General features: G+C 51.1%; 1 protein-coding gene across 2 annotated transcripts; it reads left to right on the forward strand.

Moving 5' to 3' along the window:
• Positions 1-57,325: 57,325 nt before the first annotated feature.
• SLC39A11 (solute carrier family 39 member 11) lies at positions 57,326-340,160 on the forward strand. 2 transcript variants are annotated; one of them, XM_052658095.1, is made up of 10 exons: positions 57,326-57,419; positions 61,605-61,723; positions 67,552-67,590; positions 101,619-101,777; positions 162,031-162,172; positions 237,192-237,362; positions 293,888-293,957; positions 334,055-334,153; positions 336,759-336,917; positions 338,538-340,160. In XM_052658095.1, exons 2-10 carry the CDS (start codon positions 61,616-61,618, stop codon positions 338,614-338,616), a joined length of 1,026 nt encoding a protein of 341 aa, XP_052514055.1. In that variant the 5' UTR covers positions 57,326-57,419; positions 61,605-61,615; the 3' UTR covers positions 338,617-340,160. The 2 variants fall into 2 exon arrangements, with proteins under 2 accessions (XP_052514055.1, XP_052514056.1); XM_052658096.1 differs by having other exon boundaries at positions 162,031-162,151.
• The last annotated feature ends 230,869 nt before the right edge of the window (positions 340,161-571,029 follow it).

Below are 571,029 nucleotides of genomic sequence, written 5' to 3' on the forward strand. Positions count from 1 at the left end.
TTTTGCCTTCAATCTTTCCCAGCATCAGGGTCTTTTCTAATGAGTTGGCTCTTTGCATCAAGTGACCAAAGTACTGGAGCTTCAGCTTTAGCATCAGTCTTTCCAATGAATACCAACTTATTTCTAATTTATTGAAATCTGCCTACAGAATGAACCAGTTTATAGTCTTAAATATTAAAAAGAAAGATCTGGCTTGCTTTTATTTTTTAAATGTAGGCTCTAGTTGATTTTTGTTTCCTCTCTTTTTCTCTAATACCCAATGCTTGACTTCCTGGTGCCCTGGAAAATCCTTTCCCAAGTCCCCCATCAGGATGCTGGGGATCATTTCACACCCCAGAGAATTTGCCTGTGATCCTCTAATTAAGGGGCAAAACAGGGTCTAGGAGGGAGGAAGGCAGGCTGATTCACATCTACTGTCTCTTTGACCTTCCAAACAATCCTATGATGTGGGGATAATTATCCCCATTTTACAGATGAGGAAACTGAGACTTAGTGAGTTTAAGGAACTTGTTCCCATTCCCTTGAGCATCACTGATGAAGTTGGAATCTGAACACAGGACACCCAAGCTTTCTACACTTTTCACAGCATCACAGCCTCTTCTCAGTGGATTGGAAAACCAGTGACTGATAACTGGGCTTTGGTTTGAAGCAGCTGACTCTGGTCTTACCTCCATGCCAAGAAAATAATTGGGACACTATTGGCTTGGTCTAAGATGTAGAACAATAGCTTATCACATAATTAAATGATTTATCTGCGGCCATTCAAAAAACATCCCTGGGACACTTCTTTGTCATACAGAATGAACCAGACATGGAGGTGACATCTTAGGAGGGGAGACAGGAAGGGCACCAACTCTTAGGGTGTGAGTTACATGGAGATATGAACAAGGGACTTGAGAAAGCCTTTCTCTTCTGGGAGATTCAGAGGCTTCGCATGAGGAATGTTTGAGCTGGGTCTCGAGTCCCTGAAGTGGGAAGTAAGGAGGGCAGGGAAGAGGTCACTCTGGGAAGGAGGATGCTGGCAAAGCGGTGAAGTGCTCAGCTCATAGTGGGAGGAGTTCACCTGGAGGACACATTTCCCCTGAGCAGGGTGCTTTCCCTGGTGCCTGAGTGAAGCCTGGACATTGTTCCTTTCTGCCTGAAGAGACTGCTTGATGAGTTATAGGGGAGTTAGTCAGCAACAGTACTGTGGGGTGCTCGCCCACATTTGCCTCTGGTTCGTTCTGCGCTGCCGGGAGCTCTGTTTATCTTTTCTGTGCTGACCTCCCCACCACACAACTGTCTGTAAAGTGGGCCTGGGGGCTTCATGGCTGATCTTTCTGCAAAGTACTTTGGGGACCTAGGAGTCAATATCTGAGTTGGGTAAAAAGCATAAACTGGCAGCAATTAAAAACAGAAGCTGTAAAGAAACCGTTTTTGGTGTCCTTGGATTAACGCAGCCTGTTTCCAATATCATTTCTAACTGTCTTGTTATTTTAATTCTTCCAACCCAGAAGCCTATTTAAACCACCTGCACTGGGGTGGACATTCATCACTAGCATTTCCAGGGTCCCATCTATGTGACCTGCAAAGTCACACTCTGATGTCTGGGCGAGACTGGAGGCCCCAGGGCTGCAGGGGGTAGTGATGATGATGCTGGCAGGGGAGGAAATGCTGACCTCCAGCCCTGACTCTGCCTTTTTGGCTGGAGTCTCAGGCAATGGGAAGGGATTGAATAGGGTCATTCCCGGCCCCCGCTCCGGCCCCCGCTCCGCCCCCCCCCCCGCCCCCCCGCTCCCCGCCGCCAGAAGCAGCATTCTCCACCTTTGAGAGAGGCAGCCCCAGATTTCAGAGCTTGGTGAAGGTGGCAGACTGGGCAAGCTGGGGAGCCAGTGCGGAGTGAGAAGCCTCCTCTGAGAAAGAAGTGAGTTTGAATCACAGGGCATCTTATTGCATCAACGAAGAAGTCAGCTGCCTCGGATCTCTGAGCGACTTCGGCTTCATTGGCGTCTCATTGAAAGTGGACGCCAATGCCAGGCTTCATTACCTGCTGGGTTGTGATTAAATGCACCAGGAAGTTGGGTTTTCTGCTTTCTTTTTCCAGCCTAAAAATCGTTAGGTATAGGAAATGCCTGGTTGTTGGTTTCCCCTGAGATTGAGTCCAGCCCTGCTGGAGGGGAGGGTGAGAATGATCTAGCAGCCCTTTCTGGCACCAGGGACCGGTTCCAGGGAAGACCGGAGGGCGGGATGGTTTCAGGATATTTCCTGGAGGTTGGGGACCCCTGATCTAGAGCATCCCCTCCCATCCCAGAGGGTCTGCGGTTCCCAGCCTAAGAACTGAACGTTGGGAATGGGACCTCGCGTCCCAGATGACCCTAAATCCTTTTCAACTTCAGTTTTCCCTTTCTCTCCAGCATCTTTCCCTCCATTCAGCCCCCACCCCACTTCCCTCGGGCCTCCTAACCCTTTTCCGGTGGCAGAAGCGTGAGCCCCACGCGTGGGGAGAGCCAACAGCCAGGTGCGGGCCACCCGGCGGGGCGCTCCTGCGCTTAGGAGAAGCCGAGGCATCGCTGGCAGAAGGGACAGAGGGGAAAGGAAGGGTCCCCACCGCCGGCCCAGTGGGCGCCCCAGGCTGGCACAGAAAATCGGCCTCTGCACCATCCAACTCGCTGGCCATCAGACCCAAGGATTTCCTAAAGGATTCCCTGCTATCTCCAGAGAAGGAGGAGGGATTAAGGATTGTCCTGCCAGCAACCTGATCTCCAAAGGCAGATCGGGGCCGGGCACCAGCGACGGCTGGGAACCGCCGACAGCCGCCTGGGGATTTGGCCGGTGCCTCCGAGGGGATCGGGCTGCTCAGAGACTCGGTCTCTCCAAACCTGGGCAACCGGTCCTCTCCGCCCGGGCGGACCAGACGCTACAGCGCTCAGGATCCGTGTCCCCGGCTGGGCGAGGAAGAACAAGGGAGAAGCCCCTCTTTTTTTTTTCTTCTCCTGCTTCGCTGCCTGCCACTCACAGGCTCGGATCGGGTGTAGGTGGGGGAGAGATTCGGGGGCGCGCGCCGGCAGGAGCCGCGGGCGATATCCCCCTCTCTAGCTTCGCTGTCCTCGCGTCGGGGTTCTGATGCAGGCAGCTGGCAGAGAAGTTGTCCCCGTCGCAGCAGCTGCCACCTGGACGCTGGGCTGGGAGTGGGCTGGATAAGGGCGCACGCCGCGCACACCAGCCTGCAGCTGTGCGGACACGTCCGTCCCAGCACAGGCGACCCACGGCGCCCCGCTCGCGCCGGGACATCGGCTGTCGTTCATTCCCACCAAAACCACCCGCGAAAGCACAACGGTGGAGAGCCAGGCACCGGGACCTACACTGGACACGCCGGGGCGCGCACCTCCACGCAGCGCAGATGCACCCAGGTGCCCAAGTGCGTTTCTGTCTCTCAAACACCCACAGACACGCCCGCCCACACACCTCACCTTTGCTTTTCCGCTGCAATCTGCCAGCTCGGCTCGCCGGCACCCAGCGGCTGTCCCCAACCCAGCCCGGCGCCAGGGCGCGCAGCTGCTTGGCCGGCGCTTGGCGTCTAGAGCCGCCGGCTCCGCTTGCGCGTCGCGCCCCCGAGCGTGGCCCGCAGACCCCGGGAGCCGAGCCGCGGACTGAGGCTCCGGGCGCGGGGGAGCAAGCGCGCGCGCGGGTGGCTGCGCCGCTCGGACTGGCAGTGCGGAGCGCGGGCACCTCGGCTCCTGTCCCCACGCCCCCCATGACGTCACCGCAGCTCGCTCCGCCCGCCCGGTCGGGTGGGCGGACTGGGGTGCGCTGCGGGAGAATCCCGGGGTGGCTGCGGGCAGAGGTCGCAGGCACCCGGGCTAGAGGGAGACGCGCGTGCGGGGCGCGAAGGGTCAAGCGATTTCAGCCTCCCCAAGATCGGTGGCACGGACACGCGCTGTCTTCCCTCCTCCTTCACCGAGTCGGTTCTGTCTCACCCAGCCTACTTCAGACAGCTGGAGTGGTGGCCGGTCGACCCAGACTCGCTCTGGGACCTCTGCCATGTCTGAATTCAGACAGCTTTACGAAGCAGTGGGTCATCCCCCAGACGCAAGGCCCTCGGAAGGAGCGAGAGGAAAACAGGGCTAGGGGAATGCCCGTGCGGATGCAGTGGCCAGCGCCCCTCGGCTCAGGGCTGAGCCCGCTCTTGGTTCCAAAATTCAGGTGGAGAGCAATCAGAGGCGCAACACTGGAGCAGCTCATCCCAACTCTACCCTCTCTCCACAGCTTGGAGAGGCAGGGGTCCTACAGCCATCCCCTTCCTTCACCTTGACCTTGGGCACAGCCCCTCCTCCTCCCCCTGGGAGGGAGCAAAGGGAAACAAACATGCATGAAGTGGGGGTTGTCACATGCAGGGACAGCTGTTTATTTTTTGGCCGTGATGATTCAGCTTCTGTTCCGAGTTTAATAAGTCATATTCAATCCTGCAGCCTCTCCTTCCTCACCCTCCTCCAAGTACACACACTCACACACACACACACACACACACACACACACAAAGTCCGCATCGTGAGTACAGTTCTAGAGGATGAGAAAACAGAAAGCAAACGCCAACTACACTTTTCTCTGTGGGCTGAGCTGGCTCTGACTGTCCAGTGCTGTTGTCTGATTAGCAATTCACCAGTGAAAGTTACAGTCCAGAGGCTGTTTAGCAGGTAGGGTGAGCCCCAGAGACCTGGGAAGGGGACTGGCAGGTAAGGTAGCAAATAACTGCCAGTTTCTATCTGGGCCAAGCTGTGTCTGGGGGTACCCACTGTGAGGGTGGAAATCAAGGTTGTGCTTGGATGTGTCTCTTTCCGAGATGCCGGTCATCATGGAGCTTGAGTCGTCATCCTGGTGCTCAGGGCCAGATGGACAGGTGGTTGACTCATGTTCCAGCCAGTCTGGGAGCCTGCTTTTTCTCTCTGTGTGCCGAGCACAGGGGCTGGGCATGTAGCTTGACCCAAGTGGGGTGCCCCTGCTCACCACCAGCTGGAAGATGGAGGGCTGGTTATAGAACCGGGGGCAGCGTGGCTTGAACTCAAGAGAATGCCCCATGCTCAGGGGTGGGGGGGACAGTTGCCACAGCAACACCTGCTGCCACTTTCAGTTTAAAACCAGTGACCCAACTGGTTTCCAGGAAGAGGAGGAAAAGGAAGATCCGGGAAACACCTATTCCAGTCTCAAATTCCTTTCCCGGGAACCGTGTTATCTTTCCAAAGGTCTTGAACTATTAGTGCCAAACTCCCATATCATTTTTTTTTCAATCCGTTTTCTAATCTATACAAGAGCCGAATCAGTGGCTCTCATTGTTCTCCTTCCCACCCCCCACCCCCACCCCGCCAGCCCTCAGGATAACTCTAATGGGACAATGCATTCCCCACCCCCCCCAGTTTTATATAAGTCCTACCAGCAAAACCAGACTGCCCCTGAAGGACCAGCTAAATAACCATCTCTCTTCAGGGGCAGCTTGCTGGGGTGATCAATACATGTGTTGGTTGCAACCTCAGAAGTTTCCCACGTGAAATTCAGAATGGCCTCCCCTGTACATGGAGGGCAAGGAGAGAAGAGGAAAGGCAGCCACTCCAGATCGGTAGGTGGCCGGTTTAAGAAGCAGAAAAGTCACTGACGAGGCTTTTCTTGGGCACTGAAAGAGGCACCCGCTCACCAGAATCTTAGAAGTTTATAGAGGCCTTTAGTGGGGCGCGGACTTCCCTGGTGGCTCAGATGGTCAAGAATCCACCTGCAATGAAGGAGACCTGGGTTCGATTCCTAGGTTGGGAAGATCCCCTGGAGAAGGGAATGGCGACCCACTCCAGTATTCTTGCCTGGAGAATCCCATGGACAGAGGAGCCCGGCAGGCTAAAGTCCGTAGGGTTGCAAAGAGTCAGACATGACTGAGTGACTAACTACTTTCATTTTAGTGGGGTTCAGTCACGTATTCAGTCTGATGGTCTCAACAGCACACTGCTCTCAAGACTGTGTCTTTGAAAAGGCTCCTAGCAAAGGGAATATTTGCAATAGCCAGGGAAGGGGGAGGGGCACCGAGCCTCTGATTGCCCCCGGCCGGCTCTCAGGTCACACAGCGGTCACATCTTCTCCACGACCTCCTTGAACAAGTCCCTTCATCTCGGATGAGCTGATGCAGTGAAACCCCCCTTCACTGGCCTCTCCTTGTGACTCCTCCTCTCCGCTGCCTCCCCGTATGGCAGGTGGGGTGAGTTCAGCCTGGAAAAACTACTGTCAGATCCACCCACCTCAGACACGCCTGTCTCCACTGTAGGGCTGGGTAAGCGGGGGTCTCGACAGCCTTGTCCTTGACAGCAGAAACTGTGTTGTTCAGTTGCTCAGTCGTGTCCAACTGTTTGTGACTCCATGGAGTACGGCACGCCAGGCTTCCCTGTCCAAACAATCTCCCGGAGTTCGCTCAAACTCATGTCCATTGAACCGGTGATACCATCCAACCATCTCATCCTCTGTCGTCCCCTTCTCCTCCCACCTTCAATTTTTCCCAGCATCAGGGTCTTTTCCAGTGAGTCAGCTCTTCTCATCAGCTAGACAGTGAGGCGATCAAACCCGTCAGTCCTAAAGGACGTCATCCCTGAGTATTCATTGGAAGAACTGATGCTGAAGCTGAAGCGCCAATACTTTGGTCACCTGACGCGAAGGAACGGTGTAATCTAGAACAGCTGTTGATTTTGTCCAGGTAATGGAAGGCTCCCGCCGCCGGCTTTGAATGCCTTGAAAGAGCTGTCCTGGGTGGCTCCCCTCCGGTTCTGGTCCGTCTCGGAGCCTAACGGCCGTTCTCCCGACCTCCCCCCATCTGCTGAGTGCAGTCTGCACTGTCACCCACGGGGCTGTCTCCTTCCTCTGCAGCTTGCTGAGTAACTAAGTAACCAAACCTTGAGCTAGAAAAATAGAAGGGCTGAAGATGAGATAACCTCCACCCTGGCTTGTTTGATATCTTTAAAGCAATTAAATAATACCTTCCCCTCGTTCAGCACTTATCGGAGAGACAATAGACAGCAGGAAATTAAGAACCGGAGCAGGACCCAGGCCCAGGCCAGCGCTCAGCCTTTAACACGGGGAGATGCCGCTGGGTTCACCCCCTCGGTGAGAAGTTCACAGTCCAGGAGCGCCAACGTGGATACATAAGACCTGAGCAGGTCTTTGTGTCTCTTAGCGGCTTAATAAATTAAGTGGGGGGAATCGTGACTCTGCAGTCAGTTTCGTGGAAGTGAGTCTTGCAGTTAAGCCTAGAGGAAGGCCGGAGAGTGCTGGGAGGAGGCTTGGACCCGACTGGGAGAGGCGGATGCCCGTCCAAGCAACCAGGGCATCCTTGCTGTATTCGTGGGGATGCCAGGGATGATGAGGCTTGCTATTTCTGTAGATGGGAAGGGCAGCCCTTCTGTCGTGGAGAAAATGCAGATGTCCAGGCAAGGTCACCTGCGTGTTGACCAAGTTACCTGCCCTTCCCGGGACACCCCTGTTTTCCAGCGTTATGTCTCTTGTTACCCACAAATCATGTGCCTTTTACCAAAATTAAGACGTCAGCTTCTACATTTTGTCGCTGAGACTGCATCTTGAACCTGGTAGCACCAGAAGCCCTTTCTGATGTCATAGGTCTCAATGATTAGTTTGGAAAATATGGCATATGATCAACAGACCTCTTGTAAAAGTCTGAACATTTGGCATCATGGGTTGAAAGGTCTCTTTAGATACAGAAGGGGTTGACTTGAGACCCTTTCTTGGAATCTCTCTTCCCCACCCCTTGACAGGTAGAAGTTTCGCTGGATGCTCATCCCTTTTTGCTATGAAATTCCTCAATCCCTGGGGAGCGCAATGGCCGAGTGAATGAGGAGGCATCAAAAATCTCTCTGAAAACCACCCCAGATATGTCTGGAGTTGGGATGATGGTTAAAAGACCTCCAATAAGTCTAGAAATGGAGGTCATGGTTAGAAGACAATAACCATGGTTTAGGGTTCACTTTTCTCTCCCTTCCCTCGTTTGGGCAGAACTGCACATAGAATCCTGGAGCCAGAAGGAACCGTAGACATGCTCAAATTTATAGTCTGTGGTCCATCACTATGCAGGTGAAAAGATGCCAGGCTCAGAGAGGCCTGGCGACCTGCCCAAGGTCACCCAGCTAGGGAGTGGCAAAGCTCTTCTGAATCACAGATTCCTGCACCTCCCGTGGGGACACGCCTCACACCGGGAGTGTGGGAAACTCAGGGGGGGAGCTCCCAGCTGTCCCCACCATTCAGCCCTGCGCTCTCTTCCCCCCGGACCTTCTTCCTGATAACTAGCTCCCTGCAGCCCTCACACTGGCCTGGGTCCTTTTTTCCAACCCCTCAGCGGTGGAGTCGGAAAAGGCATGGCCATCATCCCCTGGGCTCCTCCCAGCACGCGTGTCCCCCGGCACGGATCCTGCAGGACACCCTGCAGGAGAAGAGCAGGAGGCCGGGGCGCACACCTGCCCCTTCTCTTGAAGATCCCCCCAGGCTTGTCAGTAACACCCATCGGTAACATTTATTAAGGGCCCATTATGTGCTTGGTGTGTTACACACATCCATCATTCTATTTCGTCTTCTCAACCTTTGAGGCCCATCTCATCGTCATTATTAATATTGTTATTTTGAGAAATCTTGCCTCGAAGAAACTTATTTATCTTCTTGAAACCCAGTGTTTTCCCAGTTTATTTTGCCACGGGGAACCTTGCCTGTGAATAATTTTTAACACTCATTGAGTGTTTACTGTGTACCCAGCGCTGTAGTGGAAACTTCATGTTAACGCGTAATCGCCCCGAAACCCTAGGAAGCCTGTCACGGTTCTGAGTCTCCCTGTTTGTGAAAGAAGCAGCCAAAGCACAGAGAGGTTGAGTGGTCTGCTCAAGGCCACACAGCGGCCGAGGCCTGAAGCTCGGTCTCGCAGAGCAGCTTGGTGGGGAAGGGGGTCCTTCCTTCCTCCACACACCCCTGGAGTCTGATTAAAATGGAGGAGGGACGACGGATGCCTTAATTGTTTTCAGCTCTTTCCCCTCCGTTGACCCCCTAATCTCAGGGTGTTTGTTGATGAGTTCTGGACCGTTCCCAAGGTCTCTGAGACCCAGGCAACCATGCCCATGCAGTCTTTTCTAGGGCCCGTTCCCTCCCCCTTCCAGACCGAGCCAGGTAATGAGTGTTTGGTGCTGTCTTGCTGTGTGACCTGTCCCCTCCCACCTCCTTGCCAAATTGCCTAAGTAGCTTGCTCCCTGGGCCTCCTCCTGGGAAAGAAAGAGCTGCCTTTAGGGTTAGATTTATAGACTCAAGGAAGCCAGATGGCCCTCAGAGAGCAGCTGGTAGAGAGCTTTACTACCATGTTGCGAACCAGAAGGTCCTGTGTGTGCTAAGTCCCTTTAGTCGTGTCTGACTCTTTGCGACCCCGTGGACTGTAGCCCGCCAGGCTCCTCTGTCCACGGGATACTCCAGGCAAGAATGCTGGATGGAGTGGGTTGCCATGCCCTCCTCCAGGGAATCTTCCTGACCCAGGGATCCAACCCCTGTCTTTTGTGTCTCCTGCACTGGCAGATGGGTTCGTTACCACCAGCGCCACCTGGGAACAAAGAGCCGGACATGACTGAGAACCACCCAGGGAGCTTTAAAGACTGAAGATGCCCCAGCTCCATTCTGAGCAATTCTGATACAATGGACCTGGGACGAAGACCTGATCTTTTTTTTTTTTTTTTCTTTTTTTTAAGCTCCCCAGATGACTTTAATGTCAACTAGAGCAGAGAACCCCGCTACTTAAACCTCATTTCAGAGATCCAGCAACTTTGGATCAGGGAAGGGAAACATCTGTCCTGGGTCAGACAAGCAACTCGTCTCTTTATCGGGGCCACTATGGGCTCACAGTGCAGCCCAGCATCCCACGAATCCCATCGCAGGTAGAGGGGCCTGGGCAGGCTTTGTGCCAGTGTGGGGCCCTGGGAGCCTCTGCTTTTGGGTCTGGTGGAACCAGAGTTTCCCCCTCATAAAGAAAAGCGTTGTTGAGTAGCAAACACCGTCGTCTCGCAGGGGGATGCCTGTGTGAGGTGGCGGTACCTGGGTGCCCTTGGACAGGTACCCATTCCAAGTGCTCTGTCTCTGGTAGGAATGGGTGTTCCACAGCTTCCGAGAGATGGGCCATCATCCCACAAACGGGCCAGAACCAGTAAGTAAGTGGGTCTCAGGTTTTTGTTTGTATTTAGGTCAAGGCAGATCAGAGCCAGATTTCATCTTGGCCAAATGACAAAATCACCAAGCCGGGTCGCCTTCCTGCTTCTGGCGTGTTTCCTCTTGGGGCCTGTGCCCCCGTGTGTCCCCAGTGGCCCCCGCCCTCACTCCCACCCCGTGATGAGGAACCCTGCCCACGATCCTGAGGAGCCGTGTCCTTTTCCTGCAGATGGCTCCTCTGGCTGTGGACAGCCCCCGTGTCCTTTCCTCCTCTGCCAGTGGCCACGATGACAGCTCATCCTTTTTTTTTTTTTTTTTTTAAAGAAAAACTTTTTTTTTTTTCTCTGTTTTGGCTGCTCCAGGCAGCATGCAGGATCTCAGGTCCCCAACCGGGGATCAAACCTGCACCCCTCACCCCTAGCGGAAGGTCAGAGTTCTAACCTCCGGACCATCAGGGGGCCCCCAGTGGTAGCCCTTTCTCCACAGGACATAGAATGTGCACGAAGTCGCTTCAGTCGTGTCTGAGTCTTCACGCCCCCATGGACTGCAGCCCGCCAGGCTCCTCTGGCCATGAAATTTCCCAGGCAAGGGTACTGAAGTGGATTGCCATTCCCTCCTCCAGGGGACCTTCCCAACCCGGGGATCAGACCTGAATCTCTTATGTCTCCTGCACTGGCAGGCAAGGTCTTTACCACTAGCACCGTCTTTACATTTTAAAGGGATCTGGGGAAGGCACCAGCCCACAGGACAGGATCTCCAGGTGGAGACACAGGCCTGATGTTGGAGGAGGGGTCTTCATTCCCAGAGGTGAGAGGCGTCAGATGGCAGAGTAAGCACGGAGCTTTCTCTCTTTTTCTGTCTCGGGACCAGGAATTTCTGATGCCCCAGGGCCTCCTTCCCCCGTGAAGTAAAAGCTAGGAATTGACTCTGTCTCTGTGTTTGATGGATTTTAACGCTCTTTCCAAAGAGGCTGCAGTTCCCCTGCTGGCCCCAGGGTGGGGTGAGCGCCCAGAAGTCACCACGCCAGCAAGCCTGTGCCAGCTTGGGTACCAGGCCCTGCAGGACGGGGTCCCCAAACCCAGCCCTTGGCTGTTCTCTTCTCTCTTTGCTCCCCTCCCCTCAACCCAAGGACGGGCTGCGGTCCTGATAGAATGAAAACGAGGTTGTGGTATCTGGAACCCAGATTTGCTGCAGAATCTGAAATCCTCAGATTTCCCAGGTGGTGCAGTGATAAAGAATCCTCCTGCCAAGGCAGGAGACACAAAAGATGCGGGTTCGATCCCTGGGTAGGGAAGATCCCCTGGAGGAGGAAATGGCAACCCACTCCAGCATTCTTGCGTAGAGAATTCCATGGACAGAGGAGCCTGGAGGGCTACAGTCCACGGCGTTGCAAAAGAGTGGGACAGGACCAGTAAGTGCGTGTGTGTGCATGCACGCACACACACACACACACACACACACACACACTCACTGGAATCCTCTGACCCAGCAGCTCTTCCAGCTCCCCCGCAGCTCCTCCAGCATCACTGAGGAGTCTCTGCTTTCTCCGCGGCCCCTGCACCACTGGGCGGCCTGGCAGGTAGGGCAGTAGCTGCAGCTTCAGTGACCTTGTCTGGGTGAGATGAGGAGGCAGGAGGGCGGATGTGTATTCTGCCAGGGGAGGTTTCCCAGCCTTCTTTGAGGCAAAGAAGAGAAACTTTCCATCCTTTCGGTGGGAAGAGGTTCCACGAAGACCAGTGGGCATTGACACCATTTTTAAAAAAAATTATTTGTTTTTAATTGGAGGATAATTGCTCTACAATATTGTGTTGGTTTCTGCCATACATCAACATGAAAACATCCATCAGCTTTAGGTATGTGTGTCCTTTCCCTCTTGATGATACCATTAAAAAAAAATTTTTTTTATTGAACTATAGTTGACTTACAATATTGTGTTAATTTCTACTCTGCAACGTGATTCAATGATACATATATATATAATATATATTTTTTTTCTTTTTCATATTCTTTTCCATTGTGGTTTATCACAGGATATTGAATATGTGCCGTACGGTAGGTAGGATCTTTTTATTTTTACTCTATTCGCTGTATCACAGTCTCCGACCGCTAATCGTAATCTCCCATTCCGCCCCTCCGCGCCCCCTCCCCCTGGGCGACCACGAGTCTGCTCGCTGCGTCTGGAGTCTCTTTCTGTTGCGTGGATGAGCCGGGTGGGGCTCCAGGAGGGACCTGGCCGCTCTCCAAAAGTCAGAGACAAATGGCGGCGTCTCCGCCTTCCTCGTGGGGAAGCCGGTCTGCTGGTTTTGTCCGCTGGTCCCGGGCCTTACAGGGCCTGCCCGACGCCCGAGGCCCCAGAGCAGATGGCCGCACCGGTGCCGGCGCCCCGAGGGCTCGGTTCCCCAGAGTCATCCGTGTGCTCCTCCCTCTTCTCGCCTCCCCACCCGCCCCGCATCCCCGCTCCCCGGCTGCAGCGATCCCTGACAGATTGTCCCAGGGCTGCTCCGAACGCTCCATTCTCTGTGCTCCCTCAGGCCCTGGGTCTGCCTCCCCGGCAAGACCTTTCTGTTTGGGACCGTGAAGGGTGACAGTTTCTGGGTTCAGGCTCTCGCCTGCTGGCACAGGGAGCTCGTTTGGCTTGTTGGATTCAGGGCTTGGAGAGGCGTCTTCATGCTGGTAGAGGTAGCTGAGCACGCCGGGGGCCTAACCCCAGCAGACAGCGCAGGTCACAGGGCAGCTCGGGCCTGGCCTCACCGCAGGACACCACGGTAGGACCCAGTGCAGGGACCTTTCAATAAAAAGCTCGTTTAAATAGCACTTAAAAAACGTTCATACACAACTTTTCTATGTATACACATGTGCGTGCATGCTTCGTCGCTAAGTCCTATCTGCCTCTTTGCGGACCCCATCGACTGTAGCCCACCAGGCTCCTCTGTCCATGGGATTTCCCAGGCAAGAATACTAGCCTGGGTTGCCATTTCCTTCTCCAGGGGATCTTCCCGACCCAGGGATAGAGCCTGTGTCTCCGGCATTGCCCGAAGATGCTTTACCACTAAGCCACCAGGGAACCCGTGGCGTATTTAAATTTTTCTTAATTAATTTTTATTGGAGTAGCATTGCTTTAAATTGTTCTGTTCATTTCTGTTCTAAAGTGAATCAGCTGTACATATATATATATATTCCCCTTTTTTTTAATTTTTATTGAAGTATAGTTGCTTTACATTGTGTTAGTTTCTGCAAAGTGAATCAGCTATATGTATTACATTTATCCTCCCTTTTTTGTTTTCTTTTGTTCATTTTTATTGGAGTCCCTGGTGGCTCAGATGGTAAATAATCTGCTTGCAATGCAGGAGAACTGGGTTTGATCCCCTGGAGAAGGGAATGGCTACCCACTCCAATATTCTCACTGGGAGAATTCCATGGACAGAGGAGCCTGGCGGGCTACAGTCCATGGGGTCACAAAGACTTGGACATGACTGAGTGACTAATACATTCAGACTTGCTTTACATTGTTGGCATGTATAAATTTGAAACTCCTTACTGGATTATAGCTGGTTCTGAAACCCAAACCGATCCCTAAGAGATGATTGGCACCAGCGAGTCTATCCTCAACACTGTGCTTCGGGCTCCAAAGTGAATTTTCAAAGAGGCGTTCCAGAAATGATCTGGCCACAGCGATGTTGCGTGCATATTTAGTTTTCCAAGATGAGCGCTTTTTTTTCCTTTTTAGCACTCTTAGAGAGTTAGCCTGTTTAGAAATAGCCAGTACTCCCTTTGATGTACTGTTCTGATGTGATCGGCACAAAGAAACAAACCCCAAATATAGAATGGGCGTTGACGACGTGATCATGCTCCTGAAGATCTTATCTGAACAGGACACAAAGGTGCAGACCTTCATTCAGTTGCTTATCCTTCTGTCCATATATCTAGTGAACAAAAAGACCATATCAGAGAAAAAAAGGAGAAAAATGGTTTTCTAAGCTCTGCTATCAAACTCTCAGGGTGGGAGAACTCAGCAGGCCCTACCTCGGATCCTAAATCTTCAGCAAGTGCTCAGAAAGCCTTCAGGGCAGTAACTGCGCCTGATGTGCCCGTGCGGACCTTTCAGAAGTCAGATGTTTTCTTGTGGTTTCTTACAACCCATACAGGAAAGGCTAAAGAGGGCTGTCGTCTCTAAAACTGTCTTTGTCCTTGTTTTTGGTATTTTGCCACAAAGCTGGCAGTTGGTCAAAAAGCAATTAGCAGTGCCTGACTTAATGAGCACTGATGCGTTTTTTCAGAGGGATAGGAGGGCAGTGCTGGAGTCCTGTGCAGACGGAGGCTGCCTGGTGGGCTTGAATTACTTATCCTGGTTAATTTCTTCTGAAATGATATCATTCTCTACAGTTGGAGGTCCAGAAAGTAAAATACAGGCTGATAATATATGCTGATCTTTAGTACAAGCCAGTAGAGGGGTTTGTTTGGCCAGTAAAATCTTTTTTTAAATTTAATTTTTATCGAATAATATATGTCCATGGTCAAAAAGTCAAGTGTTGGGATTAAGCTGTTAATGAAAAACAGCAGATTCTTGCTCCATCCTTCTCCCTTTGAGACAGTCCCTGAGGGCAAATACTTCCAGTTCTTTTTGCTGTTTTTTCTATTTTATTTACCTCCTTGTTTATAAGTGATGCAGTTGTACTTCCATTTCTTGAGTTTTGTTTTAGATTGTTTTGACTTCCTATTCCAAGAAATCCCCAGCTCATTACTTCTACAATGAACTTCTTCACCCGCTTCCATCTCGGCATAGTTATCATCCTCTCCGTCAAATCAGTGGTCAGTGCTTGCCTTATTATAACTATGTAAATATTATTTAAAGCTGAGCCAAGCATTATTCTCCACCAGCCTCCTCTTTCTCATAGAGCCTTTTGTTTTCCATGGAGTTAATGATTACCTCTTAAAAAAAAAAACTGGTTTACTTTTCTCTGTAACTATCTGTACTTCATCTCCTAATTCTGATAGAGTTGGAAATCTCGGTAGGTTTATTCAACATATCGGGTTCATTTTGGGGTGAGGGCTTGGAGGCTTCCTTCCTGGACCCTCTGTCCTTCTGCTCAGTCTGGGCCAGTTTCCCTCTGAGTCTTCTGTGTAGCCTCCTTGCAGGACTCTTCACTGCCAGCCTGGGGACTGTCTTTGTGACTTCCACATGAGTTTCCTGCTTCCCCTCTTATTCTGTGTCTGCCTTTCTTCTTTGTGTTAGTGGAGCACCTCTTCCACGAGCTTCTTGAGAAAGGGGTGTGTGGTAGCTAGCCTCCAAGCCAGCCTCCTCAGTAATCCCCATCTCCTGGTGTTCTCCCCTCTGTACCAGGATTGGTCTGTGTAACCAGTGGAATTCAAGCAGAGTGATGGTACGCCACTTCAAGGATTCAGGGATTAAAGACTCTGTGGCTTCTGTTCAGTTCAGTTCAGTCGCTCAGTTGTGTCTGACTCTGCGATCCCACGGACTGCAGCACGCCAGGCCTCCCTATCCATCACCAACTCCCAGAACCTACTCAAACTCATGTCCGTTGAGTCGGTGATGCTATCCAGCCATCGCATCCTCTGTCGTCCCCTCTCCTCCCGCCTTCAATCTCTCCCAGCATCAGGGGCTTTTCCAATGGCTTCCTTTTCAGGGTCTTTTTCAGCGGAAGTCAGTGGCTTTTGGCTCGCTAGCATTCCCTCTCCTCTCTCTCTTCTCTGCTCTCTTTCTCTCTTCTGCTGCTTCCCTTTCTCCTGTTCATCCTGCTCTTCCTCCTTCTCCTCCCCCACCTTCTCCTGCAGAGCATCTCTTCTGAGCGAAGCCAGTCGCCACGTTGTGAGCCCTCCTACATGGAGAGGAGCTGGGGCCTCCAGCCAACAACCACACAAAAGAGCTTGGCAGTGGGTCCTCCAAGCCCCAGTGAAGCCTCAGTGACTGCAGGCTTGGCTGACACTAATTACTCCTTCATGAGAAACCCCCAGCCAGAACCAGCCAACTAAGCATTCTCAAATTCCCGAGAATCCGGAAATAGAAGATAACAAATGTCTGTTGTTTCAAGCCACCAAAATTTGGGCGATTTGTTGTGTATGCTTCCCAGGTGGTGCAGTGGTAAAGAATCTGCCTGCCAATGCTGGAGACTCAGGAGACGTGGGTTCGATCCCTGGGTCAGGAAGATCCCCTGGAGGAGGAAATGACAACCCACTCCAGTATTCTTGCCTGGGAAATCCCATGGACAGAGGAGCCTGATGGGCCGCATTCCATGGGGTCACAAAGAGTCGGACACAACTGTGCGTGCATGCAACGACAACAGATAAGACCTTGGTACATTTTTGGATACTGCGCTTATCTGCAAATGTCTTTCTTATGTCTCTACGTTCAGCTGATGATTTGGCTCTACATGAAACCTCTTCCCTCTGAATTTTGAAGGCATTCATCCATTGTATCCTGGCTTCTGGCGTGGATGTCGATGTGTCCAACGCCTTGCCTTTCCCTGCAACCATTTTGAATCTTCTCTTTGCTGCAGGTGTTCTGACATTTCATGAGGCTATGCCTCGGTATGGACCACTCTTTTCTTTTATCCTCGGTTGTGTTTGGCATTCAGTGGGCATCTTTAATCTGGAAACCCTTGATCTTGAAAGTTGCTGTTACTGTTAGTTTTCCAGAGATGATTCAGAAAATAATTCTCACTATTGTTACTGGTCTCTCTTTCTAGCTTATTATTCAGAGAGACCATTTCTCCAATTCTCTTAACTTTTTTTTTTTTTCCCCTTCTCTATCTCTTCGTTGTTTTTGTTTTACTTTCAGAGTGATCTTTTATCTTCTAGACCTCCTATTGACTTTTTATTTCAACAGCTGTATTTTTTATACAGTTTAAACATTTCCTGTACCTTTTTATTCTTGGCTGTGCTGGGTCTTTGTCGCTCTGCAGGCTTTCTCTATTGCAGCGAATGGGGTCTGCTCTTGGTTGGCGTGTGCAGGCTTCTCGTTGCAGTGGCTCTTCTTGTTGCAGGACCTCAGTGGTGGTGGCTTCCAGGCTCTAGAGCGTGGGTTCTGTGCTTGTGACACACGGGCTTCATTGCTCCGGGGCATGTGGGATCTTCCTGGATCAGGGATCGAACCCGTGTCCCCTACATTGGTAGGCAGATTCTTACTCACTGTACCACCAAGGAAGTCCCAACAGTTGTATTTTTAATTCCTAGACATTTGTTCTAATCTATCAGCATTCTCTTTTTATAACTTTATGCTCTTGTTTCATGGATGTAATATTTGGTCTCAAATTTCTATAGATTTTTTTTTAATTTTTTTTTATAGATTTTATTTTATTTTTTAGTTTCCTTCTAATTCTTGCTTGTCTGTTTCCTTCAAAGTCCTTTATCTTACCTATTATTATCTTTCAAGTCTTTCTGCAGATGTCCTTGGTGATATTTGATTGTGTTTGAGAGTGAAGCACTATCGTGTGTGTTGGAGGATCTTTGCACACAGATGTGGCTGTTGACTGGTGGATTCACTGTAGGAGGGTCAGACGGGGACAAGGTCACTTGCTTGGGGAGCCTCCCTAATCTGTAGATGATTTTCGTCAGGCCTGCTTGCTTCCCGGGAATCCCCAAAGCTTGGATCTTGGCGTTTTATAAACCTGGCCAACAGTGCCACTAGAGCAAAGGAGAAGATGGTTTAGAGTTTCACTGTCAGTATGTAGATGTTCATCTAATTTCCCTGTTCATAGCATTGTACCATAACCCCACCTTCCAGTGGACCCAGTGTCCCCAAGTCCAGAACTTGGCTGTTTCAGCCACTTTACAGAATAAACATAGGGCTTCCCTTGTGGCTCAGCTGGTAAAGAATCTGCCTGCAGTGTGGGAGACCTGGATTTCATCCCTGGTTTGGGAAGATCCCCTGGAGAAGGGAAAGGCTATCCACTCCAGTATTCTGAAAATTTAATTTAATTGGAGTAAGCAAGTGTGGGGAATGGATCTAAGGATCTATTTCTTTTTTTTTTTAATTAAAATAAAGATTAAGAGAAGTAGTGACTCATTTTTAAAGTTGAGGCAAAATTGGGAAATAACAGTGGATATGTTTTAGGGGTACATCGCTATGGTTCGACATCTGTGTACATTGCAAAGCGATCAGCACCGAAGGTGGAATTACCATCCATCACCATGAAATTTATCCCCTTCACCCACCGAGCCCCTCGCCCACTCTGACCACTTCTTATCAAGTCATTCGACCATCCGCTTTCCAACCCTACCCGGAGCCTCCAAGTCCTGGATCTTTCTGGAACTCTTCTGCATGAATTGGCTTCCTCTCTGATTGGCTTTACTCCTTCAAGGTCATGTTTCCTCTCTATTCTGCAAAGTCAGTTATCTCCCAGTCCGTTTTCCAACTTCCAGATTTTTCTTGGTATTTTCTCGTTGGTTGTCATTTCGTCTGCCATTCTTTTTCTTCTTACACACTTCTTGAATTTTCGAATTTCTTTACTGTCTTTTTAGAGGAGTCTGGGAGAGACCTGAGAAAGCTACACGTGTTTGCTCTGCCATATTTAAGCAGATGTCCTTCCAGGCGGTCTGCACTTGAGTTTTTTTATTCATTTGTTCAGTTCTGTTTTGCTTGTTTGTCTATGTGAATGTTTTTAGTTTTTGTTTGATTATTTTTAGCCAGCTAAGTATGAGTACTTTGGTTAGCTTTGGACTTGGCTATTGACTTGGTTAGCAGTGGGATCAGCTCACTGCTTGGTCCCAACCCCTGGGATGACTTGCTGCCCACTCTGGGTCCCCAGATTTTTGGCTTCAGGAACTCGATAGAGGAGAACATGCTGGGGACATAGGAGAGTGAGTTCTGTTTTGCTTGAACTGAGTGTGACATGCCTTTGGGATGGTGGAGGGAGTGTCTTATAAAAGGTTTGATCTATGAGTCTAGAAAGGAACCGGAGCTGGTCATGTTAACTTGGGAGTTGTTATCCAAGGGTGATAGTTGGAAGTGGGAGAAAGTAAGGTCATCCAGACAGAATATAAGGATGAGAAGAGAAGACAACGGAGAATGCCGATGTTTAAGAGATGGGTCCTGGGATTTCCCTGGTGGTCCAGTGGCTAAAACTCCACGCTCTCAGTGCAGGGGGCCCAGGTTCGATCCCTGGTCAGGGAACTAGACCCCGCAAGCTGCAACTAAAACCCAGCCCAGCCAAATTTTAAAAAGAGAGAGAGATGAGTCCTCTTAGAGACAGAGAGAGGGGTGGAGGGGAGAAATGGGGGAAAGAGAGAGTGATGGAGACGCACACACAGACAAGAGAAACAGAGGGAAAAGCAGGAAGGGAGCCTGGTGGTGTCTTGGATGACTGGAGCAGAGAGTCTCCCAGGAGGGAGGGTGGAGGAAGGAGGTGACGGAAAAGGAAAGCTGAAAGGTGAATGTCGGATTTAACATCCGAAACTCGCTGGTGCCTTGGGAGGCAGTGTGGGCAGAAGGCAGATGGTAGCGTGTTGAGGAGGGAGGGGGCATGGAGGGAGCAGGGGAGAGATGCGAGCGCAGTCAGTTCTCAGCAGCTTAGTTGAGAAGAGGAGGGAGCCAGTGATGAAGAGAGGCAAGCATATGGCTGAAAAGTGATTTTTTAGAGGTGGTAAATGTCACGTCTACGGAACAGAAGAGAAGGAGGGAGGGAGAGGGAGGTGGAAGCGACGGGAGGAAAGGTGGACTCGGGCAGCAAGTGGGGCTTCTCCTTAGTGGAGTTTGGAGAAGCTCATCCAGGTGGGACGTTCCTGTGGGCGTCAGAGGGAGGTAGGTGCCGATGTGGAAGACGCAGAAAAAATCTGAGCACTTCTGGTCCAGGAGTCGTCCATATAGCAAACATTTTTGGAGCATTTACTCAGTACAGTTCCAGCTGCTGTAGTTCTTCCAGCTTGCTGTAGTTCTTGCTGAGACAGAGAAATGAAAAGCACACCCAAGCCTTGAGGGAGCTCACCATCTAGGGGGACAGACAGATAAGTGTGCAAAATATTCGGAGAATCCTGCCTGTGCCTGGGGTGCGGGAGGGGTCAGGAACCTTTATCGGGCGACTCTGATGCCCACCCTGGAATGAAGTCTGGAAGGAGGAGAATGTTCCAGGCGGACAAAGCGGGAGGCACGTGCTTGGCCTGGTAGGTTTAACCGCACATTATCAAGCACCTGTTCGTATGAGGCAGCACGCTTGCATGCCGAGTGTAAAGGCAGATGTTCCTGGCTTCGGGCTCGCCCGCTCCGCGCGGTGTCAGCAGAAGTGGAGGAGCCCAGCAGGTGCTCTCCCTGTCGTGCGGTCCGAGTTCTGGCCGTAGACTGGGGGCCCCTTTGGGGGAAGCAGAATGGAGTGAATATGAGGGAAAGAAAGGCAGGCAGGGCCATGGTCAAGGTTTTAAAGGTCTTAGGTTCTGTAAGGCGAGGGGCTGGCTTCCTGGACTGCCTACAGACCATAGGTCACAGATCTGTTCTTACATACAATCTGGCCACTGTCTGTTTGCCTATCAGCCTCTTACACGTTAAGAGGAAGTCATTAGGGTAGGCCCGAGGCCAGTATGACTGGCATCCTTATAAGAAGAGATGAGACGGAATTCCCTGGTGGTCCCGTGGTTGAGACTTCGCCTGCCAGTGCAGGGGACATGGGTGACCCCTGGCCAGGGAAGATTCCACGTGCTAAGGAGCCACTCAGCCCACGCACCACAGCTCCTGCAGTTGGTCCTGTGCTCGGCAACAAGAGAAGCCACAGCAGTGACAAGCTGGAGCATCACGGCTGGAGAGCAGCCCCTGCTCCCTGCCGTTAGAGAAGGCCCATGTGCCGCAACGGAACTAAAAATTCTTTAAAATATTTTTTAAAAAGAGATGAGAGCTGCATTGCGTTCATAGCACCACCCCCTGAGGGGATGGAGGCTTTGGGGCTTTGGGGGAGAGGCTAGAAATGCTGGGAAAAACCGAAGAGATTGGGCTTGCTGTCTTCCTTCCCAGCTGCCACTCCTGCCCATGTCCGTCTTCATAGTGATCATGCTCGTATAAGCATGTATTTTCTTGAAAAAATTAGTATTTGTTTTTAATCACAAAAGAATTGTGTGCTCATCAAGATATAAAATATTTTTAAAGAATAAAAAAGAATTATGCACTCAGTGAAGAAAACTTGGAAAACACAGACGAGCACAGGGTTAAAAAAAAAAAGACACAAAAACACTGGGTGATCCTCTTAACCCAGACCAACCTCTGTAAACATGCTGTGCACGGCCTTCCAGGCTTCTCTGTGGATGGCGCAGCTTCATACAAACACAACCTCTCCCTCCGGGCGTGTCCAGCAGCTGATTCCTCAGCCTCCTCACTCTCCTTAGTGCCCCACGTGCTTGAAGGGATCTCAGACCCACACCAGCCAGCTGCCTCCCCCGCCCCGCTCCCCCCCATAAGATCACAGTCTCCGGGGGCAAGTGGTTCACCGACCACATCTAATACCCCGTCTCCCCTTGTCCTGTCTTTCTCCCTTCCTGGGGATCGGGGGCTGGGGGGTGTGTGTGACATCTTCTGTGTTAACATGATAAAATGTTGGCATAGCCGGTGAAAAAACCGAAGACCCAGATTCCCTCTGTTAATTGAAAATTCAGCAGATCTGCTATTTCCCTGGGTCCCTCTCTTCCCTTAGCAGAGATGTCCTCCTGAAATCTACAGACAGGCCCTGTCCAGTCTCTTGGTAAACGCCAGAGGCTGGCACCCATTCCTTGCTATCCTCTGTCTTGATGTTGGCAAATGTCATCCGATCACAGTGACCGGGGAGAGTTATGGTTTTATTGGGGGTAATAAGCAGGAGCGACTTTGGAACCAAGAACAAATCTGGTTTCCACGCAAATACAGTTTGTTGTAAAAGCCTGCCAGGACAGAAGCATGGGGGCTGCTCTTCCCAGCAGATTGCTCCCTTTGATAGAGCATTTTTCAAAGTTTATCCCAGGAGTGGTCCAAGAGGGTGAAGGAGCCGTTTGCTCCTCAAGGATTTGGATGTGTGGGCATTTCTGTTGAATTAACAAATGAGAGGGACATAGGAAGCCAAGCAGGGCAGTTTAGATGTTGTTAAACAGGAGACAGAGTAACAGCCCTCTTGCTTTCTGAACCTTGTGGGCAAAGCCATCTTTTTACGTAGTGTTTAAAATCCTGCATTGGATCATCCTGTCGGGGCTGGCAGAGTGAGCACTTCACAGATGATCAGCTCTGAAGTGTGCAGAGCACGGGGGAAGGAGGACAGGTGTGCAGATATGGGCCACATGCTGTCTGCTTGGCCCAGGGATGTCGCTTTAGCTGCCAAATCCCATCCAATCCTTAGAACAACACGGGGTTTATCTTCCTGGAAGAAATGAACTTCCACCCACATTCCAGAGAGATCAGGGACTTTCTTTAATTCTTAAAGCCAATTAACGCAGAATTGGAGCTACACTGACTCCCAGGCCTGGTTTTCTTGCCCCCAGGATCACTGAAGGAGCTGGAGGAAAAAGCTCTTAGGCTGTCCCTCAAGTTCAGGGAGAGTAGTGTCATCTCGAAGCTAGTGGAAGGGGCCCAGCACCATGTGGAAACAGAACTAGGTTTGCAGGAAGCAGGGTTGAAACAGGACGGGACTCTGCAGGGGCTCTGAGGATCCAGAGGTACCTCGGGAGGGGGCCAGTGTGCTGGGGGGTGGCGGCAAGCAGGTGGTCCAGGCGCCGTTTCAGCTTCATCTTCATCACCAGCTGTCACTAGGAAAAAGTGCCCTAGACTGGAAAGGAGCCCGAGGAAGGAGGGGAGAGAAATCCAGACGTCCAGAGTGGGTTTATCATTCTCTCTTCTCCCACCGCCCCAATGCCAGACACCAGTGGTCTTCCGGGGAGTGTAGACAGCCAGCGCGGGCTTGCAGGTCAACCACGGGAACATGGGTCTGTTGGGCTCGGGGGCTTGCCTCTCCTCTAAGGGCTCCATCTGCCCCACCCCCGCTGGCACCTGCTGTTGGGTCATCATCCGCCCCGGGGCTTGCTGCGCCAGGCTGCTGTTTGCACATGCTGGTGCTGGGCAGGTCCCCGGCCAGCAGGTGACTGCAGAACCCACAGGGGCAGCCTGCCCGGCCTCGGCATTGCCGGGCAACCCCGGATGACTTTCCCACAGATCCGACCTCAGCGGTGAAACTCCAGGCAAGTGGCTCTGTGGGGGCATTTCGCGGATCAGGTCAAAGGAGGACTCTGCTCCTGAACGTGATCACAGGAGATGCGATCCCAAAGCATGCTGTCTCGAGTTGTTGTTTAGTTGCTAAGGTGTGTCTGAGCCTTTGTGACCCCGTGGGCTGTAGCCCGCCAGGTTCCTGGGTTCATGGAATTCTCCCAGGCGAGGATCCTGGAGTGGAGTGGGTTGCCATTCCCTTCTCCAGGGGATCTTCCTGACCCAGGGACTGAACCCGAGTCTCCTGCGTCTCCTGCGTCTCCTTCACTGGCAGGCTGATTCCTCACCCGCTGAGCCGCCTGGGAGGCCCATGCTGGCTGGGGGGAGGGTTATTTTCTCCGAGCACTCTGTGTGTGTGGCAGAAGGGCGGTCTGTGACAGTGGCACACGTTTGAGATGATACCTCTGATGGCGCATGGGGGCAATTTTAGAATATCTTACAGACTTTTTCAAAAAGGATTTTTGTGTTTTCTTTTTATGATTTCCTCCCTTTTAAAAAATCTTTGATTAATTTTTTTACGCCAGCAATTCCTGTTCTGTGATGATGATACTTGTTAAGTTTAGAGACCACCTTAGTGCCCAGGGCTTCCCTGGTGGCTCAGACAGTGAAGAATCTGTCTGCAATGCAGGAGATCCCAGTCCAATCCCTGGGTCAGGAGGATCCCCTGGAGAAGGAAATGGCAACCCACTCCAGTTTTCTTGCCTGGAGAATCCCATGGACGCAGGAACCTGGCAGGCTACAGTCTATGGGGTTGCAAAGAGTCAGACATGACTGAGCAATTAACACACTCTTGGTGTCCAGTACTAGAGGCTTGATGAAACGTGCCCTTTTTCTAAGAATGACTAGATCCGTGCATGGTCAAGGCTCTGAGATACAGCCAGTGTTTCAGAAACTCACTTGGCACAAGGAGTCTGCTCACAGCTTGGCAGAAGACCCGATGTCTTTGAATCTGCACAACGACCCTGTGAGGGAAAGGATGTTAACACTCTCCTTTTTCAAAGGAGAAAATGGAGCATGTGAGTTCAAGGAATTTGTCCAGGTCGTGGGGGTCTTAGCTCCAGTAGTTTAAACTCAGAATCGGAGCTCCAAGCCTCTGACCTCAAGATGATGGGACTTGTCACTGAGCGTAAGATCATGGGCAGTTTACATTTGTCCAGACTGTATTTTCTTACTTAAAAATACATATTTATTTGGCCACACTCAGTTGCGGCACCCAGGGTCTTCAGTCTTTATTGCAGCATGCGGCATCTTTAGCTGGGGCATGGAGGGTATAGTTTCCTGACCAGGGATTAAACCCAAGTCCCCTGCATTGCTTCTTAGCCACTGGACCACCAGAGAGGTCCTGTGAATTTTCCTACTTTTAGCATGTACACCTTTCTTTTGAAATAGGGGCAATGTGCTTAGCTGCTCCGTCGTGTCCAACTCTTTGTGATCCCATGGACTGTAGCCCGCCAGATTCCTCTGTCCATGGGATTCTCCAGGCAAGAATACTGGAGTGGGTAGCCTTTCCCATCTCCAGGGAATCTTCCCAACCAAGGGACTGAACCCAGGTCTCCTGCATTGCAGGCAGATTCTTTGTTGTCTGAGCCACCAGGGAAGCTTGAAATAGGGGAGAAAATTTCTAAACTGTGTAGAAGCAGAGAGAAAATAAATAACAAGAGAAGAGTCTGAATGTTTGGGAATGGGGAGAATTAAAAAAGATTTTTCAACGCACTTCCTTGCAGTGATCCCTGCTTCGCTGTTTTGGCAGTGCTTGTCAGTTTTTTAAATCTGCAAAGTCGATGCAATAGCCACATATGTATTTATATGTTGTATCGGTATACAGTTTACTTTGTAGCCTATCCTTATTGAGTGAATTGGTGGACGTTAAGACTGTTTCTAACTTTTTGCTCTTCTGTATGCAGAGCTGGAAATAAATCAGGAGTAAAAACCACAAAGCAGAAAAAAATTGAATTGTAGAAAAAATTAGGTGTTATAAAACCACTTCAGAGTGTTCCAGAATGACTCATCCTTGGGGAAAACGCTACAAGAGTAGTTTGGATCAGATTGTCATCCTGGTAAAATTACATTCAACCAAATCGCACTGTGATGATGTCTGGTCTCTGTGGTCACCCTTCTGTCCCCCTTATGAGACAGTGCACCCGGAGTAACCAGATACGACAGTTCCCGGCCTCCATTGCAGCTGGGGCGTGGGTGCCATGGGCTGAAAAAGCCTAGCTATGGGTATGTGCACGTGGCTTTGAACGAGAAGCTGGTGAGAGAAAGAAGCCGGGACCGTGCTGAGTCCATCCTGGAGGAGGTGGTGGCGACAGCAGTGACCGTGTCCGGGTTCCCGGAGGGACAGCGGCAATGGGTCTGCAAATGCTGTCCAGGGGCCTGGGGGGCGGGTGCAGACTGCAGCATCCATGCCCTGGGCAGGCGTCTGCAGGACCACTGTCCCCACTGCGTCAGTTCTGTGGTGTAATTGTAGGATAGCACCTGGTTCTTTTTTTTTTTCTGGCTGTGCTGGGTGCCCCTTGCTTTGTGTGGCCTGACTGTAGTTGCAGCGAGCAGGGACTGCTCTCGAGTTGCGGCGGGCAGGCTTCTCGCTGCGGTGGCTTCTGTTGTTGCAGAGAAGCCGCTCTAGGCACTCGGGCTTCACCTGTCCACTTCAGTAAGCCCACTGTAAGCAGCCTGCGGGCCTCGTTGCCTTGAGGCCCGTGGAATCTTCCTGGACTAGGAACTGAGCTGGTGTCCCCTGCATTGCGAAGTGAATTTTTAACCATTGAGCCACCAGGGAAGCTCTGCATGCCTCTTTCTTCTGAGGATTCTGTCAGGAACTCAGTAATGATTTAATACATTTTATTTCTGTTTAAATAAATCAGAGTTCTTTCCTATTACATGCAACTGAAAATTCTGATGGATATTCACGCACCACCATTTATTTCCATGTGTTTACCACATATACCTTTATTCTGATCATTTCTTTACATAATAAAATGATAGTAGTAGCACCAGGATATGCATTTAGGATCAAGAGAATTTTTCAGAGTTTCAGAGCTTTAAAAATGAATGCCAGATATTTGCATGATTTGTAATTTATGAGTAATTTAAGCTTAACATTCTATGGAAGGCTACTGAAAATAATTCTAAAGGGATTTTTGTTTCTTTTAGTTAATAAATTGGATCAGATATCGAAAGTTTCAAAGGGCAGTGCAGGTTGGGATGGAAGCATTATTTATAATGAATCTTATCCTTAGTCATTTTCCCAAGTGGTGGTACATTTACATAATAGAAGGAGTTTTGTGATGAAGTCTTTTGATTTTTTGTATTACTGCAATTCTAGCTCATTTAATCCAATGCAGCATTATGAATAACTCATCTTTGTATACCTTCAAAATCTCAATGTCTAGGGGATATCCAATAAAAAGAGAATATTCTTTTTCCAGTCATCCTCCCCTTCCCTCCAGAAGTATAAGACTACATACAGATGTTCCTAGGTTAAGGGCTTTGTGAGTGTTTTGACTCTGTGTGTTATTGAGGTTAGTGTGGGAAGAAAGTTAATGGGCTAGAGTCTAAGGCAGGAAGTTGGTTAGATACATGGCAAGCGTCCTTCCAACAAACTTTCCCTGAGTCTTCTCAAGTGCCACAGTGCCTGCTTGCTCTGGGTGCTGAGGTCGTGCGTCGCTTGTGATTAAGTTCGACTCCAAGTTTAGCAAACCCAGAAGAACCGTGGCTTAAATTAGGTAGAGAGTCCACAAGAGGCCAGGGTGATTCTGAGTCTCACAGTGCTAGTGACCCAGTCTCCTGCAGTCTTGTTGCTCTGCTGGGGGGTTGTTTTCATCCCCAAGGTCCCTTTGTGGTCCAAGAGAGCTGCTGCGGTGACGCCGTCACACTGCATCTCCACAGGCAGGAAAGAGGAATCAGAGGGGGACGGGCTGGCTTCTTCCTTTTAGGCAAATTCCTGCTAGAATGCAGTCACGTGACCTTGCATGGCTGCAGTGGATCCTGGGAAATGTAATCTTTATCTGGGTTGGCCATGTGCCCAGCTAAGGAGTTAGGGTTTCCTTGTTTTATTTATTTATTTATTTGGCCGTGCTGGGTCTTACTTGAGGCATCTTTAGCTGTGGCATGTAGAGTCTCATCCCCTGACCAGGGAACAAACCCTGGGCCCCTATATTGGGAGTTCAGGGTCTTAGCCACTGGACCACCAGGGAAGTCCCTGGGATTTCTCTAACTGGGGAGAAAGAAGAGAATGGATTCCAGGAGCCAACTGGTTGTGTTTACTCCAAGATGTTACAAGGAACAGGAAGAAAGTATTTTCTAAGAGAGGAAATCAACATGTACACCTATCCGGCTCTTTGCAACCCCATGGACTGTAGCCCGCCAGGCTCCTCTGTCCATGGGGTTCTCCAGGCACGAATACTGGAGTGGGCAGCCATTCCCTTCTCCAGGGGATCTTCCCGACCCGGGGATGGAACCTGCATGCCCTTCTGTGTGGGCAGGCAGGTTCTTTCCCACTGAGCCACCAGGGAAGCCCCCTTCTGGTTCCATAGCACACGCTTATACCTCTCTTTTGGCTTTTAAGGAAGAAAATGTCTTTACCTCTCTCATCTCATGAAAGATTTGAGGTTCCTTAGTTGGCAGTTTCTTATTGACGACATTGACACAGCTTACCTCTCTCTCTCTGCCCCCTGTCCCCCACCCCCCGCCCGCCCCCGTCTTGGGGTTCCACGCTTCCGGAGTTATAAGGCCATGGCCCACAGTCCACAGGAAGCAATCCCTCCATTGTACTGGCTTCAAGGTGCCTCGGCATTTCCCGAGAGGCAGAATCCAACAGTCTTTCGGATCTTTGGCCAAAGAGTGAGTTTCAGCACCCACTGCCACCCCTGATATGCTGTCTCTGGAGGTCCGCTGGGAGAGCCTGGACAGCCCTCTCCTGGTTTGACCACTGGCCACAAAGCCAGCATCCCTGAGTTTGTCTCTGCCTCCACACCTTGCCGTCGGTGAGGTGCTGGGGGTGGGGGTGCTCTGAGAGTGTGGGTGCCTCTTGACATCAGCCTAAACCATGCCTCATCGGGAAGGTAAAGCTGCTGGGGGAAGCAGAGGGAGATGGACAGCGCCTATCAGCCTCCAGAATCAGTTACACATGCCTCCGTGTTATCCTCAGCTCAGGATTGCCCCTGCCATCGAGGGCACAGCTGGAAGTTGACTGAGCAGTCAGGGGAACAAAAGGGAGCAGAAACCTTGTTGGCTTTGGAATAAGGGGTGAAACATACGCCCTCCCCTGCAGTCAGGATGCCCAGTTCTCTCAAGACAGCAGAGGTCGGCAAACCTCAGGAAAGGACCAGAGAGCCAGCGTCCTGCTGTGAGGGCCACGTGGTTTCTGTTGCAGCTACTCAACTCTCTTCTTGCAGCAGAAATGGCCCTAGACAGCCCATGCATGAGTGACCGTGGCTGAGTTCCAATAAAACTTTATTTGCAGAAACAGGTGGTGAGAGAATCCCCCAGCAGCCCAGTGATCGGGACTCTGTCTGCTTCCACCACAGGGGTCACAGGTTTTATCCCTGCTCGGGGAACTAAGATCCTCCTATACCGTGCATCATGGCCAACCCCCTCACCCAAACAAAACCCTGAAACAAAACCAAAAAAAACAGATGGTGAAGAGCTTTGGCCCCTGAGCTATAGTTTGCCCACCTTTGAGCTAAAAAGTTCATGAGGACCCAGCTCACCCCTGCTTTTTCCCTCCCCTCCAAAGTTTCAAATGGCACAGGTGAGCAGGCTTCTCTGGCTCCTGCTCAGTCCCTCCTGGGTCCCCTTGCCTTCTGGGAGAAACCCAGTTTGATTTGTGAATTGATTCTGACATTGGTCTACATTTTTGGTAGGCTAGTTCTTGGCACAGAGCGTTTCAGCTGACTTTTCTTGTTAATGACTCTTGTTTCATAAGCCTGTTTGGATGGTCGCTCTGCAACCCCATCCAGCTATGTAGCGCTTTTCCAATCTGTGCTGATGGGTTCCTGGAGACCAGAGATGAAGCCCCAGACTTCCCAAGGGTGCCACTGTCCACAGCCTCACCCGCCCGGGTGGTCCCACTCCAAGTCAGGCAGCAAAGCCCTCCTGGGTACAAGTGCCCTCTCACGGGCCTATTTACAAAATAAAATTAAAGATGGATCATTATACATTCATCTGTACACGTGCCTACAGCTTTTTAAAATGGTGGTGAAAACTTAAAATTCACCATCTGGGAGATGATGGAAAACACGTAGGCTGGTCTCTGCCTCCTGGTTCTTGGCACAGAGCTCCCGAGAGCCCTGTGATGTCCTAGGCGATCAGAGTACTGGCAGCATCTCTTGCTGTCATATGTGGTTTATGACCCCATCCCTGGCACAGAGCTCTGGAAAACCTTGTGAATTCCTTAGTGATAAAAGTCCTAGGGCTTGGAGTTAGCAGGTGCAAACTACTCTATACAGAATGGATAAGCCACAGGGCCCTACTGTAGAGCGCAGGGAAGTATACTCCACATCCTGTGATAAACCAGGATGGAAAAGAATATGAAAAAGAATACATATATGTGTACAACTGAGGCAGTTTGAGCACAGCACTGTAAATTAACTATACCTCAGCAGCATTTGTAAAAAAAACTACTAGGAGCATCTTTTCTTCTCATGAGGCGATTTTGAGTGGGCTTCTGATCGGCTCCTGGAAGGGGTCTGGTCGCCAGAAAGACCAGAGCATGATTGGAAGCGTAGAAGCTTCAATCGCCTTCTCCTTGCTTCTCCAGAGAGGAGAGAGGGGCTAGAAACAGTTAGTGATTGCCCATGACCACGTGAGGCATCTCCATAAAGATCCTGGTGGTAGGTGGCCTGGAGGTTCGTGTGGGCGAAGCCGTCTGTGTGGGTGGCCTGGGGGTCCGTGTGGCTGAACCTGTCTGTGTAGTAGGGTGACCCCCCAGCTTCCGTGCTCAGGCAGCCCCGCCCCCAGACCTCACCCTCTGCATCTTTCCCTCTGGCTGTTCACTTGTATCCTTTCTCACATCCTTTAATGAATGTAAACCCAAGTGGTTCCCTGGGTTTTGTGAGCTGCTCTAGCAAAGTAAATGAGCCCGAAGCGAGAGGTGGTCATGCAGCCAGGTCGGACACAAGTTGTGGAGACCCGCTGCTTGTGATCTGCGTCTCAAGTGGGGTCCCCACCCTCGTGGGACTGAGGCCTCAACCTGCGGGACCTGATGTCACGTCCGGGTAGATGGTGTCTGCCTTGAGTTGAATCGTAGGATACGCAGCTGGGGTTGGGGAGATTTGCTTGGTAAGGAAACCCCCCAAGCCCCTACATTTGGTGACAGAAGTGTCTGTGAGAAGCGATGCATTCTGTGTGAGGAGTAAGGGGAACACCCAAGAGAGAAAGACCGAGTTTTCCTATTGCACCGTCAGAGGAGACCAAACCAGTCAGTCCCAAAGGAAATCAGCCCTGCGTATTCACTGGAAGGACTGATGCTGACGCTGAAGCTCCAGTACAGCCTGTGGTCCTTGATGTCTGGCTTCCAGCACTGAGCATAATGTTTTCAAGCTTCGTCCATGTTGTGTCAGAACTGCATTCCTTTTTAAAGTTGTATGTTTGTTATTTTTATCTTGTGGCTGCACTGTGCAGCGTGTGGAATCCTAGGTCCCTGACCAGGGACTGAACCCGTGCAGTGGCCCCCACAGTCAGTGGGGCACAGGGGAACCGCTGTGTACCAGGGAAGCCCCAGGACTTCACTCCTTTAATGGGCAGATAGTATCTCATGGTGGAGCAGACCTCATTCTGTTACGTGTTCGTTCGTTGCTGCACATCTAGGGTGCAGCCACCTTTTGGTTACTGTGAGTAGTGCTGCTGTGAACTCGGGTGCACAGGGTTGGTTTTGTTACCGAAAGAGGGGTCTGGTTGCTTGCCGCTCAAAAGCTGGTAAAAAGGCAGGGTTGCTGGAAAGTTTGCTTTATTCAGAGGCCGGCCATCCGGGAAGAGGGCAGGCAATTGCCCAAAGGCTGACTCCCCGTCCCCCTAAACTCCCCGCACTGCCGGTCAGGGAGCAGGAGTGTTCATAGACAGAGGGAGGGGGCTCCACGCAGAAACAGCACCGCCAGCTCTGAGAGTTGTCTTGAAACCGGTCATCAGTGGTCTGGTCAGTGTCATCTCCGTTGTTTTAAGTACAGTTAATCCTCAGTCCCAGGCTGTTTGTTTCCATCTCTCTGAGGCCAGTTCTCAGAACTGTGACAGCTCACGCCACAGCTACTACGGTCTGGTCACCACGTGGTTCCCTTCTCCACCTGGTGGGGACTTCGGTATCTCTAAGACCACTCATAGGATATGGCTCAGAATATTATCTAAGGCCTTGAAGAGGAACTGACGGTCTTTGGCTTTGCTTAGCCACTGCGCTCTTATCACTTGGTCTCATTGGACTAGTCTCCTTTGTCCCTCATTTTCTCACTTTTCTGATTAAACCCATTGTTTAGCTGAAGTTTTTCCACGGACAAAGGGCAGAGGGAGACGTGAGGACAGGGGGACCGTAGGGTCCAGCTCCATTTCAGTTTGAGCACCTGTTTTCAGTGGTTTTGGATCACAGATAGGGCTTCAGGTGGCGCCTGTGGTAAAGAACTTGCCTGCCAATGCAGGAGACACAGAGATGTGAGTTCAATCCCTGGGTCAGGAAGACACCCAGGAGAAGAGAAGGGCAACCCACTCCAGCCTTCTTGCCTGGAGAATTCCATGGACAGAGGAGCCTGGCGAGCTACGGTCCTTAGGGTTGCAAACAGTCAGACGTGACTGAAGTGACTTAGCACTCAGGCATGGATCACAGGTGTTTGTCGCTTGAGGGTTACTCGGCGTCGATCCGTTTACAAGAAGCAGAGCGCGGACCCGACTTTCCCGAGCTGGTGGACAATGCAGCCCGTGAATTGGGCCGGGGCTCCCAGGCGCTGTCTGGCCGAGGCAGGTGCTGCAGCGTCTGTCCTGGTCTTTCCTCCCTGGCTGGGCCCAGGCACTCTCTCTCTCCCCTTCCGAATCTTGCAAAGCCCTTGCCCTCCTCATACAGTCCCCAATGTCCATGTGCGTGTGTGTGCATGTGTGTGCGTGTGTGTGCATGTGTGTGTGTGGGTGCGTGCACGTGTGTGCATGTGTGCGTGTGTGTGTGCATGCGTGTGTGTGCATGTGTGTTAGTTGCTCAGTCGTGTCTGACTCTTTGCCATCCCGTGGACTATAGCCCACCAGGCTCCTCAGTCCATGGGATTCTCTGGGCAAGAAGACTGGAGTGGGTAGCCATTGCCTTCTCCAGGGGATCTTCCCGACCCAGGGAGCAAACCCAGGCCTTCTGCATTGCAGGTGGATTCTTCACCACTGAGCCACCAGGGAAGCCCCCACGACCCCCAGACATTGCCTTGAATCAAAGGGAATTGACACAGTCAGTCCTCTTGCAGTCCCAGAGCCCCGCCCGCTCCGGGCTGCCTGTGACCCCTGCAGGGTCCTCTGGCAGACGTGTCCTGAGCCTGTGACCTCCCTCTTTCTTCCTAAAGGTGAACGAGGGACCCTGCTGTCCTCAGGGTGGGGGTGGGGGTAGGATCTGACTTCACATCTGCCCCGTGGAGGCCCTTTAGGGAGGTGGCCATTGCTTGGGGACGCTGACAGATGTTGTGAGCCAGGAGAGGTGTCCAGGGGAAAGGGACCCTCTCCCTCGGTGGGTCCTCCCCAAGGGGTCCCCCTGGTGAATGCCCCAGAGCAAGGAAGGGGTGTTTGTCCTGGGACTGAGGTTCAGAAGATTTCTAGGATTCTCTCTCTCTCAAAAAAAAAACAACACGTGTTGATTTGGCTCCACCGGATCTTTCAGTCTTCACTGTAGCACGTGGGACCTTTAGTTGCGGCTAAGGACCTCCTTCAGTCCTTCTTAAAAGTGGAGGTGGGACTCGGCTGTCCTCGGAGTGTGGGTAGGGGTGAGATCTGAAATACCAACTCTTAGTTGGGGCATATGGGATCTAGCTCCCTGACCAGGGATTGAACCCAGGACCGCTGCACTGGGAGCGTGGGGTCTTAGCCCCTGGACCACTAGGGAAGCTCCTCTGATTCTCTCATCCGATGCAGAGGAGGCCAGAGCCCTTGGTTCTGAGCTTCTCTTTTCAGACGCTTCTACTATTTCAGAGTGAGTGATTCATTAAACTCCATGGGTCACTGTTTGATGATTCCTAGACCGCCATCAGTATAAGCGAGAAAGAGCAGAACAGGGTGGTGGGAGAGAAAGAGCGGAGCAGGTGCAGTAGAGAGGAGAACCATGGCCTGGTGGAGGGGGTCCTGCCTCCCTGAGCCCAGAGCCCAGGCGTCTCCCACGGCCTGGACCTCGAGGGGCTGCGTTCTCTCTAGGCTTTAAGCCTCTCCAGCACTTCCTGAAGAATCCGCTGTTCGTTAGATGCTCAGTAATGAGTCCATTAATGTAAGTGAATGACGTCTTCCACTGAAATGAGACTCGGATGGGGCCTGGCAGAGCTTGTCAAGATGCCACCTGGCCCAGACCTTTGGGATATTTTTCCCCCGGAAGATGGCACATCACTTACTGGGCATCCAAGTAACAGAGGTCCTTCTGCTCCAGACAGAATGAAACTGAAATGTCAACTGGTCGTTTGGGGTCCATTCTGGAGATAATCATGTTTCCTGCCCAGGTCAGCCTGGCTTCAAGTCCTCAGTGGTCTGATTGACAAGGGTTTCGAGAACTCTGAATTCACTTATTAGACTAGTGAGCAGGCTGGATGGTGGATTCCCAGGGCAAAGCTGCTTTTGTGCTCCCTCATATTCCTTGGGCATAACTTACCACTGAGGAACATCTGCATTATCTAATTTATTCCTTTGAAGCATTTCATTTTTGTTGATTGCTGCTTAAAGGTCATTTCCAAATAAACATAGAACGAAAGGTCACTGCACCCAGCAGAAAAATCGTCATGAAGCAGCTTCGGACCTGTTCAATTCCAATGCCAGCCTCCTCACTGGCAGAGCCTGTTCTTTTGGTTGTTTGTGGCTAATTGTGTTGCTGTTGGGGTGTCCCTGGTGGCTCAGTGGGTAAAGAATCTACCTGCATGCAGGAGATGCTGGAGACATGGGTTCAATTCCTAGGTTGGGAAGATCCCAACCAGGAGGGCATGGCAATCGACTCCAGTATTCTTGCCTGGAGAATCCTGTGGACAGAGGAGCCTGGAAGGCTACAGTCCATAGGGTCACAAAGAATTGGACACATCTGAAGTGACTGAACACGCACGCTCGCACACGTGTATTGCCCTTGGCCTCTGGATTTGGGGTTGGGGGTTAGCAGTTTGGTGGCAATAGGTTCAGATCTTTGCTTGTGGAAGTGCTGGCTCAGGTGTGGGTTTTGGAGACGGGGATTAAGTCATTTCCAGAAATCACCAAGGAATAAAACAAATTCTGGCTGGCATGACTGAACAGCTGTGCTTCTGGCTCAGAGAATTGTGGATGCAATTTAAAGGGATTTGCTGAGTAGGATTTTGGAAGAAGGGCATTTCCTAGGTGACTCAGTGGTAAAGGGGCTTCCCCTGTGGTTCAGCTGGTAAAGAATCCACCTGCAATGCGGGAGACCTGGGTTCAATCCCTGGCTTGGGAAGATCCCCTGGAGAAGAGAAAGTCTACCCATTCCAGTGCTCTGGCCTGGAAAATTCCATGGACTGTATAGTCCATGGGGTCACAGAGTCGGACACGACTGAGCGACTTGTAAAGAGTCTGCCTACCAACACAGGGGACCCAGGAGACTCAGGTTTGATCCCTGGGTCAGGACCATCCCCTGGAGAAGGAAATGGCAACCCACTCCAGTATTCTTGCCTGGATAATCCCGTGGACAGAGGAGCCTCGTGGCCTGTAGTCCATGGGGTCACAAAGAGCTGGACACGACTGAGCACACACACACAGATTTTGGAAGAACACAAGGAAGGGAGGTTATGGCAAAAGACCAGGGATGCTCACTTTTGTCTGTGTCTTCCAAATAGTAAAGAAAGAAAAGGCTTTAAACTGGGGCTTGTTAGCTTACTGCCAGTCCCAGGGCGTGTTACTGGAGCAGATTATACTGTAGATGGTCTGTGTGCCTCAGAGAAACTCGTTGGGGTTATACATCAGTTCTCTCCACTGGCTTCCTTGGCTGGTAGACGTTCTGGGATTTTAACAAGACTTTCACCAAGTGGGCCTGACGCTTGGGCAAGCTGGGCTTGAGAGCTGCCCACTGGGGCCACATCCCAGGCAGGTGTGGGTCCAAACAGAGGGAAGGAGACCTGCACGTAAAGATGGGCTGCCAGGATCCACATGGACAGACCTAGAGATGATCGTACTAAGCCAAGGAAGTCAGAAAGAGAAGACGGTTATCACAGGACACGACTTACGTGGGATCTAAAACACGACATGAGCGACCATATCTGTGCATCAGAAACAGACTCACAGACATAGAACAGCCTTGGGGTTGCCAAGAGGTGGGGGCTGGGGGGTGTGCATTGGGCGTGGGGGTTAGTGGGCACAAGCTGTTATATATAAATGGATGAACAGCGAGGCCCTCCTGTATCACACAGGGAACTAAATTCCATATCCTATGATAAGCCGTACTGGAAAAGAATATGAAAGGAATGTGTGTGTGTGTGTGTGTGTGTGTGTAAGTGAACCATGTTGCTGTACAGCAGAAACCCACACGACACTGTAATCACCTCTACTTCAATTAAAACAATAAAAGGATGGCTGTCAGGTTCAGAAAGAAGAGCGTGGTCAGGAGACCAAGAGGATTCGGGAGGAAGACAGAAGGGCCCCGCAGAGCAGTGAATCAGAAGGGGAATTGGTGGTTAGATGCGCCAGAGAGGGAAGTGGCTTACACAGAACCTGTGGAATTCCACAGACCAGCTTCCATTTAAAAAGTGGGGGCAGGGACTTCCCTGGTGGTCCAGTGCTTAAGACTCCAACCTTCCACCCCAGGGGTCATGGGTTCCATCCCTGGTCGGGGAACTAGGATCCCACATGCTGTGTGGCGTGGCCAAAAAGTAAATACATAAAAATAAATTTTAAGTAAGCGTCTTTTAAAAACAAACGAGAAAAATAAAGAGGGGGCTCGGGTCTGTGCTCAGCGTCTGCCTCCCGGCAGATCTGAGTCTCCTGTTTATCGGGTGGGGAAATAGAGGCGCCGTCCATAAGAGGACTCACGCCCTCGGCCGCTGAACCCCGCGCTTCTCTGGGGCACGCTGGCACGTTAGCACACGCTGTTGTTGTTTAGCTGCTCCGTCGTGTCCAGGTCTTTCGTGACCCCTTTTGTGACCCCTTGGGCTATAGCCCGCCAGGCTCCTCTGTCCGTGGGATTTCCCAGGCAAGAAAACAAGTGGGTTGCCATTTCCTTCTCCAGGAGATCTTCCTGACCCAGGGATTGAACCCTAATCTTCTACATATATACACACCTATATACACACACACACACACATATATATATACACACACACACGTACATATGTAGATATGTGTCTGTATGCATACATGTGCTGTGGTGTGCTTAGCTGCCCAGTCATGTCCGACTCTGCAACCCCAAGAACTGTAGCCCGCCAGGCTCCTCTGTCCGTGGAATTCTCCAGGCCAGAACACTGGAGTGAGTAGCCTTTCCCTTCTCCAGGGGATCTTCCAGACCCAAGGATTGAACCCGGGTCTCCTGCATTGCAGATAGATTCTTTACTGTTTGAGCCACCAGGGAAGCCCAAGAATACTGGAGTGGGGTACACACACACACACACACATATATATACACACACATGTACACAGGTATGTATATAAACATATATACATAAACATACGTGGTGATTTTTTTCTTTTTTATTGTTTTGGTATTTTCCAAATTGGGAAAGGATGAGGTAGAAGCTAAGAAGACGCAGAGGCTGCACACAGGGAGCTTTGTGACCCAAGCAGGGCGGGCATGGGGCTTCCGGAAAGTGTGCGTGTGCTCAGCCCAGCAACACCCGAGGGGACTGGGAGGGTGGGGAGGGACCTGGGCCAGGTCATCAGGAGGACAGTGGGAAACACCCATAGTTAAGCTGGAGGAGGGAAGAGTTGGGATGACCTGAATGCTGCCTTTAGGTCCCAGGAAAGAGATGTAGGAGGTGCCAGAGACCAGGCTGGACTTGCTGGGAGGAAACGCTATGGAGGGAGATGTACCACCTTCCCTAGGCTGGTCCCTGTTGCAGGTGGGGTTCAACAAGAGGCCACACGTCTGCCTCAGGGAAGGCTATAGGGGATGCTTCTGTTATACCTGGTGTGCCACACCCCCAGCTCAGCAGAGGAGCACGGACTGGGTTCAGCCACTGACTTAGCTAAGCCAAGGAGGTGATTTTCCGCTGTGACTCTGCCCTGATACAGGGAAGGACCGATGGCCCTGCTTCCCCCAGGCGTCTCCCCAGGCAGCTATCCTCAATCAGAAGACACTGCCAGTCCAGACGCTGCGGTCCTTAGTGTGGGGGCGTGGGCTCGGTATCAGCCACCAGCGTGATCAGTTGTTGAGACGACCACACGAGGGTTTGGTGCGTAAAGCGTGACCTCGTGCAAGGTGGCGTGTTAGCTGTCGTATGTAATTTAGACACATTCCCCGGGCTGGTCTAAGCTAGAAGGAGGGCTCTGAGCCGATGGATTCATTGGTAAATTCAGCAGATTTATTTTTGGGCCACCTCCAGCGCAGGTTCATTTCTTTGGGGGCGGTGATTCGAGGCTGAACACTCTGCTTTGGAGCTTTCGTTCTTGTAGGAAAGGCACAGGCCACCAAACGCAGCGCTGCGACCACCCCTCCCCTCCACCCCCTCCACAAGTGAAGACAAAGAAATTGCAGCTGCAAGTTATTTAAGTTTTCTTATGCCGATCCCTTGCTTGTTTCACAAGATTTTTATTTCTTGTATTTCCAAGTATATAACTGGACCTTCAACAGAAATGATGACTAGACGTGAAGCAGTTGATGAAATGCATAGTTCATTACGTGAAAGTGAAAGTGAAGTCGATCAGTCATGTCCGACCCTTTGTGACCCCGTGGACTGTAGCCCACCAAGCTCCTCCGTCCATGGGATTCTCCAGGCAAGAATACTGGAGTGGGTTGCCATTTCCTTCTCCAGGGGATTTTCCCGACCCAGGGATAGAACCCAGGTCTACCGGATTTCAGGCAGATGCTTAACGGCAACCCGCTCCAGCACTCTTGCCTGGAAAATCCCATGGACGGAGGAGCCTGGTAGGCTGCAGTCCATGGGGTTGCTAAGAGTCGGACGACTGAGCGACTTCACTTTCACTTTTCACTTTCATGCATTGGAGAAGGAAATGGCAACCCACTCTAGTGTTCTTGCCTGGAGAATCCCAGGGAAGGGGGAGCCTCATGGACTTCCGTCTATGGGGTCGCACAGAGTCGGACACGACTGAAGTGACTTAGCAGCATACCGATCCCAAGATCCACAGCCTTATCCACCTCTTTTTTGATCAGTGAGTGTTGACCCGTTGCCTCTAAGTGTACACAGCCTACCATATTGGACCGTGCTCAACGCCAAGCCCCTATTCCGCTTCGATGCCTCCTTCAGGCCGTCTTTGTGGCTGAACTTTCTAATTCTCCAATGCCCGAAGGAAAAAGAGGGCCTGTCTCTCTTTCCGGGCTGGGCTTGCTTCCAGAGGCCAGGCCAGAGGGCTCAGCCCACTGCCGCTGTCTGTGACAAGTCAGCCACCAGGCTCCTGTCCCGTTTCCCTCTGGTTTGCTTTGATCTGACCGTGAAGCCATTATTTTAGCCTCTAGTCAATTCCTGTCGGATTACCGGAGGACCTCAGAGCTTACACGGGCTCCGCGAGAGAACTCGGGCGAAATGTCCAGAGGCTGTGGGCCGGCAGCCTGCGTGTCCCCGAGGGCCGCTTCTTGTGTCGATGTGCCCGCTGACTTCCTTGAGAATTCTGGGGTGCCAGGGCCTATAGGATGCTCTGTCTTTGAGTTCACAGCCCTCCAGGATAACCTCGCTCGCCGCTTGCTCAGTGGCTTCGGTTCTGTCCGGCTCTTCGCGGCCCCCTGAACTGTAAGGGCCCCTCTGTCCATGGGATTCTCCAGGCAGGAACACTGGAGTGGGTTGCCATGCCCTCCTCCACGGGATCTTCCTGACCCAGAAACTGAACACGTGGCTCCTGCTTTGCAAGCGGATTCTTTATCTCTGAGCCACCAGGGAAGCCCTCGCAGGTACCCTGAACTCACTCTCCAGGGTTGGAGCCGGCCTCTGCGAGCAGTGCACAGCCGGTGTCCAGATGCCCACCCAGCCTGGCAGTGTACCCCGTGCTTTCATGCAGATGCTCTGTGACTGACGAGGAGCATCTGAGGAAGGTCACGGTGATGCCAGGAGGCTTGCGACTGATGTAGGGTCCAGAGGAAGAGCCTCTCGAAGGAAAATAAAGCTGAGAAAATGCTCGTTCGTCATCACTGAGTGCAGGACACATCCCTGTATTGAAGATGGTGACTAACTACAGTCTGTCGTGCTGAAGAAAAGGATTCAACTGCATCACAAGAGATTTCAGTTAGACCAAGCAACATCAGCTAAGAGAATATGCATTTTATTTAATCAAAGACTCCATCAACCCGAGGGGGCACCATTTTGTGAACCACTGAGAAAGAAAAGGTACTGCCCCAAACTATATGACTTGCTTAACTGGACTTGCTGCTGCTGCTGCTAAGTCGCTTCAGCCGTGTCCGACTCTGTGCGACCTCATAGACGGAAGCCCTCCAGGCTCCCCCATCCCTGAGATTCTCCAGGCAAGAACACTGGAGTGGGTTGCCATTTCCTTCTCCAAAGCATGAAAGTGATAAGTTAAAGTGACGTCGCTCAGTCGTCTCCGACTCCTAGCGACCCCATGGACCACAGCCCACCAGGCTCCTCCGTCCATGGGATTTTCCAGGCAAGAGTGCTGGAGTGGGGTGCCATTGCCTTCTCCCAATTAGAGATTTTTAAAGTTTACTTTTTAAAAGAGCTCATCTGTGCTCTGTTCTCTGTTGTTACATACATGCAAAGGAAAATATTGTTGTTTAGTTCCCACTCATGTCCAGCTCTTTTGCGACCCCATGGACAGCAGCCCGCCGGGTTTCTTTGTCCATTGGATTCTCCAGGAAGAACACTGGAGTGGGTTGCCATTTCCTTCTCCAGGGGATCTTCCCAACCCAGGGAGCAAACCCATGGTTCCTGCATTGACAGATGGATTCTTTACTGCTGAGCCCCCAGGGGAGCCCTGAAGGGAGGTATAACATATACATAAATAGCTGTGTTATAGAGATATGAGGGAATGTAATTAAAGATAATTGGAAGAAGCACCATTTCATGAAACTTCTTCACATCTGGCTTTTCAGGTCAGTGTATTTAGGCAGCATCTTTTTTCCTTGTACAGTTTAGTCCTCATCTAGTGTGTTGCTAATGTAGCATTCCTCACAAGAATCCATAAAAGAAAGAACAACTATTGGTGCTAATCTCTTGATTTAAACCGGAGATGCAGAAGAGCACTTTACCCGCATCGTCAGATGCCCTGGAGGGCTGGCGGGACCCCAGGCTGCCGGACACCCATCCCCAGGGCGCTGGCTCAGTAGGGCTGGGGTGGGGCCTGAGCATCTGCATTCATGCAGGATGCTGTTGCAGGTCCAGGGACCACACTTTCAGTGTGGACATAGGACTGGCCCCCGCTGCCTCCTTCAGGAATGTTACTCCCCACCTCCTCACCCGCGCTCCGTGATCATCTATCTCCCAGGAGCCAAAAGAGCCCCTCTCTGCTTCTTCCCAACGTCCAAGACCCTAGGGAGAACGTTATGCCTGAGCCTGATCAGGCTGTCATGGCTGCTCCCACCTGCCACGTGACCGTCGGCAGCTGTGCCCTTGTGAGGTGAATCGGATTTCCCAGAGGCCACGCTGCGGGTGGGGTGCTGGTTCCTGCATCTTCTTCTGCTTTAAAACATCTTTTATTGGACTGTCGCGGCTTTGCGATGCCATGTTAGCTTTTGGTGATTAGAAGAGCGACTCAGCTGCGGGTGTGCGTGTACCCTGTCTGGGTCTCCTCCCCGTTTGCGTCACCATGAGCACTGAGCAGAGTCCCCTATGCTGTGCTTCTCATGAGTTGTCTGTTTTCTCTTGTTGTTGTTCAGCTAAGTCGTGTCCCGACTCTTTGTGACCCCGTGGACAGTAGCCCGTCAGGCTCCTCTGTCCATGGGGATTCTCCAGGCAAGAGGGCTGGAGTGGGTTGCCAGGGGATCTTCCTGACCCAGGGATCGAACCCCAGTCTCCTGCGGTGGCAGGCGGGTTCTTTACCATCTGAGCCACCAGGGAAGCCCCGTCTATTTCATGCACAGTATCAATCGTGTATATATGTCAATCTCAATCTCACAATTCATCCCCTCTGCCTTCACGCATCTTCAGATCAACAAGATAGAGTCATGAACCTTCTCTGCATTTCTTGAGGGAGCGTGTGGCTCAGGTGGGCCTGGAGGTAGAGATGGGAGCTTCTCCTGTCCCCACGTTTCCTGAGGTCACTCAGAGAGTGGGCAGCACGGCCCAGGGTAGGGGATGGAGCTGCCAGGGCCAGGGTCCCAGGCCCTGTTACTGGGGCTGAAGATTCAGCTGATGGTTTACTCTGGTGATTCACATGCAAACTACCCAGTCTTTTTTTTTTTTTTTCCTTTTCTTAAGCGGTGCTGTTACCAAGCCTCTGATGTCATTCAGCATGACACTCTAATAAAAAAGCAGAAATGCCTTCCTCGTCTCTGCGGTTAAATGGTAATAAAGAGCAGCTCTCAGTGGAGGGCCAGGCGGCCGAGCCGGGGGCAGCAGGGCTGTTCGTCTTCATTAGCGTCGCTGCAGTCAGCTGTCGCCCTGGATGTGGGGTGGGCCTTGGGGCACCCAGCTGGTTCTCTCCAGGAGCCTCCAGGGATCAGCCTGGCCTAGTTTCTGAGACTTGAATGCCTTCCCTGGCAGGCAGAAGCGCCCTAATCTCTCCCTTTGGTTCTCGCTGCCACAAGAGTGTCTCCTCTTTGTCTGAGATGATTTTCAACTGGGGACTGTTGTTGCCCCTTAGGAGACATTACTGGTCATGACAGCTGGGAGGGGACTGCTCCTGGCATCCAGTGCCCCAAGGCCAGGGATGCTGCTGGACCTCCTCCTGGGGACTGGACACCCCAACAGGGAATGCTCTGATACGTCGAGCTTCCCTGGCCATCTAGTGGTTAAGACCCTGCACTTCCAATGCAGGGGACTCCTGTTCGAAGGCTGGTCGGGGAACTAAGATCCCACGTGCTGGTGGCATAGCCAAAAGAGAAAAAAAATAAAGGAATCATCTGGCCCAAAATATGAACCGTGATGCGTGCGGTGGAGGAAGTGCTGCCTAATGAACCCAGCAACCGCTGGATCGAAGATGTTGTTCCAGCCTGTTGTAGGCTCTCTCTTTTTAAACTTTTTAAATTTATTTTTTAATTGGAGGATAATTGCTTTACATGTAAGCTCTTCCTTGAAATCTGGAGGAGAGACTGAAGGGAGGAAGTAAAATGAGCCTTGAAGCAGGATCCTCTGTGGGCTTCCTGCCGTGGAATGCTATTGGCGATAATAAAAAGGTGTGATTTGCTCGACACCACTTTTGAATGGTTTCTCCTGATATTGAGGCTTCCCTGGTGACTTGGTAGTAAAGATTCCACCTGCAGTGCAGGAGACCCGGGTTCATTCCCTGGATTGGAAAGGTCCCCTGCAGGAGAGCGTGGCAACCCACTCCAGTATTCTTGCCTGGAGGATCCCATGAACAGAGGAGCCTGGAGGGCTACAGTCCACAGGGCCGCAAAGAGTCAGACACGACGGAAGTGCCTGAGTGCACACACACACACCCTGATACTGAAAAGATACAAGATTCGGCATGTGCACAGACCCACGGACTGCGTAAGCAAGGAACTGTATCCCCAAACCTCCTGCTCCGGGGTGTGAGAGTGTCTGGAGATGTCCGGGGGTCCTGTTACCTGTAGGTTTTGATTTTGTAGGTCTGGGCAGGGCCTGAGATTCCGCGTCTCCATCAGGCTCATCCCCCAGGCACTGCAAGGTGGAGCCCTGGCTGCAAAGTCATAGGTCACTGACGGGATAGCAAGGCACGACCTTGACCTTCGGGGTTCCTAAAGCTGCTGGGGGATAGGGATTGTGGTACCCATCATTCAGTTCTGGGTGATGGGAAGTTTCCAGCAGAACTCTGTGCAGGAAGAGTCAGCTTTCCCTCATGTGAGTCATGTGTGTGCAGAGACCCACTCATGCTGGTTTGCCCAGAACTGTTCCAGTTAAAGCTCAAAGTCTGCTTACTGAGTAGACTTTGAAACTCTAGTTTAGTAGAGTCGAGTTCCCTGTGCTGAGTGGTAGGTCCTTGTTGGTTGTGTATCTTAATATATGGTGATGTGTATGTGTCAATCCCTGTTATATTTTAAAATAATTTCCTATTAGTAGAGAAGGCCATGGAGCCCTCACTGGACCCTGCCTGGTTCTCGCTTGGACTGTAAGTTCTGACAGTGCAGGCAGTATGTGTGCGTAAATGTGTCTTGGTACACGACCGCATAGAAACAGTTTCTTAAATGTCGAGAAGCATTATTAAGTGGGCTGATAAATATATTTCACTTGCAAAAAAAAAAAAGAAAGAAAAGAAACCAAAGTCTTGCATCCAAGGAATCCATCAGTCCTTTGAGACCTGGATGGTTGGTCACCCTGTGAGCCCCACTGTAGCCCCAGGAAAGGCGAGGTTGGATTTGCAGATTTCCTTTAGTGAGAAGGCTCTGATTCCCGAGCCGTGGGGACTCCAGGAAAGCCTTTTTACTTATTTATTTGGCTGTGTGGAGTCTCGGTGGCAGCACAAGGGCTCTTTAGCACTGGGGCTTTGTTGCCCCAAGGTATGCGGGATCTTGGTTCCGGACCAGGGATGGAACCTGCGTCCTCTGCATTGGAAGGCAGGTTCTTACCCACTGGACCACCTGGCAAGTCCCAAGAGAAGCCTTTTATTTAGTTATGTTAATTCCTCCTCTCTTCCGGGAATGGAAGCAAGTGTGATGTCAGGAAACACCACCTCCTAACCTTGAGGCGAGTTTTGTGTTACCAGGGGGATTGTACTTCGCTCCCTGTGAATCGTAAGGTTCCCCGAATGTCCTGTTTCTCCCTTCCTCCCATCCTTGTTACCCGCTGCTTCTAAATTCTTCCCCACCTTTTCCCAGGCCACTCCACGACTCTGAAACTTTTAGCATTTCCTGACTGAATGCTCAGCAGGTGAAGAATCCCCCTACAAATGCAGGAGACACAGGAGATACCAGTTTGATCCCTGGATCAGGACGATCCCCTGGAGGAGGAAATGGTAACCCACTCCCGGGTTCTTGCCTGAAAAATCCTGTGGACAGAGGAAACTGAGGGGCTAAAGTTCAAAGGGTCACAAAGAGTCAGACAAAACTGAGGGACTAAAAACGCGCGCGCACACACAGTTCTCAAGGGTTTTGCCCCCAAGGAAAGAAGTTTTGTGGTGGGTAGGAAAAAAATGTGAGATGTTTCCAGACTCTTGAGTAGTTTATATTCCTAATGAGTGACAAATATATGACTCTTTTTTTTTTTTTTTCCTTTTTTGGGCTGCACGAAGCGGCTTGTGGAATCTTATTTCCCCAACCAGGGATTGAACCCAGACCACCGCAGTGAAAGTGCTGAGTCTTAACCACTGAACCACCAGGGACTTTCTGTATGACTCTTTTTTTTTTTTTTAAGGTCCAAGGTTTTATATAATTAAAGTCTACCATGGGATGTTGGGGTGTAGGGTCCATGTTCGTGAGACTTTGCAGATGATCTCGAGTGGAATCCTTAAGCTGTGTCTCAACTCTCCCTGCTGTGACTCAGCCCATTTCCATGCAGTTGGCTGAACATAGGCCTTCCCTGATAGCTCAGTTGATAAGGATTCCGCCTGCATTGCAGGCGACCCCGGTTTGATTCCTGGGTTGGAAGATCCACTGGAGAAGGGATAGGCCACCCACTCCAGTACTTGGCTTCCCTTGTGGCTCAGCTGGTAAAGAATCCGCCTGCAACGCGGGAGACCTGGGTTCGATCCCTGGGTTGGGAAGATCCCCTAGAGAAGGGAATGGCTACCTGCTCCAGTATTCTGGCCTGGAGAATTCCATGGACTGTATAGTCCGTGGGGTCGCAAAGAGTGGGACATGACGGAGCGACTTTCAATGGCCGAACATCCCCCCTAGTTTCTGTCTCTGGGTCTTTGTTTAAACCAGTGTCCCATCAAGAATGCCTTCTCTGGGACTTCCCCGACAGTCCAGTGCTTAAGAGTTTCTGCTCCCAATCCAGGGTGCGCAGGTTCGATCCCTGGTAGGGGAACTAAGATCCTGCAAGCAGCATGAGTCAGCCAGAAGAAAGTAAAAGCCTTCTTCTTTCCTCTCTGTGTATCCCATAACATCTTTCACTGCTCTGTGGGATCCTGCCCTCAGTCTTCCAGCCCTTAACGATCTCCCTTGTAAAACTCTCAACATGTCATGGGTGTGGCACTGGTTTCCAGCTGAGTAGTAACCACCGAGTGTGTTAGTTGTTCAGTCGTGTCTGACTCTTTGTGACCCCATGGACTGTAGCCCACCAGGCTCCTCTGTCTATGGGATTTCCCAGGTAAGAGTGCTGGAAGGGGTTGCCAATGCCTTCTCCGGGGGGGGGGTCTTCTCAAGCCAGGGGTCAAACCCAGGTCTCCTGCACTGTGGGTAGATTCTTACTGCCTGAGCCACCAGAGGACTGCCACAGTCTGGTCCCAGAAGGGTTCAAAGATGTGGAAGCATCCTCAAGAGAAAAGAATGAATGAGCATTCTGGGGGAAGAGACCACCTCAGGGTGGGCCCTTCTGCAAGTCCCGTGCCAGCCCTGTCACCTCCAGTCTCACCAGCCTCCTGGAGCAGCAGCTGCACTCAACTTCTTTGATTAATTTAGTGCTGAGAAATGCTGTGAGACGGCATTCTAGAAGTCTTGCCTGGGAGCGTGCACTCTAAAAATTAAGTCTTTAAAAAATGCAGGTCACGCCTTGTTTACTCAGCAACTGTGTATTGCGTCTTCTCTGTTCACCAGCGGGACGGTACACAGTCACCATCATCTGGGCTGAAAACCAGAGTGGTACCCACGGTAACCAGTGATGGACAAGGGTTGGGAGCTACTCACATGGTTAACTGTTTTGTGTGGATTTATTGGTTGTTTTCCTGGCTTCTTAGAGTCAAGAACTATATGTTTCACTTATTCCCCACTCTTGCAGCCGCAATTCCCAGCTTGAGCTTCCTGAGCCTGAAGGGACTGTTGAGTCGTGTGTTTATCCACTGTTAAAATGGACTTCCCAGGTAGCGCAGTGGTAAAGAATCTGCCTGCCAGTGTAGGAGATGCAAGAGACTCAGGTTCAATCCCTGGGTCAGGAAGATCCCCTGGAGGAGGAGATGGCAATACACTCCAGTGTTCTTGCTTGGAAAACTCCATGGAGAGAGGCGCTTGGTGGGCGTGGGGGTCACTAAGAGTCAGACACGACTGAGCATCACGACTCACTGTTAATGTATCCCAATGTTGAACACGGCAAAGTGAAAAAGAGTCAGTCGCTCAGCTGTGACCCCATGGACTGACTGTAGCCTGCTGGGCTCCTCTGTTCATGGAATTATCCAGAGGAGAGTACTGGAGTGGGTTGCCATTTCCTTCTCTGGGGATCTTCCAGACTCAGGGATCAAACCTCGGTCTCCGGCTTTGCAGGCGGTTTCTTTACCATGTGAACTACCAGGGAAGCACAAAGGCAAGCTCACATCCAATCTCTTTGCTTTTGGTTGGAGTGACGGCCTCTCAGGTCTATAGCCTGGTATCTCATGCTGATCTGAAGCTCTGTTGGACTCAATGCTTTCAGATTCCTTTTTGGGGGGGAGTGTGGTTGGAGACCACCAGGGGCTGAGAGAGAGCACAGGGGTGGTTACAGACTAAGTCAGCCATGCTTGTTGTAATGATCCCGGGGTAGATGTTGGTATTCAGACCGACTAGAGTGCTTCCCCGCTGTGGCCATGGAAGGTTCTGGAAGAACTCACTGTAGCTCTCTCCACCCCAGATGCAGGCGTCTCTGGAGACAACATTCTAACGTCCAACTGTCACGTGACAGCTTGACTGCAGCCGGGTATGAGTCAGGGCCCCGAACCGTGTGCCCTTCTGGGTCGGGATGCGCAGCCGGGTACGAGTCAGGGCCCTGAACCGTGTGCCCTTCTGGGTCGGGATGCGCAGCCGGGTACGAGTCAGGTCCCCGAACCGTGTGCCCTTCTGGGTCGGGGTGGAGGAGAAAAGGAGCATTAGACATGGACGCTCTGCCCTGAGCATGAGGTCTCCCAGGAGGAGCGAGGGAGCGTCCGGGACTGTCCGAGGCAGGGCCTCTGGTAGGGGGCAGGTGCCTCTGCGTCTGCGGGCACCTCAGGGCTCACATGTCGTGTCCGAGCCAAGGCCCCTGCCAGCCATCTGTCTGTGAGCTGCAAGGCAGGAGATGCTACCTGCAGGGTGACAGCCCTGCCTGGTGGAGACAGACAGTCCCCAGGCTCTGGGAGGGTGTGGGGGTGCTTCCTGGGGCCTCTGGTTCTCATCACGTGCGGATAGTCTCACCCTGCAGCTGGCCTGCGGGAGAACTAATGAGGTGGAGAAAATCCATGGGAAATGATTGATGAAGACAAATCGTGGAAGTTTTCAGGGGAACCTGGCTGTCCAAAGCCTCCAGAGGGTTTTGGATATAAGCCCCACGTCCACCTGATCGACCGAGAGGCTTGTGCAGAGAGTTAGGAGAACCTAAACTGAAGTCTTACTATTTCAGCTCTGTGAGCCTTTTTTCTATATTCCCCTCCTTTTACATCTTCTTGAAATGTGTTTAAATGATAAAAGGAACATAACGTTACAGAAAGGGGGAAAGCTCTACAGTCTCATCGCCCGGCTGCTTTAATTTGTATGAATTCTAGATTTTCTGTTACTTGCACGTTTTTTGCCTCTGTATATTTTTCCTTTTTAAATTTTGTTTATTTATTTGGCGGCACCAGATGTTAGTTGCGACATGTGAACTCCTAGGTGCAGCATATAGAATCCAGCTCCTTGACTAAGGATCAAAACCGGGTCCCCCCTGCATTGGGAACCTGGAGTCTTAGCTACTGGACCACCAGGGACGTCCCTCAGATGGCACGGATTTTTCTATACTGCTTCTTTCACAAAGCACCGTGTCATTTCCTAAGCACCGTATTATTTCCTATGCTGTTACAGTGTTCATCATCTTTTAAGGAAAATTTCTTGGCCTTGCTACCAGGCACTGTAAGATTTTAGTTTGCCAACCAGGGGTTGAACCCACCTCCGCTGCGCTGGAAGTGGGGAGTGCTCCCCACTGGACCGCCAGGGAAGTCTGGGTTTATCACTTTTACTAACTGCCTAGAAGTCTGCTGCATTTGTGGTCTTTAATTTATTGACCTGTCCTTTTTTTTTTTTTGAGCGTTAGAATGGTCAGTATCTGTTCTCCCTCATATTTTAAATCATGGTATTAAAAGAGTTCCCGAGAAGTCACACCGATGGACCCGCCCCATTATTGGGAGCAGAGGGTCCAGGGCAGTTCGCACGGCTGCATCATTCCATTTAATTCGGTGATATATTTTTTTTTTTAGTACCTTTTCTGTGTAAGGCTTTCTATCTGTATCTGTTGCAGGTCCCGGCTGACGTTTCCATAATATGTGGCAAGACTGTAAAGCTCATCAGTGACAACAACTTCGGGTAAAAGGCCAGGGTGAATCTGTGAATTCTCAGTGACATAGTATTTTTAAATATTCATAGTGGTAGAAGTCTGTCTCACCATGAAAATGGCTGTAACGTCCATCTCTCTTGCTGCAGGATGTATTAGACGCAGATTGGGAGTGTGGGTTGGTCGTTATTGGTTCCGCCTGGAAAGTGCTCGAAACATTTTTGTTCGCTCCGGTATTCTGACCTGTCTCCCCATAGTCTCGCTGACAATAATCATTTTCATGGTTGAGCCAGAAAGCTGTGACGGTAACTCAACAGCCCAGGAGGATTAGGGGCTCACAACAGTGTGGAACGCGGTGGAAAGGGGGCCGATGGGAGAGTGGATCCCAGCTCCTTGTCTCGGTCTCTGTGGCCATCTGTGAAGTGAGAGGCGGGGGCCAGAGGCCCTCAGAGGTTCTCCCTGGCACTGCTTGTTATGATGTGGCCTCGCGTGCGACCTGACGGCTTCCCTGGTGGCTCAGCAGTAAAGAATCCACCTGCAGTGCGGGAGACCTGGGTTTGATCCCTTGGTCGGGAAGATCCCCTGGAGAAGGAAATGGGAACCCACTCCAGTATTCTTGCCTGGGAAATCTCATGGACGGAGGAGCCTGGCGGGCTACAGTTGCAAAAGTCAGACACGACGTAGCGACTAAACAACAGCAAAAAGACAAAAACAGCTCACCCAGTAGAAGTCCAAGAACGGAAAGTGAATTAGGAAACCTCCCTGTTAGGTTGAGGTAGTAGCCATCGGCAGAGGCAATTCTGTCCCTCCCCCCTGCCTTTCCTGCCTCCCTTCGTTCCTTCCTGCCTCCCTCCCGGCTTCCTGCTCCCCTCTTCCTTCCTTCCTTCCTTCCTGCTTGTCCCATTCCCTGCGGTTATGCCCACAGTAGGAAAACACCATCCGTTCTGGATAGGTTCACCCAGCCCTACCCTTGTCCCTATCACCAGCCCTCCACAATCTACAGCAAATCCACATGAAATGAGTTTCGTTTCTGTTCCCATTGGAGAGAGGACTAGAGCTTCTTGGAACCCTGGCTCCCTTCCCAGCCTCTTAGGATCCTGAATGACTGTACCAGGCATATTAAAATGCTCCCTCATTCCATATTAAGTACCCTCACCTCACACCCACCATAAAATAATCAAAATTTGTAAAAATAATTTTGCTTTTGAAGTGATTTGGCTAGAAGCTTATTTAATTTCTGACTGACTGTGATTTCTTGGCCACTGTTGTGCCTACTTAAGGATTCTCTTGAAGGGAGTAAAGCTAAGCCTCAGATTGTTGTTGGAACGTAATTAAATTTGTATGAATACCAAAGTCAACAATTAATAAGGTTTTATAGACATTTCGTTAAGCACTTATTAATTGAGATTTATGCAGGTTTTTTCTTTTTTTGGGTGGGGGGAGCCAAAACCCAGTATGTGTTTTTCAATCCGTAACCGTTTCATAGACCCCTGGAAAAAGAGGAAATCCTGGATGCTGGTACACTGGTTTCCTTCTTTCCTTTTTTTTAATTAAAGGAAGCAGCATTCTTTCTGCTAGATTACGTGTCTGTTTATTTGGCTGTACCGGGCGTTAGTTCTGGTTGTGGTGTGCAGACTCTCAGTTGTGGCGTGCAGACTCTCAGTTGTGGCGTGTGGGATCTAATCTGGAAAGTTCCCTTTCCAGGGATCGAACCCGGGTCCTCTGCATTGGGAGCACGGAGTCACAGCCACTGGGCCACCGGGGAAGTCCCACAAGCCTTCACGTATAACACACCTTCAAGGCAGTGCCTGCGCCTTCAAGGCAGTGCCTGCGACGCCAGGCCTGGCAGCACCGCGAGGGCACAGCTGTTCTCCGTCTCCTTCGCTGGTGTGTATCCAGTCCTCAGAAGCGCCTGTCACGGAGCAGGTGTGCAGCAGACGTTTGCTGAGTGACCGAATGAACCAGCAGGCTGCTCTGTGATCCATACAGCTCTAAAAGAGCAGGCTCAACGCAGAATTTACTTGTTCGGTGATTCACCTTTAATAAACCAAAATTCAGTTCCATAGAATTACTTGTGAGACGCCGGGAGAGTTGTTTAAAGCCAATGTGGAAAAGATGGAAAACAGATTTATGCCAGTTATCATCTCAGAGACAGGGTTGATTTCATATTTAATCAGTGGTGCTTTTTATGTAGTAATTCCATATCTTATTAAAGCTGGCAATTGAGCAGGTTCGGGTTTGCATTTTAAATATGTCCCCTGATACCAGAAACTTCTCTCCCAATAACAGGTTTGTATAAAATCCGTAGAACCTATACTTCTCTTTTTCTTCTTCTTTTGAAATGTTATTGTCTTTTTAAAAATTTATTTATTTTTCAACTGAAGTGTAGTTGACTTCCAATGTTGTTAGTTTTAGATGTATAGCAAAGTGATTGTTACACACATATAAAAATCTATTCTTTTTCATATTCTTTTCCATTATAGATTATTACAAGATATTGAGTACAGTCCCCTATGCGATACAGTAGGCCCTTGTTGGTTGTATATTTTATATATAGTAGTGTGTATGTGTTAAACCCAAACTCCTGACTTGTTCCTCCCTTCCCCTTTCCCCTTTGGTGGCCGTAAGTTTTGGAGAAGGAAATGGCAACCCACTCCAGTGTTCTTGCCTGGAGAATCCCAGGGACGGGGGAGCCTGGTGGGCTGGCGTCTATGGGGTCGCACAGAGTCGGACATGACTGAAGCGACTTAGCAGCAGCAGCAGCAGCAACAGCAGCCGTAAGTTTGTCTCCTGCGACTGAGAGTCTCCTTCTGTTTTGTAAGTGGGTTCACCTGGGCCATTTCTGAAGATTCCACATATTTGTTGTTGTTTAATTGCTCAGCCTTTTGCAACCCCATGGACTGTAGCCCGCCAGGCTCCTCTGTCCATGGGATTTCCCAGGAAAGAGTACTGGAGTGGGTTGCCATTTCCTTCTCCAGGGGGGTCTTCCTGACCCAGGGATCGAACCCCCATCTCCTGCATCGGCACGCTTACCACTGAGCCACCCGGAAAGCGCTTCTGCATATAGGCAAGTCGGATGTCTGCCTTTCTCCGTCTGGCTTGGTTCACCTAGTATGATGCTCTTTAAGCCCATTCATGTTCCTGCGAATGGCATTATTTCACTTTTTTATAGCTAAGCAACAGTCCATTGTGTGTGTATACCACGTCATCTGCTGATGGACATTTAGAGAACCTGTGTTTTTATACCCTCCCTCCAGCCTAGCTGGTGCAGGTTCAGAATCGACCATCTGAACAAAGGTGAGAAGGGTGTCATGCTTGCTTACTCGGTTCCCCCACCGAGCCCTCGAGGGCAGCTCTTCCCTGTACCAGGTTCAGAAAAGTGGCATCGGGTCGCTTTTGGCACCTTTGGATGGTTTTTAGATAAAAGGCTGGTCGGAATCTCCTCTCTGTCAGCTGATCAGTCATACTGGAGAGCAGGTGTCAGGAACAGCCAGGCCTGTTCTACCTGCCAGGGACTCATTGTCAAAGCCATCCCAGGCACTTCTATTTAGGAAGCCCTGTGATGTCACAGTGTCCTGACATCAGAATCTTAAATAATCAGAACCCAGAAGAGTTGAGGGAATTGAGCACCTAGGAGGTTTGACAGTAGGTATAATTTTTTAATTCTTTTTTTTTTCAATTAAATTAAAAAAAAGTGTTTTTTTCGCCATGTCATGGAACTTGTGGGATCTTAATTCCCTGACCAGGGATCAAATCTGCCGTCCTAACGTGCATTGAAGTGCAGTCTTAACCAGTGGACCACCAGGGAAGTCCCTGTAGGTGTGTCTTTGCAGTGATTGGAATGTAAAGATTGGCTGGGCGGTTGGTTCTTGTCTTTCCTGCATTTTAGGGTGAATCAAATGCTAACTAGTGCCTTAACTGAAGCTGGATGCTTCTTGAAGACCTCATTAAATTTTAAAGAATGACTTTTATCATCACTCTGTACTAAGAAGATTTATTTTATGGGATTACACTGGGGCGTCTCGATCTTGGCACTGTTGCTGTTCTGGGTCAGATAATTCTCTGTTGTGGGGGTTGTCCTGGCTGCTGATGGATGGGTAGGAGCATCTCTGGTCTCTGCCCGCTAGTTCTCTCCCATCTGCTCACGTCCCCCCCGGGTGGCAAAACTGCCCTTGGGATACTGTCGACTTATGATGAGAACAGCTGGGACCGTGTGATCTGGTACACAAATGCTGTTTTCTCATAATGATGCCAGAAGCTCAGCCTTTCTGTACACCGGTGCTAAATTGAATCTCAGAGACGGAGTTCTGGGGTGAAATAGAAAAGAGTAGCTTCACTGCTTTGCCAGGCAAAGGGGGCCACAGCAGGACAAGACCCTCAAGCCTGTGTGTCCCCACTTGGAGAAGACAGTGAGAAGTTGTATAGTAATGGTTCAAAGAGAACGTGGTCCGCTGGTGGACAGTCTTCTGATGGGTTGGTGGTGAGGTCAGTGGGGGTCTGCATTATCAGCATCATCAGCCTTCAGGTTCCAGCTGGTCTGGGGTCTGCATGCTGGTGGGCGGCATACCACTGTTAATCGTTAACTTCTCCCACCTGGAGGGGTTTCAGTATCTGCAGAACAGCTCAACAATATTGTGGTGTGTATCCGTTGATAGGGAAACAGTTCTCCCTGGTCTTGCATCCCCTCCCTTCTCTGATTAGCAACTGCTTCAATCTGCCCATTGGAACTCAGGGAAGGTCATGGAGGCTGAATGAAGGCTGTTTCCTGTAAGATATGGGGGACACAGAAAGGCCTTGAGCACAGGAGCGCCCCACAAGGCCCTGCTTGGTATCAGTAACCCTCAGGAAGGTCTTTAATGTGTAAAATGTAGCCAATGAATAACACTTTTGTATCTGGACAACTTATCCCACATTCAGTAAATACTATGTGCTTTGCACTGGAGACACAGCCGTGCGGATGGCCGACAAGGTCCTGCTCTCACGAAGCTCACCTTTTGGGGCACTGAATAAATAAGAATGCCTGAGCGTGAGAAGTGCCACGAGATGGTGCAGAAGGGCTTGGAAGCACTGCATCACAGAGGGCATTGAAGGAAGGCCTCTTTGTGGGGGTGACATTTGAACTGAGACCCAAATGATAGGAGGGATCCAGCCAGGTGAAGACCTGAAGACAGGTGCTCCAGGTGGAGGCCCCAGGCGGTGTTCTCAAGGAAACAGCATGTGCAAAGGCCCTGAGGCAGGAGGAAATAAGTGCACTGTTCCTGAAGAAGGCAGAGCAGCCCACCGAAGCAGAGTGGGGGAGGGGTACGGGTGGGTCAAAGGTGAGCAGACTCAGGTCACGTAGGGCTTCCTAGGTGGAGGGAGGCAGCTAGAGTTTCACTCCAAGGGCACAAGGAGCCCTCTGAGGGCTGGACTTCTGTCTCTAAAAAATTACTTAGACTGTTCTTTGGAGGATGGTCTGGGACCTGATGTCTCTGCGGTTAAAGAATTTACCTGGAGTGCAGGAGACACGGGAGGTGTGGGTTTGATCCTTGGTCAGGAAGATCCCCTGGAGGAGGCAGTGGTAACCCACCCCAGTATTCTTGTCGGGAAAGTCCCATAGACAGAGGAGCCTGGCGGGCTACCGTCCATGGGGTCGCAAAGAGTCGTGCAGGATTGAGCCGCTGACACTAACGCTTCCTTCATCGGGGAGATGAAGTCTGAGGTCAGGGCAAGATGATGAGTCAGAGCTATTATTTTGGGCAAAATGGATGAGTTCTGGATATATGAGTGGGGTATACTTAGGAAATCCCCTGAAAGAGCAACCAATAAAAAAAACCCCTTATATTTTAATAGCACTTCTTTGAACTGCCCATTACTTTCACTTCCGTAATTCCTTCTGCATATCAGTGCCAGTTCAATCGAGTTTATCATCCACACTTTGAAAGAACCAGCGCCCCAGGCTCAGGGGCTTATCTTAGTCCTGACGTGTCAGTGGTCAGACTTCAGGAAAGGGAAAGAAACAAGAGGCCAGAGGGGCTGAGCGAGCCCACCTCACATGTGCGTAGCTGATTTTCATGTGCTGGGGCCCAGCAGAGCAAGCAAAGCCTCATAAAGTATATGTATATATATATCATATGTAATATATGTATATAAGTGAGAGTGTTAGTCATGTCTGACCCTTTGTGACCCCATGGACTGCACCCTGCCAGGCTCCTCTGTCCATGGGATTCTCCAGGCCAGAATACTGGAGTGGGTTGCCATGACCTCCTCCAGGGCATCTTGCCCACCCAGGGATTGAACCTAGGTCTCTAACATTGCAGGCAGATTCTTTACCATCTGAGCCACCAGGGAAGCCCAACAGTATATATAATATAATATAAATGAATGAAAGGTGGAGCTCGAGGACCATGACCCTCCAGTCTGCCAGGGGTGGGGGCCCGGCTGGGTGGTGGGCACTTTGTTCCCTTTACAGTCGCTTGTCGGGAGCACAGAATGATTGATTATTTGCAGACCCGGGACAGGAAGGTGGGTACTGAGACTCAGAGGAATATGGGATTTACCCATGGAAACCCACGTGCTGTATGGGGCTTCCTCCTGACTCCAGAGCCTAGGCTGCAGTACCTTGTAAGGGAAACCTTGAGAGGGAAGGAGGGCAGGGGGAGGGAGGAAGAGAGAGAGATGCGTCCATCTCCCTTCCTTCCTGTGTGCACCAGGAAAAGAGCATGTGAGCACATAGTGAGAAGGCAGCCGTCTGCGCACCAGCAAAAGAGCCCTCACCAGGCACGAATCTGCACGTGATCTTGAACTGGTCTTGCAGCCTCCAGAAGTGTAAGACGATAGATGTCCAGTGTTTAAGCCACCCAGCCTGGTGTTTTCTTACGATGGCCTGAGCTGAGATAGCTGGCCTGGCTCTGCCCTGTGTCTAAGAATCTCCTGAGGGCAGAGACTGCCTACAGTCACCATGCCGTCTTCCCTTTTTGGAAGGGAAGGATATGGTGCAGTCACCAGTGTCCACGACTGACTTCTCTGGACAAGAGAGAGAGGGCTGCTCCTATCCGACCCTCTGGTCTGTGGGCACAGTGATTATGGGCAGTGTTTCTGGTTACCCTCTGGAAGGGTCATCAGATACAATACACAACGCCCAGTTACAGCTGAATTTCGCATAAGCAACAAATGTGAAATGTGCTTTTAGCAGGAGTATGTCCCAGATAATAGTGAGCTGCTTGGAGAAGGAACACACAGGATATGTGCTATGTGTTCAGTTACTAAGTCATGTCTGACTTTTTGCGACCGTATGGACTGCAGCTCGCCAGGCTTCTCTCAAAAATTGTTGTTTACCTAACATTCAAGTTTAACTGGACATCCTCTCTTTATTTTTGGCTACACCTAGCAACACCCACCATGGTCCTTTCCTAGAAGGCCAGGAGAGCAAAGCACTGGTTCTCGATGAAGGGCTCTAGGATCCGAGCACCAACGCTACTGGTTCAGAACAGAAAACCTCTGCAGAGGCTTCTAGAACCAGAAGCTCTGAGGGCGCCAGCATTCTGTGTTTGGACATCTCTGGGGGTGGTTCCGTTCAGTTCAGTTGCTCAGTCGTGTCCAACTCTTTGCAACCCCATAAATTGCAGCACGCCAGGCCTCCCTGTCCATAACCAACTCCTGGAGTTCACTCAGACTCACGTCCATCGAGTCAGTGATGCCATCCAGCCATCTCATCCTCTGTCGTACCCTTCTCCTCCTGCCCCCAATCCCTCCTAGCATCAGAGTCTTTTCCAATGAGTCAACTCTTCGCATGAGGTGGCCAAAATATTGGAGTTTCAGCTTCAGCATCATTCCTTCCAAAGAAATCCCAGGGCTGATCTCCTTCAGAATGGACTGGTTGGATCTCCTTGCAGTCCAAGGGACTCTCAAGAGTCTTCTCCAGCACCACAGTTCATTGGATGCTGTCATTTGAGGACACTGACCTAGAGAATGACGCTGATGGTGGGAGCTGCAGGTCGCATGCTCTGTTGCTCACCCAGGACGCTGCCAGAACGCAGCAACTTAACTGAGATCAGGCACGCTGCAGGGTGTTGTTTCTTTGGGTTTCTGTGGCTTCCTGGAAGGTTGCCCAGGGTTGTGCAGCGCTCAGTTCTACCCGCCCCGGCGTCTTCCCGAGCCCGCAGAGGCTGTGAACCAGAAAATTGATTCTCCTGCCGGATCTGCCAGTTTCAGCAGGCGGGGCGGAGCTTGGTGGCCGGGGACACGTGTGCCTGGAGGGAAGCAGGAAGTGACTCCGGAGTGGAGCCCGGAGAACCGGCAGCGGCTGCGGGGCTGATGGAAGTGGAGAGGGGGCTTGAGAGGGCACCGAAGTGAGTCGGCTCTTCTCGCCTTCGGTGGGGCTGGAGGCCCGGGGTCTGGGGCACCCAGGAGCCGAGCACGGGGCCTGGAAGGGCAGCCACATGCAGTTTGGAAGGAGGTGTCCCTGGGAGAGGAAGGGGTCAGGAGAGAAGCAGGGTGGCCTCGGCAGGTGGCAGAGGAGGGGGAGCGGTGCCGGGAGCACGCCCCCTGCCCCTCTCCAGGGCAAGCTGGCGGGTGTTGTCCTTCTGTTGGCAGTGGTCCCCCAAGATCCTTTTCATTCAGCGCTTCCCAGTGGGCGTGTGGAGGGGGTACCCCAGGAGCAGACCTGGTTGCAAGTCCAGCTACCCCAAGTCCCCTCCGCCAGGCTCTGAGGGTCAGCAGGACCCTTGAACTTGACTGGGAATCTGGTTAAGGTGTGGCAGGCCCAAGGAGGTACATTTCTCATCAACCCCCCGGGTTGGCAGGTCCTCAGACCACACTTTGAGTAGCCAGGTATTGGAGACCAGTTTCCACAGTCACGGACGCCCAAACCCGAATCACTTTGCTCAGTTCCAGTCTTGGAGTCCGGGCAGGCATGTGGGTCTCGTGAAGCGCTCTTTACACCTGTGCAGCTTTTCCATCAGCCTCTTGAAGCTGCCTCTTGGAAGTGGGGTAACAGGTTTAAAAGGGAGAGAAAAGACAGAAATCTTCTATCCGCCAGGAGCCCTGCGCTGCTATGTGTGGGGAGGTGCTGGCATCTTTCAAGCTGGAGCAGGCAGAGAATCATCTTCCCTCCCGCAGAGGGGCCCGGGCTTATGATTTAATATCAGCTCCTGGGAAGTCTGAGGCCCACTGCAGAAGTGGCTTTTGAGCCACCCTGGCTGACCTTCCGTGTTGCCTACTGGAGAAAACTTTCTGCGCTCTTGGCTCTGCGTGGCGGTGGCCCTGCCGATCCCTCACGGGGCAGGAGAGCTCACTTTCCAAGCTCTCGGTCTTGTAGAAGTTCTTCCAGTTTTAGACCCGTGCTTTCCACTCTGATGTCCATCCCCCGTGGAACGCGGTGGGGTGCTATGTGCGTGCATGGTCCCTGGCTCAGTCGTGTCTGACTCTTTGCGACCCCATGGACTGTAGCCTGCCAGGCTTCTCTGTCCATGGGATTTCCCAGGCAAGAACACCAGAGTGAGTTGCCATTTCCTTCTGCAGGATATCTTCCTGCATTGACGGCAGATTCTTTACCACAGAGCCACCTGGGAAGCTCCTATAAAATGTTAATTCTGACTCAGCAATTCTGGGACGGTACCTGAGATTCTGCATTTCTAACTCAGCTCCTAAGGGCGCCCAGCGCTGCTGGTTCTGGGACCACCCTTAGAGTAGTGAGGGTTTTTTTTTTTTTTAATATTTGTTTATTTTGGCTGCACCAGGGTCTTAGTGGCAGCACATGGGATCCTCGATCTTCGTTGAAGCGGCGTGCGGGACCCTCAGTTGCCATATGAGAACTCTTAGTTGCGGCATGTGGGATCTAATTCCCTGACCAGGGATCGAACCCGGGTTGCCTGAACTGGGAGTGCAGAGTCTTAGCCAGGGACCAGCAGGGTCATGAGGATTTAAAACAGCAAGGAAGAAACTTCTCTGAGGAGCGCTGGGCTGGCATCCCCAACGATAAATTCGCTGCTATTGGGTTGGCAAGGACGGTGGCCTTGGCCTTCTCTCTGTGTCTCTTTTTCTTACATCTCAGGGTGCCTGTGCATAAATAGAGTCTTGGAAGAGTGTTTTCTCTCCCACCAGCCCCCAGGAACACCCACAACCTCCCTTGTTTGCCAGCCCACAGAACCCACATCGTCTTTGGCTGTTTGGTGAATGTAAATGATTTCCTCTTTTCTGTAGTTGCTAAAAGGAACATTCAACGCTGAAAAACAAAGTTTTTTTTGTTGTTGTTGCTGTTATGACCTGGCTTGGATGATTACTGAGAGGATGCTAGCTGTGTGCCTTTCTTTGTAAATCTTCTTTGAAATTTGTATCCACAAAGATCGGTATAATGATCCGAATGTCTTAGTTTAGAAGCACAGACCATTCTCTTTAGGGTGCCTTAACAAGATGCCTTATGTAAAGAGGTGGGTTTTTCTTAATGGTATTTTTTCTTCATTTGGTGCAGTCATCCTCCTAAACTCCACTTAGACTCTGGAGGCCCAGGCTGAGTCCAGAGATTCTGTTTCGAGCTGAGGTTTCTTGGTACCTTGGCTGAGCCTGGGCGCAGCTGGGCTCACTTGGGTTTACCTGGGTTCACCCTGACTTACAGCTTCCTAGATCTGAATCCTGCTGGTTTGCTGACCCTCTTGGCATAAGAGGGCCCATCTACCCTCTGCCCGGGTTTCCTTCCAGGGTCAGAGCAGAATCGACAGCTTTTGCCCTGCAAGTTCAGGGTTGCTGGCTCCTCACAGACCACTAGGGGCTGGCAGGGCTGAACCCACTGGGGTCATGTCCAGCCCTGTGAGTGCTAGAGGATCGGGGGAGCTGAATGAGCCCTTTCAGATGAGGCCTTGAGCCCTGGTATTTATTGTACCAACTACACACAGAGCTTTTCAACAAGTGGGTTTCTCTCCCTTGTAACTTTCCACAGGTGAGGTGACTCCCTGTCATTTCAGAGCTAGAATTTAGAACATGTCCAAGTCTAGAGGAGGTCTGCCGAGCAGAACCAAGAGGGCATGGCACTTCCCTTTCCTTCCTTGGTGGGCAGTGGTAACTTCAGCCTTGGGAGCAACAGTGCTTAGTGGGGGGTGGGGGGGGGGTGGGGGCCTTCCCAGGTGGCTCAGTGGGTAGAGCGTCTGCCTGCAATGCAGGGAACTCAGGAGATTTTGGTTCAATCCCTGAGTCGGGGGGTGGGGGGTGGAAGATCCCCTGGAGGAGGGCATGGCAACCTGCTCCAGTACTCTTGCCTGGAGAATCCCATGGACAGAGGAGCCTGGCGGGCTGCAGTCCATGGGGTTGCAGAGAGTTGAACTGAGCACACACGCACACGCTCAGTGGACTGGGGGAAACGACACCTGGGTTTTGTTTCTGTGTGTTTGCTTATTCAAGGTAAGCCCGCCCTTTTCAATTCAGCACGTATGTTTTGGGGTGCCAGAAAACCCTATTTTGGGGGGGTATCAAATGTGAAAAAGCATCATCCCTATTTTTAAGCAATGAATGATATGAAAGATGAAGGAGGCAAGCCCACACAAAGAAAGCAGTGAAGAGGTGCCCTGGGACCAGAGTGGAGGGAAATCAGGGACCGTGGCATCGAAGTCGGCTTAAACAGAGGATGCCCTGGGTCTGATGGCGGGAGGCTGGGGAGGAAACTGGATAAAGAGGGACTTGGAGCAGGACCATTTGGGGCTTGTGAGAGGCGCCGCGAGTAACAGGGTTGAGCTGCAATACAGTGCCCTTGCAGGGTGCGGTGGTTGAAGAGTTGTTGCGTGAGTTGACGGTCAGCTGATGGCGTGAATCCTTGGCGGCCACAGGAGCTGCCGTGAGAACTGCTCCAGAGAGCTGCTGAAAGTTTGATGATTGGGCTTCCTTGGTAGCTCAGATGGTAAAGAATCTGCCTGCAGTGCAGGAGACGTGGGTTCGATCCTTGGGTCAGAAAGAGCCCCTGGAGAAGGGAATAGCTACCCTCTCCAGTTCTTGCCTGGGAAATCCTAGGGACAGAGGAGCCTGGCGGGCTGCAGTCCGTGGAATCGCCAACAGTTGGATGCGACTGAGCGACCAACACTTTCTTTGGGTGGAAGAGCTTCAGGAGGGCATCTGAGCTGGTCAGCCTGTGCTCGGAGGAGACTAGACCGATGATGGATGATAGGCAAGGCTCAGGCGAAACAGGTAGAACATGCCCGAAGGCTGCAGTCAGACCCTCCCAGGCTCTCTCCCTCCAGGCTAAGGAATCTGCATTCTTGGCGCGTCTTTGGAACCATTTCCCAGTGCCATCCCTTCTCTCATGTCGTCTCCTCCCCCACGTCTCCCGGGGCGTTTCCCTGAGCGTCCCCAGGTGTCTCCTTTCAGAGCTGGATGGCTTCCGATAGCTGGGGTCAGCCTGGGTGAAGCCACCCAGCCTGGCCTGGGCCGGGTCACTGACGTCACTGACGGGTGTGCGGGCGGCTCCCATGGAGGACCTGTGGACCCCTTAGCGCGCGAGCGTCCAGGGGAGGGACCACGGGCGGTGACCCTCTCTGCTTCTCCGCACACAGCCGTATCCAGCATGCTCCACGGCCACAGCCCAGTGTCCCAGGCCCTGCTGGGGACCTTCTTCACCTGGGGGTTGACGGCGGCTGGGGCAGCCCTCGTGTTCGTCTTCTCTAGCGGACAGGTGAGTTGCCTCGATTTGGTTCTGGGGGGTCGTGGGAGGGCTGTTTGTAGTGAACTCTGCCTCTTTCCTTCCCTCGCCCCCTGCAGCCCCCCGCCTGGGGGCTCACCGGTCCTCTGCGTCTCCCTTCCCGATGCCCAGTGTTTGGGCCGTTCCGAGCCCCCGCCTGATTTCTCTGCTGCCCAGGCTCTCTTGGGCCTCGAACAGGTGGCAACGTGTGTGAGGTTTGTCCCTGTCACCCTGAGACCGCGAGGGGTGGAAGAGACCTGGGAGAAAGCGAGGGGGCCGGCTCTGTCCCTTTCAGCCCATTTCTAGGCTCTTCCTTTCCTCCCTCACCCCCTTTGGGATGAACACACACGGACCTGCCTCCCTCCCCCTAGGCCCCTGAAGACCCCACCCCCACCCCTACATCTCCCTACATCGCCCCTACGTCTCCCAGAGCCCCCCTCCTTGTACACTCCACGCACCCTCCTGCCCCTCCCCAGCCCACGCCCGCCTCCTGTGCCTGGAGGCCCTGCCTCTCCTCCAGCCCAGGCTGCCCGAGTCCACGGCATCCTGATGAATGCAGAGTCCCTGCGCCCGCTGTGCTCGGGACACAGGCAGGGCAGGTGTGGCGAGCGGGCACGTGCTGGAGGAGTGAGGCAGACCCGCCGAGAGGCCCGGGCAGCCAGCCGGCTGGGGTCCTCTCATGTCAGGACCTGTACAGCAGTGCCGATGTTGCCGGGAACTGGGCTGGGAGCCTGCGGAGACTGGTCAATAGGTGACCCAGCGCCCCGCCCGTCTCCTGACAGCTGTGCCAGGTCGCCCAGGGTCCCGTCCTCGAGCCCTTCCGGGGTACAGCAGCCCATGTTTCCATCTTCCCCAGTTTCAGTTACATTCAGAAGCAGAGATGTGAGTCGGAAGAGCTGGGCTCTGGCTGGCCGGCTGGCTGCAGAGACCTGAGTGGAAGTCCACAGGCCCCGAGTGAGCCCGGTCGGTGTTGTGGGGGCCGCTCGGAAGGGAGAAGCCGTCACAGAGGCCCCCCTCCCCTGGGAGCTGGGAGCCCCTAATCTCTCTCCCGTTAGTGTTGCCCCCAGGTCAGTAGGAGGAACGGCTGAGACACTTCTCTGTGCAGAGGCATGTCAGGGGTCCCCACGACCACTCACAGATCCGTGATTCACTAGATGGGCTCGTGGGACTTGGTACGTGGCTGAGCCGTGTCATCGTTGCTAAGGTCTATTACAGCGAAAGGACACAACAGCTTCAGTGAGAGAGAGACAGTCAGGGTCTGGGGAGATCTGTGCACAGGTTTGGGGTCTGACGCCCCCTTCCTCCTACGAGGGGGCACGGAGCATGCTCCTTCCCCAGCAGTGACAACGCAGTAACACGTGGACGATGTGTCTGCCCAGGGATGCCCAGTACACGCTTGGTCCTCGAGGTCTTTACTGGGGGCTGGCCACAGAGGCGTCTGAGCCACCAACCCAAACTCCAGACTCTCAGAAGGAAAGCAGCTGTCCCGGATAAATCATGTGGTTTGTGAAACGGGCACAGGGACCCACCCGTATCGGTCAGGGATGGAGGGAGCAGTCCCAGTGCCAGCTTCCCAGGAGCCAGCTAAGGACCAGCCTTGAAAGCAGTACCTTCTAGAGGGAGCAGGCTCAGCGGGGCCAGGTGAGCCCTCTCTGCACAGGAGCCGTGCCGGAGAGGTGGGAAGGGCCAGACGTGAGGGATAAACCCGGCGTGGACGGGAATGCCCAGAGGCAAGCACTTCTCCTCCTGTCCCAGTGAACCCCGGCTGATACAGGGGCTTCAGTGGGGTTCCTGGGGGTGATGGACACTCAGCCATCTACCCTCCACTGCTATCAACAGCGACTCAACTTCACTCGAAATTCAGTTTCTTTTTTTGAAAGAATATTTGTTTATTTGGCAGCAGTGGGTTTTAGTTGAGGCACATGGGATCTAGTTCCCTGACCAAGGGTCAAACCCAGGCCCCTAGCCTTGGGAGTGCAGAGTCCTAGCCACTCGGCCACCAGGAAAGTCCCCCAAATTCATTTTCTTGATTGAAAAAAAATCATATTGTAATTGTAGGGAATTCAAAAAATGTGGAGAAACTGGAAAAAATAGTAAAAAATGTTCTCGATCTCACTTTTCTGAAAGGAAAACTGAAATATTTGTTAAAATTTATTTGGCTGTATTTGAGTATACAAATACTGACATATCTGTTTTCTATACATAATGAGGATCAAATTATGAATTTCCATAATGAGCATTTTTCACTGGATGTCACAGACATCCCTCCCTAACCCTAAATGGTTTTTTGATTATTTTGATTAGTTACTTAAAGAGCTGTAGAACATCCCATAAAACACACTGCAGTTTATTTAGCCAGTCCCCAACAGCTGGACAGTTAGTTTATGACTGAACAATAGCAAATGTGTCAATGTGGCTAGAGATTATATAACTTAGGCCCCTCCTTAAAAAGAAAATATTTTTATTGAAAAACACAATGCATATAGAAAAATGCACATTTTATGGACTTCCCTGATGGTCCAGCAGTTAAGAATCCACCTGCCAATGCAGGGGACACGGGTTTGATCCCCGGTGCGGGAAGATCAGCTAAGCCCATGCACCGCAGCTGCTGAGCCCGAGATCCGGAGCCCTCAAGCTGCAGTAAGAGAAGCCACCGCGATGGGAAGCCGGTGTGCCATAGCTGGGAAGCAGCCCTAACTCGTCGCAGTGAGAGAAAGCCCGCGTGCAACAATGGAGACCCAGCACACCCGGAACAAATACATAATTTAAAGAAAGGAAAATGCACGTCTTCTAAGTGTACAGCTTGATGACTTTTCTCCAGTGTCCATGGAAATAGCGTCCAGATCAAGTACTAGAATAGGATCCCCCCAACCCCTGACAGGCAATGCCAAAGAATGCTCAACTACCGCACAATTGCACTCATCTCACACGCTAGTAAAGTAAAGCTCAAAATTCTCCAAGCCATGCTTCAGTGATAGGTGAACTGTGAACTTCCAGATGTTCAAGCTGGTTTTAGAAAAGGCAGAGGAACCAGAGATCAAATTGCCAACATCCGCTGGATCATGGAAAAAGCAAGAGAGTTCTAGAAAAATATCTATTTCTGCTTTATTGACTATGCCAAAGCCTTTGACTGTGTGGATCACAATAAACTGTGGAAAATTCTGAAAGAGATGGGAATACCAGACCACTTGACCTGCCTCTTGAGAAACCTGTATACAGGTCAGGAAGCAACAGTTAGAACTGGACATGGAACAACAGACTGGTTCCAAATAGGAAAAGGAGTACGTCAAGGCTGTATATTGTCACCCTGCTTATTTAACTTATATGCAGAGTACATCATGAGAAATGCTGGGCTGGAAGTAGCACAAGCTGGAGTCAAGATTGCTGGAAGAAATATCAATAACCTCAGATATGCAGATGACACCACCCTTATGGCAGGAAGTGAAGAAGAACTAAAGAGCCTCTTGATGAAAGCGAAAGAGGAGCGTGAAAAAGTTGGCTTAAAACTCAACATTCAGAAAACGAAGATCATGGCATCCGGTCCCATCACTTCATGGCAAATAGATGGGGAAACAGTGGCTGACTTTATTTTTGCGGGCTCCAAAATCACTGCAGATGGTGATTGCAGCCATGAAATTAAAAGATGCTTACTTCTTGGAAGGAAAGTCATGACCAACCTAGACAGCATATTAAAAAGCAGAGACATGACTTTGCCAACAAAAGTCCGTCTAGTCAAATCTATGGTTTCCAGTGGTCATGTATGGATGTGAGAGTTGGACTATAAAGAAAGCTGAGCACTGAATAATTGATGCTTTTGAACTGTGGTGTTGGAGAAGACTCTTGAGAGTCCCTTGGCCTGCAAGGAGATCCAACCAGTCCATCCTAAAGGAGATCAGCCCTGGGTGTTCATTGGAAGGACTGATGTTGAAGCTGAAACTCCAGTACTTTGGGCAGCTGATGTGAAGAGCTGAGTCATTTGAAAAGACCCTGATGCTGGGAACGATTGAAGGCAGGAGGAGAAGGGGACGACAGAGGATTAGATGGTTGGATGGCATCACCAACTCAATGGAGATGAGTTTGGGTAAACTCCGGGAGTTGGTGATGGACAGGGAGGCCTGGCATGCTGCGGTCCGTGAGGTCACAAAGAGTTGGACATGACTGAGAGACTGAACTAAACTGAGCTGAACTGAACCCCTGCCCTCCCCTGCAGCATCCTTTCAGGGTCCCTTGCAATCCCTACACCAGTCCCTAGCTCTACTCCAAGGGCGGCCCGTCTCCTGGTCTCCAACAGCAGAGTTTCGTTTTCTCTGTTTTGTAGAGTGTACTGTATAGTGAATGCTCTTCTGTGTCTGGCTGATTTAACCCTATTTATTGCTCAGTTGGCAAAGAATCCACCTGCAATGCAGGAGACTGGTTCAATTCCTGGGTCGGGAAGATCTGCTGGAGAAGGGATAGGCAACCCACTCCAGTATTCTTGGGCTTCCCTTGCGGCTCAGCTGGTAAAGAATCTGCCTGCAATGCGGGAGACCTGGCTTTGATCCCTGGGCTGGGAAGATCCTCTGGAGAAGGGAAATGCTACCCACTCCAATATTCTGACCTGGAGAATTCCATGGACTACAGTCCACGGAGTCACAAAGAGTTGGACACAACTGAGTGACTTTCACTTCCACCGTTTTGGGGTTTCCTGAGTGCTCTGCCTGCTTGTGAGCTCCAGTCACGTGTGTGTGTTCGTTCTCCTTTCTACGTGGTATTCTCTGTGTGTATACATCCTCGTGACCTATCTATTCTGCCTTTGGTGGACCTCTGGGTAGTTTTGAGTTTTGGCTCTCACAAGTAATGCCGTAAAAAGCATTTTTGTCCACAAATCCGCTGAATCCAATATGTGTTTCTATTGGTAATTACGCATGGCCCTCACTGCTGGGTCATAGGGCATGCTGATGAAGTTCCACTGTGAGCGGATGCTGCCAGCTTTCCAAAGTGGCTGGACCAGCTTGTACGCCCACCTGCAGTGCGGGAGGATTTTGGTTGGTCGATGTGCTTCTTGTCAGTACTTGTCAATGTCCAACTTTATCAGTTCAGTTCAGTCGCTCAGTCGTGTCCGACTCTTTGCGACCCCATGAATCACAGCACGCCAGGCCTCCCTGTCCATCACCAACTCCCGGAGTTCACGTCCATCGAGTCCGTGATGCCATCCAGCCATCTCATCCTCTGTCATCCCCTTCTCCTCCTGCCCCCAATCCCTCCCAGCATCAGAGTCTTTTCCAATGAGTCAACTCTTCGCACGAGGTGGCCAAAGTGCCAGCTCCTTAGTGAAGTCGATCAGTCGTGTCCGACTCTTTGTGACCCCCTACCAGGCTTCTCAGTCCATGGGATTTTCCAGGCAGGAGTACTGGAGTGGGTTGCCATTTCCTTCTCCAGGTGATATTCCCGACCCAGGGATCGAACCTGGGTCTCCCGCATTGTAGGCAGACGCTTTACCCTCTGAGCCACCAGGAAAGCCCATACCAGCTCCTTACTAAAGGTTTATAGCCGTGGTTTACAGGGAGTGCTGAGACAGATGTAAAGCATGTGGACCAATGTGAGCCAAGGGTCGTGCTAAATGAAGCCTCTGATAGGTTGTGGAATGGATGGAAGGTTTAAAAAAAATTTTTTTCCCCCTGACTCTTGGCTCATTTTATAAAGACTGGGGTCCAGGGTTCCAGATAGATTTGCAAGCTCCGGCCTAGGCTTGTCTTTATTCATGTGGCTTTCTTAGGCTTATGATTGCCTCCTATTCCATGAAACATTTCTTAGAAACTGAAACCTCTTTTTTTCGTTTTCAGAGGCGGATCTTAGATGGAAGCCTTGGCTTTGCTGCAGGGGTAAGTCAGCGCATGGTGGGAGGGATCTGAGTGGAGAGTGTTTCTTCTGTTATTTCTCTGCCAAGGGCTATTTCCAGCCTCTGCCCTTGTGGCCACGTTCCCTCTTTGTAATCTCCAGTTGCCAATGGCTCCCTCTGATCGCTGACCCTGTTTGCGTCCAGCAAAGGGAATGCCCCTGCCTCTCCTTAGATCGAGAAAGAGGCCTGTTGGCAGTTGTCTCAGGACTTGTAAATAAGTATTCCAAGTGAGGTGCATATATTTAGGGAGGGCTTAGCACAGAGCTCCGTTGGCTCTAATCAAATATGTTCTTTACTCCTCCTCATCACCCATAGGGCCTTATATTATGGATATTTTCAAACATCTACAAAAGTGGAGAGAATCCCATGAGGTACCCCCGGGTACCCACAGCTCAGCTTCAATCATTAGTGACATTTTGCTAAGCTCATTTAACATACCCCTCCTCCCCCAACCTCCTACCACCCAGTATATGTGGGAGGGAGAATGTTTTGTAAAAGCAAATCTCAGACATCATATAATTTCACTTGTGAATTCAACGCACAACTCTAACTGAATGATTAAAAAAAAAAATCAGCATGGTATTATCACACCTACCAAAATTAATATTTCCTTATTAGTATCCAATATTTGACTTCACATTCAGACTTCCTCTGTGTCTTTCAAAGGTGTCTCCTAAAACTCTTTTGTTAGAATCACGATCCAAACAACATTTTCATATTGAATTTGTTTCCTTTTTTTGGGGCATAGCTCAAGGTTTACTGGGTGTTAGTTCCCTGGCCAGGGATGAAACCTGGGACTTGGCAGTGAAGGCATCAAGTCCTAACCACCAGACCACCGGGGAGCAGCCTTGAATTTGTTTCATACTGAGTATTTTCAGTCTCTTTTATTCTTTAACAGTACTCTCCCCTCACCCCACCATTTCCACCCCTACCCCTAGTAATTTGTTAGAGAAGCTGAATCGTTGGTCTGTAGAATGTCCCACTATTTGACCTTGGCGGATTGCTTTCTGGTGCTGTTGAACTTGTTCCTCTGTCCCCTAGGTCTCCCGTAAACTGGGAGTCAGACCTACAGACTCACTTAGTGCGGATTCTATTTTCCAGGCATGATACCACCTAGCGGCGCTGTGTATTCCAGTCTCATCAATCACATTTAGTGCAGGTCAGTCGCTCAGTCGTGTCCAGCTCTTTGCGACCCCATGGACTGCAGCATGCCAGGCCTCCTTGTCCATCACCAACTCCCGCTCAAAGTCCAGCTCAAACTTATGTCCATCAAGTCAGTGATGCCATCCAACCATCTCATCATCTGTCATCCCCTTCTCCTCCTGCCTTCAGTCTTTCCCAGCATCAGGGTCTTTTTCACTGAGTCAACTCTTCGTATCAGGTGGCCAAAGTATTGCAGTTTCAGCTTCAGCATCAGTCCTTTCAGTGAATATTTGGGACTGATTTCCTTTAGGATGGACTGGTTGGATCTCCTTGCTGTCCAAGGAACTCTCAAGAGTCTTCTCCAACACCACAGTTCAAAAGCATCAATTCTTCGGTGCTCAGCTTTGTTTATAGTCCAACGCTCACATCCATACATAACTACTGGAAAAACCATAGCTCTGACTAGACAGACTTTTGTTGGCAAAGTCATGTCTCTGCTTTTTAATATGCTGTCTAGGCTGGTCATAGCTTTCCTTCCAAGGAGCAAGCATCTTTTACTTTCATGGCTGCAGTCACCATCTGCAGTGATTTTGGAGCCCCAAAATAAGGTCTGTCACTGTTTCCATTGTTTCCCCATCTATTTGCCATGAAGTGATGGGACCGGATGCCATGATCTTAGTTTTCTGAATGTTGAGTTTTAAGCCAACTTTTTCACACTCCTCTTTCGCTTTCATCAAGAGGCTCTTTAGTTCCTCTTCACTTTCTGCCATAAGGGTGCTGTTATCTGCATATCTGAGGTTATTGATATTTCTCTTGGCAATCTTGATTCCAGCTTGTCCTTCATCCAGCCTGGCATTTCACAAGATGAACTCTGCATATAAGTTAAATAAGCAGGGTGACAGTATACAGCCTTGACAAACTCCTTTCCCGATTTGGAACCAGTCTGTGGGTCCATGTCCAGTTCTAAGTGTTGCTTCTTGACTTGCATAAAGATTTCTCAGGAAGCAGGTCAGGTGGTCTAGTATTCCCATCTCTTGAAGAATTTTCCACAATTTGTTGTGATCCACACAGTAAAAGGGTTTGGTGTAATCAATAAAGCAGAGTAGATGTTTTTCTGGAATTCTGTTGCATTTTTGATGATCCAGCGGATGTTGGCAATTTGATCTCTGGTTCCTCTGCCTTTTCTAAATCCAGCTTGAACATCTGGAAGTTCACGGTTCACGTATTGCTGAAGCCTAGCTTGAAGAATTTTGAGTATTACTTTGTTAGCATGTGAGATGAGTGCAATTATGCAATAGTTTGAACATTCTTTGGCATTGCCTTTCTTCGGGATTGGAATGAAAACTGACCTTTTCCAGTCCTGTGGCCACTGCTGAATTTTCCAAATTTGCTGGCATATTGAGTGCAGTACTTTCATAGCATCATCTTTCAGCATTTGAAATAGCTGAACTGGTGATGCTTCCTAAGGCCCGCTTGACTCTGCAATCCAGGATGTCTGGCTCTAGGTGAGTGATCACACCATCGTGGTTATCTGGGTCATGAAGATCTTTTTTGTATAGTTCTTCTGTGTATTCCTGCCACCTCTTCTTAATATCTTCTGCTTCTGTTAGGTCCGTACCATTTCTGTCCTTTATTGAGCCCATCTTTGCATGAAATGTTCCCTTGGTATCTCTAATTTTCTTGAAGAGATCTCTGGTCTTTCGCATCTATTGTTTCCCTCTATTTCTTTGCACTGATCATGGAGGAAGGCTTTCTTATCTCAGCTTGCTATTCTTTGGAACTCTGCATTCAAGTGGGTATATCTTTCCTTTCTCCTTTGCCTTTAGCTTCTCTTCTTTTCTCAGCTATTTGTAAGGCCTCCTCAGACAACCATTTTGCCTTTTGCATTTCTTTTTCTTAGGGATGGTCTTGATCAGCCTCCTGTACAATGTCATGAACCTCCGTCCATACTTCTTCTGGCACTCTGTCTATCAGATCTAATCCCTTGAATCTATTTGTCATTTCCACTGTATAATCAATCGTAAGGGATTTTATTTAGGTCATACCTGAATGGTCTAGTGGTTTTCCCTACCTTTCTCAATTTAAATCTGAATTTTGGAATAAGGAGTTCATGATCTGAGCCACAGTCATCTCCTGGTCTTGGTTTTGCTGACTGTATAGGTCTTGGTTTTGCTGACTGTATAAAGCTTCTCCATCTTTGGCTGCAAAGAATATAACCTGATTTCATTATTGACCATCTGATGATGTCCATGCATAGAGTCTTCTCTTGTGTTGTTGGAAGAGGGTATTTGCTATGACCAGTGTGTTCTCTTGGCAAAACTCTGCTAGCCTTTGCCCTGCTTCATTCGGTACTCCAGGCCCAAATTTGCCTGGTACTCCATGTGTTTCTTGACTTCCTACTTTTGCATTCCAGTCCCCTTTAATGAAAAGGACATCTTTTTTGGGTGTTAGTTCTAAAAGGTCTTGTAGGTCTTCATAGAACCATCCAACTTCAGCTTCTCCAGCATTGCTGGTCAGGGCATAGACTTGGATAACTGTGATATTGAATGGTTTGCCTTGGAAATGATCAGAGATCATTCTGTCATTTTTGAGACTGCATCCGAGTACTGCATTTCGGACCCTTTTGTTGACTACTCCATTTCTTCTAAGGGATTCTTGCCCACAGTAGTAGATATTATGGTTGTCTGAATTAAATTGCCCATTCCAGTCCATTTTAGTTCACTGATTCCCAAAAATGTCAATATTCACTCTTGCCATCTCCTGCTTGACCACTTCCAATTTGCCTTGATTCATGGACCTTACATTTCAGGTTCCTATGCACTATTACTTTTTACAGCATCAGACTTTACTTCCATCACCAGTCATATCCACACCCGGGCGTTGCTTTTGCTTTGGCTCCGTCTGTTCATTCCTGCTGGGGCGATTTCTCCACTCTTCCCCAGTAGCATATTGGGCACCTACTGACCTCGTGAGTTCATTTTTCAGTGTCATCAGTCACATGAGCAGGCCCGTTAATACGTGCTTTTCCCTTTCCGTTGAGTCAAATATGGTTCCTTGCTCCTGTTTTTGTAGTCCTGTGATCTGCAAAACCTGGCCTGCGGGTGGGACCTCCTGAAAGTCCTCTAAGCCAGCAACTCTGAGATCAGAGTCTGTGGGAGCATTCTAGGTGTTCCATGGGGCACAGAGAGTTGTCGCAAAATCAGTGTCCGTGTCCTCGGCTTCCAGTTTTGTTCTTTTTGGCTGAACTGCTCTGCCCAAGCAGATCCCAAGGCAGATTGTGCCTTCCCACTTTCCGTGACATAGTTGCCCTCTCCTGCTTTATCAAAGGAAGATGCTCTCTTGCCTTGGTTCTGTGCCTCTTAGTAGCAGCATCTCCACGCACAGATGGAGTGGCCCTTGGCATGTGGGTGCTGGGGTGGAGATGGTGAAGGACTCAGATCGCTGATCACTGGACACAAATCCTTTAGCAATTCAGATACTGTCCTTTCAGGGAAATAAGATCCCGAAAGCCACATGGTGTGGCCAAAAAAAAGAGAGAAAGAAATCCGTCAATGTAAATTTCCCTGGTGGACCAATGCTGAAGCTGAAACTCTAATACTTTGGCCACCTGATGCAAAGAACTGACTCATTGGAAAAGACCCTGATGCTGGGAAAGATTGAGGACCAGAGGAGAAGGGGATGACAGAGGATGAGATGGTTGGATGGCATCACCGACTCAATGAACATGAGTTTGAGTAAACTCTGGCAGTTGGTGATGGACAGGGAGGCCTGGCGTGCTGTGGTTCATGGGGTCGCATAAAGTCGGACACAACTGAGCGACTGAACTGAACTGCTCTGGGATTTTGGGCCTTCTTAGTCAATGGCAACCCACTCCAGTACTCTTGCCTGGAAAATCACATGGACGGAGGAGCCTGGTAGGCTGCAGTCCATGGGGTCGCGAAGAATTGGACACAACTTCACTTTTACTTTTCACTTGCATCCATTGGAGAGGGAACTGGCAACCCACTCCAGTGTTCTTGCCTGGAGAACCCCAGGGACAGAGGAGCCTGGTGGGCTGCCGTCTATGGCAGAGTCGGACACGACTGAAGCGACTTAGCAGCAGCAGCAACAGCAGATAGAATTCAAAGAACAAAATTCCCTGGTGGTCTAGTGGTCAAGACTCTGCGCTCCCAATGCAGGGAGCCCAGGTTCAATCCTTGGTCAGGAACTAGATCCCACAGGCTCTCACTAAAGATGTCACATGCCACACCTGGGACCCAGAGTAGCCAACTAGGTAGATAAATAAAAAAATATTTTAAAAAACCCAAAATGACAGTATTAGAACAAAATATTTGTTTTTTTAATCTTCCTTACATGAATACATTTTCTTTGTTTACTTTAAGAAAAAAAAAACTCATAGAAAAATGGAAATAAAATTGATGCTTAACCCTGTCCTATTCTAGCAGTAACCGCTTAATGTTTATTCACAGATATATGAGTGAAAACTGAAAAAATGAGAAAAAGGCCTCATCCTTGAAAATAAGTATTTCCAAGAATAAATATTATTAGACTTTTGAATATTTAATAATTATGAAATGGTATATTAAATTTTTGCTGTTATGAATCTATTCTCAACCACTAATAGTTTTAATAGTCATTCAATCCAGGAAATTGTTATTTAAGCAGTTAGAACTCTAGGCTCACAGGAAATTAAAAAAAATTAAATTGAAATGTGCATAGATATTTTATTGCAAACCAGTATGAGAAAGAAACCAATAATAGGCTTTCTAGCATAAAATATAAGTTGCTCTAGGATAAAATTCAGTGGGAAAACGGAATTGATATACGAATCAAGGAGAAAGAGGAATGGTGTACATTTTTTGACTTTTGAAGAGGAGCTAGCTCTTGTATTTTTGTGTGTAGAATATAACCCTGGAACAGAAAAGTGCATAAGACATAAACACACAGCTTATTTTGTGAACATTTTTAAGTGGATAACGGAGAGAATCAAATCCCTGTGCTGTTTATTTTTAATTAATTAATTAATTATTTTTGGCTGCACAGCTTTGGGGATCTTAGTTCCCCGACCGGGGATTTAACCTGGCCCTCAGCAGTGAAAGCACCAAGTCCTAAGCACTGGATGGCCAGGGAATTCCCTCCTATGCTGTTTAGATCCTAGTGGGTCTATTTAAACGACTGATGAAATAGTTTTATTTAAGCACATCGATATTTACATGCCAGAATTTATATCTTTTGTGACTCTTTAAATTTGAGATGAAAGCCTTTTATTTTTTAATTGTTACTTTAGGAACTTGATAGTCAATTTGCAGTGTGGTGTTCATCTCTGCTGCACAGCAAAGTGCTTTAGTTATGTGCATTTATATTCCTTTCTGTTATGGTTTATTCACAGGATGTTGGACATATTTCCCTGTGCTATGCAGTAGGACCTTGCCGCTTATCCATTCTGAGTATAATCGTCTCCATCTCTGATTCCCACCCCTCCCCCTCCCCCCTTGGCAACCACAAACACATTCCCTGCATCTGTGAGTCTGTTTCTGCTCTGTAGATAAGCTCATTTGCGTCATGTTTTAGATCCCACATAAGTGACGTCATATGGTATTGCCTTTCTGCCTGACTTCCCTTAGTGGTGTCATCTGTAGTTGCTTCCATGTTGCTGCCAAAGCCCTGATTTCCTTCTTTTCTCTGGTTGACTAGTATTCCGCTGCGTACACGTGGCACATCTTCTTCATCCTTGCATCTGTTGCTGGACGTTCAGGTTGCTTCCATGTCTTCAGGGAGCAGAGCTGGGATTTGAACCCTCTTGACTGTTGAGTCCCAACGGTTAAAGCTCATTGCCTCCTAGATGGTGTCTGATCCAGCTGCCTCTATTTTACAGACAAGAAGCAGAACCACAGAGAGTAAATTACTTACGCAGAATTAAAAAATGCTAGATGGCACGCCACTAGGACGAAACCCAGATGAGAAGTCAGGGGCTGTCAGCATTGAGCTCTGTGACCTTGGGGAGGCTCCTCGGTCATCTTGGACCTCAGCTGAGTCTGTTGGAGTGTGGGGGTGTTAGAAGGGATGGTTCCTTAAGAGCTTCTTGGATCTGCATGTCTGAAGGAGTGAGTTTCCGGAAGTTAGCGTCTCTCTTTTTGTTGCAAAGCAATTACAAAGTGTTTCAGTCCGTTTCTGGTCCACCTATTCCCCTACTCACCTATTTAATGGTAAATTTAAACTTGCAATTGAATATCCTTTCATCCAAGTGAGAAAAGCACTCACTGCCCCCAGAGATGAGCGTTTGGATGAATTTGGACAAAGCATCGAGGGTCACCATTTTCATTTTCTTTGCTCTGGCCCTGATGTCTGTTTTTTGTGAGGTTTGAACTAACCAGGGTTCTCCAAATCAGTGTATATTCTCTCTCAAGGAAGAAGTGCTTGTGCAGAATAAAAATGACCATGAAGCTGCGGAAGAGAAAGGCCACCAATCAAACAGCTCACTGCTAGGCATGAAAAGGCAATTTAATATCCATTATTTAATCGCACAGGGAGCTGGGCCCTTATGAAAGATGTGATTTTTCTCAGGGAGATTTTGGCTGAGTCGGCTTTTGTGCTGCAAGCGGTGAGTGGCATTTTCTGCAAATAACCATCGCACTGTTGGAAGTTAATGATGCTCTCCGGTGAAGGCCTCGGAGTCTGGAGGGATGATGGTGACCAGCTGTTCTCCATCTCCGTAGAGAAATGGATGGGAAGAAATGGGCTTAAGTCATCACATGAGGGATTCACGGAGGAGATTTCAGCCAGATCCAGCAGAAAGGTTTCTCCTAGAGCAGATAGTTGAGTGAGAAGGGCCAGGGTGCAGGGAGTAGCCACTGAGTTGGGTCTTCAGAAAGCATAGCTTTTATTTATTTATTTTCATAATAATTCTACTGACTTATTTATTTTTGGCCGCACTGGGTCTGCGTTGCTTTTCTCTAGTTGCAGCGAGCAGGGTCTCCTCTCTGTTTGCAGCACGGGGCGAGGGCTCCTCGTTGCGGTGGCTTCTCTTGGTGGGGACACGGGATCTCGGGTGCGAGGGCACCAGCTGTTGTGGCCCGTGGGCTCAGTTGCTGTGTCTCCTGGGCTCTAGGACACAAGCTTGACAGTTGTGGCCCTATGGGCTTAGCTGCTCTGCGGCATGTGGGATCCTCCCGGATCAGGGATTGAACCCAGGTCTCCTGCGTTGGCAGGTGGACTCTGCCACGGAGCTGCCAGGGAAGCCCAGGCTTACATTTTATATTCCCAGCTGTATGGATCCTAGATTACGAACTAATAATTACTGTTGCTAACTGAATTTGAGCAAACTCCGGGAGATAGTGAAGGACAGGGAAGCCTGACGTGCTGCAGTCCATGGGGTCGCAAAGAGTTGGACACGACTTAGTGACTGAACACACACACACACACACACACACACACACACACAGTTGCTGTTGCGTTTTCCCCTTCTTATTGTCTGAGGTGTAGGGAAGCCTGGCATGCGCTCATGGGGATTTTTCAATGTGAGGTCTTTTGGTCACACTAAAATGGGCTGGGCCCCCAACAGACAGTGTGAGCACTCCGATGGGCTCTGATGAGACGCCTGAAAGATCATGGCTCTGTTTCCCCAAGCCATCACTCTCTTCTTTATGAGGCTGAGTGAGATGAAGGGCCCCAGATGACCCCCGGGGAGGCCGAAGCCACGTGGACCTGGAGCAGGTCCCATCCCCAGCATCGCTTGGACCAGACAGGCCGCCTTGGGAGTTTCATAGCAGGTGTCTCATGGGAATCTCCTCTCTTGTTTTTTTTTAAAATTTTTTCTCGTACACTGTTTTTAAAGTCTTTATTGAATTTGTTGCAGTATTGCTTCTGCCTTCTGTTTCGGTTTTTTGGCCCCGAGGCATGTGGGATCCTAGCTTCGGGGGTGGAACCCGCACTTCCCAGATTTGGCAGGTGACGTCTTCACCACTGGACCGCCAGGGATGTCCCCGGATCTCCTCTCTTAAATCTGTGTTTTCAAGACGTGGGGAGCCGGGAAGCCTCGGGGATTCCTGTGTCCTGCCGTCTGCAGCTTTTCTGCTGCACCGGGAGGCAGGGACCAGGGAGGTGATGCTGGTCTGCTCTAGGGCTGTTGGTGTCACTGTTTCATCACTTCGGTCCTGTCCAACTCGTTGCGACCCCCTGGACTGCAGCCCACCAGGCTCCTCAGTCCGTGGGATTCTCCAGGCAAGAATGCTGGCGTGGGCTGCCATTTCCTTCTCCAGGGGATCTTCCCGACCCAGGGCTCGAACCTGCGTCTCCTGATCGGCAGGTGAGAGAGATTCTTTACCACTGAGTTACCTGGGGAGCCCATTCTGGGGCTAAGGCTGCCCTTTAGGTGGGCGCTCAGCATAGTGATGGCATGTTCCAGGGTGGGCTCGGTGGGACTTGGAGCCCCCTCCCCCAGGGGTCTCATGTGAGCTGGAGGGTGTGGCCCAGAGCAAGAAGAGAGTGTGAGGACCAGCCCTGCCACAGCCAGGACCATGCTCGGGACAGTCGGCAGCGTCGCTAAGGGGCACCTGTCACTTCCCGCAAGGCATTTTCTTTGTCAGGGTCTCAGATGGCCCGTTTTTGGAAGGAAACTTCTGTGTCTCAGCCGGGTGTCCTCAGACCAGGCTGAGCCCAGGCAGAAGACCCTGAACACAGCAGAGGAGACCAGGCTGACTTCTGGCGCTCCTGGCCCCCGCGTGGCAGTGGTTCCTGTGAGTGCAAGGGTGGCATGGTGACAGCTCCGTCCCCCAACTGTCCGTCGTCCTGTGCCAGCAAGATGGGCCCCTTCCTCCCCCAGACATCCTGACTCCACCCTGGGGAGGGGAGGGGGGTGGGGAGGCGAGAAGGGAAGGAAGGGAAAAAGGGAGAAAAGCGCCCAGGGTGGAGACAGACTGTTATTATTATTCTTGTATTTTTTCTTTTCAATTTCATGCTTCAGATTTCCAGTGTCGTTATAAACTGTGTGGGGGAGGAAATGGTACATATTACTTTCTCTCTGCGGTGATGGGAGCGCACAGCATTATGTTGGTGGAGGAGCCCACGTGCTTGAGCATATGGGAGAGGCGGCCTTGATCCTGCCCAGCGCCCCGCCCTGGACGCTGTTACTACCCTGGATGCTGTTACCGCCCCGCGGCTCAGTGCATCCGCTCCCCTTCCCTACGTGCACCCTCGGGCGGCCTCCACTCTCACTCCTGGAAACCCCTGCTTCCTGCTCTCTCCCTCTGCCTCGCCTTGCCCTCCTGGGCCGACTGTGTCGACTGGGCCGGGGCACTGTCACTCCTTGGGGATACCTGTTCTGCTGTGTTTGGGGGCATCCTTCCCTGTTCCCATGAGCGAGAGGGGGGGAGTGTAAGTAGGTGACCAGCAGGAGATTGAAACGGGCCTTTGATGTTATTGTTGTTGAGTCGCTAAGTCGTGTCTGACTCTTTGCAGTCCCATGGAGTATAGCCCGCCAGGCTCCTCTGTCTTCCACTGTCTTCTGGAGTTTGCTCAAATTCATGTCCATTGAATCACTGATCTCATCCTCTGTCGTCCCCTTCTCCTCCCGCCTTCAATCTTTCCCAGCATCAGGGTCTTTTCCGATGAGTCGGCTCTTTGTATCAGGTGGTCAGAGTATTGGAGCTTCAGCTTCAGCATCAGTCCTTCCAATGAATATTCAGTGTTGGTTTCCTTTAGGATGGACTGGTTTGATCTCCTTGCTGTCCAAGAGACTCTCAAGAGTCTACCTTAGCACCACAGTTAGCATCAATTTTTTAGACACTTAGTCTTCTTTATGAACTGGAGGTGGAAATGGCAACCCAGTCCAGTATTCTTGCCTGGAGAAATGCATGGGTAGTATGAAAAAGGACCTCGGGAGGCTTGAAATAGTCAGATGTGAGCATCCCAAAGTCACGGTAAGTCTTACGGATTCTCTGTAAGAATAGGTAGGTGTTCAGTAGATACTCCCTCTAAGACTGGCTCATTTTTCTCCCTGCATCCCTCCTTCCCTGCCTTCCTCGCATTCTCTCTCTCTCCCCAACCCTTCCCTCTTTCCTTCCTTTCATTCATGGAGAACCTGCTGTGTTCCAGGCACCGTGTCAAGCGCTGCGCACATAAGGCGTGCCGAGAGAGACGGTCTCTGTGTTTAAGGAAGGTCTGGTCTGGTGGAGGGGTGAACTCAGCACACTGCGGTCCACGTCCCGCCCACAGTCTGTCTGCTTGTCCACTATCTGTTTTTGTCACTGGAGATTTGTTGGACCCCAACGCACCCGTTGGTCCACACATTATCTGCGGCTGCTCCGGCATTACAGCGGCAGCCCCGAGGTGCTGCAGCCGGCCTGCAAAACCTGTAATATTTGCTCTCTGGCTTTTCCCCCAAGTTCACTGACCCCTGGTGTAGTTGCAGGTGGGTGATGGACCACGGGGACGGCAGCTCTGTGCTATCCAGACGGGGCCCCAGCCAGGCTGGAGGTCTTGGATGCTCCCTGGAGCGTCCAGGGCTCCTGAGTTGTGGGGTTTCCTGGGGGCGTGGGTTTGTGGTGGACCTTCCCCATGGGAGCCCAGCCTTCCCTCCTGAAGTTGACACCACCACTCCCCTTTGCAGGAGGCAGACCTGTAAGAATCTCCAGAGAAACGGCTTTGCAGTGAAGTGGAATGAGTTACGTGGACCCTTTTGCTCTGTTGTCCTTGTCGCATAAGGTACCCTGTGGCCATCGAGACAGATGGCCCTGGGTGAGCGTGTGTCATTTAACATGGTGAAATAAAGCCAGGGGTCCCAGCTCAAACCGCGCTCCAGTTTGCTCCCGTCCTTGGCGTCTCTGGTCCAGCAGAGTGAGCTGACTCGGCCCAGCTTCCTGGATGGTTTGGTTCCAGGGAGCTCTCAGGCTTTGGGGAAGCTCCCTCCCTTCTGACATGGTGGTCTGCCACCCTGGCTGCACATTAGAGTCACACCCGGACTCGATGCATCAGAATCTCTAGGGCTGGGATGAAGCTTAAGTGGTTTCTAGGGTCCCCCGCACCCACCCAGGGTGATGGCGATGTGCAGTCAAAGGTGAGAAACCCTGGTCCTTTTTGCCTGTGCTGCAGCACAGCTTATAGGATCTTATTTCCTCGACCAGGAATCGAACCTGCACCCTCAGTGGTGGATGTGTGCAGCCCTAACCACCTGACCTCCTCCAGGGAATTCCTCAAGAACCTGTAATCTGATGGGAACCACGGTTTAGCAAGGATGAGCTGGTGTTTGGAAAAAGCCGACTCCCTTCAGAGGCTCCATGCAGCTGTGGGGCTGAGCATGCAGCTGACCCAGCACATAGGGTTGGGGGGATGGTTAGAGGAACACTGGACATCCAGGACTTGGACGGGAGCCCAGGAGGAGGCTACTGTCCCTGATCTCTGGGGAGGCTGACGTGACGGGGTCCACCATGCGCTTGGCAGTTGGCGCCCGAGGCTGGTTGGTTTTGGTAGCAGCCTGGGTCGGGAGGCAGCAGCCGTTGTACGAGAAAGGTATGCTTTCCAGTTGGTCAGGCGATAGTGGGCATCTGCCATCTGGGAACTCCAGCTCTTTCTTGGGTCTCCTTGGCATTTGCGAAAGAAGCATGGGAGGCAGGCTCTGCTGCTTTGAGACCTCGAGCCTGAGTTTAGATTCTCCTTGAGGCACTCACTGTCCTCCTTGGATCACGGATTGTGCCTGAAAGAGAAAAAAAAAAATCTCAGCACTGGTGGACCCTTCTGGAAGTCATCTCAGGCACCCGCTGCCATCAGACAGGGCGATGTTTCACCCAGGGCACGCAGATGGTGGGAGCACAGCTTGTTCCCAAAGACGTTTGCCAAGAAAGACTTTATACACTTTTTGCGGGGATGGGAGGGATGATCTAATTGAGTGTTTAGCTAGTTTCTTAGAAACTTATCTAATCTAAACGTCTTCGGCTGAAATTTAAATAAAAGAGACAGTAGCTGACATCGTTTTTCATAGGCATCTTAGTACAAATCACATTAAAATAACCTTTATCAAGTGTCGGCTCTTTTGTGAGATACTCTGAGTGCAAGGGATAAAAGTTCGTATTGGTTAAGTTTTATCCTTTAAGGGGCTTCCCTGGTGGTCTAGTGGCTAAGACTCCATGCTGCCAATGCAGGGAGCCCGGATATGATCTCTGTTCAGGGAACTAGCAGGAGCTAGATCCCACATGCTGCAGCTGAGACCTGGTGCTGTGGTTAAGAATCCACCTTGCAATGCAGAGGACGTGAGTTCCATCTCTGTTTAGAGAGCTAAGATCTCACATGCCTGGGAGCAGTGAGCCCACACGCCTCAACTAAGACCCTGTGCAGCCAAGGAAATATTTTTTTAAAAGTTTTATCCTTTAGACCTTACCGCCAGGACCAGATCTATATACGTTATTCACTTAAGCACTTTGTGCCAGGGCTGTTATTGGGTGGCGACTTCCTGCCTTTCCCTGGTCCCTTGTTCACAAGGAGGGGAGAGGAGCGAATAATCCTGGCTTTGTCAAAGGCCGGTGTGAGTTCAGAGATAGGCAGACATGTGATCTCCTCACAGAAAAGCCCTTTGTCTTGGCCCAAAAGGTGGAGCAAGGAGACAGTTGTCTTCAGACCAGCCCATCCACCATTTCCTGAGCACCCACTGTATCCTTGTGGGGGGGATGCCAGGAAGTAAGGTGTTGCCCCTCCCTGCGGGGGGTTTAGGGTGAGTTAGGACAGACAGGTCGCAGTCACCTGTAATCAAGAGACGGGTCAGTGTGTGGTTGTAAGAAGCTGATTGACAGGAGGTGGTGGGAACCCGGGGACAGGGAGGTTCTTTCTAGTTGGGGTAATAGAAAGGACTTTTTTCTGTGGCTGAAGCTCAGATGGAATGACAGGCAGAGTTTGGGGTGGGGAGGGAGCGTGTGTTCGTGCCTGCGTGCTCCGTCGCTCAGTCGTGTCCGACCCTGTGGACTGCAGCCCACCAGGCTCCTCTGTCTGGGGGATTCCCCAGGCAACAAGCCTGGGGCAGGTTGCTGTTTCCTGCTCCAGGGGACCTTCCCGACCCATGGACTGAACCCAGGGCTCCTGCACTGCAGGCAGATTCTTTATCGTCTGAGCCACCAGGGAGACCCAGGGAGTGAGCAGGGCAAGGAAACCAGTGACAGGTAGAGGCAGCAGCAAGCTGGAGGCGCAGAGAGGAAGGGGTGGGGATGGGCTTGCTTGGTCGGGGATGCTGGGAAGGTAAGTCGGGGCTCGGGCGTGAACAACCTGGAGTCCTGTGGAAGGGAGTTTGTGTCCTGTTCTCTAGATTGACGGGGGAGACCCTGGAGGTTTTTGAGAGGTTGGCATCAGAGCACTGCTCTCAGGAAATGTCTTCTGTGGGTAGCAGACGGCATGGCCACAGGGAGCGTGCAGGAGGCGGGCCGTGGGCAGACAGGCAGGCTGGAGGCTCTTGCATTAGCAGTCTACATGTGATGCCTGGACTCATCGGTGGCCTTGACTCTGGGCAGACACAGAGGAGCTGGGAAGGGAGAGGGCGAGAGACACCCTTGCTGGGGAGCTCAGGGACTTGGCCATCGATTGACTGTGAAGGCAGCTGAGGAGGTTCAAGCACTTCACAAGTATTGTATTCCTGGCGGGGCTTCCTCCCCTGGGGTAGTCGGAGAACTCAGCTTCAGCATCCTGTCTTTTGGGCTGAGGGGGATGCTCCTAGAAATGGGGAGATTTTGGGGGGGGGGGTGTCTCTTAGGTTCACACCAGGCTTTTCTCATCTGAGTGGTTTGTTCTTTGGAATCTGTGTGTTGGGGTGGTTTCCATGGCAACCAGACACCTACGGCTGGTTGTACTGATGGTGATGCTTCTTGCTGCTCACTCTGCTTTTAGTGGTCTGTATCCGTTAGGATGAGGTTTGACTGAGCGTAACTGAAACCCAAAAATAGCGGCTTAAGTAAGAAAGCCTCCTCTGATGTAGAAGAAATCTGGAGACCGTGGCTGGGAACGTGGATCCATCCCCAACAGGGATCTAGACTCCTCTGTTGTTCATCAACCTTGCCCCAGATGGGAGCCTTCGTCTTTCTGGCCCAAAATAGCTGCTAGAGATCAGGCCATCACATCTGCCTTCTGGGCAGCAGAATGGCAGGAAGGAGGGAAGTTCCTGGCAGGTCTTGCATGACAGCTCCATTTATAACTCATTGGCCATAACTTACTGGTAAGACCTCTCTCGCCGCATGGAAGGCTAATATTCGTGGTCTTTACATTGGGATTCTGTTACTGAAGGAGAGAGGACAGTGGAGAGAGGACCAAGAGAGGCAGTTAGCACTCTTGGTCACACAACGTAGTGCAGAGAGAACTTTGAGCCCTAACAGTCCTAACAGTATCATTGGCTTACCTTCTAGGCGTGTGTTTTCTGTGTGTGTATATATATATATATATATGTGTGTGTGTGTGTGTGTGTGTGAGCTGTGTTAGTTTCTTTTGAAATGAAGGAGTGATGCATGAACTTGGTAAGAAATTCAAGTGATACAAAAGGGTGCACAATAAATATAAGTCCATCCGTCTCTTTTCATCTATCAGGGGCTTTTACGGGGGGCATGAATGATGAAAAGCCAACTCAGTCTGGCACAAGGAAGAAAAGACATGTATTGGTCCAGGCAATTCAGATATCCAGGCACAGAACCAGCCTCAGAATCCACTAATTTTGGATCAAAGGCCATTGCTGGGACCTGCTTTTTCCCATCTCCTGGCCCTGCTTTGCTTTGTACGGCTTCATTTTCTTTTTACCATTTTTTTTTTGGGGGGGGCTGCATATGGGATCTTAGTTCCCCAGCCAAGGCTCGAACCCATGCCGGTTGCTTTGGAAGTGCAGAGTCTTAGCCCCTGGACCAGCAGGGAAGTCCCTGTGTGGCTCCATTTTCAGTAGTCTGTCCACGTCCTCTCAGGCTCACGTCCAGAGGAGCGAGGTCTTCCCCAGCACTTGGGGTTGAGGATCACGGGCAGCGAGCCGCTGGCCTGACTCGGGTTACGTGTGCGTCCCTGAAGGCTAATTCCTGTTCCTGTGGGGAGATCACGCGTTCACTAGCCAGGGCTGGGCACTGCCCTCGTCCAGCGATCCCTGGACCGCCTCACCGGGTCTCCTCGTGTCTTGTTTTCCCTGGAGCCTCCCAGCCTTCCTCTGGCCACCCCGCCCAGTGAGACCAGGTGCTGGCTTTCTGCGTTTCCATTCCATTTGTTAACTGAAACACCCGAGGAAGAAATTCAAAGAGCCAGCGAGGCTTCGTTTGTGCCCTGCAAGCTGCAGAGAAGCAGAGCCTTGGTGGGCCGGATTAGTCATAGGCGTTCTGGTCTCCTGGGAGGAAAGGGCTCCGTTCTTCTCAGTACAAGGGCTACGTTGTTCTAGAAGCAAGAATTAGCTATCGAGTGAGGTGGCATTCTGTGGCTAGTCATGTGATCTCCCCGGAATCTCTGTGTGTGTAGAGGACTCTTGGCCTCTCATGAGTGGGTACATCCAAGCTATGGATTTGGAAGAAACTTGGGCCAAATACTGTTTGTTTGCTTTTTTTTTTTTTTTTAATATTCTGTGCTTCTGCATTTCCTGGTTTCATTATCCTGCACCTGTATTACTTTGATTTTTTTTTTTTTTTTTGAATTCCAAAATGTCCTCCCCGACCCCCATCTCTTTTAAAGTTTATCCATTTAGCTGTGTGGATCTCTGTGGTATGGGGGCTTCTCTCTGGCTGTGGCTTGGGCTTAGTTGCCATGGAGCATGGGGGATCTCAGTTCTCCAACCAAGGATTGAACGCGCATCCCATGCATTGGACATCCCCCAAAATGTCCTTTTAAATTCAGGGATAGACCTTCTTCCCTCTTTGTAGGTGAGTCTCACCTCACTGGATGACTGTAAGTTGTGGATATAAAGAGCTTTTTGCTGAGGGTGAGACAGATGAAGAGAAAGCCCGACCTGGCATGTCTCGGGCGAGTGTGTGGGCAGTGCACTGGGGTGGTGCCAGGCTGAGGTTTTTATTCATCTCGTTGTCCCCGACCAGGGTGGTGAGACATGCGGAGCTCAGAGGAGCTGTAATCTCTGGCTGAGCATGCTTGCTGGCTGCTTTCTCAGGGCCTGGAGAGGCTATTGGCCTCAGGGTCGGGGTGCAGGATGGAGGTAGGACCTCCATCCCGATGCCTCTCATCCCAAGGAGTCAGACCTCAGGAGTGCTGTGTTTTTGTTTTTTTCCAGGCAGCTGAGGCCAGGAGGCAGGGCTCTTGAGCCAACACAGTGGTAGAGAGAGCGTTGGGACTGGGCCTGGGAGTCGTGAGCCCTGGGTTGCATTTCTAGCTCCTTACAATCCGCATGATTAGCGGCAAGTCCTGTAACCTCCAGGCAAGCATCTCAGGGATCCACCGAGACAGAAATCCTTCCCCTTCTTCCACGATGGGAGGAAAAATCCAGTCATGACCGTGTAATGCTTCTGTGCCCCCCGGAGCCAAGAGAGACGGAAATACCCGGACGGCAAACACTTTAATAGCTTGCCCGTGGAAGATGATCTTTGCTGTCAGGCTGCCCTGCCTTTTAATCCCCACATCTGACTCTGGCTGGAGGCCAGGAGCCAATTCCTCACGGAATAGAACCATCACGCCCCGTGGAGGTTCAGCTGCCCTAGAGAATCGTGCTCTTGACAAGCAGTGTGTGTGGCGAGGGTTCATCTTACCTGCCATGGATTTTCCTTTCTCTCCTTTTTCTGCTATAGGAGTTTTTTTTTTTTTTTGAAACCTTTCTGTTTCTGAAACTGTTTCTGTTCTTCTGCGGAGAAATCAACCACGACAGCCCTGGGGCTAAGCGAGTTAGTTCTCCAGGATGGTGGAAAGAATATATATCTGTTAAAGGCATAAACAAGGGGGAAATGGATTAGTATTGTATTTAAAGCGGAGGAAGGGGCACAGAGTCATTGCCTGTGTATAAGCTTTAAGTAGATTACCGATTCCACTGTGTGTGGCACTTTGTCATTATGCATCAGGGAACCCGTGGGCAGTGGGGTGTCCGTGTGCTAACTTCAGAGAACACTTGCATCTTATGGGCTCGTGAGCCCCAGATACTATTCTGTGACATTGGTTTATGGCTTCATATTTTTCAAAACCCTTTCCCATCCATTACTTCATATGACCCCCAGTAGTCCTGTAGCTTGTTTTTATTATTTGCATATAACAATGAAGAGTGTTCTCTGTCCCGAGGTGGACTCCTTTGTCTGACTTGTGCATGGGATGCTTAAGGCCGGAGGGGAAAAGAAGAGTCCTCCTGATACTTTCCCCCCAAACTCCCCAACCCAGGGTGTGCCAGGCACTGTTTTAGCCACTGGGGATAAAACAGTTAGCAAAGCAAACAAAAATTCCCGCCCTTCTAGGACTGCCATTCTCGCTGAGAGCCACATGATAAACTCCACAGTGAAACTTACAGTGTGTCTGACAGAGATACGTGTCATGGAGAAGAGTAAAGGAAAGGGGGAGAACAGAGAGTGCCCTGGCGGGTGGGGGGAGTCATGTGTAGTGCAGTTTCAAAAAGAGAAGAATCAGGGAAGAGTCTAAGGAAGTACCCCTAACATGTGGAAGGCTCTCAATAATTTTTTTTGAATTAGTAAACAGATAAATAAATGCTCAGATGGATGGATGAGTAGTGGATGGGTAGATGTATGGATAGATGGATGAATGGATGGGTGACTAATGGATGGATGGACAGATGGATGAACAGGTAGGTGGATGGATGGATAGATGGGTAGGTAGGTGAGCGGATGGATGGATGGATACGATAAATGGATAGATGGATGGGTACATGCATGGGTAGATGGATGGACAGATGGATGAACAGGTAGGTGGATGGATGGATAGATGGATAGACAAATGAGCAGACACATGGATAGACATGGACGGATGATTGGTGGGTGGATGGATCAATAGATGGGTGGATGGATGAAGAAGGATAAGTCTTTATTCCCCCCTCCCCCATAGATTTCTACTTCCTTTGAGAGCTTTACTGTGCCTGAATGTCTTCACACCTGCATTTCGTGAATCTGTGTGGGGCACCCTGGGTGTGACCTCACCTCATGAAGTCCCTGGAGATGGGGAGCCCCTTCCTACTGGAGATAGCATCCAAACTGGCTCAGAGCAGGAATGTGCTTGGTACTGTGATGGGTTGAGTTGAAAATAAATTGTCACCAGTTACTCTGGGGAGTTTGCCTTAACCCACCTTGGACCTCTCATTATGGACCCAGTTCTGATAGCCCTCGGGGTTTGCCTCTGTGTCCCTCTGGGAGCCTGATCCCTCCCCAATCCTTGCCATCAGAAGTTTGCTCCTTAGGGAAATTTAGCATCTCATTTCTTCCATCATTATCTCAGCCCCCTCTAGCTGGAATTTAGTACCTTTTGACAAGCATCTGTAGCTCCCCTAGAAGGCAGGAGCTGCTGTTTTTACTGCTGAGGCTTGGTCCTTAGTACAGAGTTCTAAATGATACTTTTGAAATGTGTTAAATGAAGGTGGCACGTTTGTTTGAGGGTTTCTTTGAAGTTGGCTGCCTTTAAGTCCAGCCCCGTTTCTCCAGATATTCCGTGTGCACTGATTTATATCCCTGGAACCTCAGAATGAAATCTCCAAATAGGCAGTGAGAAATCCTCCTCGTGGAGTCTGTAAGGAAATCGGTCTTTCTGATTCTCCCAATGAAGGAAGAAACTAATTGGATGTAAACTCATTACATCTCTGAAGCACTTTGAAAATTTCCCCACGATTTAATTATGATGAAGTTCTCAGGATGTAGTCATGCCAGGAAATGTCACAAGCCATCAGCCCTGTGGGTTGAGCTCGGGGCAGGGCCCACCAGGCACCGAGGTGTAGTGTCTTTTTCCTAGTGAATGTGCACGCTGGTGTAACGGTGAGCCCTGGAGTCAGCTTGCTTGGATTTGGTCCTGATTTCTCAGCTTATTAGCTGTGTGAGCTTGGCCTAGTTAACTTACACTTTGTAAGCCTCAGTTTCCTCATCTGTAAAACGGAGCTCATAGGATGGTCTCCATCACAGGGTTGCTGTGTGGATGAAATGAGTAAATATATCTGAAGCACTTAGCAGAGTGGTTGGCACATTGCAAATGTCCAGTGCCTGTTGATCACTATTATGTCATATCAAGGGAAATGGTGGAGGATACATGAGGAATTTGGGATTGATATAAATCAGTGCTGGGCTTCCCTGGAAGCTCAGCTGGTAAAGAATTCGCCTGTAATGCAGGAGACCCCAGTTTGATTCCTGGGTCAGGAAGATCTCCTGGAGAAGGGATAGGCTACCCACTCCAGTATTCTTGGGCTCGCCTTGTGGCTCAGATGGTAAAGAATCCACCTGCAATGTGGGAGACCCGGGTTTGATCCCTGGGTCAGGAAAATCTCCTGGAGAAGGGAATGGCAACCCACTCCAGTATTCTTGCCTGGAGAATCCCATGGACAGAGGAGCCTGGTGGGCTACAGTCCACGGGGTCGCAAAGAGTCAGACACCACTGAGGGACTAACACTTTCAAACCTCACATAACTATGGTATCCTTTACTAATGACCTCTTAGACATTTACATGGGGCTCAATTTTTGGAATCATCATTTATTGTTTTCAGAGTTAATAGCTGCACTGATTTAGAAAGAGCAAATGTTAATAGAAGGCTTAGAAAGAAAAAGAAAAAGGCAGTCCCCCCATCCACTGCCCCCCCTGACAGCCCCATCCTCTTTGAAGAAGGAACCACTTATGTCTGTTTCTTGAGAAACTTTCTCCCACATTTCTAGGTATATTTAGGTATTATATCTGCAATATCTTGATTAGGAAACCAGCGCCCTCTGGTTCTGGTAAATGCTATCTGATGCTCCTTTAATAGTTCCCCTCTGGTTCTTTGTTCTCTTTTTATTAGTTGGCTATCGGACTTCCTGGACCGAGTGTCTCATTTTCCTCTGTTTTCTTTCTGTTTCTTATAAAACCTTTGCAGTTTAACTCTGCGTGGTGGGGAGTTCTGTCGCCTTTACCTCCATCAGAAGGGCAAGCGTTTCTTCTGTTGTTGCTGTCTTCAGAATTCCCATTTCCGAAAACAGTTTCTTGTTGTCCCTGTTTTTGGTTGGTTTTGTTTTCTCTCTAGCAGCCTGTGCTTCTTTGTGGATTTCGTCAATGCCTTCACGTCTGTCTGATAGTAATGATAGGTTTTTCTCTTAACAGTCATTGTCTCCCTGAATCCCTTGGTTCCCCGAAGAGCCTTCATTTTTTTTTTCCTGTTTGGTTATTTTCTCCAATGACTTACTATTATCATAGGAAAAATAGAGACAGATTTTATGCATACGCAGCCCCAGTTATTTACAGTCTTTAAGCTAAGTGTTCTACATGCTTTATTGCATATTACCCTGAAAACGTGTTCACTGATAGCTCGAGGGGTTAAGGATCGACCTTTAATTCGGTTCATTCCCTGGGTCGGGAAGATCCCCCGGAGGAGGAAATGGCAACCCACTCGAGTATTCTTGCTGGAGCATCCCATGGACAGAGGAGCCTGGTGGGCTGCAGTCCATGGGGTTGCAAAGAGTCAGACACGACTGAGCACGTGATGGATGGATGGAATCCTTAAAATTACTCTATAGAAGACGAGCACCACTGTGGGGACGAGGTCATGGTCAAGGACACCACACTGGCTGGGACTGAATCTTGACTGCCGCTTACTGACTGTTGTTAATAATGACTTAACCGAACTGTGCCTCAGTTTTCCCATCTCTAAAGTAGGGGTAATAATAGGACTTGACTCTTGCTGTCAAGAGGATTAAGAAAGTTCCTGGCAGACAGTAAATCTCTATGTAAATGTTGTTGTTAATTACATTTCACTTCTGAGTGTCATTATTATTTCTGTCACTATTTCCATTTTCCATGTGAAGAAACAGTAATGCTAGCAAGAGGAATCTCGCACCCAAGGACTCCCAGCTGGGAGCTCGGAGAGAGAGTTGGACCTTGGATTTGAACCAAGTCGTCTGACTCCAGAGTCCTGCCTTCCATCCACTATCTGTTGTTTTTGTTCAATCGCTAAGTCGTGTCCGCCTCTTTGCAGCCCCGTGGACTGCAGCACACCAGACTTCCCTGTCCTCCACGGTCTCCTGGAGCTTGCTCCTATTCATGTCCACTGAGTCGGTGATACTATCCAACCATCTCATCCTCTGTCTCCCCCTTCTCCTTTTGCCTTTGACCATTCCCAGCATGAGAGTCTTTTCCAGTGAGTTGGCTCTTCACATCAGGTGGCCAAAATACTGGAGCTTCAGCTTTAGCTTCAGTCCTTCCAATGAATATTTAGGGTTCATTTCCCTTAAGATTGACTGGTTTCATCTCCTTGCAGTCCAAGGGACTCCCAAGAGTCGTCTTCAGCCCTGCAATTCAAAAGCATCAATTCTTTGGCACTCTGCCTTCTTTATGGTCCAACTCTCACATCCATACATGACTGCTGGAAAAACCATAGCTTTGACTATACAGACTTTGTTGGCAAAGTAATGTCTCTGCTTTTTAATGCGCTGTCTAGGTTTGTCATAGCTTTCCTTCCAGTGAGCAAGCATCTTTTAATTTCATGGCTGCAGTCACCATCCAAAATTTTGCAGTATTGCTTTTCAGAGAGAGAGACAGAGGGAAAGAGGGCAGATCTGCCTTGGAATTGCTGGTGGTGCTAGCCAGGGTTGACAGGTAAAATACAGGATGGTCAGTAAAATTAAAATTTCAAATAAGCTGTGTTTAGTAGAAGCCTGTACCAAATATAAAAATTCATAGTTTATCTGAAATTCAGATATATCTGGACACTGAGTATTTTTATTTGCTAAGTCAGGTAGCCCTGGGGGGGGGTGTCTTCTTCCTCCCTCCAGTCCCTTCCTGAGGCTCTGCCCCATCACTCTGGAACTCTGTATCTCCCCGGGATCAGGGCTAGGGTACCGATGGCTGTCTCCCACATCTGTCGGGTGAGTTAGGACAGAGAATACTCTGGGAACCCAGGCTTTCACGTGTGGCGAAAACACAAATCATGATTGTGTTTGGAGTGAGGGGCGGCATCCTTCCTTCTCCTTGGATGAAGGAGACAGTCCCATCCCTAAGCCCGCCCTGCAGATTTCTTTCGAGCCTGGAGGGATGCCCAGAGCCCACAGTTTGGGGGTTCGTCCCCTCTCTGGAAGAAGACCAGCAAAGAGACCCCAGAGCTCTCTCTCCACGGAGCCAGACAGCTCAGTCTGCTCTCCTCCGTCACGTGCTGGCAGATTTTGAGTGCCAGCCAGGTCTGGAGCAGCTTGGACCAGCAGGGGCGAGCGGCGGGTTGGGTGGGGGAGGCTTGACCAGCTGTCTCAGCCGCCCGTCCACAGGCTGAAGTTGAGAGGGTGCTGATGGGTTGGTGGCTGGGTGCCACAGAGAGGGTGCTTCGGGCGGCAGGGCGTTCTGACTCTCTTGGGGACCAGCTGGTGAAGAGGTTTGATGAGGACACCCCCACCTCCCTTTTCCTTAGTCTACATGGAGTTAACAGTTTTGGCAGGCTGAGGGATTCTGGGAGTGCTCTGTCATCGAGCTCTTCCAAATGTAAGGGCTGATGAATTAATAATGAGCGTGCTGACACCTCTCCGGTATTCACCATAGAGGGTTTGTGCCAGAGGAATGGTGAGGGCAAACGAAAACTCTAAATGTTAGGAGCATCGTGGTCTTACGTTAAGTGTAGTTAAGGTCATGGCTCAGTGGCAAAGGATCTGCCTGCAATGCAGGACATCTGGGTTCGATCCCTGGGTCGTGAAGATCCCCTGGAGAAGGAAATGACAACCCCCTCTAGTATTCTTGCCTGGAGATTCCCATGGACAGAGAAGCCTGACGGGCTCTGTTTATGGGTCACGAGGAGTCAGACACGACTGATCGACTTAACACTCCAGTTTCACACTGGATCTCGGATACAGAAGAGACTATCTCTGGTGCAAACGTGGTTCGTTAGAATCTGGAGCGGCCTTCCTAAGAGTTAAAGAAAGTGAATACAATTTACATGTAATAATATGCACACATCTTCAAGTGTCAGCCCAATGGATTTCTTTTTAATTTTTTTTTAGTTAAAGGATAATTGCTTTACAATATTGTGTTGGTTTCTGCCATCCATACATCAACATGAATCAGCCATAGGTATACATATGTCCCCTGCCTCTTGAGCCTCCCTCCCACCTCCCGCCGCTGTGGCTTTTGACAATTGTATACATCTGTTTACCCATCACCCAAAATGGGATCGAGACATTTTTGTCACCCCAGAAAGAGCTTCTATTACCTAAGTCAGTTCTGCCTCTCCTCAGGCAACCACTTTGTAATTTCCGTCACCATCAGTTCAGTTCAGTTGCTCAGTTGTGTCTGACTCTTTGTGACCCCATGGACTGCAGCATGCCAGGCTTCCCTGTTCATCACAACTCCCGGAGCTTGCTCAGACTCATGTCCATTGAGTTGATGATGCCATCCAACCATCTAATCCTCTGTCGTCCCCTTCTCCACCCACCTTCAATCTTTCCCAGCATCAGGGTCTTTTCCAATGAGTCAGTTCTTCGCATTAGGTGGCCAAAGAAGGCATTGGAGTTTCAGCTTCAGCATCAGTCCTTTCAATGAATATTCAGGACTGATTTCCTTTAGGATGGACTGGTTGGATCTCCTTGCAGGCCAAGGGACTCTCAAGAGTCTTCTCCAACACTACAGTTCAAAAGCATCAATTCTTAGGTGCTCAGCTTTCTTTATAGTCCAACTCTCCCATCCCTACATGACTACTGAAAAAACCATGGCTTTGACTAGATGAACCTTTGTTGGCAAAGTCATGTCTCTGCTTTTTAATATGCTGTCTAGGTTGGTCATAGCTTTTCTTTCGAGGAGCAAGTGTCTTAATTTCATGGCTGCAGTCACCGTCTGCAGTGATTTTGGAGCCCAGAAAATTAAAATCTGTCACTGTTTCTATTGTTTCCCCATCTATTTGCCATGAAGTGATGGGACCGGATGCCATGATCTTAGTTTTCTGAATGTTGAGTTTTAAGCCAACTTTTTCACTCTCCTCTTTCACTTTCATTAAGAGGCTCTTTAGTTCTTCTTTGCTTTCTGCCATAGGGTGGTGTCATCTGCATATCTGAAGTTATTGATATTTCTCCCGGCATTCTTGATTCCAGCTTGTGTTTCATCTAGCCCAGTGTTTCTCATGATGTACTCTGCATGTAAGTTAAATAAGCAGGGTGACAATATATATATAGCCTTGACATACTCCTTTCCCGATTTGGAACCAGTCTGTTGTTCCATGTCCAGTTTTAACTGTTGCTTCTTGACTTGCATACAGATTTCTCAAGAGGCAGGTCAGGTGGTCTGGTATTCCCATCTCTTGAAGACTTTTCCACAGTTTGTTTTGATCCACACAGTCAAAGGCTTTGGCGTAGTCAATAAAGCATAAGTATATGTCTGTCTGGAACTCTCTTGCTTTTTTGATGATCCAGAAGACATTGGCAATTTGATCTCTGGTTCTTCTGCCTTTTCTAAAACCAGCTTGAACATCTGTAAGGTCACATTTCACATACTGTTGAAACCTGTACCATAGATGGGTTTTAAATATTCTTGTGCTTGAAAGGAATCATACAGGGTAGGACTGTGTGTGTGTGTGTGTTTATATACAGGTTTCTTTCACTCAGTATAATGTTTGAGACTCCTCTATGTCATGGTATCAGTAGTTTTTCCTCTTTTTATCGCTAGGGAATATTTCATTTATAAATGGACCGTGGTGGGTTTGTCCATTCTCCTGTGGATGGACATTTGAGTTCGTGCATTTGGGTTTAGGTTGTGACTGAAGCTGCTCTGAACACTCCTGAGTCTTTGTGTGGACATATGTTTTCATTTCTCTTGGGGCAGGTCTCCAGGAGAGGGATCACTGGATCACAGGGTAGATTCTTTTTGAAGCTCCAGTGCTTTTCCCTAGTTTGGAAATTACATACCAGCTGGTAGGCCAGGCTTTTTTCCATTATTTTCATCAGGTGGGTGTGGCTAGCAAGACTGAGGTCACCCAGGCCAGTCTGCCTCAACCAACAACTGTAATTGAAGCTGAATGTAAATGATTATAATTCTGAGCTGTTTGGTATAATTTTGTAAAATTGCGAGAAGGTGGTATATTTTGAGGGTTTTTTTTTTTTTTTTTTTTTTTTTAGATAGAGCCCCCATATGAATTCGATTCATGCCTGAGTCATGACTGAGAATTGACGTGCCGCACTGGAGAGCTGACTCAATGCAAAATTTATGTGCCCCTACCGCGCCCCCCCCCCCCCACCCCGAGCTTCTGCTGGGTGACTCAGTATTGAATGGACATCAGCGACCTCGTTTTGCAGGGTTTCCTGCTGAGTTTTCTTCCCTCCTCGTCCCTCTGCTTGCATTCTGGTCAGCTCTCCACTGCCCCACCTGCCATTGATACTCATCGTATGGTCAGTGAACTCTGTGCAATCATATCCTCCCCCTTTTTTATTAAGAGGGATATTTCGTTTTGTAGCTTGGCTTTTCCTCCAGTCTTTAAACCGTCTTCCCTGTCACAGAAGAAATGCTTAATCGCACCCATCATGCCAGAATATTCTGATGTGTCCCTCAAGACGCTCTTCACAAATTTCACGTATGTTTCCAGAGCTGAAATTGTCCTAAAACGAGCACTTAAGCAGAAATGAAAAGCTTTGCCTGCTGTGGGCTAGGTGTTTAGCTACTGTTTGTGATTATGCTATGCTGGTACCCCTGACACCAGAGGGAAATTAATAGCATTGTATGGATCCCTCTGGCATTTTGAGAAGAAGAATCATAGGAGTTTTGCTTGGTTTGGGGAACTACAGATGGGAAATATGGAATTTTACTCTCAAGCAACATGAGAAACAGCTTGCAAATGTCTGCTGATTTTTTTTTATGTTAAAAAAAATGATCTTATAGCTGATTGTCTGTTGATTTTAAATGTCTTCTCCTCTGCAAGTGCCTTTTGGCCTTGTGAGTTAGGAGCCTTTAACAAAAACACACGGGCCAAGCGGGTGTCTCATTGTCATGCAGGCAACTGTCTGAAAATTCAACTTTTATCCACAGGATCCTCTTCCTGCTTTGGGTTTTCACTGTGAATCAGGGTCTTCTATAATCGAAACATTAAAACTATCATATCATAAATTTATAATATTTACTTATATATTTACATATTTTAAAATTATTTTATCAATTCATTAAAAAAAATTTCCCCTAAGATATGTGCATGTATAGTTTAACAAATCAGATTGTTCTGTGGGGCTTGAAATAAGCAAGTCCGCTGACTGTCCCCACCCCTGATTCCCTCATAGGGATGCCCGAACACCAATTTTAGCAGTTTCCTCAGTTGTTTTGGCTCCACATTTTCAACTGGATGCCTACTCTGACATTTCTTGACTTTTTCAGCTTTAAGAATCTTCCATGATTTCTTGGTGTGGAAGGTGAGGATTTGGTTCTCTTATCCATCCCCACCCCCCCTCCATCCCTGCCATCCTACATAACAGACACTGTATTTTTTAAGGTTAGTTCAGTAGTTCCATAGTCACAGCTTAAAAATGGAATATTGTTCAGCCTTAAAAAAGAATGAAATTCTGACAACATGGACGAACCTTGAAAGCATTGTGCCCAGTGAAAGAAGCCAGACGTGCATGTGAAGTGTCTGTGCGTGGGTATTCAGTAGATCACTTCAGTCACGTTCAGCTCTTTGTGACCCCGTGGACTGTAGCCTGCCAGGCTCCCCTGTCCATGGAGTTCTCCAGACAAGAATACTGGAGTGGGGCCATGCCCTCCTCCAGGGGATCTTCCTGACCCAGGGATTGAACCCACGTCTCCTAAGCCTTCCTCACTGCAGGCAGATTCTTTACTGCTGAGCCACTGGAGAAGCCACATGAAGTGTCCAGATTAAGTAAACTCCGAGAGACAGAGAGTAGCTTAGAGGCCACCAGTGGCTGGAGGGAGACGGGACAGGGAGCTACTGCTTCGTGGTTGCAGAGCTTCTGTTTGGTGAAAAGGTTTTGGAACTTTGGGCTGATGCTTGCCCAACACTGTGAGTGTCGTCAGTGCCCCTGAATTGTCCAGACTTTAAAGAGCACATTTTCTGTTGTATATATTCGACCTTGCAGATAAGTACCTTGGTTAAGAAATAAACAATAGCTTACATTGTTAAGACGGTCAGTGGTATTCACTTATTTCCTTTCTTGTGCAATTTTGGGGTTTTCCAGAGTTGGCAGTGGTCTCCGTTTTTTCCCCTTTGCCTAGTTTTCTGGACACCTGTTGTTAACCCATCACTAGTCTCCCACCGAGAAATGTAGACTCTCCCCCAATGTGCATTTAAACCTCCTGGGCTCTACAGTCTGCCTTTTCCCAGAGCCCTCCAGCCCCTCTTCCCATCTGGGGTCTGGTTCTCTGAGCCTGTTGCAGTGTTGCTCTGATGTCCTTTCTTTTTTTTTTTCCTGGCGCTGCCTGGAGATGCCCTTTATTCCTTTCCCCCCGTCTTGACTTTCTTGTCTCACTGCTTCATCTCATGGAGTAAAGACATCTTTAGTGTCTTTCTGAGAAGGGGCGACAGGGAGGTCAGTCTCCAGCTTCCACAGACGCAGAGCCTGACCTGGGGACCCCCTGTGCGAGGAATCTAGGGAGGACGTGCTCTTTGGGGGAACGGGCCGCTGTCCCTGAGTCCAGGCTCATACAGCGCGCGGGAGGCTGGTAAATCTAGAGACGAGCTGTCGGGGCAAGGAATAGTGACTTTGTTCAGGAAGTTGATGGACGAAGAAGCTGGTGGGCTGGTGTCCCAAAGAACCGTCTTACCCAAATTCAGGCTTCTTTTATACTAAAAGGAGAGTGGGCGTGCATGGCTGTTTCGAACTTCCCGGTGTCAGAATCTGCTGTTCTTTTTTCCGTTTATGTAGGTCAATCACGATGTTCCTATAAACCTCCAAAAACACAAATGTTATTCTCAGTTCTGCAACTTTTTACCTCTCCGTGAGTGGAAAAGTGTTTTAGAGCCAAGGACTTCCCTGGTGGTCCAGGGATTAAGCACCGCCTGCGAGTGCAGGGGACACGGGTTCCCTTCCTGATCTGGAAGATGTCACATGCCGAGGAGCAACTAAACCTGTTTCATCTCAACCCTGAGCCCGCGCACCTTAGGGCCCGTGCTCTGCAACAGAGGAAGCCACCCCAGTGAGAAGCCCACCCACCGCAGCGCAGAGTAGCCTCGGCTCGTTGAAGCTAGAGGAAGCCTGTACGAAGCACTGAAGACCCAGTGCAGCCAAATAAATGAAATAAATACATAGATGAATAAAAAAATAAAAATAAAGATCAGAGCCTTGAGAATGGACTATCCTGTATGTTTCAGGCGACGGGCAATATTCTTACGGCAAAAGCAATAGCACGCAAAGGTAAAGGACAAGAAACAGACCCAGTGAGGCCAGATCTGCTCTTCGCTAGCGCGCTGGTAGCCCATCTCGTCTTTATAAGCAGGGCTGCAGCTGCAGGAGGACCTTCGGTACCCGTCAGCTGGAGTCATGAAGGGGGCTGGTTGGTGACGACTTTTTTAACGACCAAGATGCCCTGCGATAAGTGAATAGATACGTAAAACCAGGGCCCATCCAGACAATGGACTATTATTCAGCGCTAAAAAGAAATGAGCTATCAAGCCATGAAGAGACATGGGAGGCTTGTGCCCGGTGATTACCACCTCCCCTTCACTAGACTGTCCCCTCCAGGCCCTGCTTCTTAGGGGTAATTGAAGGTTAATCAGATACACCACTTCCTGCTTCTGTATCAGCTAGTTAATATGTCACTACGTACAGATTTTTAAAAAAATTGCCTAACATTTAAAGGAGCTTTGCTAGTGTTGACAGTTTCAAGGAAGCTACCCATGTTAAGGGATTATCTTTAAAAAAAAAAAAAAATATATATATATATATATATAGGATTTATCATACAGTCCAGGAATCGCACTCTCTGGTGTTTACCCAAATGAACTGAAGAGTTATGTCCGCACAGAAGCCAGCACACGGATGATTACAGCAGTTTTATTCATAATAGCCAAAATGTGGAAGCAACCAAAATGTCCTGTAATAAGTGAATAGATAAGTAAAACCAGGGCCCATCCAGACAATGGACTATTATTCAGCGCTAAAAAGAAATGAGCTATCAAGCCATGAAGAGACATGGGAGGATCTTAAATGCACTTGACTTAAGTGGAAGAAGCCAGTCTGAAAAGTCTGAATACTGTACAATTTCAACTATAAGGCATTTTGGAAAAGGCAAAACTGTGGAGCCAGTAAAAGGATTAGTGGTTGCCAAAGGTTGCCAGGGAGCCGGAAGAGATGAACAGACGGGACGCAAGAGTTCTTGGGCAGGGGACTACCAGTCCTGATAGCAGAATAATAGGTGCGTGTCTGTGCATTTGCACAAACTCAGAATATACAGCACGGAGAGCGATCGCTAACGTAGACTGTGAACTTCGGGTATAACCATGTGCCAGTGTAGGTTTATCGACTGTAACAAACGTCCCACCCTGGTGTAGGATGTCGATGGTGGAGAGGTTGTGTATACGTGGTGCAGGCAGTACGTGGGAATTCTTTGTACTTTCTGCTCAGTTTTGCTGTGAATATAAAACTGCTCTAAAAAAAAAAAAAGGAACACATGCCTTTATCTGCTGTATTAGTTCCCTGTTGCTGCCGTAACAAAGCACCACCAGCATAGTGGCTTAGAGCGACTCAGACGTGTCAGCCGACAGTACTGGAGATTAGACGTTCAGATTGGTTCTAACTGGGGTGAAATCAAGGCGGCAGCAGGGCTGTGTTCCCGCTGGTGGCTCCTGGGAAGAACCTGTTGCTTTGCCTCCTCCGGGTTCTAGAGCCCACTGACCTTCCTTGTCTCATGACCTTTCCTCCATCTTCGAGTCGGTGGCATGGCCACTTCCCGTCTCTCCTGTCTGACCATCTCTTGTCATCACATCGTCTTTCTGATTCTGACTCATCTTGCTCTCTTGTAACGTTCCTTGTGATGACGTGGGCCCTACCCAGCTGACCCAGGATCATCTCCCCATCTCAGAATCCTTAACCACAGCTGCTGAGTCCCTCTTGCCATGTAAGGTGACATGACAGGTTTTATGGATTAGGAGGTGGTCATCTTTGTTGGGGGGGGCTTCCCAGGTGGCACCGATAGTAAAGAACCTGCCTGCCAATGCAGGTGATGTAAGAGACGTGGGTTCGATCCCTGGGTTGGGAAGATCCCCTGAAGGAGATCATGGCAACCCTCTCCAGTATACTTGCCTGGAGAATCCCACGGACAGAGGAGCCTGGTGGGCTGCAGTCCATAGGGTCGCAAAGAGTAAGACGTGACTGAAGTGACTTAGCATGTATGCACACATCTTTGGGGGAGAAGTGATTATTTTGTTGATCATGTGTGCCCTTTATTCTTTCTTAAATTAATTTATGTTTGTACTGGGTCTTCCTTGCAGCGCACCGGCTTTCTCTAGTGTCAAGCGGGGGCTACTCTCCAGCTGCGGAGCACAGGCTTCTCATTGCAATTCCAGTGGAACCCAGCTCCATCCCAAGACCAATTCTCAGTCGTGTTCCTAGTTGTGGGAGGCAGGGAGACTGGCGAGGAAAAGGAAGGAAGGAAATCCTGGTGGGTTCCAGGTTTGACTGGAGGACAGGGACAGGGGACAGGGATTCTTAAGAAAGGGACCCACCTGAGTCGTCGGAGATGCCTTTCCATGTCCAGCATGCTGGATTCTGGCCAAGCCTCCCTTGAGAGGCATCACCTTTCTGATCTGCGTCTTATCATTTGTCCATGAGAATATTGTGTATTTTTCACATGTAGGGGCAGAAAAAAGATTGGTACCCAGTGATGCCTAGGGATAGAAGGGAGCTTTGACAGAAGAGGTTGGACTTGATGTCGAGAAGGTGACGGGATGCCAAGGCTGGGGAAGTACCCCGGTGACATCGACAGGGATGAGATGTGGGGAGGGACTGGAGTGGTCTTACTGGTGGTGTGGTCTAAGTGGGAGGCCCTGAAACACACAAGGATGGAGGTTGCCAGGCCTGCCTGTGCCGCCTCGGTACTTCTGCGCTGGCCTTCTTCGGTGGGAGCTTACCACAGTGGCAGCTCTAGAGGGCTGTTGAACTCTAAAGCAGGTGAAACAAAGTCTGGGAGAGGGATGAATTAGCCCCCGGCATAGCGGAGGTTCCCACAGGCTTCCTCTGATGCTCCCGTGGGGCTGAACTGATGAGCCACTTTCACTGTTTCTGGGAGTCTAAATGAAGAGACCTGGCTTCAGTTCCTGGGTCGGCAGGATCCCCTGGAGAAGGAAATGGCAACCCACTCCAGTATTCTTGCCTGGAGAATCCCATGGACAGGAGCCTGTCAGACTACAGTCCATGGGGTTGCAAGAGTTGGACTTGACTTAGCGAGTCAACCACCAAATGTAGACAGTGTATTAAAAAGCACAGACATCACTTTGCCAACAAAGGTCTGTATGGTCAAACCTATGATTTTTCCAGTAGTCACGTACAAATGTGAGAATTGGGCCATAAAGAAGGCTAAGTGCCGAAAAATTGATGCTTTCGAATTGTGGACCTGCAGAAGACTCAAGAGTCCCTGGGGCTACAAGGAGATCAAACCAGGCAATCCTAAAGAAAATCAACCCTGAATATTCATTAGAAGGACTGATGCAGAAGCTCCAATACTTTGGTCACCTGATGCGAAGAGCCAACTCCTCGGAAAAGACGCTGATGGTGGGAAAGACTGAAGGCAAAAGGAGAAGAGGGTGACAGAGAATGAGATGGTTGGATGGCATCACTGACTCAGTGAACATGAATTTGAGCAAACTCCGGGAGACAGAGGGGGGCAGAGGAGTCTGGTGAGCTGCAGTCCACGGGTCACAAAGAGTTGGACGTGACTGAGGACCGAACAGCAACAGCTGAGGCAGGTGCGATTTTCTACGGGAGGCGCTAAGATTTTTCCTGGGAGCATCTAGTGCCGACCCAGTGACTGTGTGTGGGTGACGCTCTGCAGAAGAGAAATCATTTTCTTTCCTCACGTATTTGTTCTTTATCGTTGTGTTCATAATACCTGATTCTGTCACTCGGAATGTTATTTTGGAGATGGATGATGCAGATGTGTTTTTCAAGGCAAGGCGGCATTAAGTAATTTTAGAAACCCATTCAGCATTGTACCTCTCAGCGCTGACTGTCATGCGGCTGCAGTGGGTCGTGGGTGTGCTCTAGCCAAGACGTCACGGCCTCTGTAAGGCGGGGGGACAGCTGTGAGTGAGTGTCTAATTCACTAAACACTGGAGAACTTTGGATCCCATTGACTCCACCGAGATTCGAGCCCAACTTCATTTCTCTCCTTTCCCTCTTGTGGTTCCCTTCTCACTGAGGTGGGGATGGTCCTGCTTGGCTCAGTTCCCTGGATCTGCCACTTCCTGGTTCAATGACCTTGGGCAAATGATCTTATTACTTCGAGATTCAATTTCTTTATCTACAAACAGCAGCTATGACAAACCTAGATATCGTATTTAAAAGCAGAGACATCACTTTGCTGACAAAGGTCAGTGTAGTCAAGGCTATGGTTTCTCCAGCAGTCAGGTGTGGATATGAGAGATGATAGCAAACTAGACTCCCTCTTCACAAGGTCCAGATTAAGCTCTCATTTAGCAGTAGATTTCTCATGGCGGCTTTTTGCCTCGGAATAGTTCCCACCTACCACTGAGGATTAAAGGCCTAACCCAGGTGACACTGAAGAGTTCCAGCTGGGTCACAGAGAATTAGGAAAGTCCCCACTGGGAGGGCTTCTGGGGATGGTTTAATGGTTTGCTGCTTTTCACGGCTTTGCAGGTCATGCTGGCGGCTTCCTACTGGTCCCTCCTGGCCCCGGCAGTGGAGATGGCCACGTCCTCCGGCGGCTTCGGTTCCTTGGCCTTTCTCCCCGTGGCCGTCGGCTTCACCCTTGGAGCGGCGTTTGTCTACCTGGCCGACCTCCTGATGCCTCACTGGGTGAGTACCACTCCTCCCTGGGCTCTTGTGTCAGGGCGTGTCCAGCTCCGTGCCATGAACCTACTTCTGTTCAGACTCAGCACCCACGGTTGTGTCTCTGTTAAGTGGCAAACGATGTCGAAATAGATACTTCAAGCCATTCAGAGCTTTTACCTAGAGGGATTGAATTGCGACTGAACAGAAAATAAACTCTCGGTGGTCTGACTCATCAGCCCTTCAGTCGCGTTTTGGTAAGTTCGGATTTTAAATGTCAGATCTCATTAAACATGCGGAGAAAAGCTGGACGTCATTCGCTGCGGCACTGTCTGCAGAATGGACATCGACTGGGGCAAGGGAGTGACCGGGACGCTGGTCCTGCCCCTTAGTGAGCTTATGACGTCACCAGGGAGCTGAGAACACGCTGAACCACCGCAGAAGACCCTCAGCAGAGCATCCCCTCCACGAGCGCTGATTAATAGGAGGGCGAGGTGGGGGGCCGGGCAACAGGGCTCTGGACTGGGCTCGCTTCTGGCACGAACCAGTTTTATGTCCCTTACCCCCAGTTTCCTTTCGTTGACTTGAGGGTTTATGACTCCCTTTAGGGGTCGCCAGGTAATAATTTTAAGAAATCTAAAAATGTTCCAAGGACTTCCCTGATGTTCCAGCAGTTGAGAATCGCCCCTGCCCATGTAGGGGACATGGGTTCGATCCCTGGTCCGGGAGGATCCCACAAGCCTCGGGGCAACTAAGCTCGAGCGCCCCAACTTCTGAAGCCTGCACAGCCTCGAGCCTGTGAGTCCCCCTGCCCCTCAGCTCGCTGCGACTAGAGAGAGTCCGCACAGCCATGAAACCCCAGCTCAGCCAAAAATTCGTGAATTAAAGAAAGTAATAAGGCACCAGAATTTGGGTGAGCCAATGATTTTTTTTCTTTTTTTTTCCCTAAACAGTGCTGGGGGGTTGGCTTTGGGGAGTCAGCTTGTCCTGGCTCACAGAGAAGCCCAGTACACAGAGCATACTCGCTGCGGTCCCTGAGCAGAGAGAGTCAAAGCCAGACCGAGAGATTGTGACCCAGCGCCATCAGCCGAAACCAGCTGGGCTGAAGGGTGGCCATCAGGAAGGACCCAGTGCAGGCACGCGTCACCTTACCAGGCGCTGTGTTTTAACAAGTCCCTGAGGTGGGCAGAAGCCCCCCGAGAGACCTGAGCTGGGGCTTGAATTCTCTGCTCACCCAGGAATGGAGGAGGCATGGGAAGGACCATCCAGGGGAGAGAGTTTCTCTGGGGATCGTGGTGGGCGGGGAGCAGGTCGGGTTCTCTGGAGTCGGCAGGGCTCGTACCCCAGGACGTAGGCTCCCCTTTCCCCACCTGCCTTCTTCCTTCCCCATCGGAGGGAGAGAAGGAAGAGTCTTGGGAGGAACGTGGCCCAGACGCTTGTGAGAAACCGATCACTCTTGATCCGGAGGGACCAGCCTCTGGACCGAACAGCTCATTGTGTGGTGATGTCTGCATGGGAGCTGTGATGTCATCTTGGAGGAAGGACTATGTGTCATTCTCGTTCAATGACAGCTTGAATGGCCATGTCAGGCTTGTGGTCTGCTGCGCCCCCGGACCCTCTGCCTCCTTGTTGTTGGGCACGTCCGCTTGGTAATGGCTCTGGGAGGGTCCTCGGGCTGGATTGCCATACCCTGCTGTCCAGCCCACCCGGGTTCCATGTAACCTTGCCAGTGGAGTGTATTTCTCCTCTACCGGGCAGGAAGACCAGTGGCGTTCACTCCTGGATGGCAAACCGGGGCTGGCACGGCCTCTGCTGGTCTCTTTCTGCCCTTCCTACCCGAGCCCCCCCGAGGCTTCCAAGGCAATATATGGCAGAGGGCTCTTTGTCTCGTGAGGAGTCACCGTTCCCTGGTACTGGGGCGGGGAGGGCGGGGGTGGGGTGGGGGTGTCAGCGTATTTGATCAGCTGCCCGAATGTAGCGGCTTTCTCTGGGCAGTGTAAATAGTCATTTGTTCCATGCGGTGGTACCTTTTTTTTTTTTTTCCTTAACCTTTTGCTTGCTGTTTGCTCTACTGTATGCTTTGAATATAGAGAAGATCCCAGGGGGACGTCTTGGAAAATGAAGCCTGATTGGGGAGTGGTGGGTGAGCACTGAGGGAGAGAATGAAAGGTCTTCAGAAAGGGCGTAAGAACCATGAACGCCCAGGATCTCACTCATTGGCAGAAAGATCAACCTGGCAGGAAGCATCTGTTCTGGGACGTGTTAAGAGAAGTTAGCTCATGCTGTTGATGTGAGAAGGGGAATTTGTCTTGGATGGACTCCTAAACGGATAAGCATTGTTTATAACTCCAGCAGTACCCAAATGCAGACGTGACTCTAAGAGTGGTGCTGGGGAGCTGTCTGTCCGTCTCTCTGAGACGGGCTGGAGGTTCCCCTCGGTCTCACTGTGAATTTGCCAACCAGACCCAGAAAGGGCAGCAGCTCGGACGTAGGGACGATGCGTCTTGGAGTGTGAGTTATTGGGTTTCGACCTTGAGTCTGGCTGGTTGTCAGCAACGACTGAGCAGCCAAGGGGAATACAGTCTTCTAGGGGAGAAAGCGGTGGCCGGAGTTTGGTTTCAGAACACTCACTGCAGTTGGAGTTTAGGAAGCGGGCGTGCCGTGGGGCAATTCCAACTGAGATCTCTTCAGTTGCCTGTTCATCTCCCCTTGCGACAGAGCCTCATGGCTCAACACACGGCCCGGGAGCAGGGCGCAGTTGTAAGAGCAAAAGGCTTTGGCTGCAGGGATGACAGAGGGAGCTCGTCCTGCAAAATGAGTGCCTGGAGGAAGCGGGCCCTGCCTGCAGAAGACCCCACAGCCTCTGCTTTGTCTTCTGGGAGGACCGTGCGTGGAGTTTAGGCGAGAGGGAGCAAGCCAATCCCTGGCAAAACAAGCCGGTGCAGGAGTGCGCTCAGCACAGAGGTGCTTTGAGGGATTCTTTCAGCATTCCCTAAACATATCTTTTTAACTTTTCTAAATTTTTCCTTGGCCCTTTTTTTTTGTTAAGTATTTCCTTGGCTGTGCCACATGGCCTGTGGGATCTTAGTTCCCCGACCAGGGATCGAACCTACATCCCTTGCACTGTGAGTGTGGGGGTCCTAACCACTGGACCCCCAGGGAAGTGCCTGCTGAAGGGATTCTGACATTGACCCATGACGGTCCAAGCACAGGTGCCTCTGCAAGTCCACATGGGAGGTGCCCTCCCTATTTCTTCTTACACATTCAAGACCTGAAAGGTAGCAAGATGGCAGGAAGGAGATGGTTAACTCTGACCTTGTCCTCTAACTCGGCTCCCCTCCATTCAGCCTTTCAGATGTATTTGTCTCCCTTTTGGAGCTTGAGCCCCACATTGCTCATGAAAAGGGCTTTACTCATAATAGCCCGTCAGGTTGAACCCGCTGTGGCCGCATTAATTCCGCTTGTCCAATTGCTCCCTGAAAGGGTGTTTATTTTCCTGCATTTATCTGAGCGTAGAGCGGAGAAGGCGGACACGGTCACCGTTAATGGGAAACGAGCTGACAGAGTTGTACGGAGGCTTTGCCAAATGATGGCTTAATGAGAGGGGAAACGGGTGGGGGTGGCTGAGGAAGGTGGAATCGGCCAGGCCCTGGAGGAGGGCGGTGGTGGTGAGTGCGGCTCAGGCCAGTCAGAGCCCATGGTCCCCCCGGATGGCTCTAGGGAGAAACAGAATGGACCGTGGACAGCTATCTGGAGATGCTGACATTTTTGTGATCTTTGCAGTTTGTGTCTATGTAAAGTTAAGATTGGTGGTGACTGCGAAGACTGCACCTTCAGTGTAAAGCAGAGATTTTTCTACTGGTGGGTGGAGGGGAGGGGAGGAGAGGAGGGTGACTGTGTATCTCCATGGCCTCCTGTCTCTCTTTTTAGTCTTATTAATATTGTATTAATACAACACACAAATCTCATTATAAAAATTAAACAGATTTTTATGTGACAGTCCTTTTTTGCTACAGACTATGTCCTGCTAAAGTTCATGTGTTAAACTTAGTTTCCAGTATGATGGTGTTAGTGGGGCCTTTTGAAGGTGACAAGGTCATGAGGGTGGAGCCCTCGTAAATGGGATTAGTGCCCCAATAAAGCCCCCAGAGAGCTCCCCTCCCCGCCTCTAGCACATCAGGACGTGTGCACACTGTCTATGAGCCAGGAAGTGGGCTCTCTCCAGACACTGAATCTGCTAGCACTTTGCCCTTGGGCTTCTCACCCTATAGAATTGCCAGAAATAAATGTCTGTTGTTTATAAGCCACCTAGTTGATGGTAATTTGTAACAGTAGTCTGAAAAAAAAAAGATAATCTGGTTTTTCCCTGGCAGTCCAGTGGTTAGGACTGTGCTGCTGCAGGGGGGACTGGTGTGATCCCTGGTTGGGGAACTAAAGGGAAAAAAAAGTCAGCCTGAATGGAGTAGGATGCTTCCTTTTTCCTGAACTCTCCCCAGATCTAAGTCAACCATCATCATCAGTTCTAGACTTTTCCCTTTTCTTTTTTTTTTTTCCTTTTGGAAAATGATTTACATTGTATCTTATAAATATTAAGACATAACCACTCCCTCCGATGCTTGTATTGTTGAAGTATGCTTCAGATCAACTGTAAAGCAACCTGCGCGCTGACTCCTGTGTTTAGACGACCCTTCTCTACGTATGTACATGCCCACATACACTTTTGCACAGTTGGAACTGTCTGTGCATCCTCTTCCTGTGTGTTATTTTTAAAATTTGAAATGATTTTCCTTTCCTCGTTTTAGCACCTGGACGGAGACCTTCTGTCTCTGTGCAGCTTGCCGGACCACCTCCCTGCGGCTGAGTAGTTAGATCGCTCTGTGCTTTTGTGTATGTATGTGTGTGTGTGTCCTGGAGGTGTGATTTTTGTTATGTGTTTCCTGAAAAACAAGTAGTAACATACAAGCTGTGATGCCGCCGCTTGCTTTTGCAGCTTTGCTTTCCATCTTGGCAGCCTCCTCTCTGGGAGATGCCTGCTGCCCTGCCCCTTTCTTCCCTGCCTGGGGATCTGACATCCGAAGAGGCTGCCCAGGGACTGCAGGGGACAGGGACGTAGATGCTCCTGTGGGGCAGCGTGGCTGATGCCCCTGGCTGGTCAGGCTCCCAGGTCAGCAAGTGTCAGGGGTACTGCCTTCTCCCCAGGTCCTTCATGAGTCTGTGTCCTGATCCTGTTCAGTTTCCCTTAGTTTTTGCTGTGATGGCACGGAAGATGCCTCTGCTGATAACTTAAATGAGCAGGGTGGGCACATACCTTTTTAAAAAATAATTCTTATTGGAGTGCAGTTGCTTTAGAGTGTCGTGTACAGCGAAGTGAATTGGCTACATGCATACTTAAATCCCTACTCTTTTGGGGTTTCCTTCCCATTCAGGTCCCCACGGAGCACTGCGTTCCCTGAGCTGTACGTGGGTTCTCGTTAGCTGTCAATTTTATACGCAGTATTGCGCATATGTCTAATATGTACTCAGCTGTTGCTGGTGTCAGCTTCCGGTTGCCAGAGTTGCTGTGAGGGACCATGTGTGACAACTATTTGGAAGGGACAGATGCTGCAGGAGGCGAGTATTTTGCCCCAGGAGGGGTGATGGATGTTTTCCTTTCCTTCATAGACTCTCCCTCTTTAGCGTTCTGATTCTCCCTGAATACCTAATGGAGGAGGTGGAGGTGGGGGAGAGTGTCAAGGATCGCTTACAGGAGGAGAAACTGCAGTGGTGTTCCCACTTGTAGAATCGGTTGTCGTTGTTGTCCTTGAGTGGCTAAGTCGTGTCGACTCTTTTGTGACCCTGCAGCCCGCCAAGCTCTTCTGTCCTTGAGATTTCCCAGGCGAGAATAGTGGAGTGGGTTGTCATTTCCTCCTCCAGGGGATCTTCCCAACCCAGGGATTGAACCCACCTCTCCTGCTTGGCAGGTGAATTCTTTACTGCTGAACCACCAGAGAAGATCCCAGAATTCTGGTATCAAAGAAGAAAAGGAGTGAATTTTATGGGTGGAGATGTTGGTTTGGCCAGTTCTTTGAGAGGAAGGAGCTGGATTTTAAAGCCCCTGGAAAAGCTAAAAGAGTGGCGTCTCCCATATCGAGCCCTGGGGATACGTGACAGAAGGTGTATCGGCGATGGTAGGGCGCGGACGCTGGCTCCGAAGGTGTGCTGTGCAGCTCCGGGCCTCTGGCTCCTTTGGTTCTGTGTCTTGGGGCTGGGGGGAGGGGAAGGGATCGTCAGCCGTGTGACTCAGAAGTACACGTTGTCTCTAGAATCACAGCCAGTTCCCTTCAGAGCCTCCCTTCTCCAGTTCCATGGGTAAATAGTAGGTGGACTCACCTTGACCTGAGCAAGACCAGGGTGTTCTGAATTTAATGCAGAAACTGATAGACTGTTGCGGGCCCGATGGCGCGGTCGGTCCCCAGCTGTGAACACAGTCCTTCCAGCATTTGCACACTCTCTCCTGCTTACCCTGCAGAGTGCCGTTTGTGTGTTCTTCACCAGAAAGCTTCCCTGGCCATCCCAGGCGTTGGCACTTCCCACGTCTTGACCCCTCTCTTCCCTGTGGATAGGAGGCCTTCGGGAGGTAGGAATGAGGAATAAATGAATGGATGGAGATACTGAGCGGTAGATGGTGTTAGTCGCTCAGTCGTGTCCGACTCTTTGGGACCCCGTGGACTGTAGCGCCTCTGCCCATGCGATTCTCCAGGCAAGAATGCCGGAGTGGGTTGCCACGCCCTCCTCCAGGGGATCTTCCCGACCCAGGGATTGAACCCAGGTCTCCTGCATTGCAGGCAGATTCTTTACAGTCTGAGCCACCAGGGAAGTCCAATGAATGAATGAATGAAGATATTGGGAAGATCAAATAAGATCATCTTCATGAAATCTCTTTCCAGCCTCAAACTTGAAAACACTTTACAGGGACTTCCTGGTGGTCCAGTGGTTAAGACTCTGGGCTCCCAACCCAGGGGCGGTGATGGTGGTTTAGTCGCTAAGTTGAATGCAGGGGGCCCGGGTTCAGTCCTTGGTCAGGGAACCAGATCCCACATGCTGCAGCCAAGAGTTCACACACAGAAACTAAAGATCTCGAAGACCACAACTGAGGCCCAGCGCAGCCTAATAAATAAATAAATGTTAGATATAGATTTAAAGCGCTTCATAGCCTTGGGTTATTTTCCGGAGGCAGATCTATGCTCCTTGGCAGCTGACCACTTTCTGGGCACCAGAAACACGAGCCACAGATAGTTAAATAGAAAAACTTAATCTGAAGTGTGGGTCTGTTATAGGCTTTCTCATGCTTTGTTTACTTTCTTAATTATGTTTGCTTGAGAATCTAAAGACTTACACTGCCGTTTAGAGTCAACATTTTCTGAGCAATTGGACCAGGAAGTGTGCTCGAGGGTGGGGGTGAGTGGGGAGTGGGTGGGAAAATTGCCTTTGGTGCCTTAGGAAAATACTGATGCCTGGACCTCCCTCAGGAAGCTCTGAGTCATTGTGTCCCAGGCAGGGCCTCGGTCTCTAAATGAAAACATCCCCGTGAAGACTCTGATGTTCAGCCAAGGCTGGTGACCTCTGATTGAGGCAAATTATAACTTGCTTTGATTCAGGTGCTGTTGCTTGGATGGTTCACTGCAATCCAAGTACCTTTTTCTTTCCTTCGGAAGCCAGAGTCTTACTGTTTATTGCAAAGAATTCAGTAAAGAGGGAAGAAGGGCTTCCTGCAGTTGATGGAGGGACGGTCTCAAGATGAAAAGGGAAAAGGGACCTGGCTCTGTGGTTGGTAAACTTGGGGGCACACCAGAGTCACCTGGGAGGCCGAGCAAACGCAGGCGCCCTGGCCCCACCCCAGGCGCTGGAGACGAAGCCGGGGCATCTGCAGCCTGTCTGCTTTTTTTTTCGGAGGGGGTGGCATGTCACTTGGCAATGTGGGATCTTAGTTCCTGACCAGGAATAAAACCCGTGAGCCCTGCACTGGAAGTCCCTGAGGTGTCTGTGTTTTGAAATGGGTCCCCAGGGGCTTTTGATGCTCACCGGAGTGAAGAAATCACAGAACAGTCCAGCAAGATGTGCTGGAGGAGTCTGGGCAAATGTCCTGTGTGAGGGACACAGATGGGAAACCTGGGCGGTGGGATACCCCAGGCCCTCTGTTTCTCATAGTCTCCTTAACAATGTATGCGTATATATATATATATATATATATATATTTACGACAAAGGAACTTACAAGTAGAAACAGACTCACAGACATGGAAAATGACCTTGTGGTTACCAAAGGTAACGGGGGTGGTGAGTCTAGGCGTTCCGGGTCAGCAGACACAAGCTCTTATGTACTCAGTGGGTAGACAGCAGGGTCCTGGTGTATAGCACGGGGAACTGTGTTCTGTATCCAAAGTGAAACCGCAATGGAAAAGAACATGAAACAGAATATGTCTAATGGACTCACTTTGTTGTGCACCTGAAACTCAAACAACCTTGTAAATCAGCTGTACAAAAAATTAATTTTTTATTTGGTAATTGATGTGAAATTCACATAACATAAAGTCAACTGTGTTATGTGTCTGCAGTTAGTTTTGGCTGCACACTGGGGCTTGCCGGATGTTCTCTGACCAGGAATTGAACCCAGGCCGCGGCTGTGAAAGCCTGGAATCCTATCTGCTAGGCCCCCAGGGAACTCCTAAAGTTGGCCATTTTGAAGTGAACCATTCAATGACACTTGGTACCTTCGCAGTTTTGTGTAACTAACGCTGCTATCCAGTTCCAGAACATTTTTCATCCCCCTGCAAAAAGCAAACCCCCATCCCCATTAAGCCGTCACTCCCCACCGCTCCCTCACCCCCAAGCCCTGGTCACCACAAATCTTCCTTCCGTTTCTGTTGATTCACCCATTTTTGGCTATTTTTCTATAAATGCAACCATACAGTATGTGACCTTTTGTGTCTGTTTTTTTTCCCTTTAACCTCAGCATCATGTTTTCAGCTTTCGTCAACGCTGTAGCCAGTGTCAGACCTTGCTCCTTTTTGTGCCTGAATGCTGCTCCATTGCCTGGTTATGTCATGTTGGTTTCCCGTGCATCCACTGCTGGACATTTGGGCTGTCTCCACCTCCGGGCAGTTGTGAAGAGCCCTGCTGTGGATGTGGGGGTACAGGGGCGCAGGATTCGTTTGTGCACTCTAATTCTCAATTCCTGGGGCTGGATATCACGATCTCCATTTAACCAGTTGTTAGGTCATTCCAGGCGGGCAGTGTGGCTAGTGGCTCAGATGACTCCGTTTGCTGGAGACACAAAGCTCTCCGGAGCTCAGCTCTGAATAAGAGGTAGCCAGGGCTTCTCCGGTGGGCATTAGTGGTAAAGGACCTGCCTGCCAGTGCAGGAGGTATAAAGAGACATGGGTTTGATTCCTGGGTTGGGAAGATCCCATGGAGAAGGGAATGGCAGCCCACTCCAGTATTCTTGCCTGGAGAATTCCAGGGACAGAGGAGCCTGACAGGCTATAGTCCATGGGGCTGCAGAGTCTGAGCGCATACGAAATACATTTCTGACTATTTACTCTCCATCCAAAACCCTTTGCGATCTTCCCCTCGGGTCCACGCCATTTTGTCTTTTCTCTTTAACATGAATTTTCCCCAGGGCTGTGCTCCAGGCACCTCCTTACCTCCTTAGCTTCCGCTCAGGCTGGTCTTCTGCCCCCTGAGCCAAGCGTCAGCTGCTGCAGCGGGTTCTCAGGCTGTGCCCATCGTCATCTGAGCTTTTCCTCACGGTCTCCCTCTGCTGGGAACCACTCTCCTCCTTCACGTGTCAGCTGGCCAGTCCTTATTTAGGACCAGAGGCGTCCTTTCCTCCAGATGTGTTCCTGGAGTTCCCATCTGGGTGAAGTGCCCTGCCTCTCTAGAGGTAGCCCTCTCCGCCCAGCCCCTGCCTAGCACTTGCTTCCCTGGTGAACTGTCGGCTCCTTGCGGGCAGTGTCTTGATCTGTCTTGAATCCCCAGCACCTGCCACAGAGCACGTGGCCTGGAGCTGGGGCCTCAGAGCATCATCCGTTTGAGGATGGAGTGAGTGTGTGTTTGATCCCGGAACTCTACTCAACGCTGCATCCTCCCGCTTACACCAGTGCCTGGATCAGGCTGGAAGCTGTGGCCCCGCTAATACCTCCCAACGCAATAGACACTTCCTAAATGTGGGATCACTGAATGAAAAGGAGAATTATATGAACTGTGTGCCTTTACATTTGTGCCTAGCTCCAATACTTTGGTCACCTGATGTGAAGAGCCAACTCATTGGAAAAGATCTGATGCTGGGAAAGATTGTGGGGGAGAAGGGGATGACAGAGGATGAGATGGCTAGATAGCATCACCAGCTCAACGGACATGGATTTGAGCAAATTCCGGGAGATGGTGAAGGACAGGGAAGCCTGGCGTGCTACAGTCCACAGGGTCACAAAGAGTCTGACACAAGTTAGCGACAGAACAACAACAATATGTATATGTGCATATGGGTTTTAAAAAAAGAAAAACCCAGAATGAATTCTAAGTAAAGTCCCTGCAAGGAGAAGGCTGGCTTTGTGAAGAATCAGGTGATCAAATGAGCTAAAACAGGGTCAGCATACTTTTTTAAGAACGACAAGAAAGTAAATATTTTGCACTTTGCAGACCGCATATGGTCTCTGTTGCCTTTTCCTTTCCTCTTCCTTCCTTACAATCCTTTAAAAATGTGAAAAACATCCGTAGCTCACAGGCCTTAAAAGACAGGGCTCTGGCTGCATCTGGAACCCGGGCTGCCGTCTGTGGCCTCTTATTCTCAAGGTCATTCAAGGCCAGGCGCTTTTTAAACTTGGCATTAATGCTCTCATGTTAGATGCATTTATACGCTGGCTTTTTTTCCCTCTATTTGTTAAAATCATATATGTTAACTATAAAAAAACATCTAGAGAATAGAAAAGTTCCGGGAGATAAGAAAAGTCTACTTTTAATCTTGCCACATGGGAGCAGCTATAATTCATGTCTTGGAACATTTGCTTTCTGTATCTTTTCCTGTTGCCTCTTTCTCTGGGTAGGAAATGTCACAAGAATAACTCACAGTCGTGGAACGTGTATCGTGGGCATGCACGTTGCATGCGTCGTCCTGTGTGTGCTCAGTTGCTCAGCCGTGCCCGACTCTTTGCGACCCCATGGACTGTAGCCCACCAGGCTCCTCTGTCCATGGAATTTCCTAGACAAGAATACTGGAGTGGGTTACCATTTCCTTCTCCAGGGGATCTTCCCAATCCAAGGGTTGAACCCTCATCTCCTGCATTGGCAGGCGGATTCTTTACCACTGCACCACCTGGAAACCACGGTAGTCCTGTGGGGTCAGTGGTATTGTTAATTTTATTTGACAGACGAGGAAACTGAGGCTCATTTCTGTGATGTGGATGATGTAGATTCAGAGGGACCCATCTCACTAAGCAGCAAGCCCAGGATGCTCAGGTGGTGATTGAGGTGCATGGGTTGCAAAGGAGCCTTTGTCCCTGGGCCCCTGGGCAGCTGGAATAGTAGGGTACTTCGTTATTGCAGCAAAACACAGCTCATCCTAATCCATACCCTGAACCACTGAGACATGTGGGTACAATCGATGTTAGTTGTATCATGCCATCCAGAGGGCTTCTGTACTCTGGTAGAGATGCCAGAGGCATTTTGGTGGGATGCTGTCTGTTTATGTGTGTGTGTTGTTGATGAAAAATTAATCAGTTGATCTAAGATAGAAATGGAAAATGTTATTTGAGCCAAAAAGAAGATTATAACCCGGGGACGGCATCTCACAAAACTCTGAGAACTGTTTCACCCACTAGAAGTCAAGGCACAGTCATACAAGGTTTTCGAGACAGAGGGCCGCACGTTAGAAAGAAAGAAAGTGAAAGTGTCAGTCGCATCCAACTCTTTTCAACCATATGGACTCTGTCCATGGGTTTCTCCAGGCAAGAAATTATTGACAGTTAACAGTCCAGACCCAAGCGTCATCGTGCTGGGTGATGTGACCTCTTGCAAAATCAAAAAGGAATGTTATCTTTTGAGGAGTTGTCTTGTTGACACTGGGAGAGATTGTCCTTTCTGGTTGAGCAGGTTTTTCTGCCAATGAGGGAGGTTTGGTCAATGTCTAATGCAGGTTCACTGCAGTCATGAAATTAAAAGACGCTCGCTCCTTGGAAGGAAAGCTATGGCCAACCTAGACAGCGTTTTAAAAAGCAGAGACATGACTGCCAACACAGGTCTGTCTAGTCAAAGCTATGGTTTTTCCAGTAGTCATGTACAGATGTGAGAGTTGGACTATAAAGAAAGCTGAGCACCGAAGAATGGATGCTTTCAAATTGTGGTGTTGGAGAAGACTCTTGAGAGTCCCTTGGCCTTCAAGGAGATCCAACCAGACCATCCTCAAGGAAATCAGTCCTGAATACTCATTGAAAGGACTGATGCTGAAGCTGAAAGCTCCAATACTTTGGCCACCTGATGTGAAGAGCTGACTCATTTGTAAAGACCCTGATGCTGGGAAAGATTGAGGGTGGAAGGAGAAGGGGACTTCAGAGGATGAGATGGTTGGATGGCATCACCGACTCAATGCGCTTGAGTTTGAGTGAACTCCGGGAGATAGTGAAGGACAGGGAGGCCTGGCTTGCTGCAGTCCATGGGGTCGCAAAGAGTCGGACACGACTGAGCAACAAGGATGCAGATACGAGACGCAGAGTGGGAGTGGGGGGAGGAAACCCAAGGGCAGAGGACATATGTTTGAGATTTTCTTTTCTTGCCGTAAAATATGATTTTGATTTCACAGCTTCCTCATTGATCAGTTACCTTGTTTGGACTCCCTTGGGAAGCAAAAGAGGACAGAATTAAAAGGGGTGCTTGTCACTGCTTTCAGCTCGCCCCTGAGTTCCACTGTGGAAGGAAAGCAGGTGGGCAGCCGCACACGCCTGTCCCCCAGGACAACGAAGTGTGACGTCCAGGTGAGGCTGAGGTCCTCACTTCCTCAGTCCCAGGGGCTTCGGGTTCTTCTCGGCATGTTTTCACAGTCACCCCTGGGTTTCTCCTCCCCGTCCTCTCCTGACAGCCTTCGGAAAAATAATTGCCTGCTTTGTCTGACACCCGATCCTGACTCTGCTCGCCCCTCCCCATTTTGCCGGGAGGGCTTGCATATCAAATTTCCAGATGGCACAGCGCGTGGCATTTGGAGGAGTCCCAGCAGACTGGCTCCTCAGTGATGCCCAGGCTTCCTCCGATCCAGGATCAGAGTAGCTTAGGGCAGGGCTGGCTGGTAGTGTCTGCGGAAGTGCAAGCTTGTGTTGGGCTCACCTGCTGAGCGAGTTCCGGTTTGGCATCACAGCTGGGGCCGTTCTGGCTTATTTATAGTTCATGATGCTATACTAGAGGATATCCCATAATGGCATTAGGCTTTATGTAGCAGCACAGCATTAGATATATTGCGTCTTCATTCCCTCTAACGCCCCCATGCTGCCCACCGAGGTTGCGTTAAAACTTCTCTTTTGTGTTTGGCCACACCGAGCTTTAGATGAGGTCTTGGTTCCCCAACCAGGGATCGAACTCACACACCCTGCAATGAAAGCATGGAGTCTTAACCACTGGACCCCCAGGGAAGCCCCTACAGCGTCTTTAGAGGCGGTGTGTCGTACAGGATCACGCAGGACCTTTGATCAAATTGCCCTTGATTCATAGGACTGTGCGTCTTGGGGCAGTTGCTTAACCGCTCTGAGCCTTGGTATCCTTATCTGTAAAATGGGTACAATCCTACCTGAGAGTGTGGCTGTGAGGATTAAATAAGTTCCTGTGGAGTACCTAACACAGAGTCTGGCCAGCATACAGTAGGCATTTAATAGATATGAGTTGCATCAACAAATGTGGAAGCTGCTGGGGATACCTTCTTGGTTATGTTTCTTATTGGCATAAATTGTGGGCACAGGCTTAATAAGGCATGTGTGTGTGTTGCTTTTCTGTCTTAATCCCGTCTCTGTGGTTATCGTCACGGAAAATAGATCAGCTCCATTCGCCTCTGTGGACTCCTCTGTGGTCTGGCTTTCCTTGCACCTTCACTGAGATGTTTCAGCAGGGACCACCTCCCCCGCCCCGCCCCGCCCCGCCCCGCCCCGGACTTTTGCTTTCTTTGCGATTGTGCTCTGCGGCTCAGTGATCAGATGAGTTTTTATAACCACAAGGAGGACCCTGAGGCAGCTGCGTGCGTCAGAATCACGGTGCGAGGGGCATCTGGACCCGCGTGCTTCTGTCGACCTTTGCTGCCTCTGTCCTCGGCTGAGTCTGTTCTTCCCTTTTTCTCCTTACCCGCTACGGCCCTGTCCCCACCAAGTCTATTTTCCTTTGCTTCGTTTAGTGCCAGACTTTGGTACCAGTCATTTTGCCGGTGCCGGGGATCAAAAGCCTTATAATTAGATGGGCAAGCAGTGGCAGAGCAGTAGTCGCTATGCTGGAAGAGTGTGAGATGAGAGCCTGGGAACTCAGCGCTCCCAGGGCAGTGCCCGAGGGCTTGCGGGAGTTGGTGCTTGAATTTAGACTTAAAGGTTAAGTTGGAATTCGTCAGGTGGATGGCGTTGACAGGTGGTGGTGGAGTATACATTTCAGACAAGGGAACACTGGGTCTAAAGGTGCACTGCAGGACTTGCCGGGTGGTCCAGGGGTTGAGACTCCACGGTCCTAACACAGAGGGTACAAGTTCAGTTCCCGGCCAGGGAAGATCCTGTGTGCTGTGTTGCGTGACCAAAATAAAGAAAAAGAAAAGAAAGTGCCCTGCAGCCGGCTGACCAGTTCATCGTTTTGTCACGGTACCAGGCGTTATGTATTCATTAGCCATTGCTGCCTAATGACTGCAAGACTTCAGTGACGCTGCAGCATCTGTCAGGACTGATCTCCCAGCTGCCTGTAAACTGACTGGGACATCTCTGCGCGTGTCCGTTGGGCGCACGCCTGCTTCTGCCTCCAGCTTGGAGGGCAGCTGGCCTCGACGGCTTGAAGCTGCAGGACCTCAGGTGGGCAGGCTGACTCTGCTCCCGTATCTCGTCACCTGCTTTGGGTCAGGGCATATCCTTCTCGAAGCCAGGGCAGAACCATAAAAGGAGGGGCAGAAACCAACAGGGCCTGGGAGGGCTGAGGCCCAGAACTGACCCACGGATACTTCTGTCCGTGTAGTATTGCCTGACGCCGTGCTTTCAGACTTCAGGCCTCCGGAGCCATGAGAGAGCACGTTTCCGCTGTTTTAAGCCTCTAGTTTGTGGTAATTTGTGATGGCCGCCCTATAAACTCGTAGTGCAGGAAGATAAACCATGCCCGTGAGAAGACCGTGACAGGATGCAGAGAGAAGTCAAGAGCTGGGGCCCAAGACTGCCCCTGCCACACAGAGCGTGGTGGTGGAGAGAGGTGGGCCAGGGCAGGTGGGCGGATTACACACAGAGGGTGAGGCACAGTCTCCAGAAAGCTTGGCTTTTATCCTGTAGGCAGCAGTGAGAATGAAGGTCTTCGTGAAGGTCTTCCTCAGATTTGTGTTCTTTCCCGTCCGAAAGAAATCTCTGGGGTGGGAGGGGACCTCCCTGGCAGTCCAGTGGCTAAGACCCCGAGATCCCAGTGCAGGGGGCCCAGGTTCGATCCCTGGTCAGGGAACTAGATCCCACATGCCACAACTAGGAGTTTGCACGTCACAGCTGAAATATCTTCCATGTCACTATGAAGACACGGTGCAACCAAATAGATAATTTTTTTTTTTTTTTTAAGAAGGAAGGCTCTGGAGTGATGGAGGGCAGTGTGGAGGATGCTAGTCTAAACTCAGGCTACGACAGTAAGCCCGGTGAGAGAAGAGGGGCGTGAGAATCAGGGTCGCACTTTAGAAAGTGAAAGTGTTAATTGCTCAGTCATGTCGGACTGTTTGTGACCCTGCTAGGCTCCTCTGTCCATGGAATTCTCCAGGCAAGAATACTGGAGTAGGTAGCCTTTCCCGTCTCCAGGGAATCTTCCCCAACCTAGGGATCAAACCCAGGTCTCCCACATTGTAGGCAGATTCTTCACCGTCCGAGTCACCATGGAAGCCCAATGACAAAATGAATGCATTTAAAGTGTGCTGACATTAAAAAAAAAAATACAAAAGCAAGAGCTTCTCTCTGAGCAAAGACACTCTAAATTACATCCACATTAAAGCCTTGTGAGTTCTTTGCAGTGCATACAGCTGACACAAAGTACTGGTGTCTCGAATATATAAAGAGCTGCCACAAATCGATGAAAAAGGGGCAACCCATACTCTTTAAGAAAAGCAGAAAAACAAACGGACGAACAATTTGCTTAGGAATTTCAGAGAAGGAAACCCTAAGGGCCCGACAGATACGTGCAGAGATGTCCAACAACATCACTAGTAATTGGGGAAATGCCACTTAAATTCTTATTCTTTATATCTGAAAAAAAATGAAAAAAATTGGTAGTACTAGCCGTTAACAAGATTTGGGCAAATGGGAGCCTGCATCCACAGTTGGTGGGAGTGCACACTAATGCAGCCATCTGGGATAGTTTGGAAATCTATAGTAAAACTGAAGATGCACATATTACGTGACCAAGCATTCCAGTTCCAGGACATCGCTAGAAGTCCTCACAAAGATACACAAGGAGCCAGGCATGGGAATAGTCACAGAAGGATTTCTTGTAATGGTGAAAAATTGGAAGTAAAATACCAGTCCTCAGATGAGTGGATGATTAAACTGTGATAAATGCATAAAATAGTGTACTAAACTGCAGTTAAAACGCATGAGCTAGACGTATAAATCGACCAAGATAAATGTCCAATATTTAGCAGAAACCAGAAGTAAATTGCAGTTGCTGCACCTGGCAAAATACTGTTTATTTAAAGTTTGAAACTGTGTAAAGTAACATTACCTATTTTATATATGAAATTATATAAGCTATGAAAAGTATAAAAACATGGCTAAGAAGAGTGCCCACAAGCTTTTCCAGATAGTTCAGTTCAGTCATTCAGTCATGTCCGACTCTTTGTGACCCCGTGGACTGCCAAGCATCCCTGTCCATCAAAAACTCGGGAGCTTGCTCAAACTCATGTCCATTGAGTCCGGTGATGCCATCCAACCATCTCATCCTCTGTCGTCCCCTTCTCCTCCCACCTTCAATCTTTCCCAGCATCAGGGTCTTTTCCAGTGAGTCAACTCTTCACATCAGGTGGCCCAAGTATTGGAGTTTCAGCTTCAGCGTCAATACTTCCAATGAATATTCAGGACTGATTTCCTTTAGGATGGACTCGTTGGATCTCCTTGCAGTCCAAGGGACTCTCAAGAGTTTTCTCCAACACCAGAGTCCAAAAGCATCAGTTCTTTGTCACTCAGCTTTCCCTATAGTCCAACTCTCACATCCATACATGACCACTGGAAAAACCATAGCCTTGACTAGGTGGACCTTTGTTGGCAAAGGAATGTCTCTGCTTTTTAATATGCTGTCTAGGTTGGTCATAGCTTTTCTTCCAAGGAGAAAGCATCTTTTAATTTCATGGCTGCAGTCACCATCTGCAGTGATTTTGGAGCCCCCCAAAATAAAGTCTGACACTGTTTCCCTTGTTTCCCCATCTGTTTGCCATGAAGTGATGGGACCGATGCCATGATCTTAGTGTTTTGAATGTTGGGTTTTAAGCTAGCTTTTTCACTGTCCTCTTTCACTTTCATCAAGAGGCTCTTCAGTTCCCCTTCTCTTTCTGCCATAAGGGTGGTGTCATCTGCATATCTGAGGTTATTGATATTTTTTCCCAGCAATCTTGATTCTAGCTCCAGATATTTAGTATCTTTAATTGGTGCGGGGAGGAGACAAGAACTTCTGTTCTTTCTGCAGCATTTGATTTTAAAAATCTGAATCAAATATAGTAAAAGGTTAACCTTTATTAAATGTAGGTGAGAGATATGTAGATTTTGACCGTATTATTTTCTTTACTTTTCTACATCTCTGAAATAGTTCCCTCAGGAGGAGTCTTAAAAACTGTAGATAAAATTGTAAATACTAAAACCAAACGATGTCAAAATGAAGGAAGAAACTTGTATTTGGCATCAGTGAAGTTGGTGTTTTCGTGTTCAGTTCAGTTCAGTTCAGTTCAGTCTCTCAGTCATGTCTGACTCTTTGTGACCCCATGAACCACAGCACACCAGGCCTCCTTGTCCATCACCAACTCCCGGAATTCACTCAGTCTCACGTCCATCGAGTCCGTGATGCCATCCAGCCATCTCATCCTCTGTCGTCCCCTTCTCCTCCTGCCCCCAATCCCTCCCAGCATCAGAGTCTTTTCCAGTGAGTCAACTCTTCGCATGAGGTGGCCAAAGTACTGGAGTTTCAGCTTTAGCATCATTCCTTCCAAAGAAATCCCAGGGTTGATCTCCTTCAGAATGGACTGGTTGGATCTCCTTGCAGTCCAAGGGACTCTCAAGAGTCTTCTCCAACACCACAGTTCAAAAGCATCAATTCTTCAGCGCTCAGCCTTCTTCACAGTCCGACTCTCACATCCATGCATGACCACAGGAAAAACCATAGCCTTGACTAGACGGACCTTAGTCGGCAAAGTGATGTCTTTGCTTTCATGTAATGGTTGCCAAAATATCTTCCACACTTTGTGGTAATGGTCCCTGGCTTTGGATCGCCACATAACGTAAGTGTTCTGAGTCTTTGTATCTAGGCTGCACAAGATCGGTAGGATTTTGGTGTGAATATGCATGTGTGTGTGTGTGGGAGGAGCGAGAAAGTAATAGAAGTATTATAAAGTCCTATCTAATAAAATTAAAGTGAAATTCCTCCCTTGAATGTATTCACACCATTATACTTGAACGCCTCCTGTTTTTTCTTCCTGGTCATTTTGAAGCAACTGTTACTATTGCTAGTCTTGATAACTTTTGTTGTGGTTCGGTAGCTAAGTTGTGTCTTCTGACTCTGAGACCCCGTGGACCACAGCACACGAGGCTTTGCTGTCCTTCACCATCTCCTGGAGTTTGCTCGAGTTCATGTCCATTGAGTGGGTGATGCTCTCTAACCATCTCATCCCCTACCTCCCCCGTCTCCTCCTGGCCTCAGTCTTTTCCAGCATCAGGGTCTGTGCCAATGAGAGTGCTCTTCATCTTGATCAACCGGGCAGGACGCAGGGTAGTCCACACTGCCACTTCTCATTTTGTTGTTTAAACCCTCAGCCTAATGCTTGCTTCTGAGATGGAATGTTTGCGACGTGGTGCCTTTCATGCCATGAGCTGGAGAAGCCGTTTACAGCATCTTCCACAGGCAGCCCAGGAGTGTGTGCCGCATTACTCATTTCTGCACTGTGCAATCCAGCATGCCTTCTTGCTGAAAGAGAAAACTGATGACAGGAGAGCCTCTTCCAAGAGTCTTCATTCTATCCTTGGTGACAGTAATGTCCCCAGATAATTAAGTATTGTGATATCCATATGCAGAGTCCATCACTGGAAGAATAATACCCCAGGACTCGAATACTGATGGACACTCTTCTGCAACAGGCTGTGTTTAATTTTCCAGGCAGAAACTGATTTTTCTCTTCATGAATGCAAAAATCTACATCTTGAAACAGTAGAATAAGAAACACTATCTTCACTCACAGCCTAGCTTGATAAACTATACCAGCTTAGGATGCATGACAGATTGTCATTATAAGTTAACGTAATTCCCAAACACAATGCTAATTTCTTAGAAGATGCATTTAAAAAATTCTATTAAAAGATGAAAACAAAGACATCAGACTACATTGTTTAAAGGTAATCTCTGTCCTTAAGACATATTTTAGGGTGGTGTAAACAGAATGATTTGACATAAATGGAATATTTATACCCTTGCTGCGATCATGTTTTAAGTCATAGTAGTTGCTCTAAGCAATTTAAGAGACACTTGGACCGGGTTCTCATTATCCATTGTTATCACTGGAAAATCATTTCATTGCAAACAGAAGTATTAAGCAATTAGAAGGAAGGGGATACCGGAGTGACAAAAAGGATTTTAAAATGCAATCAAGATCCGGCTGTGCTGTGGGAGTCCAGCCTCCAGCCTTTAAGGAGGATGGCTGACTGTTTTCTTTTGTTGGTGGTGTTTTTTTTTTCATTTCTTTTTGTTTTTTAAATTGATGTTGGACTTTATTAAAATTCAATCTTCTCTGTGAAAGACCTTGTTAAGAGAATGAAAAGATCAGCCAAGAGACTTGGAGAAAATATTGGTAAAACAGACATTTGATACAGGACTTATATCTGAAATATGCACATCAACTTTAAAGCAAACTTTAAAGTTATCAGGACTTCCCTGATAGCTCAGCTGGTAAAGAAACCACCTGCAATGCGGGAGAGGCTGGTTCAATCCCTGGTCGGGAAGATGCACTGGAGAAGGGATAAGCCATGCACTTCAGTATTCTTGGGCTTCCCTTGTGGCTCAGCTGGTAAAGAATCTGCCTGCAATGCGGGAGACCTGGGTTCGATTCCTGAGTTGGGAAGATCCCTGGGAGGAGGGAAAGGCTACCCACTCCAGTATTCTGGCCTGGAGAATTCCATGGATTATACAGTCGCAAAGAGTAGGACACGACTGAGCAACTTTCACTTTTTAAAGCAAACAGTAAGGAAATAAACCTGATTTTAAAATAGGTAAAAGATGTGACAGACAACTTAGCCAAGATTTTATACGGATGACAAATAAATACATGGAAAAATGCTCAGTATCTACTGTTGCTGTTTATTCTTTAAGTCGTATCCAACTCTTCGTGACCCTGTGGACTGTAACCCACCAGGCTCCTCTGTCCATGGGGTTCTCCAGGCAAGAATTCTGGAGTGGGTTGCCATTTCCTTCTCCAGGGGATCTTCCTGACGCAGGGATCAAACCCACGTCTCCAGCGTTGGCAGGCGGATTCTTTACCACTGAGCCACTGGGGAAGTCCATCTCCTGTCATTCAGGAATTTCTAATTAGGACCATAGTGAAATACCACTACGCACCTATGACAATGAAAAAAGGGAAGAAAAGGGAGTAAAAACATGCAATGCATACTGCTGGCAAGTATTGGTTTTTCTTTTTGTTTATTGCGGTAAAGAGCACGTAACAGAAAATTTACCACTTACCTCTATTTTTAGCACACAGTCCAGTGGTACCGGCTTCCCAGGCGGCACAGTGGTGAGGAACCCCAGGAAACACGGGCTCCACCTCTCAGTCAGGAAGATCCCCTGGAGAAGGAAATGGCAACCCACTCCAGTATCCCTGCCTGGAGAGTCCCGTGGACAGAGGAGCCTGGCGGGCTGCAGTCCAGGGGGTCACAATGGGTCGGACACAACTGAGCGACTGAGCGACTGAGCACGCATGCACCAGTAGTACTAAGTATGTTCATGTTGTTGTGAAACAAACAGAAAATTCTCCAGAATTTTCTCATCATGCAGATCTGAAACTCTATGCCCATCAAACACCAGTCCCCAATTTCCTCCTCCCTGAAGTGGTTCCCTGGTAACTGTCATTCTAATTTCTGTTTCTATGAATTTGACTACTTTAGATACACCATGTAAGTGCAATCATATAGTACTTGTCCTTTTATGACAGTCGTACTCCACCCAGTATGATGTCCTCGGGGTTCACCCACATGGTAGCATGCATCAGAATCTCCTCCCTTTTTAAGGGTGTGTAATATTCCACTCTATACATACCATCCATCTGGTGGTGGATGTTTGGGTTGCTTCTGCGTCTGGGCTGTTGTGAGTAGTGCTGCTATGAACACGAGTGTGTAAATATGTCACTGCAACCGTGCTTTTGGTTCTTTTGAAACCCAGAAGTGGAATTGATGGATCGTATGGTGGTTCTGCTTTTCATTTTTTGAGGAGCCTGCATCCTGGTGTCCATAGCAGTTGCGCCGTTTTACAGTCTCACCAGCAGGACGGAAGGGTCCCGGTTCCTCCACGCCCTCAGCGGTGTTTGTTCTTTCCTCTCCTTTCCTCCCTCCCTTCCCTTCTTCCTTCTTTCCTCCTTCCTCCCTCCTTCCCTTCCTTCCTTCCCTTCCTCTTTGATGGTAGCCATCTCAATTGGTGTGAGATGATATGTCACTGTGGTTATTTCTCTTGTGATTAGTGGTGGTGAGCCTCTTTTCGTAAATTGGCCATTTGTGTAGCATCTTTGGAGAAATGTCTATTCAAGTCGTTTGCCCATTTTTTTTTCTTTTTTTGACAGGGTTACTTGACTTTCTTGTTGACTGTTTTCCTATCCAGGCTTTTTAATTGAATTTAACTTAATTTACTGGGGAAGAAATTTTTTTCGAATATGGCACCTTTTATCTTCACTTGAGGTATAGTTGCTGAACAATATTATATAAATTACAGATGTGCAGTATTGTAATTCACAGTTTTAAAGGTTATATTCCATTTGCAGTTGTTACAGAATATTGGCTGTATTCCCTGTGTAGTACAGTATATCCTTGTAGCTTATTTTATGCATAATAGTTTGTGCCTGTTAAGCCTCTACCCCTGTCTTGCTCCGCCCCTCTTCCCTCTCCCCACTGGTAACTGCTCATTTTTTCTCTGTATCTGTGAGCCTGCTTCTTTTTTGTGGTGTTCATTCGTCTGTTGCACTTTTTAGATTCCACACATAAGTAATACCATACAGTAACTGTCTTTCTCTGACATATTTCACTTAGCATAACGCCCTCCGCATCCGTCCACGTTGCTGCAAGTGGGAGAATTTCATTCTCTCTTATGGCTGCATAATATTCCATTGGGTGTATAGACCCCACCTTTATCCATTCATCTGTTGGTGGACACTTAGATTGCTTCTGTATCTTGGCAACTGTAAACAATGCTACTATCAAGCCAGGGATGCACGGACCTTTTCAGATTGGTGTTTTTTTCCTTCGGATATACACCCAGGAGTGGGATTGCTGGTTCGCATAGTAGTTCCATTTTCAGTTTCCTGAGAAGCCTCCATACTATTTTCCACAGTAGCCGCGCCAACCTACCTTCCCACCAGCAGTGTATGAGGGTTCTCTTTCCTCCACATCCTCACCAGCGTTTGCCATCCATGCTCTTTTTGATGACTGCCGTTCTGACAGGAGTGAGGCGACGTCCCACTGTGGTTTGGATTAGTGTTTTCCTGGTGATTAGCGACATTCACATCTTTTCATTTGCCACTTGCCCATCTCCATTTCTCTTTTGGGAAAATGTCTATTCAGCTCTTCTGCCCATTTTTAAATCAGGGTTTTTTTTTTTTTTTTTTTTGCTGTTGAGTTGTATGAGCTGTGTATATTTTGGCTCTTAATCCCTTATTGGTCATTTCATTTGCAAATATTTTCACTAGATTTCCTTTTGGTTTTGTAGATGATTTCCACTGCTGAGCAAAAGCTTGGCACCTCTATTTTAAAACGTGAAAATCACTGGCAAAATAGAATCTTCTTCTTTAAGAAAAAAATCAACCATTATAGTTAGCTCTCAAAAACAAAACTTTTGATTTCGGAAAATGAGAAATAGCTACGCTTACAGAAGGGACACGCGGGCATTTACAACACAAGCCAGGGGGCTTGTACTTGCTGTAGACCCACTGCTAGCTTCCTGCTAGCTCAGATGGTGAGGAATCTGCCTGCCATAATGGAGACCTAGGCTCGATCTTTGGGTCGGGAAGATCTTCTTAAGGAGGAAATGGCAATCCATTCCAGTATTCTTGCCTGGAGAATCCTGTGGACAGAGGGGCCTGGGCGGGCTACAGCCCATGGGGTCACAAAGAGTCGGACACGACTGAACAGCTAACACACAGCACATGCCGTGGCTCAGGTGTAATGTAAACCAGGCTGTGCCCTGCTGGGATCCGGGGCAAAAGCATCAGAAGAAACAGTCACCTCTCCCCGCGCTGTTTACTTTTAAGAGATGTCGTTTCTGGGTGGGCGAGTGGACGAGGGAGACCCCATTGGCTTGACTTTAAACCACCTTTGTCTGTAAGTTTCATGACCTTGGGGAGTGAGGAAGGACCTGGAGAGTGTATTCTGGTTCAGGACGTTGTCTTCATTCAAAATAAAAGAAAATTCTTTTTCCTTTGCTAAGATTTCCAAAGAAACCCAATGCAACCCACGTGTTCCTTTAATACCCATTCTTGTTTCTTTTTCGGGGCTTGGGGAGCATTTTCAATAAGGCTTAATTTGCCAGGGAAGTAGTAGATTCCCCTCAACGATTTCTTCAGTGGTTTGTGGGGTAAGTTGTTCATTCTGTTCTATTTCTGTCACAAATCCAAGGCTTTTGCAAAGTGCCCATTCAATCAAGTTGAATGTATTTTGCAGAAGTCCCTCTGGTAACCACTTAATGAGAGAGAACTCTGGGTCTCCGCGGAGCTCTGTGATATCCTACCCTTGTCTTCTTCCCCTTCTTGTGTGAAAACTGGAGTCCTCGTACTGAAGGCAGTAACTAGGGCTAAGTAGCGCCCGCTGAGCGCCTCATACGTGCTTGGTGCTGTTACAAGCCGTGCCTGTGCGCTAACTCACCGTCTCTCTCCCCATGACGCAAGTGCTGCGCTGCCCCCGTTTTGCAGATCAGAGACCTGAGTCCCAGAGCGATGACGTGCAGTGTGCATATGCTGGGGACCACTCTGCAGAGCTGCCTCTCGGGCTGTTCTCATCGGTTGACTCTGTCCTCAGCGTCTGCAAGTGCCCTTCCGCCCGAAGGTGCACGCCATTCACCTAGGGCTCCCTCTGACACGCAGAGTCTGATTTGACAGGTCTGGAGTGGGCCCCAAATTCTGTATGTTTCACGAGCCTCCCGGGTGAAGGTGATGCTGCTGGTCCCTGGGGCCAGTCGGGGTGGCTGGGAATTGAGGGTACAGCCGTGTGAATCTCACGGTTGGAAGTGCCCTTGAAGGTTTGTGGGTCAGTGCCTGGCAGGGGGCGTCTCATACCCGAGCCCTTGATATTCTGACCTAGGAGGCCTGGGCTCCTGCTCCGACATCTCTATTTCATTCTTTCTTTGTTTTAAGATATCTGCTTATTTGTTTATTTGGCTGCACCGGGTCTTAGTGATAGCTTATGGTGAACAATATGGGATTCGTGATCTCCGAAGAAGAAGGTTTATCTTCAGCACCAGAGACCAGGCTTGACCACTCAGGGTTTTTGTGTGGCAGAAGTTTAGTGAAGAGGGAGAGAGAAAGCTTCTGATACAGACATCAGAAGGGGGCGGAGAGTGCACCGCTTGCTAGTCTAAGCAAGGGAGCTATATACTTTTTTACTTGGTTATTACAATAAATCAAAAGACTGTTTCAAGGTTGTAAAGATCTTACTAGACCCACTCTCACAATTTACATTTTAAGATGACAGGAATAGTCAGAAGATTCTCAAGAAGGAGAACCTGTCCTCAAGCAGGATACATTCAGTTCAGTTCAGTTCAGTCGCTCGGTCCTGTCTGACTCTGTGACCCCATGGACTGCAGCACGCCAGGCCTCCCTGTCCATCACCAACTCCCGGAGTTCACTCAAACTCACGTCCATTGAGGCGGTGATCCCATCCAACCATCTCATCCTCTGTCGTCCCCTTCTCCTCCCGCCTTCAGTCTTTCCCAGCATCAGGGTCTTTTCCAATGAGTCAGTTCTTCACATTAGGTGGCCAAAGTATTGGAGTTTCAGCTTCAGCATCAGTCCTTCCATTGAATATTCAGGACTGACTTCCTTGAGGATGGACTGGTTGGATCTCCTTGCAGGCCAAGGGACTCTCAAGAGTCTTCTCCAACACCACAGTTCAAAAGCATCAATTATTTGGCGCTCAGCTTTCTTTATAGTCCAACTCTCACGTCTGTACATGACTACTGGAAAAATCATAGCTTTGAGTAGATGGAACTTTGTTGGCAAAGGAATATCTCTGCTTTTTAGTATGCTGTCTAGGTTAGTCATAGCTTTTCTTCCAAGGAACAAGTGTCTTTTAATTTCATGGCTGCAGTCACCATCTGCAGTGATTTTGGAGCCCCCCAAAATAAAGTCTGTCACTGTTTCCCCATCTATTTCCCATGAAGTGGTGGGACCAGATGCCATGATCTTAGTTTTCTGAATGTTGAGTTTTAAGCCAACTTTTTCACTCTCCTCTTTCACTTTCATTAAGAGGCTCTTTAGTTCTTCTTTGCTTTCTGCCATAGGGTGGTGTCATCTGCATATCTGAGGTTTTTGATATTTCTCTGACAATCTTGATTCCAGCTTGTGCTTCATCCAGCCCAACATTTCTCATGATATACTCTGCATATAAGTTAAATAAGCAGGGTGACAATATGGCCTTGACATACTCCTTTCCCAGTTTGGAACCAGTCTGTTGTTCCATGTCCAGTTCTAACTGTTGCTTCTTGACCTGCATTCAGATTTCTCAGGAGGCAGGTAAGGTGGTCTGATATTCCCCTCTCTTAAAGAATTTTTCACAGTTTGTTGTGATCCACATAGTCAAAGGCTTTGGAGTGGTCAATGTGGTAGAAGTAGATGTTTTTCTGGAACTCTCTTGCTTTTTCAATGATCCAATGGATGTTGGTAATTTGATCTCTGGTTCTTCTGCCTTTTCTAAATCCAGCTTGAATATCTGGAAGTTCACGGTTCACATACCGTTGAAGCCTGGCTTGGAGAATTTCGAGCATCGCTTTGCTAGCATGTCACTTTGCTAGAATACATTCTTGTTATATAATCCTTAGTACAGACTTTAACCTTAGTTCTTTTGTTATGTAATCGTCAGGTTTAAAGAAAAAACGTTTTATGTGACTAAGACAAAGGAATGTAGAAGAAAAAGTTTGTCCTTTTCTCCTCCTTAAGAACTCCGGACCCCCATCTCCCCTTCGAGAGCCCTAGACCCCTCTCTCCTCCTGGGGGACCCTGGACTTCTTATCAACCCACCTAGACATTGACTGTCTCATTATTGTGGCAATGTGGGATCTAGTTCCCTGACCAGTGTCAAACCCAGGCCCTCCGCATCGGGAGAGCAGAATCTTAGCCACTGGACCACCAGGGAGGTCTCTATTTTACAGGGCGCCCTCTCTTCACAGGGCGCCTGGGATGCGCAGCCAGGTTTGGGAACCAGCAGAGCTCGTCTAGCGCCCACACTGTGGTTTGTGTCTCTGCCTCAGCATCTGCCTGAAGGTTGTGTGGAGACTGGGAGGTCCCGCTTTCAGAGGCAGCTCCCAGCACCATCCTGCCTCGACGGGAACTAGGGTCTCATTGGCGAGCATGTTGGTTTCCTAGGACTGCTGTGAAGAAAGCGTCACAAACGGAGTGCTTTAAACCCCAGAAGTTCATCGTGTCAGTTCTGGAGGCCGAAAGGCTGGGGTCAAGGTGCTGGCAGAGCCGTGCTCCTTCTGGAAGCTCTGGGCGGTTCTTTGCACCTGCGTGTGTCCGTCCCTGAGCTTCCCCTTCTATTTCCATTCGCTTCTCTTTTCGTTCGGCCGCCCTGGGTCTTCACCGCAGCGCACAGGCTCTCTGGTTGTGGCGTGGGCTTCAGTGCCCCATGGCATGTGGCATCTCAGTTCCTGGGCCAGGAATCAATGCTATGTCCCCTGCATTGGAAGCCAGACGCTTAACCACTGGACTACCAGGGGAAGTGATAGTAGCTCAGTTGTGTCCAAATCTTTGTAACCCCATGGACTATAGCCCTCCAAGCTCCTCTGTCTGTGGGATTCTCCAGGCAAGAATCCTGGAGTGGGTAGCCATTCCCTTCTCCAGGGGATCTTCCCAATCCAGGGGTTGAACCCAAGTCTCCTGAGTTACAGGCAGATTCTCTACTGTCTGAGCCACTGGGGAAGCCCATCGCGGAAGTCCCTGAATTTCCCCTTTTAATAAGGGCATAATCGTATTGGAGCGGGGCCCACTCTAGTGACCGCATCCTAACTGCCTCATCTGCAAAGACCTTATTTCCAAGTCAGGCCCCATCACAGATGCTGGGCTTAGGACTAGAGCATCTCCGGGGGAGACACAGGTGAGCCTTTAACAGGGAGGTGGAGCGTAGACAGCGAGCTGCCATGCTGAAATGGTAGACATTAGGGGACTTAAGCTGGGGCTCCGTCCCAGTGGGAAGAGTTTGGATGCAAATGAACATCTCAGATAAACACCGTTTGAGCCTGTGGGGTCCAGCAGCCAGCCCCGTCAGTGGAGTTGTGGGCAGACACTCTGAGAGCCGTGGTGTGACTGAATACCCCCTCCGCAGGTGCCCCCAGCTCCTTCTGCCCAGCCCAGCTTGTCTCTCCTTCCCTGGGCACCGCAGGCCAGGCAGCTCATCGCTTGCCTTGTACCTGGTGCTGCGCTGAGTGGGCACACCTGTGGGTGGTTTTCAGCCTCCGATGAGTTACTGTCCATGTGCCCAACCGGCCCCCAGCCTCGTCTCGTAACCCTCTGATGAACTAATCGATGCAGGATGAATTGTGAGGGGGAGCGACTTCTCTCCTAACCAGACAAAATCGATCCTATGAGAGGGTTATTGCTGCTGCATGCCAATTCGCCAGAGCTATTGGTTAGCAGGATCGTTCGCTTTAGAAGTCAATGAAATAGACTCCGGATATTGTTATGTTTCATATAAACAAATGGCCTTCCTCCTGATTCGTTTCGTCTCCCGTTTCCAGGGGGAAATGGTGGATGACCAGGGCCTGATGAAGTGCTTTGTGGCACAAGGGACTGGCTGCCAGATGACTGTGCTTTCTGGGCTCCTGCAAAAGGCTTTGCCTGAGTGCAGTGGTTCTCACCCTCCAGCTCGTGAATCCCCTGGATGGATGAGGCCAGCCCCGCAAAAGGGCGGGGTTCAGGAGATCTGGGAGGAGGCCCAAGAATTTGTACTTGTAACAAGTTCCCGGGTGCCCTGAGGCTGGCCTGGGGAGCCCACTTTGAGAACTACTGGCTCCCTGGAAACAAGCCAGTCCCCTGGGAAGCCTTTGGCTTCAGTGTGCCTAGGCTGACATGGAACCAGTCAAAAGGTGCGAAAGGGGTGCTCAGGGGAAAGTGAGTCTCTCACTCCTGTCTCCCTGTTTCCTGTTTGACTTCCCAGAGGCCACTCCTCTATCAGGGTTTTTTTCCTCCCCTCTAGCTTCTAGTGGTGCCCTGTGTCTCTCTTGAAAGTGAAACTATAGTCAGTCGTGTCCGACTCTTTGTGACCTCGTGGACTGTAGCCCGCCAGGCTTCTCTGTCCATGGGATTCTCCAGGCAAGGATACTGGAGTGGGAAGCCATTCCCTACTCCGGGGCATCTTCCCAAGCCAGGGATCGAACCTGGGTCTCCCGCGTTGCAGGCAGCTCTCTTAGCACAAAGTTTAAATGTGTCACAAGTGCTTTGTTCCCTGATTTAATCAACACCTAGAGGAGGGTTTGGTACCTGCTCATCTAAGTGAGCCCCCTGCGGGTGTTGTAAACCAGACTGGCACAGTATTCCATCAAATGGAAGTCCTGTAAGTTTTCAAACCGCTTCCCCATCGAGGAACATGCAGGTTGGTTCACACGCACTTGCTTTGCCCTTGCCAACAGTGGTGCAGTGTCTCCTGGTCCATTAAATAGACATTTTGTTGTTGCTGAGCTTTACTTTATGGAGTTGCTTGATTAACAGATGTTCTGAGTTCCTGGTACCCGAAACAGTTTGAGTATCTACTGGCTGGATCCTGCCCTGTCTTTAGCTCACCCAGAGTCCGTTGTTTACCGCAACCATTTATGCCAGTGATATTTCTTGCAACCACTTGATGTAACCAAATATTACACAAACTCATGAAACACAAGGGTGGAAAAGGAAAAGGAGTTTTGAGGAGAGTTCAGTCAACTGGTTTGGATAGATTTGCTAATGTTGAACCACCAAGTTTCTGTCGAGTAAGGCAGAGCAAAGACAGCTGTCAAAGTCTGGGCGACAAATCGGAAAAATTGAGAACACCTCTCTTTTCAGATTTCTCCCCACTTGTCTTTAAGTCCTTACACCACGTTAAATAAGCCTAATCTGAAGATTGCAGATGAACTGTATGGGTATGGGTTTTGCAAAATAGGTGAAGCCCAGCTTGATTCTTGACCTCAGGGCACTGAAATGACTTCTGTGTTACATTGTAGGATGGGCAAGTTAATGGTCGTACATTTTCCTGAGCTTGAAATTACTCTGGCAGGGGAGATACATCCCTTTGTCCACTTTAGAAATGAACTAATGACCAGTTTGGGTTGCATCAGAAGAGAGGGTATCTCCTGTGCACGTTTGGGTCCACGTGAACACGTCCTCAGTAGGAACTCCTAAGAGCAGAATTATAGGATGGTTTGTGACTTTTCCATTTTTATTGCAATTCCCCAGTTGCCCTCTGTAGAGCTTGGTTCTAATTCACACTTTCACCAATAATATCTGAGAAGGACTTTCCCTTTACCTCAGGCAAGAATACTGGAGTGGGTCGGCATTTGCTTCTCCAGAGGATCTTCCCAACCCAGGGATTGAACCCGGGTCTCCCGCCATTTGCATTTCCTGTTCTGTGAACCACCTATATCTTTATCTTATCTTTCTGTTGTGTTATTGGTCTTATTATTATTTTGGAGTTGTTTATATGTTGAGGAATTATCTATCATATCATTACAATTGTTTTCTCCGTTTGTCACCTACAGACTGCTTATGGTGCTTCACTTAATTTTTACTTGCTAATTTTTCTTGAGCCATATTTAGTAGAGTCTTTCTCATCCAAGATGAGTCAAAGTAAGTATTTTTTCTGTGCTCATTTTCCTCTTTTTTTCCACTTAAACCTTTGATTCACCTAGAATCCATTTTAGTAGAAGTGAGGTAGAGGTTAAGATGCATGTACTTCCAAGTGGCTGCTGAAAGTCCTGATACCGTTTGTTGTATAATATATCTTTCCTCCATTGGTATGTGATGCCGACTATATTGTTTACTTAATTAGAAAATGTGTTTGTTTTTCATTTCTGGATTTTTCAGTCCTAAGATGAATAAAGTGCCAGACATAAGCCATACGTAGCTATTCAGCATATGAAATGTGGCTAGCCCAAACTGAGATGTGCTGTAAATGTAAAGCACACACCAGATTTTGAAGATTTACTATATATATAAAATAGAAATTATTAATGAGATGCTATATATATGCACATAACATCTCAGTAATTTTTATATTGCTAGCATATTGAAGTGATATTTTAGATATATTGGGTAAAATAAAATTACTATTACTAAGATTAATTTCACCTGTTTTTCTTTTACCATATTTATGACAGCTTCCCTGGTGGCTGAGAGGTTGAAGCGTCTGCCTTCGATGCGGGAGACCCGGGTTCGATCCCTGGGTCGGGAAGATCCCCTGGAGAAGGAAATGGCAATCCACTCCAGTATTCTTGCCTGGAGAATCCCATGGACAGAGAACCTAGTAGGTTACAGTCCATGGGGTCGCAAAGGGTGGACGTGACTGAGCGACTTCACCTTCACCTTCGCCTTCATGATCGCTTTTAGGACATTAAAATGTTCTAACTTATGGGTCCGGTCTGTGGCTCACACTGTATTGCACTGTGCTGCTTTAACCGTCCGTGCCCCGTCTATTCATGTCTATACTGTTCCAGAGATGGGAATTTTGTTTTAGTATCTGTTGTGCCCCTAGTGACTCAGATGGTAAAGAATCTGCCCGTAACGTGGGAGACCCAAGTTCGATCCCTGGGTCGGGAAGCTCCCCTGGAGAAGGGAATGGCAACCCACTCCGGCACTGTTGCCTGGAGAATCCCGTGGACGGAGGAGCCTGGCGGGCGGCAGTCCATGGGGTCGCAGAGAGGTAGACACGACTGAGGGACGAGCACATATGGACATACGCCCCCAGGGTTGCTTTTCCTTTTCAGAATTTCTTGGTTATTCTTATAGCTTGTTTTCCCATGCATACTATAGAGTCAGCTTTCCAGTCTCAAAAGCATCTTCTAGGTATTTTTATGCGGTTTGTTTCAAGTTTATAGATTCACTTGGGCAGAAGTGACAGCTTTACGACGATGAGATTTTCTGTCTGAGGTCAAGGTATGCGACTCGTTCAAATCACTGATTTTGTCCCTCCTCAGCATTTTCAGTTTTCTTCCTTGGGATTGTTCATATTTCTCTTTGAGTATATTCCTGGGTGTTGCATTTCCTTTAGTTTCTGTTATAAATGGGATCTTTTATATTCTACCTGCTTGCTGTTTTTGCACAGGGAAAATATTGATTTTTTCCCAGACTGCTTGTACCAAACTACCAAATAAAATATATTTTGTTGATAAAATAACTACCAAAGAAAATAATTTGTTGATAGTTATTGTTCTTTGAATGATTCTCTGAGATTTGTGTCTGTTGTCATCATTAATAATTATGGTTTCCTTTTCTAATTTTTTTTAGTGTTACATTTGACTTCTTATGTCTCGTTTCTGTCTTTTTCTCTCGCCTTGTTCTGTTGATAGCTCAGGTTTTAATTATCGGATAGCCTGTTCCCTGGTTTGATTTCTACCCTTGTCCCACTCCCTGCTACTCACTCAGTGAAGAATTGACATGTTATTTTTACTGTTGTGCCGTTCCTTTTAACTCCCAAAGCGTTAACCTGAGCGATGTGGCTTCCTCACTGGGAACAATAAAAAGCCTATGGACAGAATTAAATTCTGTAAAAACAAGTCCAAATAAGTGCAAATATTTCACACTGAAATTGGTGTAGATGTGAGGATTTTCTTTTTGTACATAAGACTGTTTTTTTTTTTTTTTTTTTTTGCAAAAAAGGAGTTAGCTCAGTTTATATTTGAGCACCTCTTATGGGAACACTAATGTTTTTGCTATGCTATTTCAAGAACTTGCGGTCTGGGGGTTTCATAGCTGTTTTGCCATAAAGCCGTCTCCTCTGCGGGTTTATCTTTCATCATAAGTTGGGCCCTTGGGATCTAGCTGATATTTCCTGCTTTGTTTAAGCAATAACTGAGCCCAGCACTGTTCCAGGCATGATGGAGAAACAGGAGAAAGGGTGACCCGCGTCCTGCAGAAGTGCACAGAACCTGGGGTGGGGTGGGGGCCAGAAACCACACACTTGGGGACTTCTGTCGTGGTCCAGTGGTTAGAGCTCGGCACTTCCACTGCTGGGGGCGTGGGTCCAGACCCTGGTTGGGGGTAGCGGGGCGAAAAACCAAATGAACAAGCAGACAAAAACCCATGCAGTTGAAGGGCAAGAGGGCAGTTCATGATCTCAAGCAAACCGAGAGGAGATGGGGTTGTGTGTATTGCCTGCCAGTGCAGGGGACGCCCTGTGCAGGTGCGATCCCTGGGTCGGGAAGATCCCCTGGAGGAGGAAATGCTGGTGTGTTTGCCTGGAGAACCCCATGGTCAGAGAAGCCAGGCGGGCTGCAGCGCTTGGGGTTGCAGAGAGGAAGATACGACTGAGCACGCATCCACACACGTATTGCGCAGACGTGTTCTTGTGTTTGGGCATCTCTGGTCAGAGTGGGCAGGTAAATGATGAGCAGGGGACCCGTGGGGTGGGCTGCTGAGAGCAGAGAAGTGGGCTGGCTTCACCGTCTGGGAGAAGCACTCCTGCCGCTGGGCCAGCCGGTCAAGGGCAGGGCGCCCCCTGGTGGGGAAAGCAGGAAAGACCCGTGATGGTCAAATGGGTGGTTTGGGGGGCTCTGAAGAGCTCTGGTACCACCAGTCCCGTATGTCTCAGTGCAGAGAAGAGTTCAGCGAGAGACAAAGGGATAGATAAGAAATGATCTATTAGTGTAGGACACCTGTCAGGCTTACAGGCGGGCGAGTGAGCAGTGTTGTGCCCCAGGAACTCAGTGGGCTACAGTTTTATAACCAAAGGAAGAGGGGGGTGCAGAAGACCTCTTTCTTGAGTGGACATCATGCTTCCATCCCCCGCTCCTCCTCCAGGTTGGGCTGGGGTCTTTCCTTGTCCCTGCATGGTCAAGCTAGGTCCACAAATCATCGTGTTTTATGTGTGCAGAGAGCTTGTCCTGGGGCTCCTTAACTTACTGAGCTCCGTGGGCCGGATGTGGGGCTCATGTCCCCATCGTTTTATGGTCTGGGGGCCTGTCTCGAGCTTCTGTTGCATGGTTTTGTTGCGAAGCAAGCCTGCTTGGTCCTGTGGTTAAGCAAACCTGCTCTCTTGAGTAATCGTTAACTTACAGGGGCCTCCCATAGTTTTCATCTTACAATCCTCTAGTGGGGTTAGCTACTTGATTACCTACATTGTCACTTTACTGAGTCCCTTTCAACAGGGACCTCGAACATGAGACAGTCTCTCGTTCTCTCTGCGGCTGGAGGACACGTCAATTATTAAGTAGGGAGGTGTGGTAAGAACCTAGATGGCTAGAGCCAAAAGGGACTCTGAGAGCCCGGGACTCCGAGCCTCAATCTGTTCAGAAATCTCACCCCCAACCTCAGTGACTCTTCTAGAAAACCTCTGATGACCTCACCTGTCTTCTGAACCTCCGTCCCCATCACAGAGTGCTTTTTATTTGCCTGCAGTTGCCCCCATGGACTGTAGCCTCCTGGTGTGCAGAGACCATTTGTAATGCATCTTTTTTTTAAAAAAAAATTAAATTTTTTTCTTTTGCCACACTGCGTGGCATATGGGAACGTAGTTCCCCGACCAGGGATCGAACTCGTGCCCCCTGTGCTGGAAGTGTGGCGTCCTAACCACTGAACCTGCAGGTAATGCCCCTGGAATGCATCTTTGTCTCCCCTGCAACCTCAAGTTTGAGCTTTCAGAACACTAGCCATTTTGGCAGATAGTTGATTGTCGGTTGAAAGCTAAAGAGGAGGAGGGAGGGATTGGAGTAGGTGCTCTGAGGAGTAGGTCATGAAGCTGGAGGCTGAGTGAGGACTTGTCCAAACGTGTCCAGCCTGGGTTGTTAAGTAGACTGCTGTCACTCAGACCTCTCTGGATCTGTTGTTTTGTCCAAGAGCAACCTACACAATCGATGGGGGCAGAGAGAAAGGGCGTTTGGAGGGGGGCGGAGCAGAGAAAGTACACGTTTACTGGGCGCTCTTCGTGGCCAAGGCGGGCCAGGCGTCGTGCGGTACAGTGCACGAGGGATTTTGCTTACGCTTTAGAACCACAGGCAACATTTGCTCCTACTTTATGGTCGTGTATCATGCATGCTCAGGCGTTCAGTCCTGTCTGACCCTTTGTGACCCCATGGACTATAGCGGGCCAGGCTCCTCTGTCCATGGGATTCTCCAGGCAAGAATACTGGAGTGGGTTGCCGTTTCCTCCTCCTGGGGGGATCTTCCCGGCCCAGGGATTGAACCCACGTCTCCTGTGTCTCCTGCATTAAGAGGCGGATTCTTTAGCACTGCCACTTGGGAAGGCCTTATCTTATGGTTGGTGAAACCCAAAATTGGAGTAAAGAATGTACCCAAGACTAAATGGCTAAAAAGAATAGTAAAGCTGTGCATCAGCCTCCGTTCATTCTGAGTCCCAAAGCCTGTGTTTCCAGGACCGCGGGGGTCATGCAGCGTTCACCTGTCGGGACCAGCCTCGCAGACTGTTGGACGAACGTGAGGCTGGTTACCAGCCAAAGGAGCTTTGCAACTGCCGTTAGAGTGTCCCGGCAGGGGATTCATGGAGGTGACCAGGTGGACCACAAGGACAGAACCTAAAGCTGAAAGGAACCCTGATGGCCTCCGGACAGACATTCCGCCCTGTATGGAGATCTTGGCTTCAGCTTGTCTAACAGGCGGTCATCCTACACTGTTTTTGGACAATCTTGGGGTCGATTCCCTGGTTTGGCACACAGGATCTTCGATCTTAGTTGTGGCATGTGGGATCTAGTTCATTGACCGGGGATCAAACCCAGTCGCCCTGCACTGAAGCATGGAGTCTTAGCCACTGGACCATCAGGGAGGTCCCTCTTCTAACCTAATCTTAACTAGTTATTTTAACTGCCTTCTGTGCAAGAAGAAGTGGGATTCTGTCATTTTTTCTATTTTGCTGTGAGTTCAAATTCCCTTTAAAAAGGGACGAGCAGCAGAAGGCTTGGAGGTGTCCGTGGCAGGCCTTGGGCATCCACGGTGGGCATGAAGCCTTGGCGGGCTGTCCCTGTGTTTGCCCAGAAGGAAGGAGTAAGTTTGAAGGAGCTACTTGTGATGTCCAACAACCCACAGCCTTCCCTTCCTTCCTGCCTGAACAACCACGGAGATGGGTATTTAGTTTTTGAGTTCTGGCCTAAATAAATAAATGTCTGACAAGAGGTCGGTCCCAAACTTCACCGTGGCAGAGGAGGTGGGGGGGGGGGGGGCGGGTGGCCGGGCGGCCGAATGCGGTGACTCCCGGGGTTCCAGCGTGGAGCGCTGCTCTGTCTGGAGTCAGCCCCAGCAGACTGGTGCGGGCTGCCTTTGATACCAAGGGCCCCACAGACCCCAGGAAACCATCTGTTTGGCAAATGGAGGAGAACAAACTTGGAAACAGCGAACTTTTCTTTTTAAGCTTCTCTGAGGGATGTAACGATGGCACATAATAATGAAGTTTCTCGGTTGGCCCAGGGCCCCTGCATGGAGATGGGCGAGGGTATTGATTTCAGCAATGGCTCTTTAAAGAGCTGGCTGTGTTTGCCCTCACGCCTCATAAGCGGGCAGCCTCTGTTCTGTCTCCATACTTACTGGATCGTTGATGGCAACGCACACAAATACTGCCTTCTCTGGGTAAATATTAGGCTTGCAATTGGATGGGGAGGCCGCAGAGTGAGCCTGTCAAATGGACGGGTCAGGTCGGGGTGGAGGGGAGCCATCCGTGTGGTCACGGCCAAACCCGGCCGCGCTCTGGGCCCTTCCCTCCAGCGCCCCGGCCCACGGGTCCTCACCGTCCGCTTTCCTGCAGTGAAGGCCGTGTGGGTCGCCATCCCTGTTGTAGGGAGAAAGAGATGGATGGTAACCATGCAATGTCTCAGTTCTACTGTGGGATGTGCTTTTTTTTTCTTTTTTAATGAAACACTGATTTTTTTTTTCTTGCATTCTTTTTCATCTCATTTTTTAAAATGAATTTTTATTGGAGTGTATTTGCTTTACAATGTTGTGTTGGTTTCTACGGTACAGCAAAGTGAAACAGCCCACGTATGTGTATGTGTCTATATATGCGTGTGTGTGTATATATATACCCTCCTTTTTTTAAAAGATTTTTTTGACATGGGCCATGTTTAAAGTCTCTTATTGAATCCGTTACAATATTGTTTCTATTTATGATCTGTTATTTTGGCCACGAGGCGTGTGGGATCTTGGCTCCCTGACGGGCGATCAGACCTGCAACCCTGCATTGGAAGGCAAAGTCTTAACCCCACTGGACCACCAGGAAGCCCCCATCCCCTCCTTTCTGGATTTCCTTCCCATTCAGGTCACCGCAGAACGCTGAAGAGCTCCCTGCGCCGTACGTTCGTTACCTGTACTGTACACGGTATCAGTAGTGTATGTAAATATGTATGTCGGTCCCAAGCTCCCGACTTCTCCCAATCCTTGTCTCCCCACTTGGTGTCCATCCAGTGGATCTCTATATCTTTGTCTCTACTGGGACATGCCTTTTACAGGCTCGCTTAGGTCTGAGTCATCGAGATTTTGTTTCAGCTATATTAGTCCATTTCTCCCCCTTCCCTGCCATTTCCGCTGCTGAGACAGTCCCAGTAATAGTATTCTGTGTAATATTCAATAATAATGCTGTTGATGAAAATCACACCTAACATTAACTGAGGGCTTATTGCATGCCAGGCGTCCTGCTAAACTCGTGGAAATGTCTTTAATTCTCGTTCTGGAAGGAAGCTCAAGCCCCCATAGGTTGGAGGCAGAACTTGGATCTGTGTGTTCCTGAGTCGGAATTTCATCTCCTTTATGCAGACCACAGATGCTCCGCAGATAAAATCTTGTCTGTCTCAAATGGCTTTGCTGGAGGTTTGCAGCGTCCTCACTGCCCCTGGCTTCTCTCTTGTTGTTCTGGCTTCTCTTCTTTAAAGAAGCTATAAACCCACTTTGTGCCCAGTTATACTGGGGTGAGGGAGCCTGTGCAGGGGGCCGTGGGCTCCTCACAGCAGCTCTCCTCCGGTGCTGGGGGGTCCTCCTCCTGGGGATGGAGGAGTCTGACCCACAGGTCTGGTCCGCACGCTCTGCCCTGGCCCAGGGCTGATGGGAGCTGCTCGGAACCGTGGCCCGACTGCTCTCTACTCCCCTCGGAGCCAAACTTCCTCGAAGAGCTGTTGCTCACAGGAGCTGATGGTGGTCTCACTCTCATGAATTTTATGCCTGCTCTCCATCTGGATAGAAGATCGGAGAAAATACATTCTCAGGAGGGGTTTGGGAATAAAGGGCGAGATTTTCATTAAAATCGGGGGCATCGTGCCATTTTCTCTGGGAGGCAGAGCTGAACCATCCACACAGAACTCTTCTTGCCCCCTGAGAAATAAACTGGTTTTCAGAGGGAGACAGTGACAGTTGTGTGTGTGTGTGTGTGTAAGGGATCGTGGATACACACCTTGATTACTTTTGCAGGCAGTTTCTAGAGGTAACTGGCGACCAAAAACCTCATTTTCACTCCAGCCCTTGACTATTCCCAAATCTATCCTAAGAGGTGGCCGTGGAAATCGAGCCCTCACTCTGTGATTTATCCACTGCCTCCTCCCACTTCCCTCTTGAGTGAGCAAGGAGTGGTCAGAAACGGGACGGGAGCAAACCAGAGGCCGGAGTGACCCCTAGGCAGGATAACCAGCCTTTCAGTTGTACCATCCAGCAGCGCAGGGCAGGTACTGCGGATGGTCAGCCTGTGTCCTGCATGCTGGGGAGGTGGGCAGGGATGCTGGCTCTGAGCATCTCACAGAGGTGTGGTAGTGGACAGTTCCCGGGGAAGTGCCCAGTGGGCGGGGCTCTGAGGATGCCAGGCTCCCAGAGCTGAGCCTGCCGGAGTCTGTTCAGGAGAAACGAATTCCCGTTGGGTCCCTGCTTTGCTTTTGATGGGAGGCTTCCTCTCTCCTTTTTCATACTGTTCATGGGGTTCTCAAGGCAAGAATGCAGAAGTGGTTGGCCATTGCCTTTTCCAGTGGAAGTGTGAACTGTGCTGTTGGAGAATACTCTTGAGAGTCCCTTGGACTGCACGGAGATCAAACCAGTCCATCCTAAAGGAAGTCAGTCCTGAACATTCAATGGAAGGACTGATGCTGAAGCTGTAACTCCAATACTTTGGCCACCTGATGGGAAGAACTGACTCACTGGAAAAGACCCTGATGTTGGGAAGGTGGGAGGAGAAGGGGACTACAGAGGATGAGATGGTTGGATGACATCATCGACTCAATGGACATGAGTTTGAACAAACTCTGGGAGTTGGTGATGGACAGGGGGGCCTGGTGTGCTGCAGTCCATGGGATCGCAAAGAGTCGGACACGACTGAGCGACTAACTGAACTTCCGCTCCCTGCCTGGGGAGGTTAGAAGCCCTGAGTGACCCCAGGACTCAGTCCTTTGACAGCTCCCCGACCCCGCCCCACACCCAGATCGCGGTTCTCTCAGCTCTTGCCCTGGTTGCCTTTTGAACAGGCTTAGAACAAGAGTCTTCCAGGGCAGATCGTGCTGTATCACGGCTGACTTCCTTCTCATCAGCAAGGGTGCCCTCAGCAAGATGTCAAAGCTGCGTTTCTCATGTCGATGTTAAGCTGATGGGGGTCGTGATCCTCTTTGTCTCATTAGTGGCCTCTCTTCCCTGCCTGTCTGGCAGCTCAACAGCACATAAGCTGAGAATTTTCTGTGTTTCAGGCTTAAAAGGGAAATCCTGTCTTAGTGCAACGCAGCTGAGTCCTGGATATGGTGGCTGCTGGCGCCGGGCTCATCCCCTGCTATAAGCACCTGTTTCCCAGCTCGGGTCAATGGTGCTGCACACTTAAAGCTGAGAAAGCTGCGGTCAGGACACGCTGGAAGCTGCCTGGAAGGCGGGGCCTCTGTGGACATCACGTGGTCCTTGGCTCCACCCACCCACCTGCACGCACAGGCCAGGTGGGCTGCAGTCAGGATGGCCGCAGGACTGGACAGCCCTTGGGTTATTTGCCTCCTGTAACCTTGAGCTTTGCCAGCGGCTCTTCAGACTCTCCCCCACTTCCCTCCACACAACTGTCCTGGTCAGAGAGCGGAGACAGAGAGCATCCAGCTGCCAGTTTACAGTGATGGGTCCACACTGTCTCTGGCACGGACCCGTCCGCAGTTACCTTCACGGGGCATCCTTCTAAATTCAAAACCAGGCACCTTCCCTTCCTTACCCACACCCCGCACCCTCTCCCCCAGTTCTTGGGGTTTCCTGGGCAACAGCTCATTTTCCGGATACGCGTTTGCGTCTCCTACCTAATCCTAATATTGCTTTCCGGTTCCTCCCCCCACCCACCTCAAGACCGGGAGCACACGAATTTTTCATCTTTGCTCCTGAGCCGGGGCAAGCGGGGTGGGGCGGGGGGATGTGTCAGGTGAGAGAAGGGATGAGGCCGCCTGAGGAGAATGAAGGAGGGTGGGGGAGCAGGCTTTGAACCTTGTCAGTGGCCCAGCGGGAGAGCGGCAGCGAACAGCTGCACAGGCAGAGGCGAGTGCTCACCTTAGCTGTGCGGCCCAGGCGCCAGGATCCAGTTAACCCTGGATATTAACCTCGCTCCTGGGCCTTGCATGTTTTGGCAATGACTGTCTCTCCAGCCGGCTCTCTGGTTAATCTGAGGCTGGTTTGCTGGCCTCCTGCGTCCACTCAGAAGGTTATGGCATGAACTCCTCCTGCGCTGTTAATGGGGAAAGGCGATCAGTACCTCCTGCCTGGGATGTGTTTGTGTTTTTCTTGCAAAAGGCTCTTTCCCCTGTGGCAGAACTTGTCCCTTTTGGGGCAGGGTGCTTGTGACTTCTCTCTCCTAAATCAGTCCGCCTCTCTTCAGTGGACACATCAACCCTTTGGCCTCCTTCCCAAGAGGACACTCTGATGTGGAGGCCAGTTTGAAGATTTATGCCATGATGTATTCGTATTTGAGTCTTTCAGATAACAGGGACACACACCCACATGCTGGTATATGCCTATTCCTCTTGGCAGATGCTTTCTCTGTAGTAAAAAGGTATATGGTATGTAACTGTAGTGTGTCCGACTCTGCAACCCCATGGACTGTAGCCTGCCAGACTCCTCTGTCCATGGGATTCTCCAGGCAAGAGTACTGGCGTGGGGTGCCATGCCCTCTTCCAGGGGATCTTCCTGACTCCAGGATCGACCCATGTCTCTTGTGTCCCCTGCATTGGCAGGTGGGTTCTCCACCACCAGCGCCACCTGGGAAGCCCGTGACTATCTAGGTACCTCTCACCTTGCTCACGTCTTTTATGGGTGGCTATTTCCCGGCTTCCCTGCCTGGTGGGGAAGAAGTTGTCATCTACAGATCGCCCTCCGGGGAGAAGTGCTCTAGCCCGAAAGAGTCTGGGCTGGTGGTCGTGGGCGTCACATTCTTCTCCGTTCAGTCTCTGCCTTGAGGCCAGGGGAATCCATCCTCAGAAGCGCGGGGCATTCTTCCTCTTGAGAACCCAGTGGGCGTGATGTTCCCACAAGGAGCCTCTGCTGCCGCTGCCCTCCGCTGGGGGAGGTCCCAGGCTGCGCCCCCACCGGCAGACGCCCGTGAGGATCTGGAACGGCTGCGGTTGCCCTCTGCTGGGCTTGGCATCTGCTGGGCTTGTCCCCCAATCCACCTGGGATGCGGCCCCACCTTGCAGCCAAGCACCTTTCTTCTCAAGACGCACCGTCTCAGTGGCTCGAACAGTTAGGGTGTGGGGAAGAGGAGCGGTTGGTGGGACTCTCGCTTCTGCAGAGTGACGACTGATGTCTTTGCCTGGCACTAGAGATTTGTGGGGCTTCCTGGATGGCTCAGCAGATAAAGAACCTACCTGCCGATGCAGGAGACTCGGGTTCAATCCCTGGGTTGGGAAGATCCCCTGCAGGAGAAAAATGGCAACCCACTCCAGTATTCCTGCCTGGAGAAGCCCATGGACAGAGGAGCCTGGCAGGCTACAGCCCAAAGGGTCGGAAAGAATCGGACACGACTGAGCAACTAAGCACAAGCAGATTTGTAGATTCACAGAAGGCTGGGTGCAGGCAGGCCTTGGGGACTGTCCAGTCTGAATCCCGTGGTTCCATTAACAAGAACTGAAATGTTAATACCAGAGGTCCCTGTCTGTGCCAGTTTCACGGCTCCTGGGGGGCGGGGATTGCGCCCCTGCCTCTTCCTGCGTCTTGCTTTCCTTGCCCATCCTCAGTTCCTTTTCACCCACTCGGCCTCTTTTCTTTGTGCTTTCCTCCTACATGGCATCTTTCCATCCTCTCTTTCCTCCAGTTTGTGTTGATATCTCTCTACTCTTGCTTCCATCCTGATGCCCAGCATCACCCTAAGACCTCTGACACCTCTGACACGGTGACAGGCTTAGCTTCTCGATTTCCTTTTTAATAAGATGAGGATCCTCATGACATTGTTGATAATAGTCTTAAGCCCACTTCCTGGCATTTGAGAAGGGTTTTACTTGCTTCATTTATGTCCTTACGTCCCCCTAGAGGCCATCTGCTCCCAGCAGTGAGATGGCTGATTGATGGTTATTAGGAGTCCGCCGTAACCCGGGGCTCATCCAGGGACCAAACATGGCCTTATTAGCCCCGTGTTTATGACTTCAGGCCAGTTTGTTCCCATCAGACTAATCACCACCTCGGCACTGGCCGGGGACCTGTCCTGGTTCGTCCCTTAGCACTTTCAATCCACTTAGTCCAAAGGTCAGTGCTGTAGGACCCTGGGCTTGCCTGAGTCCTCTTCCTGAGCCAGGCTCAGATGCCCTCGGGAAGCACTGTGCAAGGAAAACCCCCACACACCTCGAAGAGGCACCGCTGCCAGGCCTGCCTTCAGACTAAGGGGGCTGTGGGAGCTTTTGTCTTTGTGCAGACCCCTTTGTGTCTTTGTGGGACCCCTTCCCCCACCAAACGAGCTTCCCTGGTGGCTCAGAGGGTAAAGAATCTGCCTGCAATGCAGGTGGCCCAGCTTTGATCCCTTGGTTGGCAAGATCTTCTGGAGAAGGGAATAGCTAACCACTCCAGTATTCTTGGGGCTTCCTTGATGGCTCAGACTACAAAGAATCTGCCTGCAATGCAGGAGACCCGGGTTTGATCCCTAGGTCGGGAAGATCCCCTGGAGAAGGAAATGGCTACCCACTCCAGTGTTCTTGCCTGGAGAATCCCATGGACAGAAGAGCCTGGCAGGTTATAGTCCATGGAGTCGCAAAGAGTTGGACACAATTGAGCGACTTTCACTTTACCCCCTACCAGACATACATGTATGTAATTATAGCTATGTTGGTGTAAACATGAATATAATCCAGGCTGGATTCATTATTTTTTCTTCATTATTCATTTGTTTCTTCTTATTTTATAATGAAACATTTTGAGGGACCCCCTAGAAGTGTATTTTGGGCACTGCACTTCCTACGCCTAGTGGCTCAGTTGGCCCTGTGCGTGCGTACGTTCTGTCACTTCGGCCTTTCCTGACTCTGTGCAGCTCTATGGACTGCAGCCCGCCAGGCTCCCCTGTCCATGGGATTCTCCAGGCAAGAATGCTGGGGTGGATTGCCATGCCCTCCTCCAGGGGATCCTCCTGACTCAGGGATTAAACCCGCCTCTGTTTGTCTCCTGCGTTGGCAGGCAGGCTCTTTACCTGGGAAGCCCCCAGTTGGCCTCGTGGCCTCTGTAGATCTCTTCCCCACGAAGGCTGAGCCGAAGCCTCTGCTTGGCAGAACTTCTGGGATGTGCTGCCACCTTGCCGAGGTTTACTGACGAGACGGAAGACACTAGATTTGTTCTATGAGGTTGGGGCTTTGGTACGGAGAGTTGGTGTTACAAAGAGCTGGTAAGCCAGTACATCTTGGCATATGTATGGCTCCCGATTTAGTCTCCAAAGAGACATTTAGACTCTAGCAACCTCAGGGTGATGGGGAGATTAAAGAGAGTTTGGTAGCACCAGGATTGTGGTCGGGGGAATCCCAAGACGGCCCCTAAGAGTTGCGCCCCCAGGTGTGCCCACCATGGAATCCCCTCCCCTCGGTGGGGTGTCACTCTCGCTGGATTACAGCTCAGGTGACCTAACGGTTGACTTTGAGCTCATCAATAGGCAGAGTGTCCTGGTGGGCCTGACCTAATCAGGTGAGTCCTTAAACCAGAGCCTGGGCTGGTCTTGAAATCAGAGGGATATGAAGTGAGACAGCGTCCCCTGTTGGCCATGAAGGAACCAACAGCCATGCTGCAAATTGCCGGTGGTGGGGACTGCGTGGCAAGGGCCTCGGGGTGGTCTCTGGTTGCTGGGAGGAGTCCCCAGTACCACGGTCCCCGGGAACATGCGAAGAATGTGGGAACCTCGGTCCTTAATCTGCAAGAGGCCGAGTTCCGCCAATAACCCGTGCGCTTGGACGAGAGCCTCAGATGGGTCCTCAGCCCCGGCCGGCCGTGATCTCGCTGTCCTCCCGGTGAGACGCTGAGCAGTGGACCCAGTCAAACCCTTTCCTGGATCCTTGAACCGTGGAAACAGAGAGAGAAGAGATGAATGTTGCTTGCCGCCCTGAATTTGTGGTAATTGGCCATGTGGCAGCTGAGACGCCACGCAGGCCTGCTGTGTCTCAGCTTGGCTGTTTGCTCTAGGACTGCGGCTTGGAAGAGAGAGAAAAGGGGAAGATGCTGGCCCCCACATACCACAGCAGGAAGCAGAAAAAGTGTTTAGAAGCAAGCTGCTTCGTTCCCTTCTCAGCTGCCAGTTGAATAATTAATTCTGCTCCAAGCAGAGTGATACTTTGGATAAAGCCCCATTAAAAAAAAAAAAAATGAAAACCCTCAAACGTGTTCTTCAAAGCCACGTGTTCTTCAAAGCCACAGCTTCTCCTTTGAAGTGGTTTGACTGCCATTTATTTGCTGTTTCCTCAGCATAAAAGTGCACAAGGATTTCCACCCTCGTCCAGAGTCTTCCCCTCCCCTCTCCACCCTCCTTGGAGTCACTAACTGGCCCCTGATTCTGCCTTTTCCAGCTGGCTTCGATTGAACTGCATAGCCGGGACAACAGGTCCATTTAGGAAGCTGTGTGTCTCAGTCTTGGAGGCAGCGATTGTCAGGAAGCAGAGAGACTATTTCCAGAAATGGTTTGAGGTTTCGGATCCTGGTGGCCCAGGCCCCGTGGGGATGGGACACTGCTGAGAAGGCTGCTGGCCGCGTGAGCAGGGGCTGAGGCTGGGGGAACGGATGGAGGCCTTGGCTGTGAGAGTGAGAGGGAGGGATGACGCTGTGGAGTCCTCCCCGTGACCCAGGGCCCTGCCGACATCCTGCCCACCCCACCCCATCCCCAACACCCCACCCCACCCCCGCACACCCCACTGCACCCCCCAGCCCTGGCCGGGGGACTGCAGGCAAAGTCTTGTTTTCCCTGGAATGGTTCAGGAGACAAGCACCGGCTCCCTGACATCTCAGTACTGCAGCTGCTCTTTGTCTCCTGGTCTGTTGGAATGAGTGCTTCTCACTCTGCTTCCCTGGATGCATGTCTTACGGGTCAGGGCCCCCAGGGTGGCGCTAAGGGCGCCTCTGTCCCTTCTGATGACCAATCCCTCTTTGACTCACTTTTCGTGTTTGGCTGTCTTCAACGGGGGCTACCCAGGTGGCTCAGTGGTAAAGAGTCCGTCTGCCAAGCAGATGATGCAGGCTCGATCCCTGGGTCGGGAAGATCCCCTGGAAAAGGAATTGGCACCCCGCTCCAGTATTCTTGCCTGGGAAATCCCACGGACAGAGGAGCCCGGAGGGTGACAGTCTAGGGGGTCGCAAAGAGTCGGAATTAAAAAACACAATCCACGAGCCACAGAAGCATCAACCAAATATTTCCTAACTCAATCGGACACGACGGAGCGACTATAGAACAGCAACAGCAACATTCATGGGCTAGGGCTGCCCTCACAAAGTGCCACAGGCCGGATGGTTTAAACAGCGGATGCTTTTTGCCTCTCAATTCTGGAAGCTGGAAGGCCAAGGTCAAGGTGCCAGCAGGGGCGGCTCCTCCTCAGAGTGATGATTGGGCTTCCCTGGTGGCTCGGTTGATAAAGAAGCTGCCTGCAATGCGGGAGACCTGGGTTTGATCCCTGGGTTGAGAAGATCCCCTGGTGAAGTGGGAAAGGCTACCCACTCCAGTATTCTGACCTGGAGAATTCCACGGACTCTATAGCCCATGGGGTCGCAAAGAGTCGGACCCAACTGAGCAACTTTCGAAAGAAGAAAAATAAGTGACGAGGGAAGGGTCTGTTCCAGGGCCCCGTCCTTGGCTCGTGGAGGCTGTCTTGTCTTCACATCGTATTCTCTCCACACGTTTGTGTTCAGATTTCCTCTTCTCATAAGAACACCCAGTCATATTATTAGATCCCACCCTAATGACTGCATTTTAATTACCTCTTTAAAGATCCCATCTTTAGGACTTCTACCTTGGCAGTCTGTTGTTAAGACTCCACACTTCCATCGCAGGGGGCATATGGGTTCAATCCCTGGTCAGGGAACTGAGATTCCACATACCTCGTGGCAGAGCCAAAAAAAAAAAAAAAGTTGAAGATCCCACCTTCAAACAGAATCTTACTCAGATGGACTAGGGGTTAGGTTTTCAACATATGAATTTTAGCAGCAGGGTGGAGGGAGTGCAACAATTCAACCATAATAGGGGTAGTGATGCCATCTGTCTACATCACAAAAAGTTCTTGAGGTTTGAGAGTGATAATGCAAGAAAGGGCAGTTAGAAGCTGACTGTGGGACAGACAAGAGGGTTTGTGCAAATATTGGGGTCCACACCAAGAATGCTTCTTTACAGCCCACTCCGTCTGTCTCTGCCCCCTCCGTCTCTGCCTCCGCCCACTCCATTTTTGTCTCCACCCACTCCATTGTTGTCTCCGCCCACTGTCTCCTTTGCCTCCGCCCCCTCCGTCTCTGTCTCCACCCCCTCCGTCTCTGTCTCTGCCCCCTCCGTCTGTCTCCGCCCCCTCCGTCTCTGTCTCCGCCTCCTCTGTCTCTGTCTCTGCCCCCTCCGTCTCTGCCTCAGCCCACTCCGTCTGTCTCCACCCACTCCATCGTTGTCTCCGCCCACTGTGTCTCCTCTGCCTCCGCCCCCTCCGTCTGTCTCCTCCCCCTCCATCTGTCTCCGCCCCCTCTGTCTCTGCCTCCGTCTCTGTCTCTGCCTCCGCCCCCTCCATTTCTGCCTCCGCCCACCCTGTCTCTGTCTCCGCCCACTGCATCTTCTCTGCTTCTGCCCCTGCACCCTCCGTCTCTGTCTCCACCCACTCCGTCTGTCTCCACCCACTGTCTTCTCTGTCTCCGCCCCCTCCGTCTCTGCCTCCGCCCACTCCATCTGTCTCCACCCACTCCATCGTTGTCTCCGCCCACTGTGTCTTCTCTGCTTCCACCCACTCTGTCTCTGTCTCCGCCCACTGCATCTTCTCTGCCTCCGCCCCCTCTGTCTCTGCCCCCGCCCCCTCCGTCTCTGCCTCCGCCCCCTCTGTCTCTGCTTCCGCCCACTCTGCATCCGGTGCAGCATTGATTTAGTACTTTGATTGCTCACCAGAATCTTATGGGCAGAGGCCTCTTGAGTCATCAGTCCGTTCTATGGGTCGTGACTTTCTGACAGATGCTGTTTCCCTCTCTCTCCTTCCTAGAGCCAGGAAAAGATCATTTTATGATTTTACGGTTGTCAGAGCTATAAATATTTTTGATAAGCCTGATATTAGTTTTTGGGTTTTTTTTTCTCCTCAGTGGTGCTCTGATAAAAATCTCTTTTAGAGCAATGGTAATAGACTATTTTTTCCTAAATATATAATTTTGTTATTGTTATTGATAGTTATATAACAAGGGAAGGGCTGGGTTTGATAGAATAATTACCTTCTTGGTTTTCATAATCTCCAGCTGGTGTGACTACAAGGGGAGAGACACACAATACGTGCTACTGACTCATTTTTTAAAATCATTATTATTTATTTTTTTTCAAGATGATCAACAAGACCTGTATTTGTGAAAGTGATAGATATTCTGAGGCCAAGATGCCCCATCCAGTTTTTCGAGTTTTTTTTCCAGATAAAATGTGATGTTATCACAACATAAGGAGAATTATTCTGCTGGATGTTCTGAGTGCAGGGAACAGAGGAGAACTGCTCTGAGCATTGATCTCTGAAATTTCATCTGCTGAGTATGACTAAGTTCTGTGTGCGGCCAAATTGGTGTGGGAAATGCAGGTTTAAACAAAAGCCTTTCTTTACTCTGGGCCTCAGAGTCTTTATCCACGTATGCACGGACGCTCTCAGATTTTCCCGCATCTGTCTGTGGAATCCTTCCTCTTGGAGCATCTCAGTGAACAGGCAGCTCTGGCAGATGCCCACGCAGGACCAAAGGGGTCATTCGGGAGCCTCTCGTCCACGCACAGACGTGTATGTGGTGTCTCGGTCAACACGTTGCTTTGGCTAAAGGCGGCATGGAGAGTCGTGACTTCATTTCCAACAATTCCCATTATGTTGCCCATAGAAAAACCATTACAAGGTCACTGTGGACTGTCAAGTTCTCAGTAGTAGCCATGTGAAGGCAGACATTGCTCTGTGTCTCTTTAATGTGTATTTACTTGCTTGGCTGCACCAGCCCTTCATTGTGGCACGCAGGAGTTTTAGTTGGGGCACAAGGCACGTGATCTCTTTGGCACGCAGGATCTTTAGTTGCAACATGTGGGATCTAGTTCCTCGAACAGGGATTGAACCCGATCTCCCTGCACTGGGAGTGTGCAGTCTTAGCCCCTGGACCACGAGGGACGTCCCAGACATGACTGTACTGTATTTTGAATGACAGCTGATAAGGAGGGAGACCTTGAGGAGGAGAATCCGTTGTTTCATCCTGTAGGCTGTGTTTTTCCCCTTTGACTCAATGTGCATTTTCATTTAAAAGGTAATATGTCTCACACAGTCCCGATGAGGTTCAAAGTAATTTTATTGTCCCGTTAGTACGAGTGTAGTAGTGTTAGTCTTTCAGTCATGTCTGACTCTTTGTGACTCCACGGACTGTACCCACCAGTCTCCTCCATCCATGGGATTCTCCAGGCAAGACTACTGGAGTGGGTTGCCATTTCCTTCTCCAGGGACCTTCCTGACCCAGGGATGGAGCCTGGGTCTCCTGGATTGCAGGCAGATTTTTTTTCTTTTTTTTTTATTTTACCATCTGAACCACCAGGTTAACCACCCTGTTAGAGACACATTTACCAGCCTTACTATGCTAGAGCATAGGTATACACTAGTCTTGTGCTTTTTGGCTCTTGCAGAGTCAGGGAACCAAAATGTGTCAGTTCACATCAAAGCAAGGAAACTGATCAAACAAACGTCAACAGCATATTTGTGATGTGGCAGACAAGGTTTCGCTAAAAATAAGCCACCAATTCCAAGAGCCAGGGGTTCCAACTGCGGTGATCAGCTGCCTGGGCCTCTGGCAGGTCTGTCCCGAGAACACTGCTGGAAGGAGGCGGTTCTCCCGGGGCTGCTCTGGGACTTCCTGGAAACTTCCCCTATGTACACAGGGCTCCATGAGGGAGTCTGCCTGAGCTTGGCCCAGAGTCACATCCTCTGTTTATTGAGCTCACCCTCAACGATTAGTCCTCAACAGTGAAAGCAACACTGCTCGGTAACCACTCTATCATCAACACAAAGATAGAGAGAAGCACTGACCCCCAGCTATAGGATTTGGCTATAAAGAGACCACCCTAGTGATTCAGACAGTTGGTATCATTCAGTTCAGTCAGTTCAGTCGCTCAGTCGTGTCCGACTCTTTGCGATCCCATGGACTGCAGCACACCAGCCCTCCCTGTCCATCACCAACTCCTGGAGTTAACTCAAACTCATGTGCATCGAGTCGGTGATGCCATCCAACCATCTCATCCTCTGTCGTCCCCTTCTCCCTCCTTCAATCTTTCCCAGCATCAGGGTCTTTTCCAATGAGTCAGTTCTTCACATCAGGTGGCCAAAGTATTGGAGTTTCAGCTTCAGCATCAGTCCTTTCAATGAACACTCAGGACTGATCTCCTTTAGAATGGGCTGGTTGGATCTCCTTGCAGTCCAAGGGACTCTCAAGAGTCTTCTCCAACATGACAATTCAAAAGCATCAATTCTGCGCTTATAGTCCAACTCTCACATCCATACATGGCTACTGGAAAAACCATAGCCTTGACTAGACGGACCTTTGTTGACAAAATAATGTCTCTGCTTCTTACTATTCTGCCGCTGCTAAGTCGCTTCAGTCGTATTCGACTCTGTGTGACCCCATAGACGGCTGCCCACCAGGCTCCCCCGTCCCTGGGATTCTCCAGGCAAGAACACTGGAGTGGGTTGCCATTTCCTTCTCCAATGCATGAAAGTGAAAAGTGAAAGTGAAGTTGCTCAGTCGTGTCCGACTCTTTGCGACCCCATGGACTGCAGCCTACCAGGCTCCTCTGTCCATGGGATTTTCCAGGCAAGAGTATTGGAGCGGGGTGCATTGCCTTCTCTGATATGCTGTCTAGGTTGGCCATAACTTTCCTTCCAAGGAGTAAGCATCTTTTAATTTCATGGCTGCAATCACCATCTGCAGTGATTTTGGAGCCCCCCAAAATAAAGTCTGTCACTGTTTCCACTGTTTCCCCATCTATTTGCCATGAAGTGATGGGACCAGATGTCATGATCTTAGTGTTCTGAATGTTGAGTTTTAAGCCAACTTTGTCACTCTCCTCTTTCACTCTCATCAAGAGGCTTTTGAGTTCCTCTTCACTTTCTGCCATAAGGGTGGTGTCATCTGCATATCTGAGGTTATTGATATTTCTCCCGGCAATCTTGATTCCAGGTTGTGCTTCATCCAGCCCAGCGTTTCTCATGATGTACTCTGCATATAAGTTAAATAAGCAGGGTGACAATATACAGCCTTGATGTACTCCTTTTCCTACTTGGAACCAGTCTGTTGTTCCATGTCCAGTTCTAACTGTTGTTTCCTGACCTGCATATAGATTTCTCAAGAGGCAGGTTAGGTGGTCTGGTATTCCCATCTCTTTAAGAGTTTTCCACAGTTTGTTGTGATCCACACAGTCAAAGGCTTTGGCATAATCAATAAAGCAGAAGTAGGTGTTTTTCTGGAACTCTCTGGCTTTTTTGATGATCCAGCGGATGTTAGCGATTTGATCTCTGGTTCCTCTGCCTTTTCTAAATCCAGCTTGAACATCTGGAAGTTCATGGTTCACATACTGTTGAAGCCTGGCTTGGAGAATTTTGAGTATTACATTACTAGTGTGTGAGATGATTAGTTTTTCTTTATGGTTTAAATGAAAATACAAAAGAAAAAAAAATTTTTATGAGTACTTTCAGATCTCTGCAAATGTGTCCGTGGGTCCCCATTGGAGAAGCACTCTTTTAGGAGAATGAAGCTGAGTTTGTGAGTTTCACCGTGGGTCGAGAAGGCTGTGTTTTGTCTCTGCCTATGTGCTGTGATTGTTTGCAAAAACGGCCACAAATCCTGTCCCTGTTGTCATCCACCCTGTTGTCATCCACACATCCAGGACAGTGTGACCCTGGATCTCCCATCTCCCCTCAGAAGGCGTAGTTGTCTCCTCCATCCTTCCTATCTGGATGACTGTTGACCTACTGTGGTACCAGATGTGATGCAATCAGAGACTTGACTCTCACTTGGCATTTGGTGTTTCCTTTTCTTGCTTCCCCGGACACCCGAGTTTGCCACATGAATGAGCCCAGTCTAGCTTACTGGAGGATGACAGCTCCATGGAGAAGAATCTAGGTTTCCCAGCCAAGAGCCAGCCAGCTCCTGGCCACCAGCCTGTATGTGCCATCCTTGACCATCCAACCCCTAGGTGAGCCAGGGATGGACCACAGATGGTGCACAAGTGAGTCTAGGTGATGTTAGCTGAGCCAGGGTATATGAGTAGCGGTGCCCAGTTGACTGTAGCCTTATGAGCAGTAATAACTGATTTTATGTTCTAAGCCACTAAGTTTTGGGGTATTTTATTGCTAACAATAAGTGTCTGATAGACATTTTTTTTTTTCCAGTGATACCATAAGTCAGAAAAAGTTGCCTGGAAAGATCAGCTCGGGGCTCTCAAACTGCTGAGAAGGCAGAAAAGGCTCAGCATGGATTTTCTAGTATATTTTAGTGACTCCTAGGATTAAGTCTTGGATAACCATTGAGGGTTAGAAAGAAAATACTTCATTGGACTTATATTTGCCTTCATTTAGATTTATATTATTGTTTTGAGGAAAAGTTGTATTTTGAGCTACAAGAATAGGCATAACGGTTTGGAAAAGTCTGCCCGGTGCCATCTCTCTGTGAACAAGGCTAGTGGGAGACCTGGCTGTTTGCAGCCCAGCTCAGAGCTGCTTATGTGGAACCATAACTGAAGGGCTATCTTTGCAGACTCTCAGAGAGCTGTATCTTTGCAGAGAGAACTGTGTGATGCTTTAGAATCTATTTTACATGATTAAATAGGCTTGATTATGACTAGTAATTTGGTATCAGAAATAGGAGAAGGTTTTGTCTCTACAAAGATCATTTGAGCAATAGCATGCTTATGTTGCTTTAAATACAGCTAGAATTCTATAGTTAACCTCGCCTTTGGGAAGCTTCAGGCTGAGATAAAAAAAACCAAAACATAAAACAGAGGCGACATTTTAACAAATTCAATAAAGACTTGAAAAATTGTCCACATCAAAAAAAATCTTATTAAAGAAAAAAAAAACTCTTTGATACGTTTAAGCCTTTTCCTTCCATCTCTGCACTAATCCCCTTGTCTTTCTCAAGGCCTAAATATTTTGTGTTCATTTGGATTTTTTTTTTTTTTTTGTCTTCTCTGTTATATAGCTTCTCCCCTCTCCTCTTGGAGATTTTGTGGTATCACTTGGTCTGATCGATTCAATGAGTTGTTGGTCCCTGGATATCAGGGTTTGAGACAGCCAGGGAAACTGAGAGTTACTTTGCAGTTGTGCAGATGTGATGAGAGAAACAAGAATGGGGTGTCAAGGGAGTGAAGAGAGGGAGGTTGTATTTAATCCAGACTAGACTGAGTTTATCCAGGAAGACTTCTTAGAAGAGGGAGCTTAGGCTTCTTCAGCCAGGAATTTTTAAAGGCATCAAAGGCGATGCCTTAGAAACTTGAAAACTTGCCTCACTTGCACAGGCCTAGATGTCATGCCGTTATTTTAGGGGAAGGGAGGGGAGCTGGGTTGGGTGCAGCCCTAGCGCTCTCAGGCAAAATGTTCTATGCTTCCAACACAGTAGAGACCAAGGACTCTGGATTGCCGTTCTCCTCGCCTTTGGCTGTGACCCAGGATCCCTCAACATGTGGGCAAACAAGGCAGGGAAGACCGCAGCCGCTTGTCCCCCCTGCCACCCTGTGTCCCTGTGTGCTGTGAGGCCCGCCTGGCCCCACGCTGGCCTCCCCGGGAGAGAAGGTCATCTATTATGTAAGAATCATCCATATTCCGATTGGTGATCAGGGCCAGCATTTAGTTTTTTTTCCATTATGTGGAATGATTTCAGCTCGTCTTACGAGTGTCATTTTTGCTGCGATTTCTCAGTAATAGAAACAGCATCCATTGCTTCACCTCACCCTGTGTGTCTGGGTTAAGCGGGGGTGCAGAGGCAGCGGCTGGGACAAAGGCGGCTGGGGCTCCAGGCCCCCTGGGCACCTGGGTCCCCAGGGGGTGCGGCTTCTCCACGGCTGCGGCCGGCTGGCAGGGGCACCAATTAATGCTGTGACCTTTCCCTCCGCTTTTCATCAGGGAGTTCCGAGCCACTGACAAACCTCAATTAAAGAGACTGCACTCCATGGGGTGGGGGATATGCTGAGACAACCCAGAGACTCCCTCTTCCCCTCCCCTCCGCCCTGGCCCGAACTGACACAACAGTGGGTGTGCATGCGGGTTTGGTGAAAGTCAAGCCCGTGGGCGATCATCAGAGGTCAGTCTGCTTTGCCTCTGCCCCTCTCTGCCCCCCGCCCCCACCCACCCCATGGCTGTTAACAGCAAGGATGCATCCCAGCGGGAACGAGCCAGAGGCAGGAGAACTCAGGGAAGGATGCTCATGGGATGCAGGGCAAACACATCCAGCCGTTGCCCTGAGTTTTCGGGGCTACAGGTCCCTCGGGGCTTCAGTACCTCGTGGCATTTCTCCATCTGTGCTTTCCTTGTGGGGCTTCCGTTGCCTTGGCTGACTCCATCCTACATCCTGTCGGGTTGCTCTCCAGGCTCTGAGTCCATTTGGCGCTCTAGACACACGAGTTGTCTTCCTGGGACCTGGGAGGGCCACCCGTGACGAGCAGGACCCGGACGGTATTTCTGCAAGGGGGCACGCGTGTTATGTGCTGAAGCTTTTTCTGTTTCCACATAAAGTCCGTTGCAGGACTGCTTGCCTCCCTTCCTCCACTTCATTTTGTTTCCTCCTTTTTTTTCCCCTCCTGTCTCTCCACTCTCTCTCTTTTCCTTCTGGAAAGTGCTAGACTTTTCCAGCTCCTACCTCTGGGCATGACCTTTCCAGAGCGGGTGGAAGTTGCTGTGTGTCTTCTGAGCCAGGGATTTGTTGCAGCCATTAATAATAATAATAATAACAATAATGGTCACCGGAGGACAATGATCTCAAGTTCCATGGCTCTGGACGGGTGTTGCCACATACCTCCCTGTTCTCTGTGCAAAGCTGGGTTTGGAGGGTTGGGTGGGGACGGGGGAGCAGGGGGAGGAAGCCCTGGATGGGGTGGGATAGGGAGGCAGGAGGAGAGGGAGACGGGTAGCTTGGGACAGAGCCTGTGTTCAGCTGCCTTGACATTTGGGAGCTGCAAGGGGACCCAACAACTGCGGAGCTGTCCTGGGTCCCAGGAGCCCCGCTGAAAGTATCAGGGGAGGGCAGTGACTCACTGCCCTGTCGACGGGCAGCCAGGCAAGCTGTCAGGGCCGCCGTGAAAGGTTGAGAATGGCTTACCTCGCTCAGAGGTTTGCCCTGGAAGGGATCAGCCCTCACCTCACCTCTGCCAGGGGCTGCAAGGATTGAGTGAGGTAGCGTGGATGGAAAAGTTCTGCAGAGATTAAAAAAAAGAAGAAGAACAAGCTTCAGAAATGAAAGACAGCGATGCTATCAAGTTTAAAGAGGGGTGTGCTACCATCAGCAAAGAGGCAGGAATTTCTTCCCAGGGGACTTTGTGGCTTTCCCACTGCCCTCCTCCCGAGCACAGGCAGAAGCGGTGTTTATTTAAGGGTCCAGTAAAAAAAAATGCCGCACCCCTCCACTGCAGTGTCCGAACTGGATGAGCAGACGGGGCTCCAGGGCGCCAGGACGGGTGTCAGCCGCACAGGGGTTTCCTGACTCTCCCTCAGGCTCAAGAACGTTATGATAAAGCCACCAAGGCACAGCAGGTGTCTCTTGCAGACTGTTCCTTGAAATTCCAAGGGGTGTGTTTCTCCATGGGAGGGTTGGGGAGGGTGGAGCCTAGAGTGAAAATTGTTCAGTCGTGTCTGACTCTTAGTGACCCCCTAGACTGTAGCCCACCAGGCTTCTCTGTCCGTGGAATTCTCCAGGCAAGAATACCAGAGTGGGTTGCCTTTTCCTTCTCCAAATCAGTGGTGGAGAGGGGAGGGTGGAACCTAGAAGGGAGGCTTAAAGGAGCCCCTGGAGGCCAGCTGGTGCCTGGGTCTGGGGATGCTCAGGGACACTGGACTGCAGAAGCTGTCCCCCCATCACCTAGGGGTGCCCCCTGCAGCTCTCTGCTGCACAGCCCGCCCCGCCTTCCTGAGGCCACAGGTGGGGCCCAGTGCCCAGGAGTGGGTTGAATACAAGTGAGATCTGCTAGGGTTTTTTTCATTTTTTTTTTTTAAATCTTTAATTCTTACATGCGTTCCCAAACATGAACCCCCCTCCCACCTCCCTCCCCATAACATCTCTCTAGGTCATCCCCATGCACCAGCCCCAAGCATGTTGTATCCTCTGTCAGACATAGACTGGCGATTCAATTCTTACATGATAGTATACATGATAGAATGTCATTCTCCCAAATCATCCCACCCTCTCCCTCTCCCTCTGAGTCCAAAAGTCCGTTATACACAGCTGTGTCTTTTTTCTTGTCTTGCATACAGGGTCATCATTGCCATCTTTCTAAATTCCATATATATGTGTTAGTATACTGTACTGGTGTTTTTCTTTCTGGCTTACTTCACTCTGTATAATCGGCTCCAGTTTCATCCGTCTCATCAGAACTGATTCAAATGAATTCTTTTTAATGGCTGAGTAATACTCCATTGTGTATATGTACCACAGCTTTCTTATCCATTCATCTGCTGATGGACATCTAGGTTGTTTCCATGTCCTGGCTATTATAAACAGTGCTGCGATGAACATTGGGGTACATGTGTCTCTTTCAATTCTGGTTTCCTCGGTGTGTATGCCCAGCAGTGGGATTGCTGGGTTATAAGGGAGTTCTATTTGCAATTTTTTAAGGAATCTCCACACTGTTCTCCATAGTGGCTGTGCTAGTTTGCATTCCCACCAACAGTGTAGGAGGGTTCCCTTTTCTCCACACCCTCTCCAGCATTTATTGCTTGCAGATTTTTGGATCGCAGCCATTCTGACTGGTGTGAAGTGGTACCTCATTGTGGTCTTGATTTGCATTTCTCTGATAAGGCAGCTTCTAAGTGAAGCTGAGGTGGGATTGTCTCAGTGCACCCCACCCCCAGCACTGGAATAAAGTAATGATAACCAACGGAATGTAGTTGATAAAAGGGTCCAGGGATATGGTGGGGGAAGGGAAGGGTGGTTTGTCTCCTTGCCTGAAACCCCACCTTGGGAAGTCAGTGTGGCTTCTTCCCTTCCATGCGGCTCTTTGCTCAAATGCCACCTTCTCAGAGAGCCCTCTCTCAGCACTGTATCTGGAGGAGCCCTCCAGCTTTGCGTTTCATAATGAGACGCTGGAAGAAAGCCTGACACAGTACTAACAGTAAGTACTTACTTACTTACTGGAGCCCAGTACTTACAACAGTTGTGCTGTGTCACTATGGTTATGATTTTTTTCTCTAATCGACATTATCCCAACCAGCCCTCAGTTTTATAGTATATTGTGAGTTTATTGTCTGTCTCTGGAAGGACAAGGGACCTGGCTTTTTTGAATCGTCAGGACCTAGACTGGTTCTGGTGTGCAGTTGATACTTAATAAAAATTTGCCAAAGTAAAAATTTGCCAAATACCTGAAGGCAGGCAGACTTCCTGGAGGAAGCAGCAAAATTCTCTTGACCGTGAAGAGAGGGCCTGTGCGTTCTCAGCATGACTAGCAATAAAGAAAGGTTGTGAGCGTTCTCAGCCTTCTAAAGCGGAGTGTCTCAGCTTCAACACTGTTGGCATTTGGCCAGGTCACTCTCTGTGGTGGGGGCCACCCTGTGTGTTGTTTGGTGTTTAGTGGCATCCCCACTAGATGCCTGCACCTCCTCTTCCCCACCCCACACACAAAGCACCCGTTGCCAAATGTCCCCTGGGGAGCAGAGTCACCCCAGCTGAAAGCCACTGTTCTCAGTTAAAACCAGGGTCTCCCCAAGCTGTACCTGACTGATCGCCACCCACCCCCCACCCTCATCAAACCAGCTGCCCCAAGTGGATGAAGGCTTCCACATCCCTGCTGGAATGAAGTGGTTCCCTTTCCACATCCTTCCCCTGCTTCTGCCTCAATCACATTGTAAAAAGAAGTGAGACAAAGGAAGAAACACCAGTTGAGGCACACGCTTTCCAGGAGAAACGCGTCTTACAGCCGTGGTGGTGCCTCAGATGTCAGCGTGAGATGTAGGGTGAGAAATAATTAAAGCTTATGGACAAAGAGCCGCGACTGCGTGGCCCTCAGCATGTGGCAGGGATGCCAGCTGCCGCTGGGGGCGGGGTGGGGCCAGCCTGCTCCAAGGCCCTTCTGTCCCCAGGGGTCATCCATCTGCTGTGTCATCAGCCTTGACCCTTCAGCGGGATGCTCTCTTTATGCACCCTCCCAGCGACATTGCAGATGAGAGCCCACTGCCCCTAGGATTCTCCGGCGGGGGGGGCGGGGGGCACCTAAGAACTTCAATGAGGGCGGCTAGCACAGCGCCACGAGGCTTTTTTCCCTTGCATTTTAAAACAAGGTTAAAGGATGTGTCAGCGTCTTTATTAAAGTGCACGATAAAGGAACTCTATTCCATGACCTGTGATAAACCATAATGGAAAAGAATATGAAAAAGAGTGTGTATATGTGTGTAACTGAGTCACTTGGCTGGTCAAAACAAATTAACATTGTAAATCAACTCTACTTCAGTTTTGAAAAGTGCCATATAAAGAGCATTATAAATAAATGATGAGGACAAGAGAAATATATTGGAGGAGTCAGAGGACGTGAGAGGAAGGGTTTATATTTCACTTTTTACCTTTAGTTAGACAGAAATAATGAAGTAAAATATCTGAATCATTTCTCTTTCTGATCCCTGATGAGCAAGAAGGGTGTGTGTGTGTGTGTGTGTGTGTCTTTATGCAAGATGCAGCTAGGCATCACTTTTGTGAGATTCCCCTCTGAAACTTACCCAAGAAAACAGGTTTAGTGTTTGCTTATGAATAGACGCATTCCATGATTGGATGATTAAGCCTTCTCCTCTTCCCCTATGAGATCACACATTTTATTTGTTTATTTAATCCACTAAGTTGGCTATTTTTATTTTTATTATTTTTTCTTTTTACCAGCTTTATTGATGTTCACCCAAAGTGTACCATTAGCATATTGCGTCGTTATTTTAAAATTATGGTATAATATATGCTATGCTATGCTAAGTCACTTCAGTCGTGTCCGACTCGGTGCGACCCCATAGACGGCAGCCCACCAGGCTCCCCCGTCCCTGGGATTCTCCAGGCAAGAACACTGGAGTGGGTATATACATAACATTAAATCTGCCACTGTAACCATTTAAAGTGCATAACGCAGTGTCATTAACTGCATTCACAGTGCTGTGCAGCCGTCGCCACCGTCCATCTCCAGAACGTTATCACCCGAAACAGGAGCCCTGTGACCATTTAGCAGTAACTCCCGATTCCTCCTTCCCAGCCCCTGAAAGTGAAGAAGTGAAAGTGTTCCTTGCTCGGTCACGTCCAGCTCTTTGCGACCCCATGGACTGTAGCTCACCAGGCTCCTCTGTCCATGGGATGCTCCAGCAAGAATACTGGAGTGGGTTGCCATTCCCTTCTCCAGGGGATCTTCCTGACCCAGGGATCGAACCCAGGACTAACTGCATTGCAGGCAGATTCTTTACCATCTGAGCCCCCAGGGAAGTGCTGGTAACCTCTAGTTTCTGTCTCTGATTTTGCCTGTTCTAGGTATTTCATGTAAGTGGACTCATACAGTACTTGTCATTTTGAGGTACACACATTTTAAATGGAAACTTCTGTTTGTTTGGAACTATTTTGCCTGGTTTTCAGAAAATATCTGCCGTTTCCTTGCCATTGAGATGATTCTATTCACCTTCCGTTAGGTCCTAGGGGCCCTGTCGATGTCTTTGGAAGACAGACTCACAGCCCCATTGTAGACTCACTGGTTTGCCCCTCACTGGACTGTAAACTCCGTAAGAGCTAGAATTGGGTAGTTTACCAGGTGTCCAGAAAGTTGACAGTCAGTAAATATTTGTTCAGTAAACGTGGGGATCGAAATGAAGACTTTGCGCAGCTCATGCAAAGAAGAGTCAGAATAACTGGTGCTGGACAAAGCAGAAGGGCGACGTGCTGTAAGACCAACTGGGCTCAACTTCAGATGTGCCGTATCCTCCAGGACTCTCCCTTTCCTCCCTTTGAGATGCTTCTGTTTGCCTCTCATCCTCTTTTGATACCATGAGAAACCAGAAGATGCTGAATTCCTGGAAATTGCTGCCCTTGGTTCCTGTACTGAGGCCACCACTGGGCGGACCTGCTGTCCAGGCTTCTTTTGACGGTTCAGGAACTGATTCCCTTCTGCCCTCTGCCCTGCGGTGAGAGGAGAGAGGGATTTTGGGGTTTGCTCTTTCCCAGTGTGTGTTTTTCCCATTTCTAGGATCAGCACGGTTGCCTCCGATGCCAATTGTTGTCATCCCCAAAGTTCTGCAGCCAGAAAGCTTGTGGCCTTGCTCATGGCTCCTCCTGGCCTAACGGCTGGGTCCCAGGCAGCCGGTGCCCTCCGTGGAGATAAGCAGGTTGCCTGGGTCCCCAGGAGCCCGAGGGGCTGGGGGATGAAGGCAGAGGAGGTGCTATAGTGATGCCCTGCTTCTCGTTTCAGGGTGCAGCGGAAGACCCGCAGACGGCCCTGGCACTGAACTTGGACCCTGTGCTGACGAAGAAGTCTGACGCGGAGGGTGCCAGGATGCTCTTCCCCGAGAGCGAACTTTCCATCCGGATAGGTAGAGCGGGGCTTCTTTCAGGCAAGCTCCCTGCTGCAGACCGCGAGCTGAGTCAGACAGGAGAGACTGGAGCCAGGGGCGGGAGGGGTGGCCGGGACGTGCCAGCTGCTCCGTCCTGTCTTTGCCAGGCGCCCACCTCGCTGTCGCCTGGGGCTGGGCCAGCACACGCGCCTCCCCTCCACGTTGGTTCTCCAAACCACCTGCTTAGAGCACAGTATGGAACAGAACCTTTGGCTGTTTCCCCGACTTGGACAAGTGGGCCCGTGGGCTGCTCCGGTGGGTTTGGGCTGATTCGGGTTGCAGCGGACAGAGCTCTGTCCCTCTGTCTCCCCCTCTGATGGCCCTCTGGATGTTCCCTCCCACTGACGTGACTTTCATCTTTCTGGTTCATCTGGGGAACTTTGGGTCTTGTTTTCACTGATTCAGTCTGGAGCCTGAAAACCTGAAAACACTGATGGCAAAGCCATGCATTTTCTCTTAAGCTAGAGGGAGTGCGCCCTCTTGAGAGGAATCGGGGCGGGGGAGGTGCTATATTCCTGAATCTCCATGGGGGCAGTGCAGACTGGGTTGGTGCCCCCTGAGAAGGAGGTGAAGAATGATGCTGGTCTCCAGCCTCAGTGTAGACTTCCCCTTCCATGCCCTGTCATGGTTCACTTGGGGGAGTTGGCTACTTTAAGTGCCCGTTTGCACCAGGAGGGGTGGCTTCCTCTCTTTTCCTTTGGCTTTATTTAAGTCCCACGTCGCTGTGAAACGTTGTCCCTTTCTTTTCCTCTACTTCGGTAAATCCCAGACTCAGGAACTTAACCAAGCAAAGGATGCTGAAAGTGGCCGCCCCGTCCCTTGCTTGGAGTTCTTCTCTCTTAGAAGAATCGAGGAGAAAGAGACTGGTGACTGGCCACCGTCTTCACCTTTGTGGCTTAAGGGAGCAAGTCCTCTCACGTTTCCGGGCTGGCGTTTCAATTTGATATGTGTCTCTGAAATGATCCCTAATGATCCCTAACCTGGGGCGTAGAGATTCTACAGGAGGTACAGCCATGCTTCAGCCAGTTCTCAGCTATCTGTGCTCAGATTAGGTCCTGCAGGAATTATTCATGGAAACTTGAACACCTCTTCCTCTCGGGTTGAAGCTCATGGCCCCCCCCACCTCTTCCAATGTGGGATTTAATCAGGAAGTGAAAATTCATCCAACGAGAGCTCAAGCAACAGAGGGTCAGCACAAAAACTCTGCGCCCCGCGTCCAGTCGCACGTGTCATTCGTTTTCAAGTCAGCTCCGCTCGGGTGTGGTCTGCGGTCTTCCTTTTACTGGAGAGTCGAGCGGTGTCTGGTGAGCAGGGTGGGGCACCGTCCTCCAGTTAGGGCAGTCACTTTCCATGCTGAGTCGTGGGGACTCAGGAACAGAAGGCTTTCTGCCAGTTCTCCCCAGCTCTTGCACGTTGGATCTCCTGTGATCCCCAATGAAGATGTTATGGTCCTGACTCTGAGCCATCTCTAGGATGAAGGAGTTTGCCAGACTTTATTCTCTCCCCTTGTTTTCAATCTTCAAGGCCACAGGGGAAAGGTTCAGTGCCTGTCAATCAAAAAAGTAAAAAAGGGCATATACCTCTGGCTGATTCATGTTGGTGTGTGGCAGAAACCAACATAATATTGTAAAGCAATTATCCTTCAATTGAAAATAAATAAATTAAAAAAAGAAGTGTTGACAATACCATCTTCAAGGTCATTGTCAACTTGTAAATCATTAACAAATAAAATATGACTTAATTGAAGCAAAAAAAAAAAGTAGTAAAAAGAGATCCCTTTGACATGAAGCTTTTCCGACAGGACCGCGAGAATACAGGGCCAGTGGGACTGACCTTGGGTGGCCTCCGCCTGCCGTGGCTTGGGAGCAGGGTTTCGGTTCCCAGTCAGAACTAAGGTCAGGCCCCGGTGGTGAGAGCACCGAATCCGAGCCACTGGACCAGTGGCTGGTGATGAGACCCGGGCCCCTCCGGTTTGTAGAAAAGAACCTCATGAAGATGGAAATTAGTGAAACAAGTGAAGCGTTTATTAGGAGGAAGAGAGTCCAGTACGCGTGGACAGATGCGTGGGCAGGCTCAGAGGCACTCGTGCCCTCGTGGTAGTTAAATCACCTCTGCGGGGTGTTTCCTCCGGGTTTTCTCTGGCCCATCATCCTGCTCTGCCGAGTTCTGAGTCTGTGTTTGGTTTATCTCAGCGTCCTCCCTGCTGGCTTCCCCGCTGGCTCAGTGGTAAAGAATCCGCCAGCAGTGTGGGAGACCCAGGTTCGATCCCTGGGTTGGGAAGATCCCCTGGAGGAGGAAATGGCCACCCACTCCAGTATTCTTGCTGGGGTCATCCCTTGGACAGAGGAGCCTGGTGGGCTACATACAGTCCATCGGGTCGCTAAGAGTCAGACACGGCTCAGTGACTAACACTTCCTTTCAGGGTCTTCCTGCCTCAGGAGTTGACTTTGCTGGAAAGTCTCCCAGGCTTGCTGGACCTTCTTGGCCACTCCAGGGCGGGGTGGCGAGCAGAGGCTGCGTGGGAGGCGATGCCATCCTGTCCTCTGCTCAGAAGCACCTAGGCAGAGCCCGTTACCAGGTTACCAGGCAACCCTTGGTCACTGTTGCTAGCCATTCGGATCTGAGCGCTAATGCAGCCCGCGGAGGGTGGGGGGAGCGCAGAGATGGTTTGCGGAGCCCGAGGGAACCCAGCTACCTCCGGAAAGGTTGTTCCTCTTCTCGCCTGGGCACCCCTGTGGGTGTCAGGCGGTCGAGGACTTGAAAGTTGGTAATGGCTATTTGATGGCTGGCTGTGTACAGATCAAGTCTGAGCATGCCTGATTTGTACCATCTGGATCTGCCCTTAAGCTTGCTGTAAATGGAGCCCGGAGATTGGTTTAATGGGTGTTTGGTGAATAACATCAGCCTCTAAAAAATAATATTGGTGCTGCTGTTGTAATGTCCTGTAATTGGTTCAACAAGAGGAAAAGCCAGAAGGGCCGCTCTGCGAGACGGGTTCAGCTGCCTCCAGTCTCAGCAGCGGCTCTCGCCGGGAAAAGTATTTATGCGTTTACGATGCTTTCCTATGTACGTCTCAGTGCCAAACGTTTTACAAATCAACTGTTCTCAGGGCTGGGGGTATTCTTGGTCGCAGGTAGACCAGAAGTTCTTATAAATCAGTCTCTCTCTCCCACCTTCACCGCCGCCCCTCCCCCCGCAGCTGTGTATCTATCTCCAACCAACTTTCTTTTAATTAAGAAAATAATCACCCGGGTGACAACTATTAAGTAATTTTTCTTCCTCCTTCAGATCCCTGGCTCAGAGGTTAAAGCGTCTGCCTGGAATGCGGGAGACCCAGGTTCCATCCCTGGGTCGGGAAGATCCCCTGGAGAAGGAAATGGCAACCCACTCCAGTGCTCTTGCCTGGAGAATCCCATGGAGGGAGGAGCCTGGTAGGCTACAGTCCATGGGGTCGCAAAGAGTCGGACACGACTGAGCGGCTTCACTTTCACTTTCAGATCCCTTACGGCCCAGGTTTCCCTCTCAGACACAGACACTGCTTCTTGTCTCCCGTCTTTCCTCTAGGAAGTCCTGATGTGGCGTTTGCCCCATCGTGCCTGAACCCCCTTTTCGGAAGTCCTGATGTGGCATTCATCCCGTTGTACCTGGCCCCCCTTTCTCTGCGCCTGGTGTTTTTCACTTCATAACACATTTCGATTTCTGTTCTGGGAACATTCGCTGAAGCGTCCCATTCTTATTTTTGGCTGTGATCTTACCTAATTAGTCCCCTCTTGATGGCCTCTTAGGGTGTTTACCGTCTTTTGCTGTTAATGCAGCAGAGAGATTTTCACATGTGTTAACACATCTCTGTAGGCAGTTCTATGGTTGAGTAAATTCTGGAAATTAGGCCGGGGGTTCTGTACATCTGAAGCCCAGGAGTGGGTACCAAAGAGTCTGTGAACCTCTTGGAGCTTTATGCAGAAAGATCTGTGTTTTTCGAGGAATCTAGAAAAATGGCACTGATGAATAGAGACACAGGCGTTGAGAACAGACTTGCGGACACAGCGGGGGGGGGGGGGGGAGGGGGGAGGGGGGGGTGAGCTGGGAGAGTGGCGCTGCCGTGTGCATTGCCGTGGGCTAAAGGGATAGCTGGCGGGAAGCTGCTGTATAGCCGCTCAGCACTGTGTGATGACCTGAGGGGTGGGACGGGGTGTGGAAGAGTCGCTCCAAGGGAGGGAATATGTGTGCACATGTGGCTGAGTCACATTGTACAGCAGAAACTAACACACATTGTAAAGCAACTGTACTCCAATTTTTAAAAAAGATGCATTTTTGGAAGGCAAAGGTCTATAACGTCCATCACACTTCAGCTGGATTCATGACCTCCGTGTTTATCTAGAAACCTGGGTTTCTTCGCCTCAACAGCCCCATTCGGCTGCCAGTGAACTTTCTGTCTTTTTCCTTTCTCACGAGCACTCTGCTTAGGCTACGTGCTAAGTTGCTTCAGTCGTGTCTGACTCTTTGCAACCCCAAGGACCTTAGCACTCCCGTCCATGGAATTCTCCAGGCAAGAACACTGGAGTGGATTGCCATGCCCTCCTCCAGAGGATCCTCCCAAGCCAGGGATCAAACCCACGTCTCTTACGCCTGCCTGCTTTGACAGGCGAGTTCTTTACGTCTAGTGCCACCTGGGAAGTCACTCTTTAGGCTGAAAGTGAAAGTGAGTGTGTTAGTTGCTCAGTGTGTCCAACTCTTTGTGACCCTATGGACTGTAGCCCACCAGGCTCCTCTGTCCGTGGGATTCTCCAGGCAAGAATGCTGGAGTGGGGTGCCATGTCCTTCTCCAGGGGCTCCTCCTAACCCAGGGATCGAACCTGCATCTCCTGCATTGCAGATGGATTCTTCACCATCTGAGCCACCAGCGGAACCCAAGAATACTGGAGAGGGTAACCTGTCCCTTCTCCACGGATCTTCCTGACCCAGAAATTGAACCGGGGTCTCCTGCATTGCAGGCAGATTCTTAATCGGCTGAGCTACCAGGGAAGGTAATTGTTAACTTCCCCATTTCCTTAAGTTGTTTGTTCTGAGAGGAAGCTGAAACTCTCCAAGATTTTTTTTTTTTTTTATGGATCCATTAGCATGCCAGATGGAAAATTGAATATAATTTTGTGTTTCTGTGGAAGGAACAGAAGTAGGCATTATTTTCCAGGAGAGAAAGAGGTGGATTTAATTTGGGAAATTAGTTGTGAAGCGGCTTCTATTTATTATCCGTGAACCTTTTCAAAGCTGGTTGGGGGAGACATGAATGGGGATTCAAATCAGGCAAGCCCAAGCCGTAAGAAACTCCTGTAAGAGACACATTCTCCCTTGATGTCTTACTCTGTTATGTCAGGAGAATTCAGCTGGCAAAGATAACTCTACCTGAACAGCCTGGCAGACGAGAAACCGCGTTTTGCAAAATGAAACCGATGCAGACGTAGCTTTAAGTGGGTTGTGAATTTGGAGAAATTTACCACCCCTGGCCACAAGCATTTGTTTGTTTCTTAGTCTAAAATCTTGAATTCCTGGTTGCTTATGCTCTGGCCTTGTTGGGTGGCATTTTCTCGTAGAACTAGAACTGGTCTTGGGAGACAGAATTGGCCTCTTTCTGCCCAAGGTTCCTGAGTGTCCCAGCCTCAGATGAGCGCCTACAGGATGGCTCACTCCGCGTCGCGATGGAGCAGGGATGCTCTCCGATGCCCATCTCCCTCCGCAGGGCACCCCCAGCTGCTCTCCAGGTACCCTGCGGTCCTCTTTCAATCAGAGCTTGGAATCATTCCTCTCCCCCATATCTCTCGTTAAACATCCTCCCTTTGGTGCCTCTGGAAAAAAGATTTGATCAGCCGTTGAATGTGGAGGCATCCGCCATGGACAGTGTTTCACTCCTGGTTGTGTGTTTGCATTTTAACCAGGGACACTTTCTTCTTCTTCTTTTTAATGTTATATTATTATTATGTGGCACGAGAACACTTAGGTGCTTCGTGTGGGGTCTAGTTCCCGGCCCAGGGATGGAACCTGGTCCCCCATGCACCGAGAGCCTGGAGTCTTAGCCACAGAAAGGTGAACCCAACAGATGGGTTTTCACACTGGCTGGCCTTTGGAGGATTATGGTTTTCGGCACACACATGGGGCCTGGGGGGCAGCCAGTCGCTCTGGGGGTGAACTCCCTTCTTGGGGGACAGTTGTCTGTTCTCTCTGTAAGATCAGCCTCCTGTATCCAGCTCCCAACTCCTAGATTTCCTCAGCACTGAAATTCTTCCCAATAGTTCAGTCCTAGGGAAGCAAAGAGGGCTTATTTAAGCAGCTTCAAGCTTCCTCTGACAGATCTTCTAATTTTCCAAGTCTTCCTTGACTTCTGTCACTGACATTTCCAGTCAGATTTAGTACACTTAAATTTGTGTGTTTTAAAAAAAATTTTTTATTTTGTATTGGGGTGTAGCCGATTAACAATGTTGTGATAGTTTCAGGTGGACAGCGACGGGACTCAGCCGTCCACACTCATGTTTCCATTCTCCCCCAAACCCCCCTGCCATCCAGCCTGCCACACAACATTGAGCAGAGTCCCCTGTGCTGTACAGGAGGTCTTTGTTGGTTATCCATTTGAAATATAGCAGAGTACTTTGATCAGGAGTCAGATGTAGCTCTTTTTCTTAAATGACTAGGTTTCCAAAATAATGTGTTTAGGGATGTCTCTGAGATGATATTAGTAATTTTGAATTTGTATCAGTGAGATCTCTACAGATAAAGAATAACTTCACAGTTGCTCATGTAAATTTAATGCCTTGGCATGTGGTTTTAGCAATTCGACTTTTTCTTTTTTCCTGTGATTGGCTGGTTAGGGGACATTTTCCAGTCTTCTCCTGGCCTCACCGAGCGGAATTGCCCGGGACCTGAAAAGCAGACAAGCCTTGCTTTTGTTACGCCCTTTCTGGGCCAAGGGCCGTAACCGGGTTTCTTCATTTAAAGGGCTGTGAACCAAACCTGTCAGCACGTGGCAGCAGCACTGTGGATATTAAATGTGCCACGATTTCATAGCAAAAAAACCAAACCCAAACAAAAAATATTTTGCCGAAGGATAAAGGATAAAAATATTTTGCCGAAGGACTGAGGGCAGCAGGAGAAGGGGGCGACAGAGGATGAGATGGTTGGATGGCATCATCAGCTCAGTGGACATGAGTCTGAGCAAGCTCTGGGAGACAGTGAAGGACAGGGAAGCCTGGTATGCTGCAGTCCCTGGGGTCGCAAAGAGTCGGACACGACTAAGTGAACAATAACAACAAAGGATAAACAGCAAGTTCAACAGTAATAATTACCAGGAGCTCTTTAGCACCATGAATGTTTAATAAGAGAAGTAACGCAGAAACACCCTCTGGGACTGGGCTCTGTGTGGGAGGCCTGAGTGAGCATCCGCGTGTCTCAGCTCAGGAGAGCATTGTTACATGGATACTTTTTATAGATTTTTTCGCGTCGGAGTAGTGTAATGTTCTGCCTACCTACTGTTTAGCACTGCAACAACACTTTTCCTGTTTATCTGCTTTTAGGCTGTCAGTGTGCAGTGCATTTTTCAGGAGGCCTGGGCCCAGAGGCAGTTTGGAGCTTAAGGCAATGGCACCCCACTCTAGCAGTCTTGCCTGGAAAATCCCATGGGCAGAGGAGCCTGGTGGGCTGCAGTCCATGGGGTCGCTAAGAGTCGGACACGACTGAGCGACTTCACTTTCACTTTTCACTTTCATGTATTGGAGAAGGAAATGGCAGCCCACTCCAGTGTTCTTGCCTGAAGAATCCCAGGGATGGGGGAGCCTAGTGGGCTGCTGTCTATGGGGTCGCACAGAGTTGGACACGACTGAAGCGACTTAGCTTAGCTTAGCTTATGCATTTCCTAGGTGGCTCAGGGATAAAGAATCCTCCTGGCAATGCAGGAGAGCAGGGTTCGATCCCTGGGTCAGGAAGATCCCCCTGGAGAAGGGAATGGCAACCCACTCCAGTATTCTTGCCTGGAGCATCCCATGGACAGAGGAGCCTGGTGGGCTACAGTCCATGGGGTCGCCTGTCAGGGCTGCCGTAACGAAGGACTGCTGGGTGAGCAGCTTGTGCAGCAGAAATACATTTTCTCACAGTTCTGGGGTCTTGAGGTCTCAGGTCCGGGAGTGGGCAGGGTGCTTTCTTCGCAGGCATCTCCCCGTGGTGTGTTGACGGCCGCCTTCTCCCTGCGTCCTCAGCTGGCCTTCCCTCTGCCTGTCTGTGTTCCTCTGCTTACCAGTCCTATTGGATCAGGGTCCACCTCGATGACCTCGTTATAATGTAATTACCTCTCTAAAGACCCTGTTTCCAAACACAGTTAAATGCTGAGTCCTGGGGATTAGGGCTTCAGTGCGTGCATTTGAGGGGACACAGCTCAGCCCCTAATAGCGCCTGATTTCTTCAAAACATTGCCTTCTTATGGATGGTAACCCCCTGAAGGACCATTGCGTGGCAAGGGCACTGGCGTGGTTCCCTCCGTCTCCCCCTTCCTTCCTTCCTCCCTTGTTCCCTTCCTTCCTTTCTCCTCCCTCCCCTTCCTTCTTCCTCCCTTCCTCCTCCCTTCCTCTCCTTTCTATCTCTTTGATTCCTTCACTGTATTTCCACCTCCTTATCTGTTCTTCCCATGCTTGGACGCACTGGGAATGCTGAGTCATCAGTGTGGAGAACGGCACTGATGAGGCTGGAGAGTTTCTCGAGGCAGAAAGCAGAGACAGAGTCAGGTGATCTGAAGTCCCGTCTTGTAAGACCGCGGGCAGGTGTGCAGTCCCCCCTAGAGGAATTACTCAGCTGACTTTGGGGGGGATTCATGGTCTCACACAGTGGAATGGATAGGCGTGCTCTCCTGACGGTTCATCTCCCAGGGCTGCCGTATGACGTTCCACTAACTGTGCGTCTTCACAGAAACGGATGCTCTCACAGCTCCAGAGGCTGGAATTTTGAAATCAAAGCGTCCACAGGGTCAGGCTGTTTAACAGCTTCATGGGTTCTAGTAACTTCTGGTGGCCCCGGCACTCCTTGGCTTGCAGCCGCAAACCTCCAGTCTCGAGCACGGTTGTCACGTGGCCTTCTTCCCTGTGTGCCTGTCTGTGCCTCAGTGTCTAAATCTTCCTCTGCTTACATAAAGACCCCAACTGTCGGACCCGCCCTAACCCACTCTGCCCACTTCTTAACTTGTCCCATCTGCAGACTCTTATTTCTAGGTGAGATCCCAGGCTGAGGCACCTTCCGGTGGAGGGGGACACGTTTCAGCCCGGTCCCCTCACCAGCCCCACCCTCTGCTCCTCTGTGGCCAGGCCGTAGGAGCTTGGTTATTTGTCAGGGGAGGGGCGGTGGTGGTGGGTGGGGAGCTTCTGTCATGCACATGGGAAGGGAGAGGGGAAACATGGAGAGGAATCCCGAGGCGCCTAATCCTGGCAGTCTTAAAGCCCCCACTTAATTCACTGGAGCCTTCAGGGCAGCTGGCAGGACTCTGAAATATTCATTAAGCGTCTACCAAGGAGTTAGGGATACTATTTCCTTTTGCAACATTTAACATTTGCTGGGCTAGCAGGTTCCATCATATTTATTAGAATTCTGACACATTCGTTTCAGCTCATAAGTCTATTAAACAGTGAAATGTGTTTTTAATGTGCTTTTGGGAAACAGCAGACAAGAGTGTTGGGCAGCCCCAGCTCCTGTTAGGATGCTCCTGCCAAGCTTTCATTACCCAGAGAACCGGTGCTGTTGCCAACGCCCGTCAGCCCGGCACTTTCCAGATCTTTTTTTTTTGTTTGTTTTTTCAGATGTTATTTTTTGCACAAGCTCCTTAAGCTGAAGAGGCATAGGTGGCACTTTGGTTTCAAGTATTTAAGATCTCAAGGAGCCCTTTCTACCTATTCAGTCCCATCTCAATTGTTTATTTCCTCCCCACCTCTTGCCTTTTGGCTTTTACGGAAAGGGCCAAGAAGGATGGAGTAGGAAATGGCAACCCACTCCGGTATTCTTGCCTGGAAAATTCCATGGGCAGAGGGGCCTGGCGGGCTAGTGTCCTTGGTGTCACAAGGAGGGACAGAGTGGCGGTGGGTTATGGTCCGAGACCTTGGTGTCTGAGCGCAGGGCCTTGGGCGCAGCCTCCCGGGTGAGCGGAGGTGGTGGCAGGCAGGGCTGCTGTGGGCTGCAGGTGTCTTTTCTGAGCGTCGCCTGGGCAGCCTGTGTGGTCCTGCAGGGTGTTGCCGTGGTAACCTTTCCCCTTCCCTGCTGCGGTCCACCAGGACGTCTCTGCTTGGTGAGCTGGATGGCGCCCTTTGTCTGTTTCATCTCACCTGGCCTCTTCTCCCTCAGCCCCTGCCTCTCTCCTGGTCTCTCTCTCTCACCTGCGTCTTCCTGTCTCGCTGTCCGCATCCCTCCTCCTCTCCTCTCTCCAGTGACCTGTCCCTCTTCCCTCCTCCCTCTCCCTCAGCATGGAGGGTCCTTGGAGGATTCTCCCGGGCTCTGTCGGGCCCCGCAGTGCTGTTTGCAGCCCCGGAGCAGCGGATCCTGGTAGTGCAGTAACTGGAAAAGCTCTTCAGAGGTGCTTTCTTGCCCCTGTGCGTAGAGATCCCCGGGGGCAGATTCCACCCGGGGGCCCCTCCCCTCTTCCTAGAAAACCCAATCTGGGTGAAGCTTTCCTCCAGGCTTTGCTTCTGGCTGGTTTTGCAGAACGGAAGCTCATCCACTGGCAGCGCTAATTAAACTCATCCAGGCGAAATGTGGACAGGGTCCCCGCCAGACATTTGGGGTGGAGCGCCGTGACAAGTGCAGACACTGTGGGGTCTGTTATGGAGGCCCTGCCTCTCCTTCAAGTCATCCTTCAAGCGTCTCCGTGACAATCCTCCAACCCACCTGTCACCCAGCCAGACTTGATTAGCGTTATTAACCACCTGGTGTTGAATTTTTCTTGCTTCTCACGTGTCTCCTGCAGACAGGGGATAAAGAAAATTAGCATGTTAATTTCCTTTCTCTCGGGGTCTTCTGTTGCAATACAACCAGGGGGCTCTGGCTGTACCCTGCTTCTCCCCTTTTCTCCTCTCCACCTGTCTTAGGGCTAGAAAAGGACAGTAGGGATGCGGATAAAGACTCCACGCTGGCATCTAACGGGATCCTATTAGCTGACCTAGACTTCAGAGTCGATTTTTTTGCTAGCGATTGGATTAAGCGGTCGCTCAGCCAATTTTCAGGATCCAGGGAGTGGCGTGAAGCCTTGGAGGCATTATGTTTAACAACAAAGGGAAGAGAAGAGGCTACAAGTCGATGGAAATTGAAACGCCTCTCCTGGAACTAACGAGCTGCTGCGGGGAAGTCGTGGGACCCCACAAGCTTGTTTAAAATTCTGACTGTGGGAGGCTGCACAGACGCGGGTTTTGATCATACAGCTTGATGGGCAGAGCAGGACATGGTGACTCATGGTGACTCTTTTGTATTCTGAAAGTCTGATTAGGGGGCTCCAGGGCTGTGGGACCTCTGTTTTTCTCACCTCGTCTCCATTTCCTCCCACTCTTTTTTCCTATTTAAATTATGTGTGCAAATTCAGGGATGTTTGAATATCACATCACAGTGGGTCCACCGAGGTAGACAAGCACGCATCCTTTCACAGGAGAGGACCCTTCACCACCACATGTCAAACACAGAGATGCCTCTTATCTTCTAAGTACCATTGTCTTCTTTGAACCCATCAAAGAACCCATTTAACAAGAATTAAATGTTGAGTTTCTCAGGGCTCCCAGACCCCTGGGACACCTCTGGAGGGAGCAGGAAGGGAAGAGAGTCACTTGCCTCGATTCCTATCTCCCTCCCCTTAAGAAATACAGAAGCAACTTGAAACTTACAATGTGAAGTTTCAGTATAAAAACAATTTTTTTAATTGAGTAGGAATGTTGGCTCCAAATGAGGGGGCAGGTGTGTTGTCTAAGGTTGTTGTGGTGTCTGTGTAGATGCCCTGAAGTAGCTACCGGCCTCCTTCTTATTTGGACCCTCACAGGGTGACCCTCCTAAGCCATCATTCTCAAAATGCCTGCCATGACCTTTGTTGTGGGACGGAGACCCCCTGAGTACTTGATGAAAGCCACAGACTGTCGGGTTATTGGCATTTGGGGAGGGACAGTTCTTCGTGGTGGAGCCGTGTCCGGAACTTTTCATCTGCTCTTCACTTCAGCCTGATCCCCCCGAGTCCCTGAGGATGTGGGTCAGGAGCAGAGAAGAGCCACTCGGGGCAAAATCTTGGCCCCGGTCCCCCAGGTGCCAAATAAGAAAAGTACAGAGTTTGGAGGAAACAGAAACAAATGGCTTTATCTTCGCCTGGCAAAGATGAACACACAGCAGGCTGGCATCTCAGGGCCTGTGCCCTCCTCTGGGAATGGGGAGAGGCTCTGTATCCTCGGGAGGGTCTTGTCTATTTTTCTTTTTTTCTGCAAGTTTATAGCCAAAAGCCTGTGTCAAATGCCTCTGCAACCCAGTGTGGTGTCTTCGAAGTTATCAGCTGTGAGCGTCTTCCTTTTGAGATGCAGAGCCATACAAGGGAGCCTAGGGGTAGGAGTGTGCCCAGTGCAGACTGTAATTTATGTGGACTCAGAGAGGAAGTAGCCTGGCGAAGGACAAGTCCAGCTACAACGGTTTGTTAGTAGTAGCAGCTAAAGAAGAGCCAAGACTGTTTAACTCTTGCAGGCTTGTTTGGCTGTATGTGCCAAAGGCTGTTCACTCATTTCTGTTTTTGCTACAACACCATTGTGTTAGCTACTCAGTAGTGCCTAACTCTTTTGGACCCCATAGACTATAGTCTGCCAGGCTCCTCTGTCCATGGGATTTCCCTGGACTGGGATTGCCCTGCCCTTCTCCAGGGGATCTTCCCGACCCAGGGATCGAACCCAGGACTCCCAAATTGCAGGCAGATCCTTTACCATCTGAGTCACCAGGGAAGCCCACCACACCCCTGAATCCTATGCTGAGGTGCCCAGTAGCTCCCTTTTGGGGTCGAAAAATAACAACTGGTTAAAAATTAGTAAAACTGACATGTCAGCCAATACCGAAGAACTCATCTGAACAAATGAGTTTGGACTCCCTGGAAGCCATGGAATGGTGAGGATGGTGATGTTTGGAAAACTTTTGGGAGTTTCTTAGGAGGCTTCTGAGGGTTGATTTACAATTCCAAGTTTCTTTTGGAGAAAAAAAAAACAAACTATCTTTTGGTGGTTGGGCACGATTTTTTTTTAACAACAGCAACCATCTCAAAATAACTTTCTTCCCCCCAAAGACTCAAGATAGTTATTCTGAAGCCAGAGAAGTCGACAGCCATTTGCCCTGGCTGCCCTGCAGCAGAGACCACCAGGGTTTCCCAAGGCAAACCCACCCCCTACACTGTGGTTGAAGACATTCTCATAGCTCTTTGCAACCCCATGGACTGCAGCCCACCAGGTCCTCTGACCATGGGATTCTCTAGACAAGCACACTGGAGTGGGTTGTCATGCCCTCCTCCAGGGGATCTTCCTGACTCAGGGATTGAACACGCAACTCAAGTCTGCTGCGTTGGCAGGCCGATGCTCTACCACTAGCACCACCTGAGACACCCATATACCCCCCTACTTATGTCTAAACTGGTTCCGGCAGTGTTTGGTGGATATCATACGTTTATAAACTGTTTAGTAAGACCTTTTGAAAATTGCCATCCAGGCCAAACTTATTACCATCACTCTCTCTACCAAAATGGAAAATAATCCAGGTTCCGACTTGCGGTCCATTTCTTGAAAACATAATCCAGTGGTGTGAAAATCTGCAGCAACACAAGCATTTGAAGAGGTCCTTGAAGTTCATCCTGACCAGGTTTGTCCTTGTCAACCGAGCTCTCTGAAAATGAATATCGGCCAGATCGTGCATCCCCAGTGGTTCACTAGGGCAAAGCCGAATGTCGCAGTTGCGACCCCAGAGGCCACGCTGCCTGGGCACCCTGGAAGCTTGGACTCTACCCCAGGTGGGGTCCTCGCGGTTCAGAGGGCTCTGAACATCTCTTCCTCCGGGTTGTCGATTGTGGGCCTTCTCTCCGTTTCTGCAGATGCACTTCTGGGCTTTCTGGGCTCCGTGTAGGTTATCAGAGCTTCTCCAGGATGCCCATCGCTGTTGCTGTGGACTGAGAACCTCTCTCTGCCCATCTTTATGGTCATGGGAAAGTGGTTTGTGTGCTTGTTTGGTTTGGTTTTTCTAAAAAAGCTTGCCCCTTTCCTGCCAGTCCCTATTCTGTACCTTTTAAACAGTTTTGTCAGGGTGGGCAGAGCACATTCTCCTGCTGCTGCCCTCCATTCTGGCATCTGCCCTGGAAAATTGGGACATTTGTGGTTGGCCCGGATGGATAATGTGGAGGAGTGTGTTCTGTGAAACCAGCCTTAGAGGTGTGACTTGGGATGAGACAGAGGATGAGATGGTTGGATGGCATCACCAACTCAATGGACTTGAGTTTGAGCAAACTCCAGGAGATAGTGAAGGACAAGAAATCCTGGTATGCTGCAGTCCATGGGGTCATAAAGAGTTGGACGTGACTTAACAACTAAACAAAAAAAAACAACATCAATACTGAAGTTATTTGCACAAGAGTAGAATTAGGGGGAAGTTGATGTTGATTAGAAGGCACTTTTCTTCCTTCACTCTACGTTTATTCTAAGGCCAGTTGTGGTCAACCCACTGAATTTCTTCCTTCTATATTTTCTGGGACTTCTGTCAAGTACCAGACTCTGGCCAAGGCTGGGGATGGTGGTGGTGGTCTAAAGTGTTGCCCATGTGACCAGCTCCTGAGCACAGGTGAAGGAGCTCGAGGATGTTGGCCTTTTGGTCGGGCACACCGGGGTTCCCATTTCAGCGCCGCCCACCCAGTGGCTTTGGTGAGATGATCCGTGTCTCTGATCCCTAGTTTTCTCATCTGTAGAATGGGCATACCAACACTCCCATTCATGCTTGTTCCGGATGAGATGACATTACTGAGCACCTGCCCGGGGTTTGGTCCTCTTTGCTGCTGCAACAGAAACTGGCGTTTTGCTTGTTGCTGCCTCTCTTGCGTTGCCTCAATCAGCACCCAGAGGGTTGGTGAACCTCAGGGCCTAGATTAGCATGAGTGAGGCAGGAGAGAGCCACTCATATCTCCAGTATATTTTCAAGTTTTGTGAATTTTTTGAAAATATCTTTGACAAGATATGGTATATATATATGTTCGGGACGCCAAGTCCGATTTAATCTAGTCTCGTGCGTTGTATTTGAGTGTTAAAGCTCTTTTAATTTATTTTTTTGTTTGTTTGTTTGTTTAGGGACACAGGTGAGGGGCTGTAGGCAAAGCACTCACTGGGCTGGCCTCCAGCGCCTCTCCTGTGCACTGCCCACACCTTGAATTTGGGTGCTGGGGTCACTGTCTCCCTCCCAGCCTGCTGAAACCAGCTCATAGGATCCTTAGGAAAGCAAAATGAAAGGTCCTGTCCTGATGTCCTTATGCAGACCACCTCTGGTTGGGACATCAAGGGATCTGCCGTCGCCTGGCCTCAGCAGGGGGGTTTGTGCATGCGTGCTCAGTCATGTCCGACTCTTTGTGACCCCATGGACTGTAGCCCACCAGGCCTCTCTGTCCATGGAATTCTCCAGGCAAGAATACTGGAATGGGTTGCCATTTCCTACTCCAGGAGCTCTTTTAATTTAGAACCACTGTTTGTCATTAAGTCTAAAAATGTAGAACATTTATCCTGTAGGAAATTATAATCACTCATTTGAACTTAAAACTAAAGTGAGTCCCCAAACCCTCAGTAGTAATCGAGATAAAAAATATTTTAATGCAGCATTTCTAAAACTCCAAATTAATGCAAAAATTCACAATAAGCAGAATGCCAAAATTCTAAATACAGATATGATTCAGTAATTTTGAAATGAGGGAGTGGTGAGTAAGGCTGGGTCGTATAAGGGCAGGGTCAGATCCAGCCTGTTTAAAATGTTGATATTTTCATCATGAATTAAAAACACGTTTTGTAATTTTATTATTTTTTATAAATTACATTTTTACTAATTTTTATTTTTTAAGGGTATTTTTGATGTGGACCATTTTTAAAGACTTTACTGAATTTGTTACAATATTGATTCTGTTTTATTTATTTTCTTTGGCCATGAGACATGTGGGATCCTAGCTCCCTGACAGGGATTGAACCTGCACCCCTGGATTGGAAGGTGAAGTCTCAACCACTGGACCGCCAGGGATGTTGCTCTGCTAATTTTTTAAAAATTATTATTTTTATTTTATAATTTTTAAAATTATGTATTTTAATGGAAGGCCTGTTACAAAATTTGTAATGTGACTTCTAGTTTCTGGTCTGACATTTAAGAAGCTTGGAAATCACCATTTCACCAACATGTAAAAAGCTACAGAAACTTAAGAAAGCAACAAGTCTTCTTAGATCTGTAGAGGAAATAAGGTCACAGGGCAAACTGTTGACCCAAACTGGGGAGACCAACAGTGAAGGCAAAGAGTCTCCACTTTCCGGAGCAGACACCCATGAGCTCCGTGTAGAAATCTGAACTGTAAGTGACCAGCTGCTAGAGGGCTCAGTGTGGGCAAGTCTGAGAGGAGACCAGTCCTAGGGAGACCAAGCCCTTGTGTTTTACTTTTCGGAGCTCAACCCAGTTCTCACAGTGAATATCAGGGAAAAGAAGAATCCTCCCGTGGGGCTGCCCTGGGGGCTCAGTGGTGAAGAATCCGCCTGCCAATGCAGGATCTGCAGGTTCAATCCCTGGTCCGGGAAGATCCCACGCGCTGCAGAGCAACTAAGCCCGTGAGCCACAAGTATCGAGCCTGCACACTGCAAGCGCTGAAGCCCGAGTGCCCTAGAGCCCGTGCTCCGCAACAAGAGAAGCCACAGCAGTGAGACGCCCGTGCACCACAGCTGGAGAGCAGATGCCTCTCCCTGCAGCTAGAGAAAAGCTTGCATAGCAATGAAGACCTAGCACAGTCAAAAATAAAAATAAATAAATGAATGAAAAAAACATATATATAATAAAGGAAAAGAGAAAAAGAACCCTCCTATGCTTCTGGAGAGGAGGAAAGAAACTGTTTGGAAATACACCAGAGCACAGTCTGCCCTCAGGAGAAACTGTTTAATCAGCACTTAACTGATGCGGGGGAAGGGAGATACCCAAGCCAGTCCACTCCAGCCATCCTGTCCCGCCAATCGGGGCAGAAGAAGACTGAGAAGTTCTTAGGACAGTCACGGTTCGGAGGTCCAGCTTCATGGAGACTGAGGCCTGATCGCAGAACGGTAGGACCTTCCCCTCCCCACAGCTCACCGTCACAGCGTTCGAGTCCCGTTTACCTGGTGCGTCATGTCTGGCTATTAAGAAAAATTTCCAGACATACTAAAAGGCAAGAAGCATATCTTGAAGAGACAGAGTCAGCGTTAGAAGCATATTCAGATGTGGCAGAGACGTTGGAAATATCAGCCCAGGAATTTAAAACAGCTCTGATTAATATGCTAAGGGGTGCTCACGGATAAAACAGGCAGGAAGCGAGAGCAGATGGGCACGGTAAGCAGAGAGATGGAAATTCTAAGAAGGAACCAAAAAGAAACGCTGGAGGATCCGTTTCGAGAACACCCAGCAGAAATGAAGAATGCCTTTGATGGGCTTATTTGTACAGTAGATGGCAGAGGAAAGAACCTCTGAGCCTAAGGGCGTCTCAGCAGAAACCTCCCAAACTGAAAAGCAAATAGAAAAAGGAAGGGAAAAAATGCAAACAGAATATCCAGGAACCGTGGAGCGACTACAGAATGTGCAGCCTGCATGAAATGGGATTACCAGAAGAAGAAGGGAGAAAGGAACAGATGAAATATTTGACGCAATGATGACTGCCAGTTTTCCCCAAATTAACGTCAGACACCCAGCCATAGATCCAGGAAGATCAGAGAGCTCGAAGTAGGACAGATGTCAGAAAACTGTGCCTAAGCATATAATTTTCAAACTGTAGGAAATCAAAGGAAAAAAACCTCTGGAAGAAGCCCATGAAAGAGACCTTACCTCTCAAAGGAGCAAAGAAGAGAATTACAGCCTTTCAGAAACGAAGCAAATGAGAGTGAAGTGAAATATTTAAAGTTTCGAGAGGAAGAAACCCACCAACAGAGAATTCTTTACTCTGCTAAATTATCCCTCAGAAGCACAGGAGAAATAAAGATTTTCTTGGACAAACAAAAATTACTGCCAGTATCTATTGCTTGGGAAGACATAGGTAGAAATGCTCAGTGAAATGTGTGCTCTTAACCGAATCTCGGTGTGCAGGTCAGCAGTGTTGAGTATATTCACATCACCGTGCAACCATCTTGGATACTTTTGGATCAATTTTGATTTTTTTTAAAAAAATAGATGACTAAAATATTATGTTTCGATATTGAGGTTTTTGTCATTCCCTTAAACTCTGTGCCCGGGTGAGTGCCAGGCTGACCGCATCCTGCCCTGGCATGCTCCAAACAACCCCCTCCTCCCACTCAGAGCTGCAAGGACTTACGTGAGGATTGGTCCAGAGACACTAGGGTCAACCCTGTGCCTAGAAACAGACTTGTGAGCTCTGCTAACTGACCTGAGAGAGCTGTGTCTGGAACAGACACCCACTTCGTGTGAATTCACACCCGACCGAAGTGATCAGCTCAAGCCTCCTTCTTTACCCTGGTCCCTGCATTTTCCAGTAGGTTCTGCGTAAAATCCAAGGATAGAAATTCCTGAATCTCTTTGACTGTGAAAGAAAAAACTAAGTGTGACCACGGTGCAGATAGGGGATCCTTTCTTTTTATTTAAAGTTTGTTTTCCGAGCCTATGAGTCTGTATCTGTTTTTGTAAATAAGTTCATTTGTGTTACTTTTTAGATTCCGCGTGTAAGTGATACCACACAGTATTTGTCTTTTTGGGGGGTTCCTTTAACTTAAAAGGGTACACTGGCTATCAAAACCATTTGGAGTTTAAGTGGATCTTTGAAGTCACCTCCTGGGTTAACGGTCTTGTGTTACAGCTCAGGACACAGAGTCCCGCTAGGAGAAACGTGTCCTGTGAGTCTGGTCCATTAAGTCGCACGCTGCCCTGGTTTTCCTCTGGAGCTGGCCAGGCGATGGAGCTGGCGAGACCAGGTCTGCGGATCCGCATTAGTTTTGTCCCGGACCACCTGCTGCACCTAACCCCATTGTAGTCAGAGACCTTCCGAGTGTAGGTAAGTGGTGGTCGTCACTGAGACGGGAGAACACGTGGCTGGCTCAAGAATGTCCACTGGAGGACACAGCCCGCTAGATAATCCTCACTCGTTAGTCCTGGTCTCCCCAAGGGGATGCTCTGGGGCCCAGTGTCCCAGATTCACATCTCTGTGATTTACACTCGCTTTTATTTTGTACCCAGGACAATAAAAGAGCAGCTGGCAGGTTGCAGCAGTGCCCACACAGCACTAGGGCTCTGGCAAAATTGCAGGGCAAATGAGATTTTTGGGGAACAGTTTTATTTATTTACTTATGTTTGGCTGTGCTCGGTCTTGGTTGCTGCGTGCAGGTTTTTCTCTGGCTGTGGCGAGCGGGGGCTACTCTCTCGTTGCAGGGCACGGACGCTAGGGCACGCGGGCTTCAGTACTCGCGGCTCCCGGGCTCTAGAGCACAGGCTCAGTAGTTCTAGCACACGGGCTTCGCTGCTCTGCCGCACGTGGGGGCTTGACCAAGTCCGCAGTCTCCCCGTGAGTGTGGGGCCACGTGTAGATGCCTCACCTGAGCTGGGGCTGTGTCTGCTGCTGGGCAGCTGCTCGGTCTGGACACGTGTGATCAGCTGATCAGCTGGGCTTGACCTGAGTCAAGGTGTGGAAGGGGTGCGGGGACCTCCTGGCAGATCGTTCCTGGAGAAGAGAAGCCAGCCATGCACACGTGGGCCCGGGAAGGCACGTTCAGGGCCCGGGGGGAGGCTGGGCTTTCTCCTTTGAGTTTTGTCTCTGGTCCACTTTCAACCGTTGGGTTCCAGCCTGGGTTCTAAGGAGAGAGGGAGAGTGCGGAGGAAGGAGCGTTTGTGGAAGAGGAGGGGTGACATCCTGGAGAAGTGGCTGTAGCGCCCACAAAAGCTCCTGCCGTGGTGACAGCCAGACACAACTTGGTCCAGGCTAGGAGGCCCAGAGGAGAGGACTAGAAGCTGGAGAGAAAGAAGATGTAGTGCTCACCGCCTGCTTAGTGATGAGACCTCAGCAGAGCTCCTGGGACTGGCCTGAGGCCTCCCAGGAATTCTTGTAGGAGCTGGAGGCCTGCTTTAGCCAGTGTGGCAGGAGTTAATGAACTATGGTCATATGGTTATATTTATGATCAAATAGTGTTTTGAGGTGTTTTTTTCCTCTCCTGTTATAAGTTGGGCCTCCCTGGTGGCTCAGTGGGAAAGAATCTGCCTGCAATGCAGGAGAACTTGTTTCGATCCCTGGGTCGGGAAGATCCCCTGGAGGAGGAAATGGCAACCCACTCCAGTGTTCTTGCCTGGGAAATCCCATGGACAGAGGAGCCTGGTGGGCTATAGTTTCTAGCATTGCAGAGAGTCGGGCACGACTGAGTGACTAACACACACACTTTAGTGTGGGTGTTTATGGGTATGTGCACAGCGTGTGTGTGTGTGTGTGCACGCACGTGCATTTCACTACTGGGAGTACAACTTCCGTCATTTCCTGTCCTAGAGGTGACATGTGGTATTGAGATTAATGAAGCCTCTGCCTGCAGCGGACTCCAGGCCTCACTCATTGACTGAGCAGAAATTCCCAGTGTTCTGAAAGAGGAAGCGGCTCCCCTACATGAGCCCCTTTCGAAAAACGAAAGGCCGGATCCCCTCTGTGTGCGGGAGGCTTCCTGGGCAAGTCCAGACGCAGGGACACGTGTTTGTCACCAGCACTAGACTTTGGCATATGGTTCTGTGGGTGTAGGTGACTGGTTTCTGTTTGCACAAAGAGAAAGTGCAGGTTTCTTAAAAATGTCTTCTTAGCAGACCTTAGAAGGAAAATGAATTCAGAGACACTTTAGTTAAAACAGTCCCCAAGGTGTGAGTCCAGGAGCTGCGGTGGTGTGAGCTGCCCCGATACTTGGGGACCATCTGGACCCCCTGGTACGTGGCTTCTCGTCCAGCTGGCTCAGCTGTTGTCCACTGCCAGGATTAGCAAGGTGCTAGCATATAAGTTCCTGCCAATGCAGGACACTCGGGTTCGATCCCTGGGTCGGAAAGATCCCTTGGAGAAGGAAACGGCTACCACTCCAGTATCCTTGCCTGGAGAATTCCATGGACAGAGGAGCTTGTGGGCTACAGTCCAGGGGGCTGTGAGCAGTTGGACATGACTTAGCAACTAAACAAATAAAACAAGCGTGTGACTTAGATGAGGGGGGTGCCCAGACCAGGGGAGATGCTGGAGAGAGGCGGATGCGGGGGGTGGGGGGTGGGCAGTGGGCGTCTCATTTGTATCTCGTGTGAGCTGGGGCCGGAAAGGAAGCTCGCCCCCAGTCCCTGCGGGAAGCGCATAGAACCAGCGCTTTGGTTGTTCAGACACTCCGTCGTGTCCCGCTCTCTGCGACCCCATGGACTGCAGCACACCAGCCTTCTCTGTCCTTCACCATCTCCCAGAGTTTGCTCAAACTCGCGTCCATCGAGTCGATGATGCCATCCAACCATCTCATCCTCTGTTGTCCCCTTCTCCTGCCCTCAGTCTTTCCCAGCATCAGGGTCTTTTCCAATGAGTTGACTCTTCCCATCAGGTGGCCAAAGTATTGGAGCTTCAGCATCAGTCCTTCCAATGACTATTCAGTGTTGATTTCTTTAGGATTGACTGGTTTGATCTCCTTGCTGTCCAGTTGACTCTCAAGAGTGCTTTGGAGGCTGTGCTAAGACCTTATCTAGCCCCTATCTTGAAAGCTCCCATGATTCCTCCTGCTTTCTGCTTCCAGCCAAAAAAAATACTATTAGAAGGTCCTTTATTTGAAAAAGCACAGAGGCTTCTAGGTTCCTCCCACTCACACCTGTGGATCTGACAGGCTGGGTGGTTCAAACCCCCATCCTGGAGGTCTGACCATGGAAGGCTGAGGTTTCAAGGAGGAGAGCCACATCCCTAGCCCGGGATGCTAGGGGACAGTCTGGGCTCTCGAGTGTGGTGGGTCCAGGAGAAAGAGCGTTTATGGCTAGAGAGAGGAGAGAAGAGAAGGGAAATTCCCACCGCACGGGGCCCGCAGGATGCTCTGGACCAGATGGGAGCCATGCTGTCCACCGGCTCTTCCTCCCTTGTGCTCTCTACTGGCCACCCACCCCCCATGCTCGTCGCCACACTCAGCTGGGCTCCTCCTTCCATCTCCCCTTCCTTTCCTCTTCTTCGGTGCCTGCCCCGAGGTTCACCACGTCCTGCGACCCCAGCCCTGCGGGCAGAGCTGCCTGCTGGTGGGTGTGAGGGTTGCCGCCGTTATACACGCAGGAGGATGTGCCTGGACCCGTGCAGGGGCCCCCGCTGAGCAGAGGTGGCGTGGGGGGCCAGGCATCCGCTGGTTGTTTTCAGGGAGGAGGAGGAGGAGGGGCAGGCATTTGCAGATGTTTGTGAGCGGGAAGATGGCTGCCCGCTTCCACGCAGGCTCTGGCCCCATGTGGGAGGAACGTCTCCTGCCCCCTTCCTGACTCGTTCTCTGCTGACAGCGTTTTCCTTCCACACCCCTCCCAGGACCGGGAGAGAGACGAGCAGGAAGGATCTCGGAGGAAAACCCGGGGAAGATCACTGCTTCCTGAAGGCCAGGTCGGCCGCCCCTCCCTCCTGCTGCGGGTGTGGGCGTGGACCATGCAGGCTTCTGGATGGCGCTTGCTCACGCCGTAGATCGAGGGGCAGGTGTCTCGATGAGGCAGCCCCGGTTCACAGATGCAGAGGCTGACTCGGGGCTTTGTTGGTGCGATTTGTCTTGAAGGGCGGCCGGGATGTCCCCAGTCATGTTCACATCGAGGTTTCCAACCGAATCTCATCAGATGGATGAGAGAAGAAGTCCCGTAGGGGTCTGTAAAGTTTTCCCCAGAGAGGGATGATCTGAGACAGAACTGGGTTTTGATTTCCTGCCCCTAATGAGACGGATGTCAGGGAGCCCTGCCAGTGGGGATTACTGCGAGTTGTCCATTAAAGCCACGTTTCATTACGCCAGGTCCACTTCAGACGCGCTGCCTTCTGTCATCCGCTGGAGTCGGGAGGGTTCAGGGTCTGGATCTGGCAGCGGCAGGCCAGCTGAAATACCTTTGGCATGGCCATCCTCCCGGGCATTGGATCGGGGTCGCCTGGTGCCCTCTCTCCCCAGCACTGGGCTCTGGAGGCTGTCCACCTTCTGCTAGAGGCTCACATTCAGCTGAGCCCTCAGCCCAGTTCTGTTTCAGGTAGGAAGGTGAGACCATGACACCTGCTTCCAAAGGCCGGGGTGCCATCCTGACCTGGCACGCCCACGTCTTGATCCTGACCTTGGAGGACTCCTTGGCCTGACTTCCTGGCTGTTGGTAGCTCAGATTTCTGGCTGATCCCCTCAGTTTTTCTTCTGGAGTCCTGGATGGGATCAGAACTCTGGACACAAGCCCCCAGCCAGTTTCCCATCCGCTTGCCTTTGCCGTCACTGACCTCTGTGGATCTGACCTTTCTTGTCTCACTTATAGGAACTTGTGGGTGTCTTCCAGCCCTTCTGGTCTAATCTGTCTGGTTGTGCTTGCTGTTCTTCAGTTACTAAGTCATGTCCGACTTTGCAACCTCATGGACTGCAGCACACCAGGCTTTCCTGTTCTTCACTATCTCCGGGAGTTTGCTCAGACTCAACGTCCATTGAGTCTGTGATACCATCCAACCATGTCATCCTCTGTTGTCCCCTCCTCCTCCTGCCTTCAATCTTCTCCAGGATCAGGGTCTTTTCCAGTGAGTCGTCTCTTTGCATCAAGTGGCCAAAGTATTGGAGCTTCAGCGTCCGTCTTTCCAATGAATATTCAGGGTTGATTTCCTTTAGGATTGACTGAGTTGATCTCCTTGCTGTCCAAGAGTGTGAGTTTTAAAACGAACATTAAGCATTGAGATCGTCTCACTGACAAGATTAGGAGTGGCTGTTACACGGGGCGGGGATGACACCGGATGGTAGAGCAGCTGGGAAGTGGTGTTTCCCAAGACAGGTGATGCGGGAGGTGCAGAAGCACCTGCTCGGGAAGTGAAATCTAAGAGCAAGTGGGATCAGCACTTGCAGGGCTCAGGTCGGGAGAAGCCCATCCAGGGAAAAACAATAGAGGGGACCTGACTTGGGGGCTGGCCTGACACGCCGTGCCCACACCGTGTGCATCTGCGTGTGTGCCGTGGACGCAGAGAAGCGTGCCCTGAGGACGTGCTCCTGGGAACGTATGTGACCCCGCTTCCAAGATGCTCGTGCTGGAGCGGACACCGGGAGTGTTTACAAAGAGCTCCTGGAGGGCCAGAACCTGGTGATGAGATGGTCCTTCTGCAGCCACGCGAGGGGTCAACATGCCCCTGTGTTTAACAGGCACAAACTGTCTTGCTTTATAGCTGCTTGGGTGGAACAGGGCATGGGAAATGCTGGCGCGTCTGAGGGCCAGCTGGGCACTGCCACTGTCTCCTTGTTTGCCCCCGCTCTTGGCGGGGCTCCCCTGGAACCGTCCAGGGGGCTCGAACTCACAGTGAAGGGATGGGGGAGGGGTGGGGACTGGAGCCTGGTTGCGCATCCAGCTGAGGTTTGGACTGTGTCTCTGGTTGGGCAGTCCATCCTGGTGTTTGTCCAGGGGCCCAAGGTGGCCTGAGTTCAGTGTTTCTAGGAGTGAGAGAGGGACACGAGGAGCAGAGTCCTGGGGAAACCCTCCCCTCCTCACCCCACTTCAGCCGGCCTGGTCATCCAGGTCCATGCCGGCTGTGGCCTTCTGCCCGGACTATAGTATGAGGTTGGAGGTCGAGAATGAGGGGGTCAGGGGCCAGAGGCTAGTGGTCAGTGGCCATTCTGCCCAGGCTTCGGTCTCTTCGATAAGGGCGCTGGTCTCCTTCATTAGGGTGGGGCCCGATCACCTCCCGAAGTTCCCGGCATGTGGACCATCACTCTGGGGATAAGGCTTCAGCCTGTGGATTTTGTGGGGACACAGACACCCGTTCTAGAGCACCCTCGTTCCTGGAAAAGTCCCAGCTGGCTTCCCTCACTGGACTCACTCGTTCCCTCTTCCGACGGAGCCCAGTCACTGCTCCCCCAGCTTCGTCTTCCCGTCCCTGCAGGAGTCACTGCTGAGGATGACTGCATTTTCAGATCCTCCTCCCCAGCAAGGCCCGAGCTGTGTCTCCTTCTTCTCAGGGTCCGAGTGACCAGATCTGCTCCCACGGTCAACAGTAACAAGAATTCGGGGGACTTCCTGGCGGGCCAGTGGTTAAGACTCTGCCTTGCGAGCTTCCCTGGCGGCTCCGCGGTGACGAATCTGCCTGCCACTGCAGGGGACGCGGGTTCCCGGATCCCTGACCCAGGAAGATCCCACGAGCCGGGAGGCAGCTAAGCCCTTGCACCATAGAGCCTGGAGCTGCAACTACTAAAATCCGAGTGCCCTAGAGGCCCTGCTCTGCAACAAGAGAGGCCACCGCCATGAGAAGCCCGCACACCGCACACCCCACTGGCCACAACTGGAGAAAGCCCGGGCAGCAACGAAGACCTAGCTCAGCCAAAAATAGATAAGAAATAAATAGATAAAAATCATTAAAAAAAAAAAAAAAAGGAATCTGCCTTGCAATGCAGGGGTTGTGTGTTCAAGCCCTCATTGGGGAACTAAGATCTCAAATGCATTGGAGCAGTTAAGCCTGCACACCACCCCTCCTGGGCCCACGTGATGCAACAGAGATCCTGCGTGCCGCAGCTGAGACCCGAAGCAGCCAGATGAGTAAATATTAAAAATAAAACAGTAACATGAATTGTGGGGAATTCCCTGGCTGTCCAATGGCTGGGGCTCAAAACTTTCACTTTCAGAGCCCGGGTTGTATCCCTGGATGAGGAACTGGGATCCTACAAGCCGTGCAGCTTGGTTTAAGAAAAAAGGAGTTTAAAAAAGACTAGTGGCCACCAGCTTATTTTCCTGCTCAGACGTTCACAGGCTCCCGTTCTGGAGAGGGCAGGGGTGGAGAGGAGGTCGGGGCAGTGGTTTCAGGGCGAGCTGGCCCAGCCGACAGATAAGGGAAGGAGGCTGATCATTGGGCCGCCAGGAGCTTTTGTCCGCTTTTCCTCCAGGCAGACAGATCATTCCAGACAGATAAAAAGACCCATCAAGCCCAATTCTTTTGAAAAATTCTGATTCTTTTCCCCCAGGCTCTCTTCTCTCCCCTCCTCCCTTCTTTCAAATTTGATGGAAGAAAAAAGCATTCGGATGGACGCTCTGGTGCCCCCAGGCTCCGGGAGCTCTGCCGTCTGCCCAGGACCCCAGGCTGCCTGTCCCTCTGTGCCCCGGGCTGGCTCAGGCCGCCTACGTGGCGAAGGGTCCAGGGCTCACTGCCGCTGGACTCGTGACGCGTGGTGGGCGCAGAGCACGGGCCACCTCCTGTTCTTCTTCTCATGCCTGACAAGGGGCGTCTTAGGAACCGGGAACTCTTACAGGTCGGGGTGTATCTCCAAGACACCCAGCATCAGGGGCAGAACTGGGCTTTTGTTGCGGAGCATCTGTCCAAGAAGACAGGCCTTTTCTGCCCCTCCTGTGTCCTTGGATTTAAAATATTTTTAAAAATATTTATTCATTTGGCTGCATCGGGTCTTCGTTGCCGCACGCAGGATCTTTCGTTTTGACGCACAGACTCTCTAGTTGTGGTTCACAGGCTTAGATGCTCAGTGGCAGGTGGGGTCTTAGTTCCCCAACCAGGGACTGAACCCACGTCCCCTGCGTGCAAAGGTGGATTATATAACCACCAGACCACCAGGGAAGTCCCTGGATGGAGTTTCTTAATGACCCTTTCCCTAAACTCATTTTCTAACAACTGCGTATCTTTGATTGAAAGGAAAAAACACTATCTCTTGGGTTCCACTGCCTGTTTGCGAGGCTAGACCTGCTACCTCTCGGCCGCGGGGACAGAGCAGCAGTGCGGGAGAGACGCCTCGGGTATGACTGAGCATCCCTCCTGGGCGGAGGGGAGCCCGCGGGAAGAAGGCGGCTTTTGAGCTAATACTATGCTTTCTGGTTTAGTTCCAACAGCCGCATGCCAAACCTTCTTTTACTGGTTTTCCAAGGGTGTCGCTTTCCCCCATATCCATGTACCGGTTCCTGGCTTGGTGGTGTGAACCAGCCTTCCCTCTCCTTCCCCCCATTCATTCATTTATTCCTCTCTGAGCCCCTGTATTAGTTTCTTCTTGTTTAGTCACTGAGTCGTGTCCGACTGTTCTGCGACCCCATGGACTATAACCTGCCAGGCTTGGTTCTCTGTCCGTGGAATTCTCTAGGCAAGAATACTGGAGTGGGTAAGCCATTCTCTTCTCCAGGGGATCTTCCTGACCCAGGGATCGAACCCACGTCTCCCACATTGGCCGGCGAACTCTTTAGCACTGCGCCACTGGGGAAGCCCTATTAGTTTCTTTAGGTCGTTGTCCAGTTTCTAAGTCCTGTTCGACTCTTTGCGACCCCATGGACTGTAGCTCGCCAGGCTCCTCTGTCCTCCAGTAATCTCCTGGAGTTTGCTCAAGCTCATGCCCGTTGAGTCCATGATGCCATCCAGCAGTGCCATCCTCTTCTGCTCCCTTCTCCTTTTGCCTGCATTCTTTCCCAGCATCAGGGTGTTTTCTAATGACTTGGCTCTTCCCATCAGGTGGCCAAAGTGTTGGAGCCCAAGATGGCAGGGCTTTTATCCTCAGCCTCACCTTCCCCTGCAGCCCTCACCTCTAATGAATTGTCTGGGGCTCAGATGCTGAGTCACGCACAAATCATCTTTGGAAGGCGCTGGTCTTCACTCTGGCGGAACAAGGACTGTGGCTGAGAAAGCCCCCTTCCTGGTACAAGAGGTTCACGTGTGCGTGCGCATGCTAAGTTACTTCAGTTGTGTCCCACTCTTTGCAACCCTATGGACAGTAGCCCACCAGGCTCCTCTGTCCATGGGATTCTCCAGACAAGAATACTGGGGTGGGTTGCCATGCCCTTCTCCAGGGGATCTTCCCCACCGAGGGCTCGAACCCAGGTCCCTCGTGCCTCCTGTATTGGCAGACAGGTTCTTCACCACTAAGGCCGCCTGGGAAGTCGCAGGAGAAGTACAGTATCTGCAGTTAAAAGACTCAGCCGCCCGCAATTCTCGCCCACATTGGAATTCCTGCTGCTGAGGCCACCTCATTGATTTTCAGCCTTCGTTCTAATACTCTGCAAGGAGAAAAAGCTTTCTCGCCGACTCTGCTTGAACCCAATTTTTCAAATCTTATCAGCATGGCTGGTACTCTGATGGGTTTCTTCGGCGTGGTGACCTCCTGTGACATAATACTTCTGGAGGGCAGTGTGCTTTTTTCCTCTAATAGGCAGGAAGGTGAAGCTTGGGTTCTGCTTAAGGGAAGAAGCAGCTGAAAACAAGGGCTCCCTCTGTGTGGTCGCCCATGGATGCGGACCCTCTCTCAGCTGCTATTCCATAGTTAGCAGCCTCTCTCCAAGCCCAGTGTCTCAGAAATGCCTGCAAGCCTGGATTCTGGTGTTGATTGTCGTTGCTGTGTTTATGACTACAGATAAGGCTATCCAACGAGGCTCCCACGAAATGATTCCTCCCAGTTCCTTACCAGCGTCTTCTCTGTCCTGGAGGGCTGCACCTGCCCCCTCACTTATCCCCTTCCGTCCTCCCTACTAGAGTCAGTTTTCTGCCCAGACAGCAGAGTGACCCTAAAAAATCTAAATCAGCTTGTGTCAGAACCAAGTGCCTGGGACCTGCCCGTGGGCTTCCAGACACCCGGCTGCCCTCGGGTCCTGTCCGCTGCCCTCCGCCCCTGTCTCCTGCCTCTCATCCTCACTGGTCCTCAAGCTCAGCCTCTGAACTGCCCTTCCCTCTGGCTGTCCTCAGCCCCTGGTCCTCTGTGCTAGTCTCTGCTCAGTTGGCGCCACGTGGAGGCGAACGCCATCAGTGAGCATCCCTGGCCACTGTCCCTCTCTGTCCCCTTGTTCCATACACCCCTCCTCACTGCACTCACCGTGCACAGACCTTCTGTCCCGTGTGTGTTTCTCTGTGGCCTGTCTCCCCTCCTGAATGTAAGTCCCAGAGACCTTGGGATTTCTCTGTCTTGCCCGTTGCCTTAACCCCAGTGATGATAAGTGCTTTAGAGGTGGTGGATGTTGGTGAAAGGGATCGTAGCGTTGAATAAATGAAGGGGGCGTGGCTTCCCTGGTGGCTCAGTAGTAAAGAATCTGCCCGCCAATGCAGGAGACATGGGTTCGATCTAGGTCAGGATCGGCTCCCACATGCCGAGGAGCCCCTAAGCCCATGAGCCACAGCTACTGAGCCTGCGCTCTAGAGCCTGGAAGCCTCAGCTGCTGAAGCCCGAGAGCCTGAGAGCCCGTGCTCTGCCACAAGAGAAGACACCACAGTGGGAAGCCCTCACACCGCAAGGAAGAGTAGCCCCTGCTCGCCACGAGAGAAAAGCTCTGGCAGCAACAAAGACCCAGTGCAGCCATAAATAAATACAAAATAAAATTTAAGGAAAGGGGAGTGAAAGAGATCACCAAGTCTAACAGACCTTTGCTTTGCCATAAGATTCCACCCTCCCCTCTTTGAATCAGGATTCAACACAGGAGCATGGGATTTAAGAAAAAAACAAAAAGCTAGATGGTTGTGATTGTTGGGTTTGAAGATGAGGAAGCCAGAGTGGAATCAGGGTCTAGCACTGGCTTTGGAGGGAGATTCCAAGAGGCTTCCTCCTTCTCTCGGCCTCCAGCTTTGAGTGAGTAGTGATGGAGGGAAGAGTGGAGAGCTGGGGACAACGGCACTTCCCGTTTACCTGGCTTGGACCCGGACAGGACGTCTCAGCCCAGGCACTGTTAAGCCCGGCACAGCTAACGCCCACCTTGGCCGGCCGCTGTATTTCCTTTCTCCAAGTATGGATTTCTAAAAAGCCGTTCGAGTTCCTGGAGGAAGCCAGAGAGACAGCAACCCGACTACTGTACTTGGGCCAATGGGGCTTAATAATGTGGCTGTTAACTGAAGAGTTCTGAACACTCACACACCACTTGGGCTAGGCACCACGTGGTCCATGAAATGTCACCTCCTGCCCTGCAAGAAACACTCTCTACTTTCTCTTGGCAGTAGCTTCCCTGAGTGTTGAGCAGCTGCTGTGGAGGCAAGAGTGCTGGGTCTGGAATCGAGGATGTGGGTTCTGCCAAGGCTTGGCCACTGTAGACGAGAAAGGAGAACAAGGGTGGTGTATACGTGCGTGCGTGCGTGAGCACGGATGCACGTATGTGGGTGTATGTACACGAGGGCAACAGTGCATACATGCACGCACATTCCTGTGTCTGTGTGAGCGTGTCCACTTGTGCATATGCAAGTGTGTGCACATGCATTGTGCGCAGGTGTGCACACATAGGCGTGGAGGGTGTGCATGCTTGTGTGCTGGGACTCACAGATATGCATGCCTACATCTGGGCGTGCATTCATGTATATCACGCCACGTGCGTGCATCGTGTGCACACGCTGATGCGTTTGTATATCAGTGTGTATATGTGTGCACACACACATATATGAACACCCATGCAACTGTGTGCGTGTATGCATGTTTGTGTGTGCATGCCAGTGTGTATACATGCCCGTGTCCACACAATTGTGTGTATAGAATTTAGTTTTTATTGAGGCAATGTTGATTTATATAGCATTCTATACATTTCATGAGCGTCCCTGGTGGCTCAGTGGTGAAGACTCCACCTGCCACTGCAGTAGACGCCGGTTCGACCCCCGAGTCAGAAGGATCCCCTGGAGAAGGGAATGGCAACCCACTGCAGTATTCGTGCGTGGGAAAGCTCACGGACAGAGGAGCCTGGTGGGGCTACAGTCCATGGGGTCGCAAAAGAGTCGGACACAACTGAGTGACTCAGTAACAAGAACACATTTCATGGGACAGCATTGTGTTTCTCCTTCTCTACGCCCTGCAAAAATGTCACATTCTCCCATCGCCATGCAGTTGGTCTCGTCGATGCACTTGATCTCTACCCGTTTTGCCCTTCTTCTTCTTCCTTGGTAACCACTGGTTTGTTCTCTGTATCTGCATGTTTATTTTTGTTCATTTGGTTTGTACGTTTATTTTGTTGTTGTTGTTCATTTTTTACCACATACAATCTTTGTCTTTCTCCAGTTGACATTTCGTGCGTGCGTGCTCAGGCACTCAGGTGTCCTACTCTTTGGGACCCCATGGACTGTAGCCCTCCAGGCTCCTCTGTCAATGGGATTTTCCAGGCAAGAATACTAGAGCGGGTTGCCATTTCCTTCCTTCTTCCTGACCCAGGGATCGAACCCATGGCTCCTGCATTTCAGGTGGATTCTTTACCACTGAGCCACTGGGGAAATCCCTTTGGGCCCCTACTTTGTTCTTGTTCTTTTTAATTGGCGTCTAGTTGATTTACAGTGTGTGTGAGTTTCAGGTGTACAGCAAAGTGACTCAGTTACATATGTGTGTGTGTGTATGCATGTGTGTATAGTTTTTAAGATTCTTTTCCACTGTAGGTTATTTTTTATTAAAAATTTTTTTATTATAAGTTATTAAAAATATTGAGTTTAGCTCTCTGTGCTATACAGTAGGCCCTTGTTGTTTATCTACTTTGAATATAGTAGTGTATATCTATTAATCCCAACCTCCGAGTTTATCCCTCCCTACCCCTTTTCCCTTTGGTAACCATAAGTTTGTTTTCTCTGTCTGTGAATTTATTTCTGTTTCGTAAGTTCATTTGTATTATTTTCTCTAGCGTCCACGTGTACGTGCTATCCTATGGTCTTTGCCTTTCTGGCTTTTTTCGCCGAGCGTGATGCCCTCTGGATCCATCCATGCTGCTGCAAACGGCATTGCTTCACGCTTTGTTGTGACCGATGATACTCCATCACGCATACGCACCACATCTTCTCTATCCAGTCACCTGTCAGTGGGCATTTGGCTTCCATGCCTCGTCCGTTGTGAACAGTGCTGCTGCGGACATTGGGGTTCATGTGTCTTTTTGAGATAGAGTTTTTGTCTTTTCGAAATATATGCCCGGGAGTGACGTTGATGGATCATATGACAACTCTATTTTTAGTCTTCTAAGGAAGAATTGATGCTTTTGAACTGTGGTGTTGGAGAAGACTCTTGAGAGTCCCTTGGACTGCAAGGAGATCCAACCAGTCCATTCTGAAGGAGATCAGCCCTGGGATTTCTTTGGAAGGAATGATGCTAAAGCTGACACTCCAGTACTTTGGCTACCTCATGCGAAGAGTTGACTCATTGGAAAAGACTCTGATGCTAGGAGGGATTGGGGGCAGGAGGAGAAGGGGATGACCGAGGATGAGATGGCTGGATGGCATCACTGACTCAATGGATGTGAGTCTGAGTGAATTCCAGGAGTTGGTGATGGACAGGGAGGCCTGGCGTGCTGCGATTGATGGGGTTGCAAAGAGTTGGACATGACTGAGCGACTGAACTGAACTGAACTGAACCGAAGGAACCTCCATACTGTTCTCCATAGAGGCTGCGTCGACTTACATTCCCACCAACAGTATAGGAGGGTTCCCTTGTCTCCACTCCCATTATTTTCCCTGGTACCCGCTGGAAGAGTGGCATCAAGGTCTAGAACCAGGTCTGGGTGGAATCAGTCTCTCTCTAACCACAGCTCTCCTCATGAGTGGGTCGGGGCTTTGACAGCAAAGACAAGCCCCCCTCACCCCCTTGCCTACTTGCTGCTCTTCCAAAGGAACAGTACCAGGCAGTGTAGCAGGCATGAGTTTCATGGAATGAATTGTTTGTGTCGGTGCCAGGGAGCTTCCTGTGAGGCTGAACTTCAGTGGCCCACATTCCTTTACTCAATAGCATCAGGCTTCTTTTCCCTTGCTCTTCTCTCTCTCTCTTTTGAGGGAGTAGGCGGGATAGAGAGTATTGTTTTCTTAGAACTTTGTATAAATGATCACTTTGACAAAGGAGCAAACGCCTTTGTCCCGATGGGCACTGTATTTGAAATCAGAGTCACAGCTATCGTAATGAAGGCCTCATATCCTGTGATTGATGTAACATAATTGCCTCCTGGAGAACTTACCCGGAAGACACATCAGTGCTGGCAGTGAGCTCCGAGTTGCTCTCATCGCCTTCTTCCTTTGAGCTCATCTCGGATCCAGTGAGTCAGCTGGAGAAGGAGCTGGGTGGGCAGTGACCAGGACCCCTCCTTGAACAGTGCTGCCCTGAGCTCTTTCTGACCGCCCAAACTGTGTGGGTTGGCCCAGTGCCTGGTTTGTGGACCAGTGGCTTCTGCTTGGTGTCATGTCACTTAGAATCCACAGACGCTTAGAGCACCTTTTATAGCCCTGGAACCGAGAGATTTAGTGTAGTCCCCCTGCTCACTTAGAAAAGATCTGGGAAAAAATCACCCCAAATCAATGGGGAAATCGACCGCTCAACCTGGAATACAATATTATTAAACTATTTCTCTTCATCCTTCTTCTTCACCAGGAAGATAATTATCTCATTTTTTTGTCTCTCCCTACAGCTCTCAAGAGAAGAAGATTCTACATTTTTCGTTGCCATCTCCTCTGGTCGCCCAGTAACTTTTACAGTTTAGAGAAAGAGAGTTATAAACGCCTTTCCTTATGTTGTCAGGAAAGCTCCTTTCATCCTGTGCAGTTGTTGGTAAAAATCGAGATTCTTACCTCTACCTTTATTGGTCCTTCATAGCATTCAGTCAGCAAGTCTTTATTGAGCACCTGCTGCGTGCTTTCCTGTCCAAGCTGAGGCTCCATCTCTCAGCTGCTCTTTCCGTGGAGCCAGCAGAGGCAGGGATCATGTCATCTTCCTCCTGAGGCTCGTGCTGTCTGCCTTTAGCACTCCCGTTTCAGTCCGCGCAAGCCAACTGCTGTAACAACCAGCCCCTAAAGCCCCAGGAAAAGAGTGGTTCCTGCTCCAGCCACAGCCCCACTGGGGTAGGTTGGGAAGGCGTGTTCTGCTCTAGGTCATCACTGGCTTCTTGCTGTATTTTGGTCTCCAAACTCCATCCACCTGGTGGCCCCCAGGGTCTTAGGGTATTCCCCACTGGATCCTCCACCTTCGGCCAACCTGACAAAGAAAGAGCATAAGCAAGGAGGATGTTGGGAGAGATATTTTAGGGGCCAGGTCTAGAAATGCTATGTATTTCTTCTTCTCACGTTTCATTGGCTGGGACCGAGTCACATGACCCATATCACTGCCAGGAATGTGGGAAGTGGAGTTTGTTGAACCCATAGCAACCCCCACCCCACCCATAGCCATCAGCTTCCACGTGGACACATCTGGGTGTGCTCTTTCCTGGTCCTCCATCATTCCCAGAGCCTTGTTCCCAGTTCAGGATTACTTGTCAGTATCCCATCTTCTACCTCAGCATCCTGTCTCTCATGCCCCCTGTTATCCCACTTCCTCCAGAGACCTGGTTTTTTTGGGCATCCCTGCTTTCCTTGGTTGAATCGCCCACTTCTCAGCCTGCTCCCTTCCCTCACACATCGTCCTCCTAACTCAGCTTGGACCAATCCTGTGAGCCATCTGTGCTCCCCAGTTTGGGCTGCCAAGGGCTGCTGAGAAAGATCACACACAACCCCAGGGATCAGTGCCATTCCAGATTTCAGAACTCCAACCCTGCCACCCTCAGGGCTTGGCCAGCTCTTGCAAGTGGGAACTCAGTGACTACTAAGAGTTGCCCCAGACTCCTTACGCCACGTGTCGGTCTTCATCCTTCTAACTGTCAGCAAATAGCTTCATAATAGGCAATAAGACAAGGTCATCCTCAGGCTCCTCTGCCCCTTGCTCCAAATTTACCCACTTACTAGCCATCTCTTTTTCTCTTCAGACCCAGAAGTCAAGGTGTCTGCTCCCCCAAGTCAAGATTGGGCTTTGTTTTGCCCACTTGGTCTTCCATCAAAGATTCCTTTTTCCTTTCTACCATCTCCTCTCCTGACTCCCATCAGTCAGGTCACACATGCCTCTTTATCTTGAAAGAAACACATGTTCCTTCAACCACACCACCCCTGTCTAGCTGCAACCCACCTTGTTTTCTTATCTTTTCACCAGAACTTCTGAAACAGAGGACTACATCAGCTGTTTGCATTTCTTCACCTCCCATGACCTCCTGAGCAGTGAATCCTAAACATCAGAAATTGTGTAATTTTGCTGAAATCCCTGGTATACTGACGGCGGCTATCCCCTGCCTCTTCTTGAAATATCTTCCTGTGGCTTCCGTGGTCCTTCTCCCTCCCAGTTCTCAGCTCATCCTTCTTTTCTGGCGCTATTTCCTCCATTTCCCTCTGGGGCCCCCTTCTTTGTCTATTCATTAAATTAGCTCTTTCTCCTCACTAGTGTTTCATGAGCAGCACCCCCGCACACCTTCCCCCCCCCCCCCCCGCCCCCCACATTCTCTCCTGGGGATTCCATTCCAAGCTAACAATTCTACTTAGAACTCACGGGCGTGCCTATGCGTGCATGCCCAGTCATTCAGTCGTGTCTGACTCTTTGTGACCCCATGGACTGTAGCCCACCAGGCTTCTCTGTCCATGGAATTTTCCAGGCAAGAATACTGGAGTGGGTTGCCATTTCCTCTTCCAGGGGGTCTTCCCAACCCAGGGATCAAACCCGTGTCTCTTGTGTCTCCTGCACTGGCACGTGGATTCTTTACCACAGGAGCCACCTGGGAAGCTGTCAAAGAAGCAGAGATGGAATCAAACCATTCTGTGAAATGTGAGAAGGAACGAAAGCAGCACTTCAGAGCTAATGTATAATGCTTCATGTTAAGTATGCACATAGAACTGACTGAATGAGTTCAGTGCCAGGGAAGCCGCAGTCAAGCAGACGTGACGAGCCCGTCCATGCCCGCATCTCCAAAAGTCAGTGTATTTGAGCCAGCTAGCTCTTTCATTCGTGGTGGGAAAGTGGGGACTCGCCCCAGATTCAGAGTCAGTGAATATTGGGCCATGCAAGAGCTTATTAGAATCTTGATTGACTCGAAGGCCTTTCCATGACTCTGTTTCGGCTCTGTGACTATGCATGGTCACTCCCAACACGTACCTTGAATGAAACAAGCTTGAGCTGACCAAAGTAATGTTGCAGCATGGGACCCTGTAAAGGTCATGGCTTAGAAGATGCTGAGAAGCCTCTCTGTTTGAACTGGTGCATGAATGGTCCAGGAAGCCTCTTGAAGGAACTCCATGAGCAGCCACTGCCCTGTCTTTGGTCACGGGTAGAACTGCTGGACTTGGGTTCTCTTGAGTGGCTTTGTTCGCTGGAACCGAGGATTCTGGATAGAACGTTCATACGCTGAATGCTCTGTACACTGCTTTTGTTAGCACTCTAGTAACATACCAAAGAAACAGAAGGCATATTTTAGGCTTTCGAGTACTTTATAATTTAATGGAGTTCAAAATGTACAAAAGGTTTTTAGTCTCGGAGCCTTGAGATGAGTGTGGAAGTCCGGATATTCCATATGAGTGGAATAATTATTCAATCCTGAGACTTCCCTGGTGGTCCAGAGGTTAGGCCTTTGCGCTTCCCCTGCAGTAGACACAGGTTTGATCCCTGGTCAGGGAGGTAAGATCCCACAAACTGTGATTCTTGGTTTTTTTTTTTTTTTTAATAGTTTTTAAAAATTATTCAGTCCTGACTTGTGTAATTCTGGGAAGAATCTTTTAGCTCTTGTGATGGCTCAGTTAACAAAAATAGGAAAAAAATGCATGTTTTTGAAAACAGTGAGTGACTTGAGGGCAAGAGAAATGGAGTTTCCAGGGAGAGATCAAAGCTTTTAGAGAAACTTTCATTTCTGAACTCCCACTGAAAACAAGAGATGGGGAAAAAGAAATTTTTCGGCAGTCACGCTCATATTTCGGTGTTAGGTTTGTATATAGCCAGGACTGAAAGAACATGCAGGCAGAGATCTGCTGAGAAGAGCTGGTATTTTTAATGGGTATTGTTCCCCCCTTTCTATATTTTCTGGAGTCCAGGCGAGCGAGTACAGAAATAGCCACCGTTTGTAAATTGTTCCTGACATATTTTCTGCTCTTTGAATTCCCTGAGTGCCCTCAACATAATTAGAAAGAAGCAATCTTTTACATCAGTAACAGGGAAAAAAAGAACATGGTTTCAGCATGCAAATAAGATGTTACCTAAACAGAAAATTATAGATGCAACCAGCTGATGGTTCTCGTCACGAGGACAGAAAGGGGACTGTTGAAGGCAGCGGGGACTATTCCTAGCTCCGCTTGCTGACGTTTCTCTCTGCTTCTCAGCGTCATCTACTGCACACATAGGCACAGGGAAGCGGGTGCAGGTGAAAAAGCAAGCCCCCCAGGAGGAGTGTACGCAGTCGCCATGGACTTGTCCTTCCTGGCTTTAGGCTCCGGGCTTGAAAACGGTTTTTGTTGGGTTTCCTCTGCATAGATCCCCTTCTGATACAGACCAGAAGAGCTAGCCAAGGAGGCAGCTTCTAACTTCATTTGATCATCAGTTGATTGCCTCACGGCTTCATTCATTCATCCACTCCCTCAGTGGGCATCTATTTGGTGCCTGGAGAAGGACATGGTGACCCACTCCAGTGTCCTTATCTGGAAAACCCCGTGGACAGAGGACCCTGGTGGGCTACAGCCCACTAGGTCGCAATGAGTTGGACATGACTTAGCACAAACAACAAGACGAATCCTGGGGCTCCATCAGCATGGACACTTTTCTCCATCCCCCTTCAGTTCTTTGGGAACAGGTGCAGAGAAGAGGGAGGGTCAACGTTAGTTTAGGTATGTGTGTGCGGGGGGTTTTGACACAGGGCCGCTGCTGGCTGAGCAGCGAAGGGAGGACACGAGGTGAGTGTCGAAAGCAAAACGGTGGTTGGGCCGCGGGGAAGGAGGTGCCGGCAGGACCAGAGAGTGAGTGGGTCGAGGGTCCGGAAGGAAGGAGCAGGCATCAGCCATCTGGAAGGCCTAGAATTGAAATTCTGGAGGCAGCTCCTAAAATAGGGTGTAGGACAAGTTCACTGAAGATGAACCATGTAAGGCACCAAATAAGGGGTTGAAACCAAGGTATCGGATGGTTTATCTACATGAATACTGACATCACCGATTGTGGAGCTTAAATCTCCAGTTAACGCAGAAGGGTCTAGGTGAGAACTTGATCCTTGTGAGAGTTGAGCTCTTAGCTAACAGGGACGTCAAAAGTACTATTAGACGGACCTTCCCTGGCAGTCCATTAGTTAAGATTCTGCATGCCCGTTGCAGGGGGTATGGGTTCAGTCCCTGTTTGGGAAGCTAAAATCCCACATGCCATGTGGCACAGCCCCTCCCCCCAAAAGTATGAATAGAGTTAATCCTGCCTTTGGAATAGAGTCACAGCCACATAGACCCAAAGCTTGATTTGAATAAATATGAAACTTGAGTACCCAGGAAGCGTTGACATTCCAGACCCCGTCATAAGCCCATTTCTAGATAGGCAGTGAGGAAGCAGATGCTGAAGAAAAGCTGGTCTGATGATGTAGAAAGAACCTAGATGTCCATTTTTGAAATCTGAATCCAGTCCACAGGAAATCTTTTCTCTTTAGATAACCTACAAGTATCATCAGAAGGCCTTGAGACAACCGAATAAGAATTGCTATGTTTTGGCAGTGTTCTAGAAACATCCACGCAAAATCATTCGAGTGCTGTGTATAACACCTTTGTTGAAATAGCCTTTTTAAGGTGATGAGGAATCTAAAGAGAGTTAAGCATCCTTCTACAGCAAGAAAGATGTCTTAATTATTACTGTTTTATAAAATCCTTAGCAGTGAGTCCCGCCCATTATGAATTTTTCCTTATTTCCAGATGACCCTTAGACTCTCTTTGTTCAGTTTAAAAATTCTACAGCTATTTCGACTGGACAACAGAGGATGAGATGGTTGGATGGCATCACTGACTTGATGGACATGAGTTTGAGCAAGCTCCGGAAGTTCGCAATGGATAGGGAAGCCTGGCGTGCTGCAGTCCATGGGGTCACAGAGTCGGACATGACTGAACTGAACTGAACTGAACTGATTTTGACTGGAATTGTGTGAAAGCTATTAATTTGAAAAGAGTTAGTAGCCTTATGGTTTGCAACCTTTCTGTGCAAGAACACAGAATACCTCTTCCTCTATTTCTTATTTTATATGTTTCAGTTTGTTTAATGTTTCCCTTTTAAAATCTACCATTTAACAGATGTCCCTGGTGGTCCCAGTGACTAAGAATCTACCTTCCAATGCAGGGGGCCATGGGTTCCATTCCTGATTGGGGAACTGAGATCCCGCCTGTTGTGGGGCCACAACTTCTGAGTCTCTGCACCCCAACTAAGACCCCACTCTGCCAGAAATAAATAAATATTTATAACAATCCTAAAAAAAAAATCAAATCTACCATTCAAGATAGACCCCTGAACTTTCTTGCTTCCATCTCCCACCATAGCAATGTGGTCCGGTCATTAAAATACGGAGTACAATAGTTGAGAACAGAAAGCTGCTCGGAAAATCATAAGCAAGGTACAGCACAGCTAAATGGGCAGGGCGTCTGCTCCTTTATACTGAACTCTAAACGGAGCTCTCGTCTTTGTTCGGTTGCTAAGCTGTGTCCTACTTTTTGCGGCCCCATGGACTGCAGCTCTCCAGGCTTCTCTGTCCTTCACTATCTCCCAGAGTTTGCACGAACGCATGTCCATTGAGTCGGTGATGCCATCCAACCGTCTCATCCTCTGTCATCCCCTTCTCCTGCATTCAATCTTTCCCAGCATTAGGGTCTTCGCATCAGGTGGCCAAAGTATTGGGGCTTCAACTTCAGCATCAGTCCTTCCAATGAATATTCAGGGTTGATTTTCTTCAGGATTGACTGGGTTGATCTCCTTGCTGTCCAAGGGACTCTGAAGAGTCATCACCAACACCACAATTCAAAAGCATCAATTCTTTGGCCCTCAGCCTTCTTTATGGTCCCAACTCTCACTTCCATATGTGACTACTGGGAAAACCACAGCTTTGACTGAACGGACCGTTGTTGGCCTAGTGGTGTCTCTGCTTTTTAATATGCCGCCTAGTTTAGTCATGGCTCTTCTTCCAAGAAGCAAGTGTCTTTTAATTTCATGGCTACAGTCACCATCCACAGTGATTCTGGAGCCCAAGAAAATAAAGTCTTTCACTGTTTCCATGTTTCCCCCATCTATTTGCTGTGAAGTGATGGGACCAGATGCTGTGATCTTAGTTTTTTGAATGTGAGTTTTAAGCTAGCATTTTCACTCTCCTCTTTCACCGTCAACAAAAGACTCTTTAGTTCCTCTTCACTTTCTGCCATTAAGGTGGTGTCATCTGCATATCTGAGGTTATTGGTATTTCTCCTGGAAATCTTGATTCCAGCTCCTGCTTCATCCAGCCGGCCTGTGTTTCCGTTTGAGCCAATCCACCTGAGTGACCCGGAGCTGAGGAATGAACACTGTGGGTGACTCCACTTAAAATCATCCTCTGCCTCAGGCAGGCTGTGCGGTCTTTCATCAGGAAAAGCAGGCAACCCAGTCTTATCCAAGTCAGCGTGATTCCTTGCCATGATTAGAGCTCCAGATGGAACTCAGACTGCTAGATTAAATGGTGGCTTGAAGGGCCTTGAGAGAGTGGAACAGCGGAGCAGCCTGGCCAGATGATGTGGTTAAAAGGCATCCGTGGAGAGCTGCGGCTGTTGGGGTCAGCCCTGCAGTGGTCAAAGCCAATGGGAGCAGGGCAGAGAAATTTGCAATACACGATGGCATTCCAAGAGTCCAGAAACATCTTTCTAATCATCCCACTTGGGTTTTCTGAGCTTTTCTCTTCTGCTCGTCTCTTGAACTGTGGGTGTGTGTGGTATGTTCCCTTAAAAAGGAGTTGAAAAAGCAATTTTGTTGGCTTCCTTAGAATGCCATTCTCTGCAGTACTCAGATAATTGAGTATTATTATTATTTACAATAACCACCAGCTCCAGCAGATGTCATGGGATGGAGGAGGAAAATACCAATAAATTCTTGCCAATGGCTTATTCAGTAGAAACTGAAAAAAAGACATAAGCATGATCTGTAGCTGCAAGAAGAAGCTAAAGTAATTCTGCAGCCTTTTAAGCAAAGTGCGCACATTTATTTAGGCATCTGGGATGTTTTCACAGTGTCTGGTGCAGACTTCATGAAATCAGGAACCTCTTTTGTTTTGAAGACAATTTAGAGAGGCATCTTCTTGTCATTTGCCACTTAGAAATTTCTAAATCAACGGCAGATTTTGTCCTATTTCCCTAAGTGATCCATGGAATGCCAGCTCCGTGAGAGCTCTCGGTCAAAGAATAAAAGGGGACAAATCATTCTGTGGAAGCGTAAGTTTGGGAAATAACGTATATTAGATTCTCTTTTCACAGACTGATACCTACTTAGCATTTAGAGGCTCTGGAAATCCTGCAGAGGACAAACTCACTTAATATTATTTAACCCAGAATTTTCCAAAGATTTTTAATAGCTTTATCGAGCTACAGTGACGCATGATAAGCTGCACGCACTGAAGGGTCCCACGTGATGAATTTCAACACGTGTTTCCTGCGAAACCACCGCCATTGAGACAATTCCTTTATTTTTGTGGGCATATCAAAGTTGTCTCCTCATTTATTGGCAGACATGTAGGTTGTCTCCAGTTTGGGGCTGTTTAGAAAGAAAGCTGCAGTGAACGTCTGCATGTGAATCTCTGCGTGGATCTGTACTGCCGTTTCTTTGGGGTGGGTGTCTTGGAGTAGCATGGCTGGTTCATGAGGAGTGCTGTGCAGCCTCTCAGTCGTGTCCAGCACTTTTGCGACCCCGTGGACTGTAGCCCACCAGGCTCCTCTGTCCATGGGATTCTCCAGGCAAGAATACGGGAGTGGGTTGCCATTCCCTTCTCCAGGGGATCTTCCTGACCCAGGGATCGAACCCGAGTCTCCTGAATTGCAGGCGGAGTCTTTACCCCCGACCACCTGGGAAGCCCTATGATAGGTGTATGATTAACTTTTTAAGAAACTGCCAAACGCTCTTCCCAAGTGGTTCTGCCGTGTCGCGTTGCCGTCAGCAGTCTAGAGAGGCCCCATCCCTCCACATCCGCACCAGCGCTCAGCACGCTCAGTGTTTGTCATCTTAGGGTTGTTGCTGCACAGTCACTAAGCCACGTCTGGCTCTTTGCAAGCCCATGGACTGTAGCCCGCCAGGCTCGGTGTGCAATGGCGTTTCCTTGTGGTTTCGATTAGCACTGCCCTGGTGCTGAATGGTGTTGAACATCATTCAGCCTGCTTCCGCATCATCGCTCTGTCTCCTCGACACCGGGCGTAGCTGGCTTCCAGCCAAGGTCCCTCTGTCCATGTCCTGGAAACTCTCAAGGTGGTGACTTGGGAACATCACAAGGCTCACTTCATTTGTTTCCCTTCTCTCAGAGATTACGGTCTTTTTTTGCTCATTGCCCACTTTAAACGGTTGCTTTATGCATTGTGTCTGTTTTGTTCTGGTTGTTTTGGGTGGAAGGTTAGATCCAATCTCCATTTTTCCATCTTTACTATGAACGGAAGCTTCGAAGCATATTGTGTTATGTTTATTTGACTATGAAAGTCAGCTTTTCTTCTCCGTTTTCAGTCTCACAGAATTTTCATTCTGGAGCCCATGTTGGCCAAGATGAGATGGTAGTTAATATACTCAGTCAGGGTATGCTTTTAATTAACGCATACCAGATTCATTTGAATTACAGCCGCTGTGACATTTCCTTGCATTTTCATTAAGTGAAAGGCAACATGGTGTGCACGCTTCATCTTCAAGTTATCAGGCTTGTCGTTGACACAGATGTCAGTGTTTCCATTTGAAAAACGAGGAAAGAATGTCATGCACGTTTTTAATGAACATCTTTCAGGCATTCTGATCCTTAACGAATAGAGGTCTAGAAATATCTTTTTGCCTTTATCCTGCTTATGTCAAAACCTCCGAAGGCTGTACCACCAGGTCACAGAGCAAACATGGACTTTCTCTTGCATCCATCTCCTTACCGCTGTGATTGTGAACTTTCTATAAAATGCAGATCGGGTGCACTGGTTTTTCTATTTAGGCTTAAACCTTCCAGCAGTTGTAGGATAAAATCCAATATTCTTAACACAGCCAGAGCTTTTATCATCTGCCTCTTGTCTGTCTGTGGGGCATGGTCTTTTATCGTCCCCTTCCTACACATGCTGCATTCCAGCCACAAAGGGCTACTTGCAGTTCTAAAAAGAAAACGTTGTCCTTTCCTCGCCTCTAGGAAGTGTTCCTTCTGCTCAGAGAACCACTTATCCTTCAAGATGGTTCAGGCATCTCTTTTGATCTTAAGGCTCTTTGACCTTCTGGGCGGGATCAGGACTTTGTCTCGCTACCCTAGAGCCTCAGCAAGCTGAGACTAGTGTTGTTATTCTGTATTAAAACTCTCTGTAACCAAAATTCAAAAGATATTGGGTTGGCCGAAAATTTCGTTTGGGTTTTCTGTACAATGTTCACGGAAAACCCGGACAACCTTTTCGGCTAACTCGATACACGCACCACCACCGCCCCCGTGTTCAGAGCAGCGCTGTTCACCATGGCCAGGACGTGGAAGCCCCCTGAACGTCCACTGACAGACGATGAAGGGATAAAGGATGCGGTATATACGCACAGTGGAGTGCCACTCAGCCGTGAAAAGAAGGAAATGGTACCATGTGCAGCAACGTGGATGGGCCTAGAGGTTATCATACTAAGGGAAGCAAGATGGAGAAAGTCAGAGGCCACGTGATATCACTTATATGTGGAATCTACATACAAAATAGAAACAGACCCCCCAGGAACAGGAAACAAATTGTGATTACCAGAGGGGAACGGCAGGGGATAAATTAGGAGTTTGGGATTAGCAGACACACACTGAGCTGTGCTGAGTCCCTTCAGTCGTGTCTGAATCTTTGCGACCTCACGGACTGTAGCCCGCCAGGCTCCTCTGTCCATGGGGTTCTCCAGGCAAGAATACTGGAGTGGGTGGCCATTCCCTCCTCCAGGGGATCTTCCTGACCCAGGGATCAAACCTGCGTCTCCTATGTCTCCTGCGTTGGCAGGCAGGTTCTTTACCACTAATGACACCTGGGAAGCCCCAGTAGATACACAGTAGTATATATAAAATAGATGACCAACAAGGACCTCCTGTATAACACGAGAGCTATACTCAACATTTTATAAAAACCTATAAGGGTAAGTAATCTGAAATATAGATATATTTATGTAGAATCTGATATATATATATATATCTGAATCAATTTGATGTACACCTGAAAGTAATGTAATGTAAATCAACTGTACTTCAATTTAAAAAATAAATTAGAAACACTGTCTGTAGTCCCTCCTCCCTTTCCACAAGATGCACTAGGCAGTGAATTTTTTTTAGGGCAGCAACTGTGGTTCTCTGTGTCTCTAGCGCACCCACCACAGTGGCTGGAGTGCAGGGGTGCTCTAGGCGTGAGCCCACTAAGACCATAGTTCTTCCCAGCGCAGAAGTTTGTTGAACCAGCGACTGTAGGCAGAGCCTCTTAAGTGGGCCTAACACTGTTAAATGACCATGTAAATTGTAAAATGCCGTCCAGGTAGGTCTGTACATCTACTTCGGAGACAGTTCTGTAGTCTCTGCCTTAAGACAGTGCCCGCCTGCAGCTCGGATCAGCTTCCGCCTGGGGTCCCTCACGCAGACATTGTTGTGTCTCTGCTGCTCTGGACCAGAGCTCTGCCTGCGAGGGTCCCACGTGTGTCTGTGACCATCTGGGATAGCGGGGCAGCGCCACCCATGTTTCTCAGAGTTGTTTTAAAAGAAGTATTAACTTTGATTATATTTGAGTCAGAGAAGGCAATGGCACCCCACTCCAGTACTCTTGCCTGGAAAATCCCATGGGCGGAGGAGCCTGGTGGGCTGCAGTCCATGGGGTCTCGAAGAGTCTGACACAGATGAGTGACTTCACTTTCACTTTTCACTTTCATGCATTGGAGAAGGAAATGGCAACCCACTCCAGTGTTCTTGCCTAGAGAGTCCCAGGGACGGGGGATCCTGGTGGGCTGCCATCTATGGGGTCGTGCATATTTGAATTTAGCTGAAGCAGAAGAAACTGAAGTGTAGTTAAAGGAATTGCTAACCTTTAAATTTTTTACTTTTTTTTTTTTTTTTAACTAAAAAAGACCATCATTCATAAAAGACCTAGAAAGATAAGAAAAAAAATAGTATGAGGACTGTTAAAAAGATAGGATTGCTATGTCTTAATTTTTAAAATTTAAAATATATGTAAATATTTATACATTACAAAATGATTCCTTGTTACGAAAGTATACCGTTTCCTGCCGCCTTTCTCCCAGCTCCAGAGTATATGAGTTTTATTTGATCGTGATGAATGTTTACAGCCACTTCCCACTTCCTATTGATTTGCCCTGTATAAAGGCAATCACTGATTACGACTTCTGTTACGATGGTGTTTCTTTGTTTTGAGTCTTTTTGGAATCAGTCCACGGATGAATGGATTTCATCACGGAATAGCCGTCTTTTTGAGAAGGAGTTTTGGTGCCGTTCTTCCTTTCGGGGTTCTTGCATGTTTAGTTTGGGACAGTGTATGAATAAGAGGTTCCCTAGTGGCTCAGACAGTAAAGAATCCTCCTGCAATTCAGGAGACCCAGGTTCAGTCAGTCCCCGGGTCCCCTGAAGAGGGAATGACTGACCCTCTCCAGTATTCTTGCCTGGAAAATCCTATGGACAGGGGAGACTGGTGGGCTCCAGTCCATGGGGTTGCAAAGAGTCAGACACAATTGAGCGACTAAGCATGCACTTATGGACATTTCTGCATGCTTTGGGGTACATGTATTTTCATTTGTTTGGGGGAAATAACAGTGAAACTGCTGGATCATAGAACACATGGATGTTATACTTTAGAAGAGACAGGTGGTTTTCCAAAGCTGTCTCGGCATTTGACACCCGTGGCCGCTGTGTAGGAGGGTTCCTGTCGGCACCCTTCCAAGGTTTGGTGGTGGTGTGTTGTTAGTTTCAACCATTCTGTCATTGAGTTTGTATCAGTTGGAATCTCCTGGTTTCAGAGTTTCATGTTTCATGTTTCCCTGATGAGAGAAATGTGGAATACATTGCTAAGTTCCTGTTGGCCCCTTGTACCTTTACTTCTGTGAGGTTCAGGTCTTTTCCCATTAATTTTTAATGGGCCCTTTGTCTTTTTATCCCTGATTTGTAAACCTCCTTGATATCTAATGGATACAAGTCCTTTGTTAGATAGTTATATGTATTGTATTTTTTTAACCCATTGTTGTCTGCATTTTCAATTTTGTTTTTTTTTTTTTTTAATGGCATCTTTTGATGAGAAAAGACTTTAAAATTTTGATTCAGTTGAATCAAATCCTTTTATGGCATGTGACTTGTGTGTCTTTTCTAGGAAATCTTTGCCAGCCCTCAGGTTTTTGAAGAGACTGCCCTACACTTTTTTTCTAGATGCTTTCTAGTTTTAGCATCATATTTAAGCCTATAAGACATCTCATATTGATTTTTGTTGATGGAGTTATGGAGGGGGGTCAGGATTCAACCTTTCCTTCCTTTCCTGCCTCCCGCCTCCTTCTTTCTCTTTCTCTTTTCTTTCTCTGTCCCTCCCTCTGTCTCTCCTTCCTCCTTCCTTCCTTAACATACTGAAATTCAGCAGCACTTTTAGAAAGGATTTTTCTTTTCCCATTGGGTTGTTTCGGCATCTGCTGACCATCTAAACTTAGGTTGGGCAACAGGTTGGATCTGCAGCTCTAGAAGGGCTGAGCCAAGGGCCCGAGTGTCCTGGGTAGACCACAGGCAGCACTGTGCCTCTTCCCCGGTGGTGTGGCTGGAACCTGGCCGGGACTCGTCTGCTCCTTCCAGCTTCCTCTCAGCCTAGATGCCTCCGAGATGACAGGGAGCGGGGCACAAATGCAGGCTGACAAAGCCTTAGGGGCAGCTCCGAAAGCTCACTGGGCTCCGTGCTTATGAAGAGTCCTGTCCAGGGTTCACAAGTGTGATCAAAATGCCTCCGCCCTGAACTTGGACACCCTGTCCTGAGAGCTGAGAAGGGCGTTCATTGTCTGCTCGTGTTCCCCGACTTTGGGCATCTTGTCCCTGTGACCCCTGTAAACTCCGTGCAGAGCGGAGGTTCTCTGCCTCTGAGAGCCCATCACTCGAGGGGCCTGATCACAGGGTGATGTCCGACCGTGAAGGAAAGGACCCGAAGGAGGAGAGGTGTGAGTTCAGTGTCTCGCCACCCTACCTGCCTTTGGCATCCTTGTTCCTCCATCTGGATGTTGTTTTATCAGTCAAGCCAGATCTGCCGGGTCTGCCGGGTCGCTTACTGTCTCTTTCAGAGCAGCCGTGAGCTGGGGGTTTGGGAGGTGTTGAGTTAGAGGGGCAGGCTTTTTAGAAATAAAGTGGGGTCATTTTCAATATTTGCGGCTTTTCTCCAAATTCTCTGCCCAGCGGCTAAGTTAGCATTTCTGATAACTGATTGTTGAAGCTGCACAACGGGACAGACTCTCAGAACCCCTGAGAAGTGGCTTTACTTGGTTGATAATTTATTTCTTCTCTTCTCTTGTATTTGTTTGCCTGTCTCTCTGATACCATACCTATATGCTGCAGCCAAGAGTGTCAGACCAGGGCCAGAAGGAGAGCCCTGGATTTCTGGGTAGGATTTCTGGATAACTCTGGGCTTCCCTGATAGCTCAGTTGGTAAAGAATCCACCTGTGATGCAGGAGACCCCGGTCCGATTCCTGCGTCAGGAGGATCCCCTGGAGAAGGGAAAGGCTACCCACTCCAGTATTCTGGCCTGGAGAATTCCATGGACTGTATAGTCCATGGGATTGCAAAGAGTCAGACACGACTGAGCGACTTTCACTTTAACTGGAACTAGCTGGGCAGAAAGGCGAGCAGAGCAGGGCTGCCTGAGGACAGGGACTTCCGTTCCTTTGCTGGATGCCGCGAGGTTTCAAGGGGAGTTGGAGGGTTTTCTTTTTAACTTGGAAGTAAGAGCTGTACAAAAATGCAGCACAGTGACATCACTCTCTTCGGTTTTTCCATTCCCTGTGTAGATGCTGACCTAGGTTTTAAAAATCTGGGTATCGCTGAGAGTGGGTCCTCGCTATCCGAGGTTCTTCCATATCTGCAGTCCAGCCGACCACAGGTGGCATCGTGTTGCAGTGTTTATGACCAAAGAGAATCCGTGTACAGACGGAGCTGCACAGATTAGACCCATGTTGCTCAAGGGTCAGCTGTACAGGCTGGCTTTTCCCCTGAAATCTCCCAGAGAAATGACACCCTTTCCACAGGATGGAGTTACTAGTTTTCCCAGAGCTTTGCTTCTGGTCAGGGAGCCACCCTGGTTCAGGAGAGAAGGGACCCACTTGTGCCATTTTCAAAAGGAAAACAAAGTCCCATCCGTCCAATCACTTGCCTTCTGCGTGGAAACATGAGCCCAGCACGAAGCAGAATGAAGCTCGCTCGTCGTGAGGGTCTGTCCAAACGCATCACTTCTCCTCCCAGCAGCCGATCTGATGGGCTGTCTGTAGGGGCACCCAGGACCCAGCGGCTGGAAAAGTCTCTCTCATCGAAAATCACCTACCATTTTCCTCCGTGCCCAGCTGCAGATTTTCCTTCCACCCTAATTACCTTTCATGAATAATTGGGGAAAAAAATAATTGGTGGGTTTCAATGAGCATCGTACGCCAATTACTGATGAAAGGTTTGGCGCCCGCTCTTCTCCCCATCTCCGCATTTTAACATGACACTGACCGGGGTGGAAATAATTATCTTCAAGGGTCTAATTGCCTGCCCTTCAAAGGAGTCAGGGAAATGGGCCTGATGATAAAGCCACCGATAATTTTGCTGCGCGCATTACCGTTCAAGGGCCCAGTGTGATAGCTGATCTCAGAGTGCCAGTTCTAGGCGGTGGGGGCCGGGGGGGAGGGAGACCAGCTAGGAGAGAGGCCAAGAGGGGACACAGCTACACTGGGACGACGTGAAAGACCTCGAATTCTTTCCCCGCATTTCCCCTCCAAAGCACGCCCCGTCACACCCCCACTTTTCTCAGGATAGCGTGAGACTGACAGGTGTTTCTCAGATGCGCATGGCAACCTTTCGAGGCATATGTGTTGCGGCCCTTCTCGATGGAGATGCTGATGCTTTTGAATCCTTTCACGCGATGCCATGTAGTTAGGGTTCATCTAATCCAGGTGGTGCTGCAGGAAGGGGGACCCCTCCCAGCGCCCAAAGGGGGCTCTGGTCTAACACTCAGAAGTGAATTGTCCGAGGAGACACACGTGCTGGCGAAGCCAGAGGCTTTGTTGGGATGGGTCTCCCCGGTGGAGAGCCGTGGGGTGAGGGAAGCCGGCAGGACTGCCCTGCCACGTGGCTGCAAGCCCCAGGTTTTATGGTGGCAGAGTTAGTTTCCGGGTTGTCTCTGGGCAGTCACTGTGATTCAGGGTCCTTCCTGGTGACCCATGCACCGGTCAGCCAAGATGGGCTCTGGGAGGTTGGTAGGACAAATGGGCCGGGACCTCCTCTCTCCTTTTGATCTTTCCTGAATTCTTCCGGTTGGTGGTGGCTTGTTAGTTCCACATTCCTTACCGGGACCTCCTGTCGTAAAGTAACTCATGCAAGTGGTTACTATGGCGCCCGGTGTCGGTGTTTCCCCTAACGGCCGGATACTAGCTCCTATGATGCGCTTCCTCTTGGTCACCTCATCACCGAGGACCAGCTTGTGCTGGGTGCCCGGGTGGGGCCTCGGGGTGCGTGTCATGGCTGGGGACACAGGGAAATGGCAAAACTCCCGAGAGACCTGAAGAGGCTGGCGGGCTACAGTCCACGGAGTCGCCCAGAGCTGGACACGGCTGAGCGGCTAACACTCCCTTTCGCTGTGGGATCAGCCCCCTGGTGGGAAGCGTTGGCAGCTGCCCTCTGTGAGTGGTCCTCGGAGGAGGGACCACTCCTCTGTGTAAGGGGTTCACGGCGGCTTTGTTTCCATTTATTCAACCATCACAATCCAGCCTTAATTTCCACCCACTGGGCTGGAGGCTTCTGGACACGGCAGACGTCTGTGTCCGTGGTGGTGTCTGAGGACGGAAAGGAAAAAATTCAGGTTTAACTGTGCAGAAGGGGTCGCTAACACAGAAGCCTTGAAAGTGCTCTGGGGGAACCTCCCTGGCGGTCCAGTGGGTAAGAATCCGCCTTCCAGTGCAGGGGACTCCAGTTGATCCCCGGTCAGGGAACAAACATCGCACGTGCCTCAGGGCAACTAAGCCTGTGCCCCACAGTGCTAAAGAGTAAAGAATCAGGTTAGGAGAGAAATCCTGATTCTGGGATAGATAAGCATGAATGAATGCGCACACACAAACGGGGCGATCAATACGGGTCATGTGGATATAGGGGTACAGACGCATGAATGGTGCGGGGTGTGTGTGTGTGTCTCTCTCTGTCTGTCTGTCTGTCTGTCTGTCTGTCTGAAGGAAGGATGGATGGATTATGGAGCATTTGGCATCAATGGATTTGAATAACGTTCCATAAAGCTCTGCCTTGTTTTGCAAGTTCACCAGCATAGCCTGGACCACCTCGGGGGTCTCCAGGATCCTGCTCCCCTCCCAGGGGACCTCCTCCATCCTCCTAGGGACCCTTCCACCTTCGCAGGGACTCCTCCATCTTCCCAGGGACCCCTCCACCCTCCCAGAGAGTCCTCTGGGGGTGGCGGCTGATTTCAGAAAGGTGCCCGTCACCCAGGATGTTAGAAAAACCTCATCTTTCTCTTTAGGCAGCTCTTGGGGACATGAAAAAATGCTCTGCTCCCCGCCTGGGTGTAATTGAACCTTGGGCTGAAGTTGCACCCTGCAGCTTTGCTGGCAAATCCAGTAATGATAAATTAAGTGGAATATTCACAGGGTTGATGTGAACAGGATTTAAAATAATACAGTTCACTTAATTACGTTCCTTGTGACTTCTCCACCCCTGCCCTTCAAAATATTATTCCAGCCTCCAGTCTAACGGCAGCACCACTTTCCTTTCTCAAAATACCCACCTCGCTGTGTCCCCCTCTCCTCTCTCTGCAGTGATTTGCTGTGTCTTTCCTTCTTTGGGTTTTTGTTTAAATAAATGTTTATTTACTTGGCTGTGTGGGGCCTTCGTCACAGCGTGCGGGATCTTTACTGCAGTGTCTGCGGTCTTGCGTTGCAGTGCAGGGACCCTCTAGTTGCGGCGTGAGGGCTCACACGCACATTCCACTCTGTGGGATGAGGGCTCTTAGTTCCCTGACCAGGGTTCAAACTCATGTCCTTGCATTGCAAGGCATATTCTTTTTTCTTCTTTTGAGCTTTTCTGTTTTGTGTTGGAGCATGGCCAATTAACAACCCTGTGATGGTTTCAGGTACAGGGCAAGAGGGACTCAGACGCACACACGCATGTATGCACGCTCCCTGGAAGCGGATTCTTAGTCCCTGGCCCGCCAGAGAAGGCCCCGTGTGCCCCTCTCTCCTACTGTGTTTGAGACACAGGCACCCGCCTGGGTGTTTAGGGTGTGGGGTTTCTTCCCTCCCCCAGTTTATGTAAACTGGAGCCTCTGTGCCATCCCTTAGTGACATGTGAGGGATAAAATGATTAGGCCACATTTTTAGGGGAAAGAATGAGCTGGGCTTGGACCCAAGCCTTGCCGTCCGTGTCCTACTCGCTTCCTCCACTGTCAGGTGGGAGACCATGGCTGCCCTCTTCCTCCTCGGGGAGGGGGACGGGCTGGAGCCCCTGCCCCATGTGGCCGGTATAGACAGTACTCCGTGTGGCCACCACGTGCCCCCCCCACCGCCACCGCCCCGTCAAGAGTTCTTCTGCTCACGTGTCGGCAGCTCCATCTTTTCCTCTGAGTTGTCCCTGGCGGTTTCTTTGGGAGCAAAGCTCTGAGGGTGAAAGCAGGGGACAAACACCCAAGTTAGCTGTTGTTTTTTTTTTTTCCCCCCTGGCTTGATCACTTCTGCTCCTCTGTCAGAGATTTACCGGAGCTAGAATTACCAAGCAGCAAGTCTTCCCCTTTCTCCTGGCATGAGGTCTGTTGAGCATTCCAGTCAGCCTTGGAAACAGATGCCGGATCTCTTCCTGCTCTGAGCATCCGGCCCCTCCCCGGATCTGGTCTGGGGCTGGAAGGGGGCGTGGGAGGGCAGTGAGCAGAGGTGGCCCTGCATCCGTCAAGGCAGGCGGAGTGGGCTCAGGATTCTTCTTTTTGCTTTGGAGCAGACGTCAGCCACGCTCAGTCTCTCCCAGAGGCAAACATTTCAGTGGTTATTTCCCACCTACTGTTCTCTTGTTCCACCATCAGCTGTCAAGACTTTATCACAACTGTGGCTTTTGTCTTGATTTAAAAAAAGAGCTTGCAGTTGAAAGGAGGGAAATCCATTTCAGGAGAGGCAAAGGGATAAGAGAGAACGCATTTTCAGGCGCAGAGTCCACGCGCCAGGCGGTCGGTGGGCCTTGTGGCTGCTGGACCCGGGGGTGCAGAGCAGGGATAAGAGAGAACGCATTTTCAGGCGCAGAGTCCACGCACCAGGCGGTCGGTGGGCCTTGTGGCTGCTGGACCCGGGGGTGCAGAGCTGTTTCCTTGCTGTTTAGTCACTAAGTCGTGTCCTACTAAACCGTAGCCCCCCAGGCTCCTCTGCCCATGGGGTTCTCCAGGCAAGAGTGCTGGAGTGGGCTGCCGTGCCCTTCCCAAGGTGGTCTTTCCAAGCTAGGGACTGACCCCGCGTCTCCTGCGTTGCAGGCAGATTCTCCACCGTGAGCCACCAGGAAGCAGGGCCAACAGTCCGCGTTTATTTGTCCTGCCTCTCATTTCCATTTTCCTTCGGCTTTCTCCTCTCTGCAAACCTGCTTTGCCAGCAGCGTTACAGCGAGGTGAGGGCTACCCCACAGCTCCCAGGATAGGTGTCCTCCGTTCAGGAGGATGGTTGAGCCTGAGAAGCTGCCAGGATGGGTGAGTTGTACCTGCTTGGTGCAGATGACCACCCCTAGGGACATGGTGAAGCACGCCTGTGTCCCAGCATCTCCCACGTGGGGTAAAGCTGCCTTGGAGGATGTGGCTGAGGTGTGGGTGGGGATCTGGGGACCCACCCCGAAAGACCTGTCAGTTTCAGACTATGGGTCTCAGCTTCCAGCCCCCCTTCCCCTCCAGGACTCTGTCCTCTGGGGGGGCTCACCTGCCTCCTCCCTGCCCCCAGCACCCGGACAGAAGCAAAACCGCCACTATTGCTCGCCTCCCACCTGCAGGTCTCCCTGTGGGAGGCATCCTGTCTGCAGCCAGGGTAGGCGGATTGCCGGGGAATTTTGGAAATAACTAGGTAAAGGATCCTTGGAGTAGGAAATGGCTTCCCACTCCAGTATTCTTGCCTGGGAAATCCCACAGACAGAGGAGCCTGGTGTGCTGGAGTCCATGGGGTCCCAAAGAGTCAGACACGACTGAGCGACCGAGCATGCCACGCGGGTAAAGGATATCATAGGCACGTTAGCAGGCAGACCTTTTCCAATTAAAAGATCCGTGAGACTGCAAAGTGATCCTTGGGATCAATCAATAGCAGCATTATCTTTGGACCCACTTAACAGGCAACCTTGAATCTGCAGGAAGTGTGGCCCCTGGAGGAGTTGGGGGTCTCTCTGCATCTGGAGAGCCTCTGGCTATGCAGAAGTGGCCGCCTCTTGGCTGCTTACCTTTCCTTTGGCTTCGAACCAAGACTGGAAATGGATGAGTGGTGACTCAGTAGTCTAACCATGATGCTTTGCAAGTGCACAGATTGCTTCAGGGCACTCTGTTCTCAGAGGCGAAGCCAGGAATAATTTCCTGTTTTAGAGCCATCTGACCCCCCAGCAGTTATCGCAAGACCCTCACAGGTGGACGGATGGAGTCTGGACAGGAATATTTACCCACCTGCACTGTGAGAGCAGTGTGTAAATGCAGGCCATTCAGAGATAATTCCAGGACGCTTGTTAGGGAGGAGTGAAGGGCATCTCCAAGCCTGTGCGTGGATTGACGTTGAAAGCAGACAGACTTCGTCGTGGTGTCAGGGTTTCTTAGCATGCCCTGCTGACCCCTGCACGTCAGTATCACCTAAAACACTGAAAATATGATTTCTTCTCTGTTTTAAATCTACCTAAGGACAAAGTTTGGAGAAGGCAATGGCACCCCACTCCAGTACTCTTGCCTGGAAAATCCCATGGATGGAGGAGCTTGGTAGGCTGCAGTCCATGGGGTCGCTCAGAGTCAGACATGACTGAGCAACTTCACTTTCACTTTTCACTTTCATGCATTGGAGAAGGAAATGGCAACCCACTCCGTGTTCTTGCCTGGAAAATCCCAGGGATGGGGGAGCCTGGTGGGCTGCTATCTATGGGGTCACACAGAGTCGGACACTACTGAAGTGACTTAGCAGTAGCAGCAGCATCAAGGACAAGGTTATGACCAGCCTAGATAGCATATTGAAAAGCAGAGACATTACTTTGCCGACTAAGGTCCGTCTAGTCAAGCTATGGCTTTTCCTGTGGTCATGTATGGATGTGAGAGTTGGACTATAATGAAAGCTGAGCACCGAAGAATTGATGCTTTTAAACTGTGGTGTTGGAGAAGACCCTTGAGAGTCCCATGGACTGCAAGGAGATCCAACCTGTCCATCCTAAAGGAGATCAGCCCTTTGGGTGTTCTTTGAAAGGAATGATGCTAAAGCTGAAACTCCAGTACTTTGGCCACCTCTTGTGAAGAGTTCACTCATTGGAAAAGACTCTGATGCTGGGAGGGATTGGGGGCAGGAGGAGAAGGGGATGACAGGGGATGAGATGGCTGGATGGCATCACGGACTCAATGGACGTGAGTCTGGGTGAACTCCGGGAGTTGGTGATGGACAGGGAGGCCTGGCGTGCTGCGATTCACGGGGTTGCAAAGAGTCGGACAGGACTGAGCGACTGAGCTGAACTGAACTGAACTGAAGAACAAAGTAGGTTTTTTAAGTGCAGGTGTGGAAAAATCTGCAGGTTAGATTAAGCAAAAAAAAAAAAAAAGCAAACTACAAAACGGGATGGGTAGGAAAAGGAACTGTTAAACAGGACCGTAATCCTGGTATTAGTCTAATTTTTTCTGTGACTCCTGATACCTAGGGAAGAGGGACTCCTGGTTTCCATTTCAACCTTTCCTGTCGTCCACTTAAAAAGTAGTCACAACCTAAAAGCCGAGAGGTGTGTTTTTTTTTAATATTTATTTATTTGGCTGCAACAGGTCTTCACTGCGGCACCTGCATCTAGCTCCCTGACCAGGGATTGAACCCAGGCTCCCTGGATTGGGAGTGCGGCCTCTTACCCACCGGACCACCAGGGAAGTCCCGAGAGTTTTGTTTTATTCAGTGGGAATTTTTAAGACTTCATCTCAGAGGACAGCATCTCAGGTGACCCCGAGATAACTGCTCTGAGGAGGCGAGGGGAGGAGCCAGGTTATATAGAAGTTTTGCAACAAAGGGCAGGTAGTCGGAAGATCAAAAGATTATTGTTAATTAAAGAAGACCAGATAACCCTGGTGAAGGACCGTAGCGCTTTTCTGTGTATGGGAAGATGTGAGAGTCTGGGCTCACTGGAATCATTCCTTCCATGCGCATCTCAGCTCTCCTGGGCAAGTAGCCTGTGTTTCTTCACGTCCTGAGCTCCCCCGGGCTCACCGCAGGGAGTGGCTGCAGTCTGATGGCTGGTAGAAGGCAGGTATTTTTCTCCTTCCTGAGTGCCCTTAGGCTCACATTGGAGGGCTGGACTAGCTGATGGCTATGACGTGCTTGTTCACTGAAATATTTCACTTCTCACTGTTCTGCTTGTCTTTCTAACCACGAATCTCTAGCTTATGCTTTGGAATGTCAGCAGGGATTATCTGGGCAGTGGGATTACATTACCATTTTCTTTTCTTCTTTATGCTCTTTTCTGATTAAGAAAAAATCAATTTTAAAAACTGCCATGTAAAAACAGGAATCTGCCTTTGGCTTTCAGAACCAGCTTCCCTGGGGGAAGAAGCCCAGGGTTGCATATTTAACATGTACACCAGTCTTTGAGAATGTGGAGGAGGAGAGCATGCCCCCCCCCCCAAATATGCCCCTTGGGTGTATTGATTCTTTGGAGCTGAAATGGCAGATGCAGGAAGGGCTCTTGGACCTCCCTCTTTCTACCTAAGAAACAGGACATAAAATTGCCCGTGAGAAAGAGGCCTTAGAAGGTGCAGAAGGACTCTTTGCCTCCAGAGACAAGTTTAGAGCTCATCTGCCCAGAGGAGGCACCACAGAATCTGTAACAGGCCTTCCCCAAACCACCCTTTTCTCCCATTAGTTCCGCCTTGTGTTGACCTTCCCAGTGTGTCATTCTTAAAAGCCTAACTCTCTCTTGCTTTGCTTGTCCTTTCTCTCCAGATGTGCTATTCTTTGATAAGATGCTACAGCAGCCCCACGTTCTCCCCACCCCTTTGAGTTACTCATCCCTGAGTTTCCCCTTTGTGTGTGCGTGCTGCACATGTTGATAAGCTCTGTTTGTTTTTTTCTTGTTAGTGTGTCTTTGTTGCCTGAATTTACAGGCCTCAGGCACAGAACCTAAGTGGGTATAGGATTTTTTTTCCCCCTTCCCTACGAGAACCTGGCTCTTCCAGATACTTCCAAATGGACTTCTTGACCAGTGCCAGAGCCTGCCCCATCAGTAGGTGCTGCTTGCTGCTGGCTTGTAACTTTCATTGCTTCCATGCTTGCTTTAATGCTTCTTCATTTGGGATCCATGAAGGGAAAAAGCTTAGTCTTCTCTAAAAATACCTTTATTTTGCTCTGACTCTTGAAAGGGAAAATTGAGTTGCGTTTAAATTTCCAGGTTGACAGAAATGTTTATTTCCTTTAGCACTTTGACAGCATTATTCCATATTATTCCATTCAGACAGCTTTCATCAAACTGGAATTATGTTATATGTTGTATATTCTCTGCGGGCATCATAAAAATCCATACGACAGCAGCCTCATTTCAGGTTTATGTCTGCTTATGTATTTTTCACTTGTTTTGGTGTCTTTTATTTTTAGGATGTTAGTATCTCTGCTTTGTCTTCGTTACACACGCTTCTTTTCAGTGGTTTTAATTTCTTCTCTTACGGCTTCCATCAAGTTGCATGTGTGTGTGCTAAGTCACTTCAGTCGTGACTGACTCTTTTGTGACCCCATGGACTGTAGCCCACCAGGCTCCTCTGTCCATGCGATTCTCCAGGCAAGAATGCTGGAGTGGGTTGCCATGCCCTCCTCCAGGGGATCTTCCCGACCCAGGGATCAAAACTGCATCTCTTACTGTCTCCTGCACTGGCAGGTAGGTTCTTTACCACTAGCGCCGCCTAAGAAGCCCTTTTATCCAGTTCAGTTCAGTTCAGTCGCTCAGTCGTGTCCGACTCTTTGCGACCCCATGAATCGCAGCACGCCAGGCCTCCCTGTTCATCACCATCTCCCGGAGTTCACTCAGACTCACGTCCATCGAGTTCGTGATGCCATCCAGCCATCTCATCCTCGGTCGTCCCCTTCTCCTCCTGCCCCCAATCCCTCCCAGCATCAGAGTCTTTTCCAATGAGTGAACTCTTCGCATGAGGTGGCCAAAGTACTGGAGTTCCAGCTTTAGCATCATTCCTTCCAAAGAAATCCCAGGGCTGATCTCCTTCAGAATGGACTGGTTGGATCTCCTTGCAGGCCAAGGGACTCTCAAGGGTCTTCTCCAACACCACAGTTCAAAAGCATCAATTCTTCGGCACTCAGCCTTCTTCACAGTCCAACTCTCACATCCACACATGACCACAGGAAAAGCCATAGCCTTGACTACATGGACCTTAGTCGGCAAAGTAATGTCTCTGCTTTTGAATATACTATCTAGGTTGGTCATAACTTTTCTTCCAAGGTGTAAGCTTCTTTTAATTTCATGGCTGCAGTCACCATCTGCAGTGATTTTGGAGCCCAAGAAAATGAACTCTGACACTGTTTCCACTGTTTCCCCATCTATTTGCCATGAAGTGATGGGACCAGATGCCATGATCTTCGTTTTCTGAATGTTGAGCTTTAAGCCAACTTTTTCACTCTCCTCTTTGACTTTCATCAAGAGGCTTTTTAGCTCCTCTTCACTTTCTGCCATAAGGGTGGTGTCATCTGCATATCTGAGGTTATTGATATTTCTCCCGGCAATCTTGATTCCAGCTTGTGTTTCTTCCAGTCCAGCGTTTCTCATGATGTAATCTGCATATAAGTTAAATAAGCAGGGTGACAATATACAGCCTTGACGTACTCCTTTTCCTACTTGGAACCAGTCTGTTGTTCCATGTCCAGTTCTAACTGTTGCTTCCTGACCTGCATACAGATTTCTCAAGAGGCAGGTCAGGTGGTCTGGTATTCCCATCTCTTTCAGAATTTTCCACAGTTTATTGTGATTCACACAGTCAAAGGCGTTGGCATAGTCAATAAAGCAGAAATAGATGTTTTTCGGGAACTCTCTTGCTTTTTCTATGATCCAGCGGATGTTGGCAATTTGATCTCTGGTTCCTCTGCCTTTTCTAAAACCAGCTTGAACATCAGGGAGTTCATGGTTCACGTATTGCTGAAGCGTGTCTTGGAGAATTTTGAGCATTACTTTACTAGCATGTGAGATGAGTGCAATTGTGCTGTAGTTTGAGCATTCTTTGGCATTGCCTTTCTTTGGAATTGGAATGAAAACTGACCTTCTCCAGTCCTGTGGCCACTGCTGAGTTTTCCAAATTTGCTGGCATATTGAGTGTAGCACTTTCACAGCATCATCTTTCAGGATTTGAAACAGCTCTACTGGAATTCCATCACCTCCACTAGCTTTGTTCGTAGTGATGCTTTCTAAGGCCCACTTGACTTCACTTTCCAAGATGTCTGGCTCTAGATTAGTGATCACATCATCATGATTATCTGGGTCGTGAAGATCTTTTTTGTACAGTTCTTCTGTGTATTCTTGCCACCTCTTCTTAATATCTTCTGCTTCTGTTAGGTCCATACCGTTTCTGTCCTTTATTGAGCCCATCTTTGCATGAAATGTTCCCTTGGTATCTCTAATTTTCTTGAAGAAATCTCTAGTCTTTCCCATTCTGTTGTTTTCCTCTATTTCTTTGCATTGATCACTGAAGAAGGCTTTCTTATCTCTTCTTGCTATTCTTTGGAACTCTGCATTCAGATGCTTATGTCTTTCCTTTTCTCCTTTGCTTTTCACCTCTCTTCTTTTCACAGCTATTTGTAAGGCCTCCCCAGACAGCCATTTTGCTTTTTTGCATTTCTTTTCCATGGGGATGGTCTTGATCCCTGTCTCCTGTACAATGTCATGAACCTCCGTCCATAGTTCATCAGGCACTCTATCTATCAGATCTAGGCCCTTAAATCTATTTCTCACTTCCACTGTATAATCATAAGGGATTTGATTTAGGTCATACCTGAATGGTCTAGCGGTTTTCCTACTTTCTTCAGTTTAAGTCTGAATTTGGTAATAAGGAGTTCATGATCTGAGCCACAGTCAGCTCCTGGTCTTGTTTTTGTTGACTGTATAGAGCTTCTCCATCTTTGGCTGCAAAGAATATAATCAATCTCATTTCGGTGTTGACCATCTGGTAATGTCCATGTGTAGAGTCTTCTGTTGTGTTGTTGGAAGAGGGTGTTTGCTATGACCAGTACATTTTCTTGGCAAAACTCTATTAGTCTTTGCCCTGCTTCACTCCGCACAAGACCCTTTAGAACTAACACCCAGAACAGATGTCCTTTATCCCGTTAGGCATATATATATGCACATATGTGAGGCATAGTCGGTGTGTGATACTCCCTTTCGGTGTTGCAAGCTCAGATGTGCATTTGAAACCTTTTTGGTGTGTTTATTTCATGCATATTTCTAGGTGTTTGCAGAGGGAGATTTCTGTTTTATCTTAATCCTTAGTCTTGCTGGAAACCTACCTATCTCCAGCAGAAACTTACATCTGCGAAGCAATCCTGCTTGCATCTGGTGCTCAGTGGTTGGCCGGGTCCTTTGTGTCCCAGGTTCTGCCAGGCAGCCGGTCATCCTTCAGCCTCACTTCCTGGAGTTTCATGAACTTGTGTCTTTTTGAAGACTTGTGAGTTGACATTTCCATACGTTGGACAAGGGAATAAAGATGAACAAATGTTCACTATCCTCAAGACGGACCCATGAGCCGTGTTCGTACTTCTGTTAAGCTGGTAGGCTGGGAGGGAATTTTTGAGTGGGGGGACTCACATTGAAAGCAGTGAGTTCATCCATGGATGTTTCTGGGTTCCAATCATCTTTGTTTTTTGTGTCTTAAAGAAGGCATGTCTTGCTGGTGAAGATCCTGGGAGGTGTTTTCTGGAGGGTCCAGCACATTCAGAACATGCATTAGGGAGCCCCCAGAGAGGCGGCAGGGGGTTCTCCTGTTAACCCTTTCACCCTCTGCGGCTCATCTGGTAGGCAAGAAGCCAGGACATGTCCAGCTTGAGCTGAGCCCAGCCTGCCCCATGGCGGACAGCGCTGTGGGAGAAGCCCACACCCGTTGGGTTGCATTTCTCATGGGGTGAAACTTGTTCTCTTTATATCAAGATTCCTTGGGGAGCTCGAGAAAGATCTGCCGCAGTCAGCTGTCCTGGGATGGGGAACCTGCCTTTGAGAATTCTCCGAGTGATTCTCACTTGTATTCCAGAGTGAGAACGCCTGTCCTGGGTTCCTGTCGTGAGGAAGTAATGGCAGAACACATGCGATGCTAAGGATCTTTCGGGGAAAACAGAATTCCCTCTGGGATAGAGAGGCGATAGAACGGGAGCTCGCAGGCCGCTCTCTGCCCGGCTGTGGTGACGGGGAGGGGAGATTCGGTTTGGTGGATTTTCAGAAACCTCATCTTTAGGGGTGATTGTGGAGGGGAGTGTGGAGGGAGGCAATGGTTTAAAGCCACTTGCTGCAAGAGAAGACAGCAGGGAAAGAGGACACGAGAAAATCTAACTGAGCATTAACTTTCTCGGCGTTTGAGTTAAAACGTTGCCTGGGTTTCAATTAGCTGAGCACCTTCTTCCCCATCCCTGGTTAATCGCCGGTTGCCATGGCAGCAGGCTCCCTGCTTTCTGAAGCCCCCCACCCCTACCCTGCTACTTGGCGCCAGCGGTCCCGCAGGCTTGGCTGAGCCCAGACCTGACTCCTCTGCAGGCTCAGGGCTGCAGGGGTATAATCAGGGACAGATTTTGGTGGGCAGGGGAGAATTCACCACTTCAGGAATTTAGGCTGGATAAATGCTCCATTCTGATAATGTCAAGAAAAGCGCCAGGTAGCCCTTTCTGGGTTGGATAGTCGTTTCTCGCTCACGTACTTTGGACTAGGTTCAGAAACGGTTGTGAAGGGCCTGGCAGGTTATCCTGTGGGCAGAGTGCACGACCCTGACTCCTCCCCTCCGCACTCGCCGCCCCCTGCCCCGCTGCCGGCATCCCTCCCTGGGTTTCCCTGGGCTCCTCTCGGAACAGGGTTTCTCAGCGTGGGTTCCTTGGGTTTTCTGTACTGACGCTCGCTCCCATGTTCCTCATTTGGTAAGCGAGGGTGATTATAGAATCTGTCATCCAAAGAGCAATTGCGAGAGGAGGAACGCATTTGAGGTGTAAGGTGACATGTTCCATTTAGTACAGAGTGAGCAGAATGACAAGAAGACCCCCAAGTGAAGATGCCCAGCGGACAGCTGGTGAGGGATCTGGGCTGGACGTAGCAAGCTTGGGCGTCCGTTCTTTCTAATATGTATTTTATTTATTTTTGGCTGCGCTGGTCTTAGCTGCGGCATGGGGGATCTAGTTCCCCGACAAGGGATCGAACCCAGGCTGCCTTCGTTGTGAGCACAAAGTCTTAGCCCCTGGACCAACAGCAAAACCCCTGGGATTCCATTCTTAATGGGTTTTCATTGTGTTTTCCTGGCTCCTTCTTTCTCCCTGAAGCTTTGTTTTCTAGAATGCCTGTCGTACCTGCAGAGTCCTACCCAGGTCTACCATGAGTTCCGAGAATCTGAACTTAAAGTTTTATTTTAAAGTATAATTTTTATAGACGTTATTTAGGTGTCATTTCTTTTTAAATGTTATTTTATTATGGTAAGAATACTTCATGTGAGATCTTTTCTCCCTTGCCAGATTTTTAAATGTAGGACACGTTAGTGTTGACTGTTGGTGCAACAGGTCTGTTGTGCTTAACTGAAATTTTATGCCCTTTGATACTGAGGACAGAATGTCACCTGCCAGATCAGTAAAGAAAGGATGCTGGGGGCCATCAAACCGTCTGCTGCTGTAGCAGCCCTGGGCTGCGTGCCCTGAGGAGATGCAGGACGGAGAAAAACGGGATCCTGGCCCTGGACAGTGAAGGCGCGCTTCGAAGGCATGATTTCAATGAGCCAGACTCTTGGCATCTTCCGATACAGGGGAAAGCGCTGAATTCATTAACTTGAGATGTCTGTTTTTTTCTTTTGCCATTTCCTTCTCCAGTGCATGAAAAGTGAAACTGAAGTCACTCGGTCGTGTCCAACCCTCAGTGACCCCATGGACTGCAGCCTTCCAGGCTCCTCCATCCATGGGATTTTCCAGGCAAGAGTTCTGGAGCGGGGTGCCATTGCCTTCTCCGTTTCTTTAATTAACACTAGTCTTTTGATGTTCTAACTACCTGTTTTTGTTTAGTTTTGTTTTCAAAAACTTCTGTGTATCCTGACTTCTCACTTACCTCTTCAGAGCAGTCCCTCAGAGCTGAATGGACAGAGGAGCCTCGCAAGATTCAGTCCATGGGGTCACAGAGAGTTGGACACAACTTAGCAACTAAACAACAATAATAACAACAAAATATTTATGTATATATGTATGAAATTAAATCTGAAAATGCAAATATAATGGTTTAATGAAATAGCATCAGAATATTATTTATTTATATTACATAGATCACATGTATATTTATATATGTATGTCTGCCTGTCTGAGGCTTCCCTCATAGCTCAGTTGGTAAAGAATCCGCCTGCAATGCAGGAGACCGTGGTTCGATTCCTGGGTTGGGAAGATCTGCTGGGGAAGGGATAGGCTACCCACTCCAGTATTCTTGGGCTTCCCTTGTGACTCAGCTGGTAAAGAATCTGCCTGCAATGCAGGAGACCTGGGTTTGATCTCTGGGTTGGGAAGCTCCCATGGAGAAGGGAAAGGCTGCCCCCTCCAGTATTCTGGCCTGGAGAATCCCATGGACTGTATAGTCTATGACGTCGAAAAGAGTCGGACACGACTGAGCACCTTTCACTTTCACTTCTGCCTGTCTGGCTATCTGTCTGTCTGTCTGTCTGTCTACATATCATAGCTTTCTCTGGATCATAAGCAGGTATGCTAGTGACGTACTTTGCTCCCATCTCCTTGACTGTCATAAATTTTTTTAGGAAGTGAAAACTGGTATCACTGTTAACCTAAGTAAACTGCATTAGATCAGTAACTATTTTTTTTTTTAATGAAAGAAAAAAAAATGTTGCTTTGTAGTTCCAAAAAAGATTGACGGTATCTTGAAGGGCACCGGCCTGCTCCTTTTATTGATGGAAAGTTCCTCTTGTCTTTAGAGGTACGTGGTCCTTCCTGAAAGTTGAAAATGTCAATGCAACTGTGGAATTTTGAAACGTTCATATTACAGTCGTGGCCTGCTTCTGCTTTGCGGGTGTGGGGCGTTGGGGTTGGACGGTGCTTGAAAATTCTGCACCGGGTTCGATCATAATCTAATTTCTTCCTCCTTCACTACGAATCTCCTGCTTTTGGCGATTTAAGTGAAGGATGGACTAGGTATGCTAGCCACGCCATTAACCTTTCTTTCATGTTTTTATAAATGGAATACAAGTTCACCGTGGGAGCTGCTGAGATGGATGGGTTTTGCGTTGTCATTGCTGTGTGCCCGCGGCGGGTCCCACACCCGTCTCCTCTCACCCGAACTTCGGGGCGGGCAGCGTTAGCATCCCCACATGGAGATGGAGACTGAGGTCCCCGGGTACCGAGCGATGTCCCTGAAGGTGTAGAACCAGGACATGGTGGGACCGGGATGAGAACTTGGGTGGCCCAGGAACTGGCTCCTTGAAAGCGAGTGAGCCGAATCTCATCTGGTCCCCCAGCCCCATTCCTCTCGCGTCCTCCGTGCCCAGTGACGCCGAGAGTCCTCTGTGTTGTTAGCTCGGAGAAGAAGGGGCAGAGAGAAGCCTGGAGGGGCGAGAAAAGAGGAGAATGCTGGAGTGCCTGCTGTGGGTGCACCCCCCTGCTGTCTTGTCTCCCTGGTAGGCAGCTCCTGGAGGCCTGGGTGCCTTCAGCCAGCGACTCAGCCTGTGTCCGCCCTGTCCCCGGCTGCCCACACCGACCATGCGTTCTTTTCTTTGGTTGACAGTTCCCTAAGACAGGGGTCCCCACCCTCTGGGATCTAAAGCCCGATGAGCTGAGGGGGAGCTGCTGTAATAATGATAGGAATGCAGAGCACAATAAATGTGATGCCTTTGAATCGTCCTGAAACCATCCCCCTTACCCCCACCCCAGGGTCAGTGGAAAGGTCGTCTTCCATGAAAGTGGTCCCTGGTGCGAGAAAGGATGGGGACCACTCGCTGCCCTAAGGACTGAGAGAGACTGTTAGAGCGCCTCGGAGCAAAACCATGATGCTCATCTGGGGTGAGCACACTGCTGTCTCTCTCTCTCACACATGGGCACACCGCCCCCCCCCCCCCACCCTCCACACACGGACACACACAGGTGCGTGTGCTGAAAAGGAGAGTCCAGAGGCCCCACAGCCCTGGTAGCTTTCTTCCCCGATCATCCTGGCCGAGAAACAGGCGGCTCGTGCGTCCTGGTCACTTTTGCTGATCTGGAGAGTGGGGAGGCGATGACGGAACTCGCAAACTCACACCAGATCGGCCAGGAGCGTCCCCCTCGCGCCTCCCCCAGCCATGCCGGCAGGTTTTTCTTTCCACGGTCCACCTTCCACCCGCAAGTCAAACTTTGCAGAACTTCGCTGTCACACAACGTGCCCTGCAAACACCCGGGGTGAGAGAGTGGGACCCTGATCTTGGGAGACTGGTTTTCTATTTCCTAACAGCATGGGTAGCTGTGCTGAAGTTTGCCCCTGCCCTCTGTCTGAAATGTTTCTTGAGCAGATTAATAGCATGGAAATTCTGCTGGGGAAATATTTACCTGATTAGGAAAACAAGACCTTTAGACACAGACATTTAGCTGCGTTTCCATAATGTGTAAATTATGTGCCTCTCAATGTAATGCTAATTGCTAAGCCCATGCTGATTGGAAATGAGCCCAACTAACCCATGGATGTCCAACAGGGCCTTGATACAGCTTCACCCTTCCAGCCTCATAGGTTACGCCGGCACAGGGACCCTTGTCTACCCAGAAGAGTGCAGGAGCTTCTGCCCCATGCAGGCTCTCCGTGGGAGGATATTCTTTGTGATGAACCTACATCCTCTCCCCCAGGAAAGGGACTTTGTCTGCTGATCCAGTGCCGCTGGCTTCCAGTATGTCCATTGTCTCCTGGAATTTCCTCCTGGTTAGTAAGCTCCTCTGTTGAGAGGCTGCTCAACCCCTGGTCTGAACCCCCCTCATAATTCCTTGTTATCCTTTCTGTACTTAAATTTTATTTTTGATGTGGACCATTTTTAAAGTCCTTATTGAATTTTCTATGACACTGCTTCTGTTTTATGGGGATTTTTTTGGTCAAGAGGCACGTGGGATCCCAACCTGGGATCAAAACCGCACCCCCTGCATTGGAAGGCAAAGTCTTAACCACGGGACCACCAGTGAAGTCCCTAAACCGTCCATGTTTAGAACGCCGTCTGTATCAGAGTTACGCTGGGGTGAGCCTGGAGGGGCCATGTGGCTTGTGCAATGCAGACTCCTGGGCCCTTCTCCCAGGGGCTCTAATTCAGTAGCTACCAGGAGGGGGTCCTGGAGTCATCTTTTAAGAGCCGCCCCCATGCACAGCTATGGATGGTGTTCATTCCACACTTGGAGGTACAGTGATCTCGGCTAGGAGTCTTTATTCTCAGAGTTAGAGGGGATGGCAGAGCAGCCTTCTGTCAAAGGTGAAAGGGAGCCTAGTGACTATGAAGCTCACAGTAGCAGTTGAACACAAGCCCTGAAATAGATGCTGTGCATTTGGATGCCTCCTCCTAGACCTGGTATTTATAACCACGTGAGACTGGCACCCCACTCCAGTGTTCTTGCCTGGAGAATCCCAGGGACGGGGGAGCCTGGTGGACTGCCGTCTATGGGGTTGCACAGAGTTGGACACGACTGAAGCGACTTGGCGGCAGCAGCAGCAAGACCAGGGAGGAGCCACCATCTTTCCCAGAGAGGCTGAGGGTGCTTTGCAGAGCTCTCCTAAACCTTCTTCTCCAAGATGCACAAAGTTCTCCAAAATGCCCTTTCTCTAATGTGGTGTTTAGTCGCCAGCTGTGTCTGACTCTTTGTGATCCCATGGACTGTAGACCGTCAGGCTCCTCTGTCCTTGAAATTCTCCAGGCAAGAATACTGGAGGGGGTAGCCATTCCCTTCTCCAGGGGATCTTCCTGACCCAGGGATCCAACCTGGGTCTGCCACATTGTAGGCAGATTCTTTACCATCCAAGCCACTAGGGAAGCCCTTCTCCAAAGAGGGGTCTGGAGCTCTTTGGAATCAAATGTCTCCTTGCTGATGGATCCCCCAAAAGCCATGATGGTCCTTTCCCCACCAGGGAGTTTGCACTGAACACAGTGTGTTGGGTCAACTACGGAGAAGGAGCGATGGTTCTGGAGCCCACTTGGGGTTTATTTTTTAGCGAACAGTTAATTCACCAGAGATGAGCTCATGTTGATGAAACAGTCGTCTGTCCCTTTATAAAATAGAGGCGCTGACCTGGTGGGTGGACATTTTAATCTTATTGGAGATCCAAGCTCCACTGACACAGAGTAGAAGTTATTATCATACTTAGCTATTTGGAACAAGCAGTGTTTTAGTGGGTGGTTTGCTTAATAGGATGAGAAATCTTTAGCTAATAGAGAACCCATTTCTTCTTCTGATGTACATTTAATTTTTTACCAATTATGCAGACCTATTTGTTTCCCCTTTGTAGCAAAGCAATTGATTATTCATAAGCATCAAAGCTAAAGCATGGATGACTTCCAGTGCCTGGGAAAATGTGCAGACTTAAAAGATAAGGGATCTAGTCAGCCTTCTTGCACAGCACAGAGCCTCTGATGCTCCTGTGGATTGTGGGTTATTAGAATGATAAATGGAGATATATCTATTATAGTTACCAAGGTTGTAAATAAGGTTTTTCTCGGTTGTGTCTGACTCTTTGCAACTCTATGGACTATAGCCTTCCAGGCTCCTTCTGTCCATGAAATTCTCCAGGCAAGAATATTGGAGTGGGGTGCCATTCCTTTCTTCAGGGGATCTTCTTGACCCAGGGATCGAACCTGGGTGTCCCACGTTGCAGGTGGATTCTTTACCATCTGAGCCCCGATTAAGGTTTTCACCATGTTTCTTAAACTCCAGATGTGTCTCTGCCTAAAGGTTAGTAACTAAGCATAATAAATACTTCAGTGATCTTTCCATGAAGCTTCCTTGGTCTCTCATGGAATCTTTTCCTATCCTGACTTATACACGACCCACGTAGCACATCCTTGGAAGACTTCTCGCTGAGACAAACATGTGGCCACTTTCAGAGGAGAGTGCAGTCACATTTGGGCCAATTTCTCCCTCACCTGGAACTCGGGCCCCAAATTGGGCACAGATAGGACTGTAGGTTAAAATACAAGAGACCCAGTCAAAATCAACTTTCAGATCAACAATAAGAACTTTTTAGCATAAGTATACCCCGTACGGTATTTGGGATATACTTATACTGAAAGGTTTTGTTTTATCTGAAACTCATTTGCAGCTGAGCAGCACCCTTTTTATTTGCTAAATCCAGAAGCTCTCGAAAGGGTCCTGTCCACACGAAATATTCTTGCTGTACAGGAAGACCTTGTTTTATTGAACTTTGTTTATTGAACTTTGCAGATACTGCTTTTTTTTTTTTTTTTAATAAATTGAAGGTTTGTGGCAACTCAATGAAAATATTCACATTGCACCCAAATCTTGGAGAAGGAAATGGCAACCTACTCCAGTATTGTTGCCTGGAGAATCCCAGGGACGGAGGAGCCTGGTGGGCTGCCGTCTATGGGGCCGCACAGTCAGACACGACTGAAGCGACTCAGCAGCAGCAGCACCCAAAGCTGTGCTAGAACGTTGCTAGCGGCCTCTTTAAACTGTTTGTTGTTGAGGTATAGTTGATCTAGAGTGTTGTGTTTAATTTCCGCTGAACAGGAAAGTGGTTCAGTTAAACATATATACGCATATGTAGGTATATATATACGCATATGAAGGTATATATATACATCCTCTTGCATATTTTTCTGTTTTATTTTATCACAGGTTACTGAATACAGTGCCTTGCGCTCCGCAGTAGGATTTTGTTGTTTGTCCATTCTCTCTCTGTATAATAGTCTCCACTTGCTAATCCCAAGCCCCTAATACATCCGCCCCTCCGCACCGCCACCCTGGCAACCACTGGTCTGCTCGCTCACGTCTGGGAGTCTGGTTCTGTTTCATAAGAACGTTCGTTTGTGTCCTGGTTGAGACCCCACCCATTAGTGACATCATGTGCTATTTGTCTTTCTCTGTCTGACTTCACTCAGGATGATGGTCTCTAGGTCTGTCTGTGTTGCTGCAAATGGCTTTATTTCGTTCTTTTTAACGACTGCGTAATACTCCATCGCATATATGCGCCACAACCCTCTGTACGCATCCCTCCGCTGATGGGCATTCCGGTGGTTTCCGCGTCCTGGCTATTGCGGCTAGTGTCGCTATGAGCATAGAGGTGCATGCATTTTGCTGGACTGTGGTTTTGTCCAGCAGTTTTTCTTAAGGGCACTTTTCTGTCCGGAGGAATGTCAGAAAGGAATTTAGGAAGTGGAGGGTGAAATTTCCATGTGAGCAACTGGATCCTTTTGTCTGATTTATAATAATACCCGCTGCTCCCAACTCCATCCCGTTACTCACTGACACGCATAAGTGGATCACAGGAAAATTACTCATGTCTCTAAGGAATTGTCTAATCCTATTCACATTCCTTAAAGAGACCTCCTCTGAACAGAGGACCTTGCACAAAGGAGGAAAGTAGTATGCGTGGAGCCATAAGAAATGTCCACTTTGATTTGCAGTCAGAGGGGAAATGTCATTTCCCCCATAAATGGATACATTTATTTTTAAATGAAAAATACTCAGGCTGACTGAAAAAAACGGCATGATGAAAACTTGCAGACCCTGCTCAGAGGACTATAAATGGAGTGGCCTTTCCGGAAATTAGTTAGACCAACCCGTCAAGGCCCTTGGATCAGCAGTTCAGCCTCTGGGAATTTGGTTCAAATTGCTGATTGTTTATATAGGTTAAAGGTTCTGCAGTGATATTTTTAGGGAAAAGAAACATTTAGGAATAGCCTAAATGCCCAGTGGTTTGAGAAGGTGAACAGTAATTTGCACCGCTTGAAATACTTCTAAGGGTTTTTAATCATATGGGGGAAATGTTTGTGTTGTGTTCAGTGGGAATAAAAATAGTCTGCGGTTGTATAATGTGATCATCCCAGTTACGTCAAACCACTTGAAAAAGTGTGGAAGGCAATACAGCAAACTCAAAAAAAATTTTTTTTCAGCTGACGTGATTTCAATTTTCTTCTGTATTCTTGTAGGTTCCCAAGGTTGCTTAAGACTACATTCGTATCGTTAGAAGTGAGGTTACTGGGGGGAGAGTTTGTACTGGGGGGCCCTTGCCCAATGGCAGGGTGGATTGAATGGCTGACCAGCCCTGCCTTGACCAGTTAAAACCATTTAGCATATTAAATGGATGACATCCTGGTTTTACGCTGGGATATTTGCAGCCGATGTGACACTATTTCCGTGGGGTTCTGGGCGATCTAAAGACAGTCCTGGGTGAGTGAGCATGTAAGGAATTTCTTCCAGGAAAGGCATGAGCATCTTTTTTCCTTCCGTTTCCTCTTGTCCCTTGATCAGCGATAGACTGCATTCTGTCACCCATCTGCAGCACACCCACCTTCCCTGTTCCTCACAGCTGAGTCACCTTTCAGCTGCCCGACAGGCTCCAAAGACGCCACTGCAGGCGAAATGTTGAAGGGTCAAAATCTTCCTCTGCATTTGAAAATCCTTTTTTTCTCCCTGAAACCACCAGGACTTTCTTCCTCCCGCCACGATCAAAAGCCAGGAATGAGTCTGTCTGGTTTATCGCTCCATCTCCAAGGCCGTCTCTCCTTTCTTTGAAAATGGAAGCAGAAGTTAGCCTGAAGAGGTGGTACTTACTGAAAGATGGAGAGGGAGCCCTGGGTCAGTGAAAGGAATCTTCTCTGGTTTATTTTCAAATGCGTCTCTCTTGCATTTGCATTTGTGGAAGGCATGTGACACACCGCATCTCCGTTGCAGTTCAATTTCAGGAAACCAGTTGTTGGCCAGGAGTAATTGATGAGCAAGCGAGTAAGCGCCGGAATGTTTAAGGATCTTTTGCACGGAGATTCCCCACCTCCCACCGTTTGCAGTAGGAGTTGTTGTTGTTGTTTTTAAATATTATTTATTTATTTGGCTGAACCAGGTCTTAGTTGCAGCGTGTGGGATCCAGTTCCCTGACCAGGGATTGAACCCTGGGCCCCTTGCATTGGGAGCCGGGGTGTTAACCACTGGACCGCCAGGGAAGTCCCAGCAGTGGGAGCTTTTCCTCACTTGCTCTGCCTCCTGGGGTAGGCCAGCCCTTTAACGTGATCCAGGGGTATGTATGAACCGTGAAGCTGGAAAAGAGAGTGCCTGCAGTGGAGGAGGAACTTTCCTGGGGTGGATGGAAGGGAGCTGGAGGAGTACGCCCCCATGTGGCGAGGGGGAAGCACTGCGCCTTTTAACATCCGGGAAACAAAGAGCAATGACTCAAACAAAAAAGGAAAAGGATAGACTTGGGACTAAACAAAAATGCCCTGCAGCCATTAAAAACTAGAGTCCCAGAGGCTAAGGCATTTAGGAAATATTTCTGAGGTTTTAAATGAAACAGGTGGAATATGAAACTGTTTACTAAGATGTGTAAGCCACATACACACTGCTGTATTTAAAATGGATAACCCACGAGGGCTTCTCCAGTGGCTCAGCGGTAAAGAATCCACCTGCCAATGCAGGAGACACGGTTCAGTCCCTGGGTGGGGAAGATCCTCTCTGGAGGAGGAAATGGCAGAGCACTCCAGTGTTACTGCCTGGAAAACCCCGTGCACAGCGGAGCCTGGCGGGCCACAGGCCACAGTGTCGCAGAGTCGGACATGACTGAACACAGGCATAGCGCAGCAAGGATTTAGGGAGAAGGGGTTTCTTCCAGGGACCTGAAGCTTTCTGTGTTTAGCGGATGAGAATTTGCCTACTTGTGCTAATTCAACCAGATCATCTCCAGTAATATCTTAGGGACATTTCTAAAGCTCTTGTGGCTGTTGATCTATTAATTAGTGTTCCTTTTATTCTCTGGTGGCCGAACGTCCATCTCTGGGCCTATTATTGATGGATTTGGTCGGTTACATCATCACAGAGGCGGCAAACATCCTGTCCCTGCTGAGTCTGGGCCCATGGGGGACGAAATGAAGGTTACCGTGGCATTTATCTAGCAAGATGAAATCTGTCTGAGGGCCTTGAATCTGTAAGGACTCATTGTTCCAAAATCGTCCTTGTATTTTTTTTTTTTTTTTTAAACTGGAAAGATGATAGAAAGTCCCACCTTAGTTTCTAAAGCATCGGTGATGGAAAGTGATTCAGAGCCTGTGATCTGAGGACATCAGGCCCTTTCACGGGGGAGGAGGTGACACCCCGAGGGGAGGGGGCTTATCTCCTCTCCCCGCAACTTCCCCAGCTTGTGCCCACCAGACCCGGCTCTGTTTTTTGCTGTACAGTATGGTGTGTTGGTACAAGCATCACGTCCCTTGTTTGGGGGAGAAGAAAGCAGGGGACAAAATGTGTGCAATAAAGTCACCTCGTGATTCAGCTGGAAAAGGAGCCTTGGTCTGGTCTGTCTGTTCCCTGTGGTCCTCATTCTCACATTTAGCAATGGGGTGCCTCCCCCGGAAGGATGAAGAGCGGGGAGGCAGGCTGAGCCCCAGCTTTGGGCCCCTTCTCAGTGTGGATGCGTAGATGCTCAAGTTTAAATTTTTAAAACAATGGGTTTTGATGATGGGCAACTTTGAAGTCTTTCCACCTTCCTTAAAGGATTGTAACCCAGTGTCCCTGGCTTGGTGTTAATAAATATATCCTACGGACAGCGGCTTTATACTTAAAACAGTAGATCTAACGGGTTAACAAATAGTGTCTTCATGGTTTCAGGTTTGTCGACGAGCGGGAGTGATTATAGATATGAGGTTTCCACGGAGCCTTTTCTGCCGCTGGTGATGCAAGCTCACTGGGTCTCTCTGAACTTAAGTGTCTTGGATTTCAAGTTCCTAAATGTCACTGCGGTGACTGGCTTTGCTATGCTTTTGGGCTTCCCTGGTGGCTCAGATGGTAAAGAATCTGCCTGCAATGCAGGAGACCCAGGTTCGATCCCTGGGTCGGGAAGATCCCCTGGAGAAGGGAATGGCAACCCACTCCAGTAATCTTGGCTGGAGAATCCCAGGGACAGAGGAGCCTGGGGGCGGGCTGCGGTCCATGGGGTCGCAAAGAGTCGGACATGACTGAGCGACTAACACACATTCTTGCGAGCAAAGGGGTAGGTCACCACGCCACCCCCGGCTCCCAGTCAACCGCAGGGCCCTGGTTAAGAGGTGGCTTCTGGAGGCAAAGGACCCAGCTTGGCTCCTGCATCCAAGATGGACTCGGGACTTGGAATTCAGGACTGTGACTTGGAACCAGGTGCTCTGCCTCTCTGTTCTTTAAGTTCCTCGTTTGTTGAAGGGGATCGTCTCTACCTCATGGGGCTTTTTGAAGGAAGGAGGATTTGTTGAGACTAAGTTTTCAGTATTACCCCCCATGTCACTGGTGAGGTTTTTCATTCCTAAACCCGACATTGGCTGTTTCTTCCGCAAAACGTCCTTCCCCTTTGCCGAATCCTGCTTGAAAAGTGCCCAGACCTCTCCTCTCCCAGGAAATCTCACGGGTCGACCCCTAATCCCACGCCGGGCTCAGCTGTTGCCTCTGTTAAGGGGTCACCCTTCATCCGCGGTGCTGGCATCTTACTAGACAGAGTGTGAAGATTTAACCAGCTTTCCCAGGAGAGGCGAGAACATTCACAGCTGGGGACGCACCCTTCCTCTCGGCGATGATTTATCTGGACTAATGTTCCTCGTTGCAGGCTCATTAGCGGCTGTTATCAAATGCTGGCTTATTTACCTTTCCCGGCACATCAGGCGCTTGCACCCTCCCGTTTCCCACCAGGGAGAGGCAGCCACAGCGCACATCCTCGTCTCGGTTCATCAGACTTTACACCTCTGGACGTTCCTGTCACACACGTGTTTGGTGCTGGAATTTGCTCACGAGGCCCCCGGCTCCACTGCTGTCTGTGCGTCCCTTGCAGGAGACCCAGAGTCAGATCCTTCTGTGACGGGGACAGGAATGAGCGTGGGCCCCCCGTGCTTGTTTGGGACAGTGCACTTCAGTCCCTTTGATTCGAGGGCGTGGTCCGTGTCCAACCATCTGTCCTTCCTGAAGTTATGAAAATCCCAAAGGGAAGAGTTATTTGTTTTATTTTGTCTCTATCAACTCCCACCAGAGAGCATCCCTGTTGGGGCTGTGTGTTCAGAGGGGAGTCTGGGCATCCGGAGTGTCCACTGACCGGCCCCAGAGACAGCTGAGTGCCCCCCATCACTGCATAGCTTCCTCTTCGCCCTGCACTCAGGTCTGGTTGCTTGTGACTTTGGTGTTTATGGACTTAAAAGCCCACGTGTTTTCTTCAGTTCCACGACAAGCCTCTGTAGCCTGAGTTATCAGGTATTGTCAACAATTAAAAAAAAAAACAAAAAAAAAAACGAGCTGTGCCGAGAAGCACACCCCTGTGCATACGCACACAAAGACGATCTAATATCGGAGGCAAGAAAGATGGTACTAGACATCCCTGGTGGAGCAGTGGATAAGAATCCGCCTGCCAGTGCAGGGGACTTGGGTTCGATCAAAACTGGGCTGTTGGGCCTCCCTGCTCTCGGTGGACATCCCAACGACAGGACCTGATGGCCTGTCTGCGTCATCCGTGTCAGGGTCTGCAGGCTCAGATGATGGAGAGACTCTCCTTTCCATCTGTGCCACCACGGGTTTAAGATTTGATCAAGACCTTCCTCCTCCAGGAAGCCTCCCTGATAGGTAAGGGGCTGCGAACCACAGCCTGTATTCTCTGTCTCCGTCTTGCTCTCCCGTATTTCAGAGCCGGGCAGTTTGCCTCCATTAGGAATCAGATAAATCACCCATGGATATTTGGGATAATCTGGGCATTTGGGAAACCATGAGTATTTGGGATAATCTGACCCTAAGAACAGAGTAATGAATGAAGGCGTGGAGGACCAGATGGCTGCATGTACAAACCATTCGGAAGTGAGAAGATAGACCTCGTCCGGTAGCGCAAGCTCCCCCTCGCCGCTGCTTGTCCGAATCCTGACGTGCCTTCTTTCTAACGGCTCTCTCTTTATGCCCCTCTCTTTCTGCTCAGACAAGAGTGAGAACGGCGAGGCGTACCAGAGGAAGAGGGCTGTGGCCGCCGACCTCGCGCAGGGCCCCGCCGCCCCCGGGCCGCCTCGGGGCAGCGCGGCGCAGCCCGGCGGCAGCAGCTGGAGGCGGATCGCGCTGCTCATCCTGGCCATCACCATCCACAACATCCCAGGTGAGAGCCCGCGCGAGCGTCCGCAGGGGGAGCATCTCTGTCGGCTCGGCGACTTGAAGAGGGGCTTGGGCAGCTGTGGTGCGGGTCCTTTCTCCAGCGGTCCCCAGCCTTCTCGGCACCTGGGACCGGTTTAGCGGAAGACCGTTCTTCCGTGGACCGGGGCTGTGGGGATGGTTTGCGGATGATTCGAGTGCGCCGCGTTTCTTGTGCACTTTATGTCTAATCTAGGGCTGCGCTGATCTGACGACAGGTGCCCGTCTCTGGCCGGAGGCTGGGGACCCCTGCTCCAGGGGGCTGTCGGGGAGGGAGCGCCAATCTTTCCTGAGTTTCTCTTTCGGGTTGCTGGCTCCGGATTGGTCATCGTATGTTCCAACTTCCTGTTCCAGTTACTGCAGACAATTTCACTCTAGTGCCCACCTCTGAGTTCCTTTCTTCACATATTTGATACCAAGTTATTTGGGCACAGATTCATTAGCTGTTGCCTCTCGTAAACATGGAATATCTCTGGCTTTTCTTAAAGCTTAAAAATTTTTTTAAATGTTTGTTTATTTCTGGCTGCGCTGGGTCTTAGTTGTGGCACGCGGGCTTAGGGATCAAACCCACATCGTCTGCACTGAAGGGCAAGTTCTTAACCACCGGACCACCAGGCAGGTCCCCCTGGTGCTCTGTTAAAGTATTGAATTCAGTATCGTTTTACACTGATGTTTGTCTTACCTGCTTCCTTCCTGGGGGCATCTTTCGGAGATATCCCTGTCGTTACCAGGTCCAGGTTTGTACTGCTCACTGCATGGCAGGTCAATAAATCAAGAGGTGAGTTGTTGGGACAAGGAATAGCAACTTCATTCGGGAAGCCAGCAAACCAGGAGGATGGTGGACTCATGTCCCAAAGAACCATCTTGCCTGAGTTAGAATTCAGGCTTCTTTTATACTGAAAGGGGAGAGAGTAAGGGCGAGCATTTGTTTCCTGGTTCCGGTCAGCCTCCGGGGGGATGTGTCCCTTTCTCCTCCTTGCAGTCGTCCACAGGTGAGCCTGGTCAGGATGCTAATCACCTGAGACGCAGGGTTCCCAAAGATGGGCCAGGAAGATTAATAACCTGCACTCCCTGCAGAGGAAGCTCAGAATCTTAACTGCTGGGCCATCAGAAAAGTCCTGTGTTATGTATGATTTAAGCGTACAGGCACATCCCTTTAGTGACTGACTTAGAATACAGAGGTTCCTCCCGATTGCATTGCAGTCCTTTCCTTTTTAGCATTTTGAACAAATTTGTTTCATGTCTTTGGATTTATTTTCATTGAAAAAAAAAACTTGTTGGTGTTCTATTTAAAAAATAATATGTTTTATATAGAATAACTAGAAAAGACAAATAAACATACAGAAGATATTAAAAGCCAAATTGAGGGATGCTGGGGAATCCCTTGTGTTACATTTTAGAATTCCATCTCTGAAGTGAAGTAAAGTGAAGTCGCTCAGTCGTGTCCGACTCTTTGTGACCCCATGGACTGTAGCCTACCAGGCTCCTCAGTCCATGGGATTTTCTAGGCAAGAGTACTGGAGTGGAATGCCATTTCCTTTTCCAGGGGATCTTCCCGACCCAGGGATTGAACCCGGGTCTCCCCACATTGTAGACAGATGCTTTACCATCTGAGCCACCAGGGATAGTTTATCTTGACAAATGGCTTGAGCTCTCTGAATCTCAGTGTTCTCATCTATAAAGTGGAGATAATGCTATGACTGAGATGACTGGGCTATTCTTTACAAAGTGAACTACACTAATTTTGATAAATAAATAAGATTATATGTGTATATACACAGTATATACAGTATTTGGGCCGTCTGAACATGTGAAAGTGGAAGCTGTTATTAGCATTAATAATGCTCCTGATTCCTTCAGTCTTTTTTTGAAAGTATTTATTTAACTTCGTTTCTGGTTGTGCCGGGTCTGGGTTGCAGCGTAGGCGCAGTAGTTTCTGGCGCACGGGCTTAGTTGCCCCGGGGCATGTGGGATCGTCGTACCCTGACTGGGATGAATACCCCCACCTGCACTGGCAGGTGGATTCTAAACCACTGGGCCTCCAGGGAAGTCCCCTCACTCCTTCAGTCTTGGATTCTGAAACGTTCTGATTCATCTTTCGTAGTTTTGAAGCTCAAGTTTGAGTGATAACCTTGTTCAGGGATCAGCCCCAGGTGATATATTACGTGAGTCCTTGCAGAGTTCATAATGTCACCCTGTTACCCCAACACAGGAGGGAAGGCTGCTCTGGGCAGAGCTTGCCAGGGGCACATATTTCTCCTTGAAGCCCTTGTGAATACTGTTATCTTCTGGCTTCAGTCTGTGGGAGAAAAGACCACAGCCAAACCGAGTTTATCCCTCGGGGGGTAACTTGAAATTCTTTTGCTTGTGCAATGAAGATTTTTTGGGGTCATTTTTAAAGAAGGGAAATTTCAGTATATTATGTATTCCAGTATATACACACACTCACACGCACACACACACACACACGCACACACACATGTATGTATATGTGTATGTGTGTGCTCAGGCACTCAGTGGTGTCCGACTCTTTGTGACCCCATGGACTGTAGCCCCCCAGGCTCCTCTGCCCATGGGATTTCCCAAGCAAGATTACTGGAGTGCATTGCCATGCCTTCCAGGGGATCTTCCCAACTGAGGATCAAACGTGCGTCTCCTGCATTGGCAGGTGGATTCTTTACCACTGCACCACTTGGGAAAACCTTATGTGTGTGTGTGTTTGTTTCTTTATATACATATATCTGTGTGTGTACAGACATGAAATGTGTTGAAAGACCAAGTGTCTAATTACTTTTTAGGCTCAGGCTTTCCTCTAGACGAGAAGTATTTTCCTCAAGTATTTCTATCCTGATCTTAGGAATGTCTATCCTATGATCATATAGGCTGATTGGCCTCCTTTTATTTTCAGCCTCTGTTTCCCTCTCATTTCCCTCTTGGCTTTTTCCCTTTGGGTAGAAGTCAAGATTTTGCCCCAAAACAGTCAGCTATTTTGATTGTTTTCCTGGTGCTTGCTATTCAGTATGGATTGAGATGATATCTTACGTGGGACCCCCAGGCACAAATCGGACCAAAGTGGGTTTGCCCCCGTGGAAAGATCTGGTCACACTCACCCCTAGTATTATTTTTAATTAATTAATTTTAAAATTAATTCATTTGTTTGGCTGTGCCAGGTCATAATTTCAGCATGCAGGATCCTTAGTTACAGCATGTAGAATCTAGTTCCCTGGCCAGGGACCGAACCTGGCTCCCCTGCTTCGGGCACGCATGGTCGTAGCCACTGGACCTCTGAGGAAGTCCCACACCCCCAGTATCTTGACGAGCCCACTGGGAGACTGAGGGCTCTGCAGAGGGCAGTGCCCAAACCTCCACAGACATGTTCAACCTGTTAACTGCAGGTTGGAGTTAACAGGTTGAACACGTTATTGGAGAAGAGCATTCTGGGTTCACTTCTCAATCCTTGGAGAAGAGAATTATGCTTATGCTGTCTTTGCAGTCACAGTAGTTAGTGTCTTTCTTTCTGCCACATAAGATTCCTTGTTTAACCAGTTGAAAAAGAATAAAGATCTAAATATAAATAGATGTGCTTCCCAAGACTCCAGTGGGGCCCAATCCCAGAGTCTCAAGCTCCTGACTTCAGTCCAAAGGAAAATTCACACACCCACCAGCACCTTCTGGCAGCTTCATCCCCTTTGATGAGCACCGTCTCAAGAGCTTCTCGGTCACCAACCTACCTTTGAAAAGGTCCCTTCTTTAACACTTGCCTTCATGGTTTATTAAAAATTTAACTAGAGCTTTGATGTTCCCGGAGACTCTGGGTTTTAAGATAGATTTTCACAGTGACTAAATGGATAATTGATTTTTTTGAAGTTTTTTTGTCTTGGCTGATTCAGTTTTACGTGTCCTGGGGATGACATTTTGTTTTAAAAAATTATTTTTTTAAATGTGGGCGTCGAAAGCTTGTTAGCGTGTGTGCTGTCTCCCAGAGGTTCCTGGAGCTTGAGAACGCACACAGGTTCGTGAGCGCACACCCAGGGCACTTGGGTTCATATTTAAGACACAAGTGCAAGGATAAAAGCATCCTTAAACATCTGTGGCTCACAGTCCTGCGGAGACTCTGCCGAGAGCTGTGGACCCTCTTGGAAGAGACAGTTGCACGCAAACCCGTTTGCAGGCAGTTTGGGGTGTTCACAGGCTTCCCTGGTGGCTCAAACAGTAAAGAATCCGCCTGCAATGCAGGAGACCCGGGTTCGATCCCTGAGTTTGGAAGATTCCCTGGAGAAGGGAGTGGCTACCCACTCCAGTATGCTTGCCTGGAGAATCCCACGGACAGGGGAGCCTGGCAGGCTACCGTCCCTAAGGTCACAGAGTCAGACACGACTGAGGGACTAACACTTCCAGTTCCTTTGGGTGTTTACAGACCTCACGAAGGCCACCCACAACTCCAGAGTAGGAAGGACCCCCTGCTTTAGAGAAACAAACTGTCCAGCTGGGCAGGCGCTTGAAATGTTTCCGGAGTAAAGGGTGATGACTGATGGAGGCCAGTAGACCTGAGCCCTGCCGGCCCAAAGCGGGGATGCAGAGACCCCCGAGGGGAGGGGCGTCTCCGCACTTCACAGTCCGTCTCTGGCTCAGCCTGGGGAGCTGAGTCCTTTGGAAAATGATCTCCCAAGGAAACCGGCACGTTTTCTGTGAACGCGACCCCACTCTGTAGCCTCGGGAGCTCCCTGTGTCTTAACGGGCTTCTCCTGCAGTGCTGGATACACTCCAGGGCTCAGAGCCTTCCAGAGATTCCCAGGCCTTCGGAAAACAGGCTGCCGTTCTGTGTCAGAGTGGAATTAAAAATCAGCCAGCCATTGAGTTTCTATTAATCTCTTTTCATGAGTAGCTTATGGTCTTTGTACCGAGAAAGTTAAATTTAGAGCTTAAAGGGATTCTAGAAGTTATCTCATTCAAGCACTGCTCCATTTGAAAATTTGGTGGTTGGCGGAGGGAGGGGGTGCTAAGTGATCACGGTGGTTCCTTCCAGCACTGGCCTTGAACGAGTCAGTGAAAACTAAGTAGCATTAATACTTGATTATTTTTGGTTAGTTGCTCAGTCATCTGTGACTCTGCAACCCCATGGACTGTGGCCCACCAGGCCTCTCTGTTCATGGGACTTCCCAGGCAAGAATACTGGAGTGGGCTGCCACTTCCTTCTCCAGGGATCTTCCTGACCCAGGGATCGAACGTGCATCTCCTGGATTGGCAGGCAGGTTCTTTTCCTCGGAGCTGCCAGGGAAGCCCAGCCCATTATTAGTCCCGTTTATTTCACAGCGTTCACCGTTCCTTTCTGGGTGACACCCCTCCCTCCCACATCCTGCATCTGCTCCTGTCTTGACGGTTATTGCTCTCGACAGCGGTTATTTATATGTATTTATTTCCCCCTCGTAAATGGAGCTTCTTAAAAGACGGCCTGTATCGTCTTCTCTTTTTTTCAGAAGCAAAGGAAAATATTATTACTCTTTTGAGGGGTAGATGATTAACAACGTTGTGATCGTCTCAGGTGAACAGTGAAGGGACTCAGCCATACACACGTTTCCATTCTCCCCCAAACTCCCCTCCCATCCAGGCTGCCACATAACCCTGAGCAGAGTCCCCTGTGCTGTACAATAGGACCTCGTTGGTTATCCACTTAAAATAGCTCCTAACCGTCCTTCCCCTGGTCCTTCCCCCCTCTCTCAGCAACCATAAGTCTGTGAGTGCTTCTGTTTTGTAAATAAGTCCATCTCCTTTTCGGAGCCGTATTGAATACAGTTCGTACTGAAGCGCATTGTCCATTTGGGCTCTGGGGCTGGCTGGCGCCTTCGGGGACCTGCCCTCCTTCCCAGCAGGGGACCCGGGTGTCCCAGCTTCCTCTCCACCTCGGCCACCAGGTGGGCTGAGGGACACATTTACCCTCTGTGCGTCTCCAGGATACACTGGACTCGCCTTGCTGTCTGGCCTGACCTGGAAAGGTCCTTGGAAGAAGCGGCTGGGTGAGTCACTTGCTTTATGCAGTTTCTGCGCATCAGAGCTGAGAGTCGAGGCTGCTTGCTGGCTGTTACCGTGACACCCACAGAGCCGGAGATCACTCTCCGTGTCTCTAGAACAGCACGACCGTTGCTTTGAATTATGTGACTCTTCTCCATTCACGGCTCCTAACAGACCCCATTTCATAGCTTTAAACCAGACGCTCGGCATTTTCATCAGAAGTGATTTTGTTTCAGGGAACAAAACCGCACAGATTTATTCCTGCGTATGTTAACACTGGTTGGTTATCTTGGGATCATGGAGTTAGCGGATTACAGCTGATCATTTGTTTTCTTCATGTTTTTGTAAGAGTCATAACTCAGCTCCTCTATAATGAATATTTGTGATTCATATAAGCAGGTAAAATGGTCTTTTTTAAAAAAATTACAGTTGATTTACAGTGTTGTATTGATTTCTGCTGTTCAGTTATACATTCTTTTCAAAAAGTACTTTTTTCTGTTGTGGTTTATCCTCGGATTTTGAATCCAGTTCTCTGGTTATCCGGTAGGACTTCGTGGTCTATCCCTCCTACGTATAATAGCTTGTATCTGCTGACCCCCAAAATGCTCTCCGCCACCTAACCACCTCAATATCCCTCATCTCTCCGCAACATACACAAAAAGTATGAAAGTAAAGTTATTCCTTTATGCTTGACTCTTCTTGGAGTTGTTTGAATTACTGGTGGGAGACAGAATGAAGGATTGTATTAGCTTCCAATGCAACAAATTCTCCCAAACCTAGTGGCTTCAAGCAGCCCAGATTTCTTCTTTACGGGCCTGCAGGCCAGGAATCCACATGTTGGCAGGGCCGTGCTGCCACTGAAACTGGCCTCTTGCAGCTCCTGGGGGCCGCTGGCTTTCGTGGCCTTGCAGCTGCATGGCCCTAGTCTCTGCCTCAGTGGTCACATTGCGTCCCCTTCTGGACCTTTTCTCCCCCTGCCTCATTCTTATAAAGACCTCAGTGACTGCAGTTCAGGCCCCACCCAGGTAGTCTGCGGGCGTTACCCCATCCCCAGATAATCCAGGATCATCACATCTGCAGAGTCTCCTTGGCCAGGGAAGATGCCATCCCCGGGCCCCAGCACTCACTCTATCCTCCTGTGATCTCCACCTGCTGCCCGGGGGGCTTTGCAGGGGCAGCCGTAAGTAGGTGCAGGAAGGAGCCAACAGCCGGAAAGAAGAGCTCATTGAGTCTTCATTTTCCTGGGGCAAAGAAAAAGTAGAGAGTTCTGCTGTTACACGTGGACCTTTCCAGGAAAACCTTGATGCAGGAGCCGCTGATTCTACAGTGATCTATGTGTGTGCTCAGTTATGTCCGACTCTTTGTGACCCCGTAGACTGTTGCCCACCAGGCTCCTCTGTTCATGGAATTTTCCCAGCAAGAACACTGGGGTGGGTTCTCATTTCGTTCTCCAGGGGATCTTCCCAACCCAGCGATCGAATCTGCGCTTATGGCGTCTTCTGCATCGGTAGGTAGAGTCTTTACTCTAGCGCCACCTCACCGATCTATGCTTCCAGAAACTGGAGGGATAGTTTCTGCAGCCAGAGACCCAGGCTCAGTCAGTGGGTAAACTGAACCCTACTCAAAACTACAGATCACCGATGCTAGAGGCCACCACTTCCTGAGGCCATCCGAGACTTCAGACGTCCAGTGCTCCACTAGACAATTTAGATATTTGAGACCCTGGTTTACATTTTAGAAACTGAGACCCAGAGAGGTTAAAGATCAAGGTCACGGGCACAGAGCAGGTCCTGGTAGAGTGAGGTTCACACACATCTCCACACGCCTCCCCTGTTGTATGTGTGCACGCTCACGTGTGTCCGTGTCCGACTCTTGGTGGCCCCATGGACTGCAGCCCACCAGGCTCTTCTGTCCATGGGATTCTCCAGGCAAGAATGCTGGAGTGGGTTTTGCCATTCCCTTCTCCAGGGGATCTTTCCGACCCAGGGATCAAATCTGGGTCTCCTGAATTGCAGGCAGATTCTTTCCTGTCTGAGCACCGGGGAAGTCCACGTGCCACCTGCATCGGCCCCTTGAACCCTAATGAGCTCCATCGCTTTTATTCCAGTGGATCACAGAGCTTTTCAGCAACAGTTCCAGAAATGATCAGGAAATGCTTCTCACGCTTTGGAGCTTGCCACATCAGATGTGAATGCCTGCAGCATCACATTGGCGTGTTGATGTGGGTGCACTTCTGATGCCTCGGGCTCTGTCCAGCAAGGAGATCTTGGCAGAGGAAGCCTGGCCTGGAAGCCTCATCCTCGCCCAGCGCACCTGCTGCTGTTGGCTCTGCAGACGTGTGTGTGGATTGGGCACCATGCAACCCCCACAGCCCCCTCCACCATCAAGTGGGGATGATCGGGACCCAGGCAGACAGTCACCTCTTTAACCACATCAAGGAAGGAGGCTAGCACAGGATTTAGGGACAGAAAGGCCAGGGCTGGGATCCTGGAGCCAGCAGATGCTCTGCTAGCTGAGGATCCTTAGGTGAGATTATGGCAGTCTCAGTTTTCCCAGCTGCAGAATAGGAATAATATCTATCTTGTGGTTCAGTGTCCAGTGAGATGGCAGCCAGCAAAGCCACGCCCCATGTCGCCTGCCGTGGAGTGCGGATCACCATGGCCAGGACACAGTAGGACCTGAACAAGGCTGATTTCCCTCCACCTCCTCCCAGCCCCTCACGTCCCTCCCCGCCGCCCCGCCACTTTCGGCTTCCCTTTGCTCCTCAAAGATCGTTCGGTTCTGGTCTTGGTGGTCTCGAGTGGGACCGTCTCAGATCACTTTTTCGTTTCCTCTCCCAGAGGTTACCGGTGAAGATAACATTTGTTCCAGGCGTCTGGAAACATTGTAATGTTCTCCTTTAATTATTTGGTTCTCAGTGCGATAATTAGCGTGGGCTCCTGTCTGGGGCGACATTCCGCCACGAGCTCCGTGCTCCTGCGTGTGTGCTGCAGCAGAAGCTCCTAGCTCGCTCCCAAACCAGGCCGTGGGGCTGCAAGGTGAGAACTGGCACAAACTCCTAAAGAGTGAAATCGCAGCTGTCGGATCCCTGTGTCACTGCTCAAAAGCGACAGGGATTCACTATCAGCTCTGGCCTCAAGGCTGCCAACACACAGGTGCCCAAGTGCTAATCTTGGGCCATCAGATCAAGAAGTCTCTGTTCGAAGGCTGCACCAGGATGAGGGTTGATATCAAGACCCATTTACACACCTCCTGGGTTACATCATCCTGCTACCTATTATGTAAATTAAAGGGGAAAAAAGTTAAAGCAAGAGAATGCAAACCTATTTTTGTATTAGGACTCAAAGCTTCCTGTGACTTCTAGTCTTTCTACAATTGCCAGGCAGATATACCGGGGTCCTCAACCTCCAGGATCTAATGCCTGTTGAGCTGAGGTGGAGCTGATGTAATAATAATAGAAATAAAGTGTACAATAAGTGCAGTGAGACTGAATCATCCTGAAACCATTCCCCCGAGTCAGTGGAAAAATTGTCTCCCACACACCCGATCCCTGGTGCCAAAAAGGTTGGGGGGCCCCCTGTATGGTTAGTGTGAAGCCTTTCAGAGCCCAGCTAAGTACACTCCCATGTGGACAAGGCCAGGGCTTGAATCCCGGAGCCACCAGATGTTCCTTTATTGATCAGAATGAAATAAAACTCAGAATCCAGATCCTCGGTGGTACTTCGCCACGTCAGTTGCTAGAGAGCCATGTGCAGCTGGAGCTGCCTTATTGGACAGCCGGCCAAGGACAGCGCCGCGCTCACAGGAGGTTCTGCTGGACGGCACCGCTGGTGTGTGGACCACGTAGAGATGTCACTTCACCAGTTATTCAGAGTGTGCTGGCCGCTGCCGCCCTCCTTAATCAAGGGTATGATCGTGTTGCTAAATAAGAAGTCCAGAGTCCCCACTGGCTTTACAGCGATCTTCGACAAGAGCTTCGTTAGTCCTTGCTTCACTGTGAAGAGAATGGTGGCCCTTCTAAAATGTTGGTTGATAAAAATACCCAGCACCCTTGCTCGCCTGATAACCCACCAGAGAACCATGCTGCATCTTCTGGTGGGTCTGTCTCTCTCCTGTTGAGTGACCTCGTTTGTCCAGAAGCTGTGGCACCTAACAAGTTTAATCAATTGGTGACATTTGAGGTGCAGTTTAATCAATTGATAACGTCTGAGGTGCGTGCTTTATAATGGTCCCAGTTCATTCATATTCATGTGGGCTAATTTTAGCGCCCATTAATTATGTACCTAATAAGCCCCTGTTTATTCTGTTTTGTCTCCATTCCCTTGTTAGCTTTTATGATGTGGAGTTAAAGATAATTAAAATGTTACTCGTGTTCTGCAAATAACAATTAACCAAGGATGAATTCTGAAGTTCTGAAATCAGAATTCCATTTTCTGTTCCCCCTTCTTTGACTGAGTGCAGTGAGCGAAACGACACCTAAATGTAACTAGCGATCCGTTCCTGGTCAGCTCCAGGGAGAATGAACAGGGACATGAATCTCAAACAGCTCAGTCACATTAGTGGGATATCAGAAAAAAAAAATTAATTAGAAGATAATTCACACTTCCTGGGGACAATAAAACTTGGAGATTACATTTGCATTATAGCAATTTAGACAAGCCAAATTCCCCCTTACTATGAATAAGTAAGAGTTAGGAGTCAGTCTCTCATTTCCATCCTATTTGAAAATTACTGACCCTGTGATTGTTATATATGACAACTTTCCAAGTTGAAGGAAGGAAGGTGAATAATTCAGGCTGCACCCCGCTCTTCACAGGTGATATGAGAAATGAAGTCTGGTCTCTGGTAGCAGATGAGCCTGCCTGAGGCATAAAGGTACCAGACAAACAACCGTGATCCTGATTACTAGACTCAGCCGTTGAATTTTTGGCATCTTCGCCATCCAAATCTCGTTCCCTTTCAACTTCTGAGCTTTGCACTCATCAACTCTCTTCTCTTGCTGTTTTTAACATTCAAAACTGTCACCTCCAGAGGTCTTGCTCATTTGCTCCTCTTCTGTATATTCTCAGAAATCCTCCCTGCTCTGTGATGCTGGGGAAGAGGTGGGGGCATGACGGCTAGGAAGAGAGAAAGATCTCCGAATCCTGTCTGGAGGCACAAACGAAGTCTTCTTAGATGTCAGTATAGCAAAATAGTCATTTTTTCCTCCTCCTCCTCTTTTAATAAAACACTTTTTTGTTTGTTTACAAAAACCACTAAGTCGCTGTGGTAGCATCTTAGGTTTCCATTTTGTGCCCCGTGCTCTGAGGTCAGCCTGTTTCACACGAGGGCCACGTAGGGCCTTTCTGTTTGCAGGGGGACATGTGTGGGAAGCCAGCTGATGAACTGATAGAGGACAGAGGTAAGCCAGGGCGGAGAGTGGAGACGTGGAATTCCAAGCACTCAGTAGTTGGAGAAGGAAATGGCAACCCACTCCAGTGTTCTTGCCTGGAGAATCCCAGGGACAGAGGAGCCTGGTGGGCTGCTGTCTGTGGGGTTGCACAGGGTTAGACATGACTGAAGCAATTTAGCAGCAGCAGCAGCAGTTGGGGAGGGCGGATGCCAGGGTATCTTTGGGGTCTGGTGAGGACATCTGGGGCAGGCATCTTCCCATGCTCCTGGGGTCCTGCCCTAATGTGCTTGCTCCTCAAAGACTCTGGATAAGTACCAAGTTTTACCTCCCGGTAAGTCTGAAGAGTGCCTTGTTGCTTAGAGACAGGAGATGGTGCCTGGAGTGAAGATAAGGTTGTCAAGGAAACCAAGCCACAAATTCCCTTGTTTTCCTTCGGGTTGCTGGCCGGAAGAGTAAAAGGATTTTTGCTCTGACACCTGGAAGAAGAGACGAGGCTTCTTTTGCTGTGTGTGTTTTCAACAAATTGATCTGTTGTCCAAGACGTAGCCGAGCTAGTACCCGAGTTGACAAACAGGGAGTTGAGTTTTGCATTGCTGTTGGTTATCAGTGAGTGCTTTCTGATACCTACAGAATCAAGCAATGATTTTAATCCTGACTTCTTTTTAGATGTGTAGACCCCAGGACTCAACCCCACTCTGTTATACAACTTGACTCTTGAATTCTGAGTTTTCAATTATTGTCTCAATAAATTAGATTATATTTAGCTTAGATTCATGTTACCCTTTTTTTTTTAAAGGCAGAGGAGATATCCTTTGTCTCATCTTTCTGAATGGAGGGTGTTATGGACTGAACTGTGTCCCCAAAACCTATACATTGAGGTCCTGACCCCCAGGACCTCAGAATGTGACCTTAATGGGAAATACGGTTGTTGCAGATCCATTGGCTAAGATGAGGACACACTGGAATAGGGTTTGGCCCTAATCCAACATGCCTGGTTTTTCTCTTTCCATGGGGCTGAAATGTCCCTTTTTGGATATTCATGGTGGCAGAAGCATCCCATTTTCCATTCTCCACCTTTGAATTATTTTCATGTTTCAGATGGTGGTCATCAACAAATCTGGACATCTTCCTCTTAACTCTGGTGCTCACGACTCAGAAAAACATTCCCAGGGCCAGCCTGAAGGGATTCGTTGTTGAAGCCACACAAGTTCACATCTGCGTCCTGCTGTGGTGTCTGTGGATGAAGCACTGAGGCAGGCTGCGTCCAGGGCTGGCACCCGGCTGCTCCCTTCCCCTGCCCCGGGGGTGTTTACGGCACAGAGGGTCTTCGTATCTCAAAGGAAACAGTTGTAGCTGAGAGGGACCCCAGGCTGGCTGGTTCCTCCCCTTCTGTGTTGGTTTCCTAAGGCTGCTCAACTAAGTGCCAGAAACTGAGGGCTGCAAGAGCAGGCAGCTGTTGCCTCCCAGACCCAGAGGCTGGGTGTCCACCGTCACGGTGTCAGCGGGGTGGTTCCTTCTCAGCAGGGAGGGAAGGGTCTGGTCCAGGCTCCTCCCTGGGCTTGTAGAGGGCCGTCTTCTCCTTGTGTCTCATCAGTGGTCTTCCCTCTTGAAGCATCTGCTTCAGAAGGAGACCGGTCGTGTTGCATGAGGGACAAGCCCTATCCCAGCGTGCCCTCGTCTTAGCTAATGGATCTGCAACAACCGTATTTCCAAATACGGTCACATTCTGAGGTCCTGGGGGTCAGGACTTCAACATATGGGTTTTGGGGACCCAATTCAGTCCATAACACCCTGTGTTTCAGAAAGACAAGACAAAGGATATCTCCTCTGCCTGAAGGAAAAAAAAAAAAACAGGAACATGAATCTAAGCTGACTATAATCTAATTAATCACTCAGATGGGCACACTGATGGCACACCAATTAATCTGGAGCTGACACAAGGCTGGAGGGACAGGTAATCTGAGGGATGGCTAAGTCATTAAACTGCAAGGTCCCAACGTGCTGGAATTCCGACGGGCTCTATCGAGGTGAAAAATGAACAGACTCTGAGGGACCCAGGTAGAGTCCTGAAATTACATCCCTCAAACATGTGATACAAGCATACTCAGGAGCAAGAAAAGGAATTGGGGCTTTAATTCACCGAGAGACATAATCATTCATTTGGTCATTTATTGGTTTAAATATTCATTGCTTACCTCTTCTCTGGGAGTTGGTGATGGACAGGGAGGCCTGGCGTGCTGCGATTCATGGGGTCGCAAAGAGTCGGACACGGCTGAGCGACTGAACTGAACTGAACTGCCTCTTCTCCATTGAGGGAGCCCTGGGAAGATAAGTCAGCCCTAAAAGTGGTTTCCCTTGGGACTCCTGGGCCATCTGCTCCCTCCTCCAGGTGCCCAAGGGTAGAAGACGTTTACACATCCGTGGACCTACAGATGAGCGTCCCCACCACGCTGGGCTGGAAACTCAAAGACGGAAGTGGTGGCTGCAATGACTGGGCATTTTAGGCTGGAGAAAGCAGATGTAGGTGATAGAATCTACTTTACAACTTGGAGGGACCACCGTGGGGAAAAGAGTCTGGGTTCATCCTGTGTTCTCTTCCAACCAAGCAGTGGAAGGCACAGGGGTACAAATGTCAGCACAGCTGAAGGAACAGTCTTTTCAGTTACAGCCGTCTAAGAATGAAATCTCCTGGCTTGCTTTGGGAGGTGATGGCGATGTCATAGGCAGCATCCATTGAGTGCCTACCATGTGCCTACGTGCTCTTACCATTTTCTTGGAAAACGAAGCCTGGGATCTGCTCTAGTCAGCCATTCCTACACCTGCTACGGCACAACTGGCTCCCGAGAACAACTGGAGTCAGAAAATGCTCATGATCAAGACCACACCCTCCTTCCCCAGACCACAGAGTTTAGAAGGCGCCTTCCTTGTCTGTGGGTGAACAGTTGTTATTGTTCGGTTGGTAAGTCACGTCCAGCTCTCTGCAACCCCGTGGACTGCAGCACACCAGGCTCCTCTGCCCTCCACTGTCTCCCAGAGTTTGCTCAGATTCATGTCCATTGAGTCAGTGATGCTATCTAACCGCCTCCTCTTCTGCCACCTCCTTCTCCTCCTGCCCTCAATCTTTCCCAGCATCAGGGTCTTTTCCACTGAGTCAGCTCTTTGCCATCAGGAGCTTCAGGTTCAGCAGCAGTCTTTCAGATGAATATTCAAGGTTGATGTCCCTTTAGGACTGACTTGTTGGATCTCCTTTCAGTTCAGGGGACTCTCAAGAGTCTCTTTCTTGAGAGTGCATGAGAAGTAAATTTTTCTTTTGGAAAAGAAACTCTGTCCTTCACATCTCTCAGCTTCAGCTCAGGCTGAAATGTATGAAAGCTCATCTCCACTCTCAGGAAGTGATTATTTATTTGAACGCTCCCCTAAAATCTATTAGGCCTTCTGTTGTGTTAGTTTGGGAGGATAGATTTCCTAGCTGTGCTATTGGCTGCTTGTTTTTCGTTTTTTCTTAATTTCACGCGAGCCCTTCTCCCTGCGTGGCCACCAAAGAGTGAAGGGATTAGGGGCCTCCCTACTGGCCGTGACTGACAGGCACTCTGTGGGTGTGGATCACCGTGTCCACTAGCCTGGAACATGTGCCCTGACCCCCGTTGCTTTCCTTAATATGCGCGCATTGCGCTCCTGGATAATTTGCAAATGCTTTTCAAGCGACTGTGCCATCACTTTCCAAATGTTTTGCTTCTAATTAAGAAAGGGAATTGGGTGTACTCTTGCCTGGTTAATTTTTTTTTTTTTTCTCCCTGGCACGGGGATAAGGGTGGGAAGAAAGAGCAAAAGAAATAGCTAAGATGTTTTAGAAAATAACTCCCTAGTGCCACTGATGATCAAAGCTGTGTCTAGGAGTTTGTGCCTGCAAGAGGTGTAGGGATCCCCAAGTTCAAATCCAAACTGAGGAATACGGTCATGGAAAAGTGCCTTCACTCTATGACTGGGCAACTACCTTCAGGAACTTTTCTCAACTCACAGAAATGTCAGCAAGATGCTTCTGAAGGAGACATGTGGGACTTTGATGCCCAGTGTATATAATCTCTCCAATCACCTCTTTCTGATTTCCCAGTTAGGATAAGGGGTTGGCCGCCTTCACAGAAAACCTTTCTTCTCTCCTTTAAAGAAGCCTAGAAACAGGCTTGGGTATGGCATAGGTATGGCAAATACTGAACAAATCCAGAGACATAGGCATTTTCCAGTTTTTGGCTTGGCATATGGCTTTAAGGTTGCCTCATCGTCCGAGATCGCCACTGGAGCTCCAGTCATCACTCCCACCTCCTCTGCTGGTCTTCCTTGCCCCACCCCTGGGTGCTTTCTGGGCAGACACTGAAATTTTTCAGGAAATTTTGGGTTGGTGAGCACTCTGACTGTCGCGTTCAGTGCTGACGAGCCAGACCAATGTAACTTCAGTCCCATTCGGTGTAACATTCCTCCTCTCTACAAACAGCTCCTGGTCCGATTAACCTTAGAAGCCTGCAGTGGGTCGGAGGTGGGCAGTCTCTCTTTTCTTTGTGTTTTTTAAAATCCCCATATTTTGCTCATCTTGCTGGCTCCTTGGGCTTGAAGGAAGGAAGAAGGAAGCGGTTGTAGGGAGGGGGGACTGTGTCTGGGTGGCGGCTCCCGAAAGGTTAGGTTTGTGATTTAGTCGCGGGTGCCTTCAGCGCAGCATCTTCTCCGGGGTGGACCCTTCATCTCATGGGGTCTGTGCCTCCTCATGGGAGCACCCACTACTGGGGACAGGGCTTCTCCTGACGACCCCTCAGGAGTCCCCTCTCTCCCCTGGATGGTCCTCTCTGCACAAATTCTGTGAAAGTCAGTGTGCCCTTGTAGGTAGACCTCTGAGGGGTGAAGCCTTTCAGATTGTATCAAGTCACCTTCCCAAATGTCCCCTTGGCCCCTTGCCCTCTGGAGACGCAGGCTGCCTCCAGGACAGCCCTCTCTCGTCCTTCAGCCACCGCAGTTCTCGCAGACACCTTCTCCTGCCGGGACTCTTCCAGGAGATGAGCAGAAAGCAGTTCTCCAGGGAGGCAGGCCAAGCTCTGCAAGCATTTCCTTGGAGTGGTCCGTCACTGGGCTACAGAAACAAGTTCCTTCATCCTCACTCCGATAACTGTCTTCAAGGGGGTCCTTGATGTGGTTGGCCTCCTTGCTCACCCACTCTCCGTGGGGCCACTGGGAAGCAGCCTCCATGAGATGGGTTACTCCTCACTGAGACCTGCACAGAGGTCAGGCCCGTCTGATCCATACTGTCCAGCAGAGCTTCCTATGATGATGGTATTCGCCAGTGTCTGCACCGGCCAGTATGGTACCTGCTAGCTGCCGTATTGGACATGTGGATAGTATTATGATTTCATTTTTGTTAATTCAAATTCACATGGCCACATGTGGCTACTGTATTAGATGACACCATTTTGGAACCAGAGGGTAATGCTGGCTGCTCTTCTCAGCCAGGGTTCTGACACCAGGTCAGCCCCATTATATGGCTTGCTCTGTCCTTTCAAGAAAGTCACCCTCAAAGTCTCATAACCAGCCATCCCCAACCATAAATAAGTAGCGCTGTCTGACAAGCTTTCAGTGTGGATTCCCCAAAGCCACAGGATCAGAGAGGATGACTCTAGTCTGTGAATGGTGTGTAGGTGTCCTTCTTCAAAGTCTCCCCTCTGCCCCATTCTGCCCTCCTCTGCCATGCTGTGTGGAGTCACGTCTGACTGTTTTCGACCCCATGGACTGTAGCCCATGAGGCTCCTCTGTCCATGGGATTCTCCAGGCAAGAATACTGGAGCGGGTGGCCATTTCCTCCTCCAGGGGGTCTTTCCGACCCAGGGATGGGACGAACGCGCATCTCCTGTGTCTCCTGCATTGGCAGGCAGGGCCTTCCCCACTAGTGCCGCCTGAGAAGCCCGCTCTGCCCTGATGGTCAGCATCGTACTGTTTCTAAAGTACTGTTGAAATTCACAGCTCTGGCACAGCTTTGGACCACCTGCTAAAAAGAAGCTCATTGCTTTCCTGTCAGAAGAACTCCCAGGAGGGCCATCATCGGCTTTTGGCTGAGTGATCAGCTTCTGTTCTCTCTCCAGGGAATGCTTGGTGGATTGGATGCTGTCAGGAGTTGCAAAGGATTCTGGTGATATCCATGATTATAGAGGAGGACAGAACTAATTCCATGGTTTGATACTTGGAAGGCAGTCGACCTTAGCTGAGGTTCAGCATGATAAAGAACCAGGCTATTTCACCAAGTGAATCTTAGTACATTATCGATAGCAGAAAATTAAGTTTATGACTCAGGATGTGCAGTAGCTCCACTTATTCTAGTTAAAAAGAAAGGATGTCTTATTAGATTTTGCAGTCTCGGTTTTTTTTAGGGTATTTTTTTTTAATGAATTCAATTCTGTTATTTCTAAAGATAATTTAAAGTCCCACAACAGATCAGAAAAGAGTTCTGTGTCAGTGACTTCCCTGGTGGTCCAGTGGTAAAGAATCCGCCTGCCAATGCAGGCTACATGGGTTCAATCCTTGGTCCAGGAAGATGCCATAACTAAGCTCGTGAGCCACAGCTGCCAACCCCAAGCTGTAGGGCCCACGTGCTGCAGCTGCTGAGCCCTGGCGTGTAGAGGTTGCACCACAACAGAGTAACCCCTCCTCATCGCAACCAGAGAGAAGCTTGCTCACAGCAGCGAAGACCCAGAGAAATCAACCCCTCCTCATCGCAACCAGAGAGAAGCTTGCTCACAGCAGCGAAGACCCAGAGAAATCAACCCCTCCTCATCGCAACCAGAGAGAAGCTTGCTCACAGCAGCGAAGACCCAGAGAAATCAACCCCTCCTCATCGCAACCAGAGAGAAGCTTGCTCACAGCAGCGAAGACCCAGAGAAATCAACCCCTCCTCATCACAACCAGAGAGAAGCTTGCTCACAGCAGCGAAGACCCAGAGAAATCAACCCCTCCTCATCGCAACCAGAGAGAAGCTTGCTCACAGCAACGAAGACCCAGAGAAATCATAGATAAATAACTTTTAAAAAAGGATGTTCTATCAAGAGTTCTGTGTCAGCTAGGATTCTTTGGTTGCGCGCAACAGAGGTCAGCTCTGGCCAGCTTAATCGTACCAAGAAGTTTCTCAGAGAGATAAGGGGTAACTCAGAGAATCAAAAGGAAAACAGAATATCCAGGGTTTGGAGGGCCAGTAGCAAAGCCCGCCAGGATCTGTGATGATGGACGTGTGCTGGTGGGCAGTCTCTGCAAAGGGCTGACCCCAGGGTGACTCAGAAACAACTCTTTTCTGCCCCTGTTACCATCATCTCAGTTTTCGAATCTGAGAAAAGAAAATCTGATTGCCCTAGTCAGGTGGGGGTTTCTCAAAATCAGAGTGCTGTCTCCAAAAAAGAAGAGGTAGTGATTCTGAGCATGTGAGCCCCTCCCAGACACGAACCCTCTTTAAAGACTATCAAAATATTTACTGACGCAGGAGGACGTTGTAAGAGCAAACTTTGTATTTATCTTTGCAATCTGTATCTATGTATCGTGTAATAGTAAATCTCCTCATGTAAAGAGGACTTTGGAAATCACTTGATTTATTCTGATGTGCCCATTTCACAAATCAAGAAACTGGATGAACTTGTCCAAGTCTTCACAGCCAGGTGGTGGCAGAGATGGGACGCGAAGCAGGTCTCTTGAGCTGTTGGGTGGTCCTGCCCCGTTCCACTCTGCCTCGCTCACTGGCAGATGCCTTTAAGTTACTTGAAAGCACGCTGCCTTCTGTGTGTTCAGCCATTCCTTCCGCAGGCTTACAGTTTCAGTTGAATTGCTTTAGGCGTCTTTGTGACGTGTGTATCCATGCCTAGACTCTAGATGCTAAATCACTCAGGTTCACATTGCTTTTTATTGTTGCTCTGATTTCAAATAGCAACCTAAATGCCTAGGTTACAATGGTGCTGATTCTTACGCTTGGCTCTGGGGGAAGATCCAGTGAAAGAAAAAGGCTGCCAGCCCATCAGTCTGAATGCCAGTTACTTGTCTGCCTGCAGAAATGATCTCTAATTAACATGACCTTGGGGAGTAGCTTTCTCCTCAAACATCATATGTTTAGTTTTTGTTTCCAGCCAAAGGAAATACAGTATCTTGGTGTGTGTGTGTGTGTGTGTGTGTGACCAAAGCCAAGTTTGGGGGAGGGGCACAAGGCAGTTTATTCATGGGTCCATTAAGCTGGCTGGTAGAAACAGTTACCCTTTGTAAAACCTTGTATTGTTAGACTGCTTGGCTGACAGAATTTTTATTTCGGATATGTCAGCTTTATTGTGGATGTCATAGCCTTTATAGACATAAGACTTTGCTTCAGATCCAATATACTGCATGGCAAAATAGTGCTCTTTCATCTAACAGTGCCTATTGTATTCGTCTCACTGAGCTAGTTAGCCGAGTGCAGGAGACGTGGGCAGTGTGGTCTCCGAACCCCGAGAGCTTCTCAGCCAGCCAGTGGTGGGAGGATGTGGGCAAGGAAATTGTGTCTGGTTGCAAAAGAGGAAAGAGAGCGAAGATTCCTTTGTTTAAAAAAAAAAAAAATCCCACCTTTTACCCAATGGTCAAAGAATTTAGAATTGAAACCAACCTCAAAGATAAGGTAGGTTGTGGCTGAAGCTTGTGACTTGCCAAGGATTGCACCGCTGAAGGCAGAGCTGGAGAAGGAAGGAGAATTAAGCTGTATGTTTCAGTTACAGCATCTCAGTGACCACACCTCTGATTTTCAAAGGTGCCGGACCTATCCCCTTACTTCTGAGATCCATGTGGGTTTCTAAAAATATAATGTATTTTTTTTCTCTCAGAAAATCTTCCCCACAAAGCTTTCAAATTACAATTATCTTTTCCTTTTAAAAAAAAAATCAAGTTATAACATATGCACAGAAAAAAGAAATCTTTCTTCTTCTCTTTTTCTAAATTAAATAATAAATTTGGGGGGCACACTGCTCAACTCGTGGGATCTTAGTTTCCCAACCAGGGATCGAACCACCGCCCCCGCGTTGGAAGCACCAGGGAAGTCCCAAAAGACAGATCTTAGAGAATTGTTACGAGTGTCTACATCCCTGTGACCACTGTTGAGATCAAGTCAAAGCATTTCTAACAGCACAGAAGACGTCCTGGTACTCATTCCCAGGCAAGGTATAGAAGAGAAGATGGAGTAGAATTCCATTCAATGATATTCAATAACAGGCAAAATCTCTCTGTGGTTATTGAATAGTAGCTGTCTGTTAATAGCAGCTATCTCTTAACTGCTATTCTGAGTTACTTTACTATAGATAGATGCTGCCTGTTCTTTTGTATCAGTGCAGTTATATTGCATGCTCTCTCCTGTGGCTGGCTTCTTCTGCCTTGAGATTCATCCGTGAGCACGTTGCATTAGACGACGATGATGATTGTCATTGTTTTCCTGAAGAGGAGCCCATTGCATTTTTAAACTGCCAACCGTCCATTCTGCTGTGGCTGAATACATGGGTGTTTGAGGGCTATTAGAAGAATACCCACAATGAATGTTTTGTACACGTGTTTTGGCGGACATGTACACTCATTTCTCACGTCTATGCCTAGGCATGGAATTGCTGGGTGATAGAGTAGGTACACGGAGAAGGCAATGGCAGCCCACTCCAGTACTCTTGCCTGGAAAATCCCATGGATGGAGGACCCTGGTGGGCTGCAGTCCATGGGGTCACTAAGAGTTGGACACGACTGAGCGACTTCACTTTCACTTTTCACTTTCATGCATTGGAGAAGGAAATGGCAACCCACTCCAGTGTTCTTGCCTGGAGAATCCCAGGGACAGGGGAGCCTGGTGGGCTGCCATCTATGGGGTCGCACAGAGTCGGACACGACTGAAGCGACTTAGCAGCAGCAGCAGCATAGGTATACATTTAGTTTCAGTAGATTAACCATTGCTGTTTTACAATTGGAAATACATTTTCTTACAATACTAGTCCATGATTATTGTTACTAGTGTTTTCTCCATTTTAAAAGTTAAAAAAAAAAAACAAAAACCAGAGACTTCAGATAGTTAAGGGAACTTCTTTTATTTATTTATTTTAAAATATGTGCTTTTATTTATTCATCTGACTGTGTCGGGTCTTAGTTGTGGCACGTGGGATTTTTTTTTTTTAATTTTAATTTTAAAAATTCATTTATTTTTACTTGGAGGATAGTTGCTTTACAGTGTTGCGCCGGTTTCTGCCGCACATCAACACTCAGACACGTGCGTCCCCTCGCTCTTGAGCCTCCCTCCCGCCTCCCGCCCCACCCCCCGCCCTTGGTCGTCAGAGAGCTCACTTTGAGCTCCCTGAGCCTCTAGCGCATCTCCGCTGGCTGTCTGATTGCAGACATGGTAATTAATGCATATGTTTTAATGCTGCTCTCTCGATTCGTCCCCACCCGTGGGGTCTCTGATCTTTGTTGCAGCATGTGGGATCTTTGAGCTGCAGCACGCGACCTCTGAGTTGCAACGTGTGGGGTCTAGTTCCCCGACCAGGGATCGAACCCAGGCCCCCTGCACTGGCAACGCAGAGTCTTAGCCACTGGACTTAGCCACTGGCAAGTCCCAAGCAAACGTCCTTCAAAGATGGCACCTTTAGTGCACACATCTCTGCTGCTTCCCCAAATCCCACTAAAACAATGGGTACAGGACCTCGTGAACAGCCTGCTCCTTCTGCTCGTCAAAAGGGTGGTCAGTTGTAACTGGACCCGGTGTCTCTCCTGATATCTGTGCTTTAAAGGGCTAATGGGCAGCGAAGTTTGGCACAAGTCAGCGCTGAGTCCCAATACCTGGTCCCCACTGCTGGGGCCTCAAGTCGATCTGGGAGCCCACCAGACATTCCCAAGTGAGCCGATGAGGTCACATTCAAATCCAAGCCTACAAACTGAAAGAAGGCAGGCTTGAGACGGTGCTTCACAATCTGCCTTCCACACACCTTTGGCCCCTTTCTCCAGCATTTCCTGAAATAAATAGAACCTCCCACTCTGAGCACCCACCCTTGAAATCTCTTGTCTAATTCTGTCTCCTTCTTGCCTGATCACCTTGGCGGAAGGGAAGGAGGAAGAAGGAGAGACACTCAAGTCTTCTCTACTGCCAGCAGCAGCCTTATTCCTTATCGCAGTCAATGCTCACAAACCCATTCTGGAGATGTGGAAACTGAGTCTTGCGGAGTCTCCAGCAGTACAGTAGACTCTTATTATCATTCACAGTAGTATCTGTGACCCACATGCTGCCTGGATCACAAGTATGGAGGCACTTGTGAACCTCCGGCCCTCTACTGGAGCGTAAACTCCTGGCCAGCAGGTCCTTGCCTTGCATCTGGCTGTCGCAGCCTCCTGCGCGTGGGAAGCAGCTCAGGCTTTTTACACACAGGAAGGGACTCAGGCCTGGGCACTGTTCTCCATTTGGGAGTAGTCTTTCCCGAAGCGCAGCAGGAATTCGGGACATTTCTGCCCTGACTCCTGCAGGAACTCTCCCAACTGCCTCAGCCCTGTAGACAGCTCTGATCTGACAGCTCCTGTGTGAATGGCTTATTTAGCCTGTGGCACCTGCCACCTTGCATTATATTGCCATTTACCCTTTCTCTGTGGGTGTGCTGTTTTCCCAAGCAGCTTTGAACATCAGGGACTGGGGTGCTGTCTTTTGTATACGGAGCCCTTCAGTATCTTACACGCAGTCAGTGCTGAGTCAGAGTCAAGTCTGAGGCTGTGACATCCTTGGATCTGAGCGTGTTTGCCGTGGACACCATGTTTCCTCTCCTGGGCCTGCGTTCCATTTCCCCAGCCTCTCCCTGCTGAACCGTTGTCCCCATCTGTCCCTCTCCCTACCTCTCCCCTCCTGCCCCCACCGCCATCTGACATTTCCCTGGGAGCGGCGGGAGGGCTGTGCTGGCAGAAACCACGGCTCAGGCTGCCGTCTAATTGGTCATGACAGCCCAGAGCCACAGGGAGGGTGTTCTTCCAGGAATCTGGAGCAGGGGTGCTGGGAACCGCAGGGCAAGGAACCCCCATACGTGTGGGAAGGAGGCAGGGCAGACTGGCCAGCTGGCTCCCTGGGTGCCGCTGACGGGAGCAGGTGGATTTGAAGCCCCTTACTACCGGGAGGACGAGGAGGGAAGCCTCATGTAACAAAGGAGATGTGACTTCCAGGGTCCTCTGCTTCGTATATTAGGAAATAGGTCTTCTGTTGTGACCAGAGGCCTGCTGAGCTGATCGAAGGAGTTCCCTGCCGCCTGCCCGAGGCATCCTCATAACTTAGAGCCCCTGGGCTGCAGTCAAAAGAAAGGGAGGCTGATTGGCAGGCTGCTCTGAATGGGATTTGCATTTCATTATGTTAACAGGGCCCTGTACATACATATAAAAAGCTCCGACTTCTTTCCTGTCCTCATTTTCTGTATCCTGCCCCCCGCATCTTTCTCCTCTCTCCCGTTGTTCTCCTTCATTCGTCCTCTCCTTTCATTTGATCTTTTCATCCAACAACTGTATGTTCGGCCCCTATTATGTGCCCAGCGCTGTGCTGCCCACCAGTTACGCTACAGTCCTTGCCTTCGTGGAGTCTTGAATTTAGACAGAGAGACAGGCAGCCTGCTACACGTGGCGCGTGCCTGCCGTCGCAACGGGCCGGCCTTAAGAAGCAGAAGCGTGGCCCGTCATCGCGCAGGAGGGCCCTCCCCTTCAGGTGGCCGCGGGGCGCTGAGTAGGCTCGCTGTGCTGTGCGCCAGGTTCTGGCTGACCGTCTGTTTCATGCACAGTGTCAGCACCCTGTGTATGTCAGTCCCAGCCTCCCAGTTCATCCGCACACTGTCCCCTCTGGAGTCCACACGTTTGCTCTCCATGTCTGAATTTCCTCCTTCTGGGTAAAAGGCGGCACCGGGACCCGCCGTGAGCACGGTGACTCACCATCAGCTCCGAGGTGCCGTCTCCTTTCCCCAGGATGGTGGGACTGCTCTGGGGAGAGAACGCCACGAGTCTCGGGCACCGCTGGGTGCTAACGGTGCCCTAGATCTGAAGGCTGCTGTTTGCTTTGATTTGAAGGAGCTTGAGACCCACAGTCCTGTTCTCAGCTGGAGGCGGGACCGGGGGTCTCAGGTTCCCAGCCTGAAGACTCTGTGTGTTCCCTGTGTGCTCACCTGGGGCCAGGGATGTGGTTTGGGGAGCCCAGAGCTCTGGTTTGCGACTCAGAGCAGGACCGTGTGGCTTCTACTAACAGTGCCAAGAGGGGGGCAAGGTGGACCCTGCAGCCTCATCTCAGAAAAGCAGAGCTTGTTTACCATCATCACGGCTTATCCCTTTCTGTCCCCCACTGCCGTTAATCCAGACACAACAGTGCACATATTAAGTAACACTTTCCCCTTAAAAGCTTGCAAGCTATTATCTTTAATCCTTTTCCTCCCTTATCTGTCCATTCCTCTCATCCATACGATGCATTCCGTCATCAAATCCTATGTATTATATTAAAGAAAAAAAGATGTGTCCAGTTCAGATAAATCCCCCAGGGGACCAGGCAGTTTGTACAGAAGGCAGGCCAGCTGGTAAAAGACAGTGGGGAGGTGTGGGACCTGAGGCTAGCTGAGGAACGCTTGCCCAGCCACGGGACTTCTTTTTTTCTTTTAAAGAGGCTCACAGAAGTTACGTAACTTGCCCAAGTTCGGGTAGAACCAAGATTTGAGCTAAGTCTTGATGACTCTACCACACTCTGGGCCTCTCCCTCTTTATAAAGAATTTTCTTGCTGCATTTTGGCCGTGCCAGGCCTTCGCTGCTGGCCTTTCTCTGGGTTCGGGGAGCAGGGGCCTCTCTCTGATGGCAGTGCTCAGGCCTCTCGTGGTGGCGTCTCTCGTTCAGACCTCAGGCTCTAGGCCCGCGGGCGTCAGTAGTTGGTGGCAGGCGGCCTCGGTCGTTGCGGCTCCTGGGCTCCAGAGTGCAGGCTCAGTAGTTATGGAGCACGGGCTTAGTCGCTCCACGGCATGTGGGATCTTCCTGGACCAGGGATCGAACCTGCATCTCCTGCATTGGCAGGCAGATTCTGTCCCACTGAACCATCGGGGAAACCCCTACGGAACTTCTCAAAATGTGCTCCTGTTGGGCTGCAGCCCAGGAACCCGTGATACATAACCCTGCCTATGAACTTTGCATGGCAATGTGACACGAATTTCAGAAATTGCTTCCTTGGAAAGAAACACTTTCTTCCCATAATCTCACTCCTTGGAGATGCGGTGTCAGGCCTCCTTTCCCTGCTGTGAAGAACATCCAGTCAAGGAAAACACGCGACCACCCTCCGTCTCTGTAGCTCTGCAGGCGGAGTCCGTCGTGGAGCAGGACTGCCCGCTCCCGTGCTGGGCTCCGTTCGTCCAGGTCACTTGGTTTGTATTTCGGATGTTCGTTTTTGAGAACTTGCCTCTGGGCAGCCAGGATGGAATCTTTTTTGAGGTCAGAAAACCTCTAGGGTTAGCTTAGCCTGCGGACCTGGATGTGCTGGTCTGCTCTCTTAGAGGAACAAGAAAACTTCGACCCTAAGTGACACCTTATCTACAGGAAAAGACAAACAAATGGATATTCTGCCCGGTCTGCCATCCCCAAGTCCCCGTTGTGCAGGGGCAGATGAGCAGTCTCCTCTCCTACTTTAGAAGCTGCTGTAACATCTCTGCATCCTAGGTGGTGAGTGGATTCGATTTTTCAGAGCATCCTGGCAGCTCTGACTCCCCCTAGCTCACTCTTCTGTCCTTAGGGGGAGGTCAGAACGCTAAATTTAAGTTAAATTTCCAGCACTAACATCTCCAGGTTTGCCAGACCAGATAGAGAAAATGAAGCTTGACCATGCTCATAATTTATGTATCCATCATGGCGGGCAGTCTCTACCTATCAAAATCTTTCCCCTTCTCCAATAAAACTCGACCTCCCGGCCTGGACTTCTGGATGTCGAGGCCTCTAAACTGCCCCAGGGCATGAAGTTCTAAAGGCTCCTTCATCTTGAAAAAACACTTTGTTAGAACTAACACAGAAGCTTCAGAGATAGATGGCCTTGAGCCGGTTTGCTATTTTCTGCCTCTAGGCTTCCCAAGGGATTGAACCTGTGTCTCTTGTATCTCCTCCATTGGCTGGCAGATTCTTTACCACTAGGTCCCCTGGAGGAGAAAATGGCAACTCACTCCAGTATTCTTGCCTGGAATATTTCATGAAGAGCCTGGCGGGCTACAGTCCATGGCGCCGCAAAGAGCATGCACACACAACACACACACACACACACACACACACACTCTCACACACACACACACACACACACGCTCCTCTGGAGCCTGCCGTCTCCTCTGCACAAGGGGTGGCTGAGGCCTGTTCACTGAAGTCAACTGAAAGGCAGAATCGCATGCTGGCTCTTATCTTCCACATAACAGGCCTGTTTCCCACCTTGGTGACAGTTGACCTGCGTTCACAGCCAGTCACAAAGCTATCCTACGTTTCACACGCCCTTTGCCCCAACGATCTCTTCCTTGACTTGAGTTGGTCAACAACCAGCCTCTCGTGTTCTCAGTGGGCCCAAGTCCTGATACATGTGCAGAGTTACTAAGAAATACATGAAGGTTGTTTGGCGTGGAGTGAAGTAAAGTGCTGCTGTCTTCAAAGTCTTTGTCTTCAGCCACGGCTGGGAGGGGCTTGGAATGCTGACCTCTGAGGTCGTGGTGCTCAGCTGCACGAAGATGACGCCATCAACACAGAGAACAGAAAACATGCTGGGATGCTGTAGGCGGGCCCCTCACTGACCTGATGCCCTGTGAGCACTTTTCACCGCGTGGTGTCTGGAGGCTGCCCCCTTTCACACCTGCTATGCCCAGTCTTGAGACACAGCACCCCGCAGTGTTTGGGGCTGGGGTTTGGGGCCTGGGGGCTCTGCCTCTGAGGTTGTGCAAGACCTCTGTTCCAGTGCAGGGGGCATTCCTTCTTCAGTAGGTGCTGCTGACTCACGTCCTTGTCATCAGTTTTCAGATGGGGCTGTTGTTTGTCCGTGAATGGGCCTTGCTGTCTGTCGAAATTATGTGCTTTCTTCTTTTTTTTTTTTTTCCCTTCTGCTATCATCACAAATTGTGTTTAATGATTTATTTTACTTCTAAAAGATTTTATTGGGCTATAGTGGCTTTACATTGCAGGGTTAGTTTCAGATGTAAAGCAAACTGATTCAGTTATACGTGTCTATATACGTACGTGTTTATTACCATATGCATTCTCTTTGTTCTTTTTTTAAAAATCGGGGTACAGTTGCTTTACAGTGTTGCGTTGCTTTCTGCTGCTCAGTGAAGTGAGTCAGTTTTCTGTAGACATATGCCCCCTCCCTCTTGAACCTCCCTCCCACCCCCCACTCCCCACCCCGCCAGGTCAACACGGAGCACGGAGCTGAGCTCCCGGCGCCACGCCACTGCTTCCCACCAGCGTCTGTCTTGCACACGGTGGGGAATGTGTGTTGATGCTGCTCTCAGTTTGCTCCGCCCTCTCCTCACCCGACCTGTGGGTGTGCTCATTCTCTATGCCTGCCTCTCTGTTCCTGCCTTGAAATAGGCTCATCTGTGCCATTTCTCTGGATTCCACATAGATGCATTAGGATAGGATATTTGTTTTTCTCTTTCTAACTTCCTTCACTCTGTATGACAGATTCTAGGTCCATCCACATCTCTAGAAGTGACCCAATTCCTTTCCTTTTTGTGGTTGAGTAATACTCCGTCGTCTAGCTCCTCCGCTAGCATCCCTCCACATCAAGCTCTCCGGTCGCTCTCTTGCCATCACTTCTTCCGGCTGAATTCACTTCCCCCCATTTCTCTGTGTTAACCGTTTTCTCTAATGATCTCTCTCATGTGAGAAGAGATATCTTCTTGCTTTTTGACATATCTTCCTTTTTGACATTCTCCTCCATTTATAGGTTATTACAAGATGTTGAGTATACGTCCCTGTGCTATTGACAGTAGGTCCTTGTTGGTTATCTATTTAAATAAAGTAGCGTATCTATTAATCCCAAACTCCTAATTTATCCCTCCACCGCAAAAACATGTGTATTATTCTTATACTTCCTTTTCTGGGGTCAAGTTATTGAGCATGCCTAATGAAAATTTGATTTCGAGAAAGTCATATAGCAAAAACAGCTGAAAAATTAAGGAAAGGAAAGCACAGACGGCTAACTGGGTTGTGTGAAGTCAGTCAACGTCCTTAACATTGTTTTTTTCTCTTCTGTGTGAAAGAGAACGGATAAACGGGAACTAATCTTCAGAAATTCTCCAGATGCGAATGCAAGGTTGTTGTCAGATGAGAGATCGTTAGAGAAAACGGTTAACGCACAGAAATGGGGGGGGGGGGAGTGAATTCAGCCAGAAGTGAGGGCAGGAGAGCGATCGGAGAGGCTGATGCTGATGGATGGATGCTGGCAGGGGAGCTAGATGGAGACCAGGCTGATTGGAGGATCCAGGAAGTGAGGAGGAAATAGCCTCGGGTGCTAATTTGGGTTTAATCAGTGGGGAAATGACCTCGTCTCCCCAGGCCCAGAGGATGCAATTAAGGGCTCTGTGACCGACTAAATGCTGGGAAAACAATGATTAATGAATTAAAGGCTGCTTGAACTGCCCGGTGTTGGGGATACAATGGTTAATAAAACATGCTGTTCTTGCCCTCCTGTGGCCCACGGGGAAAGAGGACATTAATTAAAGAATTACACAAATAAATGTGAATTTCAACCCTGATGGCTCCGCCTACAGCAGAGGGACGTGGCACCACAGGGGCAGGTGATAACCAGGCTGGCCCAGGGAACGGGTCCAGAGACGGAGAAGAATCAACCAGGGTGGACAGTGCCTCCCAGCAGGGGAGCAGAACGGGCCAGGGACCAGGAGGGCACGGAGACTTAGAAGGTGGCAGAAATTGGCTGCGAAGTTGAGTTGAACCAACCAGAGATGGATTCTCTGTGTCCCGCTTGACTTTTGTTCCCTTAAAAATTACCAAGGGTAGGTGGGTTCAGAGTTGCAGAGTGAAGTCAGTCAGCAAAACAAATATCATATATTAACACGTATATATAGAATCTAGAAGGAAATGGCAGCCCACTCCAGTATTCTTGCCTGGAGAATCCCATGGACAGAGGAACCTGGCAGACTATAGTCCATGGGATTGCAAGAGTCGGACACGACTTAGCGGCTAAACCGCCACCACCATAGAATCTAGAAAGGTGGTTCAGACGATCCTATTTGCAGGGCAGCAATGGAGACGCTTCCCTGGCGGCTCAGACGGTAAAGAATCTGCCTGCAGGGCAGGGGACCCAGGCTCAATCCCTGGGTTGGGAAGAGCCCCTTGAGAAGGGAGTGGCAACCCACTCCAGTATTCTTGCCTGGAGAATTCCATGGGCAGAGGATCCTGGCGGGCTACAGTCCCTGAGGTCGCAAAGAGTCAGGCCTGACTGAGCAACTAACGCTTTCAATGGAGACGCACACGTAGAGAACAGACTTACAGACATGGCCGGTGGCGGCCGGTAGGGAGAAGGTGGGACGAATGAGAGGGCAGCACGGAAAATAGACAGCCAGTGGGAATTTGCTCTGTGACTCAGGGAACTCAAATTGGGGCTCTGTGACAACCTAGAGGGGTGGGATGGGATGGGAGGTGGGAGGGAGGCCCACGAGGGAGGGGACATGTATATACCTATGACTGATCCGTGTTGATGTATGGCAGAAACCAACACAATATTATAATGATCCTTCAATTAAAAATAAATGAACGAAAAGGAAAAAAACAGGAGTGAGTTAGTGAACGCTGACCCCCTCCCCAGCTGCGGTTGGTGCCTGGCCCTCCTGCTGCAGCAGCCCGTGAGCTTTCCTAGCCAGTCCCAGGAGTGAGTTAGTGAACGCTGACCCCCTCCCCAGCGGGGTTGGTGCCCGGCCCTCCTGCTGCAGCAGCCCGTGAGCTTTCCTAGCCAGTCCCAGGAGTGAGTTAGTGAACGCTGACCCCCTCCCCAGCGGGGTTGGTGCCCGGCCCTCCTGCTGCAGCAGCCCGTGAGCTTTCCTGGCTGGTCCCAGGAGTGAGTTAGTGAACACTGACCCCCTCCCCGGCTGCGGTTGGTGCCCGGCCCTCCTGCTGCAGCAGCCCGTGAGCTTTCCTAGCCAGTCCCAGGGAGGGGAGCGCTGTTTATTTTTACATTGTGTGTGTGTTTTGTCTGGTCTGCTGATTCCTCGTTTCACTGGGAATCACACTTATATCCGTGTGTGTGCTGTGCTGAGTTGCTCAGTCGTGTCCGACTCTTTGTGACCCCATGGACCGTAGCCTGCCAGGCTCCTCTGTCCATGGGGATTCTCCAGGTGAGAATACTGGAGTGGGTTGCCATGCCCTCCACCAGGGGATCTTCCCCACCCAGGGATCAAACCCAGGTCTCCTGCAGTGCAGGCTGATTCTTTACCGTCTGAGCCGCCAGGGAGCCCCCACTTAACATCAGTAGTTAGCTCTAGTTTATGTGCCAGAGAATTTTTTAAAAGAGCTTTTTGAAAAGCTTTTTGATCTTTGGAGATCTATAGATTTATTTCCGTATGAACCGGTTATTTTGTATAAAGTATGGTCTTAAAATAGAAAAAAAAAAAATTATCTTTACTCCCCAAGGGTCAATAGACATTGGCTGAGAGCACGATAGTCTGAATTATTAGAAGGAAGGACTCCGAGGAAAGGGGAAGCAACTGCAGAACCCCACTATTTCAGCTTTTAAAAGGAGAGTTGCCTTGAAAGCTTGGTGTTTCAAAAGGGACAAATCGTGGACGTTTCAGAGCCTCTTGAAGAGTGCTTGTCCCAGTAAGCTAATACCGGGTCCCCTGCCCTGTGTCTTAAAGGTACAGGACTGCAGCTTTGCTTGAGGCACCCTGGAGGACCCTCGTTCATTCCATCTCTCATAGCACTGCTTCCAGCATCCCCAGCCCTTAATCTCTCCGCCCGTCATTTATAGATCTCACCTCCTACCCAAAGAGAAGCAGAGGAATGAGTGTTTAAGACGGTTCGAGAAGTCTCTGTGAATGCTCCCTGGTCATTGAGGAATAGCCCGGGTGTGTTCTCATCTCAGAAAAATACCCCAGAACTCATCCTGCAGTCTTCTGTTCTAACAGGTTGAGCATTTTTAGGCCTGGGGAGGGGAGTTTATTTTGGTATCTAGGACTCCTTTCTCCATCTTGATGGAGAGGCAAGATGTATAAAATAAGACATATATGTGGGAGGGTGGATAGAGCATTTGCCTTTGAAATTGGGTTATTTACAGTGAGACAGGAAGATAAATGTAAAGACCGTGCCAGCACAGGCTGTAGGCCAATTGTCTGGGAGAGCCGGCATTGCAGGCGTCTGTAGTTACAGTATTAACCGAGGACAGGACTTCCCACTGGCTCCTCGGGTGCGCTCAGAGCCTGAACCACAGCTCCCACGCGTGTGTAGGCAGGGCAGGGTAGGTGTCCGTCAGATTCCAGCTGGGTGCCCAGGCCCTTGTGCCTGCGTTCCTGTCCAGTGAATTCCTAAAACCCGACTCAGTGGACGTGAGTTTGAGTAAAGTCCAGGAGTTGGTGATGGACAGGGAGGCCTGGCGTGCTACAGTCCATGGGGTGGCAAAGAGTCGGACACGACTGAGCGACTGAACTGAACTGAACTGCAGGTTGTACCACAAGACCTCAGCATGTGCTCAGGCCCCTTTGAGGCTGTTTCCAGACTTCTTGTAGGTGCCTGGTCTTTTGCCCCATCGTGACCCCTGGGTGATGTGACAAGTTAGAGAAGATGAATATTCAGCGATCTAAACGATGAGCTTTGACCAGTCCAGTGAAACTTGTTTTTGAGCATAGAGGAGCATTTCTAGTCAAGCCAATATATTGTTATAGTGTATATAACTGTCAGCCAATTCCCAGGTGGCTCAGTGGCAGAGAACCCACCTGCCAATGCAGGAGACGTGGGTTCAATCCCTGGGTCGGGAAGACCCCTTGGAGAAGGAAGTGGCAGCCCACTCCGGTGTTCTCACCTGGAGAATTCTATGGACAGAGGAGCCTGGCGAGCTACAGTCACAAAGGGTCGGACTTGACTGAGTACACACGCATGACAAATGTCTATTGACCCTTGGGACCCCAGTCTGACCCGGCGCCTCCTGTCTCTGACTGTTCCCTCTCCCGTCCCTTTGCAGGCCGGTCTGCTGCCTTTTAGAAGTTGCAGTTCCCTTTGATGTGCTCTGTAGTTCTCTGGGTCCACTGTCTTGACCCGGTCACTTTCCCTACCTTCCTAGCTGCAGACTGCATGTATGTTGATAACATCACATCAATGTCTACCATTCAGACTTCTCTCCTTTGCTGCAGGGCGTTGGGCTTACTGCCCACCCACCATCTGGCTGGGTAGATTCATCTGAACATGTTAAAACCTTGAGCCCGTATCATTTGCTGTAATCTCGACGTGCGTTAATATCACAGCAGTTCATTTCCCCAAGAAATCACCGCGGTGTCCTTGATCTGCTTTCTCACATGTGCAGCATCTGGTTGGCGTGCGGATGCTCCGCATCATAACTGTATAAAGACGCCTCAGTCCGTCTTCTACCTGCCGTCCATGCTGACCGTTTCCTCCAGTTAAAACCAGCAGAACAAATGTTTACTGGGTTCCACTCGGAACTTTTGTTACAAAGGGTTGTTAGAATGTGCTGCCTGTGCTTTAGGAAAGGCTCTCCTGGACCAACTGACGATTTCCAAACAGCGAGACGTGTTAGTGTGGAGTGACTGAGATAGTGGAGGGCTCAGAGGAGGGGGATGTGCGAAGGTCAGAGAGGAGCTCCTGCAGGTGGGACCTCTGTGCTGGGTGTTAAAGGGGATGAAAGCGGGTACAGAAGGAGAGTACCCCTGGAGTGGTGAGTGGGGTGGACAGTGAGAGCTGTTCTGCCAGCTCTGAGGATGCTCAAGCTCGTTCCACATCCACCAGCGGTTCAGACTTCCCGAGGGATGTTGTCCGATTGAAATCCAGCCCAGAGGGGGCTTCCTCTTGCCAGCGGGGGCGGGGGAACGCCTCTTCCACACACACTTGACCTAGATCACTTTGGCGGCCGCGTGGCAAACACAGAGGGGAAGCGAGAGGTGCGAAGCTGGTTGAGGGGTGACTTCAGTAATCCAGGCAGCTCATCAGCGCCCGTGCTGTCTGGGGTCCCAGTGTAGTGTCTGTCGCAGACCTGAATACAGTGGCTCGTGTGGACCAGAAGCGTCCTTGGGTCATGATGGTTTCTCCCAGCCGTGGGGCAGACTAGAGGTAAATGGCTTGACAGCCCTGTGCCCCGCAGAGGCTGTGTTCCTGGGCAAGGAGGGAGGATGGGTTAGAGGGAGTGGAGTCGGGCTCCCGCTGTGATGAGGCAGGTGAGGGAAGTCTGCTGGGGTGGGATCAGCGTCTCCTGGGCTCCGCGGCGATCAGCACCGGCAAGAGGGGATGACTGCCAAGGGCCCCCGTGTCTGGCTCCAGAGAGACAGGAAGTCCAGGGAGGGAGCGAAGCTGAGAGGAGAGAGGGGCTGTTGACTTTGAGCTTCCTGTGGCTATTCTAGGGCGTCTTCTCCGGTGGCTAATGGTGAAGAATCCACCTGCCAGTGCAGGAGACCTGGGCTCAGCCCTTGGGTCGGGAAGATGCCCTGGAGGAGGGCATGGCAACCTGCTCAAGTGTTCTTGCCTGGAGACGCCCATGGACAGAGGAGCCTGGCGGGCTGCAGGCTGAGAGTCGGACACGACTGAGCGACTAAACGGAACAAGCAGAGCTCCCGTCGGGGCAGATGGCTCTCTCTTAAATGCGTTATACTACTGACCCTGAGCTCAGGTCTGGCCAGAGAGGTGGACAGACAGACAAGAGGGTGTTCTGTCCTGGCACCCCAGCCCCCCGGCTCCAGCCACACCCGACTCCTCACTGTCCCGTCCACCTCCCAAGGCTGCAGTTCACTCTCTCTCTAAGGTTTTTCCCCTTTTTGCTCCCTGCCAAACCCCTATACCTCCTCTAACATCCAGCTCAAAAGCCACCTCCTCCATGAAGGCTTCAGATGGGCACACCCCTAAGTCAAGGTCAGCACCTCTCCGACCTCTCTGAGTTCCTACATCGAGTCCCCCGTGGGTCCCAAGGCTCAGCTCCAAGGTGGATGAGCGGAAGAAGTGGGGCTGAACTAGACGAGGCCCTCCCTGTGAGGGTCGCCCGCTCCCCTCTGGCCCCCTCTCACTGCAGGGCTCCAAACTCACTCACACTTGCGTGCTTACCTGCTTGCCTCCCTCCTTGGGCTGCCCGATCCTGCTGAGCAGGCCTGGCTCTGATTCATCTTTTCATTGCTGGGTCCTGCCTGGGGTTCAGTCCAGATCTGTAAAGCAGTTAATAAAAGGACGCGTGAGACATGCTGACTTTCCTATTAGGACAGCTTAGTGACGGAAAGATGACTGAGATGCCTAGAGTTTTTGTTTTCATTTTGTTTTTTTTAGCTGAAGTATAGATGGTTGGTTGTTTTTGGCTGTCTGGGCCTTGGTTGCTGTGCCCTGGCTTTCTCTAGCTGCAGCCATCTGGGGCTCCTCATCTCGGGGCCTCTCTGGCTGTGGACCACTGGCTCTAGGGCACTTGGACTTCAATAGCGGGGCGCACAGGCTTAGTCGCCCCGTGGCATGTGGGATCTTCCCGGACGAGGGGTCAAACCTGTGACCCTGCCTTGACAGGCGGATTCTTAACCACTGGACCACCAGGGAAAGTCCTGAAGTATACTTGATGTACAATTTTACACAAGTTACAGGCATGCAGTATAGTGATTCAGAATTTTTAACGGTTATACTCCGTTTATAGTTATTAGAAAATGCTGGTTCTGTTCTCTGTGTTGTATAGCAGGTCCTTATAGCTTATTTAAGACATAGTAGTTGCACTTCAGTTGTGTCCGACTCTGTGTGACCCCATAGACAGCAGCCCACCAGGCTCCCCCGTCCCTGGGATTCTCCAGGCAAGAACACTGGAGTGAGTTGCCATTGCCTTCTCCAATGCATGAAAGTGAAAAGTGAAAGTGAAGTTGCTCAGTTGTGTCTGACTCTTAGCGACCCCATGGACTGCAGCCCACCAGGCTCCTCCGTCCATGGGATTTTCCAGGCAAGAGTACTGGAGTGGGGTGCCATTGCCCTCTCCAGTTGGTACTTCGTAAACCTGGACTCCTGTCTTGCCCCTCCCTGCTTCCCTGTCCCCAGTGGTGACCCCTGGCTTGTTCTCTGCATCTGTTGAGCCTGCTTCCCTTTTGTTACATCCGCTAGTCTGTTGTATCTGAATCGGCCTCTTGGGTGAAGTGGGATTGAGAACATGACCTTGGAATGTGTGTGGGGTCCTTGTCGAGGGGAGGGGAGAGCGTCAGGGCTGGGGAAACAGTGGACACAAAGGCACAGAAGCAGGGATGTGTGGTTGCGTCAGGAGGGGGCCCTCGGGCGGGCCGGCCTGCTGGGAACAGAGGAGGACAGCCGGGGACAGAGGAGGGCGGCTGGTTTCACGTCGATTTGCGGGGTGGTCGGGGCAGGCCTGAGCATCCAACGAGGAGAGGAGGCGGGGGCAGCTTCCCGCAAAAGGATGTGATTAGAGTGTCACTTTCCAGAGACAAGAGATAACCGAGAAGCTGTTTAAATCATTCCAGAAAGAGGGGGCAGGGATCCGGGCTGGGACTGGGTGGGGGTAAACAGGAAGGAGGGAGCCCAAGAGACATTTCTAAGAACAGACAGTCATGGCGACGTCTCACTCTGGAGGCTGAAAAGGCGGAAAAGACTGGTTTGCGTTTTCTGTGTCGTTTCGGTAGCAAGCAAGGTTGTTTTGGGAGGGAGCGGCGACCTGTAGCTGTGGTGCACGAGCTCAGTTGCTCCGTGGAATCGGGGGTCCTCCCAGACCAGGTGGATTCTTAACCACTGGCCCACAGGAAAGTCCCCAGTGGCCATCTGCATGATAGTTGGGGCGGGAGGGGCTGAGGCTGGGGTGATGTCCTGGCTCTTTAGCCATCTCCTCTGAAGCCCTTCTCTTCCCCACCTGGCAAAACAGCAGCTTCAGATTCTGTCCCTGCAAAGTGCGCGTCAGGGGGCTCAGCCAAGTGTCTTAGTTTTCTGTAACACAGCACCACACACCGGGTGGCTTCAGGCTCATAGTTCTGGAGGCAGAATGTCCAAAATCAAAGTGTTGGTGAGGCTGGTTCCCTGGTGGCTCACAGGGGTAATCTATCCAGGCCTCTCTTTCTGCACCCAGTGGCTGCTGGTGGTCTTGGCTTTTCTTACTGTGTAGACGCCTCACCCCAGTCTCTGCCTCCATCTTCAAATCGTCTCCCCCTTGGTATTTCTCTGTCTGTTTCCCCTTCTCTGCACTTACAAGGACTTGCCTTTGGATGAAAAGTGAAAGTGAAAATCGCTCAGTCGTGTCTGGCTCTTTGCAACCCCATGGACTATACAGTCCATGGAATTCTCCTGGCCAGAATACTGGAGTGGGTAGCCTTTCCGTTCTCCAGGGGATCATCCCAACCCTGGGATCGAACCCAGGTCCCCCACACTGCGGGCGATTCTTTACCAGCTGAGTTACCAGGGAAGCCCTTTAGATGTAAGGTCCATCCCAATCCAGGATGCTGTCATCTGAGATCCCAACCTTAATTACATCTGTCAAGAGCCCATTTCCAAATAAGGCCGTGTTCACAAGTGCAGGGGCCAGGATTTGGACAGATATTTTTTTGGAGGAGGTGAAACACAGTCCAGCCCACCGCAGTGCCACAGTGCGTCTTAAGAAATAGAATATTTGGTTTTCTCCCCCCAGTGGTGATGATGGAGAGTCTGGGTATCTTCTCAGGACCAAATGCCCTGAACACGTGCCCTTTAAAGGCCAGTGTCCTGGATCTGCTCCTTTCCAAGAGTACTGGTCCTATCACCTCCACTTCCTCCCTGCCCCTAACTTAAGGGTGGATTAAAAATGAGATAACATAAACCGGTGGACACTTCAGAGCATTGCCAGAGACGTGGGGTGAGAGGATGGAGTTTAATCTCCCCTCGAAAGTTTCTGGGGAAGGGTGTTCTCTGCAGTGGGTTTCCTGGGCCTGGGGAGGTGGGGTGGACCAGACTTGGGGAGCCTGGTCCTCGGCCTGGGGAGGGGGGTGGACCAGAGGAGGCCTCAGGAAGTGGTGGGACAGTGGGAAATGCTCGTGGAGCTTCAGAACTTTGTCAGGGATGATGCTTGTTTTGGTGATGGAGTTACATGTGAATCACAGGAAAGAAGATGCCAAACCTGTTTGGTGATGAGAGCTCAGGCTGAGATGATGAGTGTGGCCTAGAAAGAGAGAAGTGAATTTAAGAGCTCCTTTAAAGAAGACACTGAACACTGACCTAATGCATCGCAGAGAGCAAAAGGAAAGAACGGTTCCCGTCTGCATGGAGGGATGAACCTGTGAAGTCTGAGGACATTTCTGTGCCCCGTGACCCCTCGTACTGTGCAGGGCCTATAGGCTGCATGTAATCAGTTCAGTTCAGTTCAGTTGCTCAGTCGTGTCCGACTCTTTGCAACCCCATGAATCGCAGCACGCCAGGCCTCCCTGTCAATCACCATCTCCCGAAGTTCACTCAAACTCACATCCATCGAGTCAGTGATGCCATCCAGCCATCTCATCCTCGGTCGTCCCCTTCTCCTCCTGTCCCCAATCCCTCCCAGCATCCGCGTCTTTTCCAATGAGTCAACTCTTCACATGAGGTGGCCAAAGTACTGGAGTTTCAGCTTTAGCATCATTCCTTCCAAAGAACACCCAGGGCTGATCTCCTTTAGAGTGGACTGGTTGGATCTCCTTGCAGGTAATAAATCCCCACAAATTGAAGACCACCTCTTTCATCCTAATTTATGTTCCAGGATCTTTGGAAAACTCCAAGCCAGCCCCCCTAAATGCCTTCTAAAGACCGTCTTGCCAACTGGAGGAAAAAAATGGATGGACACTAAGTGGACGTCTGTGTGTGTGTCTCTGTGTGTGTGTGCATGCGTGATACAAACCTGATTAACTCATTGGTTCCTTCCCAGCCCCCAGAAACTGAGTGCTTCTACAATTCAGCAAGGTCAGGGCAAATGGTAAAGAGCTCTTTCATGGAGAGTGCAGCTGGGTAACAGGAAGTCAAGGTAAAAGGCTGTGCTTCCCAAGAGAAAGATCAGAAAAATCCTGAAGCATGTGAATTTGATGCACAAAAGAATGGGCACATACCTGGGAAAGATGAAAACTCTAATCCGAAAAGATACACCGCCCCGCCCGCCCCCCAACGCCGTGTTCCTGCAGCGCTGTTTATAATAGCCAAGGTGTGAAAGCTTGCCCATCAGCAGATGAGTGACTAAAGAAGACGTGTTATATGTGTGCAGTGGAATATTCCTCAACTATACAAAGAATGCGGTAGTGCCATTTGCGGCAACATGAATGGGCCTGGAGGTGATCATACTAAATGAAGTCAGTCAGAGGAAGGGGGTCACTTGCATGTGAAATCTAAAAAAAATAAGACAAGTGAACTTACCTACAAAACAGAAGCAGACTCAGAGAAGAAACTTATGATCACCAGCGGGGAAAGAGGGACAGGATAATTCAAGAATTGCCTTAGTCCAGAATACTGCTTACCCTTAGTCTCTGACCAAGTCTAAGCAATTTGGTTATCTGCTTCCCAAAGCTTCATTAGATGAGGAAGAAATTGTAAATGAAATGTGAAAGAGAAAGGTCTATCTCTGTGCAGGCCTCCTGACAGCCAGGAGATAAGAAAGCAAAAGTCCTAACGACAAGGACTGGGACATAGGATTGATGACGGCGTGCCGCTCACACAGACGCCACCTCCATCAGCAGACCAGCCGGGTGGCTCTAACGAGGACCTGGCATCCCCTCCCACGTTCAGATGCCCGAGGCCATCGCGTCTCTCGTCCTCACATGGTAATGAGTGTTTCCGAGCCGATTCTGAGTCATCGGTGCAGACATGAAATTCAATTAAATGAAGGATGCGGGAAGATGAGTTGTTTTGTGAGAGTAGCTTCTATCAAAATGAAGGAAAATAGCCGTGCTTAAGGGTGGACCCTCAGCTGCAGGAAAAACCCTGTTAGTTAGATTGTTCGAGGTGACTTCACGACCCTGGACCCCCACCAGCTTGGCACCTGTAGGGGACAGGTGATGGAATGTGTGTGTCTGTATTAGTCACTCAGTTGTATCTGAGCCTGCAACCCCATGGACTGTAGCCCACCAGGCTCCTCTGTCCCTGGGATTCTCCAGGCGAGAATACTGGAGTGAGTTGCAATTTCTTCCTCCAGGGGATCTTCCCAACCCAGGGCTTTAATCTACGTCTTCTGCGACTCCTGCATTGCAGGTGGATTCTTTACCGCTAAGCCACCAGGGAAGTCTGTAGAATGGGGTGGATGACGTCTTCTTTGAAATCAACAGCCTGTCCCTAGGTTTTGCCTAATGCCTGCCCTGCACAATCCCAGGACGGTTTGCATCTGGGAAATGTCAGGTGCACTGACATTGGCTGGAGGGAGAAAGAATGGAGGTGGTGTCTGTGGGTCCTGCCAGGGTCCAAGCATCTGTCTGGGATGGGCACCAAATGGACTTCCCGGGGTCGGGGGTGTGCATGACTGCTCTCTGCCATCTGGTGCTTGCACACGCATGCCCCAGCCTCGGTGTCTGTAATCACGTCTCCCCTATCTGCATCTCCCCGCTCTTCCTGGATGAGCCTGATCCATGGAGAGGTAACATGTGGCAGCTATGTGGGATCTGCCTGGAAAAGAAGCTTTCATGGATAACTCAGAGCCACGAGGGACCTGGGGAGGCCTGGTGGAGGAGTTCTGTGAATACCCACGGTCATTCAGAAGCCAGTGCAGATAGAGCGCTGGCGGGCACCAAACTCTCCCAGCCGCTGAAGAGCAGGACTGAAAATCTCATCCCTTGGGACTTCCCTGGTGGTCCAGTGGTTCAGAATCCACCTTGCAATGCAGGGGACACAGGTTCGATCCCTGGTCTGGGAGCTAAGATCCCCCCTTCCATGGAACAGCTAAGTCCGTGTGCCTCAACTACCCAGCCCACTCGCTCTGGAGCCCCCCGGCCGCCACCAAGTGAGCCTGCATGCCACCACTAGAATGTCCACGTGGAAAAGACCCCGCCTGCCTGCACCTGAGACCTGGCAGAGCCAGCCCCACTCCAGAGAAGGACAATAGCCTGCTTCTTCAAGGCAGACCAGAAAGCATGCCTTGAGGTTTAAAGCCTGGCCTTGGGCTCAGGGCAGGGCGGTTCCTGAGTGATGACGCTTGAGGATCACTCACTGAAATTGGCTGGTTCCTTGCAGCCTGGCTTCCTGCAGCTGCCCCCAGGTAAATTACTCACCGTGATGGGTACAGTGCCACCATGATGGTCTTATAAGATGCAGTCCCTTGGGGCAGACTGTTTCCTGGAGACTTCTGTTAGGGTGTAGACTTCCCCCGGGTCAGCTCTGAGAGGTCTTTCAACCTTGTCTAGTTGTGTTCTGGACTCGGTTCCCCAAGGCTTCCCTTTGGCAGTGGTAACACCAATCTGTCATGGTTGTTGCAAACGCAGCTTCCCTGCCCCTTGCTTCACTGAATCTGTAGTGGGTGTTTTTGAGGCAGGCCGTGGATGACTCAGGTGCAGCCCATCCAAGGACCAGCTGGGAGGTCCAGCTACCTGGAAACTGGCCTCCAGGGGACTGGGGTCTTAGCCATCCTCCAGGCTTAGAACCACAGAAGCGGTTACAGAGGCAGGGGTGAAAATGCTACTTGGGGTGCGCTCCCCAGGGAAGGGTCTCAGAGATGGAAAGGGGGCTGTGGAAAGCAAGTGGAGCAAAGGAAAGGACTGGGAGTGATGGGAGAAGTGGGTAGTCACGTTAGCCAGAGCTTTATCTTCCTTCCTGGTGTGTGGCCAGGCTCCATTCCTCCCTGGAAGTTGAGACAGGGCATGAGTTAGAAGATGTTCCACCCATCGTGAAACAGAACAGAGGGGCGAGGTCTCAAGGCCTGAGCCTCGTGGAGAGGAAAAGAGGGCAGGAAAGGAAGAAAGTGGCCTTTTCTGAGCTCTAGGTCCTCTCAGGCTAATGAGATGTCCCCCAACCTCGGCTTACAAAGAAGAATAAAGCAAGCTAGCCTAAATGGCGAATGTGTACAGTAGATTCAGACAGATGGGAGGTGTTCAAACCAGAGGCTACTGTTTCCTGTTCAAAGAAACTTTTTAATTTTTTTGATAAAGGGGCACAAAAGTGGCTCATTTGTCAGCCGTTGATTGTGTTGCTGTCTGATTGGGTCCATGGAGCCAACTGACACCCCCGAATAATGCGAGATTGGGAGCCCCTTTGAGTTGCAGTCAGGCGAGTCTGTTTTCCTTTATTTGGTGAACAGGGGACTTAGCAGGATCTTAGCGGGCGGACTCAGGTTATTCCAAGGAGATATTGCCTTGGCCAGTTTAATTATCTGCTGCTCTGTTTTGCTTTTGCAAAACAAGGAGCTCTAACGGGAGCCCTGCTCTTTAGTTGCCTGGAAACTGGTGCTTTTAGTACCCAAAGTCATCACCAAGCCCTTCTAGGGGAGGCCAGGAGAGCCACAAGCTCTCCCAAGCCATCAATTTCTTGGGAGCCAGGCGTGAATCAGCGAAGCAAGAAGAGGAGGTGTTGTGCCCCACAGCTGCAGACGGCTCGAGTCCCTGCGTTTCCATAGACCAAGTCAGCGGGCAGCCTGAGGGTGCAGAGAACCCACAGAGACCAAGAAAGGTGCCGTGACATCGTGTAACCCAAGAGACACAGGCACCCAGGGCGGTCCATTGGAAGCCAGAGCAGCTTGGACTTCAGAGCCGTCCCCGCTGGTCCTTCCGGCCTGGTTCATATGGGCCCTCGCTCTCTGGCTTTCTAGGTCCACAGCCAGGTTGATAGGAAGTGCCCATACCTGCTGCCGCGGGCCCCGTCCGTAGGCCAGACTGCTTCTGCCAGTTCAGAAGCCTCAGGGAAGGTTGGCTTTGTGGCTTCTTCCAGCTACCCCCGACCCCTCCACCTTCCTTGAAGAAGTGTCTGCCTAATTCTTGGTTAAGCCCGAAGTTTCTCCCAGGTGGACAGGTCAGTGATGGTCAAAATGTTCAGCTCGTCTTCTATAAGTTGTGGAGGTCAGCCTCGTGCCAGGTCTGGTTCACATCACAGCCCGGGCACCATGACACCCCCTGGGCGAGTGGTGGGGGACCCGCTCTCTCCTGGTCTGTAGAAGACGCACCCCGAAGTGCAGACCAGCAGAGGGCAAAGGCAGGCCACCCCACCCTGCGCCCCAGGACAGTTTGTGCCGAAGCCAAGATTCTCCAGCCAGCCCTCCCGGACCCAAGAAGATCTGCGCTTCTCTCGCTTTCCTCCCCCTCTGTTCTTGCGCTCACTCCTTCTCTGCACGGCGCTCATCTGTTTCACTCCGTCTTTCCCTGCCTCGAGCCCAGCCCTGTGCTGTGGGCAGCCCGTCATCAGAGCGGGTGATAAACCCAGCCCGCGCTCGGGAGTCTATGACCTGTCTGTCCCCACTCTCCCCTCCTTCTGTCTCTCCCCGACCCTGCCGTCCCCCCACAGCTGAGTCCTGTCTCCCGGGGACCGGGCTCCCTTCCCCGCCTCCTCCCTTCACCCGGATGACAGACAGCATTTTCTCAAGCAGGGTCTGTCATTCTGCGTGTGGATTTGAACACCCGCCGTCTGGCTTCCAGGGTCGTAGAGATACAGGAGACGGTCAATGCAGGGCTGTGGTCACTGAGTCGTGCCCTCAAGGTGCTTTGAATCACTTTTATGGGTCATTGCTTCTGGTTTCCCTTCAGCCAATTGTTTTGACTTGCCTCGTTCACAGTCCGTATTTGGTATAGCTCAGGAAACCTCCTGTGTGTGCCCACGCATGTCTCAACCAAGATGGGTTCTACCAGAAAGGCCTATGGGTAGCCTGGCATTAGTTAGCGTCACTCCCCAAGTAGCTTCGAGACATGGTGGGGTCTCTTTTTATATCAGAGTAATCTATATAAAAAAAGATGGAAGAAAATAAAGGACATGTATGCCATTGTGCTAAACCTGGGTGTACTGACTGGTGGGCAGGAGAGCTGCAAGGCCTTGAACTTGGATGTGTCAATAAGGGAACGGAGTACTCAGGTGTAATGAGCAAGGGACACGTACGGGAGCCCCAAAGACTGCCCTTCTGGGGGTACAGGGACGACAGCAGTTCACGTGGGAGTGAAAATGAGTGGAAGTATTAATCACTCAGTCGTGTCTGACTCTTTGCAACCCTATGGACTGTATTCTGCCAGGCTCCTCTGTCCATGGGATTCTCTAGGCAAGAATACTGGAGTGGGTTGCTATTTCCTCTTCCAGAGGATCTTCCCCACCCAGGGATCAAACCCGGGTGTCCCGTATTGCAGGCAGATTCTCTGCCATCTGAGCCGCCAGGACTGGGGAGTGATCACAGCTCTGTCCGTGGTGGCTGCAGTCAGCCCTCCTCTGCCCTCCCGAGGAGGGGTCTTCAGCGAAGACTCGAGCAGCACTTTCCCTGAGCAGCGTTGCTGGAAAGGGCTCAGGAGAGGAGGGCGAGCCCCAGAAGACAGCTTTTCATCTCAGACGTGGCACCTGGCCAGGTGAATGATGGCCTGGGAGAATACTGTTGGGACACTCGTATTTCGTGGGAAACAAGGAAGGATGGAAAGGCACTCTGCTCCCTGGAGGAGAGGCGCCCGGGTGGTGGAGAGGTGCCTGCCTTCTGGGGGCCTGGGGTGAGGGCCACACTCGCTCTCTGCAAAGCTGCTCTTTTTTTTAAATCTCTCCAGGCTTTTGACACCATCCTCCCTTTTTTTTCTGATGACCAGTTTATTGCACTTTAAAAATCAACACGATGTGAGATGTTAACACTTTCCTGGACTGTCTGACATCTGAAAACCACTCTTTCTGTAAATCACACATTGATTTTTTTTTTTCTTTCTCAATTCTGTACTGCATTTGGCTTTAGCCGTGGCTTACGGGCACATTACAGCGCCGTCTGTTTTATTAGGAATCTGAGCCCTGTGCTTTATTATCCATCGTCCCGTCTTCTCACTGATGGTGCCTGGCGTGAAACCAGAGGCGGCTCTAGGAAACTTTAAAGAGAATCCACCAGACCATGAGGCTCAGCTCGGAGGCTCTGTCATCCAGGGCAAGGCTGGTTCCCGGGGAGAGGAGCCAGCCTGCGGCAAGGGCAGCCTGCAGGGCCAGGCCTCTCCCATTCCCCACTTCTTCCTCCGGGTTTCCTCCTGCAACGGGTAACACATCAGTGAGCCTCCACAGACACCTGTGCTTCCGGCTCCGCGTTGTTCCCTGAAGGATAGGGCTATTTTCAGGATTTTTTTTTTTTTTAATGAGAAGAACATAAAAAGTATACAGCGGTACCTGGCATGTGGTAAATGCTAAATGATGTTGACTATTATTTTTGTAATCATTAATCACAATCAGATTATACATTTATCACAGTCCCTTGAGTGAAAGTGTTAGTCATTCAGTCATGTCCGACTCTTTGCAACCCCATAGACTGTAGCCCGCCAGGCTCCTCTGTTCATGGAATTCTCCAGGCAAGAATACTGGAGTGGGCTGCCATTCCCTTCTCCAGGGGATCTTCCCAACTCGGGGACCAAACCTGGGTCTCCTGCATCGCAGGTGGATTCTTTACCATCTGGGCCACCAGGGAAGCCCAGGTTGCCTGTTATTTTTGTCACCATTAATTATAACCAGGTTATCCATGTATCACAGTCCCTTGCAGTTTACCCATGTGCAGAATGACGATGAGAAAGCCAGCCTGACTTGTAAGTGCAGGCTATGCATGTGTTTACCATCAGCAGGAGCTTAATGCACCCTTATTACGATGGAAACCATGGGCTTCCCAGGAGGCTCAGTGGTGAAGAGTCCATCTACCAGTGCAGGAGACGTAGGAGAAGCGGGTTCGATCCCTGGGTTAGGGAGAGTGCAGCCCACGCTAGTGTTCCTGCCTGGGGCATCCCACGGACAGAGCCTGGCAGGCCACAATCTTTAGGGCCACAAAGAGTCAGAAACCACTGAGCTCGCACACACACAAACACACCGAATGCGTTTCCCATCGGAGCCTGAGGCCAGGAGCCAGCATGGCACCTTCCACCCACCACCGCCGCCGTCTTGTTAGTGGCCAGATCTGAGAATTCACCTTTGGTTTTCTCTTGCCTTTCCCCGCCTCCCCCCTTTCTTGGCTGCTCTGGGTCTTCACTGGGACATGCTGGGCCTCTAGTTCCAGAGCTTGGGCTTAGCTGCCCTGCAGCTTGTGGGATCTTAGTACCCCCACCAGGGGTTGAGCCCAAGTCCTATGCATTGGAAAGTGAATTCTTAACCACTGAGCCACCTGGGAAACCTCACTCTTGTTGGGTGAGTGTTACATTACCCTCCCTGGTCTCTTGTGCAGGTCTTAGGGTAGTTCATGGAAGGACACGCTAAGTGGTCTCCAGCCCCTCGGTACCACCGTCACGCCTAAGTTTGCACCCCACCTTCCACCACAAGACCCTGTAGCCTCTGTTGCCAAGAGGAGCCCCCATGGGCTCTGATTCCCGTCCACCCTCCAGCTGCCAACCATGGATCTGGGCTCCAGAGGCTGGTGAAAACCTTCTCATTATCTCGCTACCAGCGCCGAGCCAAGCTCTGAGTCACCCTGTCCTTTGCAGGATGAGAGAGGGAGAGACAAAATCTGTTTTTGAGGGGAACCTTAGAACACAAAGATGAAGGCAAAGATGAAACTGACAAATATGTCATTACCAGCTTGAAAAACAGCCAGCTTGCGACTGAACTGCTTTTAAAAGTTGGTGGGTGCGGGGGTGGCTTGCTGGTGATTTCATTGGAAAGGGAGGCGACACTGGCCGGCCCAGCTCCCCAAGAGCTGCATGTCAGTGGAGGGGGGAGGGTACCTCCGTCAGACTGACGTGGTTCCCCGTCCCGGGGTGGGTGACCCTTTGTGGCGGGTCTGCAGAACCCCGTGACTAACCGCTGTCTCCCACCCCTGCCGTCATTCACTTTTCCTCTTCTTTCCAGGCTACAAGCGGCAGACGTTTGATACAGCTGTCACTAAGTGCAGGGTCCGACCCAAACTCCCGATCTGGGAACAAGAGTCGGGTGACTTGCAGCCCCGTCACTCGGTCCAGCCCCAGTGGTCCCCGCACTGTCTGCTTGCTGATGCCGATTATGCTCATCTTGTTCATGAGACAGACCCTGGGGCTCCCTTAGGGGAAAGCAAGCCATCACAGGGGAATACCAAGGGCTGGAACTACAGGAGGAAGTCTGCCACCCTTGCTAATGACCCAGGGCCCAGGACCAGTGCACAGTCCCCTGGGTGGGGGCAGGTGTCCGCTTCAGTTACAGTTACGGATGAATAAAGGGAGGTTTGGGGTAGGATGGGGTGGTGGTTAGGACATCATTCTAGACAGTAGACATGCCCTTTGCCCTGGGAAAATGCAGAAGAGTTTTACCCTCATTTCCATCACTGCTTTGCCACTCTGGAGGTCCAGGGCTCGCAAGCCAAGGGGGACAGCATGGCACACCGCTCCCCCCATACCCCCTCCTTGCTGTGACCCCACTTTCACCTCCCACCTCCCCAGAAGACCAGCCATCGTGACGGCCCCTCACTCGGCCACATGGGGCATCCTTGGAGAGATACTTGACGAGGCTCAGAGACAGGCTTGAGGACGGAGTAGAAGTGGTCATGGGGAGAGTCCTGTGGTTGGCCCCCTTTGGGCTCTTCGCTTCAGAGCATGTGGTAAAGCTGTTGGATCTGAAAGAAATGAATAAACCATCATCAAGGGAGATTGGAGAGGACGAGGCAAACAGAGGCAGTGGAAGCAGCTGACAAGTAACCACGTCTGCCAGGTTGTTGCAGGCAGGGGGCCCGAGTGCGGGCTCTGGTCTAACGCTCAGAAATGAATTGTCCGAGGAGACACACGTGTTGACAAAGTGAGGGACTTTATTGGGAGGGGCCCCGGGGGGAGAGCAGCAGGCGAGGGAAGCCGGAGGACGGCCCTGCCTCGTGGCTCGCAGCCTCGGGTTGATGGTGCTGGGGTTAAATTCCAGGTTGTCTCTGCCCAATTGTTCTGACTCAGGGTCGTTCCTGGTAGCTTGAGCATCGCTCAGTAGTTAGATTCTAGCCAAAAGGGTTCTGGGAGGTTCATGGGACGCATGCACTGGGACCCCCTCTCTCCCTTTGCCCTTTCCCCAGTTCTTCTGGTTGGCGGTAACTTGTTAGTTCTGCGTTCCTGACCAGGACCTCCTGCTGTGAGATAACTCATACAGGTGGTTTACCGTGATGCTTGGAAAGGGCAGGCGGTTTCGGTCAGTGGTTCCTGTAACAAGGTGACCTGAGCTCCTGGGAGGCAGGACTGGGTGTGACCAGGTGAGCTGGGGCTGCCTTGTTGCACTGGGTACTGCCCCCCAGCTTCCCAATCTAGGAAGTTCCACTAAGCTTCAATTCAGAAATCGCTTCTTCCATGCAGCCCTCCCTGATTCTTCCAAATCAGGCTGGCCATTCCTTCTTAGAGGGCGGCTTCCTTGGCTAGAACATCTGTGTTTCAGTGCACCTGCAGTTCTAAGCAGATGCTTGGGAGGGATGGAGTAAGCAGTCAGTAAGTCCTGTGAGTTGAATAAGATGCACAGAAGAGTGAATGTCCTTTTATTAAAATACGGTGATGTGATGGGGAGACGGGTTTGAGACTAGCTTGTTCTGTGCTGTGCTTAGTTATTCAGCTGTGTCCGACTCTTTGTGACCCTGTGGATTGCAGCCCGTCAGGTTTTCCTCTCTCCATGGGATTTTCCAGGCAAAAATACTGGAGTGGGTTGCCAGCCCTCCTTCAAGGGGTCTTCCCAACCCAGGGATTGAACCCACATCTCCTGCACTGGCAGGTGGGTTCTTTACCACTAGCACCCCCTGGGAAGCCCCAGCTTAGAAAGCTCTTAATTATCTTGAATTCTCCCAGGCAGTATTCCCAAGGAAAAAAAGTCCTACAAAACACAGGTTCTGCAAGATGTTAACAGGTGTTAGCTAATAAAAGGGTTCTGGTGTCAACTCCATTTGGAAAACAAAGTTGTACAGGTTTCTTCACTGCAGGTAATTCTTCAGGCCTTAAAGGTTCAGGTGAAATCTGAATATTCAAGGTTTCCAGAACTCATTAGGTTGGACCATATGAGATTTCTGTTTTATAGTCCCAGAAAAAAAAAAAAGCAACAGTTAAATAGCAGTGATTTCAGATGGTTCAATGCAATATTTGACTACAGAACCCATTTCTGTGGTTACTGGAGCTCCCTGGGGCTCCTTTTGGAAAACATTGATGTGCAGGACCTTGGTTTTCCTTTTGGAGGAGGGGAGGGAGATGAGGCTGAGAAAGGAGATGGCAGCCCACTCCAGTATTCTTGCCTGGAGACTCCGATGGACAAAGGAGCCTGGCGGGCTGCAGTGTGTGGGGTCACAAAGAGCTAGACACGACTGAAGTGATTTAGCATGCAGGCACGTACGCATGCACGCAAGAAGATGGGGAGGCGGCTGGAGGGTTCACAGATGAGAATCTGAGTCACATGGAAAGCCTTTCCACGGTTATAGCCTCTCCCTGGAAATCCTGGTATGACTGTCTCCACCTCCACCGCACAGCAGCCATCTGCAAACCACAGTCTAGGGTGAGAACGCTCTAGAAAAACCAAACGTTTATCTGCTGGAGCAGGCCGTAGGCCTACATCCTCAATCCCAAACAAGCAACAGTCCAGATGGGCCCGGAAAGCCAGGGCAGCCACAGCAAGCAGGAGTGAGCAGACGCCACGGAGCCTGGAGCTCCCTTGGCCTGCTGGTTGTCTGTCTGTTGTTGAAGAAGAGAGCGGTGTTTGAGCAGGCGGGGAAGGAGGGGCTGCGGTGGGTCTACGGAAGCATGGTCAGGGCAGCACACACCGCTTCTTTGGGGGAACCCTGACAGCAGCGTGTCCACGGCCACCTGGTGCCTGTCAAGGGCCGGCTTTGCTAACCTGAGGTTAGCCGTGTGGGTGTCTTTCCAGGTGCCTGTTGGCCACCTGCATGTCTTCCTTGGAAAACATTTGTTCAGGCCTTCTGCCCACTTTTCAATCAGGTTGTTTGGTTTTCGGACAGTGACTTGGATGCCGTTGATGTAGTTTGGGTACTGACCCGCTACTGGTCGTATCCTTTGCAAGTATCTCCTCCCATTCAGAGGGCTGTCTTTTCCTTCTGTCAGTGGGTTCCTTTGCTGTGTGAGAGCTTTCAAGTGTAATTGGTGAAGCGCTTTCAAATCTCAGCCTTCTTTTTAGAACGCTGACCGCCCGCCCCCCGCCGCCCTGCATTGGGGTCACAACAACGTCATAGTCGTCACCTCCCCCCCCATTCTCCAGGGGTAGCCCGTGTCTGTCTTGCATCCTGCCCCCCATAGGAAACACAGGATTGGACATATCAGGCAGGAGAGCAGATTCTCCAGGAATGCAGGAGCTGGTGATGAGGCCGGTCAGGGGAGGATTTTCTGAGCGCCCGCTCATCTGTCTTTAGCATGTCTTGAATCAAATCTGACATTAATTAAAAGCAGGCCTCTGGGCTCAGAGCACCTTGCTGGCTGAGTTGAATATTTTATTACTATCTGGCATTTACACCGGACTTTAAATTTGCCAAGTGTTTCACGGTGATTTACGGGGCCGTCTTTGCCTCCCCTCTGCGGGGTGCTCGCCTGTTCTGTCACGAGTCAGCAGTTTGCTCCAAGGCCATTCTCCATCCTCCTCTTGCTTGCTGCTGCTTTCACTCCTGCTTCTCCAGTTAGTCCTCGAGAGATGCTTCATCCTGGTGGGTTTAGTCCTAACCGTCCTGCCAGCTTCTTTGCCCATCTGTTTTTGTATTTTTTTTTTAACCACAGTTAAAAGTCACAATTGGGGAAGGAAGGAAGGACAATAGTAGCTAATTAAGACCAGGGCGTGCTCATTCACTCGGTAGTTCCGACTCTGCAGCCCCATGGACTTCCCTGCAGGCTTCTCTGTCCATGGGATTCTCCAGGCAAGAATCCTGGAGTAGGTTGCTACTTCTTATCCCAGGGGATCTTCCCGACCCAGGGATCGAACCCACCTCTCTTGCATCTCCTGCACTGGCAGGTGGGTTCTTTACCACTAGTACCACCTGGGAAGCCCTAGAAAGTTAACCCCTAGAAGATGGAATGAATGCCAGAAAGGAATCAGGAAGAAGTCCACTTGGCCTTGGGACCATCCTCTTCAAATGGGAAGAGTTTAAAGCCTTAGGCTTGCTCTTCCTTCTTATTACATAGCAACCTGATTATATAGAGAATACTGTGTTAGCACCCTGATATTGTAAATTTACTTTTTATCTGGATTGAATTTTTTGAATTGTCTTGAGGATAAGTCATAAATGAAATATTATCTACAGAGCAATATCAAATGCCGTAATTTTGATAAAGGTGGAAATAAAGCAGAGGTGGGAAGCATATGTTCTGCGTTCCTCAACATTTATAAGGGACACTCAACAGTAAGACTGATAGGGAAGAAACCATGGAGCTATCAACAGACTCTCTAAATCAATACTGTGATAAAACTTAAGAAACCAATATATTAATATGGTATTTAAAGTGACAGTGGTACCCATCAGAGAATTGAAAGTCAGAATTGTTAAGAAATATATTGCCTCTTGGGAGTAAAACTAAGGATAGGGAATCGGAGGTAGGGAAATGATTACTTTAGACTTTCTCTGAGCATCCTGAGTTTTTTTCCAAGTGAAAGTATATCAGCATGATTAAAAGGCAGTAGGCATTGTGATTGAAAGCAGCCACTTTTAAATTTCAAAATCAGAGTGTGACGTGAAGCCTCTTTTTGTGCCTAAAGTCTTAGAAAAAGTAAAACTGGAAGACGGGTTTAGGAAAAAACCGTGGTGTTGAAAGGGTGTGGGTCCATCTCAGACACAGGAAGGAAGGGCAGAGGTGCAGTCAGGCTTCAGGCTCCGGGGATAAATCAGACAGAGACATAAACACTTCAGGGCCAATTTTCTTGCTGTCATCGTGCCCGTGACATTCTCTCCTCCTGCAGGTCAGCTTTGTCTACAAGACGTGGACTCAGGAGAACACAGCCCCTGACCTTTCCACGCTGTGCGTGATGACCCAAGGCTGGGCGGGCGGGTTCACCCATCAGAGCCACGACCACGTGGGGCCCGCCCAGAGGAGCGCCGAGGGCCCCCACCTGGCACCTGGCGATCACAGAACTGGGCTCGGGGAGGCAGAGAGTGGATTTCCTCCTCTGTTAACCTCCCAGTAAGAAAACAAGGACCACCCCCACCGGCCTCGAGAGCCGCACGCATTGTACTAGATACCATCTGCCTTCAGTGCCGCAAAGCATGACAGTGATCTGAGGCGTCAAAGTCTTTTCTTTGTCTGGTTTTTGGAAATGCTTTGGTGGGAGTCAAGTATGGGGAGGGATAAACAGGTTATTCATCATCCTAAAAGAACTGCCAAAGTCTAATTTCATGCAGAAGTCCTCCAAGGGGCTTTAAAAAAAATGTCTCTTCCCAGTTTCTTAGAGGAATCATAAAACCATGACTATGTGGCCCCCTGCACCTCCAAAGGTGTCCCCTACAAGGAGTTAGTTGTACCTTGACTCTGCTTGTGGGGCAGAGTGTGGCCAGGCGCACCCACAGCGATGAAGGTGTGCCTCTCAGGCAGCTGGCCCCAGGGTGCCCTTCCCTCCAGCAAGGCTGTTCGAAAGCGTCGATTCTTTGGTGCTCAGCCCTCTTTATGGTCCAACTCTCACATCCATACATGACTACTGGAAAAACCATAGCTTTGACTCTACGGACCTTTATTGGCAAAGCAATGTCTCTGCTTTTTAATACGCTGTCTAGGGTTGTCATAGCTTTTCTTCCAAGGAAAAAGTATCTTTTAATTTCATGGCTGCAGTCACTGTCCACAGTGATTTTGGAGCCCAAGAAAATAAAATACGTTCTTTGTATAACCAAATCACTTCGTCGTACAAGAGTAATTAGCAATGTTGTAAATCAACTATATTTCAATAAAAATAAGTAAATAAGAAAATAAATAATAAATAAGAGAAAAAGAATTGGAGTTAAATCCACCTCTTCTGGAACACCTCTATTTTTCATCTTTCCCAACACTTAACTTCATCCCATATGAACAGCAGGGTTCACAAACCACAGTAGAAAAGTGTGTCAAACTACTTTTTCTAAAAAAAGATAAGTTTACATTGATAACTTCCATCCTTTATTGGACCTTTTCAAGACCCCATAGGAATTCCATGGCAATGGAATTCTGTGGCAATACCTAGTTGGATAGACCAATATTTTCTTTAATCAATGTGTGATATTTCAGAGTTCCCATTTTCTTGGGTTTCCTTCCCACAGGCCAGGAAGGGGAATTCACATATTGGGGGCCAGTATCCCCCAAAGCCTCCTCAAGCTGTGGGATCAGCTTGGCAGGAAGGCAGCAGGACTGCCTGTGGTGTGTGAGTCCTTGATGGCCGGGAGGGGACACCTACTGTCGTGTGGTAAGCACTGCCCCCTCACCTGGCCTGATGTCCATCTCCCAGCTTGGCAACAGTGACCAGGTGGGTGGAGGAGGGGTCTAAGCCGAGCTTGCCCAGCCCCCTTGGCAGCTCCTGAGGCCGCCCTTGTGGCCCCGTGGCCCCATCCAGCAGCTGATGCTCCAGGTTGGTTATTTGTCTGTTTTTCAGTGAGTGACCTGATCATGAATAACGTTCAGACTTGCTCCTAAAGCATAAGTAGTGGTAAAGCATCATCCGTCTAGAAGGGCCATTATCGGACAACCTGCTCCTCTCTGCTCAGCCCCTCCGTGTCTCCCCACCACAGTCCCTGACTGGGGAGTAGCCACGTGGCATGGCTGAAATACAGAAAGGGTGGATAAATGATCCGAGACAGGGGGGCTTACTTGTTCCCACCTCTGGAACAAGAGAAAACTGACTCACCCTGCAACACTGCAAGCAGAGGGGTGCAGCCCAGGGGAAGGCCCGGGATTAGCTTGCTGAAGGGAGATGGAGATGCTCTCTCCCTGGGTGGAGAGCTGGCCTCCGAAGGTGGTGGCTGCTCCCCAGTCAAGGAGGAACAGAAGGCCCGTGCCCCCCTCCCTATGGAGGGTGGGGAGAGACAGAGATTCAGGAGGGATGGGAGATCCCATGGAGGGTGGGGAGAGACGGAGATTCAGGAGGGATGGGAGATCCCATGGAGGGTGGGGAGAGACGGAGATTCAGGAGGGATGGGAGATCCCATGGAGGGTGGGGAGAGACGGAGATTCAGGAGGGATGGGAGATGGTGAGAGGCAGACCCCCCACCCGCAGAAGAGCAGAATGGGCAGATTTCGAGCTTGTTCTCGAGTTTGCCCTCGGGACTCTGACTCCCTGCATCCCCGGGGGCTTATAACCCCATGTTTGGAAGTTTGTCTTCCTTCTCTCTGCACTTGGCTTAATGGCAGCAGCTGTGAAAAGAGGCCTGGCTTACTAATAATATTCCAGCCACTTTGGATTCTTGTCTTAATTATCTCCCTGATTTGCACTTTTGGTGGAAGGCCTGGGGTGTGCACACCAGTCGCATTTTTCCCTCTTCCCTGTTTCACCCAGCGGGCTCTTTCTACCACCAGCTGGTCTTCAGTATCTGCCTTCATTCCCGTACTTGTGCTCTTGCTGGGTGGGTCATTCATCTTGGTTTCTCATTAGCTTGACTATCAGGCACTCCTCCACCTTCAGAGGCAACTGCAGTCATATTCCCTCCCTCCGTTACCTCTTCTTCCTCTCCTTTATTCCAAATCAGGGGGGAAACTGCGTTGGCCAACACCCAAGACGTGCGCACGTGTGTGCTCAGTCGTGTCCGACTCTTTGTGACCCTTTTGACTGTAGCCCTCCAGGCTCCTCTGTCCATGGGATTCTTCAGTCAAGCACTGGAGTGGGTTGCCATTTTCTCCTCCAGGGGAACCTTCCCAACCCAGGGATCAAACCCGCGTCTCCTGTGTCTCCTGCATTGCAGGGTGACTTTACCTGCTGAGCCACCTGGGAGGCCACCGTGTGTGCATTTGGCGGCAGAGGCTGTGGTACTCTGTGGGCGTGGCCAAGCTACGGGGCGGGGCAGAGGCTGTGGTACCCTGCTGTGGGTGTGGCCAAGCTACGGGGCGGGCCAGAGGCTGTGGTACCCCGCTGTGGGCGTGGCCAAGCTTCAGGGCGGGGCAGAGGCTGTGGTACCCTCTGTGGGCGTGGCCAAGCTACGAGGCGGGGCAGAGGCAGGATGCGTTCACTTTGCTCAGAACCTCCTTGGGATGTAGATACTCGGATGCCAGCCTGTGCTGCCCACACCTGGGAGAATATCTACAGCCCATCTCAGCCAACTGGGATGGTGAGGGGACTGGGGGACTGAGGGTCAAGCCTGGCTCTGCCCCTCAACGCCCTGTCACTGTGGAGGAGCCCTTTCTCTCCTACATTAGTTGGATAGCCTCCCCGCACCGCCCCCCGCCCATCTCCAGAGCTGTTGGGAGCATTAGTAAGTCAAGTGCTAAATAACTAGAAAGGGTTAGTTTGCTAATTAATGTAAGTCCTGTTGTCAGGGCTGCACTATCATTTACGTTAAATGACTCATTCGAGCAGAATCTTTAACAAAAGAGCCACCAGCTGCGGTTTATGGTTTAGAAAAGCAAGTTTTCTCAAAGGGAGGGATTGGCCCCTCTGGTGTCAGGGAACCCTGGCCAGGCTCTGCTTAGCTTTTACACCTGGTGAAGAACATTGCCCCAGAGACCCCACGCTAGCTGATGGGAGTGGGTTGTGGTCTGGGCTGTGTTGGTACAAAACAAGATTGAGAACTGCAGACTTGTGAACCCTGGGCTCCCCGAAGGTGGGAGACAGGCCCGATGGAGGCAGCTCAGATGCCCTCTAACTTTATCTTCTCGGGACCATGGACAGCTCCCGAGTTTCGAGGGCCGCGTAAGAGGCTGCCTCCCCGTGGATCGCAGGGCTGCCTGAAACCCTTAGACATATCCATCGTAGCCAGGCCTGAAATTCAGCCCCCAGTGATATGTGGAACCTCGCCAAGGACACTCATTCTTTTTGAAGCTTGTCAGATGCATCAGGCTGTCCTGAAAGTTTTGAACTTTTATTATCCAAATTCCTCCCTGGAGTGACAGCTTCTGCAGTGCCCACCCTTGGAGGAAATCTCTGAAAGAGAAAGAAAAGGACAAGAAGCTATCAAGACTGAGGAGCCTTGACCTCTGAATCGAAGCTCCCCCCTTTTTGGCAAGCGTTTTTAATTAACAAAAAGGATTAAAACAGTCAAATTCAAATAAACTCCGGGACTCAAAAAGTTCAGTTTCTCAACATCAACGTGTAACAGAAAAATCCACTGACCTTTACAAATGTAAGATTCATTCTTTACGTCAAGTTCCTTTATCTGCAGACAGAGTGGCACGCCTGTTTCAGAAATGAGCCTTTGCAGGATCTGCTTTTAACCTGTGTCATGTCATGCTGAAATCCTGCTATTCTGATTTCTTATGAAGAAGTGAAGAAACTGCCTGTTCTGAACAGCTGAATGAGTGTAAGCATGTTGAGTGACTATAAAGTATGCAAAAAGGACCATAAGCTTGCCAGTGTGATGGAGTGTGTGACTGGTTCCATGGTACCCCCACCAAGCGGGTCCGACCATGCATCTCCCCTGCCCTGGTGGGCGACAGCACTTATCCAGCCCACCGCGGCCTGCTCGTTTTGGCTTCTGAGCCAGCTTCAGTGCTGTGCGCAAGTATTGCTGTCGTTTAGTCGCTCAGTGTGTCTGACGGTTTGTGACCCCGTGGACTGTAGCCTACCAGGCTCCTCTGCCCATGGGATTCTCCAGGCAAGAACACTGGAGTGGCTTGCCATTTCCTCCTCCAGGGGATCTTCCCAAGCCAGGGATCAAACCCACATCCCCTGCATTGACTGGCGAGTTCTTACCACGGAGCCACCTGGAAAGCTGATATGCACGTGTAATATTATAGAAGAATGATTCCTAACGCCTCGTGTGTCTCTATGTCTCTTTCAGAGGGTCTTGCTGTTGGAGTTGGATTTGGGGCTGTAGGAAAGACAGCATCGGCCACCTTCGAGAGCGCCAGGTAAGCAACACCTTGTGCCTTGGTGTCACTGCACCAGCTGGTATCTTGGATGAGCCGTCTGCACGGAGCTGTGCAGCACCCCAGCCCCCCAGCTCTGACTGGTGGAGGCGAGGAGGACGGCAGGGGTGCTCACACCTGAGAGAGATGCTCCATCAGAGAAACAGGCTTATGCCAAGTTCTTCCAAAGCTAGCTAAGGGGGAGCTGTTTTGGAAACCAACCGTGGATGCAACTGCATGCTGTTTGCCAAACACTTTAAAATGGATGAATCACAATAAGACGATGTTCTGAGGGGTTGATTCCAGGACCCGCCGGCAGATGCTTGAATCCTCCAGGGTTCGAGTACCATGATCAACCTCGGTATGCGCCAGGCCCATATCCAAGAATTCAGCCCCAGTCAGATGGAAAGGCCGCGGCTGGCTGTCCTGACCCCTCCCTCTCTTCCGAGCCCTCGCTTCGCTCTCCCTGGCTGCTGCCGCTCCCGATTTCCTCTCTCTCATGTCTGCTCCTTCCCCGGCTCTCCTGCTGGCTTCGCATCCGATGGCCCCTCCTGAAACGCTCATGTTCCCCGGGGCTCCATCTCCAGGGCCCCCCTTCTTCTCACTCGGCGCTCTCTCCCTGGCTGTTCTCCCCCACCCCCAGGGCTTGATTCTCCACCTCTTAGCCGGCGATGCCCACGCTGACCTTCAGCCTCAATTTCTCTCCCGCACTTATGCGTATGGGTCCAGGCTGAAGGAGGGCGCGTGGTGCCATCCATCCAAGGGCAGAAGACTCAGATGCCCGTAGGGGATGAAGGATAGCAGAGACGGGCGCAGGCGATCTGGTAGGGACAGGCGGGGGGTGACTGGGTCCGCAGTGACTTTGGAACAGCTAGCACAGGTGCGATCTCAAGGTGCTCGAAACTTTTTAATTAATTAATCTGTGGCTGCGCTGGGCCTCTGTCGCTTTATGGGACTACTGTACTCTACTGCGGCTTGTGGGCTTTGTGGGGCTACTCTATTGCGGCGTGCGGGCTTTGTGGGGCTACTGTACTCTATTGCGGTGTGCAGGCTTTGTGGGACTGCTGTACTGTATTGCGGCGTGCGGGCTTTTTGCTGTTCCTCTTGTGTAGAGCAGGGGCCCAGTGGTTGTGGCGCCTGGGCTCGGCTGCCCTGCAGCATGTGGGATCTTCCCAGACCAGGAATCGAACCCAGGTCCCCTGCACTGGCGGACGATCCTTTACTATCGGACTGCCAGGGAAGTCCCTGGAAATCACGATATTTTGAAAACATAATTCAGCTCAAAGTGGTGGTCCGGTGGCCACTGGCTTCTGTGTTGAGTTCATTTGACTGTCCTCTGACCGGTACAATCTCAAAATTGACTTTTTTCCCCCGAAGGCAATGTCACCGCTTCCTTCAGTGGTTGGCCCTGGGTCTGTGGACCATGGTTGCCAGGAACTACTTCCTCACAGAATCCCACCCTCCCTGCTCGGTTCCCACCTTTCCTGGGGTCTCTTTACACCCCGTTGCATCCTTTCCTCAAGACCCTCAGCTGCCATGGGCCCCCCGTGTGTCCATCTAGTCACTGTGGTCCCTGGACTCCGATGCTACGTGTGAAGGGGCCCGTCTGCTCCATGAAGCCCCAGACGCGGGCGTGGGCTGCCACGTCGTGGGTTGAGATTTTTTCCTTTTTCTCGATTCTCATTGCTGCCTGTCAGACTCGCAAGTCGTTCCCTCTCCCCGACTCCAGGGTCAGCGTTATACAAGACGCCTGCGGCGATGATCCCAGGAGTTGGTAGATGGGTGAAGCCCTCAGAATGTGAGGATTGTCACCCAGACCCGGGGCTTGATTGGCCTCATCAAGCCCGCGGGCTGCGCTTCCTGCCCTGGGCATGGGGAGGAGGGGAGGGCGTCGTGCCCTGGCCCAGCCATCTGATCTCCACTTGGCTTGGACCACGCGGACCGTCAGGGCGGGCGGTGTCGGGGCGCTGAGGGGCCCTCCTGAGTCCCGGGAGCCGCGCACGCTCCAGAGACGTCCATGCCAGCCAGTGACAGCCCGCCCTGGGCACCGCACTCACGGCCCAGCTTCCCGTCTGGTGGCGCCTCGTCTCCCCCGACACCAAGATGTCAGCTCCAATGTCCCTCTTTTCTGTCACCCGCGCTTCCTGCTAAGCTTCGTGTCTCTGAAGAAAGTAGAAGAAAAGTCTTTTCAACCCAGCTCCCCGCTTCCCAAGACCAGACAGATCCTCTGAGTTATGTAGACCCTCCACAGGGCTCTCCATTCGCGATTGGGCTGGGGAGGCGGGGCTGTTTTCAGCCTCATGAAACCCTCTGATAAACCAGCCTCCTTGGGGGATTTTAAGCCCCTCTGACTGCCCCCATTGCCCCTGTGTCCAGGGTACGGAGCGTGGGGAATGGTGGGGAGAGTGGGTCCATACAATGCGGGCCACAGAGATGGAAGGAGGGTGGCCTCACGCAGACCCTGTCCTTCAGTCTGTCTGCCCCACTTACAGATCCATACACAGTGCATGGTTTGGGTTCTTCCTCTCAAATTCCTCTGATCTTACTGCAGAACAGCCCCCGCCCCCAGTCAAGGCATGTAAGCCTTCTTTGCCCTTAGCTCATGCTGCAGACCATGCAGGGTTTCATGGGAGGGAGAGAGGAAGATAAAAAAAGAGAAAGACAGACTAATACTAGGGGGAGGGGTGGTGTAAAAACAGTCATCAGACGATTAAATGCATCTTTTGAAAGAGAGGTTTTGCTTTTTAAAATTCCAATTCTGTGTAATTAACAAGTGACGTGCCTAAAACGTTGACATGCAGAGGTGGAAGATAAAGGGATGACAAAGACATGAGGTGAATGCTGATCAAGAGAAAGCGGGTATTAACAATTTCAGTCTCAGACCAGGCAGACTTGAAGGCGGAAAGCCGCTGAGAGAAGAAAGGTCAGTACTTAATGACAAGAGAAACAAGGTACCCGGCTGACATAATGATCCCGCGTGTGTACGCTTCCAGCAACATGAGCCTCACAAGGCTCAGGAAAAACGGTCAGAATTGCAAGGAGCAACAGTCAGAAGCCCAGTCGTGGTGGCGAGAACAGTTCCCTTTTCTGACGCTGATAAAATGGGTAAAAGCGTCAACAAAATGTGCGTATGTGGACCCCCCAACCCAGCAGTTAGGAAAACTTCAACCTTCTTCCCAAGCACACGGTGTGGGTGTTTCCCAGAAATAACAGCACTGTGCCACAGAGAAAGTGAGAACACGCCCAGATCAATACCATTCAGACCAGACTCTCTGACCTCGGTGCCATGCAATCGAAAAATAGCAACCAGATCACTAAAGCAATTGGTCAGTGGATGGCGAAGCCCTCGGGCACCCTGAGATGAGCACAAGTAGCGAATGCAAACCAGATGGTCCAAGGAACCAGTAAACGGAGGTCCTGGCCTCCCCTGGCCTCAGGGGTGCTTCCGAGAACGGAGCATCTCATCAGGAGGCTGGGGGCCGCCCGCTTGGAGGAGGTGGTTAAGAGCGCGTGGTGCCTCGACCTGCAGGCAGGTGACATCACCAAGGTGTGTGCGGTTCACGTGGCAATTTATGGAAGTGAGACCAAAGGCCAAAGGAGAAGTACCTTCTCCAGCGAGAGGCTGACAACCTTGGTGGGTTCCGATGACAAAGTCCAAGAGGCAATTTGAACCTTAACACCGCTCAAGGGAAGAATTCTGTTGGGGGGGAGGTAGACGGATCCCTGTGAAGAATCCAGCCACTGGACAGATGCTGTTGACACCACTGTTACGTGTTGTTTTAAGAGCAACAGGGAAGTTAGAGGATGAGTCGATGACGGTGGGTATGGAGAGGCTGATGGGAAGGAGGGGGTTTAGACTCAGAACCGACAAGCAGCTTCTGTCACCTGATTCTTTCATCGAGTGGGAGGGAGAGTTCAAGTTCAGGAGACGTAGGTAATCACATAGGTATATGAGAGGGGCTGAGGGGGAAAGAAGGACAGGTCTGTGTGGATCTGGGAGGAGAAAAGAGTTACCTGGCATATGCCTGTGATGTGTGGACCGAGCTAGCTGGGCCAGGCAGAGCTCTCCGTTTAGTACAGGGGTTGGCAAGTGGGCCCAATCGGGCCCAACACTTGCTTCTATAAATAAAATTTTATTGTAGCACAGCCATGGCCAAGTTCACCATCCAAGTTGTGACACCAGCTTCCAGAAAAGACTAATGTGTTGTTGTTAATTCAGTAAGTGGTGTCTGACACTTTGCTACCCCCATGGACTGCAGCACACCAGGACAGGCTTCCCTGTCCTTCACCATCTCCTTGAGTTTGCTCAAATTCATGTCCATTGAGTCAGTGATACCATCCAACCATCTCATCTTCTGCTGCCCCCTTCTCCTCCTGTCCTCAGTCTTTCCCAGTATCAGGGTCTTTTGCAAGGAGTCGGCTCTTCACATCAGTTGGTCAGAGTATTGGAGCTTCAGCTTCAGCACCAGTCCTTCCAATGAATATTCAGGATTGACTTCCTTTAGGATTGACTGGTTTGATCTCCTTGCAGTCCAAGGGACTCTCAAGAGTCTTCTCCAGCATCTCAGTTTGAAAGCATCATTTCTTTGGTGCTCAGGCTTCTTTATGGTCCAACTCTCACATTCACACATGACTCCTGGGAAAACCATAGCTTTGACTGGAGGAGGAAATGGCAAACCCCTCCAATATTCTTGCCTCGAGAATCCCACAAACAGTATGAAAAGGCAAAAAGACTACAGGTATCTGTGTTCATGTCACTCAGTCATGTCTGACTCTTTGCAACCCCACGGAACCCTGCCAGGTTCCTCTGCCCCTGAAATTCTCCAGGCGCAAGAATACTGGAGTGGGTAGCCATCCCCTCCTCCAGGGGATCTTCCCAACCCAGAGATCAAACCTGGGTCTCCTGCAATGCAGGCAGATTCTTTACCATCTGAGCCGCCAGGGAAGCCCTGTCATCCTTTGACTGGAGGAAGGAATGGCAAATCACTCCAGTATTCTCGCCGCCGGGAGAATCCCATGAACAGTAGGAAAAGGCAGAAAGCCCCCCTGCAGGGCCCCAGTGAGTAATTTGTATATGGCTGCTGCCATCTAGTGTTCGGATTCTGTTGCTTCGTCGGTGCTCTGGCGCCCTCCCCATCACCAGCCTTCCACCTGGCCCGCCTTCCTCCCCCAGTCGGTGGCCTACATCTTCAGGGGACCCGTTCAGAACCCAACATCTCCTGGAGGAAGACGAGTCTCCGCCAGTGGTTCGAGGGAATCACGGCTTGCTTCTTTCCAAGCAGGTCCCACAGCAGTTTCTCTTTGGTTTCACCACAAAGCCGTTCTCCATCCTGCCGTTCCTTGGGGAGTTGGCTGCTTAAGCGGTTTTCCCTCCTGAAGTGTCATTACCTCCAGAGAGGAAACATGCCCTCCGCTCTTAACTCAGCGGCAGACATAATTCAAACCAGCAGGGAGAGTGAGGCTATTTATGCTTCAGATTTGGCCTCACGTATCGCATGCATCCTACTTAAGCACGAGTAGAAAGGCGTCTGTAATCCGAGAACACACCCTGACCGGCTGGCAAGGCAAACATCCCGCAGCTGGCTACCTGCAGCAGAGGAGTCTGGCCGCTGACCTGACGGAACACCACACAGAATCCACAGAGCACATCCCCGAGGTATTCCTGGACCTTTTTTTTTTTCCTTTCCTGCTGAGTGCCCTGGCCAGCCATTGCTACCCAACACCCAGACACTTAGTCAAGGATGCCTGCAGTCTTGGCCAGCATCTGGACCTGACATGGCTCATTGAGTTCCACATTGCAGGCATCAGAACAAACTTTGAAGTCTGTGTTTGCCGCTCAGATCAAAGAGCAAAGTGAAAGTCAGGTATATCCTTCTGCCTGGCTTGAAAGCCAATGTGCATGTTGAAATATTAGCATTCATTTAAGACAGCAGCCATTAATCAGCTAAGCAGCCATTTGTTTAGAAACAAAGACGGCAGTAGACGCATTTTCCTGCTCGTTAGTCAACAGTAATCAGTTGACGGGTACGTAGACCTATATGTGCACATCCATCTGTCCCAGTTGTCCACCTACTTCTCAAGTTTAATCCGGAAAACACATTTGCAAGGTAAATGCAGAGTGTTGAAGGGGAGACTCCATTGACGCGGTGAGAGGAGACGTTTGGTCGCTCAGCAGTGTCCGACTCTTTAACGGCCCCATGGACTGTAGCCCGCCAGGCTCCTCAGCCCATAGGGTTTTCCAGGCAAGTATACTAGAGTGGGTTGCCATTTCCTTCTCCAAGGACTCTTTCCAACCCAGGGATTGAACTCACATCTCTTGAGTCTCCTGAATTAGCAGGTGGGTTCTTTCTGAACCACCAGGGCAGCCAGGAGCACTGTTTTTGGCTACACCACGTGCCTTGCGGTATTTTAGTTTCCCACCAGGGATTGAACCCATGTCTCCTGGCTTGACAGGTTGATTCTTTATCACTGAGCTACGAGGGAAGCCCTGGAGGGCACTTGGGGAAATAAAACATAAATTCTTTCATTGGTGTTCACTCAGCATCTTTTGGAGAAGGCAATGGCACCCCACTCCAGTACTCTTGCCTGGAAAATCCCATGGACGGAGGAGCCTGGTGGGCTGCAGCCCATGGGGTTGCTAAGAGTTGGACATGACTGAGAGACTTCACTTTCACTTTTCACTTTCATGCATTGGAGAAGGAAATGGCAACCCACTCCAGTGTTCTTGCCTGGAGACTCCCAGGGACGGGGGAGCCTGTTGGGCTGCCATCTCTGGGGTCGTACAGAGTCGGACATGACTGAAGTGACTTAGCAGCAGCAGCAGCATCTTTTAAGGAGCAGGCTGCCAGGGCCATCTCCACATCGCAGGCTGCTCTGCTAATGCCCCAGACCTCCCTGTGGTGGGACCAAGTTCCCAGATTTCTGGGGAGCCCTGACAAGACCATCTCTTCCTCAAGGAGGAAGTCTTCACCTTCTGAATTGCATCTCGGCTTTCCTGGGTTGGGGAAGCCACAGCCCAGTCTTGGCTCGCTGCAGAGCGGTCTCTCGCCTGAGACGTGGAGCCCCAGTGTGAGGACACACCCTGACCAGCCACACACACAGACTCCTCCCTACCGCCACCCCTTCCATCATGTCAGCAAAACTGGAAGTAAATTCTTGTGCTGCGTTTTATTTGCAATAGCAGATGGCACTTTCCATTCTATTTGAGGCAGACAAGTTCTTCTCTTGAACCCGTTAAACTGCCTTGCCTGGAATTCTTCAGTTCAATCGCTCAGTCGTGTCTGACTCTTTGCAACCCCATGGCTTGCAGCAGGCCAGGCTTCCCTGTCCTTCACCAACTCCCAGAGTTCACTCAAACTCATGTCCATTGAGTCAGTGATGCTATCCAACCATCTCATTCTCTGTCGTCCCCTTCTCCTCCGACCTTCAGTCTTTCCCAGCATCAGGGTCTTTTCCAGTGAGTCAATTCTTAGCATCAGGTGGCCAAAGTATTGGAGTTTCAGCTTTAGCAACAGTCCTTCCAATGAATATTTAGGACTGATTTCCTTTACCATTGACTGGTTTGATCTCCTTGCAGTCCAAGGGACTCTGCAGAGTCTTCCAGCCTGGAATTCTAGAATCGTCTATTGACAGCTCCTCCCCATAAGTACATTTTACTTTCCCGTCCCCCAACACAGCTGCCTAGCCTTCCCTTGAATTATCAGGCGCCGGTGGAATTGGCAGCTTGTTGGCAGACAGCGCCACCGTGCGGCAGTGGGGCGTCAGGGCAAGACTCTGGGTCCCCCGCACCTGGCCTCCTGCCTGTGCCCTGGGCTCTCACTACCTACATTTCCGTTTCCAAAGGAGGGTGGCAGCTATGGTTCCAGGACTGCTGGTGATTGTAGGACAACACGTGTCCCCCAGGCATGCGAAGACATGTGCAAATGCTGCCTTCTCTAGTTTGCGAAGTAAAGGCATTGAGAACAGCTGCTCTCACAGCCAGTTGCTATCTCTTACGATCTGTGTTTATCACCAAAAATTAGTTCATAAACTCAGGATAAAACCAAGTCCTTTCTACACCACCCCTGCCCCAGACAGGGACTTAATTCTCTCTCTATTCAAATGCACAAAAGCCCTTTTCAGTAACAGTATGCAGTTATGTTCTTGGGCTTCCCGGGCGGCTCAGTGGTAAAGGACCCACCTGCTGATGCGGGAGACAAGGGTCCTTCGGGCTCCAGGCCAGAGGCCCGGGTCCAGGAGCGTGGGGCCCCTGATCTCCTGTGACTCGGGCTCCGCCTGCAGACGCCGGGCCTTCACAGCCTCCCTCCCAGGCCGGCTTTGCCTTCCGGCCTGAGCGCTGAGCTGGCGTGCGGCTGGCTCTCACTCTGATACTGCGTGCATCTATTTCCCCATCTTGCACCCTCGCTGGGGGCCTCTTCTGTTCTCTGCGTGGGGCCCGGGACCAGGCTGGGTGTGGTCTGCTCTGCACCTGGCCCTGATGGCCCGCCTGAATTCTATGGATGATTTCAAGTGGGCAGTCCCCTCTGTATAGCACAAGCTGCTTCTCTGTTGCGCGCACCGCCCTCCGCCCCTGGATCCCTGGACCCTCTCCACTCTCCCCAGTGTCACGGCACGGGGTTCGGGTCCAGAACAAGGAGGCGGCTCCGTGCTGCCCTGCCCGGTCTGCCCGGTGGCCGCTTCTCTCATCAGCAGCACAAGGAGCCCATTTGTGAGGGGCAGCCTCCTCCGCCTCCTCCTCCGCGGCCCCCGGCCACCCCCACCCGAGTGCCTGGCGACAGGGCTGACCGTCTTGGCACCGGGGACCGATCTCAGCACAACATGTGTTCTGTCTAGCCCGGGGCAGGCTTGAGGGGAGGTGTGGACCCTGCGAGGCTCTTGAAGAGCAGCCTGTCTTTTCTCTGTGGCTCTCCCAGGCGCTGGGGATGACACAGACTTCTCCGTCCTGCATACCCACTGCTGCCCTGTCCATCCTCCGGCACTGCTTGTCACACGCAGCGAGAGGCAGAAAGCAACTGCGCTTTCCAGAGTCACCAGCGGGGCTCGGATGGGTGCTGGCGTTGATCCACTGCTTTTTGCCGGGCCAGCTAGGAGAGCAGCGTGGGCGATTAATGGGTTTGCGGCGTGGCACTGGTGGCTGCCTTTAGGGGCTGTTTACATGCACTGCTCAGTTCTTACTGCCCTCCCAGTAGCCAGGTGAGAATCCGGAGCCCGGGGACTTTCCCTGAGGTCAAGCTCATGGCAGGTGGCAGGTGTGCGGAAGCCCAGAATTAACACCCCTGCCCCAGCTCTCTGCCTCCCAGCCCTGCCTCTGGTAGTTGTGAAACATTTAGTGAGTGCTTTCCACGTGCAGGATTATTTTCCCAGGAGGCACAATGGTAAAGGGTCCATCTGCCGATGCAGGAGACGAGAGAGACGCAGGTTCAATCCCTGAGTCAGGAAGATCCCCTGGAGGAGGAAATGGCAGCCCACTCCAGTATCCTTGCCCGGGAAATCCCACAGACAGAGGAGCTTCAGTCCATGGGGTCGCAGAAGAGTCAGATCCGACCCAGCAACTGAGCACGCACGCGCAAATCCACTATGGCCAGTGTCTTTATAAGGCAAGGAGAAGAGACACACAGGCACACACACAGGAGGAGGTTGGGTGACGACAGAGACACCCCGAGGGAACCAGAGATCAGAGTGACTCAGCCAGAAGCCAAGAAGTGTCCAGGAGTGCTGGCTGCCGCCGGAAGCTGGACGAGCCGAGGGAGGACCTTCCCTAGAGATTTCCGAGCGAGGGTGGTCCTGCTGACACTTGCTTTTGAGCCTCTAGCCTCCAGACCACGAGAATGCGTCTCTGATGTCTTCAGCCGCCTGGATGGCGGCCTAGGTTACGGCGGCCGTAGGGAATCGATACACACGCGCCCACGACCCCCACATCTCCATCCGCATCTCTCCGCCCCCACGTAGATTTCTCCCCTCCGCCCTCAGCAGACAGTGAGCCCTGAGCATCCCTCTTGGGTCCAGTCTCTCCTCTCTCCTGACACATTTTGTCTTCTCCACCCCAAGCCTTCACTTCCTGTTTCGAAAGGAGTTTCCCATTTGGTTTGGGTTTTTTGTTGTTGTTTCCTTAAGCCTCTCTCAGTTCAGTTTGGACCCAACTGGACGGAAAGCGAGGCTCTCTCCTTTCCTGAGAGGCCGCCTCCAGAGGCCGCCCCGCGGGAGTCGGGGCTGTCCCCCACATCGGAGCTATTAAACTGTCGTAAGAAAGAGGCCTTTGTCACGGGCACCGCGGCCGTCGGCTCCGAAACAGAGGCAGATTGTGCCAGAAAACAAACAACAGGAAAAAAAAAACGGCCCAACCACAAAATTCTTTGGGCCTTCAGTCATCAGCCTCTCGCTTGTTCTTAAGAGACAAGTTTCCTTTCTTCGGTGTGATTCCATCAGATGGGGCATCGGGGTTTTCATTCTGTCCAGAAGCGCGGGCTGGGGGCAGCCCCCGCCCAGCTCCCTCCTGCGATGTCCCCACCGCGGCCTGCAGGTGGGGAGCGGAGGCGGCCCCAGGCCTGCTCAGGGGGGCTTCGCAGGAGACTGAGGGGCCTGCGATGGGTAGTTTTCAGTGCAGGCAAGGGAGAAGCGATGGAAAAAGTCACGGAGGCCAAAACACCATCGTCATGTTACAAACGAGCAATGCCCTTCTGACCTGACCTTGGCTCTGAGAGGGACCTCAGGAAGCCTCATTTCATGCTGGAGAAAGTCAGAAGGCAAGTGACTTGCCCAAAGCCACACCATTTCCCAAGCTCAGACCAGCGCTGCTAGCCCGGGACCCCTGGCCAAACACCCCGTGGCCCAGCCTGGCACGGGAACTGCCGTGGCCCCAAGGCTTCCATCTGGCGCCTTGACCTCAGCCCTCCTCCAGCCAGCTTTCGCCCTTGACCATCTCCAGGTGGGAGGTCGGGGCAAATGAGCATTGTCAAGGCTCCGCTGTGCCAGGAAGCACCCCATAGCGTGACAGCTGAGGTTCTAGAAGGAAAGTGGAGAAGAGGGGCTTAGGAGACTTCCCACCCCGTTTCCACTGTCCCTTCCGAAGGGGATTATGCTTCCCAAGGTCATGGCTTTCCCAAGTCAGGGGAGAGAGGGACCATTTCAGAGGACAGGGACTCTTAAGGCCAGCGTTTCACTGCAGGTGAGTGAATGACACCCGGAGAAACGCCAGCTTTTTCTGACGGGAGGACAGATGACCGCATGATGGGCAGGACCTCGCACAAAATGAGAAGGCAATGTCTTTTGTTCAGAAAGCAGGAAAAAAGCTTTTTCCTTTCTCCTGCGATGTCTCTTCTCTTTCAGTGTGTCATGGTGTTTTGTTTTGTCTTATTTAAAAAATTTTAATTGTGATGGAGTATACGTGCGGTAAGGGGCTCCCCTGGTGGCTCAGCGGCAGAGAATCTGCCTGCAGTGCAGGGGCCGCAGGAGGCACGGTTTCAATCCCTGGGTCGGGAAGATCCCCTGGAGAAGGGCATGGCAACCCACTCCAGGGTTCCTGCCTGGAGAAGCCCATGCAGAAAGGAGCCTGGCGGGCTGCAGTCCACGGGGTTGCGAAGAGTTGTACACGACTGAAGCAACTTAGCACACATGCGTACATACATAAAATTAATCATTTTTAAGTGTATGATGGTATCAGTAAGTACATCACGTTGCTGTGTAGCCATCATGTTCCTCATCTCCAGAACCCTTTTCATCTTAAAAAAACTGAAAACCTTGTCCCCAGTAAACAATAACCCCTCCCCTCACCCCTGACCCCCGCCCAGCCCCAGGCAACCCCTACTCTACTTTCGGGCTCTGTGACTGACTCCTTACTCCAGGAACCTCACATAAAGGGGATCATTTTGTCTTTGCCTTTTTATTTTATTATTATTTTTAAAATGCTGCTCTCTGTCCTGTAACTTTAAACAGTGTGTTTATTTGTTTTGCTTCTGTCTGCACCCCGTCTGCACTGCTGTTCAGGCTTTCCTCTAGCTGCAGCGCGCAGGGGCTCCTCTCTAGCTGCGGTGCACGAGCTTCTCACTGCAGTGTCTTCTCTTGTTGTGGAGCGCGGGGCACTCAGGCTTCAGCAGCTGTGGTGCAGGGCCTTAATCACCCCGAGGGATGTAGGATCTTCCCAGACCAGGGAGCAAACCTGCATCCTCTGAAATGCAAGGTGGATTCTTACTTAACCACTGGGCCCCCGGGGAAACCCCTTGTATTTGTCTTTTTAAGACAGATTTATTGACGTCCTTAAGGTTCTTCCATGTTGTGGCGTATGTTGGATTTCCTTCCTATTTAAGGCTGACTGGATGTTCCACTGGGGGGCTTCCCAGTTGGTGCGCTAGGACCCGCCTGCCTATGCAGGGAACATAAGAGACGGGTGCACCAGTATCTCTTTGGGATCCTGCTTTCAATTCTTCTGTGTATATACCCGGAGGTGGGATTGCTGTATCACATGATAATTTGCCTTTTTAGTTTCTTGGAGCACTTCGTCGTGGTGCATTTTGTCTGCTGTTGAGTGGAGGAGTGCAGACCCCCATAGGCCCCCAGGGCCCTCCCTGACCATGACCAGGGTGTGCAGGGAGTGTGCATCTGACCTTGACCTTTGTGGTGCTCAGGCCCCCAGTAATGGAGTCAGAGCTCCTGGAGCCAACACTCCCAGTGCTCAGGATGGGGAATGAGACCTTTTACAGCATTGCCGACCTCATTCCACTCCTTGGGGGGTCATTTTCAAGCCTTTGTGACCTTTTGTTAGTGTGTAGTGGATTGGGGAGTTATATATATATCTTGTATCCTGAAGCTTTACTGAACTCGTTTATAGCTCGAATGGTTATTTTTTGGGTTGCTTTGAGTTTTCTGTATAGAAGCTAATGTTATTTTCATATAGGGACAGTTTTGCTTTTTCCTTTCCAATACAGAAGCCTCAGTGATTTATTGAAAAATCGAATTTCTGGCTAGAGCCTCCAGTTTAGTGTCGAATAGAAGCAGTAAGTGCGAGCGTCCTTGTCTTATTCATGTTCTTAGGAAGAAAGCTTTCAGTCTAAGTACGAGGTATGCTGTTAGCTGTGGGTTTTTCATAGATGCTCTGTGTCAGATCAAGAAAGGTCCCTTCTGCTCCTTGTTTGCAGATGGTTTTGTTTTTTTGTTTTTGTTTTTTTAATAATGAAACAGTGTAGGATTCCATCAAATGCTTTTTCTGTATCTATTGAGATAATTACTTGTTTTTCATTGTTTTATCCTGTCGGTATGGAATATTGCATTGGTTTTCAGATGTTAAACCAACCTTGCATTCTAGGGATACATCTCTCTTGGTTATGACATGGCCTCTTTTTATATGTCGCAGGATTTGGTTTAGTTGAGGAATTTTGCATCTGCATTTGTAGGAGGTATTGGTGTTTAGTTTTATTTTCTCGTGACGTCCTTGTCTGCTTTTGGCGTCAGGCTAATGCTTGGAGTCCAATTAGGCATGAGAGACGAGAACAGCTAGGAAAGCTCCCAGTCTTTTGGATTTGCACAGCTTGATGTTAAGGCCTCTCACAGAGACCAAGGTTCCAAGGGAGGAGATGAGAATGCTGAGCTCGACCAGTGAGTCAAGAACAGACTATGGGAACCCTTTGGGTCTTACCCTGTTGACCCAGCAGTTGCTGATCAGTACTAGAGTAATGTGGTTCACGACCCACACCTTCTCTGGGATGATCGGCTGGCCTGTCACTTAACCTGGAAACTCTCCCATCTATGAATAACATAGGAGTGGTTCTTGCTACATTCGATGCATGGACGTGTTGAAGTGAGAGTTGCTGTCAGACCCCTCCCCCGTGCTGGGCTCCCCCTTGACCCCCAGTTTCTGACCTGGGTTTTAAGTCTCTGGCTATGAATTCTTTCAGCCTGGGTTCTGACCCCGTTGCGTACCCGGTCTGTGGGTACAGGAGTCCTCATCCTTCCGGCTCTCCCTGGATGCTGAGCTCCAGGCTCCGATGGTGCCTTCTGCATGCTTGAACCTGCTTCTTCTCTACCTTCCCCTTTACGTGGACTCTTCAAACTGTCTCGTCTGCCTGAATGTCGAGCAGCTCCTCCGTCCTTCCTTGTCGGCACTGCCTTTCCCCACTGCCCCGTATCTCCAGGATCTTGGCTTTCGTTTCCCTGCCCGCACTTCCCTCTTCTCACATGTTGTCCTAACACCCACTGACCTCAGCTCTCCCTACTACTCTTACAATGTCTAGTCTGTCCATATTTTTGGTCCTGACTTTCCCTGGCCTGTCCCATCCTGCTGTTGATCATATCTCAACTGCAGCCCATGGTATTGGCTTTCAAGGTAAAAATTCAGTTCGTCTCCCTCTGTGGTTTAGCTAAACACGTGAAAGCATATGCTATGACCGAGGGTCTTTGTCAAGGGAGTAACAAGGAAGTGTGCAGCTTTCCAGAGGAGGATTACCTTTAATCTCTCTGGAAGGTTCCTCGTATCTCCCAGCAAAGCACTGGAAACCTTTCAAAGCAGACCAAAAACTCAAGCCTCAAAAATCACAAACACTGTTTTCTGGTACGGCCATATCCAAGATTTTTAGCTGGTCCTAATCTATCAAAAGTTCTTTCCATATTACCTTTTACATGACTTTTGATTTAAAAAATGAGATGAGGAAAAGGATATACTTTGAGGATATTTTTTGGCCATGCTTAAGAAGAATGGATAAAAAGAGATTTCCAGCCTGAACTTTGACTTTTTCTTGGAAACTCTAGTCCAACATCGTAGACTTTTCCTTCCTATCGTGTTCTTTTTGGTGGACAGAAAATGAACCAAGACTTCATACGGATGTATCACAACAAGCTTGCGTGCTAGTACAGGTGTCGGTGGGGGAAGGCTTCCTGGTTGCTCAGATGGTAAAGAATCTGCCTGCAATGCAGGAGACCTGGGTTCCATCCCAGAATTGGGAAGATCCCCTGGAGAAGGAAATGGCAACCCACTCCAGTATTCTTGCCTGGAGAATTCCATGGACAGAGGGGCCTGGCGGGCTACAGTTCAAAGGGCCACAAAAAGATGGACATGACTGAGCAACTAACACTTTCACACTGGTGTGAATGTGCCAAGGGGGCCAACTGAGGAGTTTCCCTGGTGGCTCAGACGGTAAAGCGTCTGTCTACAATGCGGGAGACCTGGGTTCGATCCCTGGGTCAGGAAGATCCGCTGGAGAAGGAAATGGCAATCCACTCCAGTGCTATTGCCTGGAAAATCCCATGGACAGAGGAGCCTGATAGGTTACAGTCCATGGGGTTGCAAAGAGTCGGACATGACTGAGCGACTTCACTTTCACTTTCACTTATAAATGGAAACAATGATGTCTTAAGAATTGTTTGAAGACATGTGAATGTTTCTTCTTTCTCTTCCTTGAAGGATTCCTTACAGATTTCTGGTCTACCCCACAGCATCACCCACATCACTCAGGACACACCCCTTTGTTTTACATGTAATCAGCATAACAAAAGTGTGAATGATATAGTTTGTGTCCTCTTTTTTTGTGTGCTGACTTGTGGAAATCTGGTGAAGACTTTCCATCTACAGCCCGTTTCAGTTTGGATGCACCATGTATCCAGTGCTCAGCAGGCACGCATGGCTCACGGCCATGACCTTAGGCAGTGTGGCTCTCGAGCTGTGGTTCTAAACCTTGGCTGCACGATGGAATCACACTGGTTTCCAAGTTCTCCTCTGCAGTAATTCTGATTTAGTTGGACTTGGCTTCTCAGACTGAGGATCTTTTTGGGTTAAGAACCTCTGGTCTACAGGGCACACTCTCCTGGGAAAGTCTGACCAGACCTCTCTTTCCCTCCATCACCATGAGCCTCACATTGTAAACAGAAATTAAGCAAGCTGTAACTTGGGTCATGGGTAGAAGAAAAACAGAAACAGGATGGTATTAAATTCTGCCTGGCAGACAAGAGTGAACAAGCTGGATTCAGTTGTCTTCTCTGGGTCTGTTTACCAACAGACTCAGTAATTATTTGTTCTGCCCCTGCCCTCGAAGCTTGCAATGTGTTTCTTGTTCCCTGAGAGCTGAGAATCATTTAGGAACTTTGCAGATTTGGCAAGATTTCCCCATCTCTGTTCCATTAGGAGCTTCCAATGGGAACGAGAACGTTCCAGGAGGAACCCTGGCTCCTGGAGAGAACAGCCGGAGCACACGAGACAGGAAGCCACAGATGCCGTGACTCCTGCAGACCCCATTTTTCTCCGCCCGAGACAAGCGAACTCTCCTCCACAAATAAAAACCAGTCCAGACAAACCGCAGAGACTCAGGTTTCGAAAGGCATCCAAAAAAGATTGTTTCAGGGAAGTGGACAAATGAGGCATGAGTAATTCAATCAGCAGGAAAACAAACACCAGGAGGCCCCTCATCTGAAACCCAGGGTGTCAGCAGGCAGCTGTTTGCCATGGACAGCACAGAGCTGGGGGCCGTGCGTCTTGGGGACAGAAGATTGCTGAGGGTTTTCAGTTTGTTACTGTCCAGTGGCTCAGTGATGTCCGATTTTGTGACCCCATGAACTAAAGCACGCCTGGTTTCCCTATCCTTTACTGTCTCCCAGAGTTTGCTCAAACTCACGCCCATTGAGTCAATGAGGCCATCCAACTGTCTCATCCTCTGCTGTCCCCTTCTTCTCCTGCCCTCAGTCTTTCCCAGCATCAGGGTCTTTTCCAGTGAGTCGGCTCTTCGCATCAGGTGGCCAGAGTTTCAGCATCAGTCCTTCCAATGAGTATTCTGGGTTGATTTCCTTTGGGATTGATTGGTTTGGTCTCCTTGCTATGCAAGGGTTTCCTGGGGGCTGTGAAACTAGAGAAAAATATACAGAGAATAGAATCACTGGGAGGAAGTGACACTTGCTTGATTTCTACTCTGTTTGAGTGTCCTCAATCCAGAATTCATAAAGAAGCAGCTGCTCCAAGCAGAAGCTTTTTGCTGTAGTGAAATGTGCCTGGGAAGATGCTTTCAGTGTAGCCTTTGTCCCTGAACTGGATAGCCCTCCATCTGCTAAGATGCTAAACCCTTTCTGTTGACCTTTATGTAAAGGAGATGGGCCAACCCATGCACCCTTATCCATCCAACCTGTCACCCAGAGTCAGTAATTGCAAATGGCTAGCTGGTGTCAGTCACTCAGTCCCGTCCAACCCTGGAGCTGGTGTCACGGGTACCATGTGGGTATGGACGGGAGAGTTGATGAGTGACTCACGCAGGAACAAATGCTGCGAATTAACGGATGACAGTCACAGGTAATCTACTGCCCCCTTCAAAATGGCTCTGATAAAGTCAGCCTCATTTCTTTCCCTTGCTACAGTGTATGGCCATGCAGTGCTCACCCGCTGAGTTGTGTCTGACTCTTTGTGACCCCATGGACTATAGCCCTTGAGCTCTTCTGTCTCAGGGCTCTCCCAAGCCAGAATACTGGAGTGGGTTTCCATTTCCTCCTCCAAGGGATCTTCCCAACCCAGGGGTCGAACCCGTGTCTCCTGCACCTCCTGCATTGCGGGTGGATTTTTTTACCACTGAGCCACCAGGGAAGCTCCCTCTTACAGTTTACATTCTCCTTTTGGGTAAAGCTGTGGGGAGAGGGAGCAGGGTCTCAATGAGCAGGCTTTTCCTCACTCTGTTCCCAACCAGAGTAGGGTCCTTTTGAAACTGTTTCAATAAGATAGGTTTAGTTTTCACTTATATCATTTGTAGGGAACAGACGCAAAATTCATATCATCTTAAGCCGAAAAGAGAATTTACTGATTCACAGAACTGAAGACTCCGGGAACCAGACTTCAGAACCAGTTTGACCCAGGGCTGCAAACTGTAACATCAGGCCTCTGCTCATTTTTTCTCTCCCTCAAGCTCTGTCTTCAGCGTTGGCTTGATTCTCTGGGTCTACCTGGTGGCAAGACGGCTTCCTGCTGACGGCTCCAGTCGTGTGTCCTCCCAGGTTCCAGTGCGACAGAGACTGTCCATTTCTTCTCAGTAGCTCCCTTGGGGTCTGGCTAGACCAACTGATATCACATACTCCCCACTTGAACCAATTCCTGGGGCTAGAAGGATGGAACTACTCCCATCATCCAGAGTTGGATCTCAGTCTGCTCTCTGGAGGTTGTGCAGCCTCTGCTGAACCCCGTGGACTGAGAGTGAGGGAAGAGGGCTCCCCAGAGACAGCTTCCTGATTGAGGTGTGCGAGGGGACCTTCATGGGTGACTCCCTTGGTCCTTCTTGGATGGAGCACACACACACACAGAGGGGGCTTTGGGTCTTTTGGTGACAGCGTCATTGGGTTCCTAGAGACAGCCGTCAAATTCAGAGCCTTGCAGGACCCATCAGAGACCACGCTGAGGAAAAGCGCTTGGTAAACTGCCCAGCACTTTGCAAACTCGTAGTTCCTTAGGACCTGTGATTTTAGTTGCTTCCTTTCCTTCTTTAGTCTGAATGCTGAAGAACTGGGGAGTTACTCTCCAGAGAGGTGGCTCAGCACAGTGTTATAAATATGAACTCCAAAACCAACCTTCTGAGCCCAAGTCTGGGCTCTGCCACTGACGAGCTGGGTGGCCTTGAATAAGTTACCTGACATCTCTGTGCCTTGGTTTCATCATCTGTAAACTGAGGATGATAAGATGGTCCTCCTTGTTGTTAAGGTTATGTGTGTCAGTTGCTGAGAACAGTGTCGTGCATGGGGCCGGTACTTCACGGTAAAAATAACAGCTTTGGGATCATCCTAACAGATAAAATTTCTGAGTCTCTCCCAAAGAGATGCTGAGGTGGAAGGTAGCTAAACGTCTCGTACATTCGTTCAAGGTCATGGACTCTAAAGACCTTCAGTCCAGGGATTTCCCTGGTGGTCCAGTGATTAAGAATCCACCTGTCACTGCAGGGGACACGGGTTGGATCCCTGGTCCGGGAGGATCCCACATGCCGAGGGGCGGCTAAGCCGGTGTTCCCCAACTACTGTAGCCCACGCATCTGTGCCTGTGCTCCTCGACAAGAGAAGTCCCCGCAACGAGGAGCCCGTGCACCACAGCCAAGACCCCCGCCTGCTGTAACTAGAGAAGGCTCCCGCACAGCACTGAAGCCCCGGCACAGCCAAAATTAAATTTAAAAGAACAACAGAAACAACCAGGAGTCCACCTTGGTGCACAAAGGAAGGTTACCACCTTCTGCTGCCGCGGCTGCTTAGTTGCTCAGTCGTGTCTGAGTCTCTGCGACCCCCTGGACTTTGGCCCACCAGGCTCCTCCATTCATGGAATTCTCCAGGCAAGAAAATTGGAGTGGGTTGCCATTCCCTTCTCCAGGGGAGCTGCCCCACCCAGGGATCGAACCTGGGTCTCCTGCTTGGCAGGCAGACTCTTTACCCCTGAGCCTCCTGGGAAGCCCTACAGGTTTCTGAGAAGGATTTGAAGACTGGATCTGCCCACTTCTCAGTCTGGCCTTAGAAAAACTACTTCAGCGCATCAGAACAGTGGTTCAGAACCAGAAAATCTTCCTGTGCGTGCTTCACGGGCCTGCTGTCAAGACGAAGAATGTGGGTGACATGCTTGGAGTCCTGTGCGGGCAGAGATGGCCGGAGGGTCTCACCCTTAGCTATGGCCCCTGCAGTGTTACCTTCACCCAGGAAAGAAAATACCCCTTCAAAGGTGCTCCTTTGCTCCTTTGTATTCTTCTGTACAAGTTCTCCTATCTCTTGCCCCCAGAGAACGGCCGTCATTAAAAGGCCATCGGCTCTGCACCTCATGACGTGGCTGTAAAGTGTCTGCAGGTTGGAACTTGAATCTGGAGAGATGTGACTTCGATACGCAGCATTCTTGCTGTGGTTTCTGTCCGTCCTGAAGCACAGACGCAGCAGGAACGCTGGTCCCACGGGCAGGACTTTTTACTGCCTTCTGGTTTGGAAAGGATCCACTCCTCATGGAAACCCCCTCACATTGCAGGAAAAGCCTCCGAAATCAACCCGCGTGGGAGGAAGAGGCAGAAGGACGAGACGGGGAGGGGCTGCGGCTCCGGCGCCTGGTGCCGGGCGGTGACGGAGCTCTGGAGGTCAGGTGGCCCATATAGGGCGTCTTTGTTCACCCCAGGCTCCCAGACCCACAAGGACAGCTGGAATCCATCCTTAAAATCCCTCAGAAAGGAGCATCCGCATCCTCTTCCAGCTGTCCTTCCTGCTTTTGTGCTAAAGCAGTTGCCAGAACTCTGCACTCTGAGCTTTGGGACTGATTGTCCCTGTCGTGGGGGAGGGGGCTGCCCTGTCCCTCGGCCTCTACCCTGAGCGTGCTGGTGGGACCTCTCCCCACAGTTGTGACGACCCAAGATGTCTCCAGACATTGCTCAGTGTCTCCTGGGACGGGGACAGGTCACCCCGATTGGGAACCACTGTCCTAGGTGGCTTGAAGTCCTACTATACACCTCTTATGGGGCTTCCCTGGTGGCTCAGCTGGTAAAGCATCGGCCTGCAGTGCAGGAGACCTGGCTTCCATCTCTGGGTCGGGAAGATCCCCTGGAGAAGGGCATGGCAACCCACTCCAGTATTCTTGCCTGGAGAATCCCAGGGACAGAGGAGCCTGGCGGGCTAGTCCAGGGGGTCGCGAAGAGTTGGACAGGACTGAGCGACTGACACACACCGTGTGTCTGTGCTGGTTAAAGAAAAAAGCAGTTAGGCCCCTCACCTCAGACCTGCTGTTCTCAGTAGGAGAACAGAGTTGAAAATCACTTGCAAGATCGTGGATTGGGGCATCGGGGAAGGTCAGTGAGCCATTCCCCTGACGAGCGTCTGTGTTCCGTGAACTGCATCGCCCTGCGTCTTCCAGCAGGGCTCTCGCTCCCGGGTCCCGAGGCCTGCCCGCTTCACTGCCCCTGAAAACCAACCTGCGTGCGCTCCTCGGTGGGAAAGAGAGCATCTCTGACCTCCCTGGAGCCACCGTCAGAGGCTCGGCTTGCTTCCCCCACGCCTCCCTCCCTCCAGGCGATATTCCAGGCCTCTGCCCTCCTGGGAGGCGTTGTGGGTCAGGCTGAAATCGTGCCCAACACCTGGATGTGAACTGTAGGACGGGGCCAACACTGCCCAAGCCTCCAAACTCGCCCCTCCCCGACCCTGACGGAGCGTTCAAGGGGCCCTCCGCTGTGTCAGAACAGCTGTGCTTCATGTGGGTCTTTGGGCTGCAAGTTCTGCTGTGGGTTGGGAGGCAGGGGGCTCCCTCTCTCCCTCTCTTGCCCCCTCATCAGCTCACTTTGGACCATTTTCTGTGTCTCTTCTGCCAGGGTCTGAGAACCTGAGGGCAGGGGCTGTGCCATCCTGACCCCTCCCTCCCTCCCTAGCAACCCCCGGGCCCCATTTTGGTGGCATCAGAAACTGGTAAATATCATGTTGGCCAAAAGGTTCATTTACTGTTTCCATAAGACTGTGCAGAAAACCCCACGCAAACTTTTTGGCCACCGCAGCACGTCTAGACGTCTGGTGCTGCGTCTCTGTCATTTAGTCTCTTGGTCGTGTCTGACTCTTTGTGACCACGTGGGCTGTGGCCCTCCAGGCGCCTCTGTCCGTGAGATTTCTCAGGCAAGAATACTGGAGTGGGTAGCCATTCGACAAAAAGATTCCAGCTATTCCCAGAGTTGAGAAATGGATACGTGTGACAGGCATTGATTCATACAGAATGGGCGACATGTTTGGGAAACAGGAGAACAGTGTGTCTGAGGCAGAGCGGGAGCTGGGAGGTTTTCAGGTCAAGAGTCAGGATCATAAGTGCAGAAGGTTAGGTGAGATGCTGTTAGGATAAAACCATCTTCACTGTCCACAGTGGGACCCTTTAGAGAGTTAAGGCAACAGGCGCAAGCTGGTGAAAAATCGGGCAGCCTGAGAAGCGTGTCCGCTGAAAGGACCTTGGGTTCGATTTGCACTGTGATGGGAACGCACGCCCGGGTGTTCTGCTAGTTTCAAAGATTATGCTGCATATGTGGGCATGCTCAGTCGTGTCTGACTCATTGCAGCTCCGTGGACTGTAGCCCGCCAGGCTCCTCTGTCCGTGGGATTTCCCAGGCAAGAATACTGGAGTGGGTTGCTGTTTCCTCCTCCAGGGAATCTTCCCAACCCAGGGCTCAAACCCAAGTCTCCTGCCTTGGCAGATGGATTCTTTACCACCAAGCCACCAGGTATCACTTAGCATTTTGGATCCCCTTCAAACTATACAGTTCCCAAGCGATTGTACTCACACCCTGAAGGTTTGATGGAAATGCCTTTGTGATTCTGAGGCTTAAAATCACCTCTCCACCTGAGGAGAAACCATCCAGAAAATCCAAATCAGTTTCCTTGTTTCAACCGAACTCGCCAGAGCAAGCACAGGGCGCCAAATAGGAACTCTCCATTAAAAAGAGGAGCGGACCCCAACCTCGCCCATCTCCCGGCAAAGAGCTCAGCTCTGTGGTGGCAGCTCACTCCTGGAAGGGGCACAGGGACATGCTGACCTCAAACACAGGTGTTCACGTTCTTGACCTCCCTCCCCCGAGAGCTCCCATCCTCCCAGAAGCCCGGTAGCTCCTTTTCTGTCTGGCCGAGGCTGAGCCGTCGGACTCCCCCGGGGGTTGTCCCCTGGACCGATTTTTAGGCGTGGGACTCCATCAAAACCCAGATTCTGAAAACACCCTCCTGAAGGATGTACATACACGGCAAGCCCAAAAGCTGGTGATTCCAAGATTTCAGCCGCCTGTGCCAGTTCAGAGGCGTCACGCCGGAGCCACACAGAAGGCTTTTGTCCCCTGCTCCCCAGCTGACACGTTCACAGCGCCGGCAGCCCCTGCCAGCCGCTGTCTCCTTGTCCCCAGAGACCTTTCAAAACAGGACAGACAGCTGTTTGCCGGAGGGGTCACAGCAGGGCCCCAAGGCCACCAGTGGGCTGGACCCTCTCTGGAAATACCTCCCAGGGACAAGGGGCGGCTGTTATTAAAGAGTCATGTCTAACTTTTTGTGACCTCGTGAACTGTAAGCCCCCAGGCTTCTCTGTCCGTGGGATTCTCCAGGCAAGAATACTGGAGTGGGTTGCCATTTCCTCCTCCAGGGGATCTTCCTGACCCAGGAATCAAACCCACGTTTCTTGCGTCTCCTGCACTGGTAGGCAGATTCTTGACCACTGAGCCACCTGCACTGCTATTAATGAAGGACATTAATAAAGAGATCCCAGCGCACATTGTGGGGGCTTCCTAAAGCCCTTCTTCTTCCATCCTGCTTCTGGGTTCCTAGGAATAACAGACTGGACAGATTCCCAAAGGGCCAGCCCCTCTCCAAGCCCCAGCCAAGTCTAGAATGATTTCAATACACTGCCACCCCCACAAAGACCCACCCCCAGAGGGACCCCTGGAGAAGCCCAGCCAGATGTTCACACTGGAGGAATATTTGAACTCTGGGGATAATGTCAGCCCTGTGGGAGCAGGGACCCCATCCTGTCCACACTGATTTCTCATCTCCTAGGAGAGTATGTGGCCCAGACGTCTGTTGATGTTTTAAGTGGGTTTTAAGCCATTGCCTTTTAGCCAAGAGGGCTTCCATGGTGGCTCAGACCGTAAAGAGTCTGCCTGCAGTGCAGGAGACCCAGGTTCAATCCCTGGGTCAGGAAGATCCCCTGGAGAAGGGTATGGCAACCCACTCCAGTATTCTTGCCTGAAGAGTCCCATGGACAGAGGAGCCTCGTGGGCTACAGTCCATTGGGTTGGACATGGCTGAGCCACTAATACTTTTATACTTTTCAGCCAGAGTCCTTTTTTTTTTTTTTTCCTTGCTTTTTACCATGGAACATTTTAAACAGACATACGAGGGGAAGAATACTTCAGTAATATATCTCTATATGCCTGTCACCCAACTTCAGCAGTTTTTCAGCCAAAATTACCTCATATATACATATATATATATATATTGCTTTTATTATAGAAATTTGTAAACATACACACAGAAAATAGGAGCCTGCTTTCATTAACCCCACATGTGCAACCCAGCCTCAACAAGACTTGTCAGCAACAGCAACTCGGCTCCGCTGCCCTGAAAGCGATCATGACCATTTTAGGGCCACCCTTTTGGAAACTAACCAAATCAGAATATTTCTGAGCTGTTTAGAGAGAAACAAACCCAACGTCTTATAATTATTTCCAACTTCCTTACTGGAAGGAGATCCAAAAAGTGGCTTTCTCTGTTGCCTTTGATGTGAGAGGCAGCCCCCCAGCGCCAGCCGGTGCCCGGGTAAACGCAGACGTGGAGACGTGTATATATAAAAGCACCCCACCCCCCAGCAGGTCATTATCTGTGTTTATCTTATCAGGATAATACTAAACCAGGCCCACTCAGAACAAGGCGTTTAGTCTTTGCAGCCTGGGCTTCTGTTCCTAGTCACCAGTTCAGTTTATAAATCCACTGTCCCAGGCGGAAAACAATTTGAAAGGCAACATTGTTTCTGGACAAGGCTGTAACTGTGATAACGGAGCTTGTGTGGCTCCTGTCTGGTAATAAATTGCCGGGGCCCCGGGGTTGTGGCCAGGGGGGCCTTGGCAGAGGACTCAAGCCTCTGCGTTTTCTCCTTTTTTTCTAAGCCCATCCTGATGGCCATGTAGAGGTCAAATCAGACAGAAGACTGTTTTCTGGGTCCCCAGGATCATGGAGTGATGGGGTCTGCTCTCCGGGGCGTGGTCCCCGCCGGGAACACGTCCTCGGCTGTGACTCAGTGTTTCTGAGAGGAACAGCGCAGCCGTGGTGACCTGATCCAGGGATTTACCCTGCAGTACAGCGAGCTCATTGTTCTGGACACTTGGGAGTTTTTTGGCTTCTCTGAGATGGTTTGATGGCAGTGGGCAACTGATGGAAATTATGGGTGGGTCAAAACCTCTGCCTGGCCCCCTGCTTCCACCCACATCCTGGTCCTTAAGGGGAGCAGATATGGAAGAGAGATGCCTTCATCTAGCAGCGGGAGTTTTTGCAGTCAAATGCCATACACAAAAGTACTTTGCAAAACCATGAAAGGCCATGTGAAAATTGACTTTATTAGCAGAAAAGAAACAAGAATGCTGTGTGCACAGCGTAGCTGAAAGCACTGGGTTCAGACGGCCATCACACGAGGCCGTGGCCCTAAGTTCCCTGTGCAGAAAGCAGATGCTAAGATATTTCTCACAGGGTGGTTGTGGTAACGAGTTGATAATACATGTAAAGCATGGAGCACAGGAAGAACCCACAGCAGGGCTCAAACATGTGGGCAATGATAATGTAACGCAAGTGTCTATAGGGGGCCTTCCCCCGCGGGCGCTAGCAGGAGATGAAAGGGACTGAGGTTCAGTCCCTGGGTCGGGGAGATTCCTGGAGGAGGTATGGCAACCTACTCTGGTATTCTTGCCTGGAGAATCCCATGGACAGAGGAGCCTGGCGGGCTTCAGTCCCTGGGTCACAAAGAGTCGGATACGACTGAGGTAACTTAGCATGCACACATACTATCTATAATGATGTTTATGTATAATAAGTATAGGTTCATGAAGGCGCTAAAAAGAGTGAGTAGGTCTTCTCTGTGGGTAAGTTGGAAGGCTCCTGATGGGGTCTGGCAGTGAATTAGGAGATTTGTATGGAAATGAGAGCTAGGGGCACTGAGTGTTCCATTGAGGAGCAGAAGGGTTTGGTGTTTTTCTTTATTGTAGTATAGTTGATTTAACAATATTGTGTTCGTTTATATATATGGGTGTGTATAGACATATATTCTTTTCCCTTATAGGTTGTTACAAAATATTGACTGTAGTTCCCTGTACTATGCAGTGGACCCTTGCTGGTTATCTGTTTTATATATAGCAGTGCGTGTGTGTTAATCCCAGCCTCCTAATTCACCCTTCCCCCGGAGAACGCTTTTCTTTGTTCAGTGGTGGACCAGCCCTGCAGGTTTTGGAATAAAGTGAGCATGGTGAGCAGGTGTCCACACAGCCCTCTAAGGGAAAGAGAAATAGGGTTTGGAGTCTGGACTCAGTTTAAACGTGCAGGTGTCACTTAACCCCCCAGCCCCTGGTCTGTGGTCTGTGTGTGGAGAACTCATATCTGCCACCTTGCACCCCGCAGCTGTCCTGGCAGGCACCTCTGAGATGGTGACTGGGATTGTGCTTTAGAAGGATTACCCGTCCTCGGTGGAGGGGGAGGATGGGGGAAGGTTGAAGGGAAAAGCAACTCGGGGCAGAGGTGAGTCAGGATGGGGTGAGGACCGCAGTGCAGACCTCAGCTCACAGACTCCTTCCCACCCCGGGCCCTCAGCTGCAGCCTCCCAGCCGCCACCCCCCCCCACCCCCGCCCCCCCCGCCTGCCCCCATTTCCTCTTGATCCCGCCAGCAACCTGCTTCCTGCTGAGCCCTTCGCAAGCGATAATTATATATGCTTTTCTCTTCACTTAATGATTATCTGTCTCCTGGCAGGCACTCTGCCCCACACCTGGGTCTGCTTCACCCCACCTGGCATCCAGGTGTTACGGATGCCCCCCTACCCCTGGATTAGTTCCTGAGGCCGCCCTAACTAATTATCACAAACCGGGTGGCTTAAGGCAACCGAGGTGGATCCCCTCACGGTTCTGGAGGCCGGAAGTTGGGGACAAGGTGCTGGCAAGGCCGCCCTCCCTCTGAGCCCTCCCGGGGACCATCCTTCTGGCTTCCCTCCAGCTTCTGGTGGCTTCAGTGACCCCCAGCTTTCCACAGCCTGATTCCACCTCAGGCACACTGCAACTAGAGAAAAGCCCGCACGGCAGTGAAAACCCAGCACAGCCAAGAAGAACTCAGTGGCTAACTAAACTATTAAAAAATGAATCATCTGCTCAGCGAAGATTCATGAAAGGTCCTTTTCCCGCTCAGCACTGGGCCCATCCTCAGTTGGGTCAGCTGGAGTCAGAGGCCACAGGGTGACGTGGCTGTCACGCGTGAGCCTGATGTATCCCCAGAACCCTCAGTGGCCTGGGACCACCCGTGTGCTGAAAAAGCCAAGCCACAGGGGACGCAGACTGCAGAAGCCCAGGCTGGCGGCAGCCTCGAGGGTGTGGAGGAGCAGCCCGAGTCATCCTCGGCCACTGTTGTCAGGACAGGCTGTGCCGCTTTGCCCCAACCCAGCACGCGGCTGCATCGGCCTCCCTGGTTGGAGAGAATGGTCCTCTGTCCTGGCTGGCTGGCTTCTTAGCGTTTCCTGCCCCTCTCTTATGATGTGTTACTTCGCTCGTAAATTGTCCGTCCGGCCCACGAGCCAGACACCTGCATCATCGATTGCTCCAGGAAGTGGTGCCGTGAACGTTCTGGTGACCTCAGCTGCGGGGACCCCAGAGGATTCCCCAGACCGAGTGAGTCCAGGAGACCAGCCTCTGACTCATGAGCCATCCAGGGAGCCTGGCGAACCCAGTTTCTGTTGTAGCCTGTGGATAATCCCAAGCCGTTAACAGAAATTAACCCCATGGCTCCTCAGGGGCCAAGGCGAGAGCAGAGAAACCTTTCTTGTGAGTCACGGCAAATATTTACCCTTGAAAGCTTGATTGGGAAACTGTCTTAAGCTCTTGGATAGCACGACCCCGGGACTTAAAAGGCCCCTCTGCCAGCTGCGGTCTGGTGTGTAGGGTTGAAAAGGCAAGACAATTCCCTTGCCTTGAGCCTGAGGAAGGGCCCCCAAGCTGCCAGACCTCAGAGAGGGAACCTGGGGCTCGGCCCTCCCCAGGGAGATGGAAGCAATTGGTGTCACTGAAACTATGGGCTCCCTGACGACCGTGCTTTGGTTTCCTGGCTCCGTGTTTGTAAATGAGGTTTTCTACTGGGTCACCCCTTTGCTTCTCGGTAGAAGATTTTATAGGCCAAGCGCGCGGTGTGACATCCTCTGCTGACCCAGTTCTGCCCTCCACATCACGTCACATCGCATCAGCCTCAAGGAAATGCAGGAGCAAACCCAGAGCCATCATGGCACTGGATAGCTTTTGCCTCTCTTCTGTCAGTGTCTGTCCTCTTAGTGTTATTTACTTAGTTCTGGCTGCACTGGGTCGATAGCTCTCGCCTCTCTTCCTTCGGAGTGTCTGTCCTCTTTATTATTATTGTTATTTACTTGTTTCTGGCTGCACTGGGTCTTCGCTGCTGCGCTCGGGCTTTCTCCAGTTGTGGTGAGCAGGGGGCTGCTCTCTCGTCGCGGTGTACGGGCTTCTCGTTGCTGTGACTTCTCCTGCTGCAGAGCCCAGGCTCGAGGGCAGGCAGGCTTCAGGAGCTGCAGCATGCAGGCTCCTCAGTTGCATATCGCAGGCTCAGTTTCCCCTTGGCATGCAGGGCCTTAGTTCCTGGACCAGGGATCGAACCCGAGTCCCCCGCATTGGCAGGTGGAGTCCTCACCACTGGACCACCAGGGAAGTCTCAGGAGTGTCTGCTCGATCCATCCAGCCGCCCGTCCCTCGGTCCTCCCACCCAGGACCTACGGAGAGCTAGCTACCTGGAAAGAGCCGATGGGTCTTCTGCCAACGCTGGCAAGGAGGAGGGAGCGCCTGCCCCTGAAGGTTTGGCGGGAAGCAGCGCCTTCTCGAGAAGATAGTTGGCCACGCGGCATGGTTCCGTCTGAGGGTCTAGTGCCTGCACCGTCCTGGGCTCCAGAACAGGAAAGGAAAGAACCCTTGTAAAGACTCCAGGCAAGAGGTCTCCTCTCAGAGGCTGGTCCCCCCGGAGTGACTGGGCGCCAGTGGACCGTGTGCATTCTGTCTTGTGTCGCCGACTTTCTGCTCTTGCCTTAAAGAAACAAGTGCCTCAAGGTAACGCTATAGGTCTTACCTTGTTCGGATTTGAACTTTCACCATGCTCTGGAGATGACTCATAAGTCAAGCAGTTATATGAATAAGAGGGCTGATAAGGAGATAGCTGAGACTCCACTGAATAAACAGCTTCCTCAGGGTGGAAATCGCTGCGTGGCCAAGTTACGGGTAATGGTCTGGACATGGAGGTTTCCCCAGACATAGTAATGGGGACCCTTGGCTTTAAAAACACACTGCGTAGAGAGTTCCCTGCTGGCCCAGTGGTTAGACCCGGCGCTTTCACTGCTGTGACCCGGGTTCCGCCCGTGGCTGGGGAACTGAGATCCTGTGAGCCACAGGACATAGCCAAAAAACAAAGAAACAAAAAAAGCATTGTGTAAAACTTTGGGGAAGCCAGTGAGTTTCTTAGAGTCCAGTTAGGAAGAAGTTCAAAATCAGCTTGACACACCTGTCTTGCCTACACTAGGCTCTCCTATTGGCCCTTCTGTAGTCTTGTAGCCAAGAGTGGGGTCTGGCTACTTGCAGTTTAAACACCATTAAAGAAGCAGAGTTGGTAGAAAGGAAAGTTTGCTTCAGTTTGGATGCTGCGGGGTGGGGGTGGTTGTGGACACCTGCCCAAAGGCTGACTCCGCCTCCCTCCCCACGCTGACAATCAACAGTCAGGGAGCAAGAAATTTTATAGACAGAGGGGCCTCATGCAGAAACACCACAGGCAGCTCCGACGGCCACTTTGAAATCGGCCCTCCGTGGTCTGACCAGCCTTATCTTGATTGTTTTAGGTACAGTTGTAATCTTCAGGGCCGGTTTTAGAGTCGGTTTGTTCCGTTTCCTTGAGGCCAGTTCTTGGGATTTGGCAGCTTACATTGTGGCTAGTCCGGTCACCATGTAGTTAACTTCTTCCACCTGGTGGTGGGGCTTCAGTATCTATAAGACAACTCATATTCCAAAAATATGGCTTAGAATGTTATCTACAGTCCTTGAGAAGGAACTAACTAACTAACTAACTCATTGACTATATTATTATTATTATTTAGTCTTGTTTGATTTGATTTGACTGTTTTCCTTTATTTCTGCACGTTGTCGCTTCTGAGATTAAGCTTCTTTGGCTAAAGTTTGTCCACAGACAGAAGGCAGGTGGGGGACATGGGGGGCGAGGACCACAGCATCCTGCTCCGTCTCAGCTTCGGGGAAAAATGGTTCTGTCTCACTTGAGGCGGAGGGTCCGCAGCAGCGATGGACGAGCAACAGGGGACGGCAGAGCGAGGAGGATGGGCCCCGTGGCTCCTCGCCTCCCCCGCCGCCCTCGTTTGACCTCTCCTGACCCAGCATCCCCCACTCCTGCCTCCCTCCGCTCCTCTACCCACACCAGCATCGTGAACGCTCAGAGTCACCCTTCTAATCATGATATGTCACAGCCCCCAGCCGTCCTCAGAGAAGCACCAAATCTTGAACACGTGGCTCGGCAGTTCCACTCCTGTTTTCTGCCCCAAATGAGCAAGACAGGTGTCCCCACGAAAACTTGTACACCCAGCGCTGTTCACAATGGCTGAAAAGCAGAAGCCGTCCACATCTCCATCTGTGGATAAACGGACGCACAGAATGGGGTGGATCCACGCAACAGGATGCTGACTTAGCCATGAAAAGGGATGAAGCACTGGCACACGGTATAACGTGGATGGACTCTGGAAACACGGCGAAGAGTGAAGAAGCCACCCCTAGAGGCCACAGGTCTGCGGCTATCTCCTCCTGTTCCCAGGACACTGGCCCAGAGGCTCCCTGTTGCCAACCTGAGTCTTCCCATGTCCCAGGTTGTCCTGGCCATCAAGCCCTTGACCTCACTGGCCCTGAAGCTAACAAATGTGTACAGCCAAGTTTCCCCTGCCTGCCCATCCCCTCCCTGCACAGCTCATCTCTGCCGGCTGAAGAGCTAGCAGGAAGCTCCAAGCCCCTCGAAACTCCTTTCATTTGCAGAGGAATATCAACCCTCCCTGGGTTCAGGAAGCCCAGGCTGGGTGTTGGACTGACTACGTATTCATAGACCAACCTAGACAGCATATTAAAAAGCAGAGACATTACTTTGTAAACAAAGGTCCATCTAGTCAAGGCTATGGTTTTCCCAGTGGTCATGTATGGATGTGAGAGTTGGACTGTGAAGAGAGCTGAGCACAGAAAAATTGATGTTTTTGAACTGTGGTGTTGGAGAAGACTCTTGAGAGTCCCTTGGACTGCAGGGAGATCCAACCAGTCCATCCTAAAGGAGATCAGTCCTGAGTGTCTGATGTTGAAGCTGAAACTCCAATATTTTGGCCACCTGATGCGAAGAGCTGACTCATTTGAAAAGACCCAGATGTTGGGAAGGATTGAAGGCAGGAGGAGAAGGGGACAACAGAGGATGAGATGGTTAGATGACGTCACCGACTCAATGGACATGACTTTGGGTGGACTCTGGGAGTTGGTGATGGACAGAGAGGCCTGGCGTGCTGTGGTTCATGGGGCCTCAAAGAGTAGGACACGACTGAGTGACTGAACTGAACTGAATCTCTTCCTGGACACAGAGGGATGGAGGGACCAAGGGACACACACATTCTCACTCCATGCAGACAACCAGCACTTTCCCGCTAGAGCTCAAAGCTCCCTGTTCAGTTTGCACTAGGCGTGAGGTTCAATCATGCTTCCTGAAGGGGGAGGAGGAGCAGGTGGCATCCAGCTTTGAACGTGGTCCACGTGCCCCAAGGATAAGTGAAGGTACAGCTCAGTCTAAACAAGGGACTCGGGAGGTAAAATCCCTGGCTCTTTAAGTTTCACACTGGCCAGGAGCCAGGTGGAGAGGGCCTTGGGACAGCGGCTGCCCGTGAAGGCTACTGAGAGCGTCTGTTATTCAGCCACAGAGCATTCAGCTCCGAAGATCATGCCCAGGAGATTGTCGTGCGGCTGGAAAAGAAAGGAGCCTTTCAGCCCCTCTTTCTCTCTCTCTCTCTCTCTCTCTCGTTTGGCCTGTGCTGCAGCTTTAGCTGAGCCGCCCTTTTGGAGTTTCCTCTCAGGGTGATCGGTTTATGCTGTCCAGATGTGCGCAACGCTATGGTGTGGGGTTGGAGCTTTCCAGATATGTGCCAACAGAAAAGTGAGCTTTGGCCAAGGCGGGGGCCTGTCTCCGAAATCCGGACAACCCACAATGCCATCATTGTGTGGGAGTCACAAAGCTCGGGGCTCTGGGAAGGAGCTCCTGGGGGCACCCGGGTAACCTCCTTATTGTACAGCTGGAGACATCGGGGACCAGGGAGTCGTGACATGCTGGCTGCTGACTGCCTGCAGCTGGGAGCCGACCAGACCTCAGGTTTTGCTAGAACTCCTGGGCCCGCATCTGTGCGCAGATCTGCCTCATCAGTGTGCACCTGGCACTCTTCTAGGTTCTTGGAGGCAGACAAGGATTCTCAGCTTGTTCTGATGCCAGGTCAGATGTTGTTCAGTCACTCAGTCATGTCCGACTCTCTGCGATCCCATGGACTGCAGCACACCGGGCTTCCCTGTCCTTCACTCTCTCCCGGAGCTTGCTCAAACTGATGTCCATTGAGTCGGTGATGCCATCCAACCATCTCTTCCTCTGTCGACCCCCATCATCAGGGTCTTTTCCAGAGTGTCCGCTCTTCACATCAGGTGGTCAAAGTATTGGAGCTTTGGGAGGTAACAGATGAACAATCGACATAAAAAATAAGTAGATTATATAAAAGGTAGGAGTTGCTGTCCAAAAAAAAAAAAAAAAAACAGCGTTAAAGGGACATGGGAGTATCCCCAGCATTTTTTTTTTTTTTTAAAGTAGAAAGGACAGATCAAAAGGGAGTGGGATCAAGTGGTCTCCGGCTGTCTCCTACAACCATTGTTTGGAATCAGTCCTGGCACCTGAAGCTAGTTGATGAGAACGAGTACACAAGAAAAAAAGACATAATAAAGCCATGGCCAGGGAAGTTTCTGGCTCAGTCTTTAAAGAAGGTGAAGAAATGAGCCTGAGAAAGAAGGTTCCAGTAGAAATGCCCTGAGGCGGGAGTAGCCCCGCACATTTGAGGATGAGAAAGGAGGCGGGATGCTGGAGGGGAAGGAGCCGGGTGAGGAGCCGTGGACGAGGAGGCCGGAGCGGAAGGGAGGGCAGGGGCTCGTGCGTCTCGGACCCATGACTGGACTGGACCTGGACTCTGCCTCCGAGGGCCGTGTGCTGCCTGGGGATGCTCTGAGCAGAGAAGCATGGCAGGTGGACACAGCGGATGTGCCGAGAACGGGCTCTGGGGGCACGGGACATGCAGGGAGCCCAGTCAGGACGCTGAGCCTGTTCACCAGGGTGAGATGGTGGGGGTCCCCCGGGTCACTGGCCACATTTCCTGTGTCTCCCGAGAGATGGGGGTGGGGGGACAGGGCCTTGGATCCAGCGCCGGCTCCCCAGCTGCGGGACCCCGGCTGTGTTCTCAGGTTCCTCCCTCACCCTTTCTGGGCCTTGGTTCCTACATCTACAGGACAGAAAATGAACTTATACCTCCTGAGTGAAAGAAATCATAGATGCTTATAAAGGCACTTTAAAAAAGAAGTCCTTTAGAAGAAGGTGCCAAAATGCTGTAAAAGGTTATAGCGGTTTGCAGTGGTATTTTGTGTGCTGAAAAAAACCCAAAATGTTTTTAGTCCCAAGCCCTCCTCTAACACGTTGAACCTAGCTTGATGGAAGCGTTCAGTTTCTATACAGGCAGGCACATCTCAGAGACACCAGACCCCTGTGACAAAGTGAGTCACATGAATTTTGGGGCTTCCCTGGTGGCTCAGCTGTAAAGAATCCACCTGCCAAGCAAGAGATGTGGGTTCGATCCCTGGGTCAGGAAGATCCCCTAGAGAAGGAAATGGCAACCCACTCGAGTATCCTTGCCTGGAAAATGCCATGGACAGAGGAGCATGGGGGTCACAAAAGAGTCGGATGCAATTTGGCAACTAAACAACAACAGCAAGGCAGCCTCATGCTGGTCCTGTGCATACGCTTGACTTGCTGGGAGACTTAGCTGGTCACGGTCCCCGAGGCATCTCTCGGGGAGCAGAGCTCACCTAGCCAGCTGTAGGCTCCTCCGTCTTCTGACAAGAAGAGGTGTGCAGAGGTAGCCTCAACCGCCCGCTGACACCACCCGGCCTTGTGGCTTGACTTCCTGGGGCTCCTCCCAGCCCTCTTCAGGGAGGGCAGCCGACTTGAAGGGAACTGATGGGTCATCTCATCGCTCCAGCCCGTGGCAGTAAGCCTCCCAGAAGAGAAGGAAGGCGTGGGGGAAGATCCCTTGCGTGCTAAGCCAGCTCCACTGAGCAGGTAGGGCCGGGCAGCCCTGCGGGGAGCACCCAGCCCCTTCCCACCTGCAGGCTCCTCAAACACCTCGACAAGCAGCCCGAGTGGGAAGCCGGTGATGTCACCGCCGAGCCTGAACAATTAGGCCTTTCACAGCAGGATGATAACAATCACCACCGTATGTAAGGGCCTGCCACACAAGAACACACACGCTCATCACTCCTGGGAGGATCTGAAAGCCGAGGTGAAGCAGGGCTTGTCAGGAATATGCCGGGCTCCTTTCATAATCAGCCGGCCAGAGAACATAGCCCGAAGAGCCGGTCTGTGGGCTGCAAGGAGGCGCACTTGCCAGCTTTCAGAGAAACCCGTGACTCTCTCCACCATTTCCCCAGGAGGCCTCGCCTGCAACCCCAGAAATAACCTGTTTGTTGTTCAGTCACTAAGTTGTGTCTGACTCTTTGTGACCCCATGGACTGCAGCCCACCAGGCACCTCCCTCCTTGGGATTCTCCGGGCAAGAGTACTGGAGCGGATTGCCGTTTCCTTCTCCAGGGGATATTCCCCACCCAGGGATCAAACCCATGTCTCCTGCACTGGCAGGTGGATTCTTTACCACCGAGCCACCAGGGAAGCCAAAGTAACCCCTAGGCTGAGCACAGTCTGTGCTGGGGTTCAGGCAGGAGCATCCCGCTGCACAACTCCAGGGGGCGCTGTTCACTGATAACACAGTGTGCCCCCAGAATCATGCAGTGCTGCGGTTCTGAAGTTACTGCCTTTGGAAGAAGGAATCAGGGCCCCGGTGGTTTTCAGGTGTTGCTTTTACCTTGAATCCCAGGGATCTGTCTTGCTGCAGCTAACATTCCTAGAAGAGTCCACTCCACTGAGCCTGGCAAATCTCAAACAAGATGCATGCGGTTGGGCAGTTTTCGTGTTCCGTCTGGCAGTTTCAGGCGTTCAGGTGTTTGTGGAGAAAGCAGGTTCACCTAAGCTTGCTCACTCTGGTCCGTGGTTCTCAACAGGGGATGCTTTGCAGCCTCTGCAGACGTTCCTGGTTGTCCCAACTGGAGGCCATTGGCATCTGGTGAGTAAAGGCCAGGGCTGCCATTGGATGTCCTGCAGAGACCCAGATGGGCGCTCATAGCAAGGCACTGGTCCCCAGTGTCCAGAGCGGCAGGTCGAGGAGAAGCCAGCCATAGGTGGAATGTTCTGACCGCCCTCCCTGGAGGTCTCTGGTTAACATCACCCCCATCAGGCCTTCACTCCCTGACTGCCAGAGCGAGCCAGAGCCTCAGCTCACTGGTCCAGGAGGCACAAAGCAGCACCTCCTCCTCTGCTGGGGCCTGGAGCCCAGATAACCGTCTCTCTCCAGGATGCTCTGACCGGTCTGTGTGAGGCCCAAAGACGCGAGGCATGTGGAGCAGTGGTTGCAGGTCCCCTCTGTCACTTCCCAGCTGGGTCACCCTGGGGACATGTCACCTGACCCCCTTGTGCATCAGTTTCCCCATCTGTGAAATGGGGTGATGATGGTAGGAAACACTTAGGAGGTAGTTGCGAGTACGGAGCGTGTCGCTACACGAAAAACGCTTCCAACCACACCCGACATTTAGTAACACGCCATAAATGGGCAGAGATGATTGTCGTCGGTTTTATTCTAGCTGGAGGACCTTAGTCTCCCTCCAACGGGCGTGGTAACGACAGACAAGCCGGTTTCAGCCGCAGGTTGTTGCGATGGGGTCTGTGCTGCTGCCGACACTTGCCGAGAGCTTTCCCCAAGCTCAAGGCCAGACGCTTTTGTTTTTATGGCCACATGGCAAGCAGGATTTTAGTTCCCTGACCAGGGATCAAACTGGCACCCTCCGCAGTGGAAGCACTCAGAGTCTTAACCAAAGGACCACCAGGGAACGTTCTTAAGTGAAAGGTTCAGTGGAGATGGCTAAGGCATGGATTTTAAGGGAACCCTCTCATTCAGCACAGGGGTCAGCCTCCGGAGGTGGGTGGAGACCCTGGGATGGAACCTCAGGCTTGGCCCCTGGGGAGACCCCTGGGGCAGAGCTGAGGCATTTGTCCTGGAAAGCCAGCAAGCTTCGTTACACAGGGAGGAGTCTTAGAAGATGATGCCAAGGAGAGATGGGCCTTGACTCCAGAGCATTTTCTGCTCTTCTTTGTGCCCTGTGGCTTTAAGTTGGGGTGGGGGCACCCCACTCCAGTACTCTCGCCTGGAAAATCCCATGGACAGAGGAGCCTGGTAGGCTGCAGTCCACGAGGTCGCTAAGAGTCAGACATGACTGAGCGACTTCACTTTCACTTTTTCTTTCAAGCACTGGAGAAGCAAATAGCAACCCACTCCAGTGCTCTTGCCTGGAGAATCCTAGGGATGGGGGAGCCTGCGGGGCTGCCGTCTATGGGGTCACACAGAGGCGGACTGAAGCGACTTAGCAGCAGCAGCACAGACGGTAGGCCTGCACTGCCCCGCCCTAAAACCTCACACCGTTGCTCACACTGTCCATTCTTCCTGATGGAAAAGCACCTCTCATCTCTCTCTAGCTACTGAAAGGCTCCTCATCCTTCAAAGTCCACCTTGAATGTCACCTTCTCCAGGAAGGTGTCCCAGAATCCCTTTCTCGGCCAGCATCATCTCTCTCCGTGGGCTTTCTGCTTCTCTCCTGGCCTTTGGCCAGCTGCTGTCCTGGAGTCATTTGTAAGCGGGTCTCTTCCTCCTCCATTAGACTGTAAACTCCTGGAAGATGCGGGGCCCTTCCCGACACCTCCCTGTTCCGTGTGTGGGTGAGCTCTCGTACGTGGCTGGAGCCCAGTGCTGGATTCTGGAGTCACTCCTGAAAAGCAGATCCCCACTGGCTGCCAACTGCTATCTCCAGCCTTGGCTCTGACCTGGAGGTCACAGAATCTGGAAGGGTGAGGAGCGCGAGCTGGAGAAGGAGTTCGTGCGAGGTCAGAAAGATCACCAGGCTGCGGACACTTTCACGGTGTCCTGTCCCCGCCACTCCTAAGTCAGCTCTGCGGGAGGAGCCCTGACTCCCTGAGCCCCAGCTTCCTGGCTGCTCCTTTGCACCTGGACACACGGTGCCCATGACCCTCTGTCACTTTTATCTTTGCCTGTGTTGGGTCTGCACTGCTATGCCACCTTTTCTCTAGCGGTGGTGCAGGGTCTTATCACACTGGCTTCTCTTGCCGCTTCTCTTGTTGCTTCCCTGGTGGCTCAGATGGTAAAGAAGCCGCTTGCAATGCAGGAGACACAGGTTCGATCCCTGGGTGAGGTAGATCCCCTGGAGGAGGAAATGGCAACCTGCTCCAGCATTCCTGCATGGAGAATCCCATGGACAGAGGAGCCTGGCGGGCTACGGTCCAGGGACTGACTGCAAAGAGTTGAACACAACTGAGCAATAACACTCTCTTTTTGCAGAGCACAGTTTCTAGGGTGCACGGGCTCAGCAGCTTCGACGCACAGGCTCAGCACATGCCGTGCACGGGCTTAGCTGTCCCACAGCACGTGGGATGTTCCCTGACGGGAGATCAGACCAATGTCCCTGGCATTGGCAGGCGGGCTCTTCACCACTGAGCCCCAGGGAAGCCCCCCATCATTTTTGTTGATGCTTCCTCTGTCCTCATTGACCCTCCCCTGTGATGCTCCTGCTGTTTCCCAGGATCCCCTCCAGCACCCACCCCAGTCTGCAGGCCATTGGACGTGGTTGCAAGTGGCCCCTGGTGTCCTCGGCTCAGGGCAGGGGCTCCTGAGATGGAGGTGGGTGTGGCCGCCGTCCTCGCCGTCAGCTTCCCTTTTGATGACTTCTGACGTCAGTGGCTCTCAACACTGTTAGCACATTCCTCAGGTCTACAGCCCCAGCGCCTGACCCCATCATTTTTCAGAATCTCCCCGTGGTGTGGGGGTGGGGGCGGTTAATTCCTAAACTGATGCAAGTGGAGAAGCAGAAGAGGGTGTGTGGAAGGGACGAAGCCTTTCCATTGGGTCACCCCCACAGACGCCCAGGACACAGCGTCCACGGGAACCTGACGCCCCAGCGTGTGTGTGCAGAGGCCGGCCAGGTTAAGAAGGGATGGATACAAAGGTGGGGAAGGCAGGGCTGCTGTGGTCCAGCCCTTGCTGTGGCTGAAGGAGCCCCGCTGCACTCAGCAATGATTCCACAGTGCTAGCAGGATCCCAAGGGTGCGGTACCTGGTTGGGCTGGCAGCCCCATGCCGGAGACAGGGCAGGGCCCCGGGAACACGGCTGGCCAGGCGTAGAAGAATGGGGTTTCTGTGCCGCTTATCAGGACGGCGGCTCCCAGGCAGGGTGTAGAGGAGGAGGTCCCACAGCCTGCCCGCCTGACTGCTGGCTGCAGTCAGTCCCAAGTCATGGGGAGGACTTTGAACAGATGGAGCCCCGCGTCTGACTCACTGGCGACATGGGGCGGCCACTCCCTCCCTGGCTAGGTCTGGGGTGAGTCCTGTGCCTGCCTGTGGACGAGGGGGACAGGTGATGGCCTGGGACCGCAAGCCGGCCACAGAGTGCCCTCAGACAAGGGGTGTAAGACCTGAACAGGCACCTTGACTTTCCTCATTGGAAAAACCTTGTTATACGCATGTGCATGTTCACAGTCGTTCAGTCATGTCCAACCCCATAAACTGTAGTCTGCCAGGTTCCTCTGTCCATGGAATTTTCCAGGCAAGGAAACTGGAGGGCATTGGCATTTCCTTCTCTGGGGGATCTTCCCAACCCAGGGATCGAACCCGCGTCTCCTGTGTCTCCTGCATCAGCCGGCAGGTCCTTCACCGCTGCACCACCTGGGTGGCTGAGTGGGCAAGGAGGACAGGGTGCAGCCGGCTGCTGGTTGAAGGCACTCCCTGGCCACTGTCCAGAGCTGATGCCGGACCCCCACTGGCAGCAAGGCAGACAGACGTGAGCCAACTGACCAGAAACCCAAGGGACAGTGGAGTTTCCCTTTTTCATCCAGTCCATCCACGACTCCCTCGGGCCACGTTCCAGCACTGCTTGCCAAGTGGCACCCACATCTCAAACCTTGGAGACCTCCAGTGATCAGATGAGCCCTGGTGGAAGGGCTGCCCTGCGGACCTGTCCAGCCGGGGCAGTCTCGTCTGGGGAGATACCCTCAGACTGCCTTCCCGTTGCATTCAGCCTGACCCGGGTTCCCTCCCGTTGTGCCCTTCCATCCTCTGCCAGTGGACGTTCAGCTTCGCTGCGCTAGTTTGCTGCCTGTGGAATGAGGGCTCGTGGTGTATGTGGGTGCCTGGGGGTTTCCCCGAGGATCACGGAGTACCTTTGTCCTGTCTCTTTCTGTTTCTCCCTCCCTTCCACTCCAATGCCTGGTCTGGGTGCAAAGCAGGCTCTCCGGGCTTGGCTGCGACCAAATGACCAATTCACAGAGCCCAGGCAGGAGGGCAGAAGGTCGCGGTGAACTCCCCAGAGCCCCCAGAAGTGCAGTGTTAGCAGCAGACTGGTGAGCAGAGGCTGCGGGGAAGCCCAGCCCAGCCCCTCATCTGTGTGCCCATCACAGTCTGCGTCCGAACCTCCTCATCCCGTTTCTAAGTTGCTTCTCGACAGAAATGTGACCTGTCCATCTTCAGGCCATAAGGGAAGGGACCACCCCGTAGAGGCACGGAATCAGGTCACTGGGTGCGACAGCCTTGCAATGGTGGATGTCGTTAACCCACGTGACCCCTTCCGTGTTCCATACGAGGGTCTGAGGTGTGGAAGTGAGGTGGTTTGTGCAGAGTTGTGTGGTAAGTGGCGAACCTGGGTTCTCCTGCCACCCAGCCAGCGTGCCCCGAGTTGTGCTGTAAAGTCCATCAACACGGAGCATCTCCAGGGACCTGGGACGGTGTGAAGGGGCAGGATCCTCGACCCCTCCTCTTCACGCTCTAACCTTTCCCCATCCTTCACCCGTCACAGGGATCCACCCGCACCTCTGACGCCACAGGAGGGCGTTGCTTAGAGGCCAGGGGCCCCCGTCCGCCTGGGTGCTCCGCTCTGGATGTCCGCCCTTCACCCGCCTCCTTGGTCTTTCAGGAATTTAGCCCTTGGAATTGGGATCCAGAACTTCCCGGAGGGCCTCGCCGTCAGCCTGCCCTTGCGAGGGGCTGGATTCTCCACCTGGAGAGCCTTCTGGTAAGTGCTGCAGACGCCGGCATCAGGGGCCAGGGCCGGGTCTGCGGTGGAGCTCATGGCAGTCCTGCAGCCGGCTTCTCTCCAGAGCAAGCTCTTCCAGCCCGGAAGTGAACCTGGAGCTTAACCTCTTCTGGCCCGGAGGTGAACCTGGAGTTTCCGGAAACACTGTATCCTGCACCCCCAAGGCTCAGCCCTTGACAGTCAGCCCTAGTGACCGACCTGAGTTTCCTATTTTCAAAAGCCCTCCAGGGATAGCCACACCCACTCAGGGTGGGGTTTCCGCCCCCCTGCTGGTGGGAAGATCCGAGGCAGCTCTGCCGTCCACTGGCCCTATCACAAGCCCTGGGTAGGCTCACACACCCGTCTGTCCCCAGGGGTCATCATACCAGCTCCCGTCATGACCCTCGTCAAGGGGAGGAGCAGGGTTCTCTCAGCAGCATCTGGGCAGGTGAAGCCCGTGGTGCTCACGCTTAATGTTTTCATAATCCCCAAAGGGCGTTCTGGGGCTTCCCAGGTGGATCAGTGGGAAAGAACTCGCCTGCCAATGCAGGAGACACAGGTTCCATCCCTGGGACGGGAAGATCCGCTGGAGGAGGAAACGGCAACCCAGTCCAGTATTCTTGCCTGGAGAATCCTGTGGACAGAGGAGCCTGGTGGGCTACAGTCCATGGGGTCACAAAGAGACACAACTAAGTGCCTGAACAAAGGGCTTTCCAGTTTGTTTCCAACTTTTACCTTTCCAGTGACCTGTAAGGTGCGTCCCCAGGCTTCAGAGGAGGGGGCCGGGGGCCTAGAGTGTCAGATAATCAGCTTGTCACGTGGTGGTGCGGAGGCTGCTGTTTCTTCTGCTTCTCAGTTCACAGGGCCCCAGGCCTCAGGACGCCTCTTGGTTAAAGCAGTCACCACTCCAGAATGTTTGCTGAAACCTTTACAGGACTGTTAACAACAGTTAAAAAACAGCTTCCATTTTATAGGGTCTTATGATTTACAAGTTCTTGCATATACGTCAGTCACTTTATTTTCATCGTTATCATCTCTTCCTCTGTCGTGGGAGATGACGGAACAGAGCTTTTAAGAGAAGGACAGCACGATGACCCTAGAGATTTTTTTCAAACATCAGTTCCCTGCACCTGAGAGCCGTGACTGTCATCTCATACAGGAGAAGGTCCAGGGCTGCAGAGGGGCGGGAAGAGGGCACTTTCGATCAGTGTCCAGACCCTGAGATGAAAGTTTCTGTTTAACTGGACACACTCAAGAGCTTCAGAGGGTGCTCCAAGCATGCAAGCACAGAGCAGGAAGCAGTGGCTCCTTTGAGGATGCTGCAGTGCAGACGGTGTCTCCCCCATGCCCTCCATCTGTTCCTGGTCAGGGCAAGCTGGGACTGGGTGCTGGGAATTCACAGTCCTAGCCTGTCTTCTGGGGGAGGGGCGGGAGGAGAGGTTGTCGCTCACCCCCCATTTTACAGATGCAGGGGCTGAGGCTCGGAGCCAGATACCCACAGAAGGAACAGTGGGAAAGATGTCCCAGCACCTTTTGTATTGGTGTTCAGCCCATACAGGTGTCTCTTGCTGGTGGGGCTCAGCCATGGGGCTCAGGTACAGGCTTATCTCCTGGCACTGAATGCTCAGGGCTCGTGGGGGCTGCTGTTTTAATAGAGCTCGTGCGATTCCAGCCTCCAGACACCCTCAGATAAAGGGTGTTTTCCAAAGGAAAAAATCTCACCTTAATCCAAGGAGGGGGTGTTGTGGGGAGAGGCCCTCACTGTATACCCGGCCAGGTGGGTCTACCTTGTGGGCAGGGGTCGGTAGGTGTGGCTCCTTCAGAAGGGGTGCCATTATGGCCGGAACCCCCAAACATACCAAGCACAACCCAAGTCCTTGGGAAGTGTGTGCACCACTCCGCCTCGTCAGCGTTCTAGCCTTCAAAGGACAATGTAGCCCACAGCTGGTGAATGGCTGGCTGGCGGTGTAACAGCAGTGTGTCCATACAATAGGGCATTATGCAATCATCAAAGGGATGAAGCCACTTGTTACAACAGGGATGCGCCTTGAAATAAGCCAGTAAAAAGGATCACCTATTGTCTGACTCCATTTATAGGAAACATCCAGAGGGGGAAATCCCTAGAGACAAAAAAGTAGATAGGGGTGGTCAGGGGCTGAGGGTAGGAACAGGGAGCGGCTGCCAGTGGGTATGAGGTTTGTTTTGGGGGGTAATGAAAACCATCTGGAATTGGATTGTGGGGAAATTGTTGCCTAACCTCGTGAATACACTGAAAACCACTGAACTGTACACATTCAGTGGGTGCGCCATTCGGTAGGAGAATTCTATCTCAATAAGGCTGTTATTTTAAGAAGACAGTGTGGGAAATTTAAAACTCTAAAATAAACCTGGGAGGGGGTGTCTACGGTGACACTGTAATAATAGGGAGTTGGGAAAGCAGACAGAGGTGGTGTTAATAGAAACAACACACAGTGAGGTGGTTTTGCCCAGCGATGCAGGATCTGGCGTGGAGGACGATCCACCTTTTGCAGAGCGGAGGCGGCCCGCGGAGCACGCGGGGTGTCCGCCCGAGCCTCCACGAGGGCACGCGTCTGTTCTCTCCTAGGTATGGGCAGCTCAGCGGCATGGTGGAGCCTCTGGCCGGGGTCTTCGGCGCCTTCGCGGTGGTGCTGGCCGAGCCCATCCTGCCCTACGCGCTGGCCTTTGCGGCTGGCGCCATGGTCTATGTGATTATGGATGCCATCATCCCCGAGGCCCAGATCAGGTGAGAGCCGCCCCGCCCCCACCCGGCCTGGTCCCAGCCGCGCCGACCCCCCACCGCCCCCAGCCCCACCCTCCACCCCCAATACGCAGAATACTGTTTTGTTTATTCTCTCTCTCTCTCTCTCTCTCTCTCTCTCTCTGCCTTTATTTCCTTTTGGTTTTCCTAGCAGAATGATTTTAAGGCTGGTTTACAAGGTCAGGTGACATAATGTCTTCAGAAAGTCACTGCTGCTTTTTGCTATTCAAGCATGGATTCCAGAGCCCTCAAGCTGACCTTGAGGAAGTTACCTCTGCAGACCTCCATTTTCCCACCAGGAAAATGGGGATGATAACAGAACTGACCTCATCTGTTGATCCTCAGGGTTTACATGATTTAGTTTCCCTGGCACGTAGTGTTAGTCGCTTAGTCGTGTCCAGCTCTTTGCAACCACATGGACTGTAGCCTGCCAGGCTCCTCTGTCCCTGAAATTCTCTAGACAAGAATAATGGAGTGGGTTGCTATGCCCTTCTCCAGGGAATCTTCCCAACCCAGGGATCAAGCTCAGGTCTCCTGCTTTGCAAGCAGGTTCTTTACCATCTGAACCACCATGGTAAGCCCTCATAAAAGTTACTTGTCATTATTGGGGGTTTCCCAGGTGGCACTAGTGATAAAGAACCCGCCTGCCCATGCAAGAGACATAAAAGACACAGGTTCAATCCTTGGGTGTGAAAGATCCCCTGGAGGAGGGCATGGCATCCCACTCCAGTGTTCTTGCCTGGAGAATTCCATGGACAGAGGAGCCTGGCGGGCTTCAGTCCATGGTGTCACAAAGAGTCAGACACAACTGAAGCAACTTAGCATGCACGCTTGTCAATATTGCTTTTTTTTTTTTAAATTGAAGTATAGTTAATTTACAATGTTGTATTGGTTTCAAGTGTACAGCAAAGTGATTCATTTATACATATTTAGATATTCTTTTTTGGATTTTTCTTTGTTCAAAGTTTCTTTTAAACCAAATTTATTTTACTTAATTTGATTTTGGGCTGTACCCTGTACTGTGTGGTATCTCAGTTCCCCAACCAAGGACTGAACCTGCACACCCTGCTTTGGATGACAGCATCTTAGCCACTGGACCTCTGGGGAAGCCCCTCAGATTCTTTTCATTGTAGGTTGTTACAAGATGTTGAATATAGTTCCCTATGCTCTATGGTAGGTCCTTGCTGTTTATCTGTTGCATATATAGTAGTGTGTATCTGTTAATCCCAAGTCAATAGTATTATTGTTACTATTATTATGAACACTCCAGTACTCTTGCCTGGAAAATCCCATGGATGGAGGAGCCTGGAAGGCTGTAGCCCATGGGGTCGCTGAGGGTCGGACACAACTGAGCGACTTCACTTTCACGCATTGGAGAAGGAAATGGCAACCCCCTCCAGTGTTCTTGCCTGGAGAATCCCAGGGACAGGGGAGCCTGGTGGGCTGCCGTCTATGGGGTCGCACAGAGTCGGACACGACTGAAGCGACTTAGCAATAGCAATTATTATGAATAGGAGTAGTGTGTTTCTCTTGGAACTGGACACTGTGAAGGATGCTGTCCTCGGTGCATCCAGGTCTCACTCTCTGCCTTTCCTTCCCTCCTAGTGGTAATGGGAAACTGGCGTCCTGGGCCTCCATCCTGGGCTTCGTGGTGATGATGTCGTTGGACGTTGGTCTGGGCTAGTGCTGAGATGCTCCGGACCCCAGGAAAGGCAGCGCGAGGAGACAGCCACCGTTGGCTTCGGCAGGACCAGCCTGTTTCTTCACATCCAAACATTTTCCTTCCTCTCCTTTTTCATCTCATTACCTTAATTGACTCTGATTAAGATATGACACGTTTTAGATTTCTTTTGAGGGAGATAGTGGTTTTATTTGGAATTTCAAGCAGGCTCAGAACTATAGATTTTTGCCTGGCCACTACGTAGAATCTTTTTTCAATGGGATAACCAAGGACATGCAGATCAGGGAAATCTTTTGTACCTTCAGTTGCGCTCGCTAGACTCAACGGAAGTTCCTCAAGGTCACCTCCAGAAGCAAGAGAGAAGTCTCCCAAGCATCTGTGCCTAGTGACTCAGAAAGGGCAGGACAGCTCTTATCCGTCCTTTCTGCTCTTTACCACTGATCCTCTGTCCATCAAGACTGGAGCTGCAGCATCATGGACAAAGCAACCCAGGGAGGAACTTACCTTCTTCTTTCTCCCCCAGGGGGAATGCTGCATGGAAGGAGGCGCAGACGAAGGGAAGAGAATCAGCTGGCCTTTCCTTTTCCCTTTTTCTGAAGGCAGAGATTGGCACTGTTGAAGTTAAGGGAATCAGGACAACTGTGGATGCGCAGTGAGCCCTGTGAACCGAGTACAGAGTGGCGCTTTGATCAGAGACCTGAGCTCTCTCTAGATTCCAAGAGCAGCTCATTCTGCCATGGTCTCCAAGTCCCCCAGACGTGTTTTTATAAGCTTACAGCCTTCATTTTTCTAGGAGCCTTGGGGACACCAGCAAACTGCTAGAACTCAACCCCTTCATTTACTTACGGAGGGCGTCACTGAAGCTCGTCCAAGTGAATACAAGACTAGGAATCTGCACTGGGTCCTCCTCCTTTGACTGTTTGGTAACTTGTAACCTCACCCAGACCTCCTAAGCTGTTTTACTGGATTTCGGTCAGAAAACTCAGGATGAGACAGAAAGAAGGCTAGAATAACAAGAGGTACTTTTTTACATTTCCCCTTTGAAGTAAGTTTTAGCCAAGTCATCATTCCAAAATGACCCCTAAAGAATGAGATTCGAATGAGACGTGAAGCCAGTCTCCTCCCTAATATGTACCCATAGCTTCTCCTGCAGGGCTGGCATATCTTATCTACTTCAAGCGTAGCTGAGGCCTGCCGTTCTTGCTGGTCAGAGGCGCACAGGGGGCCTAGAGTGGGTTCTGCTGACAAGGCAGGCAACCCAAGAGCCAGGTGTTAAGGCGTTGTGTGATCAAGGCCCGCCCCAGGTTGACATGTCTCATTGCTTCCAAGGATGGATACACTGTTCTGGGAATGCCCTGTGCTGGATCTGTGTACCTTCTTCCAGAGCACTGATGATCAACATTGAAGACACGTTCAGAAGTTTGATTGGTGCAGATTCATTGGTTTGGTGGTTGGCATATGGGTGTTTTTATGTCTTTGTAACAGAGTTCTACGTAATGCAAACTTCTTTCTGATGGACAAGACCTCATAACTGTGATTAATACCAATAAAGGGGATATTGATGTGGATGACCTGTGCTATGTCCAGTCCTTCTCAAAGCTGCCTCTTTCCAGTGGATGATACGAGAGCTAACTAGAGTTAGCCCTAGCATCTGCCCTACCCATCACCAGGAGAAGCAAAGGAAAGAGCTCAGATGGGAAGGGCTAGCTAGATTCACGGTTGCAGACAAGTGTCCAACTCTAGTTTACTTAGGCAAAGAAGTAGGGTCTATGAAGAATCAAACTTGAAAATGGGCTACATCCAAGAAAACTAGAGGTCTCCGGAGTGGGTTGCCATTTCCTTCTCCAGGGAATCTTCCCAACCCAGGGATCAAACCTGTCTCCTGCATTGGCAGGCGGATTATGCCACCTGGGAGGCCCCAGAGCTCTGGGGGTGTGACCCAGTCACATCTTAGAAACAGCTTGACTTGGATGCCATGGTCCCTTGATCCTGGACTGTTACTCAGACGCCCCCCTTGATCCCCCCAGCAGCTCCATGGGGAACTCTAAGCTGACCCCAGTTGCTTGTGCCCTGGCCTCACGTTCAAACTTCTGATCACAGCAGGGTCATCCAGCTGGCAGAGTTTGGATCCTGTGTCCATAAACTAACAGGTCTTGCCCTCTTACTAAGACTCCCATAATAATGGATTTTCCAATTTGGGGAATGAGTTCAGAGAGTGGAGAGCCAAAAGCATAAAAAAATTAACTGTACTGCAGCCTCACTCTTTCGCTGTTCAACATCTATACACACTTCCCTCCGTTTTTTTAATTTTTAATTTTTTAAATTATGAATTTATGATAACATTTATAGGAGAGTTGAAAAATACAGAACAAAGTTACATACCGTTCTGCTGTATATTTCAAATATTTTCTAAGTGGATAAGTTAAGATTTTTAGTTGGAGTTTCAATATCAAACTCTCGAAAATTAATAGAATGAATAGACAGAAAAGTAGAAGGATACAGTAACCCAAAAAGCCCTATGAGTCAATTGAACATAATTAAGATTTAATCAGTTCGGGCTGCCCTGGTGGCTCGGACGGTAAAGAATCTGCCTGAAATGCTGGAGACTTGGGTTCAACCCCTGGGCCGGGAAGATCCCCTGGAGAAGGAAATGGCAACCCACTCCAGTGTTCTTGTCTGGAGAATCCCATGGACAGAGGAGCCTGGTGGGCGAAAGTTCATGGTGTTGAAAAGAGTCAGACACCTCTGAGCAACTAAGCACATGGCATATAACAGCAGAGTGCAAGTTCTGTCCACGTTTCCATAGACTATAAGCCAGGAGACATTGGACGATATCCAGGGGCGTAAAACAAGATGCAAAAATCTCATGGTCTGATGGTATTGAAATCACAGAGTCTGCTCTCTTGTCACTGTGATTCTTTATTTTTTTCTTAAACAAAAAAAGCAGAACGTTTCTGGTTGGATAATGGAGCTCTCCCTCAGGCAATCTAATTCCCTTTTCCCTGGAGACTAGCTGCCCCAGTAGTAGGACACTCCTTTCTTGGACACAAACACTCTAACCAGGCAGAGTCCAGCGCTGACTAGAGTGAGAGTCAGTTGGTAAAATGGAGCTGACAGTACGCCTCCCTCTTTTCCTTCAGACCTGCTTTGTCTGGCTGTGGGAGAAATGATATCACATAGTGATTACTCATTCTGAACAAACACCCATTTTATAGAACTAATATATCTCAGCCTCATTAGATACTGTCTCACAGCTAGTCATAAAAGCAAATCTTGTATAATCTGTTGTTGGTGTTCAGTTGCTAAGTCATATCCAGCTCTTTGCCACCCCATGAAGTGCAGCTCACTAGGCTCCTTTGTCCTCCACTATCTCCCGGAGTTTGCTCAAATTCATGTCCATTGATTCAGTGATGCCCTCTAACCATCTCATCCTCTGCAGTCCCTTCTTCTTTTGTTTTCAGTCTTACCCAGAATTGGGGTCTTCTCCAGTGAGTCAACTCTTTGCATCAGGTGGCCAAAGTGTTGGAGCTTCAGCTTCAGCATCAGTCCTTCCAGTGAATATTCAGGGTTGATTTCCTTTAGGTTTGACTGGTTGGATCTCCTTGCAGTCCTAGGGACTCTCAAGAGTCTTCTCCAACACCACAGTTCAAAAGCATCAATTCTTCAGTGCTCTTTATGGTCCAAGTCTCACATCTGTACCTGGCTACTGGAAAAACCATAGCTTTGACTATACAGACCTTTGTTGGCAAAGTGATGTCTCTACTTTTTAATACACTGCCTGGTTCAAAATGGTTGAAAATAGATGACCGATTCTGGAGGACAGGATCAAATTGTAAGGATATCTCCCATCACCTTCCCTCTGTGACTGTAAAGTGAATTCCTCGGTCAGAAGCAATGTTAGAGGATGTTATCGGATGGCATGATGATAAGATGAACAAGAAGTTTATTGCAAATCCAGACATATGAGCCTACCTCTGTGAAGAGCAACCTATGCCTTTTGCATAATGGAAGAGGTCCAAAGCAATCAGTCTGCAGCCAGGCAGCGTGTGGGACGACTGGCATGTCATCAGTGCGCAGAGTCAGGGATCACCACATCCTGTGAGCGCGCTGGCCAGGCTGATGGATGACAGACAGCCAGGGCTTGAGCCCGTGGCTTGTTGCCTTCTTGGACAGCGTGGCCACTTTCATTTTTGAATCAGTTGAGAGAGCAGCGATGCCCCTGGGGAAAGAAACTGTTACTCCTAGATTGTTTTTGCCGCTTAATAATAGTCTCCTGCACAGTGGAGGCTCTGGGTGACCTTTCACTCGACAGACAATTATTTTCACAACTGCCCCTTTCTGAGAGGCACGGCCATCTCTGCTTCCCCAGATGTCTGTCACCAAGCCTCTACTCTTGCTTCCTTCCATTGCTTGACCGTTTGGCCAGGCCTTCTGTCACTGTTTATAAACCGCTTCAGCTTCGTGCGTCAAATCATCTTTCCTACCAAGCGGGTGGATGAGATGTAGAAATGTGTGCTTAGAATTCTCCCCACTGGGAGGTTTTCTCGTCACCTGCTGTCCTCAATGGCAGTATAAGACCACAGCAGCCCATGTCTGGGGGGCCGGCATATCAGAGCCAGTCATAACTAGCTCGAGCGGTTTTTCCTCTTTTTTCTTTTCAGCTGCCAGCGCCACTTCCCAGGACTGCCTCTTGTCTCTCATCTCCCTGATTGTCTGATGGTGGGAACATTTCATTCCCTGAAGACTCTGCCTTTGATGGACCCCCTTGACTCATCGCAGGGGACTGGAATGAAAAGTGGTAGGGGCCATATGAGTGTCTGGATCTTCTCCAGGGACATTCTCATCTTGTCTCGCTGAGGAAGGCACCAGAAGGCCATTAGTTAGACTGTGCCAGGCAAGGTGCTTCCCACCCTGGCCACCTCCTTGAATCCTCCTTGACTTGTGTGTTACAACCACGCCTGACAATGAGGCAGGGTGGAGGATCCAGGAAGCCATACTCACCAAGGTGGTGATGGGCAGAGCTGGCTGTGCTCTGCACCGAGGATGCCCCACTGAACCTCCCACCCTTCCTCCCTTAGAGCTTTCTTGACTCAACATCCTGCACACCTTCACCTTCACCTTCAAGAGAAGTTGGTTGAATCTGTGGAAGTTGGCCAAATGGGGGCCTAGGGCACTGTTCTTTTTTTTTTTTTTCTCCTTGCTTTTAAATCAAGGTATGATTACCTATGGGCTTCCCAGGTAGCTCAGCTGGTAAAGAATCTGCCTGCAATGCAGGAGACCCTGATTCAATTCCTGGTCGGAGAGATACCCTGGAATAGGGATAGGTTAACCACTCCTGTATTCTTGGGCTTCCCTGGTGGCTCAGAAGGTAAAGAATCCACCTGTAATGTGGGAGACCTGGGTTCGATCCCTGGATTGGGAAGATCCCCTGGAGGAGGGCATGGCAACCCTCTCCAGTGTTCTTGCCTGGAGAATCCCTATGGACAGAGGGGCCTGACGAGCTACAGTGCATGGGGTCACAAAGAGTAGGAGACGACTGAGCAACTAAGCACACTATAGCACATGGTTACGTATAACAAAAGGCACCAATCTTACAGGTTGGCCACCAAATTTTTAAGTTTCTGCTTTAGCAGTGTTGTGTTAGTTTCACGTGTGCAGTAAGGTGATTTGGTTATACAGATACATACATATCCACTCCACTTTAAATTCTTTTCCCATTTAGGTTATTATAGAGTGTCGAGCAGAGTTTCCCGTGCTATACAGTAGGTCCCTGTTGGCTATCTATTACAAATATATTGGTGCAGCTAACTTACACACCAAAGACTGGCCCTACGGCCGGATCTTCCAAAGGCCCAGGCTCCCCAGCTCTCGGGTCCCGCTGGCTACTGCCCTGGTCCCAGGTGTCAGGCGCCCAGGTGTGCTCAGGGCTGGAACCTCAGGGGCGCTGTTTACCTGCTGGGGCGGGGCCCTGGCAAGGGGCGAGGCCGCGTGGTGGGTGGGGCGTGGGCGGGGCTTCTCGCCGTGGGACCATCCTCCCGCCCTCGACCCCTGCGACTGCACTTGGCTGCAGGGAGGTGGGTTCACTTCACCAAAGGGAGCCCTGCCTTCCCGGCGCTCCTGCCCTCTGTGGCTTGTCCCTTCCACGGATGCACGCGGGTTTAGTGGGGCGGGGGATCTTTATACAGTTTGAGCGGTGGTCTTTTGGGAAAACAGTGCACGAGTGCAAAACAATTAGGCGCAAGGCTTCGGAGGACCGCCTGTGAGCCAGCATCCCTGCGGTTCAGGCTCCACTGGCTTTTAGGTAAGAGCCCTCTGGTCCCCTGCGCGCTGTGAAGTCACTCTGCTTGAGGGCCTCCAGTTCCAGGATTCGAGGCTTCAGCAGAACTTCGGGAGTCCCATGTAGTGAATTCACTTTTTGGGAAGGGAATGGCAACCCACTCCAGTACTCTTGCCTGGAAAATCCCATGGGAGGAGCCTGGTAGGCTACAGTTCATGGGGTCGCAGGAGCTGGACACGACTGAGCGACTTCACTTCATTTCTAGCACAGCGCAGCCCTGCAGCCTGTTCCTGGGCGGGAGGAGGTCCCTCCGGGTGGGATCAGTTCCTCCTGGTTTCCCTCCTCTCAGCAGGATGCAGGCAGGAGACGAGACCTGGGCCATCGATAGAGCTGCGGGGAGACAGCGACCCTGCACCCACCTTGAGGTTCAATTCAACCCTCCTCTCTCTCTGTTCTTATCGACTTGACAGTGTCCTGGCCCTGACAGTGCCCTGACAGCAAAGGGATCTTACATGATCACCGTCTGTCCCCCCGAGCTGGCCCTGAGGCATGGGCAGCTTCTGACAGGGCTGCACAGCTGGGGACCCCGCAGCATCCTTAGGGCCCTCGCTACCGCTTTCTGTTTCAAGACACGGAGGATGTGGACTGGAGGACCCGCCGAAAGGGCACTGGATCAGTTGGAGTAACCCCAGCGCCCCTGCACCCCATGACCCTCTCCCAAATTAAAAGATCAGCCTGGAAATTGGGTGGAACCTTTTCTGATGAGGTCTCCATTCTCTGGCAGACTGCAAGCCACGAAATTAATGTCTTTCACTGGCCTCTCTCCATCCAGCAGGGAGGGGTGTTGTTCTAGGCTGTTGGGAGTTGGTGAGGACCCAGCCTTGGGGTTTAAGGACAGGCTAGTGTCTTTTCAAGCTTCCCAGGTGGCTCAGTGGTAAAGAATCTACCTGCCAGTGCAGGAGACGCAGGACATGTGGGCTTGATCCCTGGGTCTGGAAGAAGGAAATGTCAACCCACTCCAGTATTCTTGCCTGGAGAATCCCAGGGACAGAGGAACCTGGTGGGCTACAGTCCACGGGTCGCAGAGTCGGACACGACTGAGTGACTAACACACACACACACAGTGTCTCCCTTCACTTGACCTCCAGGAAACCCAGGAAGTGCCAGCGAAGGAAGGCAACAGAGGACAAGCCAGAGGGCAGGGGCTAGGGGAAGAGAGGAGAGACCCTGAGCTGGTTTTCAGTTTTCCAGGTGTGCAGTAAGGGTGTACTCCCTTTTCTGACCTTTGCCTTTTAGGGTTCGAATTCAGCATACACTTGGGTCTGCACCCTGGATTGGTCACTACCACAGCCCGGAAAGTGTCCCATGGAAACAGACAGTGAACTGATTTAAGGTTAATACTTAGGTTTGCTGCTGCTGCTGCTAAGTCACTTCAGTCGTGTCCGACTCTGTGCGACCCCATAGACGGCAGCCCACCAGGCTCCCCCATCCCTGGGATTATACTTCATCAAAGGTTTTCTTGAACAGGAATCTGCTCCCTTTCTGCTTGTCCCGTGAAAATGCTGGTTGAACTTAATACATGAAATGATAAAGAATGTAAAAGTGTTTGTTTGCTAACACGCCTGCAATACAGATTGAAAGGAAAAAAGACCACTCTCGCATAAATGGCCCATGAATCTGCAGATTTCTTCCAGGTGGACACTGGTCACATTTGATCACTTGGCTGGAGATGGCCATTGTACTTGTTCTCTGTGTCATGAGGCAAACTTGCACAAGCCGAGGACAGAGAGGTCTTAATTTTGGTCAATGCCTTTATTTAGATTTAGGAACTTGTACAGGTTGGCTCCCTACATGAATTCCATGGCTCTGGCCCTCTATGGCTCAGCCATTGGCTACACTTTGCAGGCAAAAGTATAGGACAAGGATGCCTCCCAAACAGAGTCCCCTAACAGATCAGTAAGAAGAACATACAGACCCAGAAGTCCCCCAAGAATTTTTTTATATGCCTGTACATTCAAAATGTGTATAATGATGTGTGTAATAAAGACAAACACAAATCTGGTAGGTCAAAGTCAAGCTTCAGCTTTCTCCCTTTGGAACCCAAACTTGAACGTGAAGGGGATATTGCAGGTCATCTGGTGAAATAGAATGGATTGTGCTGTGGAAACCAGAAAGGTTCATGAACTCGGACCGTCCTCCTTCCTAAGAGCTGTTTCCTTCCTGAGTAGGTTATGCCTGTCTAGGGGGAGGGACGAGGTAAGTGTGTGTGTGTTTATTTAATGTAGAATTCTTGGCACATGTGAAATTCTTGGCGAACATACCAGGTTGGCAGGTGCTGAAAGGTAAAATCCTCTTTTCCTAATCCAGAAAAAAACTTGGATGCCAGTTTCCCCCTCGTCATCACGCTCTGCCGGGCGGAGGGCCACCTCTCCTAGCACTCGGGGCAGGGGTGTACCCAGGTACCAGATACCGTGACGGCCGCTGGCTGGATGACACAGCCATTGAGCTTAAAGGGAGAGTCAGGTTGAAACCTTTTCCTCAAGGGGCTCTGTCCTTGAGTGTGAAAAACCAAGGTGAAAACAGGTGGATGGTTCAGCCTCATGTTAACACATTATCGACCAGAGACATATCAGTTCATTTTTAGCGAGTGACCCAATGACCATCACTGTGCAAAGTTGTTGGAGCTTAAAATTATTACAGATTCATTGTACAACTTAACGATTGTCATTATCATTCACATTTTGCTCTGTTTGGTTTTTGTTCCAACCCTATGTATAAGCACAAGTGTAATACAGTAACATTTTTAAAAATGACACCGAGAAATTTTGAGTGAAGAATTTTTTGGTGACTTTTGTGCAGCTACTTTCTTCAGTTTTCCCAGCAACATATGTACTAGTGTCTCAGATGGCGACAGCTCTTCAGAGTATAGTTCTGATTCAGATGGCATGAATATGAGACCAACAAAAAGACAAGAAACCTTAGTGATTGATTCTGATACGGAAAGTGAAAATGAAACTCTGGGCACTGGAGAAGTCTTCACAGGTGTGTCAGTGAACTATGGAATGTAATAACCTGCAAAGTGTCAGTGAAATAACAGAATTAAGTTTGGGCTGGCCCAAATAAAAATCACCAGCCACGGGTGTTAGTTTCTGCAAAAAAAAACCCCAGTCAGTAATGAGTTGAGGTTAGGACTGAGGAGAGTTGGGGCCGGTCGGAAAGGAGAGAGGGAAGTTAACAGATATGCAGTGGACACCCCTGGCGCTGATGGAGAAAAGGTACCTAGATGCCCAGACAACCTGGCTTTGGGAAAAAGCACGATTCCCCAAGGGAGCACCCTTGGAATTCACAGCACCAACCACGTGTCTGCATGACTGATGACAGTGCAGATAGCGTGGCAGATTGCGATCAGCCTTGGCAGGGGAGCTCCTACCAGGGCTTTGTGGTTTGGAAAAGTGCAGCAAACAAGTAGGGTATAAGGCTCCCCCGGAAACACGCCCTTCTCTGCCCAGGGCGGCCACCACCCCCTACACCCAGGTTCCTCCCACTGCCAGTTCAGTGTTCATGGTCTCCCTCCTCTCGCTGGTCAGGGAGGCTGATCCCAGCTGTCTGGCCCCTGGAGATATGACCCATGAACCCCCGATGTCCTGCTCCTTGGCCATGCCTCATGCTTGGGTCAATACCATTCTTCGTTCAGATGTTGTTGGCGGATGTAGAGGGAACTTGAGCCAGCTCAGGACGTCAGATGCTTAAATAAGTTGAGAAGAAGGCCAGCATCATGCCAGTCGGAAGAGAAGCTAGGGCCTGTGCATTCGGATGTCAAGGCGTTATGATTCAGGTATCAGTTCAGCTCAGTCGCTCAGTCATGTCCGACTCTTTGATCCCATGAGCTGCAGCACGCCAGGCTTCCCTGTCCATCACCAACTCCCGGAGTTTACTCAAACTCAAGTGCATTGAGTCGGTGCTGCCATCCAACCATCTCATCCTCTGTCGTCCCCTTCTCCTCCTGCCCTCAATCTTTCCCAGCATCAGGATCTTTTCAAATGAGTCAGCTCTTCACGTCAGGTGGCCAGAGTATTGAACTGGTGGTTTTGGATATTTGCAGCGAATTCCATTAGTATGAGCAGTGTGCCAGTTAGGAATGGAGCCCCTGCTTTCTCAAAAATCTCTACAGAAATCATAGCGAAGTCCTTCAGGCTCTTTCACTGTTTTACCTGGGAGGACCAGGTGATGAAAAGGGGTTTTTGTCAGCTGTTCTAGCTAGCCGATCTCCCCTTCCTTCTACTTAATGTCTTTGTGACATCTTTTTTTGTGGATTCATATCAATGTATGGCAAAACCAATACAGTATTGTAAAGTAAAATAAAATAAAAATAAAAGTTAAAAAAAATTTTTTTTTAATTTTGTTTTTGGCAGTGCTGGGTCTTTGTTGCTCTCAGGGGCTTTTTCTCTGGTGGCGGTGACGTGGGGGGCACTCTCCACTTGCAGGGCGTGGCTGCAGTAGTTGGAGCTCTCGGACTCTAGAGCAGAGGCTCAGTAGTTGGGGTGCACAGGCTTTGTCGCTCTGTGTCATGTGGGATCTTCCCGGATCAAGAAGAAGACGCTTCTTCCTGATCTTCTTTTCCATTGTAGCTCATCACAGGGTACTTCATAAGGTTCTCTGCTCTGTACAGTAGGACCTTGTTTATCTGCTGTAGATATCATAGTTTGCATCTGCTAAGCCCAAACTCTCACTGCATCCCTCCCCAACGCCCCCTTGCCCTTGGCAACCAGGAGCCTGTTCTCTGTGTGATGTCTTTTAAAAAATCATCCCTGCAGCCTTGATTGGGCTTCCCTGGTGGCTCAGCTGGTAAAGAATCCACCTGCAATGCAGGAGGCCTGGGTTCGAGCCCTGGGTTGGGAAGATCCCTTGGAGAAGGGAAAGGCTACCCGCTCCAGTATACTGGCCTGGAGAATCCCATGGACTGTATAGTCTATGGGGGTCACAAAGAGCTGGACACGACTGAGCGACTTTTTCACTTTTCAATTTCACAGCCTTGATTACACTATATCCCCAGTTTAGCAACTTCCTTTAGAGCCCTCCTGGTCTCTATTGTGTGACATAACTCTGTACTATAGCAGACATATTTTGCGAGTCACTAGATGCTGGTCTGGATCCTGCCAAAAATGATGAGTGGTTCACTGTGGGCAGGCGCTGACTCACCTTTATACTGTCTGGACTGAAAAAAAAAGGCAAAGCCACGTCTGTTTTAGCCAATACAATTTAAAAGCATGGCCGGGTCTGATCGGCCGCCTTACGATGCCTGTGTAAGTTCTGACGCTGGTAGGTTTATTCTTTACTCATTTCTCTTTACAGATTGGTTTTGTTTACCTTTTTCTTGTGAAGGGTTTTGAACCTACCCGCAGGTAGACAGAAGGGCGTCACGAACCCCACGTACCCGTCACCCAGTTCCAACAGTCATCCATTCCCTCCTGACTGTTCCACCCCCCTTCCTCATCATATTTAAAGAACATTTATTTATATTTATTTATTTGGCTGAGGCAGGTCTTAGTTGAAGTACCTGGGGTCTTTTGTTGCAGTCTGTGGGATCTGTTTCCCTGACCGGGAATCAAACCCCGACTCCCTGCACTGGGATCAAGGAGTCTTTAACCACTGGACCATCAGGGAAATTCCCCTTCTTATTTTTAAACAAACCCCACCCCCCCCCCCCCAAAAAAAAAAGCTCAGAGATTGTGCCACTTTATGCATTTAAGCAAATCTGTCCACATCTTGAAAACGAAAGGATTTCTTTTAGACACACACAAAGGAACACTGTAAAATTTACTTTAAATATGATATATTTCTTATTCCTTCTCTTTAAATTGAGCAGTGGCCTTGGGTCAAAAACAGTAAAATTTGATGATTGAGCTCAAACATCCTGTATTCCCAAAGGATTCGCTGCTTTTCTCAAAACCAATTCATGATCTCATTTCATTCCCATAAAGAAGCCTGTGGGGTAGGCATAGGAAAGGGGGTCCGGGGGTTGTGGCTGAATTGGCCCTTGTGGTAGCACTGAACTTTCCTTGCCCTCACGGCCTGGCAGATGGTGCCAGCAACTCCACCCCAGAGGGACACGCCCTCCTCTCCTGTCCCTTCCCACTGTGCTGAGTGCCAGGGCCAACCTAGCATTCTGCAAAGAAACTGTGGTTTGCCAGAGGAAAATGCTTGTGCGTTCCTGGCCAAAGTGACTGATAGTCACATGGATGAAGTGTGGAAAGAAGGGGCTGGCCGGGAATGGTTTGCAGGGCTTGTCTCCCCCCAAGCCTCTGTAGAACCTGCCGCTTCTCCAGCTATAGAGGACAGAGCGACGCCTTTCTGGCTGGTGTCTCGTTCGTAGGGCATCTCATTTGGGAAGTCATACTTCCATCCTCCCCTTCCCAGGAGGGGTTCTGGGACTTTAAACTGCTGGCCACGTGAGTAGGGTGGGGGTGGGCGTGCCCTGCACACATGCCCATCCTGAGTGCTCTGGTAGCCGGTGCAGCCCTCTGCCCACATGGGAAGATGATTTTCCTTTCTTTCCTTTTATTTTTATTTTCATAGCCTTATATTTTATAGTCATCAAGTGAACAAATATAAATATTGTATACTTTAAGCTTAGATATATTCTGCACAGAAACATCGCTTCTTGGGTTTTTATTTTTTAAATTACGAAAGCAGGATAACACCTTTACGGGAGACTTGGAAGGTGCAGCGCAAGGTTACATATAGTTTCACTGTATATTGCAGTTATTTTTTTAAGCAGATAAACTGATATTTTTAGTTGGGAGTTTTGATATCAAACTCTAAAACAATTAATAGAATGAATGCACAGAGAAGTAGAACATTGTAGACTTGAGGAGCCCTGTGAACCAATCCAACATAATTAAGGTTTATATAGGTTTCACACAACAGTAAGGTGCTAATTCTGTTCAAATGGGAAGATGATTTTTTCTTAATTCAGCTCACTCAGGGCTGATTTTAAGAAAGGATGAGTCAGAGATCCAGGGACACCTTCTCTGGCCCTGCTTGGCTTCTGGAAACGAGAGCTAGCGCCCCCACCGCCCTGGCCCCAGGACCCGGGTCCCCAGCCGGCCCTGCAGAAGGCTGACTGACACTTTGCGTGTCAGCTGGAGCTGCCTGCTGCAGGCCCGGGGCCCTGCCTGGATCATAAGTCTCTTTGTGTGCAGCGAGGGCCCTGACAGGTGCTGATGGATGGGGCTTCCATGCGGACCCCGAGAGCCCTGGGCGGGGACAAAGGGGTGCATTGTTTGGCGGGGCAGGCCCCTGCCTGCGAACCCGCTCATTTGCCTGACGGTGGAGACAGGTGTATCACAGGCTCAGCGTGCTGGAGCATCGCCGGGTGATTAAGATCTTGGCTTTGTTCCCCAGGGCTGGGCTTAGGGGAGCAGACGTGCAGAGCGGAGCCGCCGTGATTCCTCCTCTCTCCTGGAACCTGGACCCTGACTTCGCTTCTCTTAGTCTGGGCTTCCGAGTGCTCTGTGCTCAATTGCTCAGCCATGTCCGAGTCTCTGTGACCCTGTGGACTGTAGCCCGCCAGGCTCCTCTGTCCATGGGATTTCTCAGGCAAGGATCCTGGAGTGGGCTGCCATTTCCTCCTCCAGGGGATCTTCCCAACCCAGGGATGGAACCCATGTGTCTTGTGTTTCCTGCATTGGTAGGCAGGTTCTTTACTGCTGAGCCACCGGGGAAGCCCCTCTGCTCTTAAAAATAGTGATTTGTTAGGGATGGGAGACTTTGGATCCTGTCCTGAGCTCTTGTTCTTTCAAACTCCATGGGAAGGAGCAGGGTGAGGGACACCCTCACCTGTTGAGCAGAGGCTGTGTTCCCTCCGTGTTGGCATGACAGGGACCATCTCTTACCTCCCATGAGACTCCTCCAGCCTGACCCTCCCCTGCCAGAGAACATCACCTGGGTTGGTGTTTTCCTTACACCTTCTGGGTTGTTACCACTAGTGCTCCAAAGCATTTTCATCATTTTTTAAATTAAAATCTTATTTTTATTAAGGACCAGGTAAATGAAACATAGTCAAACAGCATGGTAACATTTTTAAAGAAAGGCAGCTGACGCCCTGCCCTCCTGAGTGCTGAGAACTGTGAAGCCTTAGAGTCATTTAAGGATCGAATGAACAGCATGTGTCTTATTAGTGCTGGTCTGCTGGAAGACGGGTCATGATTTGAACCAGGACTTTTTTACATTTGAATGTGCATTAAAAAGAGAACACCCATAGTCCACTCCTGGGCATGTATTCAGACAAAACTCTAATTTGAAAAGATCCAGGCACCCTAGTGTTCATTGCAGCACTATTCACAATAGCCAAGACATGCAAGTAACTTATACGTCCATCAATAGATGGACAGATAAAGAAGATGTAATGTGTATGTACAATGGAATATTACTCAGCCATAAAAAGGTGGAATAACGCTATTTGCAGTGACATGGATGCAGCCAGGGATGATCATCCTAAGGGAAGTAAGCCAGACAGAGAAGACACACACTGTATGACACTGCTTACGCATGGATCTAGAATAGGACACCAGCGAATGCATCTGCAGAACTGAAACAGACTGAGTCACCAAGTGGGGCAGGGAGGGAAGGCGTGGGAGTCTGGGCTTAGCAGACGCAAGCTCATGTATACCGGATGGGTAAACAGCAAAGCATAGCACAGGGGACTACACTCAGTGACCTGGGATAGACCGCAGTGGAAGGCGATATGAGAAAGAAGGCACGTATGTGTATGCCTGAGTCACTTGGCTGTGCAACAGAAATCAACACTGTGAATCAGCTATACCTCAGTAAAATTTTTCAAAAGCACCTGTAGAGCCTACCAAATGCAGATTCCTGGATTTGCTGTCCTGCTCATCGGACAGGGCCTGGGAATCTGCATTTGAGAGCACCACCCAGGTGGTCCATTTGTGACCAGGTTCCCGAGATTCCTTCCAGCTCCAGGAATCTGCCAGGGCTGCGTGCATAGATCTTCAGATACTCTAGGAAGGCAGTGTCCTTACAGCTCTCCGTGCCTGGCGTTTTGATAGGAATTTGGACATCCCAGACCTTCCATCTCTGAGGAACTTTCCACTGAGCAGGCCCCTGTTGGGTTTGGGGACAGCCTGGGGCTGGGTTGGTGGCAGGGTGGCTGCAGGATAGGTGGGAAGCCCCGTGGCTCTCCGTGCTCTGTTACTCCAGGGTTCTCCCAACCGCCTCGGGCACACAGGCGTGGCCACCTGCTGGAACAAAGGCACCAGAGGCTTCTGCGAGCACACTGTTCCTGCGTGTACCTGCACACGATTCCAAGGACGCGAGGAAACCATCTGGCTCGAGATGGAGTTGGAACGCTGTCCCGTTTGAACATTCCAGCAGCCATCGTCTCTCTGCCTGGCCCTGTCCAGACGTGAGACACGTCCCCTTGTCGTGGGAACATCTCCATCTCTCCCCCTTTCCTGTCTCTCTGTACCACTCCCCACACCCTCTGAGATCCAGCCTGCCTCCCTCTCCATGACCACCTCTTCAATGTCCTTTAATGTAATTAAGGCGCTGAAGAGAAAGGGGAAGCATGGGACAAGCCTGGCATTAGTGATTGTCCCCCTCTGGGCGCACCTCCCACTGGCCTGGCTCTCACGCCCGCCCTCCCCGCTGGCTCCCTCGCCCACCTCTGCCCCTTTCATTCCCAGCTCTTCCGGGATCTGGTGCTGTTTTTATTGACAGCCCATTTTCCCGCTGCACAAAGGGGTCCTTTGTCACAGGTCCTTCCAGATGTTGAGTATTTGGAAAATATTCCGATCGGAAGGCATTTGTCCTCCGAATGCCCTGAGATGAGGAAAGAATCCGGGACAAGGACTCAGGAGGGCCAGTCCCAGACCTCGGAACTGGGGCTCCCCGAGGGACCTGGGGAGACCGTGGTGCTCGGTAGCATCGTGTCCCCCATCCTCTCCCATTTGCCCTTGCGGTTGGCTCTTGTTGGCTCTTGTTGCAGTTCCCTCGGCACTTGACTGATGTCTCTCTGCGTACCTTTGCATTGGCTGAGCTTGGTCATATGTCGTTTTTTTACTTAAAATATATATTTATTTGGCTGTGGCAGGTCTTAGTTGCAGCTTGTGGGATCTAGTTCCCTGAAAGTGTTAGTTACTCAGTCGTGTCTGTCTCTTTATGACCCCATGAACTGTAGCCTGCCAGGCTCCTTGTCCATAGCATTCTCCAGGCAAGAACACTGGAGTGGGTTGCCATTTCGTCCTCCAGGGGAATCTTCCTGACTCAGGGATCGAACCCAGGTCTTCTGCTCTGCAGGCAGATGTTTTCCCGTCTGAGCCCCCTAGCTTCTTGACCAGGTATCAAACCCAGGACCCCTACGTTGGAAGCACAGAGTTTTAGCTCCAGAACCACCAGTGATGTCCCTGTTTTGTTTTGTTTTTTTGAGTGACTAAGATTTGGGGTGGCTAAATGCAGCAATTGAAAACTAGAATCAGCTCATAGCCTGGCGATCCAAGCTCAGCCAACAGGCAACTTAAAGCCAAGTTGCCCAATTGCGTCCTTTCCAGATTGGCGGGAGCACAGCCAACTTGCAGACCTGCGAACGTGGGAATAAGGGACTGTGGCTGTGAGACGTCGAGTGTGCCTGTGAGACGCCGAGTGTGCCCATGGTTAGTTTGGACGCAGTTGTGCCAAAAGCTGATCCACACCCAGGAAAAGACTCACTTTCTAAAAGTCCATTCACCACCCAAAGCCCATTCTTCTTCTTCCTTTTTTTTTTTCCTTTTCTTTTCTTTTCTTTTTTTTTTTTTTTACTGATTTATTGCTTAATTTTTGGCTGTGCTGGGTCTTTGCTTGCAGCGAGGGCTTTTCTCTAGTTGTGGCGAGTGGGGTCTACTCTTGGTTGCAACGCCCGGCTTCTCACTGCAGCGGCTTCTCTTGTTTCGGAGCGTGGGCTCTGGGCTGAGTGGGCTTCAGCAGTTATGGCTTCTAGGCTCTAGTGCGCAGGCTCAGCAGTTGTGGTGCTGGGGCTTAGCTGCTCTGTGGCATGAGGGATCTTCCCAGATCAGGGATCGAACTCGTGTCTCCCGCATTGGCAGGTGAATTCCTTACCACTGAGCCACCAGGGGAACCTCCAAAGCCCATCCTTAACCATCTTGTCTTGGACTGTTGTCCCTCAGGCCATGAAACATCCAAGAAATATTGACTTGGGTGCCCAAGGCCATTCCCTGGCTGCCCAGAAGTGCCCAGAGACCGTTTGTCCAACCTGGATCCCATTTAATGATCCTTGTTGTAGAGAGCCTTCCACCTTACTGGAAGAAGAGAAGAACATACAATAGCGTGGATGATGCTCAGGAATGTTGAAGCAGAGAGAAACATAAACGGTGGAGAGAAAATACAAGGAAATAGGCTTGTCCCTTCTGGGCAGGGGGCTGCCGGCGACATGGAACATAATACCATCTCTTTTTTAATATCCCTTTTTTTTGACTGTGTTGGGTCTTAGTCGCATCTTGCAGGATCTTTAGTTGTGGCACGGGGACTCTAGTCGTGGTTGCAGGCTCAGTAAGTGTGGTACACAGGCTTAGTTGCCCCTCAGCATGTGGGATCTTAGTTCCTCAACCCGGGATGGAACCCACTTTCCCTGCATTGGAAGGCAGATTCTTAACCACTGGACCACCAACAAAGTCCCGATACCATCTTGATGAAGTTCGAAAGCAAAGCTAAGCAACGTGTTTTTAGAGATCCGTACACACATAGTCAAACTGCACTGAAAGGGAATAAGAAAGAAAAGTCAAGCGCTTTCATCCTTCTGGGGTCAGAGAGGACTGGGCAAAGAATGTCAGCGGTACCCATCGAGTTCCAGACCTTGAGGTGGGGGGTGGCGGCCAGGCCTCCTGTTACCTGTAGGTAAGGGTGATGTCTACACAAGAAGCAGTGTAATGGACTCTGTCTGGGTCTGAATCCTGGTCAGCTACTCATTTAGGTCTTGGACAGGTGACTTCACCTCCTTGTCCCTTCGTATCTGGGCTGTAATCTCGAGACTGATGACAAGACTGTCAGCCTCAGAGGCCTTTGGAAGAAGGGTTTCAAATAGTGCCTGGCCCCTGAGTGCAATGAGTGATGGTTAAATCATGAGTTGGAGGTGCTGTTTGTGCCTATCGGTGATTACTCAGTATCCTGGGTTGAGTTGGAGAGGCTCCTCGTGTGTCCCTTCATCAGTGCAACCCCAGTTAAGCATCTGCTCTCAGCCGAGCAAGCAGCTTATACAGCTCAGCGGAAATAAGCTGGTGAGTTATGTGGCCCAACACCACTTACCGATCTACAAAGAGTTTGCTTCAGCCTGTGTTATAAAGATGCTGCTGTTTCATGCAGGTAACAGGGATGCTTCCCTGGTGGCTCAGACCTGGCTCAGGAAGATCCCCTGGAGGAGGGCATGGCTACCCACTCCAGTGTCCTTGCCTGGAGAATCCCATGGACAGAGGAGCCTGGCTACAGTCCACAGGGTCACAAAAGAGACACGACTGAGTGACTCACACTTTCACACTTTCACTTTTTATCAGTGTTGGGGCAGGCTTCCAGGAGGAAGAGAGTTTCTCTCCGCTACCCTGAATCCCTCTCTGGCAGTGGAACTGACGGGCGGTGACTGAGGATCCCGCCTCGCCAACCAATGGGGGTGATTGTCGTGTGTTTGGGGAGGAGCTGTCTGTGAGGTTCAATAATTAATTTGCCACAGTTAAACCAGAGACTTGTGTCTCCAGCAGCAGATAAGCTAACATCAAGGAAAGGAGGGGCAGCTCTGACAAACCGGTTGTAAAGGGCAGGCGAGGCCGACGAGTGTTGTCAGTGGCCGTCATTGCTTTATTGTGGCAATAATGTTGCTGTCAGCATCTGGGGGCCCGAGAGAGACAGGCGCCTCCTGCGGGCCTCGGTCGGGGGCCCCCCAGCTAGGCTTCCTTTGCGGTTTGCTGGGCCACCCGGGCAGAACTTGGGGTCCCCGAGGTGGAAGATGGTGACCCTATCACCATGTCCCTTCCTGAGTGAGCTGGGTGGACCTGGAACAGTGGCAGTGGGCAGGTCTGATGTCTCCACCGAGAGGCAACCAAAGTCAAAAGAGGATTCGTGGGCAGAGATGGCTTTCCGGGAAGCCCAGGGGAATGGCTTTCCGGGAAGCAGGGGAGGGAGTCGGCGGTGTGAGGTTAGACTCCGGGAAGAACTTTCTCTCAAAGGAGCGTTAGTCAGAGCCGCCAGCATCTGCTGAGCGCTTGCTGTGCGCCCAGTGCTGGGTATTTGACATGAATGCCCTCATTCCTATAACCACGGGGTAGGCACTTCTATCATCCCGTTATGTTGCTATTGTTCAGTCGTGTCCGACTGTTTGCGACCCCATGGACTGCAGCCCTCCAGGCTCCTCTGTCCATGGAATTCTCCAGGCAAGAATACTGAAGTGGGTAGCCATTCTCTCTTCCAAGGGATCTTCCAGACCCGGGGATCGAACCTGGGTCTCCCACATTACAGACAGATTCTTTACAGTCTGAGCCACCAGGAAAGCCCTTATCTCTTCAAAGAGCTCGTTAAACTTCGCAGTGATGATGAGTGGTGGCTGGGACCATCCCTGCTCACCTTGACTTTATTAAATTGAGGTCCAGGGAAGGTGAAGGTCTAGTGTAAGGCCATTCTGCTAGTGAGCCACAAACGGAGCGAGGAGAAAACAAAACCCAGAAACAACCTCCCAAACCCTCAGCGTGTCAAGGCTGGCAGAGACCCTAAGACAAAGTGAAGAGGGTGCCCGCAACCTTGTTATGGCAATTACTTGGCCAGTCTGCTAACTGGGCTTCCCTGGTAGCTCAGCTGGTAAAGAATCCACCTGCAATGCAGGAGACCCCTGTTCAATTCCTGCGTTGGGAAGATCCCCTGCAGAAGGGATAAGCTACCCACTCCAGTGTTCTGGCCTGGAGAATTCCATGGACAGAGGAGCCTGGTGGGCTACAGTCCATGGGGTCACAAAGAGTTGGATACGACTGAGAGACTGTCAACGAAGGCTATGGTTTTTCCTGTGGTCATGTATGGATGTGAGAGTTGGACTATAAAGAAAGCTGAGCACCGAAGAATTGATGCTTTTGAACTGTGGTGTTGGAGAAGACTCTTGAGAGTCCCTTGGGCTACAAGGAGATTCAACCAGTCCCTTCTGAAGGAGATCAGCCCTGGGATTTCTTTGGAAGGAATGATGCTAAAGCTGAAACGCCAGTACTTTGGCCACCTCATGCGAAGAGTTGAGTCATTGGAAAAGACTCTGATGCTGGGAGGGATTGGGGGCAGGAGGAGAAGGGGACGACAGAGGATGAGATGGTTGGATGGCATCACCGACGTGATGGACATGAGTTTGGGTGAACTCCGGGAGTTGGTGATGGACAGGGAGGCCTGGCGTGCTGCAGTTCATGGGGTCGCAGAGTCGGACACAACTGAGCGACTGAACTGAACTTTTACTCTTGAACTGAGAGACTTTTACTTTTAGGCTAACTGGTCAGGCAGTGACTCAGAAACGCTGGTTTGACTGATACACGTCCTCTGCGGTTTCTGTCTCCAGAGTTAGTCAAAAGGAGACCGGGGCACTGTCGCGCACGTGTGGGTGTGGGTCTAGGATTTCCCTCCCGCTCTCATCCTGGAAGGATGGGTGGGTTTCTGGAACTGTCACAGGTTAAGGGATGGCCTCTGCAGAAGTAGAGGGGACCTGGGCTGCGGATTCAGTTCTGAGACAGAGATCCAGGGCAGGATTCCCCAAGCTCCGTGACCTTGGGGATGGAGCATTCTGTGTCCTGGGGGCTGTCTTGGGTGTTGGAGTGTGTTTAGACAAATCCTGGCTTCTCGCCACTAAATGCTGGTACCAGCCCCACACTCCACTGTGACAATCAGAACTGTCTCTAGACATTGCTTGGTGTCCCCAGTGGGAGGGGACGGAGGTCACCTCTGGAAAGGAACCATTGGTATGGGTATTCTTAAATTGGGGGTTAGGCCAGCCGTCGCCCCGCCTCTAATCCCTCAGGCTTCTCCATCTGTCCACATACTGCCTACCTGTTCAGTGGGAGCTGTGAGGACTGTGGACCAGACTGTTTGCTGTGGGAGCCAGGAGGCAGGTAAAACTCACACCCGGGCTCACAGCATCTGTCCTCCAACAGCAAATGGAGCGGCAGATGATCATTTCCACAAGCAGGCCACGCCTGGGCGGGTGGGGGCCTGGGCGCTGGAGAGACGGGGCGATCCTGCCTGGCCTCTCAAAGTCCTCTTTCTCTGCGAATGGCCAGCTGAGACCCGAGTCCACTCTGCAGGCGGGGACGCGCCAGCCGCACAAACACCCCTCTGTCCTTCCTCCAAGGGGAGCGTGCTCTCCTCGTCCCTCCTGCTCCCCTTCCCGAGACTCCGTTTTGTTTCCTCCTCCTCCTCCATGAGTCTCCTCGCCCGGCCATCGCGCGCCCCTCCCGCCCTCCCCCGGGGCAGTACACCTGACTTATTTATTTATTTACGGCTCGAGTGTTTGAGCTGAGGGTTAGTTCGGGTCTATTAAGCTAGCTGCTTTTCCTGCCTGGGAGCCCGGGTAATGAGTAACCATAGCGTGCTACAGGCAGCTGTCTGGGACAAACCCAGAGCCTCCTCAGGAGCCGCATAAGGCCGCGTTTGTTCTGCCCCTTCTCAATAGCTCCTTGTGCAGGAGGCAGGGTGATGGGCGGGTGGGAGGGAGCCAGAGAGAGCGGCAGAAAGCGACGGGCACTGAATTCATGGCACTTTCGACAGTTCCTCTCTTCTTGGCTGCCTCCCCCCGCCCTCCACCTATACCCACTGCCATGGGCTTCAGACTCTCAGGCTCGTCTCCCCGACCCCGTGAACCTGGGGACAGGCTCCCCCAAACCTCGTGGGGTGCTTTTGGGTGGGCTGTGGATGACACAGAGCCCAAGGACTGCTGTTTCACACGGAGGTGGTTCGGTTGTGCCCTGGGTCTCCCTGACTGTGCAGATGTACACAGCACCTCTTGTCTCGACTTCGCTTCACGATCCAGTAACTCCAGCTATCTCTTCCCAATCTTGTGTGCCTGGCTGTGCTATAAAGCTGTTTGGAGAGTGCTTTCATAAAGCAGCCCCAAGTCTGTTATGGGGCTAATCATTGGCTCCACCAGCAACGTGGGGCTCGTTAGGGCTACAGCTGATTTGCCTCATTAAATAGAAAGAGAGACAGGCCCAGAAATGGATTGCCCACTTGGCCTTTGGAAAATCTCCCAAGCGATAGGCACATCCGTTCATTCTGTACACGGGTATTAAACACCTACATCAAACCGGCTAGTTCTGAGGGGCGACCACAGACATGAATAGGGTGTGATCTTGTGCCTCAAGTGTACAATGTAGAAAGGAAGAGGAAAGAGCCCCTGTCCTGGGTTTATGATTATATGAGGTAGAATGGGACAGATGCCCCAAGAGAGGTGGTGGTTCTTTAGCCGCTAAGTCGTGTCTGACTCCCTTGCGACCCCATAGACTGTAGCCACCAGGCTTCTCTGTCCATGGGATTCTCCAGGCAAGAACACTGGAGTGGGCTGCCATTCCTTCCCCAGGGGATCTTCCCGACCCAGGGATTGAGCCCATGTCTCCTGCATTGGCAGGTGGATTCTTTACCACTGAGCCACCAGGGAAGCCCCTCCCAAGAGAGGTACAAGCAAAACATCTCGGAGGGTGGAGAAGGGGAAGGTCAGAATCTTCGGGGAACATGAGGAAAGGGTGGGCTTCAGGAAGTAAGGGTGGAGGGTAGTCCCTCCTCTGGGCAAAGGAAGAGTTTTAACAGAGAAATCAAGATGGGCCAGCACGGGGCACATGTGGGGATCAGGGAGGGGCTAGGTTGCTTAAGTTGTGGGCAGATGAATCAAGAGCCGAGGTATGGTTTAGATGAATCAGGCTACACTGTGTCAGATGCATTTGAAGGTGAAGATGTTAGCCGTGTTGAAACCAGTTAGAGGAAGAGGCCAGTGGTCCAACAGAGGAAAATGAGAAAAGGCAGGACAGGTGAGACGCTGAAGCCTAGGGTACTGTAGGGCTCAGCAGCCGATGGAGAGAGCGGAGGGAAGTGGCCCACGGTGACCAGGAGGATGGAACTGAGGAGGTGGACCGAGTCCGAGGGTCTAGGGAAGGACCATGGCTGAGGAGCAGGATAGGAGTGTGGTTCAGATGCTCTGAGTTGGAGAGTCTGTAATAATCAAAAGTGGGGTCCCACTGCTCACCACTCAAAGCCATTGAAGAGGCCGGGTTGGTAGAAAGGAAAGTTTGCTTTATTTTGGATGGTGGCTGCTGGGGTGGGCAGGTGGAAGCCTGTCCGAAGGCCGGTCCTCCCCACTGATGATCAGAGGACAGGAGCTTTTATGGCAGTAGGGAGCGGTGGGGAGGGTGGCTACAGGCAGAAACAGCACAGTCAGCTCAGATAGTCGTCTCGAAATTGACCATCCGTGGTCTGACAAGCTCCCTGACCAGGGATTGAACCCACAGCCCCTCCAGTGGAAGGTGAAGTCTTAACCACTGGCCTACCAGGGAAGTCCCTGCACTAGTTTTCAAAGTCACCTTGCAAAATAAGGAGGGACAGGAAAAATTTTCCCCATGTTTGAGATGGAGTGAACAGGTCCAGGAAGGTTGAGTCACTTCTCCAAGAGCACACAGCAGAGTCGGTGCCAGAGTGGGCTAGGCGTTCAGACTTCAGCCTGGAGCAGTCAACATGACTGTTTAGTCAGAGACACCTTCTGGGTGAGTGACGCAAACCCTCCCTGACATAACTCAGGAAAAGTTAAACGGTGAAGACATGTACTTCTTCAGCTAGCAAGAGGTCTAGTGGTAAGACAGGCTCTGGGACCAGTGGGTTCAGTGGAGGATCAGTGATGTCACCGGGGACCCCTGTTCTTTCATTTCAGTTCTCCCAGCACCAGGGATGCCTTCATCCTGAGGCTGGTCACTGGCTTGGGTGCAAATGACGGCCGCTGGCAATCAAGGCTGCGTGCTTCCCTGTGCACAAAGCAAAAGAGAAAAAAACGCGTCCAAGTGTGATACATATCTGTACCCCTCATGGCTCAGTGGTAAAGAATCCACCTGCCAATGCAGGAGACATGGGTTCAGTCCCTGGGTTGGGAAGATCCTCTGGAGAAGGGTATGACCACCCACTCCAGTATTCTTGCCTGGAGAATCCCATGGACAGAGGAGCCTGGTGGGCCATAGTCTGTGGGGTCACAAGAGTCAGACACAGTGTGCACCTCTTCCTTCCTGGGGGTGTGTGTAGGAGGAGTGGGTGAGGCTGAGACATTTTCCCAGCACAGTTTAATCAATCTCCCACTCATCTAACTTGCTCCCTGGAGTAGAAGACAGGACGGAAGGGAGAAGGGAGGGCATCTCAGGTGAAGATCTGGACCAGAGCTTTGAGATGGTTTGCATCACAAAACTTCTTGCGAAATCAGGGTAGGGCTTCCTGCTAATCCTCGGAGTAGCCCAGGGCCAGTCCCAAGCTCTGATTTCTCCACCGCACGCACGCTGGGATCCCTTTGAGCAATGCCGAATTTGATTTTGTGAGTTCTTTGAAAAAGAGAAAGGCATGTTTTTAGATGGGTCCCAAGCCTTCTGTTACCTTGGGTGTCTGGGGCTTTCTGAGGCCACTGCATTCTCAGGGAAAGATGTGGGTTCTGGGTCAAGCAGCTTCTTGCCCTCTTTGGAGCCGAGCGGCAGCCGCATCTTACCTGGAGTGATGCTGTCTCGCACCTGTGCTGAGGTCCTCAAGCAGAAGAGTGTAGCTACTCTGTTTTCCTTCCTGGTCATCTCCCTTGCATGTGCCTATTTCCCACATCTTAGCCTTTGCCTTAATTACTTCTACATCAGCCTCTAGTTTTTATTTCCTTTTTTCTTTAAAAAAAAAAAAAAAATCTTCTGGCTGTGCCCTCAGGGCATGTGGGATTTCATTTCATTTCCTGGGTTCGGACCAGGGATCGAACCCATGGCCCCTGCATCGGAAGAACAGAGTCTTAACCACTAGACCACCAGGGAAGCGTCTTTTTGTTTAGCTGTTTCCTAACCATTCATTCCAGAATCAGGTCAGACACAGGCCCTCTGGACCCCTTGGCTCTTGCCCCCAGACCGGTTAGGTGCTTGTGGTCCGAGTGTGTGTGCTCTGTTGCTCAGTCGTGTCCGACTCTCTGTGGCCCCATGGACTGTAGCCCACCAGGCTCCTCTATCCATGGGATTTTCCAGGCAAGAATCCTGGAGTGGGGTGCCATTTCCTGTTGTAGGGGATCTTCCCGACCCAGGGATCCAGCCTGAGTCTCCTGCATCTCCTGCATTGGCGGGAGGATTCTTTACCACCGTGCCACCTGGGAAGCCCTGCCCATGGTCCATGCAGTCTCTTTAACGTCCCTGCAGTTATCAGGATAACTCTGGCCTCCTCTGCCTGACTCTTGCTTTCCTCCCCCCAGTATATGCAAGTGTTGAATGGAGGAGAGGCTACTGCAGAAATTGAACCCTGAATGACAACGGGCAGTGGCAGCTCCAGAATTTTAATCTAGGAAGGCCTCAGGGTGGCAAATGGTTTATCACTTAAGGTCAGGGATGGGGAAATAAGTCACCCTGTAGGGTCACCTCCCTCTGCAGCTGTATGAAAGGGAAAGTCGCTCAGTCGTGTCAGACTCTTTGCAAGCCCGTGGACTGTAGCCTGCCAGGCTCCTCTGTCCATGGAATTCTCCAGGCCAGAATACTGGAGTGGGTAGTTGTTTTTTTCTCCAGGGAATCTTCCCAACCCCGGGATTGAACCCAGAAAGCAGATGTTAATGCCCTCTGTCTGTGCCAGATGAGAAAGCTGAGGCAAACATGCTAACTGCAGCCTGATGGTCATACAGCGACTCACTGATGGCAAACAGGGTGGCAGCTAGCTAGGTTTGTCTGACTCCAGGGTTACTGGGGGGTGGGGGGGCGGGGGGGTGGGCAGGTTCACCCTGGGCAGAATTTAGCTTGGCATGTCCCACCTTATGGGCTTACTAGGAGGCTCAGTGGGAAAGAATCCGCCTGCCAATGTAGGAGGCTCGGATTCAATCCCTGAGCCAACAAGATCCCCTGGAGGAGGAAATGGCAACCTGCTCCAGTGTTCTTCCCTGGAGAATCCCATGGACAGAGGAGCCTGGCGGGCTCTAGTCCATAGGGTGGGAGGAAGTCAGACATGACTGGGGGACTAAGCTCGCACACGGGTCCCGCTATATGCACAAAGGCCGGCGTGGACCTGAGGGAGCTGACAGTGAGGCTGGAATCCCAGCCTGGTCTTGGAAGTTAAGGCCCAGGGGAGGACTCCCATCATTCCTAAGGTACTCTGCGTTTGTTGGCTGGAAGTTCAGTTCAGTTCAATTCAGTCGCTCAGTCGTGTCCGACTCTGAGACCCCATGGACTGCAGCACGCCAGGCCTCCCTGTCCATCACCAACTCCCGGAGCTCGTTCAAACTCATGTCCATTGAGTCGGTGATGCCATCCAACCATCTCATCCTCCGTCGTCCCCTGCTCCTGCCTGCAATCTTTCCCAGCATCTGGGGCTTTTACACAGAACTCCATCTCCCGGGAAGCAGTTCGGCCCCGTCCCGCCCCTTTCGCGCGCCCCGCCCGCCCTGCCCCGGCCCGGCCGCTATATAAGGGCTGGAGTCGGGCCACGGGTAGAGAGCGCGGTGGCGCGGGCGCGGAGCTGCGATCCTGAGAATCTTCACCCTGCAGCGGCAGCCGTGAGAAGCCTCGGCGCTTCTCACCTGCGTCTCTCTTGCCTGCCTGGCGCCAGCCCCGAGCCGCCCGGGCCCCGCGCACCTGTAGACCCGAGGCCCAGACTGCCTCTGCCCCTAATGCTTTTCCGGGCTTGGCAGAGGGGTTCCCGGCGGGGATTCCTGGGGTCGCGCTGGTGATACGCAGTGAAGAAAGGCGAGCTGCTGCGTCCGAGCTGGGTGCTCTCCGAGCGCAGGGAGGCGGGCTGCGATCGGCGGGGCGCCGCTGGGGAGCCCGGGCCGGCGAACCCGCGCGCGATCTCCGCGGGTCCCGGGCGCCGAGGCCGGGACGGCCGGCGCTTTGGCCTTGGATGGAAATGGGGACCGGGCCTCCGGACCCTCTACCGTGGATTACTTGGTGCATCTCGGCCGGGCTTGATGACCCACGACCTCGTCTCCATCCGTGGATTGGTGCGTGCTACCCAACAGTCGGGTCGCTTCCCTGGAGGTAAGTCTCCCCGCGATTCGGGGAGGAGGGAATATAATATGACCCCCTGCGTCGCTTTATGAAAGTCTTGCGGTTCTGGGTTGAGATTTTTGTTCTTGTAATTGACATCTTCTCAGAGGCCGTTTTAGTCATCGTCTGCCTCCCGGCGAAGCGGATTCCCGGTGGTCATCGCCTATCTGGGCGCCCTGGCTCATCGCCTTTCCAACGCCGCCTAGCCGCCGGCCGCCCCCGCGGGACAGGGCCCCGGCCTGGGGTGAGGTCCGCATCCTCGAGGTCCCCGCCCACCCCCCTGGCACTTACTACCTTTTAAGCACGTCGCGCGGCGGGGCCGTTACCTCGGTGAGCTCGCGAAGTCTGCTTGCCTGCGACCCAGAGTGTGATCTAGGGGCAGCGCCCTTCTCCCCTCTCCCCGTGGGGGGTGGGGAATGTCTCCGGTCCCCGCCGAAGAACGGCTTTACTGCAAGGACCGCATCACCCATGAGGGGGTTCACTGAATGGGTGAGAGGTGTCAGGAATTCCCTCCAATGCTAGTAACCACCTCCCCTCCCCCATCAGTGCAGATTGTTAGTGGAGGAGGTTTCCTCGCCAGCCTCAGGAGAGGGGCTTCATCTTGAGTCCTGAACTGAAAGCAATCTGCCTCTGCAGCCGCAGCTCCCCTCTCTCCTCCTCCTTTTGTGCCCGCACCTCGGAGCAGTGCCCTGCCTTGTCACCAAGTAGGCTCCGAGTACTTGTTTGTTGAGTGAATGACTGAGCCAGGCTGCCTTGATGTATGGATTAACCCAGGGCCTCCTTTCGCTTGTCCTTTGGCACTTGGCCTCAACTCCCGTGACTTGCCCCGTGAAGACTGTTACCTGGGGATGCTTTCCCAGGTGGAGGATTCCCTCCCCTGCCTCCTCCAGCCCTGTCTGCAGTCTGTTTGTGATGGTCCATTTCCTGTCCAGCGGTCCCCCCTGCATAGAACGCGTCTGGAAGCTGTCACGGGTCTCCCTTGGGCGCCAGGGCCTCCCGTGAGCACGTGCTCGGGAAGGTGGGAGAACCAGGCGCCGCTGGAAGGAAAAAGATGTGTTGGTTCTGCTCCTTTCCCAGAAGCCAGTGTTCTGGTCACTCCCGGGTCCCTGGCACTGCCTACCTGGTGCAGGGTGTACCCTGTGGTCCTGCCCACCCTCTCTGGGAGAGGGGCTGTTGAAATTGTCCCACTGATGGCCTGGAAGCCCACCTCTGCATCCCCATCTGATTTTTAAAAGTAATCCGCTGTCCTTTCTCTGTCTTTTATAGAAAACTACAAAAAAAAAAAAAAATTGCAAAATTCAGGAAACACCCAGTTCCCACAGTAATGCTGGCAATTTGACATATTTCCTCACTGCTGAAACCCCTGCGATGTATACAACGTTGGTTCCCGCTCTATCCCCCGCCTCGCTTTTTTTTTTTTGAATATTTCCCCACATAATGACTGTATTCGCTACAGACACTGAATCATAGTTTGTGTGACAATTCTCCCATTGTTGGACACCGAGGTATTTCCAAATTTTTACCCTTTGAAGTCATGCATTGGTGAGTGTCTTTTGTACATAAGGATTTGTCCACATTTTGAATTATTTCCTTTGGAAAATTCCCAGAAGCCACTCTTTGCTCTAAATCAGTCATGCCTAAAATAAAAGGAGTGCCCTTCTTGGTGGACCTTTACCAGGTGGGCTTGGAGGAAGGCTGCAGCGCTTAGCCTGCAGATAACACTGCAGCTGGGAGCCAGGATACAGTAGGAGCCCAAACAATGCTCACTGAGTGAATGCAGTGTTTTGTTGCCTTTTGTTTTCCCTGAAGCAAAGAATTGATCAGCCTTGGCTGTGAGAGTAACTTAAAATTTGCCTTCAGGGCTGGGATTGAAATTATTTTAGCAATGCCGGAGATTAAGATTTACGAGGAAGCTGGATTCAAAATGCTGTCCTTTTACAAATTATTACTGTTTAAAAAACTCGCTTATTTATATTTATCTGTGGCTGTGCTGGGTCTTCGTTGCTGGGCAGGCTTTTCTCTAGTTGCTGTGAGCGGGGGGCTATGCTTTAGTTACGGTGCCTGGGGTTCTCACTGCGGTGGCCTCTCTTGCTACGGAGCACAGGCTCTGGGCACAGGCTCAGTAGCTGCGGCTCCTGGGCTCTAGGCACAGGCTCAGTAGTTGTGGCACATGGACTTAGTTTCGCTGAGGCATGTGGGATCCTCTTGGGATCAGGGATCGAACCTATGTCCCCTGCATTGGCAGGCGGATTCATCATTGAGCTGCCAGGGAAGCCCTATTATCAACTTTCGATTTTGATAGGAGTGTAGATTTTGGGGAAAGTTGAAAAATAATACATGGAGTTCCCTTATACCCTTCACCCAGCTTCCTTGTGTGTTAATATCTTATAGACCCACAGTGGGATGATCAGCACAGGGATTAATAGTAATGGAATACTTTGAACCCATCTTTAGGCCTCATCCACATTTTCCCAATGGTCCCACTAATGTCTTCTTTTCTGGTCCATGATCCATTTCAGGATCCTGAATGGCAGAAAGCGCTGTCATGTAAAAACGTGAACGTTGAGAGTGAGTCAGCAGGCTGTCCTCCTTAAAAACCACTCACTTCAGGCATGATTGACATACAAAAAGCCATACGTGTTTTATGCCTGCAACTCGGTGAGTTTGGTCACAAAAATACACTGTGAAACTGGCACCAGAATCCATGCCATAAACATACCCATCACCTCCAAAATTTTCTTCCACCCTCTTATTTACTGTTTTATCATTTTTTGACAGTAAAAGCAGTTAACAGAAGAGCTACCCTCTTAGCAAATTTTCAAATGTCCAGTGCCCACATACTCAGTCACTCAGTTGTGTCTGACTCTTGGCGACCCCATGGACTGTAGCCCGCCAGGCTCCTCTGTCCGTGGGATATTTCAGGCAGGAATACCGGAGCGGGTTGCCATTTCCTCCTCCAGGGGATCTTCCTGGCCCAGGGGTTGAACCTTCGGCTCCTGTGGCTCCTGCATTGCAGGTGGATTCTTTACCACTGAGTCGTCAGGGAGGCCCTCAGATATCCAGTACAGGATCATGGACCATAGGTGCTGTGCTTCACGGTTATGCATCTCTGCAGACCGTCTTTATTCTGGAGGTTTAAAATGGAGATTTCTGTTCCATCTTCTCCCGCAGGTTAACTCACCCCCTCCTCCCAATTTACGGCCAGCAGGGCAGATGGGCCCCTTCAGGGTGTGGAGGGGAGAGGACTCTCGATCACGAGCAGGCGGTGTGTCTGTGTATGCCCTCTCCTTCCTCTGTGGACCTTCCCTGGGAGTGAGTGGTTACAGCCTGATCTGTCCTGACCTGCTTTGGGGGGTGGGGAGAGGGTGGAGGATGTCATCTGGGTTGCGTGAGAGCCCGCCGCCAAGCCCAGAAACCCCCATTGTCAGGGAGTCCGGTGCGCACTGCCTGGGGGGTGACTCACGATGCCTGAGCAGCAGGTGTGTCTGCTGCTAAGTGTGCAAACCAACCCAGTGAGGCAGAGTTTCCCGGTGATCTGAGCAGGTCTAAAGGAACACGGGCTTCCGCTTGTTCCTCAGAGTGGACTGAGGGTTATGTCCAGCCGTCTTGGGCTGGGGAGGGGTCCCCCTCTTCTTTGGGGGTGAGCAGAGCCAGCCTGGAGGGGTGTTTGGAAGCGACCGCTGTGAATGGAAGCTGGCCCAGCGTCTTTGCATAAGAGAGCCCTTGTGTGGCGTTGAGGAGCCCTTTGAAAGAGTTCCTTCTCCCTGCATCAGAGACCGCCGCAGCCCAGAGCTTCCCCCGACAATACACACACAAACCTGGGCTGTCCTCTCCAGCCGTGGCTGATTGCCTGCACGTAGAGTGGAGGTGATGTTTGCTTGGGATGAGGAAGTTCTGAGGTTACTTAACTCTCAACCAGACAGGTTTCTGTCGTCCAGATGGAGCTTCTCAGTTACTGTCAGGGTCGCGTAGACTTGATTTTTCTTATGCTCCCAGCCTTCCTATTATAGCTTGTAAACGGAAAGACTGTCATCCCCTCTCCCCCCACCCCGCCCCGCCCCAGTGCCCTGGCACAGACGTTTTCTCTCACCAGCCAGCTCCAGTGAGGATCATAACAGGAAGTCTCGGTGGGAGAGGGCTTCGGGATGCTGGAGCTGAACAGTCCTGGAATAGCCCTCCGTCTACACTCGCCTTCTTCTCCTGCGTGGTGACTCCTCGAGGGCCCTCCCTGCCAGCTCTTCCCAGACCAGCTGCTCCCAGGGATTGACCCCCTGGCCTGCACCGTGTGGTTTGCATAAAAAATGAATTGCTTGGCGAATTTGGTTAAAAAAAAAACAACTATTCTTAGCAACCATCCCACCCTCCCCCACTTTTAGAGATTGTTTTGGTATGTAGGGGGCAGGTACGGTGCTCAGGGATGTGCGTTTTTAACAAGCTCCCTTGCCCTAGATGGACACTGGAAGAAACACAGAGTTGGTTCACTTCTTGGCCAGCTACAGCCAGAACTGAGCCTTTTCCCTGTCAAGGGTAACCAGCCGCAAAGCTTCTCTGTCTTCCTCCTCTTTCAGGAAGTCTCCCCGGCTTACCTCCACCTGGTGTGGCGCCCACATGTACTTAATTGGTTTTGCTGGCACAGGTTGTGACCTGGAAGTCTTGAAATCGGGTGCCCTTCGTTCGTGGTTAAGGCAGAAGGGGCTGCGTTTGGGTGAAGGATAAAGAGCTGCAGTTCTGGGCTTCAGGAGTAAGATCTTCAGCCTCTCCTCTGCGGTTCATGAGTTTCCCCAGGAGCTGGGAAGATGCCCCTGAAAAGGCAGGCCCCCCGGGGTGTTTGTGCGCCTAAGCAGGCCCCGCTACTCCTCTTCCTAAGCAGCATTGTCCTAGGCAGTGTCGGCCCTCGACACGGAACTGGTTGGGGTCCCCACACCATCACAGGAGAGCTGCACTCGCCTCCTTTGACAGGAGGGGGTGGTCCTGGGTGAACTTCTTGCTGGTTGAACTGTGCCATTGGTGAAAGATGGTCTGTTGCAAACCCCCTGGCCTCCCTTACTCTACAGACTCGGTTTGAGCCTGGAGAAACGTCTATACACAACGAATCTCGGGTGATCACGTGCTGTGCGAAGGGCCTGGAGGAAGTTTGTTAGCTCCAGGAATGCTGAAGTGGCAAGTTCCTGTCAAAGAACCCTTTTTGTGACGTGAATCATCACCTCCTCCCGTATTTGGTGTGTTCGTACAGGTTTCTGCACAGAAGGCCTGAAACCAGGTGCCTTCTGGAGTTGGTAAAAACAGACGCGCCGTGTTCGAGCGAGTGACTAAGGGATTGCAGTCTGGGCCCCCTCAGGTCCGGGAGGCTCCCGGGTGCTTGGAAAGTGCCCCTTATAGGCTCTAGTTTCAACGGCTTTCAGACCCGCTGTATGTGTTCCTATGCTGGTGTGCTCAGCTGTGTCCGATTCCTTGCCACCCTTTGGACTGCAGCCTGCCAGGCTCCTCTCTCCATGGGGTTTTTCGGGAATACTGGAGTGGGTGGCCATTTCCTCTTCCAGGGGATCTTCCTGACCCAGGGATGGAACGCGCATCTCCTGTGTCTCCTGCACTGGAGGAGGGTTCTTGACTTGCTGAGCCTTTGGGGGCCTATAGGGTCTGATTTTAATGGATTTCAGACCCGCTGCCTTTGCCTGAAACATGGGCTGTTACTTGCATGCAGTTTTTCAACTGCTTTTGTGCCACTGCTCCACTGGGCACCATCTTCAGCTTGGTGACGTGTCACCTGCCTTTTCCAGAAGAAGATATTAAAGCACAAGTGAGGTGGATGCCCACCCGGAGAACCAGCCCCGAACTCCGTGACAAGGGAGTATTCTGCAAGCGTTGGTGGGGGGAGATGGAGAGAGGATTCATGATTTGAGGGAACTTTGGGGTGAATCCTCTCTGTCCACGTGTCCTGCATGATCAGATTTTATATATGAAGTTTGCCATATGTAAGTTTTTTTAAAAAAGCAATGACATTTCGTGAATCCCTTTTCTGTATGGTCACGTGGCCTAGACATGCCCTTTCGCGGTCAGCGGTCAGACGCCAGGTCTCTGTGGCGACTCCGGTGGAGCCAGGGTCAGCACCTGGGTCCAGATGACCCCCTCTGGTCTGGAGTTTTCTCCCTGGAGCTGTGAGTGGGCCCCGAAAGCTCTGTCTGATCCTGTTTGTCATCAGACGTGCCAAACCACATGTGTCCAGCCTCAAGGTAGGGTTGGGGTGGGGGCACGGGTGCTGAGAGGCTTTGTTGACCCCTGGGGTCCCCGCGTGTTTGCCCCCCGGGTTTGGGATCCTTTGTCTGTCCTGACCTCTGCGCTTTCCCCTGTGTGCTGAGTGGAAAGCGACCTTGAGTCTCTGGAGCCACTGTGAATGTGGTTCTTTTTCATTTTTCTTTTTTTCATTGCAATTTAAAAATGAAAAAAAATTAAATAGCAAGAAACAAAGCTGTTATTATTGTGGCTGGGGTGACAGAGCAGGGCTGTCCCAAGCCCTGGAGGAGGCTTTCTTTTCTTTGAGGGGAGGGGCCTTCCTGTGTGCGTGTTCAGTCGTGTCCAACTCTGTGCGACCCCATGACTGCGGCCCACCAGACTCCTCTGTCCATGGGATTCTCCAGGCCAGAATGCTGGAGTGGGTTGCCGTGCCCTCCTGCAGGGGAACTTCCCGACCCAGGGATCCAGCCCAGGTCTCCCACATTGCAGGCAGATTGTTTCCCGTCTGAGCCCCCAGGGAAGCCCCTTTGCGTGACCCCCGCCTGTGACCCTTGCCTGTGACCGTGCCTCCTCTGGCTTCTCATCAGATATCTGCCCACGGTCAGGCAGAGGAAGTTTCTCTGAGTTGAAGGGAGCCCGTGGCCACTGGCAAGCCAGTTGGGAAACGTAGAGGTTTGGGCATTTTAATTGAATTTCCTAAGTGGGCCCCAGGAGTGCGGTTAACCAGGGAGCTGAGCCGGCCCCGGCTTCGCGTTCCGCCCTGGCCACTGGGCTTTTCCGCCTTTCCTGGAACCTCTTTACTCATCGCTTCCCGCTGCTCTCTTTCATCCTGGCCCCTGCCCCGACCCCCTGCCCTGTGTGTGAACCTGGATCCTTCCTTCTTTTCCAGACGTTTGTCTCTGCCCTGTTGCCCTGGGCATCTGTCTGTAGGGTGCTGACTTGGGGATGCTGCCGGTTGTGGCTGGGCTCACTGGCCAAACTGGCCGTTGGATGTTGCCTGTTCCCTCTTCCCTCCACAGCCCCATGTAAGGATGCAAAAAGTTCAAGCCACTGGCCAGCGCCGGCTCCTAGGGCCGTGATGTTATGTTGGGAAGAGAGAGAAGCCAGCCTCAGGCAGGCGGGAGCAAGTGATCTACAGCCCGTTTCCCTAGGTCCCGACAGCCCTGGATACGGGCACTCCCATCTCTGGCATCTGGGCCTTAGGGAGTTGAGGGAGCATCCTTACGGCCCCAGAGCTTTATAGGATGAAGCGCTGGTTCCGAGACAGGTTATGGCACGTGCCCAGCGCTGGGGTCCCCTCCCGCCCCCGTCACCAGCGCCTGTGTGACCTTGTACACGTTGCCGAGCCTCTCTGCGTTCAGTTCCCCATCTGGGGCTGCTGTTCAATCACTAAGCCCTGTCCATCTCTTTGTGACCGTGGATTGCAGCACACCAGGCTCCCCTGTCCTTCACTGTCTCCAGAGTTTGCTCCCATCATGTCTACTGAGTCGATGATGCCATCCAACCATTTCATCCTCTGTCGCCCCCTTCTCTTGCCGTCAGTCTTTCAATCTTTCCCAGCATCAGGGTCGTTTGCAATGAGTCAGCTCTTCACATCAGGTGGACAAAGTATTAGAGCTTCAGCTTCAGCATCAGTCCTTCCAGTGAATATTCAGGGTTGATTTCCTTTAGGATTGACTGTTTTGATCTCCTTGCAGTCCAGGGACTCTCAAGAGTCTTCTCCAACACCACAATTCGAAAGCATCAATTCTTCAGAGTTCAGCCTTCTTTATGGTCCAACTCTCAGATCTCTACATGACTACTAGAAAGGAGCGGGTGTCTTTTAATTTCCTCATCCATCAAAGAAGGATATTTTTAGGTGGCTCGATTTTGGTTGCCAGTTGTAGAGAAACCAGCTCTAACTGGCTGAAACCATGGAGTTTGAAGGTGTCCACCTAACTAAGAAGTCTGGGTGTTGTGCTTTTGGGGATCTTCTTGGCTTTGTGTTTTTCTCCAGTTCTTTTCATCTGTTGTGGAAGCGGGAACAGCAGAAGCCTGGGCAGGCCCCCTGCCTCTGTGGACCCAGAAGAAGAAGGAAGATGCCTTTGTCTCAGCATTCCCGAGGGACAGCCCCAGAAGTGTGCTCAGCCCTGGACCCGTCCCTGTGGCTGGAAGGGGGAGCACACCGATTGCGTCCTGTTCTCACCTGCCCCGCACCTGCGTCTGTGGGTGGAGGCCCTTCCCTCCCCAAAGCCACAGGGACTCTGCAAGGTGGGAGGATGCAGAGAGACGGCCCCGGATGTTTACTGTGGACGGCTGGGCTCCTGGATGACGCAGCAGAGTGGTTTGTGGCGGGGGCAAGGAATTGGTCCTCCTCACCTTGGGATACGTAGGAGCTGGGAGAGTCCATGCCTGACTGATCATGGAGACTGATATAGGAATGAACCTCTGCAGTTCTCTCCTCTGAACTGCTGAACCTGAGAGTCTGTTTTTTCATGGGACATCATCTCACTCCATCGGGGAGCCAGGAAGTCCAGCCTCACAGTGTCCACCTCTTGTTCCTAGAACAGCAGCCCGGTGCATGGAACGGCACCTCTCCTGGAGATTTCTTCAGAAGCTCCTTTCCTAACTCTGAGCATCTCTTGAGCAGTGGTGGCAGAGGGGTCCCTTGCTTGACATGAGAAGCCCCGCCATGGGCGCTGCAGACTTCTTGCTTGGCTCTTGTGTTTGGCAGCTCAGGGAGGAGATGGAGCTCCCTGTTTTAATCAAACGAGGGGCTCAGTCTAGGGCAGCTGCCCAAGTGAGTCAACTTAGACGGTTCCACTGTGTTTTCACATCCCTGGTCCGACTTGTATCCCAGCTTCTGGGGGCTGCTTGTAAGAGACACAGCTGTGCTTTCCAGGCTGTTGGGCTCAAGGTGTGTGTGTGTGTGTGTGTGTGTGTGTGTGTGTGTGTGTGTGTGTGTGTTCCCGTGTACTCAGTCATGTCTGACTCTTTGCAACCCCCTGGACTGTAACCCACCAGGCTTTTCTGTCCGTGGGTTATCCCAGGCAAGAATACTGGAGTGGACTGCCATTTCCTTTTCCGGGGATCTTGCCAACCCAAGGATCGAACCCATGTCTCTTGTGTCTCCTGCGCTGGCTGGCAGATTCTTTACTGCTGAGCCACCAGGGAAGCCTGAGCTACAGGTAGGGGACCTCGTTTTCCTTATACAGGTAGCCATTGTTTGAGGAGCTGTGACTCATGCTCACCGGTTGCAGAGCTCTTAAAGGAAACCCTCCCGCCCTGACAGGTGCTCCTAGCTGTCCTCATTCACTGTCGGGTAGAAAAGCTCATTGTCACGGTGATCACCTGGGATATGGACAGGCCTTTTTAGGGAGTGTGGAGAAGTGCAGAAGGAGGGTGTGGGGAAGGCGATCCACGTCCCAGGAAGCTGCTAGCCACCGCATGTAACGTTGCCCCATGTAATAGACGAGGAAACGAGGCTTCCAGGACTTAAGTTACTTGTCCAAAATCACTTTGCTGGCCAGCGGCGGAGCCAGAAGCAATCTGCTTCCAGGTTGGCACATGATTGTCCAGCTCGGAGTTGCAAGCGTGGCTTCCTGCTGCTTCTGGGAAATGCTTTGTCCTTGTTGTTCAGCCACTGAGTTGTGTCTGACTCTTTGAGGCCCCATGGACTGCAGCACGCCAGGCTCCCCTGTCCTTCACTGTCACCTGGAGTCTGCCCAAATTCATGTCCATTGAGTCGGTGATGCCGTCCAACCATCTCATCCTCTGCCGCCCCCTTCTCCTCTTGCCCTCAGTCTTTCCCAGCATCAGGATCTCTTCCGATGAGACAGCTCTTTGCATCAGGTGACCAAAGTGTTGGAGCTTCAGCTTCAGCATCAGTCCTTCCAATGAATGTTGAGGACACATTCTGGAAGGTGCTAGAAGTCACAAATCATAGTGTTTTGATAGCCTTTCTAGCACTGTCATCACCCTTCACGTTTTCCTCCCCAGTAACCCACCAGTAAGTCTAAAACAGTGCTTCCTCCTCCGTCTCCTGTTGGAGGTGAGGCCAGAATCCTTTCAGAAGCAAAGCTGGAAATAGACTTTGCTCTCCTCTGCAGAGACAACAGTGAACTCTGCGTGAAGACGGTTAACACCGATTCATTGAGAGATGCATCTCATGTCCTGGAGTTTCCCTGATGAAGAGTTCTCAGGAGCTGCTCCCCGCATTCTGAGTCGTCCCCCCAGTTCCAATTCATCTGCTTTGCTGCTCGTCACGCTCCTCTCTACAGATGTAACATCAGGTTTGGAGAGCTACAAGTCTCCGCACACCCAGTGGCCAGCACGGATCAGGACTCAGATGCCGGTCTGCTTGATTTTCAGACCGGCACGTTTTCGCATTGGATGGTCCCGACTCTGTTCGCTTAGGAGGTGCACAACTGTCCAGAGCGGGCATGGGCATCACGCCCTTTGTTGCTGAAATCCACGGAGGATGCTGAGCCCAGGGCTTACCGAGTTGGGTTACCATCATGTCTTCCATCTCTCACATTTGTGAGCATGTAGAATGGGGATTGTGGGGAGGGCTCTGCGTCCTCGATGAAGAAGGCTTGGAAGGGTAGGTGCACGTGTTTGAGTGGAACAGGAAGGTGGCCTGGAGCATCGTCAAGGCATTCGATGAACATGTTGTGTTGAGGATGCTAACTTTTATTTACTGGGACAGAGCTGTGTGCGCTTTACTCCATGCGTGCAGAGCTTCGGTGAGTTTTCAGAGCAGACCCACGGCCAGGCATGCCCTTCGGATGTTATACTTGGAAACGGAGGTGAGCTCCCCAGTGCGGTGGGCTTCCCGGGTGGTTTTCAGTTCAGTTCTCAGTTCAGTCGCTCAGTCGTGTCCGACTCTTTGCGACCCCATGAATCGCGGTGGCTTTAGTGGTAGAGAATCTGCCGATCGGGAGGATCCCCTGGAAGAGGGCATGGCAACCCGCTGCAGTATTCTTGCCTGGAGAATCCTATAGACAGAGGAGCCTGGCGGGCTACGGTCCACGGGGTCATGGAGTCGGACATGACCGAACGACTGAGCGTGCACGCGTGAAGCTGTGCCATCGTCACCATCAAATGTGATGAGGACCAGGCGGAACATTGCCCCGTCTAAGCTGCGCTCCGTCAGCCACCGTGTACTGTGTCCTTCACACAAAGGACCTTTTAACTGGTGTGGTTGGGAGGGTACAGGAATCCAATATTCTTGTCCAGTAATTGCCAGATTAGACTTGAATAAACTCACCCATGGGCTGCTAACTCTCTGCTTTTGCAGTGTTGTCTTTTTCCTCCAATCCTTCCCCTCCCTGAACTCCTGTAGCACTGACAACCGTAACATTATACATTGTTGTTGTTTAGTTGCTGAGTCGTTCGAGTCTTTCATGACCCCGTGGACTGTAGCCCACCAGACTCGTCTGTCCATGGGATGTTCCAGACAAGAATATTAGAGGTTGCCGTTTCCTTCTCCAGGGGATCCTCCCAATCCAGGGATTGAACCTGCGTCCCCTGCATTGGCAGGCAGGTTCTTTACTGCTGAGCCACCAGGTAGCCCCATAACACTGCATCCTGGCTGCTAGCAGTGCTTATTGTTTCGCGTGCATGCATCTTTCTTCTTCAGTGACATCAGAAGTGAGTGCCATCTGATCTCAGAGCACCTGGCCTGATGCCGACTCCAGTACAGACCACATGTGCTCGGCGATCCGACTGGCCCGAGGCTCACGCAGCTCTGTCAGCTTGCTGCTGTGTGTGTGTGGGTGCTGGGTCCTTGGACCCCGTCGAGGGGACCCCAACACCATGACTGTGGGTACTGGGTCCTTGGACCCCGTCTAGGGGACCCCAACTCCGTGACTGTGGGTGCTGGGTCCTTGGACATTCTGTTGCAGAAACAGCTGCGGGTGTCTCGCTTTCAGACAGCGTGCCTGGTCTTCACTTGGTGTGGCCCTGGGCTCTTTGATCCCTCTTTGTGCCAGTTGCTCGGCCGAGAGCCCTGGGCTCTGCCTGTCTCCGTCTCTGACTTTGCCTTTAATTTGGGAACAGCTTGTGCCACATCTGGGTCCTCAGTTCCCTCCCTCCAGACCTGAGACATGGACTAAGCGGCTCCTTGATTAATTTCAGCCCAGAGGATGTCTGCCCTTGTTTCCCTCGCTGTTCTGGGCGGATGACAGAGCAAGGCAGGCAAGAAGAGACCCCCGGTCCTTGCCAGCACTCACACCACCCCAGCTCGTGTGCAGCTTCGCTTGTTGGAGAAGCCCTCGGTTCAGCTTAAACGAAATCAAAACACGCAACAGGCTCGTGGGGCCGTCTTCTGAAACATCCTCGGGAATAGTTTGGGATGTCCTCAGAAGTCTGTTAGGGTGACCTTGTACCAAAATCAACAACTCAAAGAGTAAACGGGGGCGTTCCCTGGCAGTGCAGTGGTTTAGGCTCTGTGCTTCCACCGCAGGGGGCGAGGGTTCAGGCCCTGGTTGGGGAACTAAGATCCTGCATGCGACACGGCCAAAAAAATAAGTACATAAAAAAACAGTAAAATATTCTTTTCAAAAAAGCAAATGAGCTGCCTTACCAGTGGATGGAGAGATCACTGTTTCTCTAAGGGCCTTCGGGCACCCTCGCCTCCCACTTTCCCGAGTGAATGTTTGGTCTCAGTCTGCCTTCCAAGGACTGATGATGGAACAGACGCCCTTCACGTAGGAAAAAACAAGACGCGCTTCTTTGCTGCCGGCTGGTGGCTTCACATCCTGGGTTTGGGAGGCTCCCAGGTGGGGAGCCGGCAAAGCAAACAGGTTTGAGTAGCAGTCTGCTCTGCTGGCCTGTGCCCCGTCCTCAGGCTGAGATGTCTTCCGACAACCTGGATTGTTCTGGGGAGTGAGACGTTCTCCCCATGCCCCCTCCCCTTCCCACCCTGACCTCCCTCCCTTCCTCTTAAGAAAAAAAAAAATCCTTCCCGCTTTCAGCATCCGTGTCTTTAAGAATTCTCCTCATTGTCGCCCGGGACAGAGACCCTTCTGTGAGAGTCTGTTGGAGGCCTGTCCTCGGTGACACCCCGCCCCCTGTATTAAAAGACCATTGGAACAAGTTCCCCATTCTCCTCTGGAGAGGGTCCCCCTGTCCCAGGCCAAGCCACTCTTAAGGGAGCGTTTATCCTGGGACACTCGGTTTACAAAGCCTGCTGGAGTGTCAGATAAGCTCACTCAGACCCGCGAGGGGAGGAGGACAAAACTCCTTTTATTTTCAGCCCCCGCGGGAAGACCGGCAGAGACCTCGTGCTGGAGATGGGGCGGGCGTCGCTTCTGAGGAGCCTGGGAGGGGGCTTGGGCAGGGCTGGTGCTGGAGGGTTAAGAATTGGCATCTTATCATTTTAATTTTGGGGGGAATCTCCGCTTGGGACTCTAACTCCGCTGAAATCGCCTCGCGTCTCCTCTCTAAATCGCTGAGATGCTCTTTGGCAAGTCTGTCTTGATCTGCCAGGGAGAAATTGCTGGTTTCTTTCACTTACCTACTTGGATTAAAAATAGAGACACCTCACCCACACGGGGGGCCAGGCCCCCTCTGCGTGTGTTTGTTTAGAAGATGCCCGATACCAGGGACTCTGGGTAGCAGGCGTCTGGGGTACATTTAGCCACCTGGTGCTGTGCCTGTGTGCGTGTGTACGCTTGCCCCATCTAGGAGCGTGTGTGTGGGTGTGGGTGTTTGCACTCGGCCGGCGTGAATCCCGTCTGGGGCGGTGTGTGTCGGGGGTGGGCACCCCCTGCCTCCTCAGGTGGCCGTAGCTGCGACTGTCTGGGGCATAACTGCTCGGTGCCTCAGCTGTGTCCGACTCTGCGACCCCGTGGACTGTAGCCCGCCAGGCCCCTCTGTCCTGGGGATTCTCCAGGCCAGAATCCTGGAGCGGGTTGTCATTTGCTTCTCCAGGGGATCTTCCCGACTGAACTCGGGTCTCCTGCATTGCAGGTGGGTTCTTTAGTGCAGAGCCACCAGGGAAGGCCTCCTCTCTGGGATAGCCTTTTGGCAATACATGGTTTCGAGCTTTGCACTCGGTCCTGTAACCGAGACGTTTCCTTGGCAGACTGTCCACGCTGGACTGTCCTTTGTGGACCTGCAAGTGTGTGGATGTCTCGGTCCTCACCACATCCTCCAGACCCGGCAAGCTCGGCTCAGAGAAGGAAAGCGCCTTCCCCCGCGTCTCCCAACAGGGGCCTGTGGGCGCCTCCGGCCCCACTTTGTCTGCTTCTGAAATCTCTGTCTGCCCAAAGCTGGAGGCCAGGCGGAGGGTCCCGGGCGGGAGGAGGGCAGCTGAGGGGTGGGCAGGGGCTGAGGTCACTGTGGAAGCGAGGCCACCCCCGGCCCTTGCCTCCCTGCCCTGGCTGCGCTTGTGGTCTTGTCTGCTCCCTCCCTGGCGGTGCTGGGACCCGCCGCAGGTGCCACGTGCCGGGGAGTGAAGCCGAGTGTCACCGCCTGTCCCTTGTCCCTGGCACCGTGTGCCCTCGCGGGGGGTGCCTTCGGTCAGAGTCGGGAGGGAGGTGCCCGGATGTGGCAGCAAACAGGCGGACTGGGGAGCCTCATGGGAGCTGTGGCCGAGGAAGAGCCTCGGAGAGGGGAGTCTCGACCCAGCTCTCGGCCCCGAATCTGGGACCCCCCCTCCTCTCGGGGCAGAGTGGCGGGCCCTGGGGATGGACTTGCGTGTGTGAGTTGGGAGCCCGAAGGCCTGTGTTCCACCCTGTGGCCCACCATTCCTACCGTCCAGGAGCGCACGGCCCGGAGGAGGTGGGCAGGGGTCTGGGGGCAGTGAGAAGGCGCCCCCAGCCGATCCTGAGGGCATCCAGTGGCAGGAGGCACCTGGGTCCCTGTGCAGAGCCCGCTGGCCCATCCTCCCTGCTGAGGGCGGGCAGAGCCAGTGAGGCTCGGGAGTCAAGGTGCCCATCCCCTGGGTGGTCGATTTCTCCCGATGGGAGGTTGGTGAACCCGCTCACCGAGCGTGGGGTCAGGGCTCCAGGCGGTTGGCTGCAGAGGTCTGGTGGTGGGGTGCTGTCTCCTTTTGCTTTCTTCTGCCCCCAGTGAAGGCTGGGGGCTTCTCAGGTGGCTCCGCGGTAAAGAATCCGCTCGCAACGCAAGAGGATGCAGGAGGTAACTGGTTCCACCCCTGGGCTGGGAAGATGCCCTGGAGGAGGGCATGGCAACCCACTCCAGTATTCTTGCTGGAGAATCCCCAGGACAGAGGAGCCTGGCAGGTTACAGGCCACGGGGTTGCAAAGAGTCGGATATGACTGAAATGACTTAGCACTTATGCACCAAGGCTGGAGGCTCAAGGGACGGTTTTGTAGACTCTGGAGCAGTCCGTGTGTGAGTCCGTGTGTGGACAGGGGGACGCACGTCTTACCCATGTCCTCTGGCAAACCCCACCTTCAAACAGCCAAGTCCTCCAGGCTGATGGTCACCTGTCTTTGGACCCCAGCAGCCCCTCTGATGGCGCCCGACCGACCCCATCCCCTAGACCAGCTGGGCGGAAAGTCAGTCTGTACTGGTTAATCTTTCCTGCCCCTTTCATCTTCGACTCTGCCTTCCTGTGGATGAAAGGCGTGTTTTGGGGAAACCCACCGAGCAGCCTTCTGCCCCTCTGTCCGCTGCCTTCCCTTCGATTCCAGGCCTGAGCGGGAGGAAGGGAGGAAGGGCCTGGCTCACGGATGCTGCAGCGTCTGTCTGGGCCGAATCCTCACCTGGCACCATGCGGAGGGGGCGGCCCCGCTAGACAAGCCTGTCTCTCTCTCCGCCCGACATAAGCCTCCTGTTCCGTGGCTGGGGAGGCAGCCCTTAGCACAGGGAGGCTTCAGACGGGTGGGGGGAGCTGGCCAGGCGAGCGGGGTTCGTGGCAGGAGGTGGGCAGCGTTGTCATTTATTAGGTCTGCCGAGACAATGTGGGGCTTGTCTCCAGGGTACGGAGATGCCTGCAGAGGGCGGTCAGGATGGGGGCCGGCAGAAGGAAAGCAAGCACAGGTCTGCTGAACGCGTGGGGCCCCTGGGGCAGGGAAGAAAGCACCTTTGTTTGGGGAGGTCAGGGCGGGGGCACAGGGAGAGGGCGTGTCTGGGGGACTCGGGTGCGGAGAGGAGCGAGGCTTCTGTCCTTGGAGCCTGATGGGGCTCGAGGAGAAGGGAACCCTCGCTTGGTGCAGGCGTCCGGGTGGCTGGTCCCAATGCCCCACCTTCAGGGGCAGATCTGGGGGGACCGTTTCCTTATCAACCCTGCCCCCTGAGAAGAGACCTGGGCTTCTGGAGGGAGGGTGGAGTGAGAGGTCTGCCGGAGGTGCCCGGGGCGCTGCAGTTTCACCTGCCACTCAGGCTGGCTGGAGAAGCCCCCAGGAGATGGGCGAGGCCCTGCGGGATGTTGAGGGGGGTCCTCTGACCTCACGGTGCAGACGGAGACCTCAGTCTGCAGGCAGTGGGGAGACCCCCCCAAGCCCTCTGCCCTGAGCACCTCCCTGCTCCCCATGACTTCATCTCTCTGCTGACACCTCTGCTGCCCCCGTGGACGTGTGTCTCCAAACCCAGTGGCTTGCCTTGGCTCCTAACCAGCGGTCATTTGCTTTATAACTCAACGGGGCTTGCTGATCCGTGGGTCATTTCCCACCACCCTCTCTCTTTGGCAGAAGGGATGGCCCTGCAGTCCGGGGAGAATTAATTTGCCCATTTCATGCGATGAGTGTGTGGAGGGGCTCCACAGGGCGTGGCTGGCCCAGTAGAAGGAAAGAGGACCCCGTCCCTCTTCCCCTAGCCGCAGCCTGGACCAGCGTGAGAAGCCCTTGCTGGGCGAGCCTGGGCTGCTGGCCACCGGCCCGTGGAGTGTGGTGGGGACCCTGAGGCTGGTTTTGGACTCGGCTCTGGGCCGCCCCGGGGGCCTGCTGCAGCCCCCGTCGTGCTGCCGCTGGCAGGAGAGAGACGCGTGGTCTGCAATGGGAATCCTGCAGCGCTGAGTCTGACCTCGGCTGCTGCTGAGCGTTAGTGACAAGCGCTCACAGTATTAGCTAATGACAGCCATTGCTGCTATTCTGTGCTCCACACATTCTGCGCACACGCCCATGCGCAGACGTGTACACGCAGGCGCGCCTGCACACACACCCGTGCGCAGATGCGTGCACGCAGGCGCACCTGCACACACACCCGTGCGCAGACGCGTGCACGCAGGCGCGTTTGGACACACAGACACACATACATGTAGGCATGTTTGACACACGCATACAAGCAGGTGTGTTTGGATACACACATGCAGGCATGTTCACACACTTGTAGGTGTGTTTGGACACACATATGCACAGACGTGTTCACACATGCAGGCATGTGGATATTTTCAGACATACGCGCACACACATAGGCATGTTCACACACATGTAGGTGTGTTTGGACACACATATGCACAGACGTGTTCACACATGCAGGCATGTTCACACACTTGTGTGCATGTTCACATGTGTAGGCATGCTCTCTCACATACATGTAGGCCTGTTTAGACACACATACGTATAGATGTGTTCACACATGCAAACATGTTCACACACATGTAGGCATGCTCACCCACATGTCATGTTTGGACACACATGCATGTGGGTATTTTCAGACATACACACATACACGTAGGCATGTTCACACACATGTAGGTGTGTTCACACACGTGCATGTATGCATGTTTGGACACACACACAGATAACATGTGCACATTCATTTCTTCAGTGACCTCATGAGGCAGGCGTACTGTCCCTGTTTTACAGATGAGGACCCTGAGGCGCAGAGAGGACACGTGACTTATGAGACTCACGCAGCTGGGAAGGGCACAGCTGAGACAGGCACCGGGAGGGCCAGTCTCTCCCGGAAGGGAACGGCTGTGAGCTCTTTGGGGACAGGGCCTCCTTTGTGTTGCGTCAGGAGCCCAGGGCCGAAGAGGTGCTGCCCAGCCTGGCTTTGCGTCTGAGCTGAGGGGTCGGGGGTTTCTAGGGAGGAAGGGAGGCTCTCGGAGGCCAAGTTCTGCCAGGCGGGTCCCTCACGGCTCATCCACGGCCCGGCTTCGCTCCCTGTGACTCGCGGGTTCTCCTGATGCTCACTGAGGCCCTGCTGTGTGCCCGGCCCTGCAGCCTTCTTCACACGAACTGCCTCGTTCCTCCTGCCACGAGCCTCGGAAGGGACCGCTGATGGGCTTGAGTGTCCACCCGGCATTGCAGCTGGGAGGAGGCGTAGCTGGATTGAACGCAACCTCAGGGCGGGAGGGACAGCCCTTCCTCTGCCCTCCTGCTTTAGGGTGTTCTTGCCAGCCCCCAGCTCCTCTGAGCATCCCCTCTCCAGACCACCTCACCCCTCTACCCTTGGGCTCTTCAGCACTGACTTCTTGGATCCTGGTTATGAGGTTTTGTCCTCAGCTACCTTGAGTTACTTTGTAAGTGTCTCAAAAGGTGGTAAACAGGAAAATAGCCTTTTTCTGTTGCTTTTCTTTCCCTGGAAGCACCTACCTCAGTGCCAGGTGTGCTGCAGAGGTCTCTCTGTTGTTGCTGTTTAGTTGCTGAGTCCTGTCTGACTCTTGGGACCACATGGACTGTAGCCCGCCAGGCTCCTCTGTCCATAGGTTTTCCCAGGCAAGAGTACTGGAGTGGGTTGCCATTCCCGTCTCCAGATCTGCCTGACCCAGGGATCGAACCCCTGTCTCTGCTGTCTCCTGCACTGGCTACTACCAGGGAGTACCTATTAAATTAAAAGAAAAAAATGCCAGAAGTGGCATTGGAGGGCCCGTGAGCTCTGCCTTCTGGTGACGTTGCTCACAGGAGTGAATATTATTAACATCGTTTTACAAGTGAGAAAACTGGGGCTCGGAGAAGTTGGGGAGCGTGCCTGGGGCCAGAGAGCTGGGGATGGGCTCAGCCTTATGGAACCTGAAGCCCGGAGTCCACCCAGCTGACCATCAGCTGGGACTGTGTCCCTGAGGTTAGGGGACAAGGGACTTCCTTGGTGAGGCCCACTCGTGCCAGGTGGCAGCTTGGAGACTGATGGTCAGTTCTTTTCCCTCCAGCCTGCCTGCCTCTGTGAAGTGTTAGTCGCTCAGTATGCCTGACCGTTTGTGACCCCATGGACTGCAGCCCACTGGGCTCCTCTGTCCATGGGATTTTCCAGGTAAGGATCCTGGAGTGGGTTGCCATTTCCTTCTCCAGGGGGTCTTCCCAACCCAGGGATCGAACTGGGCTTCATGCAGGCAGATTCTTAACCGACTGAGCTACGAGGGAAGCCTGCCTCACCACCAGCTTTTTATTTGTAAGCTAGCTTTATTGAGATTTGCTTTACATACCTTAAAATCCATCTGTTGTAAATGTACAACGCAGTGCCTTTGAGTAAACGTGCGGAGTTATGTGATCATCGCCACAATCCAGTTTGGAACATTTCCATCAGCCTCCAAAGGTTGTTGCCTCGATGCCTGTTTCCTGCCTTGGCAGGCGAGTTGTTTACCACTAGCGGCACCTAGGGAGCCCTGCTTCTTCTCGAACCCCCCAGTCAAAGTGCTGAACCAGAATTCTACTCCACGGGCCCCGGATATGTGATGGAAGAGTGGATATTAGGGCAGAAGCCAGAGAGAACGGGTATTCATGTGGTTTGTACGTGTCTCTGATTTTGCACATCCTGAGGCTAAGAAATGCCATTGCCCATTTCTCCTCTATGCCCCCACTTCAGGGCAAACAGATGGGGAAACAGTGACAGGCTTTATTTTTTTGGGCTCCAAAATCACTGCAGATGGTGACTGCAGCCATGAAATTGAAAGATGCTTGCTCCTTGGAAGGAAAGCTGTGACCAACCTGGACAGCATGTTAAAAAGCAGAGATGTTACTTTGCCAACAAAGGTGCATCTAGTCAAAGCTATGGTTTTTCCTGCAGTCATGTATGGATGTGAGAGGTGGACTACAAGAAAGCTGAGTGCCAAAAATTGATGCTTTTGAACTGTGGTGTTGGAGAAGACCCTTGAGGGTCCCTTGGACTACAAGGAGATCCAACCAGTCCATCCTAAAGGAAATCAGTCCTGAATATTCATTGGAGGAACTGATGCTGAGACTGAAGCTCCAATATTTGGCCACCTGATGGGAAGAACCGACTCACTGGAAAAGACCCTGATGCTGGGAAAGATTGAAGGCAGGAGGAGAAGGGGACGAAGAGGATGAGATGGCTGGATGGGATCACCAACTTGATGGACATGGGGTTTGAGTAAGCTCCGGGAGTTGATGATGGACAGGGAGGCCTGGCTTGCTGCAGTCCATGGTGTTGCAAAGAGTTGGACACGATCGAGCAACTCATTGAGCAATAACCTCTGTTTTTAAGACCCACACCTCTTACTGAGATGAGTGCTTGTCCCTGAGCTTTGATAACATCTTAGAGATTTCTGCTTTCCCTTCTGAGTGCTCTCCTGCCTATAAAGAGGAGAAAAACGAGTTAGCATACAATGGAATGTTGTTTGGCCGAAGTACTTACTGGGAGAGGCTCCGCTGATGGATGGGCCCTGAAAACATCTCAGTGAAGCCTGGAAAAGGACGACACACTGTGACCCCACTTCCGTGAAGCTGCAGGACGGGCCGGTGGACAGAGGCGGAGGGAAGGTGAATGGTTGCCTGGGCCGGGGGAGGCAGGCGCCGGGGTAGTGACTGCTTAGTGGGCGGGGGTTTCCTTTCGGATGAAAATGCTCTGGAAACCCAGGAGGCATGATGTGATGCTCCGAGTGTGGCCGGTGCCTCTGAATGGGACACTTGGAAACGCTTCAAGTGGTGCAGTTTTCTGTCAGGTGAGTATTCAAATAAAGAGGGCAAGGGGGCAGATGGCCTGGAGTGGGGCTTGTCTCGGGGCGGGGATGGCTCCGAGCTTCACCCCCTTGGCTTCCTGTGCCCACCGAGTCCGCCAGCCCCCTCGCACCTGGCATTCGTTCGTCCCCCGGCCCTGGGGTTGGAAGGGGACCTTGGCCAAGTGGACCTCACTTGCGAAGAGCCTCCTGGAGACAGGGCGCCGTGGGGAGCAGCATGGAGCCCGGAGTTCTGACACAGGGCTCGCGTCCTGCCCCGCCCTCAGCCCTCAGGGCCGAGCGGGCAGCGTTCTTGGGCAGGACGGGGGCTTCCTTCCGTCCCCTTCCGAGGGGACGTTGGCCTGCTCGGGACCCCACCCCTCCCCAGGAGGCTTCAGCCACCTTGCATGAGGCCTAAGCCCTTTTCCTTTGTGATTTCCCTCTTCTTAAAAAAAAAAAAAAGAAAATTTACAACGCTGATGCTGGGAAAGATTGACAGCTAAAGGGGAAGGGGGCGGCAGAGGATGAGATGGTTGGATGGTATCCCTGACTCAATGGACGTGTTTGAGTGAACTCCAGGAGTTGGTGATGGGCAGGGAGGCCTGGTGTGCTGCGGTCCGTGGGGTCACAAAGAGGCAGACACAACTGATGAGTGAAGAACGGCCATAGATGTTGGTATAAATACGAACGTATTGATGTTACATTTTAAAACATCTTCTCCAGCCTAAAAGGGTATGTTCCTTTTTCTTCTGTGTTTAAGAGAAATGAGGGCACTTTGAGAATAAGAATACCGCGGGCCCTGGCCCTGCTTACCGGAGGTGAGCCCCTCACTCTGAGATGAAGTTCCCAGAAAGGGGCTCCGGGTCCCCCAGAAACTCAGCACTGAGACGCCCTCCATTCATCCTCTGTGTGGATGCCGATCCTTGTGGTAGCTGGGGAAAGGGCTCGCTCCCCTCTGCTCTCATCTCCAGCCCTGCTGAGCCTTATTTCAGAAATTAGATGGGGCTTCCCTTGTGGCTCAGCTGGTAAAGAATCCTCCTGCAGTGAAGGAGACCTGGGTTCAATCCCTGGGTTGGGAAGATCCCCTGGAGAAGGGAAAGGCTACCCACTCCAGTGTTCTGGCCTGGAGAATTCCATGGACTGTATAGTCCATGGGGTCGCAAAGAGTCAGACACGACTGAGCCACTTTCACTCACTCACTCTCTGCCCAAAGCAGCACTTATTGATAGATCCCTGGTGCCCAGCATTTTGATTCATGCATGGTGGGGACACAGGGCTGAGAGGGGCTTCCTGCCTCCCAGGAGCAACTGTCAGTGAGGACTGGCTTAGGCTGTGGACGTAGCCAAGAATTTCCAGGCAGCGTATACCCTGGACGACCACTGGTGTGGACCAGTCAGGAATTCACAGTCACTCCCAGCTACAATAAGGAGGCATTCACAAAGGAGAGATGCGTCGTTTGGGGCTTACGTGGGTTTCAGCAGTTCCATCCTTCTTGATGGGAAGGTAGATGTTGTCATTCTTTGCCAGTAAACCATTTTAGGATATATATATATATATATTTTTTATTGAAGGATAATTGCTATACAGAATTTTGTTATTTTCTGTCAAACCTCAACATGAATCAGCCATAGGTATACACATATATCCCCTCCCTTTCGAATTGTTTTTGACATGAAATATTTATTGTTGTTATTTAATCTCCAAGTCTTGTCCGACTCTTTGCAACCCCTTAGGCTGCAGCACGCCAAGCTTCTGTGTCTTCCACTGTCTCCTGGAATTTGCTCAAACTCATGTCCATTGAGCGGGTGATGCCATCTAACCGTCTTTATCCTCTGCCACCCCTTTCTGCTTTTGCCTTCAATCTTCCCCAGCCAGGGTCTTTTCTGATGAAATATTTATTAGTGGATGATAAAGGGGAACAAGTCTAGAAAAATGGAGCCAGAGTATTAAAATTTAATCCACTGTTTTGATTCTAATGTGAAATAACTACAAGAAAGTGAGTGGCTCCCCCGCAGTGCCCTTTTGCAGGGCAGTCCTGCCTGTTGGTCTGGCCATCAGCGGTGTCTGGGAAGTCGGGCTGGGTGGGAAGTCGGCCACGTGAGAAGCCACCATGATCCCCGTTGGGGTGGAGCGCTGTTGGGGTGTCTTCTGGGCTCTGTGGAGGGTCCTCGTCTCTCTCTTAATCTTTTCCGAGTCTCTCTGGGGCCCGACATTGCTGGCTGGTGAATGAGAGAGGGCTGGGATGGGGGTGGTAACAGGCAGGTCTCTCTTGCCCCGTGTGTCTCTGGGGGCCTGCCTTACTGTTACAGAGCGATGATGCGGCCGAAGATGTAATAACACACAGCAGGAGCTACGAGGGTTGCTGAGAGCTGAGGGGAGGCACGGGGCAGATGAAGGGGCTGCAGACTCCCGAGGGGCGACTTCTGCCCGTGTGTGGGTGGCGTTGGGCGAAGCTCCTGGGAACCCACCCTCAGCTTTGTCCGCAGCCATCACCCAGGTTTACTGAGGGCAGGACTCCTGAGAACAGGCTCATGTTTGCCTTTGGGGCGGTGCTGTGGGTAAGTGCAAACCTCCCGGGCTGAGTTAGACTTCCGCGAGCTGGGCCAGCAGCCAGCCCAGACACCAGGTCTCCAAAAGTCGCTTTGCACGTTTGGAGCTCTCTTTGCTCATCTGCAGGGTGGGTCGACGGAGCTGCTGTACAGGGTGTGACTTTGTGACGGGGCAGTGTGCAGGCGGGCATCCGTGGGGAGGACGTGTTCTGTACAGTGAGTGACGTGCTGTGCATCGCATCACTCAGGGGTCGGTGGCGTCACCTTTTCTTTAAATCCTCATAGCACACAGAGAAGCTTAACCCCAATGCAGACCCAGTGCGGTTTGCAGCTCTCTTTTCCCCACAGCTTCCCTGGTGTCGCTAGTGGTAAAGAACCCATCTGCCAAGGCAGGAGACCTAAGAGACCCAGGTTCGATCCCTGGGTCAGGAAGATTCCCTGGAGGAGGAAATGGCAATCCACTCCAGTATTCTTGCCTGGAGAATCCCATGGACAGAGAAGCCTGGCGGGCTACAGTCCGTGGGGTTGCAGGAGTCAGACACGACTGAGTGACTAACATTTCACACTCTCTCATGCCCCAGCACCTACTTCCTGACTGCCCCGGGGGTTTGGAGGTATGAGGCCGAAGAGGGTTAGCATCGGGCAGCTCAGATGATTTTGGGGTCTGAAGAGGGTCTTTTTCTTCTCGCTTTCTACCCTTGAAGCCTGCCCCGGGCCAGTGCTGGGCCAGCCAGACTTGTGGGCTGTGGTGCCCTCTGTTGTTCAGGCAACATTATTGCAGGGGCTTCTTCAAATTCACCAATTTCAAGATGAGGCTAAAAAACCCCCACAAAATCCAGCCTACCTTTCCACCCCATTTGGATGGTGCTTTTAAAAAAAAGTCACTTGTCTTTGCAAAACGCTAAACATATTTAAACCTGGCTTTGTCACCAAGAGGATTTAAGGCAGCTTATTTAAAATTTTGTTTTTATAAATTTTAAAAAGGTAGGTAATAAGGGTAGAAAAAGAGATGAAGCCAGGATAAAATATATTTTAAGATAAAATGTGTAGTTCCAACAGGGACACGGTCTAGAGCTTTCTAGATCGGTTCTCATTAGAGCCCCTTGTCTGTGTACTGTCAGCAGGAGAGATTCCCCAGGGACTCTGGAACCCCCAGGGCTTCCCCAGGTGGCTCAGACGGTAAAGAAACTGCCTGCGGTGCGGGAGACATGGATTCAATCCCTGCCTCGGGAAGATCCCCTGAAGAAGGGAATGGCAACCCACCCTTGGCTACAGTCCAGGGGGCCGCATGGAGTCAGACACGGCTAAGCATGTCTGCATGCAATTGCCATACACACTGACAGTGTCTTAAGGGCTGGAGGGTTGAGGGGTGGGGCAGACATACCCCCTCAAGGGGGAGAAGCAACGAGAAAAATGGCAGACATTTATTAAGCACCGATTTCAGTGACTTTCACCTGTTAATCCACGTCACTGTCACAGTGAATCTCGTGGGCTTGGTCGTGAGCCCATCTCCAGGGTTAGACCCGGAAGGTGAGGCTCAGCGCTAACCCGGGTGCCTGAGGTCACACATACCGTGAGCGGTGGAGCTGGTTGGCGCGATGGTGTGATTCAAGCCCAGGCAGTTGGGTTCTGGAGCTCTCGAGGTTTCAGAGACAGGGACCAGCACCTCCGTCTGTGCTCCACGGTGGTGACTGTTGGCGTGGTTGGCAAGAGTCCTGCTAACTGTGACTCTGAAGAGAGAATCTAAAAGTCCACTCCAGCTGTGTGTGTGTGTGGGTGTGTGTGGGGGTGCGCGTGCATGTGTGTGTATGGGTGTGTGTGTGGGGGTGTGTGTGTGTGCGTGTGTGTGTGCGTGGGTGTGGGTGTGTGCGTGTGTGTGTGCGTGCGCCTGTGTGTGTGTGGGTGTGTGGGTGTGTGTGGGTGTGTGTGTGTGCCACTATACAAGTAGCTCAGGGCTTCCCTGGTGGCTCAGACGGTAAAGAATCTGCCTGTAATGCAGGAGACCCATGTTCTATCCCTGGGTCAGGAAGATCCCCTGCAGAAGGCAATGGTAACCCACTCCAGTATCCTTGCCTGGGAAATCCCACGGACAGAAGAGCCTGGTGGCTACAGCCCACGGGGTCACAAAGAGTCAGATACGACAAACAGCTAACACGCACACACAGCTGTCTACCAGCTTCTTCCAAGGGAGAAATAAACCAGTCTTCGGTTATTTTTGCAGCCGGACCTCCAAAATTATACCAGTGGTTGAGGGCACCCCTCCTTTCTACGCTTGTGCAAATCTTGGCAAGAGAAAAGCCCTGAATGGCTTTCAAGAAAGCTGGTGCTGGGAATCCTAGGCAGAGTCAGAGCTGGGGCTGGTCCTGGGCAGGCGTCGCTCCCTGACGTCGCTGGGATCTGTCGCCACCTAGTGGTTCCTCTCTGTATCAGCTCCGAAAAGAGCTCACCCCAGCATCCCCGACAGAAAGGCATCTGACGGAGGATCCCCAGGGCTCTGATTAGATGAGGTGGTGGTCTTCCGTGGGCCCAGCCTGGGAAGGGCCAGTGGGCCTCGTGGAAGAGAACCCGTGCTTTGGCTTAGAATCAGTTGCACCCCTGGATGCTGTGTGCCTTTGTTAGTTTGCTTAAACTTCCCCCATCGCCAGTTGCCCACGTGAAGGGAGGTTGGTGCTCCGGCTGGTTTGGGAATTAGAAGTAATCAAGCCCCTGGTAACACAAGGGCTTCCCGTGTGGCTCAGCTGGTAAAGAATCTGCCTGCAGTGCGCGAGACCTGGGTTCGATCCCTGGGTTGGGAAGATCTGCTGGAGAAGGGAAACGCTATCCACTCCAGTATTCTTGGGCTTCCCGTGTGGCTCAACTGATAAAGAATCTTGCCTGCAATGTGGGAGACCTGGCTTTGATCCCTGGGCTGGGAAGATCCCCTGGAGAAGGGAGAGGCTACCCACTCCAGTATTCTGGCCTGGAGAATTCCGTGGACTATACAGTCCATGGGGCCGCAAAGAGTCAGACACGACTGAGTGACATTCACTTTACTCTCACTTTAAGCCCTGGCACACAGGACTCCCTTTCATGAGAGCTCGTGGACTGAAACTGCGCAGCTTTCTGATGTCATCCTCTTGTATTGTTCCCAGGGCTGAGTGATGGTCTGGACGGGTTATCCGCCGGCTATATCAAGTACACTTTCCAAAACAAACTCTTTATTTTGAGATCGTTCTGGATTTACCAAACAGTTGCAGAGTCAGTACAGAGGGTTCCTGGCCAGCCCTTGCCTGGTTTCTCCCACTGTTAACCCTCCGTAGCCCTGTTGTCAAAACTCAGATGTTACCATGGTTGCAATGCCGTGTGTTGAACCACACGCTTTATTTGCATATCACTAGGGAGAAGGCTCCTGAGAGCCCCTGGGACCGCAAGGAGATCCAACCAGTCCATTCTGAAGGAGATCAGCCCTGGGTGTTCTTTGGAAGGAATGATGCTAAAGCTGAAACTCCAGTACTTTGGCCACCTCATGCAAAGAGTTGAGTCATTGGAAAAGACTCTGATGCTGGGAGGGATTGGGGGCAGGAGGAGAAGGGGACGACAGAGGATGAGATGGCTGGATGGCATCACCAACTCGATTGACGTGAGTCTGAGTGAACTCCGGGAGTTGGTGATGGACAGGGAGGCCTGGCGTGCTGCGATTCATGGGGTCGCAAAGAGTCAGACATGACTGAGTGACTGAACTGAACTGAATTGAGGTTTTTCACTAATGACTGCTTCCTGTTGGGGATCCAATTGGAAGCCCACATTCCATTTAGTCCTGTCTGGTCTTGACGATCTTGGAGAGTACTGGTTATGTGTTTTGAAGAATGCCCTTCACTTTGGCTTTGTCCGATGTTTTCTCATAATAGCCTGGGGTTTGGGGGAGAACGCCACAGAGGTGAAGCAGTCCGTGGTGTCCTATCAGGGGCATGTGATGTCAGCATGACGTTGACCTTGATCGCTCGGATAATGCGGTGGCTGCTGGGTTTCTCCACTGTAAATTTCTGCTTTTCTCGTTCCTCTGTTCCTTGGAAGAGTCACCAGATACGGCCCATGCTCAGCAGAAGGGGATCAAGCTCATTTCCAAGTTTGTTGTTACAGTTCAGTTGATAAGTTGTGTCTGATTCTTTGCCACCCCATGGACGGCAGCACCCCAGGCTGTCTCCCAGAGTTTGCTCAAGTTCATCTCCATTGAGTCGCTGATGCCATCCCACCAACTCATCCTCTGCCGCCCCCTTCTCCTGTCCTCAATCTTTCCCAGCTTCAAGGTCTTTTCCAGAGAGTCAGCTCTTTGTATCAGGTGGCCAATTTCCCAGGGGGGAGGTCCCTCCAAACAGTGTTTGGAATTCTTCTGTAAGGAACTTTTGTTTCTTCTCTCCCATGAATTTATCTGTTCAACCCTGTATTTGTATCAGCATGGGCTCACGGGTACCTGTGAAAACCCATTTTCCTTGTCTTGATCATGGAATTGTTCCTTTCAAGCTTGGAGGGATTGTCTAGGTGTGGTTTGGGGTCTGAGTGCATCGTCCTTGATCATTTCTTTTAGCTTTAGGTTTTTTTAATGTTTTTTTTCTTTATTGTGGTGAGAGTCACACAGTATAAACATACTGTTGTAACCGTATTCAACTGTACGCTTAGTTCAGTTCCACCAAGTACATTCCCATCGTGTGCGACGCTCACCGTCACCCATCTCCCAGATTTTTCACCTTCCTACACTGCAGCTGGGTCCCCTTTAAACACTCAGTGCCCATCGCCCTGCCTTTTCCCGTGCCTGGCAGCCACCAGTGTACCTGCTGGCTCATGAATCTGACTGTTCAGTTCTGGGTGTTTTTTTAAGCCCACGATAACATGCAGGTCCAATTACTCGCTTGGATTAGGACTTGGGGGCTCTGTCGGTGGCAGGCCCTGGCGATGCCCCTTTGCAGTGGCTGGGGATTTCGGTGCCTCTTTGGGACAAGCAGCGGGCTCAGCGGCCTCCCCGCCATCCTGCCTGGAAATCCTGGCCCTGCTCTTACTGCGGTGCCTTCGGGAGGGTCAGGGCTCGGTCCTGCACAAAGGCAGAGGCGGGGATGGGAGAGCGTGCCTGTCTGCAGCCACCGAAGCTCCTGCTGTTACTTAACCCTGAGGAAGACATCCATTCCAGCTTCCTGTGGGATACTGATTTAACTTGTTTGACCTTCATGGGAAATCATTTTTCTTATTTGTTTCAACTTTTTGAGGAGCTGCTTCCTGGGACCCTTTATGGACCACTTGCACAGAGGTGTAACCCTCCCCTGCACACACACACCCTTTTGTGTTTTTGTGGCTACGATTTCACTGTGCTGTGCTCTGTCGCTGAGTCATGTCTGACTCTTTGCTAACCTCATGGACTGCAGCCCGCCAGGCTCCTCTGTCCATGGGATTCTCCAGGCGAGAATCCTGCAAGCGCCTCCAGGGCATCTTCCCAACACAGGGGTCTAACCTGCCTCTCCCGAGTCTCCTGCTTTGCTGGCGGGTGGATTCCTTACCCTGAACCACGTGGGGAGCCCACACCAGTCTTGACCGAAAGGGTGTTCTGGGTGCCTGCGTTCACGGAATGCTGCACAGCCAGCCTGGACGTTGCATGTTCACCTTCTGTTTGTTTTAAAATAAGAACAATTCTCACCTGCCACATCATAAAATATGTTTGGGGCAGGATGTCCTCACTGAGTGACCTTGGGCAAAATATATGAGTCATCGGTGAAACGGAAAGAATAACACCTGTGTCTTTAGGAGAAATGAATGAAAGCTCAGGCTTCTGACACTGCAGGGCTATAACGATTTATGGTAGCTTATCACAGCCTCACCTATAAAGGCGATTAGAATAGAGAGTACGTCGGATTAACCTTCAGGAACCCTTTAACTCCCCTCCAGAGGGCTGTGCTCAGCCTTGGGAGGCAGAGATGAATAAAAACGGACTCCTCTGTCTCAGCTCAGAAGGTTTCAATGGATTCTTGGGTCCGATGGGTGCGGGTTGAGATTTGGCTCTGTTAGGAAAGCGGAGGGCAGAGAGCTGGGCGGGAGGGACTGTCCAGCCTCGCAGACCAGGGTGAACGCGTCATTCTGAGAAGTCCGCATCCAGGGAGCTCTCGGGGTTCAGGGGTTTCCCCCTCACCCCCAGGACTCAGCGTGGGGTTATACTCACTGATACAGGACTGATTCCAGTGGAGGGAGAAAAAGCACAATCAGGAAAGGGAAAAGGCCTGGGGGTGCTGGGGTCTGGAGGAAACTGGGCACACGCTTCCAGGAGTCCTTGTCTCTGGGGGGAAGGGTCACCAGAACATGCTGCCCCCCCAGAGCGGCCAGGAGCCACACGTGGCCTGGGGCAGGCCTGCTGCTGCTCGTGCGAACCCACTTAGAGGTGCTCTTGGTGGAGCACGTGGGGCTTCCCTGGGGGCTCAGATGGTAAAGAGTCTTCCTGCAGTGTGGGAGACCCGGGTTTGATCCCTGGGTCGGGAAGATGCCCCGGAGAAGGGCATACATGGCAACCCACTCCAGTATTCTTGCCTGGGAAACCCCATGGACAGAGGAGCCTGGCGGGCTACAGTCCACGGGGTCGTGAAGAGTCGGACACGACTGAGTGACTGATGGTCCTTCCACTTTTCAAGCAGAGCGTGCACACCGGGTTTCAAAGGCTGAGTGTGGAGAAAGCCGCAGAGTAGCTGACGGATGATTCTCTCCTTTTCTTTCGGCGGCCCTGGGTCTTTGCTGCCCTGCGGGGCTTTGTCTCTCTGTGGGGACGGGGCTGCTCTCCTCGCAGGGGCTTCCCTTGTTGCCGAGCTCGGGCCTCAGAGGCTCTGCTGCACGGGCTCCCTTGCTGCTCAGCTTGTGGGATCTTCCCGGACCAGGGATTGGACGCACGTCCCCTGCATTGGCAGGCAGATTCTTAGCCACCGGACGACCAGGGAAGTCCGCTCGTGAATAAAGTTTTAGGAATATTAATTTTATGTTGAAACAATGATATTTGAGATATGTTGGATTAAATAAATATGATTAGAATGAATTTCAGCTGTTTCTGTTTAGTTCTTCAATGCGACTTGGACGTGCTCAGTCGCTCAGTTGTGTCCGACTCTTTGGGACCCCGTGGACTGTACCCCGCCAGGCTCCTCCGTCCATGGGACTTCTCAGGCAAGAATACTGGAGTGAGCTGCCATTTCTTTCTCCAGGGGCTCTTCCCAGCCCAAGGATCTTCCCTACCCGTGTCTCCTGCATCTCCTGCGTTGCAGGCAGAGTCTTTACTGCTGAGCCACCGGGGAAGCCCCACCAGAATGTTTACGATTACACAGGAGCTGACGCTTTACTTCTCTTGGTCAGGATTTTCTTGTGTCGGGCACTGTTCTAAGCCTTTTCGCCCCCTCCCCCCACCCTCTAAGGGACGTCCCATCCTTGTCCCATGATCTAGACAAGAAAATGGAAGCCTGGAGAAATGTTGTAAGATCACCCAGCTGTGGCGATGGGATAAATAGAACGAGATTTGTGCCCAGGGTGTCGGTGTCCAGTTCCAAAACCCACCCTCTTGCCCAGTGCCCTCTGTTGTCTTTTAAGATGTTGGTGCTCTCAGAGAACTCACCACATAGCCTCTGAAACTAGAAATAAATACTACTGTTGTAGGGTTTGAATAGTGCCGTGATCCAGGTATATACAGGAGGCACAGATAATTGGTTCTGATCTCTGAAGGAATCCTGGCAGGCTTCCAAGAGGAGGTGACATTTGGATGGGGCTCTGAAGGTGGTTGGTAGAGAAAGGGATGGGCATTCTAGGTCGTGGGCTCCTGTGTGCAGAAGCACAGAGGGGAGAGGAAAAGCTTTGGGATGTCTGAGAAGATCCTTTAGGGGAGAAGCCTTCAGGGAGTTCAGGGGGAGACGTGCAAACACATGCCCGACAGGAGCCTAAGGATCCTGGGCTTTGTGGTTCGGTTGAACTTCATACCGACGGAAAAGGATTTTAAGCAGAGAAATAGCACCATCAGGGGGAGATGGTTTGGGGGTGCTCAGCCTTCTGGGAGGAGGATGGGTTGAGGGCAGTGGGGAAGCCCCTCATTTAGGAGACTGGTCAGGGGTCCAAGGGCGAGATCACGAGGACCTGGGCACGAGGGGGAGAGGAGGGTGTGGACTGAGGGGGATGCTAGGTGTGGATCCACGGAGATTGATGGTGCGGCGGAGGGTGGATTCGAGATGGATCCTGGGTGTCTTATCCATGCTGAATAGTCAGTGGTGCCATCTAGAAACTGGCAGAGAAAAAGGGAGGGGGCGGGCTTGTGGTGGTGGGGAGAGCACTTTTAAGCTTTTTAGTTTGTACTGAGATATGGTTTTCCCAGTGGTCATGTATGGATGTGAGAGTTGGACTGTGAAGAAAGCTGAGCGCCGAAGAATTGATGCTTTGGGGCTGTGGTGTTGGAGAAGACTCTTGAGAGTCCCTTGGACTGCAAGGAGATCCAGCTAGTCCATCCTAAAGGAGATCAGCCCTGGGATTTCTTTGGAAAGAATGATGCTGAAGCTGAAACTCCAGTACTTTGGCCACCTCATGCGAAGAGTTGACTCATTGGAAAAGGCTCTGATGCTGGGAGGGATTGGGGGCAGGAGGAGAAGGGGACGACAGAGAATGAGATGGCTGGATGGCATCACTGACTCGATGGACGTGAGTCTGAGTGAACTCCGGGAGTTGGTGATGGACAGGGAGGCCTGGCGTGGTGCGATTCATGGGGTCCAAAGAGTCAGACATGACTGAGCGGCTGAACTGATCTGAACTGAACTGATAGCGGCTGAACAACGTTGTGATAGTTTCAGGGACACAGCGACCGGACTCAGCCATGCATATACACGCATCCACTCTCCCCCAGACTCCCCTCCCATTCAGGCCGCCGCACAGCACGGAGCAGAGTTCCCTGTGCTGTACAGGAGGTCCTTGTTGGTTATCCGTTTAAAGTCTGGCAGTGTGTCCATGTCGACCCCAAACTCCCTAACCATCCCTCCCCTGCCCAATCCTTTCCCTACCCTCAGTAACCATGAGCTCGCTCCTAGCCTGGTAGTCTGTTTGCCTTTTGTAAATAACTTCATTTGTATCATTTCTTTTTAGATTCTGCATATAAGGGATGTCATAGGCTATTTCTCCTTATCTGTCTGACTTTCTGAGTTACTTCACTCAGCGTGACAACCTCCAGGGCCATCCCGTGTTGCTGCACACGGCATTATTTTGCTCTTTTTGGTGGCTGAGTAATATTCCTCTGTATACGTGTATCGCATCTTGTTTATCCATTCCTCTGTCATTGAACATTTTCACGGGAGAGGAGTGCTTTGAGACAAGCTGAGTTTCTAGGAGGGCCCCCTGGGTGAGGTGACTCTGTTAAGTGCTGGAAATAGTCATCTAGTGCTCAGGCCACAGAGGTGGTCAGCTCAGGGCTGAGCATGGCTCTCAGCGATTAGGGAGCCCAGAGATGTAGCCTCCTCCTAAGCACACTGCGCATATCATCTCATTTAACCTTCTGAGTCACTGGTGGTGGTAACCCTAATCATGCAGAACTGATGCTTTTGAACTGTGGTGTTGGAGTAGGCTTTTGAGAGTCTCTTGGACTGCAAGGAGATCAACCAGTTCATCCTAAAGGCAGTCAACCCTGAATATTCACTGGAAGGACTGATGCTGAAGGTGAAACTCCAGTATTTTGGTCATCTGATGTGAGCAGCTGACTCATTGGAAAAGTCCCTGATGTTGGGAAAGCTTGAAGGCAAGAGAGCAAGGGGGCGACAGAGGATGAGACGGTTGGATGGCATCATCGACTCAATGGACATGAGTTTGAGCAAACTCCGGGAGACAGCGAAGGACAGGGGAGCCTGGTGTGCTGCGGTCCATGGTGTCGGACACAACCGAGCAACAGGCACAGTGCGGGAGAGACCGTGAGCCCAGGGAGGGCCACTGGACGGCCGGTGGCCACACAGCTCTCAACCAGGGGCCAGGGCTGAAACCTCGGGTTCCCTCGTCTCTGCGTTCACTCTCATTCCTCTGCCCGTGCTCACCAGGACGTTTTGGAAACAAGACACAAATTCCAGCCACGAGGGACAGAGAGAGAGTGGCTGGATGGCAGGAGAGAAGCCGGGAGACTGTAGCGTGCTCCTGGTCTCCAGGGAAAGGAGCACCAAGGCCGCGGAGGGCTCTGTGCTTAGCGCTCGTCATAGGATGACGTTTTCACTCGCTAGGTAGTGTCTGACTCTCTGCGACCCCATGGACTGTAGCCCACCAGGCTCCTCTGTCCATGGAATTTCCCAATCAAGAATACTGGAGTGGGTTGCCATTTACTCCTCCAGGGGATCTTCTCGACCCAGGGAGTGAACCCCAGTCTCCTGCATTGGCAGGTGGGTTCCTTACCACTGAGCCACCCGGGAAGCCCCCTGTCATTGGGTGACCTTGAGCCAAAACAGCTTTGAGGGTGCTGGGCGTGGATGGCAGTTGCAGAGGCTGGAGCAGTGGCCTGGAGGAGCGGATGCAGTGATTCAGGAAGCCCAGCTGCAAGGGAGGTCGAGGACCCCGGAGGCAACGAAGGGCCAGCCCCGCACCTCCACGGACCCTCCATGCCCTGCACCGGACTGCGTATTTAAACCCTCACGTATATTTATAACCTCATTGTTTTTCTTAAAGAAGCTGTCCCTCCCTTCAGAAAAATGTCCATGCTTCAGGTCCAGCAAAACCTGGATCCGTCCTTAGGAGGGGGAGCTGAGTTGAAAGATGGAATTGAGGAAGCAGTCAGCCCAGGAGCCAGCTCCAGGCTCTGAGTTCCAGGCCTGGCTTTACCTCTTGCCAGCTGCAGACCTGGGCAAGTTATTTAACCTCTGGGCACTTCCCTTTCCTTTTCTGTAAAACAGAAATCATAAAAGTGCCCATCTTCTAAGGTGGTTGAAAAGATTCAGGGAGATGCTCAATGCCTTTGCTATGGTTTCCTGTTATATAATATTCTTATTAATATGTATATTCCTGCTGGTGTTCTAAGGATTTTTTTGTTTTGTTTTCCTGTGGAATTCTCTAGGCAAGAATACTGGAGTGGGTAGCTATTCCCTTCTCCAGGGGGTTTTCCTGACCCAGGGATTGAACCCCCATCTCCTGCATTGGCAGGTGGATTCTTTACCACTGAGCCACCTGGGAGGCTCATATAATACTCTTATTAATATGTATATTCCCGCTGGTGTTCTGAGGATTTTTTCCTCCTGTGTCAGCTTCCTTCAGTGGTCTACGATGGAGACCACTTGTTCTTCAGTTAGTGACCCCATAATCCCAACATTTGTCTCTTTTTATTATTGACAATTCTAATTTTTATTGTGGGCAACAATAAAAAGACAAAAACGAAAACAAAACCCCTAAAATCTACTGATTGGAGAGCTCGGTGGTGGACTAGGAGTGAGAGGTTCATGAAAGGACCACAGGCAGGTTTAGCTCTAAGTAAGAGGGTTTTCAGCTAGATGTCTCAGTCGAGTGGTAAAAGGACCCAGCAACCCCATTACTTTGCCTTCCCTGGTGGCTCAGATGGTAAAGAATCTGCCTACAGTGCAGGAGACCGGGGTTTAATCCCTGGGTCGGGAAGATCCCCTGGAGAAGAGAATGGCTACCCACTCCAGTATTCTGTCCTGGAGAATCCCATGGAGAGAGGAGCCTGGTGGGCTACAGCCCGTGGGGTCACAAAGGGTCAGACACGACTGATCGACTAACACTTCAATCCTACGAAAAATCCATGATTCAAGAAGACACATGCCCACCTACGGTCACTGCAGCACTGTTTACAATAACCAGGACATGGGAAAAACCTAGATGCCCGTCGGCAGATAAAGGGATAAAGACATCCCCGCCCCCCTCCCCACCCCCCCAACGCACACACACAGCGGAACACCACCAGCAACTGTAAAGAACGAAATCGGGTCATCCCACCATTTGTTTCTGAGGATGGGATCCTGTCCCGGGAGGCGCCTGGAGTCGAGGGCTGTTTCAGAAGTCGTTCTAGGTTTGTAGACCATGCAGGGCTGAGGGCCGTGCCCCAAGCCCGGGATGACACATACCAGCGGCCCGCTTGCAGGCCTGAGGCTGAGTTCCTGATGCAAACGCGGAACGGCCGGAAGTCCGTCCATCTGATGGGCAGACTGCCCATCAGACTTGCCCTTCCCTCGGGCCCCTCTCCTTTTGGAGAGCAGACCTTTCTCACGTGGAGTGAGACGCCGAAGGAGGAGAAGGTGGGTCTGGTCCCCGATGGCAACAGCAGCGCCGAGCATCCCCGGGCAGCCGGTTCCAGGCCGGACCCGGGTTGCACTCGTAGGGACAGCTGGTCCGTCTGCGGGCTCCTGCCGCGGGCCCGGGAGCGACAGCTTGGCGGGCTCCGGCCAGGCTCTAGACCCTCCCGGGACCGCTGGAGGCGCAGAGCCCTGGGCCGCTTCCCGGAGCGCCGCGCGGCTGTCCTCCGAGCGGCCGCGCGATGGAGCTGTGGCTCCGCCGGCGGCCGCGGCCTCCCGCCGCCCTGCCCGGGAACCGGCGCCCGGCCGGCCCGCGGCCTAGGGCGGGGGCGCAGCGCCGCTCCCTCCGCGGCGGCCAGCTTCCCGCGCGCGCAAAGCCGCCGCTCGGGGCCCAGGGCCTCCGCACGGACAGCCCCCGGCGGAAGAGCTTGCGTCTTGGGCACTGTTTCCCCCTCCTTGGCCTGGCCTTACAGAGCACCCTTGCTGCTCCTGACTTGATTCTTCTTAAAACATGTCTTTTTTTCAGCTGTTTATTTGCCTGCGCCGTGTTTGTGCGGCCTCATCAATAGCTGTTTACCAGGTCGGTTACCCCCGAGCCCCGGGGGCATCCTGAAGCCATGCAGTTTCATGCCATTTTTACTCCGACTTGCGTTTGGGAATTGAAGGGAGAAATGGCAGGGCTGGTCTGTTTCCTTTTTTCAAGCTTCTAACCTCGCTCCAAAAAAATCCCTCTTGGGGCTTGTGCTCCGGGAGAAAGGTGTTTGAACACCGAGTTCAAGCGAGCTGGCGGCGATGGAATGTAGGAGAAGAAAAAGAAAAAAGGAGGCTTTTCAAAGATGAACTTTTTTATCCGACTCCAAACCTGCCGCGGTGCACTTTTATAAAATGCTGAGAAGCACAAAGAAGGAAATAAAAAGCAGTCATGATTTTTCACTTAGAAATGACTTGTATATTTTTGATGTTTGGTTTCAGGATTTACTGCTGTTCACTGCACAGGTCTGACCCCCACCCCACCCCCGACCCCATCCCCACTCCCCACTTAGGATCTGTGGATGTAGCTGAGCTTTTTAATTTAATACACCATGTACGTTTTTGCTTGGCTAGCCAGCTTCTGAACCAGTCGCACTGAAGTGGGTCCACTTCTGAAGTTCTGCATGCAGACGGCTGTCAGCTAGGTTTCTGTGCGCACACCTCTTGTGGAGGCCGTGATTCAGATGTTTGGAGGAGGGTGAGGGGCTTGGAGTTTCCAGGGAGGGCAGGATTGCGCAGACGTGGCTCCTTGCAAAGACCAGGGTGGCCTGGTTTCTGTCCGCAAAGGGAGCCCCCATTTTCGGATCAGCGGTTCTGGGGGACACAGAGTTGGGTGTCCAAACCTCTGAGTGCTGAGCTCCCTCCTGGCGCCTCCAGGCCTCTGAAAGTAGGTGGGAGGCTTCCCAGGCTGCCTGGAGGCTGGGGGCTGAGAGGCGGGGCTCAGGGGTCACAGAATCAGGCCCCTGTCCCCTTGGAGGACCCCGGGATGAATGTGGAGGGAGTGGTGAGGGTCAGGCCGCTCCTCCCAGACCCGCTCCCGTCCCCTCCGGGGCGGACGCTTAGGGCAGCCGGAGCTGAGGTCTTCTGGCAGCTCCTGGGAGGCCAGGTCCCAGCACAGGACTCGGCAAGCATGCACCCACCTGGAGTGGCAGGGGGCAGAGGCAGAAAGAGGAGGGGGCGCTGCCCTCCCTTCTCCGTGGGGGCAGCGGGGTACCTCCCCGAGAGAAGGCAAGCGGTCTTTTCTTTTTCTTTTCTTTTTAAAAGTTTCCCTGCGTCTGCGGTCTCCTGCCACGCTCCCTGGCGGCCTCCTAGAGGCATGAGGGGTCATGTGGTTTCTCAGGACTCTGGAAAGAAGCCCCAGGGGGACAGGGACAGAGGGAACAGAGCCCTGATGGGCCAGGGAAGGTGGCCCTTGGACAGGGTGGTGGGGGCGGCCCTCCACGGGCACGCTGAGCAGCCCCCAGGCCGCTCTGTGCCCCTGGGCGAATCGCAGCGGCTCTCGGCTTCAGTTTGCTCAGCCCTGGTTGGAGCGAACGCCCAGCTGTCCGTCAGAGGGTGGAGGCAAAGCAGGCTGAGAGAGCGGATGGTCATGTCTTCAAAACTGGTGGTTATTCCCCACTCCCTGTGAGCCAGACGCGGTGCTGAGTGCTCTGTGGAGATGGAGATGGTCCCCTGTTCATTTGCTGCAGACCCCAGAGCTGGCATTGTCGTGGTCCCCGTGGTGGGGGGTGAGGCTGAGAGAGGCTGTGGTCCCTGCCCTAGGTCATCTGACGTCAGGCACTGCAGCAGGAGCTGGGACCTGGAGCGGGGCTCTGACCCGCTTGCTGGGTGGTCGGTGCCCGCCTGCCCCCAGAGCACCCTTTCTCCCTGGCGACCCCACCCGTGCGCCGGTCAGAGGGCAGCTCCTCCTGCCCCTGGCCTAGAGCTTTGCGGATCTCTTCCTCTCGTAGTCACGGGATCCGTTCCCCGCTTCAGAGACTGCACAGTAAACAACCCTGCCATTTTGAACAAAGGGGCAGCGTGGTCTGTAACGGCCATGCTCCATGTGGTTATAAGACATGAAAGATAACCGTCTCGTCATGTCTCGTTTCCACTAATGGACAGCATGCCTCCAAGGATGTGTGTGTTGTGTGCATGAGTGTGTCATGTACACGAGTGCATGCGTGCATCACGTACACGTGTGCACGTGCACAGATGTCATGTACACGTGTGTGCACGTGTCGTGCACCCACCTGCATGTGTGTCATGCAGACTGTCGCACGCATGTGTCATGTATGCGTGTGCACACGCATGTAGATGTTATGTGCATGTGTGTCATGTACACTGTGCACGTGTCGTGCACCCACCTGCACATGCGTCATGCAGACTCGCATGCATGTGTCATGTATGTGTGCACGTGTGTGTAGTGTACACGTGTGTCATGTACACTCCTGTACCGTGTCCGTGTGTGTCGTGTCCACGCATGTGTGCACTTGCATGCGTGTGGAGAATCTCACCCCTGGAGGTGGAAGGCACACTGGTGTTAGAAGCCGTGGCACAGGCAGGGCGAAAGGTCCGCGTGACTTCCGGGGCTCCCCAGGCCGGGGAGCTCCTGCCCATCTCCTTGCTCCCTGCCTCCGAAGATTCCTTTAAAGAAGATCAAGTCCTTTCATCGGACACTCGGGGCGAGGCCAACAAGGCCATGCCGGGGTGGCCCTTGGGGGTGGACGAGCTTTGGTTAGAGCAGGACCAGTCAGCAAGGGCTCAGGTGTCCTTTTCAGACCATTTCCCCTGTGAGGCCGAGGGTGACGGGGGGAAGGTGGACTCAGTGGACACGGGGACCCGCCTCTGCCTTTTGTCTGCAGGTCCCAGAGGCCTCGCACGTCGCTGGGGTGTGTTGTCAAGGGTTCATCCTGCTGACAGGCAGGGCATCATATTCCAAACATCGCTATTTGCATCAGGCCTGTGCTGAGAACGCAGCTTCCTAGGAAACAGAGAAAGACTGCCCTGGGGGAGCTTGTAGTCAAACACTCAAGGACATGACTATGATGTAAATACTAGAAGGCTCGCGTTTATTGACCACATTCTACGCCCAGATGGAGGTGTTCTGCAGAGGTTGTCTTGATACCTTCCACAGTTCCGGAAGGTAGGTATTACTTACGTTTTATGAATGAAGAAGCATATTTAGAGAAAGGAAGCAACTTGTCTTAGGTCAAACAGCTCACTGGGGGCAGAGTGGAGAATCTGACCCTCACTGTCTGCCTAGCTACCCACCGAGTGAGGTTGGCTGGGGGCCTGGGGTGTCCCGCACACACACAGGGCTCAGAGGAGCTGGAGGCTGCCTTGCTCTCTCCTCTGGAGGTCCTGCTCCAGGTCAGGCTCCCCAGTGTCTGACCCGGCTCGCTGTGGCCACCTGGGTAGATGGGCTGGTGGCGGGGGTGGTGGATCACCCTCGGGGCAGAGAGGACAGAGGTGCCCGTGCTCGGATTCAATCTCCTGTCTGGCGGTTGTCCAAGAACCAGCTGGACTGCTGCGCGCTGCGGTTGGACCCCTCTGGGGTCCCCGCCTCCCGAGGAGGGTCTCCAGGAAATGTCTCCAGCAAAGACTTCGCGGACACAACCTGCTGACTGCATGGGGACAGCTGTGGCACACCCAAAGGACCCCGTCTCAGTGCAGCGGGCGCGGAGACTCGCTGTCCTGGCTTTGAATGTCCGCTGCCCTCCTCCCAGCCCCAGGACTCGGCTCCAGGGGTGGTTTCCTGTGGGCAGTAGGTGGTTCTCCTGCTTGAGATGCAGTTGAAGAAGCTCTTCTCCTTGGATTGATGGTGGAGAAGCAGGCTGACCTGCTGGGCTTACAGCCTAAACCTTAGATGAGAAAAAGTGAGGCCAGACCCTCCCACCGCTTCCTGAAATCCTTCAGGACACTTCCTGGGGCTTCCTGATGGTCCTGTGGTTAAGAAGCCGAGCTCCCAAGGCAGGGGGGCGGGCCTGGGTTCAATCCGTGGTCAGGGAAGTAGGCCCTGCACGACGCAGCTGATACCAGGCGCAGCCAAGAAAACATATAAGAAAATACTTTCTGAAAATTCTTAGTGAGAGAGAGCAGAAAGCAAAGTAGTTGTTTGCTTGGACCAAATGGACGGTGGAGAAATTTGCTTAAGTCAACTGCAGGCTGGACACCCTCTGCACAGGCTGTCCTAGGGTGGAGGTACGTCTTCCACTGGTAAACACCTGTACCTGGAAGGAGTCTTGATATGTGCTTTTTTTTGTTTTTTGTTTTTTTAATGAAATCGTCTTATCGGTCGATCTTCATGGGAGAAATGTATTCATGTGTTGGTCTATTCTACAAATATTTGTTAAGCTTGTACTGTTGGCCTGGCTCTGTGTGACATGCTGAGGAGACAAAGGTCCATTTAGATCAGTGCCCTTGAGGACGGCACTCAGGTAATGAATAGACAAGGCTTGGGGACAAGTGATTACAGTGACCCTGTGGGCAGTGGCTGGAGAGAAGTCTGGACTTCTAAGGAAACGATGCTTGGGATGGAGGGAAGACTTCCCCAGGGACGGGCAGTGTCTCATGACGGTTAAGAGGTGTTCAGAGCATGTCTCAGGGAGGAGATGAGACTGGGCTTCTCAGGCAGACGGAACCACATGTGCAGAACCACAGAGGCTTGCTGGAGTTTCTCTAAGGAATGGTAATGTTGTTTAGTCACTAACTCGTGTCCGACTGTTTGTGACCCCGTAGACTGTAGCCCGCCAGGCTCCTCTGCCCATGAACTTCTCCAGGCAAGAATACTGGAGTGGGTTGCTGTTGCCTTCTCCAAGGAAGGGATGGTAATACTGGGAGGCAGAGGTTTTGAGGAATAGAATGTGAGACAGTACATGTAAAATGCATAGTTCTAGGGGCTTCCCTGGTGGTCCAGTGGTTAAGACTCTAGTTTTCCAATGCAGGGGACACAGGTTTGATCCCTGGTCAGGGAACTAAGATCCCACATGCCACCTGGTGTGGCCAAAACACAAAAAAATGTTTTTTTAATTATTAATGAAGTATACACAGCTCCATGCCAGGAAATAGCCCTCAAAAAAACATTCGCTCTTATTGTCTTTCTAATAAGATAACTAAGGTCACTCCCCTTCCCCTCTTTGTCAGCCTTTTCTTTACTTTCTCTTGTATCCTTAGTGTGTTTCTTCATAATGGGATGAGAAACTTTAGGATGGATAAGTTGCCAAAGGAAAATTTGACATAACTATTTCTCTTTGTGGAACTTTGGGTATTATTTTCAATGTATCCTTATCCTATGTTGCTTTGAACTGGGCTGATATGTTTCCTTTCAAAAGTGACTAGAATTTAGCATGGGTTGAATCAATGGCTGGAATTTGAGTGTTGGAGATGTGGAATTATGATGAATAACCAACGTGATTGATGGTAGAAGTGAGTGTGTTTTTCAAATCGCTTTTTCACATCTCTGTTTTTATGTACTCTGTGTGTGTGTGCGCACACATGCACACGCATGCTCAGTTGCTCAGTTATGTCCAACTCGACATAATAGCAACCTGTGACTATAGCCCAACAGGCTCCTCTGTCCATGGAATTTTCCAGGCAAGAATACTGGAGTGTGCCATTTCCTACTCCCGGGGATATTCCTGACCCAGGGATCGAACCCGCACCTCTTGTGTCTCCTGCATTGGTGGATTCTTTAGCACTTTGCCACCTGGGAAGCCCTATGTACTTCTGAGTTTAGGCGGAAAACCCCTTGGAGGGTATTCAGCCATGTATCTTGGCGTTGTGGGGAGGCTTTATTGGGAGGGTGCTGAGGGAGGGGGGAAGCCGAGAGTGGTGGATACCAGGGAGAGACTGAGGAGAGGATATACAACCAAGACGCAGAAGACATCCTCTTCCGTGAAATGCTTTTCAAGTTTTAATGTCCAAGCTCCTCTGGGAGATTACAGACACAGGCATGAACTGATACTTCTAGGAGGTCTAGGGTTTGGTCTTGGCAGCCCAGAAGTTTCTTAGAAGTCACTTTCATTGACCCCATCCCACCATGAGATGACACATTGCAGACAATACTGTTTGGGTTTCCCACGGGCTTTCATCCCAAACTCGGGCACAAGCTACTAAAGATGTTTGCCTCTGGCTTCTCCTCCCTGGTAAACTGTGGGTCCTGCACAAGTCATTCCAGCCAGAGAACATTGTCCATTTCTTCCAGTTGGCTTCTGTGCGCTTACCACAAATTTTCTCACCATTTGGGGTAACTCATGGGCTGCAACCTGCAACATTATTGCAGGCTGTGTTCCTGTATCATGGGCTCACAGATAGCTCCAGCCGGAAGCTTTTTCATCAAGTGCCTTTAGGGTAGATAGGAGAAGACTTCTGATTCTTTTGTCAGATATGCATGGGAGTGGGTGTGAAGGGATAGCCCAGGGAGCTGATGTCCTGGATGAGCATCAAAGTGAAGAAAGAAACAAATGTGCAGAGAGAGAGAGTTACAGAAAGCCTCACGTCAGTGGCTGGATTCTTTCCTTTTTTTCTGTAAAATTTCAGCGATCAGTGTGGTTATATTTTAAAGTTACAAGAAACAGGGACTTCGCTGGTGGTCTGGTGCTTAGGACTCCACGCTTCCAATGCAGGGGGGGCGCGGATCCGATCCTTGGTTGGGGAACTAAGATTCCCATGTGGCATTTGGCATGGCCAAAGGATGAAAAAATAACTAATTAAAAAAATAAAGTGCAAGGAATAATCTAGCCTGGGTCCTCTCCTGGCCCGTCCGTCCAGCTATCTCCTGGTTCACCGCAGTTGATGGGTCACGTCATTAGGAATATCTCCTCTGTCCTTTATGCCCACCCCCGTGGGATTATCTGAACGCGTTTCAGGACCTCAGGTGGGTAAAGGGTCTCTGATTTCATGCTGTCTGAGACAGGCTGCACTGGGGATCAGTTTTGGAGACCAGACGGTCTCCCTCCATTTTCCAAATTCTTTAATTAATGAAGAGCAAAAGGACTTCCCTGGCAGTCCAGGGGTTAAGACTCTGCCTCTCAAGGCATGGGGTGCAGGTTCCACCCCCGGTCAGGGAGCTAGGATCCCAAGTACCCATGACCAAAAAACCACAGCATAGAGCAGAAGCGACATTGTAACAAATTCAATAGACTTTAAAAAATGGTCCACATCCAAAAAAAAAAAAAAAAGAACAAAGGGCGAGAACTTGCTGAAATTCCTACTCTGCTCTCATTGGGGTGGTTGTGAGAGTTGATTAAAATGACGATGTTTATTTTTTGGGTTGTTTCTGGCATCAAAAGTGTGACAATTAATAGGTTCTCGGTTTCTAGAAGCAGAGAACGGACTTATCTTTAACTACGCTGTGCGTGTGTACAAATAAGTGTTGCTTTTTCTGGTGTGTGTGTGTATACCTGGGCCCATGCTTCCCGGCTGGCATATGTATTTATGCACAAACGTGCAGGACTATAAATAAAAACCACAAATGAATGCCTTGGAGGGAAGCGTGAGGGCTGCCCTTTTTGCTTGCTGCCGTCAGCGAGGCAGGCGCCTCTGCTTAGGCAGCAGAGTCGGGAAGAGCGGCTGTGGGAGGGGCTGGCGGAGGCTGCTGGGGCTCTGGGGGCTTCTGTTGGCCCAGCAGGCATGTTTTCCTGGTGCTGACTTTAAAGATGAACCTTGATTTTGAGGCTCCGGGGCCATGCAGTATGGCCTCAAAGACAGACTCTGGTAATCCTCCACAGGTCTTCCTACGGACAGCGCTTGTCTGGGTCTGAGACCACGTGAAGACTTCCGGGGAGGTAGACCGGGAGGGACCCCTTGTGAGCAGAAACAGTAAGGAATGGGGGCGTCTAGGCTGTGGTGGCCCAGTGGTTACGACTCTATGCTTCCAACGCAGGGGGCACAGGTTCGAACCCTATTCTGGGAACTAACATCACATGTGCTGTGAGGTGCCGCTTGGAGAATTCCATGGACAGAGGAGCCCGGTGGACTACAGTCCACGGGGTTAGCAAAAAGTCAGACAGGACTGAGCGACTATCACTTTCACTTTTCCTCTTTCACGTGTATATATATATATAACTGACTCGCTTTGCTGTGCACCTGGAACTAACACAACATTGTAAATCAACTATACAATAAAAGCTAATTAGAAACAAAAATAGTAAATCAACTCTACTCCAATAATTTTTTTTAATTTAACATAGAAAAAATAAAAAGAAATAAGCAAATCTTAAATGTACAGCTCAGTGAATTTTTCCGTATACCTCCATGGAACCACCAAGAAATAGAATATTTCCAGCCTTCTGGAAGGTACCGTCTTGTTACCTCTCAGTCAGTAATGCTCCCTCCCTCCCTCCCTCTCTTAGCCATTCTATGGTTAATCGTACTGTTAAGGTGGCAAAGGCAAGGTTTACAGTCTCCCAGCTGAATGGCCTGCAGACGAACCCATCCAACAAAGAAAGAAAGGAATATTTTCTTGTGGAGATGTGGCTAGGTTTGGTTGGAGTTAAAAATGAAGCTCGGTGGATCCTAAAACCTTTTTGTGGCTGAAATATTTAGACACTGTATTTTAAGAAAACTTTTTACTCATTTGTAGACTTTTATCTGGCCAGGTTTCCATCCTGAGGGTTTTCCTTTCTACTTATCTGACAAACCATAAATTTTCTTTCCTTTAAGGGCAAAACCAACCCTCGAGCACATTTATGGCCCAAGTTTTAAGAGCCGGCGGCCCTTTCTAGCTTGTATCTCTGGTTAAACATGTCTCCTTTTCTTGGAGTGGTTTTTGCAGAAAGGAGCTGAAGATAATGAATTCCTCTAGAGAGAGCTCCTGCCCGCCCAGTGCGAGAGAGGATGGAGGGAAAGCCCCCTTCATCAGCTGTGGCCGGCTAGTCACGCTCTGGAAGTCTTCCTTCTGGTTCCACCGGGGTCTTTCTTTATCTAACCTCAGTTGCTTTTTCCTTCTTGGCTTTTGATTCATTCTCCTCTGCATCCTTGAAAGAGTGTCAGATTTTTGGACTTCAGACAATTCATGTGTAGCAATCCACGCTGATTTTTGTGAGTCTGTTGGTTTCCAGAACTGAAACCTGCTTTTCGAGGAGCTGCCTAGCAATTGGTTAATTAGTCGACCTTAGCTTCCCCTGGAGGACAAGGTCGCAGAGTGTCGGGGGTTGGGGGATACTTTATGCCCTTCCTGTTGGCTCATGTGTTGGGGGCGTTAGCCATGGGGAACTGGGCTCTGTGACTTGGAACTATTGAAGGGATTTCCTTCCTGCTTCTTGTCCTGTTGGAGAGAAGATGGGTGAAAATTTTGGTTACCCCTGGAGCACAGAGCAGTTTTTCCCCTTATGAAGAACGGACTTGTTGGAAAAGACCCTGATGCTGGGGAAAGATTGACGGCAAGAGGAGAAGGGAATGACTGAGGATGAGATGGTTGGATGGCATCATCAATTCAATGGACGTGAGTGAACAAACTCTGGAAGATAGTGAAGGACAGAGAAGCCTGGCGTGCTATGGTCCATGGGGTCACGAAGAGTCAGACACGACTGAGCGCTGAACAACAATAGAATAGATCTCATTTGGAGCAGAATTTTTTTTTTTTTTAATTGAAGTATAGTTGATTTACAATAGTGTTGGTTTCAGGTACAGTAAAATGATTTAGTTACATACACACACACATACACACACGCACACACACACACATTCTTTCTTTTCAGTTCTTCTCCATTATAGTTTATTACAAAATATTCCATATAGTTCCGTGTGCTCTACAGTAAGCCTTTTTGTTTATTTACCTGTTTTATATGTGTGGTTTTGTGCATCTGTTAACCCCATAATCCCAGTTTAATTCTTTCCCGACCCCTGAGCATAGAGCTTTTAATGTGGGTGATTGTGGACCCAGAACGCTCTTAATTTCACCTGCAACGCGCACCTACCGTGCTCCGGATCAGACAGCGGGTGCACTGCCGGGGCATTTCCCGGTGAGGCTTCGGCGTCTCTGGCTTCCAGCGCTGCCTGCACAGGGAGCTTTGAGGTGTGGTGTGGTCCTTCCCTCTTTTGGCAAAGCCACTTCTCGTCGATTTCCAGAAATGTGATTAGGAGTGTTTTCCTGGGTGTAAAGGCCACGCACGGTGACGCGCTTTAGGTACCAGCTGCTGGCAAGGCTGATGGGACGTGGGATCACTTCCCAGCCCCTTCGGTTAGGATCGTCTGCAGGCTTTGGATGGGACGTGGGAGATGTATTTTTGGAGAGATATAAGGTTCTAAGTCACTTTGCTGACAAAGTCTAGTCAAAGTTACGGTTTTTCCAGTAGTCATGTCCAGATGTGAGAGTTGGACCATAAAGAAAACTGAGCGCTGAAGAACTGGTGCTTTCGAACCGTGGTGCTGGAGAAGCCTCTTGAAAGTCTCTTGGACTGCAAGGAGATCCAGTCAGTCAACCCTAAAGGGAATCAACCCTGAATATTCATTGGAAAGACTGTTGCGGAAGCTCTAATACCTTGGCCACCTGATGTGAAGAGCCAGCTCGTTGGAAACGACCCTGATGCTGGGAAGGAGGAGAAGGGGACGGCAGAGAATGAGATGGTTGGATAGCGTCATGGACGCAGGGGACATGAATTTGAGGAACTCCAGGAGATGGTGAAGGACAGAGGAGCCTGCGTACAGGGTCGCAGAGTCAGACACGACTTAGGGACTGAATGTTGTTGGCATGTCCGACTCTCTGGCTCCAAAACACCGTTTCAAGAGACGAGTATACCAGGATGGGTGGGTGCGCTGGGTGCTGGCCCAGCTTTCCTGTTACTTGTGTTGAGACTCCAGTTGGGAGAGGGGGGAGGGTCTTCATCATCTCTTTGCTCAGTTTTCTTTTCGATCACATGTGGAGAATAATCCTACCCTCCTTATATCACAGAGGTCTTTATGAAGAAAGACAGTTCAAAGCCCAGAAACGTGTAAAATGTATTTCCCAGAGGTTTGAATGAAACTCCTGACCCCTCCTGAGTCCCGTGATCTTTGTAACAGACTGTGAGCTCCTCTGCTTACACCCATTTATCCGTCTCGTTGCCCTTGTTGCTAAGTCATGTCCGACTCTTCGCAACCCCAGGGACTGCAGCTCACCAGGCTCCCCTCTCCTCCACTATCTCCCTCGCGCCTGTTCCTAGGTCTCCAGGACATGCCTTGGGACCCGTTTCAAGACAGTGTTTAATACACAATCCTGAAGACTCTTACAAGCCTTTCTGGGTAACACTTACTTCATTGAACTTTTCAGAAATGAAAAAAAAAAAAAAAAAAGAAAACGCCGTTTAGCAGACTCATGGTCACGGGCTGACAGATGTCACTCAGAATTTTATTATTTAAAGCCACAATGATTTTCCAAATAACCTAAAAATATATAATCCAACCTCAGAATAGTGTCCTGTAACAGAGGCCAGGGAGCCCTGAAGGAAATGAAGTCAGTATCTTGGCACCCCTTATGTACTGGTTCAGTGACTTTGAGAACTTTTACTTTCTCTGAGAAACTCAGGCACATAGAACTATATCAGGTTGCTGAGTGTGTCTGCCAAGGTCTCAGAGAGCGGGGGCTGGCTTGGGTGTCTTCCTGTGGTACCCAAGCCAGGGTGACACCTCTTTTATTCATGTAAGGAACGTTGTCCCCATTCTTTCTAAAATTTTGTTGTTCAGTTGCTCCGTTGTGTCTGACTCTGCAACCCCATGGACTGCAGCACTCCAGGCTTTCCCGTCCTTCACTATCTCCCGGAGTTTGCTGAAACTCATGTTCTGTTTAGTTTGTTCAAACTCATGTCCATTGAGATGCCATCTGACTGTCTCATCCTCTGTCACCCCCTTCTCCATTTGCCCTCGATCTTTCCCAGCATCAGGGTCTTTTCCAGTAACTCTATTTAATTTATTTTTGACCGTGCTGGGTCTTCGTTGCTGAAGGGCTCTTCTCTAGCTGCAGTGAACAGGGCTCCTCTCCGGCTGTGGAGCACGGGCGTCTCGTCGTGGTGGCGTCTCTTGTTGCGGAGTCCAGGCTGTAGGGCCCGTGGGCTTCAGTAGCTGCGGCCCCCCGGCTCTGGAGCGTGGGCTCAGGGGTTGTGGGGCACAGGGGCTTAGCTGCTCTGAGGCGTGAGGGATCTTCTCGGACCAGTGTCTCCTGCAGCGGCAGGCGGACTCTTCACTGCTAAGCCGCCGGGGATGCCCGTCTCCTCCCCGTTCTTCGGGAGCGTGGGTGGGGAGAGAATGGCCTTGATGCCTTTTGAAAGACCCAGCACCTTCCAGTCTGGCAGCTGTTCGGCTGTATTCAGAAGATCCCATCCTGAATCTGGGCAGGTGGGTGGGAGACACAGTTGTCAAAGGAAAATGAAATGTCTTGAGCACCTACCATCACCCAGGCAGTGTGCTCCCCTCAACCCTCATGTTTTTTATTTATTCCCACTCATTATTTAAGTCAATATTCAGTAGTATTGATTTAAACTTTTTAAAAAAACATTTATTGATGTGCAGTTGATTTACAACTTTTTTTTTCCCCTCACTGCACCACACAGCTTGTGGGATCTTAGTTCCCCAACCAGGGATTAAATCCGCACCCCCTTGGAAGCATAGAATCTTAACCACAGGACTGCTGGGGAAATCTCAATAGCGTTGATATTTATACCAATTACGTGAACACATAATTAATCATAAGTAATCCATTGGTTGGGCTTCCCTGGGGACTTAGACAGTAAAGAATCTGCCTGCAAAGGCAGGAGACACGGGTTCAGTCCCCGAGTGGGGAAGATCCCGTGGAGAAGAAAATGACTACCCACTCCAGCATTCTTGCCTGGGAAATCCCATGGGCAGAGGAGCCTGGGGGGCTACAGTCCAGAGTCGCAGAGTCGGACACAACTAAGACAGACTAAGACAACCACCACCACCACCCATGGATTAAACCACCTTGTGAGAATTATGGTCCCATTTTACAGATGAGGAAGTGGAGTCCTGGACATGTTCAGGAACCCACCCTGAGTGTTACAAGTAGGAGATGGCAGAACCCGTGTTTGAGTCTAGGTGGATCGATTCAGATTTTGGCGATGGCACGAATCTCTTTGCTGTCTCTATATCCTGAACCAGGAGCCCTGGGGCCGCGGGTGGGACCAGCAAGGCCGTCTTTCTAGGACTAGCAGTCACGGAACTGGTGAGTCTTGACATGGGGGGCGGGGTGGTGCGTGTGGCATTTTCCCCGTGTCCGTGCCCCAGCCTTTCCGAGAAGCCGTCCCCAGGTGCCAGCTCCTGCGCCACGTCCGTCCTGCTGGAGGCGCTCTCTCCGGGTTGGTCTCCAGGAAGCATCTCCGGGCGGCTTCCGAGCTGGGGGAGCGGCCAGCCTCTGACTGGCTGTTGTTTGGTTTTCTCTGACTGGATCTTTGTTTCCGTGAAGCCCTCAGCTGCCCAGGCTCTTGCGCCGGCTTGATCGGGGCCACATGCAGTGCTAGCCTGGTTAAGTCAACACCGTGGGAATATTACCTGTCTGTTAACCTGTCAAGATTGCTTTACGGTCCCCTTTTATCTCCCCCTCCATGCCCAACGGAATTTCCCCTGGAGTTTTCTGCCTGCCTTCCTGCATCCTGCAAAGCCGCCCCCACCCCCGAGTCATTAAATATTGTCAGAGTTCCGCCACTTGCTGCCGCCTTATTTGCCCAGTGCAGATAAACTGGTGTTGAGTCTGTGATCTGGACCAAGGACACTGGGCTCCCAGCCCCGAGAAAGTCGCGGCGACGCCTGCCAGGTGGAGGTGTTTGTGGGGGGTGGTCCGCGGGGTCTTGGGGCTGCCTGAGCCTGGGGGAGCTGGGGGTGCTGCCCGAGCCTGCAGTGGGCTGGGGAGGGGCTCCCTGGGCTGCGGCTCAGCCGGTCAGCGCTCTGGCTCAGGGGCCCGGCCACCTTCCCTGCCTCTTCCTTCCCTCCCTGCCCACTCCACCCTCTCTCTAAACACCGACTTCATAAACTGGAGGGTCTTAGGGGAATGTCCAGTTCTAAACCTCGGAGAGCCTCAGACCTGGCTCCGAGCTTTTCATCTCACGCTTGATTGAAGAAGTTCAGCGGTTCTTTAGAGATTCACCCTTTTTGCCCCCCATAACAATGACAGAAGGCTTATAACGTCAAATGCACCCTTGTGATCATTTTAAAGTGTACGGGTCAGTGGCCTTAAGGATGTTCACAATGTCGTGCGGCCATCACCACCGTCTGTTCTAGAAGCTTCCAGAAGGACTGCGGAAGGAAGCCCCGCACCCGTTAGCAGTCACGACCCTCCCTCCCTGCACGGAGGGATCCTCCCTCCCACCACCCTCCCTCCCACGACCCTCGTGGACCCTGGCGACCTTGAATCTACTTTCCGTCTCTCTGGAATTGCCAGGTCTGGATATTGTGTGTCAACGGTCACAAGCTCTGTGGCCTTTTGTGTCCGGCTTCTTGTACTTAGCATGATGGACGCGAGATTCCCGAATTCACTGTTGTTTCCAGCTCAGGTTCAGGGCCCCTACAAAGGACAATGGGGCAGCTGCTGAGGGCTTCTGGGCTAGGCTTAGCCTGGTCCTCAAGTCTTGACCTGAGCCTCTGATCTCCCCGTCAGTGGCCTGCTGCTATGGAGTCTTCCCACTGCCTCCTAGGGGAGGCCGTTTGGATGTTCATGGACACCATCGGGCCTCCCTCCCTGCCAGGCTGGGCAGGGGCCATGGGAGCCCCAGGGTCTGGAGCTGCTGGGGTCTGGGGTGACTGTGTGGGGAGAGGGCCCTCCTGGGCAGCCCTCCACCCCTCCATGATCCTGCCAAGTGCTGTGGCCCTTCCATCCTCTGGGTTGGAAATTGGACGAGTCCTGGAGCCGATTCCTCGTCGGCCACCTGGGCTCCGCACATTGTCCAGCAGAGCCCTGTCTTTGGATCAGAGAGTCCGTGTAATGTTAGGGCTGTGGGCTTCGAGTCAGCTGGCCCTTTAAATCTTCTCTCTGCCCTCACCTTGCTGCAAGCTCTCAGTTTTTCCTCCTGCAGAACAGGGAGGACAGGGGTCCTTACGTGAGGACTATAAGAGAACTGGATGTGTTGGTAACCGTAAACCACCATGGTGGGCCTGGCATTTAGCATGTGGACAATAATGGGTCATTGTTAATAAGATCTGGGATTAAAAAAAAAAAAATCAGTGCATCCACATCAACTTGGCGCCCTTCTAGAGTTCTGGCAACTTCTAGAAAGTGCACAGGGCTTTACTGTATCATTTAATTCGATGCGTTAGCTGGCTTTCAGTTCGAAAAGCTCCAAACTCAGATCACGGTTTGTTCTGCGACGAGGAGAAAACCTCGCTCCTCTCCGAGTCAGCTGCCAGACAGAATGGCCCCCGTTTCTGCTTTCTGTGTGTTTGTTTCGCTGTCATTTGGGGGATTTCTGACCTTCTGAGGCTGTTCCTCGCTCATTCCTGTTTCCATTCCGGTGGGCTGACCCTGGGGACGCTGGGGGCTCAGTGCTCATTAGTCTCGAGTGCCACATGTGGGGTCTGGAGAGCATGAAAGAGTTAACATGCCTCCTGAGGGCCCAGGCCTCTCGGCTTAGGGGGGACATGGCTTCGTTTTATTTGCAGCAGATTTAGTGAAATTCGGGGAAGCTTCCCGAACACCTACTATGTGAGTGTGCGAAGTAGGCTGTGAGAGGCCTACGATGCTGGGTTCCATTTAGAGCTGGTTTGGGTGGTGCGTGAGGTGTGAAAGACCACTGCAGAGGGCAACAACAAGGCCCTGCTGTGTAGCAGAGGGGATGACATTGAGTATCCTGGGATAAAGGGGAATGGAAAAGAGGATGGCGATAAGAACGTCGCTGTGCATGACCGAGCCACTTGGCTATGCGGCAGGGGTTGGTGGGGGTGGTGTGCGTTGTGTTTCCTACTCAGTCATGTCCATCTCTTTGTGACCCCAAGGACTGTAGCCCACCAGGCTCCGCTGTCCATGGACTACTCCAGGCAAGAATACTGGAGTGGACATCCATTCCCTTCTCCAGGGGATCTTCCCAGCCCAGGGACTGAACCGAGGTCTCTTGCATCGCAGGTGGATTCTTTATTCTCTGAGCCACCAGAATTGGTGCAACATTGTAAGTCAACTATGCTGCTGCTACTGCTAAGTCGTTCCAGTCGTGTCCAACTCTGTGTGACCCCATAGACAGCAGCCCATCAGGCTCTGCCATCCCTGGGGTTCTCCAGGCAAGAACACTGGAGTGGGTTGCCATTTCCTTCTCCAGGGCATGAAAGTGAAAAGTGAAAGTGAAGTTGCTCAGTCGTGTCCGACTCTTCGCAACCCCATGGACTGCAGCCCACCAGGCTCCTCCATCCATGGGATTTTCCAGGCAAGAGTACTGGAGTGGGGTGTCATTGCCTTCTCCGAAGTCAACTATACTTCAGTATAAAAATAAATGAAAAGAGAAAGAGAATGTGTATAGATAGGTACAACTGAGTCAGTTTGCTGTAGAGCAGAGATTAACACAACGTTGTAAATCAACTATCCCTGAGTAAAATGTGCTTTTTTAACAAGGGAGGTGTGGGCAGCTCCCCACGCAGAGCCAGGTTCCCCACCTTGGCCGGTGTTCCATAAGCCTCTCAGGGGAGCTGGGCAGACACAGGTCACGCCTTCCACATACAGGCTCCTTGGATGGTTGTGTCCATTGCTTTGCTTGGCCCTTGGAACTCCACTCACTTTTGTTTCCTGCATGATGGAGCTTTTACTTTGAATTAAAAAAAAAAGACCCCACTTCAGTGGAGCAAAACAGATGCTAGTTTGCTTCTATTTCTCCCCTCCAATAGTGTGTGTGTGTGTGTGTGTGTGTGTGTGTGTGTGTGTGTGTGTGTGTGTACTCTTTCTTTAGGGAGGATGAACCTGTAGATATTTTCCTAAAGTCAGGTTTGCAAATGAAAGTGGGCTTCCCTGGTGGCTCAGACGGTAGACAATTCACCTGTTGATGCAAGAAACCCAGCTTTGATCACCGAGTCAGGAAGATCCCCGGAGGAGGGAACGGCAACCCACTGCGGTATTCTTACTAAGTCCTGGTTGACATACAGGAAAACCCACCCTTTTCTTGTGTTGAGTGGATTTTCATCTTCAATGCAAGGCCCCCTTCCTGAACTCTCCCCAAAATTTCAGACTCTCTCTGCCTGCAAACTTGAGTGCCCAGGGAGGTACACCTCATGTACTTACTCCTTGAGGTGACATCATTTCAAACATAATTAGAATGTGGTCCTGAGGGGGATGGATAAAACAAGGAAAGGAAGTTTTTTTCTTTTTTTCTTTTAAGGGAATCGGGTAACAGTTGCTAAGTCTTTGCCCAAATGTCTTAAGGAGGATGCTAAGGAGAGAATGTCTGAACTGGAGGAGGCGGGTTGTCTGTCGGCAGGAAGGGCTTAGGCAGCCTTGTCCTCACTCTCTGAGGCTGGCTGGGCTGGAAGTGGGTACGTGGAAGACCCCAAGCCACGTGCAGTTGGGATCCAGATGGGGAGGGTGGACCTGTGGAGCGTCGCAGTGAGCTGGGTGACCTTGTCTTTTGCCTGCAAGAAATTGAAACGCCTTTCCTTCTCAAGCCCTGAAAGGAGCTCCTGGGGCCCTGAGCTCTGGGCAGAACTCTGCATCTGCTTGCCACTTATGCCCGAGCCCCTACTCACTGTGATGCGGTGGGTGTGAGCGAGAGTGGTCCCGGCGCCTTTCCAGTTTGCTGGCTCGGGGATCCCGTTCCAGGGGATTTTGTGTCATGTTGCTTGGAAACAAGTGGAAATAGGCCAGTTGCAAACTACATGGGGCTCCTGGGCTTCCTGGTTCCCTGGCTGTGCCCATGTTCCCATCAAGGAGGGACAGAGCAGAGTTCTCTACACTCAGATAAGCTGCCTTCAAGGAAGGAGAGGAGAGAGGAGGAGGCAGGAGTCCCCTCTGTCTCTCCACCCCGGGCTTGATTCCCCCCGGGGGACAGGCAGGCGATGCTCTTGCCCTCCATGCCCTTGGGAGGATGCAGCCTTCTTTCTGCATGCACCTCGGTGAGGATGGTGGTGTAGCTGGGCCGACGCGCACCTTGGTGGCGGCTGCTGGTGGGGGAACCAACAGGCTGGTCAGACAGAAGGGAGGGAGCTTCAGGAGGCCCCAGGGAACAGCTTTCTCTCCTCCCAGCAGCTCACAGGCTCAGAGCCATATCCTGGCTGAGCCATAGAGCCTCCAGCTTCTCTGGGGCCAAGGCTGAGTCACCACGAATCCCCCACAGTGCTGGCAGCAGCTGCTTAAAGAGACCCTGGACTGAAATCAATGGCTGGGTTCTCCCCCTTCATGGATCACAGCCTTGTCGTGAAGCGGGAAGTCGACCCACTCCGATGGTGGAGGACAGAGGAGCCTGGTGGGCTGTAGTTCATGGGGTCGCAGAGAGTCGAACACGACTGGGCCACCAGAGGAGGTTCTCCCTGGAATCAGGCTAGATCAGGGTGTGCGAAGGGTCAGAGTCTATGGGAAGAGCCCAGGCCTGTCTGCTGGGGAAGAGAGGAGGCCGGCCTCTGCCTGTGGCTTTGCTATGGGAGGGAGTGCTCAGGGAGAACCCTGTGGGCTTAAGCCCGATCCCTTTATTTTAAGCAGTCCTCCTGATAAAACAGGTTATCACTTAGAGCTGTCATTCAATGAAGTCCCTAAAAATGCAGTTTCACACTTAAGCGTCCGAGGAGCCACAGGGAGATGGACCCATTGTACAGATGAGGAAGGAACGCGTTGGGGCTTCCCAGGTGGCTCAGTGGTAAAGTATCCGCCTGCCAGTGCAGGAGACGCAGGGAATGAAGGTTTGATCCCTGGGTCGGGAAGCTCCCCTGGAGAAGGGCATGGCAACCCACTCCAGTATTCTTGTCTGGAGAATCCCATGGACAGAGGGGCCTGGTGGGCTACAGTCCATGGGGTTGCAAAGAGCCGGACACGACCGAGGGACTTAGCACAGCACACGAGCTTAGAAGAATGAGCTCAACCCAAGTCAAGAGCCGATCAACAGTTGCCTCTGAGGGTTTCATCTCCACACTTGTAGGCCAAGTTCATGTGTCAGCGAGGCTGGTCCACCTGGGCTCTCAACCCTCCCAGGGGCCCTTTTCAATTTGTAGCAGGAGATTCATTCCTCTGTCTGTTAGGGGAATGTTGGTCTCATCCACTGGCCTGGGGAGGTGGGTGGTTTCTGATCACATTCTGTCTCCAAAACCTGGCACAGAACAGGATCTTTAATTGTTAAATGTGTGAATGAACAGATGATTCCAGGACTCCTGTGTCCACCTTTCAGCCATCTGGTAGATCCCAGCCTTCCGCCCCAGTTGGGTGCATGTGGAATAAGGCCCTCTGAACATGGGTGGCCGAGTCCAGCTCCCTCCCAGAGACTGGCAGAGAGCTTGGCCGTGCCCTGCACAGCCCCCAGCCAGCCTGCGCCATCTGTTTGCTGCAGCCTGAAGCCTTGGGTGGCGGGTCCAGTGATACTGTGGTTTTCCTACCCCTTCCCTACCTCTCGCTGCCCATCTCTAGGTGGGCACAGTAAGGAGCACTGGTAGGAGGAACCCAGGGGTTAAACCAGTCCTATTCTGGGAGCCTGGAGCAGGTAGGGACAAACGAGTCCCAAACCAAGTTCAAAGGGGCTGAAGTGCTCTCGAGCCCTTACAGGCATTTGCTTGCAGTGCACGTCAAGATGCCTGCAGCATCCACCCTGCCTCTTTGTTGCTGTTCATTCGCTAAGTCGTGTCCGACTCTCTGCGACCCCATGGACTGCAGCACATCACGCTTCCCTGTCCTTCACTGTCTCCCAGAGTTCACTCAAACTCATGTCCACTGAGTCAGTGATGCCATCCAACCATCTCATCCTCTGCTGCCCCCTTCTCCTCCTGCCTTCAGTCTTTCCCAGCATCAGGGTCTTTTCCAATAAATCAGCTCTTCACCTCAGGTGGCCAAAGTATTAGAGCTTCAGCATCAGTCCTTCCAATGAATATTCAGGGTTGATTTCCTTTAGGATGGACTGGTTTGAAGTCCACCTGGCCTTGGCTGGAATCAGAACCCCTGAGAAAAGAGTCACTGCTACTGTCCTGTGACACGGCCCGGGGTGGTGTCTGGATCCAGGCTCCCTGAGTTTGCGTCCCGGCTAAGGCGTGGGTGACCCAGCCTCTAGAGGGTCTTAAAGGAAGTTCTCTGCTTTCCCTGGTTCCCTCTGCCCTCGGAGGTGGAGTTGGCGTCACCCCTGTCAGAGGTGTGTCCTTTTGCGTAGCACTGTAACGCTGGTTATTCCTACATGCCAGGCTTCATCTGCTGCAAGTTTTCTTTGAGCCCAGCAGCCTGTGTTATTTGGCCTTCCCTGGTGGCAGAGATGTTAAGGAACCCGACTGCCAGTGCCGAGACCCGGGTTCAGTTCCTGAGTTGGGAATTTCCCCTGGAGAAGAGAATGGCAACTCACTCCAGTATTCTTGCCTGGGAAATCCATGGGGTCGCAAAGAATCAGATACAGTGAGGGCCTTACACACGCACACACACAGCCTGCTTTGCTTACAGGATGAAGGTCTGTCTGTAGTTGTCCTGTCTGTTGAAATGTGTGCTGCCCGAATACACGTAAGTATTCATGATGAAGACAGACGCGACATGGAGGGAATATGGCTGAAAGCTCAGGGCTTTGGTCAAGCTTCATGGAAGTGTGGTCACTTTTACAGATTCCACGTCACAATCTAACACACTCTGATACCCTCGCGTGATTCGAATCCTAAGGTCTGATCTTATAATGGCTCAAGTTGTAATTTAAGCCTGATAGGTCGAATTGGCTACATGTCAGAGATCTCCAGGGTTTCCCTAGGGGCTCAGAGGATAAAGAATCTGCTTGCAATGCAGGAGACCTGGGTTCAATTCCTGGGGCAGGAAGATCCCCTGGAGAAGGAAATGGCAACCCATTCCAGTATTCTTGCCTGGAAAACTGCATGGACAGAGCAACCGGGCAGGCTACAGTGGATCGCAAAGAGGCAGATACGGCTAACACTTTCACTTTCAGAGATCTCTGATTTGGTTTACAAAGACTCTATTAGCAGAAATGGGCTGCTTCACCCTGGAAGATGCAGGCTGGAACAGTGGTGCTTTGCTGTTTTAAAGTTCCTTAATTAAATAAAAAAAAAATTTTGGCAGCACCTTGCAGCATGTGAGATCTAAGTTCCTTGACCCGGGATTGAACCTGCGCCCCCGGAAGTTGAAGGCAGAGTCTTAACCACTGGACCACCAGGGAGGTCTCAGTGCTTTGCTTTCTAAGGCTTTGTTCTCCGTGCAGTATCTCCTTCTTGAATGACTACAGTGCTTGATCAATAAACAGGAGAAAGTGGCTCCTCTGTTTTAAAGTCTGGTTTTTTGTTTGTTTGTTTGTTTCTTTTCTTCCTTGGACTCATATTCTCTATGCTGTCCCCTGGCTGAAGTCTTCTCCTCCATAATGGCCAGGGGACCACTTGGGAGGAGGGGGACGGGAGTGTCTTCTGGGAAGACCCTGTATCCTGTAACCAGTTGGATTTTTCTCTTCCCTGAGCAGAACCTCCTGAGGTTTCTGGGTGGAATTCAAAAGTGAAGTAGGTTCTCCCAGCCACTGGAGCAAACGACAGGGTCCCCAGGGAGATAAAAAGTCCAAGATCCTGGGCATTGTTCTCCTGGGAATGGACCTGGCACCCGTGACCTCAGACACTTGATCACTCCTGATCTGAAGACATGGCCTTCACCAGAATGACAATATCACAAATATCAGGATGAAGGAAACTTCTCACGGGGCAGCCCTTTCTCCTCCCAGAATATTCTCAACTTCCTGTTGTTTTTTAATCAGCTGCCTTTAGAGAAGAGTCTCTTACTTTAAAGCTGCGTTTCCCCCTCTAAGAGGTGGTGTTGTGTATTAATTCAAGCTGAGTTTGGCATGGAAGAGTGTTCCCTCTGACCAGTAGCTTGTTTTTTCTTTTCTTTGCTTTTCTCTTTGCAACCCAGGATGGCACTTAAGAATTCCCCAGCATGGGGTAGGTCTCATTTTTCTAAATCTACCCTGCCTCCCTTTTTTTTTCCCCTCCAATCGTCTCAAATATAGAGCATTTTCCTGCACACAGGGACAGAGTATTTTGCACTGAAGAGTGGAGTCTCCAAATAAAATATAGGCGTCTTTTGGTAGAGTGACCGTGCCACGGCTGGGCAGCTTCCTGGTTCAAGCTCACTTTGAGCCGTTTCTAGACAGGCAAGCAGTTTTGTAGTCTCTCCCCCTCCCCCTGATCCTCTCAGCATCAGAATTGGAAAAAAAAAAAAAAAGAGGCATATAACTTTGCTGACTATCAAATCCTTTTGTCCTTCCTGGTACATGCATTACTGCACAAGCCTGCCTGGAGCTTGCCCTTCCGGGAGTCTCAGGAGAAACTACAAAGAGACGTGAAGGAAATTGAACTCGATGAGGGGAGTTGCCCCTGGACCCTGAAAGTTGTTCCCCGATTGAAACGCTGAAGCCTGAAGCTCTCACTGTGTGTCAGGCCCGGAGAGTAGGGCCAGCGGCAATGGGAGAGAATGAAGGTCTGATTTGGGGGTGCCTCTTGAAGAGAATCAGTCTGGTTTTGAGATGGGGGTGATTGTCTTGGAAGTCCAGGAACTCTTTCCCACTGTCTCTCTAGAGTAGTAGTGCCCCACTTTTTGGCACCAGGGACCGGTTTCGTGGAAGACAGTTTTTCCACGGACTGTGCGGGGGAACAGTTTGAGGATTCAAGTGCATTGCTTTTGTTGTGCACTTTATGTCTTATTAGGTTATTATTACATCATAATAGTATGACTAATACATTGTATTTGTTATTATTAATCAGCTCCACCTCAGATCGTCAGGCATCAGATCCCAGAGGCTGGGGACCCCTGCTTTAGTATATGGAAGAGTTGGTTTACCAAGTCAGTTTTTTTGGTCCTGGGTGAATCTAAGGGAAAATTATCCATCTGTTGGGAGGAGGCTAGTGGGCTCCGGCTTTCAGGAGAGTATGGCCTGATGAATGAAGACTCTTAACCTGCTCGTGGTGCACTTCCAGAATTTATCCTGATGCTGTCTCAGACAAGTGCACACAACCATGCCGTTTGTCTATCTGACACTTACGGAAATGCCCTTTGAATGGAGGGTCTCACCCACTGACCCCACCCAGTGCCAGGGAGCTGCTGAAACTGCTGTCAGAGACTTCTGTTGATAAACAAATGTTGTATGTTCATGATGTAGGGTTGCGTAAAAAGGATCTGTTTAAAAACTATACCAGTGTGCTACAAGGTGGTACCCAAGACTGGGTCCTGGAACTGAAAAAAAGATGGGCCAGGAAGCTAAGGTGATCCGGATAAAATCTGTGTTTAACAGAAAGGTACTGATGTTAATTTCTTAATTTTGACAAATAGCCATGGTTATGTAAAATGTTCATACCATTTTATCCTTCATGGGTCAAGGATAGACAGGAACTCTGTATGACCTCGGCAACTTTTCTGTTTATCTAAAAATATTCCAAAATAAAAAAGTTTGGGTTTTTTTTTTTAAGCATATGAAAACACTTAAAATTTTTGGAAGGATTTTTAGTGAAAGATTAACAGATTACCTCTGAATGCTGTGATTATAACTGATCTTAGTTTTCCAGTTTACAATGAGAGTTATTTTGGGTTAAAAAAAAAATCGATAAAGTTCATTCCCTCTGGTGAAGGAGATTAGCATACACATATAATTTGTTGTTATCATTGTTCTTATCCCGCGGCCTATCTCCCTCGCCATTATATTTCTTTTTTATTTGATTGAGTTTTATTTTTGGCTGTGCTGGGCCTTTGTTGCCGTTCTGGCTTTTCCTTAGTTGCAGCGAGCAGGGCTTAACTCTCGAGTTGTGGTGCGGGGGCTTCCCTGGCGGCAGAGCAGGGGCTTCAGTGGCCTGGCACCTGGGCGTAGTTGCACTGTGCAAGTGGGATCTTCCTGGACCAGGGATCGAACCTGTGTCTCCTGCATTGGCAGGTGGATCCTTTATCCCTGAGCCGGGGAAGCTCTCTCCGTTAGATTTCCTATAGATCCTTTAGGGTTTAAGTTCTCCCTTCTGGGTGCAGCCAGGCAGGGAAGATCACCTATGATGACAAAGCATAGGATGAAGGCCCTCTGGAATCAGAGAGGCCTGTGTTTGAATTCATCTCTTACCAGCTGTGTGGTCTTGGTGAATTACTTGCTTTGTCTGTGGATCATTTTTAAAAACATCTCTACAATGGGTTTAATGACCCAGATCTCACCAGTCCATTTTTAAGAGCTAATTGAAATAATACTGTGTTACTCACAGTGGATGCCTTGGTGGTCTCGGTCCCTAAGAGAATCTTCTGTTTGATGTTTCTTACTCCGAACACGCCTTTTCTGAAAACTTGCACACTAAGCATTACTACTTCTGTGATAGAGGAGAGTGTGAATTATATGTATTTGTTAGTTCACTTAATAAGAATTTATGGGCTGTTACTCAAACATCGGGTGTTTGAGAATCATGATTTTGCTGTTCCCGTCTCATTCCCACTGTCCCGTGTTCCGTGCCTGGATAATCTTTGTGGGTTGCGTTTGTATATGTTGTGTCTAAATTAGGCTGGTTGGAAAAAATCCTTCATAGGTGTGATTTTTTTTTCCCTCTCCCTCTCAGCCCAGATTCCCTCATAAAGGTTCATTGACTTCCAATGCCCTTGTCCCACCTTAGCTCCAAGTGCTAATCTCTGCGGATCCCTGGGGAGGGAGGCGTGGCCATCGTCCCTGGTGGTGACTGACTAAAGGTGTTTCTGTAAACTCGCCTGTCCAGGCAGAGTGACCCCAGGATCCTCAACTTAAGAGCTGGAGCCTGCGGCTCTCCTGCAAAGAATCGAATGGTTTGCCCTTCTGGAAACCAGACCGCTTACAGTCTGAGCCCAGCTGGGCTACCGCTGAGCTCTCTGGAAAGGTCACTAGAACCTGTCCGAACTGCCCCTCCTTCATAATAGCATAGGGGCCGCTGAATTTCCTGGGTCTGATGTTCTCTGATTCTGGAACATTTGGCAAGAAAAGACACCATCCTCGCTCACCTTCCAGAACACAAAACAAAAAATGCCAACATCAGAGGCTCAGAGGCTTTGAACATACCATTCAAGAAGATGTTTATTTAATATTGGCTAAAAATGTACTACTTTACCTTTGAAAAAAAATTAAATGACTTGGAGAACTTCAAAGCCTTTCCTCTCCCTTCTGCTTTCCAGGAGGAGAAATACTTTTCAAAGTCGTTTGAATTTTAAAGAGGAGGGCCCCAGAAGCCCTTGGGATGGAGATCCGTGAGTCAGTCAATTATTTTTCAGAAGGTGGTTTTCTGCACAGCTTGAAATGGAGACCCTTCCCCTGTCCCGTGTCGTTCCCCACTTCCTCTCCTATTTTTAATTTCTCACTTCAACCCTGTACATGTGCTGAGAAACTTAATCCATTTGTTTCTGATTCATTTACACTTAACTCATCAAAATGCTATTTAGGGAGAGTATTCGAGTCTGGGAGGTGCTGAATCCGAGGAACAGGAAATTGTGCCTTGTGCAGAGAAACTGACTGCAGACCCAGGCTGCTCTGACTTTGCTCTTGAGCCAGACCCCAGAGTGAATCTCGGTGTCCGGTGACTCTGAACCCAGCCTGAGGGCCTCTCGTGCTTTGCCGCCTTCTTGGCTCTCTCCAGCCTCCTAACTCTGTACACTGTGGGTTTGTGTGAACAGCTCTGAAAACTCACCACATCAGTGTTCTTTTCATATGAGACTGTTTGAGATGCACTTCATCTCCCTCCCAAATTTTATTATGGAAAATTACAAATATGTGTAAAAATGGAAAGAATTATACACCGAGCGCCCACAGATACCCACTGCATCGATTCCATCATTGACTTGCTGGACTTGCGTTATTATATATCCAGCTTAATTTCCAGGTGTCTCTGTCTCATTTTGTTTGGTGCTTTCAGAGTAAGTGACATGCATGCGTAACTTTCCTCCAAATACTACAGCGAGCATCGTTGTTATTGTTCAGTCGCTAAGTTGTGTCTGACTCCCACTGTCTGCAGCACACCAGGCTTCCTGTCCTTCACCATCTCCCAGAGTTTGCTCAGACTCATGTCCACTGAGTCAGTGATGCCATCCAACCATCTCACCCTCTGTCACCCCCTTCTCCTTTTGCCTTCAATCTTTCCCAACATCAGGGTCTTTTCCAGTGATTTGGCTCTTCACATCAGGTGGCCAAATTATTGGAGTTTCAGCTTCAGCATCAATCCATCCAGTGAATATTTAGGACTAACTTCCTTTAGGATGGACTGGTTGGATCTCCTTGCAGTCCAAGGGACTCTCAAGAATCTTCTCCAGCACCACAGTTCAAAAGCATCAGTTCTTTGGCTCTCAGCCTTCTTTATGGTCCAACTCCCACAGAGCTGCCTTTTCCCTCTTGCAAGTTTTTTAATCCATTTATTCAAAAATAGTGTCTAAGGATCTGCTGTTCCCACAGTGCTAAGCGGGAGGCTGAGGGCAGTTTGGAAGTAAAAACGACGTGGCTCTGCCTTCGGGTGCTCTGTCTGTTCGGGAAAGATGAATGAAAGCTAGAGCTAGACTTGCAGGCAGGAGGTCGGTGCTGGGAGGGATTTGAGGGAAGGAAGTGCACACTGTCAGTTGTCACCTGCATGACCCGGCCTTGACCTAGAGCCTCCACGTGCTCATCTGTGCAATGGGGTTGTGATGGGTCCACCTCACAAGGTGGGCTGTTGTGGGGATTCGAAAGCCTGCCCAGAAGGTCCCGAGCCTCATGCCGTGCAGAGCGCTCGCTCGAGAAGGGGGAGCCTGGAATCATTGCGTTTCCACATCTGCTCGGTCTGGGGCTCCAAAGCCATTGAACTCCGTTGGGTGAGTCGGGTCTCTCCCAGCAAAGGTATACTTTCCTTACAAGCTGGGATCGTCTCGTCTGATTTTTCTGGGCCCCACCCCAAGGGTACTGCAGACTCAATGGAAGCTCCTTAATCGTGGAAATTCAGGTGTAAGGGTTTAAAAAAAAAAAAAAAAGAAAAGAAAAGGAAACAAAAACCCCACCATGGGTGTGGCGCTGGCTCTGCCCGCAGACCTGGATAATCTCAGACAGTCTCTTCAGACCAGCGTTTTAAAATCTCAGTGGATGCTTGGTAAGGATTTGAAGACCGTCTGGGACTGTGCTTCCTGCCCAGCCCCAGGCGACTGGGGCTCCCGCTCTGAGTCTGGCCTCTTCTTGGTAACGGCGATTGTAAATAATCAGCGCGAGATGCCTACCGGGGAGGAGCCTCGTGAAGGATGGAGTCTCCGACCCGCTTCTAAGAATGTGCGGATGGAGATGGTGCGTGGGCGCTCCGTGCACCGCGGCCCAGCCTCGCAGGGTGCCGGACCTCGGGCCGCCCTCCACGCCCTTCACCGCTTCCACGCCGGTCCCACTGCCTCCTGTCGCCACCGCGCCTAAATTCTAACAGCGGGGCCCGGTGTCAGAGGCAGAGAACCGTCTGGACTCCCCTCCCGGCCTCCCGCTCCATCGGTCCCTTTTGCTCCAAGATTGAGTAAGAGGCCTTGGCGCGGAGCTGGGCGAGACAACTCAATTGTTTGAACTTGCAGAGAGGAGGGGGAGGTGGGTTCTCGTGGGCCAGTGACTCACGGATCCAGTCTCCCTCCTGCCGACCCCCCCCGCCCCACCCTGCCCTCCAAAGTTCAAAAACCCCAATACACAACCAGCAACAAAACCACAAGAAAGTGGCCCCCTCGTCTGCACACGCGTGTGCCTGGAGTTCAGAAACCCCTGGAGAGAGCCTGCCTGGAGCGAGTTGCTCCTGCTGTCTCTGCTGGGCCCTGCTCTGTGGGCCCTGCATCCCGTGTTAGGGGCTTGCTGCTTGGAGACAGGGCGTGAGTCGGCAGGCGAGGGGACCGGGTCCCCGCCCACCGGCCGTGCCCCCTGCCCACCCGGCCCCCCTGTCCGTCCTCCGGGGGTCCCTTCTCGGCGGAGCTTTGAGAACAGCTTCTCCTCTGTTTCCTGGCCTCCGCGGGCGGGAGCTGGAGCTGGGGCAGACCGTGTAACCCGTCCAGGCTTCATTCCTATGCAAGACAGGTAGGCTGCAGGCTGTAACAGGCCGCCAGCCAGGCTCCACCGGGCCTCGGCACCAGTGGAAATTTAAAAAAATAAAAAAAGAAAAAGTGAGCAGGAGGAGTGAGCAAGAGAGAGGGATTATTTTGTTTCAACGTGTTTGAAAGCGGGATCTGTGGCCAGTTGGTTTTTTTTTTTTCTCCCCCCCCCCCCCCCTTATTTACACAGTCTGTTCAGAGACACACCAGGGCGTGTTTGCATTGGGTGTTTGTTTCGGAGGCCAGCCAAGGATTTCAGTTCTGCGTGTTGGCACTGCCACCTCGGCGGCACCAGGAGGCCCGGTCGGTCACAAGACCTCACGGGGCCTCCTCGCTCTACGCTTATCCTCCGTTCACCTCCCCTGCCCCCACTTCGTGGGTGCTCGGCAACCTCGGGGCCACAGAAAGCGGGGGTGCCCCCTGGGTGGACTTCATCTTTACAACGAGGGCTTTCAGAGGAGGCCTGGGTGAGGGTGCCATGGGAGGGAGAGATGGAGAGAAAGGCCGGGGTACGGACAGGGGGGTCAGTGCTTTTCTAGAAGGTTCTGGATTCCCCGAGGGCCTCTGATGAAACTTGCAAGGAGTGGACTAGCTCCAGGTCTGGGGAGGTAAGCGGTGGCCGGAGCCCCCTGGAAATCTGTGTGAGGGATGTTCTCCTGGGGATGATGAGCTGGAATCAGACTTGTCTGGGGAGGAAGGAGCGAGCGCAGAGCCTGCCAGCGCTGCAGTCCAGGCCCTCGCCACGCCAAGTGGGATGCCGCGTCAGCATCCTCTGGGAGCTGGAAGTGCAGACTCGGGCCCCACCCGGACCTGCTGGATGGGAACCTGCATTTGACCAGATCCCCAGGGGGGTCAGGCATACCTGAAAGCGGAGCTCTGGGCCCACAGTTCCCCAGGGGAGTTCCCTGGCAGCTTCCTCATGTCTCCAGATGCCTGTCTCTCTCTTTCCTGGACACAAGGGTCCTTTGGAGAATGTCACAGAACGTACATCTCGCTCTTATGGTCCCCTGGCTTTGGAGATGCATAGATTTGCTGGGGGAAGTCTCGGAAGTTTTGGAGGAAATGAAAGTGTTGGTCGCTCAGTCGTGTCTGACTCGTTGCAGCCCCCTGTCAGGCGCCTCTGTCCGTGGAACTCTCCAGGCCAGAATACTGGAGTGGGTAGCCATTCCTTTCTCCAGGGGATCTTCCTGACCGAGAGATCAAACCTGCATCTGCTGCATTGCAGGCAGATTCTTTACTGTTTGAGCCCACCAATGAAGCCCTACCTTTGTTGCAGATAAGAGGAGAAACAGTTGTTACAGTGTGAACTCAGGCTAAACACCTGGGTTTTGCCTGGGGCTCAGCGGCTTACTAGGGGTGTGACCTTTGCTGCTATGCAGCTGCTCTGTGCCTTGGTTTTGCCTTCTCTAAAATGGGAAGAGTGATAGTAATTGCCAGATAGATTCGGGGTGAAGTTTGTATCATCTAATACTGACTTACATGGGAACAGTGCCTGGAGTGCAGAAACCCCTTACGGAATACTGGCTAGCTGATAATTTTGTAGCTAATAATTTTGAGTCTTATTTCCTTGGGGTCACTGTTTCCCCAGTCTTCTAGATGAATAATCCCAAACCCAGAGGTGGATCAAAAGCACCCAAGTAGCTCTTTTAAAAACACAGTTTCCAGAGCCCCACGCTGGACCTACTCAGTCAGTCTAGCAGAAAAGCCCAGGAATTTGCATTTTGTAAGTTCCTGGGGGTGATTCCAAGGCAGCAAGCCTTTTCTTAGGTGGCCGGGGAGCAGCCCCTCTAGAACTGGTTTTGTGTAGCCGAGTAAGGCCAGCCCCAGGGGCCCACACTGGTGTAAGCCTACCCCTTCCGTAGGGTGCATGCAGTCTGCTCCGGGACCTGAAGTTACTGGAAGGACCTTTCCTCTGTCCTTCAGCTTCCTCACCTATGAAATGAGAGAACCAGGCCGTGTGGTCCTTGGATCAGCCACGTCAGCATCACTTGGGACTGGCTGGAAATGCAGACTCTCAGGCCCCACCCCAGACCTGCTGAATCAGAATCTGCATGTTAACAAGATCCCTGGGAGATTCTTGTTAAAACAACAAAAGCAGCACCTCTCCAGAAAAAGTTGAAAAAATCAAATTTGCTGGAGTCAAATGCCTTCTTTCTTTCAAGTCTTTTTTTTTTTGCAAATTGAAATCTTTTTATTTTTGCTATTAAATCTAATGGCAATTCATAATTTACAAGATTTCTGTTCCTATTTGTTTTAATGAATTAGCAGTAAATGAGCTTTTAATAACTGTAGCATGAACCACTCATATTTTTTTTAATTAATGAGAATATAATAAAAATGGAAGAAGAAAGTAACTGAGGGAACTTACTATTTTCAAATGAATACATTCTACACCATTTTGTAGTCACATGGGATTCAAAAACAATCTTTGAACCATCTCCCTCTCCTACCAAAATGGAACCTGTGCTCTAAATAAATCTCCTTCTTATTGAAAGGAGAGCTGAGTGAAGCTGAGGAAGGTGGTGTGTTGGTGAACACTGACTTAGTGACCTTCTGTTATCCATCCATCCTGGGAAGAAGAAATGGGCTTCAGGAGCCTTGGGAATTATGGTCGGATTCATGGGATCATTGCCTGATGTTGAAGCTTATGAGTTCCTGGAAAGGTTTGCAGGGATAAGTACCCTTTGGACAGGCTTTTCTGGAGTCTGTTAAGATCAGATTGATTGCTCTGCATCCATTTTGTAAATGTGTATCTAGGTGCCAACTCTGTGCTAAGTTCGGGTACCAGTAAGCTGAGCATCACTTACAGGAGGCAGTGATTCGGTACTGCTGCTGTTTATATCCAGGTTTCTCATCACTAAGGAGAGGCATTCGTGCCTGCCTGTGCACAGAGCTTTGCATGGACAGGAGGTGCCCTCTGGCAAGCTGATGGTCTTGCAAAGGTGCATCAGTTACCAACAGCTACATAACAAACCACCTCTAAACGTAGTGGCTTAATACAGCCTCTGTTTTATTGTTCGTGTTTCTGGCACCTTGGCTGGGCTTGGCTGGGTGGTTCTTCTGTTGGTCTGGATGATAGTTGCTTGGGGAGTTTCATTCAGCTGGAAGCTGGCCTCAGCGGGGTCCCAGGACACTGGGTCTCTCGCTTTTTTTTCTTTTTTCCCCTGATCATTTCAAGGGTTCTTTTTCTCCACATGGTTTCTCTGCACCATCCCTCTCATAGGGTAGTTCAGTTCAGGTGCTCAGTTGTGTCTGAAGATTTGTGACCCCATGGACTGCAGAATGCCAGGTCTCCCTGTTGTTCACTATCCCCCAGAATTTGCTCAAACCCACGGCCATTGAGTCGGTGATGCCATCCAACCATCTCATCCTCTGTCACCCCCTTCTCCTCCTGCCCTCAATCTTTCCCAGCATCAGGGTCTTTTCCAGTGAGTCAGCTCTTCGCATCAGGTGGCCAGAGTGTTGGAGCTTCAGCTTCAGCATCAGTCCTTCCAGTGGATATTCTGAGAGATTAGCATGACTGCGTATACAGCTGCCCGATCTTCAGACTGAAGCCTGGAGCTGGCGCAGCACTGCTTCTGCTCCATTCTGTTGGCTAAAGCAAGTCCCTGGGCCGGCCCACCTTCGGAGATGGTCTAAACAAGGGTGTGGAATCAGAAGACGAGTTTCAGCGGGGGTCACCAACCTGACATTAGCACAGGAGGCTGGGGCTGCCGGCCCCTAGTGCCAGCCGGTGGGAGAGTCTCTTCCTGTATGTGGGAAAGACCAGATTGTCTCTGAATGACACCCTGACTCCCCCTTAGCTTTTCCTGTCTCCTCTGCATTTCTAGCTTTGTGACTGAGCTCCTCTTCCTCAGTATTTTTAGAAGCAGTTCTGGTATCATTTTTCTGGTTATCAGACTCTCAAAGATGAAGTTCAACCCTTCCCCTTCATTCATGTCCTTGACGTGGCTTCCTATCCAGCTGAACACTAAACAGCGTTCTCAGGAAGAAATGACAGGGTTCAATGGCTATTTCTGTTTCTACTACCTCCTGGAGTAGGTTCCTGGAGGCACTTAGCCATGCCAGATTTATTGAGAGGACTTCTAACTGACCCCTGACCCCCTCCCATGCCTGTCCAGTCATTGCTTCTGAAATGACCACTTTAATCATTCCTTCAGACAACGTGTGGTAGACTCCTACATCCTATAAGATAGGTCAGAATCCCTTGGATATCAGTGGAGTCCATCCTCAATCCTGTGCAGGGTGACCCCTTTCTGCTCTGGAATAGAGTCTGTGATTCAGCTGGTATGGTCTTCTCGCTGACCCTCAGCCCCAAGGCTGGCTCTCACGTCTGCTCACTGAATTGCCTTCTTTCCTCCTCTCTCCTGACTGGAATCAGTCCCATCTTCTGAAGCCCCACTGAAGTCCTGCTTTCTTCATGGAGCCTTGTCTGAACACCTCAGTCACAAAGAGTCTCCCATAGCATGCAAATCTTGGAGCATGTATCATCTGTTTTAAAAATAAAACAAAACTTTGTGGCTGCACCACCTGGCATGTGGGATTGTAGTTCCCTGACCAGGGGTCAAACCTGCACTCCCGGCATTGGAAGCGCAGAGTCTCAGCCGCTGGACCACCAGGGAAGTTCATTTATCGTCTTTACTAGTCGTTGAGGGGCTACTCACGGCCTACTTTATTCTATTAATTCTCTCTCTTTTGTGACATTGCAGCTGTTGAAGCAATGCGTCTATCATTCAGTTCAGTCACTCAGTCATGTCCGACTCTTTGTGACCCCAGGGACTGCAGCAGGCCAGGCCTCCCGGTCCATCACCAACTCCTGAAGCTTGCTCAGACTCTTCATGTCCATCGAGTCGGTGATGCCATCCAACCATCTCATCTTCTGTTGACCCCTTCTCCTCCTGCCTTCCATCTGTCTTTACCAAGATAATAATAATAGTAATAATAGAGCATGCCCTCTGTTTTCTCCATGCTGAAGTTACTCCAAGATGTTGCCCAAAGGGTGCTCAGGAGTTCCACAAGGAAGCCGTCCACATGGCAATTAGAACATCTCTGAAATTGCAGGATGGGGAGTTAGGAAGAGGGAGTCTGGAGGCAGCATTGACTCAGTTCAGCTCCTGGCTCTACTGCTGCTAAAAATAAATGAATAAATAAATTGTATCCCAGCTGAGATTCTGCCGGCTTTTAAGCAGGGGAAGTCGTACACGATGCAGATACTCAGCAGGGATGATGTCTGCCTCCCCGTGCACTGCGACAAACCCGACATCCCCACATCATGGTTTCCCAAACCCCGACTTCAGAGCCTCTGAGACTGTCTGGATGGTGTCCATGGGCAGTCTATTGATCCTCCTAAGACTCTCCAGTCAAAGCTTGGAGGGTTGTTGCGAGAGTTGCATTAGTTCATGACGTGCAGCATCCGGTACGGAGCTAATATTTATTGAGCTCTCAGGTTGTTAATTTATTGACTAACCATCATGGTTGCTGGATGACACGTGGCCACTCTGGGACAGGCCCTTCCTCTCGCCTCTCTGGTTGCTCTTTGCCCAGGAGGCTTCGGCAGCCACTCTGCCCTTCTCTTTTCTTGTCTGGGGGTCACACCTGCCCTCACCTGCCCACGGGGTGTGGCAGGATTACATATCCTTGGTAAGCCCTCCTGTCCGTCCGGAGCGGCCGTTGGCTTCTTTGCTCACTGCTCATATGAGACTTTGCAAATTTGCCTTGGGAACTAAAGGACATTGGACAGGTGTTTATTGAGTGTGCGCTAGGTGCCTGGCTTAACGAGGAACTAGAGGGTGGGTGGTGAAGCCAGGAAAAAGCAAATGCCGATTTATTTCTATCCATGTTTGTTGCTAGGTTGTTCCCACCTGTTCACTCTTAGAATTGCTGAATGCCTCTGTGTGTGTGTGTGTGTGTGTGTGTGTGTGCAAGCTGTGTTTCCTGAGGGCAGAGACAGGGAGATGATTGTTGTTGTTTAGTTGCCAAGTCGTGTCTGACTCTTTGCGACCCCATAGACTGTAGCCCACCAGGCCACATGGGGTTCTCAGTCCATGGGATTCTTCAGGCAAGAGTACTGGAATGGATTGCCATTTCCTCCTCCAGGGGGTCTTCCTGACCCAGGGATGGGACCTGGGTCTTCTGTATCAGCAGGTGGATTCTTTACCACTGACCCAAGGGAGATGGTAGTTGTGCTTAATAGCTGGAGAACCAGTAGAGCAAGAATGGTCACATGGCCCACTTGCCTCGCCGCAGTGGCAGCCAGCCTGGTTGGGTCAGGCCATGGAAACACCTGGAGACGGGCTGAGTGGGAACTGGGTCTGGTTTGCTGAGGTGGGGCTGCCCTCTCCCGGATGCCTTCATTCACGGATGCATTGCTTTTCAAGCTGTGCTTCATCTTATCCGGTGTGGCTGATGCGAAAGAATTCTTCCACGTGAAATGAGGGCTGGGGGTGGAGGTAGCGACCCCCAATAATTACACGACACATCCTTGCCAGATGTCGAGGAAAGAGCAGGGAGCACCGTTCGCCTTCAGCTGTGAGGCACCTTGTCCAAGCTCTTCATGACGTTTAGGGCTTTAACTGCAACACAGACTCAATCAGGGGGACGGAGAGGGTCACGTGTACGGAGGGAGTCCCTCCATGTGATAAGAGGGAATTTACCTTTTGTCTCTGCTCCCCAGACCTCATCGTCGGTCCATGCTTTTCATTCAGGTCAGAGAAGGTCTCTTCTTGGGTGTGTACAGCCCTGAGTCCATCTGAATTGGAGATGGTCCACCCGTGGGCCGTGGGCCTGGTCTGATTCGTAGCTGTGTTTTGTGGGCTGACAGTGTTCAGTGTCTTTTTGTCTAATTTACTTTTATTGAAGTATGGTTGATTTACAGTGTTTCATGTATACAGAAATGTGATTCAGTTAGACCTGTGTGTTTGTATATCTGTTCTATCTTATTTTCTTTTCCATGATAGGCTATTACGCGTTATTGAATATAGTTCTCTGTGCTATCCAGTAGGTCCTTGTGGTTCGTCTATTTTATATATAGTGATGTGCCTCTGTTAATTCCAAACCCTCTTATTTATCCCTCCATCTAACTTTCCTCTCTGGGTTGCCCAGGCGGTACTGGCGATAAAGAATCCGCCTGCCATTGCAGGAGACTCAAGAGATGGTGGTTCTATCCCTGGGTCGGGAAGATCCCCTGGAGTAGGAAGTGGTAACCCACTCCAGTATTCTCGCCTGGAAAATCCCATGGACAGAGGATCCTGGTGGGTTACAGTCCGTGGGGTCGCCAAGAGTTGGACAGGACAGAGCACAGGCCAGAGCTAAGCTGCCTTTCCCCTCTGGCAACCATAGGCTTGCTTTCTACATCTGTGAGTCTTCTGCTTTGCAGATGTATATCAGATCTTAGATTCCACCTATAAGTGATGTCCTGCAGTACTTGTCTTTCTCTGTCTGACTTCCTGAACTTTCATGATCACCTCTAGGTCCCTCCGAGTTGCGGCAAGTAGCGTTATTTCATTTTTTATGGGTTTCTTAAAGTTAGTCACCAGTATTCTTAGTTGCAATATCTCATGTAGAAATCCAGTTTTCCAGCTTTTCTGGATAAGTCAGGAAATCTGCCAGCAGTGGGCATTTCTTCCCAGATGGCAAAAATCAATGAGCCGAGTAATCAGGTCCCCTTAAGATTGGACAGTGGCTCTCAGTGTATTCAACCCTCCACGCATCCTGACCTGGTCCCTGTCATGTCTGGCCCTCTTGGCCTGATTTAAATACCGCTGGCCCCATAGACTCTCACGCTCAGGATCCCAGTCCACACACCAGCCTTCTCTCGGATTCTGGCAGAGTGGTGGCACCGTTAAGGCGTGGGGGCTGGGCTGCCAGTGTCCTGGGGTTCGTGGTGAGAGGAGGAATGTGTGATTCTCTGCTTCTGGGTCAAAAGGCTGAGAGTTCGTCTTCTTTATCTGTTCATCGATGGACATTTAGGTTACTTCCATGTCTTGGCTGTTGTAAGTAGTGCATAGCAGCCCTTTTGGAAATAGCCCCAGATTAGAAAGCACCCAGGTGCCTGTCCACAGTAGAATGAGTAAGTAGCCTGTGGTCGATCCATCCACTGGAGTACGATACAGCACTCAAAATGAGCGAGCTGTCGTTACACACTGCAACGCAGATGCGTCTCCCCAGCGTAGTGTTTAGTGAAAGATAAGCAGCAGTGATGCATCGGCCAAAGAAAGACCCTTCACTGTATACTATAGTTACACAAAGTTCAAAAGCAGCAGAGCTAGTCTGCGCTCTTAGAAGTCAGGACAGTGGTTGCCCTCGATTGATGGATGACCAGAAAGGCTCTGGGGGGAGTAATGATCTGTGTCCTGGGGTGAAGTGCTGGTTGCATGGGTGTGTTTACTTCGTGAAAATCCAGTGGGCTGTGTGCGCTTATGACGTGCATCTTTCTGTTGTATATTTTATCGCCATATGAAGTTAAAATCATAAAGGCAAAAAGCACAATACCCCAGACTAAGAGATACAGTGTTGTGACTTCCAAGTGCCCAGGCCAGGATTTTTGCTCAGAATCCTGTGTCTTTCAGAGTTCTTGTTTGCAAGCAACAGAAATCTCCCCTGGCTAATTCAAGCTGAGAAGAGATTTATTAACAAGCAGATTGCATTAGCTCAGCATCTCCATGAGGGTGTGGGAGCCAGATTTGGAGGCTCTGCAGCCAGGAACGTGTCCCATTTGCTGCCAAACTGGTCCATTCTAACCGCTGAGCACATCCGTCGTAGCCGACATCCCTGATGCTGGATGCAGGAGGCTGCCCAGAGCCACTGACCATCCTCCCTGCCGCTGCTGCTACCCCACCTCTCCAGAGTGGGTTTCTCAGGACGTAGGTTGTTTCGTATTACTGCTTCAGGCTCAAAGTCAGGCATGGGTGGAACTGATGAGGGGTGCTTATGCGCTCAGGCGTGTAACCCCACGGACTGTACTGGGCTCCTCTGTCCATGGGATTTCCCAGGCAAGAATACTGGAGAGGATTGCCATTTCCTTCCCCAGGGATCTTCCTGTCGGGGGGATCGAACCTGCATCTCCTGGGCCTCCAGCACTGCAGGCAGATTATCTGCCGTCTGAGCCACTTGGGAAGCGCAAATGACTGTTAATGAGTGGAATGGTAAATGGGTTAATGAGCCATACCCTGGAGAGTCTGGAGATAATGAAGTACGGGGCACTGCAGACAGTCAATAAATTATAATAACAATAGCTATTGTTGTTTGCAGATGAAGAAGACACGCTCTGATCTCAGCCACAAGGTGAAAGTGAAAGTCGCTCAGTCGTGTCCGACCCTGTGTGACCCCATGGACTAAATAGTCCATGGAATTCTCCAGGTCAGAATACTGGAGTGGGTAGCCTATCCCTTCTCCAGAGGATCTTCCTGACCCAGGAATTGAACCAGGGTCTCCTGCATTGCAGGCGGATTCTTTACCAACTGAGCTATCAGGGAAACCACAAGGTACAAGATGGGAAGGACAGTCCTGATAGACTGGGAGAGCCCTCCCCGACTCTGAGGGTCTCTCTCTCCTGCCTTGATTCTCGTCTGAAGATTCATTATACCAGTGAGGACGCCTAGGGCTTAAACACTGCGGTCCTAGCACAGCAGCTCAAATATGCGTTGCAGGGTGAATGCATCCGCTGAGCCACACTGGATGGGCCAGACAGGTGCCACCCAGACCTCTGATCCCTGCAAAGCACGCCTTTGCAGGAGCGGCCTCTGCAAGCCTCAGCTGACCAGGGGAGCGGGAGACGGCCACTTCTGTCATTCGGCCTCAGTAAACACCTTTGCTTGAAGCTGATTTGAACCTCCACCATTTAAGGTCCCTCAGATGGCAACTTCCCGATACCCCTTTGGCTCTCTAGTAACTGTCCTGATGCTCACACTTTGGGCAGAGCTGGGAGAGACGCCTGGCCCGGCCCGCCATCTGCAGAACCAGCTCTGCCGGCTGGAAGGGTTATCCTGGCAGCTCGCTGACGGGCCCGCGGAGCTCAGGGCCACAGTATAAACAGGATGGAAGGAAGGCAGGGTGCTTGGGGAAGTACCACGTGTGGCCATTCTTCCTCTCTCGGTCCCCTCCCTGGGTCATCTCCTGTCCCCTGCCTCGCGCCACACCCTGGGCAGCCCGATGGGAGAGGAGCCCCCCTGTTTGCAGGGAGAAAACAAATTCCAGGACGGGAAGACGCACCCTGGAAGACAAGGCTTTCCCAGCAGTCACGTCCACCTGAGCCCAGCGGGGAGGGTGCTGGGACTGCAAGAGGTTAAAACTTGCCCCTGTGTTTACTTTTGTTGGCTGCCACGCTGCATAATAACCTGTCAGCACATCAGGTGCGGGTTTATTTGTGTATTAAAAATTGCCTCGAGCGGACGGGTGCAAACGCTCTACAGCACGCTGGAAAATATGCCTCCAGCGCAAAAACAGCCTCTCCAAATATTTCACCCTTTTAATAAGTGCATTTAATTAAAGTCATATAACTTTTTTTATTATATTAAAAAAAAAAAAAAGCTCCCTTCACTCGCTGAAGCTGAACGTAAACTCCAGGGCAAGGAGAAGGTGTGCTTCCCCAGTCCCAATGGCTGGAAAATGGAAAACTCAGCAAGTGGTGTGCTCTTGTGCGCCTTTTCCAGGCTGCTTTGAGGAGGGCGTGACGATGACTTGGGTGCGGAGTTGGGTGACCGTGTGTCCCCTGGGGAGGGGCCCAGTCGGCCCCGGGGCAGTTTCCCATCATGTTCTGCTGTGTGTTTAATGTTACCGGTTGTGTGTGTGACCGTGACCCTGCACTCCCAGCCCCTGTATATCTGGAAAGAGGGTGGCCGTGGAATCGCCCTTTAGAGAGAGATGTTTCCCATTTATTTTGAAGGTAAGACTCAGTGACCTCTTAAGACCTTACCTTCCGACAGTGGAAGCTGGGGTGCTGCGGGGGAAGAGGATGGGGTGGGGTGGGGAGGACTGGATCTCGGGGAGACACCCATGCCCCTTCTGTTCTCTGCACTTTCCCCACGCCCATCAGAGCTTCATCGCCAAATGGGTTGAGACGGAGCTTGGCTCCCAGGTGGGGAACCGTGGCGTGATGTCAAGCGGCCTTGCGTGTGCCGCCAAATGGGGGAGTGTTCTGGAGGGTGGCAGCCCTGGAGCTGCCCTGTGGGGACCCACCAAGGGCGAGGGGGAGGAAGGGCAAGGTTGTGTGGGGGGCGGCAGCAGGGAGGGCCTGGGGGCTGATCTTGGGCTGGGAACCACAGCATCCCGGCTTGGCGGCCTGAAGCCCGCAAGTTATGCAGCTCAAGGGAGCAGTATGGCCTGCTGGAGCCGCTGGAGAGGGGCCGTGGGAAGCCTCAGAAGGGGCCTGTGCGCCTTGGGGCAGATCGGGAAGTGGCCCCAGGGGCCGTGATGCTGGTACTGCAGGAAGCGGCTCTGGACGCCCTGGCTGCTTGCGTGTCAACAGGGGTGGGTTTACACCTACTCTCCTGGGGGGGTCTCTGAGCAGGAGAGAAGGAGTCTGGGAGTACCTCCTCCTCTGAGCCAGGCCCAGACTCTGGAGCTCCTGAAATCCAGGGTGCCCATTCCGGAAAGTCTGTAAAACCAGCCACCTTGGTCTTGTGAGCTCTGGTTCTCCTTGCTCCGCGGATACCCGTGGCCTTCTTTTCATGGCTGCAGAATAAAAAATCTCAGAGTTGGTTGCTCAGGGCCACATAGGAAGAGCCAAGTGACCGAAGACCGGGCAGGTTTGGTTTCTTTTTTTCCCCAGTGATTCTTTTCTTAGCATCTTCCAGTGATATGGGAGCATTGCTATTTATGCTTATTTTCTCTGTTCACAGAAGGAAACAAATCTGAGCTTCAATTCTCAACCTTCTTTTTGAAGCTGAAACTAAACCTCACCTGGGTTTACTTTTATGACATTCCCACACTCTCATAACTTTTTGCTTTCTTTCTTTTTTTTTTATCCATGCCATGCGGCCTGTGGGATCTTAATTCCCTCACCAAGGATCGAACCCATGCCCCTGCATTGGGAGGAAAGAGTCTTAACCACTGGACCACTTGGCATTTTTTAATAAAGTTTTAATTGAAAGGATCAGCAACCACCGTTGTTGTTTTGAGAATCTGATCATCCTGCAGTTTTCCAGAAGAAAATACGTTCTGTTTTAGGAATTGTTACTCTAGACCTAAACCAGAGATAGACTCTAAGTATTGTTCTTTGCCTTGAAGAAAACAGTGTTAAATAGAGGAGCCAGTTAAATGCTACACTGGTGTATGAGGTATGCATATATGTATTTTTAATTTGTTTTTATTCAAAGTAAACAAACCTCCCTAAGACATGATAATTCTAAGCCAACTAATCTTTGGCCTTGTGTGAAAAACTCTTTCAGACCATTTGGAAGAACTACTAAGTGTCTACTATGTACTAGACGCTGTCTAGAGCTTTACTAGTGAAACCCAGAAGGGAAAAGACCTGAAATAATTTTTAAAACATTTGTCTACCGATTCACCTGTTGCTGAATCTGTAAGAACGTTAAATACAATATGCTCTGTGTATTCATAGAAAATTGGAAATAGGGAAAAAGCCCAAAGAAGAAAGTAAAATCATGGATATTTACCATCATCTTTTACAATCTTTTTCCCTTATTTAGCAAAATTGTCAAGTATTCTTCCGTAGCGGTGTTTCTCAGTCGCAAGACTCTTTCATAGTCTAGGATTGCTCAGCGCCTTTTCACTTTGGTCTTGATTATGGTATTGACTGCGATAGCAATGGAAACTGAGAAATTCTTAGAAGTTATTTATTCAGAAATAATAATAAACCCACTGCATTTTAACCTATAGTATCTTTTATGAAATACAGTTGTGTTTTCCAAAACAAAAAGAATTGACAAGAGTGGTACTTTCCCCGTTTTTGCTAAGTTCTGCTTTGTCTGGCATCATTGAAAGTGGCTGGATTCTCAGATCTGCTTCTGCGTTCAGTCTATAGAGGAATGTATGTTTCTGTAAAGGGTATGAAGAAGATCCAGCTTCATCTGAATATTCTTCTTTCATATTTCACCAAAACTTGACAAGCAGTAGCTTTTAAAAAGTTGCGGCTAAATGTCCATCAGCGGAGGAATGGATGAAGAAGACGTGGTCCATATGTCGTGTGCTTGCTCAGTCGCTAAGTTGGGTTCGACTCTTTGTGACCCCGTAGACTGTAGCCCGCCTCTGTCCATGGGATTCTCCAGGCAAGAATACTGGAGTGGGTTGCTGTTTCCTTCTCCAGGGGATCTTCCCAACCCAGGGATTGAATCCGAGTCTCCTGCTTGGCAGACGGATTATCACTGAGTCACCCCGGAAGCCCACAATGGGTATTAACCATAAAGAACCATGAAATAATGGCATTTGCAGCAACGTGGATGGGCCTAGAGATGATCATACTAAGCAAAGTAAGTCAGAAAGAGAAGGACAAACGTATCGTTTACATGTGACATCTAAAAAAGGGGCACAAGTGAACATGCTTACAAAACAGAAACAGACTCGTAGACTCAGAAATAAAATGTATGGTAACCCAAGGGGAAAGGTGGGGCAGGGTTAAATTAGGAGCTGGAGGTGAACATATACGCACATGACTATATATAAAACAGATAATCAACAAGGACCTACTGTATAGCCTGGGGGACTCGACTCAATATTCTGTAGTAGCCTACATGGGAGGAGAATCTGAAAAGGAATGGGTGCGTGTGTCTGTATAACTGGATCACTTTGCTATCCTCCTAAAACTAACACAATATTGTCAATCGACTGTACTCCAGTATAAAATAAAAAAGAGAAATTGAAGAGGTTGGTTGTGGTATGAATTTGAAACCGTGTTCGTGAACTTTCAAATTCTGTTACGTTAGGATCGTTCTGTTCTTTTCTGTGTCTCTTGAGGTAGAGCTCCTTTCCCGACATGGTCCTTGGGCCAGGGACGCTTTCAGTGGAAAGCTTATTAGGAGAAAGAGCCACCGTCCTAACTAGTTTTGTAAGCCTTCCAACTGAATGCAGACAAAGTGCAAATAATATTTTTGGCTTTCTTTGGAAGGTCAAAGGTTTTTAAAGCTTTAAAATTCTCCTTTACTCCAAGTTTTACTCCTATTAATGCCTCCCCCCCACCAACATGCATCAAAACTCTGAAGACTTCTATTTACTTATTATCCTGCCTTTAAAAAAAAGCTCTGTGATGTTAGTAGCAGATATAACGCCTAGAAAGAGTGAATTTATGCCTTCCAGAGAGACTGGAGCTTTCTGCCTTGCCAGTTACCTGGGTCTTATTGCTCTCATCTGGGCTGAGCTGGAAATGCAGCTACGTATTGACCAAAGGGGCTTCTCTGCTGGCTCAGATGGTAAAGAATCCTCCTGCAATGCAGGAGATGTGTGTGTGTTTGATCTCTGGGTGGGGAAGATCCCCCAGAGAAGGAAATGGCAACCCACTCCAGTATTCTTGCCTGGAAAATCCCATGGACAGAGGAGTCTGCGGGCTACAGTCCATGGGGTTGCAAAGAGTCGGACATGACTTCGTGACTAAACAGCAACAAATTGACTGAAGAGTTTAATTCTTTACATGGAGGGTTCTTGGGTTCAGAGTTCCTGAAGAGCAGGTCCAAATGGATCTTCTCTTTGTAACAACAGCATCATGATGTCCTCAGATGTGCAGAAACATTAGAAGCAACCCTCCACTCCAAGCCTCTGGCTGCCCAGGGGAGCTTCAGTCTGCTGATCAGCGTGACCTCAGCGTGCTGAGTCACCATCTCTTCCTTAAATCATCACTCACTGTGCATCTCAACTCCTGTTTCTTAAAAGATGTGCTAGAAATGGGAGATGCAAAAAACCGGTCATTTGCTGAAAATTTAGGGGCATTTTAGACAATGTACTTTAGCCACCAGGAGCCCAGGAATTTCCCTTCAGAGAAAATTCCCATTTTTTCCAAAGACAAATCTTGATGTACTTGAAGCTACTGTTATGCGTGCAAAAGACCTTGGGAACCTAAAGGGAGAGTGTAGGAATACATTTTTATTGTAAAAATGTTCCATTAGAATTAGAAGGTAGAATGTTTTGGACTCTCTACTTTTGAAGACAAGGATTATGACTCTATTTATCCAGCCCAATATTTTTGAGAATGTCCTATGTGCTAAATATCCTCCTAGTTGGAATTTTAGCAGTAAATAAGCAGAGCCTGCCCTGGCCCTTGGAGAAGGAAATGGCACCCCACGCCAGTGTTCTTGCCTGGAGAATCCCAGGGACGGCGGAGCCTGGTGGACTGCCGTCTATGGGGTCGCACAGAGTCGGACACGACTGAAGCGACTTAGCAGCAGCAGCAGCAGCAGCAGCAGCAGCAGTGCCTGCCCTTGAGGGGCATATATTCAAATGGTAGAGCCAGATGATGTTCAAGTACACAAATAAATGTATAATGTTGAAGAGCAAAAAGGGATAGGAAAAAAATGGAAGCGGATCCAGAGGCTACAGAGGTATATGTGAAGGTTGAATAAGGACCATTTTTGATGGAGTTGTTATGGAGACACTCCAGGAGGTGACATTTGGGCAGAGTAGATGTCTAATAGTGAATTAGGGAATTCCCTGGTGGTCCAGTTGTTAGGACACTGTGCTTTCACTGTAGGGGCACGGGTTTGATCCCTGGTTGGGGAACTAAGATCCTACAAACCAGGTGAGATGGCCAAAAAAAAAGTGACTTAATGAGCACACACCTCAAGTCCAGAGCTCTACAGTTTATGCTCATGTTCTTTGCTCAGTCGTGCTTGATTATTTGCGACCCCGTGGATTGTAGCCACCAGGCTCCTCTGTGCGTGGAATTCTCCAGGCAGGAATACTGGAGTGGGTTGTCATTTCCTTTTCCAGGGGGTCTTCCTGACCTAGGGATTGAACCTGCATCTCCTGCATTGGCAGGTGGATTCTTTACCATCTGAGCCCCCAGGGAAGCCTGGTTTATACTAAAGGAGCTGTATACACGGGCAATGCTGTTGATGAGAGTGGGATTGAATGTGTGCGTATTAATTTCCCTAGGGCTGCTGGAACTGGCCAAGTTCCACCAGGTGGCCAAAAAAAACCAGGAATTTATTTTCCCACAGCACTGGAGACCAGAAGTCCAAAATCAAGGTGTCAGCAGGGCTGCTTCTGAAGGCTCTGGAGAAGTGTCCTTCTTCGCCTCCTCCCGCCTCTGGCGGTTGTGAGCTTTCCTTGGCTTGCAGCCGCACCCAGCCTCTACCTCCATCCTCACGTGGCCAGCTCCTCTGCGTGTTTGTCTCCTCCTCTGTCTCTTGTAAGGAGACCTGTATTTGGGTTTGGTTCCTACCAGGGTCATCAGGAGGATGTCATCTTGAGATCCTTAATTTTATCGGCAAAGACCCTTTTGCCAAATAAGGTATAACGTATTCAAAGATTCTGAGGGTTAGGTTGTGGATGTATCTTTGGGGGGCCACCAGTCAACCCAGTGGGTTCCCAGGTGGCACTAGTGATAAAGAACCTGCCTGCCAATGCAGGAGACATGAGATGCGGGTTTGATCCCTGGGTCAGGAAGATCCCCTAGAGGAGGGCATGGCAACCCACTCCAGTATTCTTGCCTGGAGAATCCCATGGACAGAGGAGCCTGGAGGGCTACAATCCATGGGGTCGCAAAGAGTCAGACACAGCTGAATTGACTTAGCACGCTGGCATTCAACCCAATAAAGTGCGATCTGGGAAAATCACTTTGACAGCAGGTTTTATTTTTACTTATTTATTATATATTTTATCTTATCTCAGTTTTTGGTTGTGCCACACAGTGTGTGGGATCTTAGTTCCTCTACCAAATATTGAGCCCACACCTCCCTGAACTGGAAGAGCGGTGTCTTAACCACTGGACCACCAGGGAAGCCCCTGACAGCAGGTTTTCAATCAAAATGGAATGTGGGCCCTGAGTGGAGTCCAGGGGCTCTTTGCCTGCATCCCCGTGGTTACAACACAGCTGCATTTCAGTGGAGACAGGGGAAGCAGCCGTGGGCATCGTGCCGATGCGTGATGCAGGAGTTGCAGGGGTGTCTGGTGCTGAGTTGCTGTACAGCAGAGCCGCTGTGTGGCTTGGAGTTGTGTACTCAGCAGTTTCTAGTTAGACCATGCTCCCCGGGTGGGACATCACAGCTGTAAGGCTGCCGGTCTTCATGGGGGCGCCTCATAGAATATATAGCAGGTCTCCCAGGCTTGGGAAATTGAGAATACACAATTTGGCCCAGAGGAGCAGAGTCGAGAAGGGGTTCATCAGGCCAAGAGGTGGGCAGTCATTCTATTTGGACGCTTCCCAAGCAAGAGCCCGGCTGTAGTCGTGGTGGCAGGAGAGTGGGTAGGTTGCAGAAGTCAGCAGCTTGGGAAGCCGGGACCTCAGCCCGAGAGGCACGCTGACTGCGTTGAGCAATCTCCTGGGAACATCTTTGGTGGGGCCGCAGGTGCGTCTAGGGCGGCGTGGCATGGAACCCTCCTCCAGAGGGCGGGCACTCCACTGCGAAGACTTAACCTAGTCTTCTCTCTGTCGCGTCTTCTGCCAGAGGAAGGCGGGGAGGAGCAAGTCCGTGTGCCCGGAGCCTGCCCAAGTGGGGGATGGTGTTTGCTCAACTCAGTACAGCACCAGCTGTTGCTCCAGGTGCTAAGTTAGACACTCGGTAATTAGCGGGGCTAATTTATTTAATCATGTTTGTACTGTTTCTCTTCTCCCAGTTGTTCTTCTTGCCCTGATCCTTCAGGTTTTCCTGGACCCACGCCCAGGAGTATTTGTTGGAAGATGGATGTTCGTTGATGCCAGAGATTAGAGCAAGCTGTGGCTTGGTGGCAGTGGTGCGGGAGGCTGGTCTTGTCCGTATTCCAGGTCAGAGTTTCTCAGCCTCAGTGGGGGTTGACTTTGGGGGGCCATTTTTGTGGGGCACTGTCCTATGCATCGTAGGATGTTTAGCGGTATCTGTTGACCTCTACCCACTAGGTCCCAGTAATGTTGTCCAACCCCAGTTCTGAAAACCAAAAATGTCTTCAAATGTTACCAACTGCCACCTGGTAGAGTCAGAGGCTCAGTGGCAAAGAATCCGCCTGCTAAGCAGGAGACAGTAAAATCCCTGAGTCGGGAAGAGCTCTTGGAGAAGGAAATGGCAACGCACTCCAGTGTTCGTGACTGAGAAATCCCATGACAGCCGAGCCTGGTAGACTCCAGTCCGTGGGGTTGCAAGGAGTCAGGCGTGACTTAGCAGCTGAGCACAAGCAGGGTCAAAGTTGCTTCCTCTTGAGAACTCCTGGTCTGCTGCTCTGATCACTGCTGCCCTTAGACTTTCTGGAGGAAAATTATCCTTCCAAGGCCATGCCGTAGGTTGGGATGATGAGTGCCCTTTCTTAACTGTGTCCCTTTGCTCTCTTTTTGAACATGCCCTGACAGGGAGGCCTGGCAAGCTGCGGTTCATGGGGTCGCAAAGAGTCAGGCACGACTGAGCGACTGAACTGAACTGATCTGACCAACTGACGCCCTCGACAGGAGGACGGGAAAAGGGGCTGCCTTGGAGGACCAAACCTATCTCCCCAAACACAAGTTCCTCTATGGAGAGATGTACAATCCTTGTGTTATCCAGGGCAGGGGAAAAAGCAAGCTGTGATGTAAAGAGTGACAACAGGTGGCAGGATGAGTGTCACCAGGAAGCTGAGCAGAACCAGAAAAACCACTTCTGTGTTGGAGGGGAAAGGCAAGCCTCACCAGCTGCTTGCATGGAATCAATGCAGCATGGCGGCCGGGCCAGGGAGGGGCGCGCATTCATCATTTCTGTGTTGGCAGACCCCCTGGGCCAGCTCCTGCCACCTCTAAAGCGAGGGCTGTGGGCTATGTCAGGCTGTCTCCTATCCAAGACTCTGAATCATGTTGGGGTCCCCTTACAGATGCCGACTTTGTTCTTCTAGGTGCAGAAGACCCCCTGACTGCCTTTGGCAAGTGAATGGAGATGGTTACACTGTTTATTTTTCAAGGCTGTTTATCTATGGCTGCGCTGGGCCCTCTGTGCTGTGCACGGGCGTTCTTAAGTTGCGGTGAGCCGGGGCTGCTCTGCAGTTGCCGTGTGAGGGCTGCTCCGTGCAGTGGCGTCTCTGGTTGCGGATCCCGGGCTGTAGAGCCTGGGCTTCGTGTCTGTAGCAGACAGACCTAGCATGTGGAATCTTCCCAGACCAGGGATTGAACCCGTGTCCTCTGCATCGGCCCGTGCGCTCTTAACCACTAGACCACTGGGGGAGTCCTGATACACTCTTTAAGAGGATACAGATAATCTGAGATAGATCTGCAAAGAAGAGGAGAGGGTAGGAGCGGAAGAAGAGACCAGCAACCCAGAATCATTAACCTGGAGCAGCACTGTCCCATAGAAATAAAATCCAAGCTGCAGAGCCCATTTTTTTGGAGTGTGTTCCAATAAAACTTTATTTACAAAAACAGGCAGCAGACTTGCTGGTCAGTAGAAGACTCTGGGCAGTGATTCAGATCCCCTGACTTTCAGACTAATGACCTTTCCCCTTTGCCATGCTGATTTTATTTCCTAGGCACTGGCAAGTTTCTAAGTACATAGAAGAAGGGGTTATTATTATTATTATTAAGTCCATTTAGGAAAAGAAAAAACTTTACTGCTCCACAGCCCACATGTAATTTTAAACATTCTAGTAATTACATTAAAAAAAAAGACAGAGGAAGCAGATACAATCAGTTTTTACAATATATTTTATATAACTCAGTGTATCCCCAATCTTATTTCAACATGCAATTGATACAAAAAAATCTGTTAGTGAGATAGTGAAAAGTGAAAGTGTTAGTTGCTCAGTCATATCTGACTCTTTGCGACCCCATGGACTGTAGCCCGCCAGGCTCCTCTGTCTGTCCATGGGATTCTCCAGGCAAGAGTACTGGAGTGGGTAGGCATTCTCTTCTCCAGGGGATCTTCCCGACCCTGGGACTGAACTTGGATGTCCCTGCATTGCAGGCGGATTCTTTACCATCTGAGCCACCAGGGAAGCCTCAATAGTGAGATTGCCTTTTTTTTTTTTTTTTTTAATGTGAAATCTAGGAAATCCGGCATTTATTTTACCCTTACAGCACACTTCAATTCGCTTGTCACATTTCCAGTGCTTCTGTACTGGACAGTGTTGCCCTAGAGAGGAAGTTTAAGTGATTAAATTTGGGGGAAGGGAACTATTCATCGTAGACAGAAATAAAAAAAATGAGCTTAAGGACTTAGGTGGACAGATTTCATCAGCAAATGCCCTTGACTGGCTGTCAGCGCAGTGCTTCCATCTCCCCAGACAGGGCCTGTTCGCAAGAATCCATTGGCTGCTGGGCTCCCCTCCCCTGACCCCTTTGTCGTCCACTCTATTCGCTTTTGTTTCAACCGAATGAGCACACAAAAAAGCGCCCTGCATTCCACCGGGCAGTCTTATTCAAACGTGGCATGGCTGCGTTTTCTCAATTAATCAGGACCCTGCCCCCCACCCCTTTCTCCTCCACGATTTTCTCGGCATCTTAATCAGGGTCCTAGCTGGACTCCAGCTTCCAGGAGAATTTCGAGGGCCCAACAGACACTTGGGTAAATAAGAACCAGCTTGGGTCCCTCTTTCCTCCTCCATGAATAAGATGCATCAGAAGACTGTTCCTTAGAAGAGGCGAAGGGAGAGAGAAGCAGTCAAGCTGGTGAACGGTGTAGGGCTGAAAGCAGAGCCGCGGAAAGACAGGCTGTGTCCTTTGGGTGAGACAGGGCAGGGAGAGGGAGTCCAGGAGGGAGGGGGATACACGTGGCTGATCCACTTGGTGACACAGTGGAAACAACACAGCGTTGTAAAGCAGCTGTACTCCAGAAAACAAACACCAAAAAGTCACAGCAAAATGTTAAAAAAAGGTAAGGGCTTTCCAGGGGCGCTAGCGGTAAAGAACACACCTGCCAGCACAGGAGACGTAAGAGACGCAGGTTCGATCCCTGGGTCGGGAAGATCCCCTGGAGGAGGGCATGGCAACCCACTCCAGTATTCTTGCCTGGAGAATCCCATGGACAGAGGAAGCTGAAGGGCTACAGTCCATGGGGTTGCAAAAGAGTCAGACATGACTTAGCCACCGAGCATTCTCACGGCACACACGCAACATCCTACAAGGCACAGGGCAGCGTCCCTCCGTAGAGTTATCCAGCCTGACAGATCAGGAGTGCCAAGGTTGAGAAACGCTGTGTTGGAGCATGTTTCCTTTGAATTTTAGAGACTTTCCTCCTAAAAAGAACCTTCTTTTGACCTACAGAAGGCCCTGGGAGGGGTTGGCTACACCTGTGCATATGTATGACTGAATTACTACTGATCCGTTCACACCTGCTGGGGCTTTGTGGGCAGCTGGTTGAGAATAAGACCTGCATCCAGGAGGTGTCTGGGCGGGGGACAGCCAGGTGGGGATGAGAGCTGAGCGGCCACACAAACTAAATGTCACAACTTTTCTAGTTTTCTAAAAGAGAGGGTGCTTCCCTGGGCAAGGTCCCAGTTCTTTCTCTCCAAAGCATGAGCAAAAGCCCAGCCAAGTCCGGCTGGGGATCCATTAGCTGCATCTCTGAAGGTAGAATAATGGACCGGCTTTTCCTGATATTGTAAGTAGGATGCTTTGCATAGATTAAGCAAAGGTGAACCCTCCGTCTTCCCATTGCTCTTAGAAGGGCCAGAGGCAGCCAGAAGCATTTGCATGGCGGTCCCTGTAGGGAAAGAGAACAAGGAAAAAAAACGAAAGAAAAGAGTGACCAGCCTACTGGTCTGTCAACCCGTGGTGTGAATTGACCTTCAGGTCTACTCCTGCCGGCTGGACTCCTTTTGCCTGACCACCTGGTCTCAACTCTATCTTCCGGTCCACCATCAGTGGAACTGTGAGAGTCTCACAGCTCACGTGGGCCTAGAGTCTTCAGAAATATGCATTTCGCTTCCAGCCGACCCTGTCAAGTGGCCCCAGGTGTCTGTCTACCAGGGTGGATATATCCTAAGTCCAGGTGTGGAAACACAAAGACTCTGTCCCCAGGGACCCTTCTTTCTGAGCATCTGGGGGAGTCTGGGGCCTAAAGACTTGATGTTGCTCCGGCCCCACCCAGAGAAAGCCCCTCCCAGAGGAGCCATCTGGGTTCCCGGGCCTCTTGGGAGCTTGCGCAGGTTTCCGACGGAGTTGTGGGTGATCTGGAGTCCGTCAGGCCTGACAGTTCCTGCCCCGTGTCTCTCCTTGCAGAACTGTGGCGAAGATTAAAAGGCATTTGGGGCCTGAAGGGAAGAGAGAACACAGAATTCTGGGATGCTGAGGGGAACAAATTCCTCTCCTGTTGTTGGAAAGAGAAAGGTGACTTTGCAGCATACGTGCTTGGCTGTTTCTATCCTGGGGTCATCTGAGATGGCCCTCAAGATCTTTCCTTTTAGCTGTTGACATTTGCGCTGTTATGTACGCCTGTGTTGTTCTCAGTTGCTCAGTAATGTCCGATGCTTTGCGACCCCATGGACGGCCGCACTGCAGGTTTCCCTGTCCTTCACCATCTCCCAGAGTCCTCTCAGATTCGTGTCCATTGAGTCAGCAGCGCTATCGAATCATCTCATCCTCTGCCGCTCTCCTCTCCTTTTTTTGCCCTCAGTTTTTCCCAGCATCAGTCTTTTCCAACGAGTCCGCTCTTTGCATGAGGTGGCCAAAGTATTGGAGCTTCAGCATCAGTCCTTCCCATGAATATTCGGGCTAACTTCCTTGAGGATTGACTGATGTGTGCATGTGTGTGTGTGTCTCTATAGACCTATATATTGTATCGTCATTATGTATATATTATATATTACAAGATAAAATATGTATCGTATGCACGTCTGCTCATCACATCAGTCGTGTCCGACTCTTTGCGGCCCCGTGGACCGTAGCCCGCCAGGCTTCTCTGTCCATGGGATTCTCCAGGCAAGAATACTGGAGTGGGTTGCCATTTCCTCCAGGGGATCTTCCCGACCCAGGATTTGAGCCCGTGTCTTCTGCATTGCAAATGGATTCTTTATTGCTAAGCCGTTGGGGAAGCCCCACAATATATATTATATTATGTATGTTTTTTGTGTACTTCCAAACAACTTTGGTCGGTGTATTTCAGTAGAAATAATTCTAGACCTAGACTAAGAAGGTCTGTCACTAGCTGGCTGTGTGACCTGGACCAGTCACCTGAGGAACCTCGGTTCCTCATTCACCAAATAGAGTCACACTGACCAAGCAGAGCGGCAAGAATCTAAGGAACTAGTGTTAAAGAAGGAGCTATGTGAAGTAAGACAGTCAGGTGTCTCATTACTTGCACTGAGGGATTTTCTTCAGCTCTCCCCCAGAAGATGTCTTCTCATAGCTCAAGGTAGGAATCTTCACCAGCAGGTATGTAATTTCTAAGACCTTCCTTCACTTCTTAACCTCTGGTCTCCAGGGTTCAGAGCCATCGCTTCTTGGAAAAGACCAGTGGGTGGGAGCACGGTGGGTAGGGATTTGGAGTAATTGTAGGGCTTGTATAATTACCGATTCTGGTCCCCATTAGTCCTGGAGCCGTGTTCAGGGACCGTAAATCATTCCTGTGCCGCTTCGGCAGACTGACTCCCATCCCCCGCACCGTGGCCAAGACTCTCTGCTACATTCCGATTTTCCACCAAAGGCTGGATTATTCGCTGTAATAAGCTTCTTTCCCTAATAAAAGCCGGGTGGAGCCTCGGGGAGCCCACGTCTGCCAGGCCAGCGCCTGGAGCCTGAGGCCACTTTGTCTCCTTCTGCTGCTTCCTCGAGCCATTGTGTCTGGCCAGTGGCATGTTGCCACCTTGACCTTGACTGTCCCTTGGAAGAGGAGAGGGTGCAAAGGCAGGCCGGAGAGACAGCCGACCAGGAGAGGAAGAGACCAGAGGGAGGGGGAGCCTGGCAGCCCATTAAAGAGGAATAAATTCTGCAGAGGGGAAGTGAGCGCTCCCTCCCCGAGCCCCTGTAAATCATCGTGTTTTATGGGCGGGATGCGGGGGGATGTGGGAGATGGGCTGGCCCTGATAGCTGGGGTCATTTCTCCCACTTGTGTCTGTCTGAATCTTCGGATCTTCCGTCAGGGAGCGGCCTCCAGCTGGAAACCGCTGGGGCTCCTTGCTTTAATTTATTGGCATCGTTATTACTCTCAAATCAGAACTGCAGTTACTTAAGGAGGGCATTTTCAGAGTTTTATTAGAAAGGGATGGCTGGCTTGTTTCTACTGTCTGTTCTCCCCAGAACGCCTGAGCCGCCGTGCGGGCACGGCGGATACAAGGATGGGATCTTTGTTGTTGTTGTTCAGTTGCCAAGTTGCATCGGACTCTTCGTGATCCCATGGACTGTAGCATGCCAGGCTTCCTTGTCCTCTCTTGGGGTTTGCCCAAGTTCATGTCCACTAAATCAGTGATGCCATCCAACCATCGCATCCTCTGTCATCCCCTTCTCCTCCCACCTTCAATCTTTCCCAGCATCAGGGTCTTTTCTGATGAGCTGGCTCCTCACATCAGGTGGCCCAAGTATGGGGTAGTTGTAGGTGGTTTGAAATGCCTCACTTTTAGAAGTTATTTTATACCAGAAGGCTTCTTTCAGACCCAAATGTTTGTTATAAACTCTGGATCCCAGACCTTGCTTCTCTTTTCTTTGCCTTGTTAACTGATCTTTCAACCAGAAAGGCATTTTTCAGTGGTGGAATTCACTAATGAAGGGCCCCAGAGACCTGCATATGGGTGTTTATTTTGTGCGTAGACCTTGCAAGACAATGGTTTGAGTTTAGTTGCCGATATTTAAATTATGGGCCTTTCATATGATTCTGGGCTTCCAAGGTGGTGCAAGTGGCAAAGAATCCTCCTGCAATACAGGAGACCCGAGTTTGATCCCTCCTTTGGGAAGATCCCCTGGAGAAGGGAATGGCAACCCACTCCAGCATTCTTGCCTGAAGAATCCCATGGACAGAGGAACCTGGTGGGCTTATGGTCTGTGGGGTCTCAAAGAGTCGGACACGACTGAGCGGCTAACACTTTCGCTGTTCACATCACTGCCTCCTGGTAGCTGTATGATTCTGAGTAAGTGCCCTCCCCTCTCTGGGCCTCACTCTACGCTTGTTTAAGGTGAACTGGTTGGAGTACATTCAGTTCAGTTCAGTCGCTCAGTTGTGTCTGACTATTTGCGACCCCATGGGCTGCAGTGCGCCAGGCCTCCCTGTCCATCCCCAACTCCCAGAGTTTACTCAAACTCATGGAGTACATTAGTAGTTTAAAAAGTTGTAGTCACTTATCCCTTGGTGTAAATAAAATCTTACATGAAGATCAAACACATGGAATGGGGGAATGCGGCAGCTGAAGGGGGTTGGAAAGCCTGGAAGGGTGTGTCTCGGTTTCCCACTGTTTCGAAAGGTCTCCACGGGCATCCCTCTGGAAACGTGAGTCTTCCCTGGTGGGAGCAGATGCGCCTCTTGATGCCCCCTGGGTGGTCAGTAATCTAGGGCTTATCCCAGCCATCACTGCCTGAAAGAAGGAAAAGTATGTCTATACATCCTCAAACGGCGTACGTTCTCCTGATGTGTAAGCAGCTGGCTCGTGGGAAGCGTTTCCTCTGGGCCCAGAAGTGTACGACCTGGAGTCTGTCTTCGAGGGGAGGGCAGACGGCAAAACACGAGGTAGAGTGTGCAAGGGCAGGCCCAGCGCCCCGGGCACTTTGGTGGAAGAATGTGGCAGGCAGCGTGTCTGGGGAAGCTGGAGAAAGTTGTCGCTCAGGAGGCCTCGGAGGGTCTTTCTCGGCAGAGCTGAGGTGAGGGAGAGAAGGTGGTCCTTTCCAGTGGAAGCATGCAGTGAGCCCTGGGGGGCCAGAGGCGAATCTGGGCAGGACCTCCCAGGACCGGGTGGGGCTGGAGGACTAGCGGAAGGGATGGTGGTGGCGGTTTAATTGCTAAGTTGTGTCCAACTCTTGCAACCCCACGGACTGTAGCCTGCCGGGCTCCTCTGTCCATGGGATTCTCCAGGCAGGAATACTTGAGTGGGTTGCCATTCCCTTCTCCAGGGGATCTTCCCAATCCAGGAATCAAACCCGGATCTCCTGCATCGAAGGAGCTACAAGGGAAGTCCAAGGGATGGTGGGTGGGGCCAAAATGAGGGCAGACCTGGGGGATCTGCAGAGCTAGGAAGGTTTTTGAGCTAGGGCTTGACTTGACCTTACTCCTCCGCCCCCCGGCAGCAGGTCAGGGAGGGAGAGATGGCAGGTGAGCAAGGAGTGGAAAGTACATGGGAGGTTCACCAGTGAGGATGGCGCAGGGCCTCGGTGGTGGTGGAGGGGAGGGGGTGATGAAGCAGGCAACATTGGCGGGGTGGTGGGGGCGGGTGAAGTTGACGACGTGAGTACCCACAATGCTGTGGGGTTAAGAGTGGGATGCAGCGCAGGTGATGTTACGAATAGGAGCCCAAAAGCCTGAGCTAGAAGGCGAGTCCTCCCTACTTCCCTGATCATTTAATTTGCATCTCTCGGGAGTCTCCCTCATCCTAAGACCTGGGCGTGTGCATAAGCCGAGATGGATAACAACAGGAGGAGTTACCTGAGTTTCTGGAATTGCTCGGGTGTTGTTCCTGGGAAGATGTCTACTTGACTCCTGGAGAGGGGAATTTGAGATTAGGAAGGGAGGCCAGAGGCGCTGCTTTATCTACTTAAACACTGATTGGCTTCCTTCTTTGCATGGGATAACATCAGATCCTAGGGATAAAGGTACGCATGGCCTCTAGTTCCTTTGGAGCTGAGCGGATGCCTGATGGTGGGAAATAAGCACAGGAACCCAGAAAGCAGAGGGGTGGAGCAGAGCATAGAGCGGGGCCTGGAGACCGTCAACTTCCCTGTGCTGGGGGGAGACTGGGGAATGTGCACCCATACCCAGGAAAGGTGTACCCTGGGAGATGCAGTGGAGAAGGGGGTGAGGTGGGGACCCCGCAAACTATGCTGAGTGGAGGCAGATGAGTTGGAACATAAAGAAGGCTGAGCACTGAAGATTTATACTTTTGCATTGTGTTGTTGGAGAAGGCTCTTGAGAGTCCCTTGGACTGCAAGGAGATCCAGTTAGTCAATCCTAAAGGAAATCAGTCCTGAATATTCATTGGAAGGACTGATGCTGATGCTGAAGCTCCAATAATTTGGCCACCTGATGCAAAGAGCTGACTCATTGGAAAAGACCCTGAAGCTGGGAAAGATTGAAGGCGGGAGGAGAAGGGGACGACAGAGGATGAGATGGTTGGATGGGCATCAGCTGAATTCACTGGATGTGAGTTTGAGCAAGCTCTGAGAGATAGTGGAGGATAGAAGAGCCCTATAGTTCATGAGGTCACAGACAGCTGAACATGACTTAGTGACTGAAGGGCAGCAACAGAGAGCAGGTGAGCTGGGGGACAAAGAAGAGGCCGAGAGTGTGCAGGAGGGAAGTGAAGGACCGGGCTTAGAATGGGGATTTCTTATTTAGTCAAGAAGTCGTGTCTAACTCTTTTGCAACCCCACGGACTGTAGCCCGCCAGATTCCTCTGTCCATGGGATTCTCCAGGCAAGAATAGTGGGGTGGGTTGCCATGCCCTCCTCCAGGGGATCTTCCCGATCCAGGAAATGAACCCACATCTCTGATGTCTCCTGCATTGGTTGGTGGGTTCTTTACCAGCTGACTCCAGGGACAACTGTTTCTTGCATTTTGGGTGCTCCAGTCTAAAACGTCCCAGCCTGATTTGATCAGAGGCCATCAGCAGTGCTTCATATAGAATCAACACAAGCCAGTGGTGCTTCTGGGGTTCTTGAACTCAGCTGCATCTCGCCTGCTCCCACCCAGCCTCCCCTGACCTGGCCACTCAAACGCTAACATGGGAAAGGAGACGCCAGGGAGCGCGGTCCTGACGAGGTTCTGACTGGTTAGAGGACCTTGGCCGCTGAGACAGGCCCCCTGTGATCCTGATCCTCCCTGCTGGAAAGCGCCTTGGTCTCCTTGCCTTCACTGGGAGCGGGATGAGGCAGAGAGGTGGAATTCCGCAGGTGTGGCTGCCGGCCGGGGGTTTTGTGTGTTTCTCCGCTGGTTCACAGCTAATGACAGGGCAGCGGCAGGTATGAACACGATCCCGCCCTGGGGCTCACACATGTGTGGTTGGGCAGGAGACAATGGCAGATGTTCTTGGAATTCCCAAACCGGATGCAAAATTGCTAGCAGGATGCAGAGAAAGAGGAGGGAGCCAAGTGCTTTACATAGCGAGACACTCGCCTCCTGCCTGCTCGGCCTCTCGGAGTTCCGGGATGGGTGGCTCTGGGCCTCCTTCTCCAGAAGCCCCAGAAGAGATCGGGGAACCTATGTGCGTGTCTGCTGGGCAGAGTGCAGCGCCAGCGGAGGCTTTCTCTCGCCCTGGTCGGTTTGACATTCGGGATCTGCGGCTTTCCACCGGGTGTGGCGGGACCAGAGGAGCCAAGGGATGTTCTTCTACCCAGCTGTGCCTTGGTGCCCGGGATGGAAAAGAAATCAGGCAGCGAGCCTAGAAGGAATGGAGAGCAGCCACCCTGGTCTCTTCCCTGTCCCCCTTCCGTCTGGGGGCAGGGGGTAGCAGAAACACCAGGGCCTTTTTTGCATCCAGCCTGGAAGGAGGAGGCCGGCCGTGGGAAGGGCTGGGGCTGGGAGAAATGCAGAAACGGGAGATTTGGGAGACCCGAGTGGCTGGAGGCAGAGGCTTCTCGTGGGGAGGGGGGCTGTGAGTGGGCAGAACTCTGCTTCTTGGGAGCCCAGGGTGGAAACTCAGGGACCAGTGACTGGTTCACCCAGCAGAGCTGAAACTAAGGAGCTGAAGTTCATTCAGTCTCTGCAAGTTGCCCATCCATGTCCACGCCTCTTCTTTCTGTGACCCACAGTAGGAGGTGACACTTAACAGGCTGTAAAACGCACATCCTCCCGCCTCCAAGCTGGGCTCTTCTTGGAGTCCCTTCACACTCTGTTTGACTTGGGAGAATGCTTGAGAAGGAGAGTGCAGGAAGGAGACGGTGGTCCCTCCACAGTGGGGGCTGGGATGCACGGCTTTCCTGAACTGGCCACATGAAGCTGGAGCAGGACGGGTGACTGCTTCGCATCACCTCCTCCTCAATACACAGTGTGGTCCAAGGATGCCGAACACATGTGTCCTCTGTCTCTGTCTGCAGTCCCAGCTCTTGGGTTCAGATCCTTGCTGGGTGAATTTGATGTGTCTGTTTTCCTCGTAACCCGCAGTCTCCCCATCTATAAAAACAGGGATATCAGGGCTTCCCTGGTGGCTCAGTTGGTAAAGAATCCGCCTGCAATGCAGGAGACCCCAGGTTGATTCCTGGGTTGGGAAGATCTGCTGAAGAAAGGATAGGCTACCCACTCCAGTATTCTTGGGCTTCCCTTGTGGCTCAGCTGGTAAAGAATCCACCTGCAGTGTGGGAAACCTGGGTTCGAACCCTGGGTTGGGATGATGCCCTGGAGAAGGGAAAGGCTACCCACTCCAGTATTCTGGCCTGGAGAGTTCCACGGACTGATTAGTCCCTGGGGTCACAAAGAGCTGGACATGACTGAGCAACTTTCATTTTGACTTTGACTGACCTCGGGTGTTATGATGAGAAGAAGAAGTTTTCCATGTTGAGTTCGTCCGTTTAGTAAGTGCTCCACAAATGTTGGCCTTCAGTTCAGTTCAGTTCAGTTCAGTCGCTCAGTTGTGTCTGACTTTTTGCGACCCCATGAATCGCAGCACACCAGGCCTCTCTGTCCATCACCAACTCCCAGAGTTTACCCAAACTCATGTGCATCGAGTCAGTGATGCCATCCAGCCATCTCATCCTCTGTCGTCCCCTTCTCCTCCTGCCCCCAATCCCTCCCAGCATCAGAGTCTTTTCCAATGAATCAGCTCTTCACATGAGGTGGCCAAAGTATTGGAGTTTCAGCTTCAGCATCTGTCTTTCCAATGAACACCCAGGACTGATCTTTAGGATGAACTGGTTGGATCTCCTTGCAGTCCAAGGGACTCTCAAAAGTCTTCTCCAACACCACAGTTCAAAAGCATCAGTTCTTCGGCACTCAGCTGTCTTCACAGTCCAACTCTCACATCCATACATGACCACTGGAAAAACCATAGCCTTAACTAGATGGACCTTTGTTGGCACAGTAATGTCTCTGCTTTTGAATATGCTATCTAGGGTGGTCATAACTTTCCTTCCGAGGAATAAGCGTCTTTTAATTTCATGGCTGCAGTCACCATCTGCAGTGATTTTGGAGCCCCCCAAAATAAAGTCTGACTGTGTTTCCACTGTTTCCCCATCTATTTCCAATGAAATGATGGGACCAGATGCCATGATCTTCGTTTTCTGAATGTTGACCTTTAAGCCAACTTTTTCACTCTCCTCTTTCACTTTCATCAAGAGGCTCTTTAGTTCCTCTTCACTTTCTGCCTTAAGGGTGTGTCATCTGCATATCTGAGGTTATTGATATTTCTCCCAGCAATCTTGATTCTAGCTTGTGCTTCTTCCAGCCCAGTGTTTCTCATAATGTACTCTGCTACTGCTGCTGCTGCTAAGTCGCTTCAGTCGTGTCTGACTCTGTGCGACCCCATAGACGGCAGCCCACCAGGCGCCCCTGTCCCTGGGATTCTCCAGGCAAGAACACTGGAGTGGGTTGCCATTCTCTTCTCCAGTGCATGAAAGTGAAAAGTGATAGTGAAGTTGCTCAGTCGTGTCCAACTCTTGGAGACCCCATGGACTGCAGCCCACCAGGCTCCTCCGTCCATGGGATTTTCCAGGCAAGAGTACTGGAGTGGGGTGCCATTGCCTTCATATAATGTTATATATATGTTACTCTGCATACAATGTTAGCCTTACTGTTCTTCTATTTCTTTTCAAAAGAAATAACTCACAGAGGGTTTCCCTTTAAATATTTGATTTTAGACCAGGGGTTAGCAAACTGCAGCCTTGGCCAAGACCAACCTGCCACCTGTTCTGGTGTAGCTCATGAGCTAAGAATCATTGTCACACTGAAAGTTTTTTTTTTTTTTAAGTAACATTTTCTGACACGTGAAAACAATATAATTTAAATTTCAGTGTTCATAAATAAAATTCTATTGCAACTTAGCCATGCCCGTTTGTCTGCAAATCACCGAAGGCTGACTTCACACTGCCAAGAGACAGTTAAGTCCTTCTGACAAAAACCGTAAGGCCCACAAAGCTGAACATATTTACTATCTGGCCCTTTACAGACAGCCTGCCAGTCCCTGTTCTCGAGGACTAATTCTGAAGTAGGGAGGGCGAGTGTAGGCACCCAGAAACAAAATTATAGGCTTAAAATGCTGATTGGAATAAAGCCCACTCACAATCAGAAAAGGCGATAAAGCAGTGATATTCTAAAATAAGAGAACAGGAAACAGGGTCTGAGTTTTGGAAATCCTCCACGTGATGTCTGTGCCATTTTTTTCAGAAACAAATGCTGAGTTTTAAGACCCCAGCCTCCAAGTGTTTGCAGGGATGGTGTGCGGTGAAATCCCTTCAGGAGAGAACCCCCAGGGTTGGTGAATGACTCGGTACCAGCTGGCATAGGGTGGGGCATGGGAGGCCCAGCAGAGCTGTCGGGAGGCCCAGCACGGCTCCGTCCCCTGTCCCTCCCGCCTTTTCCAAGTGGACCCCACTTGTGAAAACAGAGCCTTGCTTGGGGAGCTCATTTCATTTCACCTGTCATGTGTATTTGTCTGTTTATATTCTGCCTGGTTCCACCTTGTTATAGAAAGGATTTACGGTGGCCAGGACCCTTGAATGTGCAGAATCACAAACCCTAGAAAAAGCAAACCTTAGAGGCTATGGTGAGTAAGCTGAGTGAAGTGTCATTGGTGATTTAAAAGGCAACAGAGCAGGCGTAGAGACACACTTAGGTTTACCAGAGATGAAATAGGAGGGAGGGATAAGTTAGGGATATAGGATTAACAGATACACACCGGTGGTGCTAGCGATAAAGATCCTGCCTGCCGATGCAGGAGACACAAGAGACTCGGGTTTGATCCCTGGGTCGGGAAAATCCCCTGGAGCAGCATATGGCAACCCACTCCAGTATTCTTGCCTGGAAAATCCCATGGACAGAGGAACCTGGTGGGCTACAGTCCATGGGGGTTGCAAAGAGTCGGACAGGGCTGAAGTGACTTTGGACGCATGTACCACTATATATAAAATAAACAGCAAGGATTTACTGTGTAGCACAGGACAACTATATTCAGTATCTTTTAATAACTATCATGGAAGAGAAGTGGAAAATATATTTGTATAACTGAATCAGTTTGCTATACACCTGAAACTAACACCGTATTGTGGATCAACTATACTTAAGTAAAACAAAAGCCCAATGAAGTAAATCTTTATGTGCTGACCTGGAAGCTTCTTCAAGACATTCTGTTAAGTGACGAGATCCAAAGCAGTATGATAACTTCAGTAATGAGCGTAACTATCAGACTTGGTATTAGGAATAAATGTGGGGGAAACTCATAAAAATTAAAAAAATAAAAGAGGTGATGGTGGAACTGAGCTTTGAATTTTTCAACTAAGGGAGCTTTTTCCCTCGCCTCCTCTGCTCTGCCCACTGGGCCCTCCACCCTGGCTCCCAGCCCCTGCTGGTCACAGGCTGTACTGTGTGGTCTGAGGATCCCGGGGGTTGGGGGTGGTGGGGGCTGGGAGTGAAGGCAGCCTGGGAGTAGCAGCCTTGGCTCCAGGGTCAGCCTCCGGGGATGGGCTCAGATATGAGCCTGAGGAATGGACGAAAGCCGTGGGCCCACGGGTGACCTGGCTGGGAGCGCGGGTTATGAATCACCCCAGCCTTTGCTCCTGGCTCTGGAGGAGCGGCTCACACATTCCCAAGGGAGCCAGTGTCTGGGAGACGTGACGTCGTCCCTGGGAAAGGAGTTTCAACCACATTGGCCTCACAGAGACTGGTTCCCATGGGTAACACCCAGCTCCTTAGCCTGAAAAATCCCAGGCTAAGGAGATGGGGCTCTGAACCTTCTTGTGTGTGCGTATGTGTGGTGTATGTGTGCGTGTGTGTGTTTGCATTTTAAAATACATGGCTAATCCATTATGGGACCTCATCATTAGCTACTGATGACCCGAGTTCAATCCCTGGCTTGGGAAGATCCCCTGAAGGAGGGCATGACAACCCACTCCAGTGTTCTTGCCTGGAGAACCCCATGGACAGAGGAGCCTGGTGGGCTGCAGTCCATGGGGTTGCAAAGAGTCAGACACGACTCAGCGAACAGCCGCTGTGTCTGTGGAGGCTGGTGACAACCCCCATCTCCAGGATCACAAGGAGGACTCGGCTCTGACAGAGAGCCCGCCTGTCTGTAGCCGTCCCAACATTTTTCTCAAAGACTCTCCCTCCGCAAAATCCTGCTCCAAACCCATGATTTGCAAGAAACATTCCCGATTTGACCATGGTGTCTCCTCATTTGCCCACTTGCTCGAATCGTGTGGTTAGAGGGTGCTGGCAAACTTTAATTGATTTCAGAAAGGACCGACCAGCCCTAGACAGCTGCTTATTTCTCCCAGCAACAGCCTTAGAGCCCTGGCACCTTCTAGATAAGTCAGTCCATCAGGCCGCCTTCTGCATGGATGCTTCCTAAAAGAAGCAGACATCACAGCAGCTTCTCTTTCCACCACCTTCTGTCTCTCTTTCTTCTGAAAAAATATGTCTTTATTTGGCTGAGCCAGGTCTTAGTTGCAGCATGTGGGATCTAGTTCCCTGACCAGGAACCGAACCCTGGTCCTCAGCATTAGGAGCACGGAGTCTTAGCCACTGGGCCACCAGGGAGGTCCCATCCACTGCCTTTCCTCTTACAAACCTGACCCCCAAACAATCAGATAGGAGACAGCCCTTCTCCTCACACTGTTACCGGTCATTGCTGAATTAACACTGTTTTGTACTTTCATAAAATCTTTATGTTTGCTCACCTATGATACCCTCCTGTTCAAAAGCCCGTAGCTTTCCCCAGCCTTCCAGGGTACCAAGAACTGGAAACCTTTAAGGTAGAGCATCTTTTGAGGATATATACATACTAAGTCGCTTCAGTCATGTCCGACTCTGCGACACCATGGACTGTAGCCCACCAGGCTCCTCTGTCCATGGGGTTTTCCAGGCAAGAGTACTGGAGTGGGCTGCTGTTCCCTTCTCCAGGGGATCTTCCCGACCCAGGGATTCAATCCACGTCTCTTATATCCCCTGCTTGACAAGCTGGTTCTTTACCGCTAGTGCCAAAGGGAGCCAAGAAGAGGGGGAATTCCGTACATGCCTCCTTACCAATTAAATGAAGAAACAGCGTACAGTGCTGGAGTTTGCATGAGGGTCAGCTGCATGGCGTATGAACTGGGGGCAAGATTTGGCTGGGGAAGCCAACTCATCCATGATGCTTGCTGGCTCACTGGTTTGCAGGCCTCACTAGTACACGCTACATATTTAAACCAAAGCAAAGCTTCCAAAAAGCAATAACTTGACCTTACAACTGGTAGCCCACATGGGTGCCTATGGTGGTCCATCCCAGCCTGTGCATGCGTGCGTGTGTGTGTGTGTGTGTGTGTGTGTGTGTGTGTATGTGTGAATCTCTCAGTTGTGTCTGACTCTGCGATCTTGTGGACGGTAGCCCACCAGGCTCCTCTGTCCATGGAATTCTCTAGCAAGAATACTGAAGTGGGGAAACCATTCCCTTCTCCTGAGGATCTTCCCCACCCAGGGACTGAACCTGAGTCTCCCGCACTGCAGGCAGATTCTTTATTGTCTGAGCCACCAGGGAAGCCCCCATCCCAGCCGAGTTGGTAGGAATTTCCAGGCAATCCCACCACCACCCCCATCTCCTCTTGTTCTTGGGGGCCTGCAGTTCCTCAGAAGCAGTAAGAGGGTGTTTGTGGCTGGGATGCTGAGCTCACATCTAGGGGCAGGGTTGTGAGTTGTTTGTCTTGCCCCCTGGAGGGCAGAGGGGGCAGAGAAGGGGGCACCCGGTGGGCGCTGCCATCACGGAAACGACCAGCGCCCACACGCCGTGGTTGTCCTTGGCTCTTGGAACGTTCTCTGAAGCACTGGCTTTCTTCCCCCTCATCTCAGACTTTGCTTTCTGTTTCCTTTCTGCCACGCTCCTTCTGAAAACAAGAGCGCCTCGTGGAGCCAGGCTCCCTGTGGGGGGCAGTTTGCAGGCGTCTAGAGTGTGGGAAGCAGAGGGCGGGGTTTCCTTTCAGGCCGCGGCTCAGCTGTTTTCTAGTTTATCCTGTCTTGGGTACCAAACCCTGACCAGGTCTCTCATTTTCCAAGCTTGCTGCTTTCCAAACTGCTGTCAGGGATTAAGGCTTGAATACAGGTGGGTTTCTTCACCCTCTGGTCCCTGTCACCTGGACGTTACCATGGCGGTAATCCTCCCCTGAAACAAAAATAAAGGGCAGAACCGGTTGGACAGAAAGTGCGGCCACAGACTTCCATTGAGACTGAGCCATCCGGAGCCTGGGGGCTGCCAGGAGCTCCTTCAGGATGGGTCCCGGGGAGCAGGAGGCAGAGGCTGGCCGGCCTGGGGGAAGGGTCAGCCAGCCATCGGACTGCACTGGAGGGAAGAGCTCAGCTCGGATCCTTCATGGGTTTGGTGGGGTTATGTTGTTCTGCAGCTGGCAGTCCTGTCTGGCCCCCCCCGCCGCCCCAGGGAGAAGCAGAGCCTCCCATCCTCAATGCATCAGTGGAGATTAGCTGGGGTTTGAATCACGAGGGGTGGAGGAGGGCTGGGATTGTGATCCACTCTGCAAAGCCTAGTGGGCTTTGCCACGGTGGAGGTTTGGGGCTTCTTGAGAAGCCTGGGGGTTTAGGAAGGCAGGTTTCACTATGTCAGCACTGAGAAACCGGTTTGGAGTTCAGGAAGCAAGGACCCACAATAACTAGATGGGTCGAGGCTGATTTAATTTCCTACAGAGAAAAGTGTATTTGCTCAGCCTCCCAAAGGGGACTTGGGGTTAGGGTTAGGCTTGGGGGCTGTAGGGTGGGCTCTGGGAGTTGCTTTTCCCCTCTTCTTGCTCTTAACATGCTCTGTGGAATGCTCTGAAGGTTTGGCAGATTCTAAGGGAACATGCTGTAGGCTCTTGGGGCCTTCTCTGCAGTGGTTCGAAGCAGTGACCTGGGATTGGTACCAAGAAGCTTTTCGCTATCTGATTTCTCTGGAGATTCTGGAAGAAGGAGGTGGGGGGGAAGAGATCTGGGTAGGGTGGTTTTGCACGCAGCCTCCCTGGGGTGCGGAGGTTGTCTGATAACCTGGCTGCCCTTTTAGTCTTCTCCCGCCCTGAAGTATGAGCCACATGCATTGTTGGGTGACATGCAGAGATGGATGAGCCAGCGGCCAGTCATTCACCCCACAGATATTCAGTGGGCGCCTACTAAATGCCACGGGCGAGTTGTGAACACAGTGGAAAAGAATCTTTGCTCTCCATCACTGAAGGGAAAGCAGGTTATACGCAGAGATACAAATAGACCCGGGAGTGACAAATTCGAGGAGAAAAAAGAGAGGGCGAGCAAGGGATGGAGTGACTGGGTAGCCAGGAGAGGTTTCCTTTGGAGGTAATGTTTGAATAGACACCAGGCAGGTAGCACTAGCAGTAAAGAGTCCACCTCTCATCGCAGGAGACAGGGAGACGCGGGTTTGATCCCCAGGTCAGGAAGATCCCCTGGAGGAGGAAATGGCAACCCACTCCAGTATTCTTGCCTGGAGAATCCCATGGACAGAGGAGCCTGGTGGCCTACAGTCCATGGGTCATAGAGTCAGATAGGGCTGAAGTGACTTAGTAGCAGCAGCAGCAGCAGGTATCTGGGGGAAGAATGTTCTAGGCTAGTGGTCAGCAGACAGTGGCTCTTGGGCCAAAGCTGGCTGCCTCTTGTTTTGTGAATAGAGTTTTATTGGAACTCAGCCCCGCCCTTTCATTATGTGTGGTCTATGGCTGTTTCCAACCTCATTGAGTGGTTGTGACTGAGACCCCCCCTGGCCCTCCGAGACTGCATACCGTCTGGTCTTCAACAGAGAAAGTTTGGGAGCTCCTGGTCCAGGCAGGAGCAGAGGGCCTGTGCCACTCTTTTTATTATTATTAATTTATATTGGAGTATGGTTGCTTTACAATGTTAAGTTTCTGCTGTACCGCAAAGTGAACCTGCCATGCAGATACAAGATCCCCTCTTTTTAGGATTTCCTTCCCATTTAGGTGGGGGCTTCACTGGTGGTTCAGACAGTAAAGAATCTGCCTGCAATCCAGGAGACCCAGAAAGATCCCCTACAGAAGGGAATGGCTACCCACTCCAGTATTCTTGCCTGGAGAATTCCATGGACAGAGAAGCTTGATGGGCTATATATATAGTCCGTGGGCTCACAGAGTCGGACACAGCTCAGTAACTAGAGAGAAGGCACCCAGGCCCCATTTAGCTCATCACAGAGCATGGAGTAGAACTCCCTAGGCCACACAGTAGGTTTTCATTAGTTGCCTATTTTATATATAGTATCAGTGGTGTATATATGTCAAACCCAACCTCCCAGTTCATGCTTTTCTCCCTTGGTGTTCATATCTCAGTGTCTGTACCATTTCTCTAGGTTCCACATGTACATCACACAGTGTTCCTTAGCAGTCCATTCTTCTGCTGATGAACACCTGCGTTGTCCCCAACCCTGGTGGCTCGGTGGTAAAGAACCCACCTGCAGGGCGGGAGACTCAGGTTTGATCCCTGGGTCAGGAAAATCCCCTGGAGAAGGAAATGACAACCCACGCCAGGATTCTTGCCTGGAGAATCCCACGGGCAGAGGAACCTGGTGGGCCACAGTCCATGGAGTCACAAAGGAGTCAGACACGACTGAGGAACGAAATAACAACAACATCTGGCACAAAAGACAGCTCTCCAGTTCGCATCTTTCTCGTGTCACTGGGCTTACCCGTGTGACACTCCAGGAAAGAAGTTATTTTTTATGTTAGGATAAGCAGGGGAGCATAAAACTGCCGACAGGCAACTTTAATCAGATTATAGAACCTGCTTCGTCCCATCCTGCTGTAAACCTGCCACCAGGGCTGTTGATTCTCTTGGGGACATGTGTGGCCTATTTGGGCTTTGTTCGGAGTCTATAATTGGACTTCCCTGGTGGCTCCCACGGTTAAGAAACTGCCTGCAATGCAGGAGACCCAGGTTCAACTCCCGGGTTGGGAAGATCCCCTGGAGAAGGGAATGGCTGAGCACTCCAGTACTCTTCCCTGGGAAATCCCATGGACAGAGGAGCCTGGTGGCTATAGTCCATGGGGTCGCAAAGAGTTGGATGGGACAGCACTCATGCACAATCCTGCTTTGGTTTATTATCTCAGGAGACAGGGCTCGAGTGCTTTGAGAACGCTCTGTCCTTGTTTCTCTTACCTCTTTTCTGCCGGTGGTCCACAGTAGCCCCTTTTGTAATTTGGACTTTATTTGAGATGCCCGGTGCTAGGCTTGTGAGATGGAGAAGTTTTTCTGGCAGAGCTGACAGCAAGTCTTTGACATGAAGACTTTTTTTTTTTTTTTTTTTGGTCTGGTGTCTATTTAATTGACAGTTTCAACTCTGCATGAACCAGGAAGTTTGGCCACTTAGCTTCCTTGTGATCTCGGGAGAAGGAGGTGAGGAATGAACACGCTTGATAGGAAAGAGAGATGGAAGGAAGAGATCTCTTGGAAAGCCGGTGGTGGTGCCGAGGGGACCTGACCACGGCTCACTGCCGGCGCGTGGTGGGCGCTGGGCTGGAGATGGTGATGGAGCAAGCTTTCCTCCTGCCCGTTGGGCGGCTGCCAGCGCAGGTTTTCATGATTTCATTTACATAGCACCGCAGCTGCCGAGTTTTGAACATTGAAAGCAGCTCATTAATAAGCCTTTGCTTCATACTTTGGGTGTGAGGGCAGTGACACTTTCTTTAACCTGCAAAGTGCCCTGCCCAGTGCCGTGTGGGAGCCAGTTAGTGCTGAAAGGGGTCCCTTTCTGTGGCAGAGGGACTCTGCCCTGGGAGGCATCACAGGGTCCTGCTCCCTGGAGCTCCGTTGCTCTGTTGGAAGAAAGACCTGGGAAACCTCGTGAAGTCCTTCTGGGTCCTCAGAACATTTCTGAGTGGCTTGGCCCGTGGTTCCCAGTGACTGCCCCCATCTCCTCCTGGCTCTGGCTTCTGGGCGGTCTTGACAAGTGGGTGTCTGTGGAGTCTGGAGATCTAATAAGCGGGGGGTGACCCCCCCACCCCCACCCCCGGGGAAAGCCTGGAATGGACATGGTTTCTAAGCACTCTTGCCTGTGACTTTCAGAAATGGGTGGAACTTTCGTCCGTCTGTCAGCACGAATGAGGCCTCTGCTGTATGGGAGTCTTTGGGAATGATGCTGTTGGGTCCACAGCCTGCCTGCCCTCGGGCCTTAGACCGTGGTTCTGTTGCTGAAGCAGACGTGGCCCAGAAGGACTGCTGCTGTTACCAGTTTTCCCAACCTGGAGCCATTTTAGTCCAACCCTTACTATTTAATTCTATCATTATTTTTTTAACTGACCATGTAAAAGCAACGGTTCTCTTTTTTATGTCTTAAATTATGAAAGTATGATAACACATTTATAGGAGACTTGGAAAACGCCAAGTTATATATAGTTCTACCATGTATTAAAATTATTTTTAAGTAGATAAATTGAGATTTCTTTAGTTGGCGTTTTGATATCGTATTCTCAAGAATTAACTGAATATACAGAAAAATAGAAGCATAGAGTAAACCTGAAAAGCACCATCAACCAATTCAACATGATTAAGATTTATACAATTTTCACCCAGTTAAGACACAAATTTAAACAATTTATACAATTTTCACACCAGTAGGATACAAATTCAATTCAAGTTCCCATAGACGATAAACCAGAAGACACTGGAACATATCCAGGGGCATAAAACAAGGTTAAAAGCAGTGGTTCTCTTTTTTAAAAAAAAAAATTTGTGTAAGTGTAGTTGGTTTCCAATATCATGTAAGTTTTAGGTATACAGCACAGCAATTCAGCTAGATATATGTGTGTGCATGTGTGTGTGTGTATATATATATATATGATGTATTTACACACATTTTCAGATTCTTTTCCTTTATAGTTTATTACATAATATTGAGTATGGCTCCTCGTACACTGCAGTAGACCCTTGCTGGTTATCGATTCTATACATAGTAGTGTGCATTTAAGGAGGGCATGGCAGCCCGCTGCAGTACTCTCACCTGAAGAGTCCCCATGGACAGAGGAGCCTGACGGCTGCCGTCCGTGGGGTCGCAAGACAGACACGACCGAGCGCAAGCACAGCGCTGCACCGTGCGTGTACGTTGATCCCAAGCTCCTGATTTATCCCTCTTCCCACCGCCCTTTCCCCTTCGACAATCACCTATAAAATCATTTATAACTTAAAAAATAAATAAATAAAAGCAGTGGCTGTCAGTGGAGGAGGGAGTTGTCCCCCGGGGACACTGAGCCCTGTCTTGAGGCATTTCTGTCTGTCCCACTTGCTGGGGGAGGGGCGGGGCCGGGTAGGGCCAGGCGCTCCGGGCGTTGAGCAGGCAGATGAGGCCAGACGTGCCGCTCAGCATCCGGGGAGGCACAGAACAGGCCCCACTGCAGAGCCATCCCACCCGAGATGCCAGGAGGGCTGAGGTTGAGAGAATCTGGCTTAAAGAAACATTATTTTTAAGCGAAATTGAGTGAACCAGGATCCCTTCCCATACATCCAAAGTAAATATGAAAATAATGGGCATGTTGAAATCGAAACCACGTTTATAGATTCCAGGTAGATGCTCTTGTCTACCAAGCCCCTGGTTCGGAGGTGATCGCTCTCTTTATGACAAAGGGAAGTGTCACAGACATCCGAAGCAGCACGGGCGGAGCTCTTCTCCTTTCAGGTAATCAGTATGGTTAAAAGAAGATGCAGGGACCTCCCCCATGCTCCCATGGTTAAGAATCCCCTTTGCAGGGGACGCAGGTTAGATCCCCGATCAAGGAGCTGAGATCCTACATGCCATGCCCCAAGGCAACTAAGCCGGGGAGCCGTAGCTAGAGAGTCCACATGCTGCAAGGAAACATCCCGTGTGGCCATAACTCAGACCTGCCCCAGCTGAATGAGTAAATAAATATTTTTTTAAAACAAGGAGAGAAAGAGAGAGAAGGTACAAGACTTCCCTGGGGGTCCAGTGATTAAGACTCTGCACCCTCCACCGAGGAAGCCAGAGTCGAAAGAGCCACGTGCACACCAGCCCTCACAGCAGCACTGTTTACGATAGCCAGGGCATGGAAGCAACCTAGATGTCCACCGGCAGACAGGTGGGTAAGAAAGCTGTGGTGCACACATGCGATGGAGTATTACTCAGCCATTAAAAAGAATGCGTTTGAATCAGTTCGAATGAGGTGGATGGAACTGGAGCCTATTATACAGAGCGAAGTAAGTCAGAAAAAAAGCACCAATACAGTATATTAATGCATATATATGGACTCTGGAAAGATGGTAACGATGACCCTGTATATGAGAGAGCAAAAGAGACACAGAGGTAAAGAACAGACTTTTGGACCTTGTGGGAGAGGGAGACGGTGGGGTGATTTGGGAGAATGGCATTGAAACATGTATATTACCATATGTGAAATGGATCGCCAGTCCAAGTTTGAAGCATAAGACAAGGCGCTAAAAGCCAGGGCACCGGGACAACCCAGAGGGATGGGGTGGGGAGGGAGGGGGGAGGGGGTTCAGGATGGGGGACACGTGTACACCTGTGGCTGACTCATGTCAATGTATGGCCAAAACCACCACAACACTGTAAAGTAATTAGCCTCCAATTAAATTAAAAAACTGTGCTTGGAATGCAGGGGGCATGGGTTCCATCTGTGGTTGGGGAACTAAGATCCCACATACCCTACAGCGTGGCAAAAAATAATAATAATTTCTTTTTAATTACCAGAAACAGACATAAGAAGGTAAAGAGAGTGTCCCCCTCCTGCTGTGAGTTTATGTTCTTTTGTGATGTCTGCCTATCACCTAAAACAAACCCAGGTACCCCCTTGTTGTTCCCCATCTCAAGCTTAGGGGAACACTGTCTCCATGCCCTGCATATAAATAGAAGCAGCTGAGAGTTACTGCCTATGAGGATGGGTTTCCTGTAACTCGGGCGCTGCAGATGCCGGGAGCTGGTTGTTAGACCCCAGTGGAAATCTTTTTCTCTTTTTTCACAGGTAGTTATACTAATAGCAGCCTCCTTTAGGCACAGGCCCTTTTCATCTTCAAAGCCCTTTATACATTGGAGCTAACCTCCCTGCTCCCCAGTGGAGTCAGGAGTCCTGAATCTCCCCGGACGGTGCCACCAGGCCCAGTGAGATGAAGTGGGTCACAGCGTTCTGAGTTAGGTGAGGTTCGGTTTGGGATTCAAGTTGGCGGCTGCTGGACTGCTGGACACGGGCCTTGCCTGCACCACACCTTTCTCTTGGCCAGCCCCGCCTGCGTGTTGGAGCCAAACCTCAAATTCAGGCGGGTCTGGAGAGAGAGAGGAGGGTGACATTTCTTTTCCCTTTTCTCTGAGGGCTGCTCTTCCAGGGGTGCTCAATGCTTTTCTTAAAAAAAAAAAAAAGAAAAGAAAAAATTAGTAATTCCCCTATGGCAGGTAATCCCTCCAAAACCAGGGAGTCACTTTAAGAAAATATTTTCCTTGCGGACCGTGTCTCCCAGGATGTCGGTAGGAGGGGTCCTGGAGCTGAAGTGCCCTTTCACGGGCCCTGTTTGAAGGCATCTGTGGTTGGCAGGACCCGCGTGTAAGGGCCGCGGGCGCCTGGCCGTGAGCCGTGACCGCATCGGCGAGGACCACCGGGGCGCGAGCAGGCTGTGGGTGCCTGTGGCCGCCGCGGCATTTCCTCTGCGCTCATCCCAGACACTTCTGGATCTGGCCGGGAGGGGAGCCGGGGAGGGGTCAGGGCAAAGGACCAGAAGGACGGGCTTGGGCGCAGAGGCACCAGGGTGACAGCAGCCATCTCCTACCATTTCCCAAGGGTTAAAAAAAAATAAAAGAGCGGAATCTTCAGGATTCCAGAGACATGGAAGCCTGCCGGTGGGTCCCCGTGGGTCTCGGGGTCCCTTCACTTTGGGGAGATGCTCCAGTGGGCCCCACGTGGGGTCCTGTGATGCTGGCCCTCAAACACCGCCCACCGCAGGCTCCAGTGAATCAAGGCAGAAAGTGTCCTTCGGGTCGGAGCTGGAGGAGGGGGTGAGAGTGTGTTTTTGTTTGTGTTGGTAATGCCGCCAGGGGTGGGTACGTTTTGTGGCATGGAGATCCGCGTGTGTGCCCGGCGTAGGGCAGGGCACATTCTGGGCTGCTTTCAGTCTTGTCTGTGGTGGAGTAGGCGTCCCCAGCTCCGTCCTGTGTTCATCTGAAGCCTCGGCCTTTTGTCTCGGTCCACTCTGGCTGTTCTAACAAAAGTTTATCACAGACCAGGGGCTTCGATGACAAACGTCCATTTCTCAGAGTTCTGGAGGCTGGGAAGTCCAAGAGCAGAGTGCCAGCGTGGTCAGGGTCTCGGTTTACAGACAGATGTCTTCTCGTTGTGGACTTAGGGGGAGAGAAGGAGGGACAGAGGGGGAGAGCGAGGGGGAGGGAGAAGCAAATTCCTGTCCGGAAGGTAGGAAGGCCTTTATTTTACCCTGGATTTATAGACCAGTTTTTGGTAAGTAATTCTTGTCTCTTTTTATAAGGGCCCCAGTCCCATTATGGTGCTTCCCAGGTGGCACAGTGGTAATGAACCCGCCTGCCACTGTAGGAGATGCAAGAGGCACAGGCTCCACCCCTGGGTCAGGAAGATGCCCTGGAGGAGGAAATGGCAGCCCACTCCAGTGTCCTTGCCTGGAAATGTCCATGGACAGGGGAGCCTGGTGGGCTACAGTCCACGGGGTCACAAAGAGTTGGACATGACTTAGCGCACATGTGTGCATGCGTGTGCGTGTGCACACACACACACACACACACACACACACACACTGCCATCATTAGGGCTCCACCCTCGTGGAATAACTACCTCCCAAAGGACCCCGCCTCCAGACACCATCAGACTGGGGATTGGAGTTTCCACGTGTGAATTTGTGGGGCGGATACGGTGTTCAGTCCCTAGCCCTGTCTATATAATCTCAGAGCTACAGAGCCGCAGGTGTGGATGGGGCAAAGGATACAGAGCAAGCACCCAAGAGCAGCGTGAACTTGGGTCCCTTGCCGTTTGCCGGATGTGAAGGGGACCGTGAGAGCAGGCCGGGGTGGGAAGAGCTGGCGGGGGGAGAGGATGGTCCTGGCACGGGGCTCAGCGTTGCCGGAGCTCCCGAGCAGGACCCTGGAAACCCAGGCGCAGTTGATCCCCACCTGCTGCCTGGCCGCGGCCACAGCCAGCGTGGTCGTCCCACAAAGGTTGTATCTGGTTGTTGGAGCCGTCAGCAGAGGCCCGCTTGTCACCTCGCCTTTGTTGCTGTAGGATCCAGTTTCCCCGAAAACAGAAGTGTGGCCCCGTGCGGCGCGGTGTCCTCCTCGAATTTCAGTCATTTCTTCGGGCTTCCTGTTACCATGGTTTCTCCCCAAGCCAGGTGAATGCTCCTCGGGGAGAGAATGGGATGGAGACAGGAGAGAGGGCTCCCGCCAGGATGCAGATACCTGTCTCGGGCCGTCTCCTGGCCTCCGCCTCCTCCTTCTCCATTGTCCACCAGCTCTTCCTGCCTCCCCCCACCCCCAGGTCTGTGCTCATCTTCCCGCGTCCCACGCAACCCCTTCCTTCCCCAGATCACAAGTGTAGGGGAGCGTGCTCAGGAGCACAGCCCGTCAGGTTTGTTCATGGGTCATCCTTAACTTGCCCCATTCGGTTCTTTCTCTCCTAAGGCTGGGCTTGTTTCTTTTACTTGGTTGTGTTTTCGGCCCTCCCAGGTCTTTGTTGCCGCGAGCTGGCTTTCTCTGGCTGTGAGAGGGGCTCTCTTTGTTGCTCCAGGACGCAGGCCCGGTAGCTGTGGCCCACGGGACCAGCTGTCCTTGACTCGAGGTTGAGCCTGTGTTCCCCCGCATTGGCAGGTGAACTCTTGACCGCTGGACCACCGAGGAAGTCCTCGGTCCCTTCTTGACACTGAAGCTGCAGCCTTCTCCCCGTCTGTTCCTCCCAAGGCTTTCTTCTCGCCCTAGATTATTGTTTTCTCCAGAGCTGAGAGCCCAGAGGATCATTATTGCAATTGAGAAAATGGACATAAATGCTCACTCCCTCTTTTCTCTCTGATTCTGTCTCTGACCCGCTCTACGGCCATGGAGAAAGCCCTTTCTGAGCCTGCTGCTTCTCTCAGGCGTGGCCTCTGCATTGCCCCTTTGCTTGCACAGAGCGGTTCAGGATTACTATGAACTCTGCATCTGATTTTAACCGCGCACCCATCCTTCCAGCTTGGAATCCAGCTCCAGCTTCCGTCCGTCTTCTGTGTGGGCAGCTCCAAACCACTTCAGATCTGCTTGTCTCTTCGTGCTTTAGACCCCCTGTGTTTGCTCCTGACTGCTGCACGCTGACGGCCCACAGACGCCCTCTCATCCTGCCTTCTGTTCATGGATGAGCTTCAGCCCTTGGTCTCTAGAAATTCCAACCCACTGCCGTGGTTTTCAACACACCCTTCGTGTTAATAAAAGTGACTCCCAAACTTGCATTCTTGACCCTGAGATTTCTTCACGTCAGCTCTTTGTGTCCTTTTCAGGGTCCACCTCCTCAAGTTTATTACCTGTGAAGGCCAGTGGACTCTTGGCCACAGATGTTGCTCTGCAGTGGGTATCCTCATTTCTCATCAGGGTAAAATCATTTATAAATTAAAGTTTTAGGCTAAAATCATTATCTCTTTACCTGTTGGTATTCATTTAGCCGCTTACTATGACTTAATGTTTACCTGTAATGCAGGCTTTTCGAAACCAAATGCTCTGTTTTACTCCTTGGCACTTCTTGGGTGTGCACCGCACTCTGCAGTCATTAAGGGATTGTGTTATGATTGACATTGACACTTTTAAAGGATGCCATTCCCTCCTCCCTCACTGTTTGATGGAGAAGTCCTCATGTTGGGTTTGAAGTTTCCTCGTGATTAGATGGGGGTTATGTTCTCCGGGCTGGAGTCCTGGCTTGGAGCTGCGGTATCTTTCTCATTGTGTCACATATGGAGGTACCCAGCATCCACCCGGTCCCGACTGCTGACGCAAACATTGATGGCTCATGTAAGGTATTGTCTGAGATCTCCCGTGTGTGATTGCTGTGTTCCTTCTCTTTCACAACAAGTGAACAGTCTGCAAGGGAGACTTTCAGGCCATGCAAAGATCCTCAGTGAAATTCCTACTAGGATTTGCATCCGGTGGTGATTCTTGCCTGAACCTGCCTTTACCATGATGGTTGCCAGTGACCTTGCCCCTCTAGTGCTGGCTCAGCATTCATCATTCGGTTCCTGGTGTTCTACTGCTGGCGAGAGACCTCCTTCCTCGCCACTTGTATACCTGTCCATTCACTGCAAATAGATGGGGAAACAGTGGCTGGCTTTATTTTTCTGGGCTCCAAAATCACTGCAGACGATGATTGCAGCCATGAAATTAAAAGACGCTTACTTCTTGGAAGGAAACTTATGACCAACCTAAACAGCATATTAAAAAGCAGAGACATTACTTTGCCAACAAAGGTCCATCTAGTCAAGGCTATGGTTTTTCCAGTGGTCATGTGTGGATGTGAGAGTTGGACTGTAAAGAAAGCTGAGCTCCGAAAAATTGATGCTTTTGGACTGTGGTGTTAGAGAAGACTCTTGAGAGTCCCTTGCACTGCAAGGAGATCCAACCAGTCCATCCTAAAGGAGATCAGTCCTGGGTGTTCATTGGAAGGACTGATGTTGAAGCTGAAACTTCAGTACTTTGGCCACCTGATGTGAAGAGCTGACTCATTGGAAAAGACCCTGATGCTGGGAAAGATTGAGGGCAGGAGGAGAAGGGGACGACAGAGGATGAGATGGCTGGATGGCATCACCAACACGATGTACATGGGTTTGAGTGAATTCCGGGAGTTGGTGATGGACAGGGAGGCCTGGCGTGCTGCAGTTCATGGGGTCGCAAAAGTCGGACACGGCTGAGTGACTGACCTGAACTGAACTGAATTCACTGAACTCACCAATTCCTGAATTCCTTAATTATTCAATGGCTTACTACTTTCTTTAATTACCAAAATGTCCCTGATTTGCCAGTGGGAGCTCCTTCAAACTGGTTCCTCTGTCCTTACACAAATGCACACTTGCTGGATATTAGGTCCCTCCAAAATACATTAATGCTGCAGTCTGTATATGACAGTGACTTACATCTGTGAGGAGAGAGAGATGCCTTATCTCTGTTGGATGCTTTCTTGGGTCCTTTCATGCTGCTGTCAAGTAAGCAGGAGCTTCCTGACTGGGCTTCCCTGATAATTCAGCTGGTAAAGAATCCGCCTGTGATACAGGAGACCCTGGTTTGATTCCTGGGTCCAGAAGATCTGCTGGAGAAGGGATAGGCTACCCACTCCAGTATTCTTGGGCTTCCCTGTTGGCTCAGATGATAAAGAATCCGCCTGCAATGCGTGAGACCTGAGTTCAACCCCTGGGTTGGGAAGATCCCCTGGAGAAGGGAAAGACTACCCACTCCAGTATTCTGGCCTGGAAAATTCCATGGACTGTATAGTCCATGGGATCGCAAAGAGTCAGACACGACTGAGTAACTTTCACTTTCACTATAAATATCTTAACACATTTGCGCAAGTCGTTTCGTGGTTAAGAACGCTGGAGCGTCACAGCACTGAAAGGTCTGCTGGCTTGCAGTGGGGAATCTATAAGTGACACTTAGCTGGTGTTAAGTCCTCCTTATTTTTGAGTGTCTTTTTACCAAGCCGCGTTACTCACATGTATGTCGAAGGGCTTAGTGGATCAACATCCGTTGTTGACATTCACACAAGAAAGATTAAATAAAAACTGCATAGTGGAGATGATTTTTTACCAGGACTTATGAATTCAGATGCCTACAGGGTCCAGGAGGTTAACTCAAATGATTACAGCTTGTGCTTTGGTGTGGTGTGGATTGCAGTACACTGGGGAGCCCATGCCCTGCCTGAAAGAGACAGCTTTTCAACTCTGACTACCTGTTCCTGTGTAGGAATATGGGTGTGAGGAAGATGGATCGTCTCACTTTTGAAGATCATCCAAAAATCCAAATGTTTATGCAAAACCTAAAAAAATCTCCCATCATTACATCTTATCACTTAATTTTCTTTTTTAAAGGTTAAAGCACACATCAGGCTAAATAAAGCTCCTTCAGGTCTCTAAGGGTCCTCCCCGGTGGCTCAGCAGTAAAGAATTGCCTGCAGTCACGAGACACAGGAGACGCAGGTTTGATCCCTGGGTCTGGAAGATGCCCTGGAGGAGGAAATGGCAACCCACTCCAGGATTCTTGCCTGGAGAATCCAAGGGGCCGAGGAGCCTGGTGGGCTACAGTCCATGGGGTCAGAAAGAGTCAGACACGGCTGAGGTGACTGAGCATGTACACAGAGATCTGTAAGCTGAGCCAACTCGCTCCATGCCTTTAGCCCCTGATTACCTTGAAGTATGGCAGCAAAGAATTGATAATAATAAAGCCTTCATGAGTCTTCCCGAGGATATAATTTGATGGTCCTGTGATTTCTTATCCAGGGAAAAAATTCTTTAAGGTTCATCTTCAGTTCAGTTCAGTTCAGTTGCTCAGTCGTGTCTGACTCTTCGGGACCCCAAGGACTGCGACATGCCAGGCCTCCCTGTCCATCCCCAACTCCTGGAGTCTACTCAAACTCGTGTCCATTGAGTCAATGATGCCATCCAACCATCTCATCCTGTCATCCCTTTCTCCTCCTGCCTTCAATCTTTCCCAACATAATGGTCTTTTCCAATGAGTCATTTCTTTGCATCAGGTGGCCAAAGTATTGGGGCTTCGGCTTCAGCATCAGTCCTTCCAAGGAATATTCAGGACTGATTTCCTTTAGAATGGACTGGTTGGATCTCCTTGCAGGCCCACCGATTCTCAAGTCACCTCCAACACCACAGTTCAAAAGCATCACTTCTTCCGTGCTCAGCTTTCTTTATAGTCCAACTCTCACATCCATACGTGCGTGACTACTGGAAAGACCATAGCTCTGACTAGATGGGCTTTGTGTTGGCAACAAAACAAAACAAAACAAAACAAAACAAAACAAAACGGTTCATCTTAGAGTCCCAGTTAAAAAAGAAAGCAAGATATAGAACCCATTGCTGGAGAATCTGAGTGAATTTCTTTCGGTGTATTGCTAATGACCTCTCCCTGAAGATTCAATGTCAAGTGGCTTCCTGGATCTGTGTGCGTTTTCAGGCGCATGGAATTCTGGTACTTGATGTTTGGAAGTCAGTTACTGGCCTTTACTCTGGAACAAAGAAGGGTTGTAACAACAGGGTTGTTGTTGCCCACCCTGTTAATACACACTGCAGCCTATCGTCCCCACCTTGCCAAGTTATTTCCAGAGGGGAGCATCTTTTAGTAAAGTGCAGTTGGTCATGACTTCACAAATATTTCTACTGAATTGTTACCAAGAAAAAACTTTTGCCTTATGAATTTTTTTTGTTTTATTACTCTGCTAAAACAAACACACTCCAAAAAGACATGTTGTCTTCCACTTCACTCAAATGCTATGCCTCAGGCCCCCTCTCTCTTTCTCTCTCTTTTCTTCTAGAGACAAAGCATAAGAAATGCCAAGTTATAACACACGGCCTTTTTCAGGTGCGAATGGTATTTTCTGTCCTTTGCCTTACTCTGGTTAGGGTGGCTGGATTTCTGATTTGAAAAGCCTTCAAGTGCCCTCCCCCACCCCGTTTAAATTGGAGTGTAATTGCTTTACAATGTTGTGTTAGTTTCTGCTGCACAACACACTGAATCAGCTGGAAGGATACACAGATCCCCTCTCTCTTGGGTCTCCCCACCCCATTCCCCTCATCTAGGTCATCGCAGAGCACCGAGCTGAGCTCCCCCTGCTTGAAGCAGGTTCCCGCTAGCTATCTATTTTACACACCTTAGGGTATGTATACTTTGGCCACCTGATGCAAAGAACCGACTCATGTGAAAAGACCCTGATGCTGGGAAAGACCAAGGGCAGGAGGAGAAGGGGACGACAGAGGATGAGATGGTTGGAGGACATCACTGACTCAATGGACATGAGTTTCGGTAAACTCTGGGAGTTGGTGATGGACAGAGGGGCCTGGCCTGCTGCGGTCCATGGGGTCGCAAAGAGTCGGACACAACTGAGCGACTGAACTGAACTGAACTGAGTGTATATACGTCGATCCTAATCTCCCAATTCGTCTCCCCCTCCCCTTCCTCCCACCACCCCTCCAAGTTCTCACGTCCATTCCCCACATCTGTGTCTCTGTTCCTGCCCTGGGAATAGGTTCATCCGCACTATTTTTCTAGATTACCCGTGTATGTGTTAATATACGGTATTTGTTTTTCTCTTTCTGACTTAACGTCAGTCTGTATCAATCTAGTAGAACCTATTGGTTCCTGGTTGGAACTGACAGACTTGTCAGGCTGCGCTCGACCCTTTGCGTCTTCTCTGAACACTCCCCTGTCTTCTGCTCTTCCTGGATAGATGGTGCTAGGAAAGAAGATCTCATGAAAGGCGCTGTTTTCCAGCTCTTTCTCATCTGAAGACTTTCTTCCCACAGGCTTGTGTCCTAGCCCCAGGGAGGGATTCAGTTCTGAATGACTCTGAGTGGGCTTCCCTGCGGGCTCAGACTGTAGAGTCCGGCTGCAGCGCAGGAGAGCTGGGTTCAGTCCTTGGGTTGGGAAGATCCCCTGGAGAAGGGCATGGCAATGCACTCCAGTACTCTTGCCTGGAGAATCCCATGGACAGAGGAGCCTGGCGGGCTACAGTCCACGGGGTCGCATAGATTCGGACACCACTGATGGACTAACACTTTCACTTTCACTGAATAGGGGCACGAATCTCTGCACTCTAATCCTCACCCTACAATTTTCCAGTTTTCTAAAATTGGTGTCCCTTTCCTGCTCTGAATAGCGTCCCTAACTTTCAGATATTCTGGTGTCTCATTGAAAAGGGCAAACGAGTCTCTTTCAGCCCTGGTATTTTTTTGCAGACTCAGCTTCACCGGGCACAAACCTGAAACACAGCCGCTCACTCCCTGTGTTTACTTTTATTTCCAGCCACATCTGGAGGCCAAAATTCATAAATTTATCGCCAAGCCTGACAACAGTTTACTGAGTTAGTATGTTAAGGGAAGAGAGAGAGGGAAAAAAAAAACACACACACACACACACACACAACGATCTCCTGACTTGTCGGGTGTAAAATGGATGGAGAACCCGATGGGCGGACCATAAACCCCAACCGTGTTTATTAACATCTGCGGCCTGCCTGCAGACGGTGGAGGCGTGAGTCGGCCCTGTTTGTCTTGGAGATTGAGTCCAGAGTGTTCCATGGTGTACCCTCCATATATATATATGGCCAGGCGTCCTGTTAGCCCCACGGAGGCCAAGGCGAGGAACAAGGGCTGTTCAGAAGAGGGACCACAAATTCGATAGGGCGAGGGCGGGAAGGGGCCCCGGGCGTGTTTACAGTAGGGGCAGGACGGTGGGTGGGCCGATTCTCGTGACGTACTTGAGGCTTTAAAAAACGGTCATAAATCTGATGCCTGTCAAACAGGGCTGGCAGTTTCTTTTCCTTTCACAACCAGGTTCTGTATGACCCAAAAAAAAAAAAAAATTTTTTTTTAATAACAAAAATCCTCTAAACTCCTGTGAAGAATGTCTTTTTCTCCCACTATGTGGGTAGAATGTTTCCAAGAGCACACTGGAGTGTTTCAAGGGGAGGCTGAAGTCTCCCCACCCCACTCCACCCCCCACCCCCACCCCCACCCCCGTCCCTCTCAATCCCTGGGGAAGGGTGTTGCCATTATTTTTTTTTGCAGTTTTACTGAAATGTTGGAGTGGGTACAGCGGCTCTGACGTGCAACACTGTTGGACAGCTTGTCTCTGAGCAGAGACCTGCCCGGCGCACTCTGGGTCGGCCAGGAGCCCCCTACCTGAGCCAGCAGCATCTTTAGGTTTCTGCTCTCGGGGCGTAAAGAGAGCAGGGACCCAGGGAGCCGTTCCGGAGGCCCCAGGATGTGGGTGAGGGGCGATGGAGGAGATGGATATGCTGTTGGTGGCCACAGCCACAGACCCTCTGACTCGAAAGAAGCGTTCTGGGGATGTCCTTTTAGCAGGCGGTTTGGCTCTGGGGTACCTCACGTCTGAGGTGAGAGCCCGCCAAAGAAAAGGGCACTTTTTGTGGTCAGAGCCCAGGGGCTTGGACGAAACTCTTGGCTGGAGGGAATCTGTGCCTGGGGAGGGCGTGGCCCCCCAAGGAGGAGAAAGCCTCCCCGCTGCCGGCGAGGAGCTCGGGGCTGCCAGGTCGGGGAACACAGAGCGACTGTTGGAGAGCTCGGCCTGCCCGCCGAGCCCAGGTGCGCCCCGGCCAGCCAGCTGTAGTGCCCCCCTCTGCCTGCCCGGCCAGAGCGTTCTGTCTCCCTGGGAAGCACCTCCGTCAGGATCGCCGTGCGTTCCTGGGGCACTTGACCCTCTGCTGTGATTTTACGGGGCATGGGGGCTTTTCCTCCTCTCCTGCACCCCCACCCCCACCTGCCGCACCCCCGGGTCAGCGTGTTCCTTGTCAGCGCTGGGCAGCGTCCCAGCCAAGCTGCCAACGGTCGGAGCTGAAGTGCTTGCTGCTTTTCAAGGCATATTTCCTGGCTCCTGGCCCTGCTCGACTGCTTGGTTATTCGGGCAGGATTGTTCGAGGGTGTGAAACCAGTCAGGCCAGGGAGGAAAGTTAGCGCTCAGTCCTGTGGGCTGGGGCTTCCCCACGGAGGAGGGCTGTTGTAGGGGGCAGAGACCTGGCCCCAGCAGGGACCCCTGGAAGAAACCCAGCCACGGATGTGCCAGTACTTTTCCACTGATGGGTGGGGTGGAGGAGGGGAGAACTTTGAGCCCCGGTGGCAGAGCAGCAGAGGGGCTTCGCAGTCTCGCCTTGGATAGGTTAGCCCCACCGGAGGCAAGCCGTCGGGAAGCCTGTATTTATTTATCTGTTAGTTTTAAGCACGGTTCGCTCCTGGTGAAAAGTTGAGTGGTCATGCCAGAGGCCCTCATCAGTGCCTTCCCAGAACCCAGCGAGCCAGAGAAGGACAGACTCATCGTGCCGCCGCAGGCCTTCCCAGCACGTTGTGAACTCAGCTCAGCGGCAGGTGCTGCGAGGAGGCACTGCTTTTTCAAGGGCTCTCTGACTTTCTGCCCTCGCCTTGAGGTTGCTTCTGCAGTTCTGTGAAAATGAGGGTTCCCCCGGCTTGTGCCCTCAGAGGCGTTGTGTTCTCGCAAGCCTAGCTGTTCTTTGTTTTTGCCGTTTCAGCATGGCCGCACTCCCCAGCATGGTCTCGGAGCTGGGGCCCACCCCAGTCACTCCCAGAAGGCAGGCAGAGGTGACCGCGGCCTGCCTTTGCTCACGGGGTGGACCTAAGTCCTCCCCTCCAGGTGAACAGCTGAAGATCATTTCCTGCGAGGCGCCTTTATGTCACCGTTGCCTGCATCCCACTCCCAGAGCATCCTTCTCCTTTTCTTCCTAGAAGCTTTATGATTTATCCGTTCATCCAGTGTTTGTGTTTAATTGTGTTCATGCTCTGTGAACCTGCCTGGAATACAAGCCAGTGGGACAAGCAGAGGCTGGATTGATCTATCACTGATGAAACCCCAGCTACCAGCAGGTCATCTGACACCCTTTATGGACCATAAAGAAGGCTGAGCGCCAAAGAACCGATGCTTTTGAACTGTAGTGTGGGAAAAGACTCCTGAGAGTCCCCTGTACTGCAAGGAGATCCAACGAGCCCATCCTAAAGGAGATCGGTCCTAAATATTCATTGGAAGGACTGATGCTGAAGCTGAAACTCCAATACTTTGGCCATCTGATGTGAAGAACTGACTCACTGGAAAAGACCCTGATGCTGGGAAAGATTGAGGGCAGGAGGAGGAGGGGGAGACAGAGGGTAAGATGGTTGCAGCCCATGGGGTCGCAAGGAGTCGGACACAACTAAGCGACTGAACAACCACAACAAGATGTCCACGCAGTATCTGAATGAACACCCCCAGGATGGGAGCTGAGGACGGGTACAAACGGCAGAGCAGACAGGGCTGCCGCCCGGTGCGGGTCCTCTCTGGCTTCCTGCATCCCTCTTGGCTCTCGGTTATACTTAGCTGCCTGCAGAGAAGAGGCGGGAAAAGGATTTTAACACTCAAACCTGATTGTTGATCTCTCAGACTTGCAGTTGTGATCAGAGATGCGGAATTATGGTATATTTATTTTAGATGGGAAAAAAATGCCAGCAACATCATGAGTTTCTTTGCCATTTTTAGCGGAGATGAATCATCGCAGGGGCGTTTTTTTCTTAACCAAAAAGATGGAATTGCAATGTCCTGGCTTCTTGGGAGGTTTCTAAAAGTCTGGGTTCTGACGTGGTGTTAGCATAAGGTACATCTCTAGTTCTTTATACTCATGGCGGTGTGGGAGGTGGTCCTGGTCACTGGCAAAGCTGCTCATCTTGTGACCATGTCAGGTTGGCGCTTTCTGCAGAGGGGCTCAAAAGGGTGAAGGGTTTCATCACCCACCACCGCATGCCTTTAGATTGAGGGTCTGCGTCTGGTCATGAATTCTCAGATGCCCACAAGTTGGGAATTTTGGAGACTTCTCCAGGCATCTTTGAATAACCAGAGCCTTCTTGTTGAAAACCCCAGTTGATGTGAATGGCTGTGCGAGAGGCTCGCTGCATCTTCTCCAGGAAGGGGAGTGACTCCTACAGGCTCTGAGGTCTAGCTGATAACACCTGTGCTAGGCCACCCACGTTCTAAGCCGGACTTGGCCTCCACCCGGGTCCTCCTTTTTATTCCAAGGCCGAGCCTCCATATTTCACAGCTGGAGACTGGCTGAGAGTGGATAACCAGGGAAGAGAAAACAGTGAGCAGATACCTAATTTAATGCAATTTGCAAAGATGCAATTGTGGCAAACATATAAAAATGTATATAAACACAGATGGTGTGGAGGGTTTTGTTTGTTTTTTGGGTATTTTTTTGTCATCTGTTCCCGTCTCTAGATGAACACAAATTCTTCTGCAAGTGAGTCTGTATTTCCTGCCCTGTAAGGAGATTCAGGAATTCAAAATACAGTTGACAGACTAGCAAACTAACTAAAGAGGAGGTATGAGTTTGTGTATTAAAAAGCAGAGACATCACTTCGCTGACAAAGGTCCATCTAGTCAAAGCTATGGTCTTTCCAGTAGTCGTGTATGGATCTGCGAGTTGGATCATAAAGAAAGCTGAGCACTGAGGAACTGATGCTTTTGAACTGTGGTGTCGGAAAAGACTCTTGAGAGTCATGTACTGCAAGATCCAACCAGTCCATCCTAAAGGAGATCAACCCTGAATATTCATTGGAAGGACTGATGCTAAAGCTGAAGCTCCAGTACTTTGGCCACCTGATGCAAAGAGTTGACTCACTGGAAAAGACCCTGATTCTGGGAAAGAGTGAAGGCAGGAGAAGGGGACGACAGAAGATGAGATGGTTGGATGACATCACCGACTCAATGGACATGAATTTGAGCAAACCCTGGGGCAGGGTGAAGGTCAAGAAAGCCTGGTGTGCTTCTGTCCATGGGGTGGCAAGGAGTCAAACACAACTTAGTGACCAGACAACAACAGCAGCATCTACAGCAACCTTATACCCAAGTGAGATCCTCTGTGAAATAGGCTCTAGTTTCATCCACTTCATTAGAACTGACTCAAATGCTTTCCTTTTTATGGCTGAGTAATTGTGTACAGGTACTACAGTTTCTTTATCCATCTGTTGGTGGACATTTAGCCTGTTCCCATGCCCTAGATATTGTAAATTGTGCTGCGATGGACATTGGGGTACACGCGTCCTTTTTAATTCTGATTCCCTTGGGTATATGCCCAGTAGTGAGACTGCTAGCTTCCCTTTTTTTTCTTTTTTCCTCGACAGTCCCTTGACCTTATGGTGCAAAATTTTGCCCGTTACTCGTTGGAAATAACACGGAATGTGATGGTGGCAGAATCGTTCAGCCCCAGATCTTCTTACCTATAAGGCAGTAGAATTATCTTCATCCCCATCCTCAGTGGAGGAGGTTTGGGGAAGCGGGATTTCTTAAGGTGGAACCGAAGGGTTTTACCTTAATCCCACAATGTGAAAAGATGAGTGGGGTGGACCATGACTTCAAGGGGCATCCACCCTCCTAGGGACAAGCTAATAGTACAGACAGAACTGGGAATTTACAAGAGTGTGAGAGAGCTGTGGGGTCTCTGAACAGGCAGGTGGAAGGACTGGAGTGTTTACCAAGTGTTTCTGGAAACCAGTGGTGCTGCAGTTTGTACTGACGCCTATGCCTACGTAAATAGAAACTCCACCCACTTCTTCGGAAACGTCTAAGGCGATAGGCACACTTAATCTCTGCCCTGATTCTGGGCTTGACCCTTCAGCTCCGTAAGTTGATAAAACTTTGCTCACTCGTGTTCCGGTGTAAGGCATGGCTTGATAGCCTCTGTGTGTGTGTGTGTATGCGCATGAGCCTTGTGTGCAGTGTGCAGTTGGGCTGTGTCCAGTTTCTGCATCAGACTCCAGGCCCCCGGGCAGTCAGTGCGTGCATGTTTGTGTGATAAGTTGCTTCAGTCGTGTCCGACTCTTTGCGACCCTATAGGCTGTGGCCCACCAGGCTCCTCTATCCATGGGATTCTCCGGGCAAGAATACTGGAGTGGATTACCACTGCCTTCTCCAGGGATCTTTCCGACCCAGGGATCGAACCTGCGTCTCTTACGACGTCTCTTGCATTGGCAGGCGGGTTCTTTACCACTAGTACTGCCTGGGAAGTCCCCCAGGTGGTCAGACCTGTGTCTGCTCTGTGCCCTTGTATGTGAATCTCTGCCCTCTTAGAGGACTGTTTAGCCCTGTGTCTGGGGCTTTCTGAGTCTTACGGCAGGAGGGCTGGTCTCTCATTTTGTGCTCCATGCCCCGCAGCTTTCCTCCTGGGTCATCACATCTGTCCACAGCTGGCGGGTATGGGGCCCAGGTCCCAACAAGTCCCTGGTCTCCTTGGAAGCCTAGAGAGTGAGACGGAGGTTCATCATAGTCTTACCTTTGACCTTCAAGTTTAAGAAACTGTCTAAAAATCACACCTCAAACCCAGCCCGGGAGCCGGTGGTGTCAGACTACGCATGGGGCCAGCCTGGGTCCCCACACCGCTGGGTCCCGAGAGGGGCCTGTTGCCCTGGGACCCGGAAAGCCAAGTTAATCAACCATCTGATCTGTCCAGCCCTGAGTCTGAGCTTGCGGCTTTGCCATCAGCCAAGCCTGGCAAGGGAGGTGTCATATTATGGGGCTTCAGGAATTCCATTTGATATTTTAAAATATCTGCATGTTCTTCTCCGGGTCTCGGTTAAATAACCTCTCTTCTGTTAGGGTTTTGTGATAAACGCGAAGAAACCCTCCCCTGTTGCCCACACATGCCTTCCACAAGGAAAATAATCATCTCTCCTTCTCACAACTTGCCTTTCTTCTGAAATAGCCCATCTCCAGCCTGCCCGCCCTGGCTCCCAGCTGGGTTCTCCCGTGTCTCCAGACATCCCGGGGAGACAGGAAGAGGATGCAGATTGTCCTGATTTTGCTGATGGAAATACTACAGTGGCAGAAACGCAGGGTCAGGGCTGGGCTGCCCTGGGCTCCCACAAGGGCCTCTGGCTTGCTCTTCTGGTTCTGGGCTCAGCCAAGCACCTCCCAGTGGCCTCATTCGAACGTTGCCTCTGCTACGCATTCTCGCCTTCTCTCCTTGGTGATTAATCGATCAACTTTTGCCTGCCTGCTTTGCAGGTGGCTATGAACTACGCTGTCTTCACTGATGCTCAGAAAAGTGTTAAAGACCTCTTGTGCCCCAGATGGTACAGCTAAAAAGTGGCAAAGTTGTAATTCACACCCGGAGAGGCTGAATGTCTTCGTTTCCACTAAGCCAGGTAAACTCTCTGGCAAAGGACACCGCTGCTGTTCTCTGCTCACCTGCCGGGTGACCTGCTTGCCACCAGGGAGGTGGATCCGTGCTCGCGCCTTGCACACGCTGGGCATATCATGTATGTGCATAGACACCAATATGTAACATTTCTTGTTGCTGTTCTTCGGTCACTAGATCGTGTCCGCCTCTTTGTGACCCCATGACTGCACCGGGCTTCCCTGGTGGCTCAGATGGTAAAGAGTCTTCCTGCAGTGCGGGAGACCTGGGTTGGATCCCTGGGTCCGGAAGATTCCCCTGGAGAAGGAAATGGCAACCCACTCCAGTATTCTTGTCTGGGAAATCCCCATGGACAGAGGAGCCTGGTGGGCTACAGTCCATGGGGTCACAAAGAGTCAGACAAGACTGAATTTTGAGCTTTTGAACCTTTTTTGGACTGTGGCCCTCCAGGCTTCCCTGTTGCTCAGTATCTCCCAGAGTTTGCTCAAACTCATGTCCACTGAGTTAGTGATGCTATCTAATCCTCCCATCCTCTGCTGCCCCCTTCTCCTTTTGCCTTCAATCTTTCCTAGCCTCAGGGTCTTTTCCGAAGCCGACTTTTCCAGAGTCAGCTCTTTGCATCAGGTGGCCAAGTGCTGGAACTTCAGCTTCAGCAGCAGTCCTTCCAGTGAATATTCAGGACTGATTTCCTTTAGGATTGGCTCATTTGATCTCCTTGTCGTCCAAGGGATTCTCATATGTTACATGTTATGTATGTTATATGTAACATATAACACATATAATATAATCTATAATATACACATAGAATATGTAACATTTCCATACATATAATGAGGGATTCCCTCATAGCTCGCTTGGTAAAGAATCTGCCTGCAGTGCAGGAGACCAGGGTTCGATTGCTGGGTCAGGACGATCCCCTGGAGAAGGAAACAGCAACCCTTTCCAGGATTCTTGCCTGGGAAATCCCATGGACAGAGGAGCCTGGTAGGCTACAGTCCATAGAATCGCAAAAGTTGGGCACGGCTTAGCACCTAAAACCACGTAATACGTATCACAAAACGCGAGCATCGTTTGTTTTCAGTGTCTTATTTCTCCCTAGGCTTTCTGCTCTGGGAACGGGGTCCTGTCTCTCTTGTCTGGCATTGTTACCACCTAGTCTAAAAGCACAAGCACATAGTAGGTGCTTTGTCCACATCAGCCTGCCCTTGCGGTGTGCAGTGACTTTAGATAAGGTCTGTGGCCACCCGTGTGTTGTGTATTCTTGTTATAGGGTTGCGGGGAGGCTTCATGTGAGTTTCTTTTTTTGTTGCTAAGAAAGCCTTCCCACAGCAAAAGAGACACAGAAGTATAGAACAGTCTTCTGGACTCGGTGGGAGAGGGCGACGGTGGGACGATTTGGGAGAATGGCGATGAAACATGTATATTACCATATGTGAAATGGATCGCCAGTCCAGGTTTGATGCATGAGACAAGGTGCTCGGGGCTGGTGCGCTGGGATGACCCAGAGGGATGGGATGGGGAGGGAAGTGAGAGGGGGGTTCAGGATGGGGAACACGTGTACACCCATGGCAGATTCATGTCGATGTATGGCAAAACCACCACAATACTGTAAAATAATTAGCCTCCAATTAAAATAAATAAATTTATATTAAACAAAAAGAAAGCCTCTCCTTCTCTGCAGGAGTGTGTGGTGGCTGCTATTGGTGTCCAGCATCCACCAGGCTGGCTGGTCACGGCGTGGTCCTGAGGAGGGCTGGGGGGGTGAGGGTGCACTCTGGCTATCGTCTGCCTGCCTGGGACCCGCCGGGGCCCGGGCGGGGGGGACCCTGCGGTGCTCAGTCCAGCCCAGGAGAGAGCACTCACTCCCTGACAGGGGCAGGCTTCTGTGTGTCACGTGGGAGGATGAGCGCCTTCGGCTGCCAGAATGAGCCGTGTTCCCGGGGCTCGGCTGGGCCTTGGAAGGACCTCGGGCCTCCCCGAGAAGCAGGGTGCTGGGTGACCCGGCCTCCCTGCTCCGGCCAGCCGGGACAGGTCCAGCTCTGCTTGTGCTTAACAAGGGGGCCCTGGATCCAAGTTTGTTTGCGAGGAGGGAAGGCATTTAAATGATCACACATAGTAACATTTACTATGCTCCGGACACTGTCGGAAGTGCTTTACCAACGTTAATTCACTTACCCTTCCAACAGCCTTGGAGGGCAGTGCTGTTAATATTATTGTACCGACCGCTGACAAATGAGGAAACGGAGATCCAGACAAAGTCCGAGTTGTATGTGACAGAGGTGAGATTCAAACTTGCACGGTCCCAGCTGATGGTGGGAGCTGCTGCTTTAAGAAAGAATTTGGAGAGCCATGAAGGGTCTTCCCCGCGGCCCCCTGACTCTCAAGTTTACTGAAAAAGCAACAAAAGAAGCTGATGGCTGGGCGTTGGGGAGGGGAAGACAGAGAGAAAGCGGAATCAGGTCCTTTGGCCACTTCCATCCTGACCAGCCCAGACACCAGCCCTGGGAGGTGGGGGCTTCTTTGTCCCCCCAACCGCAAAGCATAGCTCTTAAGTTGGGATTTGCCCATCAGTAAATCAAGGTACCTGAAAAGTGAACCGGGGAACTGACTCTTTCCCCATTTTTTTTTTATTTTTTATTTAAACAAACAGCACCGTGAAATGTCAACCTGTCGGTCGTTTGGAAAGTTTGCGGCATGGAAAGGCAATTGCCCAAATGACTTTTTAAAAGTATGAGAATGTGCCTGGCTGAACGTTTTTTAATTAACGCCTCAAGTTAACATTAATAACTATTCATAGTTCGGCGAGCTGGGTTTGGGGTGGTTGAAGGAAAATTTGGTATCTCTGGCAGAGGTGCAATGTTGACCTGGCTGGCAAGGGGGCTGTCAGCCGCTTTCGCAAACCTCAGGGACCTCGGGGCCTGTGTGGGCCCATTTGCAGTCAGGGTGTGGGCTTACGGGGCGTCACTGGATGTTTCTTGTAAGTCTAAGTGTTGCTGCCGCTGCCCAGGTGGTCTCTGGGACTCACGTCTCCCGAGATATGCCCACCCCCAATCTGGTGAGCAATCCTCTCAAGGGGATTCTTTTTTTAAAAAAAAATGTTGCTTGGGGTCACACCATTTAAACTTACCTCCCTGCTTTTCTGTGATCTCATTTTTTCCTTAAAATATATTTGGAAAAATGTTTTTGAGTTGAGCATTTTGTTTTCCATTCAGACATGGTGAAACTGACACACGGGGGCCAAGGCTGGGCGGGAGGGTGGGGGACCCGGGCCTCGCACACCTTTGCGGGTCAGTCCTTAGCAGGCTGGGTGCGCACGGGGCCGCGGTAGCTTCTTAATTCTTGCCCGCCGATGCTGCAGCTCCGTGTTGTCACTGGTGGGTACACGCCATGTTCGGAAGGTGTCTCTCCAGGCAAAGATGCGATTTTAAAAGAGAAAGCTGGAAACACTTCCAGTTATTTTTTAAAATATATTTTAAATTGGAAGATAGTTGCCTTACAATGTTGTGCTGGTTTCTGCTGTATGACCCTGTGAGCCAGCCGTAAGTACACGTATGTCCCCTGCCCCCTGAGCCCCCCTCCTGCCCTGCCCCCACCCCACTCCCAGGGTCGTCGCAGCACCGGGTTGAACGCCGTGTGCTGTGAGCAGCTTCCCACCAGCTCTCTACTTCACACACGGTAACATGCGCATCCCAGGGCTCCTCTCTCTCATCGTACCTTTTCCTTCCACCGCTGTGTCCACAAGTCCACCCTCTGTGTCTGCATCTGTAATCCTGCCCTGCAAACAGATTCATCCATCCCATTTTGCTAGGCTCTGTATATACGTGTTAATATATGATATTTGCTTTTCTTTTTCTGACTTACTTCACTCTGTATAACAGGCTCTGTGTTCATCCACCTTGCTTCAGCTGACTCAAACTTTCTCCTCTTAAAGGCCGAGTAATGTTCCCGTGAATGTGTGTGCCGCAACTTCTTTATTCATTCGTCTGTTGATGACCATCTAGGTTGCTTCCATGTCCTGGCTGCAGTGAACATTGGGGCACATGTGTCTGTTTGAACTATGGTTTTCTCAGGGTGTATGTGGCCTTCTCAGGTGGCGCTAGTGGTAAAGAACCCGCCTGCCGATGTGGGAGACATGAGACTCGGGTTCGATCCCTGGGTCGGAAAGATCCCCTGGAGAAGGGAATGGCGATCCACTCCCGTGTTCTTGCTTGGAGAATTCCATGGACAGAGGAACCTGGTGGGCTGCAGTCCATGGGGTCGCAGAGGGTCAGACAGGACTGAAGGACTAATTCACACACACTCGGGGGCACAGGCGGAAGTCCTGTGGCTCCAGTGTGAGCCATCGCTGACACCTGGAAGGTCAGGTGAGACTTGGACTGCGCTTCGACAGAAGGTTTGGGGAGAGGCAGCGCAGGGGAGGCGTTGCAGGTGGGGCAGCGAAGATTAGCTAAGCTGCCTGCAGAGCAGTCCTGTGGCAAGGCTGGAGAGAGAAGAGGACCCGCATGCAGATTCTAGGTCTCCGTGATAGAAGGCGATAGAAACCACTGCCGGCGGCGGGGCGGAGTCTGACTGAGCTCACTGGCATTTTAGGATGATAAACTGGAGAGTTTTGTAGAGTGGACTGGAAAACGAAAGTCTGAAGTCAAGGCGCTCCGGTAGGGGGATTATCGCAACCGTGGAAGGCAGAGTAACAGGTTGCCTTCTGCTTCACCCCTGGAGCCGGAGGAGCTTGGTGTGAATGTTGACTCAACTACTCATAGCCACCTGACCTTGGGCAAGTGTTAAACCTTTCTGTACGTCAATTACCTTATCGTTCGTAGAGGGATACTAATATTCATTCATTTATTCAACAAAAAGATATGATAGCCATATCGTACGTATCATACGGTGTGTGCTGTTCATACAACAGAGAACAAGACAGACAGGCTCTCTGCACTCCAGGGTCTAGTGGCAGGGACACAACTGAAGTGAAATAAACAAGCACAGCCATTTCCAGCGAGGTTAAGTGTGCCGTGAAGGACGCAGCTGAGTTGTACTACTTGGGTGGCCGTGTAATAAGGCCGTCGTGGAGAATGTGCTCTTGGAGAATGTGCTGTCTGAGCAGCACAGACTTAGGAAGTTAAGGGAAGTGGTTCCACTAAGGAAACAGCAGGTGCAAAGACCCTGAGGCACCAAAGAGCTTTGGAGCTTCCCAGCCCGGAACTAGAACCAGGGATAGTAAACGAGGTGAAGGATAGTGAATGAGGTGAGAAGGGATCCAGAGGAGGGAATACCACGTGTGAAGGGCAGGGACACAATCGACCATAAATGACATTGTTATTGTGGGAACATTTTGGACCTGAGGTTATCATGGCCATGGGGGAGATAACAAAAGACGGACTGTGAACAACCTTAGCAGAGGAGCCGACTGGAGGTGGAGTAAGTAACTCAGCGTTAGGGCAGGTGGCTCAGACGGTAAAGCATCTGCCTGCAATGCGGGAAACCTGGGTTCCATCCCTGAGTCGGGAAGATCCCCTGGAGAAGGAAATGGCAATCCACTCCAGTACTCTTGCCTGGAAAATTCCATGGATGGAGGAGCTTGGTAGGCTACAGTACATGGGATTGCAAAGAGTCGGACACGACTGAGCAATTTCACTGGTTTAGGGCAGGGCTGCGCATCTGGGTGATGGGAAGAGTTAAGGTGAATTCACTGAAGTGAGGAGCTCCCCAAGGGAGCCTGGCTGAGGGGGATGGAAGAGGTCCCATTCGTCCTCGAGAATTTGAGATGATTTGCCAATTGGTGACCGGCCTGCCCTTTAGGTAGCTGGCTCGCTGGGCTTAGGGGAAAAGGTTAGGTGCAGGGTTTCAGGGAATCTTTCAGGAGGAAGGGAAAGGGTGGCAATTCAACTGGCTGGACCTGGGTGCCAACCGGGGTCCACAAGGATCCCAGGCCTCAGGCCCACATCCGCTCCCTTTTGTCCAGGCGCGCGGAGGGAAGGAGGACTCTTGCTTCCAGATTGGCCCCTGCAAGCTGCATCGTGGAGACTGGGCTCTGTGCAGCCTGGGGTTGGGTAGCAGGCTCTGGGCGGTGGTAGGTCCTGAAATGAAACCCTGATGCCGTCAGAGAGCCCTCTGTCTGTGACAGCACAGGTATTTGGAAAATGCCACAGAGCAGGTCTGCTGAGCCCTGGGGCTGCAGCCTGTCAGCAGGGCGAGGACTCCTGGTCAGGTACACAGACCAGGCCAGCGCTGACCATATCCTTCAGGGAAATCTTAGGCTGCTTCTAAGATCACCCGGAGGCCCTGGCTGTCCAGGCCTGTCTGACTTCTGGGCTCCCCCTGGCCATGTGGGTCCCAAGGGTGCCCTTGCTGAATTGCACCTCGAGCCCTAAACTTTGGATCAAGCTGGCAGCCGCCGACCCCCAATTTCCAATCCATTTTTTATTTCACAGGCCATTCTGCAAATTCTGTCTTGACTTTTTTTTGTTGTTTTTAATGGCATGGATAGTTTTATTTCTGGTTCAAGACGATGAATATCCTTTGTGCATTTATTAGTTTTTAAACACCATGGCATTTTGTTTCTCTACCAAACAAAGCCTGTTCATTTTAGACCCGCAAACATGAGAACACAAATCACCCATCAACTTACTTACTTCGAGATGACAGCTGGTAACCTTTGCTTTCTTTTTCCAGATTTTTTTTTCTTAACCTATGCAATTCTGTAATTTTTTTTTTTTTTTTTACAATAGTAGTAACAGCTAGCACTTATTTATTACTACTTACTACAGGCCAGGAAATAGGCTAGGCATTTGAACACATGGTTTAATTTAGTACCAATGAGCAGCCTGTGAAATGCAGACCAGCACCGTCCTATTTTATGTCCTCAAATAGAAATACTGTAACGATGGTGTCTAAGAGGCGTACTAGGGGCAGCAGGCAGAGAAAGGACTTTCCACCCCACCCCACCCCACCACCCCACGCCTTGCAGCAAGAAAATTAAAAGAATAAATGAAAGTGAAAGTGTTAGTCACTCACTCACGTCCGAGTCTTTCGCGGCCCCATGGACTGTAGCCCGCCAGGCTCCTCTGTCCATGGGATTTCCCAGGCAAGAATACTGGAGTGGGTTGCCATTTCCTCCTCCAGGGGGTCTTCCCGACCCAGGAATCAAACCTGGGTCTCCTGCACTGCAGGTGAATTCTTTACCATCTGAGCCACCAAAGAAGACTAGCAAGAAAATTAAAAGAAATAAGTAAGGAAACTTTCATCCTAACCTGGAGGCAAATCCCAGTAAAGATCTAGGTTAATTTTTCCTGTGGATCTAACCCTCAAATTCATGGTATGAATCTGCCAGATCAGATGGTATAACTATCTTCTCTGGGCCCAGGTGGGGTGGATGCTTGGTGCTTACACCCTAGAGGTGTAAGGGAAATCTCAGGCTGAGGGTGAGTGCTTGAACCTCAGAGGTGCTGCTCTGCCCTGCTTTAGGCAGTCAACTTGCCAGGCTTCCCTGAGACCCTCTGTTGAATCCCCCCCAACTCCCACCCCAGTAAGGGAAATCTCAGGCTGAGGGTGAGTGCTTGAACCTCAGAGGTGCTGCTCTGCCCTGCCAGGCGGTGTTGCTTCCACACGGGGAGGGGCGGAGGTGGCTGCTGGGGCATCTATCCGCTGAGAATCAAGCCCAGTGTACCTGGGGCGGGACCAACAGAGTCGGGGGGCCAGTCCATGAGCAGCATTCGCAGGAGAGTCCTCGGGCTGGGGTGGGGGTCGGGGGGGATTCAACAGAGGGTCTCAGGGAAGCCTGGCAAGTTGACTGCCTAAAGCCAAACACAGCTGGACTTCTTAGTGTACCAAAAGTTCCATCTCCTGTGTTGTTGTTTTTGCTCTAAGTCTATTTGAAAGTAGGGTTCTGATCCTTGCTGCTGCTGCTGCTGCTGCTAAGTCGCTTCAGTCGTGTCCGACTCTGTGCGACGCCATAGACGGCAGCCCACCAGGCTCCCCCGTCCCTGGGAGTCTCCAGGCAAGAACACTGGAGTGGGTTGCCATTTCCTTCTCCAATGCATGAAAGTGAAAAGTGAAAGTGAAGTCTCTCAGTCGTGTCCGACTGTTAGTGACCCCATGGGCTGCAGCCTTCCAGGCTCCTCCGTCCATGGGATTTTCCAGGCAAGAGTGCTGGAGTGGGGTGCCATCGCCTTCTCCATCTGATGCTTGCAACAGAGTCAAAGTTAGCAAACTGACCCCTCAATCAGAGAACTTGTTTAAATCTGGAGGAAAAAAAGACTGGCAGGTTGGGCAACTGGAAGGAAATAGGTAAATTCAGGGCTGAATTTGTGACCTTAGGTCACAAGAATTATCTTTGGAGGCTCCTTCCTACTTGTAAAAGTCAATCAAATAATGATATTTTATGCCTTCATAAAAGGGTGACTATAACCCAGGCTGGATTCATTGTTTTATAGGCATTAATATTATTGTCAAAGCGCCTTCTGATTTTAAAAAGAAATTGCAACCCCCACCTAAAAGTGTCATGAGACCTGGACTTGTGCTCAGTGGGTGTGTTGGTCTTAGGTAGATTCCTGGGAACTTCAAAACCCCTTTTTAAAAAAACCCAGTGCCAGGACCTTGATCGGGACCCATCAGAACCACTGGGGATGGGACCCAGGTTGCAGTGTGATTTGCCAGCTGCCTGGGGTAGGGGAATGGTGATTTCAGTGAGCAGCCGTGTCTGGGGACCCTCAGTCCCCTCCTCATTTCACCGTAGGATTTCAAGAAGACCCCCTCCCCTAGGTTCCCCTTCCCCTCTTCCCCACTGTCTGCTCCTGGCTGGACTGAGATGTCACAGGGGCAGGGTAAGTTTAGGTCCACTTGCATGACATTTTTTGTCTCCCCTGGAAGGCCAGTTGGATTCATTTCCACTCGCCCAGGTTTGGGCTTGGTGGGTGTATCAAATGCTTTCCACCTAATAAGCTGAAAGCATCAGGGTGGCTTTGCATGAAGTGATAACAGGAACAGGAATCCATTCCGGACACCGGGGCTGGAGCTGGAGAGGATCTTGCTGTTGTGTGCTGTGCTAGTCTCTCAGTCGTGTCTGACTCTTTGGGACCCCATGGACGGTGGCCCACCAGGCTCCTCTGGCCATGGGCTTCTGCGGGCAAGAGTACTGGAGTGGGTTGCCATTTCCTCCTCCAGGGGATCTTCCTGACCCAGGGTTCAAACCCTCATCTCTTGTAGCTCCTGCATTGGAGGGGAATTCATTACCAGTGAGCCACCTTGGAAGCCCCATCTTGCTGATTTGCTTGCTTCTTTTCAATGAGTTTTCTGGCATGTGTGGGTTGCAACCCCGCTGACCGTAGCCCCCCAAGCCCCTCTGTCCACGAGGTTTTCAGGCAGGAATACTGGAATGGGTTACCGTTTGCGGGATCACCATTTCCTTTTGCAAGGGATCTTCCGAACCCAAGGATCGACCTCACATCTCTTGCGTCTCCTGCATTGGCAGGGAGGTTCTTTACCACTTGCACTGCCTGGGAAGTCGGTCCTGAGATGAGTTCCTGGATGTGGAGAGGAAGCCCAGCCAACAAACATGTGTCCCCAGGATTGGGGGAGGGGTGCTGGAGCATGTAGGGACCCTGATCCGGTGGCTGCAGAGAACTGGCTCGGCCCTTGACCTCGGAAACTCCAGAAACAATGAATGATCCAGCCCCACTTTGATGTGTGGGCATCCAGCGAGGGGCAAGACGCCACCCAAACAACGCTTTCTCTTGTGAGCAAAGGTTACAGGTTTTCTGTTTCAAATCTGATGGTATTTCCCGCCCCCACCCCTTTCTTTCTTCTCTCCGTTTTCATTTGCCAGCCTAAGGATCTCCACTGATTTCTTTTAGCCTAATGATGGGGAAGCTGAGAATGGAGCTATTATTTTTAAACACCTTTTGAAATACTACTCTTCCTGGTTTCTGAAGTAAGTTGAACAGGGGTCGAGTTTAAAGATTAAATATCTATTTTTTTGCAGCAACAGCAACTACGCCGATAACTGTGCCCATTTGCTCAGGAATTCTGTGGATGGTGAGGAATAGCCTTGCTCTTTAGAAACCCACAAAGGTGTAAAATTAGTAAAAGCATAGCTAATATTTACTGAGTGCACGTTAGGGGCCGGGCACAGGGCTAGGTGTCCCTTGTGTGTTATCTCATTCAGTGAATCCAAGCATACCATAAGATGGGAACATGTGAAAATTCAGAAATAGCATCATAGGAATCTTTGAGCAAAAGGCTCCCCAACTCAGGACTGTGGCCACAGATTATCTTTGTAGAAAAGGTCAACTGTGGATTTAAAACCTGGTGCTCTGTGACAGCCTGGTGAGGTGGGATGGGGTGGTTCGAGGTCTGAGGGAGGTTCGGGAGGGAGGGGACGTATGTGTACCTGTGGCTGCATCGTGTTGATGTGTGGCGGAAACCAACACAGGAGTGTAAAGCAATGATCCTCCGATTAAGCATAAATAAATTTAAATGAAGAAATAAATTTCATCATAATTTGAAAACTGTCACTACTGTGTCATACCCATCATGTCTCAGTTTATTCCTGGTCTGGTTTATCACGCTGATAACCTATATTTCTTTTGAAGGCTTTCTTCAGTTTGCCACATACACAATGGATTGGAAATGGATTTCTCCCTTCGTTCTGATTCCACACAGTCTTATTCTTTATTGAGTCCCTAGAAGCCCCTGTGTCCCTGGGAGGCTGCCTGGCACGCGTCTGAAGCTTGAAGTTGAGTGTCCTGTTCCCTGGTGTAAATCTCCCCTTCTTTTTCCAGGTGAAATCAGAGGGCTGTGGCTGACCTGAATAGATGCTTCGAACCAAGAAAGCAGGACAAGATAAAAGGCGAGCTGCACCCTGAAATCAAGGTATGGCCGCAGCCCTGAAGCTCCTCGGGCTTTGGGGTTCTTCTCCTTCTATGTCATATCTGGTTGCCTGGGTATCCCTACGCACCTGGGTACCAGCCCCGAGTGGTGACTGGCAAGCAGGAGCCGTCAGAGAAGGTCCCGAGACTCAGGCTGATAAATTCTAACAGTCGTCATGATTGACTCAGGCCGGACTCCATTGCCACGGCTTTTACTGAGACGAACGCCCTCTCACCTCTTACAAGCCAAGCCGATCAGTCACGCTGTACCCAGCCTGTAGGGGAGGAAACTGAGATCCCCCCATTTTGCCCAGGCTGCCCAGTTACTTAGCAGGGGGGCCAGGATTTGAAGCCAGAGCCGGCTCCGTGCGCTGCGCTCTCTTCCTATTCCGAGTGACAGTGAATTGTCCCAGTCACCCGCTTCCCAGGTGGCGCTAGTGGTAAGGAACCTGCCTGCCAATGCAGGAGATTAAGAGACGTGCGTTCGAATCCTGGGTTGGGAAGATCCCCTGGAGGAGGGCCTCGCAGCCCTCTCCAGGATTCTTGCCTGCAGAGTCCCATGGACAGAGGAGCCTGGCGGGCTACAGTCCACGGGGTTGCAAGAGGTGGACACAAGTGGAGTGACTCAGCACGCACAGGCACTCCAAGACTGAACTGTTGCCACCCCCGCCTCTGTGCCCCCCCACCCTCTCCCCAGGTGCCCGTCTGTGTGCCTCGCCCAGAGGACCCCGTGCCCGTGGAGGTCCCCACAGCTGGTGCCTCGCCTTGCTTTCAGGACTTCACCAGGCCGCCTTGCCTGCCCCGCTGGGGCCTGGAGGGCCGGTGAGGGTGCGGTGGGGCTTGTTTGCGTGGACTCCGGTGTCTCGTGTATCCTACCCCCTTTGTTGCTGCTCGTGGTAGGATCTGCTCAGACGGGGCGCTCAGACCACGGTGTGGATTACCCTGCGGGAGGGTGGGCCTGGGACGGAGAGTCCGTGGCTTAAACTGTGCTTTAGCTGCTGTCTGGGCTCGAGTGACTGGCAGGCTGTGTGTGGGTGGTGGGGGCGGGCAGGGTTAATGAGTGACTCCAGGGGATTTCCAGGTGAACTGTGGGCACAGCCTTTGAGAACAGAGCTCTCCGCCTGAGCCAGCTCTCTCCCTGAGCCAGCTCTCTCCCTTCCGTTCTCTGGGTGACCTCCCCCCGTGCCGGCCTGAATGCCAGTTCATTCTATGAGAGGCACAGCCTCTCTGCCCTATTCTGATGGCAGTGATGCCCTCATTCATTCATTCACTCATTGACTCATCGAACAGATCCTTCTTGGGTGTCTGCTGTGTGGTAGCACTGTTCTAGGCAGAGAACACCCTGCTCTCACAAAGCTTGCCTTCCAGTGCAGGGCAGGGAGGAGCTATAAGAAGCAGCAGGTGTAATCAATAAGTAGATTTTCTGGTACAGAAGAAGGTGATGGTATTGAAGGAAGAAACAGAATTAGGGGCCATTCTGTGCTGCTGGGCGGGGAGGGGAGGGCAGGCGAGGCCTTGAACAGGGCGGACGCCTCACTGAGAAGCTGACGTCCGAGCACACACTTGGGGGAGCTGAGGCGGGAAGAGCTGTCTGCGGGCAGCAGCTCTGTCAAGGCCAAAGCAGGGGTCGGCCTGGGGTCTGCGGACAGGAGTGCCGCTGCCGGCGGGGCTGAGTGCCCAGGGCTGGGGACCCAGGCCAGGGGGAGCCTGGGGGCGGGTGGGCATTCCCCCCGAGGGCACTGGGAGCTACGGCAGAAGCCGAAGCCCGCCCCCAGGGGCTCAGTCTCAACAGCTGTGCCCGCCTCACTCAGCAGAGGCCCTCGCGTTGGGGTTGGGACTTCGCATGGGGGATAGACCCCCCCTCATCCCTGCAAGGGGGGCCCTGGGGGTCACTCAGGCAGGCCGCAGACTGGGCAGCAGAGACTAGTAGTTACGGAGGAGAAATAAAGGAAACGGAAGAAATCACAGGACTGGGATTGACCTCCGTCAGTACACGCACTACTGATACTATGGATAAGATAGGTAACTAACTAGAGCCTCCCGTGGAGCTCGGGGACCTGTGGTCGGTGCTCTCTGGGGACCTGAATGGGAAGGAAACCCAAAAACGCGGGCGTAGGACGTCTCTGGGGGCACAGTGGGTGTGCGTCCGCCTGCCAGTGTGGGCGAAGTGGCTTCCATCACCGGTCCAGGAACATTCCCCGTGGTGCAGAGCAGCTGAGCCCATGGGCCGCAACTACTGAGCCTGCACAGCGCAGCTGCTGTTACTCTTTGCTTCTGGCTGTGCTGAGTCTTCACTGCCCTAGCTGCCATGAGCTGGGGCTCTTCCCTAGCTGCCATGCGGAGCCTTCTCATCCTGGCAACTTCTCTTGCTGCAGAGCTCGGGTCTAGGGCTCCCAGACTTCAGTCCTGGAGGCGCGTGAGCTTAGCTGCTCCACGGCACATGCAATCTTCCTGGACCAGCAATCGAACCCCTGTCCCTCTTCCTGGGCAGGCAGATTCTTAACCACTGGACCACCAGGGAAGTCCCTGGAGACACTTTCTCACCCGTCACCTTGGACTCCTTTACTTCCAGACCCAGTGGCCAAGAGAGATGAACGCAGATGGCCCAGTGGCTGGGTCCATGGAGCAGTAGTCACAAACAGTACTATTAGAATATCACCCACCCTCAAGGATTTAGCAGACTCCCTCTCAGTGAGCAGGCTGCTCACCGCCTCTGAGCCCCAGAGGCTCCTGCGTGAGATCATCAGGAGGAAGGCCTGTTTTTACAGATGAAAAATCTGACGCCCCAGGGGAAGGACAGGCTCTTTGCCTGGGTCCATCCATCATGTGTGTGTGTGGCAGGTAGCGGAGAGGTGTGGATGCTAAAATGATAATTCCTGCTGTAACTGTGATTGAGAGGGAAGCCAGGCGCTCCCAGAGAACCGCGTGAGTCCCAGTTCTGAGCAGCCCTGGGGATGACCTCACCCAGGGGGACAGGAGCCATCCAGAGGACGCTGCGACGGAACTTCCCCGCGGGGGCCCAGTCTGAGTCACCTTGGCTCTGGCCCCTGCCTCGGGCCGCATCCCGCAGGCCTCCCACTTCACCCCAGGACATCGCGGTCACCGGCCAGGCCTCATGACTCATGCGGTCCCCCGAGCCAGCCGCCAGGGGTGGAGTCTGTCCCCTCCCCTCTGGCCTCGGTTGGCTTGGGGCCAGGGACGCAGCTGCGATGTGCGGGACGTGTGTGTGGCGGGGAAAGCACCTCGCCCCCTTCAGGGGTCAAGCCAAAGCCACGGCGGCAACCAGTGGATCTCAAGATGCAGTTTGGAAAGTCCGGAGTGCTCCGTAGAGCGCAGACAGCGTGCAGCCCGAGCTCTTGGAGCCCTCGGCGGGTGATTCAGCTAACCATGCCTGAGAAGCGAGGGGTAAACAAAACTCCCCAACAGGGAGCCCCACTTCGGGGGGCCCCCCATCTAGACAGACGAGTTCGCCCAGAAGGCCAGCGGCGGACAGGGTGTCGGGCTCCCCCCACACCCAGAGCTCAGCCTCTCCTGTCCTTGCTCCTCCTCCGTGCTTCTCATCTTCTAAGGATAGCAATGGTGTCATCTTTGCTCAATCTGTCAGCCTCGCACCTGCGGACAGCCCCTGGCCGGGAGAGCCAGTCGCTGTCCAATTTGATGTCATCTCTGTTTACCGTCTGTTTTAGAAAAACCAGGTAGTGGGAGGGACTTTTTGAGAACGAAAAAAAAAAAGGAAAAAAAAAAGTAAATCCCCAAACGATTTCAGTGAGGTTTTTCTTTTCTTTTTTTTTTAAAACTGTTGTGTTTTATTTTCATATTTTTCCTTTTCCCTCTTTAACTTTGTCTTTTTAATTACAAAAAAAAATTATTTTGTAGGAGAGACCATACATGAATGGGGACAGAAAGATGACCCAGAGATGTATGAGTTTCTTTTCCCTGGGTGAGTGTTATCGGATGTCTTTCCAGGTGATTCTTCCTAAAAGGTTTACTCCAGAGCCAGCACAGGAGCCTGCCTCCAGAATCGTGGCCTCGGGGGCCAGTACTGCCTCCCCCCAACGTAGGAAGTAGGAAGCATGTCATCATCCATGGGACTCGGTTTCATACCGTCGGTCCCTGTGACTCCCCAGAGGGAAGCTGATGTCGCCTCACGGTTTTGCCCTTTGGTTCATCAATTCTGGAATTTTCCACCTCTAGTCTGTCTCTAAAGAGGGCTGGGAAGGTCGCAGAGGGCTGTTAAAGGTCAAAGGTGGCACCAGCTCACCCGTCCTCGGGCCTGGATGCACACCTGTTGGGCTCTCCCTCTGGACTCTTGGTGGGTCACAGTCACGACTCGCTGAGCTGTCCTGGGCGTGGGGCGGGGAGCGGGAGGGCTGGAGGCTGGGTACCAGGGATGCTGTCTGCCCTAAGCCGTGAGGGTCGGCTGCAGGGGGTCCCGAAGACCTGGGAAACAGGTGGTGCAGAGAGACCGGCACGCGTGTTCCTCGGCCGAGGTGGGAGAGCTGGTGCGAAGCTCCGCTGACTCACTCTGCCGGAGACGACAGAGGGGAAGTGAATCACTTTGGGCCTTGAGCGAGCACTCCTAAGGCCAGGCCGCCAGCACCTGTCTGGGGCGAGGTTAGCTATTCACGCTGCCAGTCAGGGTGCCATGGGAACCCGCCGCGGGCCGCCTGACTGCACACGGCTCCCATGCTGTCCGCTCCCTGTTTCAGGTTCCTTGCCCGCCTGACCCTGCGTGCAGAAGAGGCCGTGGACCTCTTAGTCCTAGAGCTTCTCCTTAGGGGCCCCTCGGGGTACAGATTCCACGGAGGATGAGGAGGGGTGAGGGGAAACCATGGCCAGGAGATCAGCCCGAATCCAGGCATCCTGTGGGGCTCTCCCCACCCCGCCCGCGGCTGCCGCCTCCGGAGATCTGGTTGCCAGGCTCGGTCAAGCCTGCTGGGCATGGCTGCGGGTGCTGTGGGCGATGTCGTCCAGGGGCCCCACGGAGGAGGACCTCTGCCATCTCCTGGGACGCCCCCTGATCTGGGGCCGTGACCTCAGGCCCGGCTGCCCTGTGACCCCAGAAGAGGGGGACTCTTCTTGCTGCGCTCTGCTCTGCGGCAGCCCACCCCGGAAGAGGCTGCTGGGCACAGCTTAGGGAAACAGAGGGTGCTTCTGGGGCCCGTGGGAGTGCCCAGGCTTGTGAGTCGAGCGAAGCAGCAGGGCGTTCAGATCAGCTCCTCTCTGTCCTCTCTCTCCTCCGTGCTCGGAAAAGTACCAGCACACAGCTTCTCCTCCCAGGCCCCGAGAGTGTGCGTCATGCTCCTAGGGGCAGCACTTCCCCGGGCACAAGCCATGCCAGCCTCCCCCCACCGCCCCCAAAGGCAGTGCCCTTCCCTCCCACCCTCAAGCAGGAGGACGGACGTTGATGGACTGGGAAGAGGTGGGAACTTCGGTGAGTTGGGCTCCCAGCGTCCAAAAAAGCAGCAGTGCCCAGGCAGAGGAGCCATCCCCTTGCTATCTGGCACCACTCGTGTAAAGCCCTGGGCTTTCCAGGTGGTGGTGCGGTAAAGAACCCGCCTGCCGATGCAGTCCCCACAGGTTCCATCCCTGGGTCGGGAAGACCCCCCTGGAGGAGGAAACGGCAACCCACTCCAGTGTTCTTGCCTGGAGAATCCCATAGACAGAGGAGCCTGGCGGGCTGCAGTCTATGGAGTCACAGAGAGTCGGACACCACTGAGCAACTAAACAGCAGCAACTCTTAAAGCCCCGAAGTCCTGGTGGGCAGCACAGGGAGGCTGCGGTCACTGTCGCCTTGGGCTGAGGACAGAGCCCCGGGGCTTGTTCTCCCTGGGTGGCCCTGAGTGAGTCACACAGTGGCTCCAGCAGAGTTTCCCCGTCTGGGAAGTGGGGATCCTAACACCTGTCCTGCCTCCTTGACAGAGTTTGTGTGAGGCCAGCTGAGATCACCAGGAATGGGACAGGCTCCAGGGGGTGGCGTGGGTGGGGCGAGGGCCACCCAGCGTGGGGTTGAGACACTGGGGTGTTCACGGTGATTCGTGGTGAGGCAGGGCCTAAGGCCAGAGCCCCCCCGGGAAGGTGACTTGCAGGCACCCACCTGTGACTTAGGAGCCCTTGGGGCCTCTCCCGCAGCTGAGCATCAGTCACAGCCTGGTGGACGCGCTTTGTCTGGGCTCCAGCTGCAACAGCCAGCCTGCCCTTGGCTGCTGCAGAAGGCTCCCCCGCCTTCTCTGCCTTTCTCGGTGGGCAGGGCAGGAGCAAACAGGGATCCCAGGGCCTTATCGCTTAGGTTTTCCTTCAGGGACCTTCCGATTGCACGTTTAGAAAGTCCTGTGGCCCTGAGTCCCCTTCTCAGGCCACATAGGCATTGGGGTGCTGACTTTTGGTGCCACATGAACTGTTCTGGTTTATCAGCAAAGAAGAGAGAGGCACATAGGATTATCAGACTGTGTTCAGTGTACCATTGGGGTGCTTGGCAAACAGCTGTTGAATACGCAGATCATCTAATTCTTAGTTTGTGTTGCTTTATAGTGTTTCATGCGTTCACTAAAAGGAGGACTGTTGAGATTGAAGAGGGCACTCCTGATAGGGCAATAAGCATCTGTTACAGTGCCTTTGCTATACCCAGTTCAGTTCAGTTCAGTCGCTCAGTCGTGTCCGACTCTTTGCGACCCCGTGGGCTGTAGTGTGCCAGGCCTCCTTGTCCATCACCAACTCCCAAACTTTACTTAAACTCATGTCCATTGAGTGGGTGATGCCATCCAACCAGCTCATCCTCTGTCGTCCCCTTCTCCTCCCACCTTCAATCTTTCCCAGCATCAGAGTCTTTTTCAGTAAGTCAGTTCTTCGCATCAGGTGGCGAAGTATTAGAGTTTCAGCTTCAGTATCAGTCCTTCCAATGAATATTCAGGGTTGATTTCCTTTAGGATGGACTGGTTGGCTCTTCTTGCAGGCTAAGGGACTCTCAAGAGTCTTCTCCAACACCACAGTTCAAAAGCATCAATTCTTCAGCGCTCAGCTTTCCTTAGAGTCCAACTCTCACATCCATACATGACTATTGGAAAAATCATAGCTTTGACTAGATGGACCTTTGCTGGCATAGTAATGTCTCTGCTTTTTAATATGCTGTCTAGGTTGGTCATAACTTTTCTTCCAAGGAGTAAGCGTCTTTTAATTTCATGTCTTTAGTCACCATCTGCAGTGAGTTGGTTATGGACAGGGAGGCCTGGCTTGCTGCGATTCATGGAGTCGCAAAGAGTCGGACACGACTGAGCGACTGAACTGAACTGAAAATAAAGTCTCTCATTGTTTCCCTTGTTTCCCCCATCCGTTTGCCATGAAGTGATGGGACCCGATGCCATGATCTTTGTTTTCTGAATGTTGAGCTTTAAGCCAACTTTTTCACTCTCCTCTTTCACCGTCATCAAGAGACTCTTTAGTTCCTCTTCACTTTCTGCCGTAAGGGTGGTGTCATCTGCATATCTGAGGCTATTGATATTTCTCCTGGCAATCTTGATTCCAGCCTGTGCTTCTTCCAGCCCAGCGTTTCTCATGATGTACTCTGTGTATAAGTTAAATAAGCAGGGTGACAATATACAGCCTTGACATATTCCTTTTCCTGTTTGGAACCAGTCTGTTGTTCCATGTCCAGTTCTAACTGTTGCTTCCTGACCTGCATGCAGATTCTCTGACTGTCTGACCTCTCTCTGCTAAACTGTCTCCAGTTCCTCCATCTTCATTCCTAGAAAGGGATCGGACCATCCTTAACTCTCATACCACCCTACAATCCTGGTAGCAATAACTTTATTTATATCTGTACTAGTTTCCTGGGTCTGCTGTAACAAATTACCATCAACTTGGTGTTTGTTTGTTTGTTTTAAATACACACATTTATTCTCTTGCAGTTCTGGAGGCCAGAAGTCTGAAATGAGTCTCAGGGGCTAAAATCTCGGGTCGTTGTCATCAAAGCTGGCTCCTTGCGGAGGCTCCAGGGGCAGGGAGGGGTGGAGGGTGGGGGGCAGGAATGGTCCCTGCCTCTCGCAGCTTTGGAGGCTGTGGGCCCACCTGGAGCGGCAGCCACATCACCCCACCCTCACCTCTGCGATCCTGTCGTGTCTTCCCGTCTGGAGTCAAATGCTCCTCTGCTCCTCCCCTGTGAGGATACCTGTGATTTTGTGTAGCGCTCACCCGGGTAGTCCAAGGCCATCTCCCCTTTTTAACATCCTTCGCTTAATCCCATTTGCAGAGGCTCCTTTGCCACGTACGGTAGCGTTTATAGGTCCCAGAGATTCTCATATGTCTGTCTTCCGGGGGAGGGGGGCATAAGATGTGTCATTATTGACCTGGTACCATGTCCCTGGGGCTTCCCTGGTGGCTCAGATGGGGAAGAATCCACCGGTAGCACAGGAGACTCAGGTTCAGTCCCTGGTTCTGGGAGATCCCCTGGAGGAGGGCATGGCCCCCCACTCCAGGATTCTTGCCTGGAGAATCCCGTGGACAGAGGAGCCTGGCGGGCCACAGTCCACGGGGTCGCAAAGACTCGGACACGACTGAACGACTAACAGCGCAACGAAACTGTGTCCATGGCTGTTGTTATCATATTTCAGTAAGATTTTTATATGTGGCTCATTTTTAAAGTCTTTATTGAGCTTGTCACAGTGTCACTGTTGTTGCTTGAGGTTCTCGTTTTCTGGCCACGAGGCGTGTAGAATCACAGCTCCCCTACCAGGGGTTGAAGCCGTACTCCCTGCGCTGGGAAGGCCCAGTCTTAATTAACCACTGGACCCCCAGGGCAGTCCCTCCATGACCGTTTTCTTACAATAAATTCCTGTAAGTGGAAGGAAAGGCTGAAAGGGCAAAACTTAACATCGAATGAAATGTTTGGAGCAAAGCATTCCGAGTTAAATAGGTTGAACTGGTGTCTATTGGCGGCTGTCCCTTTAAGAGCCCTTCTGGAGGCAGATCTGATGGGGAACAGGGGGCACTGAGTAGGGGGTTGGGTGGTGTGGCTGTGGATTGAAAGCCCCCGGTACAGGAATCATTTAAAGTTAGCCTCTAGGAAGCTCAGGGCTAATGAGATAATTCCCATTAGGAGAGGAAGGAAGTGAAGGTGGCCTGACATCCCTTCTGTCTCTAATTTATGTGATTCACTGAGACCTCCCCCCTTCCCGCCCAGACCACTCCCCCTCCGCCGGCTCCACTGTCCACCCTTGTTTTGCCAGCCAGGTCTCTGGATTCCGGCGAGTCCCACCGTGCCAAGGAACCTGGGACGGTTGCCTTCCACCCAGACGCGGCGTTCGGGCTCTTTTCTGGGCAGTTAAGCCAGAGGATCTGGGCTGTGCCCATTTCTTCTCTTTTCCCAGAGCCTCACCCAGCACCCCTCCATCCCCACCCCTGCCCAGCTGACAGGGACGAGGACTGGTGTCTCTGGGAGCGAAGAAAAGAGAAATGCTTCCAACAGAACGCAGGCCGGCTCCAGGGGCGCTTGGAGGCCAGGCTGCCAAGATCCTGTTTGCTCCCCTCCCCCGCCGCACCCCCCCCTCCCCCCGCCAACCCCTGTGTCCCTGTACTTTTAGAGGGAAGAGAGAGAGAGGAAAAAAAAGAGAGAGAAGAGATCCTTCCTGTTTTGCTCTGCTGCCTACACACGCAGTCAAAACTCTCTCTGCAAACATGAAAATCCAGTTTGCGTCTTTAATTAGAAAAGTGTGAAGTAACCGAAGAAGGTTCGGGTTCTTTCAGGTTCCATCAAACCCTGGAAACACATCTGGGTTTTAGGAGAGGGAGACCCCAGCTCATTGCAGGCCCAGTGCCCTCAGACTTGGCGCTGGGGGGACATGCCGCCCCTGCCCTCTGCGCAGGAAGGGTCTCTGGCGCGTGGAGGGAGGTGGGGCTCTTCCTCGCCCCTGGTTTCAGCCCTTCGTCCTCTCGTCCTCCCCGAGGGAGGCCATGTGGCGGACTGTTCCGAGGCAGGGCCAAAGGCCAGAGCAGGGCTGGCCCTGGGGACAGCCAGCGGCCCGGCTGTGCCGTGTGGGTGGCCTGTCCTGTGAGCCTGCGGCCTGACCTCCCAGCCCCTCCTGGAGCCCAGCTGCAGGCTTGGGTGGCAGCCTCGGCCTGCCGTGGCCGTGGGATGCCGAGACCCCACTTCCTTATCCCCTCAGCACCCGCATCACACGCCGTGTGGGCTGGGCCGGGGCTGGGCCACACCAGGCAGAGCCTGCGGACAGCCATGCCGCCTGGGTTGGCTCTCCAGGCTGCGGCGTCTCTAACGGGAACGAGACAGAGGCAGACAAACCAGGGGTTTGCGGAAGACAGCATACATGGGAAAAGCCTTGGAAGCACAGTGGAAAGACGTGCAAGCTAAAGGCAGAGGGTGTCTGTACATTCATCCGTCCATGCGTGCATGCCCAGTCCTGTCTGACTCTCTGCGAGTCCGTGGACTGTAGCCCGCTAGGCTCCTCTGTCCATGGGATTCTCCAGGCAAGCATCTTGGAGTGGGTTGCCGTCTCCTTCTCCAGGGGATCTTCCCGACCCAGGGATCGATCCCAAGCCTCCTGTGTCTCCTGCTCTGCAGGCAGATTCTTTACCACTGAGCCATCAAGTGTCTGTACATTTCACGATTAAACAATGGCAATGCTGGGGTCCCCGGTGGCCTCAGCTGAGCTGGGATCAAGCGTGCAGCCCCTGGACTGTCCATGGCCATGTTCACGGTGGGGCTCCCCTGGAAGCAGCTGTTATCACCCGCTCGTGACCCCTGGCTCGCTCGCCAACTCCCTGTACATGGTGTCCTCAGGCTTTTAGGGGCAGATGAGGGAACATGGAAAGAGGTAAGGGTTCTTCTCGATGCCAGAAGTGACTTCATTGATTTAAAAAAGGAGGAGAAAAGCAGTGATGGAAGATCAAGCTGGCGTTTCAGACGCCTATCACGTCTGGTCCACACCAGGGATATAACCAAGGCACGCGCCTCTTCTTCCACTCTTGAAAACGTGCTACCTGGATTTTATTTTATTTTTTTTAATATTTATTTCACTGCCCTGAATCTCCGTTGCAGCTGCAGGATCCGTAGTTGCCGCGTGTGGGATCTAGTTCCCCAACCAGGGATCCAACCCGGGCCCCCTGCATTGGGACTACAGAGTCTTAGCCACTGGACCAGCAGAGAAGTCCCCTAGATTCCTTCATAAAGACAATGCTATAGGGAAATATAGTAATGAAGACAAATGCTACTTTTTGAGCCTCAGTCCTCATAGCACCCCTACCGGGGAGGCAGTCTAAGTGTAACTCCTGCTTTGCAGGTGGGCTTCAGAGGATGAGGCGGCCTGCCTGGGACTCTGAAGGTGAACCTCGATCTGACTCCGCATCATTAAGTGAAGCATCTCCAGGGCCATGTGCTTCCTGGAGTCCTCCCTGTCGGCAGGACTGAGGCTTCCCAGGTGGCAGTAGTGGTGAAGAACCCGCCTGCCTCCACAGGAGACGTAAGAGACGCAGCGTTCAATCTCTGGGTCGGGAAGATCCCCTCGAGGAGGGCATGGCAACCCACTCCAGTATTCTTGCCTGGAGAATCCCCATGGACAGGCATGGCAACCCACTCCAGTATTCTTGCCTGGAGAATCCCCATGGACAGGCATGGCAACCCACTCCAGTATTCTTGCCTGGAGAATCCCCATGGACAGGCATGGCAACCCACTCCAGTATTCTTGCCTGGAGAATCCCCATGGACAGGGGAGCCTGGCGGGCTGCAGTTCACGGGGGGGTCGTAAAACAGTCGGATACGACTGAAGCGACTTAGTGCGCAGGCCTGCCACTGAGCTGCAGGCGGCTCACTTGTTAGTTCCCTGCTCTGTTCGTCCGTGTGCCTTGTCAGGGCTGCACACCAAGCCGGGTGCTGTGCACGGAAAGAAGAATAGCCTGGCCGCACCGTGCAGCTGCCAGACCCGCGTGGAGCCGAGGAAGGGTGGGGAGGCACCCAGGCCACACCTGGCTGCCCTGAAGCGCACGTGCTCTTCCTCTCCAGGCTGATGGGCGATCCAGAGCCAGACTGGCTCAGAGGTCCCTCTGGGTCCTCCCACAGGTGGATCGTGGGCACTTCAACACCAGGGTAGGCAGTAGAGTCCAAACAGGGACTTTAGGGGCCAAGTGTGGGGAACCGTCCATCTAGGAACCGTCAGTCTCTCCCTCCTGAGGGAAGAATGTAGTAAACACCCTGCTCTCTGGAACACCCCCTCCCTGGAGTGATTCATGGAGAGATTCCCCCCAAGTAGGTGTCTCTCTGCCCCCGGGTCCCCAGCTTGCAGCAGGGCCAGGACACTCCGGGGCCCAGTCCCCTATTCTCTGTTGTTAAATGGGCCACCTGGAAAAGCGAGAGAGCAGAAGGCCCTTGTGATTGGCCGTTAGGTGGCCCCCGAGGGACAGATAAGCAGAGGACAGAGGAGTCTGGGACTGGGGTCCCAGTTATCTTAAAGTCCATCTTGGGGAACAATCCCTTCGGATAAACAAGAGATCCGGGTCGGCCAGTTCGGAAGGGTCTTTGATCCACCTAGAAGTTAATGCTTTTCCGTGGAGAACCACAGAGCGCCCCACCCAGGGCCACGGAGATAACAGGCGGGCGCAATCACCCACCAGCGGCCTCTTGATAATGCCCGGTTTTATTGAGGTCTGGTTTCTGCCCAATGGGAACACATCCGGCGAGCATCAAAGGGACACCGCGTCACCTTGTGCAAAGAATCCCTTGGGGTGTGGGTGTGGGGAAGGGTGTGTGCGTGGCTGTGTGTGTACAAGGCTGCCCGTTGGCAGTTAGCTTCCTAGAGATCAGAGGCCACCAGCTCCGAGGGGGCCTTGACAGGTCACGAATGCCATTCCCTTGTTCTTTTGGCCGGTCCGGCTCCTAAGACATCTCTGCCGGTGTTGACTTAGCATCTCACGTGGAAGAGCCACCCCGTGTTGATGGGTCCTGGGCTCCGTTACGGGGGCTGTCTGATGAGAATTTTAAGGGAGAGGTGTGGTGGATGCTCACAGAGGACAAAGCTTACTCGTTTGGGAGTTGCAGGCTTGCCTCTCTGTTGTCGCTCCGAGGTGTTTGCACTGCATGAACACTCCAGGGATGCAGGGCTCACCTGGAAGAGTGAAAGAAACGGGGCATGGGGATGGTGGAAGAACGCACAGGGTGTAGGAGGTCATGTCTTTGCAAGGGTGGAGTTGATGAACACAGTGGTTGAGTGTGGTCCTGCGGGAAAGGGTGTCTCCCCGCCCACACCCGGGCAGTGCCTCTTGGCCCTCAGATTTCACCTGGGGAGGCAGGCTGCTGACCTTGTGACTGGACTCCTGAAGACAGAGGAAGAGAAATACCGCCCTATAAGTGGAGCATCTGGAAGCTTCCTAAAGCTTATTTCTCAACGAGTTTGCGAGAGTCGGGACATTAGCACACGAGGTTTATAGGCTGGAGGGAACCCAGAGGTTCTAGTTCAGTTCAGTTCAGTTGCTCTAGTTAAGAGTGAGATACATTCCGACTTTGTGGGAAAGGGCGGGATGTAGGAAGGGAATGTGGAAGCCTTGGGAATGGCCAGGGGGAGCCCCAAAGCCCTAGATTCTTTGCCCAGGAACCTGTTCAGTGTCCCTGGGGACAGACCAGGCCCCTGAGCTCCTTTCCTCTTTGATAGCCCTGGTGTGGGGCAACTGGATTTCTCTGCTTTGTTCCAAGCAGGTGCATTAAGTGGACTGGAAGAATCCCGGGGAAGGGGAAGGGCAGGAGCTGGGAGGCTCCATCCCCCTGAGCCTTTGCCTCTTAAAGACCCACAGGGAGTTCGCCTCTCCTGTAGGACAGTGGTTTTGGCATCAGGGGCCGGTTTCCTGGAAGACAGTTTCTCCATGGACCCAGGTTGGGTGGGTGGATGGTTTGGGGATGATTCAGACACATTGCATTCATTGTGCACTTTATTTCTCTTATTGTTGCATCAGCTCCACCTCAGACCATCAGGCATCAGATCCTGCAGGTTGGGGGCCCTGCTAAGAGAGCCCGACGCACGCCTGTCACCCATCTTCCCATCCTGACACGGGTGGGGCCTGTTCATCCTGTAGCTGTGAGCCTCTCTTGTCCCCTGCTCCTCTGTCTCCCACTCCCTCTTCCCTCCTCACCTCCTCCCATCCTCCTTTTTTTTTTTTTCCCCATCCTCCTTTTTAAATTTTTTCCTTCCTCTCCCTCCTCCCCTCTGCTTCCCCCAGTGACATCCTGGACTTCACGATTTGGGCCAAAGAAAATCAGGAAATGCTTGGCTCAGCCTTTCGGCCAGGCAGGCTGGGGATGAAATAATGAAGGAAGAAGATGGTCCCAGCAGGAGAGAGAACTTCCACGTGACCGCATCCTTCTTTGCAAGGAGTCAGAGCATCAACCTGTTCAGCTCTGTCTCTTGCTCAGCGGCTGGTTTCTCATTAGATTCCCTCATCCCTTTCCTCTCTGACCCGGGTAGGGACCGCCAGCCAAGCTTATTATCAGGACAGCTTTCGAGAAGTGAAGTCTCTCCTTGCTCAGAGCGCATCTGTGGGAGGATTCTGGTTTCAGTGCCTGGGGAGTTTACCAATTGGATGCAGAATGGAGGCTCCCCGTTCCTAAACCGGCCCCACTGCAGGATCACCGTTTTTTACCAAGACGGTGCTTCTTGTCCAGTGAGTTCATGTTTATAGCGTTGGGTGGGAGCCGGCTCATTTTGTGCTGGCTTCATGAGCGGAGGAGGCTGGGGCTTTGTGTGGTTGTTCCTGGGAGACACCTTCCTGCAAGGCGTCCACCCTGTTCTGATGGGAAACGCGGTGACACAGCCCCCAGGAATTCCACGCCAGCCAGTCACCTGTCTGGCAGCTGGGATGTGCGTTCCCAGGTCTGCCCTGGCGAGCCTGGTGCGGTTTCTGCCTCGGGGCGTCTTGCGTCCCGGCTGTCGTCGGGACTCAGGTGTATCGCTGCCTTCTTCTTCTTGTCTCTGGGCTCGCTGGCCCTTGGCAACGTGCAGGGGTTCTCAGCACCCGCCACCCATCGGAATCAGCGGCTCGGCTCTAACTGCTGCCTCGTCCCACCCTAAGCGATTCTGGCTTCCCCAGGCTGGGCCGAGCCCCAGGCATGGGAGTTTTGAAAAGCTTGCCAGGTGATTCTCAGGTGCAGCCGAAGTCAGGAAAGGGCCGCACCTCAGGGGCAGTGATTGTGGGAGGGATTCTGCAGTTCCCCACCCCCACCCCCCAGTGCCAGACACATGCCAGCGTCCGAGACGTTTTCAGTGGTCACGCTGAGCGGGGCTGCTCCTGGCTTCTCGAGGCTGGAGGCCAGGGGTGTAGTTGAGCACCCTCAAGCACCTCGGACTTCATCCCAGTGCCAGCCCCCCAACCCCAACCAAGAGCAGCCAGCAACCCTCTTCTCTAGGTCAGTGGGGAAGCAGATGGAGCACGCTGTGACTGACAAGCTCAGTTTCCTATATGGTGCAAGAAGATCAGCACAAACGCAGTGGCTTGAAACCACACTCACTTCTTCTCTCCCAGTCTCTTTCTTCGGACACTCTCACTCGGTCGAAGTCAGGGTGTCTGCAGGGCTGTTTTCCTTCGAGAAGCTCTCGGGAAGGGTTCATTTCCTGGCCTTTCTAGCCTCTGGCGACCGCCTGCTTCCCTTGCCTCCTGCTTCCTGCCTTGAAACACTCCCTCCAGCCTCCCGCTCCTGTCCTCACACCTCCTGCTCCTTCTTCTGTGTCACACCCCACTCCGCTTCCCTTTTATTAGGACACTTGTGAGTATACGTGTCCCCTCTCCCCCAGTCATCCAAGACGATCTCTGCCTCTCAAGATCCTTGACTTGCTCACACCTGTGCAGTCTCTTTTGCCGTAGAAGGTAACGACATTCACAGGTTGCTGGGGTATTAAGACGTATCTTTAGGGGCCGATAGTCAGCATGTCAGGCTTCCCAGATTGGCACAGTGGTAAAGAACCCGTTGGCTGCCAACACAGGAGGCGCAAGAGATGTGGGTTCCGTCCTTGGCTCGGGAAGATCCCCTGGAGGAGGGCATGGTGACCCACTCCAGTGTTCTTGCCTGGAAAATCCCAAGGACAGAGGAGCCTGGAGGGCTACGGTCCATGGGGTGGCAGAGAGTCAGACTTGAGCTTGCATGCACACGCATTCAGCCTTTCACAGGGGCCCTCTTGCCACTACTGTTCTTCCTTTCCTGGTCCCCAGTTTTTCTCCAGGAGTTGCTCCACCTGTAGACTCTTCACATGCATTCTACTTCTGTCCTGGGTGTTTTCAGAGAGGCAGGGTCTGAAGGGCAAGGCAGCGCGTTGGAGTCCTGTCTAACCAGCTCCTAGTGGCCATAGCAACGGGCAGGAAAACATTCGAGTGGGAAAAGGGGTGGAAGGGGGTGGGGAGGGGACCCGGCCTTGGAGTTAGCAGCTGCTTTAACCTGGAGAATGATGCTGGGGGGAGAGGCAGGGAAGCCGAACTGGCGTCTCAACCACTGTCAGCTTCCCAACCCCTCCACCCTGCCCCCGAGTCTGGGTTTCTAAGTGATCTTTCAGATCTCCAGGTGCCCACTAATCTGCTGGCCCAGTGCCTTTCTCTAGGCTAACAGAGGTGTGTCTTTGGCCAAATACGAACGCTAGACCCAGAAGGGTTTGGTGTGGGGCGAGGGTGTGTCCGGCTCTGCTGAGGCTGGTCCTTACCTCGTTCTCCTCCCCTGGGTGGAGGCTCTCATTTCCACCCTCCCCCACTCCAGCCCCCGGCCCCCTTGGCTGGGTCTGTGGGGTTGGGATGAGTTGGGCGGTGGGGGGAGCAGTGGTGTGTTTGGCTTTTTGTTTTGTTCTGCGCATGCCTCCCGACGTTCGCCTCTGTGTTTAATGTCCTGGTGCCGAGTGCATGCGGTTGCTGGGAGACGAGAAGGAAGTCCCCGAGTGATTCACCAGCAGCTGCCAATTCATTTGCTCGCCGTGTGCGTCTCCCTGGGGAAAGGCCTTCTCCCTGGTCCTCTCCAGTTCAGCTCAGACAGCTGCTGGCATCTGAGGAGGGGAAATGTGGAAACCAGAAAGTTCAGCAGGACTCTGGGGCTGCTGGGGGCGTTTCAGGGCCCCAGGGAGAGTGTCTGGAGGGAGAGACTTCTGGTCTCCCTCTTGGCCACCTGGAGCCCCAGGGTACCCCTGTGAAGGCTGCTGCGCTGGCTTTGGGGGAGCTGACGCCTGCCTGCACAGTCTCTCCTTCAGCAGTGTTCCTGCAGGCAAACGTCTTGAAGCATCTTCTCCCTCCCCAAGGCACTTACAGTGACGTCCTGCCGTCTCTGACCGTCAGCACCCCTGTCTCTGGCTTCATCGCAGCCCACACATCCCCACCCGGGGTTTAGCCCAAGCCCCCAGGAAGGAGAGCTCCCTTGCGCCAGGCTGAGCCGCGACCTCACAGGACCGTGGAGGGGCAGAGGGCCTGTTGGTCCTCCTGCACCCAGTGTCCTCATGCGCGTCTCTCTGGTGCTGAGGTCCTTCCGGCCTCAGCTCGGTCAGGGGTTGCCTCTCTGCTGTGGCCCGAAGTGGAGCGTGCCTGTCTGTTTCTGTCTGCCTTCTCAGCGTCTCATCCCACGTGGTGCTTGTGAATGAGCAGATTTGCAGGTGATTTCTCATGGGCTGGCAGTGATAGAGTCAGAGAAGAGGGGAGCCCAGATTTATCTGCATTCGTGACTGTGTGTGTGCTTAGCCTTTCAGTCGTGTCCGACTCTGTGCGACCCCATGAACTGTAGCCTGCCAGGCTCTTCTGTCCAGGGGGATTCTGCATGGAAGAACACTGGAGTGGGTTGCCATGCCCTCCTCCAGGGGATCTTCCCGACCCAGGGATTGAACTCGCGTCTCCTGCACTGGCAGACGGACTCTACTGCTGAGCCACCTAGGAAGCCCAACGCTGCTTCTAAAAGCAGTATTTTAGTTAAGGGGGAGAAAAGGCCTATTTATACTGTTCAAGTTTCCCTGGTGGCTCAGATGGTAAAAAAAAAAAAAATCCCCCTGCCAATGCAGGAGCCCCAGGTTCGATCCTGGAAAGATCCCTTCCCAACCCAGGGATCTAACCCAGGTCTCCCACGTTGCAGGTGGATTCATTATCAGCTGAGCCACCAGGGAAGCCCATGAATACTGGAGTGGGTAGCCTATCCCTTCTCCAGAGGAACTTCTCAGCCCAGGAGTTGAAAGGGTGTCTCCTGCATTGCAGGTGGATTCTTTACCAGCTGAGCCACCAGGGAGGGTCTCAGCAATTTTAAGATGAGGAAGTCCCCTGAGGGCGTTTCATGGTACTCAGTGTATTTGTGGCTCAGAAACGTGGAGTTAGGTGGGGTAGTGGGAAGCCAGGAAAGCATAAGGCCAAGTCCATCTTCACATATTTACAGTCAGCAGTGCAGAAGGGAAATGCATTAAATTGTATTTTTCCACTTCCTCCCCTATCTACTTTGGATCATCTCCTAATTAGTCATTAAGGGTCTCTTGAGAAGCGGGCGACAGAGGATGAGATGGTGGGTTGGCATCATGGACTCAATAGACATGAGTTTGAGAAAACTCTGAGAGACAGTGAAGGACAGGGAAGCCTGGTGTGCTGCAGTCCATGGGGTTGCAAAGAGTTGGACATGACTGAGCAACTGAACAGCGACCTGTGAAAGCAGAGGGATGTTCCTGCTGAAGTGAATATCAGGCTTAAGGACCAGATGCTGGCCATCCTGTACAGAGAAGCGTGGCCCCTCTGTGCCTCAGTTTTTTCATCTGTAAACTGGGTGATCCGACCCCTCCATGCTCCTGACCCCATGGCTCACAGGCTGAAAAACAGAACTGTCTGCTTCTTCTGAGCTGTATTTGGTTTTTAAAATCAGCCATGGTGTAGTGGTAAGACTTGTGGGAGCGTTCCCAGCAATGATTCAGTGTACAGAGTTCCTTGAACAGTATGTGTTAGTCACTTCGTCATGTCCGACTCTTTGTGACTCCATGGACTATTATAGCCTGCCAGGCTCCACTCTCTGTGGGATTCTCCAGGCAAGAGTACTGGAGTGGGTTGCCATTTCCTTCTCCAGGGGATCTTCCCAACCGCGGGATCGAACCCGGATCTACTGCACTGGCAGGTAGATGCTTTACCATCTGAGCCGCCAAGGAAACTTGAACAGTGTAAATAGGCCTTTTCCCCGCCTTAACTAAAATACTGCTTGAAGGAACATTGGGCCTCCCAGGTGGCTCAGCAGTAAAGAATCTGCCTGCCAGTGTGGGAGATGTGAGTTCGATCCCTGGGTGGGGAAGATTCCCCTGGAGAAAGAGATGCAACCCACTCCATTATTCTTGCCTGGGAAATGCCTTGGACAGAGGAGCTGGTGGGCTACAGTCCTTGGGGGTCACAAAGAGCCGGACACGACTGAGCAACTAAAGAATGACAACTGTGTTCTGCTCGGTAGCTGGAACGTTCTGGATTAAAGGCAGTAAGGTGATGCTCGTTGTTGAAAGACATCCGTTGAAAGGACAGAAGGCAAAGAGTCTCATTCTGTCGCTGTTTTTTGGTCCACAGGCCTGGGAGGCAGGACAGGTGGAGAACTGTTCCTCTCGCCCGCAGTCCTCACCAGGAGCCTCAGTGTAACCATGAAGACCCCAAGGAGCTAAGATGGGACCTTCTCTTAAGAGGCAAGTGCTCTGGATTGGAACGAGAAGTCTCATTTTGGAGAATGGACTTCGCTGGTGGCTCAGGTGGTAAAGAATCTGCCTGCAACATAGGAGACCCAGGTTCAATCCCTGGGTCAGGAAGATCCCCTGGAGAAGGAAATGGCTACCCACTCCAGAATTCTTGTCCCATGGACAGAGGAGCTCGGCAGGTTACAGGTCCATGGGGTTGCAAAGAGTTGGATGCAACTGAGTGACACACACACACACATTCTGGAGGCTGAAGGAGCTTCTGGATTTTAGATGTTTGAGGAGAAAGCAAAGAGCCTCGGCTTGAGCAATCCTGTCTGTGTTGACCTGCGTGACCGGGAGGCCACCTCCAGCTGAAGGGGACGCCGTGACCCTGGACCTTATAACTCCTTCTGCTGGTGCCTGGTCTTCAGACCGCCCCCGACCAGTCCTTGGAAACCAGAGGATTTTCTCCTCCATTCTTTCATGCTCCCCACCTCCCACGTCTGCTGAGCCTTCGGACTCAGCAGTTCTCTTTTACTCCATCACTTCTCAGCTGGATATACAGCGAATAGTTCACTACACATAAGTCAACTGGTCTTACATTTTGCTCCTTCTGAAAAGGCCAATGTTTGCACAGTGCTGTACAAGCAGCCTTGGAAGACCATCCCTCCTTATGTATGTGTGTGGGGTCTGGCCCCACAGGCTCCAGCGTGATACAGGTCTGTGCAGAAATCCTTCAGGCTCTAAAGATGCTAGGATGCTGGAGGGGCCCTCGCAGGGAGCTGGATCCTGAAGGCTGGCATTGCCCACGTTTCTTGGTTCGGAACATGGACACGTCTTCTGTTGACACGGATGCGTAATCAGCTCCCAGCGGGGCAGTCAGAGTCCCTGTCTGATCACCGTGCTTCATTACAGACTGTCCAGGGGCCAGACTTGATGGTGTTTCTAGAGGACCTCCTCTTTCCAGTGTGTCCGGACCATAGATAGGGCCCCACAAAACCCAAGTCCTGTTGAGGAAGTGAACCTTTTCTGTTGAGAACAAAACAGCTCATGATGAAACAAAAATAATACAGCCACTGGAAACAATGGAAAATAGACTGTGGGGTGTGTGTGTGTGTGTGTGTGTGTGTGTCACATGTTTGTATAGAATAAGAGCCAGGAAGAAAATTTCTGCATCTTAGCTAGACAGACCAAGAACTAAAAACCTCTGGGATGGTGATGTCTGAAGAGGGAAGGAGTTGGCTGGAAGACTTCCTGAAATTCCTTTGACCTCTAGGGTCCCGTAAAATATCAGGGGCGTGTAAATTGGGCCGAAGTGTGTGCTTTCTGTCTGAAGTCTCCTGGATAACCTTCGAGGTCAGCTCAGAGGCTGTTGACTCGGAACTCCCCTCCCCCAGTTCCCTTCCCTTTCCAGACACGGGCTTTATCTGGGATAAGGCGGCGGAACTTGGTAGTGGTAGTGGGGGAGAGGGGAGATGGAGGTTGCGCCAGCCACAGTTTGTGGTGCTCACGACAAGTGAGAACAACCAGAAGGCAAATTACAGGTTCTTCCCAGGTGAGTTAAAGCCAGGCTTTCAGGATCGCATGCCATCCTGAAGTTGTTGCTTCTTGTCAGAGGATCAAGGCTTTATCTCTTCTGCTGAAAGACAGGCTTAAGCATCTCATCTAACCCTGCTCATCTTGTGTGGTGGCCCCGGTGGGGGGCGGGATGGGGGCCGGAGGTCATTACCTACTAGAGTAGAGATGAGTGTGCAAGCATCTAGAAAAGACTCTGTCGTTGCACACCTGTCGAGATAAAGACCCAACCTCCTCCACGTGCGTCTTTCCCTCTGTCCTGGATTTCCGTGCCTTCGCTGCCGTTAAAGGAACACTGGCCAGCCCCTGGGGTGTCATTTTTCTTTTTCCTTTTTTTTAAAAAAGGACTCATTTCAGATGTTTCCTTCATTTTTATATCCCACACGTGGTCATTGGTTCCAGAAGAAGTCCCACTGTGGTACCAAAAGCAGAAGTTTCCTCTTGCTCTCTCTCTTCTTCTCGTCCGCGTCGACCCCCAGATCCGCCGAGCCTGAAGTGGTCCAGAGCATCACTCTTATCTAGATCTACCCCTGACTAGTGCAGGAATCCCGTTTCCAGCGTCCGATGCGGGATGGGCAGGCCGTTGGGGAGGCAGCCTTTCTGGCAGCTGGAGAGAGACCTGGGAGAGAAGGTGGGACGATGTTCAGCCTTCGGGGGAACAGCAGAATTCTAAGGAGTGCTCCATCCACGTGCGTCTGTTTCTCCATCCGATAGCGAGCCAAAGACATCTCATTTCTGGGTCCAGCTGTGTGTCTTACACTGATTAAAAAAAGCACAGAGTGGGGAGACAAGGAGACCTGAGCTTTTGTCCCAGAAAGTCCCGCTTCTTAGCTCCTTCCATGTAAAATGAGGGAGTCACGTCACACATTCCCCAAAACCCCTTCTAGCCATGCCGTCCACAGTGCTGCCATATGGAAGGATAGAGTTCATGACTTAAAGGATTTGCTTTTTCCCCTCTCTCTCTCTGGCTCAAGTCCTAGCCTCAATTTCTTTTTAAGTTTGTAAAAAAGTATCCAACAGTTGTTTGTCTATCTGTTGATTTATTTTTGGGTTGCATCTCAGGGCGTGTGGGATCTTTGTTCCCCAACCAGGGATTGAACTCTCACCTCTTGCAATGGAAGCAAAGAGTTTTAACCACTGGCCAACCTCCAGGGCAAGTCCCCGGGTTAATTTCAGCTTGCTCCAAGACCATGTACAAGTCACTCAAGCCTTTTTCTCCCGGTCTCAGTTTTTCCCATCAGTAAAATGGGAGAGGTAGGGGGTGGTCTTAATGGTCCTCCAAGTTCTCCTCCCGTGTGTCCAGTTCTAAGCCTTGTCTGATGCAGCCCATGGCTGACGGGTAACTCTTGCTTTGCCTTCGGCCACACCAGCCAAAGACAGGGCTGTCTTAGGAAGTCCATTACCAACAACTCCTTCAAAGCTGTTTGCACTTGTCAGCTGCACCGAGCAAGAGCTTGTCAAAGGAGAAGGCAAATAGACATACAGACTGATGACAGGCCAGGGGGAGGGGGACCGCTGTTTGCCCGGGGTGACTGGGAGGCAGAAAAAAAAAAACCTGCCTGCCGTCTTGACCAATAAATAAAAACTGGGAGCTCTGCGTAGCTAAAACTGTAGGGGATTTATTAGTTTGCTCAGTGAAAGGCAAATATTAAGTCTTAAGTTGGCCCGTCCTGGGACTTGCCTTTTGGCGTTTGTATGCTGTCCGGCACCGATCACCGTGTACTCCAGGTTATCGGGTTCTGTCGAAGGGTTTTTTTAAAAAGACTTTTTCCATCTCCTTCTTTCTTTCCTCCTTGCATGCTGCTTCCCCGCCCCTCCCCCAGCTCCCACCTTCTCCGATAACTCAGCCCTGGGCTTTGGCGAGGCGGGGAAAACAGTATGGAAGCCCTGTCGTCCTGGGTGTGAAGCGCCTATGTTCAGGGCTCCAGCTGCCCAGGGGGTTTACCGTGACCGTGGCTCGGGGCTGCGAACTCTCCAGGTGGTCCTTGGGGGGGTCTCCTCCCTCCTCCGCTCTGAGCGCTTCAGAACTCAGGTCCCAGGCTGTTGGGCGAAGCTTGTGCCTCTCATTAAAATAAGCATCCCCACCACCTCTGGAAAAAAGACACAGACCTCCTGGTTTCCCGTTTTTCACAGTGAACACGTGATTTCGGCCTGAAATGCCCAACAGTGAACTGACTGGGCTTGTCACTCTCCACGTGAGACCGGCTTGGACCTGGGACACCACTGTACCTAGACAGCATCTCCTCCAGCAACAAAAGGCAAAGAGACTGTAAGGACTAGACGTGACTGTGATGTGCAGTTGGGGCGAATGCTGGGCAATAACATACAGAGAGACTAAAAAGCCAACTGCCACTTTTGAGGCACCTGGAGCAAAAGCGGGGGGTGGAGAGCAAATGCAGGGTCCTGCACGTGTCCCCTGCACACAGCGCCACCCAGGTTTGCCCACCCAGGCCCCCCCCTCCACCTGACCCCCGGACCTGCCTCCTACCCTCACCCCATGGGAGGAGCCAGCTCCCTCCACTAGGGGAACAAGCAAGGGGGCCTGTTACTTGTTTTCATTGCCCGCTGCTGTAGCCGGAGCCCAAATAAAGCTTGCCTGAATTTCTTGTCTGGTCTGTCATCAATTGCTGTTGATCGGGTAAGGCCGAGAACCCGTGGAGATATCCAGTCCCCAGGGGATGGACAGACACCCAGTCTCTCCAGTTTCCAAGCATGAGCCTCAGCAGAACCAAACTAGCTGGCATGTTCTTTACCCTTTGCTGGAAACATCTTCAGTCTGAAGCACTGCAGCTCCAGGTGCCCAGGTAGAGATCCAGATGCCCGGATAGAGATCCAGGTGCCCAGGCAGAGATCCAGGTGCCCAGGCAGAGATCCAGGTGCCCAGGTAGAGATCCAGGTGCCCGGATAGAGATCCAGGTGCCCAGGTAGAGATCCAGGTGCCCAGGTAGAGATCCAGGCGCTCAGGTAGAGATCCAGGTGCCCAGGCAGAGATCCAGGTGCCCAGGTAGCGATCCAGGCGCTCAGGTAGAGATCCAGGCGCTCAGGTAGAGATCCAGGTGCCCAGGCAGAGATCCAGGTGCCCGGATAGAGATCCAGGTGCCCAGGTAGAGATCCAGGTGCCCGGATAGAGATCCAGGTGCCCAGGCAGAGATCCAGGTGCCCAGGTAGAGATCCAGGTGCCCAGGCAGAGATCCAGGTGCCCAGGTAGCGATCCAGGCGCTCAGGTAGAGATCCAGGCGCTCAGGTAGAGATCCAGGTGCCCAGGCAGAGATCCAGGTGCCCGGATAGAGATCCAGGTGCCCAGGTAGAGATCCAGGTGCCCAGGTAGAGATCCAGGTGCCCAGGTAGAGATCCAGGCACTCAGGCAGAAATCCAGGTGCCCGGATAGAGATCCAGGTGCCCAGGTCTGCTTGATGGTGATCTCTGATGCCCACCCGCTGTGGGGTACAGCATACCAGTGCAGATGGCTCCATGTCAGACCCCCAAGGCCCTTTTCTAGGCCACCCTGCTAACCATCCGTGGAGAAGACTTTGTCCCAGCCCACCCGGATATAGCAGTTCCCCACTACTACTCATGCAGTCAAGAGCTGGGAAATGTTATGGAATTGCTTAATTAGGAAAGTTCCTTTCACACTCCAGTGGTGATTTTTGATTGAACTCAGCATGAGTTTTAATCCTCTGGCAGTTCTTCCTGGATGAGTCTATGTTGGGCAGCCAGGCTACTAAAATCCTGTTCATCCTTGAAGGTCGTTTCAAATGCTGCCTGTTCTAGGAAGCTTTCCTGGGTTTATTATTCCCTCTCAGTCAGTTGTGACCTCCCACTCTGTCACATTCTCTTGAAGTATCTGGCATTGGCTAGGGACCCCGAAAGGAATAAGTTTGAAAGTGTAAGAGGTCACCCAGTTTCTGCTTTTGTGAGAGAAACAGAGTATTGGAAGAAAAAAAGTTTAAAACAAGTTCAGAATAAGCACAGTAAATGACATACAAAAAGTGCTGTGGTAAGAAAAGGGGGGTCAGTGTTTGGGGTCCCTAGCCAAAGCCAAGGTCACTGAACACCTGGAGCTCAGAAGTCTTGAGTCGTAGCCTCACAGCTTTTACCTGGTAGGTATACAAGGAAGATGCGGAGTTGATTTTCCCTATGTATGATCTGTTACTGTGTGTCCCACTAAACTTGCCTGGTGTTTTTTGTTTGTTTGTTTGTTTTTTGACTGCTTATTAATCAATAAAGTGTTTCCTGAACAGCAGAAAAACAACGTGCTTGTTCCTTGATTGGTTGGTTTTTCTGCAGAATCTCTTCTTGAAATAGAATATGCCTGCTTTTTGCCAGTTATCTGAGAGCTAGGGCCATTTTTAGGGGCTTCCCAGGAGGCACAATTGGTAAAGAACCCTGCTGCCAATGCAGGAGACATAAGAGACACAGGTTTGATCCGCGGGTCAGGAAGATCCCCTGGAGGAGGGCATGGCAACCCACTCCAGTATTCTTGCCAGCCCATGGGGTCACAAAGGGTCAGACACGACTAAAGCGACTTAGCATGCATGCAGAGTGATTTTTAAGATAGGAAAGAAAAAATTTAAATCAGAAGTTTGGATCAGAATTTCTAAAGAATTTCACTGTATCTAATAAGGAAAGAAATGGAAGAAAAACACAAGACATATGGGATGTCCTTTGCCTTTAGGATCTTACAGTCTGGTTGGACAAGAACCACACTTACAAAACCATTAGTCGCATTCACCAAATAAACCCACGGTTAGCACTCCTGGAGAATCTGGGTGGATGATCCTGCCTGCCTGCTCTCCATCCCATCATGAATGTTCCCAGCAAGTTGCAAACAGAGAAGTTGGACAACGGTGACCAGATTCCCTGCTAAAGGGGATGGACTCCCTAGGTCCAAGGGCACACCCTCCTGAGGAATGGTCGTTCCTAGGTCCAAGGGCTTAACACTGAAGGACAGAAAGCAAAGGAAGAAACATCACTCTACAGCAAACAGACCCAAGGAGAGATGAGACTGCGCCCATTTGCCATCTGATTAACCAACCTTTCTGTGGGGAGGGGAGCAGAAAGATAGGCAGAAGTTTCTGTTTTGGGGAAGAGAAGAACTCAAAGACCACCCCCTCTTATTCACACAGATGAGAAAAGTCAGAATTTGGGCAAAGTGCGTGTCATCTGTGGGCTCTGGTCACCAGGACCAATATCAAATGTTCAAGAGATGATAAGACACTTGGCCAAGCGAAACCAGGCAGTTCAGAAAATAATGCATGCAGACACGGAGAACAGACAGGTGGGCCCAGGGAGGGAAGGGGGAGGGTGGGGTGAATTGAGAGAGTAGCGTTGACACATAAACACTGCCATGTGTAACATAAGAGAGCTAGTGGAAGCTGCTGTATAGCCCAGGGAGCTCACCTGGGTGATGACCTTGCAGGGTGGGTGGGAGGGGGGCTCAAGAGGGAGGGGAGAACGCATACATATAGCTGATTCACTGTTCATTGTACATCAGAAACTAACACGGCAGAGTAAAGCAATTATACTCCAACAAAACGAAAAGAATACAGCCCGATGTCTTACAGGGCAATAGGGTTTGAAAGCTCTTGGCAACGCTTCTCATGTGAATCTCACAGCAACGTCGTGAGATTAAGACCTTGTTGTCATGGGTGATGAGAGTTAGGTGAGGGAGATTGGATGACTTGCCCTAAAGCACATCCTGAAAGGTCCCTGCCCTAAGGACAGTGTCACAGTTTCTCTGTGCAAACTGTATCAGTCACAGCAGGCTGCTGTGACAAAACAGCCCCAAATCTCCATTGCTTTGTCTAAGGTGTCTTCCCAGTTCATTCCTCAGGAGGATGTGCATTGGCGGTTGTGGAAGCAGGATGCTCTTTTTCATGCACATATTCAGAAACTCAGCTTCCTGCCTTAAGGCACCACCTGAGCTCTAGCAGTGACACTTCTGGAGAGTATCTTAGCCTCATCTTTAAGCGGCTTCATAGGGTTTAGATGAGTTATTCCAGGTGTGGCACTTAGAATGACGCCAGGGACACAGCATTCAATAAACATGGGCTTTTAGCTCTCTGCTGGGACCTGTCTGCCATGACTCTGGGCTCACGAGATCTCTGCATCCGTGCGGGAAAAGACTTCAGCGCCAAGCTTCTCCGCAACGTCTGTGTTTCCCCAACGTGAACAATCTCCCCAGCTCTGGCGAGCTCTTTCAGCTACTTGGTTTGTTTTAAGGGGCTAGAACTGAGTTCCAGCGAAGAACATAGATGATAATCCCTGGATACTGGACCTCAGAACAGTGATTCCACTTCCTGGGGCCCCTCAAGACCACGTCAGCTTCATGTGACCCTAATACTGGTCCAGCTTTTTCTCCCCAAGGCCACGTTCTCTCCCGAACCTGCTGAGTGCCTCTGCAAACCAAGGAAGTTCTGCAGAACACTCTATCAGATGGACACATCGGGTTCACGGAGACTTTCTGTTGCCTTCTCCCCCCAGGGAGAGGAAAGTTCTGATCTCACAATCCAGGCAGCCTTTCTCCATTTTCACACCTAGATTTCAAATCACACCCTTCTCCTCCACTGCTGCCCAACAAGCTCCCCTCTCAGCTCTCCCCCACTGCTGGGCGTGGGTTCTTGGAGCTACGAGACCTCCGTCGCCCGAGATTTCTGGCACCGGCTCGTGTGTTCCATCTTCAGCTCTGCTGGCACTGCCGGAGAATGGAAAGGCTGGTCTGTTTATAGGACGCGGGGCCAGAGCAGCATTAAAAACTAAGGAGCAAATAAAATGTTGTAAACACATTTCCTTTCCAGTAAGGAGTGTTCCTCGCTGGGTCCTTCAGCAGGAACCATTTTTCTCATGTGCTTGGATTAACGCTCATGCTGAGCAATTACCCTGCCCAGGGAGGGGCTCCCTGTTTCCGTTGGATGTTTATTTTGATTTTGGGCACCTCTCCCCACTCTGAGCATCACACACCTAACAGTAAAGAAACTGGGCTCCATCTCGGGGTCCAGGGAGCAGCCCCTCCCCAGCCTTCCTCTGTTGTCTCTTCCATCACTCTTTCCGCTCCAGACAAGGCGAAGGCCTGGGTGGGGGGCAGTTCTGCCCTCTCCATGGAGAAGGAGGAAAGGAGGTGAAGCAGAGGAGAGATATGGCTCCAGATAAAAGCTGGAATGTGTGCAAAGGGTTGTGTGCGGGTGACTGTCTCTCTGTGAAGGCTCTTGAGCAGAGCCTTCGTGTGAGTTTTCTGCGGGAGCCGAAAGCCATTGATCTCGGGTTTCCTGACTCCAGCAGGTAGCTTATTGTAAAACAGTTCATCCAGAGGGGAAAAAAACACCTTGTTTCAGCATTTTTTTCCCCAGTGCTCTGAACCAGACTTGTAAGAAAGGATATAGAGAAGACTCCTTCCCCCGCCCACCCCCAGCTCTGAAATAGACTTCACTGAGGGGGAAAAAGGACCAAACAACTTCCAACAATGATTAATCTGGTTTACAAATGCATTGTGTTATGAAGGGCCCCTGTTTGCCGATTCTTTTACAAAGAATTTTTATTTAAATATTTTTGGCTGTGCTGGTCTTTGTGGCCGCGCCGGCTTTTCTGCAGTTGCCGTGGGTGGAGGCTGCTCTTGCGTTGCAGCAGGGCTTGAGCTTCTCCTCGAGGTGGCTTCTCTTGTTGGAGGCCCCGACTGGGCATGCAGGCTTCAGGAGCTGCGCCTCCCAGGCTCTGGGGCACAGGCTCCATCATTACGGCGCACGGGCTCAGCTCCTCTGTAGCACGTGGGATCTTCTCGCACCAGGATGGAACCCATGTCTACCCCCAAGCCACCAGGGGAGCCCCCTATTTACCGATTGTAACCCCCCCTCTCCTTCATCCTTCCCCTCTGCCCCCCGTTTTCCTTCTGTGCAGGGATGGAGGAGGGGAGGCCTGCCCTGTGCTGACGGCGGTCAGTGTGGGGAATCCTCACTTTAAGTTCACGTTGCTTCCTAAATTCCTTGCCTTTGCTGTGTTGCCTCCATGAACTGGTGTTCTTGGAGGTGCTGGATTCAGAGGGGCCGTGAAGAGCGAGCCGAGTGGTGCTGACTCATGGACAAGTCATGGGATGACTCTGACTTCGGACTCCTTAAGGTTGGACTCAGTGGAGGCATCAGGAAGAGGCTGGGAGTGGAGGGCGGGGTCTGCCGCCCCCCCCCCGCCCCCCCCCGCCCAGCTTCTCCGTGAAGCCCCTAGACTGCAAACAGCTTTCCCAATGGCCACCCCTACACCTCCTCCCAAAGACATCCCAGATGGTTCACCAGGTCACCTGCCCTGGGCTTTACCTGGGTCATGAGTTGGTGACAAGGTGAAGGGCAAAGCGAGACCCTTTCCCCTCTGGAGGTTGTGGACTTTCTCACACCTTGTCTTCCGAGGGCAGAAGCGTTCTTCTTCCAGGGGGTATGAGACTCTCATCAATGAAAACTGGTTGGCATTGGAATGATCCTGGACACGCGTGATAGTGAGTGAAACATGCAGAACCACGTACTGAGCCTGAATCCCGAAGTGTGCTGCTGGCTCTTTGCCTGGTGGAGGTGAGCTGTGCGTAGACTTTTCCAGAATCGAGGAGGAGGAATGTCTAAAGATCCACCCCCAACCTGGTGCCCAGATCCCCTCGAGAGCAATGGGAGATTCTCACTTAAAAAAAAAAAAGATTAGTATTTAGCAATCTGACCCAGTGAGAGACTGTGGTCCTTGTTCGTGGACTCTGGTCTGGGGACCTCCGAGGTTCTGATGGGTCAATCAAGCCACCCAACCTCCCTCGGCAAGTTGATGGTGAGTAGTGATGGATCGGGCCTCTGGTCTCCACCTGAAACAGGCAAACCTAGAGAGTACCTACAGGGAGAGGAGGCCCAAGAAGGTGTCTGGGGGATGGGAGGGGGGCAAAGTGCACGCAAAGTGCTGCAGAAGTGGAATCTGTTCGTGGTAGCGCCGTGCCTGCCGTCAGGGGTGGGCGCGCGCGCTCCGGGGTCAAGAATGCTTTGAATAAGAGGCGCTGGGGGTGGACCAGCCCTCCACAGGGCCTGCTGGGCTCTCCAGCGAGGGGGAGACTTCATCCGGGCTGCAGCCCATCCTCAGTTCCGCTCTATTTAGAACACTTTTCTTTTCTTTTTTTTTTGGTGGAAAGCAGATTGCAGAGGAGGAAAGCACCCAGCCAGGCGGGGAGGAGTCTGGTTCTGCCCTGGCTTCCAGAATTGGGGGTGGAGGGAGGGAGAGGTCAAGGCCAAGACTCAGGGCAGGAGGCACCAGCCACAGCCCGCCCCTGCCCCCCGCCATCTCCTCCTCATCGGCACCTTTTCCCTCCAGGCTGGCAGGCAGCCCTTCTCTGGGCAGAGCTTACGGAGGCAAGGTCTCAGAGGGAGACCATTTCCACTCTTACAAGGTGAGATAGGCACGCGGCATTTTATTTTATTTTTTTCCCACAATATTTGAATGTATGTCCCATGCATTGTAACAAGACAATCACATTCTTGTTACAAAAACCAAAGTCCAAAGGCAAAGAGAAAACCCTTCATGTTGTGCCTTTTTTAAGCATAAGCATTAGCATTCAAGAAGCCCCCACAAAAGATTATTGGTCAGAGTGTCTAAACTACACTCTGAGCAACATCCTAGAATTTTCTGATTGAATTTATTATTTTTTAAAATTAATTAATTTAATTGGAGGCTAATTGCTTTACAATATTGTGGTGGCTTTTGCCATACTTTGACATGAATCAGTCACGGGTATACATGTGTTTCCCATCCTGAACCCCCCTCCCACCTCCCTTCCCATTCCATCCCTCAGGGTCATCCCAGTGCACCAGCCCTGAGCACCCTGTCTCATGCTCGAACCTGGGCACTCGACATTTTAAATCCCGGAGTCCCTTTGACAGAAAGCCCCACTGCGGCAAAGACCTGCTTGGGTGAGGAATGCTGCCTGGCGGACTCCATCCCCCGCCCCCTGCCGTGGAGCCCAGCAATGCAGGAGGCTCTGCCCACTGGGCTCCAGCTGGCATCTCCGACGTCCCTTCTCTGCTGGATTCTTCTACAGGATGGGCCAGAGTCACTCACCTTCTGGGCCAAGGCAGCTGTGAGATGAAGGGCAGCTGTTCCTGGAGAACTTTGAAGCAGCAGTGTTCTGTACCTGACTGTGCAGGCGTGTGTGTGTGTGTGTGTGAGTCACTTCAGTTGTGTCTGACTCTCTGCAATCCTATGGACTGTAGCCCACCAGGCTCCTCAGTCCATGAGATTCTCCAGGGAAGAATACTGGAGTGGGTTGCAGTGCCCATCTCCAGGGGACCTTCCCAACCCAGGGATTGAACCCACAGTTCGAGTCTCTTAAGTCTCCTGCAGCGCCACCTGAGAAGCCCTTTCTAAGGACTGTCCAGCCCCAAATGTCTATAGTGTCAGATCGAGAAACTTTTATTTTTTAAAACCTCTGCTGCCAGATTGAAGGGCTTCCCTGGTAGCTAGCTGGTAAAGAATCCGCCGGCAATGCAGGAGACCCTGGTTTGATTCCTGGGTCAGAAAGATCCCCTGGAGAAAGGAAAGGCTACCCACTCCAGGATTCTGGCCTGGAGAATTCAGTCCATGGGGACTATATACTCCATGCGGTCACAAAGCATCGGACACGACTGAGTGACTTTCTGCCAGGTTGAAACAAACGTGAACCCTCACCTCCCGGCTCCGCATCGCTTTATTTATCAAAGGGGAAAAAGAAATCTGTTATTTTTTCCCAGTGCATTTCCCCCTGTATCTTATCAAGAACCACCAAGTTCAGCACACCCTTGATTAGTCACTTCCATTAACAGTGTTTATTTTGGGGTTTGTGTTTATTTTTGAATGTGGTTGCCCTCATCCCCCTCTCTTCCTTACACTCTAGTGATGCCGGCCAGCTTTCCAGCACAATCTCATCCACCCAGGTCCCCCATCCCTGAACCCACTGGGCCAGCTTCTGAGGGGGGAGGGCAACCTCTCCGCCCACCCTCCCTCCTCTGGGGGGCTGGGGCTTCCACTCTTGGAGTTTCTCTTAAAGTCGCAATCGGGCTGTTGTCCTCATCCCTCTGATTTCTCTGATACGCTTGAAAATCCTTTTCATTAGCGACTCCGCGGACCAGCCGACCCGTGACAGTGCCAAGCCTTTTTTCTGTTCCTGGCCGCATTCCGTGAAACCAAGGACGCTCAGTGGTTTCCTCCCCTGAGTCAGAGCAGGGAGATTTCTGACTTGTGGGTCTCTGCTGGGTCTCCGCACCCTTCCCTTCCTCTCTGCTAGCGGGTCTCTGGGTTCTATTTAAGTGTTTCTGAGTCACGGAGAGCTGATCCCTGCCCCTCCCAAATGGCAGAGAGATTTTGGGGCTTATGACTGAGTACTCAGATCTCCAGGGAGTCTCTGAACTGCTTTGAGGCGGGGCTTCCTCTTTGACTGAGCAGCCCCCACACCATCCCTGGTGCTGCTCCCCAATTCCAGCAACCACCACGTCCCCCAGGAGGTGACCGACAGAGCCCAAGGAGTCCCTCCCCAATTTGGGAGGGTCTCATTGCTACTGTTGGACCTAAGCACTGACCCAAGGTTTGCAGAGAAAACCAGGACACAAGGATGCTTCCGGATAGGCAAGCTGCTGGGAAGGCCCAGGTACCTCCCCCTCCCCCACACCCCTTCCTGGGACGTTTATTTGAATCCCACCAGGGAGGTGGCTACTTTGGGGTATTTATTTGTTTAAACATGGGTGGTTCCTCCAGAGGAAGGTGTTGGGTTTCAAGGTTGGAGAAAGGGCTGCAAACAGAGAGTGGGTGGTCTGGAGGAGAAGCAGGCCAGGGTGGGGGTCCCAGAGCCCAGCCTTTCTAGGTTTGTAGGTGAAACTGCTGAGCGGCTGTGGCCTCTTTCCAGCCCCAGTGATCTTCATCTGTAAGACTTGGGGAGGGGCATGTGTTCTGACTCGGGGACAGCCTTTTTGTAGATTGTTGAAAAGAGTATTTGGAAATCATGACGATTTAGGGGCAGTCCCTCCTATTAATTTATCCTGAGGGCTTTGATGACTTATCTGAGTGCCTGGGGAGGATCGGGAGGCTGCAGGCTGAACTGGTTCTAACTGCAGCCCCACCTCCGGGATTCTGAAAGATTCGAAAGAACCAGGGCACTCGTGGAACGGCAGATGTTATGTTGTTACACGCTCAGTCGCGTCCGACTCTTTGTGACCCCGTGGACTGCAGCCTGCCAGGCTCCTCTGTCCATGGGGATTCTCCAGGCAAGGATATTGGAGTGGGTTGCCATGCCCTCCTCGAGGGGAACTTCCCCACCCAGGGATCGAACCCGCGTCTCCTGTGCCTCCTGCATTGCAGGTAGATTCCTTACCCGCTGAGCCAACAAGGGCATGGCAGAGCCTCTTGCCTAAAATCTCTTGAGCTGTTGACCAGAGTGGCCAGCCCTGCCTTCTGTCCCAGGGCCAGCCTCCCTTACGGATTAAACTGGCAGAAACTGATGAGTCTGGGGGGTTCCTATAAGCCCTGAACGACAAGAGTTTGGAGGTTTGTATTCGGCAAGTAACAGTCAAAGAGAACAAAACTGAGATGGAAGAAAACCCAGAGGTGCGTGAGATCACTGCTCTCTGGTCCACGGCTCTCCAAAACCTGGAAGGGACACAAGATAGCATCTTATCTCCAAGCCTCTTCCACAGCTTCTCCGCTAGGAACTGCAAAGCAAAGCGCAGAGGAAGCCCCGCTACCACTCTGCACACACGCACTGCTGAAAAGAGGCGGGATTTTGCCTGGGGGGAAAGCACCAGGTGAGGTTTTGGAGACACAGGTACGTCCAGTGAATAACACAGTTACATACAAGAGATCCAGTAGAGATAACAGAGAGGGATGTCTTCTGCTGTTCTAACAAGGGGAAGAGGAGACAGAATTCACAGGGCCATGTGGAATTATGGCTTCCCTGGCGGCTCAGACAGAAAAGAATCTGCCTACAGTGCCGGAGACCCGGGTTCAATTTCTGGACTGCGGAGATCTCCTGGAGAAGGGAATGGCAACCCACTCTAGTGTTCTTGCCTGGAGAATCCCACAGACAGAGGAGCCTGGCGGGCTACAGTCCATGGGCTTAGGTCAAACAACAGAAATTATCTCTAATACTGCAAGTGATGGCACCCAAAGAGGCTGAAACATCCCCCTTTTTTTTAACACTTGAAGGGAGAAGAATGCTATTTACCAAGTCTTTCTGAACAGAGAAAAAGATGGTCCCTAGATGAATAGCCTTATGTTCAGAATTAGTGATGTAATGTGCATTCTGAAATATTTAAGGCTGAAGGGTCCTGAGGTCTGCATTTTACCTTGTTGCTGTTTAGTCGCTTCAGTCGTGTCCGACTCTTTGCAACCCCATGGACTGTAGCCCACCAGGCTCCTATGACTATGGGATTCTCCCTGGCAAGAATACTGGAGCAGGTAGCCATTTCCTCCTCCAGGGGATCTTCCTGACCCAAGGATTGAACACAGGTCTCCTGTTTTGGCAGGCGGGTTCTTTAGCAGTGAACCACCAGGGAAGCCCATTTTACCTTGACATGTGTTTAAAGGATAAGATGGGTTGATGGATAGATAAATGCTTAGACATGTGATGAAACATAGTGGAATCCTGACAATCACAGTGTCTAACTGGGTATGTGGAAGACTTTCAAGTAAAATATCGGGGGAAAGTACCAACCGCTGGGCCACCCGTGGTGATTCAGACTCAGTGAGTTGCCGATGAGGTCTAGGAATGTTTTGGGCTTTTCGAGGGATTCTGACAATGAGCCAGGTTTGTTGGGGCCCCTGTGGAAGGGATTGGTTTTCCTCAAACTTGGATGCACACCAGAATCCCCTGGAGATTCTGTCCAAATGCCGAGTCTGACCTAGCAGGTCTGGGGGTGGGGGCCTAAGCATCTGCATTTCTCAGGGCTCCCAGGTGATGCTGATTCTGGCCGTGCATGGACCACACCTGGGCAGGAAGGATGAGCAGACTCGCCCGGGATCTTTGCTTCTGAGTAGTCTGGTGGGGCTCAGCGTGGGCTTCACTCTGGAGTTGTCTGGGGAGCTTTAACATAAACTGATGCCTGGGTGCGGAGTCTCACGCCCAAAGATTCTGGTTTAACTGGCCTGGGCGGCAGCACATGCAGTGAAATGTGAAGGCTCCTTGGATGATTCTAATGTGCAGCTGCTGGTTTCATGTCATGAAGGGAGGCCATGGAATATTAAATTTCAGGAAGTGAACCTTTGCACAGAAGGACGCTGTGATGACCGACACCCACGTGTGCAGAGGCTTTTCCAACCATGAAAGACTTCAAACCCACCCATCCCCTTTCCATCATAATGAGAATGACTGACAGCCAGCGGTGAGCGTCAGGTGATTTTTGCTGTTCATATCATCATTACGGTACCAATGAGGCAGGCATTAATATCCTATCTTATTTACTTAATTTTTTAAAAGATTTTTTTTAATGTGGACTATTTTCAAAGTCTTTATTGAATTCACAACAGCGTTGCTTCTGTTTCTTTTTTTTAATGTTTTGAACCCCCCCACCAAGGTATGTGAAATTTTAGCTCCCCAACCAGGGATCGAACCTGCACTCCCCTGCATTGGAAGGCAAAGTCTTAACTACTGGACCCCTAGGGAAGTCCCGGTATCCTATTTTCCAGGTGGGGATATTGAGTTTGATTGAGTTTAGTGACTGGCCCAAGGTAGCTCAGCTAATACAGTAAGTCTTGGGCAGACATATGAACTAGGTCAAAGGTTCTTTGACTTCAAAGGTCATACTCCTCAACAGTCACGTCACTCTGCGGTCTTCGAGATCTGTGCCAAGAAGCTGGTAAGCTGTAGCCCACGGGCGGGCCACATCTGGCCAGCTGGCTGGCTTTATAAATAAAGCTTTATTGGAAAACAGCCCTGCCCCTTCATCTGTGGATTGTCTGCCTCGGCTTTTATGATGTCACGTTGGAGTTCAGCGTTTGCAACAGAGACCCAGAGGCCTACAAAGCCGGAACTATTTACTCTCCCGTCCTTGACAAAGAGAAGGTGAATGACCTTCGATGGATTGATGAGGCAGCTAGCACAGAGCTGGGACACAGTCCTGGCTGTGATCTGAGCAGGACCAGCCCATGGAGGATGAACTGCAACTCACAGCCCTGTAGCTCCCTTTTGCTGCTGACTTTTTTTTTTTTTTTTTTAAAGGTCTTTATTTATTTTTGGTTGCACTGGGTCTTTGTCGCTGTGCTTTCTCTGCTTGTGGTGGGGGGTCTTCTCTTCATCGCGGAGCACCGGTGTCTTGTTGCAATAACTTCTCTCATTTCAAAGCATGGGCGCTAGGGTGCCTGGACTTCAGTGGCTACAGTGTGTAGACTCAGTCGCTGCGACTCATGGGCTCTCGAGCTCAGGCTCTAAGGGTTGTGGTGCCCGGGCTTAGTTATTCTGCAAAATGTGGGCGGAGCAGGGATCGAACCCGTGTCTCCTTCATTGACAGGCGGATTCTTTACCACTGAGCCACCAGAAGCCCCCCTTACCGACATTTTACTTCCACGTTGTGACCTGCATTTTACTGCAAGGGTTACAACTTGCTTCCTTGGAGCAGATTTTATTTTGATGCCAAAATTTCTGATCTGCTTTCTTCAGAACTGGCGGTCTTGCTCCCAAAGCTAGGGCTGTCACGGGGCTCTCTGCAGGCAGAGTGGGGCAAGGGAGGCCGGCTGGCAGCTACCTTCCCCTGCAACACCCTGGAAAAGCCTGGGCTTTTTTTTTTTCCACCCTGCATGGAAAAGCCCAGAGCCCCCTTGCTCCTGAGGGCCAGCAGAGGCTTCACTCCCATCCCGCCAGCCATCCATCCACCCAGAAGCCCTTTCAAGCAGCGAGGAAGGAAGAGAAGGAAAATGCCAATCAATCCATCAAAACCCCTCCCTCCAGTGGCTTCCAGGCCTGAGCATCCTTGACCCGGGGGGCCCAGGGCCAGGCAAGCAGGGGAAGTGCATTTGGTAATGATTCTAGACTTCCTGTTTGGTTCCTGTCGGGGGCTGAGATATGCATGCTCCTAGCCTATATGTAATCATAAGCATTCTTTCTTTTCTCCCAGGTTTTTTTTTCTTTACTATTTTTCTTCCTCTGGCGCTCCTTTGCATTTTTTTCATTGTTCATTGGTATAAGGAGGGCCTCCTTTGGAAAAATTGGTGGAAAAGGAGAGGTGAGGGGCAGGAAGAGGGCAGGATACCCTGCCTGGATTTTGGGGCGTTGGCCCGGGTACCATATACATTGTGTCTGCCCTGGGACAGACTCAGTGGGAAAGCTGTAAAGAATCTGTTTGGGTTTGCAAATGTTTGGCGGTGGTGGTTTAGTTCCTAAGTCGTGTCCGACTCTTGCGACCCCATGGACTGTAGCCCGCCAGGCTTCTCTGTCCATGGGATTCTCCAGGCAAGAATACTGGAGTGGGTTGCCATTTCCTTCTCCAGGGGATCTTCCCAACCCAGGGATTGAACCCAGGTCTGCGTTGCAAGCAGATTCTTTACCAACTGAGCTACAAGGAAAGCCCTACACAAACATTTACTTAGTGCTCATTGTTGTGCATGGGACTGGGGCTTCCTTGTTGGCTTTCCGGTGAAGAATCCGCCTGCCAATGCAGGAGACACAGGTTCAATCCCTGGATCAGGAAGATCCCTTGGAAAAAGAAGTGGCAACCCACTCCAGTATTCCTGCCTCAGAAATCCCAAGGACAGAGGAGCCTGGCAGGCTACAGTCCATGAAGTCACAAAGAGTCGGACACAACTGGGCGACCAAGCACAGTTCCGTGTGCATGGGATCCTAAGACACACTGAGAAGTCGCCTCTTATCCTGTAAGAGTTCAGAGATGAGAAGGAGAGGGAGGAAAGGGAGAGTTCAAAGTAGTTTGATGACCACGATGGCAGAAGTAGGTAGGACTGGGACTTCCCTGGTGTCCGGTGGTTAAGACTTCAGCTTCCAATGCAGGAGATGCAGGTTTGATCCCTGGTCTGGGAGCTGATAATCCCTTGTGTCTTGAGGCCAAAAAAGCCCAAAACAGAAACAATACTGTGGCAAATTCAATAAAGACTTTAAAAGTGGTCCACATCAAGGAAATCTTGAAACAGAGGTAAGGTGGAGATGGCGCTGTATGGGGGAGGGTTCGTGGATCCTTCAGCTCAATTCTCTCTTCCAAACAAGACTGAGCCTTAGTCTCAGAGATGGGGCGCGATGTGCCTCTCACCAAATACCATCAGAACCAATGGAACCCAGCGTCACTGGCGAGCCCTTGGCACCACTGCTGGGCGTTACAGGGCAGGTGGGCCATTTGCTGCTCCCCGTGTACCAGCCTTAGTCCAGGGGCTGGGGGGCTGGAGTCACGGGGAGACCAGGGCTCTGGGGACCTCAGAGGTGATCACCCTTCTTTCCATTAAATCAGGACTCTGATCCCTCCATCAGGGGGAAAGGCGAGTTCTCCCTTTCCAGCACCTCCTGACGTCCTCCCTGCTGGCGGTCCTGGCCCTGGCTGTGGCCTCACCTCGAAGGGGACAGGATGTGTTTCCAGCTGGGCCCCATCTCCTCTGCGTCTTGGCCGGACGTGAGTGCAGCTCAGGAGCCTGGCTGTGGCCACAGGGCTTCGGGGGCCCCTGAGCACACCAGGTGGACGGAGTGGAGGCAGGGACTCGGGGTCCTCGGTGCCGCCCGCGGGGCCCAGCTGGCCACTGCTGCTGGAGTGCTGGGCCAGGCGCTGGTTTCGGTGGCCCTGGGGGTGGCTGGCAGCCAGGACTGCAGCGTGGCCTGCCCTGTGGAAACCCCCGTCCCTTCTGCAAACCCTTCACAGGGCCGAGCTGCCGGCACTAGTCAGCCGGGCCTCTGGGTTGTCAAGGTGGGCGTGGGCAGGGAGGGGATCGGGACCCCTGTGTCCTCTTCCCCCACCCCCGTTTCCCTTCTTCCCCCTCTTCCCCATTGTTCCAAGAGCTAAGTGGAAAAAAAAAATCGCAGGCAATATGGCCTGATATGGGCGCTTTCGATTTGTGTGTGAACTCCCCACCTGGCGCCTGTTTGGAGTTGCTAAAACCTGGGCAGTCTCTGAACTCTCTGAACTGAGGGGAGGGCAGAAAAATAAACAGAGCGCTCATGTGATGGAGCACTAGCACCAGCTAAGAACTCCCACCGGCTGGAGAGGGCTCTTGGGAGCCTTTTGAACACCCATCTCCCCGGGACCCTGACAGCACTTTCCCAGACAAAGGGCTGGCGGCTGTCACCGGTACAGGTGTGCCCAGCCTCGCCCTAGCAAGAGGGCAGCAATGCTGGGCAAAAGAATCTTCCAGAAGTGCCGGGGGTTCGCCCAGAGATAGAAGCCTCTCAGCAAGCAAGCGGACTGCAAATTGCTTTCTAATCCACCAATTTAGTCTCTCTGAATTTTCCATCTACAGAGTCCTCTTCCCTGCCACAACCCTGTAGAGAGGAATGCTGCCTTTTATCATTTTGCCAGGTGAACATTCCGTTTGAAATATAATAATTACCTCCCAATATATCTCCTTGGAAAATGCATATGCATATATGCACATATACATACTTTTGTCTTCATATAAACAGTGTATAAAGAATTTTAAACTGAGCGAAGACCCAACATACCAATAGTACCAGGGCCCCTAAGACACACACCTTGTGCCTGGCAGGGTGAATAGTCCTCCAGTTTGCTGGGGACGGTCTTGATTTTAAAATGGAAAATTCTGTGTCCCCAGAGGCCCCTGTTGTTGCTGCTCAGTCGCTCAGTCGTGTCTGGCTTTTTGCGACCCCATGGACTGTAGCCCGCCAGGCTCCTCTGTCCATGGGATTCTCCAGGCAAGAATACTGGAGTGGGTGGCCATTTCCTTCTCCAGGGGATCTTCCCGACCCAGGGATGGAACTCGTGGATTCTTTTCTGCTAAGCCACTTGGGAAGCCCCCTCACAGATCCCCCAAGACTGGGGCAAATTGGGAAGGCCGGTTGTGACAGAGCCAGGCATTCGGAGTCCATTATCGAAAATCCTCATGAAGACACCTTCAGTTAGATGTTGTTTTTGCAGAGAAGAAAAGTGAGCTGGAGATGCTGATGGAGTTGCCAAGTTCACGCCCCAAGTCTCTGGCTGAGGTCAATGCTGTGCCATGTGTTTTATGCAGGAGCGCCGTGGATGGTGCGGATACAAACGTGAGGATGGGAGTGATAGTCAGGGTTTCCTTCGAGAGGGAAGGAGGGGCCGGGGAGGACTGTGCTCTGAGAGGGGGTCTCCTGCCTGTCACTTCGGCAGCTCCAGAGTCTCCGGCCTAAGTGCCTGAGGAGGACGAGCACTGACCTGGAGCAGGTCACCCTTCAAGATGGAAGGGAACCACCTCCCTGTGCCCGAACCCCCTCTGCCTGGGCTAGTGTTGTTAGCTGTTTCCCTGCGGCCCGAGTCCACCCGGGGAGCATCACTGGAAGGAGGCCAGAGAGGATGAGGATTTGCTGACTCTGTCCCCATCACACCACCCCATCTTCCCACCTCCCCATCACCCCACCTCCCCATCACCCCATCACCCCACCTCCCCATCACCCCACCTCCCCATCATCCCATCTCCCCACCACCCCATCTCCCCACCTCCCCATCACCCCACCTCCCCATCACCCCGTCTCCCCATCTCCCCACCACCCCATCACCCCACCACCCCATCACCCCACCTCCCCATCATCCCACCTCCCCATCTCCCCACCACCCCATCACCCCACCTCCCCATCATCCCACCTCCCCATCTCCCCACCACCCCACCACCCCACCTCCCCACCACCCCACCACCCCACCTCCCCACCACCCCACCTCCCCATCACCCCATCACCCCACCGTCCCATCACCCCACCTCCCCATCACCCCACCTCCCCACCACCCCACCTCCCCACCACCCCACCTCCCCACCACCCCATCTTCCCACCTCCCCATCACCCCACCTCCCCATCACCCCACCTCCCCATCACCCCACCTCCCCATCACCCCATCACCCCAGCCTAGCCTTCCTCGTCTCTCCCCCAGAGGTGTCCAGGCAGCCTCTCCTTCCTGTGGGCCTCCCCAGGAGACCAGCGGAGAGCTAATTACTGTTTTCTCTTCTCCAGGCCCTGTGGCTCTGCCAGACGAGACTCCCCTTCTGTCAGGACCACGATCCTCCGCGGGGACCTGGAGGTGGCCCAGGCACGTATCTCCGTCTCCCTCTTACCGCGGGCCCAGTCCAGGACACTCCCGCCCCCGTCGTCGCTCCAATGCCTCCAGCTGCTCACCTGTGCTTCTGGTTTCAGGTTCAAGAACAGCGGGCGGCGGGTTTTCCACGGCACTCCTAATCCCGGCGTTGAGCTGATAGGGACCCAGGTCAGGTCATTCCGCCACCCACGGGGCCCTGAGAGCCGGGGGCAACTCTTGGGAGTTTCCTGGTTTCGAGAAAAATCAGATTGAGGCCCGGGGCGTGGACTTCCTGGAGAACGGTGGTCCAGGCGATAAGCGGCGGTTCCAGAGAACAGGAAAGGCCGCAGGACTCAGCCTGGGGATAATTTCCGGGGGCTGGGGCATCGCTTTCTGAGGGGAAGTGTAGACCCGGCCCGCGCAGCTGGGTAGGGCTCCCCGGCACCCCTGCCCCAGCCGTCTCTCCGGCATCTCCTTCCCATTGAAATAATCACAGGGTAGGGCCGGCGGGCTGCGTCGCCATGGCAACCGCTCTAATTTCTTTTAATCCCAGTGTTCCTTCCTAAAGGGACCTCCCCCAGCCCCCACTCCCGTCCCCCCCCTCCCCCTCCACCGCAACGTGTTTTAATTGTAATAACTCCTGGGTTTTCGGGAGGTAATGACCGTGTGTGGGGGAGCCAGCCTTGGCGGGACTCCATGCACAGCGCTGCCCGCCCAGCGGCGCCAGGCAGCCCTCCGCCTCCCAGCAGGAGTTCTGGAGGAGCCCAGGGCAGGCTTGGGCAGGGTCTGCCAAGGGGGTCTGTGGCCTCGGCGCTCATGAACACGAGGCAGGGAGCCTCAGCCCTGCGGGGTTGGGTCCTGAGGACGTTCTAGGCCAAGGCCTCCCCTCACCCAGCACCTGCACACTCCCATCACACCTGGAAGGGAATCCCAGACCATGTCCCCATCCCGGGCCCAGCCAGCCGTGCTGCTTCTGGGATGTGACCTTGAATGTGTGTTCGAAACCCCTGGGGTCTCGTTATGGTGCGGTTTCCAAGTCTTGGGGAAGCCAGAAGCCTCATGTCTCCAGCTGCCTCCCAGGGGGACACCCACTCTGCCCACATTTGGAATAGCAGGAGTCCGGGGCACCCCTGTGCAACAGAACTGCAGGGATGGAAATACCCTGTATTATACACTGCCCGAGATGGTAACAGGCCGTTATCCGCAGGAGGCCGTGGAACAGTTGAAGGGTGGCTATGTGACTGAGGAAGGGAATTTTAAATTTTATCCAAAGTTCCTTGGATTCAACGTAAACCGCCCGTTGGAGGCTGGGGGACACGAGATGAGGTCGGATTCCGCAGAGTGTTCTGCTGATCATTGAGAGTGCAGACCCCAGGGCAGCCTCCCGGCCCTCCCGCAGCCGGAGTCTTCCCATCCGAAGCCAGGTGCCCAGTCCAGATCTATGCGTTTCCCTTCAGGATGGAACACAGCAGCCCAGGAAATTCTCCCGAGCCCGATTCCTGCCGGCTTCCCTGTTCTCTGGAATGACTGCTCATCCCGTGCTGGGGACCGTCTCCTTCGTCTTCTCCAGGCCGTGTTCCTTGCTCAAGATGGACTGCTGGCTGGAAAACGAGCCGAAGATCTGATGGCAGGGCTTGGGAATAGGAACCCGAGTTCTGCCCAAAGCCTAAGGCATCTATCTGCATACGCCCAGCTTCTCTGGGAAGCCAGCTACGTATCAGCACAACGCTGAGGTGCCTGGGGCCACTGTGGACTCTCAGATGCTGTCCTACGACTGGTCTCTCCATCCTAATCCCAGGGAAGACAGTTTGGGAGGTGATGCAATACTGCTGTAGCAGCCCCTAGACAACTTGCCTTCTTCCAAAACCCTCCTGGGCCAAGCTTTCCCATTCGCACGCTGAAATATTAGATGTTCAGCTGGGAGTCCAACAGCAAAATATTTCTGAAATTGTGCGTGCGTGTGTGTGTTTCTTTCTTTCTTTTTTTTTTCTTCTAATTTAATGTGCCAGACAAGCCTCCCGGTAATTAAAACCAGAAACAAGGACCAGACTTAGACAGAGATTTGAAGGCTGTAAAATTCTAGGACAGGTTTATGTAAAGCAATTAAAAAGGGAGTTAAAAATTGTTAAAAAATTAAACACTAATTACTTTTTTTTCTCCTCTCATTTCTGCTGAGCTGTTTTGGCCGCGGAGCTCGAAGAAAGATATAAAAAGGAGAAAGTTTTGCCTCGTTGCTGTAAATCATGTTCAGCAAATGCGCCTCTGCAGTTTGCAGCCGAACCCATCTGCTGTCAATTAACCTAAATCATGCCTTTTCAATTAAACTGGCTTAGGGAAGTCTGGTAGCAAAACGGGGGTGTGTGTGTGTGTGTGTGTGTGTGTGTGTGTGTGTGTCCAGCGTGGTGGTGGTGGAGGATGGGAGAAAGGTGATGTCTGATTTCAGACAGCGAGGTGGAAATATCTTTTAAAAGGTGTGACCCTGTTTTAGTGTTTTCCATATAAAATGAGGTATTATTTGCAGTGCTGTGGGGGGTGTCGTGAGAGGGGGAGGTGGAAGGGAGGGGGTGAGCCTTGAGAGTTGGAAATAAATGAATTCTTGCAAGCCCCAGAGCCAGGGCCAAGCAGACTAGAGGTGAACTGGGTGCTTAGATAGCTCGGGGACCACGGCGTCTGAGGCCAGCAAGCAGGAGCAGGGAACCTGTGGCCCTTGGGGCACCCAGAGGAAGGCTTCCTCGGGTGTGTGTGTGCTCACTCGGTCAGTGATGTTCGACTCTTTGGGACCCCGTGGACTGCAGCCCGCCAGGCTCCTCTGTCCATGGGATTCTCCAGGCAAGAATACTGGAGTGGGTTGCCATTTCCTCCTCCAGGGGATCTTCCCGACTCAGAGATTGAAGCTGAGTCTCCTGTGATGGCAGGCGGATTCTTTACCACTGAGCTGCCTGGGAAGCTTGGCATGACAGTCAGTTAAACACTGGACGGTGGTCACAGGAGCGCAGTCTGGCAGAAGCCCGAGAGGAAGGAGGAAGGAGAGGAAGCTCTTGTCTTTCAAAAGAAAATGGACTTCCACCACCTGAAAGGGTCTAGGCATGGTCCTGGGGGTGGGTGAAGGAGGGTCAAGACTCTAAGGACCTTAGGAAGGAATCTGTGTCTGAGTTTCTGTTCCTTTTAGGGTCCCCCAGGCCCGGTGGCTCTGTATCTTGTGTCCTGAGGGGAAGGTTGAGTACGGCTGTGGCTCCCCCAAAGTCAAGGCCCATGAGTGAAGGAGTGTTTGTGCATCTCTGTGTGTGGGACCCCCTCTGTGGGCTTATGAGCCCACCCTTAATCTCCTAACTGGTTGTTATCCAGTCACTCAGTCATGTCTGACTCTTTGCGACTCCAGGGACTGCAGCACGCCAGGCTTCCCTGTCCTTCACTATCTCCTGGTGCTTGCGGAAACTCATATTTATTGAGTCGGTGATGCCATCCAACCAGCTCATCCTGTCGCCCTCTTCTCCTCCTGCCCTCGCTCTTTCCCAGCATCGGGATGATACCCAAACCTCCCAGCTCCTGGCTGCTCCCCACATTTGTACCAGGTGGGGCCGCACCCAGGAGACTACGTGACGTGCAGGGTGATGGTCTGGGGATGCTCATCTTCGGTGTCACGTGGCCTCCTCTCTCCTGAAGGAGAGAAACACGCTAGCCTTGACTCAACTGGAATGAGGAATCTGCGTGCTTTCCTCCTGCCCCGTTCCCAGTGGGAGGGGTGGAGGTGAAGTGTGTGGTCTGCTGATGCATGTTTATTCTCAGTCACCCAGCCCTCCCCTCCTGCTCCACTCAGCTCCCTCTCCGGGACTGCCCTGAGCAGTCAGCAACCTGCCGGAAAGCCTGCTTCTTGGTTGAGGCTTAGACAGGGGATGTGATGAACGAAAGTCTGATGACAGGAGCTGGGTCTTTGAGATTTGGGTTGACACTGATATTAACAACAACAATAATAGCTACAATTTATTGAACACTTAGAACTTAAAGATTTCCCCTCATCCTCATGGTGAAGCTCCAAGGGCAGACCCTCCATTGTGCTATTCTGCAAATGAAGAAATTAAGCCACAGAGAAGTTCAGACACTTATCTGAAGTTGCACAGCTTGTAAGTGCAGAGCCAGGGTTTGAACTTGGGCCGCATGCTCTTGACCCTGCACTACCCTGCCTCTCAGAGGGAGGTGGCCTCAGGGGGCTTCCCTACTGTCTGCTTCTGTGCTCCTGGGTTGGGGCTTAGGGGAGGGTATCAGGAGGCCACCCCCAGATAGATCAGTGTATTGATGGCCTCAGGTGTGAAGGACGGAGTTCAACTTTGGGTTATGGCTCAAGTGGTAAAGGATCTGCCTGCAGTGTAGGAGACTCAGGAGACGTGGGTTGGATCCCTGGGTGGGGAAGATCCCCTGGAGGAGGAAATGGCAACCCACTGCAGTATTCTTGCTGGAGAATCCCCATGGACAGAGGAGCCTAGTGGGCTACAGTCCATGGGATCGCAAAGAGTCGGACATGACTAAAGCGACTTAGCATGCATCTGCGAAAGGAGTCAAGGCCGAACTCCCCAGAAGGGTGACATTCCACACTTGCAGAGAGTGCCCGGCATGGAGAAGACACTCCCTAAACCCTGGGCTCTTGGCCCTCCTTCCTGGTGGCCTGAATCCATGAAGCTTGACCTGGTTTCTTCCTGGCTCTTGGCCTGTGATTTCCGGCAGGATACAGTTTCAGGTCTCTTTCCAAGTGATTCACTCTAAACAAGCCCCGGGTGGGACGCTGTCCGCAGAGCAGGCCAACACCCCTGCAGGCTGGGCCAGGGTGCCCGTCCCAGGGACTCTGGCCATGGTGAGCCTCCCTCCCTCCGGGAAAGGCTACCTCCGGTCCCCAAGGGGCCCTGCCCTTTGTGGCGGCCGGAAGGAAAGGTCGAGGCTGACTTCACTCCAGCTCTCCGTCTGTAACTCCTCGGGGCCGCCTGGCGCCCCCGCTGCCGGGGCTGAGCCGGGAATGGCGGCTGGCCGGGTTCCAGAGCAGGGCGGCAGGCCGGACCAGGCGGGCTGGCCTCCCTCTGAGCCCCTGTAATCCCGGGGCTGAGGGCAGTGATCCGTGACCAGGGCTTCCAGGGGCCTCCCGAGCCAGGCACCGGAGTTCCCACCCAACTCCGAGGGTGGTGGAGAGGTTGCCGCCTGGCTTCGTGGGCTGGCAGGACTTGGCAGAGGGAACCCGGGGCCAGGGGCTCCAGGTGGACGCCCCTAGTTCCCCTGGGAGGTCCCTCTGGGTTCTGAGCCAACGGTGGGGAAGAGAGCCTTGCGAACAGGATGCTGCGTCCATCCTGGGCTCCCCCCGGCCCGCCCCACCCTGCATGAGCTTTCCCAGCTCAGCCAAAATGACTGCCTTGTTGAGCCTGACTCTTGGACCCCCGTGTCCCGTCCTTCTCTTCCCCTCTGACCTCAGGGCAATTTGAAAAGCTTTATCATCCGACGAGGTGCTGTTCTTCCGGCACGATCGTGCAGGTTGAGAGCAGGGGTGTCGGAGTCGGATGAACCAGGCTCCGACCTCCGCACGCCGTCACCTGAGCTGGTTGACCACAAGCAGATTGCTTAGCCTCTGAGCCTCAGTTTCCCCTGGCACATGTAACAGGCAAGGCATAGATTGTTCTCAAATGTCCTTCCTCCTGCCCACAAGCATATCTGTGCTTTGCACCCACACACCCACCCCCACGTGGTTATCCCAGGCCCCCTGGGGTCAGATCCCGTCCCACGGGACCCGCAGGAACCCCGAGACCAGGCTGCGTCCACCCCTCCCGTGGGAGGAGCCAGGCAGGGCCTGCAGTTAGTCTCAGAACAGGGCAGGCATCAAGCTTGGAGCTGCTGGTCTCTCGTTCCTGGCGGCTGGCTGGGAGGTGGCTCTAGTCCTGGTGCTCAGACACAGCTGAGCTTCCCGTGACTGTGGAGAGAAACCTGTTGTCTGGAGTAACACGGCCTCCCCAAGGTCTCTGCCATGTGTCATCACTGGGGAAGTTAGCCAAGCCGAATAGGCATACTCCTCTCTGGGCGTCTGGTGGCTTACCTGTGCACCCTCATCTCCCACCTCCACAGGTTCTGAGCAGCCCACTTCTGAAGGTTCATCCTTCAGGCCACCCCACTACCTTCATGAGGCAGCTGCTCAGCAAAACAGCCCTGGCTTCCAGGTCCTAGAGAAATCTTGCCAACAACCGGGGAGAAAGGACAGACCACCTATTGACTGGGGGCGGGGTCCCTGGAGACCCTGGTGGTATTCCCAGGAGATTGTGTATGTGGAAGAGTTTCTGCTGGTTGGGCTGGCCCAAAATGACCCAGCAGAACTCTATTTGAAACAGAATCTGATCCAGGTTTTATGATTCTCTACTGTAGCATCAGGGTCTTGCCTGGTGGCTCACATGGTAAAGAATCCGCCTACCCATGCAGGAGATGCAGATTCGATCCCTGGGTCAGGAGGCTCCCCTAGAGAAAGAAATGGCAACGCACTCAGGGATTCTTGCCTGGAAAATCCCTTGGACAGGGGAGCCTGGTGGGCTACAGTCCATGGGGTCGCAAAGATTCGGACATGACTTAGTGACTAAACAGCAACAATTCCAGCATCACCTCCTCCAGGGAGCCTTCCCTGAGTTACACATGTTTAAACAACTTTTCCCCTGGGTCCAAACTATCCCAGGTGAGTAGCCCAGGCCTTGGCTCTCCAGAGGAGCTCAACAAATGCCCCTGTGTGCGTGTGTGTGTGTGCGTGCCTGTGTGTGTGTGCATGTGTGTGTGTGTGTGTGTGTACATGCAAGGCTCCTCTGTCCATGGGATTCTCCAGAGTACTGGAGTGGGTTGCCATGCCCTCCTCCAGGGGATCTTCCCCACCCAGGGACTGAACCTGCATCTCTTACATCTCCTGCGTTGGCAGGTGGGCTCTTTACCACTAGTGCCACCTGGGAAACCCAACAAATGCCTATGGAGTGATAAATGGGAGAGGTCAGGGGGAGAGATCACCGTGATGGACAGGACAGGGGTTTCCGGGGTGAACCAGGTACCCAGGCTGTCCCCAAGAAGCTCACCTCCTTTCTAGTGGGCAGTCGTGTGCTGGGCTGCCTGGGTGTCGGTATCTGGGAGATTTCTTACCTGTGCGGGAAGCCTCACGGGCAGAGCACGCAGCAGTCTTGCTCTAAGAGATGTTGCCAAAAGCAGCTGACATAGCAACGGAAAGCATGTGGCAGGCCAGATGCCCGGTCTCGAAAGTGTGGAGAGAATGGGTTTAGTCTACCCGGAAGGCGGCTGTGCTCACAGGCCCAGAAGGACCGGAATGCGGTGGGTGGGAGCGGGAGGGGCGGACAGGCCGTGTGGGGAGAGCATGCCTTCCAGGACGGCCGGCCTCCTCCTCCCAAGGGCCAAAGCAAGACGCCTAGTTTCAGTATCAGGTCTTAGACGCACAAACACCATTTTGGAATCAAAAGCTGGGGTAATCTGAGGCCGTTGGCCAGCAGGCCTGAGTCTCCAGGTTTGTTCCTGCTTCTGTGTTTTCTGTATCCTGTCCTGGACGATTGGCTCTCTCTCTTAGGAGGCTCAGAGCATGCGTGGTAGCCATTGACCGTAGCCCCCAAAACACGACCCTTGGGTCCAGGGGCCCCACCTCGCTGGGTGGCTCTGGGGGAGTGGCTTCAGTGATCTGAACCTCACCTGTCAATTGCGGTGGAAGCATTCTGCCTCGTAGCTTCCTGCGCTGGCACGGCAGCTATGTCAGAGGACAGACGTTCACAAGTATCTTCCAAAGAAAACACTCTCAAGAGTGCCAGGCGCTCCTGCTGTTTGTTCCGAGAGGTGGTTGGCTGGGCTCATGGGACCTCAGCCGTGACACCACCACCCCCCACCTCCCCCGCCATCATCTCTACCTGGGGTCTCTGGAACCTTCTCTAAATCAAAAAGTTGGTTTTGCCGGTTTGTCTTGGCTCCTGATGGAGACAAAAGCCTCGTGAGAGGCAGAGTCTCCTGGCAGCCTGACCAATGCCTCGGAAGTCTGGCCTGGATGCTGCCTCCAGGAAGTTGGCGCTCTTGTGATTTCTCTGCAGAAAATGGGTGGATGTGGAGTTTGGCAAGCTTTCTGTGCCGTCAACCCTCCCGGCTACCCCCCTGGAAAAAGCCTGGTCCATGTGCCCAGGCGCAAAGGGGTCCCTTTGACCAGGGCCAGGTTACTGCTGAACAAGTTGACTTAGCTCATTTCCCAGGCTGTTCTGCACTTGCCCCCATCATCCTGAAATATCACTTAATCCAACTGCACTTTCTCCCCAGGGGCCTCCAACTTAGCCCAAATCCTTAATTTTCCAGGACTTTAAATCCTTAATTTAGACTATTTTATAAAGAAATGTCATTTTATACATTCGACTTGGTGGTACCCTATACGCCAAGCTATTGAAGGAGTGGATGAGTGAATGAATGCTAAAATTAACAATAACGACTGGCTTATGCTTCATCAGGGACTGCGGGGTATGAACTTGGACACAAAATGTAGTGTAGCAATGGGATTATAAGGCAAGACTCTCAAATCCACAGACGGCGTCAGATCTCAACAGTCCCCAAGCTTTCTTGCTTTTGGAGACTCCACCCCGCATCTTATCAAGAGAATTAAAATGCACCCACACATTACATTACATATAATTTTACGGGAATAAAAAGAATGAGGAGAGCTTTATGATTTTTTTAACTTAGAGATTTCAGAAAATAAGATTCATTCTTGTGATTTAAACTTTATTGTATTCATTAATAACTATTCGAGAATTGAGTTAAATCACCACTGACCAGTTAACAACGTGATTTTTGTAGACACTTAACTATAAACATTTGGAAAAGATAAATTTTGTAGTTTTTTGTATTCTGAAGCCAGTGTGTGTGTTTTTTTTTTTTCTTACTCGTTTCTTTCAGATATTTTCATGGCCCCATGAAAAGCCTGTAGGCTTTAGTCACTGTGTCTGTTCTTGTTAAGTCGCTAAGTCGTGTCCAACTCTGCAACCAAACAGACTGCAGCACACCATGGGCTGCCGTCTATGGGGTCGCACAGAGTCGGACACGACTGAAGTGACTTGTTAGTAGTAATAGTAGGCTCCCGTGTCCTCCAGTATTTGCTCAGATTTGCTGGAATTTGAATTTGAATTCTGGAATTTGCTCAAAGTCATGTCCGTTGCGTCTGTGATGCTCTCTAACCATCTCGTCCTCTGCCACCCGCTTTTCCGTTTGCCTTCAATCTTTGCCAACATCAGGGTCTTTTCCAATGAGTTGGCTGTTCACATAAGGTAGCTAAAGTATTGGAGCTTCAGCATCAGTCCTGCCAATGACTATTCAGGGTTGATTTCCATTAGGATTGACTGGTTTGTTCTCCTTGCAGTCCTAGGGACTCTCAAGAGTTTTCTCCACAGTGCCACAATTTGAAAGCATCAATTCTTCTGTGCTCAGCCTTCTTTATTGCTTTAAAAAAGCGAAGTCTTGTTGGAGTCAGAGCTTAAATTTGATTCCTGGCTAAGTGTCACTCTCTGTGTGACCAATCCAAGTCTCACTAGTTCCATCTGTTAATGGGGTCCATTTGCTTTCAATGTTTCATAGTATGGTTTTGACAAGATAAACTAAGATAATAAATGGAAGCACATAGCCCAATGCCTGACTCCTACATAGGAAGCTGACTAATTAAATACGAGCATTAAAACAAATCAACAAAAGATACATGATTCTAGAGTTTAAAAAACAAACAAAAAAACCCCCTAGGGCTTCCCTTGCCATCCAGGGGTTAGAACGCCATGATTCCATTGCAGGGGGCTTGGGTTCAATCCCTGGTCAGGGAACTAAGACCCCCACATACTGTGCATAGCTAAGTTTCCCACCCCCAAATTAATTTGGATAAACTTCTCCTATTGTCCAGTAAGATCTTGAAAACTGATTTTTTTTAAGTAATCATCAGGGATTTCATTCATAAGAATTCAGAATAGTTGCATTATGTTTTAGATTTACTTTTAAACTTTCTATGATAAAAAGTTGAGTCCAGGGAATACATGATTCCAACAATAGTTGACTGAGAGGGGGCAGTTTTCGGTCTAGTTGAGGAAAAGAGCTTCTCGAGCCCTTGGAAACAGCTGCTTGGAAACAATTAGTGTGTTAATTAGGGAGGGTTCTTATCAGATTCCTTAGAACCTCTTCTTGGCTCTTCCTTTCCTGGACCCTGGGCTCTAGCTGGAAATAATACCAGCATCCCTGTCTCGGTTGACTTCCCGTAACTGAAGGTTTTCTCTCATTCAGACCAGCCTTCCTCCCCGAGTCTGATCTTGGGAGGTGGCCCTTGATGGGCAGGGTTGTGGGAGACCCCTCCAAACCCTCCTCCAAGCGTGTGATGAGCGCTCTCGTGACATGAGTCACACATGAACGACTCCAGGTAGTTTACTCAACACATAGTTGGCAGTCATGGTTCTTGTCTTTCTAATTGGACGGGCAGAGAGGTGTACTGATGGATGGGAAGCCACAGGCTGGGAAGTATGTGGGCATTTCGGAGGCTGTACTCACAGTCACTTGGCACCACGTTAGCTGGACTGCTTTCTGTTTCAAGGCCATGCGCCTTGGTTGTCTCTTGGTATTCTGGGTGGACACGATATTCCTGACGATGTAGGAAGCCGTGGGATTCAGGACACCTAACTTCCAGCTTGAATTCTCTTTTTATAAAGAGATAAATTCACTATGACTGAATTAGCTAGGGTTTATAGAGTATTGAAGTCAATAAGAATGATATATAGGGGGAAATTAGATACTTTCCAAGGGCAAGCTCTAAATAAATGAGGTTTCATCTGACTTCACTGTTTGGTTAAAAGAGTAAACGTGAGCTGGGTAATAGTCTTGTTCAGCAGATTCCCAGATGGTTCAACAACCATACCCCAAGTACCTATTGGCTCGTTTCAAATTGTAGTCATGCTCCATCCTCATCTAAATTTCTATCTGTGAGCCGACCAAAGGCCAGGAAGGTCCTGCAGTGACACTAGGAGCGAAGCCGATACGGCGGATGCCAGGTTTAAGGTCCCTGACACTCTCCACAGACCCGAATCCTCAGCCAAACCCAACAAGATGGAAGACTTTCAACTGTTACTGTTCAATTTCATGTGGTTTCAAAATTCAGAAGCACAAGCACCAGATTAGAGAGCCCTCCGTTGGCAGCAGTTCACTTGAAAGAGATCTGGGGGTTTCAGTCGACCACAAGCCTAATTTGATCCAACAGTGTGTCTGTTGCTAAAAATGTTAAAAATACTGGTAGGCTGCCTTCAAGGACATGTGGTGTCCAGATCCACGAAGGTGAGGCTACAGGGTCTCCTGGCCTGAGCAGGCCATGCCCAAAGGAGTATGATCCTGAGCATCACATTTGAAGAGAAAAAGAGTGATCCCTGGGCATGTGCAATGGGGAAATAGTTGAAGACATTGACCTGGGATATGGCAGAGGGCCACTGTTGTTGTTCTTTAGTTGCTAAGTTGTGTCCGACTCTTTGTGACCCCAGGGACTGTAGCCCACCAGGCTCCTAGGTCCATGGGGTTTCCCAGGCAAGAATACTGGCATGGGTTGCCATGCCATCTTTCAGGGGATCTTTCTGACCCAGGGGTCAAACCTGTGTTTCTTCCAGCTTCTGCATTGGCAGGTGGGTTCTTTATCACTAGAGCCAACCTGGGAAGCCCTTCACTTCTTTAGGTATCACTTTTCTCGCCTGTCGTATGGGGCTGACCATCTCTGCTCTGTCATCCCAAGAAGTAGAGGATGTTAAGTGAGACTATGGTAAACTCTCCTGTGGGTCACGAAGTCTCTAGTTATTTTAGCTACAAAGGGACCTCCTTACCGCTTGACTTGGACTTGAGCTGTTTCAGGAGGCAAGAGTTCCCTGGGAACCAGAAGTGATGAGCAGGAGGTCATGGATACAGGAGAAATGGTTCTTACCAGAGCACAGACGGCCTCACACAGGCTCCAGGGTCCTGTCCAGCCTGAGTGCTCTGCTTGGGGCGTGCTTTCCAGGCACCAGCTCTCCGAGGGGCTGCAGCCACCAGGCAGGTTCCAGCCTGCTTTGACAACGCCCCGCTGCCCTGGCGTTCTTGGTCTTTCCCAGGCTTCACCTGAAAGCAGGGCCCTGCTGCCTGCACACCCGGGCCAGCAGGGTGGGCGGGCAGGCGGGCGGGGGACTCGGGGCAAGAGGCAGGCGCAGGCGCCTGGGTGTCTCACGTAATAACTCAGGGCTGCCTACAGCCTGGAGAGGTGTTTCACGCGCCTCAGAGGCAGATAATGGAGCATTCTTCCAAAATGAGAGAATGCGCCTGTTCTCGGCTCTTGCCCGCACCCCCTCCCCACCTTTCCCAATGAAATAATTAAACTGGGATTTCTGGAGGGCCCTAGCGGATTCTGCGGGGAGCCGGGGAGGGGGTCTGAGCAGTGAGGGAAGGAGAGCGGCTGGGCTGGGAAGCGGTTCGGCTGGTGAGACGGGGCGAGCAGGCCCGCAGAGAAGGGCGTCGGGGTCTCCGAGGGCACCAGGGAGGGGCCGCTGATTTCTCAGCAGCCCCGATGACATATGACTTCGCACGTCTCCAGGTCTCCAGGGCTGCAGCCGGCTGTGTACCTTCAACATGTGTTTGGTATTATCGGTGTTTTTATAATAATAACTGTGGTCTTGAAAGGGACCAGAATTAATTAAAACGCAGCACTCTGCCACATTTCACGTTATTATTATCATAGGAATGCTTGCCTGCAAAGGACCTCCCTTGGGAGGGTCATCTCACCCATCCCCCTACCTCCCACTGGGTCTGTACCCCCGCCGCCCCCGCCCCGGTTGGCCCTCCCAGCCAGGCTTAGGAGATGGCGGCAAGTGGATGGGGGGCGGGACCCGCAATTCCTTCCTGGTACTTGAACTACGGTAAGTAAGACAGTGCAAGCCTTCGGGGGTTGTGCTTACAGAGTCACATGACCCCAAGGAAGCCCCCATTGGCTGTGCCCATCAGACAGCCGGAAGCTGTCATCTCAAGGCATCTGCCTGACAGTTCGGCTCTAGGTTAGGGCAGCGTTCCTCCACGTCCACTTGGCGTGTTGGCGTGTGGGGCTGGACCATTCTTTGCGGTGGGGGCCATCCTGCGTGTCGTCAGATGTTTCGCAGCATCTCTGGCCTCCACCCACCGGCTGCTGGGAGTACCACAAATGTGTCCCGACACCGTCACGTGTCACCCAGGAAGAAGGCAGAAGCGCTCCCAGTTTTATTGGCTCTAATTTCGGGACCCCGATGCGGAACGTGGTGAGGTGACCCTTTTCAGACTGACACTGAGAATTCCTTAACGGGATCTTGCCTGAGGCTCATTCTGCAATCACTGAAAGAAGGAACCAGCTGGGGCATCAGACAGTTCAGAAGAACTCGGGTAGGGCCCAGGGATTTCCCTTCCTAAGGTTCCCAGGTAAATCTCAAGCTGCTGCTCTGGAAACGAGCCCTGGAGAACCCTGCTTGGAGGTAGGCGTCCTCACTCGCCGCACTGTGGGCATCTGGGGTCAGATTACCCTGTGTGTGTGTTGAGGGGGTCCTTTGCTGCAATGCTTGCGCCTGGACAAGCCTCTCCTATGCACTGCAGCGTGGTGGGCAGCATCCCCAGCTTCTAGCAGCCATGAAATTAAAAGACGCTTGCTCCTTGGATGGAAGGCTGTGATAAACCTCAACAGCGTATTGCAAAGCTGAGACATCACTTTGCTGATGAACGTCTGTATAGTCAAAGCTATGGTTTTTCTAGTAGCCACGTATGGATGTGAGAGTTGGACCATCAAGAAGGCTGAGCACTGAAGAATTGATGCTTTCCAACTGTGGTGCTGGAGAAGACTCTTGAGAGTCCCTTGGACAGCAAGGAGATCAAACCAGTCCATCCTAAAAGAAATCAACCCTAAATATTCATTGGAAGGCCTAATGCTGAAGCTGAAGCTCACTTTGGCCACCTGATACCAAGAGCCAACTCATTGGAAAAAACCCTGATGCTGGGAGAGACTGGCAAAAGGAGAAGGGGGCGGCTGAGGATGAGATGGTTAGATAGCATCGCTGACTCAATGGACAAGAATTTGAGCAAACTCCGGGAGATAGTGGAGGACAGAAGAGCCTGGCGTGCTGCAGTCCATGGGGTGGCAAAGAGTCGGACATGACATAGCAGCTGAATAACAGCAGCGGGCTCCTACCAACTAAATGCCAGTCCTGATCCCCCCAAACTGTAAATACAAAAATCCCCCCAGACAGGAGCAGAGACAAAACTGCCTCTAGATGAGAACCACTGGTTCGGGGAAGGCTGTCTGGAGTCCCAGATATCCAGGTGAGGGGGGCCATTCCATGGCTCAGGAAATCCCGCCCCTCCCGCCCACTCCCACTCGGCTCCAGGGAAGCCACCCTCATTCAGGGAGGAGTGACATACCAGTGTGTCATCCTCGCGTCTGAGGAGGGGAGTGAGTGACTTGCTGTGAATAACATCCTGAGGTTTCTGAGTGATTCACTTCTGAAAACAAATTCGAGCGGGTACTCGCAGAGCGACACGGCTCTCACTCTCTTGCCTCCCAGTAGGGTTTTCTGAGTGGCCGGAACTGGCCCTTCTCCGCCCCCTGCCCCAGCCCAGCTCATTTGGGGCACAGCCCAGACGGGGGAGGCAGCTCTTGCTAATACATCCCAACTTCTGTTTCAGTTGCAATTTATTGCCGTGTTTTGTGGCTTCCTCGTGTTTGGGTTTGCCCAGGGGACCGCAACACACGCAGGGCTGCCATCCTCTGAGTCAGCTTAGGAGAGGGGCACAGGGTGCCATCGGCCCACCCGCTCCTGAGCCAGGCTCGGCCTGGGGCCTTCTGCTGCAGTGCGTACACCTGGGCACACCTCTCCTCGAGCAACAAAGTAGTAACACAGAGAAACTGCACGGAGCTAAAAGTAACTGCGCGCGTGCGCAGGTTGTCAAGGTCTGGATCCAGAAGGCAAGAGACCAGAAACACCCAGCTGCCACTTGTGAGGAGCCTGGAGCAAAAGCAGGGGGTCGGGAGCGAAAGCAAGTTACTGTGCATGACTGCCCCCTGCACACAGCACCAGTGAGAGGTGGGCAACCGCCTAAACTCCCCTGCAAGCCCGACGCCTGGACACTGCCCTGCCCTCACCCCCTGTAAGGAACCAGCTCACCCGACCTCAGAGAGCGAGTGACCCCCTGCAGCCCAGCCCCTGGACGCTGCCCTGCCCTCACCCTCTGTAAGGAACCAGCTCACGCCGACCTCAGAGGGCAAGTCAGGGAACCTGTTACCTGTTCTCCTTCCCTCCTGCTGCAGCAGGGGCCCCAAATGGTCTTGCCTGAATTTCTTGTCTGGCCTCTGATCTATTTCTATTGGTTGTGGAGGGGCAAGAACACTTGCGGGTGAGACTGTGCTCCCCCGTCCTTCACGCGTGTGCTCCCCTCGCTCACCACTGCGTTCCAGCCACGGTCCCCCCTTTCTCTCCCTCTGACACGCTTCTTCCTCCCACATCGCCTGGCCTCCCTTCCCTGACCCCCTGAGCGTGGCTGGCTGCTCCCTGTCTCATCTCTACCATCACCTCCTCAGGGAAGGTGGTGCGCCTGACACAGCGCCCCCCTTGTCCTATGCTGCCAAGTCAAGCCCTGTCCTCCTGCCCGGTTCTGTCCACGGCATAGGTCCTGACCTGCAATCGCCCTGATTTGCACGTACCTCAAGTAGGAGACGGGTTCTCCAGGAAGCAGATGCTGCGATGAGGGTAACCCCAAGAGAAGGAAGTGGAGGAAGCAGCCTTGGGCAGGAGGGATCACCGGAGTGTGAGGGTTTAAGACATCTCTGCAGTCTGTGCTAGGCTCCAGAGCAGAGGCTGCCCGTTGGAGGAAACCTGGGGGTGGCTGCGGTTTGGTCCTTGCCCATCGCCCTGCTCAGCCATTGACCAGGGCTGCCCCAGGAAAAGCGTGGCCTCAGCTTGAAATCTGAAGAGGCCCTTCGAGACTCTAGTGGCAGAGGCTGCCCTCTCGGCCAGGCAGAGAGTCCTTCCTCAAAGGGGGACCTGGGCGGCTTGTCTCTGGGTTTGCCCTACGGGGCAGGCCACCACGCGCCTTCCCCAGGAGCAAGGACCGCGTAGATCTTCCTGCCCCCCGGTCCCGTTTCCTAACAGAGCGTTGCCGGTGCCCCGACAGTATCGTGGAAAGACAAATGTGTGTTTCGGGGGAGGACGAGAAAGTGTAAGGCGCTCAGTCATGTCTCACCCTTTGGGGCCCCATGGACTGTAACCGGCCAGGCTCCTCTGTCCATGGGATTCTTCAGCAAGAACACTGGCTGAGCTGCCATTCCCTTTTCCAGGGGATCTTCTCAACCCAGGGATCGAACCCAGCTGCCCCACACTGCAGGCAGCTTCTTTACTGTCTGAACCACCAGGGAATCTAAAATCTCCTTGGGGAAGGAGAGGTGGGGAACTATTGTCCAAAATGTCTCAAACAATTTCTCACGCTGTGGTACTTCCAAGGTGGTGGTGGTGGTTGTTTTTTTTAATTTATTTTATCACTTCAGTCTTGTCCGACTCTTTCCGACCCCATGAACTGTAGCCCTCCAGGCTCATCAGTCCATGGGATTCTCCAGGCAAAAATACTGGAGTGGGTTGCCATGCCCTCCTCCACGGGATCTTCCCGACCCCGGGCTCGAACCCCCGTCTCCTGTGTCTCCTGCGCTGCGGGCAGATTCTTCACCTGCTGGTCACTGGGGAAGCCCCGTTCATTTTTAAGTTTTTTAGGCCACCCCTGTGGCATGTAGGGTCTTAGTTCCCTGCACAGGGATTGAACCCACACCCCGTGCGTTGGATGCCTGGAGACTTAACCCCTGGCATGCCAGAGAAGTCTCGCTTCCAAGATTTTAAAAGCTGAAAACATGCCCATGGTGGGGTGAACTGTCACTGCCTCTTGTGGGTTGGCTGGGTGACAACTCTGGAGCCTGCTGTGTCAATTGGACAGGTGGGGCAGGCAGGTTGATGAGGGGAAAACAGCAGCCCAGGGGATCTTGGAGGAAAAGGAAAACAGAGCTACCAGGTGGGCCAAAGGCACATTCCAGGGGGCCGTGGGTGCCTGTCAGACCGGAATGGTTATGGGTCTGGCAGAGCCCAGCACCTTGGGTGGCCAAATAAACCTCAGATACGGTGTTCCCAGAGCCCAGGTGGGTGGTGGGGAGTGTCCTTTCCTGGTTGAGCCTCCCTCCTGCCGTGGCATTTTCCTCCGCCAGGTATTCAGGCTGGGATGGGCTCGTCCTGTGAGCTGCTGTCCGTCTACAGGGTGTCCGGAAGCCCAGGATTCCCAGGGAGCCGGCCCCACAGGGCAGGCCCCTGTCCAGAGGCAGCACGCATGCATGCGAGGGAATCTTCCTGGGTGGCAGAGATGCCCATGGGGCAGGTGCCTGGAGGCTTTTGGAACGAGGAGGGCATGGTGTGAGCTCTGTGTGCTGAGAGGAGAGAGGGCAGGCGTGACTCCTTTCACAAGCTCAGGAATCCCAGAACTCCAGCTCGGTTCTCTTATAACTCCAGCAGGGCATCTCAAGGTGCCCCAGCCCTTACCCTTTGGAGTCACATCAGATCTCAGAGGCTGGGGCGGGGGCCTTGGGGGCTGGGAGGCGTGGTGTTTCTGTATCATTTGTCTACACGAGATTCCCCGGAGGCCTCCAACAACAATATACCAGGAGGTTCCTGGTCATCCATCCACCCTGCTCACTGTGACTCTGGTTCCCACCCAGAGACCCTGCAGGGCCACACGCTTCCAGCTCCTGCTCCGAGACTCCCAGCAGCCCTCCTTACTTGGTTCCCAGGGTCCTGCCTCTCTCTGCTTGGCGTCTGCTCCCTCGGCTCTCCCAGCACAGGGAAGGCTCTCTCCCAGTGGGGAGCACATACCTGTTGTATCTGCTGTACCTTTCCAAAGCCTTCTTTGAAACTCAAGAACAAGAATTGATTACTTGCTGAATTTTTGCCGTATTGCCCGTTCTCTCATGCAGTGGATTCAACGAAAGTGAAAGTGTTACTCGTGCAGTCGTGTCCGACTCTTCGCAACCCTCTGGACTGTAGCCAGGCCTTCCTCTGAGGGATCCTCCCGACCCAGGGATCGAACCCAGGTCTCCTGCATTGCAAGAAGATTCTTTACCATCTGAGCCAGCAGGGAAGCCCATGATCAATTACTGTTTGTTTCCCTTTTTTTTTTTCCCAGTGAAGTCCATGGATGAGAGGGCCGTTCTCATCACTGCGGTCCTGAATATTTAATGCTGAAAATACACAGGACATTCAAACAACACCTGAAAACAAAAATCAAGTCAACACAAGGGAAGAATTACTCAGACCATTTTACCCATTCTTTCTCAGCTCTAATACCTGGGAAGATGGGTAACTGAGCACCTCATCTTGGCTCAGACCTAACACAGTGTGACTCAATCTCCAGCAATGCCCTGCATTGCTGGGGACTTATTTCATACCTGAGAGCTTCTCACTGGTAGGACGTGTTTCCTTTTTCAGTATCAATTTCTTCAGCTGATTGGCTCCGCTCCATGTCTCATTGTTCTGGGTGTCTACCCAGTAGAAGTGTCACACTTTAGAAGGAAATGCACGATAAAATGCTTGCCTTTGAGTGAACTCACCGTATACTGAAACTGAAAGTCTGTAGGAAAGAGAGTGGGGAGGGACTTTTTTTTAAAGCCATTGTGATCACAGTTACAGCTTCTTTGGAACTTAAAGCTGGGTTGTGCGTCCTTCTGAAGTTAGAGGATGTCTCAGCTTTTGTGGACTCTTGGTTCAGAGTGTTAGTCTGTCAGTCACTTAGTTGTGTCCAACTGTTTGCAACCCTGTGAACTGTAGCCCACCAGGCTCCTCTGTCCATGGATAGCCATTTCCTTCTCCAGGGGATCTTCCCAACCTGGGGACCAAACCCAGGTCTCCTGTATTGCAGGCAGATTCTTTACTGTCTGAGCCACCAGGGAAGCCCAAGGTCACTGCCAAGAGCCTTGTATGTACTGGAGACAAAGGAGATGCTGGAATTTCAAAGGAATGTCTGTCTTTGTGAGAGTGGAGAGCTCAGAGCCTTAAGTCCGGAAGGGCAGGGCCAAACCACAGTGGGGTCACTTGTATGCGAACCCATCCTCCTGTTTCGACGGTATGGGGGCAGATGAACGTGCATTGCACATTGCTTTCCTTGCACATGCATCTCTGGTTAAGAAATGAGGATTCTTAGCAGCCTTCCTTGGAATCGAACTGTCTTTTATTTTGACTCGGAGGGTTGGGGGCTGACCAGGGCGTAGAGGCGAAAGGGGGCATTGAACTAGGTAAAGATCTCCATGGCCTGTTTCTGCCTTTACCGGGTGAGCTGCCTCTTGTCTGGACGTGATGAATCAGTAATTCCATCTGTGGATTCAGCAGGCTGGCTTTCACCTCCTGTCCCTGGGCCGCTCCGGTGGGGAGCACGGGCAGGGAGGGCTCAGGGTTGGTCTACTTTGTCAAAGCTGTTTCACCTTCTCTGTCCCGAGTAGAAGAGGCAGTTGTTGTTTAATCACTAAGCCCCACTCTGTTGTGACCCCATGGACTGTAGCCGACCATGTTCCTCTGTCCGTGGGATTTCCCAGGCAAGAATGCTAGAGTGGGTTTTCATTTCCTTCTCCAGAGAATTTTCTTGACCAGGGATTCAACTCGCGTCTCCTGCATGGGCAGGCAGATTCTTTACCACTGAGCCACCTGGGACGCCCCGGAAGAGGCAACAGTTTCCTGGAGATCCACACAGATGCATGGCCTACCCTAGTTCATCCGTGTGGGCTGTGAGCTGAGAGTTGTCCCTAATAGTTACGAACCATAAGAAGGGAATCAAGGCTCAGACGGAAGTCTAGACTCACAGTCATGGAAGTAGTCGTAGAAGTCAGAGCTAGAAGGCGCCTCGGAAATAATTACGTCCACATTTTCATCTGACAGATCAAGAAATTAGGGGGCCCAGACTGGGGTGTGGGGGTGCCCAATGGCACAGAACCAGTTAGTAATCGAGCAGAAAGTAAAGGAAAGACTAATTGATGATCTTCACCCAAACGGACGTGTGATGTCATGCCCAAGCGAAAAATCTAATTGTGATTTTATGAGTCTTCCCTCATTAGAATAGACAACCAGGCCTGTGGGTTTCTCCTGTTCGCCCCCTCCGGCCCTTCCCCACTTGTGCCCCAGGACTAAGTGTACTAACACCTACCAACCTGTATTTGTAGTTGTTCAGTCCCTCAGTCGTGTCCAACTCTTTGTGACCCATGGACTGCAGCACACCAGGCTTCCCCGTCCTTCACCAGCTCCTGGAGCTTGCTCAAACTCGTGTCCATTGAGTCGGTGATGCCATCCAGCCATCTCATCCTCTGTCGTCCCCTTCTCCTCCTGCCCTCAATCTTTTCCAGCATCAGGGTCTTTTCCAGTGAGTCGACTCTTTGCATCGGGTGGCCAAAGTATTGGTGCTTCAGCTTCAGCATCAGTCCTTCCCGTGAATATCCAGGACTGATCTCCTTTAGGATGGACTGGATTGATCTCTGCAGCCCGAGGGACTCTCAAGTCTTCTCCAACACCACAGTTCAGTGTCTAAACTGCATTAACAGTCTCTGCCCCTCTGGCTTCCAGGTGGCTCTGGACCACGGTGGGTTTTGGAGCAAGACGGGCAAGAGGAAGGGGCGTGGAGCTGGGGTGGTATCAGCCCCTCCTCACTCTGTCCCCCTGTTTCCACTGACAGCCGCTGGGCCCCTCTGGATGGTGCCCCCCTCAGCACTTCCTGCACCTGCCCACAACCTTGTAAACCGATCCCTTCGCTAACTGGCCTGCAGTTACCTGATCTGAGTGTGTCGGCGGATTTCCTGCCAAGACCCCAGTGGCACAATAACTGAGGCAAAAGGGAAGAATTTAAATATTGCAACGGCATTCACTGAACTCTGCTCCCGCATCCCTTGGGCGTAAGCTGAACTTCGGAGAATCTGGGGAGCAGAGAGGATGGACAGATGGAAGGGGAAGGTCCAAACGTTAAAACCCGTAGTTGGCAAATCCCCTCTTATCTATTTATATACTTTACCTTCCTACTTGATGTGCTTAATTATAGATTATCTCTATCTCTCTATCAATCAGCCATCTACCGCTTGAATTTGCTGACGTCTCTGCCATGGTTTCAAAGCACATCTACCCCTGGAGGCCTCAAGTCAGCTGCGTGTCCTCAAGGACCTGCAGGGGGCAATCACTGATGGGGGTTGAAGAGCATTCTGTTCAATGTGTTTGCATCTTATTGAGATGAAGAGAGTAAAAACGACCTGCCTGCAGGACCACCACCAACTGATGGTAAAATTAGAACTTGAACCCAGGTCTTCTGATTCTCAGGTCTGTGATTTTTTTTTTACAACACTCATTTTAATTCAGTCCAACTCAAGAGGCATTGATGGGCACCTCCTCACACTAGCACCCTGCTAAGCGGGCTGGTGATTTAGAGGTGAATATGGTACCCTTTTCCCCTGCCGCCAACAAGCTGCCACTTGAGGGTAGACCTTTGTGTTCTCACACAGGAGGATGGCAGAGCCTGCAAAATGGCTTTAGAGCTTCTCATGGGTGACCTTGTGATGGAAACTTTTCCGTGTCACCTTGACCAGGCTCTTGGATTTAATCAAACGCCAACCTGGATGTTGCTACAAATGTATTTTGTGGATGCGGTGAACGCTGACGGTCATTTGACCGTAAGGAAAGCAGATCAGCCTTCACAGTGTGGGTGGGCCCGAATCCCACCAGCTGAGGGCCTTCAGAGCAAAAACAGTTTTCTCAGAGAAGAAATTCAGTCTTAGGACCAAAGCCTCAACCCCTACTTGATTTCCAGGCTGCTTGTCTGACCTGTGGGTTTTAGACTTGTCGGCTCCTATCGAAATTGCATGAGCCAATTCCTTAAGACAGATCTCATTTTAATATCTGTGTATCTGTGTATGAATGTATGTGTCCATCTATGTATCTATTGTTGTATCTATAGCATGCATGCATCTATCTATGTATCTATGAACGTATATATGTCTGTTTCTATTTATCTGTCGATGTATCTGTCTATCACCCATGTATCTATCTCTCCTATTCTTCTGTTTCTCTGGAGAAGCTGACTGATTCAGGGATCTACTCTCTCGCTCGTGTTTAGATTTTAGGAACAGGAGACTGGAAGACTCAGAGGCTGTTGAGGTTGCAGCATAGAAACCCAGGAGGCCAGTCTGGACTGCATTCTGCCTGCTGTTTCCAATGTCACCTCCCGCTCTCATTCCTACACTCTGCCACATCCAGCCCCCAGGGCTCCTAGCTGGCTCATCCCTGGGTCTTCTCCATGAGCGAAAGAGCTCTCCTCCACGCCTTTCTGGTGTCACTGAATTCCATCCTCATGACCAGTCATTCTCGCTGTTTTGCAATCCCTGTCACCTGCAGGAAAGCCTACCTCCACCTGGCCACTCTGACTTCTTCCAGGTCATCCGTCCCGGGAGTCTGCCCAGCTGTTCGGTTGGGTCAGCTGCAGGCATTCCCCGCGGGAGACAACATCTCCTCGATGGTGCCTGTGGCAGATGAGGTCTGCAGAGGTTGTAGGTGGAGTTACACGAGAAGAAAGGGGGTGGCCGTCGGCCATGCTTATTCCCCCACTGACTCTTCAGAACAGACACAGCTGCTTCTCAGTGCAACCAGGTGAGACAGGGGAAAAAAGTATCTTGGAAGAGATTTGCTGCATTAAAAAAAAAAAAAGTCATAAAAGGAAAGCCTCTGAGGCCATGTAGCTTTGGGGTAAGGAAGAGGTGGAGACCTCGGCAGGGCTGGCTGCTGAAGCTTCCTGTTTTCTGGCAAGCGGGAAGCAGACTGCAAACATCCTTCTTCATTTATGGTCTTTGTTCTTGCTCAGCCAGTGTGCTGTTCAACAGGGAGGCCTTTCAGACGCATGCTCCCCTCTGCATTATCTGCTTCAGATCAAAAGGGAAAATGCATGAGAATGTGCTCCGAAGGCCTGGTTACCGCACACACGCCAGTTACAATCATAATCATAAATGCTCGGGCTGGGACCTTGCAGGGAATCCAGGCTTGTGTCTCTTTGCTGAGATCTGCCTTCTCCCTGGAGGTCAGGCTGGCCAACACGTACTGCATGTTAATGTGCCAGGCGCTGCCCTGGGCATGGGGGTGCAGGACTCATTCCCCGGGGAGACCCTGAATGAATCTAGTTAGAGAAGTGGTGTTTCCATTTCTCCCCGAGAACACGGTGACCAAAGCATTCATTCATTTAGCTCCTTCGACATCTGCTTTTTAATTTATTTTTTCTAAAGAAAGTAAAATTTATTTATTTGTCTGTGTCTTAGTTGCATCATGCAGAATATTTTCATGTGGCATGCGGGCTCAGGAGTTGAGCTCAAGGCTCAGTTGCCCTGTGACATGTGGGATCTTAGACCAAGGATTGAACCCACATACGCTGCATTGCAAGGTGGATTCTTACCCACTGGACCGCCAGGGAAGCCCCAGCATCCGCTTTTCAAATTCTGTTTGACAAGCTCCCTTCGGTCCCCTCTCCTCCAAGATCTAGAACACCCGTAACCATACTCCCCATCTGCTCAAGACAGTTCCAATTTAAACTGGTCCTCCCAGCGTAGTTACTAATAAGAGCTCACATCCACTATTCAAGAGTGTTCCAGTCTGAACCATCAGTCCTATGGTCTCATTCATCCATCATCCTTCTGGGCAGCCATGAAGACATCAAGGACATTTCCTGGGAGCCTGCTCACAGCTTGACAAAGAGAAGGGCCCTCAAAAATGCTGATCATTGAACAAATTGGTTTCTTTATCTTGGGAATTTGAGGCAGGGGTCTGAGAACCCACGTTAGGTCTCCCAGACAGCCTTCCAGTGACCAAATGTGCAGAAAGAGTCAATGTCCAGAGGTGCCTGACACCGTGAAACATGACCCTTGGGTTTCAAACCCTGTCAGGGAGATGCTCAGTTTAAGTCAAAGTCTCCATGGAAGAAGCTGGTCTTCAGGAATGGCAAAACTGACCAGAAATACCAAGAGCAGCCTCTGAGCCTGTTTGTGGCAATATGTCACTGGTATGTCCCGTGGGCTGGATAATTAGGAATATATGTCATTTGTTTAGAATTTGGCACATCAGGAAGCATATTTGCATGTTCTGACTCAGGGCTCCTAGCAGTGGAAAGGTATTGTCATCCTCACTTTTTTTTTTTTAATGACAAGGAAACTTTTCCCAAGTTCACAGCTGAGTGGTGACGGGATCCAGGGTCTCCATGAGCCCTCCCCAAGCCCACTGCTCTTTTCAGGTCGTTGTCCTGGAGTTGGGATGGGAAGACTGGCCGAAGCACTTTCATTCCAATAACAGGTGCTTGAGGCTCTCTGCAGGGTGGGCGAGCTCCAAGGAATGAGGTCGGTGTCCAGGGATTGCAGCTTACAGAGGGACCCGTGGATCAGAGGCGCACCCATGAACTGTGACAAAGCTGCTTTCACAGAAGTGCCAGTCAGAGGGGACTGGCCCAGTGACTTCCACTCACAGCTTCCCAACCCAGAGGGGAGATGGAGAGCGGGGCCCCTGTGCGCAGGGGGCAGAGGACGGTCGCCAGTGATGCCCACGGTGCGACGTGATCCGGGCCACGTGAAGCCGGAGTGATTGAACTGTGGGTGACCCCGCAGAGTAAGGAGGCTAATTAGAGCTTGTCTTCCCCCTGCTTCAGTCACAAGCCCCTCCTGCCCTTCCTCTTGATGGTGCAGCTGATAAGGACGGATTGAATTTATGAAAAGCCATGAAGATGTTTGGATAAGCCTCGGGACCCAGGCAAGCCAGCCAGACGAGTCAGGGCCTGACGGAGGCAGCGGGGTTGTCTGAGAGCTTCCGAGGGGGCAGGCCAGGCGGGGCCGGGAGGAAGGGGGAGCGCTGAACTTGAAAGTGACACCTGAGGGCGTGGCCTCCGGGGCTTTGGCCCCGGCCGTCCAGGTGGAAACGGGCCTGCTGAGAGCCGGCTCTGGGGGCAGATTCTCGCCTGCCCGGGGCCACCCAGCAGCCGGCAGCTCCTGCCACCCATCCTGTCTCCCGGTCCCAGAGGGAGCTGGTGTGGGCAGAGTAAACCCAAGACAGGGAGCCGCCAAGGGCGGAAGGTCGGGCGCCCAGCAAAGAGCACCTTCCTTCCAGAGGTGACATTCAGACCACCCAGTGGGAAGGATAAGGAAGGTGAAAATGTTTGTCCAGCATTTACCACTTGCCAGGCGCTTGGCAACCCACTCCAGGATTCTTGCCTGGGAAATCCCATGGACAGAGGAGCCTGGCGGGCTACAGTCCACGGGGTCGCAAAGAGTCGGACACGACTGAGCCGGTGAGCACATGCAGGCACGGTGCAGGGGGCGTTATGTGTACCATTGCGTTACCTTTCGGTGTGAGCGGTGTCCTTGTTAATCATGCCCATTGCACTGACGTACTTAAGTGAAGCTCAGAAAGGGTAAATAACTTGCCCAAGGCCACACAGCTAATACATGATAGATCTGGTTATCAAAACCAAGTCGTGAATTAAAAAGAGAATCAAGCAAGGAGAATCTGGAGCCCTAGTCCTAAAGGAGGCGGCTCCACACAGACTGGAGCGGCACGGCGGGTGGGGGCAGGAGTGGCCACAAGGTCTGGAGAGTGAGCTCCCTCTCCCATCCCGGGCTGCCGCTGCTCGTTCCGTGACTGGGTGGCTTCTTACCTGTCCCCTGGCATTTGTCCCCCTGGTCTTCGGCAGCTGGTTACAAGGAGAAGATGCTATCTTCCCACCCAGCTCTCCGCTGCCCACCCTGCGTCCTCAGCGCTGGCTATGGAAGCACCAGCTTCTCGGGTCTTCAGAAGGATATGCCCAACAGTGGCCTAAACCCAAGGGTGCATGCGCTCTGTCATGGAGGGACCTCTGGGTCCCGCAGCCACCCGGGCTGCTGGTCTGGCCCTCGTGTGCCCTGCCTGAGAACCATGGCTACCTCCGTCAGCTCTGTTTCCCCCGGCGGCTGCCCACCCACACCGAGCCTGTGACTCACGGGGAGATGATGGAGGCTGATGACTGGCTTGGGTGTGCAGAATGGGCTGTGTCCCCGAGGCCAGGGGTGGGGCCGGGAGAAAGGGAGGCTGGCTGGCAAGAGAGTGGTGTTCTGTGGGATGAATGTGTCACTTGCTTCTAAATTAAGGGAGAACTCCAATCCCAGGATGTTCAGGGAGAAGGAAGGGCAGAAGCGGGCAGCCATCCTTGGCAGAGTTTCCCCAACTTGCTTCTGGATTCTGACTTGCTCCTGCCTCCCAGAGGCCAGCCTCAAAGAGGTAAGATGGAGAAGTCACACCTGCTGAGTCAGACCCCCCACTCAGGGAGACCCCTCCCCAAATGGGCTCCCACCCCTACACATTTATTTTTAATCACAACAAAGATTCGAGCTGATTTTTAATTTAATTTTTATTTGATATTGGGATATAGCTGACTTACAATGTTGTGTTGGTTTCAGGTGAACAGAAATTGAATCAGTTATACGTAAACGTGTATCCACTCTTTTTCAGATTCTTTTCCCATACAGGTCATTCAGTTCAGTCCAGTTCAGTTCAGTTGCTCAGTTGTGTCCGACTCTTTGCGACCCCATGAATCACAGCACACCAGGCCTCCCTGTCCATCACCATCTCCCGGAGTTCACTCAAACTCACATCCATCAAGTCCGTGATGCCATCCAGCCATCTCATCCTCGGTCGTCCCCTTCTCCTCCTGCCCCCAATCCCTCCCAGCATCAGAGTCTTTTCCAATGAGTCAATTCTTCGCATGAGGTGGCCAAAGTATTGGAGTTTCAGCTTCAGCATCATTCCCTCCAAAGAAATCCCAGGGTTGATCTCCTTCAGAATGGACTGGTTGGATCTCCTTGCAGTCCAAGGGACTCTCAAGAGTCTTCTCCAACACCACAGTTCAAAAGCATCAGTTCTTCGGCACTCAGCCTTCTTCACAGTCCAACTCTCACATCCATACATGACCACAGGAAAAACCATAGCCTTGACTAGACGGACCTTAGTCGGCAAAGTAATGTCTCTGGTATTCCCATCTCTTTCAGAATGTTCCACAGTTTATTGTGATCCACACGGTCAAAGGCTTTGGCATAGTCAATAAAGCAGAAATAGATGTTTTTCTGGAACTCTCTTTCTTTTTCCATGATCCAGCGGATGTTGGCAATTTGATCTCTGGTTCCTCTGCCTTTTCTAAAACCAGCTTGAACATCAGGAAGTTCACGGTTCACATATTGCTGAAGCCTGGCTTGGAGAATTTTGAGCATTACTTTACTAGCACGTGAGACGAGTGCAATTGTGCGGTAGTTTGAGCATTCTTTGGCATTGCCTTTTTTGGGGATTGGAATGAAAACTGACCTTTTCCAGTCCTGTGACCACTGCTGAGTTTTCCAAATTGTTGGCATATTGAGTGCAGCACTTTCACAGCATCATCTTTCAGGATTTGAAACAGCTCCACTGGAATTCCATCACCTCCACTAGCTTTGTTCGTAGTGATGCTTTCTAAGGCCCACTTGACTTCACATTCCAGGATGTCTGGCTCTACAGAGTATTTAGTAGAGTTCCCCTTGCTATATGTTGACTACCTATTCTATGTATAGTAGTGAGTAAGTTGTGGCCAACTCTTGCACCCCATGGATTGTAGCCCGCCAGGCTCCTCTGTCCACGGGATTTCCCAGGCAAGAATACTGGAGTGGGTAGCCACCTTCTCCTCCAGGGAATCTTCCTGACCCAGGAATTGAACCTGAGTGTCTTGCATCTCCTGCATTGGCAGGCAGATTCTTTTACCACTGAGCCACCTGGGAAGCCCATGTCTGTAGTAGCTATGTGTGTGTTAATCCCAGACTGCTAACTTATCCCTCCCCATTCCATAGCCTGCTCATCACAGCAGATCCCAAAGTTACATGTGCGGCATGCTTTTCAACTCTAGATTTTCCCCTCCGTTGGGAATCCTTTGTCAACAAGAAGGCAAAACTGTGATGCCAGTAATTAAGGCTGGGACCTTTCAGTGTGATCTGGTTGGGTCCAGTTGGGGCAGGGAGGTATAATAAAGAAATAATAAAGCCACGGTGGAAGAAATGTCTGTGCATTTTGATATAAAATACCTTCCTTTCTGGTTAATGCAAAGCACGATGTATAAATCAGCCTGGGTCATTTAAATTAACAGCTCTGGCTGGATTTTAATATTGGTCATGGTGCCCGAGACTCATTTCATTAGTGCCAGTTTAACAGTTGGATACGTGGGCCAGGGGTAATATTAATGATTACTTGTTAGTTAAGTGGACAGGGAGCTTTTACACAAAAGGCCAGTGGTGCAGGGCCCTTTCCAAAAGCCAGCTGGGGCAGGTGCCTCTCTGTGTGTGCTGTGCTGGCCAGGGTCTGGGAGACCTGGAGCTCCGAGGTAGACAGCTTAGAAGGATGCTCTGAGCCTCACCTGGACCTCTTCCCAGGGGGCCCTGGAGAGGTGAGCTGTGCCTCTTTGGGGCTGAGTCACTGAGTGACAGCCCTCTCTGCTGAGCCCAGGGACAGCCCAGCAGCCAGCTCCTCAGGGCCCGGGAGAAACGGAGGCAGCACCCCTGGGCCCCTCTCTCGGGGAAGAAGCCACCTCTGCAGCTCGGGATGGCTGAGATGGGAATGCCCACTGGTGATCTACGCTGACGTTTATAGAAAGCACACAGGTTTGCTCACTAATAGAACGGAAAGACAGCGTGTGATTCAGGCCCTGGCAGGGCTCTGCTGCAGCGCTCGGGCTGGCGTGGCTGATTGTAATCATTACCGGAAAGGCCCTGGATCGCCTGCAGGGAGAAGGCCAAGGGTGCATGGGAACAGGCCGCACGTGGAGCCCGAGAGCAGGCCGCCTGCCCTGCAGATGGAGCCGAAACCAACTGCTAGGAAGGGTCCCCTCCGGACCCTCTGCCCCCACGCCTCCTCCTCCCAGACACTCTCCGAAAGCTTCCTGGTTGGGAGGCTGCGGCTGGGACCACGAGACGCAAGGACATGTGGGTGGCCTTCTGAGAATGCTGGAGAAAGGGGATTCTCCCTGGCCCTGCTCGATCAGTCTGTCCAATCAGTCTGTCCGGGGGTGCTGTGGACCCTGATACGACTTTTTTTTTTTTTTAAGTGGATGTTTATTAACATTCAAACTCTCTTCATACAAAACCATATAAAAAAATTAGTCAGGCATACAAAGGAATGGGGCTTCCCTGGTAGTTCAGCTGGTAAAGAGAATGCCTGCAATGCACGAGACCCCGGTTCCATTCTTGGGTTGGGATGATCCCCTGGAGAAGGGGTAAAGCTACCCACTCCAGGATTCTTGAGCTTTCCTGGTGGCTCAAATGATAAAGAATCTGCCTGCAATATGTGAGACCTGGGTTTGACCCCTGGGTTGAGAAGATGCCCTGGAGGAGGGCATGGCAACCCACTCCACTATTCTTGCCTGAAGAGTCCCCATGGGCAGAGGAGATTGGTGGGCTACAGTCCATGGGGCCGCAGAGTCGGGCGACTCAGAATGTACAGAAGAATCAGATAATGCCACTCGCAGTGGCGTGGATGGACCTAAAGATGGTCATAACGAGCAAAGTGAGTCAGAGAAAGATGAATGTTGCGTGATACTGGTTCTATGTGGAAACTTACAAAAAGGGTGCAAATGAGCCTATTTACAAAAACAGAGAGTCCCAGATGTAGAAAACAAGCTCATGGTTACCAAGGGGGAAAGGGTGGAGAGTGATCAGGAGGTTGTGATCGACGTATACACACTACTATATATAAAATAAACAGCAAGGACCTACTGTATGGCACAGGGAGCTATGTTCATTATCATGCAATAACTTACAATGGCAAAGGATCTGAAAAAGAATACATATATATATATATATATTCTCCCTGGAGCATAGCACAGAGTCCCAGATGCCATATATATATGTGTACACACACACACACACACACACACACACACACACACTCCTGCTAAGTTGCTTCAGT

This window comes from Budorcas taxicolor, chromosome 19, assembly GCF_023091745.1.
Source record: "Budorcas taxicolor isolate Tak-1 chromosome 19, Takin1.1, whole genome shotgun sequence".
Lineage (NCBI taxonomy): Eukaryota > Metazoa > Chordata > Mammalia > Artiodactyla > Bovidae > Budorcas > Budorcas taxicolor.

What these genes read in the sequence shown, in the direction of transcription:
- SLC39A11 (XM_052658095.1), top strand. Translation starts at nt 61,616, where the DNA reads ATGCTCCACGGCCACAGCCCAGTGTCCCAGGCCCTGCTGGGGACCTTC. An exon ending in CACCATCCACAACATCCCAG is followed by an intron (nt 237,363 to 293,887) that starts GTGAGAGCCCGC and finishes TGTCTCTTTCAG; the next exon opens with AGGGTCTTGCTGTTGGAGTT. An exon ending in TCCACCTGGAGAGCCTTCTG is followed by an intron (nt 334,154 to 336,758) that starts GTAAGTGCTGCA and finishes GTTCTCTCCTAG; the next exon opens with GTATGGGCAGCTCAGCGGCA.